We start from the raw sequence: 570,433 nt of genomic DNA, 5'->3' as shown, positions 1-570,433 counted from the left end.
TTACGGTTAGGGGACGGGGACGGTTTAGGGTCCAGGTGAGGGTACGACAATGGTTTAGGGGGAGCGTACGTGTGAGGGCACGGGTTAGTTTTAACGTACGGGTTAGGATTAGGGGATGGGTGAGGGGAAGGCTTCGGGGAAGTGTTAGGGTTAGTGTTCGGGCTAGGGTTAGGGTTAGGGGACGGGGACGGTGTAGGGTACAGGTGAGGGTACGACAACGGTTTAGGGTGAGCGTACGTGTGACGGCATGGATTAGAGTTAGCGTACGTGTTAGGATAAGGGGACGGGTGAGGGGAAGGCTTCGGGGAAGGGTTAGGGTTAGGGTTTGGGCTAGGGTTAGGGTTAGGGGACTGGGACGGTTTAAAGTCCAGGTTAGGTTACGACAACGGTTTAGGGGGAGCGTACATGTGAGGGCACGGGTTAGTGTTAGTGTACGGGTTAGGATTATGGGACGGGTGAGGGGAAGGCTTCGGGGAAGGGTTAAGGTTAGGGTTCGGGCTAGGGTCCAGGTGAGGGTACGACAACCTTTCACGGGGAGCATACGTGTGAGGGCACGTGTTAGTTTTAGCATACGGGTTAGGATTAGGGGACGGGTGAGGGGAAGGCTTCAGGGAAGGGTTAGGGTTAGGGTTCGGGCTAGGGTTAGGTTTAGGGAACGGGGACGGTTTAGGGTCCAGGTGAGGGTACGACAACGGTTGAGGGGGAGCGTACGTGTGAGGCGACGGGTTAGCGTTAGCGTACGGGTTAGGATTAGGGGACGGGTGAGGGGAAGGCTTCAGGGAAGAGTTAGGGATAGGGTTCGGGCTAGGGATAGGGTTAGGGAACGGGGACTGTTTAGGGTCCAGGTGAGTGTACGACAACTCTTAAGGGTAAGCGTACGTGTGAGACCATGGGTTAATGTTAGCGTACGGGTTAGGATTAGGGGACGGGTGAGGGAAGGCTTCGGGGAAGGGTTAGGGTTAGGGTTCGGGCTAGGGTTAGGGTTAGGGGACGGGGACGGTTTAGGGTCCAGGTGAGGGTACGACAACGGTTTAGAGGGAGCGTACGTGTGAGGGCACGGGTTAGTGTTAGCGTACGAGTTAGGATTAGGGGACGTGTGAGGGGAAGGCTTCGGGGAAGTTTTAGGGTTAGGGTACGGGCTAGGTTTAGGGTTAGGGGTCGGGGACGGTTTAGGGTCCAGGTGAGGGTACGACAACGGTTTAGGGGGAGCGTACGTGTGAGGGCACGTGTTAGTGTTAGCGTACGGGTTAGGATTAGCGGACAGGTGAGGGGAAGGCTTCGAAGAAAGTTTAGAGTTACGGTTCGGGCTAGGGTTAGGGTTAGGGGACGGGGACGGTTTAGGGTCCAGGTGAGGGTACGACAACAGTTTAGGGGGAGCGTACGTGTGAGGGCATGGGTTAGTCTTAACGTACGTGTTAGGATTAGGGGACGGGTGAGGGGAAGGCTTCGGGGAAGGGTTAGGGTTAGGGTTCGGGCTAGGGTTAGGGTTAGGGGACAGGGAAGGTTTAGGGTCCAGGTGAGGGTACGACAACGTTTTAGGGGGAGCGTACGTGTGAGGCCACGGGTTAGTGTTAGCGTACGGGTTAGGATTAGGGGACGGGTGAGGGGAAGGCTTCGGGGAAAGTTTAGGGTTAGGGTTAGGGTTAGGGGACGGGGACGGTTTAGGGTCCAGGTGAGGGTACGACAACGTTTTAGGGGGAGCGTACGTGTGAGGCCACGGGTTAGTGTTAGCGTACGGGTTAGGATTAGGGGACGGGTGAGGGGAAGGCTTCGGGGAAGTGATAGGTTTAGGGTTCGGGCTAGGGTTAGGTTTAGGGAACAGGGACGGTTTAGGGTCCAGCTGAGGGTACGACAAAGGTTTAGGGGGAGCGTACGTGTGAGGGCATGGTTTAGTGTTAGCGTACGGGTTAGGATTAGGGGACGGGTGAGGGGAATGCTTCGGGGAATGGTTAGGGTTAGGGTTCGGGCTAGGGTTAGGGTTAAGGGCGGGGACTGTTTAGGGTCCAGGTGAGGGTATGACAACGGTTTACGGGGAGCGTACGTGTGAGGGCACGGTTTAGTGTTAGCGTATGGGTTAGGATTAGGGGACGGGTGAGGGGAAGGCTTCGGGGAAGGGTTAAGTTTAGGGTTCGGGCTCGGGTTAGGGTTAGGGGACGGGGACGGTTTTGGGTCCAGGTGAGGGTATGAAAACGGTTTAGGGGGAGCGTACGTGTGAGGGCACGGGTTAGTGTTAGCGTACGGGTTAGGATTAGGGGACGGGTGAGGGGAAGGCTTCGGGCAAGGGTTAGGGTTAGGGTTCGGGCTCTGGTTAGGGTTAGGGGACGGGGACGGTTTAGGGTCCAGGTGAGGGTATGACAACAGTTTAAGGGGAGCGTACGTGTGAGGGCACGCATTAGTGTTAGCGTACGGGTTAGGATTAGGGGACGGGTGAGGGGAAGGCTTCGGGGAAGGGTTAGGGTTATGGTTCGGGCTAGGGTTAGGGTTAGGGGATGGGGACGGTTTAGGGTCCAGGTGAGTGTACGACAACGGTTTAAGGGGAGCGTACGTGTGAGGGCATGGGTTAGTGTTAGCGTACGGGTTAGGATTAGGGGACGGGTGAGGGGAAGGCTTCGGGGAAGGGTTAGGGTTAGGGTTCGGGCTAGGGTTAGTCTTAGGGCACGGGGACGGTTTAGGGTCCAGGTGAGGGTACGACAACTGTTTAGGGGGAGCGTACGTGTGAGGGCACGGGTTAGTGTTAGCGTACGGGTTAGGATTAGTGGACGGGTGAGGGGAAAGTTTCGAGGAAGGGTTAGGGTTAGGTTTAGGGCTAGGGTTAGGGTTAGGGGATGGGGACGGTTTAGGGTCCAGGTGAGGGTACGACAACGGTTTAGAGGGAGCGTACGGGTGAGGGCACGGGTTAGTGTTAGCGTACGAGTTAGGATTAGGGGACGTGTGAGGGGAAGGCTTCGGGGAAGTGTTAGGGTTAGGGTACGGGCTAGGGTTAGGGTTAGGGGTCGGGGACGTTTTAGGGTCCAGGTGAGGGTACGACAACGGTTTAGGGGGAGCGTACGTGTGAGGGCACAGGTTAGTGTTAGCGTACGGTTTAGGAATAGGGGACGGGTGAGGGGAAGGCTTCGGGGAAGGTTTAGGGTTAGGGTTCGGGCTAGGATTAGGGTTAGGGGACGGGGACCGTTTAGGGTCCAGGTGAGGGTATGACAACGGTTTAGGGGGAGCGTACGTGTGAGGGCACGGTTTAGTGTTAGCGTACGGGTTAGGATTAGGGGACGGGTGTGGGGAAGGCTTCGAGGAAGGGTTAGGGTTAGGGTTCGGGTAGGGTTAAGGTTAGGGGACGGGGACGGTTTAGGGTCCAGGTGAGGGTATGACAACGGTTTAGGGGGAGCGTACGTGTGAGGGCATGGGTTAGTGTTAGCGTACGGGTTAGGATTAGGGGACGGGTGAGGGGAAGGCTTCGGGGAAGGGTTAGATTTAGGGTTCGGGCTAGGGTTAGGGTTAGGGGACGGGGATGGTTTAGGGTCCAGGTGAGAGTACGACAACGGTTTAGGGGGAGCGTACGTGTGAGGGCATGGGTTAGTGTTAGCGTACGGGTTAGGATTAGGGGATGGGTGAGTGGAAGGCTTTGGGGAAGGGTTAGGTTTAGGGTTAGGATTAGGGGACGGGGACGTTTTAGGGTCCAGGTGAGGGTACGACAACGGTTTAGGGGGAACGTACGTGTGAGGGCATAGGTTTGTGTTAGCATACGCGTTAGAATTAGGGGACGGGTGAGGGGAAGGCTTCGGGGAAGGTTTAGGGTTAGTGTTCGGGCTCGGGTTACGTTTAGGGGATGGGGACAGTTTAGGGTCCAGGTGAGGGTACGACAACTGTTTAGGGGGAGCGTACGTGTGAGGGCACGGGTTAGTGTTAGCGTACGGGTTAGGATTAGGGGACGGGTGAGGGGAAGGCTTCGAGGAAGGGTTAGGGTTAGGGTTCGGGCTAGGGTTAGGGTTAGGGGACGGGGACGGTTTAGGGTCCAGGTGAGAGTACGACAACGTTTTAGGGGGAGCGTACGTGTGAGGCCACGGGTTCGTGTTAGCGTACGGGTTAGGATTAGGGGATGGGTGAGGGGAAGGCTTCAGGGAAGGGTTAGGGTTAGGGTTCAGGCTAGAGTTAGGGTTAGGGGACGGGGAGGGTTTAGGGTCCAGGTGAGGGTATGACAACTGTGAAGGGTGAGCGTACGTGTGAGACCATGGGTTAGTGTTAGCGTACGGGTTAGGATTAGGGGACGTGTGAGGGGAAGGCTTCGGGGAAGGGTTAGGGTTAGGGTTCGGGCTAGGGTTAGGGTTAGGGGACGGGGACAGTTTAGGGTCCAGGTGAGGGTACGACAATGGTTTAGGGGGAGCGTACGTGTGAGGGCATGTGTTAGTGTTAGCGTACGGGTTAGGATTAGGGGACGGGTGAGGGGAAGGCTTCGGGGAAGGGTTAAGGTTAGGGTTCGGGCTAGGGTCCAGGTGAGGGTACGACAACCTTTCACGGGGAGCGTATGTGTGAGGGCACGTGTTAGTTTTAGCATACGGGTTAGGATTAGGGGACGGGTGAGGGGAAGGCTTCGGGGAAGGGTTAGGTTTAGGGTTCGGGCTAGGGTTAGGTTTAGGGAACAGGGACGGTTTAGGGTCCAGGTGAGGGTACGACAACGGTTGAGGGGGAGCGTACGTGTGAGGCCACGGGTTAGCGTTAGCGTACGGGTTAGGATTAGGGGACGGGTGAGGGGAAGGCTTCAGGGAAGAGTTAGGGTTAGGGTTCGGGCTAGGGTTAGGGTTAGGGAACGGGGACGGTTTAGGGTCCAGGTGAGTGTACGACAACTGTTAAGGGTGAGCGTACGTGTGAGACTATGGGTTAGTGTTAGCGTACGGGTTAGGATTAGGGGACGGGTGAGGGAAGGCTTCGGGGAAGGGTTAGGGTTAGGGTTCGGGCTAGGGTTAAGGTTAGGGGACGGGGACGGTTTAGGGTCCAGGTGAGGGTACGACAACGGTTTAGAGGGAGCGTACGTGTGAGGGCACGGGTTAGTGTTAGCGTACGAGTTAGGATTAGGGGACGTGTGAGGGGAAGGCTTCGGGGAAGTGTTAGGGTTAGGGTACGGGCTAGGTTTAGGGTTAGGGGTCAGGGACGGTTTAGGGTCCAGGTGAGGGTACGAAACGGTTTGGGGGTGTGTACGTGTGAGGGCACATGTTAGTGTTAGCGTACGGGTTAGGATTAGTGGACAGGTGAGGGGAAGGCTTCGAAGAAAGTTTAGAGTTACGGTTCGGGCTAGGGTTAGGGTTAGGGGACGGGGACGGTTTAGGGTCCAGGTGAGGGTAAGACAACGGTTTAGGGGGAGCGTACGTGTGAGGGCATGGGTTAGTGTTAGCGTTCGGGTTAGGAATAGGGGACGCTTGAGGGGAAGGCTTCGGGGAAGCGTTAGTGTTAGGGTTCGGTCTAGGGTTAGGGTTAGGGGACGGGGACGGTTTAGGGTCCAGGTGATGGTACGACAACAGTTTAGGGGGAGCGTACGTGTGAGGGCACGGGTTAGTCTTCACGTACGTGTTAGGATTAGGGACGGGTGAGGGGAAGGCTTCGGGGAATGGTTAGGGTTAGGGTTAGTGTTAGGGTTAGGTTTAGGGAACGGGGACGGTTTAGGGTCCAGCTGAGGGTACGACAAAGGTTTAGGGGGAGCGTACGTGTGAGGGCATGGTTTAGTGTTAGCGTACGGGTTAGGATTAGGGGACGGGTGAGGGGAAGGCTTCGGGGAATGGTTAGGGTTAGGGTTCGGGCTAGGGTTAGTGTTAAGGGCGGGGACTGTTTAGGGTCCAGGTGAGAGTACGACAACGGTTTACGGAGAGCGTACGTGTGAGGGCACGGTTTAGTGTTAGCGTATGGGTTAGGATTAGGGGACGGGTGAGCGGAAGGCTTCGGGGAAGGGTTAAGTTTAGGGTTCGGGCTCGGGTTAGGGTTAGGGGACGGGGACGGTTTGTGTCCAGGTGAGGGTACGAAAACGGTTTAGGGGGAGCGTACTTGTGAGGGCACGGGTTAGTGTTAGCGTACGGGTTAGGATTAGGGGACGGGTGAGGGGAAGGCTTCGGGCAAGGGTTAGGGTTAGGGTTCGGGCTCTGGTTAGGGTTACGGGACGGGGACGGTTTAGGGTCCAGGTGAGGGTATGACAACGGTTTAAGGGGAGCGTACGTGTGAGGACACGCATTAGTGTTAGCGTACGGGTTAGGACTAGGGGACGGGTGAGGGGAATTCTTCGGTGAAGGGTTAGGGTTAGGGTTCGGGCTAGGGTTAGTCTTAGGGGACGGGGACGGTTTAGGGTCCAGGTGAGGGTACGACAACGGTTTAGGGGGAGCGTACGTGTGAGGGTACGGGTTAGTGTTAGCATACGGGTTAGGATTAGTGGACGGGTGAGGGGAAAGTTTTGAGGAAGGGTTAGGGTTAGGTTTAGGGCTAGGGTTAGGTTTAGGGGATGGGGACGGTTTAGGGTCCAGGTGAGGGTACGACAACGGTTTAGGGGGAGCATACGTGTGAGGGCATGGGTTAGTGTTAGCGTACGGGTTAGGATTAGGGGACGGGTGAGGGTAAGGCTTCGGGGAAATGTTAGGTGTAGGGTTAGGGTTAGGGGACGGGGACGGTTTAGGGTCCAGGTGAGGGTACGACAACGGTTTAGGGGGAGAGTACGTGTGAGGGCACGGGTTAGTGTTAACGTACGGGTTAGGATTAGGGGATGGGTGAGGGGAAGGCTTCGGGGAAGGGTTAGGGTTAGGGTTCGGGCTAGGGTTAGGGTTAGGGGACGGGGACAGTGTAGGGTACAGGTGAGGGTACCACAACGTTTTAGGGTGAGTGTACGTGTGAAGGCACGGGTTAGTGTTAGCGTACGGGTTAGGATTAGGGGACGGGTGAGGGGAAGGCTTCGGGGAAGGGTTAGGGTTAGGGTTTGGCTAGGGTTAGGGTTAGGGGACTGGGACGGTTTACGGTCCAGGTTAGGTTACGACAACGATTTAGGGGGAGCGTACTTGTGAGGGCACGGGTTAGTGTTAGCATACGGTTTAGGATTAGCAGACGGGTGTGGGGAAGGCTTCGGGGAAGGGTTAGGGTTAGGGTTCGGGCTAGGGTTAGGTTTAGGGGACGGGGACGGTTTAGGGTCCAGGTGAGAGTACGACAACGGTTTAGGGGGAGCATACGTGTGAGGGCACGGGTTAGTGTTAGCGTACGGGTTAGGATTAGGGGACGGGTGTGGGGAAGGCTTCGAGGAAGGGTTAGGGTTAGGGTTCGGGCTAGGGTTAGGGTTAGGGGACGGTGACGGTTTAGGGTCCAGGTGAGGGTATGACAACGGTTTAGGGGGAGCGTACGTGTGAGGGCACGGGTTAGTGTTAGCGTACGGGTTAGGATTAGGGGACAGGTGAGGGGAAGGCTTCGGGCAAGGGTTACGTTTATGGTTCGGGCTCTGGTTAGGTTTAGGGGACGGGGACGGTTTAGGGTCCAGTTGAGGGTATGACAACGGTTTAAGGGGAGCGTACGTGTGAGGGCATGGGTTAGTGTTAGCGTACGGGTTAGGATTAGTGGACGGGTGAGGGGAAGGCTTCGGGAAAGGGTTAGGGTTAGGGTTCGGGCTAGGGTTAGTGTTAGGGTCGGGGACGGTTTAGGGTCCAGGTGACGGTACGACAACGGTTTAGGGGGAGCGTACGTGTGAGGGCACGGGTTAGTGTTAGCGTACGGGTTAGGTTTAGGGGACGGGTGAGGGGAAGGCTTCGAGGAAGGGTTAGGGTTAGGGTTCAGGCTAGGGTTAGGTTTAGGGGACGGGGACGCTTTAGGGTCCAGGTGAGGGTACGACAACGCTTTAGAGGGAGTGTACGCGTGAGGGCATGGGTTAGTGTTAGCGTACGAGTTAGGATTAGGGGACAGGTGAGGGGAAGGCTTCGGGGAAATGTTAGGGTGAGGGTACCGGCTAGGGTTAGGGTTAGGGGTCGGGGACGTTTTAGGGTCCAGGTGAGGGTACGACAACGGTTTAGGGGGAGCGTACGTGTGAGGGCACAGGTTAGTGTTAGCGTACGGTTTAGGAATAGGGGATGGGTGAGGGGAAGGCTTCGGGGAAGATTTAGGGTTAAGTTTCGTGCTAGGATTAGGGTTAGGGGACGGGGACGGTTTAGGGTCCAGGTGAGGGTATGACAACGGTTTAGGGGGAGCGTAAGTGTGAGGGCACGGGTTAGTGTTAGCGTACGGGTTAGGATTAAGGGACGGTTGAGGGGAAGGCTTCGGGGAAGTGTTAGGGTTAGGGTTCGGTCTAGGGTTAGGGTTAGGGGACAGGGACGGTTTAGGGTACAGTTGAGGGTACGAAAACAGTTTAAGGGGAGCGTACGTGTGAGGGCACGGGTTAGTGTTAACGTACGGGTTAGGATTAGGGGACGGGTGAAGGGAAGGCTTCGGGGAAGTGTTAGGGTTAGGGTTCGGTCTAGGGTTAGGGTTAGAGGACAGGGACAGTTTAGGGTCCAGGTGAGAGTACGACAACGGTTTAGGGGGAGCGTACGTGTGAGGGCATGGGTTAGTGTTAACGTACGGGTTGGGATTAGGGGATGGGTGAGGGGAAGGCTTCGGGGAAGGGTTAGGGTTAGGGTTCGGGCTAGGGTTAGGGTTAGGGGACGGGGACGGTGTAGGGTACATGTGAGGGTACCACAACGGTTTAGGGTGAGCGTACGTGTGAGGGCACAGGTTAGTGTTAGCGTACGGGTTAGGATTAGGGGACGGGTGAGGGGAAGGCTTCGTGGAAGGGTTAGGGTTAGGGTTTGGACTAGGGTTAGTGTTAGGGGACTGGGACGGTTTACGGTCCAGGTGATGTTACGACAACGGTTTAGGGGGAGCGTACGTGTGAGGGCACGGGTTAGTGTTAGTGTACGGGTTAGGATTAGGGGACGGGTGAGGGGAAGGCTTCGGGGAAATGTTAGGTTTATGGTTAGGGTTAGGGGACGGGGACGGTTTAGGGTCCAGGTGAGGGTACGACAACGGTTTAGGGGGAGCGTACGTGTGAGGGCACGGGTTAGTGTTAACGTACGGGTTAGGATTAGGAGATGCGTGAGGGGAAGGCTTCCGGGAAGGGTTAGGGTTAGGGTTCGGGCTAGGGTTAGGGTTAGGGGACGGGGACGGTGTAGGGTACAGGTGAGGGTACCACAACGGTTTAGGGTGAGCGTACGTGTGAAGGCACGGGTTAGTGTTAGCGTACGGGTTAGGATTAGGGGACGGGTGAGGGGAAGGCTTCGGGGAAGGGTTAGGGTTAGGGTTTGGCTAGGGTTAGGTTTAGGGGACTGGGACGGTTTACGGTCCAGGTGAGGTTACGACAACGGTTTAGGGGGAGCGTACTTGTGAGGGCACGGGTTAGTGTTAGTGTACGGGTTAGGATTAGGGGATGGGTGAGGGGAAGGCTTCGGGGAAGGGTTAGGGTTAGGGTTCGGGCTAGGGTTAGGCTTAGGGGACGGGGACGGTTTAGGGTCCAGGTGAGTGTACGAAAACGGTTTAGGGGGAGCGTACGTGTGAAGGCACGGGTTAGTGTTAGCGTACGGTTTAGGATTAGGGGACGGGTGAGGGCAAGGCTACGGGGAAGGGTTAGGTTTAGTGTTCGGGCTAGGGTTAGGGTTAGGGGACGGGGACGGTTTAGGGTCCAGGTGAGGGTACGACAACCTTTCACGGGGAACGTACGTGTGAGGGCACGGGTTAGTGTTAGCATACGGTTGAGGATTAGCAGACGGGTGTGGGGAAGGCTTCGGGGAAGGGTTAGGTTTAGGGTTCGGGCTAGGGTTACGTTTAGGGGACGGGGACGGTTTAGGGTCCAGGTGAGAGTACGACAACGGTTTAGGGGGAGCATACGTGTGAGGGCACGGGTTAGTGTTAGCGTACGGGTTAGGATTAGGGGACGTGTGTGGGGAAGGCTTCGAGGAAGGGTTAGGGTTAGGGTTCGGGCTAGGGTTAGGGTTAGGGTTAGGGGACGAGGACGGTTTAGCGTCCAGGTGAGGGTATGACAACGGTTTAGGTTTAGCGTACGTGTGAGGGCACGGGTTAGTGTTAGCGTACGGGTTAGGATTAGGGGGCGAGTGAGGGGAAGGCTTAGGGGAAGGGTTAGGGTTAGGGTTCGGGCTAGGGTTAGGGTTACGGATCGGGGAATGTTTAGGGTCCAGGTGAGTGTACGACAATGGTTTAGGGGGAGCGTACGTGTGAGGGTACAGGTTAGTGTTAGCGTACGGGTTAGGATTAGGGGACGGGTGAGGGGAAGGCTTCGGGAAAGGGTTAGGGTTAGGGTTCGGGCTAGGGTTAGGGTTAGGGGACGGGGACGGTTTAGGGTCCAGGTGAGGGTACGAGAATGGTTTAGGAGGAGCGTATGTGTGAGGGCACGGGTTAGTGTTAGCGTACAGGTTAGGATTAGGGGACGGGTGAGGGGAAGGCTTCGGGGAAGGGTTAGGGTTAGGGTTCGGGCTAGGGTTAGGTTTAGGGAACAGGGACAGTTTAGGGTCCAGGAGAGGGTTCGACAACGGTTTAGGGGGAGCGTACGTGTGAGGGCACGGGTTAGTGTTAGCGTACGGGTTAGGATTAGGGGACGGGTGAGGGGAAGGCTTCGGGGAAGGGTTAGGGTTAGGGTTCGTGCTAGGGTTAGGCGTAGGGTACGGGGACGGTTTAGCGTCCAGGTGAGGGTACGACAACGGTTTAGGGGGAGTGTACGTGTGAGGGCACGGGTTAGTGTTAGCATGCGGGTTAGGATTAGGGGAAGGGTGAGGGCAAGGCTTCGGGGAAGGGTTAGGGTTAGTGTTCGGGCTGGGGTTAGGGTTAGGGGACGGGGACGGTTTAGGGTCCAGGTGAGGGTACGACAACGGTTTAGGGGGAGCGCACGTGTGAGGGCACGGGTTAGTGTTAGCGTATGGGTCAGGATTAGGGGACGGGTGAGGGGAAGGCTTCGAGGAATGGTTAGGGTTAGGGTTCGGGCTAGGGTTAGGGTTAGGGGACGGGGACGGTTTAGGGTCCAGGTGAGGGTATGACAAAGGTTTAGGGAGAGCGTACGTGTGAGGGCATGGGTTAGTGTTAGCGTACGGGTTAGGATTAGCGGACGGGTGAGGGGAAGGCTTTGGGGAAATGTTAGGGTTAGGGTTAGGTTTAGGGGACGGGGACGGTTTAGGGTCCAGGTGAGGGTACGACAACGGTTTACGGGGAACGTACGTGTGAGGGCACGGGTTAGTGCTAACGTACGGGTTAGGATTAGGGGATGGGTGAGGGGAAGGCTTCGGGGAAGTGTTAGGGTTATGGTTCGGGCTAGGGTTAGTGTTAGGGGACGGGGACGGTTTAGGGTCCAGGTGAGGGTATGACAACGGTTTAGGGGGAGCGTACGTGTGAGGGCACGGGTTAGTGTTAGCGTACGTGTTAGGATTAGGGGACGGGTGAGAGGAAGGCTTCGGGGAAGTGTTAGGGTTAGGGTTTGGGCTAGGGTTAGGGTTAGGGGACTGGGACGGTTTACGGTCCAGGTGAGGTTATGACAACGGTTTAGGGGGAGCGTACATGTGAGGGCACGGGTTAGTGTTAGTGTACGGGTTAGGATTATGGGACGGGTGAGGGGAAGGCTTCGGGGAAGGTTTAAGGTTAGGGTTCGGGCTAGGGTCCAGGTGAGGGTACGACAACTTTTCACGGGGAGCGTACGTGTGAGGGCAGGTGTTAGTTTTAGCATACGGGTTAGGATTAGGGGACGGGTGAGGGGAAGGCTTCGGGGAAGGGTTAGGGTTAGGGTTCGGGCTAGGGTTAGGTTTAGGGAACGGGGACGGTTTAGGGTGCAGGTGAGGGTACGACAATGGTTGAGGGGGAGCGTACGTGTGAGGCCACGGGTTAGCATTAGCGTACGGCTTAGGATTAGGGGACGGGTGAGGGGAAGGCTTCAGGGAAGAGTTAGGGTTAGGGTTCGGGCTAGGGTTAGGGTTAGGGAACGGGGATGGTTTAGGGTCCAGGTGAGTGTACGACAACTGTTAAGGGTGAGCGTACGTGTGAGACCATGGGTTAGTGTTAGCGTACGGGTTAGGATTAGGGGACGGGTGAGGGAAGGCTTAGGGGAAGGGTAAGGGTAAGGGTTCGGGCTAGGGTTAGGGTTAGGGGACAGGGACGGTTTAGGGTCCAGGTGAGGGTACGACAACGGTTTAGAGGGAGCGTACGTGTGAGGGCACGGGTTAGGGTTAGCGTACGAGTTAGGATTAGGGGACATGTGAAGGGAAGGCTTCGGGGAAGTGTTAGGGTTAGGGTACGGGCTAGGTTTAGGGTTAGCGGTCGGGGACGCTTTAGGGTCCAGGTGAGGGTACGACAACGGTTTAGGGGGGGCGTACGTGTGAGGGCACGTGTTAGTGTTAGCGTACGGGTTAGGATTAGTGGACAGGTGAGGGGAAGGCTTCGAAGAAAGTTTAGAGTTACGGTTCGGGCTAGGGTTAGGGTTAGGGGACGGGGACGGTTTAGGGTCCAGGTGAGGGTACGACAATGGTTTAGGGGGAGCGTACGTGTGAGGGCATGGGTTAGTGTTAGCGTACGGGTTAGGAATAGGGGACGCTTGAGGGGAAGGCTTCGGGGAAGCGTTAGTGTTAGGGTTCGGTCTAGGGTTAGGGTTAGGGGACGGGGACGGTTTAGTGTCCAGGTGAGGGTACGACAACAGTTTAGGGGGAGCGTACGTGTGAGGGCACGGGTTAGTCTTAACGTACGTGTTAGGATTAGGGGACGGGTGAGGGGAAGGCTTCGGGGAAGTGTTAGGGTTAGGGTTCGGGCTAGGGTTAGGGTTAGGGGACGGGGAAGGTTTAGGGTCCAGGTGAGGATACGACAACGGTTTAGGGGGAGCGTACGTGTGAGGCCACGGGTTAGTGTTAGCGTACGGGTTAGGATTAGGGGACGGGTGAGGGGAAGGCTTTGGGGAAGTGTTAGGGTTAGGGTTCGGGCTAGGGTTAGGTTTAGGCAACGGGGACGGTTTAGGGTCCAGCTGAGGGTACGATAAAGGTTTAGGGGGAGCGTACGTGTGAGGGCATGGTTTAGTGTTAGCGTACGGGTTAGGATTAGGGGACGGGTGAGGGGAAGGCTTCGGGGAATGGTTAGGGTTAGGGTTCGGGCTAGGGTTAGGGTTAAGGGCGGGGACTGTTTAGGGTCCAGGTGAGAGTACGACAACGGTTTACGGGGAGCGTACGTGTGAGGGCACGGTTTAGTGTTAGCGTATGGGTTAGGATTAGGGGACGGGTGAGGGGAAGGCTTCGGGGAAGGGTTAAGTTTAGGGTTCGGGCTCGGGTTAGGGTTAGGGGACGGGGACGGTTTTGGGTCCAGGTGAGGGTACGAAAACGGTTTAGGGGGAGCGTACGTGTGAGGGCACGGGTTAGTGTTAGTGTACGGGTTAGGATTAGGGGACGGGTGAGGGGAAGGCTTCGGGGAAGGGTTAGGGTTAGGGTTCGGGCTAGGGTTAGGGTTAGGGGACGGGGACGGTTTAGGTTCCAGGTGAGGGTACGACAAAGTTTTAGGGGGAGCGTACGTGTGAGGGCATGGGTTAGTGTTAACCTACGGGTTAGGATTAGGGGATGGGTGAGGGGAAGGCTTCGGGGAAGTGTTAGGGTTAGTGTTCGGGATAGGGTTAGGGTTAGGGGACGGGGACGGTGTAGGGTACAGGTGAGGGTACGACAACGGTTTAGGGTGAGCGTACGTGTGAGGGCACGGATTAGTGTTAGCGTACGTGTTAGGATTAGGGGACGGGTGAGGGGAAGGCTTCGGGGAAGTGTTAGGGTTAGGGTTTGGGCTAGGGTTAGGGTTACGGGACTGGGATGGTTTACGGTCCAGGTGAGGTTATGACAACGGTTTAGGGGGAGCATACATGTGAGGGCACGGGTTAGTGTTAGTTTACGGGTTAGGATTATGGGACGGGTGAGGGGAAGGCTTCGGGGAAGGGTTAAGGTTAGGGTTCGGGCTAGGGTCCAGGTGAGGGTACGACAACCTTTCACGGGGAGCGTAGGTGTGAGGGCACGTGTTAGTTTTAGCATACGGGTTAGGATTAGGGGACGGGTGAGGGGAAGGCTTCGGGGAAGGGTTAGGGTTAGGGTTCGGGCTAGGGTTAGGTTTAGGGAACGGGGACGGTTTAGGGTCCAGGTGAGGGTACGACAATGGTTGAGGGGGAGCGTACGTGGGAGGCCACGGGTTAGCATTAGCGTACGGCTTAGGATTAGGGGACGGGTGAGGGGAAGGCTTCAGGGAAGAGTTAGGGTTAGGGTTCGGGCTAGGGTTAGGGTTAGGGAACGGGGACGGTTTAGGGTCCAGGTGAGTGTACGACAACTGTTAAGGGTGAGCGTACGTGTGAGACCATGGGTTAGTGTTAGCGTACGGGTTAGGATTAGGGGACGGGTGAGGGAAGGCTTCGGGGAAGGGTTAGGGTTAGGGTTCGGGCTAGGGTTAGGGTTAGGGGACGGGGACGGTTTAGGGTCCAGGTGAGGGTACGACAACGGTTTAGGGGGGGCGTACGTGTGAGGGCACGTGTTAGTGTTAGCGTACGGGTTAGGATTAGCGGACAGGTGAGGGGAAGGCTTCGAAGAAAGTTTAGAGTTACGGTTCGGGCTAGGGTTAGGGTTAGGGGACGGGGACGGTTTAGGGTCCAGGTGAGGGTACGACAACGGTTTAGGGGGAGCGTACATGTGAGGGCATGGGTTAGTGTTAGCCTACGGGTTAGGAATAGGGGATGCTTGAGGGGAAGGCTTCGGGGAAGCGTTAGTGTTAGGGTTCGGTCTAGGGTTAGGGTTAGGGGACGGGGACGGTTTAGGGTCCAGTTGAGGGTACGACAACAGTTTAGGGGGAGCGTACGTGTGAGGGCATGGGTTAGTCTTAACGTACGTGTTAGGATTAGGGGACGGGTGAGGGGAAGGCTTCGGGGAAGGGTAAGGTTTAGGGTTCGGGCTAGGGTTAGGGTTAGGGGACGGGGAAGGTTTAGGGTCCAGGTGAGGGTACGACAACGGTTTAGGGGGAGCGTACGTGTGAGGCCACGGGTTAGTGTTAGCGTACGGGTTAGGATTAGGGAACGGGTGAGGGGAAGGCTTCGGGGAAAGGTTAGGGTTAGGGTTAGGGGACGGGGACGGTTTAGGGTCCAGGTGAGGGTACGACAACGGTTTAGGGGGAACGTACGTGTGAGGGCATAGGTTTGTGTTAGCATACGGGTTAGAATTAGGGGACGGGTGAGGGGAAGGCTTCGGGGAAGGTTTAGGGTTAGTGTTCGGGCTAGGGTTAGGTTTAGGGGAAGGGGACAGTTTAGGGTCCAGGTGAGGGTACGACAACAGTTTAGGGGGAGCGTACGTGTGAGGGCACGGGTTAGTGTTAGCGTACGGGTTAGGATTCGGGGACGGGTGAGGGGAAGGCTTCGAGGAAGGGTTAGGGTTAGGGTTGGGGCTAGGTTTAGGGTTAGGGGACGGGGACGGTTTAGGGTCCAGGTGAGAGTACGACAACGTTTTAGGGGGAGCGTACGTGTGAGGCCACGGGTTAGTGTTAGCATACGGGTTAGGATTAGGGGACGGGTGAGGGGAAGGCTTCAGGGAAAGGTTAGGGTTAGGGTTCAGGCTAGAGTTAGGGTTAGGGGACGGGGAGGGTTTAGGGTCCAGGTGAGGGTACAACAACTGTGAAGTGTGAGCGTACGTGTGAGACCATGGGTTAGTGTTAGCGTACGGGCTAGGATTAGGGGACGTGTGAGGGGAAGGCTTCGGGGAAGGGTTAGGGTTAGGGTTCGGGCTAGGGTTACGGTTAGGGGACGGGGACGGTTTAGGGTCCAGGTGAGGGTACGACAATGGTTTAGGGGGAGCGTACGTGTGAGGGCACGGGTTAGTTTTAACGTACGGGTTAGGATTAGGGGATGGGTGAGGGGAAGGCTTCGGGGAAGTGTTAGGGTTAGTGTTCGGGCTAGGGTTAGGGTTAGGGGACGGGGACGGTGTAGGGTACAGGTGAGGGTACGACAACGGTTTAGGGTGAGCGTACGTGTGAGGGCATGGATTAGAGTTAGCGTACGTGTTAGGATAAGGGGACGGGTGAGGGGAAGGCTTCGGGGAAGGGTTAGGGTTAGGGTTTGGGCTAGGGTTAGGGTTAGGGGACTGGGACGGTTTAAAGTCCAGGTTAGGTTACGACAACGGTTTAGGGGGAGCGTACATGTGAGGGCACGGGTTAGTGTTAGTGTACGGGTTAGGATTATGGGACGGGTGAGGGGAAGGCTTCGGGGAAGGGTTAAGGTTAGGGTTCGGGCTAGGGTCCAGGTGAGGGTACGACAACCTTTCACGGGGAGCATACGTGTGAGGGCACGTGTTAGTTTTAGCATACGGGTTAGGATTAGGGGACGGGTGAGGGGAAGGCTTCAGGGAAGGGTTAGGGTTAGGGTTCGGGCTAGGGTTAGGTTTAGGGAACGGGGACGGTTTAGGGTCCAGGTGAGGGTACGACAACGGTTGAGGGGGAGCGTACGTGTGAGGCGACGGGTTAGCGTTAGCGTACGGGTTAGGATTAGGGGACGGGTGAGGGGAAGGCTTCAGGGAAGAGTTAGGGATAGGGTTCGGGCTAGGGATAGGGTTAGGGAACGGGGACTGTTTAGGGTCCAGGTGAGTGTACGACAACTCTTAAGGGTAAGCGTACGTGTGAGACCATGGGTTAATGTTAGCGTACGGGTTAGGATTAGGGGACGGGTGAGGGAAGGCTTCGGGGAAGGGTTAGGGTTAGGGTTCAGGCTAGGGTTAGGGTTAGGGGACGGGGACGGTTTAGGGTCCAGGTGAGGGTACGACAACGGTTTAGAGGGAGCGTACGTGTGAGGGCACGGGTTAGTGTTAGCGTACGAGTTAGGATTAGGGGACGTGTGAGGGGAAGGCTTCGGGGAAGTTTTAGGGTTAGGGTACGGGCTAGGTTTAGGGTTAGGGGTCGGGGACGGTTTAGGGTCCAGGTGAGGGTACGACAACGGTTTAGGGGGAGCGTACGTGTGAGGGCACGTGTTAGTGTTAGCGTACGGGTTAGGATTAGCGGACAGGTGAGGGGAAGGCTTCGAAGAAAGTTTAGAGTTACGGTTCGGGCTAGGGTTAGGGTTAGGGGACGGGGACGGTTTAGGGTCCAGGTGAGGGTACGACAACAGTTTAGGGGGAGCGTACGTGTGAGGGCATGGGTTAGTCTTAACGTACGTGTTAGGATTAGGGGACGGGTGAGGGGAAGGCTTCGGGGAAGGGTTAGGGTTAGGGTTCGGGCTAGGGTTAGGGTTAGGGGACAGGGAAGGTTTAGGGTCCAGGTGAGGGTACGACAACGTTTTAGGGGGAGCGTACGTGTGAGGCCACGGGTTAGTGTTAGCGTACGGGTTAGGATTAGGGGACGGGTGAGGGGAAGGCTTCGGGGAAAGTTTAGGGTTAGGGTTAGGGTTAGGGGACGGGGACGGTTTAGGGTCCAGGTGAGGGTACGACAACGTTTTAGGGGGAGCGTACGTGTGAGGCCACAGGTTAGTGTTAGCGTACGGGTTAGGATTAGGGGACGGGTGAGGGGAAGGCTTCGGGGAAGTGATAGGTTTAGGGTTCGGGCTAGGGTTAGGTTTAGGGAACAGGGACGGTTTAGGGTCCAGCTGAGGGTACGACAAAGGTTTAGGGGGAGCGTACGTGTGAGGGCATGGTTTAGTGTTAGCGTACGGGTTAGGATTAGGGGACGGGTGAGGGGAATGCTTCGGGGAATGGTTAGGGTTAGGGTTCGGGCTAGGGTTAGGGTTAAGGGCGGGGACTGTTTAGGGTCCAGGTGAGGGTATGACAACGGTTTACGGGGAGCGTACGTGTGAGGGCACGGTTTAGTGTTAGCGTATGGGTTAGGATTAGGGGACGGGTGAGGGGAAGGCTTCGGGGAAGGGTTAAGTTTAGGGTTCGGGCTCGGGTTAGGGTTAGGGGACGGGGACGGTTTTGGGTCCAGGTGAGGGTATGAAAACGGTTTAGGGGGAGCGTACGTGTGAGGGCACGGGTTAGTGTTAGCGTACGGGTTAGGATTAGGGGACGGGTGAGGGGAAGGCTTCGGGCAAGGGTTAGGGTTAGGGTTCGGGCTCTGGTTAGGGTTAGGGGACGGGGACGGTTTAGGGTCCAGGTGAGGGTATGACAACAGTTTAAGGGGAGCGTACGTGTGAGGGCACGCATTAGTGTTAGCGTACGGGTTAGGATTAGGGGACGGGTGAGGGGAAGGCTTCGGGGAAGGGTTAGGGTTATGGTTCGGGCTAGGGTTAGGGTTAGGGGATGGGGACGGTTTAGGGTCCAGGTGAGTGTACGACAACGGTTTAAGGGGAGCGTACGTGTGAGGGCATGGGTTAGTGTTAGCGTACGGGTTAGGATTAGGGGACGGGTGAGGGGAAGGCTTCGGGGAAGGGTTAGGGTTAGGGTTCGGGCTAGGGTTAGTCTTAGGGGATGGGGACGGTTTAGGGTCCAGGTGAGGGTACGACAACTGTTTAGGGGGAGCGTACGTGTGAGGGCACGGGTTAGTGTTAGCGTACGGGTTAGGATTAGTGGACGGGTGAGGGGAAAGTTTCGAGGAAGGGTTAGGGTTAGGTTTAGGGCTAGGGTTAGGGTTAGGGGATGGGGACGGTTTAGGGTCCAGGTGAGGGTACGACAACGGTTTAGAGGGAGCGTACGGGTGAGGGCACGGGTTAGTGTTAGCGTACGAGTTAGGATTAGGGGACGTGTGAGGGGAAGGCTTCGGGGAAGTGTTAGGGTTAGGGTACGGGCTAGGGTTAGGGTTAGGGGTCGGGGACGTTTTAGGGTCCAGGTGAGGGTACGACAACGGTTTAGGGGGAGCGTACGTGTGAGGGCACAGGTTAGTGTTAGCGTACGGTTTAGGAATAGGGGACGGGTGAGGGGAAGGCTTCGGGGAAGGTTTAGGGTTAGGGTTCGGGCTAGGATTAGGGTTAGGGGACGGGGACCGTTTAGGGTCCAGGTGAGGGTATGACAACGGTTTAGGGGGAGCGTACGTGTGAGGGCACGGTTTAGTGTTAGCGTACGGGTTAGGATTAGGGGACGGGTGTGGGGAAGGCTTCGAGGAAGGGTTAGGGTTAGGGTTCGGGTAGGGTTAAGGTTAGGGGACGGGGACGGTTTAGGGTCCAGGTGAGGGTATGACAACGGTTTAGGGGGAGCGTACGTGTGAGGGCATGGGTTAGTGTTAGCGTACGGGTTAGGATTAGGGGACGGGTGAGGGGAAGGCTTCGGGGAAGGGTTAGATTTAGGGTTCGGGCTAGGGTTAGGGTTAGGGGACGGGGATGGTTTAGGGTCCAGGTGAGAGTACGACAACGGTTTAGGGGGAGCGTACGTGTGAGGGCATGGGTTAGTGTTAGCGTACGGGTTAGGATTAGGGGATGGGTGAGTGGAAGGCTTTGGGGAAGGGTTAGGTTTAGGGTTAGGATTAGGGGACGGGGACGGTTTAGGGTCCAGGTGAGGGTACGACAACGGTTTAGGGGGAACGTACGTGTGAGGGCATAGGTTTGTGTTAGCATACGCGTTAGAATTAGGGGACGGGTGAGGGGAAGGCTTCGGGGAAGGTTTAGGGTTAGTGTTCGGGCTCGGGTTACGTTTAGGGGATGGGGACAGTTTAGGGTCCAGGTGAGGGTACGACAACTGTTTAGGGGGAGCGTACGTGTGAGGGCACGGGTTAGTGTTAGCGTACGGGTTAGGATTAGGGGACGGGTGAGGGGAAGGCTTCGAGGAAGGGTTAGGGTTAGGGTTCGGGCTAGGGTTAGGGTTAGGGGACGGGGACGGTTTAGGGTCCAGGTGAGAGTACGACAACGGTTTAGGGGGAGCGTACGTGTGAGGCCACGGGTTCGTGTTAGCGTACGGGTTAGGATTAGTGGACGGGTGAGGGGAAAGTTTCGAGGAAGGGTTAGGGTTAGGTTTAGGGCTAGGGTTAGGGTTAGGGGATGGGGACGGTTTAGGGTCCAGGTGAGGGTACGACAACGGTTTAGAGGGAGCGTACGGGTGAGGGCACGGGTTAGTGTTAGCGTACGAGTTAGGATTAGGGGACGGGTGAGGGGAAGGCTTCGGGGAAGTGTTAGGGTTAGAGTACGGGCTAGGGTTAGGGTTAGGGGTCGGGGACGTTTTAGGGTCCAGGTGAGGGTACGACAACGGTTTAGGGGGAGCGTACGTGTGAGGGCACGGTTTAGTGTTAGCGTACGGGTTAGGATTAGGGGACGGGTGTGGGGAAGGCTTCGAGGAAGGGTTAGGGTTAGGGTTCGGGTAGGGTTAGGGTTAGGGGACGGGGACGGTTTAGGGTCCAGGTGAGGGTATGACAACGGTTTAGGGGGAGCGTACGTGTGAGGGCACGGGTTAGTGTTAGCGTACGGGTTAGGATTAGGGGACGGGTGAGGGGAAGGCTTCAGGGAAGTGTTAGGTTTAGGGTTCGGTCTAGGGTTAGGGTTAGGGGACGGGGATGGTTTAGGGTCCAGGTGAGGGTATGACAACGGTTTAGGGGGAGCGTACGTGTGAGGGCATGGGTTAGTGTTAGTGTACGGGTTAGGATTATGGGACGGGTGAGGGGAAGGCTTCGGGTAGGGTTAAGGTTAGGGTTCGGGCTAGGGTCCAGGTGAGGGTACGACAACCTTTCACGGGGAGCGTATGTGTGAGGGCACGTGTTAGTTTTAGCATACGGGTTAGGATTAGGGGACGGGTGAGGGGAAGGCTTCGGGGAAGGGTTAGGGTTAGGGTTCGGGCTAGGGTTAGGTTTAGGGAACAGGGACGGTTTAGGGTCCAGGTGAGGGTACGACAACGGTTGAGGGGGAGCGTACGTGTGAGGCCACGGGTTAGCGTTAGCGTACGGGTTAGGATTAGGGGACGGGTGAGGGGAAGGCTTCAGGGAAGAGTTAGGGTTAGGGTTCGGGCTAGGGTTAGGGTTAGGGAACGGGGACGGTTTAGGGTCCAGGTGAGTGTACGACAACTGTTAAGGGTGAGCGTACGTGTGAGACTATGGGTTAGTGTTAGCGTACGGGTTAGGATTAGGGGACGGGTGAGGGAAGGCTTCGGGGAAGGGTTAGGGTTAGGGTTCGGGCTAGGGTTAAGGTTAGGGGACGGGGACGGTTTAGGGTCCAGGTGAGGGTACGACAACGGTTTAGAGGGAGCGTACGTGTGAGGGCACGGGTTAGTGTTAGCGTACGAGTTAGGATTAGGGGACGTGTGAGGGGAAGGCTTCGGGGAAGTGTTAGGGTTAGGGTACGGGCTAGGTTTAGGGTTAGGGGTCGGGGACGGTTTAGGGTCCAGGTGAGGGTACGAAACGGTTTGGGGGTGTGTACGTGTGAGGGCACATGTTAGTGTTAGCGTACGGGTTAGGATTAGTGGACAGGTGAGGGGAAGGCTTCGAAGAAAGTTTAGAGTTACGGTTCGGGCTAGGGTTAGGGTTAGGGGACGGGGACGGTTTAGGGTCCAGGTGAGGGTAAGACAACGGTTTAGGGGGAGCGTACGTGTGAGGGCATGGGTTAGTGTTAGCGTTCGGGTTAGGAATAGGGGACGCTTGAGGGGAAGGCTTCGGGGAAGCGTTAGTGTTAGGGTTCGGTCTAGGGTTAGGGTTAGGGGACGGGGACGGTTTAGGGTCCAGGTGATGGTACGACAACAGTTTAGGGGGAGCGTACGTGTGAGGGCACGGGTTAGTCTTAACGTACGTGTTAGGATTAGGGGACGGGTGAGGGGAAGGCTTCGGGGAATGGTTAGGGTTAGGGTTAGTGTTAGGGTTAGGTTTAGGGAACGGGGACGGTTTAGGGTCCAGCTGAGGGTACGACAAAGGTTTAGGGGGAGCGTACGTGTGAGGGCATGGTTTAGTGTTAGCGTACGGGTTAGGATTAGGGGACGGGTGAGGGGAAGGCTTCGGGGAATGGTTAGGGTTAGGGTTCGGGCTAGGGTTAGTGTTAAGGGCGGGGACTGTTTAGGGTCCAGGTGAGAGTACGACAACGGTTTACGGAGAGCGTACGTGTGAGGGCACGGTTTAGTGTTAGCGTATGGGTTAGGATTAGGGGACGGGTGAGCGGAAGGCTTCGGGGAAGGGTTAAGTTTAGGGTTCGGGCTCGGGTTAGGGTTAGGGGACGGGGACGGTTTGTGTCCAGGTGAGGGTACGAAAACGGTTTAGGGGGAGCGTACTTGTGAGGGCACGGGTTAGTGTTAGCGTACGGGTTAGGATTAGGGGACGGGTGAGGGGAAGGCTTCGGGCAAGGGTTAGGGTTAGGGTTCGGGCTCTGGTTAGGGTTACGGGACGGGGACGGTTTAGGGTCCAGGTGAGGGTATGACAACGGTTTAAGGGGAGCGTACGTGTGAGGACACGCATTAGTGTTAGCGTACGGGTTAGGACTAGGGGACGGGTGAGGGGAAGGCTTCGGTGAAGGGTTAGGGTTAGGGTTCGGGCTAGGGTTAGTCTTAGGGGACGGGGACGGTTTAGGGTCCAGGTGAGGGTACGACAACGGTTTAGGGGGAGCGTACGTGTGAGGGTACGGGTTAGTGTTAGCATACGGGTTAGGATTAGTGGACGGGTGAGGGGAAAGTTTTGAGGAAGGGTTAGGGTTAGGTTTAGGGCTAGGGTTAGGTTTAGGGGATGGGGACGGTTTAGGGTCCAGGTGAGGGTACGACAACGGTTTAGGGGGAGCATACGTGTGAGGGCATGGGTTAGTGTTAGCGTACGGGTTAGGATTAGGGGACGGGTGAGGGTAAGGCTTCGGGGAAATGTTAGGTGTAGGGTTAGGGTTAGGGGACGGGGACGGTTTAGGGTCCAGGTGAGGGTACGACAACGGTTTAGGGGGAGAGTACGTGTGAGGGCACGGGTTAGTGTTAACGTACGGGTTAGGATTAGGGGATGGGTGAGGGGAAGGCTTCGGGGAAGGGTTAGGGTTAGGGTTCGGGCTAGGGTTAGGGTTAGGGGACGGGGACAGTGTAGGGTACAGGTGAGGGTACCACAACGTTTTAGGGTGAGTGTACGTGTGAAGGCACGGGTTAGTGTTAGCGTACGGGTTAGGATTAGGGGACGGGTGAGGGGAAGGCTTCGGGGAAGGGTTAGGGTTAGGGTTTGGCTAGGGTTAGGGTTAGGGGACTGGGACGGTTTACGGTCCAGGTTAGGTTACGACAACGATTTAGGGGGAGCGTACTTGTGAGGGCACGGGTTAGTGTTAGCATACGGTTTAGGATTAGCAGACGGGTGTGGGGAAGGCTTCGGGGAAGGGTTAGGGTTAGGGTTCGGGCTAGGGTTAGGTTTAGGGGACGGGGACGGTTTAGGGTCCAGGTGAGAGTACGACAACGGTTTAGGGGGAGCATACGTGTGAGGGCACGGGTTAGTGTTAGCGTACGGGTTAGGATTAGGGGACGGGTGTGGGGAAGGCTTCGAGGAAGGGTTAGGGTTAGGGTTCGGGCTAGGGTTAGGGTTAGGGGACGGTGACGGTTTAGGGTCCAGGTGAGGGTATGACAACGGTTTAGGGGGAGCGTACGTGTGAGGGCACGGGTTAGTGTTAGCGTACGGGTTAGGATTAGGGGACAGGTGAGGGGAAGGCTTCGGGCAAGGGTTACGTTTATGGTTCGGGCTCTGGTTAGGTTTAGGGGACGGGGACGGTTTAGGGTCCAGTTGAGGGTATGACAACGGTTTAAGGGGAGCGTACGTGTGAGGGCATGGGTTAGTGTTAGCGTACGGGTTAGGATTAGTGGACGGGTGAGGGGAAGGCTTCGGGAAAGGGTTAGGGTTAGGGTTCGGGCTAGGGTTAGTGTTAGGGTCGGGGACGGTTTAGGGTCCAGGTGACGGTACGACAACGGTTTAGGGGGAGCGTACGTGTGAGGGCACAGGTTAGTGTTAGCGTACGGTTTAGGAATAGGGGATGGGTGAGGGGAAGGCTTCGGGGAAGATTTAGGGTTAAGTTTCGGGCTAGGATTAGGGTTAGGGGACGGGGACGGTTTAGGGTCCAGGTGAGGGTATGACAACGGTTTAGGGGGAGCGTAAGTGTGAGGGCACGGGTTAGTGTTAGCGTACGGGTTAGGATTAAGGGACGGTTGAGGGGAAGGCTTCGGGGAAGTGTTAGGGTTAGGGTTCGGTCTAGGGTTAGGGTTAGGGGACGGGGACGGTTTAGGGTACAGTTGAGGGTACGAAAACAGTTTAAGGGGAGCGTACGTGTGAGGGCACGGGTTAGTGTTAACGTACGGGTTAGGATTAGGGGACGGGTGAAGGGAAGGCTTCGGGGAAGTGTTAGGGTTAGGGTTCGGTCTAGGGTTAGGGTTAGAGGACAGGGACAGTTTAGGGTCCAGGTGAGAGTACGACAACGGTTTAGGGGGAGCGTACGTGTGAGGGCATGGGTTAGTGTTAACGTACGGGTTGGGATTAGGGGATGGGTGAGGGGAAGGCTTCGGGGAAGGGTTAGGGTTAGGGTTCGGGCTAGGGTTAGGGTTAGGGGACGGGGACGGTGTAGGGTACATGTGAGGGTACCACAACGGTTTAGGGTGAGCGTACGTGTGAGGGCACGGGTTAGTGTTAGCGTACGGGTTAGGATTAGGGGACGGGTGAGGGGAAGGCTTCGGGGAAGGGTTAGGGTTAGGGTTTGGACTAGGGTTAGTGTTAGGGGACTGGGACGGTTTACGGTCCAGGTGATGTTACGACAACGGTTTAGGGGGAGCGTACGTGTGAGGGCACGGGTTAGTGTTAGTGTACGGGTTAGGATTAGGGGACGGGTGAGGGGAAGGCTTCGGGGAAATGTTAGGTTTATGGTTAGGGTTAGGGGACGGGGACGGTTTAGGGTCCAGGTGAGGGTACGACAACGGTTTAGGGGGAGCGTACGTGTGAGGGCACGGGTTAGTGTTAACGTACGGGTTAGGATTAGGAGATGCATGAGGGGAAGGCTTCCGGGAAGGGTTAGGGTTAGGGTTCGGGCTAGGGTTAGGGTTAGGGGACGGGGACGGTGTAGGGTACAGGTGAGGGTACCACAACGGTTTAGGGTGAGCGTACGTGTGAAGGCATGGGTTAGTGTTAGCGTACGGGTTAGGATTAGGGGACGGGTGAGGGGAAGGCTTCGGGGAAGGGTTAGGGTTAGGGTTTGGCTAGGGTTAGGTTTAGGGGACTGGGACGGTTTACGGTCCAGGTGAGGTTACGACAACGGTTTAGGGGGAGCGTACTTGTGAGGGCACGGGTTAGTGTTAGTGTACGGGTTAGGATTAGGGGATGGGTGAGGGGAAGGCTTCGGGGAAGGGTTAGGGTTAGGGTTCGGGCTAGGGTTAGGCTTAGGGGACGGGGACGGTTTAGGGTCCAGGTGAGTGTACGAAAACGGTTTAGGGGGAGCGTACGTGTGAAGGCACGGGTTAGTGTTAGCGTACGGTTTAGGATTAGGGGACGGGTGAGGGCAAGGCTACGGGGAAGGGTTAGGTTTAGTGTTCGGGCTAGGGTTAGGGTTAGGGGACGGGGACGGTTTAGGGTCCAGGTGAGGGTACGACAACCTTTCACGGGGAACGTACGTGTGAGGGCACGGGTTAGTGTTAGCATACGGTTGAGGATTAGCAGACGGGTGTGGGGAAGGCTTCGGGGAAGGGTTAGGTTTAGGGTTCGGGCTAGGGTTAGGTTTAGGGGACGGGGACGGTTTAGGGTCCAGGTGAGAGTACGACAACGGTTTAGGGGGAGCATACGTGTGAGGGCACGGGTTAGTGTTAGCGTACGGGTTAGGATTAGGGGACGTGTGTGGGGAAGGCTTCGAGGAAGGTTTAGGGTTAGGGTTCGGGCTAGGGTTAGGGTTAGGGGACGGGGACGGTTTAGGGTCCAGATGAGGGTATGACAACGGTTTAGTGGGAGCGTACGTGTGAGGGCACGGGTTAGTGTTAGCGTACGGGTTAGGATGAGGGGACGGGTGAGGGGAAGGCTTCGGGCAAGGGTTACGGTTATGGTTCGGGCTCTGGTTAAGGTTAGGGGATGGGGAAGGTTTAGGATCCATGTGAGGGTATGACAACGGTTTAGGGTGAGCGTACGTGTGAGGGCACGGATTAGTGTTAGCGTACGTGTTAGGATTAGGGGACGGGTGAGGGGAAGGCTTCGGGGAAGTGTTAGGGTTACGGTTTGGGCTAGGGTTTGGGTTAGGGGACTGGGACGGTTTATGGTCCAGGTGAGGATACGACAACGGTTTAGGGGGAGCGTACATGTGAGGGCACAGGTTAGTGTTAGTGTACGGGTTAGGATTATGGGACGGTTTCGGGGAAGGGTTCGGGGAAGGGTTAAGGTTAGGGTTCGGGCAAGGGTTAGTGTTAGGGAACGCGGGCGGTTTAGGGTCCAGGTGAGGGTACGACAACCTTTCACGGGGAGCGTACGTGTGAGGGCACGTGTTAGTTTTAGCATACGGGTTAGGATTAGGAGACAGGTGAGGGGAAGGCTTCGGAGAAGTGTTAGGGTTAGTGTTCGGGCTAGGGTTAGGGTTAGGGGACGGGGACGGTTTAGGTTCCAGGTGAGGGTACGACAACGGTTTAGGGGGAGCGTATGAGTGAGGGCACGGTTTAGTGTTAGCGTACGGGTTAGGATTAGGGGACGGGTGAGGGGAAGGCTTCGGGGAAGTGTTAGGGTTAGCGTTCGGGCTAGGGTTAGGTTTAGGGAACGGGGACGGCTTAGGGTCCAGGTGAGGGTACGACAACGGTTTAGGGGGGGCGTACGTATGAGGGTTAGGGTTAGTGTTAGCGTACGGGTTAGGATTAGCGGACAGGTGAGGGGAAGGCTTCGGGGAAAGTTTAGAGTTACGGTTCGTGCTAGGGTTAGGGTTAGGGGACGGGGACGGTTTAGGGTCCAGGTGAGGGTACGACAACGGTTTAGGGGGAGCGTACGTGTGAGGGCACGGGTTAGTGTTAGCGTACGGGTTAGGATTAGGGGACGCTTGAGGGGAAGGCTTCGGGGAAGGGTTAGGGTTAGGGTTCGGTCTAGGGTTAGGGTTAGGGGACGGGGACGGTTTAGGGTCCAGGTGAGGGTACGACAACAGTTTAGGGTGAGCGTACTTGTGAGGGCACGGGTTAGTCTTAACCTACGTGTTAGGATTAGGGGACGGGTGAGGGGAAGGCTTCGGGGAAGGGTTAGTGTTAGGGTTCGGGCTAGGGTTAGGGTTAGGGGACGGGGACGGTTTAGGGTCCAGGTGAGGGTACGACAACGGTTTAGGGGGAGCGTACGTGTGAGGGCATGGGTTAGTGTTAGCGTACGGGTTAGGATTAGGGGACGGGTGAGGGGAAGGCTTCGGGGAAAGGTTAGGGTTCGGGCTAGAGTTACTGTTAGGGGACGAGGACGGTTTAGGGTCCAGGTGAGGGTACGACAAGTGTTTAGGGGGAGCGTACGTGTGAGGGCACGGGTTAGTGTTAACGTACGGGTTAGGGTTAGGGGATGGGTGAGGGGACGGCTTCGAGGAAGGGTTAGGGTTAGTGTTCGGGCTAGGGTTAGGGTTAGGAGACGGGGACGGTTTAGGGTCCAGGTGAGGGTACGACAACGTTTTAGTGGGAGAGTACGTGTGAGGCCACGGGTTAGTGTTAGCGTACGGGTTAGGATTAGGGGACGGGTGAGGGGAAGGCTTCGGGGAAGTGTTAGCGTTAGGGTTCGGGCTAGGGTTAGGTTTAGGGAACGGGGACGTTTTAGGGTCCAGCTGAGTGTACGACAACGGTTTAGGGGGAGCGAACGTATGAGGGCATGGTTTAGTGTTAGCGTACGGGTTAGGATTAGGGGACGGGTGAGGGGAAGGCTTCGGGGAATGGTTAGGGTTAGGGTTCGGGCTAGGGTTAGGGTTAGGGGCGGGGACTGTTTAGGGTCCAGGTGAGGGTAAGACAACGGTTTACGGGGAGCGTATGTGTGAGGGCACGGTTTAGTGTTAGCGTATGGGTTAGGATTAGGGGACGGGTGAGGGGAAGGCTTCGGGGAAGGGTTAGGGTTAGGGTTCGGCCTAGGGTTAGGGTTAGGGGACGGGGACAGTTTTGGGTCCAGGTGAGGGTACGACAACAGTTTAGGGGGAGCGTACGTGTGAGGGCACGGGTTAGAGTTAACGTACGGGTTAGGATTAGGGGACAGGTGAGGGGAAGGCTTCGGGAAAGGGTTACGGTTAGGGTTCGGGCTCTGGTTAGGGTTAGGGGACGGGGACGGTTTAGGGTCCAGGTGAGGGTATGACAACGGTTTAGGGGGAGCGTACGTGTGAGGGCACGCATTAGTGTTAGCGTACGGGTTAGTATTAGGGGACGGGTGAGGGGAAGGCTTCGGGGAAGTGTTAGGGTTATGGTTCGGGCTAGGGTTAGGGTTAGGGGATGGGGACGGTTTAGGGTCCAGGTGAGGGTACGACAACAGTTTAAGGGGAGCGTACGTGTGAGGGCATGGGTTAGTGTTAGCGTACGGGTTAGGATTAGGGGACGGGTGAGGGGAAGGCTTCGGGGAAGGGTTAGGGTTGGGTTCGGGCTAGGGTTAGTCTTAGGGGACGGGGACGGTTTAGGGTCCACGTGAGGGTATGACAACGGTTTAGGGGGAGCGTACGTGTGAGGGCACGGGTTAGTGTTAGTGTACGGGTTAGGATTAGGGGACGGGTGAGGGGAAGGCTTCGAGGAAGGGTTAGGGTTAGGGTTCGGGCTAGGGTTAGTGTTAGGGGACGGGGACGGTTTAGGGTCCAGGTGAGGGTACGACAACGGTTTAGAGGGAGCGTACGGGTGAGGGAACGGGTTAGTGTTAGCGTACGAGTTAGGATTAGGGGACGGGTGAGGGGAAGGCTTCGGGGAAGTGTTAGGGTTAGGGTACGGGCTAGGGTTAGGGTTAGGGTTCGGGGACGTTTTAGGGTCCAGGTGAGGGTACGACAAAGGTTTAGGGGGAGCGTACGTGTGAGGGCACAGGTTAGTGTTAGCGTATGGTTTAGGAATAGGGGACGGGTGAGGGGAAGGCTTCGGGGAAATGTTAGGGTTAGGGTTAGGGTTAGGGGACGGGGACGGTTTAGGGTCCAGGTGAGGGTACGACAACGGTTTAGAGGGAGCGTACGTGTGAGGGCACGGGTTAGTGTTAACGTACGGGTTAGGATTAGGGGATGGGTGAGGGGAAGGCTTCGGGGAAGGGTTAGGGTTAGGGTTCGGTGTAGGGTTAGGGTTAGGGGACGGGGACGGTGTAGGTTACAGGTGAAGGTACCACAACGGTTTAGGGTGAGCGTACGTGTGAGGGCACTGGTTAGTGTTAGCGTACGGGTTAGGATTAGGGGACGGGTGAGGGGAAGGCTTCTGGGAAGGGTTAGGGTTAGGGTTTCGGCTAGGGTTAGGGTTAGGGGACTGGGACGGTTTACGGTCCAGGTGAGGTTACGAAAACGGTTTAGGGGGAGCGTACGTGTGAGGGCACGGGTTAGTGTTAGTGTACGGGTTAGGATTAGGGGACGGGTGAGGGGAAGGCTTCGGGGAAGAGTTAAGGTTAGGGTTCGGGCTAGGGATAGTGTTAGGGAACAGGGACGGTTTAGGGTCCAGGTGAGGGTACGACAACCTTTCACGGGGAGCGTACGGGTGAGGGCACGTGTTAGATTTAGCATACGGGTTAGGATTAGGGGACGGGTGAGGGGAAGGCTTCGGGGAAGGGTTAGGGTTAGGGTTCGGGCTAGGGTTAGAGTTAGGGGACGGGGACTGTTTAGGGTCCAGGTGAGGGTACGACAACGGTTTAGGGGGAGCGTACGTGTGAGGGCATGTTTTAGTGTTAGCGTACGGGTTAGGATTAGGGGACGTGTGAGGGGAAGGCTTCGGGGAAGTGTTAGGGTTAGGGTTCGGGCTAGGGTTAGGGTTTGGTGTCAGGGACGGTTTAGAGTCCAGGTGAGTGTACGACAACGGTTTAGGGGGAGCGTACGTGTGAGGGCACTGGTTACTGTTAGCATATGGGTTAGGATTAGCAAACAGGTGTGGGGAAGGCTTCGGAGAAGGGTTAGGGTTAAGGTTCGGGCTAGGGTTAGCTTTAGGGGACGGGGACGGTTTAGGGTCCAGGTGAGGGTACGACAACGGTTTAGGGGGAGCATACGTGTGAGGGCATGGGTTAGTGTTAGCGTACGGGTTAGGATTAGGGGATGGTTGTGTGGAAGGCTTCGAGGAAGGGTTAGTGTTAGGGTTCGGGCTAGGGTTAGGGTTAGGGGACGGGGACGGTTTAGGGTCCAGGTGAGGGTACGACAACTGTTTAGGGTGAGCATACGTGTGAGACCATGGCTTAGTGTTTGCGTACGGGTTAGGATTAGGGGACCGGTGAGGGGAAGGCTTCAGGAAAGGGTTAGGGTTAGGGTTCGGGCAACGGTTAGGGTTAGGGGACGGGGACCGTTTAGGGTCCAGGTGAGGGTACGACAACGGTTTAGAGGGAGCGTACGTGTGAGGGCACGGGTTAGTGTTAGCGTACGGGTTACGATTAGGGGACGGGTGAGGGGAAGGCTTCGGGGAAGGGTTAGGGTTAGTGTTCGGGCTAGGGTTAGGGTTAGGGGACGGGGACGGTTTAGGGTCCAGGTGAGGGTACGACAACGGTTTAGGGGGAGCGTACGTGTAAGGGCACGGGTTAGTGTTAGCGTACGGGTTACGATTAGGGGACTGGTGAGGGGAAGGCTTCGGGGAAGGGTTAGGGTTAGGGTTCGGGTTAGGGTTAGGGTTAGGGGACGGGGAGGCTTTAGAGTCCAGGTGAGGGTACGACAACAGTTTAGAGTGAGCGTACGTGTGAGAGCACGGGTTCGTGTTAGCTTACGGGTTAGGATTAGGAGACGGGTGTGGGGAAGGCTTCGGGGAAGGGTTAGGGTTAGGGTTCGGGCTAGGGTTAGGGTTAGGGGACGGGGACTGTTTACGGTCCAGGTGAGGGTACGACAACGGTGTAGGGGGAGCATACGTGTGAGGGCACGGGTTCGTGATAGCGTACGGCTAAGAATTAGGGGACAGGTGAGGGGAAGGCTTCGGGGATGGCTTAGGGTTAGCGTTCGGGCTAGGGATAGGTTTAGGGTACGGGGACGGTTTAGGGTCCAGGTGAGTGTACAACAACGGTTTAGGGGGAGCGTACGTGTGAGGGTACGGGTTAGTGTTAGCATACGGGTTAGGATTAGGGGACGGGTGAGGGGAAGGCTTCGGGGAAGTGTTAGGGTTAGGGTTCGGGCTAGGGTTAGGGTTAGGGGACGGGGATGGTTTAGGGTCCAGGTGAGGGTACGACAACCGTTTATGGGAAGCGTACGTGTGAGAGCACGGGTTAGTGTTAACATACGGGTTAGGATTAGGGAACGGGTGAGGGGAAGGCTTTGGGGAAAGGTTAGGGTTAGGGTTTGGGCTAGGGTTAGGTTTAGGGGATGGGGACGGTTTAGGGTCCAGGTGAGGGTACGAAATCGGTTTCGGGTAACGTACATGAGAGGGCACGGGTTAGTGTTAGCGTACGGGTTAGGATTAGGAGATGGGTGAGGGGAAGTCTTCGGGGAAGGGTTAGGGTTAGGGTTCGGGCTAGGGTTAGGGTTAGGGGACGGGGACGGTTTAGGGTCCAGGTGAGAGTACGACAACGGTTTAGGGGGAGCGTACGTGTGAGGGCACGGGTTAGTGTTAGCGTACGGGTTAGGATTAGGGGACGGGTGAGGGGAAGGCTTCGAGGAAGAGTTAGGGTTAGGGTTCGGACTAGGATTAGGTTTAGGGGACGGGGACGGATTAGGGTCCAGGTGAGTGTATGACAATGGTTTAGGGGGCGCGTACGTGTGAGGGCACGGGTTAGTGTTAGCGTACGGCTTAGGATTAGGGGACGGGTGAGGGGAAGATTTCGGGGAGAGCGTTAGGGTTATAGTTCGGGCTAGGGTTAGGGTTAGGGGACGGGGACAGTTTCGTTTCCAGGTGAGGGTAAGACATCGGTTTAGGAGGAGGGTACCTGTGAGGGCACGGGTTAGTGTTAGCGTACGGGTTAGGATTAGGGGAAGGGTGAGGGGAAGGCTTCGGGGAAGGGTTAGGGTTAGGGTTCGGGCTAGGGTTAGGGTTAGGGGACGGGGACGGTTTAGGGTCCAGGTGAGGGTACGACAACGGTTTAGGGGGAGCGTACGTGTGAGGGCACGGGTTCGTTTTAGCGTACGGGTTAGGATTAGGGGACGGGTGAGGGGAAGGCTTCGGGGAAGTGTTAGGGTTAGGGTTCGGGCTAGGTTTAGGGTTAGGGTTAGGGGACGGGGACGGTTTACGGTCCAGGTGAGTGTACGACAACGGTTTAGGGGGCGCGTACGTGTGAGGGCACGGGTTAGTGTTAGTGTACGGGTTAGGATTAGGGGACGGGTGAGGGGAAGGCTTCGGTGAAGGGTTAGGGTTAGGGTTCGGGCTAGGGTTAAGGTTAGGGGATGGGGACGGTTTAGGGTCCAGGTGAGGGTACGACAACGGTTTAGAGGGAGCGTACATGTGAGGGCACGGGTTACTGTTAGCGTACGGGTTAGGATTAGGGGACGGGTGAGGGGAAGGCTTCGGGGAAGTGTTAGGGTTAGGGTACGGGCTAGGGTTAGGGTTATGGGTCGGGGACGGTTTAGGGTCCAGGTGAGGGTACTACAACGGTTTAGGGGGAGCGTACGTGTGAGGGCATGGGTTAGTGTTAGCGTACGAGTTAGGATTAGGGGACGGGTGAGGGGAAGGCTTCGGGGAAGGGTTAACGTTAGGGATAGGGTTAGGGGACGGGGACGGTTTAGGGTCCAGGTGAGGGTACGACAACTGTTTAGAGGGAGCGTACGTGTGAGGGCACGGGTTAGTGTTAACGTACGGGTTAGGATTAGGGGACGGGTGAGGGGAAGGCTTCGGTTAAGGGTTAGGGTTAGGGTTCGGGCTAGGGTTAGGGTTAGGGGACGGGGACGGTTTAGGATACAGGTGAAGGTACGACAACAGTTTAGGGTGAGCATACGTGTGAGGCCACGGGTTAGTGTTAGCGTATGGGTTAGGATTAGGGGACGGTTGAGGGGAAGGCTTCGAGGAAGGGTTAGGGTTAGGGTTCGGGCTAGGGTTAGGGTTAGGGGACGGGGAAGGTTTAGGGTCCAGGTGAGGGTACAACGGTTTAGGGGGTGCGTACGCGTGAGGCACGGATTAGTGTTAGAGTACGGGTTAGGATTAGGGGACGGGTGAGGGGAAGGCTTCGCGGAAGGGTTAGGGTTAGGGTTCGGGCTAGGGTTAGGGTTCGGGTACGGGGAGGGTTTAGGGTCCATGTGAGGGTACGACAACGGTTTAGGGTGATCGTACATGTGAGACCATCGGTTAGTGTTTGCGTACGGGTTAGGATTAGGGGACGGGTGAGGGGAAGGCTTCGGGGAAGGGTTAGAGTTAACGTTCAGGCTAGGGTTAGGTTTAGGGGACGGGGACGGTTTAGGGTCCTGGTGAGGGTATGACAACGGATTAGAGGGAGCGTACGTGTGAGGGCAAGGGTTAGTGTTAGCATACGGGTCAGGATTAGGGGACGGGTGAAAGGAAGGCTTCGGGGAAGTGTTAGGGTTAGGGTACGGGCTAGGGTTAGGGTTACGGGTCGGGGACGGTTTAGGGACCAGGTGAGGGTATGACAACAGTTTAGGGGTAGCGTACATGTGAGGGCATGGGTTAGTGTTAGCGTACGAGTTAGGATTAGGGGACGGGTGAGGGGAAGGCTTCGGGGAAAGGTTAGGGTTAGGGTTAGGGTTAGGGGACGGGGACGGTTTAGGGTCCAGGTGAGGGTACGACAACGGTTTAGGGGGAGCATACGTGTGAGGGCACGGGTTAGTGTTAACGTACGGGTTAGGATTAGTGGATGTGTGGGGGAAGGCTTCGGGGAAGTGTTAGGGTTAGGGTTTGGGCTAGGGTTAGGGTTAGGGGACGGGGACGGTGTAGGGTACAGGTGAGGGTACGACAACGGTTTAGGGTGAACGTATGTGTGAGGGCACGGGTTAGTGTTAGCATACGGGTTAGGATTAGGGGACGGGTGAGGAGAAGGCTTCGGGGAAGGGTAAGGCTTAGGGTTCGGGCTAGAGTTAGGGTTTCGGGACGGGGACGGTTTAGGGTCCAGGTGAGGGTACGACAACGGTTTAGAGGGAGCGTACGTGTGAGGGCACAGGTTAGTGTTAGCGTAAGGGTTAGGATTAGGGGACGCGTGAGGGGAAGGCTTCGGAGAAGGGGTAGGGTTAGGGTTCGGGCTAGGGTTAGGGTTAGCGGATGGGGACGGTTTAGGTCCAGGTGAGGGTACGACAACAGTTTAGGGTGAGCGTACGTGTGAGGGCACGGGTTAGTGTTAGCGTACGGGTTAGGATTAGGGGACGGTTGAGGGGAAGGCTTCGAGGAAGGGTTAGGGTTAGGGTTCGGGCTACGGTTATGGGACGGGGACGGGGACGGTTTAGGGTCCAGGTGAGGGTACAACGGTTTAGGGCGAGCGTACACGTGAGGGCACTGTGTAGTGTTAGAGTACGGGTTAGGATTAGGGGACGGGTGAGGGGAAGGCTTCGGGGAATGGTTAGGGTTAGGGTTAGGGTTAGGGGACGGGGACGGTTTAGGGTCCAGGTGAGGGTACGACAACGTTTTAGGGGGACCGTACTTGTGAGGGCACGGGTTAGTGTTAGCGTACGGGTTAGGATTAGGGGACGGGTGAGGGGAAGGCTTCGGGGAAGGGTTAGGGTTAGGGTTCGGGCTAGGATTAGGGTTCGGGTACGGGGAGGGTTTAGGGTCCAGGTGAGTGTACGACAACGGTTTAGGGTGATCGTACATGTGAGACCATGGTTTAGTGTTTGCGTACGGGTTAGGATTAGGGGACGGGTGAGGGGAAGGCTTCGGGGAAGGCTTAGGGTTAGGGTTCGGGCTAGGGTTAGGTTTAGGGGACGGGGACGGTTTAGGGTCCTGGTGAGGGTACGACAACGGTTTAGAGGGAGCGTAAGTGTGAGGGCACGGGTTAGTGTTAGCGTACGGGTTAGGATTAGGGGACGGGTGAGGGGAAGGCTTCGGGGAAGTGTTAGGGTTAGGGTACGGGCTAGGGTTAGGGTTACAGGTCGGGGATGGTTTAGGGTCCAGGAGAGGGTATGGCAACGGTTTAGGGGGAGCGTACGTGTGAGGGCATGGGTTAGTGTTAGCGTACGAGTTAGGATTAGGGGACGGGTGAGGGGAAGGCTTCGGGGAAAGGTTAGGGTTAGGGTTAGGGTTAGGGGACGGGGACCGTTTAGGATCCAGGTGAGGGTACGACAACGGTTTAGGGGGAGCGTACATGTGAGGGCACTGGTTAGTGTTAGCGTACGGGTTAGGATTAGGGGACGGGTGAGGGGAAGGCTTCGGGGAAGGTTTAGGGTTAGGGTTGGGGCTAGGGTTAGGGTTAGGGGACGGGGACGGTTTAGGTTCCAGGTGAGTGTACAACGGTTTAGGGGGAGCGTACGCTTGAGGGCACGGGTTAGTGTTCGCGTACGGGTTAGGATTAGGGGACGGGTGAGGGGAAGGCTTCGAGGAAGGGTTAGGGTTAGGGTTCGGGCTAGGGTTAGGGTTAGGGGACGGGGACGGTTTACGGTCCAGGTGAGGTTACGACAACGGTTTAGGGGGAGCGTACATGTGAGGGCACGGGTTAGTGTTAGTGTACGGGTTAGGATTATGGGACGGGTGAGGGGAAGGCTTCGGGGAAGGGTTAAGGTTAGGGTACGGGCTAGGGTTAGGGTTAGGGGACGGGGACGGTTTAGGGTCCAGGTGAGGGTACGACAACGGTTTAGGGGGAGCGTATGTGTGAGGGCATGGGTTAGTGTAAGCGTACGGGTTAGGATTAGGGGACGTGTGAGGGGAAGGCTTTGGGGAAGTGTTAGGGCTAGGGTTCGGGCTAGGGTTAGGGTTAGGGGTCAGGGACGGTTTAGAGTCCAGGTGAGGGTACGACAATGGTTTAGGGGGAGGGTACGTGTGAGGTCACGGGTTAGTGTTAGCATACGGGTTAGGATTAGCGGACGGGTGAGGGGAAGGCTTCGGAGAAGGGTTAGGGTTAGGGTTCGGGCTAGGGTTACGTTTAGGGGACGGGGACGGTTTAGGGTCCAGGTGAGAGTACGACAACGGTTTAGGGGGAGCGTACGTGTGAGGGCACTGGTTAGTGTTAGCGTACGGGTTAGGATTAGGGGACGGGTGAGGGGAAGGCTTCGAGGAAGGGTTAGGGTTAGGGTTCAGGCTAGGGTTAGGGTTAGGGGACGGGGACGGTTTAGGGTCCAGGTGAGTGTATGACAACGGTTTAGGGGGAGCGTACGTGTGAGGGCACTGGTTAGTGTTAGCGTACGTGTTGGGATTAGGGGACGGGTGAGGGGAAGGCTTCGGGGAAGGTTTAGGGTTAGGGTTCGGGCTAGGGTTAGGGGACGGGGACGGTTTCGGGTCCAGGTGAGGGTACAACGGTTTAGGGGGAGCGTACGCATGAGGGCACGGGTTAGTGTTAACATACGGGTTAGGATTAGGGAACGGGTGAGGGGAAGGCTTTGGGGAAAGGTTAGGGTTAGGGTTTGGGCTAGGGTTAGGTTTAGGGGATGGGGACGGTTTAGGGTCCAGGTGAGGGTACGAAATCGGTTTCGGGTAACGTACATGAGAGGGCACGGGTTAGTGTTAGCGTACGGGTTAGGATTAGGAGATGGGTGAGGGGAAGTCTTCGGGGAAGGGTTAGGGTTAGGGTTCGGGCTAGGGTTAGGGTTAGGGGACGGGGACGGTTTAGGGTCCAGGTGAGAGTACGACAACGGTTTAGGGGGAGCGTACGTGTGAGGGCACGGGTTAGTGTTAGCGTACGGGTTAGGATTAGGGGACGGGTGAGGGGAAGGCTTCGAGGAAGAGTTAGGGTTAGGGTTCGGACTAGGATTAGGTTTAGGGGACGGGGACGTATTAGGGTCCAGGTGAGTGTATGACAATGGTTTAGGGGGCGCGTACGTGTGAGGGCACGGGTTAGTGTTAGCGTACGGCTTAGGATTAGGGGACGGGTGAGGGGAAGATTTCGGGGAGAGCGTTAGGGTTATAGTTCGGGCTAGGGTTAGGGTTAGGGGACGGGGACAGTTTCGTTTCCAGGTGAGGGTAAGACATCGGTTTAGGAGGAGGGTACCTGTGAGGGCACGGGTTAGTGTTAGCGTACGGGTTAGGATTAGGGGAAGGGTGAGGGGAAGGCTTCGGGGAAGGGTTAGGGTTAGGGTTCGGGCTAGGGTTAGGGTTAGGGGACGGGGACGGTTTAGGGTCCAGGTGAGTGTACGACAACGGTTTAGGGGGCGCGTACGTGTGAGGGCACGGGTTAGTGTTAGTGTACGGGTTAGGATTAGGGGACGGGTGAGGGGAAGGCTTCGGTGAAGGGTTAGGGTTAGGGTTCGGGCTAGGGTTAAGGTTAGGGGATGGGGACGGTTTAGGGTCCAGGTGAGGGTAGGATTAGGGTTAGTGGGAGCATACGTGTGAGGGCACGGTTTAGTGTTAGCGTACGGGTTAGGATTAGGGGACGGGTGAGGGGAAGGCTTCGGGGAAGCGTTAGGGTTAGGGTTTGGGCTAGGGTTAGGGTTAGGGGACGGGGACTGTTTAGGGTCCAGGTGAGGGTACGACAACAGTTTAGGGGGAACGTACGTGTGAGGGCACGAGTAAGTGTTAGCGTACGGGTTAGGATTAGGGGACGGGTAAGGGGAAGGCTTCGGGGAAGGGTTAGGGTTAGGGTTCGGGCTAGGGTTAGGTTTAGGGGACGGCGACGGTTTAGGGTCCAGGTGAGGGTACGACAACGGTTTAGAGGGAGCGTACATGTGAGGGCACGGGTTACTGTTAGCGTACGGGTTAGGATTAGGGGACGGGTGAGGGGAAGGCTTCGGGGAAGTGTTAGGGTTAGGGTACGGGCTAGGGTTAGGGTTATGGGTCGGGGACGGTTTAGGGTCCAGGTGAGGGTACTACAACGGTTTAGGGGGAGCGTACGTGTGAGGGCATGGGTTAGTGTTAGCGTACGAGTTAGGATTAGGGGACGGGTGAGGGGAAGGCTTCGGGGAAGGGTTAACGTTAGGGATAGGGTTAGGGGACGGGGACGGTTTAGGGTCCAGGTGAGGGTACGACAACTGTTTAGAGGGAGCGTACGTGTGAGGGCACGGGTTAGTGTTAACGTACGGGTTAGGATTAGGGGACGGGTGAGGGGAAGGCTTCGGGTAAGGGTTAGGGTTAGGGTTCGGGCTAGGGTTAGGGTTAGGGGACGGGGACGGTTTAGGATACAGGTGAAGGTATGACAACAGTTTAGGGTGAGCATACGTGTGAGGCCACGGGTTAGTGTTAGCGTATGGGTTAGGATTAGGGGACGGTTGAGGGGAAGGCTTCGAGGAAGGGTTAGGGTTAGGGTTCGGGCTAGGGTTAGGGTTAGGGGACGGGGAAGGTTTAGGGTCCAGGTGAGTGTACAACGGTTTAGGGGGTGCGTACGCGTGAGGGCACGGATTAGTGTTAGAGTACGGGTTAGGATTAGGGGACGGGTGAGGGGAAGGCTTCGCGGAAGGGTTAGGGTTAGGGTTCGGGCTAGGGTTAGGGTTCGGGTACGGGGAGGGTTTAGGGTCCATGTGAGGGTACGACAACGGTTTAGGGTGATCGTACATGTGAGACCATCGGTTAGTGTTTGCGTACGGGTTAGGATTAGGGGACGGGTGAGGGGAAGGCTTCGGGGAAGGTTTAGAGTTAACGTTCAGGGTAGGGTTAGGTTTAGGGGACGGGGACGGTTTAGGGTCCTGGTGAGGGTATGACAACGGATTAGAGGGAGCGTACGTGTGAGGGCAAGGGTTAGTGTTAGCATACGGGTTAGGATTAGGGGACGGGTGAGAGGAAGGCTTCGGGGAAGTGTTAGGGTTAGGGTACGGGCTAGGGTTAGGGTTACGGGTCGGGGACGGTTTAGGGACCAGGTGAGGGTATGACAACAGTTTAGGGGTAGCGTACGTGTGAGGGCATGGGTTAGTGTTAGCGTACGAGTTAGGATTAGGGGACGGGTGAGGGGAAGGCTTCGGGGAAAGGTTAGGGTTAGGGTTAGGGTTAGGGGACGGGGACGGTTTAGGGTCCAGGTGAGGGTACGACAACGGTTTAGGGGGAGCATACGTGTGAGGGCACGGGTTAGTGTTAACGTACGGGTTAGGATTAGTGGATGTGTGGGGGAAGGCTTCGGGGAAGTGTTAGGGTTAGGGTTTGGGCTAGGGTTAGGGTTAGGGGACGGGGACGGTGTAGGGTACAGGTGAGGGTACGACAACGGTTTAGGGTGAACGTATGTGTGAGGGCACGGGTTAGTGTTAGCATACGGGTTAGGATTAGGGGACGGGTGAGGAGAAGGCTTCGGGGAAGGGTAAGGCTTAGGGTTCGGGCTAGAGTTAGGGTTACGGGACGGGGACGGTTTAGGGTCCAGGTGAGGGTACGACAACGGTTTAGAGGGAGCGTACGTGTGAGGGCACAGGTTAGTGTTAGCGTAAGGGTTAGGATTAGGGGACGCGTGAGGGGAAGGCTTCGGAGAAGGGGTAGGGTTAGGGTTCGGGCTAGGGTTAGGGTTAGCGGATGGGGACGGTTTAGGTCCAGGTGAGGGTACGACAACAGTTTAGGGTGAGCGTACGTGTGAGGGCACGGGTTAGTGTTAGCGTACGGGTTAGGATTAGGGGACGGTTGAGGGGAAGGCTTCGAGGAAGGGTTAGGGTTAGGGTTCGGGCTAGGGTTATGGGACGGGGACGGGGACGGTTTAGGGTCCAGGTGAGGGTACAACGGTTTAGGGCGAGCGTACACGTGAGGGCACTGTGTAGTGTTAGAGTACGGGTTAGGATTAGGGGACGGGTGAGGGGAAGGCTTCGGGGAATGGTTAGGGTTAGGGTTAGGGTTAGGGGATGGGGACGGTTTAGGGTCCAGGTGAGGGTACGACAACGTTTTAGGGGGACCGTACTTGTGAGGGCACGGGTTAGTGTTAGCGTACGGGTTAGGATTAGGGGACGGGTGAGGGGAAGGCTTCGGGGAAGGGTTAGGGTTAGGGTTCGGGCTAGGATTAGGGTTCGGGTACGGGGAGGGTTTAGGGTCCAGGTGAGGGTACGACAACGGTTTAGGGTGATCGTACATGTGAGACCATGGTTTAGTGTTTGCGTACGGGTTAGGATTAGGGGACGGGTGAGGGGAAGGCTTCGGGGAAGGCTTAGGGTTAGGGTTCGGGCTAGGGTTAGGTTTAGGGGACGGGGACGGTTTAGGGTCCTGGTGAGGGTACGACAACGGTTTAGAGGGAGCGTAAGTGTGAGGGCACGGGTTAGTGTTAGCGTACGGGTTAGGATTAGGGGACGGGTGAGGGGAAGGCTTCGGGGAAGTGTTAGGGTTAGGGTACGGGCTAGGGTTAGGGTTACAGGTCGGGGATGGTTTAGGGTCCAGGAGAGGGTACGGCAACGGTTTAGGGGGAGCGTACGTGTGAGGGCATGGGTTAGTGTTAGCGTACGAGTTAGGATTAGGGGACGGGTGAGGGGAAGGCTTCGGGGAAAGGTTAGGGTTAGGGTTAGGGTTAGGGGACGGGGACCGTTTAGGATCCAGGTGAGGGTACGACAACGGTTTAGGGGGAGCGTACATGTGAGGGCACTGGTTAGTGTTAGCGTACGGGTTAGGATTAGGGGACGGGTGAGGGGAAGGCTTCGGGGAAGGTTTAGGGTTAGGGTTGGGGCTAGGGTTAGGGTTAGGGGACGGGGACGGTTTAGGTTCCAGGTGAGTGTACAACGGTTTAGGGGGAGCGTACGCTTGAGGGCACGGGTTAGTGTTCGCGTACGGGTTAGGATTAGGGGACGGGTGAGGGGAAGGCTTCGAGGAAGGGTTAGGGTTAGGGTTCGGGCTAGGGTTAGGGTTAGGGGACGGGGACGGTTTACGGTCCAGGTGAGGTTACGACAACGGTTTAGGGGGAGCGTACATGTGAGGGCACGGGTTAGTGTTAGTGTACGGGTTAGGATTATGGGACGGGTGAGGGGAAGGCTTCGGGGAAGGGTTAAGTTTAGGGTACGGGCTAGGGTTAGGGTTAGGGGACGGGGACGGTTTAGGGTCCAGGTGAGGGTACGACAACGGTTTAGGGGGAGCGTATGTGTGAGGGCATGGGTTAGTGTAAGCGTACGGGTTAGGATTAGGGGACGTGTGAGGGGAAGGCTTTGGGGAAGTGTTAGGGCTAGGGTTCGGGCTAGGGTTAGGGTTAGGGGTCAGGGACGGTTTAGAGTCCAGGTGAGGGTACGACAATGGTTTAGGGGGAGGGTACGTGTGAGGTCACGGGTTAGTGTTAGCATACGGGTTAGGATTAGCGGACGGGTGAGGGGAAGGCTTCGGAGAAGGGTTAGGGTTAGGGTTCGGGCTAGGGTTACGTTTAGGGGACGGGGACGGTTTAGGGTCCAGGTGAGAGTACGACAACGGTTTAGGGGGAGCGTACGTGTGAGGGCACTGGTTAGTGTTAGCGTACGGGTTAGGATTAGGGGACGGGTGAGGGGAAGGCTTCGAGGAAGGGTTAGGGTTAGGGTTCAGGCTAGGGTTAGGGTTAGGGGACGGGGACGGTTTAGGGTCCAGGTGAGTGTATGACAATAGTTTAGGGGGAGCGTACGTGTGAGGGCACTGGTTAGTGTTAGCGTACGTGTTGGGATTAGGGGACGGGTGAGGGGAAGGCTTCGGGGAAGGTTTAGGGTTAGGGTTCGGGCTAGGGTTAGGGGACGGGGACGGTTTCGGGTCCAGGTGAGGGTACAACGGTTTAGAGTGAGCGTACGTGTGAGACCATGGGTTAGTGTTTGCGTACGAGTTAGGATTAGGGGACGGGTGAGGGGAAGGCTTCGGGGAAGGGTTAGGGTTAGGGTTCGGGCTAGGGTTAGGTTTAGGGGACGGGGACGGTTTAGGGTCCTGGTGAGGGTACGACAACGGTTTAGAGGGAGGGTACGTGTGAGGGCACAGGTTAGTGTTAGCGTATGGGTTAGGATTAGGGGACGGGTGAGGGGAAGGCTTCGGGGAAGTGTTAGGGTTAGTTTCCGGCTAGGGTTAGGGTTACGGGTTGGGGACGGTTTAGGGTCCAGGTGAGGGTAAGACAACGGTTTAGGGGGAGCGTACGTGTGAGGGCACTGGTTAGTGTTAGCGTACGAGTTAGGATTAGGGGACGGGTGAGGGGAAGGCTTCGGGGAAAGGTTAGGGTTAGGGTTAGGGTTAGGGGACGGGGACGGTTTAGGGTCCAGGTGAGGGTACGACAACGGTTTAGGGGGAGCGTACGTGTGAGAGCATGGGTTAGTGTTAGCGTACGGGTTAGGATTAGGGGACGGGTGAGGGGAAGGTTTCTAGGAAAGTTTAGGGTTAGGGTTCGGGCTAGGGTTAGGGTTAGGGGACGGGGACGGTTTAGGGTCCAGGTGAGTGTATGACAACGGTTTAGGGGGAGCGTACGTGTGAGGGCACTGGTTAGTGTTAGCGTACGGGTTAGGATTAGGGGACGGGTGAGGGGAAGGCTTCGGGGAAGGTTAAGGGTTAGGGTTCCGGCTAGGGTTAGGGTTCGGGGACGGGGACGGTTTAGGGTCAGGTGAGGGTACAATGGTTTAGGGGGACCGTACGCGTGAGGGCACGGGTTAGGGTTAGTGTACTGGTTAGGATTAGGGGATGTGTGAGGGGAAGGCTTCGGGGAAGGGGTAGGGTTAGGGTTCGGTCTAGGGTTATGTTTAGGGGACGGGGACGGTTTAGGGTCCAGGTGAGGGTACGACAACAGTTTAGGGGGAGCGTACGTGTGAGGGCACGGGTTAGTGTTAACGTACGGGTTAGTATTAGGGGTCGGGTGAGGGGAAGGCTTCGGGGAAGGGTTAGGGTTAGGGTTCAGGCTAGGGTTAGGGTTAGGGGACGGGGACGGTTTAGGGTCCAGCTTAGGATACGACAACGGTTTAGGGGGAGCGTACGTGTGAGGGCATGGGTTAGTGTTAGCGTACGGGTTAGGATTAGGGGACGCTGAGGGGAAGGCTTCAGGGAAGGGTTAGGGTTAGGGTTAGGGTTAGGGGACGGGGATGGTTTAGGGTCCAGGTGAGGGTACGACAACGATTTAGGAGGAGCGTACGTGTGAGGGCACGGGTTAGTGTTAGCGTACCGGTTAGGATTATGGGACGGGTGAGGGGAAGGATTCGGGGAAGGGTTAGGGTTAGGGATAGGGTTAGGGGACGGGGACGGTTTAGGGTCCAGGTGAGGGTACGACAACGGTTTAGAGGGAGCGTACATGTGAGGGCACGGGTTAGTGTTAACGTACGGGTTAGGATTAGGGGACGGGTGAGGGGAAGGCTTCGGGTAAGGGTTAGGGTTAGGGTTCGGGCTAGGGTTAGGGTTAGGGTACGGGGATGGTTTAGGGTACAGGTGAAGGTACGACAACAGTTTAGGGTGAGCTTACGTGTGAGGGTACGGGTTAGTGTTAGCGTACGGGTTAGGATTAGGGGATGGTTGAGGGGAAGGCTTCCAGGAAGGGTTAGGGTTAGGGCTCGGGCTAGGGTTAGGGTTAGGGGACGGGGACGGTTTAGGGTCCAGGTTAGGGTACAACGGTTTAGGAGGAGCGTACGCGTGAGGGCACGGGTTAGTGTTAGAGTACGGGTTAGGATTAGGGGTCGGGTGAGGGAAAGGCTTCTGGGAAGGGTTAGGGTTAGGGTTAGGGTTAGGGGACTGGGACGGTTTAGGGTCCAGGTGAGGGTACGACAACGTTTTAGGGGGACCGTACTTGTGAGGGCACGGGTTAGTGTTAGCGTACGGGTTAGGATTAGGGGACGGGTGAGGGGAAGGCTTCGGGGAAGGGTTAGGGTTAGGGTTCGGTCTAGGATTAGGGTTCGGGTACGGGGAGAGTTTAGGGTCCAGGTGAGGGTACGACAACAGTTTAGGGTGATCGTACATGTGAGACCATGTGTTAGTGTTTGCGTACGGGTTAGGATTAGGGGACGGGTGAGGGGAAGGCTTCGGGGAAGGCTTAGGGTTAGGGTTCGGGCTAGGGTTAGGTTTAGGGGACGGGGACGGTTTAGGGTCCTGGTGAGGGTACGACAACGGTTTAGGGGGAGCGTACATGTGAGGGCACGGGTTAGTGTTAGTGTACGGGTTAGGATTGGGGACGGGTGAGGGGAAGGCTTCGGGGAAGTGTTAGGGTTAGTTTCCAGCTAGGGTTAGGGTTACGGGTCGGGGACGGTTTAGGGTCCAGGTGAGGGTACGACAACGGTTTAGGGGGAGCGTACGTGTGAGGGCATGGGTTAGTGTTAGCGTACGAGTTAGGATTAGGGGACGGGTGAGGGGAAGGCTTCGGGGAAAGGTTAGGGTTAGGGTTAGGGGACGGGGACGGTTTAGGGTCCAGGTGAGGGTACGACAACGGTTTAGGGAGAGCATACGTGTGAGGGCACGGGTTAGTGTTAACGTACGGGTTAGGATTAGTGGATGTGTGGGGGAAGGCTTCGGGGAAGGGTTAGGGTTAGGGTTCTGGCTAGGGTTAGGGTTAGGGGACGGGGACGGTGTAGGGTACAGGTGAGGGTACGACAACGGTTTAGGGTGAGCGTATGTGTGAGGGCACGGGTTAGTGTTAGCGTACGGGTTAGGATTAGGGGACGGGTGAGGGGAAGGCTTCTGGGAAGGCTTAGGGTTAGGGTTCGGGCTAGGGTTAGGGTTAGGGGACGGGGAAGGTTTACGGTCCAGGTGAGGTTACGACAACGGTTTAGGGGGAGCGTACGTGTGAGGGCACGGGTTAGTGTTAGCGTACGGGTTAGGATTATGGGACGGGTGAGGGGAAGGCTTCGGGGAAGGGTTAGGGTTAGGGTTTGGGCTAGGGTTAGTGTTAGGGGACGGGGACGGTTTAGGGTCCAGGTGAGTGTACGACAACGGTTTATGGGGAGCGTACGTGTGAGGGCACGGGTTAGTGTTAGCGTACGGGTTATGATTAGGGGACGGGTGAGAGGAAGGTTTCGGGGAAGTGTTAGGGTTAGGATTCGGGCTAGGGTTAGGGTTAGGGGATGGGGACGGTCTAGGGTCCAGGTGAGGGTACGACAACGGTTTAGGGTGAGCGTACGTGTGAGACCATGGGTTAGTGTTTGCGTACGGGTTAGGATTAGGGGACGGGTGAGGGGAAGGCTTCGGGGAAGGGTTAGGGTTAGGGTTCGGGCTAGGGTTAGGGTTAGGGGACGGGGACAGTTTAGGGTCCAGGTGAGGATACGACAACGGTTTAGAGGGAGCGTACATGTGAGGGCACGGGTTAGTGTTAGCGTACGGGTTAGGATTAGGGGACGGGTGAGGGGAAGGCTTCGGGGAAGGGTTAGGGTTAGGGTTCGGGCTAGGGTTAGTGTTAGGGGACGGAGACGGTTTAGGGTCCTGGTGAGGGTACGACAACGGTTTAGGGGGAGCGTACGTGTGAGGGCACGGGTTAGTGTTAGCGTACGGGTTAGGATTAGGGGACGGGTGAGGGGAAGGTTTCGGGGAAGTGTTAGGGTTAGTGTTCGGGCTAGGGTTAGGGTTAGGGGACGGGGACGGTTTAGGGTCCAGGTGAGGGTACAACGGTTTGGGGGACCGTACGCGTCAGGGCACGGGTTAGGTTTCGCGTACGGGTTAGGATTAGGGGACGCGTGAGGGGAAGGCTTCGAGGAAGGGTTAGGGTTAGGGTTCGGGCTAGGGTTAGGGTTAGGGTACGGGGAGGGTTTAGGGTCCAGGTGAGGGTACGACAACGGTTTAGGGTGAACGTACGTGTGAGACCATGGGTTAGTGTTTGCGTATGGGTTAGGATTAGGGGACGGGTGAGGGGAAGGCTTCGGGGAAGTGTTAAGGTTAGGGTTCGGGCTAGGGTTAGGTTTAGGGGACGGGGACATTTTAGGGTACAGGTGAGGGTACGACAACGGTTTAGAGGGAGCGTACGTGTGAGGGCACAGGTTAGTGTTAGTGTACGGGTTAGGATTAGGGGACGGGTGAGGTGAAGGCTTCGGGGAAGGGTTAAGTTTAGGGTTCGGGCTCGGGTTAGGGTTAGGGACGGGGACGGTTTAGGGTCCAGGTGAGGGTACGACAACGGTTTAGGGGGAGCGTACGTGTGAGGGCATGGGTTAGTGTTAGCGTACGGGTTAGGATTAGGGGACGTGTGAGGGGAAGGCTTCGGGGAAGGGTTAGGGTTAGGGTTCGGGCTAGGGTTAGGGTTAGGGGTCAGGGACGGTTTACAGTCCAGGTAAGTGTACGACAACGTTTTAGAGGGAGCGTACGTGTGAAAGCCCGGGTTAGTGTTAGCGTACGGGTTAGGATTATGGGACGGGTGAGGGGAAGGCTTCGGGGAAGGGTTAGGGTTAGGGTTCGGGCTAGGGTTAGTGTTAGGGGACGGGGACGGTTTAGGGTCCAGGTGAGTGTACGACAACGGTTTAGGGGGAGCGTACGTGTGAGGGCACGGGTTAGTGTTAGCGTACGGGTTAGGATTAGGGGACGGGTGAGGGGAAGGTTTCGGGGAAGTGTTAGGGTTAGGATTCGGGCTAGGGTTAGGGTTAGGGGACGGGGACGGTTTATGGTCCAGGTGAGGGTACGACAATGGTTTAGGGTGAGTGTACGTGTGAGACCATGGGTTAGTGTTTGCGTACGGGTTAGGATTAGGGGACGGGTGAGAGGAAGGCTTCGGGGAAGTTTTAGGGTTAGGGTTACTGCTAGGGTTAGGGCTAGGAGACGGGAACGGTTTAGGGTCCAGGTGAGGGTACAACGGTTTAGGGGGACTGTACACGTGAGGGCACGCGTTAGGGTTAGCTTACGGGTTAGGATTAGGGGACGGGTGAGGGGAAGGCTTCGGGGAAGGGTTTGGGTTAGGGTTCGGTCTAGGGTTATGGTTAGGGGACGGGGACGGTTTAAGGTCCAGGTGAGGCTACGACAACAGTTTAGGTGGAGCGTACGTGTGAGGGCACGGGTTATTGTTAACGTACGGGATAGGATTAGGGGACGGGTGAGGGGAAGGCTTCGGGGAAGTTTTAGGGTTAGGGTTCAGGCTAGGGTTAGGGTTAGGGGACGGGGACGGTTTAGGGTCCAGTTGAGGGTACGACAACGGTTTAGGGGGAGCGTACGTGTGAGGGTATGGGTTAGTGTTAGCGTACGGGTTAGGATTAGGGGACGGGTGACGGGAAGGTTTCGGGGAAGTGTTAGGGTTAGGATTCGGGCTAGGGTTAGGCTTAGGGGACGGGGACGGTTTATGGTCCAGGTGAGGGTACGACAATGGTTTAGGGTGAGTGTACGTGTGAGACCATGGGTTAGTGTTTGCGTACGGGTTAGGATTAGGGGACGGGTGAGGGGAAGGCTTCAGGGAAGTGTTAGGGTTAGGGTTCGGGCTAGGGTTAGGGTTAGGGGAAGGGGACGGTTTAGGGTCCAGGTGAGGGTACGACAACGGTTTAGAGGGAGCGTACGTGTGAGGGCACGGGTTAGTGTTAGCGTACGGGTTAGGATTAGGGGACGGGTGAGGGGAAGGCTTCGGGGAAGGCTTCGGGGAAGGGTTAGGGTTAGTTTTCGGGCTGGGGTTAGTGTTAGGGGACGGGGACGGTTTAGGGTCCAGGTGAGGGTACGACAACGGTTTAGGGAGGGCGTACGTTTGAGGGCACGGGTTAGTGTTAGCATACGGGTTAGGATTAGGGGACGGATGAGGGGAAGGCGTCGGGGAAGGGTTAGGGTTAGGGTTCGGTCTAGGGTTAGGGTTAGGGGACGGGGATGGTTTAGGGTCCAGGTGAGCATACGACAACGGTTTAGGGGGAGCGTACGTGTGAGGGCACGGGTTAGTGTTAGCGTACGGGTTAGGATTAGGGGACGGGTGAGGGGAAGGCTTCGGCGAAGGGTTAGGGTTAGGGTTCGGGCTAGGTTTAGGGTTAGGGGACGGGGACGGTTTAGGCTACAGGTGAGGGTACGACAACGGTTTAGGGGGTGCGTACGTGTGAGGGCACGGGTTAGTGTTAGCGTACGGGTTAGGATTAGGCGACGGGTGAGGGGAAGGCTTCGGGGAAGGGTTAGGGTTAGGGTTCGGGCTAGGGTTAGGGTTAGGGGATGGGGACGGTTTATGGTCCAGGTGAGGTTACGACAACGGTTTAGGGGGAACGTACATGTGAGGACACGGGTTAGGGTTAGTGTACGGATTAGGATTAGGGGACGGGTGAGGGGAAGGCTTCGGGGAAGGTTTAGGTTTAGGATTCGGGCTAGGGTTAGGGTTAGGGGACGGGGATGGTTTAGGGTCCAGCTGAGGGTACGACAACGGTTTAGGGGGAGCGTACTTGTGAGGGCACGGGTTAGTGTTAGCGTACGGGTTAGGATTAGGGGACGTGTGAGGGGAAGGCTTCGGGGAAGTGTTAGGGTTAGGGTTTGGCCTAGGGTTAGGGTTAGGGGTCAGGGACGGTTTAGAGTCCAAGTGAGCGTACGACAACGGTTTAGGGGGAGCGTACATGTGAGGGCACGGGTTAGTGTTAGCATACGGGTTAGGATTAGGGGACGGGTGAGGGGAACGCTTCGGGGAAGTGTTAGGGTTAGGGTTCGGGCTAGGGTTAGGTTTAGGGGACGGGGACGGTTTACGGTCCAGGTGAGAGTACGACAACGGTTTAGGGGGAGCGTACGTGTGAGAGCACGGGTGAGTGTTAGCGTACGGGTTAGGATTAGGGGAGGGGTGAGGGGAAGGCTTCTAGGAAGGGTTAGGGTTAGGGTTCGGGCTAGGGTTAGGGTTAGGGGACAGGGACGGTTTAGGGTCCAGGTGAGTGTATGACAACGGTTTTGGGGGGGCGTACGTGTGAGGGCACGGGTTAGTGTTAGCGTACGGGTTAGGATTAGGGGACGGGTGAGGGGAAGGCTGCGGGGAAGGTTTAGGGTTAGGGTTCCGGCTAGGGTTAGCTTTAGGGGACGGGGACGGTTTAGGGTCCAGGTGGGGGTACAACGGTTAAGGGGGAGCGTAAGCGTGAGGAAACGGGTTAGTGTTAGCGTACGGGTTAGGATTAGGGGACGGGTGAGGGGAAGGCTTCGAGGAAGGGTTAGGGTTAGGGTTCGGGCTAGGGTTAGGGTTAGGGTACGGGGAGGGTTTAGGATCCAGGTGAGGGTACGACAACGGTGTAGGGTGAGCGTACGTGTGAGACCATGGGTTAGTGTTTGCGTACGGGTTAGGATTAGGGGACGGGTGAGGGGAAGGCTTCGGGGAAGGGTTAGGGTTAGGGTTCGGGCTAGGGTTAGGGTTAGGGTACGGGGATGGTTTAGGGTACAGGTGAAGGTACGACAACAGTTTAGGGTGAGCTTACGTGTGAGGGTACGGGTTAGTGTTAGCGTACGGGTTAGGATTAGGGGATGGTTGAGGGGAAGGCTTCCAGGAAGGGTTAGGGTTAGGGCTCGGGCTAGGGTTAGGGTTAGGGGACGGGGACGGTTTAGGGTCCAGGTTAGGGTACAACGGTTTAGGAGGAGCGTACGCGTGAGGGCACGGGTTAGTGTTAGAGTACGGGTTAGGATTAGGGGTCGGGTGAGGGAAAGGCTTCTGGGAAGGGTTAGGGTTAGGGTTAGGGTTAGGGGACTGGGACGGTTTAGGGTCCAGGTGAGGGTACGACAACGTTTTAGGGGGACCGTACTTGTGAGGGCACGGGTTAGTGTTAGCGTACGGGTTAGGATTAGGGGACGGGTGAGGGGAAGGCTTCGGGGAAGGGTTAGGGTTAGGGTTCGGTCTAGGATTAGGGTTCGGGTACGGGGAGAGTTTAGGGTCCAGTTGAGGGTACGACAACAGTTTAGGGTGATCGTACATGTGAGACCATGTGTTAGTGTTAGCATACGGGTTAGGATTAGCGGACGGGTGAGGGGAAGGCTTCGGGGAAGGGTTAGGGTTAGGGTTCGGGCTAGGGTTAGGTTTAGGGGACGGGGACGGTTTAGGGTCCAGGTGAGAGTACGACAACGGTTTAGGGGGAGTGTACATGTGAGAGCACGGGTTAGTGTTAGCGTACAGGTTAGGATTAGGGGACGGGTAAGGGGAAGGCTTCGAGGAAGGGTTAGGGTTAGGGTACGGGCTAGGGTTAGTGTTAGGAGACGGGGACGGTTTAGGGTCCAGGTGAGTGTATGACAATGGTTTAGGGGGAGCATACCTGTGAGGGCACTGGTTAGTGTTAGCGTATGGGTTAGGATTAGGGGACGGGTGAGGGTAAGGCTTCGGGGAAGGTTTAGGTTTAGGGTTCCGGCTAGGGTTAGGGTTAGGGGACGGGGACGGTTTAGAGTTCAGGTGAGGGTACAACGGTTTATGGGGACCGTACGCGTGAGGGCACGGGTTAGGGTTAGCGTACGGGTTAGGATTAGGGGACGGGTGAGGGGAAGGCTTCGGGGAAGGGTTAGGGTTAGTGTTCGCTCTAGGGTTATGGTTAGGGGACGGGGACGGTTTAGGGTCCAGGTGAGGGTACGACAACAGTTTAGGGGGAGCGTACATGTGAGGGCACGGGTTAGTGTTAACGCACGGGTTAGGATTAGGGGACGGGTGAGGGGAAGGCTTCGGGGAAGGGTTAGGGTTAGGGTTAGGGTTAGGGGACGGGGATGGTTTAGGGTCCAGGTGAGGGTACGAAAACGTTTTAGGGGGAGTGTACGTGTGAGGGCACGGGTTAGTGTTAGCGTACGGGTTAGGATTAGGTGACGGATGAGGGGAAGGCTTCGGGGAAGGGTTAGGGTTAGGGTTCGGGCTAGGGTTAGGGTTAGGGGACGGGGACGGTTTAGGGTCCAGGTGGGGGTACAACAACGGTTTAGAGGGAGCGTACGTGTGAGGGCACGGGTTAGTGTTAGCGTGTGGGTTAGGATTAGGGGTCGGTTGAGGGGAAGGCTTCGGGGAAGTGTTAGGGTTAGTGTACGGGCTAGGGTTAGGGTTACAGGTCGGGGACGGTTTAGGGTCCAGGTGAGGGTACGACAACGGTTTAGGGGGAGCGTACGTGTGAGAGCAAGGGTTAGTGTTAGCGTACGTGTTAGGATTAGGGGTCGGGTGAGGGTAAGGCTTCGAGGAAGGGTTAGGGTTAGGGTTCGGGCTAGGGTTAGGGTTAGGGGACGGGGACGGTTTAGGGTCCAGGTGAGTGTATGACAACGGTTTAGGGGGAGCGTACGTGTGAGGGCACTGGTTAGTGTTAGCGTACGGGTTAGGATTAGGGGACGGGTGAGGGGAAGGCTTCGGGGAAGGTTTAGGGTTAGGTTTCCGGCTAGGGTTAGGGTTAGGGGACGGGGACGGTTTAGGGTCCAGGTGAGGGTACAACAGTTTTGGGGGACCGTACGCGTGAGGGCCGGGTTAGGGTTAGCGTACGGGTTAGGATTAGGGGACGGGTGAGGGGAAGGCTTCGGGGAAGTGTTAGGGTTAGAGTTCGGTCTAGGGTTAGGGTTAGGGGACCGGGACGGTTTAGGGTCCAGGTGAGGGTACGACAAAAGTTTAGGGGGAGCGTACGTGTGAGGGCACGGGTTAATGTTAACGTACGGGTTAGGATTAGGGGACGGGTGAGGGGAAGGCTTCGGGGAAGGGTTAGGGTTAGTGTTCAGGCTAGGGTTAGGGTTAGGGGACGGGGATGGTTTAGGGTCCAGGTGAGGGTACGACAACGGTTTAGGGGGAGCGTACGTGTGAGGGCATGGGTTAGTGTTAGCGTACGGGTTAGGATTAGGGGACGGCTGAGGGGAAGGCTTCGGGGAAGGGTTAGGGTTAGGGTTAGGGTTAGGGGACGGGGATGGTTTAGGGTCCAGGTGAGGGTATGACAACGTTTTACGGGGAGCGTACGTGTGAGGGCACGGGTTAGTGTTAGCGTACGGGTTAGTATTAGGGGACGGTGAGGGGAAGGCTTCGGGGAAGGGTTAGGGTTAGGGTTCGGGCTAGGGTTAGGGTTAGGGTACGCGGACGGTTTAGGGTCCAGGTGAGGGTACGACAACGGTTTACGGGGAGAGTACGTGTGAGGGCACGGGTTAGTTTTAGCGTACGGGTTAGGATTAGGGGACGGGTGAGGGGAAGGCTTCGGGGAAGGTTTAGGGTTAGGCTTCGGGCTAGGGTTAGGGTTAGGGGACGGGGACGGTTTAGGGTCCAGGTGAGGGTACGACAATGGTTTAGGTTGAGCGTACGTGTGAGGGCACGGGTTAGTGTTAGCATACGGGTTAGGATTAGGGGACGGGTGACGGGAAGGCTTCGGGGAAGGTTTAGGGTTAGGGTTCGGGCTAGGGTTAGGGTTAGGGGATGGGGACGTTTTAGGGTCCAGGTGAGGGTACGACAACGGTTCATGGGGAGCGTACGTGTGAGGTCACGGGTTAGTGTTATCGTACGGGTTAGGATTAGGGTACGGGTGAGGGGAAGGCTTCAGAGAAGGGTTAGGGTTAGGGTTCGGGCTAGGGTTAGTGTTAGGGGACGGGGACGGTTTAGGGTCCAGGTGAGGGTACGACAACCGTTTAGGGTGAGCGTACGTGTGAGGGCACGGGTTAGTATTAGCATACGGGTTAGGATTAGGGGACGGGTGAGGGGAAGGCTTCGGGGAAGGGTTAGGGTTAGGGTTCGGGCTAGGGTTAGGTTTAGGGGACGGGGATGCTTTAGGGTCCAGGTGAGGGTACGAAAACGGTTTAGGGGGAGCGTACGTGTGAGGGCATGGGTTAGTGTTAGCGTACCGGTTAGGATTAGGTGACGGGTGAGGAGAAGGCTTCGGGGAAGTGTTAGTGTTAGGGTTAGGGTTAGGGGACGCGGACAGTTTAGGGTCTAGTTGAGGGTACGACAACGGTTTAGGGGGAGCGTACGTGTGAGGGCATGGGTTAGTGTTAGCGTACGGGTTAGGATTAGGGGACGTGTGAGGGGAAGGCTTCGGGGAAGTGTTAGGGTTAGGGTTCGGGCTAGGGTTAGGGTTAGGTGTCAGGGACGGTTTAGAGTCCAGGTGAGGGTACGACAACGGTTTAGGGGGAGCGTACGTGTGAGGGCACGGGTTAGTGTTAGCATACGGGTTAGGATTAGCGGACTGGTGAGGGGAAGGCTTCGGGGAATGGTTAGGCTTAGGGTTCGGGCTAGGGTGACAGTTAGGGGACGGGGAGGGTTTAGGGTCCAGGTGAGGGTACGACAACGGTTTAGGGTGAGTGTACGTGTGAGATCATGGGTTAGTGTTTGCGTACGGGTTAGGATTAGGGGACGGGTGAGGGGAAGGCTTCGGGGAAGGGTTAGGGTTAGTGTTCGGGCTAGGGTTTGGGTTAGGGGATGGGGACGATTTAGTTTCCAGGTGAGGGTACGACAACGGTTTAGGGGGAGCGTACGTGTGAGGGCACAGGTTACTGTTAGCGTATGGGTTAGGATTAGGGCACGGGTGAGGGGAAGGCTTCGAGGAAGTGTTAGGGTTAGGGTTCGGGCTAGGGTTAGAGTTAGGGGACGGGGACGGTTTAGGGTCCAGGTGAGGGTACAACGGTTTAGGGGGACTGTACACGTGAGGGCACGCGTTAGGGTTAGCTTACGGGTTAGGATTAGGGGACGGGTGAGGGGAAGGCTTCGGGGAAGGGTTTGGGTTAGGGTTCGGTCTAGGGTTATGGTTAGGGGACGGGGACGGTTTAAGGTCCAGGTGAGGCTACGACAACAGTTTAGGTGGAGCGTATGTGTGAGGGCACGGGTTATTGTTAACGTACGGGATAGGATTAGGGGACGGGTGAGGGGAAGGCTTCGGGGAAGGTTTAGGGTTAGGGTTCAGGCTAGGGTTAGGGTTAGGGGACGGGGACGGTTTAGGGTCCAGTTGAGGGTACGACAACGGTTTAGGGGGAGCGTACGTGTGAGGGTATGGGTTAGTGTTAGCGTACGGGTTAGGATTAGGGGACGGGTGACGGGAAGGTTTCGGGGAAGTGTTAGGGTTAGGATTCGGGCTAGGGTTAGGCTTAGGGGACGGGGACGGTTTATGGTCCAGGTGAGGGTACGACAATGGTTTAGGGTGAGTGTACGTGTGAGACCATGGGTTAGTGTTTGCGTACGGGTTAGGATTAGGGGACGGGTGAGGGGAAGGCTTCAGGGAAGTGTTAGGGTTAGGGTTCGGGCTAGGGTTAGGGTTAGGGGAAGGGGACGGTTTAGGGTCCAGGTGAGGGTACGACAACGGTTTAGAGGGAGCGTACGTGTGAGGGCACGGGTTAGTGTTAGCGTACGGGTTAGGATTAGGGGACGGGTGAGGGGAAGGCTTCGGGGAAGGCTTCGGGGAAGGGTTAGGGTTAGTTTTCGGGCTGGGGTTAGTGTTAGGGGACGGGGACGGTTTAGGGTCCAGGTGAGGGTACGACAACGGTTTAGGGAGGGCGTACGTTTGAGGGCACGGGTTAGTGTTAGCATACGGGTTAGGATTAGGGGACGGATGAGGGGAAGGCGTCGGGGAAGGGTTAGGGTTAGGGTTCGGTCTAGGGTTAGGGTTAGGGGACGGGGATGGTTTAGGGTCCAGGTGAGCATACGACAACGGTTTAGGGGGAGCGTACGTGTGAGGGCACGGGTTAGTGTTAGCGTACGGGTTAGGATTAGGGGACGGGTGAGGGGAAGGCTTCGGGGAAGGGTTAGGGTTAGGGTTCGGGCTAGGTTTAGGGTTAGGGGACGGGGACGGTTTAGGCTACAGGTGAGGGTACGACAACGGTTTAGGGGGTGCGTACGTGTGAGGGCACGGGTTAGTGTTAGCGTACGGGTTAGGATTAGGCGACGGGTGAGGGGAAGGCTTCGGGGAAGGGTTAGGGTTAGGGTTCGGGCTAGGGTTAGGGTTAGGGGATGGGGACGGTTTATGGTCCAGGTGAGGTTACGACAACGGTTTAGGGGGAACGTACATGTGAGGACACGGGTTAGGGTTAGTGTACGGATTAGGATTAGGGGACGGGTGAGGGGAAGGCTTCGGGGAAGGTTTATTTTTAGGATTCGGGCTAGGGTTAGGGTTAGGGGACGGGGATGGTTTAGGGTCCAGCTGAGGGTACGACAACGGTTTAGGGGGAGCGTACTTGTGAGGGCACGGGTTAGTGTTAGCGTACGGGTTAGGATTAGGGGACGTGTGAGGGGAAGGCTTCGGGGAAGTGTTAGGGTTAGGGTTTGGCCTAGGGTTAGGGTTAGGGGTCAGGGACGGTTTAGAGTCCAAGTGAGCGTACGACAACGGTTTAGGGGGAGCGTACATGTGAGGGCACGGGTTAGTGTTAGCATACGGGTTAGGATTAGGGGACGGGTGAGGGGAACGCTTCGGGGAAGTGTTAGGGTTAGGGTTCGGGCTAGGGTTAGGTTTAGGGGACGGGGACGGTTTACGGTCCAGGTGAGAGTACGACAACGGTTTAGGGGGAGCGTACGTGTGAGAGCACGGGTGAGTGTTAGCGTACGGGTTAGGATTAGGGGAGGGGTGAGGGGAAGGCTTCTAGGAAGGGTTAGGGTTAGGGTTCGGGCTAGGGTTAGGGTTAGGGGACAGGGACGGTTTAGGGTCCAGGTGAGTGTATGACAACGGTTTTGGGGGGGCGTACGTGTGAGGGCACGGGTTAGTGTTAGCGTACGGGTTAGGATTAGGGGACGGGTGAGGGGAAGGCTGCGGGGAAGGTTTAGGGTTAGGGTTCCGGCTAGGGTTAGCTTTAGGGGACGGGGACGGTTTAGGGTCCAGGTGGGGGTACAACGGTTAAGGGGGAGCGTAAGCGTGAGGAAACGGGTTAGTGTTAGCGTACGGGTTAGGATTAGGGGACGGGTGAGGGGAAGGCTTCGAGGAAGGGTTAGGGTTAGGGTTCGGGCTAGGGTTAGGGTTAGGGTACGGGGAGGGTTTAGGATCCAGGTGAGGGTACGTCAACGGTGTAGGGTGAGCGTACGTGTGAGACCATGGGTTAGTGTTTGCGTACGGGTTAGGATTAGGGGACGGGTGAGGGGAAGGCTTCGGGGAAGGGTTAGGGTTAGGGTTCGGGCTAGGGTTAGGGTTAGGGTACGGGGATGGTTTAGGGTACAGGTGAAGGTACGACAACAGTTTAGGGTGAGCTTACGTGTGAGGGTACGGGTTAGTGTTAGCGTACGGGTTAGGATTAGGGGATGGTTGAGGGGAAGGCTTCCAGGAAGGGTTAGGGTTAGGGCTCGGGCTAGGGTTAGGGTTAGGGGACGGGGACGGTTTAGGGTCCAGGTTAGGGTACAACGGTTTAGGAGGAGCGTACGCGTGAGGGCACGGGTTAGTGTTAGAGTACGGGTTAGGATTAGGGGTCGGGTGAGGGAAAGGCTTCTGGGAAGGGTTAGGGTTAGGGTTAGGGTTAGGGGACTGGGACGGTTTAGGGTCCAGGTGAGGGTACGACAACGTTTTAGGGGGACCGTACTTGTGAGGGCACGGGTTAGTGTTAGCGTACGGGTTAGGATTAGGGGACGGGTGAGGGGAAGGCTTCGGGGAAGGGTTAGGGTTAGGGTTCGGTCTAGGATTAGGGTTCGGGTACGGGGAGAGTTTAGGGTCCAGGTGAGGGTACGACAACAGTTTAGGGTGATCGTACATGTGAGACCATGTGTTAGTGTTAGCATACGGGTTAGGATTAGCGGACGGGTGAGGGGAAGGCTTCGGGGAAGGGTTAGGGTTAGGGTTCGGGCTAGGGTTAGGTTTAGGGGACGGGGACGGTTTAGGGTCCAGGTGAGAGTACGACAACGGTTTAGGGGGAGTGTACATGTGAGAGCACGGGTTAGTGTTAGCGTACAGGTTAGGATTAGGGGACGGGTAAGGGGAAGGCTTCGAGGAAGGGTTAGGGTTAGGGTACGGGCTAGGGTTAGTGTTAGGAGACGGGGACGGTTTAGGGTCCAGGTGAGTGTATGACAATGGTTTAGGGGGAGCATACCTGTGAGGGCACTGGTTAGTGTTAGCGTATGGGTTAGGATTAGGGGACGGGTGAGGGTAAGGCTTCGGGGAAGGTTTAGGTTTAGGGTTCCGGCTAGGGTTAGGGTTAGGGGACGGGGACGGTTTAGAGTTCAGGTGAGGGTACAACGGTTTATGGGGACCGTACGCGTGAGGGCACGGGTTAGGGTTAGCGTACGGGTTAGGATTAGGGGACGGGTGAGGGGAAGGCTTCGGGGAAGGGTTAGGGTTAGTGTTCGCTCTAGGGTTATGGTTAGGGGACGGGGACGGTTTAGGGTCCAGGTGAGGGTACGACAACAGTTTAGGGGGAGCGTACATGTGAGGGCACGGGTTAGTGTTAACGCACGGGTTAGGATTAGGGGACGGGTGAGGGGAAGGCTTCGGGGAAGGGTTAGGGTTAGGGTTAGGGTTAGGGGACGGGGATGGTTTAGGGTCCAGGTGAGGGTACGAAAACGTTTTAGGGGGAGTGTACGTGTGAGGGCACGGGTTAGTGTTAGCGTACGGGTTAGGATTAGGTGACGGATGAGGGGAAGGCTTCGGGGAAGGGTTAGGGTTAGGGTTCGGGCTAGGGTTAGGGTTAGGGGACGGGGACGGTTTAGGGTCCAGGTGGGGGTACAACAACGGTTTAGAGGGAGCGTACGTGTGAGGGCACGGGTTAGTGTTAGCGTGTGGGTTAGGATTAGGGGTCGGTTGAGGGGAAGGCTTCGGGGAAGTGTTAGGGTTAGTGTACGGGCTAGGGTTAGGGTTACAGGTCGGGGACGGTTTAGGGTCCAGGTGAGGGTACGACAACGGTTTAGGGGGAGCGTACGTGTGAGAGCAAGGGTTAGTGTTAGCGTACGTGTTAGGATTAGGGGTCGGGTGAGGGTAAGGCTTCGAGGAAGGGTTAGGGTTAGGGTTCGGGCTAGGGTTAGGGTTAGGGGACGGGGACGGTTTAGGGTCCAGGTGAGTGTATGACAACGGTTTAGGGGGAGCGTACGTGTGAGGGCACTGGTTAGTGTTAGCGTACGGGTTAGGATTAGGGGACGGGTGAGGGGAAGGCTTCGGGGAAGGTTTAGGGTTAGGTTTCCGGCTAGGGTTAGGGTTAGGGGACGGGGACGGTTTAGGGTCCAGGTGAGGGTACAACAGTTTTGGGGGACCGTACGCGTGAGGGCCGGGTTAGGGTTAGCGTACGGGTTAGGAGTAGGGGACGGGTGAGGGGAAGGCTTCGGGGAAGTGTTAGGGTTAGAGTTCGGTCTAGGGTTAGGGTTAGGGGACCGGGACGGTTTAGGGTCCAGGTGAGGGTACGACAAAAGTTTAGGGGGAGCGTACGTGTGAGGGCACGGGTTAATGTTAACGTACGGGTTAGGATTAGGGGACGGGTGAGGGGAAGGCTTCGGGGAAGGGTTAGGGTTAGTGTTCAGGCTAGGGTTAGGGTTAGGGGACGGGGATGGTTTAGGGTCCAGGTGAGGGTACGACAACGGTTTAGGGGGAGCGTACGTGTGAGGGCATGGGTTAGTGTTAGCGTACGGGTTAGGATTAGGGGACGGCTGAGGGGAAGGCTTCGGGGAAGGGTTAGGGTTAGGGTTAGGGTTAGGGGACGGGGATGGTTTAGGGTCCAGGTGAGGGTATGACAACGTTTTACGGGGAGCGTACGTGTGAGGGCACGGGTTAGTGTTAGCGTACGGGTTAGTATTAGGGGACGGTGAGGGGAAGGCTTCGGGGAAGGGTTAGGGTTAGGGTTCGGGCTAGGGTTAGGGTTAGGGTACGCGGACGGTTTAGGGTCCAGGTGAGGGTACGACAACGGTTTACGGGGAGAGTACGTGTGAGGGCACGGGTTAGTTTTAGCGTACGGGTTAGGATTAGGGGACGGGTGAGGGGAAGGCTTCGGGGAAGGTTTAGGGTTAGGCTTCGGGCTAGGGTTAGGGTTAGGGGACGGGGACGGTTTAGGGTCCAGGTGAGGGTACGACAATGGTTTAGGTTGAGCGTACGTGTGAGGGCACGGGTTAGTGTTAGCATACGGGTTAGGATTAGGGGACGGGTGACGGGAAGGCTTCGGGGAAGGTTTAGGGTTAGGGTTCGGGCTAGGGTTAGGGTTAGGGGATGGGGACGTTTTAGGGTCCAGGTGAGGGTACGACAACGGTTCATGGGGAGCGTACGTGTGAGGTCACGGGTTAGTGTTATCGTACGGGTTAGGATTAGGGTACGGGTGAGGGGAAGGCTTCAGAGAAGGGTTAGGGTTAGGGTTCGGGCTAGGGTTAGTGTTAGGGGACGGGGACGGTTTAGGGTCCAGGTGAGGGTACGACAACCGTTTAGGGTGAGCGTACGTGTGAGGGCACGGGTTAGTATTAGCATACGGGTTAGGATTAGGGGACGGGTGAGGGGAAGGCTTCGGGGAAGGGTTAGGGTTAGGGTTCGGGCTAGGGTTAGGTTTAGGGGACGGGGATGCTTTAGGGTCCAGGTGAGGGTACGAAAACGGTTTAGGGGGAGCGTACGTGTGAGGGCATGGGTTAGTGTTAGCGTACCGGTTAGGATTAGGTGACGGGTGAGGAGAAGGCTTCGGGGAAGTGTTAGTGTTAGGGTTAGGGTTAGGGGACGCGGACAGTTTAGGGTCTAGTTGAGGGTACGACAACGGTTTAGGGGGAGCGTACGTGTGAGGGCATGGGTTAGTGTTAGCGTACGGGTTAGGATTAGGGGACGTGTGAGGGGAAGGCTTCGGGGAAGTGTTAGGGTTAGGGTTCGGGCTAGGGTTAGGGTTAGGTGTCAGGGACGGTTTAGAGTCCAGGTGAGGGTACGACAACGGTTTAGGGGGAGCGTACGTGTGAGGGCACGGGTTAGTGTTAGCATACGGGTTAGGATTAGCGGACTGGTGAGGGGAAGGCTTCGGGGAATGGTTAGGCTTAGGGTTCGGGCTAGGGTGACAGTTAGGGGACGGGGAGGGTTTAGGGTCCAGGTGAGGGTACGACAACGGTTTAGGGTGAGTGTACGTGTGAGATCATGGGTTAGTGTTTGCGTACGGGTTAGGATTAGGGGACGGGTGAGGGGAAGGCTTCGGGGAAGGGTTAGGGTTAGTGTTCGGGCTAGGGTTTGGGTTAGGGGATGGGGACGATTTAGTTTCCAGGTGAGGGTACGACAACGGTTTAGGGGGAGCGTACGTGTGAGGGCACAGGTTACTGTTAGCGTATGGGTTAGGATTAGGGCACGGGTGAGGGGAAGGCTTCGAGGAAGTGTTAGGGTTAGGGTTCGGGCTAGGGTTAGAGTTAGGGGACGGGGACGGTTTAGGGTCCAGGTGAGGGTACGACAACGGTTTAGGGGGAGCGTAATTGTGAGGGCACGAGTTAGTGTTAGTGTACGGGTTAGAATTGGGGAACAGGTGAGGGGAAGGCTTCGGGGAAGGGTTAGGGTTAGTGTTCGGGCTAGGGTTAGGGTTAGGGGATGGGGACGATTTAGGGTCCAGGTGAGGGTACGACAACGGGTTAGGGGGAGCGTACGTGTGAGGCCACGGGTTAGTGTTAGCATACGGGTTAGGATTAGGGGACGGGTGAGGGGAAGGCTTCGGGGAAGGTTTAGGGTTAGGGTTCTGGCTAGGGTTAGGGTTAGGGGACGGGGACGGTTTAGGGTCCAGGTGAGGGTACGACAATGGTTTAGGGTGAGCGTACGTGTGAGGGCACGGGTTAGTGTTAGCATACGGGTTAGGATTAGGGGACGGGTGACGGGAAGGCTTCGGGGAAGGTTTAGGGTTAGGGTTCGGGCTAGGGTTAGGGTTAGGGGATGGGGACGTTTTAGGGTCCAGGTGAGGGTACGACAACGGTTCACGGGGAGCGTACGTGTGAGGTCACGGGTTAGTGTTATCGTACGGGTTAGGATTAGGGGACGGGTGAGGGGAAGGCTTCAGAGAAGGGTTAGGGTTAGGGTTCGGGCTAGGGTTAGTGTTAGGGGACGGGGACGGTTTAGGGTCCAGGTGAGGGTACGACAACCGTTTAGGGGGAGCGTACGTGTGAGGGCACGGGTTAGTATTAGCATACGGGTTAGGATTAGGGGACGGGTGAGGGGAAGGCTTCGGGGAAGGGTTAGGGTTAGGGTTCGGGCTAGGGTTAGGTTTAGGGGACGGGGATGCTTTAGGGTCCAGGTGAGGGTACGAAAACGGTTTAGGGGGAGCGTACGTGTGAGGGCATGGGTTAGTGTTAGCGTACCGGTTAGGATTAGGGGACGGGTGAGGAGAAGGCTTCGGGGAAGTGTTAGGGTTAGGGTTAGGGTTAGGGGACGCGGACGGTTTAGGGTCTAGGTGAGGGTACGACAACGGTTTAGGGGGAGCGTACGTGTGAGGGCACGGGTTAGTGTTAGCATACGGGTTAGGATTAGGGGACGTGTGAGGGGAAGGCTTCGGGGAAGTGTTAGGGTTAGGGTTCGGGCTAGGATTAGGGTTAGGTGTCAGGGACGGTTTAGAGTCCAGGTGAGGGTACGACAACGGTTTAGGGGGAGCGTACGTGTGAGGGCACGGGTTAGTGTTAGCATACGGGTTAGGATTAGCGGACTGGTGAGGGGAAGGCTTCGGGGAATGGTTAGGCTTAGGGTTCGGGCTAGGGTGACAGTTAGGGGACGGGGAGGGTTTAGGGTCCAGGTGAGGGTACGACAACGGTTTAGGGTGAGCGTACGTGTGAGACCATGGGTTAGTGTTTGCGTACGGGTTAGGATTAGGGGACGGGTGAGGGGAAGGCTTCGGGGAAGGGTTAGGGTTAGTGTTCGGGCTAGGGTTTGGGTTAGGGGATGGGGACGATTTAGTTTCCAGGTGAGGGTACGACAACGGTTTAGGGGGAGCGTACGTGTGAGGGCACAGGTTACTGTTAGCGTATGGGTTAGGATTAGGGCACGGGTGAGGGGTAGGCTTCGAGGAAGTGTTAGGGTTAGGGTTCGGGCTAGGGTTAGAGTTAGGGGACGGGGACGGTTTAGGGTCCAGGTGAGGGTACGACAACCGTTTAGGGTGAGCGTACGTGTGAGGGCACGGGTTAGTATTAGCATACGGGTTAGGATTAGGGGACGGGTGAGGGGAAGGCTTCGGGGAAGGGTTAGGGTTAGGGTTCGGGCTAGGGTTAGGTTTAGGGGACGGGGATGCTTTAGGGTCCAGGTGAGGGTACGAAAACGGTTTAGGGGGAGCGTACATGTGAGGGCATGGGTTAGTGTTAGCGTACCGGTTAGGATTAGGGGACGGGTGAGGAGAAGGCTTCGGGGAAGTGTTAGGGTTAGGGTTAGGGTTAGGGGACGCGGACGGTTTAGGGTCTAGGTGAGGGTACGACAACGGTTTAGGGGGAGCGTACGTGTGAGGGCATGGGTTAGTGTTAGCGTACGGGTTAGGATTAGGGGACGTGTGAGGGGAAGGCTTCGGGGAAGTGTTAGGGTTAGGGTTCGGGCTAGGGTTAGGGTTAGGGGTCAGGGACGGTTTAGAGTCCAGGTGAGGGTACGACAACGGTTTAGGGGGAGCGTACCTGTGAGGGCACGGGTTAGTGTTAGCATACGGGTTAGGATTAGCGGACTGGTGAGGGGAAGGCTTCGGGGAATGGTTAGGCTTAGGGTTCGGGCTAGGGTTAGGGTTAGGGGACGGGGAGGGTTTAGGGTCCAGGTGAGGGTACGACAACGGTTCACGGGGAGCGTACGTGTGAGGTCACGGGTTAGTGTTATCGTACGGGTTAGGATTAGGGGACGGGTGAGGGGAAGGCTTCAGAGAAGGGTTAGGGTTAGGGTTCGGGCTAGGGTTAGGGTTAGGGGACGGGGACGGTTTAGGGTCCAGGTGAGGGTACGACAACCGTTTAGGGTGAGCGTACGTGTGAGGGCACGGGTTAGTATTAGCATACGGGTTAGGATTAGGGGACGGGTGAGGGGAAGGCTTCGGGGAAGGGTTAGGGTTAGGGTTCGGGCTAGGGTTAGGTTTAGGGGACGGGGATGCTTTAGGGTCCAGGTGAGGGTACGAAAACGGTTTAGGGGAGCGTACGTGTGAGGGCACGGGTTAGTTTTAGCGTACGGGTTAGGATTAGGGGACGGGTGAGGGGAAGTCTTCGGGGAAGGGTTAGGGTTCCGGCTAGGGTTACGGTTAGGGGACGGGGACGGTTTAAGTTCCAGGTGAGGGTACAACATCGGTTTAGAAGGAGGGTACGTGTGAGGGCACGGGTTAGTGTTAGCGTACGGGTTAGGATTAGGGGACGGTTGAGGGGAAGGCTTCGGGGAAGGTTTAGGTTTAGGGTTCGGGCTAGGGTTAGGGTTAGGGGACGGGGACGGTTTAAGGTCCAGGTGAGGGTACGACAACGGTTTAGGGGGAGCATACGTTTGAGGGCACGGGTTAGTGTTAGCGTACGGGTTAGGATTAGGGGACGGGTGAGGGGAAGGCTTCGGGGAAGGGTTAGGGTTAGGGTTCTTGCTAGGGTTAGGTATAGGGGACGGGGACGGTTTAGGGTCCAGGTGAGGGTACGACAACGGTTTAGGGGGAGTGTACGTTTGAGGGCACGGGTTAGTGTTAGCGTACGGTTTAGGATTAGTGGACGGGTGAGGGGAAGGCTTCGGGGAAGGGTTAGGTTTATGGTTCGGGCTAGGGTTAGGGTTCTGGGACGGGGACGGTTTAAAGTCCAGGTGAGGGTACAACGGTTTAGGGTGAGCGTACGTGTGAGGGCACGGGTTAGTGTTAGCCTACGGGTTAGGATTAGGGGACGGGTGAGGGGAAGGCTTCGGGGAAGGGTTAGGGTTAGGGTTCGGTCTAGGGTTAGGGTTAGGGGACGGGTACGGTTTAGGGTCCAGGTGAGGGTACGACAACAGTTTAGGGGGAGCGTACGTGTGAGGGCACGGGTTAGTGTTAGCGTACGGGATAGGATTAGGGGACGGGTGAGGGGAAGGCTTCCGGGAAGGGTTAGGGTTAGGGTTAGGGTTAGGGGACGGGGAGGGTTTAGGGTCCAGGTGAGGGTACGACAACAGTTTAGGGTGAGCGTACGTGTGAGACCATGGGTTAGTGTTTGCGTACGGGTTAGGATTAGGGGACGGGTGAGGGGTAGGCTTCGGGGAAGGTTTAGGGTTAGGGTTCGGTCTAGGGTTAGGGTTAGGGGACGGGGACGGTATAGGGTCCAGGTGAGGGTACGACAACGGTTTAGGGGGAGCGTAATTGTGAGGGCACGAGTTAGTGTTAGTGTACAGGTTAGAATTGGGGAACAGGTGAGGGGAAGGCTTCGGGGAAGCTTTAAGGTTAGGGTTCGGGCTAGGGTTAGGGTTAGGGGACGGGGACGGTTTAGGGTCCAGGTGAGGGTACGACAACGGTTTAGGGTGAGCGTACGTGTGAGGGCACGGGTTAGTGTTAGCATACGGGTTAGGATTAGGGGACGGGTGAGGGGAAGGCTTCGGGGAAGGTTTAGGGTTAGGGTTCGGGCTAGGGTTAGGGTTAGGGGATGGGGACGTTTTAGGGTCCAGGTGAGGGTACGACAACGGTTCACGGGGAGCGTACGTGTGAGGTCACGGGTTAGTGTTATCGTACGGCTTAGGATTAGGGGACAGGTGAGGGGAAGGCTTCAGAGAAGGGTTAGGGTTAGGGTTCTGGCTAGGGTTAGGGTTAGGGGACGGGGACGGTTTAGGGTCCAGGTGAGGGTACGACAACCGTTTAGGGTGAGTGTACGTGTGAGGGCACGGGTTAGTATTAGCATACGGGTTAGGATTAGGGGACGGTTGAGGGGAAGGCTTCGGGGAAGGGTTAGGGTTAGGGTTCGGGCTAGGGTTAGGTTTAGGGGACGGGGATGCTTTAGGGTCCAGGTGAGGGTACAAAAACGGTTTAGGGGAGCGTACGTGTGAGGGCACGGGTTAGTTTTAGCGTACGGGTTAGGATTAGGGGACGGGTGAGGGGAAGTCTTCGGGGAAGGGTTAGGGTTCCGGCTAGGGTTAGGGTTAGGGGACGGGGACGGTTTAAGTTCCTGGTGAGGGTACGACATCGGTTTAGAAGGAGGGTACGTGTGAGGGCACGGGTTAGTGTTAGCGTACGGGTTAGGATTAGGGGACGGTTGAGGGGAAGGCTTCGGGGAAGGTTTAGGGTTAGGGTTCGGGCTAGGGTTAGGGTTAGGGGACGGGGACGGTTTAGGGTCCAGGTGAGGGTACGACAACCGTTTAGGGGGAGCGTACGTGTGAGGGCACGGGTTAGTGTTAGCGTACGGGTTAGGATTAGCGGACGGCTGAGGGGAAGGCTTCGGGGAAGGGTTAGGGTTAGGGTTCGGGCTAGGGTTAGGGTTAGGGGTCAGGAACGGTTTGGAGTCCAGGTGAGGGTACGACAACGGTTTAGGGGGAGCGTACGTGTGAGGGCACGGGTTAGTGTTAGCATACGGGTTAGGATTAGCGGACGGGTGAGGGGAAGGCTTCGGGGAAGGGTTAGGGTTAGGGTTCGTGCTAGGGTGACGGTTAGGGGACGGGGAGGGTTTAGGGTCCAGGTGAGGGTACGACAACGGTTTAGGGTGAGCGTATGTGTGAGACCATGGGTTAGTGTTTGCGTACGGGTTAGGATTAGGGAACGGGTGAGGGGAAGGTTTCGGGGAAGGGTTAGGGTTAGTGTTCGGGCTAGAGTTTGGGTTAGGGGATGGGGACGATTTAGTTTCCAGGTGAGGGTACGACAACGGTTTAGGGGGAGCGTACGTGTGAGGGCACGGGTTAGTTTTAGCGTACGGGTTAGGATTAGGGGACGGGTGACGGGAAGGCTTCAAGGAAGTGTTAGGATTAGGGTTCGGGCTAGGGTTAGGGTTAGGGGACGGGGACAGTTTAGGGTCCAGGTGAGGGTACGACAACGGTTTAGTGGGAGCGTACGTGTGAGGGCATGGGTTAGTGTTAGTGTACGGGTTAGGATTAGGGGACGGGTGAGAGGAAGGCTTCGGGGAAGGGTTAGGGTTAGTGTTCGGGCTAGGGTTAGGGTTAGGGGACGGGGACGGTTTCGGGTCCAGGTGAGGGTACAACAACGGTTTAGGGGGAGCGTACGTGTCAGGGCACGGGTTAGTGTTAGCGTACGGGTTAGGATTAGAGGACGGGTGAGGGGAAGGCTTTGGGGAAGGGTTAGGGTTAGAGTTCGGTCTAGGGTTAGGGTTAGGGGACGGGGACGGTTTAGGGTACAGGTGAGGGTACGACAACGGTTTAGGGGGAGGGTACGTGTGAGAGCACGGGTTACTGTTAGCGTACGGGTTAGGATTAGGGGACGGGTGAGGGGAAGCCTTCGAGGAAGGGTTAGGGTTAGGGTTCGGGCTAGGGTTAGGGTTATGGGACGGGGACGGTTTAGGGTCCAGGTGAGGGTACGACAACGGTTTAGGGGGAGCGTACGTGTCAGGGCACGGGTTAGTGTTAGCGTACGGGTTAGGATTAGGGGACGGGTGAGGGGAAGGTTTCGGGGAAGTGTTAGGGTTAGGATTCGGGTTAGGGTTAGGGTTAGGGGACGGGGACGGTTTAGGGTCCAGTTGAGGGTATGACAACGGTTTAGGGTGAGCGTACGTGTGAGGGTACGGGTTAGTGTTAGAGTACGGGTTAGGATTAGTGTACGGGTGAGGGGAAGGCTTCGGGGAAGTTTTAGGGATTGGGTTCGGGCTAGGGTTAGGGTTAGGGGATGGGGACGGTTTAGGGTCCAGGTGAGGGTACGAAAACGGTTCATGGGGAGCGTACGTGTGAGGGCACGGGTTAGTGTTATCGTAAGGGTTAGGATTAGGGGACGGGTGAGGGGAAGGCTTCTGAGAAGGGTTAGGGTTATGGTTCGGGCTAGGGTTAGGGTTAGGGGATGGGGACGGTTTAGGGTCCAGGTGAGGGTACGACAACGGTTTAGGGGGCCGTACGTGTGAGGGCATGGGTTAGTGTTTGCGTACGGGTTAGGATTAGGGGACGGGTGAGGGGAAGGCTTCGGGGAAGGGTTAGGGTTAGTGTTCGGGCTAGGGTTTGGGTTAGGGGATGGGGACGATTTAGTTTCCAGGTGAGGGTACGACAACGGTTTAGGGGGAGCGTACGTGTGAGGGCACGGGTTAGCGTTAGCGTATGGGTTAGGATTAGGGCACGGGTGAGGGGAAGGCTTCGAGGAAGTGTTAGGGTTAGGGTTCGGGCTAGGGTTAGGGTTAGGGGACGGGGACGGTTTAGGGTCCAGGTGAGGGTATGAAAACGGTTTAGGGGGAGCGTACGTGTGAGGGCACGGGTTACTGTTAGCGTAAGGGATAGGATTAGGGGACGGGTGAGGGGAAGGCTTCGGGGAAGGTTTAGGGTTAGGGTTCGGGTTAGGGTTACGGTTAGGGGACGGGGAAGGTTTAGGGTCCAGGTGAGGGTACGACAACAGTTTAGGGGGAGCATACGTGTGAGGGCACGGGTCAGTGTTAGCGTACGGGTTAGGATTAGGGGACGGATGAGGGGAAGGCTTCGGGGAAGTGTTAGGGTAAGGGTACGGGCTAGGGTTAGGGTTAGGGGTCGGGAACGTTTTAGGGTCCAGGTGAGCGTACGACAACTGTTTAGGGGGAGCGTACGTGTGAGGGCACGGGTTAGTGTTAGCGTACGGGTTAGGATTAGGGGACGGTTGAGGGGAAGGCTTCGGGGAAGGGTTAGGGTTAGGGTTCGGTCTAGGGTTAGGGTTAGGGGACGGGGACGGTTTAGGGTCCAGGTGAGGGTACGACAGCAGTTTAGGGGGAGCGTACGTGTGAGGGCACGGGTTAGTGTTAACGTACGGGTTAGGATTAGGTGACGGGTGAGGGGAAGGCTTCAGGGAAGGGTTAGGGTTAGGGTTCGGGCTAGGGTTAGGGTTAGGAGACGGGGACGGTTTAGGGTCCAGGTGAGGGTACGACAACGGTTTAGGGGGATCGTACGTGTGAGGGCACGGTTAGTGTTAGCGTACGGGTTAGGATTAGGTGACGGGTGATGGGAAGGCTTCGGGGAAGGGCTAGGGTTAGGGTTTGGGCTAGGGTTAGGGTCAGGAGACGGGGACGGGTTACGGTCCAGGTGAGTGTACGACAACGGTTTAGGGGGAGCATACGTGTGAGGGCACGGATTAGTGTTAGCGTACGGGTTAGGATTAGGGGACGTGTGAGGGGAAGGCTTCGGGGTAGTGTTAGCGTTAGGGTTCCGGCTAGGGTTAGGGTTAGAGGTCAAGGACGGTTTAGAGTCCAGGTGAGAATAGGACAACGGTTTAGGGAGAGCATACGTGTGAGGGCATGGGTTAGTGTTAGCGTTCGGTTTAGGATTAGGTGACGGGTGAGGGGAAGGCTTCGGGGAAAGGTAAGAGTTAGGGTTAGGGCTAGGGTTAGGTTTAGGGGACGGGGACGGTTTAGGGTCCAGGTGAGGGTACGACAACCGTTTAGGGTGAGCGTACGTGTGAGGGCACGGGTTAGTATTAGAGTACGGGTTAGGATTAGGGGACGTGTGAGGGGAAGGCTTCAGGGAAGGGTTAGGGTTAGGGTTCGGGCTAGGGTTAGAGTTAGGGGACGGGGATGGTTTAGGGTCCTGGTGAGGGTACGAAATCGGTTTCGGGGAGCATAAGTGTGAGGGCACGGGTTAGTTTTAGCGTACGGTTTAGGATTAGGAGACGGGTAGGGGAAGTCTTCGGGGAAGGGTTAGGGTTAGGGTTATTGCTAGGGTTAGGGTTAGGGGACGGGGACGGTTTAGGGTCCAGGTGAGAGTACGACAACGGTTTAGGGGGAGCGTACGTGTGAGGGCACGCGTTAGTGTTACCGTAAGGGTTAGGATTAGGGGACGGGTGAGGGGAAGGCTTTGAGGAAGAGTTAGGGTTAGGGTTCAGGCTAGGATTAGGTTTAGGGGACGGGGACGGTTTAGGGTCCAGGTGAGTGTACGACATCGGTTTGGGGGCGCGTACGTGTGAGGGCACGGGTTAGTGTTAGCGTAAGGCTTAGGATTAGGGGACGGGTGAAGGGAAGGTTTCGGGGAAGGGTTAGGGTTAGGGTTCGGGCTAGGATTAGGGTTAGGGGACGGGGACAGTTTAGGTTCCAGGTGAGGGTACGACATCGGTTTAGGAGGAGGGTAGGTGTGAGGGCATGGGTTAGTGTTAGCGTACATGTTAGGATTAGGGGCGGGTGAGGGGAAGGCTTCGGGGAAGGGTTAGGGTCAGGGTTCGGGCTAGGGTTAGGGTTAGGGGACGGGGACGGTTTAGGGTCCAGGTGAGGGTACGACAACAGTTTAGGAGGAGCGTACGTGTGAGGGCACGGGTTAGTGTTAGCGTTCGGCTTAGGATTAGGGGACGGTTGAGCGGAAGGCTTCGGGGAAGTGTTAGGGTTAGGGTTCGGGCTAGGGTTAGGGTTAGGTGACGGGGACAGTTTAGGTTCCAGGTGAGAGTATGACAACGGTTTAAGGGGAGTGTACGTGTGAGGGCACGGGTTAGTGTTAGCGTACGGGTTAGGATTAGGGGACGGGTGAGGGGAAGGCTTCGAGGAAGGGTTAGGGTTAGGGTTCGGGCCAGGGTTAGGTTTAGGGGACGGGGACGGTTTACGGTCCAGGTGAGTGTACGACAACGGTTTAGGGGGCACGTACGTGTGAGGGCACGGGTTAGTGTTAGCGTACGTGTTAGGATTAGGGTTCGCGTGAGAGGAAGGCTTTGGGGATGGGTTAGGGTTAGGGTAAGGGCTAGGGTTAGGGTTAGGGGTCGGGGACGTTTTAGGGTCCAGGTGAGAGTACGACAACTGTTTAGGGGGAGCGTACGTGTGAGGGCACGCGTTAGTGTTAGCGTACGGGTTAGGATTAGGGGACGGGTGAGGGGAAGGTTTCGGGGAAGGTTTAGGGTTAAGGTTCGGGCTAGGGTTAGGGTTAGGGGACGGGGGCGGTTTAGGGTCCAGGTGAGGGTACGACAACGGTTTAGGGGGTGCGTACGTGTGAGGGCACGGGTTAGTGTTAGCGTACGGGTTAGGATTAGGGGACGGGTGAGGGGAAGGCTTCGGGGAAGTGTTAGGGTTAGAGTTCCGGCTAGGGTTAGGGTTAGGGGACGGGGACGGTTTAGGGTCCAAATCAGGGTATGACAACGTTTTAGGGGGAACGTACGTGTGAGGGCACGGGTTAGTGTTAGCGTACGGGTTAGGATTAGGAGACAGGTGAGGGGAAGGCTTCGGGGAAGGGTTAGGGTTAGGGTTCGAGCTAGGGTTAGGTTTAGGGGATGGGGACGGTTTAAGGTCGAGATCAGGGTACGACATCGGTTTAGGGTGAGTGTACGTGTGAGGGCACGGGTTAGTGTTAGCGTACGGGTTAGGATTAGGGGACGGGTGAGGGGAAGGCTTCGGGGAAGTGTTAGGGTTAGGGTTTGGGCTAGGGTTAGGGTTAGGGGACTGGGACGGTTTACGGTCCAGGTGAGGTTACGACAACGGTTTAGGGGGAGCGTACATGTGAGGGCACGGGTTAGTGTTAGTGTACGGGTTAGGATTAGGGGACGGGTGAGGGGAAGGCTTCGGGGAAGGGTTAAGGTTAGGGTTCGGGCTAGGGTTAGGGTTAGGGAACGGGGACGGTTTAGGGTCCAGGTGAGGGTACGACAACCTTTCACGGGGAGCGTACGTGTGAGGGCACGTGTTAGTTTTAGCATACGGGTTAGGATTAGGGGACAGGTGAGGGGAAGTCTTCGGGGAAGGTTTAGGATTACTGTTCGGGCTAAGGTTAGGGTTAGGGGATGGGGACGATTTAGGTTCCAGGTGAGGGTATGACAGCGGTTTAGGGGGAGCGTACGTGTGAGGACATGGGTGAGTGTTAGCGTACGGGTTAGGATTAGGGGACGGGTGAGGGGAAGGCTTCGGGGAAGGGTTAAGTTTAGGGTTAGGTCTAAGTTTAGGGTTAGAGGACGGGGACGGTTTAGAGTCCAGGTGAGGGTATGACAACGGTTTATGGAGAGCGTACATGTGAGGGCACGGGTTAGTGTTAGCGTACGGGTTAGGATTAGGGGACGGGTGAGGGGAAGGCTTCGGGGAAGGGTTCGGGTTAGGGTTCGGGCTAGGGTTAGGTTTAGGGGACGGGGACGGTTTACTGTCCAGGTGACTGTACGACAACGGTTTAAGGGGAGCGTACGTGTGAGGGCACGGGTTAGTGTTAGCGTACGGGTTAGGATTAGGGGACGGGTGAGGGGAAGGCTTCGGGGAAAGTTTAGGGTTAGGGTTAGGGTTAGGGGACAGGGACTGTTTAGGTTCCAGGTGAGGGTACGACAACGGTTTAGGGGGAGCGTACGTTTGAGGGCACGGGTTAGTGTTAACGTACGGGTTAGGATTAGTGGATGGGTGGGGGAAGGCTTCGGGGAAGGCTTAGGGTTAGGGTTCGGGCTAGGGTTAGGTTTAGGGGACGGGGACGGTGTAGGGTACAGGTGAGGGTACGACAACGCTTTAGGGGGAGCGTACGTGTGAGGGCACGGGTTAGTGTTAGCATACGGGTTAAGATTAGGGGACGGGTGAGGGGAAGGCTTCGGGGAAGGGTTAGTGTTAGTGTTCGAGCTGGGTTAGTGTTAGGGGACGGGGACTATTTAGGGTACAGGTGAGGGTACGACAATGGTTTAGGGGGAGCGTACGTTGAGGGCACCGGTTAGTGTTAACGTACGGGTTAGGATTAGGGGACAGGTGAGGGGAAGGTTTCGGGTAAGTGTTAGGTTTAGGTTTCGGGCTAGGGTTAGGGTTAGGGGACGGGGACGGTTTAGGGTCCAGGTGAGGGTATGACAACATTTCACGGGGAGCGTACGTGTGAGGGCACATGTTAGTTTTAGCATACGGGTTAGGATTAGGGGACGGTTGATGGGAAGGCTTCGGGAAAGGGTTAGGGTTAGGGTTCGGTCTAGGGTTAGGGTTAGGGGACGGGGACGGTTTAGGGTCCAGGTGAGGGTACGACAACAGTTTAGGGGGAGCGTACGTGTGAGGGCATGGGTTAGTGTTAGCGTACGGGTTAGGATTAGGCGACGGGTGAGGGGAAGGCTTCGGGGAAATGTTAGGGTTAGGGTTAGGGTTAGGGGACGGGGACGGTGTAGGGTCCAGGTGAGGGTACGACAACGGTGTAGGGTGAGCGTACGTGTGAGGGCACGGGTTAGTGTTAGCGTACGGGTTAGGATTAGGGGACGGGTGAGGGGAAGGCTTAGGGGAAGGGTTAGGGTTAGGGTTTGGGCTAGGGTTAGGGTTAGGGGACGGGGACGGTTTACGGTCCAGGTGAGGTTACGACAACTGTTTAGGGGGAGCGTACATGTGAGGGCATGGGTTAGTGTTAGTGTACGGGTTAGGATTAGGGGACGGGTGAGGGGAAGGCTTCGGGGAAGTGTTAAGGTTAGGGTTCGAGCTAGGGTTAGGGTTAGGGAACGGGGACGGTTTAGGGTCCAGGTGAGGGTACGACAACATTTCACGGGGAGCGTACGTTTGAGGGCACGTGTTCGATTTAGCATACGGGTTAGGATTAGGGGACGGGTGAGGGGAAGGCTTCGGGGAAGGGATAGGGTTAGGGATAGGGTTAGGGGACGGGGACGGTTTAGGGTCCAGGTGAGGGTACGACAACGGTTTAGAGGGAGCGTACGTGTGAGGGCACGGGTTAGTGTTAACGTACGGGTTAGGATTAGGGGACGGGTGAGGGGAAGGCTTCGGGTAAGGGTTAGCGTTAGGGTTCGGGCTAGGGTTAGGGTTAGGGGACGGGGACGGTTTAGGGTACAGGTGAAGGTACGACAACAGTTTAGGGTGAGCGTATGTGTGAGGGCACGGGTTAGTGTTAGCGTACGGGTTAGGATTAGGGGACGGTTGAGGGGAAGGCTTCGGGGAAGGGTTAGGGTTAGGGTTCGGGCTAGGGTTAGGGTTAGGGGACGGGGAAGGTTTAGGGTCCAGGTGAGGGTACAACGGTTTAGGGGGAGCGTACGCGTGAGGTCACGGGTTAGTGTTAGAGTACGGGTTAGGTTTAGGGGATGGGTGAGGGGAAGGCTTCGGGGAAGGCTTAGGGTTAGGGTTCGGGCTTGGGTTAGGCTTAGGGGATGGGGACGGTTTAGAGTCCAGGTGAGGGTACGACAACGGTTCAAGGGGAGCGTACGTGTGAGGGCACGGGTTAGTGTTAGCGTACGGGTTAGGATTGGGGATGGGTGAGGGAAAGGCTTCGGGGAACGGTTAGGGTTAGGGTTCGGGCTAGGGTTAGGCTTAGGGGACGGGGACGGTTTAGGGTCCAGGTGAGGGTACGACAACGGTTTAAGGGGAGCGTACGTGTGAGGGCCCGGGTTAGTGTTAACGTACGGGTTAGGATTAGTGGATGGGTGCGGGAAGGCTTCGGGGAAGGGTTAGGGTTAGGGTTCGGGCTAGGGTTAGGGTTAGGGGATGGGGACGGTGTAGGGTACAAGTGAGGGTACGACAACGGTTTAGGGTGAGCGTAGGTGTGAGGGCACGGGTTAGTGTTAGCGTACGGGTTAGGATTAGGGGACGGGTGGGGGAAGGCTTCGGGGAAGGGTTAGGGTTAGGGTTCGGTCTAGGGTTAGGGTTATGGGACGGGGACGGTTTAGGGTACAGGTGAGGGTACGACAACGGTTTAGGGGGAGCATACGTTTGAGGGCACAGGTTAGTGTTAGCGTACGGGTTAGGATTAGGGGACGGGTGAGGGGAAGGCGTCGGGGAAGGGTTAGGGTTAACGTTCGGTCTAGGGTTAGGGTTAGGGGACGGGGATGGTTTAGGGTCCAGGTGAGCGTACGACAACGGTTTAGGGGGAGAGTACGTGTGAGGGCACGGGGTAGTGTTAACGTACGGGTTAGGATTAGGGGACGGGTGAGGGGAAGGCTTCGTGGAAGTGTTAGGGTTAGGGTTCGGGCTAGGGTTAGGGTTAGGGGACGGGGACGGTTTACGGTCCAGGTGAGGTTACGACAACGGTTTAGGCGGAGCGTACATGTGAGGGCACGGATTAGTGTTAGTGTACGGGTTAGGATTAGGGGACGGGTGAGGGGAAGGCTTCGGGGAAGGGTTAAGGTTAGGGTTCGGGCTAGGGTTAGGGTTAGGGAACGGGGACGGTTTAGGGTCCAGGTGAGGGTACGACAACATTTCACTGGGAGCGTACGTGTGAGGGCACGTGTTAGATTTAGCATACGGGTTAGGATTAGGGGACGGGTGAGGGGAAGACTTCGGGGAAGGGTTAGGGTTAGGGTTCGGGCTAGGGTTAGGGTTAGGGGACGGGGACGGTTTAGGGTCCAGGTGAGGGTACGAGAACGGTTTAGGGTGAGCGTACGTGTGAGGGCACGGGTTAGTGTTAGCGTACGGGTTAGGATTAGGGGACGGTTGAGGGGAAGGCTTCGAGGAACGGTTAGGGTTAGGGTTCGGGCTAGGGTTAGGGTTAGGGGACGGGGACGGTTTACGGTCCAGGTGAGGTTATGACAACGGTTTAGGGGGAGCGTACATGTGAGGGCACGGGTTAGTGTTAGTGTACGGGTTAGGATTAGGGGACGGGTGAGGGGAAGGCTTCGGGGAAGGGTTAAAGTTAGGGTTCGGGCTAGGGTTAGTGTTAGGGGACGGGGACGGTTTAGGGTCCAGGTGAGGGTACGACAACGGTTCACGGGGAGTGTACGTGTGAGGGCACGTGTTAGTTTTAGCATACGGTTTAGGATTAGGGGACGGGTGAGGGGAAGGCTTCGGGGAAGGGTTAGTGTTAGTGTTTGAGCTAGGGTTAGGGTTAGGGGACGGGGACAATTTAGGGTACAGGTGAGGGTACGACAATGGTTTAGGGGGAGCGTACATGTGACGGCACGGATTAGTGTTAGCATACGGGTTAGGATTAGGGGACGGGTGAGGGGAAGGCTTCGGGGAAGTGTTAGGGTTAGGGTTCGTGCTAGGTTTAGGGTTAGGGAATGGGGACGGTTTAGGGTACAGGTGAGGGTACGACAATGGTTTAGGGGGAGCGTACGTGTGACGGCATGGGTTAGTGTTAGCGTACGAGTTAGGATTAGGGAACGGGTGAGGGGAAGGCTTCGGGGAAAGGTTTGGGTTAGGGTTAGGGTTAGGGGACGGGGACGGTTTAGGGTCCAGGTGAGGTTACGACAACGGTTTAGGGGGAGCATACGTGTGAGGGCATGGGTTAGTGTTAACGTACGGGTTAGGATTAGTGGATGTGTGGGGGAAGGCTTCGGGGAAGGGTTAGGGTTAGGGTTCGGGTTAGGGTTAGGGTTAGGGGATGGGGACGGTGTAGGGTACAGGTGAGGGTACGACAACGGTTTAGGGTGAGCGTATGTGTGAGGGCACGGGTTAGTGTTAGCCTACGGGTTAGGATTAGGGGACGGGTGAGGGGAAGGCTTCGGGGAAGGGTTAGGGTTAGGGTTCGGACTAGGGTTAGGGTTAGGGGACGGGGACGATTTAGGGTACAGGTGAGGGTACGACAACAGTTTAGGGGGAGCGTACGTGTGAGGGCATGGGTTAGTGTTAGCGTACGGGTTAGGATTAGGGGAGGGGTGAGGGGAAGGCTTCGGGAAGTGTTAGGGTTAGGGTTCGGGCTAGGGTTTGGGTTAGGGGTCAGGGACGGTTTAGAGTCCAGGTGAGGGTACGACAATGGTTTAGGGGGAGCGTACCCGTGAGGGCACGGGTTAGTGTTAGAGTACGGGTTAGGATTAGGGGACGGGTGAGGGGAAGGCTTCGGGGAAGGGTTAGGGTTATGGTTAGGGGACGGGGACGGTTTAGGGTCCAGGTGAGGGTACGACAACGTTTTAGGGGGAGCGTACGTGTGAGGGCACGGGTTAGTGTTAGCGTACGGGTTAGGAATAAGGGACGGGTTAGGGGAAGGCTTCGGAGAAGTGTTAGGGTTAGGGTACGGGCTAGGGTTAGGGTTACGGGTCGGGCACAGTTTAGGGTCCAGGTGAGGGTACGACAACGGTTTAGGGGAAGCGTACGTGTCAGGGCACGGGTTAGTGTTAAGGTACGGGTTAGGATTAGGGGACGGGTGAGGGGAAGGCTTCGGGGAAGGGTTAGGGTTAGGGTTCGGGCTAGGTTTAGGGTTAGGGGATGGGGACGGTTTAGGGTACAGGTGAGGGTATGACAAAGGTTTAGGGGGAGCGTACGTGTGACGGCACGGGTTAGTGTTAGCGTACGGGTTAGGATTCGGGGACAGGTGAGGGGAAGGCTTCGGGGAAGGGTTAGGGTTAGGGCTCGGGCTAGGGTTAGGGTTAGGGGACGGGGACGGTTTATGGTCCAGGTGAGGGTACGACAACGGTTTGGGGGAGCGTACATGTGAGGGCACAGGTTAGTGTTAGTGTACGGGTTAGGATTAGGGGACGGGTGAGGGGAAGGCTTCGGGGAATGTTTAGGGTTAGGGTTGGGGCTAGGGTTAGTGTTAGGGGATGGGGACGGTTTAGGGTCCAGGTGAGGGTACGACAACGGTTTAGGGGGAGCGTACGTGTGAGGGCATGGTTTAGTGTTAGCGTACGGGTTAGGATTAGGGGACGGGTGAGGGGAAGGTTTCGGGGAAGTGTTAGGGTTAGGATTCGGGCTAGGGTTAGGGTTAGGGGACGGGGACGGTTTAGGGTCGAGGTGAGGGTACGACAACGGTTTAGGGTGAGCGTACGTGTGAGACCATGGGTTAGTGTTTGCGTACGGGTTAGGATTAGGGGACGGGTGAGGGGAAGGCTTCGGGGAACGGTTAGGGTTAGGGTTCGGGCTAGGGTTAGGGTTAGGGGACGGGGACGGTTTAGGGTCCAGTTGAGGGTACGACAACGGTTTAGAGGGAGCGTACGTGTGAGCGCACGGGTTAGTGTTAGCGTACGGGTTAGGGTTAGGGGACGGGTGAGGGGAAGGCTTTGGGGAAGGGTTAGGGTTAGTGTTCAGGCAAGGGTTAGTGTTAGGGGACGGGGACGGTTTAGGGTCCAGGTGAGGGTATGACAACGGTTTAGGGAGAGCATACGTGTGAGGGCACGGGTTAGTGTTAGCGTACGGGTTAGGATTAGGGGACGGGTGAGGGTAAGGCTTCGGGGAAGGGTTAGAGTTAGGGTTCGGTCTAGGGTTAGGGTTAGGGGACGGGGATGGTTTAGGGTCCAGGTGAGCGTACGACAACGGTTTAGGAGGAGCATACGTGTGAGGGCACGGGTTAGTGTTAATGTACGGGTTAGGATTAGGGGACGGGTGAGTGGAAGGCTTCGGGGAAGAGTTAGGGTTAGGATTCGGGCTAGGGTTAGGGTTAGTGGACGGTGACCGTTTAGATTCCAGTTGAGGGTACGACAACAGTTTAGGTGGAGCGTACGTGTGAGGGCACGGGTTAGTGTTAACGTACGGGTTAGGATTAGTGGATGGGTGCGGGAAGGCTTCGGGGAAGGGTTAGGGTTAGGGTTCGGGCTAGGGTTAGGCTTAGGGGACGGGGACGGTTTAGGGTCCAGGTGAGGGTACGACAACGGTTTAGGGTGAGCGTACGTGTGAGACCATGGGTTAGTGTTTGCGTACGGGTTAGGATTAGGTGACGGGTGAGGGGAAGGCTTCGGGGAAGGGTTAGGGTTAGGGTTCGGTCTAGGGTTAGGGTTAGGGGACGGGGACTGTTTAGGGTCCAGGTGAGGGTACGACAACGGTTTAGGGGGAGCGTACGTGTGATGGCATGGGTTAGTGTTAACGTACGGGTTAGGATTAGGGGACGGGTGAGGGGAAGGCTTCGGGGAAGGGTTAGGGTTAGGTTTCGGGCTAGGGTTAGGGTTAGGGGACGGGGACGGTTTAGGGTACAGGTGAGGGTACGACAACGGTTTAGGGTGAGTGTACGTGTGAGGGCACAGTTTAGTGTTAGCGTACGGGTTAGGATTAGGGGATGCGTGAGGGGAAGGCTTCGAGGAAGGGTTAGGGTTAGGGTTCGGGCTAGTGTTAGGCTTAGGGGACGGGGACGGTTTACGGTCCAGGTGAGGGTACGACAACGGTTTGGGGGGAGCTTACATATGAGGGCACGGGTTAGTGTTAGTGTACGGGTTAGGATTAGGGGACGGGTGAGGGGAAGGCTTCGGGGAAGGGTTAAGGTTTGGGTTCGGGCTAGGGTTAGGGTTAGGGGACGGGGACGGTTTAGGGTCCAGGTGAGGGTACGACAACGGTTCATGTGGAGCGTACGTGTGAGGGCACGTGTTTGTTTTAGCATACGGGTAAGGATTAGGGGACGGGTGAGGGGAAGGTTTCGGGGAAGGGTTAGTGTTAGTGTTCAGGCTAGGGTTAGGGTTAGGGTTAGGGGACGGGGACGATTTAGGGTCCAGGTGAGGTTACGACAACGGTTTAGGGAAAGCGTACATGTGAGAGCATGGGTTAGTGTTAGCATACAGGTTAGGATTAGGGGACGTGTGAGGGGAAGGCTTCGGGGAAGTGTTAGAGTTACGGTTCGGGCTAGGGTTAGGGTTAGGGGTCAGGGACGGTTTAGAGTACAGGTGAGGGTACGACAACGGTTTAGAGGGAGTGTACGGGTGAGGGCACGGGTTAGTGTTAGCGTACGAGTTAGGATTAGGGGACGGGTGAGGGGAAGGCTTCGGGGAAGTGTTAGGGTTAGGTTACGGGCTAGGGTTAGGGTTAGGGGTCGGGGACGGTTTAGTGTCCAGGTGAGGGTACGACAACGGTTTAGGGGGAGCGTACGTGTGAGGGCACGGGTTAGTGTTAGCGTATGGGTTAGGATTAGGGGACGGGTGAGGGGAAGGCTTCGGGGAAGGGTTAGGGTTAGGGGTCGGGCTAGGGTTAGGGTTAGGGGACGGGGAGGGTTTAGGGTCCAGGTGAGGGTACGACAACGGTTTAGGGGGAGCGTATGTGTGAGGGCATGGGTTAGTGTTAGCGTACGGGTTAGGATTAGGGGACGGGTGAGGGGAAGGCTTCGGGGAAATGTTAGTGTTACGGTTAGGGTTAGGGGACGGGGACGGTGTAGGGTCCAGGTGAGGGTACGACAATGGTTTAGGGGGAGCGTACGTGTGAGGGTACGGGTTAGTGTGAACGTACGGGTTAGGATTAGTGGATGTGTGGGGGAAGGCTTCGGGGAAGGGTTAGGGTTAGGGTTCGGGCTAGGGTTAGGGTTAGGGGACGGGGACGGTGTAGGGTACAGGTGAGGGTACGACAACGGTTTAGGGTGAGCGTATGTGTGAGGGCACGGGTTAGTGTTAGCATACGGGTTAGGATTAGGGGACGGGTGAGGGGAAGGCTTCGGGGAAGGGTTAGGGTTAGGGTTCGGGCTAGGGTTAGGGTTAGGGGACGGGGACGGTTTACGGTCCAGGTGAGTTTACGACAACGGTTTAGGGGGAGTGTACATGTGAGGGCACAGGTTAGTGTTAGTGTACGGGTTAGGATTAGGGGACGGCTGAGGGGAAGGCTTCGGGGAAGGGTTAAGGTTAGGGTTCGGGCTAGGGTTAGGGTTAGGGAACTGGGACGGTTTAGGGTCCAGGTAAGGGTACAACAACATTTCACGGGGAGCGTACGTGTGAGGGCACGGGTTAGATTTAGCATACGGTTTAGGATTTGGGGACAGGTGAGCGGAAGACTTCGGGGAAGCGTTAGGGTTAGGGTTCGGGCTAGGGTTCGGTTAGGGGACGGGGACGGTTTAGGGTCCAGGTGAGGGTACAACGGTTTACGGGGAGCATACGTTTGAGGGCATGGGTTAGTGTTAGCGTACGTGTTAGGATTAGGGGACGGGTGAGGGGAAGGCTTCGGGGAAGGGTTAGGGTTAGGGTTCGGGCTAAGGTTAGGGTTAGGGGACGGGGACGGTTTAGGGTCCAGGTGAGGGTACGACAACGGTTTAGGGGGAGCGTACGTGTGAGGGCATGGGTTAGTGTTAGCGTACGGGTTAGGATTAGGGGACGTGTGAGGGGAAGGCTTCGGGGAAGTTTTAGGGTTAGGGTTCGAGCTAGGGTTAGGGTTAGGGGTCAGGGACGGATTAGAGTCCAAGTGAGGGTACGACAATGGTTTCGGGGGAGGGTACGTGTGAGGGCACGGGTTAGTGTTAGCATACGTGTTAGGATTAGCGGACGGGTGAGGGGAAGGCTTCGGAGAAGGGTTAGGGTTAGGGTTTGGGCTAGGGTTACTTTTAGGGGACGGGGACGGTTTAGGGTCCAGGTGAGAGTACGACAACGGTTTAGGGGGAGTGTACGTGTGAGGGCACTGGTTAGTGTTAGCGTACGGGTTAGGATTAGGGGACGGGTGAGGGGAAGGCTTCGAGGAAGGGTTAGGGTTAGGGTTCAGGCTAGGGTTAGGGTTAGGGGATGAGGACGGTTTAGGGTCCAGGTGAGTGTATGAAAACGGTTTAGGGGGAGCGTACATGTGAGGGCACTGGTTAGTGTTAGCGTACGGGTTAGGATTAGGGGACGGGTGAGGGGAAGGCTTCGGGGAAGGTTTAGGGTTAGGGTTCGGGCTAGGGTTAGGGTTAGGGGACGGGGACGGATTAGGGTCCAGGTGAGGGTACAATGGTTTAGGGGGAGCGTACGCGTGAGGGTACGGGTTAGTGTTAGCGTACGGGTTATGATTAGGGGACGGGTGAGGGGAAGGCTTCGAGGAAGGGTTAGGGTTCGGGCTAGGGTTAGGGTTAGGTTACGGGGAGGGTTTAGGGTGCAGGTGAGGGTACGACAACGGTTTAGGGTGAGCGTACATGTGAGACCATGGGTTAGTGTTTGCGTACGAGTTAGGATTAGGGAACGGGTGAGGGGAAGGCTTCGGGGAAGGGTTAGGGTTAGGGTTCGGGCTAGGGTTAGGTTTAGGGGACGGGGACGGTTTAGGGTCCTGGTGAGCGTACGACAACGGTTTAGGGGAAGCGTAAGTGTGAGGGCACGGGTTAGTGTTAGCGTACGGGTTAGGATTGGGGACGGGTGAGGGGAAGGCTTCGGGGAAGGGTTAGGGTTAGGGTTCGGGGTAGGGTTAGGGTTAGGGGACGGGGACAGTTTAGGATACAGGTGAGGGTACGACAACGGTTTAGGGGGAGCGTACGTGTGAGGGCACGGGTTAGTGTTAGCGTACGGGTTAGGATTAGGGGACGGGTGAGGTGAAGGCTTCGGGGAAGGGTTAAGTTTAGGGTTCGGGCTCGGGTTAGGGTTAGGGTACGGGGACGGTTTAGGGTCCCTGTGAGGGTATGACAACGGTTCATGTGGAGCGTACATGTGAGGGCACGTGTTAGTTTTAGCATACGGGTTAGGATTAGGAGACGGGTGAGGGGAAGGCTTCGGGGAAGGTTTAGGGTTAGGGTTCGGGCTAGGGTTAGGGTTAGGGGACGGGGACGGTTTAGGGTCCAGGTGAGGGTACAACGGTTTAGGGGGAGCGTACGCTTGAGGGCACGGGTTAGTGTTAGCGTACGGGTTATGATTAGGTGACGGGTGAGGGGAAGGCTTCGAGGAAGGGTTAGAGTTAGGGTTCGGGCTAGGGTTAGGGTTAGGGTAGGGGGAACGTTTAGGGTCCAGGTGAGGGTACGACAACGGTTTAGGGTGAGCGTACGTGTGAGACCATGGGTTAGTGTTTGCGTACGAGTTAGGATTAGGGAACGGGTGAGGGGAAGGCTTCGGGGAAGGGTTAGGGTTAGGGTTCGGGCTAGGGTTAGGTTTAGGGGACGGGGACGGTTTAGGGTCCTGGTGAGGGTACGACAACGGTTTAGGGGAAGCGTAAGTGTGAGGGCACGGGTTAGTGTTAGCGTACGGGTTAGGATTGGGGAAGGGTGAGGGCAAGGCTTCGGGGAAGGGTTAGGGTTAGGGTTCGGGGTAGGGTTAGGGTTAGGGGACGGGGACAGTTTACGGTACAGGTGAGGGTACGACAACGGTTTAGTGGGAGCGTACGTGTGAGGGCATGGGTTAGTGTTAGCGTACGGGTTAGGATTAGGGGACGGGTGAGGGGAAGGTTTCGGGGAAGTGTTAGGGTTAGGATTCGGGCTAGGGTTAGGGTTAGGGGACGGGGACGGTTTAGGGTCCAGGTGAGGGTACGACAACGGTTTAGGGTGAGCGTACGTGTGAGACCATGGGTTAGTGTTTGCGTACGGGTTAAGATTAGGGGACGGGTGAGGGGAAGGCTTCGGGGAAGGGTTAGGGTTAGGGTTCGGGCTAGGGTTAGGGTTAGAGGACGGGGACGGTTTAGGGTCCAGGTGAGGGTACGACAACGGTTTAGAGGGAGCGTACGTGTGAGGGCATGGCTTAGTGTTAGCGTAAGGGTTAGGATTAGGGGACGGGTGAGGGGAAGGCTTCGAGGAAGGGTTAGGGTTAGGGTTCAGGCTTGGGTTAGGGTTAGGGGACGGGGACGGTTTAGGGTCCAGGTAAGTGTATGAAAACGGTTTAGGGGGAGTGTACGTGTGAGGGCACTGGTTAGTGTTAGCGTACGGGTTAGGATTAGGGGATGGGTGAGGGGAAGGCTTCGGGGAAGGTTTAGTGTTAGGGTTCGGGCTAGGGTTAGGGTTAGGGGACGGGGACGGTTTAGGGTCCAGGTGAGGGTACAACTGTTTAGGGGGAGCGTACGCGTGAGGGCACGGTTTAGTGTTAGCGTACGGGTTAGGATTAGGGGACGGGTGAGGGGAAGGCTTCGAGGAAGGGTTATGGTTAGGGTTCGGGCTAGGGTTAGTGTTAGCGTACGGGGAGGGTTTAGGGTCCAGGTGAGGGTACGACAACGGTTTAGGGTGAGCGTACGTGTGAGACCATGGGTTAGTGTTTGCGTACGAGTTAGGATTAGGGACGGGTGAGGGGAAGGCTTCGGGGAAGTGTTAGGGTTAGGGTTCGGGCTAGGGTTAGTGTTACGGGTCGGGGACGGTTTAGGGTCCAGGTGAGGGTACAACAACGGTTTAGGGGGAGCGTAAATGTGAGTGCACGGGTTAGTGTTAGTGTACGGGTTAGGATTCGGGGACGGTTGAGGGGAAGGCTTCGAGGAAGGGTTAGGGTTAGGGTTAGGGCTAGGGTTAGGGTTAGGGGACGGGGACGGTTAGGGTCCAGGTGAGTGTATGACAACGGTTTAGGGGGAGCGTATGTGTGAGGGCACAGGTTAGGGTTAGCGTACGGGTTAGGATTAGGGGACGGGTGAGGGGAAGGCTTCGGGGAAGGTTTAGGGTTAGGGTTCCGGCTAGGGTTAGGGTTAGGGGACGGGGACGGTTTAGGGTCAGGTGAGGGTACAACGGCTTAGGGGGACCGTACGAGTGAGGGCACGGGTTAGGGTTAGCGTACGGGTTAGGATTAGGGGAAGGGTGAGGGGAAGGCTTCGGGGAAGTGTTAGGGTTAGGGTTAGGGTTAGGGGACGGGGACGGTTTAGGGTCCAGGTGAGGGTACGACAACGGTTTAGGGGGAGCATACGTGTGAGGGCAAGGGTTAGTGTTAACGTACGGGTTAGGATTAGTGGATGTGTGGGTGAAGGCTTCGGGGAAGGGTTAGGGTTAGGGTTCGGGCTAGGGTTAGGGTTAGGGGACGGGGACGGTGTAGGGTACAGGTGAGGGTACGACAACGGTTTAGGGTGAGCGTATGTGTGAGGGCACGGGTTAGTGTTAGCGTACGGGTTAGGATTAGGGGACGGGTGAGGGGAAGGCTTCGGGGAAGGGTTAAGGTTAGGGTTCGGGCTAGGGTTAGGGTTAGGGAACGGGGACGGTTTAGGGTCCAGGTGAGGGTACAACAACTTTTCACGGGGAGCGTACGTGTGAGGGCACGTGTTAGATTTAGCATACGGGTTAGGATTAGGGGACGGGTGAGGGGAAGGCTTCGGGGAAGTGTTAGGGTTAGGGTTAGGGTTAGGGGACGGGGACGGTTTAGGGTCCAGGTGAGGGTACGACAACGGTTTAGGGGGAGCGTATGTTTGAGGGCATGGGTTAGTGTTAGCGTACGGGTTAGGATTAGGGGACGGGTGAGGGGAAGGCTTCGGGGAAGGGTTCGGGTTAGGGATAGGGTTAGGGGACGGGGACGGTTTAGGGTCCAGGTGAGGGTACGACAACGGTTAGAGGGAGCGTACGTGTGAGGGCACGGGTTAGTGTTAACGTACGGGTTAGGATTAGGGGACGGGTGAGGGGAAGGCTTCGGGGAAGGGTTAGGGTTAGTGTTCGGGCTAGGGTTAGTGTTAGGGGACGGGGACGGTTAGGGTCCAGGTGAGGGTACGACAACGGTTTAGGGGGAGCGTACGTGTGAGGGCACGGGTTAGTGTTAGAATACGGGTTAGGATTAGGGGACGGCTGAGTGGAAGGCGTCGGGGAAGGGTTAGGGTTAGGGTTCGGTCTAGGGTTAGGGTTAGGGGACGGGGATGGTTTAGGGTCCAGGTGAGCATACGACAACGGTTTAGGGGGAGCGTACGTGTGAGGGCACTGGGTAGTGTTAGCGTACGGGTTAGGATTAGGGGACGGGTGAGGGGAAGGCTTCAGGGAAGGGTTAGTGTTAGGGTTCGGGCTAGGGTTAGGGTTAGGGGATGGGGACGGTTTACGGTCCAGGTGAGGGTACAACAACGGTTTAGGGGGAGCGTACGTGTGAGGGCACGGGTTAGTGTTAGCGTACGGGTTAGGATTAGCGGACTGGTGAGGGGAAGGCTTCGGGGAAGGGTTAGGGTTAGGGTTCGGGCTAGGGTTAGGGTTAGGGGATGGGGACGGTTTATGGTCCAGGTGAGGTTATGTCAATGGTTTAGGGGGAGCGTACATGTGAGGGCACGGGTTAGTGTTAGTGTACGGGTTAGGATTAGGGGACGGGTGAGGGGAAGGCTTCGGGGAAGGTTTAGTGTTAGGGTTCGGGGTAGGGTTAGGGTTAGGGGACGGGGACAGTTTAGGGTCCAGGTGAGGCTACGACAACGGTTTAGAGGGAGCGTACGTTTGAGGGCACGGGTTAGTGTTAGCATACGGGTTAGGATTAGGGGACGGGTGAGGGGAAGGCTTCGAGGAAGGGTTAGGGTTACTGTTCGGGCTAGGGTTAGGGTTAGGGGACGGGGACGGTTTAGGGTCCAGGTGAGTGTATGACAAAGGTTTAGGGGGAGTGTACCTGTAAGGGCACTGGTTAGTGTTAGCGTACGGGTTAGGATTAGGGGACGGGTGAGGGGAAGGCTTCGAGTAAGGGTTAGGGTTAGGGTTCGGGCTAGGGTTAAGGTTAGGGTTAGGGTACGGGGAGGGTTTAGGGTCCAGGTGAGGGTACGACAACGGTTTAGGGTGAGCGTACGTGTGAGACCATGGGTTAGTGTTTGCGTACGGGTTAGGATTAGGGGACGAGTGAGGGGAAGGCTTCAGGGAAGGGTTAGGGTTAGGGTTCGGGCTAGGGTTAGGTTTAGGGGACGGGGACTGTTTAGGGTCCTGGTGAGGGTACAACAACGGTTTAGAGGGAGCGTATGTGTGAGGGCACGGGTTAGTGTTAGCGTACGGGTTAGGATTAGGGGACGGGTGAGGGGAAGGCTTTGGGGAAGGGTTAGGGTTAGGGTTCGGGCTAGGGTTAGGGTTAGGGGACGGGGACGGTTTAGGGTACAGGTGAGGGTACGACAACGGTTTAGGGGGAGCGTAAGTGTGAGGGCACGGGTTAGTGTTAGCGTACGGTTTAGGATTATGGGACGGGTGAAGGGAAGGTTTCGGGGAAGTTTTAGGGTTAGGATTCGGGCTAGGGTTAGGGTTAGGGGACGGGGACGGTGTAGGGTCCAGATGAGGGTACAAAGGTTTAGGGGGACCGTACGCGTGAGGGCACAGGTTAGGGTTAGCGTACGGGTTAGGATTAGGGGACGGCTGAGGGGAAGGCTTCGGGGAAGGGTTAGGGTTAGGGTTCGGTCTAGGGTTATGGTTATGGGACGGGGACGGTTTAGGGTCCAGTTGAGGGTACGACAACAGTTTAGGCGGAGCGTACGTGTGAGGGCATGGGTTAGTGTTAACGTATGGGTTAGTATTAGGGGACGGGTGAGGGGAAGGCTTCAGGGAAGTGTTAGGGTTAGGGTTCAGGCTAGGGTTAGGGTTAGGGGACGGGGACGGTTTAGGGTCCAGGTGAGGGTACGACAACGGTTTAGGGGGAGCGTACGTGTGAGGGCATGGGTTAGTGTTAGCGTACGGGTTACGATTAGGGGACGGCTGAGGGGAAGGCTTCGGGGAAGGGTTAGGGTTAGGGTTCTGGCTAGGGTTAGGGTTAGGGGACGGGGACGGTTTAGGGTCCTGGTGAGGGTACGACAACGGTTTAGAGGGAGCGTACGTGTGAGTGCACGGGTTAGTGTTAGCGTACGGGTTAGGATTAGGGGACGGGTGAGGGGAAGGCTTCGGGGAAGTGTTAGAGTTAGGGTACGGGCTAGGGTTAGGGTTACAGGTCGGGGACGCTGTAGGGTCCAGGTGAGCGTACGACAACGGTTTAGGGGAAGCCTACGTGTGAGGGCACGGGTTAGTGTTAGCGTACGGGTTAGGATTGGGGACGGGTGAGGGGAAGGCTTCGGGGAAGGGTTAGGGTTAGGGTTCGGGCTAGGGTTAGGTTTAGAGGACGGGGACGGTTTAGGGTCCAGGTGAGGTTATGACAACGGTATAGGGGGAGGGTACGTGTGAGAGCACGGGTTACTGTTATCGTACGGGTTAGGATTAGGGGACGGGTGAGGGGAAGGCTTCGGGGAAGGGTTAGGTTTAGGGTTCAGGCTAGGGTTAGGGTTATGGGACGGGGACGGTTTAGGGTCCAGGTGAGGGTACGACAACGGTTTAGGGGGAGCGTACGTGTGAGGGCACGGGTTAGTGTTAGTGTACGGGTTAGGATTAGGGGACGGGTGAGGGGAAGGTTTCGGGGAAGTGTTAGGGTTAGGATTCGGGCTAGGGTTAGGGTTAGGGGACGTGGACGGTTTAGGGTTCAGGTGAGGGTACGATAACGGTTTAGGGTGAGCGTATGTGTGAGGGCACGGGTTAGTGTTAGCGTACAGGTTAGGATTAGGGTACGGGTGAGGGGAAGGCTTCGGGGAAGTTTTAGGGATTGGGTTCGGGCTAGGGTTAGAGTTAGGGGATGGGGACGGTTTAGGGTCCAGGTGAGGGTACGAAAACGGTTCATGGGGAGCGTACGTGTGAGGGCACGGGTTAGTGTTATCGTAAGGGTTAGGATTAGGGGACGGGTGAGGGGAAGGCTTCAGAGAAGTGTTAGGGTTATGGTTCGGGCTAGGGTTAGGGTTAGGGGATGGGGACGGTTTAGGGTCCAGGTGAGGGTACGACAACGGTTTAGGGGGAGCGTACGTGTGAGGGCATGGGTTAGTGTTAGCGTACGGGTTAGGATTAGGGGACAGGTGAGGGGAAGGCTTCGGGGAAGGGTTAGGGTTAGGGTTAGGGGACGGGGACGGTTTAGGGTCCAGGTGAGGGTACGACAACGGTTTAGGGGGAGCGTACGTGTGAGGGCATGGGTTAGTGTTAGCGTACGGGTTAGGATTAGGGGACGTGTGAGGGGAAGGCTTCGGGGAAGTGTTAGGGTTAGGGTTCGGGCTAGGGTTAGGGTTATGGGTCAGGGACGGTTTAGAGTCCAGGTGATGGTATGACAACGGTTTAGGGGGAGCGTACGTGTGAGGGCACGGGTTAGTGTTAGCATACGGGTTAGGATTAGCGGACGGGTGAGGGTAAGGCTTCGGGGAAGGGTTAGGGTTAGGGTTCGGGCTAGGGTTAGGGTTAAGGGACGGGGACAGTTTAGGGTCCAGGTGAGGGTATGACAACATATTAGGGGGAGCGTACGTGTCAGGGCACGGGTTAGTGTTAGCGTACGGGTTAGGATTAGGGGACGGGTGAGGGGAAGGCTTCGGGGAAGGTTTAGGGTTAGGGTTCGGGCTAGGGTTAGGGTTAGGGGACGGGGACGGTTTAGGGTCCAGGTGACTGTACAACGGTTTACGGGGAGCATACGTGTGAGGGCACGGGTTAGTGTTAGCGTACGGATTAGGATTAGGGGACGCGTGAGGGGAAGGCTTCGGAGAAGGGTTAGGGTTAGGGTTCGGGCTAGGGTTAGGGTTAGCGGATGGGGATGGTTTAGGGTCCAGGTGAGGGTACAACAACAGTTTAGGGGGAGCGTACGTGTGAGGGCATGGGTTACTGTTAGCGTACGGGTTAGGATTAGGGGACGGGTGAGGGGAAGGCTTCGGGGAAGGGTTACGGTTAGGGTTAGTGTTAGGGGACGGGGAGGGTTTAGGGTCCAGGTGAGGGTACGACAACAGTTTAGGGTGAGCGTACGTGTGAGACCATGGGTTAGTGTTTGCGTACGCGTTAGGATTAGGGGACGGGTGAGGGGTAGGCTTCGGGGAAGGTTTAGGGTTAGGGTTCGGTCTAGGGTTAGGGTTAGGGGACGGGGACGGTTTAGGGTCCAGGTGAGGGTACGACAACGGTTTAGGGGGAGCGTAATTGTGAGGGCACGGGTTAGTGTTAGTGTACGGGTTAGGATTGGGGAACGGGTGAGGGGAAGGTTTCGGGGAAGGGTTAGGGTTAGTGTTCGGGCTAGGGTTAGGGTTAGGGGATGGGGACGATTTAGGGTCCAGGTGAGGGTACGACAACGGATTAGGGGGAGCGTACATGTGAGGGCACGGGTTAGTGTTAGCATACGGGTTAGGATTAGGGGACGGGTGAGGGGAAGGCTTCGGGGAAGGTTTAGCGTTAGGTTTCGGGCTAGGGTTAGGGTTAGGGGACGGGGACGGTTTAGGGTCCAGGTGAGGGTACAACTGTTTAGGGGGAGCGTACGCATGAGGGCACGGTTTAGTGTTAGCGTACGGGTTAGGATTAGGGGACGGGTGAGGGGAAGGCTTCGAGGAAGGGTTATGGTTAGGGTTCGGGCTAGGGTTAGTGTTAGGGTACGGGGAGGGTTTAGGGTCCAGGTGAGGGTACGACAACGGTTTAGGGTGAGCGTACGTGTGAGACCATGGGTTAGTGTTTGCGTACGAGTTAGGATTAGGGACGGGTGAGGGGAAGGCTTCGGGGAAGTGTTAGGGTTAGGGTTCGGGCTAGGGTTAGTGTTACGGGTCGGGGACGGTTTAGGGTCCAGGTGAGGGTACAACAACGGTTTAGGGGGAGCGTACATGTGAGGCCACGGGTTAGTGTTAGCGTAAGGATTAGGATTAGGGGACGGGTGAGGGGAAGGCTTCGGGGAAGGGTTAGGGTTAGGGTTCGGGCTAGGGTTAGGGTTAGGGAATGGGGACGGTTTACGGTCCAGGTGAGGTTACGACAACGGTTTAGGGGGAGCGTAAATGTGAGTGCACGGGTTAGTGTTAGTGTACGGGTTAGGATTCGGGGACGGTTGAGGGGAAGGCTTCGAGGAAGGGTTAGGGTTAGGGTTAGGGCTAGGGTTAGGGTTAGGGGACGGGGACGGTTAGGGTCCAGGTGAGTGTATGACAACGGTTTAGGGGGAGCGTACGTGTGAGGGCACAGGTTAGGGTTAGCGTACGGGTTAGGATTAGGGGACGGGTGAGGGGAAGGCTTCGGGGAAGGTTTAGGGTTAGGGTTCCGGCTAGGGTTAGGGTTAGGGGACGGGGACGGTTTAGGGTCAGGTGAGGGTACAACGGCTTAGGGGGACCGTACGAGTGAGGGCACGGGTTAGGGTTAGCGTACGGGTTAGGATTAGGGGAAGGGTGAGGGGAAGGCTTCGGGGAAGTGTTAGGGTTAGGGTTAGGGTTAGGGGACGGGGACGGTTTAGGGTCCAGGTGAGGGTATGACAACGGTTTAGGGGGAGCATACGTGTGAGGGCAAGGGTTAGTGTTAACGTACGGGTTAGGATTAGTGGATGTGTGGGTGAAGGCTTCGGGGAAGGGTTAGGGTTAGGGTTCGGGCTAGGGTTACGGTTAGGGGACGGGGACGGTGTAGGGTACAGGTGAGGGTACGACAACGGTTTAGGGTGAGCGTATGTGTGAGGGCACGGGTTAGTGTTAGCGTACGGGTTAGGATTAGGGGACGGGTGAGGGGAAGGCTTCGGGGAAGGGTTAAGGTTAGGGTTCGGGCTAGGGTTAGGGTTAGGGAACGGGGACGGTTTAGGGTCCAGGTGAGGGTACAACAACTTTTCACGGGGAGCGTACGTGTGAGGGCACGTGTTAGATTTAGCATACGGGTTAGGATTAGGGGACGGGTGAGGGGAAGGCTTCGGGGAAGTGTTAGGGTTAGGGTTAGGGTTAGGGGACGGGGACGGTTTAGGGTCCAGGTGAGGGTACGACAACGGTTTAGGGGGAGCGTATGTTTGAGGGCATGGGTTAGTGTTAGCGTACGGGTTAGGATTAGGGGACGGGTGAGGGGAAGGCTTCGGGGAAGGGTTAGGGTTAGGGATAGGGTTAGGGGACGGGGACGGTTTAGGGTCCAGGTGAGGGTACGACAACGGTTAGAGGGAGCGTACGTGTGAGGGCACGGGTTAGTGTTAACGTACGGGTTAGGATTAGGGGACGGGTGAGGGGAAGGCTTCGGGGAAGGGTTAGGGTTAGTGTTCGGGCTAGGGTTAGTGTTAGGGGACGGGGACGGTTAGGGTCCAGGTGAGGGTACGACAACGGTTTAGGGGGAGCGTACGTGTGAGGGCACGGGTTAGTGTTAGAATACGGGTTAGGATTAGGGGACGGCTGAGTGGAAGGCGTCGGGGAAGGGTTAGGGTTAGGGTTCGGTCTAGGGTTAGGGTTAGGGGACGGGGATGGTTTAGGGTCCAGGTGAGCATACGACAACGGTTTAGGGGGAGCGTACGTGTGAGGGCACTGGGTAGTGTTAGCGTACGGGTTAGGATTAGGGGACGGGTGAGGGGAAGGCTTCAGGGAAGGGTTAGTGTTAGGGTTCGGGCTAGGGTTAGGGTTAGGGGATGGGGACGGTTTACGGTCCAGGTGAGGGTACAACAACGGTTTAGGGGGAGCGTACGTGTGAGGGCACGGGTTAGTGTTAGCGTACGGGTTAGGATTAGCGGACTGGTGAGGGGAAGGCTTCGGGGAAGGGTTAGGGTTAGGGTTCGGGCTAGGGTTAGGGTTAGGGGATGGGGACGGTTTATGGTCCAGGTGAGGTTATGTCAATGGTTTAGGGGGAGCGTACATGTGAGGGCACGGGTTAGTGTTAGTGTACGGGTTAGGATTAGGGGACGGGTGAGGGGAAGGCTTCGGGGAAGGTTTAGTGTTAGGGTTCGGGGTAGGGTTAGGGTTAGGGGACGGGGACAGTTTAGGGTCCAGGTGAGGCTACGACAACGGTTTAGAGGGAGCGTACGTGTGAGGGCACGGGTTAGTGTTAGCATACGGGTTAGGATTAGGGGACGGGTGAGGGGAAGGCTTCGAGGAAGGGTTAGGGTTACTGTTCGGGCTAGGGTTAGGGTTAGGGGACGGGGACGGTTTAGGGTCCAGGTGAGTGTATGACAAAGGTTTAGGGGGAGTGTACCTGTAAGGGCACTGGTTAGTGTTAGCGTACGGGTTAGGATTAGGGGACGGGTGAGGGGAAGGCTTCGAGTAAGGGTTAGGGTTAGGGTTCGGGCTAGGGTTAAGGTTAGGGTTAGGGTACGGGGAGGGTTTAGGGTCCAGGTGAGGGTACGACAACGGTTTAGGGTGAGCGTACGTGTGAGACCATGGGTTAGTGTTTGCGTACGGGTTAGGATTAGGGGACGAGTGAGGGGAAGGCTTCAGGGAAGGGTTAGGGTTAGGGTTCGGGCTAGGGTTAGGTTTAGGGGACGGGGACTGTTTAGGGTCCTGGTGAGGGTACAACAACGGTTTAGAGGGAACGTATGTGTGAGGGCACGGGTTAGTGTTAGCGTACGGGTTAGGATTAGGGGACGGGTGAGGGGAAGGCTTTGGGGAAGGGTTAGGGTTAGGGTTCGGGCTAGGGTTAGGGTTAGGGGACGGGGACGGTTTAGGGTACAGGTGAGGGTACGACAACGGTTTAGGGGGAGCGTAAGTGTGAGGGCACGGGTTAGTGTTAGCGTACGGTTTAGGATTATGGGACGGGTGAAGGGAAGGTTTCGGGGAAGTTTTAGGGTTAGGATTCGGGCTAGGGTTAGGGTTAGGGGACGGGGACGGTGTAGGGTCCAGGTGAGGGTACAAAGGTTTAGGGGGACCGTACGCGTGAGGGCACAGGTTAGGGTTAGCGTACGGGTTAGGATTAGGGGACGGCTGAGGGGAAGGCTTCGGGGAAGGGTTAGGGTTAGGGTTCGGTCTAGGGTTATGGTTAGGGGACGGGGACGGTTTAGGGTCCAGTTGAGGGTACGACAACAGTTTAGGCGGAGCGTACGTGTGAGGGCATGGGTTACTGTTAGCGTACGGGTTAGGATTAGGGGACGGGTGAGGGGAAGGCTTCGGGGAAGTGTTACGGTTAGGGTTAGTGTTAGGGGACGGGGAGGGTTTAGGGTCCAGGTGAGGGTACGACAACAGTTTAGGGTGAGCGTACGTGTGAGACCATGGGTTAGTGTTTGCGTACGCGTTAGGATTAGGGGACGGGTGAGGGGTAGGCTTCGGGGAAGGTTTAGGGTTAGGGTTCGGTCTAGGGTTAGGGTTAGGGGACGGGGACGGTTTAGGGTCCAGGTGAGGGTACGACAACGGTTTAGGGGGAGCGTAATTGTGAGGGCACGGGTTAGTGTTAGTGTACGGGTTAGGATTGGGGAACGGGTGAGGGGAAGGTTTCGGGGAAGGGTTAGGGTTAGTGTTCGGGCTAGGGTTAGGGTTAGGGGATGGGGAAGATTTAGGGTCCAGGTGAGGGTACGACAACGGATTAGGGGGAGCGTACATGTGAGGGCACGGGTTAGTGTTAGCATACGGGTTAGGATTAGGGGACGGGTGAGGGGAAGGCTTCGGGGAAGGTTTAGCGTTAGGTTTCGGGCTAGGGTTAGGGTTAGGGGACGGGGACGGTTTAGGGTCCAGGTGAGGGTACAACTGTTTAGGGGGAGCGTACGCGTGAGGGCACGGTTTAGTGTTAGCGTACGGGTTAGGATTAGGGGACGGGTGAGGGGAAGGCTTCGAGGAAGGGTTATGGTTAGGGTTCGGGCTAGGGTTAGTGTTAGGGTACGGGGAGGGTTTAGGGTCCAGGTGAGGGTATGACAACGGTTTAGGGTGAGCGTACGTGTGAGACCATGGGTTAGTGTTTGCGTACGAGTTAGGATTAGGGACGGGTGAGGGGAAGGCTTCGGGGAAGTGTTAGGGTTAGGGTTCGGGCTAGGGTTAGTGTTACGGGTCGGGGACGGTTTAGGGTCCAGGTGAGGGTACAACAACGGTTTAGGGGGAGCATACATGTGAGGCCACGGGTTAGTGTTAGCGTAAGGATTAGGATTAGGGGACGGGTGAGGGGAAGGCTTCGGGGAAGGGTTAGGGTTAGGGTTCGGGCTAGGGTTAGGGTTAGGGAATGGGGACGGTTTACGGTCCAGGTGAGGTTACGACAACGGTTTAGGGGGAGCGTAAATGTGAGTGCACGGGTTAGTGTTAGTGTACGGGTTAGGATTCGGGGACGGTTGAGGGGAAGGCTTCGAGGAAGGGTTAGGGTTAGGGTTAGGGCTAGGGTTAGGGTTAGGGGACGGGGACGGTTAGGGTCCAGGTGAGTGTATGACAACGGTTTAGGGGGAGCGTACGTGTGAGGGCACAGGTTAGGGTTAGCGTACGGGTTAGGATTAGGGGACGGGTGAGGGGAAGGCTTCGGGGAAGGTTTAGGGTTAGGGTTCCGGCTAGGGTTAGGGTTAGGGGACGGGGACGGTTTAGGGTCAGGTGAGGGTACAACGGCTTAGGGGGACCGTACGAGTGAGGGCACGGGTTAGGGTTAGCGTACGGGTTAGGATTAGGGGAAGGGTGAGGGGAAGGCTTCGGGGAAGTGTTAGGGTTAGGGTTAGGGTTAGGGGACGGGGACGGTTTAGGGTCCAGGTGAGGGTATGACAACGGTTTAGGGGGAGCATACGTGTGAGGGCAAGGGTTAGTGTTAACGTACGGGTTAGGATTAGTGGATGTGTGGGTGAAGGCTTCGGGGAAGGGTTAGGGTTAGGGTTCGGGCTAGGGTTACGGTTAGGGGACGGGGACGGTGTAGGGTACAGGTGAGGGTACGACAACGGTTTAGGGTGAGCGTATGTGTGAGGGCACGGGTTAGTGTTAGCGTACGGGTTAGGATTAGGGGACGGGTGAGGGGAAGGCTTCGGGGAAGGGTTAAGGTTAGGGTTCGGGCTAGGGTTAGGGTTAGGGAACGGGGACGGTTTAGGGTCCAGGTGAGGGTACAACAACTTTTCACGGGGAGCGTACGTGTGAGGGCACGTGTTAGATTTAGCATACGGGTTAGGATTAGGGGACGGGTGAGGGGAAGGCTTCGGGGAAGTGTTAGGGTTAGGGTTAGGGTTAGGGGACGGGGACGGTTTAGGGTCCAGGTGAGGGTACGACAACGGTTTAGGGGGAGCGTATGTTTGAGGGCATGGGTTAGTGTTAGCGTACGGGTTAGGATTAGGGGACGGGTGAGGGGAAGGCTTCGGGGAAGGGTTAGGGTTAGGGATAGGGTTAGGGGACGGGGACGGTTTAGGGTCCAGGTGAGGGTACGACAACGGTTAGAGGGAGCGTACGTGTGAGGGCACGGGTTAGTGTTAACGTACGGGTTAGGATTAGGGGACGGGTGAGGGGAAGGCTTCGGGGAAGGGTTAGGGTTAGTGTTCGGGCTAGGGTTAGTGTTAGGGGACGGGGACGGTTAGGGTCCAGGTGAGGGTACGACAACGGTTTAGGGGGAGCGTACATGTGAGGGCACGGGTTAGTGTTAGAATACGGGTTAGGATTAGGGGACGGCTGAGTGGAAGGCGTCGGGGAAGGGTTAGGGTTAGGGTTCGGTCTAGGGTTAGGGTTAGGGGACGGGGATGGTTTAGGGTCCAGGTGAGCATACGACAACGGTTTAGGGGGAGCGTACGTGTGAGGGCACTGGGTAGTGTTAGCGTACGGGTTAGGATTAGGGGACGGGTGAGGGGAAGGCTTCAGGGAAGGGTTAGTGTTAGGGTTCGGGCTAGGGTTAGGGTTAGGGGATGGGGACGGTTTACGGTCCAGGTGAGGGTACAACAACGGTTTAGGGGGAGCGTACGTGTGAGGGCACGGGTTAGTGTTAGCGTACGGGTTAGGATTAGCGGACTGGTGAGGGGAAGGCTTCGGGGAAGGGTTAGGGTTAGGGTTCGGGCTAGGGTTAGGGTTAGGGGATGGGGACGGTTTATGGTCCAGGTGAGGTTATGTCAATGGTTTAGGGGGAGCGTACATGTGAGGGCACGGGTTAGTGTTAGTGTACGGGTTAGGATTAGGGGACGGGTGAGGGGAAGGCTTCGGGGAAGGTTTAGTGTTAGGGTTCGGGGTAGGGTTAGGGTTAGGGGACGGGGACAGTTTAGGGTCCAGGTGAGGCTACGACAACGGTTTAGAGGGAGCGTACGTGTGAGGGCACGGGTTAGTGTTAGCATACGGGTTAGGATTAGGGGACGGGTGAGGGGAAGGCTTCGAGGAAGGGTTAGGGTTACTGTTCGGGCTAGGGTTAGGGTTAGGGGACGGGGACGGTTTAGGGTCCAGGTGAGTGTATGACAAAGGTTTAGGGGGAGTGTACCTGTAAGGGCACTGGTTAGTGTTAGCGTACGGGTTAGGATTAGGGGACGGGTGAGGGGAAGGCTTCGAGTAAGGGTTAGGGTTAGGGTTCGGGCTAGGGTTAAGGTTAGGGTTAGGGTACGGGGAGGGTTTAGGGTCCAGGTGAGGGTACGACAACGGTTTAGGGTGAGCGTACGTGTGAGACCATGGGTTAGTGTTTCCGTACGGGTTAGGATTAGGGGACGAGTGAGGGGAAGGCTTCAGGGAAGGGTTAGGGTTAGGGTTCGGGCTAGGGTTAGGTTTAGGGGACGGGGACTGTTTAGGGTCCTGGTGAGGGTACAACAACGGTTTAGAGGGAGCGTATGTGTGAGGGCACGGGTTAGTGTTAGCGTACGGGTTAGGATTAGGGGACGGGTGAGGGGAAGGCTTTGGGGAAGGGTTAGGGTTAGGGTTCGGGCTAGGGTTAGGGTTAGGGGACGGGGACGGTTTAGGGTACAGGTGAGGGTACGACAACGGTTTAGGGGGAGCGTAAGTGTGAGGGCATGGGTTAGTGTTAGCGTACGGTTTAGGATTATGGGACGGGTGAAGGGAAGGTTTCGGGGAAGTTTTAGGGTTAGGATTCGGGCTAGGGTTAGGGTTAGGGGACGGGGACGGTGTAGGGTCCAGGTGAGGGTACAAAGGTTTAGGGGGACCGTACGCGTGAGGGCACAGGTTAGGGTTAGCGTACGGGTTAGGATTAGGGGACGGCTGAGGGGAAGGCTTCGGGGAAGGGTTAGGGTTAGGGTTCGGTCTAGGGTTATGGTTAGGGGACGGGGACGGTTTAGGGTCCAGTTGAGGGTACGAAAACAGTTTAGGCGGAGCGTACGTGTGAGGGCACGGGTTAGTGTTAACGTATGGGTTAGGATTAGGGGACGGGTGAGGGGAAGGCTTCAGGGAAGTGTTAGGGTTAGGGTTCAGGCTAGGGTTAGGGTTAGGGGACGGGGACGGTTTAGGGTCCAGGTGAGGGTACGACAACGGTTTAGGGGGAGCGTACGTGTGAGGGCATGGGTTAGTGTTAGCGTACGGGTTACGATTAGGGGACGGCTGAGGGGAAGGCTTCGGGGAAGGGTTAGGGTTAGGGTTCTGGCTAGGGTTAGGGTTAGGGGACGGGGACGGTTTAGGGTCCTGGTGAGGGTACGACAACGGTTTAGAGGGAGCGTACGTGTGAGTGCACGGGTTAGTGTTAGCGTACGGGTTAGGATTGGGGACGGGTGAGGGGAAGGCTTCGGGGAAGTGTTAGAGTTAGGGTACGGGCTAGGGTTAGGGTTACAGGTCGGGGACGCTGTAGGGTCCAGGTGAGCGTACGACAACGGTTTAGGGGAAGCCTACGTGTGAGGGCACGGGTTAGTGTTAGCGTACGGGTTAGGATTGGGGACGGGTGAGGGGAAGGCTTCGGGGAAGGGTTAGGGTTAGGGTTCGGGCTAGGGTTAGGTTTAGAGGACGGGGACGGTTTAGGGTCCAGGTGAGGTTATGACAACGGTATAGGGGGAGGGTACGTGTGAGAGCACGGGTTACTGTTATCGTACGGGTTAGGATTAGGGGACGGGTGAGGGGAAGGCTTCGGGGAAGGGTTAGGTTTAGGGTTCAGGCTAGGGTTAGGGTTATGGGACGGGGACGGTTTAGGGTCCAGGTGAGGGTACGACAACGGTTTAGGGGGAGCGTACGTGTGAGGGCACGGGTTAGTGTTAGTGTACGGGTTAGGATTAGGGGACGGGTGAGGGGAAGGTTTCGGGGAAGTGTTAGGGTTAGGATTCGGGCTAGGGTTAGGGTTAGGGGACGTGGACGGTTTAGGGTTCAGGTGAGGGTACGATAACGGTTTAGGGTGAGCGTATGTGTGAGGGCACGGGTTAGTGTTAGCGTACAGGTTAGGATTAGGGTACGGGTGAGGGGAAGGCTTCGGGGAAGTTTTAGGGATTGGGTTCGGGCTAGGGTTAGAGTTAGGGGATGGGGACGGTTTAGGGTCCAGGTGAGGGTACGAAAACGGTTCATGGGGAGCGTACGTGTGAGGGCACGGGTTAGTGTTATCGTAAGGGTTAGGATTAGGGGACGGGTGAGGGGAAGGCTTCAGAGAAGTGTTAGGGTTATGGTTCGGGCTAGGGTTAGGGTTAGGGGATGGGGACGGTTTAGGGTCCAGGTGAGGGTACGACAACGGTTTAGGGGGAGCGTACGTGTGAGGGCATGGGTTAGTGTTAGCGTACGGGTTAGGATTAGGGGACGGGTGAGGGGAAGGCTTTGGAGAAGGGTTAGGGTTAGGGTTCGGGCTAGGGTTAGGGTTAGGGGACGGGGACGGTTTAGGGTACAGGTGAGGGTACGACAACGGTTTAGGGGGAGCGTAAGTGTGAGGGCACGGGTTAGTGTTAGCGTACGGTTTAGGATTATGGGACGGGTGAAGGGAAGGTTTCGGGGAAGTTTTAGGGTTAGGATTCGGGCTAGGGTTAGGGTTAGGGGACGGGGACGGTGTAGGGTCCAGGTGAGGGTACAAAGGTTTAGGGGGACCGTACGCGTGAGGGCACAGGTTAGGGTTAGCGTACGGGTTAGGATTAGGGGACGGCTGAGGGGAAGGCTTCGGGGAAGGGTTAGGGTTAGGGTTCGGTCTAGGGTTATGGTTAGGGGACGGGGACGGTTTAGGGTCCAGTTGAGGGTACGACAACAGTTTAGGCGGAGCGTACGTGTGAGGGCACGGGTTAGTGTTAACGTATGGGTTAGGATTAGGGGACGGGTGAGGGGAAGGCTTCAGGGAAGTGTTAGGGTTAGGGTTCAGGCTAGGGTTAGGGTTAGGGGACGGGGACGGTTTAGGGTCCAGGTGAGGGTACGACAACGGTTTAGGGGGAGCGTACGTGTGAGGGCATGGGTTAGTGTTAGCGTACGGGTTACGATTAGGGGACGGCTGAGGGGAAGGCTTCGGGGAAGGGTTAGGGTTAGGGTTCTGGCTAGGGTTAGGGTTAGGGGACGGGGACGGTTTAGGGTCCTGGTGAGGGTACGACAACGGTTTAGAGGGAGCGTACGTGTGAGTGCACGGGTTAGTGTTAGCGTACGGTTAGGATTAGGGGACGGGTGAGGGGAAGGCTTCGGGGAAGTGTTAGAGTTAGGGTACGGGCTAGGGTTAGGGTTACAGGTCGGGGACGCTGTAGGGTCCAGGTGAGCGTACGACAACGGTTTAGGGGAAGCCTACGTGTGAGGGCACGGGTTAGTGTTAGCGTACGGGTTAGGATTGGGGACGGGTGAGGGGAAGGCTTCGGGGAAGGGTTAGGGTTAGGGTTCGGGCTAGGGTTAGGTTTAGAGGACGGGGACGGTTTAGGGTCCAGGTGAGGTTATGACAACGGTATAGGGGGAGGGTACGTGTGAGAGCACGGGTTACTGTTATCGTACGGGTTAGGATTAGGGGACGGGTGAGGGGAAGGCTTCGGGGAAGGGTTAGGTTTAGGGTTCAGGCTAGGGTTAGGGTTATGGGACGGGGACGGTTTAGGGTCCAGGTGAGGGTACGACAACGGTTTAGGGGGAGCGTACGTGTGAGGGCACGGGTTAGTGTTAGTGTACGGGTTAGGATTAGGGGACGGGTGAGGGGAAGGTTTCGGGGAAGTGTTAGGGTTAGGATTCGGGCTAGGGTTAGGGTTAGGGGACGTGGACGGTTTAGGGTTCAGGTGAGGGTACGATAACGGTTTAGGGTGAGCGTATGTGTGAGGGCACGGGTTAGTGTTAGCGTACAGGTTAGGATTAGGGTACGGGTGAGGGGAAGGCTTCGGGGAAGTTTTAGGGATTGGGTTCGGGCTAGGGTTAGAGTTAGGGGATGGGGACGGTTTAGGGTCCAGGTGAGGGTACGAAAACGGTTCATGGGGAGCGTACGTGTGAGGGCACGGGTTAGTGTTATCGTAAGGGTTAGGATTAGGGGACGGGTGAGGGGAAGGCTTCAGAGAAGTGTTAGGGTTATGGTTCGGGCTAGGGTTAGGGTTAGGGGATGGGGACGGTTTAGGGTCCAGGTGAGGGTACGACAACGGTTTAGGGGGAGCGTACGTGTGAGGGCATGGGTTAGTGTTAGCGTACGGGTTAGGATTAGGGGACAGGTGAGGGGAAGGCTTCGGGGAAGGGTTAGGGTTAGGGTTAGGGGACGGGGACGGTTTAGGGTCCAGGTGAGGGTACGACAACGGTTTAGGGGGAGCGTACGTGTGAGGGCATGGGTTAGTGTTAGCGTACGGGTTAGGATTAGGGGACGTGTGAGGGGAAGGCTTCGGGGAAGTGTTAGGGTTAGGGTTCGGGCTAGGGTTAGGGTTATGGGTCAGGGACGGTTTAGAGTCCAGGTGATGGTATGACAACGGTTTAGGGGGAGCGTACGTGTGAGGGCACGGGTTAGTGTTAGCATACGGGTTAGGATTAGCGGACGGGTGAGGGTAAGGCTTCGGGGAAGGGTTAGGGTTAGGGTTCGGGCTAGGGTTAGGGTTAAGGGACGGGGACAGTTTAGGGTCCAGGTGAGGGTATGACAACATATTAGGGGGAGCGTACCTGTCAGGGCACGGGTTAGTGTTAGCGTACGGGTTAGGATTAGGGGACGGGTGAGGGGAAGGCTTCGGGGAAGGTTTAGGGTTAGGGTTCGGGCTAGGGTTAGGGTTAGGGGACGGGGACGGTTTAGGGTCCAGGTGACTGTACAACGGTTTACGGGGAGCATACGTGTGAGGGCACGGGTTAGTGTTAGCGTACGGATTAGGATTAGGGGACGCGTGAGGGGAAGGCTTCGGAGAAGGGTTAGGGTTAGGGTTCGGGCTAGGGTTAGGGTTAGCGGATGGGGATGGTTTAGGGTCCAGGTGAGGGTACGACAACAGTTTAGGGGGAGCGTACGTGTGAGGGCATGGGTTACTGTTAGCGTACGGGTTAGGATTAGGGGACGGGTGAGGGGAAGGCTTCGGGGAAGGGTTACGGTTAGGGTTAGTGTTAGGGGACGGGGAGGGTTTAGGGTCCAGGTGAGGGTACGACAACAGTTTAGGGTGAGCGTACGTGTGAGACCATGGGTTAGTGTTTGCGTACGCGTTAGGATTAGGGGACGGGTGAGGGGTAGGCTTCGGGGAAGGTTTAGGGTTAGGGTTCGGTCTAGGGTTAGGGTTAGGGGACGGGGACGGTTTAGGGTCCAGGTGAGGGTACGACAACGGTTTAGGGGGAGCGTAATTGTGAGGGCACGGGTTAGTGTTAGTGTACGGGTTAGGATTGGGGAACGGGTGAGGGGAAGGTTTCGGGGAAGGGTTAGGGTTAGTGTTCGGGCTAGGGTTAGGGTTAGGGGATGGGGACGATTTAGGGTCCAGGTGAGGGTACGACAACGGATTAGGGGGAGCGTACATGTGAGGGCACGGGTTAGTGTTAGCATACGGGTTAGGATTAGGGGACGGGTGAGGGGAAGGCTTCGGGGAAGGTTTAGCGTTAGGTTTCGGGCTAGGGTTAGGGTTAGGGGACGGGGACGGTTTAGGGTCCAGGTGAGGGTACGACAACGGTTTAGGGTGAGCGTACGTGTGAGGGCACGGGTTAGTGTTAGCATACGGGTTAGGATTAGGGGACGGGTGAGGGGAAGGCTTCGGGGAAGGTTTAGGGTTAGGGTTCGGGCTAGGGTTAGGGTTAGGGGATGGGGACGTTTTAGGGTCCAGGTGAGGGTACGACAACCGTTTACGGGGAGCGTACATGTGAGGTCACGGGTTAGTGTTATCGTACGGGTTATGATTAGGGGACGGGTGAGGGGAAGGCTTCAGAGAAGGGTTAGGGTTAGGGTTCGGGCTAGGGTTAGGGTTAGGGGACGGGGACGGTTTAGGGTCCAGGTGAGGGTACGACAACACTTTAGGGTGAGCGTACTTGTGAGGGCATGGGTTAGTATTAGCATACGGGTTAGGATTAGGGGACGGCTGAGGGGAAGGCTTCGGGGAAGCGTTAGGGTTAGGGTTCGGGCTAGGTTTAGGGTTAGGGGACGGGGATGGCTTAGGGTCCAGGTGAGGGTACGAAAACGGTTTAGGGGAGCGTACGTGTGAGGGCACGGGTTAGTTTTAGCGTACGGGTTAGGATTAGGGGACGGGTGAGGGGAAGTCTTCGAGGAAGTGTTAGGGTTAGGGTTCCTGCTAGGGTTAGGGTTAGGGGACGGGGACGGTTTAGGGTCCAGTTGAGAGTAAGACAAGGGTTTAGGTGGAGCGTACGTGTGAGGGCACAGGTTAGTGTTAGCGTACGTGTTAGGATTAGGGGACGGGTGACGGGAAGGCTTCGAGCAAGGGTTAGGGATAGGGTTCGGGCTAGGGTTAGGTTTAGGGGACGGGGACGGTTTAGGGTCCAGGTTAGGGTACAACAACGGTTTACGGGGCGCGTACGTGTGAGGGCATGGGTTAGTGTTAGCGTATGGGTTAGGAATAGGGGACGGGTGAGGGGAAGGCTTCGGGGAAGTGTTAGGGTTAGGGTTTCGGCTAGGGTTAGGGTTAGGGGACGGGGACGGTTTAAGTTCCAGGTGAGGGTAAGACATCGGTGTAGAAGGAGGGTACGTGTGAGGGCACGGGTTAGTCTTAGCGTACGGGTTAGGATTAGGGGACGGGTGAGGGGAAGGTTTCGGGGAAGGGTTAGGGTTAGGGTTCGGGCCAGGGTTAGGTTTAGTGGACGGGTACGGTTTAGGGTACAGGTGAGGGTACGACAACGGTTTAGGGGGAGCGTATGTTTGAGGGCACGGGTTAGTGTTAGCGTACGGGTCAGGATTAGTGGACGGGTGAGGGGAAGGCTTCGGGGAAGGGTTATTGTTAGGGTTCGGGCTAGGGTTAGTGTTAGGGGACGGGGACGGTTTAGGGTCCAGGTGAGGGTACGACAACGGTTGAGGGGGAGCGTACGTGTGATGGCACGGATTAGTGTTAGCGTACGGGTTAGGATTAGGGGATGGTTAAGGGGAAGGCTTCGGGGAAGTGTTAGGGCTAGGGTTGGGGCTAGGGTAGGGATAGGGGACGGGGACGGTTTAGAGTCCAGGTGAGGGTACGACAACGGTTTAGGGGGAGTGTACGTGTGAGGGCACGGGTTAGTGTTAGCGTACGGGTTAGGATTAGTGGACGGGTGAGGGGAAGGCTTCGGGGAAGGGTTAGTGTTAGGGTTCCTGCTAGGGTTAGGGTTAGGGGACGGGGACGGTTTAAGTTCCAGGTGAGGTTACGACATCGGTTTAGAAGGAGGGTACGTGTGAGGGCACGGGTTAGTGTTAGCGTACAGGTTAGGATTAGGGGACGAGTGAGGGGAAGGCTTCGGGGAAGGGTTAGGGTTAGGGTTCAGGCTAGGGTTATGGTTAGGGAATGGGGACAGTTTAGGGTCCAGGTGAGGGTACGACAACGGTTTAGGGGGAGCGTACGTGTGAGGGCACGGGTTAGTCTTAGCGTACGGGTTAGGATTAGGGGACGGGTGAGGGGAAGGCTTCGGGGAAGTGTTAGGGTTAGGGTTCGGGCTAGGGTTAGGTTTAGGGGACGGGGACGGTTTAGGGTCCAGGTGAGGGTACGACAACGGTTTAGGGGGAGCGTACATGTGAGGGCACGGGTTAGTGTTAGCGTACAGGTTAGGATTAGGGGACGGGTGATGGGAAGGCTTAGGGGAAGGGTTAGGGTTAGGGTTTGGGCTAGGGTTAGGGTTAGGGGACGGGGACGGGTTACGGTCCAGCTGAGGGTACGACAACGGTTTAGGGGTCGCGTACGTGTGAGGGCACGGGGTAGTGTTAGCGTACGGGTTAGGATTAGGGGACGGGTGAGGGGAAGGCTTCGGGGAAGGGATAGAGTTAGGGTTCGGGCTAGGGTTAGGGTTAGGGGATGGGGACGGTTTAGGGTCCAGGTGAGGGTACGACAATGGATTAGGGGGAGCGTACGCGTGAGGGCACGGGTTAGTGTTAGCGTACGGATTAGGATTAGGGCACGGGTGAGGGGAAGGCTTCTAGGAAGGGTTAGGGTTAGGGTTCAGGCTAGCGTTAGATTTAGGGGACGGGGACGGTTTAGGGTCCAGGTGAGGGTACAACAACGGCTTATGGGGAGCGTACGCGTGAGGGCACAGGTTAGTGTTAGCGTACGGATTAGGATTAGGGCACGGGTGAGGGGAAGGCTTCGCGGAAGTGTTAGGGTTATTGTTCGGGCTAGGGTTAGGGTTAGGCGACGGGGACGGTTTAGGGTCCAGTTGAGGGTACAACAACGGTTTATGGGAGGCATACGTGTGAGGGCATGGGTTAGTGTTAGCGTACAGGTTAGGATTAGGGGACGGGTGAGGGGAAGGCTTCGGGGAAGGGTTAGGGTTAGGTTTCGGGCTAGGGTTAGCGTTAGGGGATGGGGACGGTTTAGGGTCCAGGTGAGGGTACAACAACGGTTTAGGGGGAGCGTACGTGTGAGGGCACGGGTTAATGTTAGCGTATGGGTTTGGACTAGGGGATGGGTTAGGGTAAGACTTCGGGGAAGTGTTAGTGTAGATCATACTCTGGGTTCCACATGCATGTTTTAGCTGAAGTAAGAATCCCCTAAACCTGGAGAGTTGAGACCTGTGGAATGGGTACCATGCAATATGAGTTCAAAGGGTCTTCATTTGCTCACCGAACCTCTCCAATCCCATCACTGCTGCGTTTATGCCGCTGTACACACGCTTGATTCTCTTTCGGAGACATAGCAATCCGTAGGTTTTAAGATACTTACTAGTCAGGTACATTCTTAGGCGTTTAATATGGGGTGTTGAGTCCATTTCGTTGAGCAAGGAGTAGCTCTTGTCTATTCCATATTTGGCTTAAGGAACTTTATCTGTGCTCATTTCAATCTCTGATTTTATGCAGCACCCCAACTCACCTTTCCCCTTAAGCAAGCATAAGTTGGTTTTCTAAATTTGAGACCCTGTTCTGTTTTGTAATCCAGTTCCTGTGTAGCCAAGTTTACATTCTGTGTATTAGTCATATCTTATGATGTTTCTTTTTCTGTGTGACTTATTTCACTTAGAATCATCGTACCTGAATCCACTCATTATGCTGCTACGGGCCTGATGACATAGATTTCATTGCTGAGTGATATTGCATTGTACGTAAGTACCACAACTTCTTTATCCATTTTTCGCTTTCTGTGATATTGAACTTGTACCGTAAACGAGGTTCTTGTAAACAGAGCCGTCCGAAACTTTGGGGTGGCTGTGTCTTTTTGATTTTAATTTCCCTAAGCTATAGGACCATAAGTGGAAGTGCCCTAGGCTCTGTTGGTTTGTTTTTTAGATGTTTCAGGAAACACCATACACTTCTCCCGAGTGGCTGTTGGCAATTTACATCCTGCCCTTTGGCATAAGAAGGTTCCCAGTTCTCCATGGCCTGTCCTGCCTTTCTGGATTTTACACTTTTTTCAGATGGCCCTTTTGACAGGGGCGGGGGGGAAGTGAGACTTCATTGTAGTGCAGATTTCCTTTGCAAGCTTGCTTGGTTGGCCAAAAAGGGCATATGCTTTTTTTCCTGAATATATTCAGGGAAAAACGCATACGTCCTTTTTGGCCAAGTGCATCATTGTCGAGGTTCTGACTTTCTTCATATGTTTTCAGTGCAATTCCAGTCTACCTCCTGAAATCGGTTTCCTGCAATTCTGCCTTGCTTTCATTGCCTCTTCATAGCCTTACCTCAATATATTTTTTGAAAATAGTTGGCCTTTATAACTCTGCAGGTTTTTGAATTGCAGTGGTCCTTAGCTCCATTTTTCAGCTCTTATTTTTGTGATATTGCCTCATAACCACAGGATTCCTTCAGGCCCTATTCTTCTTCTGGGGCACCTTGCTGTGCCTTTGGTTAATTCTTCTTACTGATGTGAAATTAGAGTGACATGTGCCCATTGAAACTGCTACAGCTAGTTTCTCACTGGTTCCCCCTATTCCCATTCATCCTCCGCACTAACTGCAGACTGTGCGATACCAGAACTTAAAGGCATTGACTCTCCATGTGGGGATGTTGTTAGTAAAGCGGCTGGAATGTCGATCCGGAGTCCCAGGTGAGGAAAAATGAGGTGCGTTTTAGAAACCTTTCCCGATCATATGGTATACCAGTCGCTGGGTTTCCCAAGCATGGTTTAGCTGTAGGAAGATTCCCTTCAACCTGGAGTGTTGGGACCCTTGGAATGTGTAGCATGAAGTATTGCATTAAACTTTCGGCAGTTGCTCACCAAAGCTCACCAATCCTCTCAGCCCCAAGTGTCCCGCCTTATGTCTTATCCAGCTGTGGGTTTATATGTGGTCAATCCAGGTTGCATCACAGCCCCTGAGCAAATTTTGTAAGAATTTTTCTCTCTTTCATTGTTTCTGCATTTTATTTTTAAAATTTATTTCTATAATGGGGTTTAGCTCATTTTCACTGCTGTGTTTGTGCCGCTCTGCACACACTTGATTCCCTTATGGAGATATATCAATACATGGGTTTTAAGATTCTTATTACTCAGATATATTTCTCTGCGGTGTATAGGGTGTGTTGAGGCCAGTTCATTGAGCAAGGTGTAGATCTTTTCTATTACCTATTTGGTTTATTGAACGGTATCTGTGCTAATTTCAAACTCTGGTTTTATGCATCACCCCACCTCTCCTTTCCCCTTAAGCTGACATAAGTGTGTTTTCTAAATGTGAGACACTGTTCTGTTCTGTAATTCATTTCTTGTGCAGCCATATTTACCCTCCGTCTATAGGTGATATCTTATGATATGTTTCTTTTTCTGTTTGACTTATTTCAAGTAGTATTATCGGACCTAAATCCACTCTTTATCCTTCTACTAGCCTTATTACATTGATTTCATGGTGAAGAGATATTCCATTGTACATAAGTACCACATTTTCTTTATCCATTGTTCTCTTTCCTGGGATATTTAAGGTGTACTGAAGTTGAGGTTCTTGTAAACAGAGTAGCCCTAAACTGTGGTGTGCTTGTGTCTTGTTGACTTTTAGACTTCCCTAGATATACTCCCATGATTGGAAGTGTCCTATGCTCTGTAGCTCTGTTTTTTAGATGATTTAGGAACCACCATACACTTCTCCAGAGTGGCTCTCGGCAGTTCACACACTGCCCATCAGCGTATAAAGGCTCCCTGTTCTCCATGGCCTGTCCTGCATTTCTGGTTTTTACAATTTTTTAGGATGGCCCTTTTGACCGGTGGGAAATGAGACTTCTTTGTTGTGCACATTTGCATTGCTTGCTTGCTTCGTTGCCCATAAAGTGCGTATGCGTTTTTTCCTGGATATAATCAGGAAAAAACGCATACGCCCTTTTGGGCCAACTGCATCATTGTCGAAATTCTGCCGCTTGTCATGTGCTTTAAAGACGAGTCCAATCTATCTCTTGAAATCTGTTTCTTGCAATTCTGTCTTGCATTCAGATCCTCTTCTTTGCCTTACCTCAACATATTTTTGGACGTTAGTTTTCATTTATAACTCTGCAGGTTTGTGAATTGCAGTGACCCTGAGCTCCATTTTTTAAGTTGCTCTTTTGTGAGCTGGCCTCAAAGCTGCAGGGTTGCTTCAGGCCTTATTTTGGCTCCGGCGAGGCGGGCTGAGCCTTTTTTCAATTCTTATTCTTAATGGGAAATTAGAGTGATATGTGCCCGTCCAAACCCCTACAACTATTCTCTCATTGGTTCCCCCTCTTCCCGTTCATCCTCCTCACAATTTGCAAAATGTGTGAAACAGAAGTTGAAATGTGCTGATTCTCCAAGTGGGGAGATTCTAAGTAACGTGGCTGGAATGGTGAACAGGAGCACCAGGAGAGGATAAATGAGCTGCATTTTAGACACATCTCCCGATCACATGGTGTACAGTCCTCTGGGTTTTCCATGCATGTTTTAGCTGTAGGAAGATTCCTTGAACCTGCAGATTTGGGACCCATTGAATGGGTACCAGGTAGTATTACTTTCAAGGGTGTGCATTTCCTCACCCAACCTCACATTTCTCTTAGCGCGAACAGTTTCCAGCCTTATGTCTCATCCTGCTGTGGGTCTAGACGTGTTCAATCCATGTTGCATCACCGTCCCCGAGGAAAAGTTGTAAGAGGTTTTCTCTGTCTCTCTGTCATTTATTTTTTTCAATTTATTACTATATTGGTTACAGCTGATTTTCAAAGCTCTGTTTCTTGCTGCTGTATATCCACTTGATTCACGTACAGAGAGACATCAATAAATTCTTTTTCAGATCCTTACCAGTCGTATATATTCTTTTCCGGTGACTTGAGTGTGCTGAGTGCAGTTCTTTTAGCTACCGTGTAGGCCTTGTTGATTATCAGTTTGGTATTTGGAATGGTATCTTTGCTAATTTCAACCTCCTGGATGATGCCTCACCCCTCCCCACCTTTCCCGTTTAGCAGCCTTATGCGTGTTTTCTACATATTTGACTATGTTTTTGTTTTGTAATTTATTTCATGTGTAGCCATTTTGGATTCCACCTTTAAGTGATATCTTATGATATGTGTCTTTTTCTTTTTGAATTATGTCACTTAGAACGATCATACGTAACTCCTCCGGAGTTGTTACAACTGGCCATATTTCATTGATTTCCAGGCTGAATAATATTCCACTCTACCTAAGTACCACATCTCTATCCATTTTTTCTCTCCAGAGACATTTAAGTTATATCCTAGTCGAGGATCTTTTAAACAGACAGGGGGTAAACATTGGGGTGCCTGTGTCCTCTCGATTTTTGTTTTTCCCAAGATATACGCCCATGAGTGCAAGTGCCCTATGCTCTGTAGCTCAATTTTTAGATGCTTTAGTAAACACAATACACTTCTCCAGAATGGCCGTTGGCAATATACATTTCCACTATAAGTCTCACAGGGCTCCCTCTTCTCCTTGCCCTGTCCTGCATTTCTGTTGTTTACGCTTTATGAGGATGGCTCTTCTGACTGATGCGAAGTGATATCTTTTGTAGTATTGACTTCCAGTGCCCACCTGTTTGGTTGGCTAAAAAAGTGTATGCCCTTTTCTTGAATATATACAGAAAAAAACGCATACACCCTTTTTGGCCAACTGCAATGTTGGCAATGTTCAGCTCCTTTTCTTGTGCTTAATGGCGAGTCCTTTCTACCTCCTCAAATCCCTTTCCTGCCATTCTCCCTTGCTTACAAGTCCTTTTCTCTGACTTTCCTCAAGACATTTTTCAGTGATGGATATTTTCAACTCTGCAGTTTTGTGAATTTTACTGCCCCTGAGTTCCATTGTTCAACTTGTGTTTATGGGAACTGGCCACAAAGCAGCGGGATTTCCTCAAGCCCTATACTGTTTCCATGGGCAACCCTAGCCTTTGGTCAATTCGTCTTCCTGATTGGAAATTAGAGTGACATGTGCCTGTCTGAACACCTAGGACTTGTCTCTCATTGTTCCTCATCCTTCCGCTTCATCCTCTGGACAAATTCCAAACTGTACGCAACAGGATGTTGACAGTGCTGACATCTCCAAGTGGGGAGACTGTTAGTAAAGACGCTGGAGGGGTGAACCCGAGCACCAGGAGATGAGGAGATGAGATGCCTTTTCCAAACTCTTCCCGATCAGACGGTATACCATCCTCTGAGTGTGACAGACATGTTTAAGCAGTAGGAAGAGTCCCATTCATGTAAGGAGAACACCAGGGCTTTTTCAAAATCAGTGTCTCCCCGAAACCTAAACTGGGGAATTTTTTAAGCTACGGCTACACATATGTTCATTAAGGGCCTTGGGAAGTAGGCAGAGTCCAAACTTTAGCTGACTGAAGTCTTCAGGGTCAGAAGCACTCACCACCAGCTTCCCTTAGGTTACACTTTAACTGTCATTGATAGATGATGTCAATAAAAATAATCTATTCTTTTTCAGATTATTTCCCCTTATAGGTTATTGCAAAATGTTGAGTGTAGTTCCCTGTGCTATACAGTAGTTCCTTGTTGATGATCTATTTTATACATAGCAGTGTGTATGTGTTAATCCCAAACTGTTAATTTATCCCTCCTCCCACCTTTCCCCTTTGGTAATAATAAATTATAAGATTTTATACTTCTCAGAAATGGGGGAGCTAAAAGAGAGGTATCATTTTCAATGGAAAAGCATTTAAAACAAGATTGAAGCTTTAACCAAGATTATTAGATGTACATCCTTGGAAAGAAATCACTTCGTTTCTCTAATATTGACCTGACAAATAAGACAAACCTTTTCACTGAACCTGCTTATAATAAAGTGATGGAAATATCAAATGGAAGTGTTAGAAACATCTTATTTTACCGAGCCTTATACACTGTTCTATGTTAACTACAGTTTGGCTCACACATCTGTTCATTGAAGTTACAATAGTCTCAATTTCTGTTACTGATCCTCCAGAGTGGACCCCAACAAGTGTCCCCCTGCCCAGTGTCATTGGGGCCAACAGATCGAGACTGAGTTTGGTTCACAAGCAAAGGAAACTTTATATTTTGATCAGAGAATGGAGAGGTGAGAACATGCACTACCCCATGGGCTGTGGGCTGGGCTGCTGTGTAGAGATCCTGTCAGAGTCAGTGGGAGGGAAGGGACAGAGCTTTCAAGGGCTGGGTTGGCTGCAGCTCAGGCTCTATATCGCGGAGTCTGCACTGGGCCCCAGGAGCTGAGGTGTCGACCCAGCCATTCTGCACTAGGAAATCTGGTCTGAAGTGCCGGGTGTGGAACCTCTGCATGCGGGACCCTAGGAGCACGTGAAATTAGACAAAGCACAAAGGATAAAAAAGGTTAGACTTGACTTTATTGCCCAGATTCTATTTTTATCTCCCAGGGATTTTTAATGGGCTTTGCTGGGGACAAACCCCTCCTCTGCCTTTCGTCCCGTTCCTCATTCTTGGAGTTCTGAGGGTGCAGACCCTTCTTCTGTAACTGCTGAGTGCTGAGTTGGGAGCCCTCATACCCAGGGGCGAGGGTCAGAACTTCTCCCCAGCAGACCCCAGATGACGTTGATTGTCCCCAGGACCCCTGCCTCCTTGCTCGTCTGCCTGAGCACCAGCATTGGAAGTGTTATAGATTCTAATGACCTTTAAGGGTCCAGGAAAGAGATGTGCAGAGACGCTGTGGGGGCCAGTTTCACCCCACCCCACATTTGTTCGGCCACCTTAGGCTGACTGTTTCTGCCAGCCTAGATGCTCTGACCAGTAGTCTGTGCTTTCTTCAATTAGGCCCCTGAATTAACGTACAAACAGCACCAGGTGTCAGAGCCCTGCCCGCTCAACTCCCAGACAGTCCAGGGTCAGTGGTGATCAAGGACCATGATGGCCACTGAGTCAACAGCCTTTTGAAGTAAACAGGAGTCCAGCCGGTCTTATTGGCCACCATCATCACGGTGTCTGTAGGCTTTTCTATGGTGACAGTGTGATATACGGTTCCCCCGCCAAGATTATTAGCTCCCCTCTGGGTGCAGTAAGTCCTGCAAGCAGTAGTCTCCTCTTTTGGGACACACTCTTGTTGTTTTATGAGAGAAACTCCAGGTCAAGTGATGTTCACACGAGTCGTCATGGTGCCCTGTTGCCCCCGGTTATCTCTCTGGATGTTGGAGTCGGAGGGCCTCCTCACTCGAGGTCGGTGTGCCCACGGAGCGAACCCTGCAACTTCAGGGCATGGTTGGTGGTTAGGATCACCACGTGGGGTCCTTTTCCCTTAGGAGGGAGGTGGCCTTTTGGGCTGCTGATTTCCAGGTTTTTAGATACCGCCAGTATCTTGGCCAGATGTGGCAGTGGGCCAAGCCCCTTGGTGACCGTAGTTTATCCTACCTGGATGGCATTCTTGCATTGTTCCATTTCAAGTGGTCCCAGTTTTTGCACTAATTCTCCAATGGCGATTCACCTTTCACTGGGAATGTAAAGGTCAAAGGGTTTAGCTAAATTAGGGAGTTCCAGGGCAAGGGTCTGAATTGACTGCTCTTTCCATTCTTGAAAGGCCACTTCTGGATTCTATTCAAAAGGATCATCATCTTTTCCTTTCAGTGTTTCATATAGAGGCCCAGCTAGTAGACTGTAGTTAGGGATCCAGAAGCAGCAAACCCTGGCCTCCCCAGGAACCCCTAAGCTGTCTTCTAGTTTTAGAAAGGGGTAAGGCTGAAAATGGTTTCTTCCCTTTCCTGGGATGGGCTTCTCCGACCTTCTGTGAGAATGAAGCCCAGGCAGGTCACCGCAGTCTGTGATATTTGAGCTTTTTCTTGGACAACTTCTATCCTTTATTGGCTTGGTAGTTCAGAGGCCTCCTTAGTAGGGCTGGCGATCAGAATGTCATCTGCGTATTGAAGGAGGGTTTCCTTTTCCAGAGGTAGAACTTTTAGGTCTTTACCGAAGCTTTCCCCAAAGACGGTGTGGGAATTTTTGAACCCTTGGGGCAAGATGGCCCGGAAGTATTGTTTTAGTTGTATGTTGAGTCCTGCCACTCACAAGCCAAAATTTCTTGTGACTCTGGGACTAATGGAATACAAAAGAAGGCATCATTGAAGACTAATACAGAATACCATGTCCTGGTGGTTGGTAGAATGACCAGCAGGGTGTAGGAATTAGGAGCAACTAGAGGTATATCCTCGGTGGCTTCACTGACTGTCCTGACATCCTTTACCAGGTCCCCAGCAGCTCATGGGGCTCTCGTGGTCAGACCAATCCCAGGATACAGAGCTAAACTTGCAGGTACCGTGGCAGGGCTGGTCACACAGGAACCATGCACATAGCCCTCATTGCAGAGCTCCCCCAGCTCACCTGTCTCTCAGAGCTGACACAGAGCACCTCAGAGCAGGACTTGAACTAACAAACAGCAGCTGCAACAGGTCTGTGACCCTGGGCATCACTCTGTGCGGCCTCCCTCCACCTGGTCTTCCAGAGACTTCCACTGCACCCGGGGCACCAGGCCTCTGTCTCCAACCACCACCCGCCCCTCCTCTCCCTGACTCCTGGGTTCCTCTCATTAGGAGAGGGTTTTCTTGAAGTTGTCTCCCACTCATGGGCCAGATAAAATGATTAGAAAACAAGCCAAAGCTGCAGCCCCTTGTCTATCCTGACTCTCAGGAGCCCATACCTGTTCCTTGGACCTGGCCGGTTCAGCAAGTTCCATTTTCTGCAACTGTGAGCCCCTGAGGGGTGATGATTGGCTGACCTGGGCAGCCTTACCGTGCTGGCCAGCCCTCCCCAGGTGTGCCTGGGTTGAGATCAATATAAATACCACTCCAGGCAGCAAGAGCCCCTGCAGCCGTGCCTGAAGCCATTTTCTCTGCCCTGTCAGCAGTCTCGGGGCTGGGCTGGTGGGAGGGAGTGAGAGGCCACAGCTTTGTGGGTGGCCCAGTGTGAGTGGGGCTCTGCTGGACTTTCTGCAGCAGTTGCCAGGCTGCCACCTGCTAAAGAAGAGGATGTGTCACCCATACCTGCTGCTGGAATTTCTCCCTGGGCAGAGGTGAGGAAGGAAAAATGCAGTGGGGGCAGGGACAGGACGGGTATCTCAGGCAGGGAAATGGAAATCTTCCAGAAGAGCACCCAGGGCCAGGACCATCCTGGCTGGCCTGCAGGCACCAAGTCGGCTGGCATGCTGTCACTCGTGTGGCTCCATGGCCCTTCCTCTAGGCTTTCAAATCCTTGTACATATTCAGGTGTTTTACCTGGGTAGGTTGGGAACAGTTCAGCAGCAGCTGGCCTGGGGCTCATCTCACGTTTACTCACAGATGCCTCGGCACGGTCCCCCAGGCTTGTAATGAGGACACTCCTTGCGGGGGGGCTGCTGGCTGCATGCGAGACGATTCCCCACCTCTGACCAACTTCAGAATTGTCTACCACTGGAGCAAGTGTCCTGATAGGGTTTTCATCTGTATAACTGGTGGGTTCTGTTTTGTTTTTTTCTTTTTTGTTTCAAGGTAGGTTTTATTCCTCTTTTTTGTACTTATGGATGTAAGCATGGAAATAATTCATTCATATAAATACATGTATGTGAAGGGAATAACTTTTTTCCATTTTTTAGAAAATTTTATTTTTCATTTTATTTTATTTATTTTTTTTACAGCAGGTTCTTATTGGTTATCTATTTTATACATATAAATGTATACATGTCAATCCCAATCTCCCAACTCCTCCCACCGCCACCCCCCCCATGGCTTTCCCCTCTTTGTGTCCATATATTTGTTCTCTACATCTGTGTCTCTATTTCTTCCCTTCAAACCGGTTCATCTGTACCATTTTTCTAGGTTCCACATATATGCGTTAATATACAATATTTGTTTTTCTCTTTCTGACTTACTTCACTCTGTATGACAGTCTCTAGATCCATCGACGTCTCTACAAATGACCCAATATCATTCCTTTTTATGGCTAATAGTCCATTTTATATATGTACCACATCTTTATCCATTCGTCTGTCTGTGGGCATTTAGGTTGCTTCCATTACCTGGCTATTGTAAATAGTGCTGCACTGAACATTGTGGTGAATGTGTCTTTTTGATTTATGGTTTTCTCTGGGTATATACCCAGTAGTGGGTTGCTGGATCATATGGTAATTCTATTTTTAGTTTTTTAAGGAACCTCCATACTGTTCTCCATAGTGACTATCAATTTACATTCCCACCAATCGTGGAAGAGGGTTCCTTTTCTCCACACCCTCTCTAGCATTTGTTGTTTGTAGATTTTCTGATGATGCCCATTCTAACAGGTGTGAGGTGATACCTCATTGTAGTTTTGATTTGCATTTCTCTAATAATTAGTGAGGTAGAGCAGCTTTTCATGTGCTCCTTGGCCATCTCTACGTTTTCTTGGAAGAAATGTCTATTTAGATCTTCTGCCCATTTTTGTATTGGGTTGTTTGTTTTTTTAATATTGAGCTGCATGAGCTGTTTATATATATTGGAGATTAATCCTTTGTCCATTGATTCAGTTGCAAATATATTCTCCCATTCTGAGGGTTGTCTTTTTGTGTTTGTAGTTTCCATTGCTTTGCAGAAGCTTTTACGTTTCATTAGGTCCCATTTGTTTAGTTTTCTTTTTTATGTCATTACTCTAAGAGGTGGATCAAAAAAGATCTTGCTGTGATTTATGTTAGAGTATTCTTCCTATGTTTTCCTCTAAGAGTTTTATACTGTCCGGTCTTACATTAAGGTCTCTAATCCATTTTGAATTTATTTTTGTGTATGGTGTTAGGGGGTGTTCTAATTTCATTCTTTTACATGTAGCTGTCCATTTTTCCCAGCACCACTGATTGAAGACACTGTCTTTTCTCCATTGTATAGTCTTGCCTACTTTGTCATAGATTAGTTGACCATAGGTGTGTAGGTTTATCTCTGGGCTTCTTTCTTTTTTATTTTCCTTTTACACCTTTATTGGAGTATAATTGCTTTACAATGGAGTGTTAGTTTCTGCTGTATAACAAAGTGAATCAATTATACATATACATATATCACCATATCCCCTCCCTCTTACATCTCCCTCCCACCCTCCACATCCCACCCCTTTAGGTGGTCGCAAAGCACCGAGCTGATCTCCCTGTGCTATGTGGCTGCTTCCCAGTAGCTATCGATGTTACATTTGGTAATGTATATATGTCCATGGCACTCTCTCACTTCGTCCCAGCTTACCCTTCCCCCTCCCCGTGTCCTCAAGTCCTTTCTCTATGTCTGTGTCCTTAATCCTGTCCTGCCCCTAGGTTCTTCATAAACCTTTTTCTTTAGATTCCATATATCTCTGTTAGCACACGGTATTTATTTTTCTCTTTCTGACTTACTTCACTGTGTAGGACAGACTCTAAGTCCATCCCCCTCACTACAAATAACTCAGTTTTGTTTCTTTTTATGGCTGAGTAATATTCCATTTATATATGTGCCAGATATTCTTTATCCATTCATCTGTCGATGGACACTTAGGTTGCTTCCATGTCCTGGCTATTGTAAGTAGAACCGCAATGAACATTGTTGTATATAACTCTTTTTGAATTATGGTTTTCTCAGGGCAAATGCCCAGTAGTTGGATTGCTGGGTCGTATGGTACTTCTATTTTTAGTTTTTTAAGGAACCTCTATACTGTTATCCCTAGTGGGTATAGCAATTTACATTCCCAGTAACAGTGCAAGAACGTTCCCTTTTCTCCAGTAAATACCTCTCCAGCATTTATTGTTTGTAGATTTTTTGATGATTGCCATTCTGACTGCTGGGAGGTGATACCTCACTGTAGTTTTGATTTGCATTTCTCTAATGATTAGTGATGTTCAGCATCCTTTCATGTGTTTATTGGCAATCTGTATATCTCCTTTGGAGAAATGTCTATTTAGGTCTTCTGCCCATTTTTGGATTGTGTTGTTTGTTTTTGTGATATTGAGCTACACGAGCTGCTTGTAAATTTTGGAGATTAATCTTTTGTCATTTGCTTCATTTGAAAACATTTTCTCCCATTCTGAGGGTTGTATTTTCGTCTTGTTTATGTTTTCCTTTGCTGTGCAAAAGCTTTGAAGTTTCATTAGGTCCCATTTGTTTATTTTTGTTTTTATTTCCACTTCTCTAGGAGGTGGGTCAAAAAGGATCTTGCTGTGATTTATGTCATAGAGTGTTCTGCCTATGTTTTCCTCTAATAATTTTATAGTGTCTGGTCTAACATTTAGATCTCTAATTCATTTTGAGTTTATTTTTGTGTATGGTGTTATGGAGTGTTCTAATTTCATTCTTTCACGTGTAGTTGTCCAGTTTTCCCAGCACCACTTACTGAAGAGACTGTCTTTTCTTCATTGTATATCTTTGCCTCCTTTGTCATAGATGAGTTAGCCATAGGTACATAGGTTTATCTCTGGGCTTTCTATCTTGTTCAATTGATCTATATTTCTGTTTTTGTGCCAGTACCATATAGTCTTGATTAATGTAGCTTTGTAGTATAGTCTGAAGTTAGGAAGTCTGATTCCTCCAGCTTTTTTAATTTCCCTCAAGACTGCTTTGGCTATTCGGGGTCTTTTGTGTCTCCATACAAATTTTAAGATTTTTTTGTTCTAGTTCTGTAGAAAATGCCAGTGGTATTTGCTAGGGATTGCATTGAATCTGTAGCTTGCTTTGGGTACTATAGTCATTTTCACAATATTGATTCTTCTAATCCAAGAACATGGTTTATACCTCCATATGTTTATATCATCTTTGATTTCTTTCAGCAGTGTCTTATAGTTTTCTGAGTACAGGTCTTTTACCTCCTTATGCAGGTTCATTCCTCCGTATTTTATTCTTTTTGTTGCAATGGTGAATGAGATTGTTTCCTTAATTTCTCTTTCTGATCTTTCATTGTTAGTGTATAGGAATGCAAGAGATTTCTGTGCATTAATTTTGTATCCTGCAACTTTACCAAATTCATTGATTAGCTCTAGTAGTTTTCTGGTGGCATCTTTAGGATTCACTATGTGTAGTATCGTGTCATTTGCAAACAGTGACAATTTTACTTCTTCTTTTCCAATTTGTATTCCTTTTATTTCTTTTTCTTCTCTGATTACTGTGTCTAGGACTTCCAAAACTATGTTGAGTAATAGTGGTGAGAGTGGACATCCTTGTCTTGTTCCTGATCTTAGAGGAAATGCTTTTAGTTTTTCACTATTGAGAATGATGTTTGCTGTGGGTTTGTCATATACTGCCTTTATTATGTTGAGGTAGATTCCCTCTATGCCCACTTTTTGGAGACTTTTAATCATAAATTGGCGTTGAATTTTGTCGAAAGCTTTTCCTGCATCTATTGGGATGATCATATTTTTATTCTACAATTTGTTAATATGGTGTATCACATTGATTGATTTGTGTATATTGAAGAATTCTTGCATCCCTGGGATAAACCCCACCTGATCATGGTGCATGATCCTTTTAATGTGTTGTTCAATTCTGTTTCCTAGTATTTTGTTGAGGATTTTTACATCTATATTAATCAGTGATATTGGTCTCTAATTTTCTTTTTCTGTAGTATCTTTGTCTGGTTTTGGTATCAGGGTTATGGTGGCCTCATATAATGAGTTTGGGAGTGTTCCTTCCCCTGAAAAGTTCTGAAGAGTTTGAGAAGATTGGGTGTTAGCTCTTGTCTAAATGTTTGATAGAATTCACCTCTGATGCCATCTAGTTCTGGACTTTTGTTTGTTGGAAGATTTTTAATCACACTTTCAATTTCATTACTTGTGATAGGTCTGTTCATATTTTCTATTTCTTCCCGGTTCAGTCTTGGAAGGTTATACCTTTCTAAGAATTTGTCCATTTCTTCCAGGTTGTCCATTTTATTGGCATAGAGTTGCTTGTAGAGGTCTCTTAGGATGCTTTGTATTTCTGTGGTGTCTGTTACAACTTCTCCTTTTTCATTTCTAATTTTATTGATTTGAGTCCTCTCCCTCTTTTACTTGAGTCTGGCTACAGGTTTATCATTTTTGTTTATCTTCTCAAAGAACCAGCTTTTAGTTTTATTGATCTTTGCTATTGTTTTTATTTCATTTATTTCTGCTCTGATCTTTATGATTTCTTTCCTTCTATTAACTTTGGGTTTTGTTCTTCGTTCTCTAGTTCCTTTAGGTGTAGGGTTAGATTGTTTATTTGAGATTTTTCTGGTTTCTTGAGGTAGGCTTTTATTGCTATAAACTTCCCTCTTAGAACTGCTTTTGCTGCATCCCATAGGTTTTCAATCATCGTGTTTTTGTTGTCATTTGTCTCTAGGTAGTTTTTGATTTCCTCTTTTATTTCTTCAGTGATCTCTTGGTTATTTAGAAACGTATTGTTTAGCCTCCATGTGTTTGTTTTTTACGTTATTTTCCCTGTAATTGAGTTCTAATCTCATAGCATTGTGGTCGGAACAGCTGCTTGATATGATTTCAGTTTTCTTAAATTTACTGAGGCTTTATTTGTGACCCAAGATGTGATCTATCCCGGAGAATGTTCCGTGTACCATTGAGAAGAACTTGTAGTCTGCTGTTTTTGGATGGAATGTCCTATAAATATCCATTAAATCTATCTGGTCTATTGTGTCATTTAAAGCTTGTGTTTCCTTATTAATTTTCTGTCTGGATGATCTCCATTGGTGTAAGTGAGGTGTTAAAGTCCCTTGCTATTATTGTGTTACTGTTGATTTCCTCTTTTATAGCTGTTAGCAGTTGCCTTATATATTGAGGTGTTCCTGTGTTGGGTACATATATATTTATAATTGTTATATCTTGGATTGATCCCTTGATCATTATGTAGTGTCCTTCCTTGTCTCTTGTAACATTCTTTATTTTAAAATCTATTTTATCTGATATGAGTATTGCTACTCCAGCTTTCTTTTGATTTTCATTTGCATGGAATATATTTTTCCATCCCCTCACTTTCAGTCTGTATGTGTCCCTAGGTCTGAAATGGGTCTCTTGTAGACAGCATATATATGGATCTTGTTTTTGTATCCATTCAGTGAGCCTGTGTCATTTGGTTGGAGCATTTAATCCATTCATGTTTAAGGTAATTATCAATATGTATGTTCCTATTATTATTTTCTTAATTGTTATGGGTTTGTCTTAGTGGGTCCTTTTCTTCTCTTGTGTTTCCCACTTAGAGAAGTTCCTTTAGCATTTGTTGTAGAGCTGGTTTCATGGTGCTGAATTCTCTTAGCTTTTGCTTGTCTGTAAAGCTTTTGATTTCTCCATCAAATCTGAATGAGATACTTGCTGGGTGGAGTACTCTTGGTGGTAGGTTCTTCCCTTTCATCACGTTAAATTTATCATGCCACTCCCTTCTGTAGATTTTCTGCTGAGAAATCAGCTGTTAACCTTATGGGAGTTCCGTTGTATGTTGTCATTTTTCCCTTGTTGCTTTCAATAATTTTTCTTTGTCTTTAATTTTTTCAATTTGATTACTGTGTGTCTCGGCATTTTTCTCTTTTGGTTTATCCTGCCTGGGACTCTCTGCGCTTCGTGGACTTCGGTGGCTATTTCTTTTCCCATGCTAGGGAAGTTTTCAACTATAATCTCTTCAGATATTTTCTCGAGTCCTTTCTCTCTCTGTTCTCCATCTGGGACCCCTATAATGCGAATGTTGTTGCATTTAATGTTGTCCCAGAAGTCTCTTAGGTTGTCTTCATTTATTTTCATTCTTTTTCTTTATTCTGTTCCATGGCAGTGATTTCCACCTTTCTGTCTTCCAGGTCACTTATCCGTTCTTCTGTCACAGTTATTCTGCTACTGATTCCTTCTAATGTATTTTTCATTTCAGTTATTGTATTGTTCATCTCTGTTTGTTTGTTCTTTAATTCTTCTAGGTGTTTGTTCCTTAATTCTTCTAGGTCTTTGTTAAGCATTTCTTGCATCTTCTCGATCTTTGCCTCCATTATTTTTCTAAGGTCTTGGATCATCTTCACTATCATTATTCTGAATTCTTTTACTGGAAGGTTACCTATCCCCACTTCATTTCGTTGTTTTTCTGAGGATTTATCTTGTTCCTTGATCTGGTATAAAGTCCTCTGCCTTTTCATTTTCTCTATCTTTCTGTGAATGTGGTTTTCCTTCCACAGGCTGCAGAATTGTAGTTCTTCTTGCTTCTGCTGTCTGCTCTCCAGTGATTGAGTCTATCTGAGAGGCTTGTGCAAGCTTCCTTATGCAAGGGACTGGTGGTGGGTAGAGCTGGGTGTTGCTCTGGTGGGCAGAGCTTTAATCTGCTTGTCTGTGGATTAAATAAAAGTTTAATAAAAAGTTTAATCCACTTGTCTGCTGATGCATGGGGCTGGGTTCCCTCCCTGTTGGTTGTTTGGACTGAGGCGACCCAGCACTGGAGCCTACCTTGCTCTTGGTGAGGCTAATGGTGGACTCTGGGAGAGTTCACGCCAAGGAGTATTTTCCAGAACTTCTGCTGTCAGTGTCGTTGTCCCCATGGTGAGCCGCAGCCACACCCCACCTCTGCAGGAGACCCTCTAAAACTAGCAGCTAGGTATGATCATTCACCTATGGGGTGACTGCTCCTTCCCCTGGGTCCTGATGTGCACACTACTTTGTGTGTGTCCTCCAAGAGGGGAGTCTCTGTTGAGACTCTGAGTCTCTGAGTGCAGTTGAGACTCTGAGTGGAGTCGCACAGACTCTGGGTCCTGTGAAACTTCGATGTTTTGTGGTTCTAGAAATCCTATAGGAGACGGTCCACAGCAGGTGAAGCTAATGCTGTCATAGAGGTGGTGAAACCAAAGATCTGCAGTTCCGACTAGAGGTGCTGATGTACAAACAGGACAAAATCATCTCATGTGAATGTAGTTCAGGCATGTTTAAAATGAATGCAGTCATGTTAATGCCTAACATCTTCTATCTTGTGCCTCTCCTCAAGGACCCCCTCCTCAGTTCCTGAGGCTCCTGTAAGTCATGTACAGGGGAATGGAGAGTGGGCTCTGTCCAGTCTGAGCCCTGAGTTACCCTGTGTGTATCTTAGGATACTTTGTATTTCTGTGGTGGCTCTTGTAACATCATCTCTTTCAGTTCTGATTTATTTGGGCCCTCTCTTTTAAAAAAAGTACTACTGTTGTCTTTTATTCTTTACAGAAGTTTAATAAGTGTTTGATCTACTACCCTTACTCTATGTATACTTTTTGCCGTGAGATTTTTACTTTTGTTTGTTTTCTTGTTACTGTCAATAATTAGTGAGAATTCTTTTAAACTACCTTCAACATTGCTTATAAAGCTGCTTTATTAGTGATGACAGAGCTTTAATGGAAGTCGTGTTCTGGTTGTAAACTAGAATGCAATGTGCCAGCAAAAAGTCCCTTAAGTGTATGTCTCATTACTTCTTGTTCTTTTTTTTTTCCTTTTTTCTCTCTTTTTTTTCTTGTTCTTTTTTTAATTTTTATTTTTTATCAGAGCAAATTTGATTAAAATGTTTTGTTTGTTCTAGGTGTGTAAGATGTGGTTCTTTTACACATATACATGTATCTATACTTCTTCAGATCGTTTTCTCATGTAGCTTGTGACACAATGTTGAGTAGTCTTCTCTTGGTATTCCGTAGGTCTTTGGTGATTATATATTTCACATGTGTTTCTATATCTATGTTAACCCCAATATCCTAATATATCCAGTCCTCACACCTTTCCATTTGGTGAACCTTAACTTTGTTTAATGAATCTGTGATTGCCTTTCTCTGTGGAAATATCTTCATTGGTATCAATTTTTAGCTAACACCTATAAGTGATATTATAGGATATGTGTCTTTTGCTGTCTGACTTAGTACAATTTGCCTGATTACCTCTAGAATCATCTACGGTGCTGCAAATGGCATTGTTTCATTTTTTTCCCTAGATAATATTCCATCTGTACATGTACCAGTTCTTCTTTGTCCACTCACCTCTTGATGGACTTTTTGGTTGCCTCCATGTCTTAGCTATTGTAATACTGCTGCACTGCACATTTGCCTGCCTGTGTCTTTCCGATTCTGTCTTCTTATGTTATAGGCCCAAGAGTGGGCCTCCTGTATCATATAGTATCTCAGGGTTTACCGTTTAAATGTACCACGATTCTGTGCTCATTAGTGGCTCTTTCCAGGTTACATCTCACTTAAAGTTGAGGGTATGCATTTCTCCACAACACCTTCAGCATTTATTTATTTATTTATTTTTAACATCTTTATTGAAGTATAATTGCTTTACAATGGTGTGCTAGCTTGTGCTTTACAACAAAATGAATCAGTTATACATATACATATGTTCCCATATCACTTCCCTCTTGCATCTCCCTCCCTCCCACCCTCCCTCCCCTCCAGGCGGTCACAAAGCACCGAGCTGATCTCCCTGTGCCATGCTGCTGCTTCCCACTAGCTATCTACCTTACGTTTGGTAGTGTATATATGTCCATGCCTCTCTCTCCCTTTGTCACAGCTTACCCTTCCCCCTCCCCATATCCTCAAGTCCATTCTCTAGTAGGTCTCTGTCTTTATTCCTGTTTTACCCCTAGGTTCTTCATGACATTTTTTTTTCTTAAATTCCAGGTATATGTGTTAGCATACGGTATTTGTCTCTCTCTTTCTGACTTACTTCACTGTGTATGACAGACTCTAGGTCTATCCACCTCATTACAAATAGCTCAATTTCGTTTCTTTTTATGGCTTCAGCATTTATTGTTTGTAGTTTTCTTGCTGATGGATATTCTGACTGGTGTGAGCTGATACCTCTTTGTGGTTGAATTTGCATATGACTCATAATCCTTTGAAATTGAGCTTTAAGGCATGTCCTTTTTATTTTTCAAACTGTGATTACAGCTTAGCTCTTCAAAGTGTTTTCTAAAGTATGTGTTACATTTTGAAATTTATTGGCCATTACCTCCCTCAAAACATTTTGAGGGCAGGTTTCATTTACAGCCCTGCAGTACTTGTTCACATGAAGTGACCATTAGCACAGGCTTTAAAGCTGCTTTTGCAGGTAACGGCCAGATTGCGGCAGCCTTTCTTTGTTCCCCATGCTGGTACTAGGGAAACAGAGCTTCCGGCCAGTGGTCTTCCTCGGTTATAAATTAGAGTGGAATGTGCCCGGATAAACCCCCAAAGGCTGATGTCTCCTTATTTTTGTTTGTTTTTTAAATTTAATTTATATTTTTATCGGAGTAATATTCCATTGTGTATATGGACCACTTCTTGGTGCATAGCTCTGTTGAGGGACATTTTCGTTGCTTCCAAGTGTTGGCTATATTAAATATTGCTGGAGTGCAAGATTGCCAGCCTGTGACTTTTTGATTCTCATTTTCTCAGGTGATAGGCCCAGCAGTGGGTGTGATTGATTGACTAGTAGCTCAATGTTTACCTTTTCAAAGCACCTCCATTGTGTTTTCATTAGTGGCTCTTACCATGTCTCCCTTAGAACCGAGGGTACGAACTTCTCCACAATCCCTTCAGCATTTATAGTTTGCAGCATTTTTGCTAATGGCCAATCTGACTGCTGTGACCTGATAAGTTTTTGTGATTTGGGTTTGCATGACTTTAAAAATTCCTAAAATTCATCATTTTCCATGCCTTTTTCCTTTCTGTTAAAAATCAAGTGTGAGTACAATATATCTCTTGAAGCTCTCTTCTTGGAAGGTTGCCCTCTTTTGAATTTTTGGTGGATATTCGACCCCAGGATTTTTTTGCAGGGCAGATGTCATTACAGAACTGCAAGTTTGGTGAATATTTAGTGACCATTAGCACTGGGTTTAAAGCTGCTGTTGTGGGAAACGGCCACAAGGAGGCAGCATTTGTCCTTTCCCAAATCTGAGTACTAGGGCAGCAGAGCCTTTCTGGAAGTCGTGGTCCTAGGTTTTAAGTTAGAATGGAATGTGCCAGGAGGAACGCCCATAAGTTTATGTCTCATTACATCTTGGTTTTTAAAATTTATTTAATCGGGGTAATGATTAGATATTGTTTGTCCAGATGTACACAATCTGGTTCATTTGTACAATATATATGTCTATTCATGTTCAGATCCTCTTCCCATGTAAAATATTACAGTGTTCCGTAGACCTCCCTTGCTATATGGTCCGTCTTTTTGATATATGTTTATTATATGTATTTGTATACGTATGGTAACGTTAATCTTAATTTATCCATTCTGCCCACCTTTCCTTTTAGATAAGCATACTTAATTTCTAAGTCTGTGAGTGTCTTTCTCTGTGGAAATATGTTCATTTGTGTTAGTTATTAGATAACGCCTATAAGTGATATCATAGGATATAGGTCTTTTGCTTTCTGACTTACCTCATATTCTGTGATTATCTCCAAGCTCATCTATGGCACCTCAAATAGCAGTGTTTCATTGTTTTCCATGGCTAATATTCTATTGTGAACGTGGACCACTTCTTCTTCATCCATACATCTGTTGATGGACATTTTGGTGGCTTCACTGTCTTGGCTATTGTGAATAAGGCTGCAGTGCAGCTTTTGCAGCCCGCGTCTTCTCGATTCTGGTCTTCTCAGGTGAGAGACCCAGTGGTGTGACTGCTGCATCGAATGGTATCTCAACTTTTACTTTTAATCATAGCTCCTTTCTGTTCTCATTATTGGCTCTTACCACGTTACATCTCACCAGCAGCTAGAGGGTACACAGTTCTCTAAAACCCCTTCAGAATTTATTGTTTGTAGACCTTTTGCTGATGGTCAGTCGACTGGTGTGAGTTGAAACCTTTTTGTACATTAGATTTGCATGAGTCTAATAATTCCTGAGGTTGAGCTTTCACCCATTTTCCTTTTTTTAAACAAGAGAGTGAGTCAAACTTACCTCTTCATACTATCGTCTTGAAAAATCTGTCAGTTTTGAATTTTATTGTCCATTCCCTACCTCAGCACAGTTGTTTAGGGCAGGTGTCCTTTGCAGCCCTGAGTCCTTGTGAATGTTAAGAGAACATTAGCTGTGGGCTTAACGCTGCTCTTGTGGAAAACGGCCACAAGGCAGCAGAATTTCTACATTTCCAACTCTGGGTTTTTGGGCAGCAGAGCCTTCCTGCAAATCGTGTTAGTAGGCTGCAAATTAGAGTGGAATGTGCCAGAGCACATCCCCAAGAGCTTATATCTCCTTACTTCTTGTTTGTTTTATAAATTTAATTTTTATTAATTATCAGAGCAAACTTGATAAAAATATTTTGTTTCTCCTAGGTGTACAGAATCTGGTTCATTATATCAATGTATCTGTCATTTATCTTTGCATTCTTTACCGTGTAGGTTATTACAGAGTGTTGCCTAGACCTCTCTTGGTATTCCATAGGTATTTTGTGATTATATATTTCCTATGTATTAGTACATGTCTGTTAACCCTCATATCCTAATTCACACATTCCTTACACTTTTCCATTTGGTTAAACATAATTTTTTTTCTTAATCCATGCTTTTCCTTCTCTTGGAAATAAGTTCATGAGTATCAACTTTTAGGTAACACCTAGAAGTGATGTCATAGGATATCTGTCTTTCACTTTCTTTCTTTAATTTGAGTGATTATCTCTAGGTCCTTATATGGTGGTGCAAACGGCACTGTTTCATTGTTTTCCATGGCTAATATTCCATTGTTTACATGGACCACTTCCTCTTTGTGCATTTTTCTGTTGATGGACATTTTGGTTTCTTCCAAGTCCTGGCTATGTTAAATATTCCTGCAGTACAGGATTGCCAGCCTGTGTCTTTTCCATTCTGCTCTGCTCAGGTGATAGGCACATCAAAGGACCTACCAGATCACATGGTAGCTCAATTTTTACCCTTAAACGCACCTCCATTATGTTCTCATTACTGGCTGTTACCAGTTTACATCTCCCCAGCAGCTGGAGGGTACACAGTTCTCTGAAACCCCTTCAGCATTTATTCTTTGTAGACTTTTTGCTGAAGAACATTCTGACGGCTGTGAGGTGAACATTTTTGTAATTGGATTTGCATGGCTTTATTCATTGCTGATGTTGCGCATTTTTCAATTTCCTTTTATTTTAAAGAGAAAAAAAAGAAAAGACAAAATGTGCGTAAAATATGCCTCTTGACATTGTCTTCTTGAAATGTTGACGTCTTTTGAATTTTCTGGTCGATTACGACCCCAGGACATTTTTTGAGGCCCGGTGTCCTTTACAGTGCTGCACATATTTTGAATATTAAGTGAACATTACCTCTTGGTTTAAAGCTGCTGTTGTGTGAAACAGCCACAAGGCGGCAGCATTTCTCCTTTACCAAATCTGGTTACCAGGGCAACAGAGCCTTAATGGAAGTTCTGTTCTAGGTTGAAAACTAGAATGGGATGTGCCAGGAAAAATTCCTTTCAGTTTATGTCTCATTATTTCTTGTTCATATTTTTAATTTAATTTTTATTTTTTATCGCAGCAAATTTGATTACAATGTTTTTTTTTTTGTTCTAGGTGTGCAAGATGTGGTTCTTTCACACACATACATATATCTATTCTTCTTTGGAACCTTTTCCCAGGTAGGTTATGACACAATGTTGAGTAGTCTTCTCTTGGTATTCCGTAGGTCTTTGGTGATTATATATTTCACATGTGTTTCTATATCTATGTTAACCCCAATATCGTAATGTATCCAATCCTCACACCTTTCGATTTGGGGAACCATAAGTTTGTTCAATGAATCTGTGATTGCCTTTCTCTGTGGAAATATCTTCATTGTTATCAATTTTCAGGTAACACCTATAAGTGATATACGTTAGGTGTCTTTCGCTTTCTCACTTACTACAAGTTGCATGGTTACCTCTAGACTCATCTATGGTGCTGCAAATGGCATTGTTTCATTTTTTTCCCGAGCTAATATTCCATCTCTACATGTAACAGTTCCTCTTTGTCTACTCATCTGTTGATGGACTTTTGGTTGCTTCCATGTCTTGGCTATTGTAATACTGCTGCAGTGCAGATTTGCCTGCCTGTGTCTTTCCAATTATGTCTTCTTATGTTATAGGCCCAGGAGTGGGCCTGCTGGATCATATAGTAGCTCAATGTTTACCTTTTAAAGGCACCTCCACCCTGTTCCCATTAGTGACTCTTACCAGGTTATGTCCCACTTCAAATTAAGGGTATGCATTTCTCCACAACCTCTTCAGCATTGATCATTTGTAGTTTCTTTCCTGATGGTTATTCTGAATGGTGTGAGCTGATACCTCTGTGTGGTTGGATTTGCATGTGTCTCATAATCCTTTGAAATTGAGCTTTCAGGCATGTCCTTTTATTTTTCAAACGGTTATTACAGCTTAGTTCTTCAAATGGTTTTCTTGAAATATGTGCCACATTTTGAAATACTTTGGCCTTTACCTCCCGCAAAACATGATGAAGGCAGGTTTCCTTTACAGCCCTGCAGGACTTGTTCATATGAAGTGAAAATTAGCATAGGTTTTAAAGCTGCTTTTGCAGGTAATGGCCAGAGGGTGGAGCATTTCATAATTCTATGAAACGTAACTGAACACACAATATATATTTTTTCTTTTAAATTTCCATTGTTACTTTTTTAAAGTACAATTATAATTGAAGTTCTTTGTAACAAGTGAAATTTAAAAAATTAAAGGAAAAGATAATATTTTACCACTTGCCATCCTTTCCCATTTACTGAAACGACCAGCATAATGTGTAGAGTTCTCATTTTATCCAGGTGTTCTATACATCTGGAATATCATGCTTCTCACTGTAGAAAAAAACAGATTTAGCTCTCATACTTTTTATAAGCTACATAACAGTCCATAGAACAGAAGTACCAACTATTTCAGACTTAGCTTTTTGAGGGACACTCAGGTTACTTTCTGTTTTATTTTGTTGTTCTTTTTCTGGGGGGGGGTAGGAGTTTATTATTTATTTATTTATTTTTGTTGTGTTGGGTCTGAGTTTCCATGTGAGGGCTTTCTCTAGTTGTGGCAAGTGGGGGGCCACTCTTGATCTCGGTGCGTGGGCCTCTCACTATTGCGGCCTCTCTTGTTGCAGAGCACAGGCTCCAGATGTGAGGGCTCACTGGTTGTGGCTTATGGGCCTAGTTGCTCCATGGCATGTGGGATCCTCCCAGACCAGGGCTCGAACCTGTGTCCCCTGCATTAGCAGGCAGATTCTAACCACCGCACCACCAGCGAAGCCCCCTATTTTGTTGTTCTGCTAGTTTGTTTTAACCCAAGAAAATATTTTTTTAAATACAAAAAAACAAAATTAAGCTAGGGGTAAGGATTAGGGTTTAGGGTAAGGTTTAGGGTTAGGATACGGGTTAGGATTATTGTACGGCTTAGAGTATGGTTTAGGGTTAGGGTTATGGTACGGGTTAGTGTTAGGGTACAGTTTAGGGTATGGCTATGGTTTAGTGTTAGGGTACGGGTTAAGGTATGGGTTAGTGTTAGGGTATGGGTTAGGATTAGGGTATGGTTTACATTCAGGGTTATGGTTAGGTTTAGTGTATGGGTTAGTGTTAGGTACGGGTTAGGATAAGGGTTAGGGTTAGGTTTAGTGTTAAGGAAGGGGTACAGTTTAGGGTACAGTATAGGGAACAACAAAGGGTTAGGGTTAGGGTACGTGTTAGGGTACAGTTTAGTGTTAGTGTACGGGTTAGGATTAAGGTATGGTTTAGGGTAAGGTTTAGGTTTAGGGTTAGGGAACGGGTATGGTTTGGGGTACAGTTTAGGGTATGACCACGGGTTAGGAGTAGGGTAAGTGTTAGGGTACGGTTTAGTGTTAGTGTACAGGTTAGGATTATGGTACGGGATAGTGTAAGGGTTAGGGTTAGGGTTAGGGAATGGGTACAGATTAGGTTACAGGTTAGGGTATGACAACGGGTTAGGGTTAGGGTACGTGTTAGTGTATGGGTTAGGATTAGGGTACGGGTTAGGTTATGGGTTAATGTTAGGGGATGGGTTAGGATTAGGGTACGGGTTATGGTACGGTTTAGGGAAAGGGTTAGGATATGGGGTAGGGTAAGGATAAAGTTTAGTGTATGGCTATGTGTTACTGTTAGGGTACATGTTAGCATACGGGTTAGTGTTTGTGTACAGCTTAAGGTAAGGGTTAGGGTTAGGGAACGGGTACGGTCTCAGGTACAGGTTAGGGTACGGTAGCGGGATAGGGTTAGGGTACGTGTTAGGATGAGACTTCATTGTAATGCGGATTTCCATTGCACGCTTCCTTGGTTGGCAAAAAAGGCCGTATGCGTTTTTTCCTGGATATATTCAGGAAAAAACGCATATGCATTTTTTGGCCAAGTGCATCGCTGTCGAAGTTCTGCCGCTTTTCATATGCTTTAAATGCAGTTTCCATCTACCTCCTGAAATATATTTCCTGCAATTGTGACGTGGTTTCAAGTCCTCTTTGCAGCCTTACCTCAATATATTTTTGGACGATAGCTGTCATTTATAACTCTGCAGGTTTATGAATTGCAGTGCCCCTGAGCTCCTTTTTTCAACTCGCTTTCTGTGAGCTGGCCACAAATCAACAGGATTGCTTCAGGCCCTATTCTGGTTCCAGCACGGCACGCTGAGTCTTTGGTTAATTCTACATCCTGGTGGGAAATTAGAGTGAAATGTGCCCGTCCAAACACCTACAGCTAGTCTCTCATTGGTTCTCCCTATTCCCGTTCATCCTCCGCAGAAATTGCAGAGTGTGCCAAACAGGAGGTTACAAGCACTGACTCTCCAAGTGGGGAGACTGTTAGTAAAGTGTCTGGAATGGCGAACCCGAGTACCAGCGGACGAATAATGAGATACGTTTTAGAAACCTTGCCCGATCACACTGTGGACCATCCTCTGGGTTTCCCATGCATGTTTTAGCTGTAGGAAGAATCCCTTAAACCAGGAGAGTTGGGACCCATGGAATGGGTAGCATACAGTATTACTTCAAAGGGTCTCCATTTGCTCACCGAACCTCACCAATCCTCTCAGTCCCAAATGTCCTGCCTTATGTCTCACCCAGCTGTGGGTGTAGATGTGGTAAATCCAAGTTTCGTCACAAGCCCTGAACGAATTATTTAAGAACTTTCTCTCCTTCACTGTCTTTGTGTTTTGATTTTGAAATTTATTTTAATAATGGGGTTTAGCTGATTTTCACTGCTGTGTTTATGCCGCTCGATGCACACTTGATTCTCTTACGGAGACATATAAATACATATGTTTTAATATTCTTTTTGTCAGATATATTCCTCTGCAGTGAATAGGCGGTGTTGAGTCTAATTCATTGAGCAAGGAGTATATCTCGTCTATTACTGGCTTATGGAACTGTATCTGTGCTAATTTCAATCTCTGGTTTTACGTAGCACCCCAACTCATCATTCCCCTTAAGAAAGCATAAGTTTGTTTTCTAAATGTGAGACTCTGTTCTGTTTTGTAATTCAGTTCATGTGTAGCCAAGTTTACATTCCCTCTATAAGTGATATCTTATGATAAGTTTCTTTTTCTGTGTGACTTATTTCCTTTGAATCATTGTACCTAAATCCATTCATTGTGCTTGTACGGGCCAGACGACATTGATTTCATTGCTGAGTGATGTTCCATTGTACATAAGTATGAAAACTTCTTTATCCATTTCTCTCTTTCAAGGATATATAATTTGTACCGTAGTCGAGACTCTTGTAAACAGAGCAGCCCTAAACTTTGGGGTGGTTGTTTCTTGTTATTTTAATTTTCCTGAGTTATAGTGCTATAAGTAGGTTTAGGGTTAGGGTTAAGGTTAGGGTTAGGGAACGGGTATGGTTTAGGATGCAACAATGGTTTAGAGTGAGCGAAAGTGTTAGGGTACAGGTCAGTGTTAGTGTACCGTTTAGGATTAGGGTAAGTGTTAGGGTAATGCTTCAGGTTAGGGTTATGGTTAGGGAATGGGGATGGTTTAGGGTAGAAGTTAGGGTACGACAACAGTTTAGGGATAGCGTACATGTAAGGGTAAGAGTTAGTGTTAGCGTACGGGTTAGGATTAGGGGACGGGTTAGGGTAAGGCTTCGGGTAAGGGTTAGGGTTAGCGTTAGGGATAGGGGACGGTGACCGTTTAGGGAACAGGTTAGGGTATGACAATGGTTGAGAGTCAGCATTCGTGTTAGGGTATGAGTTAGAGTTAGCGTATGGGTTAGGATTAGGGGACCGGATAGGGTAAGACTTCGGGTAAGGGTTAGGGATAGGGTTAGGGGATGGGGAAAGTTTAGGGTACAGGTTAGGGTACGACAAGAGTTTAGGGTGAGCGTACGTGTTAGGGTATGGGTTAGTGTTAGAATACGGGTTAGAATTAGGGGACGGGTTATGGTAAGGCTTCAGGTAAAGTTTAAGGTTAGGATTAGGGGACTGGGAAGGTTTAGGGTACAGGTTAGGGAACGACGATGGTTTAGGGTGAGTGTACATGTTAGGGCATGGGTTAGTGTTAGCATACGGGTTAGGATTAGCGGACAGGTTAAGGTAAGGCTTCGGGTAAAGGTTAGGGTTAGGGTTAGGGGACGGGGAAGGTTTAGAGTACAGTTTAGGTTACGACAATGGTTTAGGGTCAGTGTACGTGTTAGGGTACGGGTTAGTTTAGCGTACGGGTTAGGATTAGGGGACGGGTTAGGGTAAGGCTTCAGGTAAGGATTAGGGTTAGGAGAGGGGGGCAGTTTAGGGTACAGGTTAGGGTGTGACAGCGGTTTAGGGTGACCGTACGTGTTAGGGTATGGGTTAGTGTTAGCGTACGGGTTAGGATTAGATGACGGGTTAGGGTAAGGCTTCAGGTAAGGGTTAGGGTTAGGGTTAGGGTTAAGGGACGGGGATGGTTTAGGGTACAGATTAGGGTACTACAACGGTTTAGGGTGAGTGTACGTGTTATGATAAGAGTTAGTGTTAGCGTACGGGTTAGGATGAGGGGACAGGATGGGATAAGGCTTCCGGTAAGTGTTAGGGTTAGGCTTATGGGACGGGGACGGTTTAGGGTACATGTTAGGGTACAACAACGGTTTAGGGTGAGCATAGGTATTAGAGTACAGGTTAGTGTTAGGGTATGGCTTAGGATTAGGGGACGAGTTAGGGTAAGGCCTCGGGTAAGTGTTAGGGTTAGGGGACAGTGTCGGATTAGGGTACAGTTTAGGGTACGACAATGGTTAAGGGTGAGCGTACGTGTTAGGGTACAGGATAGTGTCAGCGTACGAGTAAGGATTAGGGGAAAGTTTACGGTATGGCTTCCAGTAAGGGGTACGGTTAGGGTTAGGGAATGGAGACAGTTTAGGGCACAGGTTAGGGTACAACAACGGTTTAGGGTGAGCATAAGTGTTAGGGTATGGGTTAGTGTTAGCGTACGGGTTAGGATTAGTGGACGGGTTAGCGTAAGGCTTCGGGTAAGGGTTAGGGTTACGGTTAGGGGACGGGGATGGTTTATGGTACAGGTTAGGGTACGACAAAGGTTTAGGGTGAGGCGTACGTGTTAGGGTATGGGTTAGTGTTAGCGTACTGGTTAGGATTAGGGGACGGGTTAGGGTAAGGCTTCGGTTAAGGGTTAGGGTTAGGGGACGGGGACAGTTTAGGGGACAGGTAAGTGTACGACAACGGTTTAGGGTGCGCGTAAGTGTGAGGGCACGGGTTAGTGTTATCGTACGGGTTAGGATTAGGGGACGGGTTAGGGTAAGGCTTCGGGTAGGGGTTAGGGTTAGGTAAGGGTTAGGGTTACTGTTAGGGTTAGGTGGACAGGGACGGTTTTGGGTACAGGTTAAGGTACGACAATGGTTTAGGGTAAGCATACGTGTGAGGGCACGGGTTATTGTTAACGTAAGGGTTAGGATTAGGGGACGGGTTAGGGTTAGGGTTAGGGGACGGGGACGGTTTAGGGGACAGGTTAGGATACGACAACGGTTTAGGATGACTGTACGCGTGAGGGCACGGTTTAGTGTTAGCGTACGGGTTAGGATTAGGGGATGGGTTAGGGTAAGGCTTCGGGTAAGGGTTAGGTTTAGGGTTAGGGTTAGGGGACGGGGACGGTTTAGGGGACAGGTTTGGGTACGACAAAGGTTTAGGGTGAGCGTACGTGTGAGGGCACTGGTTAGTGTTAGCGTATGGGTTAGGATTAGGGGACGGGTTAGGGTAAGGCTTCGGGTAAGGGTAAGCGTTAGGGTTAGGGTTAGGGTTAGGGGATGGGGACGGTTTAGGGGACAGGTTAGGGTACGACAACGGTTTAGGGTGAGCGTATGTGTGAGGGCACGGATTAGTGTTAGCGTACGGGTTAGTATTAGGGGACGGGTTAGGGTAAGGCTTCGGGTAAGGGTTAGGGTTAGGGGACGGGGAAGGTTTAGGGGACAGGTTAGGGTACGACAATAGTTTAGGGTGAGCGTACGTGTGAGGGCACGGGTTAGTGTTAGCGTACGCGTTAGGATTAGAGGATGGGTTCGGGTAAGGCTTCGGGTAAGTGTTAGGGTTAGGGTTAGAGTTAGGGGACGGGGACGGTTTAGGGGACAGGTTAGGGAACGACAACGGTTTAGGGTGAGCGTACGCTTGAGGGAACGGTTTAGTGTTAGCGTAAGGGTTAGGATTAGTGGACGGGTTAGGTTACATCTTCGGGTAAGGGTTAGGGTTAGGGTTAGGGGACAGGGATGGTTTATGGGACAGGTCAGGGTACGACAACGGTTTAGGGTGAGCATACGTGTGAGGGCACGGGTTAGTGTTAGCGTACGGGTTAGGATTAGGGGACGGGTTAGGGTAAGGCTTCGGGTAAGTGTTAGGGTTAGGGTTAGGATTAGGGGACGGGGACGGGGACGGTTTAGGGGACAGGTTAGGGTACGACAACGGTTTAGGGTGAGCGTACTTGTCAGGGCATGGGTTAGTGTTAGCGTATGGGTTAGGATTAGGGGACAGGTTAGTCTAAGGCTTAGGGTAAGGGTTAGGGTTAGGGTTAGAGTTATGGTTAGGGTTAGGGGACGGGGACGGTTTAGGGGACAGGTTAGGGTATGACAATGGTTTAGGGTGTGCGTACGTGTAAGGACACGGGTTAGTGTTAGCGTACGGGTTAGGATTAGGGGACGGGTTAGGTTAAGGCTTCAGGTTATGGTTGGTTAGGGGATGGGGACGGTTTAGGAGACAGGTTAGGGTACGACAACGGTCTGTGGTGAGCGTACGTGTGAGGGCACAGGTTAGTGTTAGCGTACGGTTTGGGATTAGGGGACGGGTTAGGTTAAGGCTTCGGGTAAGGTTTAGGGTTAGGGTTAGGGGACGGGGACAGGGATGGTTTAGGGGACAGGTTAGGGTACGACAACGGTTTAGGGTGAGCGTACGTGTGAGAGCAGGGGTTAGTGATAGCGTACGGTTAGGATTAGGCGACGGGTTAGGGTAATGCTTCGGGTAAGGTTTAGGGTTAGGTTTAGGGGACGGGGATGGTTTAGGGGACAGGTTTGGGTACGACAACGGTTTAGGGTGAGCGTACGTGTGAGGGCATGGGTTAGTATTAGCGTACGGGTTAGGATTAACGACGGGTTAGGGTAAGGCTTCGGGTAAGATGTAGGTTTAGGGTTAGGGTTAAGGTTAGGGTTAGGGGACGGGGACGCTTTAGGGGACAGGTTAGGGTATGACAACCGTTTAGGGTGAGCGTACGTCTGAGGGCACGGGTTAGTGTTAGCGTATGGTTTAGGATTAGGGGACGGGTTAAGGTAAGGCTTCGGGTAACGGTTAGGGTTAGGGTTAGGGGAAGGGAAGGTTTAGGGAACAGGTTAGGGTACGACAATGGTTTAGGGTAAGCATAAGTGTGAGGGCACGGGTTAGTCTTAGCGTACGGGTTAGGATTACGGAATGGGTTAGGGTAAGGCTTCGGGTAAGGGTTAGGGTTAGGTTTAGGGTTAGGGTTAGGGGACGGGGACGGTTTAGGGGACTGGTTAGGGTACGACAACGGTTTAGTGTGAGTGTACCTCTGAGGGCATGGGTTAGTGTTAGCGTAGGGATTAGGATTAGTGGACGGGATCGAGTAAGGCTTTGGGTATGGGTTAGGGTTAGGGTTAGGGCTAGGGTTAGGGGACGGGGATGGTTTAGGGTACAGGTTAGGGTATGAAAACGTTTTAGGGTGAGCATACGTGTGAGGGCACGAGTTAGTGTTAGCATATGGGTTAGGATTAGGGAACAAGTTAGGGTTAGGATTAGGGTTAGTGTTAGGGGACGGGGACAGTTTATGGGACAGGTTAGGGTATGACAAAGGTTTAGGGTGAGGGTACGTGTGAGGGCACGGGTTAGTGTTAGCTTACGTGTTAGGATTAGGGGACGGGTTAGGGTAAGGCTTCGGGTAAGGGTTAAGGTTAGGGGACGGGAACGGTTTAGGGGACAGGTTAGGGTACGACAACGGTTTAGGGTGAGCGTACATGTGAGGGCAGGGGTTAGTGATAGCGTACGGTTTAGGATTAGGCGACGGGTTAGGGTAAGGCTTCGGGTTAGGTTTAGGGTTAGTGTTAGGGGACGGGGACGGTTTAGGGAACAGGTTAGGGTACGACAATGGTTTAGGGTAAGCGTACGTGTGAGGGAATGGGTTAGTCTTAACGTATTGGGTAGGATAAGGGGACGGGTTAGGGTAAGGCTTCGGGTAAGTGTTAGGGTTAGGGTTAGTGTTAGGGTTAGGGTTAGGTTTAGGGTTAGGGAACGGGGACGGTTTAGTGGACAGGTTAGGGTATGACAACGGTTTAGGGTGAGCGTACGTGCGAGGGCACGGGTTAGTGTTACCGTACGGGTTAGGATTAGGGGATGGGTTAGGTTAAGTCTTCAGGTTAGGGTTGGTTAGGGGACGGGTACGGTTTAGGAGACAGGTTAGGGTAAGACAACGGTCTGTGGTGAGCGTACGTGTGAGGGCACAGGTTAGTGTTAGCGTACGGTTTGGGATTAGGGGATGGGTTAGGGTAAGACTTCTGGTAAGAGTTAAGGTTAGGGTTAGGGTTAGGGGATGGGGATGGTTTAGGGGACAGGTTAGGGTACGACAATGTTTTAGGGTGAGCGTACGTGTGAGGGCACGGGTTACTGTTAGCGTACGGGTTAGGATTAGGGAACGGGTTAGGGTAAGGCTTCGGGTAAGTGTGAGGGTTAGGGTTAGGGTTAGGGAACAGGGACGGTTTAGGGGACAGGTTAGGGTACAACAACGGTTTAGGGTGAGCGTACTTGTGAGGGCACTGGTTAGTGTAAGCGTACGGGTTAGGATTTGGTGATGGGTTAGGGTAAGGCTTCGGGTAAGTGTTCGGATTAGGGTTCGGGCTAGGGTTATGGTGAGGGTTAGGGGACGGGGACGGTTTAGGGGACAGGTTAGGGTACACCAACGGTTTAGGGTGAGTGTACGTGTGAGGGCACGGGTTAGTGTTAGCGAACGGGTTAGGATTACGGGATGGGTTAGGGTAAGGCTTCGGGTAAGGGTTAGGGTTAGGGTTAGGGTCAGGGGATGGGGATGGTTTAGGGGACAGGTTAGGTTACGACAATGGTTTAGGGTGAGAGTACGTGTGACGGCACGGGTTAGTGTTACGGAATGGGTTAGGATTAGGTGATGGGTTAGGGTAAGGCATCGAGTAAGGGTTAGGGTTAGGGTTAGGGGATGGGGACGGTTTAGGGGACAGGTTAGGGTACGACAACGGTTTAGGGTGAGCGTACGTGTGAGGGCACGGATTAGTGTTAGCGTACGGGTTAGTATTAGGGGACGGGTTAGGGTAAGGTTTCGGGTAAGGGTTAGTGTTACGGGAAGGGGACGGTTTAGGGGACAGGTTAGGGTACGACAACGGTTTAGGGTGAGCGTACGTGTGAGAGCAGGGGTTAGTGATAGCGTACGGTTAGGATTAGGCGACGGGTTAGGGTAATGCTTCGGGTAAGGTTTAGTGTTAGATTTAGGGGATGGGGATGGTTTAGGGGACAGGTTTGGGTACGACAACGGTTTAGGGTGAGCGTACGTGTGAGGGCATGGGTTAGTATTAGCGTACTGGTTAGGATTAACGACGGGTTAGGGTAAGGCTTCGGGTAAGATGTAGGTTTAGGGTTAGGGTTAAGGTTAGGGTTAGGGGACGGGGACGCTTTAGGGGACAGGTTAGGGTATGACAACCGTTTAGGGTGAGCGTACGTCTGAGGGCACGGGTTAGTGTTAGCGTATGGTTTAGGATTAGGGGACGGGTTAGGGTAAGGCTTCGGGTAACGGTTAGGGTTAGGGTTAGGGGAAGGGAAGGTTTAGGGAACAGGTTAGGGTACGACAATGGTTTAGGGTAAGCATAAGTGTGAGGGCACGGGTTAGTCTTAGCGTACGGGTTAGGATTACGGAATGGGTTAGGGTAAGGCTTCGGGTAAGGGTTAGGGTTAGGTTTAGGGTTAGGGTTAGGGGACGGGGACGGTTTAGGGGACTGGTTAGGGTACGACAACGGTTTAGTGTGAGTGTACCTCTGAGGGCATGGGTTAGTGTTAGCGTAGGGATTAGGATTAGTGGACGGGATCGAGTAAGGCTTTGGGTATGGGTTAGGGTTAGGGTTAGGGTTAGGGTTAGGGGACGGGGATGGTTTAGGGTACAGGTTAGGGTATGAAAACGTTTTAGGGTGAGCATACGTGTGAGGGCACGAGTTAGTGTTAGCATATGGGTTAGGATTAGGGAACAAGTTAGGGTTAGGATTAGGGTTAGTGTTAGGGGACGGGGACAGTTTATGGGACAGGTTAGGGTATGACAAAGGTTTAGGGTGAGGGTACGTGTGAGGGCACGGGTTAGTGTTAGCTTACGTGTTAGGATTAGGGGACGGGTTAGGGTAAGGCTTCGGGTAAGGGTTAAGGTTAGGGGACGGGAACGGTTTAGGGGACAGGTTAGGGTACGACAACGGTTTAGGGTGAGCGTACATGTGAGGGCAGGGGTTAGTGATAGCGTACGGTTTAGGATTAGGCGACGGGTTAGGGTAAGGCTTCGGGTTAGGTTTAGGGTTAGTGTTAGGGGACGGGGACGGTTTAGGGAACAGGTTAGGGTACGACAATGGTTTAGGGTAAGCGTACGTGTGAGGGAATGGGTTAGTCTTAACGTATTGGGTAGGATAAGGGGACGGGTTAGGGTAAGGCTTCGGGTAAGTGTTAGGGTTAGGGTTAGTGTTAGGGTTAGGGTTAGGTTTAGGGTTAGGGAACGGGGACGGTTTAGTGGACAGGTTAGGGTATGACAACGGTTTAGGGTGAGCGTACGTGCGAGGGCACGGGTTAGTGTTACCGTACGGGTTAGGATTAGGGGATGGGTTAGGTTAAGTCTTCAGGTTAGGGTTGGTTAGGGGACGGGTACGGTTTAGGAGACAGGTTAGGGTAAGACAACGGTCTGTGGTGAGCGTACGTGTGAGGGCACAGGTTAGTGTTAGCGTACGGTTTGGGATTAGGGGATGGGTTAGGGTAAGACTTCTGGTAAGAGTTAAGGTTAGGGTTAGGGTTAGGGGATGGGGATGGTTTAGGGGACAGGTTAGGGTACGACAATGTTTTAGGGTGAGCGTACGTGTGAGGGCACGGGTTACTGTTAGCGTACGGGTTAGGATTAGGGAACGGGTTAGGGTAAGGCTTCGGGTAAGTGTGAGGGTTAGGGTTAGGGTTAGGGAACAGGGACAGTTTAGGGGACAGGTTAGGGTACAACAACGGTTTAGGGTGAGCGTACTTGTGAGGGCACTGGTTAGTGTAAGCGTACGGGTTAGGATTTGGTGATGGGTTAGGGTAAGGCTTCGGGTAAGTGTTCGGATTAGGGTTCGGGCTAGGGTTATGGTGAGGGTTAGGGGACGGGGACGGTTTAGGGGACAGGTTAGGGTACACCAACGGTTTAGGGTGAGTGTACGTGTGAGGGCACGGGTTAGTGTTAGCGAACGGGTTAGGATTACAGGATGGGTTAGGGTAAGGCTTCGGGTAAGGGTTAGGGTTAGGGTTAGGGTCAGGGGATGGGGATGGTTTAGGGGACAGGTTAGGTTACGACAATGGTTTAGGGTGAGAGTACGTGTGACGGCACGGGTTAGTGTTAGCGAATGGGTTAGGATTAGGTGATGGGTTAGGGTAAGGCATCGAGTAAGGGTTAGGGTTAGGGTTAGGGGATGGGGACGGTTTAGGGGACAGGTTAGGGTACGACAACGGTTTAGGGTGAGCGTACGTGTGAGGGCACGGATTAGTGTTAGCGTACGGGTTAGTATTAGGGGACGGGTTAGGGTAAGGTTTCAGGTAAGGGTTAGTGTTACGGGAAGGGGACGGTTTAGGGGACAGGTTAGGGTACGCCAACTGCTTACGGTGAGCGTTGGTGTGAGGGCACGTGTTAGTGTTAGCATAGGGGTTAGGATTAGGGGATGCTTTAGGGTAAGGCTTCGGGTAAGGTTTAGTGTTAGAGTTAGGGTTAGGGTTAGGGGACGGGGACGGTTTAGGGGACAGCTTAGGGTACCACAGCGTTTTAGGGTGAGCATACGTGTGAGGGCACGGGTTATCGTTATAGTACGGGTTAGGATTAGGGGACGGGTTAGGGTAAGGCTTTGGGTAGGGTTAGGGTTAGGGTTAGGGGACGGGGACGTTTTAGGGGACAGGTTAGGGTACCACAGCGGTTTAGGGTGAGCGTACGTGTGAGGGCATGGGTTAGTGTTAGCGTACGGTTTAGGATTAGGGGACGCGTTAGGGTAAGGCTTCGGGTAAGGGTTAGTGTTAGGGGACGGGGACGGGGACGGGGACGGTTTAGGGGACAGGTTAGGGTACGACAACGGTTTAGGGTGAGCGTATGTGTGAGGGCATGGGTTAGTATTAGCGTACGGGTTAGGATTAGGGGACGGGTTACGGTAAGGCTTCGGGTAAGGTTTAGGGCTAGGGTTTGGGGACGGAGACGGTTTAGGGGACAGGTTAGGGTACGACAACGGTTTAGGTTGAGCGTACATGTGAGGGAATGGGTTAGTGTTAGCGTACGGGTTAGGATTAGGGGACGGGTTAGGGTAAGGCTTCGGTTAAGGGTTAGGGTTAGGGTTAGTGTTAAGGTTATTGTTAGGGTTAGGGTTAGGATTAGGGGACAGGGACGGTTTAGGGGACAGGTTAGGGTACAACAACAGTTTAGGGTGAGCGTACGTATGAGGGCACGGGTTAGTGTTACCGTACGATTTAGGATTAGGGGACGGGTTAGGGTAAGCCTTCGGGTAAGGGTTATGGTTAGGGTTAGGGTTAGGGTCAGGGGACGAGGACGGTTTAGGGGACAGGTTAGGGTATGACAACGGTTTAGGGTGATCATACGTGTGAGGGAACGGGTTAGTGTTAGTGTACGAGTTAGGATTATGGGACAGGTTAGTGTAAGGCTTCGGGTAAGGGTTAGGGTTAGGTTTAGGGAATGGGGACGGTTTAGGGGACAGGTTAGGGTATGACAAGGTTTTAGGGTGAGCGTACATGTGTGGTCACGGGTTAGTGTTAGCGTACGAGTTAGGATTAGGGGACGGGTTAGCGTAAGGCTTCGGGTAAGTCTTAGTGTAAGGATTAGGGTAAGGTTTAGGGTATGGGGACGGATTTGGGGACAGTTTAGGGTACGAAAACAGTTTAGAGTGAACGTATGTGTGAGGGCAGGGGTTAGTTTTAGCGTACGGGTTACGATTAGGGGACGGGTTAGGGTAAGGCTTCGGGTAAGTGTTAGGGTTAGGGTTAGGGGATGGGAACGGTTTAGGGGACAGGTTAGTGTACGCAAACGGTTTAGGGTGAGCATACGTGTGAGGGCACGGGTTAGTGTTAGCGTACGGGTTAGGATTAGAGGACGGGTTAGGGTAAGGCTTCGGGTAAGTGTTAGGGTTAGGGTTAGGGTTATGGGATGGGGATGTTTTAGGGGACTGGTTCGGGTATGACAATGGTTTAGGGTGAGCGTAAGTTTGAGGGCACGTGTTAGTGTTAGCGTACGGGTTAGGTTTAGAGGACGGGTTAAGTTAAGGCTTCGGGTTAGGGTTTTGGTTAGGGGATGGGGACAGTTTAGGGTCCAGGTGAGGGTAAGACAACGGTTCATGGCGAGCGTACGTGTGAGGGCACGGGTTAGTGTTAGTGTACGGCTTAGGATTAGGGGACGGTTTAGGGTAAGGCTTCGGATAAGGGCCAGGGTTAGTGTTAGTGTAGGGGACGGGGATGGTTTAGGGTACAGGTGAGGGTACGACAACGGTTTATGGCGAGCATACGTGTGAGGGCACAGGATACTGTTAGCGTACGGGTTAGGATTAGGGGATGGGTGAGGGGAAGGCTTCGGGGAAGGGTTAGGGTTAGGGTTCGGGCTAGGGATAGGGTTAGGGGACGGGGACGGTTTAGGGTCCAGGTGAGGGTATGACAACGGTTTAGGGTGAGCGTACGAGTGAGGGCACAGGTTAGTGTTAGCGTATGGGTTAGTATTAGTGGACGGGTGAGGGGAAGGCTTCGGGGAAGTGTTAGGGTTAGCGTTCGGGCTAGAGTTAAGGTTAGGGGACGGGGACAGTTTAGGGTCCTGGTGAGGGTACAACAATGGTTTAGGGGGAGCGTACGTGTCGGGGCACGGGTTAGTGTTAGCATACGGGTTAGGATTAGGGGACGGGTGAGGGGAAGGCTTTGGGGAATGGTTAGGGTTAGGGTTCGTGCTAGGGTTAGTGTTAGGGGACCGGGACAGTTTAGGGTCCAGGTGAGGGTACGACAAAGGTTTAGGGTGAGCATACGTGTGAGGACATGAGTTAGTGTTAGCGTACGGGTTAGGATTAGGGGACGGGTGAGGGTAATGCTTCAGAGAAGGGTTAGCATTAGGGTTCGGGCTAGGGTTAGGGTTAGGGGACGGAGACGGTTTAGGGTCCAGTTGAGGGTACGACAACGGGTTAGGGCGAGCGTACGTTTGAGGGCAAGGATTACAGTTAGCGTACGGCTTAGTTTTAGGGGACGGGTGATGGGAAGGCTTCGGGAAGGGTTAGGGTTAGGGTTCAGGCTAGGGTTAGGGTTAGGGTATGGGAACGGTTTAGGGTCCAGGTGAGGGTACGACAATCGTTTTGGGGGCACGTACGTGTCAGGGCACGTGTTAGTGTTAGCGTACGGCTTAGGATTACGGGACGGGTGAGGGGAAGGCTTCGGGGAAGGGTTAGGTTTTGGGTTAGGGCTAGGGGTATCGTTAGGGGATGGGGACGGTTTAGGGTCCAGGTGAGAGTACGACAACGGTATAGGGGGAGCGTACGTGTGAGGGCACAGGTTACTGTTAGCGTACGGGTTACGATTAGGGGACGGGTGAGGGGAAGGCTTCGGGGAAGGGTTAAGTTTAGGGTTCGGGCTAAGGTTAGGGTTAGGGGACGGGGACGGTTTAGGGTCCAGGTGAGGGTACGACAACGGTTTAGGGGGAGCGTACGTGTGAGGGCACGGGTTAGTGTTAGCATACTGGTTAGGATTAGGGGACGGGTGAGGGGAATGATTCGGGGCAGTGTTGGGGTTAGGGTTCGGGCTAGTGTTAGTCTTAGGGTACGGGGACGGTTTAAGATCCAGGTGAGGGTATGACAACGGTTTTGAGGGATCGTATGTGTGAGGGCACGGGTTAGTGTCAGCGTACGGGTTAGGATTAGGGGACGGGTGAGGGGAAGTCTTCGGGGAAGGGTTAGGGTTAGGGTTCGGGTTAGGCTTAGGGTTAGGGGACGGGGATGGTTTAGGGTCCAGGTGAGGGTACAACAACCGTTTAGGAGGAGGGTACGTGTGAGGGCATGGGTTAGTGCTAGTGTACGGCTTACGATTAGGGGACGTGTGAGGGGAAGGCTTCGCTGAAGGGTTAGGGTTAGGGTTCGGGCTAGAGTTAGGTTTAGGGGATGGGGAGGGTTTAGGGTCCAGGTGAGGGTATGACAACGGTTTAGGGGGAGCGTACGTGTGAGGGCACGGGTTAGTGTTAGCGTACGGGTTAGGATTAGGGGACGGCTGAGGGGAAGGCTTCGGGGAAGGGTTAGGGTTAGGGTTCGGGCTAGGGTTAGGGTTAGGGGACGGGGACGGTTTAGGGTCCAGGTGAGGGTACGACAACGGTTTAGGGGGACCGTACGTGTGAGGGCACGGGTTAGTGTTAGCGTACGGGTTAGGATTAGGGGACGTGTGAGGGGAAGGCTTCGGGGAAGGGTTAGGTTTAGGGTTCGGGCTAGGGTTAGGTTTAGGGGACGGGGACGGTTTAGGGTCCAGGTGAGGGTACGACAATGGTTTAGGAGGAGGGTACGTGTTAGGGCAAGGGTTAGTGTTAGCGTACGGGTTATGATTAGGGGACTGGTGAGGGGAAGGCTTCGGGGAAGTGTTAGGGTTAGGGTTCGGGTTAGGGTTAGGGGACGGGGAGGCTTTAGGGTCCAGGTGAGTGTACGACAACAGTTTAGAGTGAGCGTACGTGTGAGAGCACGGGTTCGTGTTAGCCTACGGGTTAGGATTAGGGGACGGGTGAGGGGAAGGCTTCGGGGAAGGGTTAGGGTTAGGGTTCGGGCTATGGTTAGGGTTAGGGGACGGGGACGGATTAGGGTCCAGGTGAGGGAACGACAACAGTTTAGGGGGAGTGTACGTGTGAGGGCACGGGCCAGTGATAGCGTACGGCTTAGGATTAGTGGACGGGAGAGGGGAAGGCTTCATGGAATGGTTTGGGTTAGGGTTCAGGCTAGGGTTAGGTTTAGGGTACGGAGACGGTTTAGGGTCCAGGTGAGAGTACGACAACGGTTTAAGGGGAGCGTACGTGTGAGGGCACGGGTTAGTGTTAGCAACGGGTTAGGATTAGGGGACGGGTGAGGGGAAGGCTTCGAGGAAGGGTTAGGGTTAGGGTTTGGGCTAGGGTTAAGGTTAGGGGACGGGGACAGTTTAGTGTCCAGGTGAGAGTAGGGTTAGGGTTAGTGGGAGCGTACGTGTGAGGGCACGGGTTAGTGTTAGCCTACGGTTTAGGATTAGGGGACGGGTGAGGGGAAGGCTTCGGGGAAAGGTTAGGGTTAGGGTTCGGGCTAGGCTTAGGTTTAGTGGACGGGGACGGTTTAGGCTCCAGGTGAGAGTACGACAACGGTTTAGGGGGAGCATACGTGTGAGGGCACGGGTTAGTGTTAGGGTACGGGTTAGGATAAGGGGATGGGTGAGGGGAAGGCTTCGAGGAAGGGTTAGGGTTAGGGTTCGGGCTAGGGTTAGGGTTAGGGGACGAGGACGGTTTAGCGTCCAGGTGAGGGTATGACAACGGTTTAGGTTTAGCGTACGTGTGAGGGCACGGGTTAGTGTTAGCGTACGGGTTAGGATTAGGGGGCGAGTGAGGGGAAGGCTTAGGGGAAGGGTTAGGGTTAGGGTTCGGGCTAGGGTTAGGGTTACGGATCGGGGAAGGTTTAGGGTCCAGGTGAGTGTACGACAATGGTTTAGGGGGAGCGTACGTGTGAGGGCATGGGTTAGTGTTAGCGTACGGGTTAGGATTAGCGGACGGGTGAGGGGAAGGCTTTGGGGAAATGGTAGGGTTAGGGTTAGGTTTAGGGGACGGGGACGGTTTAGGGTCCAGGTGAGGGTACGACAACGGTTTACGGGGAACGTACGTGTGAGGGCACGGGTTAGTGTTAACGTACGGGTTAGGATTAGGGGATGGGTGAGGGGAAGGCTTCGGGGAAGTGTTAGGGTTATGGTTCGGGCTAGGGTTAGTGTTAGGGGACGGGGACGGTTTAGGGTCCAGGTGAGGGTATGAAAACGGTTTAGGGGGAGCGTACGTGTGAGGGCACGGGTTAGTGTTAGGGTACGGGTTAGGATTAGGGGAGGGGTGAGGGGAAGGCTTCAAGGAAGGGTTAGGGTTAGGGTTCAGGCTAGGTTTAGGGTTAGGGGACGGGGATGGTTTAGGGTCCAGGTGAGAGTACGACAATGTTTTAGGGGGAGCGTACGTGTGAGGCCACGGGTTAGTGTTAGCGTACGGGTTAGGATTAGGGGACGGGTGAGGGGAAGGCTTCAGGGAAGGGTTAGGGTTAGGGTTCAGGCTAGAGTTAGGGTTAGGGGACTGGGAGGGTTTAGGGTCCAGGTGAGGGTACGACAACTGTGAAGGTTGAGCGTACGTGTGAGACCATGGGTTAGTGTTAGCGTACGGGTTAGGATTAGGGGACGGGTGAGGGGAAGGCTTTGGGGAAGTGTTAGGGTTAGGGTTCGGGCTAGGGTTAGGTTTAGGCAACGGGGACGGTTTAGGGTCCAGCTGAGGGTACGATAAAGGTTTAGGGGGAGCGTACGTGTGAGGGCATGGTTTAGTGTTAGCGTACGGGTTAGGATTAGGGGAAGTGTGAGGGGAAGGCTTCGGGGAATGGTTAGGGTTAGGGTTCGGGCTAGGGTTAGGTTTAAGGGCGGGGACTGTTTAGGGTCCAGGTGAGAGTACGACAACGGTTTACGGGGAGCGTACGTGTGAGGGCACGGTTTAGTGTTAGCGTATGGGTTAGGATTAGGGGACGGGTGAGGGGAAGGCTTCGGGGAAGGGTTAAGTTTAGGGTTCGGGCTCGGGTTAGGGTTAGGGGACGGGGACGGTTTTGGTTCCAGGTGAGGGTACGAAAACGGTTTAGGGGGAGCGTACGTGTGAGGGCACGGGTTAGTGTTAACCTACGGGTTAGGATTAGGGGATGGGTGAGGGGAAGGCTTCGGGGAAGTGTTAGGGTTAGTGTTCGGGCTAGGGTTAGGGTTAGGGGACGGGGACGGTGTAGGGTACAGGTGAGGGTACGACAACGGTTTAGGGTGAGCGTACGTGTGAGGGCACGGATTAGTGTTAGCGTACGTGTTAGGATTAGGGGACGGGTGAGGGGAAGGCTTCGGGGAAGTGTTAGGGTTAGGGTTTGGGCTAGGGTTAGGGTTACGGGACTGGGATGGTTTACGGTCCAGGTGAGGTTATGACAACGGTTTAGGGGGAGCGTACATGTGAGGGCACGGGTTAGTGTTAGTTTACGGATTAGGATTATGGGACGGGTGAGGGGAAGGCTTCGGGGAAGGGTTAAGGTTAGGGTTCGGGCTAGGGTCCAGGTGAGGGTACGACAACCTTTCACGGGGAGCGTAGGTGTGAGGGCACGTGTTAGTTTTAGCATACGAGTTAGGATTAGGGGACGGGTGAGGGGAAGGCTTCGGGGAAGGGTTAGGGTTAGGGTTCGGGCTAGGGTTAGGTTTAGGGAACGGGGACGGTTTAGGGTCCAGGTGAGGGTACGACAATGGTTGAGGGGGAGCGTACGTGTGAGGCCACGGGTTAGCATTAGCGTACGGCTTAGGATTAGGGGACGGGTGAGGGGAAGGCTTCAGGGAAGAGTTAGGGTTAGGGTTCGGGCTAGGGTTAGGGTTAGGGAACGGGGACGGTTTAGGGTCCAGGTGAGTGTACGACAACTGTTAAGGGTGAGCGTACGTGTGAGACCATGGGTTAGTGTTAGCGTACGGGTTAGGATTAGGGGACGGGTGAGGGAAGGCTTCGGGGAAGGGTTAGGGTTAGGGTTCGGGCTAGGGTTAGGGTTAGGGGACGGGGACGGTTTAGGGTCCAGGTGAGGGTACGACAACGGTTTAGAGGGAGCGTACGTGTGAGGGCACGGGTTAGTGTTAGCCTACGGTTTAGGATTAGGGGACGGGTGAGGGGAAGGCTTCGGGGAAAGGTTAGGGTTAGGGTTCGGGCTAGGCTTAGGTTTAGTGGACGGGGACGGTTTAGGCTCCAGGTGAGAGTACGACAACGGTTTAGGGGGAGCATACGTGTGAGGGCACGGGTTAGTGTTAGGGTACGGGTTAGGATAAGGGGATGGGTGAGGGGAAGGCTTCGAGGAAGGGTTAGGGTTAGGGTTCGGGCTAGGGTTAGGGTTAGGGGACGAGGACGGTTTAGCGTCCAGGTGAGGGTATGACAACGGTTTAGGTTTAGCGTACGTGTGAGGGCACGGGTTAGTGTTAGCGTACGGGTTAGGATTAGGGGGCGAGTGAGGGGAAGGCTTAGGGGAAGGGTTAGGGTTAGGGTTCGGGCTAGGGTTAGGGTTACGGATCGGGGAAGGTTTAGGGTCCAGGTGAGTGTACGACAATGGTTTAGGGGGAGCGTACGTGTGAGGGCACGGTTTAGTGTTAGCGTACGGGTTAGGATTAGGGGACGGGTGAGGGGAAGGCTTCGGGAAAGGGTTAGGGTTAGGGTTCGGGCTAGGGTTAGGGTTAGGGGACGGGGACGGTTTAGGGTCCAGGTGAGGGTACGAGAATGGTTTAGGAGGAGCGTATGTGTGAGGGCATGGGTTAGTGTTAGCGTACAGGTTAGGATTAGGGGACGGGTGAGGGGAAGGCTTCGGGGAAGGGTTAGGGTTAGGGTTCGGGCTAGGGTTAGGTTTAGGGAACAGGGACGGTTTAGGGTCCAGGTGAGGGTTCGACAACGGTTTAGGGGGAGCGTACGTGTGAGGGCACGGGTTAGTGTTAGCGTACGGGTTAGGATTAGGGGACGGGTGAGGGGAAGGCTTCGGGGAAGGGTTAGGGTTAGGGTTCGTGCTAGGGTTAGGCGTAGGGTACGGGGACGGTTTAGCGTCCAGGTGAGGGTACGACAACGGTTTAGGGGGAGCATACGTGTGAGGGCACGGGTTAGTGTTAGCATGCCGGTTAGGATTAGGGGAAGGGTGAGGGCAAGGCTTCGGGGAAGGGTTAGGGTTAGTGTTCAGGCTGGGGTTAGGGTTAGGGGACGGGGACGGTTTAGGGTCCAGGTGAGGGTACGACAACGGTTTAGGGGGAGCGCACGTGTGAGGGCACGGGTTAGTGTTAGCGTATGGGTCAGGATTAGGGGACGGGTGAGGGGAAGGCTTCGAGGAATGGTTAGGGTTAGGGTTCGGGCTAGGGTTAGGGTTAGGGGACGGGGACGGTTTAGGGTCCAGGTGAGGGTATGACAAAGGTTTAGGGAGAGCGTACGTGTGAGGGCATGGGTTAGTGTTAGCGTACGGGTTAGGATTAGCGGACGGGTGAGGGGAAGGCTTTGGGGAAATGTTAGGGTTAGGGTTAGGTTTAGGGGACGGGGACGGTTTAGGGTCCAGGTGAGGGTACGACAACGGTTTACGGGGAACGTACGTGTGAGGGCACGGGTTAGTGTTAACGTACGGGTTAGGATTAGGGGATGGGTGAGGGGAAGGCTTCGGGGAAGTGTTAGGGTTATGGTTCGGGCTAGGGTTAGTGTTAGGGGACGGGGACGGTTTAGGGTCCAGGTGAGGGTATGAAAACGGTTTAGGGGGAGCGTACGTGTGAGGGCACGGGTTAGTGTTAGCGTACGGGTTAGGATTAGGGGACGGGTGAGGGGAAGGCTTCGGGGAAGTGTTAGGTTTAGGGTTCGGTCTAGGGTTAGGGTTAGGGGACGGGGATGGTTTAGGGTCCAGGTGAGGGTACGACAACGGTTTAGGGGGAACGTACGTGTGAGGGCAGAGGTTTGTGTTAGCATACGGGTTAGAATTAGGGGACGGGTGAGGGGAAGGCTTCGGGGAAGGTTTAGGGTTAGTGTTCGGGCTAGGGTTAGGTTTAGGGGACGGGGACAGTTTAGGGTCCAGGTGAGGGTACGACAACAGTTTAGGAGGAGCGTACGTGTGAGGGCACGGGTTAGTGTTAGGGTACGGGTTAGGATTAGGGGAGGGGTGAGGGGAAGGCTTCAAGGAAGGGTTAGGGTTAGGGTTCAGGCTAGGTTTAGGGTTAGGGGACGGGGATGGTTTAGGGTCCAGGTGAGAGTACGACAATGTTTTAGGGGGAGCGTACGTGTGAGGCCACGGGTTAGTGTTAGCGTACGGGTTAGGATTAGGGGACGGGTGAGGGGAAGGCTTCAGGGAAGGGTTAGGGTTAGGGTTCAGGCTAGAGTTAGGGTTAGGGGACTGGGAGGGTTTAGGGTCCAGGTGAGGGTACGACAACTGTGAAGGTTGAGCGTACGTGTGAGACCATGGGTTAGTGTTAGCGTACGGGTTAGGATTAGGGGACGGGTGAGGGGAAGGCTTTGGGGAAGTGTTAGGGTTAGGGTTCGGGCTAGGGTTAGGTTTAGGCAACGGGGACGGTTTAGGGTCCAGCTGAGGGTACGATAAAGGTTTAGGGGGAGCGTACATGTGAGGGCATGGTTTAGTGTTAGCGTACGGGTTAGGATTAGGGGAAGTGTGAGGGGAAGGCTTCGGGGAATGGTTAGGGTTAGGGTTCGGGCTAGGGTTAGGTTTAAGGGCGGGGACTGTTTAGGGTCCAGGTGAGAGTACGACAACAGTTTACGGGGAGCGTACGTGTGAGGGCACGGTTTAGTGTTAGCGTATGGGTTAGGATTAGGGGACGGGTGAGGGGAAGGCTTCGGGGAAGTGTTAAGTTTAGGGTTCGGGCTCGGGTTAGGGTTAGGGGACGGGGACGGTTTTGGTTCCAGGTGAGGGTACGAAAACGGTTTAGGGGGAGCGTACGTGTGAGGGCACGGGTTAGTGTTAACCTACGGGTTAGGATTAGGGGATGGGTGAGGGGAAGGCTTCGGGGAAGTGTTAGGGTTAGTGTTCGGGCTAGGGTTAGGGTTAGGGGACGGGGACGGTGTAGGGTACAGGTGAGGGTACGACAACGGTTTAGGGTGAGCGTACGTGTGAGGGCACGGATTAGTGTTAGCGTACGTGTTAGGATTAGGGGACGGGTGAGGGGAAGGCTTCGGGGAAGTGTTAGGGTTAGGGTTTGGGCTAGGGTTAGGGTTACGGGACTGGGATGGTTTACGGTCCAGGTGAGGTTATGACAACGGTTTAGGGGGAGCGTACATGTGAGGGCACGGGTTAGTGTTAGTTTACGGGTTAGGATTATGGGACGGGTGAGGGGAAGGCTTCGGGGAAGGGTTAAGGTTAGGGTTCGGGCTAGGGTCCAGGTGAGGGTACGACAACCTTTCACGGGGAGCGTAGGTGTGAGGGCACGTGTTAGTTTTAGCATACGAGTTAGGATTAGGGGACGGGTGAGGGGAAGGCTTCGGGGAAGGGTTAGGGTTAGGGTTCGGGCTAGGGTTAGGTTTAGGGAACAGGGACGGTTTAGGGTCCAGGTGAGGGTACGACAATGGTTGAGGGGGAGCGTACGTGTGAGGCCACGGGTTAGCATTAGCGTACGGCTTAGGATTAGGGGACGGGTGAGGGGAAGGCTTCAGGGAAGAGTTAGGGTTAGGGTTCGGGCTAGGGTTAGGGTTAGGGAACGGGGACGGTTTAGGGTCCAGGTGAGTGTACGACAACTGTTAAGGGTGAGCGTACGTGTGAGACCATGGGTTAGTGTTAGCGTACGGGTTAGGATTAGGGGACGGGTGAGGGAAGGCTTCGTGGAAGGGTTAGGGTTAGGGTTCGGGCTAGGGTTAGGGTTAGGGGACGGGGACGGTTTAGGGTCCAGGTGAGGGTACGACAACGGTTTAGAGGGAGCGTACGTGTGAGGGCACGGGTTAGTGTCAGCGTACGAGTTAGGATTAGGGGACATGTGAAGGGAAGGCTTCGGGGAAGTGTTAGGGTTAGGGTACGGGCTAGGTTTAGGGTTAGCGGTCGGGGACGGTTTAGGGTCCAGGTGAGGGTACGACAACGGTTTAGGGGGGGCGTACGTGTGAGGGCACGTGTTAGTGTTAGCGTACGGGTTAGGATTAGCGGACAGGTGAGGGGAAGGCTTCGAAGAAAGTTTAGAGTTACGGTTCGGGCTAGGGTTAGGGTTAGGGGACGGGGACGGTTTAGGGTCCAGGTGAGGGTACGACAACGGTTTAGGGGGAGCGTACGTGTGAGGGCATGGGTTAGTGTTAGCCTACGGGTTAGGAATAGGGGATGCTTGAGGGGAAGGCTTCGGGGAAGCGTTAGTGTTAGGGTTCGGTCTAGGGTTAGGGTTAGGGGACGGGGACGGTTTAGGGTCCAGTTGAGGGTACGACAACAGTTTAGGGGGAGCGTACGTGTGAGGGCATGGGTTAGTCTTAACGTACGTGTTAGGATTAGGGGACGGGTGAGGGGAAGGCTTCGGGGAAAGGTTAGGGTTAGGGTTAGGGGACGGGGACGGTTTAGGGTCCAGGTGAGGGTACGACAACGGTTTAGGGGGAACGTACGTGTGAGGGCATAGGTTTGGGTTAGCATACGGGTTAGAATTAGGGGACGGGTGAGGGGAAGGCTTCGGGGAAGGTTTAGGGTTAGTGTTCGGGCTAGGGTTAGGTTTAGGGGAAGGGGACAGTTTAGGGTCCAGGTGAGGGTACGACAACAGTTTAGGGGGAGCGTACGTGTGAGGGCACGGGTTAGTGTTAGCGTACGGGTTAGGATTAGGGGACGGGTGAGGGGAAGGCTTCGAGGAAGGGTTAGGGTTAGGGTTGGGGCTAGGTTTAGGGTTAGGGGACGGGGACGGTTTAGGGTCCAGGTGAGAGTACGACAACGTTTTAGGGGGAGCGTACGTGTGAGGCCACGGGTTAGTGTTAGCATACGGGTTAGGATTAGGGGACGGGTGAGGGGAAGCCTTCAGGGAAGGGTTAGGGTTAGGGTTCAGGCTAGAGTTAGGGTTAGGGGACGGGGAGGGTTTAGGGTCCAGGTGAGGGTACAACAACTGTGAAGTGTGAGCGTACGTGTGAGACCATGGGTTAGTGTTAGCGTACGGGCTAGGATTAGGGGACGTGTGAGGGGAAGGCTTCGGGGAAGGGTTAGGGTTAGGGTTCGGGCTAGGGTTACGGTTAGGGGACGGGGACGGTTTAGGGTCCAGGTGAGGGTACGACAATGGTTTAGGGGGAGTGTACGTGTGAGGGCACGGGTTAGTGTTAACGTACGGGTTAGGATTAGGGGATGGGTGAGGGGAAGGCTTCGGGGAAGTGTTAGGGTTAGTGTTCGGGCTAGGGTTAGGGTTAGGGGACGGGGACGGTGTAGGGTACAGGTGAGGGTACGACAACGGTTTAGGGTGAGCGTACGTGTGAGGGCACGGATTAGTGTTAGCGTACGTGTTAGGATAAGGGGACGGGTGAGGGGAAGGCTTCGGGGAAGGGTTAGGGTTAGGGTTTGGGCTAGGGTTAGGGTTAGGGGACTGGGACGGTTTACAGTCCAGGTTAGGTTACGACAACGGTTTAGGGGGAGCATACATGTGAGGGCACGGGTTAGTGTTAGTGTACGGTTTAGGATTATGGGACGGGTGAGGGGAAGGCTTCGGGGAAGGGTTAAGGTTAGGGTTCGGGCTAGGGTCCAGGTGAGGGTACGACAACCTTTCACGGGGAGCGTACGTGTGAGGGCACGTGTTAGTTTTAGCATACGGGTTAGGATTAGGGGACGGGTGAGGGGAAGGCTTCAGGGAAGGGTTAGGGTTAGGGTTCGGGCTAGGGTTAGGTTTAGGGAACGGGGACGGTTTAGGGTCCAGGTGAGGGTACGACAACGGTTGAGGGGGAGCGTACGTGTGAGGCGACGGGTTAGCGTTAGCGTACGGGTTAGGATTAGGGGACGGGTGAGGGGAAGGCTTCAGGGAAGAGTTAGGGTTAGGGTTCGGGCTAGGGATAGGGTTAGGGAACGGGGACGGTTTAGGGTCCAGGTGAGTGTACGACAACTCTTAAGGGTAAGCGTACGTGTGAGACCATGGGTTAATGTTAGCGTACGGGTTAGGATTAGGGGACGGGTAAGGGAAGGCTTCGGGGAAGGGTTAGGGTTAGGGTTCGGGCTAGGGTTAGGGTTAGGGTACGGGGATGGTTTAGGGTCCAGGTGAGGGTACGACAACGTTTTAGTGGGAGCGTACGTGTGAGGCCACGGGTTAGTGTTAGCGTACGGGTTAGGATTAGGGGACGGGTGAGGGGAAGGCTTCGGGGAAAGGTTAGGGTTAGGGTTAGGGTTAGGGGACGGGGACGGTTTAGGGTCCAGGTGAGGGTACGACAACGTTTTAGGGGGAGCGTACGTGTGAGGCCACGGGTTAGTGTTAGCGTACGGGTTAGGATTAGGGGACGGGTGAGGGGAAGGCTTCGGGGAAGTGATAGGTTTAGGGTTCGGGCTAGGGTTAGGTTTAGGGAACAGGGACGGTTTAGGGTCCAGCTGAGGGTACGACAAAGGTTTAGGGGGAGCGTACGTGTGAGGGCATGGTTTAGTGTTAGCGTACGGGTTAGGATTAGGGGACGGGTGAGGGGAAGGCTTCGGGGAATGGTTAGGGTTAGGGTTCGTGCTAGGGTTAGGGTTAAGGGCGGGGACTGTTTAGGGTCCAGGTGAGGGTACGACAACGGTTTATCGGGAGCGTACGTGTGAGGGCATGGGTTAGTGTTAGCGTACGGGTTAGGATTAGGGGACGGGTGAGGTGAAGGCTTCGGGGAAGGGTTAGGGTTAGGGTTCGGGCTAGGGTTAGTCTTAGGGGACGGGGACGGTTTAGGGTCCAGGTGAGTGTACGACAACGGTTTGGGGGTGTGTACGTGTGAGGGCACATGTTAGTGTTAGCGTACGGATTGGGATTAGCGGACAGGTGAGGGGAAGGCTTCGAAGAAAGTTTAGAGTTACGGTTCGGGCTAGTGTTAGGGTTAGGGGATGGGGACGGTTTAGGGTCCAGGTGAGGGTACGACAACGGTTTAGGGGGAGCGTACGTGTGAGGGCACGGGTTAGTCTTAACGTACGTGTTAGGATTAGGGGACGTGTGAGGGGAAGGCTTCGGGGAAGGGTTAGGATTAGGGTTCGGGCTAGGGTTAGGGTTAGGGGACGGGGAAGGTTTAGGGTCCAGGTGAGTGTACGACAACGGTTTAGGGGGAGCGTACGTGTGAGGGCATGGGTTAGTGTTAGCGTACGGGTTAGGATTAGGGGACGGGTGAGGGGAAGGCTTCGGGGAAGGTTTAGGGTTAGGGTTCGGGCTAGGATTAGGGTTAGGGGACGGGGACCGTTTAGGGTCCAGGTGAGGGTATGACAACGGTTTAGGGGGAGCTTACGTGTGAGGGCACGGTTTAGTGTTAGCGTACGGGTTAGGATTAGGGGACGGGTGTGGGGAATGCTTCGAGGAAGGGTTAGGGTTAGGGTTCGGGTAGGGTTAAGGTTAGGGGACGGGGACGGTTTAGGGTCCAGGTGAGGGTATGACAACGGTTTAGGGGGAGCGTACGTGTGAGGGCATGGGTTAGTGTTAGCGTACGGGTTAGGATTAGGGGACGGGTGAGGGGAAGGCTTCGGGGAAGGGTTAGATTTAGGGTTCGGGCTAGGGTTAGGGTTAGGGGACGGGGATGGTTTAGGGTCCAGGTGAGGGTACGACAACGGTTTAGGGGGAGCGTACGTGTGAGGGCATGGGTTAGTATTAGCGTACGGGTTAGGATTAGGGGATGGGTGAGGGGAAGGCTTTGGGGAAGGGTTAGGTTTAGGGTTAGGATTAGGGGACGGGGACGGTTTAGGGTCCAGGTGAGGGTACGACAACGGTTTAGGGGGAACGTACGTGTGAGGGCATAGGTTTGTGTTAGCATACGGGTTAGAATAATGGGACGGGTGAGGGGAAAGCTTCGGGGAAGGTTTAGGGTTAGTGTTCGGGCTCGGGTTACGTTTAGGGGACGGGGACAGTTTAGGGTCCAGGTGAGGGTACGACAAATGTTTAGGGGGAGCGTACGTGTGAGGGCACGGGTTAGTGTTAGCGTACGGGTTAGGATTAGGGGACGGGTGAGGGGAAGGCTTCGAGGAAGGGTTAGGGTTAGGGTTTGGGCTAGGGTTAGGGTTAGGGGACGGGGACGGTTTAGGGTCCAGGTGAGAGTATGACAACGTTTTAGGGGGAGCGTACGTGTGAGGCCACGGGTTCGTGTTAGCTTACGGGTTAGGATTAGGGGATGGGTGAGGGGAAGGCTTCAGGGAAGGGTTAGGGTTAGGGTTCAGGCTAGAGTTAGGGTTAGGGGACGGGGAGGGTTTAGGGTCCAGGTGAGGGTACGACAACTGTGAAGGGTGAGCGTACGTGTGAGAACATGGGTTAGTGTTAGCGTACGGGTTAGGATTAGGGGACGTGTGAGGGGAAGGCTTCGGGGAAGGGTTAGGGTTAGGGTTCGGGCTAGGGTTAGGGTTAGGGGACGGGGACAGTTTAGGGTCCAGGTGAGGGTACGACAATGGTTTAGGGGGAGCGTACGTGTGAGGGCATGGGTTAGTGTTAGCGTACGGGTTAGGATTAGGGGACGGGTGAGGGGAAGGCTTCGGGGAAGGGTTAGGGTTAGGGTTCGGGCTAGGGTTAGTCTTAGGGGACGGGGACGGTTTAGGGTCCAGGTGAGGGTACGACAACGGTTTAGGGGGAGCGTACGTGTGAGGGCACGGGTTAGTGTTAGCGTACGGGTTAGGATTAGTGGACGGGTGAGGGGAAAGTTTCGAGGAAGGGTTAGGGTTAGGTTTAGGGCTAGGGTTAGGGTTAGGGGATGGGGACGGTTTAGGGTCCAGGTGAGGGTACGACAACGGTTTACAGGGAGCGTACGGGTGAGGGCACGGGTTAGTGTTAGCGTACGAGTTAGGATTAGGGGACGGGTGAGGGGAAGGCTTCGGGGAAGTGTTAGGGTTAGGGTACGGGCTAGGGTTAGGGTTAGGGGTCGGGGACGTTTTAGGGTCCAGGTGAGGGTACGACAACGGTTTAGGGGGAGCGTACGTGTGAGGGCACGGTTTAGTGTTAGCGTACGGGTTAGGATTAGGGGACGGGTGTGGGGAAGGCTTCGAGGAAGGGTTAGGGTTAGGGTTCGGGGAGGGTTAGGGTTAGGGGACGGGGACGGTTTAGGGACCAGGTGAGGGTATGACAACGGTTTAGGGGGAGCGTACGTGTGAGGGCATGGGTTAGTGTTAGCGTACGGGTTAGGATTAGGGGACGGGTGAGGGGAAGGCTTCAGGGAAGTGTTAGGTTTAGGGTTCGGTCTAGGGTTAGGGTTAGGGGACGGGGATGGTTTAGGGTCCAGGTGAGGGTATGACAACGGTTTAGGGGGAGCGTACGTGTGAGGGCATGGGTTAGTGTTAGCGTACGGGTTAGGATTAGGGGACGGGTGAGGGGAAGGCTTCGGGAAGGGTTAGGCTTAGGGTTAGGATTAGGGGACGGGGACGGTTTAGGGTCCAGGTGAGGGTACGACAACGGTTTAGAGGAACGTACATGTGAGGGCATAGGTTTGTGTTAGCATACGGGTTAGAATTAGGGGACGGGTGAGGGGAAGGCTTCGGGGAAGGTTTAGGGTTAGTGTTCAGGCTAGGGTTAGGTTTAGGGGACGGGGACAGTTTAGGGTCCACGTGAGGGTACGACAACGGTTTAGGGGGAGCGTACATGTGAGGGCACGGGTTAGTGTTAGTGTACGGGTTAGGATTATGGGACGGGTGAGGGGAAGCCTTCGGGGAAGGGTTAAGGTTAGGGTTCGGGCTAGGGTCCAGGTGAGGGTACGACAACCTTTCACGGGGAGCGTACGTGTGAGGGCACGTGTTAGTTTTAGCATACGGGTTAGGATTAGGGGACGGGTGAGGGGATGGCTTCGGGGAAGGGTTAGGGTTAGGGTTCGGGCTAGGGTTAGGTTTAGGGAACAGGGACGGTTTAGGGTCCAGGTGAGGGTACGACAACGGTTGAGGGGGAGCGTACGTGTGAGGCCACGGGTTAGCGTTAGCGTACGGGTTAGGATTAGGGGACGGGTGAGGGGAAGGCTTCAGGGAAGAGTTAGGGTTAGGGTTCGGGCTAGGGTTAGGGTTAGGGAACGGGGACGGTTTAGGGTCCAGGTGAGTGTACGACAACTGTTAAGGGTGAGCGTACGTGTGAGACTATGGGTTAGTGTTAGCGTACGGGTTAGGATTAGGGGACGGGTGAGGGAAGGCTTCGGGGAAGGGTTAGGGTTAGGGTTCGGGCTAGGGTTAGGGTTAGGGGACGGGGACGGTTTAGGGTCCAGGTGAGGGTACGACAACGGTTTAGAGGGAGCGTACGTGTGAGGGCACGGGTTAGTGTTAGCGTACGAGTTAGGATTAGGGGACGTGTGAGGGGAAGGCTTCGGGGAAGTGTTAGGGTTAGGGTACGGGCTAGGTTTAGGGTTAGGGGTCGGGGACGGTTTAGGGTCCAGGTGAGGGTACGACAACGGTTTGGGGGTGTGTACGTGTGAGGGCACATGTTAGTGTTAGCGTACGGGTTAGGATTAGCGGACAGGTGAGGGGAAGGCTTCGAAGAAAGTTTAGAGTTACGGTTCGGGCTAGGGTTAGGGTTAGGGGACGGGGACGGTTTAGGGTCCAGGTGAGGATACGACAACGGTTTAGGGGGAGCGTACGTGTGAGGGCATGGGTTAGTGTTAGCGTTCGGGTTAGGAATAGGGGACGCTTGAGGGGAAGGCTTCGGGGAAGCGTTAGTGTTAGGGTTCAGTCTAGGGTTAGGGTTAGGGGACGGGGACGGTTTAGGGTCCAGCTGAGGGTACGACAAAGGTTTAGGGGGAGCGTACGTGTGAGGGCACGGTTTAGTGTTAGCGTATGGGTTAGGATTAGGGGACGGGTGAGCGGAAGGCTTCGGGGAAGGGTTAAGTTTAGGGTTCGGGCTCGGGTTAGGGTTAGGGGACGGGGACGGTTTTGTGTCCAGGTGAGGGTACGAAAACGGTTTAGGGGGAGCGTACTTGTGAGGGCACGGGTTAGTGTTAGCGTACGGGTTAGGATTAGGGGACGGGTGAGGGGAAGGCTTCGGGCAAGGGTTAGGGTTAGGGTTCGGGCTCTGGTTAGGGTTACGGGACGGGGACGGTTTAGGGTCCAGGTGAGGGTATGACAACGGTTTAAGGGGAGCGTACGTGTGAGGATACGCATTAGTGTTAGCGTACGGGTTAGGATTAGGGGACGGGTGAGGGGAAGGCTTCGGTGAAGGGTTAGGGTTAGGGTTCGGGCTAGGGTTCGTCTTAGGGGACGGGGACGGTTTAGGGTCCAGGTGAGGGTACGACAACGGTTTAGGGGGAGCGTACGTGTGAGGGCACGGGTTAGTGTTAGCATACGGCTTAGGATTAGTGGACGGGTGAGGGGAAAGTTTTGAGGAAGGGTTAGGGTTAGGTTTAGGGCTAGGGTTAGGTTTAGGGGATGGGGACGGTTTAGGGTCCAGGTGAGGGTACGACACCGGTTTAGGGGGAGCATACGTGTGAGGGCATGGGTTAGTGTTAGCGTACGGGTTAGGATTAGGGGACGGGTGAGGGTAAGGCTTCGGGGAAATGTTAGGTGTAGGGTTAGGGTTAGGGGACGGGGACGGTTTAGGGTCCAGGTGAGGGTACGACAACGGTTTAGGGGGAGAGTACGTGTGAGGGCACGGGTTAGTGTTAGCGTACGGGTTAGGATTAGGGGACGGGTGAGGGGAAGGCTTCGGGGAAGGGTTAGGGTTAGGGTTTGGACTAGGGTTAGTGTTAGGGGACTGGGACGGTTTACGGTCCAGGTGAGGTTACGACAACGGTTTAGGGGGAGCGTACGTGTGAGGGCACGGGTTAGTGTTAGTGTACGGGTTAGGATTAGGGGACGGGTGAGGGGAAGGCTTCGGGGAAATGTTAGGGTTAGGGTTCGGTCTAGGGTTAGGGTTAGGGGACGGGGACGGTGTAGGGTACAGGTGAAGGTACCACAACGGTTTAGGGTGAGCGTACGTGTGAGGGCACTGGTTAGTGTTAGCGTACGGGTTAGGATTAGGGGACGGGTGAGGGGAAGGCTTCTGGGAAGGGTTAGGGTTAGGGTTTCGGCTAGGGTTAGGGTTAGGGGACTGGGACGGTTTACGGTCCAGGTGAGGTTACGAAAACGGTTTAGGGGGAGCGTACGTGTGAGGGCACGGGTTAGTGTTAGTGTACGGGTTAGGATTAGGGGACGGGTGAGGGGAAGGCTTCGGGGAAGGGTTAAGGTTAGGGTTCGGGCTAGGGATAGGGTTAGGGAACAGGGACGGTTTAGGGTCCAGGTGAGGGTACGACAACCTTTCACGGGGAGCGTACGGGTGAGGTCACGTGTTAGATTTAGCATACGGGTTAGGATTAGGGGACGGGTGAATGGAAGGCTTCAGGAAAGGGTTAGGGTTAGGGTTCGGGCTACGGTTAGGGTTAGGGGACGGGGACGGTTTAGGGTCCAGGTGAGGGTACGACAACAGTTTAGAGTGAGCGTACGTGTGAGAGCACGGGTTCGTGTTAGCTTACGATTTAGGATTAGGAGACGGGTGTGGGGAAGGCTTCGGGGAAGGGTTAGGGTTAGGGTTCGGGCTAGGGTTAGGGTTAGGGGACGGGGACTGTTTACGGTCCAGGTGAGGGTACGACAACGGTGTAGGGGGAGCATACGTGTGAGGGCATGGTTTCGTGATAGCGTACGGCTAAGGATTAGGGGACGGGTGAGGGGAAGGCTTCGGTGAAGGGTTAGGGTTAGGGTTCGGGCTAGGGTTAAGCTTAGGGGATGGGGACGGTTTAGGGTCCAGGTGAGGGTAGGATTAGGGTTAGTGGGAGCATACGTGTGAGGGCACGGTTTAGTGTTAGCGTACGGGTTAGGATTAGGGGACGGGTGAGGGGAAGGCTTCGGGGAAGCGTTAGGGTTAGGGTTCGGGCTAGGGTTAGGGTTAGAGGACGGGGACGGTTTAGGGTCCAGGTGAGGGTACGACAACAGTTTAGGGGGAGCGTACGTGTGAGGGCACGAGTAAGTGTTAGCGTACGGGTTAGGATTAGGGGACGGGTAAGGGGAAGGCTTCGGGGAAGGGTTAGGGTTAGGGTTCGGGCTAGGGTTAGGTTTAGGGGACGGCGACGGTTTAGGGTCCAGGTTAGGGTACGACAACGGTTTATAGGGAGCGTACATGTGTGGGCACGGGTTACTGTTAGCGTACGGGTTAGGATTAGGGGACGGGTGACGGGAAGGCTTCGGGGAAGTGTTAGGGTTAGGGTACGGGCTAGGGTTAGGGTTATGGGTCGGGGACGGTTTAGGGTCCAGGTGAGGGTACTACAACGGTTTAGGGGGAGCGTACGTGTGAGGGCATGGGTTAGTGTTAGCGTACGAGTTAGGATTAGGGGACGGGTGAGGGGAAGGCTTCGGGGAAGGGTTAACGTTAGGGATAGGGTTAGGGGACGGGGACGGTTTAGGGTCCAGGTGAGGGTACGACAACGGTTTAGAGGGAGCGTACGTGTGAGGGCACGGGTTAGTGTTAACGTACGGGTTAGGATTAGGGGACGGGTGAGGGGAAGGCTTCGGGTAAGGGTGAGGGTTAGGGTTCGGGCTAGGGTTAGGGTTAGGGGACGGGGACGGTTTAGGATACAGGTGAAGGTACGACAACAGTTTAGGGTGAGCATACGTGTGAGGCCATGGGTTAGTGTTAGCGTATGGGTTAGGATTAGGGGACGGTTGAGGGGAAGGCTTCGAGGAAGGGTTAGGGTTAGGGTTCGGGCTAGGGTTAGGGTTAGGGTACGGGGGCGGTTTAGGGTCCAGGTGAGGGTACAACGGTTTAGGGGGTGCGTACGCGTGAGGGCACGGATTAGTGTTAGAGTACGGGTTAGGATTAGGGGACGGGTGAGGGGAAGGCTTCGCGGAAGGGTTAGGGTTAGGGTTCGGGCTAGGGTTAGGGTTCGGGTACGGGGAGGGTTTAGGGTCCATGTGAGGGTACGACAACGGTTTAGGGTGATCGTACATGTGAGACCATCGGTTAGTGTTTGCGTACGGGTTAGGATTAGGGGACGGGTGAGGGGAAGGCTTCGGTGAAGGGTTAGAGTTAACGTTCAGGCTAGGGTTAGGTTTAGGGGACGGGGACGGTTTAGGGTCCTGGTGAGGGTATGACAACGGATTAGAGGGAGCGTACGTGTGAGGGCAAGGGTTAGTGTTAGCATACGGGTTAGGATTAGGGGACGGGTGAGAGGAAGGCTTCGGGGAAGTGTTAGGGTTAGGGTACGGGCTAGGGTTAGGGTTACGGGTCGGGGACGGTTTAGGGACCAGGTGAGGGTACGACAACAGTTTAGGGGTAGCGTACGTGTGAGGGCATGGGTTAGTGTTAGCGTACGAGTTAGGATTAGGGGACGGGTGAGGAGAAGGCTTCGGGGAAAGGTTAGGGTTAGGGTTAGGGTTAGGGGACGGGGACGGTTTAGGGTCCAGGTGAGGGTACGACAACATTTTAGGGGGAGCATACGTGTGAGGGCACGGGTTAGTGTTAGCGTACGGGTTAGGATTAGGGGACGGGTGAGGGGAAGGCTTCGGGGAAGGGTTAGGGTTAGGGTTCGGGCTAGGATTAGGGTTCGGGTACGGGGAGGGTTTAGGGTCCAGGTGAGGGTACGACAACGGTTTAGGGTGATCGTACATGTGACACCATGGTTTAGTGTTTGCGTACGGGTTAGGATTAGGGGACGGGTGAGGGGAAGGCTTCGGGGAAGGCTTAGGGTTAGGGTTCGGGCTAGGGTAAGGTTTAGGGGACGGGGACGGTTTAGGGTCCTGGTGAGGGTACGACAACGGTTTAGAGGGAGCGTAAGTGTGAGGGCACGGGTTAGTGTTAGCGTACGGGTTAGGATTAGGGGACGGGTGAGGGGAAGGCTTCGGGGAAGTGTTAGGGTTAGGGTACGGGCTAGGGTTAGGGTTACAGGTCGGGGACGGTTTAGGGTCCAGGAGAGGGTACGGCAACGGTTTAGGGGGAGCGTAAGTGTGAGGGCATGGGTTAGTTTTAGCGTACGAGTTAGGATTAGGGGACGGGTGTGGGGAAGGCTTCGGGGAAAGTTTAGGGTTAGTGTTAGGGTTAGGGGACGGGGACCGTTTAGGATCCAGGTGAGGGTACGACAACGGTTTAGGGGGAGCGTACATGTGAGGGCACTGGTTAGTGTTAGCGTACGGGTTAGGATTAGGGGACGGGTGAGGGGAAGGCTTCGGGGAAGGTTTAGGGTTAGGGTTGGGGCTAGGGTTAGGGTTAGGGGACGGGGACGGTTTAGGTTCCAGGTGAGTGTACAACGGTTTAGGGGGAGCGTACGCTTGACGGCACGGGTTAGTGTTCGCGTACGGGTTAGGATTAGGGGACGGGTGAGGGGAAGTCTTCGAGGAAGGGTTAGGGTTAGGGTTCGGGCTAGGGTTAGGGTTAGGTGATGGGGACGGTTTACGGTCCAGATGAGGTTACGACAACGGTTTAGGGGGAGCGTACATGTGAGGGCACGGGTTAGTGTTAGTGTACGGGTTAGGATTAGGGGACGGGTGAGGGGAAGGCTTCGGGGAAGGTTTAGGGTTAAGGTTCGGGCTAGGGTTAGGGTTAGGGTTAGGGGACGGGGACGGTTTAGGGTCCAGGTTAGGGTACGACAACGGTTTAGGGGGAGCGTACGTGTGAGGGCATGGGTTAGTGTTAGCGTACGGGTTAGGATTAGGGGACGCTGAGGGGAAGGCTTCGGGGAAGGGTTAGGGTTAGGGTTAGGGTTAGGGGACGGGGATGGTTTAGGGTCCAGGTGAGGGTACGACAACGTTTTAGGAGGAGCGTACGTGTGAGGGCACGGGTTAGTGTTAGCGTACCGGTTAGGATTATGGGACGGGTGAGGGGAAGGATTCGGGGAAGGGTTAGGGTTAGGGATAGGGTTAGGGGACGGGGACGGTTTAGGGTCCAGGTGAGGGTATGACAACGGTTTAGAGGGAGCGTACATGTGAGGGCACGGGTTAGTGTTAACGTACGGGTTAGGATTAGGGGACGGGTGAGGGGAAGGCTTCGGGTAAGGGTTAGGGTTAGGGTTCGGGCTAGGGTTAGGGTTAGGGGACGGGGATGGTTTAGGGTACAGGTGAAGGTACGACAACAGTTTAGGGTGAGCTTACGTGTGAGGGTACGGGTTAGTGTTAGCGTACGGGTTAGGATTAGGGGACGGTTGAGGGGAAGGCTTCGAGGAAGGGTTAGGTTTAGGGCTCGGGCTAGGGTTAGGGTTAGGGGACGGGGACGGTTTAGGGTCCAGGTGAGGGTACAACGGTTTAGGAGGAGCGTACGCGTGAGGGCACGGGTTAGTGTTAGAGTACGGGTTAGGATTAGGGGAGGAATGAGGGAAAGGCTTCTGGGAAGGGTTAGGGTTAGGGTTAGGGTTAGGGGACTGGGACGGTTTAGGGTCCAGGTGAGGGTACGACAACGTTTTAGGGGGACCGTACTTGTGAGGGCACGGGTTAGTGTTAGCGTACGGGTTAGGATTAGGGGACGGGTGAGGGGAAGGCTTCGGGGAAGGGTTAGGGTTAGGGTTCGGGCTAGGATTAGGGTTCGGGTACGGGGAGAGTTTAGGGTCCAGGTGAGGGTACGACAACAGTTTAGGGTGATCGTACATGTGAGACCATGTGTTAGTGTTTGCGTACGGGTTAGGATTAGGGGACAGGTGAGGGGAAGGCTTCGGGGAAGGCTTAGGGTTAGGGTTCGGGCTAGGGTTAGTGTTAGGGGACGGGGACGGTTTAGGGTCCAGGTGAGTGTACGACAACGGTTTAGGGGGAGCGTACGTGTGAGGGCACGGGTTAGTGTTAGCGTACGGGTTAGGATTAGGGGACGGGTGAGGGGAAGGTTTCGGGGAAGTGTTAGGGTTAGGATTCGGGCTAGGGTTAGGGTTAGGGGACGGGGACGGTTTATGGTCCAGGTGAGGGTACGACAATGGTTTAGGGTGAGTGTACGTGTGAGACCATGGGTTAGTGTTTGCGTACGGGTTAGGATTAGGGGACGGGTGAGGGGAAGGCTTCGGGGAAGTGTTCGGGTTAGGGTTCGGGCTAGGGTTAGGGTTAGGGGACGGGGACGGTTTAGGGTCCAGGTGAGGGTACGACAACGGTTTAGAGGGAGCGTACGTGTGAGGGCACGGGTTAGTGTTAGCGTACGGGTTAGGATTATGGGACGGGTGAGGGGAAGGCTTCGGGGAAGGCTTCGGGGAAGGGTTAGGGTTAGTTTTCGGGCTGGGGTTAGTGTTAGGGGACGGGGACGGTTTAGGGTCCAGGTGAGGGTACGACAACGGTTTAGGGAGAGCGTACGTTTGAGGGCACGGGTTAGTGTTAGCATACGGGTTAGGATTAGGGAACGGATGAGGGGAAGGCGTCGGGGAAGGGTTAGGGTTAGGGTTCGGTCTAGGGTTAGGGTTAGGGGACGGGGATGGTTTAGGGTCCAGGTGAGCATACGACAACGGTTTAGGGGGAGCGTACGTGTGAGGGCACGGGTTAGTGTTAGCGTACGGGTTAGGATTAGGGGACGGGTGAGGGGAAGGCTTCGGGGAAGTGTTAGGGTTAGGGTTCGGGCTAGGTTTAGGGTTAGGGGACGGGGACGGTTTAGGCTACAGGTGAGGGTACGACAACGGTTTAGGGGGTGCGTACGTGTGAGGGCACGGGTTAGTGTTAGCGTACGGTTTAGGATTAGGCGACGGGTGAGGGGAAGGCTTCGGGGAAGGGTTAGAGTTAGGGTTCGGGCTAGGGTTAGGGTTAGGGGATGGGGACGGTTTATGGTCCAGGTGAGGTTACGACAACGGTTTAGGGGGAGCGTACATGTGAGGACATGGGTTAGGGTTAGTGTACGGATTAGGATTAGGGGACGGGTGAGGGGAAGGCTTCGGGGAAGGTTTAGGTTTAGGATTCGGGCTAGGGTTAGGGTTAGGGGACGGGGACGGTTTAGGGTCCAGCTGAGGGTACGACAACGGTTTAGGGGGAGCGTACGTGTGAGGGCATGGGTTAGTGTTAGCGTACGGGTTAGGATTAGGGGACGTGTGAGGGGAAGGCTTCGGGGAAGTGTTAGGGGTAGGGTTTGGCCTAGGGTTAGGGTTAGGGGTCAGGGACGGTTTAGAGTCCAAGTGAGGGTACGACAACGGTTTAGGGGGAGCGTACATGTGAGGGCACGGGTTAGTGTTAGCATACGGGTTAGGATTAGGGGACGGGTGAGGGGAACGCTTCGGGGAAGTGTTAGGGTTAGGGTTCGGGCTAGGGTTAGGTTTAGGGGACGGGGACGGTTTAGGGTCCAGGTGAGAGTACGACAACGGTTTAGGGGGAGCGTACGTGTGAGAGCACGGGTTAGTGTTAGCGTACGGGTTAGGATTAGGGGACGGGTGAGGGGAAGGCTTCTAGGAAGGGTTAGGGTTAGGGTTCGGGCTAGGGTTAGGGTTAGGGGACGGGGACGGTTTAGGGTCCAGGTGAGTGTATGACAACGGTTTAGGGGGAGTGTACGCGTGAGGGAATGGGTTAGTGTTAGCGTACGGGTTAGGATTAGGGGACGGGTGAGGGGAAGGCTGCGGGGAAGGTTTAGGGTTAGGGTTCGGGCTAGGGTTAGGGTTAGGGTACGGGGAGGGTTTAGGATCCAGGTGAGGGTACGACAACGGTGTAGGGTGAGCGTACGTGTGAGACCATGGATTAGTGTTTGCGTACGGGTTAGGATTAGGGGACGGGTGAGGGGAAGGCTTCAGGGAAGGTTTAGGGTTAGGGTTCGGGCTAGGGTTAGGTTTAGGGGACGGGGACGGTTTAGGGTCCTGGTGAGGGTATGACAACGGTTTAGAGGGAGCGTACGTGTGAGGGCACGGGTTAGTGTTAGCGTACGGGTTAGGATTAGGGGACGGGTGAGGGGAAGGCTTCGGGGAAGTGTTAGGGTTAGGGTACGGGCTAGGGTTAGGGTTACGGGTTGGGGACGGTTTAGGGTCCAGGTGAGGGTACGACAACGGTTTAGGGGAAGCGTACGTGTGAGGGCACGGGTTAGTGTTAACGTACGGGTTAGGATTGGGGACGGGTGAGGGGAAGGCTTCGGGGAAGGGTTAGGTTTAGGGTTCGGGCTAGGGTTAGGGTTAGGGGACGGGGACAGTTTAGGGTACAGGTGAGGGTACGACAACGGTTTAGGGCGAGCGTACGTGTGAGGGCACGGGTTAGTGTTAGTGTACGGGTTAGGATTAGGGGACGGGTGAGGTGAAGGCTTCGGGGAAGGGTTAAGTTTAGGTTTCGGGCTCGGGTTAGGGTTATTGACGGGGACGGTTTAGGGTCCAGGTGAGGGTACGACAACGGTTCATGTGAAGCGTACGTGTGAGGGCACGTGTTAGTTTTAGCATACGGGTTAGGATTAGGAGACGGGTGAGGGGAAGGCTTCGGGGAAGGGTTAGGGTTAGTGTTCGGGCTAGGGTTAGGGTTAGGGGACGGGGACGATTTAGGGTCCAGGTGAGGGTACGACAACGGTTTAGGGGGAGCGGACGTGTGAGGGCATGGGTTAGTGTTAGCGTACGGGTTAGGATTAGGGGACGTGTGAGGGGAAGGCTTCGGGGAAGGGTTAGGGTTAGGGTTCGGGCTAGGGTTAGGGTTAGGGATCAGGGACGGTTTAGAGTCCAGGTGAGTGTACGACAACGTTTTAGGGGGAGCGTACGTGTGAGGGCACGGGTTAGTGTTAGCGTACGGGTTAGGATTAGGGGACGGGTGAGGGGAAGGCTTCGGGGAAGGGTTAGGGTTAGGGTTCGGGCTAGGGTTCGTGTTAGGGGACGGGGACGGTTTAGGGTCCAGGTGAGGGTACGACAACGGTTTAGGGGGAGCGTACGAGTGAGGGCATGGGTTAGTGTTAGCGTACGGGTTAGGATTAGGGGACGAGTGAGGGGAAGGCTTCGGGGAAGTTTTAGGGTTAGGGTTCGCCCTAGGGTTAGGTTTAGGGGACGGGGACGGTTTAGGATCCAGGTGAGGGTACGACAACGGTTGAGGGGGAGCGTACGTGTGAGGGAATGGGTTAGTGTTAGCGTACGGGTTAGGATTAGGGGACGTGTGAGGGGAAGGCTTCGGGGAATTGTTAGGGTTAGGGTTTGGGCTAGGGTTAGGGTTAGGGGTCATGGACGGTTTAGAGTCCAGGTGAGGGTACGACAACGGTTTAGGGGGAGCGTACGTGTGAGGGCACGGGTTAGTGTTAGCATACGGGTTAGGATTAGCGGACGGGTGAGGGGAATGCTTCGGGGAAGGGGTTAGGGTTAGGGTTCGGGCTAGGGTTAGGTTTAGGGGACGGGGACGGTTTAGGGTCCAGGTGAGAGTACGACAACGGTTTAGGGGGAGTGTACATGTGAGAGCACGGGTTAGTGTTAGCGTACAGGTTAGGATTAGGGGACGGGTAAGGGGAAGGCTTCGAGGAAGGGTTAGGGTTAGGGTACGGGCTAGGGTTAGGGTTAGGAGACGGGGACGGTTTAGGGTCCAGGTGAGTGTATGACAATGGTTTAGGGGGAGCATACCTGTGAGGGCACTGGTTAGTGTTAGCGTATGGGTTAGGATTAGGGGACGGGTGAGGGTAAGGCTTTGGGGAAGGTTTAGGTTTAGGGTTCCGGCTAGGGTTAGGGTTAGGGGACGGGGACGGTTTAGAGTCCAGGTGAGGGTACAACGGTTTATGGGGACCGTACGCGTGAGGGCACGGGTTAGGGTTAGCGTACGGGTTAGGATTAGGGGACGGGTGAGGGGAAGGCTTCGGGGAAGGGTTAGGGTTAGTGTTCGCTCTAGGGTTATGGTTAGGGAACGGGGACGGTTTAGGGTCCAGGTGAGGGTACGACAACAGTTTAGGGGGAGCGTACATGTGAGGGCACGGGTTAGTGTTAACGCACGGGTTAGGATTAGGGGACGGGTGAGGGAAAGGCTTTGGGGAAGGGTTAGGGTTAGGGTTCAGGCTAGGGTTAGGGTTAGGGGATGGGGACGGTTTAGGGTCCAGGTGAGGGTACGACAACGGTTTAGGGGGAGCGTACGTGTGAGGGCATGGGTTAGTGTTAGCGTACGGGTTAGGATTAGGGGACGGCTGAGGGGAAGGCTTCGGGGAAGGGTTAGGGTTAGGGTTAGGGTTAGGGGACGGGGATGGTTTAGGGTCCAGGTGAGGGTACGACAACAGTTTAGGGGGAGCGTACGTGTGAGGGCATGGGTTAGTGTTAACGTACGGGTTAGGATTAGGGGACGGGTGAGGGGAAGGCTTCGGGGAAGGGTTAGGGTTAGTGTTCAGGCTAGGGTTAGGGTTAGGGGACGGGGACGGTTTAGGGTCCAGGTGAGGGTACGACAACGGTTTAGGGGGAGCGTACGTGTGAGGGCATGGGTTAGTGTTAGCGTACGGGTTAGCATTAGGGGACGGCTGAGGGGAAGGCTTCGGGGAAGGGTTAGGTTTAGGGTTAGGGTTAGGGGACGGGGATGGTTTAGGGTCCAGGTGAGGGTATGACAACATTTTACGGGGAGCGTACGTGTGAGGGCACGGGTTAGTGTTAGCGTACGGGTTAGGATTACGGGACGGGTGAGGGGAAGGTTTCGGGGAAGTGTTAGGGTTAGGATTCGGGCTAGGGTTAGGGTTGGGGACGGGGACGGTTTAGGGTCCAGTTGAGGGTATGACAACGGTTTAGGGTGAGCGTACGTGTGAGGGTACGGGTTAGTGTTATCGTAAGGGTTAGGATTAGGGGATGGGTGAGGGGAAGGCTTCAGAGAAGGGTTAGGGTTATGGTTCGGGCTAGGGTTAGGGTTAGGGGATGGGGACGGTTTAGGGTCCAGGTGAGGGTACTACAACGGTTTAGGGGGAGCGTACGTGTGAGGGCATGGGTTAGTGTTAGCGTACGGGTTAGGATTAGGGGACGGGTGAGGGGAAGGCTTCGGGGAAGTGTTAGGGTTAGGGTTAGGGTTAGGGGACGGGGACGGTTTAGGGTCCAGGTGAGGGTACGACAACGGTTTAGGGGGAGCGTACGTGTGAGGGCATGGGTTAGTGTTAGCGTACGGGTTAGGATTAGGGGACTTGTGAGGGGAAGGCTTCGGGGAAGCGTTAGGGTTAGGGTTCGGGCTAGGGTTAGGGTTAGGGGTCAGGAACGGTTTAGAGTCCAGGTGATGGTACGACAACGGTTTAGGGGGAGCGTACGTGTGAGGGCACGGGTTAGTGTTAGCATACGGGTTAGGATTAGCGGACAGGTGAGGGGAAGGCTTCGGGGAAGGGTTAGGGTTAGGGTTCGGGCTAGGGTGACGGATAGGGGACGGGGAGGGTTTAGGGTCCAGGTGAGGGTACGACAACAGTTTAGGGTGAGCGTACGTGTGAGACCATGGGTTAGTGTTTGCGTACGGGTTAGGATTAGGGGACGGGTGAGGGGTAGGCTTCGGGGAAGGTTTAGGGTTAGGGTTCGGTCTAGGGTTAGGGTTAGGGGACGGGGACGGTATAGGGTCCAGGTGAGGGTACGACAACGGTTTAGGGGGAGCGTAATTGTGAGGGCACGAGTTAGTGTTAGTGTACGGGTTAGAATTGGGGAACAGGTGAGGGGAAGGCTTCGGGGAAGGGTTAGGGTTAGTGTTCGGGCTAGGGTTAGGGTTAGGGGATGGGGACGATTTAGGGTCCAGGTGAGGGTACGACAACGGGTTAGGGGGAGCGTACGTGTGAGGGCACGGGTTAGTGTTAGCATACGGGTTAGGATTAGGGGACGGGTGAGGGGAAGGCTTCGGGGAAGGTTTAAGGTTAGGGTTCGGGCTAGGGTTAGGGTTAGGGGACGGGGACGGTTTAGGGTCCACGTGAGGGTACGAAAGGTTTAGGGTGAGCGTACGTGTGAGGGCACGGGTTAGTGTTAGCATACGGGTTAGGATTAGGGGACGGGTGAGGGGAAGGCTTCAGAGAAGGGTTAGGGTTAGGGTTCGGGCTAGGGTTAGGGTTAGGGGACCGGGACGGTTTAGGGTCCAGGTGAGGGTACGACAACAGTTTAGGGGGAGCGTACGTGTGAGGGCACGGGTTAGTGTTAACGTACGGGTTAGGATTAGGGGACGGGTGAGGGGAAGGCTTCGGGGAAGGGTTAGGGTTAGTGTTCAGGCTAGGGTTAGGGTTAGGGGACGGGGACGGTTTAGGGTCCAGGTGAGGGTACGACAACGGTTTACGGGGAGCGTACGTGTGAGGGCATGGGTTAGTGTTAGCGTATGGGTTAGGATTAGGGGACGGCTGAGGGGAAGGCTTCGGGGAAGTGTTAGGGTTAGGGTTAGGGTTAGGGTTAGGGGACGGGGATGGTTTAGGGTCCAGGTGAGGGTATGACAACGTTTTACGGGGAGCGTACGTGTGAGGGCACGGGTTAGTGTTAGCGTACGGGTTAGTATTAGGGGACGGTGAGGGGAAGGCTTCGGGGAAGGGTTAGGGTTAGGGTTCGGGCTAGGGTTAGGGTTAGGGTACGCGGATGGTTTAGGGTCCAGGTGAGGGTACGACAACGGTTTACGGGGAGAGTACGTGTGAGGGCACGGGTTAGTGTTAGCGTACGGGTTAGGATTAGGGGACGGGTGAGGGGAAGCCTTCGGGGAAGAGTTAGGGTTAGGGTTCGGGATAGGGTTAGCGTTATGGGACGGGGACGGTTTAGGGTCCAGGTGAGGGTACGACAACGGTTTAGGGGGAGCGTACGTGTGAGGGCACGGGTTAGTGTTAGCGTACGGGTTAGGATTACGGGACGGGTGAGGGGAAGCTTTCGGGGAAGTGTTAGGGTTAGGATTCGGGCTAGGGTTAGGGTTAGGGGACGGGGACGGTTTAGGGTCCAGTTGAGGGTATGACAACGGTTTAGGGTGAGCTTACGTGTGAGGGCACGGGTTAGTGTTATCGTAAGGGTTAGGATTAGGGGACGGGTGAGGGGAAGGCTTCAGAGAAGGGTTAGGGTTATGGTTCGGGCTAGGGTTAGGGTTAGGGGATGGGGACGGTTTAGGGTCCAGGTGAGGTTACGACAACGGTTTAGGGGGAGCGTACGTGTGAGGGCATGGGTTAGTGTTAGCGTACGGGTTAGGATTACGGGACGGGTGAGGGGAGGCTTCGGGGAAGTGTTAGGGTTAGGTTTAGGGTTAGGGGACGGGGACGGTTTAGGGTCCAGGTGAGGGTACGACAACGGTTCAGGGGGAGCGTACGTGTGAGGGCATGGGTTAGTGTTAGCGTACGGGTTAGGATTAGGGGACGTGTGAGGGTAAGGCTTCGGGGAAGTGTTAGGGTTAGGGTTCGGGCTAGGGTTAGGGTTAGGGGTCAGGGACCGTTTAGAGTCCAGGTGAGGGTACGACAACGGTTTAGGGGGAGCGTACGTGTGAGGGCACGGGTTAGTGTTAGCATACGGGTTAGGATTAGCGGACGGGTGAGGGGAAGGCTTCGGGGAAGGGTTAGGGTTAGGGTTCGGGCTAGGGTTAGGGTTAGGGGACGGGGACGGTTTCGGGTCCAGGTGAGGGTAGGACAACGGTTTAGGGGGAGCGTACGTGTGAGGGCACGGGTTAGTGTTAGCGTACGGGTTAGGATTAGAGGACGGGTGAGGGGAAGGCTTTGGGGAAGGGTTAGGGTTAGAGTTCGGTCTAGGGTTAGGGTTAGGGGACGGGGATGGTTTAGGGTCCAGGTGAGGGTACGACAACGGTTTAGGGGGAGCGTACGTGTGAGGGCACGGGTTAGTGTTAGCATACGGGTTAGGATTAGGGGACGGGTGAGGGGAAGGCTTCGGGGAAGGGTTAGGGTTAGGGTTCGGGCTAGGGTGACGGTTAGGGGACGGGGAGGGTTTAGGGTCCAGGTGAGGGTACGACAACGGTTTAGAGGGAGCGTACGTGTGAGGGCACGGGTTAGTGTTAGCGTAAGGGTTAGGATTAGGGGACGCGTGAGGGGAAGGCTTCGGAGAAGGGGTAGGGTTAGGGTTCGGGCTAGGGTTAGGGTTAGCGGATGGGGACGGTTTAGGTCCAGGTGAGGGTACGACAACAGTTTAGGGTGAGCGTACGTGTGAGGGCACGGGTTAGTGTTAGCGTACGGGTTAGGATTAGGGGACGGTTGAGGGGAAGGCTTCGAGGAAGGGTTAGGGTTAGGGTTCGGGCTAGGGTTATGGGACGGGGACGGGGACGGTTTAGGGTCCAGGTGAGGGTACAACGGTTTAGGGGGAGCGTACACGTGAGGGCACTGTGTAGTGTTAGAGTACGGGTTAGGATTAGGGGACGGGTGAGGGGAAGGCTTCGGGGAAGGGTTAGGGTTAGGGTTAGGGTTAGGGGACGGGGACGGTTTAGGGTCCAGGTGAGGGTACGACAACGTTTTAGGGGGACCGTACTTGTGAGGGCACGGGTTAGTGTTAGCGTACGGGTTAGGATTAGGGGACGGGTGAGGGGAAGGCTTCGGGGAAGGGTTAGGGTTAGGGTTCGGGCTAGGATTAGGGTTCGGGTACGGGGAGGGTTTAGGGTCCAGGTGAGGGTACGACAACGGTTTAGGGTGATCGTACATGTGACACCATGGTTTAGTGTTTGCGTACGGGTTAGGATTAGGGGACGGGTGAGGGGAAGGCTTCGGGGAAGGCTTAGGGTTAGGGTTCGGGCTAGGGTAAGGTTTAGGGGACGGGGACGGTTTAGGGTCCTGGTGAGGGTACGACAACGGTTTAGAGGGAGCGTAAGTGTGAGGGCACGGGTTAGTGTTAGCGTACGGGTTAGGATTAGGGGACGGGTGAGGGGAAGGCTTCGGGGAAGTGTTAGGGTTAGGGTACGGGCTAGGGTGAGGGTTACAGGTCGGGGACGGTTTAGGGTCCAGGAGAGGGTACGGCAACGGTTTAGGGGGAGCGTAAGTGTGAGGGCATGGGTTAGTTTTAGCGTACGAGTTAGGATTAGGGGACGGGTGTGGGGAAGGCTTCGGGGAAAGTTTAGGGTTAGTGTTAGTGTTAGGGGACGGGGACCGTTTAGGATCCAGGTGAGGGTACGACAACGGTTTAGGGGGAGCGTACATGTGAGGGCACTGGTTAGTGTTAGCGTACGGGTTAGGATTAGGGGACGGGTGAGGGAAGGCTTCGGGGAAGGTTTAGGGTTAGGGTTGGGGCTAGGGTTAGGGTTAGGGGACGGGGACGGTTTAGGTTCCAGGTGAGTGTACAACGGTTTAGGGGGAGCGTACGCTTGAGGGCACGGGTTAGTGTTCGCGTACGGGTTAGGATTAGGGGACGGGTGAGGGGAAGGCTTCGAGGAAGGGTTAGGGTTAGGGTTCGGGCTAGGGTTAGGGTTAGGTGATGGGGACGGTTTACGGTCCAGATGAGGTTACGACAACGGTTTAGGGGGAGCGTACATGTTAGGGCACGGGTTAGTGTTAGTGTACGGGTTAGGATTAGGGGACGGGTGAGGGGAAGGCTTCGGGGAAGGTTTAGGGTTAAGGTTCGGGCTAGGGTTAGGGTTAGGGTTAGGGGACGGGGACGGTTTAGGGTCCAGGTGAGTGTATGACAACAGTTTAGGGGGAGCGTACGTGTGAGGGCACTGGTTAGTGTTAGCGTACGGGTTAGGATTAGGGGACGGGTGAGGGGAAGGCTTCGGGGAAGGTTTAGGGTTAGGGTTCCGGCTAGGGTTAGGGTTAGGGGACGGGGACGGTTTAGGGTCAGGTGAGGGTACAACGGTTTAGGGGGACCGTACTCGTGAGGGCACGGGTTAGGGTTAGTGTACTGGTTAGGATTAGGGGATGTGTGAGGGGAAGGCTTCGGGGAATGGTGAGGGTTAGGGTTCGGTCTAGGGTTATGTTTAGGGGACGGGGACCGTTTAGGGTCCAGGTGAGGGTACGACAACAGTTTAGGGGGAGCGTACGTGTGAGGGCACGGGTTAGTGTTAACGTACGGGTTAGGATTAGGGGACGGGTGAGGGGAAGGCTTCGGGGAAGGGTTAGGTTTAGGGTTCAGGCTAGGGTTAGGGTTAGGGGACGGGGACGGTTTAGGGTCCAGGTTAGGGTACGACAACGGTTTAGGGGGAGCGTACGTGTGAGGGCATGGGTTAGTGTTAGCGTACGGGTTAGGATTAGGGGACGCTGAGGGGAAGGCTTCGGGGAAGGGTTAGGGTTAGGGTTAGGGTTAGGGGACGGGGATGGTTTAGGGTCCAGGTGAGGGTACGACAACGTTTTAGGAGGAGCGTACGTGTGAGGGCACGGGTTAGTGTTAGCGTACCGGTTAGGATTATGGGACGGGTGAGGGGAAGGATTCGGGGAAGGGTTAGGGTTAGGGATAGGGTTAGGGGACGGGGACGGTTTAGGGTCCAGGTGAGGGTATGACAACGGTTTAGAGGGAGCGTACATGTGAGGGCACGGGTTAGTGTTAACGTACGGGTTAGGATTAGGGGACGGGTGAGGGGAAGGCTTCGGGTAAGGGTTAGGGTTAGGGTTCGGGCTAGGGTTAGGGTTAGGGGACGGGGATGGTTTAGGGTACAGGTGAAGGTACGACAACAGTTTAGGGTGAGCTTACGTGTGAGGGTACGGGTTAGTGTTAGCGTACGGGTTAGGATTAGGGGACGGTTGAGGGGAAGGCTTCGAGGAAGGGTTAGGTTTAGGGCTCGGGCTAGGGTTAGGGTTAGGGGACGGGGACGGTTTAGGGTCCAGGTGAGGGTACAACGGTTTAGGAGGAGCGTACGCGTGAGGGCACGGGTTAGTGTTAGAGTACGGGTTAGGATTAGGGGACGAATGAGGGAAAGGCTTCTGGGAAGGGTTAGGGTTAGGGTTAGGGTTAGGGGACTGGGACGGTTTAGGGTCCAGGTGAGGGTACGACAACGTTTTAGGGGGACCGTACTTGTGAGGGCACGGGTTAGTGTTAGCGTACGGGTTAGGATTAGGGGACGGGTGAGGGGAAGGCTTCGGGGAAGGGTTAGGGTTAGGGTTCGGGCTAGGATTAGGGTTCGGGTACGGGGAGAGTTTAGGGTCCAGGTGAGGGTACGACAACAGTTTAGGGTGATCGTACATGTGAGACCATGTGTTAGTGTTTGCGTACGGGTTAGGATTAGGGGACAGGTGAGGGGAAGGCTTCGGGGAAGGCTTAGGGTTAGGGTTCGGGCTAGGGTTAGTGTTAGGGGACGGGGACGGTTTAGGGTCCAGGTGAGTGTACGACAACGGTTTAGGGGGAGCGTACGTGTGAGGGCACGGGTTAGTGTTAGCGTACGGGTTAGGATTAGGGGACGGGTGAGGGGAAGGTTTCGGGGAAGTGTTAGGGTTAGGATTCGGGCTAGGGTTAGGGTTAGGGGACGGGGACGGTTTATGGTCCAGGTGAGGGTACGACAATGGTTTAGGGTGAGTGTACGTGTGAGACCATGGGTTAGTGTTTGCATACGGGTTAGGATTAGGGGACGGGTGAGGGGAAGGCTTCGGGGAAGTGTTCGGGTTAGGGTTCGGGCTAGGGTTAGGGTTAGGGGACGGGGACGGTTTAGGGTCCAGGTGAGGGTACGACAACGGTTTAGAGGGAGCGTACGTGTGAGGGCACGGGTTAGTGTTAGCGTACGGGTTAGGATTATGGGACGGGTGAGGGGAAGGCTTCGGGGAAGGCTTCGGGGAAGGGTTAGGGTTAGTTTTCGGGCTGGGGTTAGTGTTAGGGGACGGGGAAGGTTTAGGGTCCAGGTGAGGGTAAGACAACGGTTTAGGGAGAGCGTACGTTTGAGGGCACGGGTTAGTGTTAGCATACGGGTTAGGATTAGGGAACGGATGAGGGGAAGGCGTCGGGGAAGGGTTAGGGTTAGGGTTCGGTCTAGGGTTAGGGTTAGGGGACGGGGATTGTTTAGGGTCCAGGTGAGCATACGACAACGGTTTAGGGGGAGCGTACGTGTGAGGGCACGGGTTAGTGTTAGCGTACGGGTTAGGATTAGGGGACGGGTGAGGGGAAGGCTTCGGAGAAGGGTTAGGGTTAGGGTTCGGGCTAGGTTTAGGGTTAGGGGACGGGGACGGTTTAGGCTACAGGTGAGGGTACGACAACGGTTTAGGGGGTGCGTACGTGTGAGGGCACGGGTTAGTGTTAGCGTACGGTTTAGGATTAGGCGACGGGTGAGGGGAAGGCTTCGGGGAAGGGTTAGAGTTAGGGTTCGGGCTAGGGTTAGGGTTAGGGGATGGGGACGGTTTATGGTCCAGGTGAGGTTACGACAACGGTTTAGGGGGAGCGTACATGTGAGGACATGGGTTAGGGTTAGTGTACGGATTAGGATTAGGGGACGGGTGAGGGGAAGGCTTCGGGGAAGGTTTAGGTTTAGGATTCGGGCTAGGGTTAGGGTTAGGGGACGGGGACGGTTTAGGGTCCAGCTGAGGGTACGACAACAGTTTAGGGGGAGCGTACGTGTGAGGGCATGGGTTAGTGTAAGCGTACGGGTTAGGATTAGGGGACGTGTGAGGGGAAGGCTTCGGGGAAGTGTTAGGGTTAGGGTTTGGCCTAGGGTTAGGGTTAGGGGTCAGGGACGGTTTAGAGTCCAAGTGAGGGTACGACAACGGTTTAGGGGGAGCGTACATGTGAGGGCACGGGTTAGTGTTAGCATACGGGTTAGGATTAGGGGACGGGTGAGGGGAACGCTTCGGGGAAGTGTTAGGGTTAGGGTTCGGGCTAGGGTTAGGTTTAGGGGACGGGGACGGTTTAGGGTCCAGGTGAGAGTACGACAACGGTTTAGGGGGAGCGTACGTGTGAGAGCACGGGTTAGTGTTAGCGTACGGGTTAGGATTAGGGGACGGGTGAGGGGAAGGCTTCTAGGAAGGGTTAGGGTTAGGGTTCGGGCTAGGGTTAGGGTTAGGGGACGGGGACGGTTTAGGGTCCAGGTGAGTGTATGACAACGGTTTAGGGGGAGTGTACGCGTGAGGGAACGGGTTAGTGTTAGCGTACGGGTTAGGATTAGGGGACGGGTGAGGGGAAGGCTGCGGGGAAGGTTTAGGGTTAGGGTTCTGGCTAGGGTTAGCTTTAGGGGACGGGGACGGTTTAGGGTCCAGGTGGGGGTACAACGGTTTAGGGGGAGCGTAAGCGTGAGGAAACGGGTTAGTGTTAGCGTACGGGTTAGGATTAGGGGACGGGTGAGGGGAAGGCTTCGAGGAAGGGTTAGGGTTAGGGTTCGGGCTAGGGTTAGGGTTAGGGTACGGGGAGGGTTTAGGATCCAGGTGAGGGTACGACAACGGTGTAGGGTGAGCGTACGTGTGAGACCATGGATTAGTGTTTGCGTACGGGTTAGGATTAGGGGACGGGTGAGGGGAAGGCTTCAGGGAAGGGTTAGGGTTAGGGTTCGGGCTAGGGTTAGGTTTAGGGGACGGGGACGGTTTAGGGTCCTGGTGAGGGTATGACAACGGTTTAGAGGGAGCGTACGTGTGAGGGCACGGGTTAGTGTTAGCGTACGGGTTAGGATTAGGGGACGGGTGAGGGGAAGGCTTCGGGGAAGTGTTAGGGTTAGGGTACGTGCTAGGGTTAGGGTTACGGGTTGGGGACGGTTTAGGGTCCAGGTGAGGGTACGACAACGGTTTAGGGGAAGCGTACGTGTGAGGGCACGGGTTAGTGTTAACGTACGGGTTAGGATTGGGGACGGGTGAGGGGAAGGCTTCGGGGAAGGGTTAGGTTTAGGGTTCGGGCTAGGGTTAGGGTTAGGGGACGGGGACAGTTTAGGGTACAGGTGAGGGTACGACAACGGTTTAGGGCGAGCGTATGTGTGAGGGCACGGGTTAGTGTTAGTGTACGGGTTAGGATTAGGGGACGGGTGAGGTGAAGGCTTCGGGGAAGGGTTAAGTTTAGGTTTCGGGCTCGGGTTAGGGTTATTGACGGGGACGGTTTAGGGTCCAGGTGAGGGTACGACAACGGTTCATGTGAAGCGTACGTGTGAGGGCACGTGTTAGTTTTAGCATACGGGTTAGGATTAGGAGACGGGTGAGGGGAAGGCTTCGGGGAAGGGTTAGGGTTAGTGTTCGGGCTAGGGTTAGGGTTAGGGGACGGGGACGATTTAGGGTCCAGGTGAGGGTACGACAACGGTTTAGGGGGAGCGGACGTGTGAGGGCATGGGTTAGTGTTAGCGTACGGGTTAGGATTAGGGGACGTGTGAGGGGAAGGCTTTGGGGAAGGGTTAGGGTTAGGGTTCGGGCTAGGGTTAGGGTTAGGGATCAGGGACGGTTTAGAGTCCAGGTGAGTGTACGACAACGTTTTAGGGGGAGCGTACGTGTGAGGGCACGGGTTAGTGTTAGCGTACGGGTTAGGATTAGGGGACGGGTGAGGGGAAGGCTTCGGGGAAGGGTTAGGGTTAGGGTTCGGGCTAGGGTTCGTGTTAGGGGACGGGGACGGTTTAGGGTCCAGGTGAGGGTACGACAACGGTTTAGGGGGAGCGTACGAGTGAGGGCATGGGTTAGTGTTAGCGTACGGGTTAGGATTAGGGGACGAGTGAGGGGAAGGCTTCGGGGAAGTTTTAGGGTTAGGGTTCGCCCTAGGGTTAGGTTTAGGGGACGGGGACGGTTTAGGATCCAGGTGAGGGTACGACAACGGTTGAGGGGGAGCGTACGTGTGAGGGAATGGGTTAGTGTTAGCGTACGGGTTAGGATTAGGGGACGTGTGAGGGGAAGGCTTCGGGGAATTGTTAGGGTTAGGGTTTGGGCTAGGGTTAGGGTTAGGGGTCATGGACGGTTTAGAGTCCAGGTGAGGGTACGACAACGGTTTAGGGGGAGCGTACGTGTGAGGGCACGGGTTAGTGTTAGCATACGGGTTAGGATTAGCGGACGGGTGAGGGGAACGCTTCGGGGAAGGGGTTAGGGTTAGGGTTCGGGCTAGGGTTAGGTTTAGGGGACGGGGACGGTTTAGGGTCCAGGTGAGAGTACGACAACGGTTTAGAGGGAGTGTACATGTGAGAGCACGGGTTAGTGTTAGCGTACAGGTTAGGATTAGGGGACGGGTAAGGGGAAGGCTTCGAGGAAGGGTTAGGGTTAGGGTACGGGCTAGGGTTAGGGTTAGGAGACGGGGACGGTTTAGGGTCCAGGTGAGTGTATGACAATGGTTTAGGGGGAGCATACCTGTGAGGGCACTGGTTAGTGTTAGCGTATGGGTTAGGATTAGGGGACGGGTGAGGGTAAGGCTTTGGGGAAGGTTTAGGTTTAGGGTTCCGGCTAGGGTTAGGGTTAGGGGACGGGGACGGTTTAGAGTCCAGGTGAGGGTACAACGGTTTATGGGGACCGTACACGTGAGGGCACGGGTTAGGGTTAGCGTACGGGTTAGGATTAGGGGACGGGTGAGGGGAAGGCTTCGGGGAAGGGTTAGGGTTAGTGTTCGCTCTAGGGTTATGGTTAGGGAACGGGGACGGTTTAGGGTCCAGGTGAGGGTACGACAACAGTTTAGGGGGAGCGTACATGTGAGGGCACGGGTTAGTGTTAACGCACGGGTTAGGATTAGGGGACGGGTGAGGGAAAGGCTTTGGGGAAGGGTTAGGGTTAGGGTTCAGGCTAGGGTTAGGGTTAGGGGATGGGGACGGTTTAGGGTCCAGGTGAGGGTACGACAACGGTTTAGTGGGAGCGTACGTGTGAGGGCATGGGTTAGTGTTAGCGTACGGGTTAGGATTAGGGGACGGCTGAGGGGAAGGCTTCGGGGAAGGGTTAGGGTTAGGGTTAGGGTTAGGGGACGGGGATGGTTTAGGGTCCAGGTGAGGGTACGACAACAGTTTAGGGGGAGCGTACGTGTGAGGGCATGGGTTAGTGTTAACGTACGGGTTAGGATTAGGGGACGGGTGAGGGGAAGGCTTCGGAGAAGGGTTAGGGTTAGTGTTCAGGCTAGGGTTAGGGTTAGGGGACGGGGACGGTTTAGGGTCCAGGTGAGGGTACGACAACGGTTTAGGGGGAGCGTACGTGTGAGGGCATGGGTTAGTGTTAGCGTACGGGTTAGCATTAGGGGACGGCTGAGGGGAAGGCTTCGGGGAAGTGTTAGGTTTAGGGTTAGGGTTAGGGGACGGGGATGGTTTAGGGTCCAGGTGAGGGTATGACAACATTTTACGGGGAGCGTACGTGTGAGGGCACGGGTTAGTGTTAGCGTACGGGTTAGTAATAGGGGACGGTGAGGGGAAGGCTTCGGGGAAGGGTTAGGGTTAGGGTTCGGGCTAGGGTTAGGGTTAGCGGATGGGGACGGTTTAGGGTCCAGGTGAGGGTACGACAACGGTTTAGGGGGAGCGTACGTGTGAGGGCATGGTTTAGTGTTAGCGTACGGGTTAGGATTACGGGACGGGTGAGGGGAGGCTTCGGGGAAGTGTTAGGGTTAGGGTTCGGTCTAGGGTTAGGGTTAGGGGACCGGGACGGTTTAGGGACCAGGTGAGGGTACGACAACGGTTTAGGGGGAGCGTACGTGTGAGGGCACGGGTTAGTGTTAGCGTACGGGTTAGGATTACAGGACGGGTGAGGGGAAGGTTTCGGGGAAGTGTTAGGGTTAGGATTCGGGCTAGGGTTAGGGTTAGGGGACGGGGACGGTTTAGGGTCCAGTTGAGGGTATGACAACGGTTTAGGGTGAGCGTACGTGTGAGGGTACGGGTTAGTGTTATCGTAAGGGTTAGGATTAGGGGATGGGTGAGGGGAAGGCTTCAGAGAAGGGTTAGGGTTATGGTTCGGGCTAGGGTTAGGGTTAGGGGATGGGGACGGTTTAGGGTCCAGGTGAGGGTACGACAACGGTTTAGGGGGAGCGTACGTGTGAGGGCATGGGTTAGTGTTAGCGTACGGGTTAGGATTAGGGGACGGGTGAGGGGAAGGCTTCGGGGAAGTGTTAGGGTTAGGGTTAGGGTTAGGGGACGGGGACGGTTTAGGGTCCAGGTGAGGGTACGACAACGGTTTAGGGGGAGCGTACGTGTGAGGGCATGGGTTAGTGTTAGCGTACGGGTTAGGATTAGGGGACGTGTGAGGGGAAGGCTTCGGGGAAGCGTTAGGGTTAGGGTTCGGGCTAGGGTTAGGGTTAGGGGTCAGGAACGGTTTAGAGTCCAGGTGATGGTACGACAACGGTTTAGGGGGAGCGTACGTGTGAGGGCACGGGTTAGTGTTAGCATACGGGTTAGGATTAGCGGACAGGTGAGGGGAAGGCTTCGGGGAAGGGTTAGGGTTAGGGTTCGGGCTAGGGTGACGGATAGGGGACGGGGAGGGTTTAGGGTCCAGGTGAGGGTACGACAACAGTTTAGGGTGAGCGTACGTGTGAGACCATGGGTTAGTGTTTGCGTACGGGTTAGGATTAGGGGACGGGTGAGGGGTAGGCTTCGGGGAAGGTTTAGGGTTAGGGTTCGGTCTAGGGTTAGGGTTAGGGGACGGGGACGGTATAGGGTCCAGGTGAGGGTACGACAACGGTTTAGGGGGAGCGTAATTGTGAGGGCACGAGTTAGTGTTAGTGTACGGGTTAGAATTGGGGAACAGGTGAGGGGAAGGCTTCGGGGAAGGGTTAGGGATAGTGTTCGGGCTAGGGTTAGGGTTAGGGGATGGGGACGATTTAGGGTCCAGGTGAGGGTACGACAACGGGTTAGGGGGAGCGTACGTGTGAGGGCACGGGTTAGTGTTAGCATACGGGTTAGGATTAGGGGACGGGTGAGGGGAAGGCTTCGGGGAAGGTTTAAGGTTAGGGTTCGGGCTAGGGTTAGGGTTAGGGGACGGGGACGGTTTAGGGTCCACGTGAGGGTACGAAAGGTTTAGGGTGAGCGTACGTGTGAGGGCACGGGTTAGTGTTAGCATACGGGTTAGGATTAGGGGACGGGTGAGGGGAAGGCTTCAGAGAAGGGTTAGGGTTAGGGTTCGGGCTAGGGTTAGGGTTAGGGGACCGGGACGGTTTAGGGTCCAGGTGAGGGTACGACAACAGTTTAGGGGGAGCGTACGTGTGAGGGCACGGGATAGTGTTAACGTACGGGTTAGGATTAGGGGACGGGTGAGGGGAAGGCTTCGGGGAAGGGTTAGGGTTAGTGTTCAGGCTAGGGTTAGGGTTAGGGGACGGGGACGGTTTAGGGTCCAGGTGAGGGTACGACAACGGTTTACGGGGAGCGTACGTGTGAGGGCATGGGTTAGTGTTAGCGTACGGGTTAGGATTAGGGGACGGCTGAGGGGAAGGCTTCGGGGAAGTGTTAGGGTTAGGGTTAGGGTTAGGGTTAGGGGACGGGGATGGTTTAGGGTCCAGGTGAGGGTATGACAACGTTTTACGGGGAGCGTACGTGTGAGGGCATGGGTTAGTGTTAGCGTACGGGTTAGCATTAGGGGACGGCTGAGGGGAAGGCTTCGGGGAAGGGTTAGGTTTAGGGTTAGGGTTAGGGGACGGGGATGGTTTAGGGTCCAGGTGAGGGTATGACAACATTTTACGGGGAGCGTACGTGTGAGGGCACGGGTTAGTGTTAGCGTACGGGTTAGTAATAGGGGACGGTGAGGGGAAGGCTTCGGGGAAGGGTTAGGGTTAGGGTTCGGGCTAGGGTTAGGGTTAGCGGATGGGGACGGTTTAGGGTCCAGGTGAGGGTACGACAACGGTTTAGGGGGAGCGTACGTGTGAGGGCATGGTTTAGTGTTAGCGTACGGGTTAGGATTACGGGACGGGTGAGGGGAGGCTTCGGGGAAGTGTTAGGGTTAGGGTTCGGTCTAGGGTTAGGGTTAGGGGACCGGGACGGTTTAGGGACCAGGTGAGGGTACGACAACGGTTTAGGGGGAGCGTACGTGTGAGGGCACGGGTTAGTGTTAGCGTACGGGTTAGGATTACAGGACGGGTGAGGGGAAGGTTTCGGGGAAGTGTTAGGGTTAGGATTCGGGCTAGGGTTAGGGTTAGGGGACGGGGACGGTTTAGGGTCCAGTTGAGGGTATGACAACGGTTTAGGGTGAGCGTACGTGTGAGGGCACGGGTTAGTGTTAGCGTACGGGTTAGTATTAGGGGACGGTGAGGGGAAGGCTTCGGGGAAGGGTTAGGGTTATGGTTCGGGCTAGGGTTAGGGTTAGGGTACGCGGATGGTTTAGGGTCCAGGTGAGGGTACGACAACGGTTTACGGGGAGAGTACGTGTGAGGGCACGGGTTAGTGTTAGCGTACGGGTTAGGATTAGGGGACGGGTGAGGGGAAGCCTTCGGGGAAGAGTTAGGGTTAGGGTTCGGGATAGGGTTAGCGTTATGGGACGGGGACGGTTTAGGGTCCAGGTGAGGGTACGACAACGGTTTAGGGGGAGCGTACGTGTGAGGGCATGGGTTAGTGTTAGCGTACGGGTTAGGATTAGGGGACGGGTGAGGGGAAGGCTTCGGGGAAGTGTTAGGGTTAGGGTTAGGGTTAGGGGACGGGGACGGTTTAGGGTCCAGGTGAGGGTACGACAACGGTTTAGGGGGAGCGTACGTGTGAGGGCATGGGTTAGTGTTAGCGTACGGGTTAGGATTAGGGGACGTGTGAGGGGAAGGCTTCGGGGAAGCGTTAGGGTTAGGGTTCGGGCTAGGGTTAGGGTTAGGGGTCAGGAACGGTTTAGAGTCCAGGTGATGGTACGACAACGGTTTAGGGGGAGCGTACGTGTGAGGGCACGGGTTAGTGTTAGCATACGGGTTAGGATTAGCGGACAGGTGAGGGGAAGGCTTCGGGGAAGGGTTAGGGTTAGGGTTCGGGCTAGGGTGATGGATAGGGGACGGGGAGGGTTTAGGGTCCAGGTGAGGGTACGACAACAGTTTAGGGTGAGCGTACGTGTGAGACCATGGGTTAGTGTTTGCGTACGGGTTAGGATTAGGGGACGGGTGAGGGGTAGGCTTCGGGGAAGGTTTAGGGTTAGGGTTCGGTCTAGGGTTAGGGTTAGGGGACGGGGACGGTATAGGGTCCAGGTGAGGGTACGACAACGGTTTAGGGGGAGCGTAATTGTGAGGGCACGAGTTAGTGTTAGTGTACGGGTTAGAATTGGGGAACAGGTGAGGGGAAGGCTTCGGGGAAGGGTTAGGGATAGTGTTCGGGCTAGGGTTAGGGTTAGGGGATGGGGACGATTTAGGGTCCAGGTGAGGGTACGACAACGGGTTAGGGGGAGCGTACGTGTGAGGGCACGGGTTAGTGTTAGCATACGGGTTAGGATTAGGGGACGGGTGAGGGGAAGGCTTCGGGGAAGGTTTAAGGTTAGGGTTCGGGCTAGGGTTAGGGTTAGGGGACGGGGACGGTTTAGGGTCCACGTGAGGGTACGAAAGGTTTAGGGTGAGCGTACGTGTGAGGGCACGGGTTAGTGTTAGCATACGGGTTAGGATTAGGGGACGGGTGAGGGGAAGGCTTCAGAGAAGGGTTAGGGTTAGGGTTCGGGCTAGGGTTAGGGTTAGGGGACCGGGACGGTTTAGGGTCCAGGTGAGGGTACGACAACAGTTTAGGGGGAGCGTACGTGTGAGGGCACGGGTTAGTGTTAACGTACGGGTTAGGATTAGGGGACGGGTGAGGGGAAGGCTTCGGGGAAGGGTTAGGGTTAGTGTTCAGGCTAGGGTTAGGGTTAGGGGACGGGGACGGTTTAGGGTCCAGGTGAGGGTACGACAACGGTTTACGGGGAGCGTACGTGTGAGGGCATGGGTTAGTGTTAGCGTACGGGTTAGGATTAGGGGACGGCTGAGGGGAAGGCTTCGGGGAAGTGTTAGGGTTAGGGTTAGGGTTAGGGTTAGGGGACGGGGATGGTTTAGGGTCCAGGTGAGGGTATGACAACGTTTTACGGGGAGCGTACGTGTGAGGGCACCGGTTAGTGTTAGCGTACGGGTTAGTATTAGGGGACGGTGAGGGGAAGGCTTCGGGGAAGGGTTAGGGTTAGGGTTCGGGCTAGGGTTAGGGTTAGGGTACGCGGATGGTTTAGGGTCCAGGTGAGGGTACGACAACGGTTTACGGGGAGAGTACGTGTGAGGGCACGGGTTAGTGTTAGCGTACGGGTTAGGATTAGGGGACGGGTGAGGGGAAGCCTTCGGGGAAGAGTTAGCGTTAGGGTTCGGGATAGGGTTAGCGTTATGGGACGGGGACGGTTTAGGGTCCAGGTGAGGGTACGACAACGGTTTAGGGGGAGCGTACGTGTGAGGGCATGGGTTAGTGTTAGCGTACGGGTTAGGATTAGGGGACGGGTGAGGGGAAGGCTTCGGGGAAGTGTTAGGGTTAGGGTTAGGGTTAGGGGACGGGGACGGTTTAGGGTCCAGGTGAGGGTACGACAACGGTTTAGGGGGAGCGTACGTGTGAGGGCATGGGTTAGTGTTAGCGTACGGGTTAGGATTAGGGGACGTGTGAGGGGAAGGCTTCGGGGAAGCGTTAGGGTTAGGGTTCGGGCTAGGGTTAGGGTTAGGGGTCAGGAACGGTTTAGAGTCCAGGTGATGGTACGACAACGGTTTAGGGGGAGCGTACGTGTGAGGGCACGGGTTAGTGTTAGCATACGGGTTAGGATTAGCGGACAGGTGAGGGGAAGGCTTCGGGGAAGGGTTAGGGTTAGGGTTCGGGCTAGGGTGACGGATAGGGGACGGGGAGGGTTTAGGGTCCAGGTGAGGGTACGACAACAGTTTAGGGTGAGCGTACGTGTGAGACCATGGGTTAGTGTTTGCGTACGGGTTAGGATTAGGGGACGGGTGAGGGGTAGGCTTCGGGGAAGGTTTAGGGTTAGGGTTCGGTCTAGGGTTAGGGTTAGGGGACGGGGACGGTATAGGGTCCAGGTGAGGGTACGACAACGGTTTAGGGGGAGCGTAATTGTGAGGGCACGAGTTAGTGTTAGTGTACGGGTTAGAATTGGGGAACAGGTGAGGGGAAGGCTTCGGGGAAGGGTTAGGGATAGTGTTCGGGCTAGGGTTAGGGTTAGGGGATGGGGACGATTTAGGGTCCAGGTGAGGGTACGACAACGGGTTAGGGGGAGCGTACGTGTGAGGGCACGGGTTAGTGTTAGCATACGGGTTAGGATTAGGGGACGGGTGAGGGGAAGGCTTCGGGGAAGGTTTAAGGTTAGGGTTCGGGCTAGGGTTAGGGTTAGGGGACGGGGACGGTTTAGGGTCCACGTGAGGGTACGAAAGGTTTAGGGTGAGCGTACGTGTGAGGGCACGGGTTAGTGTTAGCATACGGGTTAGGATTAGGGGACGGGTGAGGGGAAGGCTTCAGAGAAGGGTTAGGGTTAGGGTTCGGGCTAGGGTTAGGGTTAGGGGACCGGGACGGTTTAGGGTCCAGGTGAGGGTACGACAACAGTTTAGGGGGAGCGTACGTGTGAGGGCACGGGTTAGTGTTAACGTACGGGTTAGGATTAGGGGACGGGTGAGGGGAAGGCTTCGGGGAAGGGTTAGGGTTAGTGTTCAGGCTAGGGTTAGGGTTAGGGGACGGGGACGGTTTAGGGTCCAGGTGAGGGTACGACAACGGTTTACGGGGAGCGTACGTGTGAGGGCATGGGTTAGTGTTAGCGTACGGGTTAGGATTAGGGGACGGCTGAGGGGAAGGCTTCGGGGAAGTGTTAGGGTTAGGGTTAGGGTTAGGGTTAGGGGACGGGGATGGTTTAGGGTCCAGGTGAGGGTATGACAACGTTTTACGGGGAGCGTACGTGTGAGGGCACGGGTTAGTGTTAGCGTACGGGTTAGTATTAGGGGACGGTGAGGGGAAGGCTTCGGGGAAGGGTTAGGGTTAGGGTTCGGGCTAGGGTTAGGGTTAGGGTACGCGGATGGTTTAGGGTCCAGGTGAGGGTACGACAACGGTTTACGGGGAGAGTACGTGTGAGGGCACGGGTTAGTGTTAGCGTACGGGTTAGGATTAGGGGACGGGTGAGGGGAAGCCTTCGGGGAAGAGTTAGGGTTAGGGTTCGGGATAGGGTTAGCGTCATGGGACGGGGACGGTTTAGGGTCCAGGTGAGGGTACGACAACGGTTTAGGGGGAGCGTACGTGTGAGGGCACGGGTTAGTGTTAGCGTACGGGTTAGGATTACGGGACGGGTGAGGGGAAGCTTTCGGGGAAGTGTTAGGGTTAGGATTCGGGCTAGGGTTAGGGTTAGGGGACGGGGACGGTTTAGGGTCCAGTTGAGGGTATGACAACGGTTTACGGTGAGCTTACGTGTGAGGGCACGGGTTAGTGTTATCGTAAGGGTTAGGATTAGGGGACGGGTGAGGGGAAGGCTTCAGAGAAGGGTTAGGGTTATGGTTCGGGCTAGGGTTAGGGTTAGGGGATGGGGACGGTTTAGGGTCCAGGTGAGGGTACGACAACGGTTTAGGGGGAGCGTACGTGTGAGGGCATGGGTTAGTGTTAGCGTACGGGTTAGGATTACGGGACGGGTGAGGGGAGGCTTCGGGGAAGTGTTAGGGTTAGGTTTAGGGTTAGGGGACGGGGACGGTTTAGGGTCCAGGTGAGGGTACGACAACGGTTCAGGGGGAGCGTACGTGTGAGGGCATGGGTTAGTGTTAGCGTACGGGTTAGGATTAGGGGACGTGTGAGGGTAAGGCTTCGGGGAAGTGTTAGGGTTAGGGTTCGGGCTAGGGTTAGGGTTAGGGGTCAGGGACCGTTTAGAGTCCAGGTGAGGGTACGACAACGGTTTAGGGGGAGCGTACGTGTGAGGGCACGGGTTAGTGTTAGCATACGGGTTAGGATTAGCGGACGGGTGAGGGGAAGGCTTCGGGGAAGGGTTAGGGTTAGTGTTCGGGCTAGGGTTAGGGTTAGGGGACGGGGACGGTTTCGGGTCCAGGTGAGGGTAGGACAACGGTTTAGGGGGAGCGTACGTGTGAGGGCACGGGTTAGTGTTAGCGTACGGGTTAGGATTAGAGGACGGGTGAGGGGAAGGCTTTGGGGAAGGGTTAGGGTTAGAGTTCGGTCTAGGGTTAGGGTTAGGGGACGGGGATGGTTTAGGGTCCAGGTGAGGGTACGACAACGGTTTAGGGGGAGCGTACGTGTGAGGGCACGGGTTAGTGTTAGCATACGGGTTAGGATTAGGGGACGGGTGAGGGGAAGGCTTCGGGGAAGGGTTAGGGTTAGGGTTCGGGCTAGGGTGACGGTTAGGGGACGGGGAGGGTTTAGGGTCCAGGTGAGGGTACGACAACGGTTTAGGGTGAGCGTATGTGTGAGACCATGGGTTAGTGTTTGCGTACGGGTTAGGATTAGGGGACGGGTGAGGGGTAGGCTTCGGGGAAGGTTTAGGGTTAGGGTTCGGTCTAGGGTTAGGGTTAGGGGACGGGGACGGTATAGGGTCCAGGTGAGGGTACGACAACGGTTTAGGGGGAGCGTAATTGTGAGGGCACGAGTTAGTGTTAGTGTACGGGTTGGAATTGGGGAACAGGTGAGGGGAAGGCTTCGGGGAAGGGTTAGGGTTAGTGTTCGGGCTAGGGTTAGGGTTAGGGGATGGGGACGATTTAGGGTCCAGGTGAGGGTACGACAACGGGTTAGGGGGAGCGTACGTGTGAGGCCACGGGTTAGTGTTAGCATACGGGTTAGGATTAGGGGACGGGTGAGGGGAAGGCTTCGGGGAAGGTTTAGGGTTAGGGTTCGGGCTAGGGTTAGGGTTAGGGGACGGGGACGGTTTATGGTCCAGGTGAGGGTACGACAATGGTTTAGGGTGAGCGTACGTGTGAGGGCACGGGTTAGTGTTAGCATACGGGTTACGATTAGGGGACGGGTGACGGGAAGGCTTCGGGGAAGGTTTAGGGTTAGGGTTCGGGCTAGGGTTAGGGTTAGGGGATGGGGACGTTTTAGGGTCCAGGTGAGGGTACGAGAACGGTTCACGGGGAGCGTACTTGTGAGGTCACGGGTTAGTGTTATCGTACGGGTTAGGATTAGGGGACGGGTGAAGGGAAGGCTTCAGAGAAGGGCTAGGGTTAGGGTTCGGGCTAGGGTTAGTGTTAGGGTACGGGGACGGTTTAGGGTCCAGGTGAGGGTACGACAACCATTTAGGGTGAGCGTACGTGTGAGTGCACGGGTTAGTATTAGCATACGGGTTAGGATTAGGGGACGGGTGAGGGGAAGGCTTCGGGGAAGTGTTAGGGTTAGGGTTTGGACTAGGGTTAGGTTTAGGGGACGGGGATGCTTTAGGGTCCAGGTGAGGGTACGAAAACGGTTTAGGGGGAGCGTACGTGTGAGGGCATGGGTTAGTGTTAGCGTACCGGTTAGGATTAGGGGACGGGTGAGGAGAAGGCTTCGGGGAAGTGTTAGGGTTAGGGTTAGGGTTAGGGGACGCGGACGGTTTAGGGTCTAGGTGAGGGTACGACAACGGTTTAGGGGGAGCGTACGTGTGAGGGCATGGGTTAGTGTTAGCGTACGGGTTAGGATTAGGGGACGTGTGAGGGGAAGGCTTCGGGGAAGTGTTAGGGTTAGGGTTCGGGCTAGGGTTAGGGTTAGGGGTCAGGGACGGTTTAGAGTCCAGGTGAGGGTACGACAACGGTTTAGGGGGAGAGAACGTGTGAGGGCACGGGTTAGTTTTAGCGTACGGGTTAGGATTAGGGGACGGGTGACGGGAAGGCTTCAAGGAAGTGTTAGGATTAGGGTTCGGGCTAGGGTTAGGGTTAGGGGACGGGGACAGTTTAGGGTCCAGGTGAGGGTACGACAACGGTTTAGTGGGAGCGTACGTGTGAGGGCACGGGTTAGTGTTAGTGTACGGGTTAGGATTAGGGGACGGGTGAGAGGAAGGCTTCGGGGAAGGGTTAGGGTTAGTGTTCGGGCTAGGGTTAGGGTTAGGGGACGGGGACGGTTTCGGGTCCAGGTGAGGGTACGACAACGGTTTAGGGGGAGCGTACGTGTCAGGGCACGGGTTAGTGTTAGCGTACGGGTTAGGATTAGAGGACGGGTGAGGGGAAGGCTTTGGGGAAGGGTTAGGGTTAGAGTTCGGTCTAGGGTTAGGGTTAGGGGACGGGGACGGTTTAGGGTCCAGGTGAGGGTACGACAACGGTTTACGGGGAGCGTACGTGTGAGGGCACGGGTTAGTGTTAACGTACGGGTTAAGATTAGGGGACGGGTGAGGGGAAGGCTTCGGGGAACGTTTAGGGTTAGGGTTTGGGCTAGGGTTAGGGTTAGGGGACGGGGACGGTTTAGGGTACAGGTGAGGGTACGACAACGGTTTAGGGGGAGGGTACGTGTGAGAGCACGGGTTACTGTTAGCGTACGGGTTAGGATTAGGGGACGGGTGAGGGGAAGCCTTCGAGGAAGGGTTAGGGTTAGTGTTTGGGCTAGGGTTAGGGTTATGGGACGGGGACGGTTTAGGGTCCAGGTGAGGGTACGACAACGGTTTAGGGGGAGCGTACGTGTCAGGGCACGGGTTAGTGTTAGCGTACGGGTTAGGATTAGGGGACGGGTGAGGGGAAGGTTTCGGGGAAGTGTTAGGGTTAGGATTCGGGTTAGGGTTAGGGTTAGGGGATGGGGACGGTTTAGGGTCCAGTTGAGGGTATGAAAACGGTTTAGGGTGAGCGTAGGTGTGAGGGTACGGGTTAGTGTTAGAGTACGGGTTAGGATTAGTGTACGGGTGAGGGGAAGGCTTCGGGGAAGTTTTAGGGATTGGGTTCGGGCTAGGGTTAGGGTTAGGGGATGGGGACGGTTTAGGGTCGAGGTGAGGGTACGAAAACTGTTCATGGGGAGCGTACGTGTGAGGGCACGGGTTAGTGTTATTGTAAGGGTTAGGCTTAGGGGACGGGTGAGGGGAAGGCTTCTGAGAAGGGTTAGGGTTATGGTTCGGGCTAGGGTTAGGGTTAGGGGATGGGGACGGTTTAGGGTCCAGGTGAGGGTACGAAAACGGTTTAGGGGGAGCGTACGTGTGAGGGCATGGGTTAGTGTTAGCGTACGGGTTAGGATTAGGGGACGGGTGAGGAGAAGGCTTCGGGGAAGTGTTAGGGTTAGGGTTAGGGTTAGGGGACGGGGAGGGTTTAGGGTCCAGGTGAGGGTACGACAACGGTTTAGGGTGAGCGTACGTGTGAGACCATGGGTTAGTGTTTGCGTACGGGTTAGGATTAGGGGACGGGTGAGGGGAAGGCTTCGGGGAAGGGTTAGGGTTAGTGTTCGGGCTAGGGTTTGGGTTAGGGGATGGGGACGATTTAGTTTCCAGGTGAGGGTACGACAACGGTTTAGGGGGAGCGTACGTGTGAGGGCACGGGTTAGCGTTAGCGTATGGGTTAGGATTAGGGCACGGGTGAGGGGAAGGCTTCGAGGAAGTGTTAGGGTTAGGGTTCGGGCTAGGGTTAGGGTTAGGGGACGGGGACGGTTTAGGGTCCAGGTGAGGGTATGAAAACGGTTTAGGGGGAGCGTACGTGTGAGGGCACGGGTTACTGTTAGCGTACGGGATAGGATTAGGGGATGGGTGAGGGGAAGGCTTCGGGGAAGGTTTAGGGTTAGGGTTCGGGTTAGGGTTACGGTTAGGGGACGGGGAAGGTTTAGGGTCCAGGTGAGGGTACGACAACAGTTTAGGGGGAGCATACGTGTGAGGGCACGGGTCAGTGTTAGCGTACGGGTTAGGATTAGGGGACGGATGAGGGGAAGGCTTCGGGGAAGGGTTAGGGTTAGGGTTAGGGTTAGGGGACGGGGAGGGTTTAGGGTCCAGGTGAGGGTATGACAACAGTTTAGGGGGAGCGTACGTGTGAGACCATGGGTTAGTGTTTGCGTACGGGTTAGGATTAGGGGACGGGAGAGGGGTAGGCTTCGGGGAAGGTTTAGGGTTAGGGTTCGGTCTAGGGTTAGGGTTAGGGGACGGGGACGGTATAGGGTCCAGGTGAGGGTACGACAACGGTTTAGGGTGAGCGTAATTGTGAGGGCACGAGCTAGTGTTAGTGTACGGGTTAGAATTGGGGAACAGGTGAGGGGAAGGCTTCGGGGAAGTGTTAGGTTTAGTGTTCGGGCTAGGGTTAGGGTTAGGGGATGGGGACGATTTAGGGTCCAGGTGAGGGTACGACAACGGGTTAGGGGGAGCGTACGTGTGAGGGCACGGGTTAGTGTTAGCATACGGGTTAGGATTAGGGGACTGGTGAGGGAAGGCTTTGGGGAAGGTTTAGGGTTAGTTTTCGGGCTAGGGTTAGGGTTAGGGGACGGGGATGGTTTAGGGTCCAGGTGAGGGTACGACAACGGTTTAGGGTGAGCGTACGTGTGAGGGCACGGGTTAGTGTTAGCGTACGGGTTAGGATTAGGGGACGGGTGAGGGGAAGGCTTCGGGGAAGGTTTAGGGTTAGGGTTCGGGCTAGGGTTAGGTTTAGGGGACGGGGACGGTTTAGGGTCCAGGTGAGGGTACGACAACGGTTTAGGGGGAGCGTACGTTTGAGGGCACGGGTTAGTGTTAGCGTACGGGTTAGGATTAGTGGACGGGTGAGGGGAAGGCTTCGAGGAAGGGTTAGGGTTAGGGTTCGGGCTAGGGTTAGGGTTAGGGGACGGGGACCGTTTAGGGTCCACGTGAGGGTACGACAACGGTTTAGGGGGAGCGTACGTGTGAGGGCACGGGTTAGTGTTAGCGTACGGGTTAGGATTAGGTGACGGGTGAGGGGAAGGCTTCGGGGAAGGGTTAGGGATAGGGGACGGGGACGGTTTAGGGTCCAGGTGTGGGTACGACAACAGTTTAGGGGGAGCGTACGTGTGAGGGCACGGGTTAGTGTTAGCGTACGGTTTAGGATTAGCGGACGGCTGAGGGGAAGGCTTCGGGGAAGGGTTAGGGTTAGGGTTCGGGCTAGGGTTAGGGTTAGGGGACGGGGACGGTTTAGGGTCCAGATGAGGGTACGACAACGGTTTAGGGGGAGCGTACGTGTGAGGGCACGGGTTAGTGTTAGCGTACGGCTTAGGATTAGGGGACGGGTGAGGGGAAAGCTTCGCAGAAGTGTTAGGGTTAGGGTTCCGGCTAGGGTTAGGGTTAGGGGAAGGGGACGGTTTAGGGTCCAGGTGAGAGTATGACAGCGGTTTAAGGGGAGCGTACATGTGAGGGCACGCATTAGTGTTAGCGTACGGGTTAGGATTAGGGGAGAGGTGAGGGGAAGGCTTCGGGGAAGGGTTAGGGTTAGGGTTCGGGGTAGGGTTAGGGTTAGGGGATGGGGACGGTTTAGGGTCCAGGTGAGGGTACGACAGCAGTTTAGGGGGAGCGTAGGTGTGAAGACACAGGTTAGTGTTAACGTACGGGTTAGGATTAGGGGACGGGTGAGGGGAAGGCTTCGGGGAAGTGTTAGGGTTAGGGTACGGGCTAGGGTTAGGTTTAGGGGTCGGGAACGTTTTAGGGTCCAGGTGAGCGTACGACAACTGTTTAGGGGGAGCGTACGTGTGAGGGCATGGGTTAGTGTTAGCGTACGGGTTAGGATTAGGGGACGGTTGAGGGGAAGGCTTCGGGGAAGGGTTAGGGTTAGGGTTCGGTCTAGGGTTAGGGTTAGGGGACGGGGACGGTTTAGGGTCCATGTGAGGGTACGACAGCAGTTTAGGGGGAGCGTACGTGTGAAGGCACGGGTTAGTGTTAACGTACGGGTTAGGATTAGGTGACGGGTGAGGGGAAGGCTTCAGGGAAGGGTTAGGGTTAGGGTTCGGGCTAGGGTTAGGGTTAGGGTACGGGGACGGTTTAGGGTCCAGGTGAGGGTACGACAACGGTTTAGGGGGAGCGTACGTGTGAGGGCACGGTTAGTGTTAGCGTACGGGTTAGGATTAGGGGACGGGTGATGGGAAGGCTTCGGGGAAGGGCTAGGGTTAGGGTTTGGGCTAGGGTTAGTGTCAGGAGACGGGGACGGGTTACGGTCCAGGTGAGTGTACGACAACGGTTTAGGGGGAGCATACGTGTGAGGGCACGGATTAGTGTTAGCGTACGGGTTAGGATTAGGGGACGTGTGAGGGGAAGGCTTCGGGGTAGTGTTAGCGTTAGGGTTCCGGCTAGGGTTAGGGTTAGAGGTCAAGGACGGTTTAGAGTCCAGGTGAGAGTAGGACAACGGTTTATGGAGAGCATACGTGTGAGGGCATGGGTTAGTGTTAGCGTTCGGTTTAGGATTAGGTGACGGGTGAGGGGAAGGCTTCGGGGAAAGGTAAGAGTTAGGGTTAGGGCTAGGGTTAGGTTTATGGGACGGGGACGGTTTAGGGTCCAGGTGAGGGTACGACAACCGTTTAGGGTGAGCGTACGTGTGAGGGCACGGGTTAGTATTAGAGTACGGGTTAGGATTAGGGGACGTGTGAGGGGAAGGCTTCAGGGAAGGGTTAGGGTTAGGGTTCGGGCTAGGGTTAGAGTTAGGGGACGGGGATGGTTTAGGGTCCTGGTGAGGGTACGAAATCGGTTTCGGGGAGCATAAGTGTGAGGGCACGGGTTAGTTTTAGCGTACGGTTTAGGATTACGAGACGGGTAGGGGAAGTCTTCGGGGAAGGGTTAGGGTTAGGGTTATTGCTAGGGTTAGGGTTAGGGGACGGGGACGGTTTAGGGTCCAGGTGAGAGTACGACAACGGTTTAGGGGGAGCGTACGTGTGAGGGCACGCGTTAGTGTTACCGTAAGGGTTAGGATTAGGGGACGGGTGAGGGGAAGGCTTCGAGGAAGAGTTAGGGTTAGGGTTCAGGCTAGGATTAGGTTTAGGGGACGGGGACGGTTTAGGGTCCAGGTGAGGGTATGACAACGGTTTAGGGGGAGCGTACGTGTGAGGGCACGGGTTAGTGTTAACGTACGGGTTAGGATTAGGGGATGTGTGAGGGGAAGGCTTCGGGGAAGGGTTAGGTTTAGGGTTCGGGCTAGGGTTAGGGTTAGGGGACGGGGACAGTTTAGGTTCCAGGTGAGGGTACGACATCGGTTTAGGAGGAGGGTAGGTGTGAGGGCATGGGTTAGTGTTAGCGTACATGTTAGGATTAGGGGACGGGTGAGGGGAAGGCTTCGGGGAAGGGTTAGGGTCAGGGTTCGGGCTAGGGTTAGGGTTAGGGGACGGGGACGGTTTAGGGTCCAGGTGAGGGTACTACAACAGTTTAGGAGGAGCGTACGTGTGAGGGCACGGATTAGTGTTAGCGTTCGGCTTAGGATTAGGGGACGGGTGAGCGGAAGGCTTCGGGGAAGTGTTAGGGTTAGGGTTCGGGCTAGGGTTAGGGTTAGGTGACGGGGACAGTTTAGGTTCCAGGTGAGAGTATGACAACGGTTTAAGGGGAGTGTACGTGTGAGGGCACGGGTTAGTGTTAGCGTACGGGTTAGGATTAGGGGACGGGTGAGGGGAAGGCTTCGAGGAAGGGTTAGGGTTAGGGTTCGGGCCAGGGTTAGGTTTAGGGGATGGGGACGGTTTACGGTCCAGGTGAGTGTACGACAACGGTTTAGGGGGCACGTACGTGTGAGGGCACTGGTTAGTGTTAGCGTACGGGTTAGGATTAGGGGGCGGGTGAGAGGAAGGCTTCGGGGAAGTGTTAGGATTAGGGTTCCGGCTAGGGTTAGGGTCAGGGGACGGGGACGGTGTAGGGTCCAGGTGAGGGTATGACAACGGTTTAAGGGGAGCGTACGTGTGAGGGCACGCATTAGTGTTAGCGTACGGGTTAGGATTAGGGGACAGGTGAGGGGAAGGCTTCGGGGAAGGGTTAGGGTTAGGGTTCGGTGTAGGGTTAGGGTTAGGGGATGGGGACGGTTCAGGGTCCAGGTGAGGGTACGACAGCAGTTTAGGGGGAGCGTACGTGTGAGGGCACGCGTTAGTGTTAACGTACGGGTTAGGATTAGGCGACGGGTGAGGGGAAGGCTTCGGGGAAGGTTTAGGGTTAAGGTTTGGGCTAGGGTTAGGGTTAGGTGTCAGGGACGGCTTAGAGTCCAGGTGAGGGTACAACAACGGTTTAGGGGGAGCGTACGTGTGAGGGCACGGGTTAGTTTTAGCATACGGGTTAGGATTAGCAGACGGGTGAGGGGAAGGCTTCGGGGAAGGGTTAGGGTTAGGGTTCGGGCTAGGGTTAGTGTTAGGGGAAGGGGACGGTTTAGGGTCCAGGTGAGGGTACGACAACGTTTTAGGGGGAGCGTACGTGTGAGGGCATGGGTCAGTGTTAGCGTACGGGTTAGGATTAGGGGACGGGTGAGGGGAAGGCTTCGAGGAAGAGTTAGGGTTAGGGTTCGGGCTAGGATTAGGTTTAGGGGACGGGGACGGTTTAGGGTCCAGGTGAGGGTACGACAACGGTTTAGGGGGCGCGTACGTGTGAGGGCACGGGTTAGTGTTAGCGTACGGCTTAGGATTAGGGGACGGCTGAGGGGAAGGTTACGGGAAGGGTTAGGATTAGGGTTCGGGCTAGGGTTAGGGTTAGGGGACGGGGACAGTTTTGGTTCCAGGTGAGGGGACGACATCGGTTTAGGAGGAGGGTACATGTGAGGGCACGGGTTAGTGTTAGCGTACGGCTTAGGATTAGGGGACGGCTGAGGGGAAGGTTACGGGAAGGGTTAGGGTTAGGGTTCGGGCTAGGGTTAGGGTTAGGGGACGGGGACGGTTTAGGGTCCAGGTGAGAGTACAACAACGGTTTAGGGAGAGCGTACGTGTGAGGGAACGGGTTAGTCTTAGCGTACGGGTTAGGATTAGGGGACGGGTGAGGGGAAGGCTTCGAGGAAGGGTTAGGGTTAGGGTTCGGGCTAGGGTTAGGTTTAGGGGACGGGGACGGTTTACCGTCAAGGTGAGTGTACGACAACGGTTTAGGGGGAGCGTACGTGTGAGGGCAGGGGTTAGTTTTAGCGTACGGGTTAGGATTAGGGGATGGGTGAGGGGAAGGCTTCGGAGAAGGGTTAGGGTTAGGGTTCAGGTTAGGGTTAGTGTTAGGGGACGGGGACGGTTTAGGTTCCAGGTGAGGGTACGACATCGGTTTAGGAGGAGGGTACATGTGAGGGCACGGGTTAGTGTTAGCGTACGGGTTAGGATTAGGGGACGGGTGAGGGGAAGGCTTAGGGGAAGGGTTACGGTTAGGGTTCGGGCTAGGGTTAGTGTTAGGGGATGGCGACGGTTTAGGCTCCAGGTGAGGGTACGACAACGGTGTAGGGGAAGCGTACGTGTGAGGGCACGGGTTAGTGTTAACATACGGGTTAGGATTAGGGGACGGGTGAGGGGAAGGCTTCGGGGAAGGGTTAGGGTTAGGGTTCGGGATAGGGTTAGGATTAGGAGACGGGGAGGGTTTAGGGTCCAGGTGAGGGTACGACAACGGTTTAGGGGGAGCGTACGTGTGAGGGCACGGGTTAGTGTTAACGTACGGGTTAGGATTAGGGGACGGGTGAGGGGAAGGCTTCGGGGAAGGATTAGGGTTAGGGTTCAGGCTAGGGTTAGGGTTAGGGGACGGCGACGGTTTACGGTCCAGGTGAGGGTACGACAACGGTTTAGGGTGAGCGTACGTGTGAGGGCACGGGTTAGTGTTAGCGTACGTGTTAGGATTAGGGTTCGCGTGAGAGGAAGGCTTTGGGGAAGGGTTAGGGTTAGGGTACGGGCTAGGGTTAGGGTTAGGGGTCGGGGACGTTTTAGGGTCCAGGTGAGAGTACGACAACTGTTTAGGGGGAGCGTACGTGTGAGGGCACGCGTTAGTGTTAGCGTACGGGTTAGGATTAGGGGACGGGTGAGGGGAAGGTTTCGGGGAAGGTTTAGGGTTAAAGTTCGGGCTAGGGTTAGGGTTAGGGGACAGGGGCGGTTTAGGGTCCAGGTGAGGGTACGACAACGGTTTAGGGGGTGCGTACGTGTGACGGCACGGGTTAGTGTTAGCGTACGGGTTAGGATTAGGGGACGGTTGAGGGGAAGGCTTCGGGGAAGGGTTAGGGTTAGGGTTCGGTCTAGGGTTAGGGTTAGGAGACGGGGATGGTTTAGGGTCCAGTTGAGCGTACGACAGCAGTTTAGGGGGAGCGTACGTGTGAGGGCATGGGTTAGTGTTAACGTACGGGTTAGGATTAGGGGACGGGTGAGGGGAAGGCTTCGGGGAAGGATTAGGGTTAGGGTTCGGGCTAGGGTTAGGGTTAGGGGACGGGGACGGTTTAGGGTCCAGGTGAGGGTATGACAACGGTTTAGGGGGAGCGTACGTGTGAGGGCACGGGTTAGTGTTAACGTACGGGTTAGGATTAGGGGATGTGTGAGGGGAAGGCTTCGGGGAAGGGTTAGGTTTAGGGTTCGGGCTAGGGTTAGGGGACGGGGACGGGGACCGTGTAGGGTACAGGTGAGGGTACGACAACGGTTTAGAGTGAGTGTAGGTGTGAGGGCACGGGTTAGTGTTAGCGTACGGGTTAGGATTAGGGTTCGGGTGAGGGGAAGGCTTCGGGGAAGTGTTAGGGTTAGGGTTTGGGCTAGGGTTAGGGTTAGGGGACTGGGACGGTTTACGGTCCAGGTGAGGTTACGACAACGGTTTAGGGGGAGCGTACATGTGAGGGCACGGGTTAGTGTAAGTGTACGGGTTAGGATTAGGGGACGGGTGAGGGGAAGGCTTCGGGGAAGGGTTAGGGTTAGGGTTCGGGCTAGGGTTAGGGTTAGGTGTCAGGGACGGCTTAGAGTCCAGGTGAGGGTATAACAACGGTTTAGGGGGAGCGTACGTGTGAGGGCACGGGTTAGTTTTAGCATACGGGTTAGGATTAGCAGACGGGTGAGGGGAAGGCTTCGGGGAAGGGTTAGGTTTAGGGTTCGGGCTAGGGTTAGGGTAAGGGGACGGGGACGGTTTAGGGTCCAGGTGAGGGTACGACAACGTTTTAGGGGGAGCGTACGTGTGAGGGCACCGGTCACTGTTAGCGTACGGGTTAGGATTAGGGGACGGGTGAGAAGAAGGCTTCGAGGAAGAGTTAGGGTTAGGGTTTGAGCTAGGATTAGGTTTAGGGGACGGGGACGGTTTAGGCTCCAGGTGAGTGTACGACAACGGTTTAGGGGGCGCGTACATGTGAGGGCACGGGTTCGTGTTAGCGTACGGCTTAGGATTAGGGGACGGGTGAGGGGAAGGTTTCGGGAAGGGTTAGGGTTAGGGTTCGGGCTAGGGTTAGGGTTAGGGGACGGGGACAGCTTAGGTTCCAGGTGAGGGTACGACATCGGTTTAGGAGGAGGGTACATGTGAGGGCACGGGTTAGTGTTAGCGTACGGGTTAGGATTAGGGGACGGGTGAGGGGAAGGCTTCGGGGAAGGGTTAGGGTTAGGGTTCGGGCTAGGGTTAGGGTTACGGGACGGGGACGGTTTAGGGTCCAGGTGAGAGTACGACAACGGTTTAGGGAGAGCGTACGTGTGAGGGCACGGGTTAGTGTTAGCGTACGGGTTAGGATTAGGGGACGGGTGAGGGGAAGGCTTCGAGGAAGGTTTAGGGTTAGGGTTTGGGCTAGGGTTAGGTTTAGGGGACAGGGACGGTTTACGGTCAAGGTGAGTGTACGACAACGGTTTAGGGGGAGCATACGTGTGAGGGCACGGGTTAGTTTTAGCGTACGGGTTAGGATTAGGGGACGGGTGAGGGGAAGGCTTCGGGGAAGGATTAGGGTTAGGGTTCGGGCTAGGGTTAGGGTTAGGGGACGGGGACGGTTTAGGGTCCAGGTGAGGGTATGACAACGGTTTAGGGGGAGCGTACGTGTGAGGGCACGGGTTAGTGTTAACGTACGGGTTAGGATTAGGGGATGTGTGAGGGGAAGGCTTCGGGGAAGGGTTAGGTTTAGGGTTCGGGCTAGGGTTAGGGTTAGGGGACGGGGACGGTGTAGGGTACAGGTGAGGGTACGACAACGGTTTAGGGTGAGTGTAGGTGTGAGGGCACGGGTTAGTGTTAGCGTACGGGTTAGGATTAGGGTTCGGGTGAGGGGTAGGCTGCGGGGAAGTGTTAGGGTTAGGGTTTGGGCTAGGGTTAGGGTTAGGGGACTGGGACGGTTTACGGTCCAGGTGAGGTTACGACAACGGTTTAGGCGGCGCGTACATGTGAGGGCACGGGTTAGTGTTAGTGTACGGGTTAGGATTAGGGGACGGGTGAGGGGAAGGCTTCGGGGAAGGGTTAGGGTTAGGGTTCGGGCTAGGGTTAGGGTTAGGTGTCAGGGACGGCTTAGAGTCCAGGTGAGGGTACAACAACGGTTTAGGGGGAGCGTATGTGTGAGGGCACGGGTTAGTTTTAGCATACGGGTTAGGATTAGCAGACGGGTGAGGGGAAGGCTTCGGGGAAGTATTAGGGTTAGGGTACGGGCTAGGGTTACTGTTAGGGGATGGCGAAGGTTTAGGGTCCAGGTGAGGGTACGACAACGGTTTAGGAGGAGCGTAAGTGTGAGGGCACGGGTTAGTGTTAGCGTACAGGTTAGGATTAGGGGACGGGTGAGGGGAAGTCTTCGGGGAAGGTTTAGGGTTAGGGTTCGGGCTAGGGTTAGGGTTAGGGGACGGGGATGGTTTAGGGTCCAGGTGAGGGTACGACAACGGTTTAGGGGGCACGTATGTGTGAGGGCATGGGTTAGTGTTAGCGTACGGCTTAGGATTAGGGGACGGGTGAGGGCAAGGTTTCGGGGAAGGGTTAGGGTTAGGGTTCGGGCTACGGTTTGGGTTAGGGGACGGGGACAGTTTAGGTTCCAGGTGAGGGTACGACATCGGTTTAGGAGGAGGGTACGTGTCAGGGCACGGGTTAGTGTTAGCGTACGGGTTAGGATTAGGGGACGGGTGAGAGGAAGGCTTCGGGGAAGGGTTAGGGTTAGGGTTCGGGCTAGGGTTAGGGTTAGGGGACGGGGACGGTATAGGGTCCAGTTGAGGGTATGACAATGGTTTAGGGGGAGCGTACGTGTGAGGGCACGGGTTAGTGTTAGCGTACGGGCTAGGATTCGGGGACGGCTGAGTGGAAGGCTTTGGGGAAGTGTTAGGGTTAGGGTTCGGGTTAGGGTTATGGTTAGGGGACGGGGACGGTTTAGGGTCCAGGTGAGAGTATGACAACGGTTTAGGGGGAGCGTACGTGTGAGGGCACGGGTTAGTGTTAGGGTACGGGTTAGGATTAGGGGACGGGTGAGGGGAAGGCTTCGGGAAGTGTTAGGGTTAGAGTTCCGGCTAGGGTTAGGGTTAGGGGACGGGGACGGTTTAGGGTCCAAATCAGGGTATGACAACGTTTTAGGGGGAACGTACGTGTGAGGGCACGGGTTAGTGTTAGCGTACGGGTTAGGATTAGGAGACAGGTGAGGGGAAGGCTTCGGGGAAGGGTTAGGGTTAGGGTTCGAGCTAGGGTTAGGGTTAGGGGATGGGGACGGTTTAAGGTCGAGGTCAGGGTACGACATCGGTTTAGGGTGAGTGTACGTGTGAGGGCACGGGTTAGTGTTAGCGTACGGGTTAGGATTAGGGGACGGGTGAGGGGAAGGCTTCGGGGAAGCGTTAGGGTTAGGGTTTGGGCTAGGGTTAGGGTTAGGGGACTGGGACGGTTTACGGACCAGGTGAGGTTACGACAACGGTTTAGGGGGAGCGTATATGTGAGGGCACGGGTTAGTGTTAGTGTACGGGTTAGGATTAGGGGACGGGTGAGGGGAAGGCTTCGGGGAAGGGTTAAGGTTAGGGTTCGGGCTAGGGTTAGGGTTAGGTGTCAGGGACGGCTTAGAGTCCAGGTGAGGGTACAACAACGGTTTAGGGGGAGCGTACGTGTGAGGGCACGGGTTAGTGTTAGAATACGGGTTAGAATTAGCAGACGGGTGAGGGGAAGGCTTTGGGGAAGGGTTAGGGTTACGGTTAGGGGATGGGGACATTTTAGGTTCCAGGGGAGGGTACGACATCGGTTTAGGAGGAGGGTACATGTGAGGGCACGGGTTAGTGTTAGCGTACGGGTTAGGATTAGGGGACGGGTGAGGGAAAGGCTTTGGGGAAGGGTTAGGGTTAGGGTTCGGGCTAGGGTTAAGGTTAGGGTACGGGGACGGTTTAGGGTCCAGGTGAGGGTAGGGTTAGGGTTAGTGGGAGCGTACGTGTGAGGGCACGGGTTAGTGTTAGCGTACGGGTTAGGATTAGGGGACGGGTGAGGGGAAGGCTTCGGGGAAGGGTTAAGTTTAGGGTTCGGTCTAAGTTTAGGGTTAGGGGACGGGGACGGTTTAGGGTCCAGGTGAGGGTACGACAACGGTTTAGGGGGAGCGTACGTGTGAGGGCACGGGTTAGTGTTAACGTACGGGTTAGGATTAGGGGACGGGTGAGAGGAAGGCTTCGGGGAAGTATTAGGGTTAGGGTACGGGCTAGGGTTACTGTTAGGGGATGGCGAAGGTTTAGGGTCCAGGTGAGTGTACGACAACGGTTTAGGAGGAGCGTAAGTGTGAGGGCACGGGCTAGTGTTAGCGTACAGGTTAGGATTAGGGGACGGGTGAGGGGAAGTTTTCGGGGAAGGTTTAGGGTTAGGGTTCGGGCTAGGGTTAGGGTTAGGGGACGGGGACGGTTTAGGGTCCAGGTGAGGGTACGACAACGGTTTAGGGGGCACGTATGTGTGAGGGCATGGGTTAGTGTTAGCGTACGGCTTAGGATTAGGGGACGGGTGAGGGCAAGGTTTCGGGGAAGGGTTAGGGTTAGGGTTCGGGCTACGGTTTGTGTTAGGGGACGGGGACAGTTTAGGTTCCAGGTGAGGGTACGACATCGGTTTAGGAGGAGGGTACGTGTCAGGGCATGGGTTAGTGTTAGCGTACGGGTTAGGATTAGGGGATGGGTGAGAGGAAGGCTTCGGGGAAGGGTTAGGATTAGGGGACGGGGACGGTTTAGGGTCCAGTTGAGGGTATGACAACGGTTTAGGGGGAGCGTACGTGTGAGGGCACGGGTTAGTGTTAGCGTACGGGTTAGGATTAGGGGACGGGTGAGTGGAAGGCTTTGGGGAAGTGTTAGGGTTAGGGTTCGGGCTAGGGTTAGGGTTAGGGGACGGGGACGGTTTAGGGTCCAGGTGAGAGTATGACAACGGTTTAGGGGGAGCGTACGTGTGAGGGCACGGGTTAGTGTTAGCGTACGGGTTAGGATTAGGGGACGGGTGAGGGGAAGGCTTCGGGGAAGTGTTAGGGTTAGAGTTCCGGCCAGGGTTAGGGTAAGGGGACGGGGACGGTTTAGGGTCCAAATCAGGGTATGACAACGTTTTAGGGGGAACGTACGTGTGAGGGCACGGGTTAGTGTTAGCGTACGGGTTAGGATTAGGAGACAGGTGAGGCGAAGGCTTCGGGGAAGGGTTAGGGTTAGGGTTCGAGCTAGGGTTAGGGTTAGGGGATGGGGACGGTTTAAGGTCGAGGTCAGGGTACGACATCGGTTTAGGGTGAGTGTACGTGTGAGGGCACGGGTTAGTGTTAGCGTACGGGTTAGGATTAGGGGACGGGTGAGGGGAAGGCTTCGGGGAAGTGTTAGGGTTAGGGTTTGGGCTAGGGTTAGGGTTAGGGGACTGGGACGGTTTACGGTCCAGGTGAGGTTACGACAACGGTTTAGGGGGAGCGTACATGTGAGGGCACGGGTTAGTGTTAGTGTACGGGTTAGGATTAGGGGACGGGTGAGGGGAAGGCTTCGGGGAAGGGTTAAGGTTAGGGTTCGGGCTAGGGTTAGGGTTAGGGAACGGGGACGGTTTAGGGTCCAGGTGAGGGTACGACAACCTTTCACGGGGAGCGTACGTGTGAGGGCACGTGTTAGTTTTAGCATACGGGTTAGGATTAGGGGACAGGTGAGGGGAAGTCTTCGGGGAAGGTTTAGGATTACTGTTCGGGCTAAGGTTAGGGTTAGGGGATGGGGACGATTTAGGTTCCAGGTGAGGGTATGACAGCGGTTTAGGGGTAGCGTACGTGTGAGGACATGGGTGAGTGTTAGCGTACAGGTTAGGATTAGGGGACGTGTGAGGGTAAGGCTTCGGGGAAGTTTTAGTGTTAGGGTTCGGGCTAGGGTTAGGGTTAGGTGTCAGGGAAGGCTTAGAGTCCAGGTGAGGGTACAACAACGGTTTAGGGGGAGCGTACGTGTGAGGGCACGGGTTAGTGTTAGCATACGGGTTAGGATTAGCAGACGGGTGAGGGGAAGGCTTTGGGGAAGGGTTAGGGTTAGGGTTTGGGCTAGGGTTAAGGTTAGGGGACGGGGACGGTTTAGGGTCCAGGTGAGGGTAGGGTTAGGGTTAGTGGGAGCGTACGTGTGAGGGCACGGGTTAGTGTTAGCGTACGGGTTAGGATTAGGGGACGGGTGAGGGGAAGGCTTCGGGGAAGGGTTAAGTTTAGGGTTAGGTCTAAGTTTAGGGTTAGAGGACGGGGACGGTTTAGGGTCCAGGTGAGGGTATGACAACGGTTTATGGAGAGCGTACATGTGAGGGCACGGGTTAGTGTTAGCGTACGGGTTAGGATTAGGGGACGGGTGAGGGGAAGGCTTCGGGGAAGGGTTCGGGTTAGGGTTCGGGCTAGGGTTAGGTTTAGGGGACGGGGACGGTTTACTGTCCAGGTGACTGTACGACAACGGTTTAAGGGGAGCGTACGTGTGAGGGCAAGGGTTAGTGTTAGCGTACGGGTTAGGATTAGGGGACGGGTGAGGGGAAGGCTTCGGGGAAAGTTTAGGGTTAGGGTTAGGGTTAGGGGACAGGGACTGTTTAGGTTCCAGGTGAGGGTACGACAACGGTTTAGGGGGAGCGTACGTTTGAGGGCACGGGTTAGTGTTAACGTACGGGTTAGGATTAGTGGATGGGTGGGGGAAGGCTTCGGGGAAGGGTTAGGGTTAGGGTTCGGGCTAGGGTTAGGTTTAGGGGACGGGGACGGTGTAGGGTACAGGTGAGGGTACGACAACGGTTTAGGGGGAGCGTACGTGTGAGGGCACGGGTTAGTGTTAGTGTACGGGTTAGGATTAGCGGACGTGTGAGGGGAAGGCTTCGGGGAAGGGTTAAGGTTAGGGTTCGGGCTAGGGTTAGGGTTAGGGAACGGGGACGGTTTAGGGTCCAGGTGAGGGTATGACAACATTTCACGGGGAGCGTACGTGTGAAGGCACGTGTTAGTTTTAGCATACGGGTTAGGATTAGGGGACGGTTGATGGGAAGGCTTCGGGGAAGGGTTAGGGTTAGGGTTCGGTCTAGGGTTAGGGTTAGGGGACGGGGACGGTTTAGGGTCCAGGTGGGGGTACGACAACAGTTTAGGGGGAGCGTACGTGTGAGGGCATGGGTTAGTGTTAACATATGGGTTAGGATTAGGGGACGGGTGAGGGGAAGGCTTCGGGGAAGGGTTAGGGTTAGGGTTCGGGCTAGGGCTAGTGTTAGGGGACGGGGACGGTTTAGGGTCCAGGTGAGGGTACGACAACGGTTTAGGGGGAGCGTACGTGTGAGGGCATGGGTTAGTGTTAGCGTACGGGTTAGGATTAGGCGACGGGTGAGGGGAAGGCTTCGGGGAAATGTTAGGGTTAGGGTTAGGGTTAGGGGACGGGGACTTTGTAGGGTCCAGGTGAGGGTACGACAACGGTGTAGGGTGAGCGTACATGTGAGGGCATGGGTTAGTGTTAATGTACGGGTTAGGATTAGGGGACGGGTGAGGGGAAGGCTTCGGGGAAGGGTTAAGGTTAGGGTTCGAGCTAGGGTTAGGGTTAGGGAACGGGGACGGTTTAGGGTCCAGGTGAGGGTACGACAACATTTCACGGGGAGCGTACGTTTGAGGGCACGTGTTCGATTTAGCATACGGGTTAGGATTAGGGGACGGGTGAGGGGAAGGCTTCGGGGAAGGGTTAGGGTTAGGGATAGGGTTAGGGGACGGGGACGGTTTAGGGTCCAGGTGAGGGTACGACAACGGTTTAGAGGGAGCGTACGTGTGAGGGCACGGGTTAGTGTTAACGTACGGGTTAGGATTAGGGGACGGGTGAGGGGAAGGCTTCGGGTAAGGGTTAGCGTTAGGGTTCGGGCTAGGGTTAGGGTTAGGGGACGGGGACGGTTTAGGGTACAGGTGAAGGTACGACAACAGTTTAGGGTGAGCGTATGCGTGAGGGCACGGGTTAGTGTTAGCGTACGGGTTAGGATTAGGGGACGGTTGAGGGGAAGGCTTCGGGGAAGGGTTAGGGTTAGGGTTCGGGCTAGGGTTAGGGTTAGGGGACGGGGAAGGTTTAGGGTCCAGGTGAGGGTACAACGGTTTAGGGGGAGCGTACGCGTGAGGTCACGGGTTAGTGTTAGAGTACGGGTTAGGATTAGGGTACGGGTGAGGGGAAGGCTTCGGGGAAGGGTTAGGGTTAGGGTTCGGGCTAGGGTTAGGGTTCGGGTACGGGGAGGGCTTAGGGTCCAGGTGAGGGTACGACAACGGTTTAAGGGGAGCGTACGTGTGAGGGCCCGGGTTAGTGTTAACGTACGGGTTAGGATTAGTGGATGGGTGCGGGAAGGCTTCGGGGAAGGGTTAGGGTTAGGGTTCGGGCTAGGGTTAGGGTTAGGGGATGGGGACGGTGTAGGGTACAAGTGAGGGTACGACAACGGTTTAGGGTGAGCGTAGGTGTGAGGGCACGGGTTAGTGTTAGCGTACGGGTTAGGATTAGGGGACGGGTGGGGGAAGGCTTCGGGGAAGGGTTAGGGTTAGGCTTCGGGCTAGGGTTAGGGTTATGGGACGGGGACGGTTTAGGGTACAGGTGAGGGTACGACAACGGTTTAGGGGGAGCGTACGTGTGAGGGCACAGGTTATTGTTAGCCTACGGGTTAGGATTAGGGGACGTGTGAGGGGAAGGTTTCGGGGAAGTGTTAGGGTTAGGATTCGGGCTAGGGTTAGGGTTAGGGGACGGGGACGGTTTAGGGTCCAGGTGAGAGTACGACAACGGTTTAGGGGGAGCGTACGTGTGAGGGCACGGGTTAGTGTTAGCGTACGGGTTACTATTAGGGGAAGGGTGAGGGGAAGGCTTCGGGGAAATGTTAGTGTTAGGGTTAGGGTTAAGGGACGGGGACGGTGTAGGGTCCAGGTGAGGGTACGACAACGGTTTAGGGTGAGCGTACGTGTGAGGGCACGGGTTAGTGTTAGCGTACGGGTTAGGATTAGGGGACGGGTGAGGGGAAGGATTCGGGGAAGGGTTAGGGTTAGGGTTTGGGCTAGGGTTAGGGTTAGGGGACGGGGACGGTTTACGGTCCAGGTGAGGTTACGACAACGGTTTAGGCGGAGCGTATATGTGAGGGCACGGGTTAGTGTTAGTGTACGGGTTAGGATTAGGGGACGGGTGAGGGGAAGGCTTCGGGGAAGGGTTAGGGTTAGGGCTCGGGCTAGGGTTAGGGTTAGGGGACGGGGACGGTTTAGGGTCCAGGTGAGGGTACGACAACGGTTCACGGGTAGTGTACGTGTGAGGGCACGTGTTAGTTTTAGCATACGGTTTAGGATTGGGGACGGGTGAGGGGAAGGCTTCGGGGAAGGGTTAGTGTTAGTGTTTGAGCTAGGGTTAGGGTTAGGGGACGGGGACAATTTAGGGTACAGGTGAGGGTACGACAATGGTTTAGGGGGAGCGTACGTGTGACGGCACGGATTAGTGTTAGCATACGGGTTAGGATTAGGGGACGGGTGAGGGGAAGGCTTCGGGGAAGTGTTAGGGTTAGGGTTCGTGCTAGGTTTAGGGTTAGTGAATGGGGACGGTTTAGGGTACAGGTGAGGGTACGACAATGGTTTAGGGGGAGCGTACGTGTGACGGCATGGGTTAGTGTTAGCGTACGAGTTAGGATTAGGGGACGGGTGAGGGGAAGGCTTCGGGGAAAGTTTTGGGTTAGGGTTAGGGTTAGGGGACGGGGACGGTTTAGGGTCCAGGTGAGGGTACGACAACGGTTTAGGGGGAGCATACGTGTGAGGGCATGGGTTAGTGTTAACGTACGGGTTAGGATTAGTGGATGTGTGGGGGAAGGCTTCGGGGAAGGGTTAGGGTTAGGGTTCGGGTTAGGGTTAGGGTTAGGGGATGGGGACGGTGTAGGGTACAGGTGAGGGTACGACAACGGTTTAGGGTGAGCGTATGTGTGAGGGCACGGGTTAGTGTTAGCCTACGGGTTAGGATTAGGGGACGGGTGAGGGGAAGGCTTCGGGGAAGGGTTAGGGTTAGGGTTCGGGCTAGGGTTAGGGTTAGGGGACGGGGACGATTTAGGGTACAGGTGAGGGTACGACAACGGTTTAGGGGGAGCGTACGTGTGAGGGCATGGGTTAGTGTTAGCGTAGGGGTTAGGATTAGGGGAGGGGTGAGGGGAAGGCTTCGGGGAAGTGTTAGGGTTAGGTTTCGGGCTAGGGTTTGGGTTAGGGGTCAGGGACGGTTTAGAGTCCAGGTGAGGGTACGACAATGGTTTAGGGGGAGCGTACCCGTGAGGGCACGGGTTAGTGTTAGAGTACGGGTTAGGATTAGGGGACGGGTGAGGGGAAGGCTTCGGGGAAGGGTTAGGGTTATGGTTAGGGGACGGGGACGGTTTAGGGTCCAGGTGAGGGTACGACAACGTTTTAGGGGGAGCGTACGTGTGAGGGCACGGGTTAGTATTAGCGTACGGGTTAGGAATAAGGGACGGGTTAGGGGAAGGCTTCGGAGAAGTGTTAGGGTTAGGGTACGGGCTAGGGTTAGGGTTACGGGTCGGGCACGGTTTAGGGTCCAGGTGAGGGTACGACAACGGTTTAGGGGAAGCGTACGTGTCAGGGCACGGGTTAGTGTTAAGGTACGGGTTAGGATTAGGGGACGGGTGAGGGTAAGGCTTCGGGGAAGGGTTAGGGTTAGGGTTCGGGCTAGGTTTAGGGTTAGGGGATGGGGACGGTTTAGGGTACAGGTGAGGGTATGACAAAGGTTTAGGGGGAGCGTACGTGTGACGGCACGGGTTATTGTTAGCGTACGGGTTAGGATTAGGGGACGGGTGAGGGGAAGGCTTTGGGGAAGGGTTAGGGTTAGGGCTCGGGCTAGGGTTAGGGTTAGGGGACGGGGAAGGTTTATGGTCCAGGTGAGGGTACGACAACGGTTTAGGGGGAGCGTACATGTGAGGGCACAGGTTAGTGTTAGTGTACGGGTTAGGATTAGGGGACGGGTGAGGGGAAGGCTTCGGGGAATGTTTAGGGTTAGGGTTGGGGCTAGGGTTAGGGTTAGGGGATGGGGACGGTTTAGGGTCCAGGTGAGGGTACGACAACGGTTTAGGGGGAGCGTACGTGTGAGGGCATGGGTTAGTGTTAGCGTACGGGTTAGGATTAGGGGACGGGTGAGGGGAAGGTTTCGGGGAAGTGTTAGGGTTAGGATTCGGGCTAGGTTTAGGGTTAGGGGACGGGGACGGTTTAGGGTCGAGGTGAGGGTACGACAACGGTTTAGGGTGAGCGTACGTGTGAGACCATGGGTTAGTGTTTGCGTACGGGTTAGGATTAGGGGACGGGTGAGGGGAAGGCTTCGGGGAAGGGTTAGGGTTAGGGTTCGGGCTAGGGTTAGGGTTAGGGGACGGGGACGGTTTAGGGTCCAGTTGAGGGTACGACAACGGTTTAGAGGGAGCGTACGTGTGAGCGCACGGGTTAGTGTTAGCGTACGGGTTAGGGTTAGGGGACGGGTGAGGGGAAGGCTTTGGGGAAGGGTTAGGGTTAGTGTTCAGGCAAGGGTTAGTGTTAGGGGATCGGGACAGTTTAGGGTCCAGGTGAGGGTATGACAACGGATTAGGGAGAGCATACGTGTGAGGGCACGGGTTAGTGTTAGCGTACGGGTTAGGATTAGGGGACGGGTTAGGGTAAGGCTTCGGGGAAGGGTTAGAGTTAGGGTTCGGTCTAGGGTTAGGGTTAGGGGACGGGGATGGTTTAGGGTCCAGGTGAGCGTACGACAACGGTTTAGGAGGAGCATACGTGTGAGGGCACGGGTTAGTGTTAATGTACGGGTTAGGATTAGGGGACGGGTGAGTGGAAGGCTTCGGGGAAGAGTTAGGGTTAGGATTCGGGCTAGGGTTAGGGTTAGTGGACGGTGACCGTTTAGATTCCAGTTGAGGGTACGACAACAGTTTAGGGGGAGCGTACGTGTGAGGGCACGGGTTAGTGTTAGCGTACGGGTTAGGTTTAGGGGACGGGTGAGGGGAAGGCTTCGGGGAAGTGTTAGGGTTAGGGTTCGGGCTTGGGTTAGGCTTAGGGGATGGGGACGGTTTAGGTTCCAGGTGAGGGTACGACAACGGTTCAAGGGGAGCGTACGTGTGAGGGCACGGGTTAGTGTTAGCGTACGGGTTAGGATTGGGGATGGGTGAGGGGAAGGCTTCGGGGAACTGTTAGGGTTAGGGTTCCGGCTAGGGTTAGGCTTAGGGGACGGGTACGGTTTAGGGTCCAGGTGAGGGTACGACAACGGTTTAGGGTGAGCGTAGGTGTAAGGGCACGGGTTAGTGTTAGCGTACGGTTTAGGATTAGGGGACGGGTGGGGGAAGGCTTCGGGGAAGGGTTAGTGTTAGGGTTCAGGCTAGGGTTAGGGTTCGGGGACGGGGACGGTTTAGGGTCCAGGTGAGGGTACGACAACGGTTCAAGGCGAGCGTACGTGTGAGGGCACTGTTTAGTGTTAGCGTACGGGTTAGGATTGGGGATGGGTGAGGGGAAGGCTTCGGGGAACGGTTAGGGTTAGGGTTTGGGCTAGGGTTAGGCTTAGGGGACGGAGACGGTTTAGGGTCCAGGTGAGGGTACGACAATGGTTTAAGGGGAGCGTACGTTTGAGGGCACGGGTTAGTGTTAACGTACGGTTTAGGATTAGTGGATGGGTGCGGGAAGGCTTCGGGGAAGGGTTAGGGTTAGGGTTCGGGCTAGGGTTAGGCTTAGGGGACGGGGACGGTTTAGGGTCCAGGTGAGGGTACGACAACGGTTTAGGGTGAGCGTACGTGTGAGACTATGGGTTAGTGTTTGCGTACGGGTTAGGATTAGGTGACGGGTGAGGGGAAGGCTTCGGGGAAGGTTTAGGGTTAGGGCTCGGGCTAGGGTTAGGGTTAGGGTACGGGGAACGTTTAGGGTCCAGGTGAGGGTACGACAACGGTTTAGGGTGAGCGTACGTGTGAGACCATGGGTTAGTGTTTGCGTACGAGTTAGGATTAGGGAACGGGTGAGGGGAAGGCTTCGGGGAAGGGTTAGGGTTAGGGTTCGGGCTAGGGTTAGGTTTAGGGGACGGGGACGGTTTAGGGTCCTGGTGAGGGTACGACAACGGTTTAGGGGAAGTGTAAGTGTGAGGGCACGGGTTAGTGTTAGCGTACGGGTTAGGATTGGGGAAGGGTGAGGGGAAGGCTTTGGGGAAGGGTTAGGGTTAGGGTTCGGGGTAGGGTTAGGGTTAGGGGACGGGGACAGTTTACGGTACAAGTGAGTGTACGACAACAGTTTAGTGGGAGCGTACGTGTGAGGGCACGGGTTAGTGTTAGCGTACGGGTTAGGATTAGGGGACGGGTGAGGGGAAGGTTTCGGGGAAGTGTTAGGGTTAGGATTCGGGCTAGGGTTAGGGTTAGGGGACGGGGACGGTTTAGGGTCCAGGTGAGGGTACGACAACGGTTTAGGGTGAGCGTACGTGTGAGACCATGGGTTAGTGTTTGCGTACGGGTTAGGATTAGGGGACGGGTGAGGGGAAGGCTTCGGGGAAGGGTTAGGCTTAGGGTTCGGTCTAGGGTTAGGGTTAGGGGACGGGGACTGTTTAGGGTCCAGGTGAGGGTACGACAACGGTTTAGGGGGAGCGTACGTGTGATGGCACGGGTTAGTGTTAACGTACGGGTTAGGATTAGGGGACGGGTGAGGGGAAGGCTTCGGGGAAGGGTTAGGGTTAGGTTTCGGGCTAGGGTTAGGGTTAGGGGACGGGGACGGTTTAGGGTACAGGTGAGGGTACGACAACGGTTTAGGGTGAGTGTACGTGTGAGGGCACAGTTTAGTGTTAGCGTACGGGTTAGGATTAGGGGATGGGTGAGGGGAAGGCTTCGAGGAAGGGTTAGGGTTAGGGTTCGGGCTAGTGTTAGGCTTAGGGGACGGGGACGGTTTACGGTCCAGGTGAGGGTACGACAACGGTTTAGGGGGAGCTTACATATGAGGGCACGGGTTAGTGTTAGTGTACGCGTTAGGATTAGGGGACGGGTGAGGGGAAGGCTTCGGGGAAGGGTTAAGGTTTGGGTTCGGGCTAGGGTTAGGGTTAGGGGACGGGGACGGTTTAGGGTCCAGGTGAGGGTACGACAACGGTTCATGTGGAGCGTACGTGTGAGGGCACGTGTTTGTTTTAGCATACGGGTAAGGATTAGGGGACGGGTGAGGGGAAGGTTTCGGGGAAGGGATAGTGTTAGTGTTCAGGCTAGGGTTACGGTTAGGGGACGGGGACGATTTAGGGTCCAGGTGAGGTTACGACAACGGTTTAGGGAAAGCGTACATGTGAGGGCATGGGTTAGTGTTAGCGTACGGGTTAGGATTAGGGGACGGGTGAGGGGAAGGCTTCGGGGAAATGTTAGTGTTACGGTTAGGGTTAGGGGACTGGGACGGTGTAGGGTCCAGGTGAGGGTACGACAACGGTTTAGGGGGAGCGTACGTGTGAGGGTACGGGTTAGTGTGAACGTACGGGTTAGGATTAGTGGATGTGTGGGGGAAGGCTTCGGGGAAGGGTTAGGGTTAGGGTTCGGGCTAGGGTTAGGGTTAGGGGACGGGGACGGTGTAGGGTACAGGTGAGGGTACGACAACGGTTTAGGGTGAGCGTATGTGTGAGGGCACGGGTTAGTGTTAGCATACGGGTTAGGATTAGGGGACGGGTGAGGGGAAGGCTTCGGGGAAGGGTTAGGGTTAGGGTTCGGGCTAGGGTTAGGGTTAGGGGACGGGGACGGTTTACGGTCCAGGTGAGGTTACGACAACGGTTTAGGGGGAGTGTACATGTGAGGGCACAGGTTAGTGTTAGTGTACGGGTTAGGATTAGGGGACGGCTGAGGGGAAGGCTTCGGGGAAGGGTTAAGGTTAGGGTTCTGGCTAGGGTTAGGGTTAGGGAACTGGGACGGTTTAGCGTCCAGGTAAGGGTACAACAACATTTCACGGGGAGCGTACGTGTGAGGGCACGGGTTAGATTTAGCATACGGTTTAGGATTAGGAGACAGGTGAGCGGAAGACTTCGGGGAAGGGTTAGGGTTAGGGTTCGGGCTAGGGTTCGGTTAGGGGACGGGGACGGTTTAGGGTCCAGGTGAGGGTACAACGGTTTAGGGGGAGCGTACGTTTGAGGGCACGGGTTAGTGTTAGCGTACGTGTTAGGATTAGGGGACGGGTGAGGGGAAGGCTTCGGGGAAGGGTTAGAGTTAGGGTTCGGGCTAAGGTTAGGGTTAGGGGACGGGGACGGTTTACGGTCCAGGTGAGGGTACGACAACGGTTGAGGGGGAGCGTACGTGTGAGGGCATGGGTTAGTGTTAGCGTACGGGTTAGGATTAGGGGACGTGTGAGGGGAAGGCTTCGGGGAAGTTTTAGGGTTAGGGTTCGAGCTAGGGTTAGGGTTAGGGGTCAGGGACGTATTAGAGTCCAAGTGAGGGTACGACAATGGTTTCGGGGGAGGGTACGTGTGAGGGCACGGGTTAGTGTTAGCATACGGGTTAGGATTAGCGGACGGGTGAGGGGAAGGCTTCGGAGAAGGGTTAGGGTTAGGGTTCGGGCTAGGGTTACTTTTAGGGGACGGGGACGGTTTAGGGTCCAGGTGAGAGTACGACAACGGTTTAGGGGGAGCGTACGTGTGAGGGCACTGGTTACTGTTAGCGTACGGGTTAGGATTAGGGGACGGGTGAGGGGAAGGCTTCGAGGAAGGGTTAGGGTTAGGGTTCAGGCTAGGGTTAGGGTTAGGGGATGAGGACGGTTTAGGGTCCAGGTGAGTGTATGAAAACGGTTTAGGGGGAGCGTACATGTGAGGGCACTGGTTAGTGTTAGCGTACGGGTTAGGATTAGGGGACGGGTGAGGGGAAGGCTTCGGGGAAGGTTTAGGGTTAGGGTTCGGGCTAGGGTTAGGGTTAGGGGACGGGGACGGATTAGGGTCCAGGTGAGGGTACAATGGTTTAGGGGGAGCGTACGCGTGAGGGTACGGGTTAGTGTTAGCGTACGGGTTATGATTAGGGGACGGGTGAGGGGAAGGCTTCGAGGAAGGGTTAGGGTTCGGGCTAGGGTTAGGGTTAGGTTACGGGGAGGGTTTAGGGTCCAGGTGAGCGTACGACAACGGTTTAGGGGAAGCGTAAGTGTGAGGGCACGGGTTAGTGTTAGTGTACGGGTTAGGATTGGGGACGGGTGAGGGGAAGGCTTCGGGGAAGGGTTAGGGTTAGGGTTCGGGGTAGGGTTAGGGTTAGGGGACGGGGACAGTTTAGGATACAGGTGAGGGTACGACAACGGTTTAGGGGGAGCGAACGTGTGAGGGCATGGGTTAGTGTTAGTGTATGGGTTAGGATTAGGGGACGTGTGAGGGGAAGGCTTCGGGGAAGTGTTAGGGTTAGGGTTCGGGCTAGGGTTAGGGATAGGGGTCAGGGACGGTTTAGAGTCCAGGTGAGGGTACGACAATGGTTTAGGGGGAGGGTACGTGTGAGGGCACGGGTTAGTGTTAGCATACGGGTTAGGATTAGCGGACGGGTGAGGGGAAGGCTTCGGAGAACTGTTAGGGTTAGGGTTCGGGCTAGGGTTACGTTTAGGGGATGGGAACGGTTTAGGGTCCAGGTGAGAGTACGACAACGGTTTAGGGGGAGCGTACGTGTGAGGGCACTGGTTAGTGTTAGCGTACGGGTTAGGATTAGGGGACGGGTGAGGGGAAGGCTTCGAGGAAGGGTTAGGGTTAGGGTTCAGGCTTGGGTTAGGGTTAGGGGACGGGGACGGTTTAGGGTCCTGGTGAGTGTATGAAAACGTTTTAGGGGGAGTGTACGTGTGAGGGCACTGGTTAGTGTTAGCGTACGGGTTAGGATTAGGGGATGGGTGAGGGGAAGGCTTCGGGGAAGGTTTAGTGTTAGGGTTCGGGCTAGGGTTAGGGTTAGGAGACGGGGACGGTTTAGGGTCCAGGTGAGGGTACAACTGTTTAGGGGGAGCGTACGCGTGAGGGCACGGTTTAGTGTTAGCGTACGGGTTAGGATTAGGGGACGGGTGAGGGGAAGGCTTCGAGGAAGGGTTATGGTTAGGGTTCGGGCTAGGGTTAGTGTTAGGGTACGGGGAGGGTTTAGGGTCCAGGTGAGGGTACGACAACGGTTTAGTGTGAGCGTACGTGTGAGACCATGGGTTAGTGTTTGCGTACGAGTTAGGATTAGGGACGGGTGAGGGGAAGGCTTCGGGGAAGTGTTAGGGTTAGGGTTCGGGCTAGGGTTAGTGTTACGGGTCGGGGACGGTTTAGGGTCCAGGTGAGGGTACAACAACGGTTTAGGGGGAGCGTACGTGTGAGGCCACGGGTTAGTGTTAGCGTAAGGATTAGGATTAGGGGACGGGTGAGGGGAAGGCTTCGGGGAAGGGTTAGGGTTAGGGTTCGGGCTAGGGTTAGGGTTACGGAATGGGGACGGTTTACGGTCCAGGTGAGGTTACGACAACGGTTTAGGGGGAGCGTAAATGTGAGGGCACGGGTTAGTGTTAGTGTACGGGTTAGGATTCAGGGACGGGTGAGGGGAAGGCTTCGAGGAAGGGTTAGGGTTAGGGTTAGGGCTAGGGTTAGGGTTAGGGGACGGGGACGGTTTAGGGTCCAGGTGAGTGTATGACAACGGTTTAGGGGGAGCGTACGTGTGAGGGCACAGGTTAGGGTTAGCGTACGGGTTAGGATTAGGGGACGGGTGAGGGGAAGGCTTCGGGGAAGGGTTAGGGTTAGGGATAGGGTTAGGGGACGGGGACGGTTTAGGGTCCAGGTGAGGGTACGACAACGGTTAGAGGGAGCGTACGTGTGAGGGCACGGGTTAGTGTTAACGTACGGGTTAGGATTAGGGGACGGGTGAGGGGAAGGCTTCGGGGAAGGGTTAGGGTTAGTGTTCGGGCTAGGGTTAGTGTTAGGGGACGGGGACGGTTAGGGTCCAGGTGAGGGTACGACAACGGTTTAGGGGGAGCGTACGTGTGAGGGCACGGGTTAGTGTTAGAATACGGGTTAGGATTAGGGGACGGCTGAGTGGAAGGCGTCGGGGAAGGGTTAGGGTTAGGGTTCGGGCTAGGGTTAGGTTTAGGGGACGGGGACGGTTTAGGGTCCAGGTGAGAGTACGACAACGGTTTAGGGGGAGCGTACGTGTGAGAGCACGGGATAGTGTTAGCGTACGGGTTAGGATTAGGGGACGGGTGAGGGGAAGGCTTCGAGGAAGGGTTAGGGTTACTGTTCGGGCTAGGGTTAGGGTTAGGGGACGGGGACGGTTTAGGGTCCAGGTGAGTGTATGACAAAGATTTAGGGGGAGTGTACCTGTAAGGGCACTGGTTAGTGTTAGCGTACGGGTTAGGATTAGGGTACGGGTGAGGGGAAGGCTTCGAGGAAGGTTTAGGGTTAGGGTTCGGGCTAGGGTTAAGGTTAGGGTTAGGGTACGGGGAGGGTTTAGGGTCCAGGTGAGGGTACGACAACGGTTTAGGGTGAGCGTACGTGTGAGACCATGGGTTAGTGTTTGTGTACGGGTTAGGATTAGGGGACGAGTGAGGGGAAGGCTTCAGGGAAGGGTTAGGGTTAGGGTTCGGGCTAGGGTTAGGTTTAGGGGACGGGGACTGTTTAGGGTCCTGGTGAGGGTACAACAACGGTTTAGAGGTAGCGTATGTGTGAGGGCACGGGTTAGTGTTAGCGTACGGGTTAGGATTAGGGGACGGGTGAGGGGAAGGCTTTGGGGAAGGGTTAGGGTTAGGGTTCGGGCTAGGGTTAGGGTTAGGGAACGGGGACGGTTTAGGGTACAGGTGAGGGTACGACAACGGTTTAGGGAGAGCGTACGTGTGAGGGCACGGGTTAGTGTTAGTGTACGGTTTAGGATTAGGGGACGGGTGAAGGGAAGGTTTCGGGGAAGTTTTAGGGTTAGGATTCGGGCTAGGGTTAGGGCTATGGGACGGGGACGGTGTAGGGTCCACGTGAGGGTACAAAGGTTTAGGGGGACCGTACGCGTGAGGGCACAGGTTAGGGTTAGCGTACGGGTTAGGATTAGGGGACGGGTGAGGGGAAGGCTTCGGGGAAGGGTTAGGGTTAGGGTTCGGTCTAGGGTTATGGTTAGGGGACGGGGACGGTTTAGGGTCCAGTTGAGGGTACGACAACAGTTTAGGCGGAGCGTACGTGTGAGGGCACGGGTTAGTGTTAACCTATGGGTTAGGATTAGGGGACGGGTGAGGGGAAGGCTTCAGGGAAGTGTTAGGGTTAGGGTTCAGGCTAGGGTTAGGGTTAGGGGACGGGGACGGTTTAGGGTCCAGGTGAGGGTACGACAACGGTTTAGGGGGAGCGTACGTGTGAGGGCATGGGTTAGTGTTAGCGTAAGGGTTACGATTAGGGGACGGCTGAGGGGAAGGCGTCGGGGAAGGGTTACGGTTAGGGTTCGGTCTAGGGTTAGGGTTAGGGGACGGGGATGGTTTAGGGTCCAGGTGAGCATACAACAACGGTTTAGGGGGAGCGTACGTGTGAGGGCACTGGTTAGTGTTAGCGTACGGGTTAGGATTATGGGACGGGTGAGGGGAAGGCTTCAGGGAAGGGTTAGGGTTAGGGTTCGGGCTAGGGTTAGGGTTAGGGGATGGGGACGGTTTACGGTCCAGGTGAGGTTACGACAACGGTTTAGGGGGAGCGTACGTGTGAGGGCATGGGTTAGTGTTAGCGTACGGATTAGGATTAGGCGACGGGTGAGGGGAAGGCTTCGGGGAAATGTTACGGTTAGGGTTAGGGTTAGGGGACGGCTGAGGGGAAGGCTTCGGGGAAGGGTTAGGGTTAGGGTTCTGGCTAGGGTTAGGGTGAGGGGACGGGGACGGTTTAGGGTCCTGGTGAGGGTACGACAACGGTTTAGAGGGAGCGTACATGTGAGTGCACGGGTTAGTGTTAGCGTACGGGTTAGGATTAGGGGACGGGTGAGGGGAAGGCTTCGGGGAAGTGTTAGAGTTAGGGTACGGGCTAGGGTTAGGGTTACAGGTCGGGGACGGTGTAGGGTCCAGGTGAGCGTACGACAACGGTTTAGGGGAAGCGTACGTGTGAGGGCACGGGTTAGTGTTAGCGTACGGGTTAGGATTGGGAACGGGTGAGGGGAAGGCTTCGGGGAAGGGTTAGGGTTAGGGTTCGGGCTAGGGTTAGGTTTAGAGGACGGGGACGGTTTAGGGTCCAGGTGAGGTTATGACAACAGTATAGGGGGAGGGTACGTGTGAGAGCACGGGTTACTGTTAGCGTACGGGTTAGGATTAGGGGACAGGTGAGGGGAAGGCTTCGGGGAAGGGTTAGGTTTAGGGTTCAGGCTAGGGTTAGGGTTATGGGACGGGGACGGTTTAGGGTCCAGGTGAGGGTACGACAACGGTTTAGGGGGAGCGTACGTGTGAGGGCACGGGTTAGTGTTAGTGTACGGGTTAGGATTAGGGGACGGGTGAGGGGAAGGTTTCGGGGAAGTGTTAGGGTTAGGATTCGGGCTAGGGTTAGGGTTAGGGGACGGGGACGGTTTAGGGTTCAGGTGAGGGTACGATAACGGTTTAGGGTGAGCGTATGTGTGAGGGCACGGGTTAGTGTTAGCGTACAGGTTAGGATTAGGGTACGGGTGAGGGGAAGGCTTCGGGGAAGTTTTAGGGATTGGGTTCGGGCTAGGGTTAGAGTTAGGGGATGGGGACGGTTTAGGGTCCAGGTGAGGGTACGAAAATGGTTCATGGGGAGCGTACGTGTGAGGGCACGGGTTAGTGTTAGCATACGGGTTAGGATTAGGGGACGGGTGAGGGGAAGGCTTCGGGGAAGGTTTAGCGTTAGGTTTCGGGCTAGGGTTAGGGTTAGGGGACGGGGACGGTTTAGGGTCCAGGTGAGGGTACGACAACGGTTTAGGGTGAGCGTACGTGTGAGGGCACGGGTTAGTGTTAGCATACGGGTTAGGATTAGGGGACGGGTGAGGGGAAGGCTTCGGGGAAGGTTTAGGGTTAGGGTTCGGGCTAGGGTTAGGGTTAGGGGATGGGGACGTTTTAGGGTCCAGGTGAGGGTACGACAACCGTTTACGGGGAGCGTACGTGTGAGGTCACGGGTTAGTGTTATCGTACGGGTTATGATTAGGGGACGGGTGAGGGGAAGGCTTCAGAGAAGGGTTAGGGTTAGGGTTCGGGCTAGGGTTAGGGTTAGGGGACGGGGACGGTTTAGGGTCCAGGTGAGGGTACGACAACACTTTAGGGTGAGCGTACGTGTGAGGGCATGGGTTAGTATTAGCATACGGGTTAGGATTAGGGGACGGCTGAGGGGAAGGCTTCGGGGAAGCGTTAGGGTTAGGGTTCGGGCTAGGTTTAGGGTTAGGGGACGGGGATGGCTTAGGGTCCAGGTGAGGGTACGAAAACGGTTTAGGGGAGCGTACGTGTGAGGGCACGGGTTAGTTTTAGCGTACGGGTTAGGATTAGGGGACGGGTGAGGGGAAGTCTTCGAGGAAGTGTTAGGGTTAGGGTTCCTGCTAGGGTTAGGGTTAGGGGACGGGGACGGTTTAGGGTCCAGTTGAGAGTAAGAGAAGGGTTTAGGGGGAGCGTACGTGTGAGGGCACAGGTTAGTGTTAGCGTACGTGTTAGGATTAGGGGACGGGTGACGGGAAGGCTTCGAGCAAGGGTTAGGGATAGGGTTCGGGCTAGGGTTAGGTTTAGGGGATGGGGACGGTTTAGGGTCCAGGTTAGGGTACAACAACGGTTTACGGGGCGCGTACGTGTGAGGGCATGGGTTAGTGTTAGCGTATGGGTTAGGAATAGGGGACGGGTGAGGGGAAGGCTTCGGGGAAGTGTTAGGGTTAGGGTTTCGGCTAGGGTTAGGGTTAGGGGACGGGGACGGTTTAAGTTCCAGGTGAGGGTAAGACATCGGTGTAGAAGGAGGGTACGTGTGAGGGCACGGGTTAGTGTTAGCGTACGGGTTAGGATTAGTGGACGGGTGAGGGGAAGGCTTCGGGGAAGGGTTAGGGTTAGGGTGCGGGCTAGGGTTAGGGTTAGGGGACGGGGACCGTTTAGGGTCCAGGTGAGGGTATGACAACGGTTTAGGGGGAGCGTACGTGTGAGGGCACGGGTTAGTGTTAGCGTACGGGTCAGGATTAGTGGACGGGTGAGGGGAAGGCTTCGGGGAAGGGTTATTGTTAGGGTTCGGGCTAGGGTTAGTGTTAGGGGACGGGGACGGTTTAGGGTCCAGGTGAGGGTACGACAACGGTTGAGGGGGAGCGTACGTGTGAGGGCACGGATTAGTGTTAGCGTACGGGTTAGGATTAGGGGATGGTTAAGGGGAAGGCTTCGGGGAGGGGTTAGGGCTAGGGTTGGGGCTAGGGTAGGGATAGGGGACGGGGACGGTTTAGAGTCCAGGTGAGGGTACGACAACGGTTTAGGGGGAGTGTACGTGTGAGGGCACGGGTTAGTGTTAGCGTACGGGTTAGGATTAGTGGACGGGTGAGGGGAAGGCTTCGGGGAAGGGTTAGTGTTAGGGTTCCTGCTAGGGTTAGGGTTAGGGGACGGGGACGGTTTAAGTTCCAGGTGAGGTTACGACATCGGTTTAGAAGGAGGGTACGTGTGAGGGCACGGGTTAGTGTTAGCGTACGGGTTAGGATTAGGGGACGAGTGAGGGGAAGGCTTCGGGGAAGGGTTAGGGTTAGGGTTCAGGCTAGGGTTAGGGTTAGGGAATGGGGACGGTTTAGGGTCCAGGTGAGGGTACGACAACGGTTTAGGGGGAGCGTACGTGTGAGGGCACGGGTTAGTCTTAGCGTACGGGTTAGGATTAGGGGACGGGTGAGGGGAAGGCTTCGGGGAAGTGTTAGGGTTAGGGTTCGGGCTAGGGTTAGGTTTAGGGGACGGGGACGGTTTAGGGTCCAGGTGAGGGTACGACAACGGTTTAGGGGGAGCGTACGTGTGAGGGCACGGGTTTGTGTTAGCGTACAGGTTAGGATTAGGGGACGGGTGATGGGAAGGCTTAGGGGAAGGGTTAGGGTTAGGGTTTGGGCTAGGGTTAGGGTTAGGGGACGGGGACGGGTTACGGTCCAGGTGAGTGTATGACAACGGTTTAGCGGGAGCGTACGTGTGAGGGCATGGGTTAGTGTTAGTGTACGGGTTAGGATTATGGGACGTGTGAGGGGAACGCTTCGGGGAAGGGTTAGGGTTAGGGTTGGGGCTAGGGTTAGGGTTACGGGACGGGGACGGTTTACGGTCCAGCTGAGGGTACGACAACGGTTTAGGGGTCGCGTACGTGTGAGGGCACGGGTTAGTGTTAGCGTACGGGTTAGGATTAGGGGACGGGTGAGGGGAAGGCTTCGGGGAAGGGATAGAGTTAGGGTTCGGGCTAGGGTTAGGGTTAGGGGATGGGGACGGTTTAGGGTCCAGGTGAGGGTACGACAATGGATTAGGGGGAGCGTACGCGTGAGGGCACGGGTTAGTGTTAGCGTACGGATTAGGATTAGGGCACGGGTGAGGGGAAGGCTTCTAGGAAGGGTTAGGGTTAGGGTTCAGGCTAGCGTTAGATTTAGGGGACGGGGACGGTTTAGGGTCCAGGTGAGGGTACAACAACGGCTTATGGGGAGCGTACGCGTGAGGGCACAGGTTAGTGTTAGCGTACGGATTAGGATTAGGGCACGGGTGAGGGGAAGGCTTCGCGGAAGTGTTAGGGTTATTGTTCGGGCTAGGGTTAGGGTTAGGCGACGGGGACGGTTTAGGGTCCAGTTGAGGGTACAACAACGGTTTATGGGAGGCATACGTGTGAGGGCATGGGTTAGTGTTAGCGTACAGGTTAGGATTAGGGGACGGGTGAGGGGAAGGCTTCGGGGAAGGGTTAGGGTTAGGTTTCGGGCTAGGGTTAGCGTTAGGGGATGGGGACGGTTTAGGGTCCAGGTGAGGGTACAACAACGGTTTAGGGGGAGCGTACGTGTGAGGGCACGGGTTAATGTTAGCGTACGGGTTTGGACTAGGGGATGGGTTAGGGTAAGACTTCGGGGAAGTGTTAGTGTGGATCATACTCTGGGTTCCACATGCATGTTTTAGCTGAAGTAAGAATCCCTTAAACCTGGAGAGTTGAGACCTGTGGAATGGGTACCATGCAATATGAGTTCAAAGGGTCTTCATTTGCTCACCGAACCTCTCCAATCCCATCACTGCTGCGTTTATGCCGCTGTACACACGCTTGATTCTCTTTCGGAGACATAGCAATCCGTAGGTTTTAAGATACTTACTAGTCAGGTACATTCTTAGGCGTTTAATATGGGGTGTTGAGTCCATTTCGTTGAGCAAGGAGTAGCTCTTGTCTATTACATATTTGGCTTAAGGAACTTTATCTGTGCTCATTTCAATCTCTGATTTTATGCAGCACCCCAACTCACCTTTCCCCTTAAGCAAGCATAAGTTTTTTTTCTAAATTTGAGACCCTGTTCTGTTTTGTAATCCAGTTCCTGTGTAGCCAAGTTTACATTCTGTGTATTAGTCATATCTTATGATGTTTCTTTTTCTGTGTGACTTATTTCACTTAGAATCATCGTACCTGAATCCACTCATTATGCTGCTACGGGCCTGATGACATAGATTTCATTGCTGAGTGATATTGCATTGTACGTAAGTACCACAACTTCTTTATCCATTTTTCGCTTTCTGTGATATTGAACTTGTACCGTAAACGAGGTTCTTGTAAACAGAGCCGTCCCAAACTTTGGGGTGGCTGTGTCTTTTTGATTTTAATTTCCCTAAGCTATAGGACCATAAGTGGAAGTGCCCTAGGCTCTGTTGCTTTGTTTTTTAGATGTTTCAGGAAACACCATACACTTCTCCCGAGTGGCTGTTGGCAATTTACATCCTGCCCTTTGGCATAAGAAGGTTCCCAGTTCTCCATGGCCTGTCCTGCCTTTCTGGATTTTACACTTTTTTCAGATGGCCCTTTTGACAGGGGCGGGGGGAAGTGAGACTTCATTGTAGTGCAGCTTTCCTTTGCAAGCTTGCTTGGTTGGCCAAAAAGGGCATATGCTTTTTTTCCTGAATATATTCAGGGAAAAACGCATACGTCCTTTTTGGCCAAGTGCATCATTGTCGAGGTTCTGACTTTCTTCATATGTTTTCAGTGCAATTCCAGTCTACCTCCTGAAATCGGTTTCCTGCAATTCTGCCTTGCTTTCATTGCCTCTTCATAGCCTTACCTCAATATATTTTTTGAAAATAGTTGGCCTTTATAACTCTGCAGGTTTTTGAATTGCAGTGGTCCTTAGCTCCATTTTTCAGCTCTTATTTTTGTGATATTGCCTCATAACCACAGGATTCCTTCAGGCCCTATTCTTTTTCTGGGGCACCTTGCTGTGCCTTTGGTTAATTCTTCTTACTGATGTGAAATTAGAGTGACATGTGCCCATTGAAACTGCTACAGCTAGTTTCTCACTGGTTCCCCCTATTCCCATTCATCCTCCGCACTAACTGCAGACTGTGCGATACCAGAACTTAAAGGCATTGACTCTCCATGAGGGGATGTTGTTAGTAAAGCGGCTGGAATGTCGATCCGGAGTCCCAGGTGAGGAAAAATGAGGTGCGTTTTAGAAACCTTTCCCGATCATATGGTATACCAGTCGCTGGGTTTCCCAAGCATGGTTTAGCTGTAGGAAGATTCCCTTCAACCTGGAGTGTTGGGACCCTTGGAATGTGTAGCATGAAGTATTGCATTAAACTTTCGGCAGTTGCTCACCAAAGCTCACCAATCCTCTCAGCCCCAAGTGTCCCGCCTTATGTCTTATCCAGCTGTGGGTTTATATGTGGTCAATCCAGGTTGCATCACAGCCCCTGAGCAAATTTTGTAAGAATTTTTCTCTCTTTCATTGTTTCTGCATTTTATTTTTAAAATTTATTTCTATAATGGGGTTTAGCTCATTTTCACTGCTGTGTTTGTGCCGCTCTGCACACACTTGATTCCCTTATGGAGATATATCAATACATGGGTTTTAAGATTCTTATTACTCAGATATATTTCTCTGCGGTGTATAGGGTGTGTTGAGGCCAGTTCATTGAGCAAGGTGTAGATCTTTTCTATTACCTATTTGGTTTATTGAACGGTATCTGTGCTAATTTCAAACTCTGGTTTTATGCATCACCCCACCTCTCCTTTCCCCTTAAGCTGACATAAGTGTGTTTTCTAAATGTGAGACACTGTTCTGTTCTGTAATTCATTTCTTGTGCAGCCATATTTACCCTCCGTCTATAGGTGATATCTTATGATATGTTTCTTTTTCTGTTTGACTTATTTCAAGTAGTATTATCGGACCTAAATCCACTCTTTATCCTTCTACTAGCCTTATTACATTGATTTCATGGTGAAGAGATATTCCATTGTACATAAGTACCACATTTTCTTTATCCATTGTTCTCTTTCCTGGGATATTTAAGGTGTACTGAAGTTGAGGTTCTTGTAAACAGAGTAGCCCTAAACTGTGGTGTGCTTGTGTCTTGTTGACTTTTAGACTTCCCTAGATATACTCCCATGATTGGAAGTGTCCTATGCTCTGTAGCTCTGTTTTTTAGATGATTTAGGAACCACCATACACTTCTCCAGAGTGGCTCTCGGCAGTTCACACACTGCCCATCAGCGTATAAAGGCTCCCTGTTCTCCATGGCCTGTCCTGCATTTCTGGTTTTTACAATTTTTTAGGATGGCCCTTTTGACCGGTGGGAAATGAGACTTCTTTGTTGTGCACATTTGCATTGCTTGCTTGCTTCGTTGCCCATAAAGTGCGTATGCGTTTTTTCCTGGATATAATCAGGAAAAAACGCATACGCCCTTTTGGGCCAACTGCATCATTGTCGAAATTCTGCCGCTTGTCATGTGCTTTAAAGACGAGTCCAATCTATCTCTTGAAATCTGTTTCTTGCAATTCTGTCTTGCATTCAGATCCTCTTCTTTGCCTTACCTCAACATATTTTTGGACGTTAGTTTTCATTTATAACTCTGCAGGTTTGTGAATTGCAGTGACCCTGAGCTCCATTTTTTAAGTTGCTCTTTTGTGAGCTGGCCTCAAAGCCGCAGGGTTGCTTCAGGCCTTATTTTGGCTCCGGCGAGGTGGGCTGAGCCTTTTTTCAATTCTTATTCTTGATGGGAAATTAGAGTGATATGTGCCCGTCCAAACCCCTACAACTATTCTCTCATTGGTTCCCCCTCTTCCCGTTCATCCTCCTCACAATTTGCAAAATGTGTGAAACAGAAGTTGAAATGTGCTGATTCTCCAAGTGGGGAGATTCTAAGTAACGTGGCTGGAATGGTGAACAGGAGCACCAGGAGAGGATAAATGAGCTGCATTTTAGACACATCTCCCGATCACATGGTGTACAGTCCTCTGGGTTTTCCATGCATGTTTTAGCTGTAGGAAGATCCCTTGAACCTGCAGATTTGGGACCCATTGAATGGGTACCAGGTAGTATTACTTTCAAGGGTGTGCATTTCCTCACCCAACCTCACATTTCTCTTAGTGCAAACAGTTTCCAGCCTTATGTCTCATCCTGCTGTGGGTCTAGATGTGTTCAATCCATGTTGCATCACCGTCCCTGAGGAAAAGTTGTAAGAGGTTTTCTCTGTCTCTCTGTCGTTTATTTTTTTCAATTTATTACTATATTGGTTACAGCTGATTTTCAAAGCTCTGTTTCTTGCTGCTGTACATCCACTTGATTCACGTACAGAGAGACATCAGTAAATTCTTTTTCAGATTCTTACCAGTCGTATATATTCTTTTCCGGTGACTTGAGTGTGCTGAGTGCAGTTCTTTTAGCTACCGTGTAGGCCTTGTTGATTATCAGTTTGGTATTTGGAATGGTATCTTTGCTAATTTCAACCTCCTGGATGATGCCTCACCCCTCCCCACCTTTCCCGTTTAGCAGCCTTATGCGTGTTTTCTACATATTTGACTATGTTTTTGTTTTGTAATTTATTTCATGTGTAGCCATTTTGGATTCCACCTTTAAGTGATATCTTATGATATGTGTCTTTTTCTTTTTGAATTATGTCACTTAGAATGATCATACGTAACTCCTCCGGAGTTGTTACAACTGGCCATATTTCATTGATTTCCAGGCTGAATAATATTCCACTCTACCTAAGTACCACATCTCTATCCATTTTTTCTCTCCAGAGACATTTAAGTTATATCCTAGTCGAGGATCTTTTAAACAGAGAGGGGGTAAACATTGGGGTGCCTGTGTCCTCTCGATTTTTGTTTTTCCCAAGATATACGCCCATGAGTGCAAGTGCCCTATGCTCTGTAGCTCATTTTTTAGATGCTTTAGTAAACACAATACACTTCTCCAGAATGGCCGTTGGCAATATACATTTCCACTATAAGTCTCACAGGGCTCCCTCTTCTCCTTGCCCTGTCCTGCATTTCTGTTGTTTACGCTTTATGAGGATGGCTCTTCTGACTGATGCGAAGTGATATCTTTTGTAGTATTGACTTCCAGTGCCCACCTGTTTGGTTGGCTAAAAAAGTGTATGCCCTTTTCTTGAATATATACAGAAAAAAACGCATACACCCTTTTTGGCCAACTGCAATGTTGGCAATGTTCAGCTCCTTTTCTTGTGCTTAATGGCGAGTCCTTTCTACCTCCTCAAATCCCTTTCCTGCCATTCTCCCTTGCTTACAAGTCCTTTTCTCTGACTTTCCTCAAGACATTTTTCAGTGATGGATATTTTCAACTCTGCAGTTTCGTGAATTTTACTGCCCCTGAGTTCCATTGTTCAACTTGTGTTTATGGGAACTGGCCACAAAGCAGCGGGATTTCCTCAAGCCCTATACTGTTTCCATGGGCAACCCTAGCCTTTGGTCAATTCGTCTTCCTGATTGGAAATTAGAGTGACATGTGCCTGTCTGAACACCTAGGACTTGTCTCTCATTGTTCCTCATCCTTCCGCTTCATCCTCTGGACAAATTCCAAACTGTACGCAACAGGATGTTGACAGTGCTGACATCTCCAAGTGGGGAGACTGTTAGTAAAGACGCTGGAGGGGTGAACCCGAGCACCAGGAGATGAGGAGATGAGATGCCTTTTCCAAACTCTTCCCGATCAGACGGTATACCATCCTCTGGGTGTGACAGACATGTTTTAGCAGTAGGAAGAGTCCATTTCATGTAAGGAGAACACCAGGGCTTTTTCAAAATCAGTGTCTCCCCGAAACCCAAACTGGGGAATTTTTTAAGCTACGGCTACACATATGTTCATTAAGGGCCTTGGGAAGTAGGCAGAGTCCAAACTTTAGATGATTGAAGTCTTCAGGGTCAGAAGCACTCACCACCAGCTTGCTTAGGTTACACTTTAACTGTCATTGATAGATGATGTCAATAAAAATATCTATTCTTTTTCAGATTATTTCCCCTTATAGGTTATTGCAAAATGTTGAGTGTAGTTCCCTGTGCTATACAGTAGTTCCTTGTTGATGATCTATTTTATACATAGCAGTGTGTATGTGTTAATCCCAAACTGTTAATTTATCCCTCCTCCCACCTTTCCCCTTTGGTAATAATAAATTATAAGATTTTATACTTCTCAGAAATGGGGGAGCTGAAAGAGAAGTATCATTTTCAATGGAAAAGCATTTAAAACAAGATTGAAGATTTAACCAAGATTATTAGATGTACATCCTTGGAAAGAAATCACTTCGTTTCTCTAATATTGACCTGACAAATAAGACAAACCTTTTCACTGAACTTGCTTATAATAAAGTGATGGAAATATCAAATGGAAGTGTTAGAAACATCTTATTTTACCCGAGCCTTATACACTGTTCTATGTTAACTACAGTTTGGCTCACACATCTGTTCATTGAGGTTACAATAGTCTCAATTTCTGTTACTGATCCTCCAGAGTGGACCCCAACAAGTGTCCCCCTGCCCAGTGTCATTGGGGCCAACAGATCGAGACTGAGTTTGGTTCACAAGCAAAGGAAACTTTATATTTTGATCAGAGAATGGAGAGGTGAGAGCATGCACTACCCCGTGGGCTGTGGGCTGGGCTGCTGTGTAGAGATCCTGTCAGAGTCAGTGGGAGGGAGGGGGCGGAGCTCTCGAGGGCCGGGTTGGCTGCAGCTCAGGTTCTATATCGCGGAGTCTGCACTGGGCCCCAGGAGCTGAGGTGTCGACCCAGCCATTCTGCACTAGGAAATCTGGTCTGAAGTGCCGGGTGTGGAACCTCTGCATGCGGGACCCTAGGAGCACATGAAATTAGACAAAGCACAAAGGATAAAAAAGGTTAGACTTGACTTTATTGCCCAGATTCTATTTTTATCTCCCAGGGATTTTTAATGGGCTTTGCTGGGGACAAACTCCTCCTCTGCCTTTTGTCCCGTTCCTCATTCTTGGAGTGCTGAGGGTGCAGACCCTTCTTCTGTAACTGCTGAGTGCTGAGTTGGGAGCCCTCATACCCGGGGGCGAGGGTCAGAGCTTCTCCCCAGCAGCCTCCAGGTGACGTTGATTGTCCCCAGGCCCCCTGCCTCCCTGCTCGTCCACCTGAGCACCAGCATTGGAAGTGTTATAGATTCTAATGACCTTTAAGGGTCCAGGAAAGAGATGTGCAGAGACGCTGTGGGGACCGGTTTCACCCCGCCCCACATTTGTTCGTCCACCTTAGGCTGACCGTTTCTGCCAGCCTAGATGCTCTGACCAGTAGTCTGCGCTTTCTTCAATTAGGCCCCTGAATTAACGTACAAACAGCACCAGGTGTCAGAGCCCTGCCCGCTCAAGTCCCAGACAGTCCAGGGTCAGTGGTGATCAAGGACCATGATGGCCACTGAGTCAACAGCCTTTTGAAGTAAACAGGAGTCCAGCCGGTCTTATTGGCCACCATCATCACGGTGTCTGTAGGCTTTTCTATGGTGACAGTGTGATATACTCTTCCCCCGCCAAGATTATTAGCTCCCCTCTGGGTGCAGTAAGTCCTGCAAGCAGTAGTCTACTCTTTTGGGACACACTCTTGTTGTTTTATGAGAGAAACTCCAGGTCAAGTGATGTTCACACGAGTCGTCATGGTGCCCTGTTGCCCCCAGTTATGTCTCTGGATGTTGGAGTTGGAGGGCCTCCTCACTCGAGGTTGGTGTGCCCACGGAGCGAACCCTGCAACTTCAGGGCATGGTTGGTGGTTAGGATCACCACGTGGGGTCCTTTTCCCTTAGGAGGGAGGTGGCCTTTTGGGCTGCTGATTTCCAGGTTTTTAGATACCGCCAGTATCTTGGCCAGATGTGGCAGTGGGCCAAGCCCCTTGGTGACCGTAGTTTATCCTACCTGGATGGCATTCTTGCATTGTTCCATTTCAAGTGGTCCCAGTTTTTGCACTAATTCTCCAATGGCGATTCACCTTTCACCGGGAATGGAAAGGTCAAAGGGTTTAGCTAAATTAGGGAGTTCCAGGGCAAGGGACTGAATTGACTGCTCTTTCCATTCTTGAAAGGCCACTTCTGGATTCTATTCAAAAGGATCATCATCTTTTCCTTTCAGTGTTTCATATAGAGGCCCAGCTAGTAGACTGTAGTTAGGGATCCAGAAGCAGCAAACCCTGGCCTCCCCAGGAACCCCTAAGCTGTCTTCTAGTTTTAGAAAGGGGTAAGGCTGAAAATGGTTTCCTCCCTTTCCTGAGATGGGCTTCTCCGACCTTCTGTGAGAATGAAGCCCAGGCAGGTCACCGCAGTCTGTGATATTTGAGCTTTTTCTTGGACAACTTCTATCCTTTATTGGCTTGGTAGTTCAGAGGCTTCCTTAGTAGGGCTGGCGATCAGAATGTCATCTGCGTACTGAAGGAGGGTTTCCTTTTCCAGAGGTAGAACTTTTAGGTCTTTAGCTAAGCTTTCCCCAAAGATGGTGTGGGAATTTTTGCACCCTTGGGGCAAGACGGCCCGGAAGTATTGTTTTAGTTGTATGTTGAGTCCTGCCACTCACAAGCCAAAATTTCTTGTGACTCTGGGACTAATGGAATGCAAAAGAAGGCATCATTGAAGACTAATACAGAATACCATGTCCTGGTGGTTGGTAGAATGACCAGCAGGGTGTAGGAATTAGGAGCAACTGGAGGTATATCCTCGGTGGCTTCACTGACTGTCCTGACATCCTTTACCAGGTCCCCAGCAGCCCATGGGGCTCTCGTGGTCAGACCAATCCCAGAATATGGAGCTCACCTGGGCAGGTACCCCACCCCCACCCCAGCCCACGGGGCTCTCGTGGTCAGGCCCCTCCCAGGATACAGAGCTACCCTTGCAGGTACCGTGGCAGGGCTGGGCACACAGGAACCGTGCACATAGCCCTCATTGCAGAGCACCCCCAGCTCACCTGTCGCTCAGAGCTGACACAGAGCACCTCAGAGCAGGACTTGAACTAACAAACAGCAGCTGCGACAGGTCTGTGACCCTGGGCATCACTCTGTGCGGCCTCCCTCCACCTGGTCTTCCAGAGACTTCCACTGCACCCAGGGCACCAGGCTTCTGTCTCCAACCACCACCCACCCCTCCTCTCCCTGACTCCTGGGTTCCTCTCATTAGGAGAGGGTTTTCTTGAAGTTGTCTCCCACTCATGGGCCAGATAAAATGATTAGAAAACAAGCCAAAGCTGCAGCCCCTTGTCTATCCTGACTCTCAGGAGCCCACACCTATTCCTTGGACCTGGCCGGTTCAGCAAGTTCCATTTTCTGCAACTGTGAGCCCCTGAGGGGTGATGATTGGCTGACCTGGGCAGCCTTACCGTGCCGGCCAGCCCTCCCCAGGTGTGCCTGGGTTGAGATCAATATAAATACCACTCCAGGCAGCAAGAGCCCCTGCAGCCGTGCCTGACGCCATTTTCTCTGCCCTGTCAGCAGTCTCGGGGCTGGGCTGGTGGGAGGGAGTGAGAGGCCACGGCTTTGTGGGTGGCCCAGTGTGAGTGGGGCTCTGCTGGACTTTCTGCAGCAGTTGCCAGGCTGCCACCTGCTAAAGAAGAGGATGTGTCACCCATACCTGCTGCTGGAATTTCTCCCTGGGCAGAGGTGAGGAAGGAAAAAAGCAGTGGGGACAGGGACAGGACGGGTATCTCAGGCAGGGAAATGGAAATCTTCCAGAAGAGCACCCAGGGCCAGGACCATCCTGGCTGGCCTGCAGGCACCAAGTCGGCCGGCATGCTGTCACTCGTGTGGCTCTATGGCCCTTCCTCTAGGCTTTCAAATCCTTGTATATATTCAGGTGTTTTACCTGGGACGGGTGGGAATAGTTCAGCAGCAACTGGCCTGGGGCTCAGCTCACGTTTACTCACAGATGCCTCGGCACGGTGTCCCAGCTTTGCAATGAGGACGCTTGTTGCATGGGGGCTGCTGGCTGAATGGGAGACGATTCCCCACCACTGACCAACTTCAGAATTGTTTACAACTGGAGCAAGTGCCCTGATACGGTTTTCCTCTGTGTAACTGGTGGGTTCTGTGTTTTTTTTCTCTTTTTCGTTTTTGGTTCAAGGTAGATTTTATTCCTCTTTTTTGTATTTACAGATATAAGCATGGAAATAATTTATTCATATAAATACATGTATGTGAAGGGAATAATTGTTTTTTCTGTTTTATTTTTTAAATTTTATTTCTTTTTAATTTTGAATTTTATTTTATATTTTTATACAGCAGGTTCTTATTGGTTATCTATTTTATACATATAAATGTATACATGCCAATCCCAGTCTATCAACTCCTCCCACCACCATCCCCCAACAGCTTTCCCCCTTGTTGTCCATACGTTTGTTGTCTACATCTGTTGCTCTATTTATGCCTTGCAAAATGGTTAATCTGTACAGTTTTTCTAGGTTCCACATATATGCATGAATATACAAGATTTGTTTTTCTCTTTCTGACTTACTTCACTCTGTATGACAGTCTCTAAATCCATCGACGTCTCTACAAATGACCCAATTTCATTCCTTTTCATGGCTTAGTAATATTCCATTTTATATATGTACCACAGCTTTATGCATGCGTCTGTGTGTGGGCATTTAGGTTGCTTCCATTACCTCGATATTGTAAATAGTGATGCAATGAACACTGCGGTGAATGTCTCTTTTTGATTTATGGTTTTGTCTGGGTATATGTCCAGTACTGGGATTGCTGTATCATATGGTAATTCTATTGTTAGTTTCTTAAGAAACTCCACATTGTTCTCCATAGTGACTGTATCAATTTATATTCCCAACAACAGTGGAAGAGGGTTCCTTTTCTCCACACCCTTTCCAGGATTTTTTGTTTGTAGATTTTCTGATGATGCCCATTCTATCAGGTGTGAGGTGATACCTCATTGTTGAGTCCATTTTGTTGAGCAAGGGGTAGGTCTTGGCTATTACATATTTGGCTTATGGAACGGTATCTGTGCTAATTTCAAACTCTGGTTTTATGCGGCACCCCAACTCACCTTCCCCCTTAAGCAAGCATAAGTTGGTTTTCTAAACTTGAGACCCTGTTCTGTTTTGTAATTCAGTTCATGTGTAGCCAAGTTCACATTCTGTGTATTAGTCATATCTTATGTTGTTTCTTTTTCTGTGTGACTTATTTCAGTTAGAATCATCATACCTGAATCCACTCATTATGCTGCTACGGGCCTGATGACATAGATTTCATTGCTGGGTGACATTGCATTGTACATAAGTACCACAACTTCTTTATCCATTTTTCACTTTCTGTGATATTGAACTTGTACCGTAAACGAGGTTCTTGTAAACAGAGCCGTCCCAAACTTTGGGGTGGCTGTGTCTTTTTGATTTTAATTTCCCTAAGCTATAGGACCATAAGTGGAAGTGCCCTAGGCTCTGTTGTTTTGTTTTTTAGATGTTTCAGGAAACACCATACACTTCTCCCGAGTGGCTGTTGGCAATTTACATCCCGCCCATCAGCATAACAAGGCTCCCAGTTCTCCATGGCCTGTCCTGCCTGTCTGGATTTTACACTTTTTTCAGATGGCCCTTTTGACCGCGGGGGAAGTGAGACTTCATTGTAGTGCAGATTTCCTTTGCAAGCTTGCTTGGTTGGCCAAAAAGGGCGTATGCGTTTTTTCCTGAATATATTCAGGAAAAAATGCATACGCCCTTTTTGGTCAAGTGCATCATTGTCGAGGTTCGGACTTTCTTCATATGTTTTCAGTGCAATTCCAGTCTACCTCCTGAAATCGGTTTCCTGCAATTCTGCCTTGCTTTCATTGCCTCTTCATAGCCTTACCTCAATATATTTTTTGAAAATAGTTGGCCTTTATAACTCTGCAGGTTTTTGAATTGCAGTGGCCCTTAGCTCCATTTTTCAGCTCTTATTTTTGTGATCTTGCCTCATAACCACAGGATTGCTTCAGGCCCTATTCTTCTTCTGGGGCACCTTGCTGTGCCTTTGGTTAATTCTTCTTACTGATGTGAAATTAGAGTGACATGTGCCCATTGAAACTGCTACAGCTAGTTTCTCACTGGTTCCCCCTATTCCCATTCATCCTCCGCACTAACTGCAGACTGTGCGATACCAGAACTTAAAGGCATTGACTCTCCATGAGGGGATGTTGTTAGTAAAGCGGCTGGAATGTCGATCCGGAGTCCCAGGTGAGGAAAAATGAGGTGCGTTTTAGAAACCTTTCCCGATCATATGGTATACCAGTCGCTGGGTTTCCCAAGCATGGTTTAGCTGTAGGAAGATTCCCTTCAACCTGGAGTGTTGGGAACCTTGGAATGAGTAGCATGAAGTATTGCATTAAACTTTCGGCAGTTGCTCACCAAAGCTCACCAATCCTCTCAGCCCCAAGTGTCCAGCCTTATGTCTTATCCAGCTGTGGGTTTATATGTGGTCATTCCAGGTTACATCACAGCCCCTGAGCGAATTTTGTAAGAATTTTTCTCTCTTCCATTGTTTCTGTGTTTTGTTTTTAAAATTTATTTCTATAATGGGGTTTAGCTCATTTTCACTGCTGTGTTTGTGCCGCTCTGCACACACTTGATTCCCTTATGGAGATATATCAATACATGGGTTTTAAGATTCTTATTACTCAGATATATTTCTCTGCGGTGTATAGGGTGTGTTGAGGCCAGTTCATTGAGCAAGGTGTAGATCTTTTCTATTACCTATTTGGTTTATTGAACGGTATCTGTGCTAATTTCAAACTCTGGTTTTATGCATCACCCCACCTCTCCTTTCCCCTTAAGCTGACATAAGTGTGTTTTCTAAATGTGAGACACTGTTCTGTTCTGTAATTCATTTCTTGTGCAGCCATATTTACCCTCCGTCTATAGGTGATATCTTATGATATGTTTCTTTTTCTTTTTGACTTATTTCAAGTAGTATTATCGGACCTAAATCCACTCTTTATCCTTCTACTAGCCTTATTACATTGATTTCATGGTGAAGAGATATTCCATTGTACATAAGTACCACATCTTCTTTATCCATTGTTCTCTTTCCTGGGATATTTAAGGTGTACTGAAGTTGAGGTTCTTGTAAACAGAGTAGCCCTAAACTGTGGTGTGCTTGTGTCTTGTTGATTTTTAGGCTTCCCTAGATATACTCCCATGATTGGAAGTGTCCTATGCTCTGTAGCTCTGTTTTTTAGATGATTTAGGAACCACCATACACTTCTCCAGAGTGGCTCTCGGCAGTTCACACACTGCCCATCAGCGTATAAAGGCTCCCTGTTCTCCATGGCCTGTCCTGCATTTCTGGTTTTTACAATTTTTTCGGATGGCCCTTTTGACCGGTGGGAAATGAGACTTCTTTGTTGTGCACATTTGCATTGCTTGCTTGCTTCGTTGCCCATAAAGTGCGTATGCGTTTTTTCCTGGATATAATCAGGAAAAAACGCATATGCCCTTTTGGGCCAACTGCATCATTGTCGAAATTCTGCCGCTTGCCATGCGCTTTAAAGACGAGTCCAATCTATCTCTTGAAATCTGTTTCTTGCAATTCTGTCTTGCATTCAGATCCTCTTCTTTGCCTTACCTCAACATATTTTTGGACGTTAGTTTTCATTTATAACTCTGCAGGTTTGTGAATTGCAGTGACCCTGAGCTCCTTTTTTCAACTGGCTTTCTTGTGAGCTGGCCGCAACACCGCAGGATTGCTTCAGGCCCTAATCTGGTTCCGGCACGGCACGCTGAGCCTTTGGTTAATTCCTCTTCCTGGTGGGAAATGAGAGTTAAATTTGCCCGTCCAGACACCTCCAGCTAGTCTCTCATTGGTCCTCCCTATTCCTGTTCATCTTCCGCAGAAATTGCAAACTGGGCCAAACAGGAGGTTAAAGGCACTGACTCTCCAAGTCGGGAGAGTGTTAGTAAAGCGTCTGGAATGTTGCACCCAGTACCAGGGGACGAAAACTGAGACATATTTGAACACATCTCCCGATCACACGGTTGATCATACTCTGGGTTCCACATGCATGTTTTAGCTGAAGGAAGAATCCCTTAAACCTGGAGAGTTGAGATCCGAGGAATGGGTACCATGCAATATGACTTCAAAAGGTCTTCATTTGCTCACCGAACCTCTCCAATCCTATCACTGCTGTGTTTACGCCCCTGTACTCACGCTTGATTCTCTTTCAGAGACATAGCAATCCATAGGTTTTAAGATTCTTACTAGTCAGGTACATTCTTAGGGGTTTAATATGGCTTGTTGAGTCCATTTCGTTGAGCAAGGAGTAGCTCTTGTCTATTACATATTTGGCTTAAGGAACTTTATCTGTGCTCATTTCAATCTCTGGTTTTATGCAGCACCCCAACTCACCTTTCCCCTTAAGCTAGCGTAAGTTGGTTTTCTAAATTTGAGACACTGTTCTGTTTTGTAATCCAGTTCCTGTGTAGCCAAGTTTACATTCCGTGTATTAGTGATATCTTATGATGTTTCTTTTTCTGTGTGACTTATTTCAGTTAGAATCATCATACCTGAATCCACTCTATGCTGCTACGGGCCTGGTGACACAGATTTCGTTGCTGAGTGATACTGCATTGTACGTAAGTACCACAACTTCTTTATCCATTTTTCGCTTTCTGTGATATTGAACTTGTACCGTAAACGAGGTTCTTGTAAACAGAGCCGTCCCAAACTTTGGGGTGGCTGTGTTTTTGATTTTAATTTCCCTAAGCTATAGGACCATAAGTGGAAGTGCCCTAGGCTCTGTTCCTCTGTTTTTTAGATGTTTCAGGAAGGACCATACACTTCTCCAGAGTGGCTGTTGGCAATTTACATCCCGCCCATCAGCATAACAAAGCTCCCAGTTCTCCATGGCCTGTCCTGCCTTTCTGGATTTTACACTTTTTTCAGAGGGCCCTTTTGACCGGGGAGAAGTGAGACTTCATTGTAGTGCAGATTTCCTTTGCAAGCTTGCTTGGTTGGCCAAAAAGTGCATATGCGTTTTTTCCTGAATATATTCAGGAAGAAATGCATACGCCCTTTTTGGCCAAGTGCATCATTGTGGACGTTCTGCCTCTTTTCCTATGCATTAAATGCAATTCCAGTCTACCTCCTGAAATCGGTTTCCTGCAATTCTGCCCCGCTTTCAAGTCCTCTTGGCAGTCTTACTTCACTATATTTTTGGACGATAGCTGTCATTTATAACTCTGCAGGTTTGTGAATTACAGTGACCCTGAGCTCCTTTCTTCAACTGGCTTTCTTGTGAGCTGGCCGCAACACCGCAGGATTGCTTCAGGCCCTAATCTGGTTCTGGCACGGCATGCTGAGCCTTTGGTTAATTCCTCTTCCTGGTGGGAAATGAGAGTTAAATTTGCCCGTCCAGACACCTCCAACTAGTCTCTCATTGGTCCTCCCTATTCCTGTTCATCTTCCGCAGAAATTGCAAACTGGGCCAAACAGGAGGTTAAAGGCACTGACTCTCCAAGTCGGGAGAGTGATAGTAAAGCGTCTGGAATGTTACACCCGAGTACCAGGGGACGAGAACTGAGACATATTTGAACACGTCTCCCGATCACATGGTTGATCAGACTCTGGGATCCACATGCATGCTTTAGCTGAAGGAAGAATCCCTTAAACCTGGAGAGTTGAGATCCGAGGAATGGGTACCATGCAATATGACTGCAAAGGGTCTTCATTTGCTCACTGAACCTCTCCAATCCTATCACTGCTGTGTTTATGCCCCTGTGCTCACGCTTGATTCTCTTTCAGAGACATAGCAATCCATAGGTTTTAAGATTCTTACTAGTCAGGTACATTCTTAGGGGTTTAATATGGCGTGTTGAGTCCATTTCATTGAGCAAGGAGTAGCTCTTGTCTATTACATATTTGGCTTAAGGAACTTTATCTGTGCTCATTTCAATCTCTGGTTTTATGCAGCACCCCAACTCACATTTCCCCTTAAGCAAGCGTAAGTTGGTTTTCTAAATTTGAGACACTGTTCTGTTTTTTAATCCAGTTCCTGTGTAGCCAAGTTTACATTCCGTGTATTAGTGATATCTTATGATGTTTCTTTTTCTGTGTGACTTATTTCAGTTAGAATCATCATACCTGAATCCACTCTATGCTGCTACGGGCCTGATGACATAGATTTCATTGCTGAGTGATACTTCATTGTACGTAAGTACCACAACATCTTTATCCATTTTTCGCTTTCTGTGATATTGAACTTGTACCGTAAACGAGGTTCTTGTAAACAGAGCCGTCCCAAACTTTGGGGTGGCTGTGTCTTTTTGATTTTAATTTCCCTAAGCTATAGGACCATAAGTGGAAGTGCCCTAGGCTCTGTTCCTCTGTTTTTTAGATGTTTCAGGAAGCACCATACACTTCTCCCGAGTGGCTGTTGGCAATTTACATCCCGCCCATCAGCATAACAAGGCTCCCAGTTCTCCATGGCCTGTCCTGCCTTTCTGCATTTTACACTTTTTTCAGATGGCCCTTTTGACGGGGGGAGGTGAGACTTCATTGTAGTGCAGATTTCCTTTGCAAGCTTGCTTGGTTGGCCAAAAAGTGCGTATGCGTTTTTTCCTGAATATATTCAGGAAGAAATGCATACGCCCTTTTTGGCCAAGTGCATCATTGTCGACGTTCTGCCTCTTTTCCTATGCTTTAAATGCAATTCCAGTCTACCTCCTGAAATCGGTTTCCTGCAATTCTGCCCCGCTTTCAAGTCCTCTTGGTAGCCTTACTTCAGTATATTTTTGGACGATAGCTGTCATTTATAACTCTGCAGGTTTGTGAATTACAGTGCCCCTGAGCTCCTTTCTTCAACTCGTTTCCTGTGAGCTGGTCGCAACACCGCAGGATTGCTTCAGGCCCTAATCTGGTTCCGGCACGGCACGCTGAGCCTTTGGTTAATTCCTCTTCCTGGTGGGAAATGAGAGTTAAATTTCCCCGTCCAGACACCTCCAGCTAGTCTCTCATTGGTCCTCCCTATTCCTGTTCATCTTCCGCAGAAATTGCAAACTGGGCCAAACAGGAGGTTAAAGGCACTGACTGTCCAAGTCGGGAGAGTGTTAGTAAAGCGTCTGGAATGTTGCACCCGAGTACCAGGGGAGGAAAACTGAGACATATTTGAACACGTCTCCCGATCACACGGTTGATCATACTCTGAGCTCCACATGCATGTTTTAGCTGAAGGAAGAATCCCTTAAATATGGAGAGTTGAGACCTGTGGAATGGGTACCATGCAATATGACTTGAAATGGTCTTCATTTGCTCACCGAACCTCTCCAATCCTATCACTGCTGCTTTTATGCCCCTGTTCACACGCTTGATTCTCTTTCAGAGACATAGCAATCCATAGGTTTTAAGATTCTTACTAGTCAGGTACATTCTTAGGGGTTTAATATGGCGTGTTGAGTCCATTTCATTGAGCAAGGAGTAGCTCTTGTCTATTACATATTTGGCTTAAGGAACTTTATCTGTGCTCATTTCAATCTCTGTTTTTATGCAGCACCCCAACTCACCTTTCCCCTTAAGCAAGCATAAGTTGGTTTTCTAAATTTGAGACCCTGTTCTGTTTTGTAATCCATTTCCTGTGTAGCCAAGTTTACATTCCGTGTATTAGTGATATCTTATGATGTTTCTTTTTCTGTGTGACTTATTACAGTTAGAATCATCATACCTGAATCCACTCATTATGCTGCTACGGGCCTGATGACATAGATTTCATTGCTGAGTGATATTGCATTGTACGTAAGTACCACAACTTCTTTATCCATTTTTTGCTTTCTGCGATATTGAACTTGTACCATAAACGAGGTTCTTGTAAACAGAGCCGTCCCAAACTTTGGGGTGGCTGTGTCTTTTTGATTTTAATTTCCCTAAGCTATAGGACCATAAGTGGAAGTGCCCTAGGCTCTGTTGCTTTGTTTTTTAGATGTTTCAGGAAACACCATACACTTCTCCAGAGTGGCTGTTGGCAATTTACATCCCGCCCATCAGCATAACAAGGCTCCCAGTTGTCCATGGCCTGTCCTGCCTTTCTGGATTTTACACATTTTTCAGATGGCCGTTTTGACTGGGGGTCACTAAGACCTCATTGTAGTGCAGATTTCTTTCCAAGCTTGCTTGGTTGGCCAAAAAGGGCGTATGCGTTTTTTCCTGAATATATTCATGAAAAAACGCATACGCCCTTTTTGGCGAAGTGCATCATTGTTGACGTTCTGCCTCTTTTCCTATGCTTTAAATGCAATTCCAGTCTACCTCCTGAAATCGGTTTCCTGCAATTCTGCCCCGTTTTCAAGTCCTCTTGGCAGCCTTACTTCAGTATATTTTTGGACGATAGCTGTCATTTATAACTCTGCAGGTTTGTGAATTACAGTGCCCCTGAGCTCCTTTCTTCAACTCCTTTCTTGTGAGCTGGCCGCAACACCGCAGGATTGCTTCAGGCCCTAATCTGGTTCCGGCACGGCACGCTGAGCCTTTGGTTAATTCCTCTTCCTGGTGGGAAAGGAGAGTTAAATTTGCCCGTCCAGACACCTCCAGCTAGTCTCTCATTGGTTCTCCCTATTCCTGTTCATCTTTCGCAGAAATTGCAAATTGGGCCAAACAGGAGGTTAAAGGCACTGACTCTCCAAGTTGGGAGAGTGTTACTAAAGCATCTGGAATGTTGCACCCGAGTACCAGGAGAGGAAAACTGAGTTATATTGGAACACGTCTCCCGGTCACACGGTTGATCATACTCTGGGTTCCACATGCATGTTTTAGCTGAAGGAAGAATCCCTTAAACATGGAGATTTGAGACCCATGGAATGGGTACCATGCAATATGACTTCAAAGGGTCTGCATTTGCTCACCGAACCTCTCCAATCCTATCACTGCTGCGTTTATGCTCCTGTACACACAATTGATTCTCTATCGGAGACATAGCAATCCATAGGTTTTAAAATACTTACTAGTCAGGTACATTCTTAGGGGTTTAATATGGGGTGTTGAGTCCATTTCGTTAGCAAGGAGTAGCTCTTGTCTATTCCATATTTGGCTTAAGGAATTTTATCTGTGTTCATTTCAATCTCTGGTTTTATGCAGCACCTCAACTCACCTTTCCCCTTAAGCAAGCATAAGTTGGTTTTCTAAATTTGAGACCCTGTTCTGTTTTGAAATCCAGTTCCTATGTAGCCAAGTTTATATTCCGTGTATTAGTGATATCTTATGATGTTTCTCTTTCTCTGTGACTTATTTCAGTTAGAATCATCATGCCTGAATCCACTCATTATGCTGCTACGGGCCTGATGACACAGATGTCATTGCTGAGTGATATTGCATTGTACGTAAGTACCACAACTTCTTTATCCATTTTTCACTTTCTGCGACACTGAACTTGTACCGTAAACGAGTTTCTTGTAAACAAAGCCGTCCCAAAGTTTGGGTTGGCTGTGTCTTTTTGATTTTAATTTCCCTAAGCTATAGGACCATAACTGGAAGTGCCCTAGGCTCTGTTGCTTTCTTTTTTAGATGTTTCAGGAAACACCATACACTTCTCCAGAGTGGCTGTTGGCAATTTACATCCCGCCCATCAGCATAACAAGGCTCCCAGTTCTCCATGGCCTGTCCTGCCTTTCTGGATTTTACACTTTTTTCAGATGGCCCTTTTGACTGGGGAGAAGTGAGACTTCATTGTAGTGCAGATTTCCTTTGCAAGCTTGCTTGGTTGACGAAAAAGGGCGTATGCGTTTTTTCCTGAATATATTCAGGAAAAAACGCATACACCCTTTTTGGCCAAGTGCATCATTGTCGACGTTCTGCTCTTTTCCTATGCTTTAAATGCAATTCCAGTTTACCTCCTGAAATCGGTTTCCTGCAATTCTGCCCCGCTTTCAAGTCCTCTTGGTGCCTTACTTCAGTATATTTTTGGACGATAGCTGTCATTTATAACTCTGCAGGTTTGTGAATTACAGTGCCCCTGAGCTCCTTTCTTCAACTCGCTTTCTTGTGAGTTGGCTGCAACACCGCAGGATTGCTTCAGGCCCTAATCTGGTTCTGGAACGGCACACTGAGCCTTTTGTTAATTCCTCTTCCTGGTGGGAAATGAGAGTTAAATTTGCCCGTCCATACACCTCCAGCTAGTCTCTCATTGGTTCTCCCTATTCCTGTTCATCTTCCGCAGAAATTGCAAACTGGGCCAAACAGGAGGTTAAAGGCACTGATTGTCCAAGTCGGGAGAGTGTTAGTAAAGCGTCTGGAATGTTGCACCCGATACCAGGGGATGAGAACTGAGACATATTGGAACACGACTCCCGGTCACACGGTTGATCATACTCTGGGTTCCACATGCATGTTTCAGCTAAAGGAAGAATCCCTTAAACCTGGAGAGTTGAGACCCTTGGAATGGGTACCATGCAATATGACTTCAAAGGGTCTTCATTTGCTCACCGAACCTCTCCAATACTATCACTACTGCTTTTATACCCCTGTACACACGCTTGATTCTCTTTCAGAGACATAGCAATCCATAGGTTTTAAGATACTTACTAGTCAGGTACATTCTTAGGCGTTTAATATGGGGTGTTGAGTCCATTTCGTAGAGCAAGGAGTAGCTCTTGTCTATTACATATTTGGCTTAAGGAACATTATCTGTGCTCATTTCAGTCTCTGGTTTTATGCAGCACCCCAACTCACCTTTCCCCTTAAGCAAGCATACGTTGGTTTTCTACATTTGAGTCCCTTGTCTGTTTTGTAATTCAGTTCTTGTGTAGCCAAGTTTACATTCCGTGTATTAGTGATATCTTATAATGTTTCTTTCTCTGTGTGACTTATTTCAGTTAGAATCATCATACCTGAATCCACTCATTATGCTGCTATGGGCCTGGTGACATAGATTTCATTGCTGAGTGATATTGCATTGTACGTAAGTACCACAATTTCTTTATCCATTTTTCGCTTTCTGTGATATTGAACTGGTACCGTAAACGAGGTTCTTGTAAACAGAGCCGTCCCAAACTTTGGGGTGGCTGTGTCTTTTTTATTTTAATTTCCCTAAGCTATAGGACCATAAGAGGAAGTGCCCTAGGCTCTGTTGCTTTGTTTTTTAGATGTTTCAGGAAACACCATACACTTATCCAGAGTGGCGTTGGCAATTTACATCCCGCCCATCAGCATAACAAGGCTCCCAGTTCTCCATGGCCTGTCCTACCTTTCTGGATTTTACACTTTTTTCAGATGGCCCTTTTGACCGGGGGGCATTGAGACTTCATTGTAGTGCAGATTTCCTTTGCAAGCTTGCTTGGTTGGCCAAAAAGGGCGTATGCGTTTTTTCCTGAATATATTCAGGAAAAAACGCATACGCCCTTTTTGGCCAAGTGCATCATTGTGGACGTTCTGCCTCTTTTCCTATGCTTTACATGCAATTCCAGTCTACCTCCTGAAATCGGTTTCCTGCAATTCTGCCCCACATTCAAGTCTTCTTGGCAGCCTTTCTTCAATATATTTTTGGACGATAGGTGTCATTTATAAGTCTGCAGGTTTGTGAATGACAGTGCCCCTGAGCTCCTTTCTTCAACTCGCTTTCTTGTGAGCTGGCCGCAACACTGCAGGATTGCTTCAGGCCCTAGTGTGGTTCTGGCATGGCACGCTGAGCCTTTGGTTAATTCCTCTTCCTGGTGGGAAATGAGAGTTAAATTTGCCCGTCCAGACACCTCCAGCTGGTCTCTCAATGGTTCTCCCTATTCCTGTTCATTTTCCGCATTAATTGCAAACTGGGCCAAACAGGAGGTTAAAGGCACTGACTCTCCAAGTGGGGAGAGTGTTAGTAAAGCATCTGGAATGTTGCACCCAAGTACCACGGGACGAAAACTGAGACACCTTTGAACACATTTCTCGATCACACGGTGGATCATACTCTGGGTTGCACATGCATGTTTTAGCTGAAGGAAGAATCCCTATAACCTGGAGAGTTGAGACCCATGGAATGGGTACCATGCAATATGACTTCAAAGGGTTTGCATTTGCTCACCGAACCTCACCAATCCTATCAGTGCTGCATTTATGCCGCTGTACACACGCTTGATTCTCTTTCGGACACATATAAATCCATAGGTTTTAAGATTCTTTCTAGTCAGGTATATTCTTAGGCGTTTAATATGGGGTGTTGCGTCCACTTCGTTGAGCAAGGAGTAGCTCTTGTCTATTACATATTTGGCCTATGGAACGGTATCTGTGCTAATTTAAATCTCTGGTTTTATGCAGCACCCCAACTCACCTTTCCCCTTAAGCAAGCATAAGTTGTTTTCTACATTTGAGACCCTGTTCTGTTTTGTAATTCAGTTCCTGTGTAGCCAAGTTTACATTCCGTGTAGTAGTGATATCTTATGATGTTTCTTTTTCTGTGTGACTTATTTCACTTAGAATCATCACCTGAATCCACTCATTATGCTGCTATGGGTCTGATGACATAGATTTCATTGCTGAGTGATATTGCATTGTATGTAAGTACCACAACTTGTTTATCCATTTTTCCCTTTCTGCGATATTGAACTTGTACTGTAAACCATGTTCTTGTAAACAGAGCCGTCCCAAACTTTGGGGCGGCTGTGTCTTTTTCATTTTAATTTCCCTAAGCTATAGGACCATAAGTGGAAGTGCCCTAGGCTCTGTTGCTTTGTTTTTTAGATGTTTCAGGAAACACCATACACTTCTCCAGAGTGGCTGTTGGCAATTTACATCCCGCCCATCAGCATAACAAGGCTCCCGTTCTCCATGGCCTGTACTGCCTTTCTGGATTTTACACTTTTTTCAGATGGCCCTTTTGACCGGGGGGCAGTGAGACTTCATTGTAGTGCAGATTTCCTTTGCAAGCTTGCTTGGTTGGCCAAAAAGTGCTTATGAGTTTTTTCCAGAATATATTCAGGAAAAAACGCCTACGCCCTTTTTGGCCAAGTGAATCATTGTGGACGTTCTGCCTCTTTTCCTATGCTTTACATGCAATTCCAGTCTACCTCCTGAAATCGGTTTCCTGCAATTCTGCCCCGCTTTCAAGTCCTCTTGGCAGCCTTTCTTCAATATATTTTTGGACGATAGCTGTCATTTATAACTCTGCAGGTTTGTGAATTACAGTGCCCCGAGCTCCTTTCTTCAACTCGCTTTCTTGTGAGCTGGCCGCAACACCGCAGGATTGCTTCAGGCCCTAGTGTGGTTCCGGCTAGGCATGCTGAGCCTTCGGTTAATTCCTCTTCCTGGTGGGAAATGAGAGTTAAATTTGCCCGTCCAGACACCTCCAGCTAGTCTCTCATTGGTTCTCCCTATTCCTGTTCATTTTCCGCAGAAATTGCAAGCTGGGCCAAACAGGAGGTTAAAGGCACTGACTCTCCAAGTGGGGAGAGTGTTAGTAAAGCGTCTGGAATGTTGCACCCGAGTACCAGGGGACGAAAACTGAGATACATTTGAACACGTTTCCTGATGACACGGGGGATCATACTCTGGGTTCCACATGCATGTTTTAGCTGAAGGAAGAATCCCTTAAACCTGGAGAGTTGAGACCCATGGAATGAGTACCATGCAATATGTCTTCAAAGGTTCTGCATTTGCTCACCGAACCTCACCAATCCTATCACTGCTGCATTTATGCCGCTGGACACAAGCTTGATTCTCTTTCTGAGACATATAAATACATAGGTTATAAGATTGTTACTAGTCAGGTATATTCTTAGGCGTTTAATATGGCGTCTTGAGTCCACTTCGTTGAGCAAGGAGTAGCTTTTGTCTATTACATATTTGGCTTATGGAACGGTATCTGTGCTAATTTGCATCTCTGGTTTTATGCAGCACCCCAACTCACCTTTCCCCTTAAGCAAGCATAAGTTGTTTTCTACATTTGAGACCCTGTTCTGTTTTGTAATTCAGTTCCTGTGTAGCCAAGTTTACATTCCGTGTAGTAGTGATATCTTATGATGTTTCTTTTTCTGTGTGACTTATTTCACTTAGAATCATCACCTGAATCCACTCATTATGCTGCTATGGGTCTGATGACATAGATTTCATTGCTGAGTGATATTGCATTGTATGTAAGTACCACAACTTCTTTATCCATTTTTCCCTTTCTGCGATATTGAACTTGTACTGTAAACCATGTTCTTGTAAACAGAGCCGTCCCAAACTTTGGGGCGGCTGTGTCTTTTTGATTTTAATTTCCCTAAGCTATAGGACCATAAGTGGAAGTGCCCTAGGCTCTGTTGCTTTGTTTTTTAGATGTTTCAGGAAACACCATACACTTCTCCAGAGTGGCTGTTGGCAATTTACATCCCGCCCATCAGCATAACAAGGCTCCCGTTCTCCATGGCCTGTACTGCCTTTCTGGATTTTACACTTTTTTCAGATGGCCCTTTTGACCGGGGGGCAGTGAGACTTCATTGTAGTGCAGATTTCCTTTGCAAGCTTGCTTGGTTGGCCAAAAAGTGCTTATGAGTTTTTTCCAGAATATATTCAGGAAAAAACGCCTACGCCCTTTTTGGCCAAGTGAATCATTGTGGACGTTCTGCCTCTTTTCCTATGCTTTACATGCAATTCCAGTCTACCTCCTGAAATCGGTTTCCTGCAATTCTGCCCCGCTTTCAAGTCCTCTTGGCAGCCTTTCTTCAATATATTTTTGGACGATAGCTGTCATTTATAACTCTGCAGGTTTGTGAATTACAGTGCCCCGAGCTCCTTTCTTCAACTCGCTTTCTTGTGAGCTGGCCGCAACACCGCAGGATTGCTTCAGGCCCTAGTGTGGTTCCGGCTAGGCATGCTGAGCCTTCGGTTAATTCCTCTTCCTGGTGGGAAATGAGAGTTAAATTTGCCCGTCCAGACACCTCCAGCTAGTCTCTCATTGGTTCTCCCTATTCCTGTTCATTTTCCGCAGAAATTGCAAGCTGGGCCAAACAGGAGGTTAAAGGCACTGACTCTCCAAGTGGGGAGAGTGTTAGTAAAGCGTCTGGAATGTTGCACCCGAGTACCAGGGGACGAAAACTGAGATACATTTGAACACGTTTCCTGATGACACGGGGGATCATACTCTGGGTTCCACATGCATGTTTTAGCTGAAGGAAGAATCCCTTAAACCTGGAGAGTTGAGACCCATGGAATGAGTACCATGCAATATGTCTTCAAAGGTTCTGCATTTGCTCACCGAACCTCACCAATCCTATCACTGCTGCATTTATGCCGCTGGACACAAGCTTGATTCTCTTTCTGAGACATATAAATACATAGGTTATAAGATTGTTACTAGTCAGGTATATTCTTAGGCGTTTAATATGGCGTCTTGAGTCCACTTCGTTGAGCAAGGAGTAGCTTTTGTCTATTACATATTTGGCTTATGGAACGGTATCTGTGCTAATTTGCATCTCTGGTTTTATGCAGCACCCCAACTCACCTTTCCCCTTAAGCAAGCATAAGTTGTTTTCTACATTTGAGACCCTGTTCTGTTTTGTAATTCAGTTCCTGTGTAGCCAAGTTTACATTCCGTGTAGTAGTGATATCTTATGATGTTTCTTTTTCTGTGTGACTTATTTCACTTAGAATCATCACCTGAATCCACTCATTATGCTGCTATGGGTCTGATGACATAGATTTCATTGCTGAGTGATATTGCATTGTATGTAAGTACCACAACTTCTTTATCCATTTTTCCCTTTCTGCGATATTGAACTTGTACTGTAAACCATGTTCTTGTAAACAGAGCCGTCCCAAACTTTGGGGCGGCTGTGTCTTTTTGATTTTAATTTCCCTAAGCTATAGGACCATAAGTGGAAGTGCCCTAGGCTCTGTTGCTTTGTTTTTTAGATGTTTCAGGAAACACCATACACTTCTCCAGAGTGGCTGTTGGCAATTTACATCCCGCCCATCAGCATAACAAGGCTCCCGTTCTCCATGGCCTGTACTGCCTTTCTGGATTTTACACTTTTTTCAGATGGCCCTTTTGACCGGGGGGCAGTGAGACTTCATTGTAGTGCAGATTTCCTTTGCAAGATTGCTTGGTTGGCCAAAAAGGGCGTATGCATTTTTTCCTGAATATATTCAGGAAAAAATGCATACGCCCTTTTTGGCCAAGTGCATCATTGTGGACGTTCTGCCTCTTTTCCTATGCTTTACATGCAATTCCAGTCTACCTCCTGAAATCGGTTTCCTGCAATTCTGCCCCACTTTCAAGTCCTCTTGGCAGCCTTACTTCAGTATATTTTTGGACGATAGCTGTCATTTATAACTCTGCAGGTTTTTGAATTACAGTGCCTCTGAGCTCCTTTCTTCAACTCGCTTTCTTGTGAGCTGGCCGCAACACCGCAGGATTGCTTCAGTCCCTCGTGTGGTTCCGGCATGGCACGCTCAGCCTTTGGTTAATTCCTCTTCCTGCTGGGAAATGAGAGTTAAATTTGCCTGTCCAGACACCTCCAGCTAGTCTCTCATTGGTTCTCCCTATTCCTGTTCATTTTCCGCAGAAATTGCAAACTGGCCCAAACAGGAGATTAAAGGCACTGACTCTCCAAAAGGGGAGAGTGTTAGTAAAGCGTCTGGAATGTTGCACCCGAGTACCAGGGGACGAAAACTGAGACACATTTGAACATGTTTCCCGATCACACGGTGGATCATACTCTGGGTTCCACATGCATGTTTTAGCTGAAGGAAGAATCCCTTAAACCTGGAGAGTTGAGACCCATGGAATGGGTCCCAGGCAATATGACTTCAAAGGGTCTACGTTTGCTCACCGAACCTCACCAATCCTATCACTGCTGCGTTTATGCCACTGTACACATGCTTGATTCTCTTTAGGAGACATATAAATCCATAGATTTTAAGATTCTTACTAGTCAGGTATATTCTTAGGCGTTTAATATGGGGTGTTGAGTCCACTTCGTTGAGCAAGGAGTAGCTCTTGTCTATTACATATTTGGCTTATGGAAAGGTATCTGTGCTAATTTCAATCTCTGGTTTTATGCAGCACCCCAACTCACCTTTTCCCTTAAGCAAGCATAAGTTTGTTTTCTACATTTGAGACCCTGTTCTGTTTTGTAATTCAGTTCCTGTGTAGCCAAGTTTACATTCCGTGTAGTAGTGATATCTTATGATGTTTCTTTTTCTGTGTGACTTATTTCACTTAGAATCATCACACCTGAATCCACTCATTATGCTGCTATGGGCCTGATGACATAGATTTCATTGCTGAGTGTTATTGCACTGTACGTAATTACCACAACTTCTTTATCCATTTTTTAACTTTCTGGTATATTAAACTTGTACCGTAAACGAGGTTCTTGTAAACACAGCCGTCCCAAATTTTGGGGTGGCTGTGTCTTTTTGATTTTAATTTCCCTAATCTATAGGACCATAAGTGGAAGAGCCCTAGGCTCTGTTGCTTTGTTTTTTGGATGTTTCAGGAAACACCATACACTTCTCCAGAGTGGCTGTTGGCAATTTACATGCCGCCCATCAGCATAACAAGGCTCCCAGTTCTCCATGGCCTGTCCTGCCTTTCTGGATTTTACACTTTTTTCAGATGGCCCTTTTGACTAGGGGGAAGTGAGACGTCATTGTAGTGCAGATTTCCTTTGCAAGCTTGCTTGTTTGGCCCAAAAGGGCGTATTAGTTTTTTCCTGAGTATATTCAGGAAAAAACTTATACACACTTTTTGGCCAAGTGCATCATTGTGGACGTTCTGCCTCTTTTCCTATGCTTTACATGCAATTCCAGTCTACCTCCTGAAATCGGTTTCCTGCAATTCTGCCCCGCTTTCAATCCTCTTGGCAGCCTTACTTCAGTATATTTTTGGACGATAGCTGTCATTTATAACTCTGCAGGTTTGTGAATTACAGTGCCCCTGAGCTCCTTTCTTCAACGCGCCTTCTTGTGAGCTGGCCGCAACACCGCAGGATTGCTTCAGGCCCTAGTCTGGTTCCGGCACGGCACGCTGAGCCTTTGGTTAATTCCTGTTCCTGGTGGGAAATGAGAGTTAAATTTGCCCGTCCAGACACCTCCAGCTAGTCTCTCATTGGTTCTCCCTATTCCTGTTCATTTTCCGTAGAAATTGCAAACTGGGCCAAACAGGAGGTTAAAGGCACTGACTCTCCAAGTGGGGAGAGTGTTAGTAAAGCGTCTGGAATGTTGCACCCGAGTACCAGGGGATGAAAACTGAGACACATTTGAACACGTTTCCCGATCACACGGTGGATCATACTCTGGGTTCCACATGCATGTTTTAGCTGAAGGAAGAATCCCTTAAACTTGGAGAGTTGAGACCCATGGAATGGGTACCATGCAATATGACTTCAAAGGGTCTGCATTTGCTCACCGATCCTCAGCAATCCTATCACTGCTGCGTTTATGCTGCTGTACACACGCTTGATTCACTTTCGGAGACATAGAAATCCATAGGTTTTAAGATTATTACTACTCAGGTATATTCTTAGGCGTTTAATATGGGGTGTTGAGTCCACTTCGTTAAGCAAGGAGTAGCTCTTGTCTATTACATATTTGGCTTATGGAATGGTATCTGTGCTAATTTCAATCTCTGGTTTATGTAGCACCCCAACTCACCTTTCCCCTTAAGCAAGCATAAGTTGGTTTTCTACATTTGAGACCCTGTTCTGTTTTGTAATTCAGTTCCTGTGTAGCCAAGTTTACATTCCGTGTATTAGTGATATCTTATGATGTTTCTTTTTCTCTCTGACTTATTTTACTTAGAATCATCACAACTGAATCCACTCATTATGCTGCTACGGGCCTGATGACATAGATTTCATTGCTGAGTGATATTGCATTGTACGTATGTACTACAACTTCTTTATCCATTTTTCGCTTTCTGTGATATTGAACTTGTACTGTAAACGAGGTTCTTGTAAACAGAGCCGTCCCAAACTTTGGGGTGGCTGTGTCTTTTTGATTTTAATTTCCCTAAGCTATAGGACCATTAGTGGAAGTGCCCTAGGCTCTGTTGCTTTGTTTTTTGGATGTTTCAGGAAACACCATACACTTCTCCAGAGTGGCTGTTGGCAATTTACATGCCGCCCATCAGCATAACAAGGCTCCCAGTTCTCCATGGCCTGTCCTGACTCTCTGGATTTTACACTTTTTTCAGATGGCCCTTTTGACTGTGGGGCAGTGAGACTTCATTGTAGTGCAGATTTCTTTGCTAGCTTGCTTGGTTGGCTAAAAAGGGCGTATGCGTTTTTTCCTGAATATATTCAGGAAAAAACGCATACGCCCTTTTTGGCCAAGTGCATCATTGTGGACGTTCTGCCTCTTTTCCTATGCTTTACATGTAATTCCAGTCTACCTCCTGAAATCGGTTTCCTGCAATTCTGCCCCACTTTCAAGTCCTCTTGGCAGCCTTACTTCAGTATATTTTTGGACGATAGCTGTCATTTATAACTCTGCAGGTTTGTGAATTACAGTGCCTCTGAGCTCCTTTCTTCAACTCGCTTTCTTGTGAGCTGGCCGCAACACCGCAGGATTGCTTCAGTCCCTCGTGTGGTTCCGGCATGGCACGCTGAGCCTTTGGTTAATTCCTCTTCCTGGTGGGAAATGAGAGTTAAATTTGCCCGTCCACACACCTCCAGCTAGTCTCTCATTGGTTCTCCCTATTCCTGTTCATTTTCCGCAGAAATTGCAAACTGGCCCAAACAGGAGGTTAAAGGCACTGACTCTCCAAGTGGGGAGAGTGTTAGTAAAGCGTCTGGAATGTTGCACCCGAGTACCAGGGGTCGTAAACTGAGACACATTTGAACACGTTTCCCGATCACACGGTGGATCATACTCTGGGTTCCACATGCATGTTTTAGCTGAAGGAAGAATCCCTTAAACCTGGAGAGTTGAGACCCATGGAATGGGTACCATGCAATATGACTTCAAAGGGTCTGCATTTGCTCACCGAACCTCACGAATCCTATCACTGCTGCGCTTATGCCGCTGTACACACGCTTGATTCTCTTGCGGAGACATATAAATCCATAGGTTTTAAGATTCTTACTAGTCAGGTATATTCTTAGGCATGTAATATGGGGTGTTCAGTCCACTTCATTGAGCAAGGTGTAGCTCTTGTTATTACATATTTGGCTTATGGAACGGTATCTGTGCTAATTTCAATCACTGGTTTTATGCAGCACCCCAACTCACCTTTCCCCTTAAGCAAGCATAAGTTGGTTTTCTACATTTGAGACCCTGTTTTGTTTTGTAATTCAGTACCTGTGTTCCCAAGTTTACATTCCGTGTAGTAGTGATATCTTATGATGTTTCTTTTTCTGTGTGACTTATTTCACTTAGAATCATCGTACCTGAATCCACTCATTATGCTGCTACGGGCCTGATGACATAGATTTCATTGCTGAGTGATATTGCACTGTACGTAATTACCACAACATCTTTATCCATTTTTCACTTTCTGGGATATTGAACTTGTACCGTAAACGAGGTTCTTGTAAACACAGCCATCACAAACATTGGGGTGGCTGTGTCTTTTTGATTTTAATTTCCCTAAGCTATAGGACCATAAGTGGAAGTGCCCTATGCTCTGTTGCTTTGTTTTTTGGATGTTTCAGGAAACACCATACACTTCTCCAGAGTGGCTGTTGGCAATTTACATCCCGCCCATCAGCATAACAAGGCTCCCAGTTCTCTATGGCCTGTCCTGCCTTTCTGGATTTTACACTTTTTTCAGATGGCCCTTTTGACCAGGGGTATGTGAGACGTCATTGTAGTGCAGATTTCCTTTGCAAGCTTGCTTGGTTGGCCAAAAAGGGCGTATGCGTTTTTTCCTGAGTATATTCAGGAAAAAACGTATACACACTTTTAGGCCAAGTGCATCATTGTGGACGTTCTGCCTCTTTTCCTATGCTTTACATGCAATTCCAGTCTACCTCCTGAAATCGGTTTCCTGCAATTCTGCCCCGCTTTCAAGTCCTCTTCGCAGCCTTACTTCAATATATTTTTGGACGATAGCTGTCATTTATAACTCTGCAGGTTTGTGAATGACAGTGCCCTTGAGCTCCTTTCTTCAACTCGCTTTCTTGTGAGCTGGCCGCAACACCGCAGGTTTGCTTCAGGCCCTAGTGTGGTTCCGGCATGGCACGCTGAGCCTTTGGTTAATTCCGCTTCCTGGTGGGAAATGAGAGTTAAATTTGCCCGTCCAGACACCTCCAGCTAGTCTCTCATTGGTTCTCCCTATTCCTGTTCATTTTCCGCAGAAATTGCAAACTGGGCCAAACAGGAGGTTAAAGGCACTGACTCTCCAAGTGGGGAGAGTGTTAGTAAAGCGTCTGGAATGTTGCACCTGAGTACCAGGGGACAAAAACTGAGACACATTTGAACACGTTTGCCGATCACATGGTGGATCATACTCTGGGTTCCACATGCATGTATTAGCTGAAGGAAGAATCCCTATAACCTGGAGAGTTGAGACCCATGGAATGGGTACCATGCAGTATGACTTCAAAGAGTCTGCATTTGCTCACCAAACCTCACCAATCCTATCACTGCTGCGTTTATGCCGCTGTACACACGCTTGATTCTCTTTTGGAGACATATAAATCCATAGGTTTTCAGATTCTTACTAGTCAGGTATATTCTTAGACATTTAATATGGGGTGTTGAGTCCACTTCATTGAGCAAGGAGTAGCTCTTGTCTATTACATATTTGGCTTATGGAATGGTATCTGTGCTAATTTCAATCTCTGGTTTATGTAGCACCCAAACTCACCTTTCACCTTCAGCAAGCATAAGTTGGTTTTCTACATTTGAGACCCTGTTCTGTTTTGTAATTCAGTTCCTGTGTAGCCAAGTTTACATTCCGTGTAGTAGTGATATCTTATGATGTTTCTTTTTCTGTGTGACTTATTTCACTTAGAATCATCACCTGAATCCACTCATTATGCTGCTATGGGTCTGATGACATAGATTTCATTGCTGAGTGATATTGCATTGTATGTAAGTACCACAACTTCTTTATCCATTTTTCCCTTTCTGTGATATTGAACTTGTACTGTAAACCATGTTCTTGTAAACAGAGCCGTCCCAAACTTTGGGGCGGCTGTGTCTTTTTGATTTTAATTTCCCTACGCTATAGGACCATAAGTGGAAGTGCCCTAGGCTCTGTTACTTTGTTTTTTAGATGTTTCAGGAAACACCATACACTTCTCCAGAGTGGCTGTTGGCAATTTACATCCCGCCCATCAGCATAACAAGGCTCCCTTTCTCCATGGCCTGTACTGCCTTTCTGGATTTTACACTTTTTTCAGATGGCCCTTTTGACCGGGGGGCAGTGAGACTTCATTGTTGTGAAGATTTCCTTTGCAAGCTTGCTTGGTTGGCCAAAAAGGGCGTATGCATTTTTTCCTGAATATATTCAGGAAAAAATGCATACGCACTTTTTGGCCAAGTGCATCGTTGTGGACGTTCTGCCTCTTTTCCTATGCTTTACATGCAATTCCAGTCTACCTCCTGAAATCGGTTTCCTGCAATTCTGCCCCGCTTTCAAGTCCTCTTGGCAGCCTTACTTCAATATACTTTTGGACGATAGCTGTCATTTATAACTCTGCAGGTTTGTGAATTACAGTGCCCCTGAACTCCTTTCTTCAACTCGCTTTCTTGTGAGCTGGCCACAACACCGCAGGATTGCTTCAGGCCCTAGTGTGGTTCTGGTATGGCACGCTGAGCCTTTGGTTAATTCCTCTTCCTGGTGGGAAATGAGAGTTAAATTTGCCCGTCCAGACACCTCCAGCTAGTCTCTCATTGTTTCTCCCTATTCCTGTTCATCTTACGCAGATATAGCAAACTGGGCCAAACAGGAGGTTAAAGGCACTGACTCTCCAAGTGGGGAGAGTGTTAGTAAAGCGTCTGGAATGTTGCACCCGAGTACCAGGGGACGAAAACTGAGACACATTTGAACACGTTTCCCGATCACACGGTGGATCATACTCTGGGTTCCACATGCATGTTTTAGCTGAAGGAAGAATCCCTTAAACTTGGAGAGTTGAGACCCATGGAATGGGTACCATGCAATATGACTTCAAAGGGTCTGCATTTGCTCACCGATCCTCAGCAATGCTATCACTGCTGCGTTTATGCTGCTGTACACACGCTTGATTCCCTTTCAGAGACATAGAAATCCATAGGTTTTAAGATTCTTACTAGTCAGGTATATTCTTAGGCGTTTAATATGGGGTGTTGGGTCCACTTCGTTGAGCAAGGAGTAGCTCTTGTCTATTACATATTTGGCTTATGGAATGGTATCTGTCCTAATTTCCATGTCTGGTTTTATGCAGCACCCCAACTCACCTTTCCCCTTAAGCAAGCATAAGTTGGTTTTCTAAATTTGAGACCCTGTTCTGTTTTGTAATTCAGTTCCTGTGTAGCCAAGTTTACATTCCGTGTATTAGTGATATCTTATGATGTTTCTTTTTCTCTGAGACTTATTTAACTTAGAATCATCATACCTGAATCCACTCATTATGCTGCTACGGGGCTGATGACATAGATTTCATTGCTGAGTGATATTGCATTGTACGTAAGTACTACAACTTCTTTATCCATTTTTCGCTTTCTGTGATATTGAACTTGTACCGTAAGCGAGGTTCTTGTAAACAGAGCCATCCCAAACTTTGGGGTGGCTGTGTCTTTTTGATTTTAATTTTCCTAAGCTATAGGACCATAAGTGGAAGTGCCCTAGGCTCTGTTGCTTTGTTTTTTGGATGTTTCAGGAAACACCATACACTTCTCCAGAGTGGCTGTTGGCAATTTACATGCCACCCATCAGCATAACAAGGCTCCCAGTTCTCCATGGCCTGTCCTGCCTTTCTGGATTTTACACTTTTTTCAGATGGCCCTTTTGACCGGGGGGCAGTGAGACTTCATTGTAGTGCAGATTTCCTTTGCAAGCTTGCTTGGTTGGCCAAAAAGTGCTTATGAGTTTTTTCCTGAATATATTCAGGAAAAAACGCCTATGCCCTTTTTGGCCAAGTGAATCATTGTGGACGTTCTGCCTCTTTTCCTATGCTTTACATGCAATTCCAGTCTACCTCCTGAAATCGGTTTCCTGCAATTCTGCCCCACTTTCAAGTCCTCTTGGCAGCCTTACTTCAGTATATTTTTGGACGATAGCTGTCATTTATAACTCTGCAGGTTTGTGAATTACAGTGCCTCTGAGCTCCTTTCTTCAACTCGCTTTCTTGTGAGCTGGCCGCAACACCGCAGGATTGCTTCAGTCCCTCGTGTGGTTCCGGCATGGCACAATGAGCCTTTGGTTCATTCCTCTTCCTGGTGGGAAATGAGAGTTAAATTTGCACGTCCATACACCTCCAGCTAGTCTCTCATTGGTTCTCCCTATTCCTGTTCATCTTCCGCAGAAATTGCAAACTGGGCCAAACAGGAGGTTAAAGGCACTGACTGTCCAAGTCGGGAGAGTGTTAGTAAAGCGTCTGGAATGTTGCACCCGATACCAGGGGATGAGAACTGAGACATATTGGAACACGACTCCCGATCACACGGTTGATCATACTCTGGGTTCCACATGCATGTTTCAGCTGAAGGAAGAATCCCTTAAACCTGGAGAGTTGAGACCCTTGGAATGTGTACCATGCAATATGACTTCAAAGGGTCTTCATTTGCTCACCGAACCTCTCTAATACTATCACTGCTGCTTTTATGCCTCTGTACACACGCTTGATTCTCTTTCAGAGACATAGCAATCCATAGGTTTTAAGATACTTACTAGTCAGGTACATTCTTAGGTGTTTAATATGGGGTGTTGAGTCCATTTCGTTGAGCAAGGAGTAGCTCTTGTCTATTACATATTTGGCTTAAGGAAGATTATCTGTGCTCATTTCAATCTCTGGTTTTATGCAGCACCCCAACTCACCTTTCCCCTTAAGCAAGCATAAGTTGGTTTTCTAAATTTGAGACCCTGTTCTGTTTTGTAATTCCGTTCCTGTGTAGCCAAGTTTACATTCCGTGTATTAGTGATATCTTATGATGTTTCTTTTTCTGTGTGACTTATTTCAGTTAGAATCATCATACCTGAATCCACTCTATGCTGCTACGGGCCTGATGACATAGATTTCATTGCTGAGTGATATTGCATTGTACGTAAGTACCACAACTTCTTTATCCATTTCTCACTTTCTGCGATATTGAACTTGTACCGTAAACGAGCTTCTTGTAAACAGAGCCATCCGAAACTTTTGGGTGGCTGTGTCTCTTTGATTTTAATTTCCCTAAGCTATAGGACCATAAGTGGAAGTGCCCTAGGCTCTGTTGCTTTGTTTTTTAGTTGTTTCAGGAAACACCATACAATTCTCCCCAGGGGCTGTTGGCAATTTACATCCCGCCCATCATCATAACAAGGCTCCCAGTTCTCCATGGCCTGTCCTGCCTTTCTGGATTTTACACTTTTTTCAGATGGCCCTTTTGACCGGGTGGAGTTGAGACATCATTGTAGTGCAGATTTCCTTTGCAAGCTTCCTTGGTTGGCCAAAAAGGGCGTATGCGTTTTTTCCTGAATATATTCAGGAAAAAACACATACGCCCTTTTTGGCCAAGTGCATCATTGTCGATGTTCTGCCTCTTTTCCTATGCTTTAAATGCAATTCCAGTCTACCTCCTGAAATCGGTTTCCTGCAATTCTGCCCCGCTTTAAAGTCCCCTTGGCAGCCTTACTTCAGTATATTCTTGGACGATAGCTGTCATTTATAACTCTGCAGGTTTGTGAATTACAGTGCCCCTGAGCTCCTTTCTTCAACTCGCTTTCTTGTGAGCTGGCCGCAACACCGCAGGATTTCTTCAGGCCCTAATCTGGTTCCGGCACGGCACGCTGAGCCTTTTGTTAATTCCTCTTCCTGGTGGGAAATGAGAGTTAAATTTGCCCGTCCAGACACCTCCAGCTAGTCTCTCATTGGTTCTCCCTATTCCTGTTCATCTTCCGCAGAAATTGCAAACTGGGCCAAACAGGAGGTTAAAGGCACTGACTCTCCAAGTCGGGAGAGTGGTAGTAAAGCATTTGGAATGTTGCAACCAAGTACCAGGGTACGAGAACTGAGACATATTTGAACACGTCTCCCGATCACACGGTTGATCATACTCTGGGTTCCACATGCATGTTTTAGCTGAAGGAAGAATCCCTTAAACCTGGAGAGTTGAGACCCGTGGAATGGGTACCATGCAATATGACTTCAAAGGGTCTTCATTTGCTCACCGAATCTCTCCAATCCTATCACTGCTGCGTTTATGCCCCTGTACACATGCTTGATTCTCTTTCGGAGACATAGCAATCCATAGGTTTTAAGATACTTACTAGTCAGTTACATTCTTACGCGTTTAATATGGGGTGTTGAGTCCATTTCTTTGAACAAGGAGTAGCTCTTGTCTATTACATATTAGGCTTAAGGAAGTTTATCTGTGCTCATTTCAAACTCTGGTTTTATGCAGCACCCCAACTCACCTTTCCCCTTAGGAAAGCATAAGTTGGTTTTCTAAATTTGAGACCCTGTTCTGTTTTGTAATCCAGTTCCTGTGTAACCAAGTTTACATTCTGTGTATTAGTGATATCTTATGAGGTTTCTTTTCCTGTGTGACTTATTTCAGTTAGAATCATCATACCTGAATCCACTCATTATGCTGCTACGGGCCTGATGACATAGATTTCATTGCTGAGTGATATTGCATTGTACGTAAGTACCACAACTTCTTTATCCATTTTTTGCTTTCTGTGATATTGAACTTGTACCGTAAACGAGGTTCTTGTAAACAGCGCCGTCCCAAACTTTGGGGTGGCTGTGTCTTTTTGATTTTAATTTCCCTAAGCTATAGGACCATAAGAGGAAGTGCCCTAGGCTCTGTTGCTTTGTTTTTTAGATGTTTCAGGAAACACCATACACTTCTCCAGAGTGGCTGTTGGCAATTTACATCCCGCCCATCAGCATAACAAGCCTCCCAGTTTTCCATGGCCTGTCCTGCCTTTCTGGATTTTACACTTTTTTCAGATGGCCCTTTTGACTGTGGGGCAGTGAGACTTCATTGTAGTGCAGATTTCCTTTGCAAGCTTGCTTGGTTGGCCGAAAAGGGCGTATGCGTTTTTTCCTGAATATATTCAGGAAAAAATGCATATGCACTTTTTGGCCAAGTGCATCATTGTGGACGTTCTGCCTCTTTTCCTATGCTTTACATGCAATTCCAGTCTACCTCCTGAAATCGGTTTCCTGCAATTCTGCCCCACTTTCAAATCCTCTTGGCAGCCTTAGTTCAGTATATTTTTGGACGATAGCTGTCATTTATAACTCTGCAGGTTTGTGAATTACAGTGCCTCTGAGCTCCTTTCTTCAACTCGCTTTCTTGTGAGCTGGCCGCAACACTGCAGGATTGCTTCAGTCCCTCGTGTGGTTCCGGCATGGCACGCTCAGCCTTTGGTTAATTCCTCTTCCTGCTGGGAAATGAGAGTTAAATTTGCCTGTCCAGACACCTCCAGCTAGTCTCTCATTGGTTCTCCCTATTCCTGTTCATTTTCCGCAGAAATTGCAAACTGGCCCAAACAGGAGGTTAAAGGCACTGACTCTCCAAGTGGGGAGAGTGTTAGTAAAGCGTCTGGAATGTTGCACCCGAGTACCAGGGGATGAAAACTGAGACACATTTGAACACGTTTCCCGATCACACGGTGGATCATACTCTGGGTTCCACATGCATGTTTTAGCTGAAGGAAGAATCCCTTAAACATGGAGAATTGAGACCCATGGAATGGGTACCATGCAATATGACTTCAAAGGGTCTGCATTTGCTCACCGAACCTCACCAATCCTATCACTGCTGCGTTTATGCTGCTGTACACATGCTTGATTCTCTTTCGGAGACATATAAATCCATAGGTTTTAAGATTCTTACTAGTCAGGTATATTCTTAGGCGTTTAATATGGGGTGTAGAGTCCACTTCGTTAAGCAAGGAGTAGCTCTTGTCTATTACATATTTGGCTTATGGAACAGTATCTGTGCTAATTTCAATCTCTGGTTTTGTGCAGCACCCTAACTCACCTTTCCCCTTAAGCAAGCATAAGTTTGTTTTCTACATTTGAGACCCTGTTCTGTTTTGTAATTCAGTTCCTTTGTAGCCAAGTTTACCTTCCGTGTATTAGTGATATCTTGTGATGTTTCTTTTTCTGTGTGACTTATTTCACTTAGAATCATCGTACCTGAATCCACTCATTATGCTGCTACGGGCCTGATGACATAGATTTCTTTGCTGAGTGATATTGCACTGTACGTAATTACCACAACTTCTTTATCCATTTTTCACTTTCTGGGATATTGAACTTGTACCGTAAACGAGGTTCTTGTAAACACAGCCGTCCCAAATTTTGGGGTGGCTGTGTCTTTTTGATTTTAATTTCCCTAATCTATAGGACCATAAGTGGAAGAGCCCTAGGCTCTGTTGCTTTGTTTTTTGGATGTTTCAGGAAACACAATACACTTCTCCAGAGTGGCTGTTGGCAATTTATATCCCGCCCATCAGCATAACAAAGCTCCCAGTTCTCCATGGCCTGTCCTGCCTTTCTGGATTTTACACTTTTTTCAGATGGCCCTTTTGACTAGGGGGAAGTGAGACGTCATTGTAGTGCAGATTTCCTTTGCAAGCTTGCTTGTTTGGCCCAAAAGGGCGTATTTGTTTTTTCCTGAGTATATTCAGGAAAAAACTTATACACACTTTTTGGCCAAGTGCATCATTGTGGACGTTCTGCCTCTTTTCCTATGCTTTACATGCAATTCCAGTCTACCTCCTGAAATCGGTTTCCTGCAATTCTGCCCCGCATTCAAGTCCTCTTGGCAGCCTTACTTCAATATATTTTTGGACGATAGCTGTCATTTATAACTCTGCAGGTTTGTGAATTACAGTGCCTCTGAGCTCCTTTCTTCAACTCGCTTTCTTGTGAGCTGGCCGCAACACCGCAGGATTGCTTCAGTCCCTCGTGTGGTTCCGGCATGGCACGCTGAGCCTTTGGTTAATTCCTCTTCCTGGTGGGAAATGAGAGTTAAATTTGCCCGTCCACACACCTCCAGCTAGTCTCTCATTGGTTCTCCCTATTCCTGTTCATCTTCCGCAGAAATTGCAAACTGGGCCAAACAGGAGGTTAAAGGCACTGACTGTCCAAGTCGGGAGAGTGTTAGTAAAGCGTCTGGAATGTTGCACCCTATACCAGGGGATGAGAACTGAGACATATTGGAACACGACTCCCGATCACACGGTTGATCATACTCTGGGTTCCACATGCATGTTTCAGCTGAAGGAAGAATCCCTTAAACCTGGAGAGTTGAGACCCTTGGAATGTGTACCATGCAATATGACTTCAAAGGGTCTTCATTTGCTCACCAAACCTCTCCAATACTATCACTGCTGCTTTTATGCCTCTGTACACACGCTTGATTCTCTTTCAGAGACATAGCAATCCATAGGTTTTAAGATACTTACTAGTCAGGTACATTCTTAGGTGTTTAATATGGGGTGTTGAGTCCATTTCGTTGAGCAAGGAGTAGCTCTTGTCTATTACATATTTGGCTTAAGGAACATTATCTGTGCTCATTTCAATCTCTGGTTTTATGCAGCACCCCAACTCACCTTTCCCCTTAAGCAAGCATAAGTTGGTTTTCTAAATTTGAGACCCTGTTCTGTTTTGTAATTCCGTTCCTGTGTAGCCAAGTTTACATTCCGTGTATTAGTGATATCTTATGATGTTTCTTTTTCTGTGTGACTTATTTCAGTTAGAATCATCATACCTGAATCCACTCTATGCTGCTACGGGCCTGATGACATAGATTTCATTGCTGAGTGATATTGCATTGTACGTAAGTACCACAACTTCTTTATATATTTCTCACTTTCTGCGATATTGAACTTGTACCGTAAACGAGGTTCTTGTAAACAGAGCCATCCGAAACTTTTGGGTGGCTGTGTCTCTTTGATTTTAATTTCCCTAAGCTATAGGACCATAAGAGGAAGTGCCCTAGGCTCTGTTGCTTTGTTTTTTAGATGTTTCAGGAAACACCATACACTTCTCCAGAGTGGCTGTTGGCAATTTACATCCCGCCCATCAGCATAACAAGCCTCCCAGTTTTCCATGGCCTGTCCTGCATTTCTGGATTTTACACTTTTTTCAGATGTCCCTTTTCATGGGCGGGCAGGGCAGTGAGACTTCATTGTAGTGCAGATTTGCTTTGAAAGCTTGCTTGGTTGGCCAAAAAGGGTGTATGCGTTTTTTCCTGAATATATTCAGGAAAAAATGCATACACCCTTTTTGGCCAAGTGCATCATTGTGGACGTTCTGCCTCTTTTCCTATGCTTTACATGCAATTCCAGTCTACCTCCTGAAATCGGTTTCCTGCAATTCTGCCCCGCTTTCAAGTCCTCTTGGCAGCCTTACTTCAATATACTTTTGGACGATAGCTGTCATTTATAACTCTGCAGGTTTGTGAATTACAGTGCCCCTGAACTCCTTTCTTCAACTCGCTTTCTTGTGAGCTGGCCACAACACCGCAGGATTGCTTCAGGCCCTAGTGTGGTTCTGGTATGGCACGCTGAGCCTTTGGTTAATTCCTCTTCCTGGTGGGAAATGAGAGTTAAATTTGCCCGTCCAGACACCTCCAGCTAGTCTCTCATTGGTTCTCCCTATTCCTGTTCATCTTCCGCAGAAATTGCAAACTGGGCCAAACAGGAGGTTAAAGGCACTGACTCTCCAAGTGGGGAGAGTGTTAGTAAAGCGTCTGGAATGTTGCACCCGAGTACCAGGGGACGAAAACTGAGACACATTTGAACACGTTTCCCGATCACACGGTGGATCATACTCTGGGTTCCACATGCATGTTTTAGCTGAAGGAAGAATCCCTTAAACTTGGAGAGTTGAGACCCATGGAATGGGTACCATGCAATATGACTTCAAAGGGTCTGCATTTGCTCACCGATCCTCAGCAATGCTATCACTGCTGCGTTTATGCTGCTGTACACACGCTTGATTCCCTTTCAGAGACATAGAAATCCATAGGTTTTAAGATTCTTACTAGTCAGGTATATTCTTAGGCGTTTAATATGGGGTGTTGGGTCCACTTCATTGAGCAAGGAGTAGCTCTTGTCTATTACATATTTGGCTTATGGAATGGTATCTGTCCTAATTTCCATCTCTGGTTTTATGCAGCACCCCAACTCACCTTTCCCCTTAAGCAAGCATAAGTTGGTTTTCTAAATTTGAGACCCTGTTCTGTTTTGTAATTCAGTTCCTGTGTAGCCAAGTTTACATTCCGTGTATTAGTGATATCTTGTGATGTTTCTTTTTCTGTGTGACTTATTTCACTTAGAATCGTCGTACCTGAATCCACTCATTATGCTGCTACGGGCCTGATGACATAGATTTCTTTGCTGAGTGATATCGCACTGTACGTAATTACCACAACTTCTTTATCCATTTTTCACTTTCTGGGATATTGAACTTGTACCGTAAACGAGGTTCTTGTAAACACAGCCGTCCCAAATTTTGGGGTGGCTGTGTCTTTTTGATTTTAATTTCCCTAATCTATAGGACCATAAGTGGAAGAGCCCTAGGCTCTGTTGCTTTGTTTTTTGGATGTTTCAGGAAACACAATACACTTCTCCAGAGTGGCTGTTGGCAATTTATATCCCGCCCATCAGCATAACAAAGCTCCCAGTTCTCCATGGCCTGTCCTGCCTTTCTGGATTTTACACTTTTTTCAGATGGCCCTTTTGACTAGGGGGAAGTGAGACGTCATTGTAGTGCAGATTTCCTTTGCAAGCTTGCTTGTTTGGCCCAAAAGGGCGTATTTGTTTTTTCCTGAGTATATTCAGGAAAAAACTTATACACACTTTTTGGCCAAGTGCATCATTGTGGACGTTCTGCCTCTTTTCCTATGCTTTACATGCAATTCCAGTCTACCTCCTGAAATCGGTTTCCTGCAATTCTGCCCCGCATTCAAGTCCTCTTGGCAGCCTTACTTCAATATATTTTTGGACGATAGCTGTCATTTATAACTCTGCAGGTTTGTGAATTACAGTGCCCCTGATGTCCTTACTTCAACTCGCTTTCTTCTGAACTGGCCGCAACACCGCAGGATTGCTTCAGGCCCTAGTGTGGTTCCGGCATGGCACGATGAGCCTTTTGTTCATTCCTCTTCCTGGTGGGAAATGAGAGTTAAATTTGCACGTCCATACACCTCCAGCTAGTCTCTCATTGGTTCTCCCTATTCCTGTTCATCTTCCGCAGAAATTGCAAACTGGGCCAAACAGGAGGTTAAAGGCACTGACTGTCCAAGTCGGGAGAGTGTTAGTAAAGCGTCTGGAATGTTGCACCCGATACCAGGAGATGAGAACTGAGACATATTGGAACACGACTCCCGATCACACGGTTGATCATACTCTGGGTTCCACATGCATGTTTCAGCTGAAGGAAGAATCCCTTAAACCTGGAGAGTTGAGACCCTTGGAATGTGTACCATGCAATATGACTTCAAAGGGTCTTCATTTGCTCACCGAACCTCTCCAATACTATCACTGCTGCTTTTATGCCTCTGTACACACGCTTGATTCTCTTTCAGAGACATAGCAATCCATAGGTTTTAAGATACTTACTAGTCAGGTACATTCTTAGGCGTTTAATAAGGGGTGTTGAGTCCATTTCGTTGAGCAAGGAGTAGCTCTTGTCTATTACATATTTGGCTTAAGGAACATTATCTGTGCTCATTTCAATCTCTGGTTTTATGCAGCACCCCAACTCACCTTTCCCCTTAAGCAAGCATAAGTTGGTTTTCTAAATTTGAGACCCTGTTCTGTTTTGTAATTCCGTTCCTGTGTAGCCAAGTTTACATTCCGTGTATTAGTGATATCTTATGATGTTTCTTTTTCTGTGTGACTTATTTCAGTTAGAATCATCATACCTGAATCCACTCTATGCTGCTACGGGCCTGATGACATAGATTTCATTGCTGAGTGATATTGCATTGTACGTAAGCACCACAACTTCTTTATCCATTTCTCACTTTCTGCGATATTGAACTTGTACCGTAAACGAGGTTCTTGTAAACAGAGCCATCCGAAACTTTTGGGTGGCTGTGTCTCTTTGATTTTAATTTCCCTAAGCTATAGGACCATAAGTGGAAGTGCCCTAGGCTCTGTTGCTTTGTTTTTTAGTTGTTTCAGGAAACACCATACACTTCTCCCCAGGGGCTGTTGGCAATTTACATCCCGCCCATCATCATAACAAGGCTCCCAGTTCTCCATGGCCTGTCCTGCCTTTCTGGATTTTACACTTTTTTCAGATGGCCCTTTTGACCAGGCGGAGTTGAGACATCATTGTAGTGCAGATTTCCTTTGCAAGCTTGCTTGGTTGGCCAAAAAGTGCGTATGCGTTTTTTCCTGAATATATTCAGGAAAAAACACATACGCCCTTTTTGGCCAAGTGCATCATTGTTGATGTTCTGCCTCTTTTCCTATGCTTTAAATGCAATTCCAGTCTACCTCCTGAAATCGGTTTCCTGCAATTCTGCCCCGCTTTAAAGTCCCCTTGGCAGCCTTACTTCAGTATATTCTTGGACGATAGCTGTCATTTATAACTCTGCAGGTTTGTGAATTACAGTGCCCCTGAGCTCCTTTCTTCAACTCGCTTTCATGTGAGCTGGCCGCAACACCGCAGGATTTCTTCAGGCCCTAATCTGGTTCCGGCACGGCACACTGAGCCTTTTGTTAATTCCTCTTCCTGGTGGGAAATGAGAGTTAAATTTGCCCGTCCAGACACCTCCAGCTAGTCTCTCATTGGTTCTCCCTATTCCTGTTCATCTTCCGCAGAAATTGCAAACTGGGCCAAACAGGAGGTTAAAGGCACTGACTCTCCAAGTCGGGAGAGTGGTAGTAAAGCATTTGGAATGTTGCACCCAAGTACCAGGGTACGAGAACTGAGACATATTTGAACACGTCTCCCGATCACATGGTTGATCATACTCTGGGTTCCACATGCATGTTTTAGCTGAAGGAAGAATCCCTTAAACCTGGAGAGTTGAGACCCGTGGAATGGGTACCATGCAATATGACTTCAAAGGGTCTTCATTTGCTCACCGAATCTCTCCAATCCTATCACTGCTGCGTTTATGCCCCTGTACACATGCTTGATTCTCTTTCGGAGACATAGCAATCCATAGGTTTTAAGATACTTACTAGTCAGTTACATTCTTAGGCGTTTAATATGGGGTGTTGAGTCCATTTCTTTGAACAAGGAGTAGCTCTTGTCTATTACATATTTGGCTTAAGGAAGTTTATCTGTGCTCATTTCAAACTCTGGTTTTATGCAGCACCCCAACTCACCTTTCCCCTTAAGAAAGCATAAGTTGGTTTTCTAAATTTGAGACCCTGTTCTGTTTTGTAATCCAGTTCCTGTGTAACCAAGTTTACATTCTGTGTATTAGTGATATCTTATGAGGTTTCTTTTCCTGTGTGACTTATTTCAGTTAGAATCATCATACCTGAATCCACTCATTATGCTGCTACGGGCCTGATGACATAGATTTCATTGCTGAGTGATATTGCATTGTACATAAGTACCACAACTTCTTTATCCATTTTTTGCTTTCTGTGATATTGAACTTGTACCGTAAACGAGGTTCTTGTAAACAGCGCCGTCCCAAACTTTGGGGTGGCTGTGTCTTTTTGATTTTAATTTCCCTAAGCTATAGGACCATAAGAGGAAGTGCCCTAGGCTCTGTTGCTTTGTTTTTTAGATGTTTCAGGAAACACCATACACTTCTCCAGAGTGGCTGTTGGCAATTTACATCCCGCCCATCAGCATAACAAGCCTCCCAGTTTTCCATGGCCTGTCCTGCCTTTCTGGATTTTACACTTTTTTCAGATGTCCCTTTTCACGGGCGGGCAGGGCAGTGAGACTTCATTGTAGTGCAGATTTGCTTTGAAAGCTTGCTTGGTTGGCCAAAAAGGGCGTACGCGTTTTTTCCTGAATATATTCAGGAAAAAACGCATACGCCCTTTTTGGCCAAGTGCATCATTGTGGACGTTCTGCCTCTTTTCCTATGCTTTACATGCAATTCCAGTCTACCTCCTGAAATCGGTTTCCTGAAATTCTGCCCCGCATTCAAGTCCTCTTGGCAGCCTTACTTCAATATATTTTTGGACGATAGCTGTCATTTATAACTCTGCAGGTTTGTGAATGACATTTCCCCTGAGCTCCTTTCTTCAACTCGGTTTCTTGTGAGCTGGCCGCAACACCACAGGATTGCTTCAGGCCCTAGTGTGGTTCTGGCACGGCATGCTGAGCCTTTGTTTAATTCCTCTTCCTGGTGGGAAATGAGAGTTAAATTTGCCCGTCCAGACACCTCCAGCTGGTCTCTCATTGGTTCTCCCTATTCCTGTTCATTTTCCACAGAAATTGCAAACTGGGCCAAACAGGAGGTTAAAGGCACTTACTCTCCAAGTGGGGAGAGTGTTTATAAAGCGTCTGGAATGTTGCACCCGAGTACCAGAGGACGAAAACTGAGACACATTTGAACACATTTCCCGATCACACGGTGGATCATACTCTGGGTTCCACATGCATGTTTTAGCTGAAGGAAGAATCCCTTAAACCTGGAGAGTTGAGACCCATGGAATGGGTACCATGCAATATGACTTTAAAGGGTCTGCATTTGCTCACCGAACCTCACCAATCCTATCACTGCTGCGTTTATGCCGCTGTACACACGCTTGATTCTCTTTTGGAGACATAGAAATCCATAGGTTTTAAGATTCTTACTACTCAGGTATATTCTTAGGCGTTTAATATGGGGTGTTGAGTCCACTTCGTTGACCAAGGAGTAGCTCTTGTCTATTACATATTTGGTCTTATGGAAGGGTATCTGTGCTAATTTCAATCTCTGGTTTTATGCAGCACCCCAACTCACCTTTCCCCTTAAGCAAGCATACGTTGGTTTTCTACATTTGAGTCCCTTTTCTGTTTTGTAATTCAGTTCCTGTGTAGCCAAGTTTACATTCCGTGTATTAGTGATATCTTATAATGTTTCTTTTTCTGTGTGACTTATTTCAGTTAGAATCATCATACCTGAATCCACTCATTATGCTGCTATGGGCCTGATGACATAGATTTCATTGCTGAGTGATATTGCATTGTACGTAAGTACCACAATTTCTTTATCCATTTTTCACTTTCTGTGTTATTGAACTGGTACCGTAAACGAGGTTCTTGTAAACAGAGCCGTCCCAAACTTTGGGGTGGCTGTGTCTTTTTGATTTTAATTTCCCTAAGCTATAGGAGCATAAGAGGAAGTGCCCTAGGCTCTGTTGCTTTGTTTTTTAGATGTTTCAGGAAACACCATACACTTCTCCAGAGTGGCTGTTGGCAATTTACATGCCGCCCATCAGCATAACAAGGCTCCCAGTTCTCCATGGCCTGTCCTGCCTTTCTGGATTTTACACTTTTTTCAGATGGCCCTTTTGACTGTGGGGCAGTGAGACTTCATTGTAGTGCAGATTTCCTTTGCAAGCTTGCTTGGTTGGCCAAAAAGGGCGTATGCGTTTTTTCCTGAATATATTCAGGAAAAAATGCATACGCCCTTTTTGGCCAAGTGCATCATTGTGGACGTTCTGCCTCTTTTCCTATGCTTTACATGCAATTCCAGTCTACCTCCTGAAATCGGTTTCCTGCAATTCTGCCCCACTTTCAAGTCCTCTTGGCAGCCTTACTTCAGTATATTTTTGGACGATAGCTGTCATTTATAACTCTGCAGGTTTGTGAATTACAGTGCCTCTGAGCTCCTTTCTTCAACTCGCTTTCTTGTGAGCTGGCCGCAACACCGCAGGATTGCTTCAGTCCCTCGTGTGGTTCCGGCATGGCACGCTGAGCCTTTGGTTAATTCCTCTTCCTGCTGGGAAATGAGATTTAAATTTGCCCGTCCAGACACCTCCAGCTAGTCTCTCATTGGTTCTCCCTATTCCTGTTCATTTTCCGCAGAAATTGCAAACTGGCCCAAACAGGAGGTTAAAGGCACTGACTCTCCAAGTGGGGAGAGTGTTAGTAAAGCGTCTGGAATGTTGCACCCGAGTACCAGGGGACGAAAACTGAGACACATTTGAACACGTTTCCCGATCACACGGTGGATCATACTCTGGGTTCCACATGCATGTTTTAGCTGAAGGAAGAATCCCTTAAACCTGGAGAGTTGAGACCCATGGAATGGGTACCATGCAATATGACTTCAAAGGGTCTACGTTTGCTCACCGAACCTCACCAATCCTATCACTGCTGCGTTTATGCTGCTGTACACACGCTTGATTCTCTTTCGGAGACATATAAATCCATAGGTTTTAAGATTCTTACTAGTCAGGTATATTCTTAGGCATGTAATATGGGGTGTTGAGTCCACTTCGTTGAGAAAGGAGTAGCTCTTGTCTATTACATATTTGGCTTTTGGAATGGTATCCGTGCTAATTTCAATCTCTGGTTTTATGCAGCACCCCAACTCATCTTTCCCGTTAAGCAAGCATATGTTGGGTTTCTACGTTTGAGACCCTGTTCTGTTTTGTAATTCAGTTCCTGTGTAGCCAAGTTTACATTCCGTGTAGTAGTGATATCTTATGATGTTTCTTTTTCTGTGTTACTTATTTCACTTAGAATCATCGTACCTGAATCCACTCATTATGCTGCTATGGGCCTGATGAGATAGATTTCATTGCTGAGTGATATTGCATTGTACATAAGTACCACAATTTCTTTATCCATTTTTCGCTTTCTGTGATATAGAACTTGTACTGTAAACGAGGTTCTTGTACACAGAGCCGTCCCAAACCTTGGGTGGCTGTGTCTTTTTGAATTTAATTTCCCTAAGCTAGAGGACCATAAGTTGAAGTGCCCTAGGCTCTGTTGCTTTGTTTTTTAGATGTTTCAGGAAACACCATACACTTCTCCAGAGTGGCTGTTGGCAATTTACATCCCGCCCATCAGCATAACAAGGCTCCCAGTTCTCCATGGCCTGTCCTGCCTTTATGGATTTTACACTTTTTTCAGATGGCCCTTTTGACCAGGGGGCAGTGAGACTTCATTGTAGTCCAGATTTCCTTTGCAGCCTTGCTTGGTTGGCCAAAAACGGCGTATGCATTTTAACTGAATATATTCAGGAAAAAAGCATACGCCCTTATTGTCCAAGTGCATCATTGTGGACATTCTGCCTGTTTTCCTATGCTTTACATGCAATTCCAGTCTACCTCCTGAAATCGGTTTCCTGCAATTCTGTCCCGCTTTCAAGTCCTCTTGGCAGCCTTACTTCAATATATTTTTGGACGATAGCTGTCATTTATAACTCTGCAGGTTTGTGAATTACAGTGCCCCTGAGCTCCTTTCTTCAACTTGCTTTCTTGTGAGCTGGCCGCAACACTGCAGGATTGCTTCAGGCCCTAGTGAGGTTCCAGCCTGGCATGCTGAGCCTTTGGTTAATTCCTCCTCCTGGTGGGAAATGAGAGTTAAATTTGCCCGTCCAGACACCTCCAGCTAGTCTCTCATTGGTTCTCCCTATTCCTGTTCATTTTCCGCAGAAATTGCAAACTGGGCCAAACAGGAGTTTAAAGGCACTGACTCTCCAAGTCGGGAGAGTGTTAGTAAAGCGTCTGGAATGTTGCACCGAGTACCAGGGGATGAAAACTGAGACACATTTGAACACGTTTGCCAATCACATGGTGGATCATACTCTGGGTTCCACATGCATGTTTTAGCTGAAGGAAGAATCCCTTAAACCTGGAGAGTTGAGACCCATGGAATGGGTCCCATGCAATATGACTTCAAAGGGTCTGCATTTGCTCACCGAACCTCACCAATCCTATCACTGCTGTGTTTACGCCACTGTACACACGCTTGATTCACTTTCGGAGACATATAAATCCATAGGTTTTAAGATTCTTACTTGTCAGGTATATTCTTAGGCGTTTAATATGGGGTGTTGAGTCCACTTTGTTGAGCAAGGAGTAGCTCTCTTCTATTACATATTTGGCTTATGGAACGGTATCTGTGCTAATTTTAATCTCTGGTTTTATGCAGCACCCCAACTCACCTTTCCCCTTAAGCAAGCATAAGTTGGTTTTCTAAATTTGGGACCCTGTTCTGTTTTGTAATTCAGTTCCTGTGTAGCCAAGTTTACATTCCGTGTATTAGTGATATCTTATGATGTTTCTTTTTCTGTGTGATTTATTTCAGTTAGAGTCATCATACCTGAATCCACTCATTATGCTTCTACGGGCCTGATGACATAGATTTCATTGCTGAGTGATATTGCATTGTACGTAAGTACCACAACTTCTTTATCTATTTTTCACTTTTTGCGATATTGAACTTGTACCGTAAACGAGGTTCTTGTAAAGAGAGCCATCCCAAACTCTGGGGTGGCTGTGTCTTTTTCATGTTAATTTCCCTAAGCTATAGGACCATAAGTGGAAGTGCCCTAGGCTCTGTTGCTTTGTTTTTTAGATGTTTCAGGGAACACCATAGACTTCTCCAGAGTGGCTGTTGGCAATTTACATCCCGCCCATCAGCATAACAAGGCTCCCAGTTCTCCATGGCCTGTCCTGCCTTTCTGGATTTTACACTTTTTTCAGATGGCCCTTTTGACCGGGGGGCAGTGAGACTTCATTGTAGTGCAGATTTCCTTTGCAAGCTTGCTTGGTTGGCCAAAAAGGGCGTATGCGTTTTTTCCTGAATATATTCAGGAAAAAACGCATACGCCCTTTTAGGCCAAGTGCATCATTGTGGACGTTCTGCCTCTTTTCCTATGCTTTACATGCAATTCCAGTCTACCTCCTGAAATCGGTTTCCTGCAATTCTGCCCCACTTTCAAGTGCTCTTGGCAGCCTTACTTCAATATATTTTTGGACGATAGCTGTCATTTATAACTCTGCATGTTTGTGAATTACAGTGCCCCTGAGCTCCTTTCTTCAACTTGCTTTCTTGTGAGATGGCCGCAACACTGCAGGATTGCTTCAGGCCCTAGTGTGGTTCCGGCCTGGCATGCTGAGCCTTTGGTTAATTCCTCCTCCTGGTGGGAAATGAGAGTTAAATTTGCCCGTCCAGACACCTCCAGCTAGTCTCTCATGGGTTCTCCCTATTCCTGTTCATTTTCCGCAGAAATTGCAAACTGGGCCAACAGGAGGTTAAAGGCACTGACTCTCCAAGTGGGGAGAGTGTTAGTAAAGCGTCTGGAATGTTGCAGCCAAGTACCAGGGGACGAAAACTGAGACACATTTGAACACGTTTGCCGATCACACGGTGGATCATACTCTGGGTTCAACATGCATGTTTTAGCTGAAGGAAGAATCCCTTAAACCTGGAGAGTTGAGACCCATGGAATGGGTACCATGCAATATGACTTCAAAGGGTCTGCATTTGCTCACCAAACCTCACCAATCCTATCACTGCTGCGTTTATGCCGCTGTAAACACGCTTGATTCTCTTTTGGAGACATATAAATACATAGGTTTTCATATTATTGCCAGTCAGGTATATTCTTAGGCGTTTAATATGGGGTGTTGAGTCCACTTCGTTGAGAAAGGAGTAGCTCTTGTCTATTACATATTTGGCTTTTGGAATGGTATCTGTGCTAATTTCAATCTCTGGTTTTATGCAGCACCCCAACTCATCTTTCCCGTTAAGCAAGCATATGTTGGGTTTCTACGTTTGAGACCCTGTTCTGTTTTGTAATTCAGTTCCTGTGTAGCCAAGTTTACATTCCGTGTAGTAGTGATATCTTATGATGTTTCTTTTTCTGTGTTACTTATTTCACTTAGAATCATCGTACCTGAATCCACTCATTATGCTGCTATGGGCCTGATGAGATAGATTTCATTGCTGAGTGATATTGCATTGTACATAAGTACCACAACTTCTTTATCCATTTTTCGCTTTCTGTGATATAGAACTTGTACTGTAAACGAGGTTCTTGTACACAGAGCCGTCCCAAACCTTGGGTGGCTGTGTCTTTTTGAATTTAATTTCCCTAAGCTAGAGGACCATAAGTTGAAGTGCCCTAGGCTCTGTTGCTTTGTTTTTTAGATGTTTCAGGAAACACCATACACTTCTCCAGAGTGGCTGTTGGCAATTTACATCCCGCCCATCAGCATAACAAGGCTCCCAGTTCTCCATGGCCTGTCCTGCCTTTCTGGATTTTACACTTTTTTCAGATGGCCCTTTTGACCGATGGGAAGTGAGACTTCATTGTAGTGCACATTTCCTTTGCAAGCTTGCTTGGTTGGCCAAAAAGTGCGTATGCGTTTTTTCCTGAATATATTCAGGAAAAAACGCATACGTCCTTTTTGGGCAAGTGCATCATTGTGGACGTTCTGCCACTTTTCCTATGCTTTAAATGCAATTCCAGTCTACCTCCTGAAATCGGTTTCCTGTAATTCTGCCCCGCTTTCGAGTCCTCTTGGCAGTCTTACTTCAATATATTTTTGGACAATAGCTGTCATTTATAACTCTGCAGGATTGTGAATGACAATGCCCCTGAGTTCCTTTCTTCAACTCGCTTTTGTGTGAGCTGGCCGCAATACCGCAGGATTGCTTCTGGCCCTACTGTGGTTCTGGCGTGGCACGCTGAGCTTTTGGTTAATTCCTCTTCCTGGTGGGAAATGAGAGATAAATTTGCCCGTCCAGACACCTCCAGCTAGTCTCTCATGGGTTCTCCCTATTCCTGTTCATTTTCCGCAGAAATTGCAAACTGGGCCAAACAGGAGGTTAAAGGCACTGACTCTCCAAGTGGGGAGAGTGTTAGTAAAGCGTCTGGAATGTTGCACCCGAGTACTAGGGGACGAAAACTGAGACACATTTGAACACGTTTCCCGATCATATGGTGGATCATACTCTGGGTACCACATGCATGTTTTAGCTGAAGGAACAATCCCTTAAACCTGGAGAGATGAGACCCATGGAATGGGGACCATGCAATATAAATTCAAAGGGTCTGCATTTGCTCACCGAACCTCAACAATCCTATCACTGCTGCGTTTATGCCACTGTACACGCGCTTGATTCTCTTTCGGAGACATATCAATCCATAGGTTTTAAGATTCTTACTAGTCAGGTATATTCTTAGACGTTTAATATGGGGTGTTGAGTGCATTTCGTTGAGCAAGGAGTAGCTCTTGTCTATTAAATATTTGGCTTATGGAACGGTATCTGTGCTAATTTCAATCTCTGGTTTTATGCAGCACCCCAGCTCACCTTTCCCCTTAAGCAAGCATAAGTTGGTTTTCTACATTTGAGACCCTGTTCTGTTTTGTAATTCAGTTCCTGTGTAGCCACGTTTACATTCCGTGTATTAGTGATACCTTATGACGTTTCTTATTCTGTGTGACTTATTGCACTTAGAATCATCGTACCTGAATCCACTCATTATGCTTTTACGGGCCTCATGACATAGGTTTCATTGCTGAGTGATATTGCATTGGACGTAAGTACCACAACTTCTTTATCCATTTATCGCTTTCTGTGATATTGAACTTGTACCGTAAATGAGGTTCTTGTAAACAGAGCCGTCCCAAACTTTGGGGTGGCTGTGTCTTTTTGATTTTAATTTCCGTAAGCTATAGGACCATAAGTGGAAGTGCACTAGGCTCTGTTGCATTGTTTTTTAGATGTTTCAGGAAACACCATACACTTCTCTAGAGTGGCTGTTGGCAATTTACATCCCGCCCATCAGCATAAGAAGGCTCCCAGTTCTCCATGGCCTGTCCTGCCTTTCTGGATTTTACACATTTTTCAGATGGCCCTTTCGACCGGGGGGCAGTGAGACTTCATTGTAATGCAGATTTCCTTTGCAAGCTTGCCGGGTTGGCAAAAAAGGGCGTATGCGTTTTTTCCTGAATATATTCAGGAAAAAACACATACGCCGTTTTTGGCCAAGTGCATCATTGTGAACGTTCTGCCGCTTTTCCTATGCTTTACATGCAATTCCAGTCTACCTCCTGAAATCGGTTTCCTGCAATTCTGCCCCGCTTTCAAGGCCTCTTGGCAGCCTTACTTCAATATATTTTTGGACGATAGCTGTCATTTATAACTCTGCATATTTGTGAATTACAGTGCCCCTGAGCTCCTTTCTTCAACTCGCTTTCTTGTGAGTTGGCCGCAACACCGCAGGATTGCTTCAGACCCTAGTGTGGTTCCGGCACGGCACGCTGAGCCTTTGGTTAATTCCTCTTCCTGGTGGGAAATGAGAGTTAAATTTGCCCGTCCAGACAACTCCAGCTAGTCTCTCATTGGTTCTCCCTATTCCTGTTCATTTTCCGCAGAAATTGCAAACTGGGCCAAACAGGAGGTTAAAGGCACTGACTCTCCAAGTGGGGAGAGTGTTAGTAAAGCGTCTGGAATGTTGCACCCGAGTACCAGGGGATGAAAACTTAGACACATTTGAACACGTTTCCCGATCACACGGTGGATCATACTCTGGGTTCCACATGCATGTTTTAGCTGAATGAAGAATCCCTTAAACCTGGAGAGTTGAGACCCATGGAATGGGTACCATGCAATATGACTTCAAAGGGTCTGCATTTGCTCACTGAACCTCACCAATCCTATCACTGCTGCGTTTATGCCGCTGTACACACGTTTGATTCTCTTTCGGAGACATATAAATCCATAGGTTTTAAGATTCTTACTAGCCTGGTATATTCTTAGGCGTTTAATATGGGGTGTTGAGTCCACTTCGTTGAGCAAGGAATAGCTCTTGTCTATTACATATTTGGCTTATGGAATGGTATCTGTGCTAATTTCAATCTCTGGTTTTATGCAGCACCCCAACTCACCTTTCCCCTTGAGCAAGCATAAGTTGGTTTTCTACATTTGAGACCCTGTTCTGTTTTGTAATTCAGTTCCTGTGTAGCCAAGTATACATTCCTTGTAATAGTGATATCTTACGATGTTTCTTTTTCTGTGTGACTTATTTCACTTAGAATCATCATACCTGAATCCACTCATTATGCTGCTACGGGCCCGGTGACATAGATTTCATTGCTGAGTGATATTGCACTGTACGTAAGTACCACAACTTCTTTATTCATTTTTCGCTTTCTGTGATATTGAACTTGTACCATAAACGAGGTTTTTGTAAACAGAGCCGTCCCAAACATTGGGGTGGCTGTGTTCTTTTGATTTTAATTTCCCTAAGCTATAGGACCATAAGTTGAAGTGCCCTAGGCTCTGTTGCTTTCTTTTTTAGATGTTTCAGGAAACACCATACACTTCTCCAGAGTGGCTGTTGGCAATTTACATCCCGCTCATCAGCATGACAAGGCTCCCAGTTCTCATGGCCTGTCCTGCCTTTCCGGATTTTACACATTTTTCAGATGGCCCTTTTGACCGGGGGGCAGTGAGACTTCATTGTAGTGCAGATTTCCTTTGCAAGCTTGCTTGGTTGGCCAAAAAGGGCAATTGCATTTTTTCCTGAATATATTCAGGGAAAAACGCATACGCCCTTTTTGGCCAAGTGCATCATTGTGGACCTTCTGCCTCTTTTCCTATGCTTTACATGCAATTCCAGTCTACCTCCTGAAATTGGTTTCCTGCAATTCTGCGCCGCTTTCAAGTCCTCTTGGCAGCCTTACTTCAATATATTTTTGGACGATAGCTGTCATTTTTAACTCTGCAGGTTTGTGAATTACAGTGCCCCTCAGCTCCTTTCTTCAACTCGCTTTCTTGTGAGCTGGCCGCAACACCGCAGGATTGCTTCAGGCCCTAGTGTGGTTCCGGCATGGGATGCTGAGCCTTTGGTTAATTCCTCTTCCTGGTGGGAAATGAGAGTTAAATTTGCCCGTCCAGACACCTCCAGCTAGTCGCTCATGGGTTCTCCCTATTCCTGTTCATTTTCCGCAGAAATTGCAAACTTGGCAAACAGGAGGTTAAAGGCACTGGCTCTCCAAGTTGGGAGAGTGTTAGTAAAGCGTCTGGAATGTTGCACCCGAGTACCAGGGGACAAAAACTGAGACACATTTGAACACGTTTCCCGATCACATGGTGGATCATACTCTGGGTACCACATGCATGTTTTAGCTGAATGAAGAATCCCTTAAACCTGGAGAGTTGAGACCCATGGAATGGGTACCATGCAATATGACTTCAAAGGGTCTGCATATGCTCACCGAAGCTCACCAATCCTATCACTGCTGCGTTTATGCCGCTGTACACACGCTTGATTCTCTTTCGGAGACATATAAATCCATAGGTTTTAAGATTCTTACTAGTCAGGTATATTCTTAGGCGTTTAATATGGGGTGTTGAGTCCACTTCGTTGAGCAAGGAGTATCTCTTGTCTATTACATATTTGGTTTATGGAACGGTATCTGTGCTAATTTCAATCTCTGGTTTTATGCAGCCCCCCAACTCACCTTTCCCCTTAAGCAAGCATAAGGTGGGTTTCTACATTTGAGAACCTGTTCTGTTTTGTAATACAGTTCCTGTGTAGCCAAGTTTACATTCCGTGTAGTAGTGATATCTTATGATGTTTCTTTTTCTGTGTGATTTATTTCACTTAGAATCATCGTACCTGAATCCACTCATTATGCTGCTACGGGCCTGATGGCATAGATTTCATTGCTGAGTGATATTGCATTGTACGTAAGTACCACAATTTCTTTATCCATTTTTCGCTTTCTGTGATATTGAACTTGTACCGTAAAAGGGGTTCTTGTAAACAGAGCCATTCCAAACTTTGGGGTGGCTGTGTCTTTTTGATTTTAATTTTCCTAAGCTATAGGACCATAAGTGGAAGTGCCCTAGGCTCTGTTGCTTTGTTTTTTAGATGTTTCAGGAAACACCATACACTTCTCCAGAGTGGCTGTTGGCAATTTACATCCCGCCCATCAGCATAACAAGGCTCCCAGTTCTCCATGGCCTGTCCTGCCTTTCTGGATTTTACACTTTTTTCAGATGTCCCTTTTGACCAAGGGGCAGTGAGACTTCATTGTAGTGCAGATTTCCTTTGCAAGCTTGCTTGGTTGGCCAAAAAGGGCGTATACGTTTTTTCCTGAATACATTCAGGAAAAAACGCATACGCCCTTTTTGGCCAAGTGCATCATTGTGGACCTTCTGCCTCTTTTCCTATGCTTTACATGCAATTCCAGTCTACCTCCTGAAATCGGTTTCCTGCAATTCTGCCCCGATTTCAAGTCCTCTTGGCAGCCTTACTTCAATATATTTTTGGACGATAGCTGTCATTTATAACTCTGCAGGTTTGTGAATTACAGTGCCCCTGAACTCCTTTCTTCAACTCGCTTTCTTGTGAGCTGGCCGCAACACTGCAGGATTGCTTCAGGCCCTAGTGTGGTTCCGGCGTGGCACGCTGAGCCTTTGGTTAATTCCTCTTCCTGTTGGGCAATGAGAGTTAAATTTGCCCGTCCGGACACCTCCAGCTAGTCTCTCATTGGTTCTCCTTATTCCTGTTCATTTTCCGCAGAAATTGCAAACTGGGCCAAACAGGAGGTTAAAGGCACTGACTCTCCAAGTGGGGAGAGTGTTAGTAAAACGTCTGGAATGTTGCACCCGAGTACCAGGGGACAAAAACTGAGACACATTTGAACACGTTTCCCGATCACAATGTGCAGCATACTCTGGGTTCCACATGCATGTTTTAGCTGAAGGAAGAGTCCCTTAAACTTGGAGAGTTGAGACCCATGGAATGGGTACCATGCAAGATGACTTCAAAGGGTCTGCATTTGCTCACCGTACCTCAGCAGTCCTATCACTGCTGCGTTTATGCCGCTGTACACATGCTTGATTGTCTTTCGGAGACATATAAATCCATAGGTTTTAAGATTCTTACTAGTCAGGTATATTCTTAGGCATTTAATATGGGGTGTTCAGTCCACTTCGTTGAGCAAGGAGTAGCTCTTGTCTATTACATATTTGGCTTATGGAACGGTATCTGTGCTAATTTCGATCTCTGGTTTTATGCAGCACCCCAACTCACCTTTCCCCTTAAGCAAGCATAAGTTGGTTTTCTACATTTGAGACCCTGTTCTGTTTTGTAATTCAGTTCCTGTGTAGCCAAGTTTACATTCCGTGTAGCAGTGATATGTTATGATGTTTCTTTTTCTGTGTGACTTATTTCACTTAGAATCATCGTACCTGAATCCACTCATTATGCTGCTACGGGCCTGATGACATAGATTTCATTGCTGAGTGATATTGCATTGTACGTAAGTACCACAACTTCTTTATCCATTTTTCGCTTTCTGTGATATTGAACTTGTACCGTAAAAGGGGTTCTTGTAAACAGAGCCGTTCCAAACTTTGGGGTGGCTGTGTCTTTTTGATTTTAATTTTCCTAAGCTATAGGACCATAAGTGGAAGTGCCCTAGGCTCTGTTGCTTTGTTTCTTAGATGTTTCAGGAAACACCATACACTTCTCCAGAGTGGCTGTTGGCAATTTACATGCCGCCCATCAGCATAACAAGGCTCCCAGTTCTCCATGGCCTGTCCTGCCTTTCTAGATTTTACACTTTTTTCAGATGGCCCTTTTGACCGGGGGCAGTGAGACTTCATTGTAGTGCAGATTTCCTTTGCAAGCTTGCTTGGTTGGTCAAAAGGGCGTATGCGTTTTTTCCTGAATATATTCAGGGAAAAACGCATACGCCCTTTTTGGCCAAGTGCATCATTGTGGACGTTCTGCCTCTTTTCCTATGGTTACATGCAATTCCAGTCTACCTCCTGAAATCGGTTTCCTGCAATTCTGCCCCGCTTTCAAGTGCTGTTGGCAGCCTTACTTCAATATATTTTTGGACGATAGCTGTCATTTATAACTCTGCAGGTTTGTGAATGACAGTGCCCCTGAGCTCCTTTCTTCAACTCGTTTTCTTGTGAGCTGGCCGCAACACCGCAGGATTGCTTCAGGCCCTAGTGTTGTTCCGGCACGGCACGCTGAGCCTTTGGTTAATTCTTCTTCCTGGTGGGCAATGAGAGTTAAATTTGCCCATCCACACACCTCCAGCTAGTCTCTCATTTGTTCTCCATATTCCTGTTCATTTTCCGCAGAAATTGCAAACTGGGCCAAACAGGAGGTTAAAGGCACTGACTCTCCAAGTGGGGAGAGTGTTAGTAAAGCGTCTGGAATGTTGCACCCGAGTACCAGGGGACGAACACTGAGACACATTTGAACACGTTTCCCGATCACACGGTGGATCATACTCTGGGTTCCACATGCATGTTTTAGCTGAAGGAAGAATCCCTTAAACCTGGAGAGTTGAGACCCATGGAATGGGTACCATGCAATATGACTTCAAAGGGTCTGCATTTGCTCACTGAACCTCACCAATCCTATCACTGCTGCGTTTATGCCACTGTACACACGCTTGATTCTCTTTCAGAGACATATAAATCCATAGGTTTTAAGATTCTTACTAGTCAGGTATATTCTTAGGCGTTTAATATGGGGTGTTGAGTCCACTTCGTTGAGCAAGGAGTAGCTCTTGTCTATTCCATATTTGGCATATGGAAAGGTATCTGTGCTAATTTCAATCTCTGGTTTTATGCAGCACCCCAACTCACCTTTCCCCTTAAGCAAGCATAAGTTGGTTTTCTACATTTGAGACCCTGTTCTGTTTTTTAATTCAGTTCCTGTGTAGCCAAGCTTACATTCCGTGTATTGGTGATATCTTATGATGTTTCTTTTTCTGTGTAACTTATTTCACTTAGAATCATCATACCTGAATCCACTCATTATGCTGCTACGTGCCTCATGACATAGATTTCATTGCTGAGTGATATTGCATTGTACGTAAGTACCACAACTTCTTTATCCATGTTTCGCTTTCTGTGATATTGAACTTGTATCGTAAACGAGGTGCTTGTAAACAGAGCCGTCCCAAAATTTGGGGTGGCTGTGTCTATTTGATTTTAATTTCCCTAAGCTATAGGACCATAAGTGGAGGTGCCCTAGCCTCTGTTGCTTTGTTTCTTAGATGTTTCATGAAACACCATTCACTTCTCCAGAGTGGCTCTTGGCAATTTACATCCCGCCCATCAGCATAACAAGGCTCCCAGTTCTCCATGGCCTGTCCTGCCTTTGTGGATTTTACACTTTTTTCAGATGGCCCTTTTGACCAGGGGGCAGTGAGACTTCATTGTAGTGCAGATTTCCTTTGCAAGCTTGCTTGGTTGGCCAAAAAGGGCGTATGCGTTTTTTCCTGAATACATTCAGGAAAAAACGCATACGCCCTTTTTGGCCAAGTGCATCATTGTGGACCTTCTGCCTCTTTTCCTATGCTTTACATGCAATTCCAGTCTACCTCCTGAAATCGGTTTCCTGCAATTCTGCCCCGCTTTCAAGTCCTCTTGGCAGCCTTACTTCAATATATTTTTGGACGATAGCTGTCATTTATAACTCTGCAGGTTTGTGAATTACAGTGCCCCTGAACTCCTTTCTTCAACTCGCTTTCTTGTGAGCTGGCCGCAACACTGCAGGATTGCTTCAGGCCCTAGTGTGGTTCCGGCGTGGCACGCTGAGCCTTTGGTTAATTCCTCTTCCTGTTGGGCAATGAGAGTTAAATTTGCCCGTCCGGACACCTCCAGCTAGTCTCTCATTGGTTCTCCTTATTCCTGTTCATTTTCCGCAGAAATTGCAAACTGGGCCAAACAGGAGGTTAAAGGCACTGAGCTCCAAGTGGGGAGAGTGTTAGTAAAACGTCTGGAATGTTGCACCCGAGTACCAGGGGACAAAAACTGAGACACATTTGAACACGTTTCCCGATCACAATGTGCAGCATACTCTGGGTTCCACATGCATGTTTTAGCTGAAGGAAGAATCCCTTAAACCTGGAGAGTTGAGACCCATGGAATGGGTACCATGCAAGATGACTTCAAAGGGTCTGCGTTTGCTCACCGAACCTCAGCAGTCCTATCACTGCTGCGCTTATGCCGCTGTACACATGCTTCATTGTCTTTCGGAGACATATAAATCCATAGGTTTTAAGATTGTTACTAGTCAGGTATATTCTTAGGCATTTAATATGGGGTGTTCAGTCCACTTCATTGAGCAAGGAGTATCTCTTGTCTATTACATATTTGGCTTATGGAACGGTATCTGTGCTAATTTCAATCTCTGGTTTTATGCAGCACCCCAACTCACCTTTCCCCTTAAGCAAGCATAAGTTGGTTTTCTACATTTAGACCCTGTTCTGTTTTGTAATTCAGTTCCTGTGTAGCCAAGTTTACATTTCGTGTATTAGTGATATCTTGTGATGTTTCTTTTTCTGTGTGACTTATTTCACTTAGAATCATCGTACCTGAATCCACTCATTATGCTGCTACGGGCCTGATGACATAGATTTCATTGCTGAGTGATATTGCACTGTACGTAATTACCACAACTTCTTTATCCATTTTTCACTTTCTGGGATATTGAACTTGTACCGTAAACGAGGTTCTTGTAAACACAGCCGTCCCAAACTTTGGGGTGGCTGTGTCTTTTTGATTTTAATTTCCCTAAGCTATAGGACCATAAGTGGAAGTGCCCTAGGCTCTGTTGCTTTGTTTTTTAGATGTTTCAGGAAACACCATACACTCTCCACAGTGGCTGTTGACAATTTACATCCCGCCCATCAGCATAACAAGGCTCCAGTTCTCCATGGCCTGTCCTGCCTTTCTGGATTTTATACTTTTTTCAGATGACCCTTTTGACTGGGGGGCAGTGAGACTTCATTTTAGTGCAGATTTCCTTTGCAAGCTTGCTTGGTTGGCCAAAAATGGCGTATACGTTTTTTCCTGAATATATTCAGGAAAAAACGCATACGCCATTTTTGGCCAAGTGCATCATTGTGGACGTTCGGCCTCTTTTCATATGCTTTACATGCAATTCCAGTCTACCTCCTGAAATCGGTTTCCTGCAATTCTGCCCCGCTTTCAAGTCCTCTTGGTAGCCTTACTTCAATATATTTTTGGACGATAGCTGTCATTTATAACTCTGCAGGTTTGTGAATTACAGTGCCCCTGAGCTCCTTTCTTCAACTCGCTTTCTTGTGAGCTGGCCGCAACACCGCAGGATGGCTTCAGGCCCTAGTGTGGTTCCGGCACGGCACAGTGAGCCTTTGGTTAATTCCCCTTCCTGGTGGGAAATGAGAGTTAAATTTGCACGTCCAGACACCTCCAGCTAGTCTCTCATGGGTTCTCCCTACTCCTGTTCATCTTACGCAGAAATTGCCAACTGGGCCAAACAGGAGGTTAAAGGCACTGACTCTCCAAGTGGGGAGAGTGTTAGTAAAGCGTCTGGAATGTTGCACCCGAGTACCAGGGGACGAAAACTGAGACACATTTGAACACGTTTCGCGATCACATGGTGGATCATACTCTGGGTTCCACATGCATGTTTTAGCTGAATGAAGAATCCCTTAAACCTGGAGAGTTGAGACCCATGGAATGGGTAATATGCAATATGACTTCAAAGGGTCTGCATTTCCTCACCGAACCTCACCAATCCTATCACTGCTGCGTTTATACTGCTGTACACACGCTTGATTCTCTTTCGGAGACATATAAATCCATAGGTCTTAAGATTCTTACTAGTCAGGTATATTCTTAGGCGTTTAATATGGGGTGTAGAGTCCACTTCGTTGAGCAAGGAGTAGCTCTTGTCTATTACATATTTGGCTTATGGAACAGTATCTGTGCTAATTTAAATCTCTGGTTTTATGCAGCACCCCAACTCACCTTTCCCCTTAAGCAAGTATAAGATGGTTTTCTACATTTGAGACCCTGTTCTGTTTTGTAATTCACTTCCTGTGTAGCCAAGTTTACATTCCGTGTATTAGTGATATCTTGTGATGTTTCTTTTTCTGTGTGACTTATTTCACTTAGAATCATCGTACCTGAATCCACTCATTATGCTGCTACGGGCCTGATGACATAGATTTCATTGCTGAGTGATATTGCACTGTACGTAATTACCACAACTTCTTTATCCATTTTTCACTTTCTGGGATATTGAACTTGTACCGTGAACGAGGTTCTTGTAAACACAGCCGTCCCAAACTTTGGGGTGGCTGTGTCTTTTTGATTTTAATTTCCCTAAGCTATAGGACCATAAGTGGAAGTGCCCTAGGCTCTGTTGCTTTGTTTTTTGGATGTTTCAGGAAACACCATACACTTCTCTAGAGTGGCTGTTGGCAATTTACATCCCGCCCATCAGCATAACAAGGCTCCCAGTTCTCCATGGCCTGTCTTGCCTTCCTGGATTTTACACTTTTTTCAGATGGCCCTTTTGACTGGGGGGCAGTGAGACTTCATTGTAGTGCAGATTTCCTTTGCAAGCTTGCTTGGTTGGCCAAAAAGGGCGTATGCGTTTTTTCCTGAATATATTCAGGAAAAAACGCATACGCCCTTTTTGGCCAAGTGCATCATTGTGGACGTTCTGCTTCGTTTCCTATGCTTTACATGCAATTCCAGTCTACCTCCTGAAATCGGTTTCCTGCAATTCTGGCGCACTTTCAAGTCCTCTTGGCAGCCTTACTTCAGTATATTTTTGGACGATAGCTGTCATTTATAACTCTGCAGGTTTGTGAATTACAGTGCCCCTGAGCTCCTTTCTTCAACTCGCTTTCTTGTGAGCTGGCCGCAACACCGCAGGATTGCTTCAGTCCCTCGTGTGCTTCCGGCATGGCACGCTGAGCCTTTGGTTAATTCCTCTTCCTGCTCGGAAATGAGAGTTAAATTTGCCCGTCCAGACACCTCCAGCTAGTCTCTCATTGGTTCTCCCTATTCCTTTTCATTTTCCGCAGAAACTGCCAACTGGGCCAAACAGGAGGTTAAAGGCACTGACTCTCCAAGTGGGGAGAGTGTTAGTAAAGTGTCTGGAATGTTGCACCCGAGTACCAGGGGATGAAAACTGAGACACATTTGAACACGTTTCCCGTTCACACAGTGGATCATACTCTGGGTTCCACATGCATGTTTTAGCTGAAGGAAGAATCCCTTAAACCTGGAGAGTTGAGACCCATGGAATGGGTACCATGCAATATGACTTCAAAGGGTCTACGTTTGCTCACCGAACCTCACCAATCCTATCACTGCTGCATTTATGCCACTGTACACATGCTTGATTCTCTTTCGGAGACATATAAATCCATAGATTTTAAGATACTTACTAGTCAGGTATATTCTTAGGCATGTAATATTGGGTGTTGAGTCCACTTCGTTGAGCAAGGAGTAGCTCTTGTTATTACATATTTGGCTTATGGAACGGTATCTGTGCTCATTTCAATCTCTGGTTTTATGCAGCACCCCAACTCACCTTTCCCCTTAAGCAAGCATAAGTTGGTTTTCTACATTTTAGACACTGTTCTGTTTTGTAATTCAGTTCCTGTGTAGCCAAGTTTACATTCCGTGTAGTAGTGATACCTTATGATGTTTCTTTTTCTGTGTGACTTATTTCACTTAGAATCATCGTACCTGAATCCACTCATTATGCTGCTACGGGCCTGATGACATACATTTCATTGCTGAGTGATATTGCACTGTACGTAATTACCACAACTTCTTTATCCATTTTTCACTTTCTGGGATATTGAACTTGTACCGTAAATGAGGTTCTTGTAAACACAGCCATCCCAAACTTTGGGGTGGCTGTGTCTTTTTTATTTTAATTTCCCTAAGCTATAGGACCATAAGTGGAAGTGCCCTAGGCTCTGTTGCTTTGTTTTTGGGATGTTTCAGGAAACACCATACACTTCTCCAGAGTGGCTGTTGGCAATTTACATCCCGCCCATCAGCATAACAAGGCTCCCAGTTCTCCATGGCCTGTCCTGCCTTTCTGGATTTTACACTTTTTTCAGATGGCCCTTTTGACCGATGGGAAGTGAGACTTCATTGTAGTGCACATTTCCTTTGCAAGCTTGCTTGGTTGGCCAAAAAGTGCGTATGCGTTTTTTCCTGAATATATTCAGGAAAAAACGCATACGCCCTTTTTGGGCAAGTGCATCATTGTGGACGTTCTGCCACTTTTCCTATGCTTTAAATGCAATTCCAGTCTACCTCCTGAAATCGGTTTCCTGTAATTCTGCCCCGCTTTCGAGTCCTCTTGGCAGTCTTACTTCAATATATTTTTGGACAATAGCTGTCATTTATAACTCTGCAGGATTGTGAATGACAATGCCCCTGAGTTCCTTTCTTCAACTCGCTTTTGTGTGAGCTGGCCGCAATACCGCAGGATTGCTTCTGGCCCTACTGTGGTTCCGGCGCGGCACGCTGAGCTTTTGGTTAATTCCTCTTCCTGGTGGGAAATGAGAGATAAATTTGCCCGTCCAGACACCTCCAGCTAGTCTCTCATGGGTTCTCCCTATTCCTGTTCATTTTCCGCAGAAATTGCAAACTGGGCCAAACAGGAGGTTAAAGGCACTGACTCTCCAAGTGGGGAGAGTGTTAGTAAAGCGTCTGGAATGTTGCACCCGAGTACTAGGGGACGAAAACTGAGACACATTTGAACACGTTTCCCGATCATATGGTGGATCATACTCTGGGTACCACATGCATGTTTTAGCTGAAGGAACAATCCCTTAAACCTGGAGAGATGAGACCCATGGAATGGGGACCATGCAATATAAATTCAAAGGGTCTGCATTTGCTCACCGAACCTCAACAATCCTATCACTGCTGCGTTTATGCCACTGTACACGCGCTTGATTCTCTTTCGGAGACATATCAATCCATAGGTTTTAAGATTCTTACTAGTCAGGTATATTCTTAGACGTTTAATATGGGGTGTTGAGTGCATTTCGTTGAGCAAGGAGTAGCTCTTGTCTATTAAATATTTGGCTTATGGAACGGTATCTGTGCTAATTTCAATCTCTGGTTTTATGCAGCACCCCAGCTCACCTTTCCCCTTAAGCAAGCATAAGTTGGTTTTCTACATTTGAGACCCTGTTCTGTTTTGTAATTCAGTTCCTGTGTAGCCACGTTTACATTCCGTGTATTAGTGATACCTTATGACGTTTCTTATTCTGTGTGACTTATTGCACTTAGAATCATCGTACCTGAATCCACTCATTATGCTTTTACGGGCCTCATGACATAGGTTTCATTGCTGAGTGATATTGCATTGGACGTAAGTACCACAACTTCTTTATCCATTTATCGCTTTCTGTGATATTGAACTTGTATCGTAAGCGAGGTTCTTGTAAACAGAGCCATCCCAAACTTTGGGGTGGCTGTGTCTTTTTGATTTTAATTTCCCTAAGCTATAGGACCATAAGTGGAAGTGCCCTAGGCTCTGTTGCTTTGTTTTTGGGATGTTTCAGGAAACACCATACACTTCTCCAGAGTGGCTGTTGGCAATTTACATCCCGCCCATCAGCATAACAAGGCTCCCAGTTCTCCATGGCCTGTCCTGCCTTTCTGGATTTTAAACTTTTTTCAGATGGCCCTTTTGACCAGGGGTATGTGAGACGTCATTGTAGTGCAGATTTCCTTTGCAAGCTTGCTTGGTTGGCCAAAAAGTGCGTATTAGTTTTTTCCTGAGTATATTCAGGAAAAAACGTATACATACTTTTTGGCCAAGTGCATCATTGTGGACGTTCTGCCTCTTTTCCTATGCTTTACATGCAATTCCAGTCTACCTCCTGAAATCGGTTTCCTGCAATTCTGCCCTGCTTTCAAGTCCTCTTGGCAGCCTTACTTCAATATATTTTTGGACGATAGCTGTCATTTATAACTCTGCAGGTTTGTGAATTAAAGTGCTCCGGGCTCCTTTCTTCAACTCGCTGTCTTGTGAGCTGGCCGCAACACCACAGGATTGCTTCAGACCCTACTGTGTTTCTGGCACAGCATGCTGAGTCTTTGGTTAATTTCTCTTCCTGGTGGGAAATGAGAGTTAAATTTGCCTGTACAGACACCTCCAGCTAGTCTCTCATTGGTTCTCCCTATTCCTGTTCATCTTACGCAGAAATTGCAAACTGGGCCAAACAGGAGGTTAAAGGCACTGACTCTCCAAGTGGGGAGAGTGTTAGTAAAGCGTCTGGAATGTTGCACCCGAGTACCAGGGGACGAACACTGAGACACATTTGAACACGTTGCCAGATCACACGGTGGATCATACTCTGGGTTCCATATGCATGTTTTAGCTGAAGGAAGAATCCCTTAAACCTGGAGAGTTGAGACCCATGGAATGGGTACCATGCAAAATGACTTCAAAGGGTCTGCATTTGCTCATGGAACCTCACCAATCTTATCACTGCTGCGTTTATGCTGCTGTATACACGCTTGATTCTCTTTCAGAGACATATAAATCCATAGGTTTTCAGATTATTAATAGTCAGGTATATTCTTAGGCATTTAATATGGGGTGTTGAGTCCACTTCATTGAGCAAGGAGTAGCTCTTGTCTATTACATATTTGGCTTATGGAATGGTATCTGTGCTAATTTCAATCTCTGGTTTATGTAGCACCCAAACTCACCTTTCCCCTTCAGCAAGCATAAGTTGGTTTTCTACATTTGAGACCCTGTTCTGTTTTGTAATTCAGTTCCTGTGTAGCCAAGTTTACATTCCGTGTAGTAGTGATATCTTATGATGTTTCTTTTTCTGTGTGACTTATTTCACTTAGAATCATCACCTGAATCCACTCATTATGCTGCTATGGGTCTGATGACATAGATTTCATTGCTGAGTGATATTGCATTGTACGTAAGTACCACAACTTCTTTATCCATTTTTCCCTTTCTGCGATATTGAACTTGTACTGTAAACCATGTTCTTGTAAACAGAGCCGTCCCAAACTTTGGGGCGGCTGTGTCTTTTTGATTTTAATTTCCCTAAGCTATAGGACCATAAGTGGAAGTGCCCTAGGCTCTGTTGCTTTGTTTTTTGGATGTTTCAGGAAACACCATACACTTCTCCAGAGTGGCTGTTGGCAATTTACATCCCGCCCATCAGCATAACAAGGCTACAGTTCTCCATGGCCTGTCCTGCCTTTCTGGATTTTACACTTTTTTCAGATGGCCCTTTTGACCGGGGGGCAGTGAGACTTCATTGTAGTGCAGATTTCCTTTGCAAGCTTGCTTGGCTGGCCAAAAAGGGCGTATGCATTTTTTCCTGAATATATTCAGGAAAAAATGCATATGCCCTTTTTGGCCAAGTGCATCATTGTGGACGTTCTGCCTCTTTTCCTACGCTTTACATGCAATTCCAGTCTACCTCCTGAAATTGGTTTCCTGCAATTCTGCCCCGCTTTCAAGTCCTCTTCGCAGCCTTACTTCAATATACTTTTGGACGATAGCTGTCATTTATAACTCTGCAGGTTTGTGAATTACAGTGCCCCTGAACTCCTTTCTTCAACTCGCTTTCTTGTGAGCTGGCCGCAATACCGCAGGATTGCTTCAGGCCCTAGTGTGGTTCTGGCACGGCACGCTGAGCCTTTGGTTAATTCCTCTTCCTGGTGGGAAATGAGAGTTAAATTTGCCCGTCCAGACACCTCCAGCTAGTCTCTCATTGTTTCTCCCTATTCCTGTTCATCTTTCGCAGAAATTGCAAACTGGGCCAAACAGGAGGTTAAAGGCACTGACTCTCCTAGTGGGGAGAGTGTTAGTAAAGCGTCTGGAATGTTGCACCCGAGTACCAGGGGACGAAAACTGAGACACATTTGAACACGCTTCCCGATCACACGGTGGATCATACTCTGGGTTCCACATGCATGTTTTAGCTGAAGGAAGAATCCCTTAAACTTGGAGAGTTGAGACCCATGGAATGGGTACCATGCAATATGACTTCAAAGGGTCTGCATTTGCCCACCGATCCTCAGCAATGCTATCACTGCTGCGTTTATGCTGCTGTACACACGCTTGATTCCCTTTCGGAGACATATAAATCCATAGGTTTTCAGATTCTTACTAGTCAGGTATATTCTTAGGCGTTTAATATGGGGTGTTGAGTCCACTTTGTTGAGCAAGGAGTAGCTCTTGTCTATTACATATTTGGCTTATGGTATGGTATGTGTCCTAATTTCAATCTCTGGTTTTATGCAGCACCCCAACTCGCCTTTCCCCTTAAGCAAGCATAAGTTGGTTTTCTACATTTGAGACACTGTTCTGTTTTGTAATTCAGTTCCTGTGTAGCCAAGTTTACATTCCGTGTATTAGTGATATCTTATGATGTTTCTTTTTCTCTGTGACTTATTTAACTTAGAATCATCATACCTGAATCCACTCATTATGCTGCTACGGGCCTGATGACATAGATTTCATTGCTGAGTGATATTGCATTGTACGTAAGTACCACAACTTCTTTATCCATTTTTCGCTTTCTGTGATATTGAACTTGTACCGTAAGCGAGGTTCTTGTAAACAGAGCCATCCCAAACTTTGGGGTGGCTGTGTCTTTTTGATTTTAATTTCCCTAAGCTATAGGACCATAAGTGGAAGTGCCCTAGGCTCTGTTGCTTTGTTTTTGGGATGTTTCAGGAAACACCATACACTTCTCCAGAGTGGCTGTTGGCAATTTACATGCCGCCCATCAGCATAACAAGGCTCCCAGTTCTCCATGGCCTGTCCTGCCTTTCTGGATTTTACACTTTTTTCAGATGGCCCTTTTGACTGTGGGGCAGTGAGACTTCATTGTAGTGCAGATTTCCTTTGCAAGCTTGCTTGGTTGGCCAAAAAGGGTGTATGCGTTTTTTCCTGAATATATTCAGGAAAAAATGCATACGCCCTTTTTGGCCAAGTGCATCATTGTGGACGTTCTGCCTCTTTTCCTATGCTTTACATGCAATTCCAGTCTACCTCCTGAAATCGGTTTCCTGCAATTCTGCCCCACATTCAAGTCCTCTTGGCAGCCTTACTTCAGTATATTTTTGGACGATAGCTGTCATTTATAACTCTGCAGGTTTGTGAATAACAGTGCCCCTGAGCTCCTTTCTTCAACTCGCTTTCTTGTGAGCTGGCCGCAACACCTCAGGATTGCTTCAGTCCCTCGTGTGGTTTCGGCATGGCACGCTGAGCCTTTGGTTAATTCTTCTTCCTTCTGGGAAATGAGAGTTAAATTTGCCTGTCGAGACACCTCCAGCTAGTCTCTCATTGGTTCTCCCTATTCCTGTTCATTTTCCGCAGAAATTGCAAACTGGCCCAAACAGGAGGTTAAAGGCACTGACTCTCCAAGTGGGGAGAGTGTTAGTAAAGCGTCTGGAATGTTGCACCCAAGTACTAGGGGACGAAAACTGAGACACATTTCAACACGTTGCCTGATCACACGGTGGATCATACTCTGGGTTCCACATGCATGTTTTAGCTGAAGGAAGAATCCCTTAAACCTGGAGAGTTGAGACCCATGGAATGGATACCAGGCAATATGACTTCAAAGGGTCTACGTTTGCTCACCGATCCTCACCAATCCTATCACTGCTGCGTTTATGCCACTGTACACATGCTTGATTCTCTTTCGGAGACATATAAATCCATAGATTTTAAGATTCTTACTAGTCAGGTATATTCTTAGGCGTTTAATATGGGGTGTTGAGTCCACTTCGTTGAGCAAGGAGTAGCTCTTGTTATTACATATTTGGCTTATGGAACGGTATCTGTGCTAATTAGAATCACTGGTTTTATGCAGCACCCCAACTCACCTTTCCCCTTAAGCAAGCATAAGTTGGTTTTCTACATTTGAGACCCTGTTCTGTTTTGTAATTCAGTTCCTGTGTAGCCAAGTTTACATTCCGTGTAGTAGTGATATCTTATGATGTTTCTTTTTCTGTGTGACTTATTTCACTTAGAATCATCATACCTGAATCCACTCATTATGCTGCTACGGGCCTGATGACATAGATTTCATTGCTGAGTGATATTGCACTGTACATAATTACCACAACTTCTTTATCCATTTTTCACTTTCTGGGATATTGAACTTGTACCGTAAACGAGGTTCTTGTAAACACAGCCGTCCCAAACTTTGGGGTGGCTGTGGCTTTTTGATTTTAATTTCCCTAAGCTATAGGACCATAAGTGGAAGTGCCCTAGGCTCTGTTGCTTTATTTTTTGGATGTTTCAGGAAACACCATACACTTCTCCAGAGTGGCTGTTGGCAATTTACATCCCGCCCATCAGCATAACAAGGCTCCCAGTTCTGCATGGCCTGTCCAGCCTTTCTGTATTTTACACTTTTTTCAGATGGCCCTTTTGACCAAGGGGAAGTGAGACGTCATTGTAGTGCACATTTCCTTTTCAAGCTTGCTTGTTTGGCCCAAAAGGGCGTATTAGTTTTTTCCTGAGTATATTCAGGAAAAAATGCATACGCCCTTTTTGGCCAAGTGCATCATTGTGGACGTTCTGCCTCTTTTCCTATGCTTTACATGCAATTTCAGTCTACCTCCTGAAATCGGGTTCCTGCAATTCTGCCCCACTTTCAAGTCCTCTTGGCAGCCTTACTTCAGTATATTTGTGGACAATAGCTGTCATTTATATCTCTGCAGGTTTGTGAATTACAGTGCCCCTGAGCTCCTTTCTTCAACGCGCCTTCTTGTGAGCTGGTCCCAACACCGCAGAATTGCTTCAGGCCCTAGTCTGGTTCCGGCACGGCACGCTGAGCCTTTGGTTAATTCCTCTTCCTGCTCGGAAATGAGAGTTAAATTTGCCCGTCCAGACACCTCCAGCTAGTCTCTCATTGGTTCTCCCTATTCCTGTTAATTTTCCGCAGAAATTGCAAACTGGGCCAAACAGGAGGTTAAAGGCAGTGACTGTCCAAGTGTGGAGAGTGTTAGTAAAGCGTCTGGAATGTTGCACCCGAGTACCAGGGGACAAAAACTGAGACACATTTGAACACGTTGCCAGATCACACGGTGGATCATACTCTGGGTTCCATATACATGTTTTAGCTGAAAGAAGAATCCCTTAAACCTGGAGAGTTGAGACCCATGGAATGGGTACCATGCAAAATGACTTCAAAGGGTCTGCATTTGCTCATGGAACCTCACCAATCTTATCACTGCTGCGTTTATGCTGCTGTATACACGCTTGATTCTCTTTCAGAGACATATAAATCCATAGGTTTTCAGATTATTACTAGTCAGGTATATTCTTAGGCATTTAATATGGGGTGTTGAGTCCACTTCATTGAGCAAGGAGTAGCTCTTGACTATTACATATTTGGCTTATGGAATGGTATCTGTGCTAATTTCAAACTCTGGTTTATGTAGCACCCAAACTCACCTTTCCCCTTCAGCAAGCATAAGTTGGTTTTCTACATTTGAGACCCTGTTCTGTTTTGTAATTCAGTTCCTGTGTAGCCAAGTTTACATTCCGTGTAGTAGTGATATCTTATGATGTTTCTTTTTCTGTGTGACTTATTTCACTTAGAATCATCACCTGAATCCACTCATTATGCTGCTATGGGTCTGATGACATAGATTTCATTGCTGAGTGATATTGCATTGTACGTAAGTACCACAACTTCTTTATCCATTTTTCCCTTTCTGCGATATTGAACTTGTACTGTAAACCATGTTCTTGTAAACAGAGCCGTCCCAAACTTTGGGGCGGCTGTGTCTTTTTGATTTTAATTTCCCTAAGCTATAGGACCATAAGTGGAAGTGCCCTAGGCTCTGTTGCTTTGTTTTTTAGATGTTTCAGGAAACACCATACACTTCTCCAGAGTGGCTGTTGGCAATTTACATCCCGCCCATCAGCATAACAAGGCTACAGTTCTCCATGGCCTGTCCTGCCTTTCTGGATTTTACACAATTTTCAGATGGCCCTTTTGACCAGGGGGCAGTGAGACTTCATTGTAGTGCAGATTTCCTTTGCAAGCTTGCTTGGCTGGCCAAAAAGGGCGTATGCATTTTTTCCTGAATATATTCAGGAAAAAATGCATACGCCCTTTTTGGCCAAGTGCATCATTGTGGACGTTCTGCCTCTTTTCCTATGCTTTACATGCAATTCCAGTCTACCTCCTGAAATCGGTTTCCTGCAATTCTGCCCCGCTTTCAAGTCCTCTTGGCAGCCTTACTTCAATATACTTTTGGACGATAGCTGTCATTTATAACTCTGCAGGTTTGTGAATTACAGTGCCCCTGAACTCCTTTCTTCAACTCGCTTTCTTGTGAGCTGGCCGCAATACCGCAGGATTGCTTCAGGCCCTAGTGTGGTTCTGGCATGGCACGCTGAGCCTTTGGTTAATTCCTCCTCCTGGTGGGAAATGAGAGTTAAATTTGCCCGTCCAGACACCTCCAGCTAGTCTCTCATTGTTTCTCCCTATTCCTGTTCATCTTTCGCAGAAATTGCAAACTGGGCCAAACAGGAGGTTAAAGGCACTGACTCTCCAAGTGGGGAGAGTGTTAGTAAAGCGTCTGGAATGTTGTACCCGAGTACCAGGGGACGAAAACTGAGACACATTTGAACACGTTTGCCGATCACACGGTGGATCATACTCTGGGTTCAACATGCATGTTTTAGCTGAAGGAAGAATCCCTTAAACCTGGAGAGTTGAGACCCATGGAATGGGTACCATGCAATATGACTTCAAAGGGTCTGCATTTGCTAACCAAACCTCACCAATCCTATCACTGCTGCGTTTATGCCACTGTACACACGCTTGATTCTCTTTTGGAGACATATAAATCCATAGGTTTTCAGATTATTACTAGTCAGGTATATTCTTAGGCGTTTAATATGGGGTGTTGAGTCCATTTCACTGAGCAAGGAGTAGCTCTTGTCTATTACATATTTGGCTTATTGAACGGTATCTGTGCTGATTTCAATCTCTGGTTTTATGCAACACCCCAACTCACCTTTCCCCTTAAGCAAGCATAAGTTGGTTTTCTACATTTGAGACCCTGTTCTGTTTTGTAATTCAGTTCCTGTGTAGCCAAGTTTACATTCCGTGTAGTAGTGATATCTTATGATGTTTCTTTTTCTGTGTGACTTATTACACTTAGAATCATCACCTGAATCCACTCATTATGCTGCTACGGGCCTGATGACATAGATTTCATTGCTGAGTGATATTGCATTGTACGTAAGTACCACAACTTCTTTATCCATTTTACGATTTCTGCGATATTGAACTTGTACCGTAAACCATGTTCTTGTAAACAGAGCCGTCCCAAACTTTGGGGCAGCTGTGTCTTTTTGATTTTAATTTCCCTAAGCTATAGGACCATAATTGGAAGTGCCCTATGCTCTGTTGCTTTGTTTTTTAGATGTTTCAGGAAACACCATACACTTCTCAAGAGTGGCTGTTGGCAATTTACATCCCGCCGATCAGCATAACAAGGCTCCAGTTCTCCTTGGCCTGTCCTGCCTTTCTGGATTTTACACTTCTTTCAGATGACCCTTTTGACTATGGGGCAGTGAGACTTCATCGCAGTGCAGATTTCTTTTACAAGCTTGCTTGGTTGGCCAAAAAGGGCGTATGCGTTTTTTCCTGAATATATTCAGGAAAAAACGCGTACGCCCTTTTTGACCAAGTGCATCATTTTGGCCGTTCTGCCTCTTTTCCTATGCTTTACATGCAATTCCAGTCTACCTCCTGAAATTGGTTTCCTGCAATTCTGCCCCGCTTTCAAGTCCTCTTGGCAGCCTTACTTCAATATATTTTCGGACGATAGTTGTCATTTATAATTCTGCAGGTTTGTGAATTACAGTGGCCCTGAGCTCCTTTCTTCAACTCGCTTTCTTGTGAGCTGGCCGCAACACCGCAGGATTGCTTCAGGCCCTAGTGTGGTTCCGGCACAGCACGCTGAGCCTTTGGTTAATTCCTCTTCCTGGTGGGAAATGAGAGTTAAATTTGCCCGTCCAGACACCTTCAGCTAGTCTCTCATTGGTTCTCCCTATTCCTGTTCATCTTACGCAGAAATTGCCAACTGGGCCAAACAGGAGGTTAAAGGCACTGACTCTCCAAGTGGGGAGAGTGTTAGTAAAGCATCTGGAATGTTGCACCCGAGTACCAGGGGATGAAAACTGAGACACATTTGAACACGTTTCCCGATCACACGGTGGATCATACTCTGGGTTCCACATGCATGTTTTAGCTGAAGGAAGAATCCCTTAAACCTGGAGAGTTGAGACCCATGAAATGGGTACCATGCAATATGTCTTCAAAGGGTCTGCATTTGCTCACCGAACCTCACCAATCCTATCACTGCTGCGTTTATGCCGCTGTACACACGCTTGATTCTCTTTCGGAGACATATAAATCCATAGGTTGTAAGATTCTTACTAGTCAGGTACATTCTTAGGCGTTTAATATGAGGTGTTGAGTCCACTTCGTTGAGCAAGGAGTAGCTGTTGTCTATTACATATTTGGCTTATGGAACGGTATCTGTGCTAATTTCCATCTCTGGTTTTATGCAGCACCCCAACTCACCTTTCCCCTTAAGCAAGCATAAGTTGGATTTCTACATTTGAGACCCTGTTCTGTTTTGTAATTCAGTTCCTGTGTAGCCAAGTTTACATTCCGTGTAGTAGTGATATCTTATGATGTTTCTTTTTCTGTGTGACTTATTTCACTTAGAATCATCGTACCTGAATCCACTCATTATGCTGCTACGGGCCTGATGACATAGATTTCATTGCTGAGTGATATTGCATTGTACGTAAGTACCAAAACTTCTTTATCCATTTTTCGCTTTCTGTGATATTGAACTTGTACCGGAAACGAGGTTCTGGTAAGCAGAGCCATCCCAAAATTTGGGGTTGCTCTGTCTTTTTGATTTTAATTTCCCTAAGCTATAGAAACATAAGTGGAAGTGCCCTAGGCTCTGTTGCTTTGTTTTTTGGATGTTTCAGGAAACACCATACACTTCTCCAGAGTGGCTGTTGGCAATTTACATCCCGACCATCAGCATAAAAAGGCTCCCAGTTCTCCATGGCCTGTCCTGCCTTTCTGGATTTTACAATTTTTTCAGATGGCCCTTTTGACCGGGGGGCAGTGAGACTTCATTGTAGTGCAGATATCCTTTGCAAGCTTGCTTGGTTGGCCAAAAAGGGCGTATACGTTTTTTCCTGAATATATTCAGGAACAAATGCATACGCCCTTTTTGGCCAAGTGCATCATTGTGGACGTTCTGCCTCTTTTCCTATGCTTTACATGCAATTCCAGTCTACCTCCTGAAATCGGTTTCCTGCAATTCTGCCCCGCTTTCAAGTCCTCTTGGCAGCCTTACTTCAATATATTTTTGGACGATAGCTGTCATTTATAACTCTGCAGGTTTGTGAATGACAGTGCCCCTGAGCTCCTTTCTTCAACTTGCTTCCTTGTGATCTGGCTGCAACACTGCAGGATTGCTTCAGGCCCTAGTGTGGTTCTGGCGTGGCTCGCTGAGCCTTTGGTTAATTCATCTTCCTGGTGGGAAATGAGAGTTAAATTTGCCCGTCCAGACACCTCCAGCTAGTCTCTCATTGGTTCTCCCTATTCCTGTTCATCTTCCGCAGAAATAGCAAACTGGGCCAAACAGGAGGTTAGAGGCACTGACTTTCCAAGTGGGGAGAGTGTTAGTAAAGCGTCTGGAATGTTGCACCCGAGTACCGGGGGACGAAAACTGAGACACATTTGAACACGTTTCCCGATCACACGGTGGATCATACTCTGGGTTCCACATGCATGTTTTAGCTGAAGGAAGAATCCCTTTAACCTGGAGAGTTGAGACCCATGGAAAGGGTACCATGCAATATGACTTCAAAGGGTCTGCATTTGCTCACCAAACCTCACCAATCCTATCACTGCTGCGTTTACGCCGCTGTACACACTCTTGATTCTCTTTCGGAGACATATAAATCCATAGGTTGTAAGTTTCTTACTAGTCAGGTACATTCTTAGGCGTTTAATATGAGGTGTTGAGTCCACTTCGTTGAGCAAGGAGTAGCTGTTGTCTATTACATATTTGGCTTATGGAACGGTATCTGTGCTAATTTCCATCTCTGGTTTTATGCAGCACCCCAACTCACCTTTCCCCTTAAGCAAGCATAAGTTGGTTTTCTACATTTGAGACCCTGTTCTGTTTTGTAATTCAGTTCCTGTGTAGCCAAGTTTACATTCCGTGTAGTAGTGATATCTTATGATATTTCTTTTTCTGTGTGACTTATTTCACTTAGAATCATCGTACCTGAATGCACTCATTATGCTGCTACGGGCCTGATGACATAGATTTCATTGCTGAGTGATATTGCATTGTACGTAAGTACCACAACATCTTTATCCGTTTTTCGCTTTCTGGGATGTTGAACTTGTACCGTAAACGAGGTTCTTGTAAACACAGCCATACCAAATTTTGGGGTGGCTGTGTCTTTTTGATTTTAATTTCCCTAAGCTATAGGACCATAAGTGGAAGTGCCCTAGTCTCTGTTGCTTTGTTTTTTGGATGTTTCGGGAAACACCATACACTTCTCCAGAGTGGCTGTTGGCAATTTACATCCCGCCCATCAGCATAACAAGGCTCCCAGTTCTCCATGGCCTGTCCTGCCTTTCTGGATTTTACACTTTTTTCAGATGGCCCTTTTGACCAGGGGTATGTGAGACGTCATTGTAGTGCAGATTTCCTTTGCAAGCTTGCTTGGTTGGCCAAAAAGTGCGTATTAGTTTTTTCCTGAGTATATTCAGGAAAAAACGTATACACACTTTTTGGCCAAGTGCATCATTGTGGACGTTCTGCCTCTTTTCCTATGCTTTACATGCAATTCCAGTCTACCTCCTGAAATCGGTATCCTGCAATTCTGCCCCGCTTTCAAGTCCTCTTGGCAGCCTTACTTCAATATATTTTTGGACGATAGCTGTCATTTATAACTCTGCAGTTTTGTGAATGACAGTGCCCTTGAGCTCCTTTCTTCAACTTGCTTTCTTGTGAGCTGGCCGCAACACCGCAGGATTGCTTCAGGCACTAGTGTGGTTCCGGCATGGCACGCTGAGCCTTTGGTTAATTCCTCTTCCTGGTGGGAAATGAGAGTTAAATTTGCCCGTCCAGACACCTTCATCTAGTCTCTCATTGGTTCTCCCTATTCCTGTTCATCTTACGCAGAAATTGCAAACTGGGCCAAACAGGAGGTTAAAGGCACTGACTCTCCAAGTGGGGAGAGTGTTAGTAAAGCGTCTGGAATGTTGCACCCGAGTACCAGGGGACGAAAACTGAGACACATTTGAACACGTTTCCCGATCACACGGTGGATCATACTCTGGGTTCCACATGCATGTTTTAGCTGAAGGAAGAATCCCTTAAACCTGGAGAGTTGAGACCCATGGAATGGGTAGCATGCAATATGACTTCAAAGGGTCTGCATTTGCTCACCGAACCTCACCAATCCTATCACTGCTGCGTTTATGCTGCTGTACACATGCTTGATTCTCTTTCAGAGACATATAAATCCATAGATTTTAAGATTCTTACTAGTCAGGTATATTCTTAGGCGTTTAATATGGGGTGTTGAGTCCACTTCGTTGAGCAAGGAGTAGCTCTTGTTATTACATATTTGGCTTATGGAACGGTATCTGTGCTAATTTCAATCGCTTGTTTTATGCAGCACCCCAACTCACCTTTCCCCTTAAGCAAGCATAAGTTGGTTTTCTACATTTGAGACCCTGTTCTGTTTTGTAATTCAGTTCCTGTGTAGCCAAGTTTACATTCCGTGTAGTAGTGATATCTTATGATGTTTCTTTTTCTGTGTGACTTATTTCACTTAGCATCATCGTACCTGAATCCCTCATTATGCTGCTACGGGCGTGATGACATAGATTTCATTGCTGAGTGATATTGAATTGTACGTAAGTACCACAACTTCTTTATCCATTTTTCGCTTTCTGTGATATTGAACTTGTACCGTAAATGAGGTTCTTGTAAACAGAGCCGTCCCAAACCTTTGGGTGGCTGTGTCTTTTTGATTTTAATTTCCCTAAGCTATAGGACCATAAGTGGAAGTGCCCTAGGCTCTGTTGCTTTGTTTTTTAGCTGTTTCAGGAAACACCATACACTTCTCCAGAGTGGCTGTTGGCAATTTACCTCCCGCCCATCAGCATAACAAGGCTCCCAGTTCTCCATGGCCTGTCCGGCCTTTCTGGATTTTACACATTTTTCAGATGGCCGTTTTGACCGGGGGTCACTGAGACCTCATTGTAGTGCAGATTTCTTTGCAAGCTTGCTTGGTTGGCCAAAAAGGGCGTATGCGTTTTTTCCTGCATATATTCAGGGAAAAAAGCATACGCCCTTTTTGGCCAAGTGCATCATTGAGGACGTTCTGCCTCTTTTCCTATGCTTTAAATGCAATTCCAGTCTACCTCCTGAAATCGGTTTCCTGCAATTCTGCCCCGCTTTCAAGTCCTCTTGGCAGCCTTACTTCAATATATTTTTGGACGATAGCTGTCATTTATAACTCTGCAGGTTTGTGAATGACAGTGCCCCTGAGCTCCTTTCTTCAACTCACTTTCTTGTGAGCTGGCCACAACACCGCAGGATTGCTTCAAGCCCTAGTGTGGTTCCGCCATGGCACGCTGAGCCTTTGGTTAATTCCTATTCCTGGTGGGAAATGAGAGTTAAATTTGCCCGTCCAGACACCTTCATCTAGTCTCTCATTGGTTCTCCCTATTCCTGTTCATCTTACGCAGAAATTGCAAACTGGGCCAAACAGGAGGTTAAAGGCACTGACTCTCCAAGTGGGGAGAGTGTTAGTAAAGCGTCTGGAATGTTGCACCCGAGTACCAGGGGACGAAAACTGAGACACATTTGAACACGTTTGCCGATCACACGGTGGATCATACTCTGGGTTCCACATGCATGTTTTAGCTGAAGGAAGAATCCCTTAAACCTGGAGAGTTGAGACCCTTGGAATGGGTAGCATGCAATATGACTTCAAAGGGTCTGCATTTGCTCACCGAACCTCACCAATCCTATCACTGCTGCGTTTATGCTGCTGTACACATGCTTGATTCTCTTTCAGAGACATATAAATCCATAGATTTTAAGATTCTTACTAGTCAGGTATATTCTTAGGCGTTTAATATGGGGTGTTGAGTCCACTTCGTTGAGCAAGGAGTAGCTCTTGTTATTACATATTTGGCTTATGGAACGGTATCTGTGCTAATTTCAATCGCTTGTTTTATGCAGCACCCCAACTCACCTTTCCCCTTAAGCAAGCATAAGTTGGTTTTCTACATTTGAGACCCTGTTCTGTTTTGTAATTCAGTTCCTGTGTAGCCAAGTTTACATTCCGTGTAGTAGTGATATCTTATGATGTTTCTTTTTCTGTGTGACTTATTTCACTTAGCATCATCGTACCTGAATACCTCATTATGCTGCTACGGGCGTGATGACATAGATTTCATTGCTGAGTGATATTGAATTGTACGTAAGTACCACAACTTCTTTATCCATTTTTCGCTTTCTGTGATATTGAACTTGTACCGTAAATGAGGTTCTTGTAAACAGAGCCGTCCCAAACCTTTGGGTGGCTGTGTCTTTTTGATTTTAATTTCCCTAAGCTATAGGACCATAAGTGGAAGTGCCCTAGGCTCTGTTGCTTTGTTTTTTAGCTGTTTCAGGAAACACCATACACTTCTCCAGAGTGGCTGTTGGCAATTTACCTCCCGCCCATCAGCATAACAAGGCTCCCAGTTCTCCATGGCCTGTCCTGCCTTTCTGGATTTTACACATTTTTCAGATGGCCGTTTTGACCGGGGGTCACTGAGACCTCATTGTAGTGCAGATTTCTTTGCAAGCTTGCTTGGTTGGCCAAAAAGGGCGTATGCGTTTTTTCCTGCATATATTCAGGGAAAAACGCATACGCCCTTTTTGGCCAAGTGCATCATTGTGGACGTTCTGCCTCTTTTCCTATGCTTTACATGCAATTCCAGTCTACCTCCTGAAATCGGTTTCCTGCAATTCTGGCCCACTTTCAAGTCCTCTTGGCAGCCTTACTTCAATATATTTTTGGACGATAGCTGTCACTTATAACTCTGCAGGTTTGTGAATTACAGTGCCCCTGAGCTCCTTTCTTCAACTTGCTTTCTTGTGAGCTGGCCGCAACACCGCAGGATTGCTTCAGTCCCTCGTGTGGTTCCGGCATGGCACACTGAGCCTTTGGTTAATTCCTCTTCCTGGTGGGAAATGAGAGTTAAATTTGCCCGTCCAGACACCTCCAGCTAGTCTCACATTTGTTCTCCCTATTCCTGTTCATCTTCTGCAGAAATTGCAAACTGGGCCAAACAGGAGGTTAAAGGCACTGACTCTCCAAGTGGGGAGAGTGTTAGTAAAGCGTCTGGAATGTTGCACCCGAGGACCAGGGGACAAAAACTGAGACACATTTGAACACGTTTCCCAATCACACGGTGGATCATACTCTGGGTTCCACATGCATGTTTTAGCTGAAGGAGAATCCCTTAAACCTGGAGAGTTGACACCCATGGAATGGGTACCATGCAATATGACTTCAAAGGGTCTGCATTTGCTCACCGAACTTCATGAATCCTATCACTGCTGCGCTTATGCCGCTGTACACACACTTGATTCTCTTGCGGAGACATATAAATCCATAGGATTTAAGATTCTTACTAGTCAGGTATATTCTTAGGCGTTTAATATGGGGTGTTGAGTCCACTTCGTTGAGCAAGGAGTAGCTCTGGTCTATTACATATTTGGCTTATGGAAGGGTATCTGTGCTAAATTCAATCTCTGGTTTTATGCAGCACCCCAACTCACCTTTCCCCTTAAGCAAGCATAAGTTGGTTTTCTACATTTGAGACCCTGTTCTGTTTTGTAATTCAGTTCCTGTGTAGCCAAGTTTCCATTCCGTGTATTAGTGATATCTTATGATGTTTCCTTTTCTCTCTGACTTATTTCACTTAGAATCATCGTACCTGAATCCACTCATTATGCTGCTACGGGCCTTATGACATAGATTTCATTGCTGAGTGATATTTCATTGTACATATGTACCACAACTTCTTTATCCATTTTTCCCTTTCTGCGATATTGAACTTGTACTGTAAACGAGGTTCTTGTAAACAGAGCCGTTGGAAACTTTGGGGTGGCTGTGTCTTTTTGATTTTAATTTCCCTAAGCTATAGGACCATAAGTGGAAGTGCCCTAGGCTCTGTTGCTTTGTTTTTTGGATGTTTCAGGAAACACCATACACTTCTCCAGAGTGGCTGTTGGCAATTTACATCCTGCCCATCAGCATAACAAGGCTCCAAGTTCTCCATGGCCTGTCCTGCTTTTCTGGATTTTACACTTTTTTCAGATGGCCCTTTTGACCGGGGGGCAGTGAGACTTCACTGTAGTGCAGATTTCCTTTGCAAGCTTGCTTGGTAGGCCAAAAAGGGCGTATGCGTTTTTTCCTGACTATATTCAGGAAAAAACGCATACGCCCTTTTTGGCCAAGTGCATCATTGTGGACGTTCTGCCTCTTTTCCTATGCTTTACATGCAATTCCAGTCTACCTCCTGAAATCGGTTTCCTGCAATTCTGGCCCACTTTCAAGTCCTCTTGGCAGCCTTACTTCAATATATTTTTGGACGATAGCTGTCACTTATAACTCTGCAGGTTTGTGAATTACAGTGCCCCTGAGCTCCTTTCTTCAACTTGCTTTCTTGTGAGCTGGCCGCAACACCGCAGGATTGCTTCAGTCCCTCGTGTGGTTCCGGCATGGCACACTGAGCCTTTGGTTAATTCCTCTTCCTGTTGGTAAATGAGAGTTAAATTTTCCCGTCCAGACACCTCCAGCTAGTCTCTCATTGGTTCTCCCTATTGCTGTTCATTTTCCGCAGAAATTGCAAACTGGGCTAAACAGGAGGTTAAAGGCACTGACTCTCCAAGTGGGGAGAGTGTTAGGAAAGCGTCTGGAATGTTGCACCCGAGTACCAGGGGATGAAAACTGAGACACATTTGAACTCGTTTCCCAATCACACGGTGGATCACACTCTGGGTTCCACATCCATGTTTTAGGTGACGGAAGAATCCCTTAAACCTGGAGAGTTGAGACCCATGGAATGGGTACCATGCAATATGACTTCCAAGGGTCTGCATTTGCTCACCGAGCCTCACCAATCCTATCACTGCTGCGTTTATGGTGCTGTACACACGTTTGATTCTCTTTCGGAGACATATAAATCTATAGGTTTTAAGATTCTTACTAGTCAGGTATATTCATAGGCGTTTAATATGGGGTGTTGAGTCCACCTCATTGAGCAAGGAGTAGTTCTTGTCTATTACATATTTGGCTTATGGAACGGTATCTGTGTTAATTTCAATCTCTGGTTTTATGCAGCACCCCAACTCACCTTTCCCCTTAAGCAAGCATAAGTTGGTTTTCTACATTTGAGAACCTATACTGTTTGTAATTCAGTTCCTGTGTAGCCAAGTTTACATTCCGTGTAGTAGTGATATCTTATGATGTTTCTTTTTCTGTGTGACTTATTTCACTTAGAATCATCGTACCTGAATCCACTCATTATGCTGCTACGGGCCTGATGACATAGATTTCATTTCTGAGTGATATTGCATTGTACGTAAGTACCACAACTTCTTTATCCATTTTTCGCTTTCTGTGATATTGAACTTGTACCGTAAACGAGGTTCTTGTAAACAGAGCCGTCCCACATTTTGGGGTGGCTGTGTCCATTTGATTTTAATTTTCCTAAGCTATAGGACCAGAAGTGGAAGTGCCGTAGGCTCTGTTGCTTTGCTTTTGGATGTTTCAGGAAACACCATACACTTCTCCAGAGTGGCTGTTGGCAATTTACATGCCGCCCATCAGCAAAACAAGGCTCCCAGTTCTCAATGGCCTGTCCTACCTTTCTGGATTTTACACTTTTTTCAGATGGCCCTTTTGACCGGGGGGAAGTGAGACTTCATTGTAGTGCAGATTCCATTTGCAAGCTTGCTTCGTTGGCCAAAAAGTGCGTATGCGTTTTTTCCTGAATATATTCAGGAAAAAAAGCATACGCCCTTTTAGTCCAAGTGCATCATTGTGGACGTTCTGCCTCTTTTCCTATGCTTTACATGCAATTCCAGTCTACGTCTTGAAATCGGTTTCCTGCAATTCTGCCCCGCTTTCAAGTCCTCTTGGCAGCCTTACTTCAATATATTTTTGGACGATAGCTGTCATTTATAACTCTGCAGTTTTGTGAATGACAGTGCCCCTGAGCCCCTTTCTTCAACTCGCTTTGTTGTGAGCTGGCCGCAACACCGCAGGATTGCTTCAGGCCCTAGTGTGGTTCCGGCACGTCACGCTGAGCCTTTGGTTAATTCCTCTTCCTGGTGGGAAATGAGAGTTAAATTTGCCCGTCCAGACACCTCCAGCTAGTCTCTCATTGGTTCTCCCTATTCTTGTTCATTTTCCGCAGAAATTGCAAACTGGTCCAAACAGGAGGTTAAAGGCATTGACTCTCCAAGTGGGGTGAGTGTTAGTAAAGCGTCTGGAATGTTGCACCCGAGTACCAGGGGATGAAAACTGAGACATATTTGAACACATTTCCCGATCACATGGTGGATCATACTCTGGGTTCCACATGCATGTTTTAGCTGAAGGAAGAATCCCTTAAACCTGGAGAGTTGATACCCATGGAATGGGTACCATGCAATATGATTTCAAAGGGTCTGCATTTGCCCACCACACCTCGCCAATTCTATCACTGCTGCGTTTATGCCACTGTACACATGCTTGATTCTCTTTCAGAGACATATAAATCCATAGGTCTTAAGATTCTTACTAGTTAGGTATATTCTTAGCCGTTTAATATGGGGTGTTGAGTCCACTTCGTTGAGCAAGGAGTAGCTCTTGTCTATTACATATTTGGCTTATGGAGTGGTATCTGTGCTAATTTCAATCTCTGGTTTTATGCAGCACCCCAACTCACCTTTCCCCTTAAGCAAGCATAAGTTGGTTTTCTACATTTGAGACCCTGTTCTGTTTTGTAATTCAGTTCCTGTGTAGCCAAGTTTACATTCCGTGTAGTAGTGATATCTTATGATGTTTCTTTTTCTGTGTGACTTATTTCACTTAGAATCATCATACCTGAATCCACTCATTATGCTGCTACGGGCCTGATGACATAGATTTCATTGCTGAGTGATATTGCACTGTACATAATTACCACAACTTCTTTATCCATTTTTCACTTTCTGGGATATTGAACTTGTACCGTAAACGAGGTTCTTGTAAACACAGCCGTCCCAAACTTTGGGGTGGCTGTGTCTTTTTGATTTTAATTTCCCTAAGCTATAGGACCATAAGTGGAAGTGCCCTAGGCTCTGTTGCTTTGTTTTTTGGATGTTTCAGGAAACAACATACACTTCTCCAGAGTGGCTGTTGGCAATTTACATCCCGCCCATCAGCATAACAAGGCTCCCAGTTCTGCATGGCCTGTCCAGCCTTTCTGTATTTTACACTTTTTTCAGATGGCCCTTTTGACCAGGGGGAAGTGAGACGTCATTGTAGTGCACATTTCCTTTTCAAGCTTGCTTGTTTGGCCCAAAAGGGCGTATTAGTTTTTTCCTGAGTATATTCAGGAAAAAACGTATACACAGCTTTTTGGCCAAGTGCATCATTGTGGACGTTCTGCCTCTTTTCCTATGCTTTACATGCAATTCCAGTCTACCTCCTGAAATCGGTTTCCTGCAATTCTGCCCCGCTTTCAAGTCCTCTTGGCAGCCTTACTTCAATATATTTTTGGACGATAGCTGTCATTTATAACTCTGCAGGTTTATGAATTACAGTGCCCCTGAGCTCCTTTCTTCAACTCGCTTTCTTCTGAACTGGCCGCAACACCGCAGGATTGCTTCAGGCCCTAGTGTGGTTCCGGCATAGCACGCTGAGCCTTTGGTTAATTCCTCTTCCTGGTGGGAAATGAGAGTTAAATTTGCCCGTCCAGACACCTCCAGCTAGTCTCTCATTGGTTCTCCCTATTCTTGTTCATTTTCCGCAGATATTGGAAACTGGGCCAAACAGGAGGTTAAAACACTGACTCTCCAAGTGGGGAGAGTGTTAGTAAAGCGTCTGGAATGCTGCACCCAAGTACCAGGGGACGAAAACTGAGACATATTTGAACACATTTCCCGATCACACTGTGGGTCATACTCTGGGTTCCACATGCTTGTTTTAGCTGAAGGAAGAATCCCTTAAACCTGGAGAGTTGAGACCCATGGAATGGGTACCATGCAATATGACTTCAAAGGGTCTGCGTTTGCTCACCGATCCTCAACAATCCTATCACTGCTGCGTTTATGCCGCTGTACACACGCTTGATTCACTTTCAGCGACATATAAATCCATAGGTTTTAAGATTCTTACTAGTCAGGTATATTCTTAGGCGTTCAATATGGAGTGGTGAGTCCACTTCGTTGAGCAAGGAGTAGCACTTGTCTATTACATATTTGGCTTATGGAACGGTATCTGTGCTAATTTCAATCTCTGATTTTATGCCGCACCCCAACTCACCTTTCCCCTTAAGCAAGCATAAGTTGGTTTTCTACATTTGAGACCCTGTTCTGTTTTGTAATTCAGTTCCTGTGTAGCCAAGTTTATATTCCGTGTAGTAGTGATATCTTATGATGTTTCTTTTTCTCTGTGAGTTATTTCTCTTAGAATCATCGTACCTGAATCCACTCATTATGCTGCTACAGGCCTGATGACATAGATTTCATTGCTGAGTGATATTGCATTGTTCGTAAGTACCACAACTTCTTTATCCATTTTTCACTGTCTGTGATATTGAACTTGTACCGTAAACGAGGTTGTTGTAAACAGTGCCGGCCCAAAATTTGGGGTGGCTGTGTCTTTTTTATTTTAATTTCCCTAAGCTATAGGACCATAAGTAGAAGTGCCCTAGGCTCTGTTGCTTTGTTTTTTGGATGTTTCAGGAAACACCATACACTTCTCCACAGTGGCTGTTGGCAATTTACATGCCGCCCATCAGCATAACAAGGCTCCCACTTCTCCATGGCCTGTCTTGTCTTTCTGTATTTTACACTTGTTTCAGATGGCCCTTTTGACCGGGGGGCAGTGAGACTTCTTTGTAGTGCAGATTTCCATTGCAAGCTTGCTTGGTTGGCCAAAAAGTGCATATGCGTTTTTTCCTGAATATATTCAGGAAAAACGCATACGCCCTTTATGGCCAAGTGCATCATTGGGGACGTTCTCCCTCTTTTCCTTTGCTTTACATGCAATTGCATTCTACCTCCTGAAATCGGTTTCCTGCAATTCTGCCCCACTTTCAAGTCCTCTTGGCAGCCTTACTTCAATATATTTTTGGATGATAGCTGTTATTTATAACTCTGCATGTTTGTGAATTAAAGTGCTCCGGGCTCCTTTCTTCAACTCGCTGTCTTGTGAGCTGGCCGCAACACCACAGGATTGCTTCAGACCATAGTGTGTTTCCGGCACGGCATGCTGAGTCTTTGGTTAATTCCTATTCCTGGTGGGAAATGAGAGTTAAATTTGCCCGTCCAGACACCTCCAGCTAGTCTCTCATTGGTTCTCCCTATTCCTGTTCATTTTCCGCAGAAATTGCAAACTGGGTCAAACAGGAGGTTAAAGGCACTGACTCTCCAAGTGGGGAGAGTGTTAGTAAAGCGTCTGGAATGTTTTACCCGAGTACCAGGGGACGAAAACTGAGACACATTTGAAAACGTTTCCCGATCACATGGTGGATCATACTCTGCGTTCCAAATGCATGTTTTAGCTGAAGGAAGAATCCCTTAAACCTGGAGAGTTGAGACCCATGGAATGGGTACCATGCAATATGACTTCAAAGGGTCTGCATTTGCTCACCGAACCTCATGAATCCTATCACTGCTGCGCTTATGCCGCTGTACACACACTTGATTCTCTTGCGGAGACATATAAATCCATAGGATTTAAGATTCTTACTAGTCAGGTATATTCTTAGGCGTTTAATATGGGGTGTTGAGTCCACTTCGTTGAGCAAGGAGTAGCTCTGGTCTATTACATATTTGGCTTATGGAAGGGTATCTGTGCTAAATTCAATCTCTGGTTTTATGCAGCACCCCAACTCACCTTTCCCCTTAAGCAAGCATAAGTTGGTTTTCTACATTTGAGACCCTGTTCTGTTTTGTAATTCAGTTCCTGTGTAGCCAAGTTTCCATTCCGTGTATTAGTGATATCTTATGATGTTTCCTTTTCTCTCTGACTTATTTCACTTAGAATCATCGTACCTGAATCCACTCATTATGCTGCTACGGGCCTTATGACATAGATTTCATTGCTGAGTGATATTGCATTGTACATATGTACCACAACTTCTTTATCCATTTTTCCCTTTCTGCGATATTGAACTTGTACTGTAAACGAGGTTCTTGTAAACAGAGCCGTTGGAAACTTTGGGGTGGCTGTGTCTTTTTGATTTTAATTTCCCTAAGCTATAGGACCATAAGTGGAAGTGCCCTAGGCTCTGTTGCTTTGTTTTTTGGATGTTTCAGGAAACACCATACACTTCTCCAGAGTGGCTGTTGGCAATTTACATCCTGCCCATCAGCATAACAAGGCTCCAAGTTCTCCATGGCCTGTCCTGCTTTTCTGGATTTTACACTTTTTTCAGATGGCCCTTTTGACCGGGGGGCAGTGAGACTTCACTGTAGTGCAGATTTCCTTTGCAAGCTTGCTTGGTAGGCCAAAAAGGGCGTATGCGTTTTTTCCTGACTATATTCAGGAAAAAACGCATACGCCCTTTTTGGCCAAGTGCATCATTGTGGACGTTCTGCCTCTTTTCCTATGCTTTACATGCAATTCCAGTCTACCTCCTGAAATCGGTTTCCTGCAATTCTGACCCACTTTCAAGTCCTCTTGGCAGCCTTACTTCAATATATTTTTGGACGATAGCTGTCACTTATAACTCTGCAGGTTTGTGAATTACAGTGCCCCTGAGCTCCTTTCTTCAACTTGCTTTCTTGTGAGCTGGCCGCAACACCGCAGGATTGCTTCAGTCCCTCGTGTGGTTCCGGCATGGCACACTGAGCCTTTGGTTAATTCCTCTTCCTGTTGGTAAATGAGAGTTAAATTTTCCCGTCCAGACACCTCCAGCTAGTCTCTCATTGGTTCTCCCTATTGCTGTTCATTTTCCGCAGAAATTGCAAACTGGGCTAAACAGGAGGTTAAAGGCACTGACTCTCCAAGTGGGGAGAGTGTTAGGAAAGCGTCTGGAATGTTGCACCCGAGTACCAGGGGATGAAAACTGAGACACATTTGAACTCGTTTCCCGATCACACGGTGGATCACACTCTGGGTTCCACATCCATGTTTTAGGTGACGGAAGAATCCCTTAAACCTGGAGAGTTGAGACCCATGGAATGGGTACCATGCAATATGACTTCCAAGGGTCTGCATTTGCTCACCGAGCCTCACCAATCCTATCACTGCTGCGTTTATGGTGCTGTACACACGTTTGATTCTCTTTCGGAGACATATAAATCTATAGGTTTTAAGATTCTTACTAGTCAGGTATATTCATAGGCGTTTAATATGGGGTGTTGAGTCCACCTCATTGAGCAAGGAGTAGTTCTTGTCTATTACATATTTGGCTTATGGAACGGTATCTGTGTTAATTTCAATCTCTGGTTTTATGCAGCACCCCAACTCACCTTTCCCCTTAAGCAAGCATAAGTTGGTTTTCTACATTTGAGAACCTATACTGTTTGTAATTCAGTTCCTGTGTAGTCAAGTTTACATTCCGTGTAGTAGTGATATCTTATGATGTTTCTTTTTCTGTGTGACTTATTTCACTTAGAATCATCGTACCTGAATCCACTCATTATGCTGCTACGGGCCTGATGACATAGATTTCATTTCTGAGTGATATTGCATTGTACGTAAGTACCACAACTTCTTTATCCATTTTTCGCTTTCTGTGATATTGAACTTGTACCGTAAACGAGGTTCTTGTAAACAGAGCCGTCCCACATTTTGGGGTGGCTGTGTCCATTTGATTTTAATTTTCCTAAGCTATAGGACCAGAAGTGGAAGTGCCGTAGGCTCTGTTGCTTTGCTTTTGGATGTTTCAGGAAACACCATACACTTCTCCAGAGTGGCTGTTGGCAATTTACATGCCGCCCATCAGCATAACAAGGCTCCCAGTTCTCCATGGCCTGTCCTACCTTTCTGGATTTTACACTTTTTTCAGATGGCCCTTTTGACCGGGGGGAAGTGAGACTTCATTGTAGTGCAGATTCCATTTGCAAGCTTGCTTCGTTGGCCAAAAAGTGCGTATGCGTTTTTTCCTGAATATATTCAGGAAAAAAAGCATACGCCCTTTTAGTCCAAGTGCATCATTGTGGACGTTCTGCCTCTTTTCCTATGCTTTACATGCAATTCCAGTCTACCTCTTGAAATCGGTTTCCTGCAATTCTGCCCCGCTTTCAAGTCCTCTTGGCAGCCTTACTTCAATATATTTTTTGACGCTAGCTGTCATTTATAACTCTGCAGTTTTGTGAATGACAGTGCCCCTGAGCCCCTTTCTTCAACTCGCTTTGTTGTGAGCTGGCCGCAACACCGCAGGATTGCTTCAGGCCCTAGTGTGGTTCCGGCACGTCACGCTGAGCCTTTGGTTAATTCCTCTTCCTGGTGGGAAATGAGAGTTAAATTTGCCCGTCCAGACACCTCCAGCTAGTCTCTCATTGGTTCTCCCTATTCTTGTTCATTTTCCGCAGAAATTGCAAACTGGTCCAAACAGGAGGTTAAAGGCACTGACTCTCCAAGTGGGGTGAGTGTTAGTAAAGCGTCTGGAATGTTGCACCCGAGTACCAGGGGATGAAAACTGAGACATATTTGAACACATTTCCCGATCACATGGTGGATCATACTCTGGGTTCCACATGCATGTTTTAGCTGAAGGAAGAATCCCTTAAACCTGGAGAGTTGAGACCCATGGAATGGGTACCATGCAATATGATTTCAAAGGGTCTGCATTTGCCCACCACACCTCGCCAATTCTATCACTGCTGCGTTTATGCCACTGTACACATGCTTGATTCTCTTTCAGAGACATATAAATCCATAGGTCTTAAGATTCTTACTAGTTAGGTATATTCTTAGCCGTTTAATATGGGGTGTTGAGTCCACTTCGTTGAGCAAGGAGTAGCTCTTGTCTATTACATATTTGGCTTATGGAGTGGTATCTGTGCTAATTTCAATCTCTGGTTTTATGCAGCACCCCAACTCACCTTTCCCCTTAAGCAAGCATAAGTTGGTTTTCTACATTTGAGACCCTGTTCTGTTTTGTAATTCAGTTCCTGTGTAGCCAAGTTTACATTCCGTGTAGTAGTGATATCTTATGATGTTTCTTTTTCTGTGTGACTTATTTCACTTAGAATCATCATACCTGAATCCACTCATTATGCTGCTACGGGCCTGATGACATAGATTTCATTGCTGAGTGATATTGCACTGTACATAATTACCACAACTTCTTTATCCATTTTTCACTTTCTGGAATATTGAACTTGTACCGTAAACGAGGTTCTTGTAAACACAGCCATCCCAAACTTTGGGGTGGCTGTGTCTTTTTGATTTTAATTTCCCTAAGCTATAGGACCATAAGTGGAAGTGCCCTAGGCTCTGTTGCTTTGTTTTTTGGATGTTTCAGGAAACAACATACACTTCTCCAGAGTGGCTGTTGGCAATTTACATCCCGCCCATCAGCATAACAAGGCTCCCAGTTCTGCATGGCCTGTCCAGCCTTTCTGTATTTTACACTTTTTTCAGATGGCCCTTTTGACCAGGGGGAAGTGAGACGTCATTGTAGTGCACATTTCCTTTTCAAGCTTGCTTGTTTGGCCCAAAAGGGCGTATTAGTTTTTTCCTGAGTATATTCAGGAAAAAACGTATACACAGCTTTTTGGCCAAGTGCATCATTGTGGACGTTCTGCCTCTTTTCCTATGCTTTACATGCAATTCCAGTCTACCTCCTGAAATCGGTTTCCTGCAATTCTGCCCCGCTTTCAAGTCCTCTTGGCAGCCTTACTTCAATATATTTTTGGACGATAGCTGTCATTTATAACTCTGCAGGTTTATGAATTACAGTGCCCCTGAGCTCCTTTCTTCAACTCGCTTTCTTCTGAACTGGCCGCAACACCGCAGGATTGCTTCAGGCCCTAGTGTGGTTCCGGCACAGCACGCTGAGCCTTTGGTTAATTCGTCTTCCTGGTGGGAAATGAGAGTTAAATTTGCCCGTCCAGACACCTCCAGCTAGTCTCTCATTGGTTCTCCCTATTCTTGTTCATTTTCCGCAGATATTGGAAACTGGGCCAAACAGGAGGTTAAAACACTGACTCTCCAAGTGGGGAGAGTGTTAGTAAAGCGTCTGGAATGCTGCACCCAAGTACCAGGGGACGAAAACTGATACATATTTGAACACATTTCCCGATAACACTGTGGGTCATACTCTGGGTTCCACATGCTTGTTTTAGCTGAAGGAAGAATCCCTTAAACCTGGAGAGTTGAGACCCATGGAATGGGTACCATGCAATATGACTTCAAAGGGTCTGCGTTTGCTCACCGATCCTCAACAATCCTATCACTGCTGCGTTTATGCCGCTGTACACACGCTTGATTCACTTTCAGCGACATATAAATCCATAGGTTTTAAGATTCTTACTAGTCAGGTATATTCTTAGGCGTTCAATATGGAGTGGTGAGTCCACTTCGTTGAGCAAGGAGTAGCACTTGTCTATTACATATTTGGCTTATGGAACGGTATCTGTGCTAATTTCAATCTCTGGTTTTATGCCGCACCCCAACTCACCTTTCCCCTTAAGCAAGCATAAGTTGGTTTTCTACATTTGAGACCCTGTTCTGTTTTGTAATTCAGTTCCTGTGTAGCCAAGTTTATATTCCGTGTAGTAGTGATATCTTATGATGTTTCTTTTTCTCTGTGAGTTATTTCTTTTAGAATCATCGTACCTGAATCCACTCATTATGCTGCTACAGGCCTGATGACATAGATTTCATTGCTGAGTGATATTGCATTGTTCGTAAGTACCACAACTTCTTTATCCATTTTTCACTGTCTGTGATATTGAACTTGTACCGTAAACGAGGTTGTTGTAAACAGTGCCGGCCCAAAATTTGGGGTGGCTGTGTCTTTTTTATTTTAATTTCCCTAAGCTATAGGACCATAAGTAGAAGTGCCCTAGGCTCTGTTGCTTTGTTTTTTGGATGTTTCAGGAAACACCATACACTTCTCCACAGTGGCTGTTGGCAATTTACATGCCGCCCATCAGCATAACAAGGCTCCCACTTCTCCATGGCCTGTCTTGTCTTTCTGTATTTTACACTTGTTTCAGATGGCCCTTTTGACCGGGGGGCAGTGAGACTTCTTTGTAGTGCAGATTTCCATTGCAAGCTTGCTTGGTTGGCCAAAAAGTGCATATGCGTTTTTTCCTGAATATATTCAGGAAAAACGCATACGCCCTTTATGGCCAAGTGCATCATTGGGGACGTTCTCCCTCTTTTCCTTTGCTTTACATGCAATTGCATTCTACCTCCTGAAATCGGTTTCCTGCAATTCTGCCCCACTTTCAAGTCCTCTTGGCAGCCTTACTTCAATATATTTTTGGATGATAGCTGTTATTTATAACTCTGCATGTTTGTGAATTAAAGTGCTCCGGGCTCCTTTCTTCAACTCGCTGTCTTGTGAGCTGGCCGCAACACCACAGGATTGCTTCAGACCATAGTGTGTTTCCGGCACGGCATGCTGAGTCTTTGGTTAATTCCTATTCCTGGTGGGAAATGAGAGTTAAATTTGCCCGTCCAGACACCTCCAGCTAGTCTCTCATTGGTTCTCCCTATTCCTGTTCATTTTCCGCAGAAATTGCAAACTGGGTCAAACAGGAGGTTAAAGGCACTGACTCTCCAAGTGGGGAGAGTGTTAGTAAAGCGTCTGGAATGTTTTACCCGAGTACCAGGGGACGAAAACTGAGACACATTTGAAAACGTTTCCCGATCACATGGTGGATCATACTCTGCGTTCCAAATGCATGTTTTAGCTGAAGGAAGAATCCCTTAAACCTGGAGAGTTGAGACCCATGGAATGGGTACCATGCAATATGACTTCAAAGGGTCTGCATTTGCTCACCGAATCTCACCTATCCTATGAGCCCCATGTGTCCATCCTTATGTGTCACCCAGCTCTAGGTTTAGATGTTGTAAATCCAGGTTGCATCACAAGCCTTGAATGACTTACTTAAGTATTGCTCTCTATTTCACTGTCATTGTGTTTTGTTTAAGAAATTTATTTTTATTATGGGATTAGGCTGATTTTCACTGCTGCGTTTATGCCGCTGTAGACACGCTTGATTCTCTTACGCAGATATATAAATCCATAGGTTTTATGATTCTTACTAGTCAGGTATATTCCCAGGCGTTGAATATGGGGTGTTGAGTCCATTTCGTTGAGCAAGGAGTAGCTCTTGTCTATTACATATTTGACTTATGGAACGGTATCTGTGCTCATTTCAATCTCTGGTTTTATGAGGCACCCAAACTCACCCTTCCCCTTAAGGAAGCATAAGTTGGTTTTCTAAATTTGAGACCCTGTTTTGTTTTGTAATTCAGTTCCTGTGTAGCCAAGTTTACATCCTGTGTATTAGTGATATCTTATGATGTTTCTTTTTCTGTGTGACTTATTTCAATTAGAATCATCATACCTGAATCCATTCATTATGCTGCTACGGGCCTGATGACATAGATTTCATTGCTGAGTGATATTGCATTGTACGTAAGTACCACAACTTCTTTATCCATTTTTCGCTTTCTGCGATATTGAACTTGTACTGGAAACGAGGTTCTTGTAAACAGAGCTATCCCAATCTTGGGGTGGCTGTGTCCTTTTGATTTTAATTTCCCTAAGCTATAGGACCATAAGTGGAAGTGCCCTAGCCTCTGTTGCTTTGTTTTTTAGATGTTTCAGGAAACACCATACACTTCCCCAGAGTGGCTGTTGGCAATTTACATCCTGCCCATCGGCATAAGAAGGCTCCCAGTTCTCCATGTCCTGTCCTGCCTTTCTGGATTTTACACATTTTTCAGATGGCCCTTTTGACCGTGGGGCAGTGAGACTTCATTGTAGTGCAGATTTCCTTTGCAAGCTTGCTTGGTTGGCCAAAAAGGGCGTATGCGTTTTTTCCTGAATATATTCAGAAAAAAAGGCATACGCACTTTTTGGCCAAGTGCATCATTGTCGACGTTCTACCTCTTTTCCTATGCTTTAAATGCAATTCCAGTCTACCTCCTGAAATCGGTTTCCTGCAATTCTGCCCCGCTTTCAAGTCCTCTTGGCAGCCTTACTTCAGTATATTTTTGGACGATAGCTGTCATTTATAACTCTGCAGGTTTGTGAATTACAGTGCCCCTGAGCTCCTTTCTTCAACTTGCTTTCTTGTGAGCTGGCCGCAACACCGCAGGATTGTTTCAGGCCCTAGTGTGGTTCCAGAATGGCACGCTGAGCCTTTGGTTCATTCCTCTTCCTGGTGGGAAATGAGAGTTACATTTGCCCGTCCAGACACCTCCAGCTAGTCTCTCATTGGTTCTCCCTATTCCTGTTCATCTTACGCAGAAATTGCCAACTGGGCCAAACAGGAGGTTAAACACTCTCCAAGTGGGGAGAGTGTTAGTAAAGCGTCTGGAATGTTGCACCCGAGTACCAGGGGACGAAAACTGAGACACATTTGAACACGTTTGCCGATCACACGGTGGATCATACTCTGGGTTCAACATGCATGTTTTAGCTGAAGGAAGAATGCCTTAAACCTGGAGAGTTGAGACCCATGGAATGGGTACCATGCAATATGACTTCAAAGGGTCTGCATTTGCTCACCAAACCTCACCAATCCTATCACTGCTGCGTTTATGCCGCTGTACGCACGCTTGATTCTCTTTTGGAGACATATAAATCCATAGGTTTTCAGATTATTACTAGTGAGGTATATTCTTAGGCGTTTAATATGGGGTGTTGAGTCCACTTCGTTGAGCAAGGAGTAGCTCTTGTCTATTACATATTTGGCTTATGGAATGGTATCTGTGCTAATTTCAATCTCTGGTTTTATGCAACACCCCAACTCACCTTTCCCCTTAAGCAAGCATAAGTTGGTTTTCTACATTTGAGACCCTGTTCTGTTTTGTAATTCAGTTCCTGTGTAGCCAAGTTTACATTCCGTGTAGTAGTGATATCTTATGATGTTTCTTTTTCTGTGTGACTTATTGCACTTAGAATCATCACCTGAATCCACTCATTATGCTGCTATGGGCCTGATGACATAGATTTCATTGCTGAGTGATACTGCATTGTACGTAAGTACCACAACTTCTTTATCCATTTTACGCTTTCTGCGATATTGAACTTGTACCGTAAACCATGTTCTGGTAAACAGAGCCGTCCCAAACTTTGGGGCGGCTGTGTCTTTTTGATTTTAATTTCCCTAAGCTATAGGACCATAATTGGAAGTGCCCTATGCTCTGTTGCTTTGTTTTTTAGATGTTTCAGGAAACACCATACACTTCTTCAGAGTGGCTGTTGGCAATTTACATCCCGCCCATCAGCATAACAAGGCTCCAGTTCTCCATGGCCTGTCCTGCCTTTCTGGATTTTACACATTTTTCAGATGACCCTTTTGACTGGGGGGCAGTGAGACTTCATTGTAGTGCAGATTTCCTTTACAACCTTGCTTAGTTGGCCAAAAAGGGCGTATGCGTTTTTTTCTGAATATATTCAGGAAAAAACGCGTACGCCCTTTTTGGCCAAGTGCATCATTTTGGACGTTCTGCCTCTTTTCCTATGCTTTACATGCAATTCCAGTCTACCTCCTGAAATTGGTTTCCTGCAATTCTGCCCCGCTTTCAAGTCCTCTTGGCAGCCTTACTTCAATATATTTTTGGACGATAGCTGTCATTTATAACTGTGCAGGTTTGTGAATTACAGTACCCCTGAGTTCCTTTCTTCAACTCGCTTTCTTGTGAGCTGGCCGCAACACCGCAGGATTGCTTCAGGCCCTAGTGTGGTTCCGGCACAGCACGCTGAGCCTTTGGTTAATTCCTCTTCCTGGTGGGAAATGAGAGTTAAATTTGCCCGTCCAGACACCTTCAGCTAGTCTCTCATTGGTTCTCCCTATTCCTGTTCATCTTACGCAGAAATTGCAAACTGGGCCAAACAGGAGGTTAAAGGCACTGACTCTCCAAGTGGGGAGAGTGTTAGTAAAGCGTCTGGAATGTTGCACCCGAGTACCAGGGGACGAAAACTGAGACACATTTGAACACGTTTCCCGATCACACAGTGGATCATACTCTGGGTTCCACATGCATGTTTTAGCTGAGGGAAGAATCCCTTAAACCTGGAGAGTTGAGACCCATGAAATGGGTACCATGCAATATGTCTTCAAAGGGTCTGCATTTGCTCACCGAACCTCACCAATCCTATCACTGCTGCGTTTATGCCGCTGTACACACGCTTGATTCTCTTTCGGAGACATATAAATCCATAGGTTGTAAGATTCTTACTAGTCAGGTACATTCTTAGGCGTTTAATATGAGGTGTTGAGTCCACGTCGTTGAGCAAGGAGTAGCTCTTGTCTATTACATATTTGGCTTATGGAACGGTATCTGTGCTAATTTCCATCTCTGGTTTTATGCAGCACCCCAACTCACCTTTCCCCTTAAGCAAGCATAAGTTGGTTTTCTACGTTTGAGACCCTGTTCTGTTGTGTAATTCAGTTCCTGTGTAGCCAAGTTTACATTCCATGTAGTAGTGATATCTTATGATGTTTCTTTTTCTGTGTGACTTATTTCACTTAGAATCATCACCTGAATCCACTCATTATGCTGCTATTGGTCTGATGACATAGATTTCATTGCTGAGTGATATTGCATTGTACATAAGTACCACAGCTTCTTTATCCATTTTTCCCTTTCTGCGATATTGAACTTGTACTGTAAACCATTTTCTTGTAAACAGAGCCGTCCCAAACTTTGGGGCGGCTGCGTCTTTTTGATTTTAATTTCCCTAAGCTGTACGACCGTAAGTGGAAGTGCTCTAGGCTCTGTTGCTTTGTTTTTTAGATGTTTCAGGAAACACCATACACTTCTCCACAGTGGCTGTTGACAATTTACATCCCGCCCATCAGCATAAAAAGGCTCCAGTTCTCCATGGCCTGTCCTGCCTTTCTGGATTTTATACTCTTTCAGATGACCCTTTTGACTGGGGGGCAGTGAGACTTCATTTTAGTGCAGATTTCCTTTGCAAGCTTGCTTTTTTGGCCAAAAAGGGCGTACGTGTTTTTTCCTGAATATATTCAGGAAAAAACGCGTACGCCCTTTTTGGCCAAGTGCATCATTGTGGACGTTCTGCCTCTTTTCCTATGCTTTACATGCAATTGCATTCTACCTCCTGAAATCGGTTTCCTGCAATTCTGCCCCGCTTTCAAGTCCTCTTGGCAGCCTTACTTCAATATATTTTTGGACGATAGGTGTCATTTATAACTCTGCAGGTTTGTGAATTACAGTGCCCCTGAGCTCCTTTCTTCAACTCGCTTTCTTGTGAGCTGGCCGCAACACCGCCGGATTGTTTTAGGCCCTAGTGTGGTTCCGGCATGGCACGCTGAGCCTTTGGTTAATTCCTCTTCCTGGTGGGAAATGAGAGTTAAATTTGCCCGACCGGACACCTCCAGCTAGTCTCTCATTGGTTCTCCCTATTCCTGTTCATCTTACGCAGAAATTGCAAACTGGGCCAAACAGGAGGTTAAAGGCACTGACTCTCCAAGTGGGGAGAGTGTTAGTAAAGCGTCTGGAATGTTGCACCCGAGTACCAGGGGATGAAAACTGAGACACATTTGAACACGTTTCCCGATCACACGGTGGATCATACTCTGGGTTCCACATGCATGTTTTAGCTGAAGGAAGAATCCCTTAAACCTGGAGAGTTGAGACCCATGAAATGGGTACCATGCAATATGTCTTCAAAGGGTCTGCATTTGCTCACCGAACCTCACCAATCCTATCACTGCTGCGTTTATGCCGCTGTACACACGCTTGATTCTCTTTCGGAGACATTTAAATCCATAGGTTGTAAGATTCTTACTAGTCAGGTACATTCTTAGGCGTTTAATATGAGGTGTTGAGTCCACTTCGTTGAGCAAGGAGTAGCTCTTGTCTATTACATATTTGGCTTATGGAACGGTATCTGTGCTAATTTCCATCTCTGGTTTTATGCAGCACCCCAACTCACCTTTCCCCTTAAGCAAGCATAAGTTGGTTTTCTACGTTTGAGACCCTGTTCTGTTTTGTAATTCAGTTCCTGGGTAGCCAAGTTTACATTCCATGTAGTAGTGATATCTTATGATGTTTCTTTTTCTGTGTGACTTATTTCACTTAGAATCATCGTACCTGAATCCATTCATTATGCTGCTACGGGCCTGATGACATAGATTTCATTGCTGAGTGATATTGCATTGTACATAAGTACCACAACTTCTTTATCCATTTTTCGCTTTCTGTGATATTGAACTTGTACCGTAAACGAGGTTCTTGTAAACAGAGCCGTCCCAAACGTTGGGGTGGCTGTGTCTTTTTGATTATAATTTCCCTAAGCTATAGGACCATAAGTGGAAGTGCCCTAGGCTCTGTTGCTTTGTTTTTTAGCTGTTACAGGAAACACCATACACTTCTCCAGAGAGGCTGTAGGCAAATTACATCCCGCCCATCAGCATAACAAGGCTCCCAGTTCTCCATGGCCTGTCCTGCCTTTCTGGATTTTACACATTTTTCAGATGGCCATTTTGACCAGGTGTCACTGAGACCTCATTGTAGTGCAGATTTCCTTTGCAAGCTTGCTTGGTTGGCCAAAAAGGGCGTATGCGTTTTTTCCTGAATATATTCAGGAAAAAACGCATACGCCCTTTTTGGCCAAGTGCATCATTGTGGACGTTCTGCCTCTTTTCCTATGCTTTACATGCAATTCCAGTCTACCTCCTGATATCGGTTTCTTGCAATTCTGCCCCACTTTCAAGTCCTCTTGGCAGCCTTACTTCAATATACTTTTGGACGATAGCTGTCATTTATAACTCTGCACGTTTGTGAATTACAGTGCCACTGAGCTCCTTTCTTCAACTCGTTTCTTGTGAGCTGGCCACAACACCGCAGGATTGCTTCAGGCCCTAGTGTGGTGCCGGCACGGCACGCTGAGCATTTGGTTAATTCCTCTTCCTGGTGGGAAATGAGAGTTAAATTTCCCCGTCCAGACACCTCCAGCTAGTATCTCATTGGTTCTCCCTATTCCTGTTCATCTTACGCAGAAATTGCCAACTGGGCCAAACAGGAGGTTAAAGGCACTGACTCTCCAAGTGGGGAGAGTGTTACTAAAGCGTCTGGAATGTTGCACCCGAGTACCAGGGGACGAAAACTGAGACATATTTGAACACGTTTCCCGATCACACGGTGGATCATACTCTGGGTTCCACATGCATGTTTTAGCTGAAGGAAGAATCCCTTTAACCTGGAGAGTTGAGACCCATTGAATGGGTACCATGCAATATGACTTCAAAGAGTCTGCATTTGCTCACCAAACCTCACCAATCCTATCACTGCTGCGTTTATGCCGCTGTACACACGCTTGATTCTCTTTCGGAGACATATAAATCCATAGGTTTTCAGATTATTACTAGTCAGGTATATTCTTAGGCGTTTAATATGGGGTGTTGAGTCCACTTCGGTGAGCAAGGAGTAGCTCTTGTCTATTACATATTTGGCTTATGGAATGGTATCTGTGCTAATTTCAATCTCTGGTTTTATGTAGCACCCAAACTCACCTTTCCCCTTAAGCAAGCACAAGTTGGTTTTCTACATTTGAGACCCTGTTCTGTTTTATAATTCAGTTCCTCTGTAGCCAAGTTTACATTCTGTGTAGTAGTGATATCTTATGATGTTTCTTTTTCTGTGTGACTTATTTCACTTAGAATCATCACCTGAATCCACTCATTATGCTGCTATGGGTCTGATGACATAGATTTCATTGCTGAGTGATATTGCATTGTACATAAGTACCACAACTTCTTTATCCATTTTTCCCTTTCTGCGATATTGAACTTGTACTGTAAACCATTTTCTTGTAAACAGAGCCGTCCCAAACTTTGGGGCAGCTGTGTCTTTTTGATTTTAATTTCCCTAATCTATAGGACCATAAGTGGAAGTGCCCTAGGCTCTGTTGCTTTGTTTTTTAGATGTTTCAGGAAACACCATACACTTCTCCACAGTGGCTGTTGACAATTTACATCCCGCCCATCAGCATAAAAAGGCTCCAGTTCTCCATGGCCTGTCCTGCCTTTCTGGATTTTATACTCTTTCAGATGACCCTTTTGACTGGGGGGCAGTGAGACTTCATTTTAGTGCAGATTTCCTTTGCAAGCTTGCTTTTTTGGCCAAGAAGGGCGTACGTGTTTTTTCCTGAATATATTCAGGAAAAAACACGTACGCCCTTTTTGGCCAAGTGCATCATTGTGGACGTTCTGCCTCTTTTCCTATGCTTTACATGCAATTGCATTCTACCTCCTGAAATCGGTTTCCTGCAATTCTGCCCCGCTTTCAAGTCCTCTTGGCAGCCTTACTTCAATATATTTTTGGACGATAGGTGTCATTTATAACTCTGCAGGTTTGTGAATTACAGTGCCCCTGAGCTCCTTTCTTCAACTCGCTTTCTTGTGAGCTGGCCGCAACACCGCCGGATTGTTTTAGGCCCTAGTGTGGTTCCGGCACGGCACGCTGAGCCTTTGGTTAATTCCTCTTCCTGGTGGGAAATGAGAGTTAAATTTGCCCAACCGGACACCTCCAGCTAGTCTCTCATTGGTTCTCCCTATTCCTGTTCATCTTACGCAGAAATTGCAAACTGGGCCAAACAGGAGGTTAAAGGCACTGACTCTCCAAGTGGGGAGAGTGTTAGTAAAGCGTCTGGAATGTTGCACCCGAGTACCAGGGGACGAAAACTGAGACACATTTGAACACGTTTCCCGATCACACGGTGGATCATACTCTGGGTTCCACATGCATGTTTTAGCTGAAGGAAGAATCCCTTAAACTTGGAGAGTTGAGACCCATGGAATGGGTACCATGCAATATGACTTCAAAGGGTCTGCATTTGCTCACCGAACCTCACCAATCCTATCACTGCTGCGTTTACGCCGCTGTACACACTCTTGATTCTCTTTCGGAGACATATAAATCCATAGGTTTTAAGATTTTTGCTAGTCAGGTATATTCTTAGGCGTTTAATATGGGGTGTTGAGTCCACTTCATTGAGCAAGGAGTAGCTCTTGTCTATTACATATTTGGCTTATGGAACGGTATCTGTGCTAATTTCAATCTCTGGTTTTATGCAGCACCCCAACTCACCTTTCCCCTTAAGCAAGCATAAGTTGGTTTTCTACATTTGAGACCCTGTTCTGTTTTGTAATTCAGTTCCTGTGTAGCCAAGTTTACATTCCATGTAGTAGTGATATCTTATGATGTTTCTTTTTCTGTGTGACTTATTTCACTTAGAATGATTGTACCTGAATCCACTCATTATGCTGCTACGGGCCTGATGACATAGATTTCATTGCTGAGTGATATTGCACTGTACGTAATTACCACAACTTCTTTATCCATTTTTCACTTTCTGGGATATTGAACTTGTACCGTAAACGAGGTTCTTTTACACAGAGCCATACCAAACTTTGGGGTGGCTGTGTCTTTTTGATTTTAATTTCCTTAAGCTATAGGACCATAAGTGGAAGTGCCCTAGGCTCTGTTGCTTTGTTTTTTAGATGTTTCAGGAAACACCATACACTTCTCCAGAGTGGCTGTTGGAAATTTACATGCCGCCCATCAGCATAAGAGGGCTCCCAGTTCTCCATGGCCTGTCCTGACTTTCTGGATTTTACACTTTTTTCAGATGGCCCTTTTGACCGGGGGGCAGTGAGACTTCATTGTAGTACAGATTTCCTTTGCAAGCTTGCTTGGTTGGCCAAAAAGGGCGTATGCGTTTTTTCCTGAATATATTCAGGAAAAAACGCATACGGCCTTTTTGGCCAAGTGCATCATTGTGGACGTTCTGCCTCTTTTCCTTTGCTTTACATGCAATTGCATTCTACCTCCTGAAATCGGTTTCCTGCAATTCTGCCCCACTTTCAAGTCCTCTTGGCAGCCTTACTTCAATATATTTTTGGATGATAGCTGTCATTTATAACTCTGCAGGTTTGTGAATTAAAGTGCTCCGGGCTCCTTTCTTCAACTCGCTGTCTTGTGAGCTGGCCGCAACACCACAGGATTGCTTCAGACCCTAGTGTGTTTCCGGCACGGCATGCTGAGTCTTTGGTTAATTCCTCTTCCTGGTGGGAAATGAGAGTTAAATTTGCCCGTCCAGACACCTCCAGCTAGTCTCTCATTGGTTCTCCCTATTCCTGTTCATTTTCCGCAGAAATTGCAAACTGGGTCAAACAGGAGGTTAAAGGCACTGACTCTCCAAGTGGGGAGAGTGTTAGTAAAGCGTCTGGAATGTTTTACCCGAGTACCAGGGGACGAAAACTGAGACACATTTGAACACGTTTCCCGATCACATGGTGGATCATACTCTGCGTTCCAAATGCATGTTTCAGCTGAAGGAAGAATCCCTTAAACCTGGAGAGTTGAGACCCATGGAATGGGTACCATGCAATATGACTTCAAAGGGTCTGCATTTGCTCACCGAATCTCACCTATCCTATGAGCCCCATGTGTCCATCCTTATGTGTCACCCAGCTCTAGGTTTAGATGTTGTAAATCCATGTTGCATCACAAGCCTTGAATGACTTACTTAAGTATTGCTCTCTATTTCACTGTCATTGTGTTTTGTTTAAGAAATTTATTTTTATTATGGGATTTAGCTGATTTTCAATGCTGCGTTTATGCCGCTGTAGACACGCTTGATTCTCTTACGCAGATATATAAATCCATAGGTTTTATGATTCTTACTAGTCAGGTATATTCCCAGGCGTTGAATATGGGGTGTTGAGTCCATTTCGTTGAGCAAGGAGTAGCTCTTGTCTATTACATATTTGACTTATGGAACGGTATCTGTGCTCATTTCAATCTCTGGTTTTATGAGGCACCCAAACTCACCTTTCCCCTTAAGGAAGCATAAGTTGGTTTTCTAAATTTGAGACCCTGTTTTGTTTTGTAATTCAGTTCCTGTGTAGCCAAGTTTACATCCTGTGTATTAGTGATATCTTATGATGTTTCTTTTTCTGTGTGACTTATTTCAATTAGAATCATCATACTGAATCCATTCATTATGCTGCTACGGGCCTGATGACATAGATTTCATTGCTGAGTGATATTGCATTGTATGTAAGTACCACAACTTCTTTATCCATTTTTCGCTTTCTGCGATATTGAACTTGTACCGTAAACGAGGTTCTTGTAAACAGAGCTATCCCAATCCTGGGGTGGCTGTGTCTTTTTGATTTTAATTTCCCTAAGCTATAGGACCATAAGTGGAAGTGCCCTAGCCTCTGTTGTTTTGTTTTTTAGATTTTTCAGGAAACACCATACACTTCCCCAGAGTGGCTGTTGGCAATTTACATCCTGCCCATCGGCATAAGAAGGCTCCCAGTTCTCCATGGCCTGTCCTGACTTTCTGGATTTTACACTTTTTTCAGATGGCCCTTTTGACCGGGGGGCAGTGAGACTTCATTGTAGTGCAGATTTCCTTTGCAAGCTTGCTTGGTTGGCCAAAAAGGCCGTATGCGTTTTTTCCTGAATATATTCAGGAAAAAACGCATACGGCCTTTTTGGCCAAGTGCATCATTGTGGACGTTCTGCCTCTTTTCCTATGCTTTACATGCAATTCCAGTCTACCTCCTGAAATCGGTTTCCTGCAATTCTGCCCCACTTTCAAGTCCTCTTGGCAGCCTTACTTCAGTATATTTGTGGACAATAGCTGTCATTTATATCTCTGCACGTTTGTGAATTACAGTGCCCCTGAGCTCCTTTCTTCAACGCGCCTTCTTGTGAGCTGGCCGCAACACCGCAGAATTGCTTCAGGCCCTAGTCTGGTTCCGGCACGGCACGCTGAGCCTTTGGTTAATTCATCTTCCTGGTGGGAAATGAGAGTTAAATTTGCCAGTCCAGACACCTCAAGCTAGTCTCTCATTGGTTCTCACTATTCCTGTTCATCTTCCGCAGAAATTGCAAACTGGGCCAAACAGGAGGTTACAGGCACTGACTCTCCAAGTGGGGAGAGTGTTAGTAAAGCGTCTGGAATGTTGCACCCGAGTACCAGGGGACGAAAACTGAGACACATTTGAACACGTTTCCCGATCACACGGTGGATCATACTCTGGGTTCCACATGCATGTTTTAGCTGAAGGAAGAATCCCTTAAACCTGGAGAGTTGAGACCCATGGAATGGGTACCATGCAATATGACTTCAAAGGGTCTGCATTTGCTCACCGAACCTCACCAATCCTATCACTGCTGCGTTTACGCCGCTGTACACACTCTTGATTCTCTTTCGGAGACATAGAAATCCATAGGTTTTAAGATTCTTACTAGTCAGGTATATTCTTAGGCGTTTAATATGGGGTGTTGAGTCCACTTCGTTGAGCAAGGAGTAGCTCTGGTCTATTACATATTTGGCTTATGGAACGGTATCTGTGCTAAATTCAATCTCTGGTTTTATGCAGCACCCCAACTCACCTTTCCCCTTAAGCAAGCATAAGTTGGTTTTCTACATTTGAGACCCTGTTCTGTTTTGTAATTCAGTTCCTGTGTAGCCAAGTTTACATTCCGTGTAGTAGTGATATCTTATGATGTTTCTTTTTCTGTGTGACTTATTTCACTTAGAATCATCGTACCTGAATCCACTCATTATGCTGCTACAGGCCTAATGACATAGATTTCATTGCTGAGTGATATTGCATTGTACATATGTACCACAACTCCTTTATCCATTTTTTGCTTTCTGTGATATTGAACTTGTACCGTAAACGAGGTTCTTGTAAACAGAGCCGTCCCAAACTTTGGGGTGGCTGTGTCTTTTTGATTTTAATTTCCCTAAGCTATAGGACCATAAGTGGAAGTGCCCTTGGCTCTGTTGCTTTGTTTTTTGGATGTTTCAGGAAACACCATACACTTCTCCAGAGTGGCTGTTGGCAATTTACATCCCGCCCATCAGCATAACAAGGCTCCCAGTTCTCCATGGCCTGTCCTGCCTTTCTGGATTTTACACTTTTTTCAGATGGCCCTTTTGACCGGGGGGCAGTGAGACTTCACTGTAGTGCAGATTTCCTTTGCAAGCTTGCTTGGTAGGCCAAAAAGGGCCTATGCGTTTTTTCCTGAATATATTCAGGAAAAAACGCATACGCTCTTTTTGGCCAAGTGCATCATTGTGGACGTTCTGCCTCTTTTCCTATGCTTTACATGCAATTTCAGTCTACCTCCTGAAATCGGTTTCCTGCAATTCTGGCCCACTTTCAAGTCCTCTTGGCAGCCTTACTTCAATATATTTTTGGACGATAGCTGTCACTTATAACTCTGCAGGTTTTTGAATTACAGTGCCCCTGAGCTCCTTTCTTCAATTCGCTTTCTTGTGAGCTGGCCGCAACACCGCAGGATTGCTTCAGGCCCTAGTGTGGTTCCGGCACAGCACGCTGAGCCTTTGGTTAATTCCTCTTCCTGGTGGGAAATGAGAGTTAAATTTGCCCGTCCAGACACCTCCAGCTAGTCTCTCATTGGTTCTCCCTATTCCTGTTCATTTTCCGCAGATATTGCAAACTGGGCCAAACAGGAGGTTAAAACACTGACTCTCCAAGTGGGGAGAGTGTTAGTAAAGCGTCTGGAATGTTGCACCCAAGTACCAGGGGACGAAAACTGAGACATATTTGAACACATTTCCCGATCACACAGTGGGTCTTACTCTGGGGTCCACATGCTTGTTTTAGCTGAAGGAAGAATCCCTTAAACCTGGAGAGTTGCGACCCATGGAATGGGTACCATTCAATATGACTTCAAAGGGTCTGCGTTTGCTCACCGAACCTCACCAATCCTATCACTGCTGCGTTTATGCCGCTGTACACACACTTGATTCTCTTACGCAGATATATAAATCCATAGGTTTTATGATTCTTACTAGTCAGGTATATTCCCAGGCGTTGAATATGGGGTGTTGAGTCCATTTCGTTGAGCAAGGAGTAGCTCTTGTCTATTACATATTTGACTTATGGAACGGTATCTGTGCTCATTTCAATCTCTGGTTTTATGAGGCACCCAAACTCACCTTTCCCCTTAAGCAAGCATAAGTTGGTTTTCTAAATTTGAGACCCTGTTTTGTTTTGTAATTCAGTTCCTGTGTAACCAAGTTTACATTCTGTGTAGTAGTGATATCTTATGATGTTTCTTTTTCTGTGTGACTTATTTCAATTAGAATCATCATACCTGAATCCACTCATTATGCTGCTACGGGCCTGATGACATAGATTTCATTGCTGAGTGATATTGCATTGTACGTAAGTACCACAACTTCTTTATCCATTTTTCGCTTTCTGCGATATTGAACTTGTACCGTAAACGAGGTTCTTGTAAACAGAGCTATCCCAATCTTGGGGTGGCTGTGTCTTTTTGATTTTAATTTCCCTAAGCTATAGGACCATAAGTGGAAGTGCCCTAGGCTCTGTTGCTTTGTTTTTTAGATGTTTCAGGAAACACCATACACTTCCCCAGAGTGGCTGTTGGCACTTTACATCCTGCCCATCGGCATAAGAAGGCTCCCAGTTCTCCATGTCCTGTCCTGCCTTTCTGGATTTTACACTTTTTTCAGATGTCCCTTTTGACCGGGGGGAAGTGAGACTTCATTGTAGTGCAGATTTCCTTTGCAAGGTTGCTTGGTTGGCCAAAAAGTGCGTATGCGTTTTTTCCTGAATATATTCAGGAATAAATGCATACGCACTTTTTGGCCAAGTGCATCATTGTCGACGTTCTACCTCTTTTCCTATGCTTTAAATGCAATTCCAGTCTACCTCCTGAAATCGGTTTCCTGCAATTCTGCCCCGCTTTCAAGTCCTCTTGGCAGCCTTACTTCAGTATATTTTTGGACGATAGCTGTCATTTATAACTCTGCAGGTTTGTGAATTACAGTGCCCCTGAGCTCCTTTCTTCAATTCGCTTTCTTGTGAGCTGGCTGCAACACTGCAGGATTGCTTCAGGCCCTAATCTGGTTCCGGCACTGCACGCTGAGCCTTTGGTTAATTCCTCTTCCTGGTGGGAAATGAGAGTTAAATTTGCCCGTCCAGACACCTCCAGCTAGTCTCTCATTGGTTCTCCCTATTCCTGTACATCTTCCGCAGAAATTGGAAAGTGGGCCAATCAGGAGATTAAAGGCACTTACTCTCCAAGTCGGGAGAGTGTTAGTAAAGCGTCTGGAATGTTGCACCCGTGTACCAGGGGTCGAAAACTGAGACATATTTGAACACGTCTCCCGATCACACGGTTGATCATACTCTGGGTAACACATGCATGTTTTGGCTGAAGGAAGAATCCCTTCAACCTGGAGAGTTGAGACCCGTGGAATGGGTACCATGCAATATGACTTCAAAGGGTCTTCATTTACTCACCGAACCTCTCCAATGCTATTACTGCTGCATTTATGCCCCTGTACACATGCTTGATTCTCTTTCGGAGACATAGTAATTCATAGGTTTTAAGATGCTTACTAGTCAGGTACATTCTTAGGCGTTTAATATGGTGTGTTGAGTCCATTTCGTTGAGCAGGGAGTAGCTCTTGTCTATTACATATTTCGCTTAAGGAACTTTATCTGTGCTCATTTCCATCTCTGATTTTATGCAGCACCCCAACTCACCTTTCCCCTTAAGCAAGCATAAGTTGGTTTTCTAAATTTCATACCCTGTTCTGTTTGGTAATCCAGTTCCTGTGTAGCCAAGATTACATTCCGTGTATTAGTGATATCTTATGATGTTTCTTTTTCTGTGTGACTTATTTCAGTTAGAATCATCATACCGGAATCCACTCATTATGCTGCTATGGGCCTGAGGACATAGATTTCATTGTTGAGTGATATTGCATTGTACCTAAGTACCACAACTTCTTTATCCATTTTTCACTTTCTGCGATATTGAACTTGTACCATAAACGAGGTTCTTGTAAACAGAGCCGTTCCAAACTTTGGGGTGGCTGTGTCTTTTTGATTTTAATTTCCCTAAGTTATAGGACCATAAGAGGAAGTGCCCTAGGCTCTGTTGCTTTGTTTTTTAGATGTTTCAGGAAACACCATACACTTCTCCAGAGTGGCTGTTGGCAATTTACATTCCGCCCATCAGCAGAACAAGGCTCCCAGTTCTCCATGGCCTGTCCTGCCTTTCTGGATTTTACACATTTTTCAGATGGCCCTTTTGACCGGGGGGAAGTGAGACTTCATTGTAGTGCAGATTTCCTTTGCAAGCTTGCTTGGTTGGCCAAAAAGTGCCTATGCTTTTTTTCCTGAATATATTCAGGAAAAAACGCATACGCCCTTTTTGGCCAAGTGCATCATTGTGGACGTTCTGCCTCTTTTCCTATGCTTTAAATGCAATTCTAGTCTACCTCCTGAAATCGGTTTCCTGCAATTCTGCCCCGCTTTCAAGTCCTCTTGGCAGCCTTACTACAGTATATTTTTGGACGATAGCTGTCATTTATACCTCTGCAGGTTTGTGAATTACAGTGCCCCTGAGCTCCTTTCTTCAACTCACTTTCTTGTGAGCTGGCTGCAACACCGCAGGATTGCTTCAGGCCCTAGTGTGGTGTCGGCACGGCACGCTGAGCCTTTGGTTAATTCCTCTTCCTGGTGGGAAATGAGAGTTAAATTTGCCCGTCCAGACACCTCCAGCTAGTCTCTCATTGGTTCTCCCTATTCCTGTTAATTTTCCGCAGAAATTGCAAACTGGGCCAAACAGGAGGTTAAAGGCACTGACTCTCCAAGTTGGGAGAGCGTTAGTAAAGCGTCTGGAATGTTGCATCCGAGTACCAGGGGACGAAAACTGAGACACATTTGAACACATTTCCCGATCACACGGTGGATCATACTCTGGGTTCCACATGCATGTTTTAGCTGAAGGAAGAATCCCTTAAACCTGGAGAGTTGAGACCCATGGAATGGGCACCATGCAATATGACTTCAAAGGGTCTGCATATGCTCACCGAACCTCACCAATCCTATCACTGCTGCATTTATGCCGCTGTACACACGCTTGATTCTCTTTCGGAGACATATAAATCCATAGGTTGTAAGATTCTTACTAGTCAGGTATATTCTTAGGCGTTTAATATGGGGTGTTGAGTCCACTTCGTTGAGCAAGGAGTAGCTCTTGTCTATTACATATTTGGCTTATGGAACGGTATCTGTGCTAATTTCAATCTCTGGTTTTATGCAGCACCCCATCTCACCTTTCACTTTAAGCAAGTATAAGTTGTTTTTCTACATTTGAGACCCTGTTCTGTTTTGTAATTCTGTTCCTGGGTAGCCAAGTTTACATTCCGTGTATTAGTGATATCTTAGGATGTTTCTTTTTCTCTGTGACTTATTTCACTTAGAATCATCGTACCTGAATCCACTCATTATGCTGCTACGGGCCTGATGACATAGATTTCATTGCTGAATGATATTGCATTGTACGTAAGTACCACAACTTCTTTATCCATTTTTCGCTTTCTGTGATATTGAACTTGTACCGTAAATGAGGTTCTTGTAAACAGAGCCGTCCCAAACTTTGGGGTGGCTGTGTCTTTTTGATTTTAATTTCCCTAAGCTATAGGACCTTAAGTGGAAGTGCCCTAGGTTCTGTTGCTTTGTTTTTTAGATGTTTCAGGAAACACCATACACTTCTCCAGAGTGGCTGTTGGCAATTTACATCCCGCCCATCAGCATAACAAGGCTCCCAGTTCTCCATGGCCTGACCTGCCTCTGGATTTTACACTTTTTTCAGATGGCCCTTTTGACCGGGGGGCAGTGAGACTTCATTGTAGTGCAGATTTCCTTTGCAAGCTTGCTTGGTTGGCCACAAAGGGCGTATGCGTTTTTTCCTGAATATATTCAGGAAAAAACGCATATGCCCTTTTTGGCCAAGTGCATCATTGTGGACGTTCTGCCTCTTTTCCTATGCTTTACATGCAATTCCAGTCTACCTCCTGAAATCGGTTTCCTGCAATTCTGCCCCGCTTTCAAGTCCTCTTGGCAGCCTTACTTCAATATATTTTTGGACGATAGCTGTCATTTATAACTCTGCAGGTTTGTGAATTACAGTGCCCCTGAGCTCCTTTCTTCAACTCGCTTTCTTGTGAGCTGGCCGCAACACCGCAGGATTGCTTCAGGCCCTAGTGTGGTTCTGGCATGGCACGCTGAGCCTTTGGTTAATTCCTCTTCCTGGTGGGAAATGAGAGTTAAATTTGCCCGTGCAGACACCTCCAGCTAGTCTCTCGTTTGTTCTCCCTATTCCTGTTCATTTTCCGCAGAAATTGCAAAATGGGCCAAACAGGAGTTTAAAGGCACTGACTCTCCAAGTGGGGAGAGTGTTAGTAAAGCGTCTGTAATGTTGCACCCGAGTACCAGGGGACGAAAACTGAGACACATTTGAACACGTTTCCCGATCACACGGTGGATCATACTCTGGGTTCCACATGCATGTTTTAGCTGAAGTAAGAATCCCTTAAACCTGGAGAGTTGAGACCCATGGAATGGGTACCATGCAATATGACTTCAAAGGGTCTGCATTTGCTCACCGATCCTCACCAATCCTATCACTGCTGCGTTTATGCTGCTGTACACACGCTTGATTCTCTTTTGGAGACATAGAAATCCATAGGTTTTAAGATTCTTACTAGTCAGATATATTCTTAGGCGTTTAATATGGGGTGTTGAGTCCACTTCGTTGAGCAAGGAGTAGCTCTTGTCTATTACATATTTGGCTTATGGAACGGTATCTGTGCTAATTTCAATCTCTGGTTTTATGCAGCACCCCAACTCACCTTTCCCCTTAAGCAAGCATAAGTTGGTTTTCTACATTTGAGACACTGTTCTGTTCTGTAATTCAGTTCCTGTGTAGCCAAGTTTACATTCCGTGTATTAGTGATATCTTATGATGTTTCTTTTTCTGTGTGACTTATTTCACTTAGAATCATTGTACCTGAATCCACTCATTATGCTGCTACGGGCCTGATGACATAGATTTCATTGCTGAGTGATATTGCATTGTACGTAAGTACCACAACTTCTTTATCCATTTTTCGCTTTCTGTGATATTGAACTTGTACCATAAACGAGGTTCTTGTAAACAGAGCCGTCCCAAACCTTGGGGTGGCTGTGTCTTTTTGATCTTAATTTCCCTAAGCTATAGGACCATAAGTTGAAGTGCCCTAGGCTCTGTTGCTTTGATTGTTGGATGTTTCAGGAAACACCATACACTTCTCCAGAGTGGCTGTTGGCAATTTACATGCCGCCCATCAGCATAACAAGGCTCCCAGTTCTCCATGGCCTGTCCTGCCTTTCTGGATTTTACCCTTTTTTCAGATGGCCCTTTTGACTGGGGGGCAGTGAGACTTCATTGTAGTGCAGATTTCCTTTGCAAGCTTGCTTGGTTGGCCAAAAAGTGCGTATGCAGTTTTTTCCTGAATATATTCAGGAAAAAAAGCATATGCCCTTTTTGGCCAAGTGCATCATTGTGGACGTTCTGCCTCTTTTCCTATGCTTTACTTGCAATTCCAGTCTACTTCCTGAAATCGGTTTCCTGCAATTCTGCCCCGCTTTCAAGTCCTCTTGGCAGCCTTACTTCAGTATATTTTTGGACGATAGCTGTCATTTATAACTCTGCAGGTTTGTGAATTACAGTGTCCCTGAGCTCCTTTCTTCAACTCGCCTTCTTGTGAGCTGGCCGCAACACCGCAGGATTGCTTCAGGCCCTAGTGTGGTTCCGGCACGGCACGCTGATCCTTTGGTTAATTCGTCTTCCTGGTGGGAAATGAGAGTTAAATTTGCCAGTCCAGACACGTCAAGCTAGTCTCTCATTGGTTCTCCCTATTCCTGTTCATCTTCTGCAGAAATTGCAAACTGGGCCAAACAGGAGGTTAAAGGCACTGACTCTCCAAGTGGGGAGAGTGTTAGTAAAGCGTCTGGAATGTTGCACCCGAGTACCAGTGGAGGAAAACTGAGACACATTTGAACACGTTTCCCGATCACACGGTGGATCATACTCTGGGTTCCACATGCATGTTTTAGCTGAAGGAAGAATCCCTTTTACCTGGAGAGTTGAGACCCTTTGAATGGGTACCATGCAATATGACTTCAAAGGGTCTGCATTTGCTCACCGAACCTCACCAATCCTATCACTGCTGCATTTATGCTGCTGTACACATGCTTGATTCTCTTTTGGAGACATATAAATCCATAGGTTTTAAGATTCTTACTAGTCAGGTATATTCTTAGGCGTTTAATATGGGGTGTAGAGTCCACTTCGTTGAGCAAGGAGTAGCTCTTGTCTATTACATATTTGGCTTATGGAACAGTATCTGTGCTAATTTCAATCTCTGGTTTTATGCACCACCCCAACTCACCTTTCCCCTTAAGCAAGCATAAGTTGGTTTTCTACATTTAGACCCTGTTCTGTTTTGTAATTCAGTTCCTGTGTAGCCAAGTTTACATTCCGTGTAGTAGTGATATCTTGTGATGTTCCTTTTTCTGTGTGACTTATTTCACTTAGAATCATCGTACCTGAATCCACTCATTATGCTGCTATGGGCCTGATGACATAGATTTCATTGCTGAGTGATATTGCATTGTACGTAAGTACCACAACATGTTTATACATATTTCGGTTTCTGTGATATTGAACTTGTACCGTATACGAGGTTCTTGTAAACAGAGCCATCCCAAACTTTAGGGTGGCTGTGTCTTTTTGATTTTAATTTCCCTAAGCGATGGGACCATAAGTGGAAGTGCCCTAGGCGCTGTTGCTTTGTTTTTTAGATGTTTCAGGAAACACCATACACTTCTCCAGAGTGACTGTTGGCAATTTACATCCCGCCCATCAGCATAACAAGGCTCCCAGTTCTCCATGGCCTGTCCTGCCTTTCTGGATTTTACACTTTTTTCAGATGGCCCTTTTGACCAGGGGGCAGTGAGACTTCATTGTAGTGCAGATTTCCTTTGCAAGCTTGCTTGGTTGGCCAAAAAGGGAGTATGCGTTTTTTCCTGAATATATTCAGGAAAAAACGCATACGCCCTTTTTGGCCAAGTGCATCATTGTGGACGTGCTGCCTCTTTTCCTATGCTTTACATGCAATTCCAGTCTACCTCCTGAAATCAGTTTCCTACAATTCTGCCCCGCTTTCAAGTACTCTTGGCAGCCTTACTTCAATATATTTTTGGACGGTAGCTGTCATTTATAACTCTGCAGGTTTGTGAATGATAGTGCCCCTGAGCTCATTTCTTCAACTCGCTTTCTTGTGAGCTGTCCGCAACACCGCAGGATTGCTTCAGGCCCTAGTGTGGTTCCGGCATGGGATGCTGAGCCTTTGGTTAATTCTTCCTCCTTGTGGGAAATGAGAGTTAAATTTGCCCGTCCAGACACCTCCAGCTAGTCTCTCATTGGTTCTCCCTATTCCTGTTAATTTTCCGCAGAAATTGCAAACTGGGCCGAACAGGAGGTTAAAGGCACTGACTCTCCAAGTGGAGAGAGTGTTAGTAAAGCGTCTGGAATGTTGCACCTGAGTACCAGGGGACGAAAACTGAGACACATTTGAACACGTTTCCCGGTCACACGGTGGATCATACTCTGGGTTCCACATGCATGTTTTAGCTGAAGGAAGAATCCCTTAAACCTGGAGAGTTGAGACCCATGGAAAGGGTACCATGCAATATGACTTCAAAGGGTCTGCATATGCTCACCGAACCTCAGCAATCCTATCACTGTTGCGTTTATGCCACTGTACACACGCTTGATTCTCTTTCGGAGACATATAAATCCATAGGTTGTAAGATTCTTACTAGTCAGGTATATTCTTAGGCGTTTAATATGGGGTGTTGAGTCCACTTCGTTGAGCAAGGAGTAGCTCTTGTCTATTACATATTTGGCTTATGGAACGGTATCTGTGCTAATTTCAATCTCTGGTTTTATGCAGCACCCCAACTCACCTTTCTCCTTAAGCAAGCATAAGTTGGTTTTCTACATTTGAGACCCTGTTCTGTTTTGTAATTCAGTTCCTGTGTAGCCAAGTTTACATTCCGTGTATTAGTGATATCTTATGATGTTTCTTTTTCTGTGTGACTTATTTCACTTAGAATCATCGTACCTAAATCCACTCATTATGCTGCTACGGGCCTGATGACATAGATTTCATTGCTGAGTGATATTGCATTGTACGTAAGTACCACAACTTCTTTATCCATTTTTCGCTTTCTGTGATATTGAACTTGTACCGTAAACGAGGTTCTTGTAAACAGAGCCGTCCCAAACTTTGGGGTGGCTGTGTCTTTTTGATTTTAATTTCCCTAAGCTATAGGACCATAAGTGGAAGTGCCCTTGGCTCTGTTGCTTTGTTTCTTAGATGTTTCAGGAAACACCATACACTTCTCCAGAGTGGCTGTTGGCAATTTACATCCCGCCCATCAGCATAACAAGGCTCCCAGTTCTCCATGGCCTGTCCTGCCTTTCTGGATTTTACACTTTTTTCAGATGACCCTTATGACCGGGGGGCAGTGAGACTTCATTGTAGTGCAGATTTCCTTTGCAAGCTTGCTTGGTTGGCCAAAAAGTGCGTATGCGTTTTTTCCTGAATATATTCAGGAAAAAACGCATACGCCCTTTTTGGCCAAGTGCATCATTGTGGACGTTCTGCCTCTTTTCCTATGCTTTACATGCAATTCCAGTCTACCTCCTGAAATCGGTTTCCTGCAATTCTGCCCCGCTTTCAAGTCCTCTTGGCAGCCTTACTTCAATATATTTTTGGACGACAGCTGTCATTTATAACTCTGCAGGTTTGTGAGTGACAGTGCCCCTGAGCTCCTTTCTTCAACTCGCTTTCTTGTGAGCTGGCCGCAACACCGCAGGATTGCTTAAGGCCCTAGTGTGGTTCCACCACGGCACGCTGAGCCTTTGGTTAATTCCTCTTCCTGGTGGGAAATGAGAGTTAAATTTGCCCGTCCAGACACCTCCAGCTAGTCTCTCACTGGTTCTCCCTATTCCTGTTCATTTTCCGCAGAAATTGCAAACTGGGCCAAACAGGAGGTTAAAGGCACTGACTCTCCAAGTGGGGAGAGTGTTAGTAAAGCGTCTGGAATGTTGCACCCGAGTACCAGAGGACGAAAACTGAGACACATTTGAACACATTTCCCGAACACATGGTGGATCATACTCTGGGTTCCACATGCATGTTCTAGCTGAAGGAAGAATCCCTTAAACCTGGAGAGTTGAGACCCATGGAATGGGTAATATGCAATATGACTTCAAAGGGTCTGCATTTCCTCACCGAACCTCAGCAGTCCTATCACTGTTGTGTTTATGCCACTGTACACACGCTTGATTCTCTTTCGGAGACATATAAATCCATAGGTTTTAAGATTCTTACTAGTCAGGTATATTCTTAGGCGTTTAATATGGGGTGTTGAGTCCACTTCGTTGAGCAAGGAGTAGCTCTTGTCTATTACATATTTGGCTTATGGAACGGTATCTGTGCTAATTTCAATCTCTGGTTTTATGCAGCACCCCATCTCACCTTTCACTTTAAGCAAGTATAAGTTGTTTTTCTACATTTGAGACCCTGTTCTGTTTTGTAATTCTGTTCCTGGGTAGCCAAGTTTACATTCCGTGTATTAGTGATATCTTAGGTTGTTTCTTTTTCTCTGTGACTTATTTCACTTAGAATCATCGTACCTGAATCCACTCATTAAGCTGCTACGGGCCTGATGACATAGATTTCATTGCTTAGTGATATTGCATTGTACGTAAGTACCACAACTTCTTTATCCATTTTTCGCTTTCTGTGATATTGAACTTGTACCGTAAACGAGGTTCTTGTAAACAGAGCCGTCCCAAACTTTGGGGTGGCTGTGTCTTTTTTATTTTAATTTCCCTAAGCTATAGGACCATAAGTGGAAGTGCCCTAGGTTCTGTTGCTTTGTTTTTTAGATGTTTCAGGAAACACCATACACTTCTACAGAGTGGCTGTTGGCAATTTACATCCCACCCATCAGCATAACAAGGCTCCCAGTTCTCCATGGCCTGACCTGCCTCTGGATTTTACACTTTTTTCAGATGGCCCTTTTGACCGGGGGGCAGTGAGACTTCATTGTAGTGCACATTTCCTTTGCAAGCTTGCTTGGTTGGCCAAAAAGTGCGTATGCAGTTTTTTCCTGAATATATTCAGGAAAAAACGCATACGCCCTTTTTGGCCAAGTGCATCATTGTGGACGTCCTGCCTCTTTTCCTATGCTTTACATGCAATTCCAGTCTACTTCCTGAAATCGGTTTCCTGCAATTCTGCCCTGCTTTCAAGTCCTCTTGGCAGCCTTACTTCAGTATATTTTTGGACGATAGCTGTCATTTATAACTCTGCAGGTTTGTGAATTACAGTGTCCCTGAGCTCCTTTCTTCAACTCGCCTTCTTGTGAGCTGGCCGCAACACCGCAGGATTGCTTCAGGCCCTAGTGTGGTTCCGGCACGGCACGCTGAGCCTTTGGTAAATTCCTCTTCCTGGTGGGAAATGAGAGTTAAATTTGCCAGTCCAGACACGTGAAGCTAGTCTCTCATTGGTTCTCCCTATTCCTGTTCATCTTCTGCAGAAATTGCAAACTGGGCCAAACAGGAGGTTACAGGCACTGACTCTCCAAGTGGGGAGAGTGTTAGTAAAGCGTCTGGAATGTTGCACCCGAGTACCAGTGGACGAAAACTGAGACACATTTGAACACGTTTCCCGATCACACGGTGGATCATACTCTGGGTTCCACATGCATGTTTTAGCTGAAGGAAGAATCCCTTTTACCTGGAGAGTTGAGACCCTTGGAATGGGTACCGTGCAATATGACTTCAAAGGGTCTGTATTTGCTCACCGAACCTCACCAATCCTATCACTGCTGCGTTTATGCTGCTGTACACACGCTTGATTCTCTTTCGTTGACATATAAATCCATAGGTTGTAAGATTCTTACTAGTCAGGTATATTCTTAGGCGTTTAATATGCGGTGTTGAGTTCACTTCGTTGAGCAAGGAGTAGCTCTTGTCTATTACATATTTGGCTTATGGAATGGTATCTGTGCTAATTTCAATCTCTGGTTTTATGCAGCGCCCCAACTCACCTTTCCCCTTAGGCAAGCATAAGTTGGTTTTCTACATTTGAGACCCTGTTCTGTTTTGTAGTTCAGTTCCTGTGTAGCCAAGTTTACATTCCGTGTAGTAGTTATATCTTATGATGTTGCTTTTTCTGTGTGACTTATTTCACTTAGAATCATCGTACCTGAATCCACTCATTATGCTGCTACGGGCCTGATGACATAGATTTCATTGCTGAGTGATATTGCATTGTACGTAAGTACCACAACTTCTTTATCCATTTTTCGCTTTCTGTGATAGTGAACTTGTACCGTAAATGAGGTTCTTGTAAACAGAGCCGTCCCAAACATTGGGGTGGCTGTGTCTTTTTGATTTTAATTTCCCTAAGCTATAGGACCATAAGTTGAAGTGCCCTAGGCTCTGTTGCTTTGATTGTTGGATGTTTCAGGAAACACCATACACTTCTCCAGAGTGGCTGTTGGCAATTTACATCCCACCCATCAGCATAACAAGGCTCCCAGTTCTCCATGGCCTGTCCTGCATTTCTGGATTTTACACTTTTTTCAGATGGCCCTTTTGACCGGGGGGCAGTGAGACTTCATTGTAGTGCAGATTTCCTTTGCAAGCTTGCTTGGTTGGCCAAAAAGTCCGTATGCAGTTTTTTCCTGAATATATTCAGGAAAAAACGCATATGCCCTTTTTGGCCAAGTGAATCATTGTGGACGTTCTGCCTCTTTTCCTGTGCTTTACATGCAATTCCAGTCTACCTCCTGAAATCGGTTTCCTGCAATTCTGCCCCGCTTTCAAGTCCTCTTGGCAGCCTTACTTCAGTATATTTTTGGACGATAGCTGTCATTTATAACTCTGAAGGTTTGTGAATTACAGTGCCCCTGAGCTCCTTTCTTCAACTCGCCTTCTTGTGAGCTGGCCGCAACACCGCAGGATTGCTTCAGGCCCTAGTGTGGTTCCGGCACGGCATGCTGAGCCTTTGGTTAATTCGTCTTCCTGGTGGGAAATGAGAGTTAAATTTGCCAGTCCAGACACGTCAAGCTAGTCTCTCATTGGTTCTCCCTATTCCTGTTCATCTTCTGCAGAAATTGCAAACTGGGCCTAACAGGAGGTTACAGGCACTGACTTTCCAAGTGGGGAGAGTGTTAGTAAAGCGTCTGGAATGTTGCACCCGAGTACCAGGGGACGAAAACTGAGACACATTTGAACACGTTTCCCGATCACACGGTGGATCATACTCTGGGTTCCGCATGCATGTTTTAGCTGAAGGAAGAATCCCTTAAACTTGCAGAGTTGAGACCCATGTGATCGGTACCATGCAATATGACTTCAAAGGGTCTGCATTTGCTCACCGATCCTCACCAATCCTATCACTGCTGCGTTTATGCTGCTGTACACACGCTTGATTCTCTTTTGGAGACATATAAATCCATAGGTTTTAAGATTCTTACTAGTCAGGTATATTCTTAGGCGTTTAATATGGGGTGTAGAGTCCACTTCGTTGAGCAAGGAGTAGCTCTTGTCTATTACATATTTGTCTTATGGAACAGTATCTGTGCTAATTTCCATCTCTGGTTTTATGCAGCACACCAACTCACCTTTCCCCTTAAGCAAGCATAAGTTAGTTTTCTACATTTGAGACACTGTTCTGTTGTGTAATTCAGTTCCTGTGTAGCCAAGTTTACATTCTGTGTAGTAGTGATATCTTGTGATGTTCCTTTTTCTGTGTGACTTATTTCACTTAGAATCATCGTACCTGAATCCACTCATTATGCTGCTATGGGCCTGATGACATAGATTTCATTGCTGAGTGATATTGCATTGTACGTAAGTACCACAACTTCTTTATCCATTTTTCGCTTTCTGTGATATTGAACTTGTACCGTAAACGAGGTTCTTGTAAACAGAGCCATCCCAAACTTTGGGGTGGCTGTGTCTTTTTGATTTTAATTTCCCTAAGCTATAGGACCATAAGTGGAAGTGCCCTAGGCTCTGTTGCTTTGTTTTTTAGATGTTTCAGGAAACACCATACACTTCTCCAGAGTGGCTGATGGCAAGTTACATCCCGCCCATCAGCATAAGAGGGCTCCCAGTTCTCCATGGCCTGTCCTGCCTTTCTGGATTTTACACTTTTTTCAGATGGCCCTTTTGACCGGGGGGCAGTGCGACTTCATTGTAGTGCAGATTTCCTTTGCAAGCTTGCTTGGTTGGCCAAAAAGGGCGTATGCGGTTTTTCCTGAATATATTCAGGAAAAAACGCATACGCCCTTTTTGGCCAAGTGCATCATTGTGGACGTTCTGCCTCTTTTCCTATGCTTTACATGCAATTCCAGTCTACCTCCTGAAATCGGTTTCCTGCAATTCTGCCCCGCTTTCAAGTCCTCTTGGCAGCCTTACTTCAATATATTTTTGGACGATAGCTGTCATTTATAACTCTGCAGGTTTGTGAATTACAGTGTCCCTGAGCTCCTTTCTTCAACTCGCTTTGTTGTGAGCTGGCCGCAACACCGCAGGATTGCTTCAGGCCCTAGTGTGGTTCCGGCATGGCACGCTGAGCCTTTGGTTAATTCCTGTTCCTGGTGGGAAATGAGAGTTAAATTTGCCCGTGCAGACACCTCCAGCTAGTCTCTCGTTTGTTCTCCCTATTCCTGTTCATTTTCCGCAGAAATTGCAAAATGGGCCAAACAGGATGTTAAAGGCACTGACTCTCCAAGTGGGGAGAGTGTTAGTAAAGCGTCTTTAATGTTGCACCCGAGTACCAGGGGACGAAAACTGAGACACATTTGAACACGTTTCCCGATCACACGGTGGATCATACTCTGGGTTCCACATGCATGTTTTAGCTGAAGGAAGAATCCCTTAAACCTGGAGAGTTGAGACCCATGGAATGCGTACCATGCAATATGACTTCAAAGGGTCTGCATTTGCTCACTGATCCTCACCAATCCTATCACTGCTGCGTTTATGCTGCTGTACACACGTTTGATTCTCTTTTGGAGACATAGAAATCCATAGGTTTTAAGATTCTTACTAGTCAGATATATTCTTAGGCGTTTAATATGGGGTGTTGAGTCCACTTCGTTGAGCAAGGAGTAGCTCTTGTCTATTACATATTTGGCTTATGGAACGGTATCTGTGCTAATTTCAATCTCTGGTTTTATGCAGCACCCCAACTCACCTTTCCCCTTAAGCAAGCATAAGTTGGTTTTCTGCATTTGAGACACTGTTCTGTTCTGTAATTCAGTTCCTGTGTAGCCAAGTTTACATTCCGTGTATTAGTGATATCTTACGATGTTTCTTTTTCTCTGTGACTTATTTCACTTAGAATCATCGTAGCTGAATCCACTCATTATGCTGCTATGGGCCTGATGACATAGATTTCATTGCTGAGTGATATTGCATTGTACGTAAGTACCACAACTTCTTTATCCATTTTTCGCTTTCTGTGATATTGAACTTGTACCGTAAACGAGGTTCTTGTAAACAGAGCCGTCCCAAACTTTGGGGTGGCTGTGTCTTTTTGATTTTAATTTCCCTAAGCTATAGGACCATAAGTTGAAGTGCCCTAGGCTCTGTTGCTTTGATTGTTGGATGTTTCAGGAAACACCATACACTTCTCCAGAGTGGCTGTTGGCAATTTACATGCCGCCCATCAGCATAACAAGGCTCCCAGTTCTCCATGGCCTGTCCTGCCTTTCTGGATTTTACACTTTTTTCAGATGGCCCTTTTGACTGGGGGGCAGTGAGACTTCATTGTAGTGCAGATTTCCTTTGCAAGCTTGCTTGGTTGGCCAAAAAGTGCGTATGCAGTTTTTTCCTGAATATATTCAGGAAAAAACGCATACGCCCTTTTTGGCCAAGTGCATCATTGTGGACGTTCTGCCTCTTTTCCTATGCTTTACATGCAATTCCAGTCTACCTCCTGAAATCGGTTTCCTGCAATTCTGCCCCGCTTTCAAGTCCTCTTGGCAGCCTTACTTCAGTATATTTTTGGACGATAGCTGTCATTTATAACTCTGCCGGTTTGTGAATTACAGTGTCCCTGAGCTCCTTTCTTCAACTCGCCTTCTTGTGAGCTGGCCGTAACACCGCAGGATTGCTTCAGGCCCTAGTGTGGTTCCGGCACGGCATGCTGAGCCTTTGCATAATTCGTCTTCCTGGTGGGAAATCAGAGTGAAATTTGCCAGTCCAGACACGTCAAGCTAGTCTCTCATTGGTTCTCCCTATTCCTGTTCATCTTCTGCAGAAATTGCAAACTGGGCCAAACAGGAGGTTACAGGCACTGACTCTCCAAGTGGGGAGAGTGTTAGTAAAGCGTCTGGAATGTTGCACCCGAGTACCAGGGGACGAAAACTGAGACACATTTGAACACGTTTCCCGATCACACGGTGGATCATACTCTGTGTTCCACATGCTTGTTTTAGCTGAAGGAAGAATCCCTTAAACTTGCAGAGTTGAGACCCATGGAATCGGTACCATGCAATATGACTTCAAAGGGTCTGCATTTGCTCACCGATCCTCACCAATCCTATCACTGCTGCGTTTATGCTGCTGTACACACGCTTGATTCTCTTTTGGAGACATAGAAATCCATAGGTTTTAAGATTCTTACTAGTCAGATATATACTTAGGCGTTTAATATGGGGTGTTGAGTCCACTTCGTTGAGCAAGGAGTAGCTCTTGTCTATTACATATTTGGCTTATGGAACGGTATCAGTGCTAATTTCAATCTCTGGTTTTATGCAGCACCCCAACTCACCTTTCCCCTTAAGCAAGCATAAGTTGGTTTTCTACTTTTGAGACACTGTTCTGTTCTGTAATTCAGTTCCTGTGTAGCCAAGTTTACATTCCGTGTATTAGTGATATCTTATGATGTTTCTTTTTCTCTGTGACTTATTTCACTTAGAATCATCGTACCTGAATCCACTCATTATGCTGCTACGGGCCTGATGACATAGATTTCATTGCTGAGTGATATTGCATTGTACGTAAGTACCAGAACATCTTTATCCATTTTTCGCTTTCTGTGATATTGAACTTGTACTGTAAACGAGGTTCTTGTAAACAGAGCCGTCCCAAACTGTGGGGTAGCTGTGTCTTTTTGATTTTAATTTCCCTAAGCTGTAGGACAATAAGTTGAAGTGCCCTAGGCTCTGTTGCTTTGTTTTTTGGATGTTTCAGGAAAGACCATACACTTCTCCAGAGTGGCTGTTGGCAATTTACATCCTGCCCATCAGCATAACAAGGCTCCCAGTTCTCCATGGCCTGTCCTGCCTTTCTGGATTTTACACTTTTTTCAGATGGCCCTTTTGACCGGGGGGCAGTGAGACTTCATTGTAGTGCAGATTTCCTTTGCAAGCTTGCTTGGTTGGCCAAAAAGGGCTTATGCAGTTTTTTCGTGAATATATTCAGGAAAAAACGCATACGCCCTTTTTGGCCAAGTGCATCATTGTGGACGTTCTGCCTCTTTTCTTATGCTTTACATGCAATTCCAGTCTACTTCCTGAAAGAGGTTTCCTGCAATTCTGCCCGCATTCAATTCGTCTTGGCAGCCTTACTTCAATATATTTTTTTGCCGATAGCTGTCATTTATAACTCTGCAGGTTTGTGAATGACAGTGCCCCTGTGCTCCTTTCTTCAACTCGCTTTCTTGTGAGCTGGCCGCAACACCGCAGGATTGCTTCAGGCCCTAGTGTGGTTCCGGTACGGCACGCTGAACCTTTGGTTAATTCCTCTTCCTGGTGGGGAATGAGAGTTAAATTTGCCCGTCCAGACACCTCAAGCTAGTCTCTCATTGGTTCTCCCTATTCCTGTTCATTTTCCGTGGAATTTGCAAACTGGGCCAAACAGGAGGTTAAAGGTAGTGACTGTCCAAGTGTGGAGAGTGTTAGTAAAGCGTCTGGAATGTTGCACCCGAGTACCAGGGGACGAAAACTGAGAAACATTTGAACACGTTTCCTGATCAAACGGTGGATCATACTCTGGGTTCCACATGCATGTTTTAGCTGAAGGAAGTATCCCTTAAACCTGGAGAGTTGAGACCCATGGAATGGGTACCATGCAATATGACTTCAAAAGGTCTGCATTTAATCACCGAACCTCACCAATCCTATCACTGCTGCATTTATGCTGCTGTACACATGCTTGATTCTCTTTTGGAGACATATAAATCCATAGGTTTTAAGATTCTTACTAGTCAGGTATATTCTTAGGCGTTTAATATGGGGTGTAGAGTCCACTTCGTTGAGCAAGGAGTAGCTCTTGTCTATTACATATTTGGCTTATGGAACAGTATCTGTGCTAATTTCAATCTCTGGTTTTATGCAGCACCCCAACTCACCTTTCCCCTTAAGCAAGCATAAGTTGGTTTTCTACATTTAGACCCTGTTCTGATTCGTAATTCAGTTCCTGTGTAGCCAAGTTTACATTCCGTGTAGTAGTGATATCTTGTGATGTTCCTTTTTCTGTGTGACTTATTTCACTTAGAATCATCGTACCTGAATCCACTCATTATGCTGCTACGGGCCTGATGACATAGATTTCATTGCTGAGTGATATTGCATTGTACGTAAGTACCACAACTTCTTTATCCATTTTTCGCTTTCTGTGATATTGAACTTGTACCGTAAACGAGGTTCTTGTAAACAGAGCCGTCCCAAACTTTGGGGTGGCTGTGTCTTTTTGATTTTAATTTCCCTAAGCTAATGGACCATAAGTGGAAGTGCCCTAGGCTCTTTTGCTTTGTTTCTTAGATGTTTCAGGAAACACCATACACTTCTCCAGAGTGGCTGTTGGCAATTTACATCCCGCCCATCAGCATAACAAGGCTCCCAGTTCTCCATGGCCTGTCCTGCCTTTCTGGATTTTACACTTTTTTCAGATGACCCTTATGACCGGGGGGCAGTGAGACTTCATTGTAGTGCAGATTTCCTTTGCAAGCTTGCTTGGTTGGCCTAAAAGGGCGTATGCGTTTTTTTCTGAATATATTCAGGAAAAAACGCATAAGCCCTTTTTGGCCAAGTGCATCATTGTGGACGTTCTGCCTCTTTTCCTATGCTTTACATGCAATTCCAGTCTACCTCCTGAAATCGGTTTCCTGCAATTCTGCCCCGCTTTCAAGTCCTCTTGGCAGCCTTACTTCAATATATTTTTGGACGGTAGCTGTCATTTATAACTCTGCAGGTTTGTGAATGATAGTGCCCCTGAGCTCGTTTCTTCAACTCGCTTTCTTGTGAGCTGGCCGCAACACCGCAGGATTGCTTCAGGCCCTAGTGTGGTTCCGGCATGGGATGCTGAGCCTTTGGTTAATTCTTCCTCCTTGTGGGAAATGAGAGTTAAATTTGCCCTTCCAGACACCTCCAGCTAGTCTCTCATTGGTTCTCCCTATTCCTGTTAATTTTCCGCAGAAATTGCAAACTGGGCCAAACAGGAGGTTAAAGGCACTGACTCTCCAAGTGGGGAGAGTGTTAGTAAAGCGTCTGGAATGTTGCACCTGAGTACCAGGGGACGAAAACTGAGACACATTTGAACACGTTTCCCGATCACACGGTGGATCATACTCTGGGTTCCACATGCATGTTTTAGCTGAAGGAAGAATCCCTTAAACCTGGAGAGTTGAGACCCATGGAATGGGTACCATGCAATATGACTTCAAAGGGTCTGCATATGCTCACCGAACCTCACCAATCCTATCACTGCTGCATTTATGCTGCTGTACACACGCTTGATTCTCTTTCGGAGACATATAAATCCATAGGTTGTAAGATTCTCACTAGTCAGGTATATTCTTAGGCGTTTAATATGGAGTGTTGACTCTACTTCATTGAGCATGGAGTAGCTCTTGTCTATTACATATTTGGCTTATGGAACGGAATCTGTGCTAATTTCAATCTCTGGTTTTATGCAGCACCTCAACTCACCTTTCCCCTTAAGCAAGCATAAGTTGGTTTTCTACATTTGAGACCCTGTTCTCTTTTGTAATTCAGTTCCTGTGTAGCCAAGTTTACGTTCCGTGTATTAGTGATATCTTATGATGTTTCTTTTTCTGTGTGACTTATTTCACTTAGAATCATCGTACCTGAATCCATTCATTAAGCTGCTACGGTCCTGATGACATAGATTTCATTGCTGAGTGATATTGCATTGTACGTAAGTACCACAACTTCTTTATCCATTTTTCGCTTTCTGTGATATTGAACTTGTACCGTAAATGAGGTTCTTGTAAACAGAGCCGTCCCAAACATTGGGGTGGATGTGTCTTTTTGATTTTAATTTCCCTAAGCTATAGGACCATAAGTGGAAGTGCCCTAGGTTCTGTTGCTTTGTTTTTTAGATGTTTCAGGAAACACCATACACTCCTCCAGAGTGGCTGTTGGCAATTTACATCCCGCCCATCAGCATAACAAGGCTCCCAGTTCTCCATGGCCTGACCTGCCTCTGGATTTTACACTTTTTTCAGATGGCCCTTTTGACCGGGGGGCAGTGAGACTTCATTGTAGTGCATATTTCCTTTGCAAGATTGCTTGGTTGGCCACAAAGGGCGTATGCGTTTTTTCCTTAATATATTCAGGAAAAAACGCATACGCCCTTTTTGGCCAAGTGCAACATTGTGGACGTTCTGCCTCTTTTCCTATGCTTTACATGCAATTCCAGTCTACCTCCTGAAATCGGTTTCCTGCAATTCTGCCCCGCTTTCAAGTCCTCTTGGCAGCCTTACTTCAATATATTTTTGGACGATAGCTGTCATTTATAACTCTGCAGGTTTGTGAATTACAGTGCCCCTGAGCTCGTTTCTTCAACTCGCTTTCTTGTGAGCTGGCCGCAACACCGCAGGATTGCTTCAGGCCCTAGTGTGGTTCTGGCATGGCACGCTGAGCCTTTGGTTAATTCCTCTTCCTGGTGGGAAATGAGAGTTAAATTTGCCCGTGCAGACACCTCCAGCTAGTCTCTCGTTTGTTCTCCCTATTCCTGTTCATTTTCCGCAGAAATTGCAAAATGGGCCAAACAGGAGGTTAAAGGCACTTACTCTCCAAGTGGGGAGAGTGTTAGTAAAGCGTCTTTAATGTTGCACCCGAGTACCAGGGGACGAAAACTGAGACACATTTGAACACTTTTCCCGATCACACGGTGGATCATACTCTGGGTTCCACATGCATGTTTTAGCTGAAGGAAGAATCCCTTAAACCTGGAGAGTTCAGACCCATGGAATGCGTACCATGCAATATGACTTCAAAGGGTCTGCATTTGCTCACCGATCCTCAGCAATCCTATCACTGCTGCGTTTATGCTGCTGTACACACGCTTGATTCTCTTTTGGAGACATAGAAATCCATAGGTTTTAAGATTCTTACTAGTCAGATATATTCTTAGGCGTTTAATATGGGGTGTTGAGTCCACTTCGTTGAGCAAGGAGTAGCTCTTGTCTATTACATATTTGGCTTATGGAACGGTATCAGTGCTAATTTCAATCTCTGGTTTTATGCAGCACCCCAACTCACCTTTCCCCTTAAGCAAGCATAAGTTGGTTTTCTACTTTTGAGACACTGTTCTGTTCTGTAATTCAGTCCTGTGTAGCCAAGTTTACATTCCGTGTATTAGTGATATCTTATGATGTTTCTTTTTCTCTGTGACTTATTTCACTTAGAATCATCGTACCTGAATCCACTCATTATGCTGCTACGGGCCTGATGACATAGATTTCATTGCTGAGTGATATTGCTTTGTACGTAAGTACCACAACATCTTTATCCATTTTTCGCTTTCTGTGATATTGAACTTGTACTGTAAACGAGGTTTTTGTAAACAGAGCCGTCCCAAACTGTGGGGTAGCTGTGTCTTTTTGATTTTAATTTCCCTAAGCTGTAGGACAATAAGTTGAAGTGCCCTAGGCTCTGTTGCTTTGTTTTTTGGATGTTTCAGGAAAGACCATACACTTCTCCAGAGTGGCTGTTGGCAATTTACATCCTGCCCATCAGCATAACAAGGCTCCCAGTTCTCCATGGCCTGTCCTGCCTTTCTGGATTTTACACTTTTTTCAGATGGCCCTTTTGACCGGGGGGCAAGTGAGACTTCATTGTAGTGCAGATTTCCTTTGCAAGCTTGCTTGGTTGGCCAAAAAGGGCTTATGCAGTTTTTTCGTGAATATATTCAGGAAAAAACGCATACGCCCTTTTTGGCCAAGTGCATCATTGTGGACGTTCTGCCTCTTTTCTTATGCTTTACATGCAATTCCAGTCTACCTCCTGAAATCGGTTTCCTGCAATTCTGCCCGCATTCAATTCGTCTTGGCAGCCTTACTTCAATATATTTTTTTGCCGATAGCTGTCATTTATAACTCTGCAGGTTTGTGAATGACAGTGCCCCTGTGCTCCTTTCTTCAACTCGCTTTCTTGTGAGCTGGCCGCAACACCACAGGATTGCTTCAGGCCCTAGTGTGGTTCCGGTACGGCACGCTGAACCTTTGGTTAATTCCTCTTCCTGGTGGGAAATGAGAGTTAAATTTGCCCGTCCAGACACCTCAAGCTAGTCTCTCATTGGTTCTCCCTATTCCTGTTCATTTTCCGTGGAATTTGCAAACTGGGCCAAACAGGAGGTTAAAGGCAGTGACTGTTCAAGTGTGGAGAGTGTTAGTAAAGCGTCTGGAATGTTGCACCCGAGTACCAGGGGACGAAAACTGAGAAACATTTGAACACGTTTCCTGATCAAACGGTGGATCATACTCTGGGTTCCACATGCATGTTTTAGCTGAAGGAAGTATCCCTTAAACCTGGAGAGTTGAGACCCATGGAATGGGTACCATGCAATATGACTTCAAAGGGTCTGCATTTAATCACCGAAGCTCACCAATCCTATCACTGCTGCATTTATGCTGCTGTACACATGCTTGATTCTCTTTTGGAGACATATAAATCCATAGGTTTTAAGATTCTTACTAGTCAGGTATATTCTTAGGCGTTTAATATGGGGTGTAGAGTCCACTTCGTTGAGCAAGGAGTAGCTCTTGTCTATTACATATTTGGCTTATGGAACAGTATCTGTGCTAATTTCAATCTCTGGTTTTATGCAGCACCCCAACTCACCTTTCCCCTTAAGCAAGCATAAGTTGGTTTTCTACATTTAGACCCTGTTCTGATTTGTAATTCAGTTCCTGTGTAGCCAAGTTTACATTCCGTGTAGTAGTGATATCTTGTGATGTTCCTTTTTCTGTGTGACTTATTTCACTTAGAATCATCGTACCTGAATCCACTCATTATGCTGCTACGGGCCTGATGACATAGATTTCATTGCTGAGTGATATTGCATTGTACGTAAGTACCACAACTTCTTTATCCATTTTTCGCTTTCTGTGATATTGAACTTGTACCGTAAACGAGGTTCTTGTAAACAGAGCCGTCCCAAACTTTGGGGTGGCTGTGTCTTTTTGATTTTAATTTCCCTAAGCTAATGGACCATAAGTGGAAGTGCCCTAGGCTCTTTTGCTTTGTTTCTTAGATGTTTCAGGAAACACCATACACTTCTCCAGAGTGGCTGTTGGCAATTTACATCCCGCCCATCAGCATAACAAGGCTCCCAGTTCTCCATGGCCTGTCCTGCCTTTCTGGATTTTACACTTTTTTCAGATGACCCTTATGACCGGGGGGCAGTAAGACTTCATTGTAGTGCAGATTTCCTTTGCAAGCTTGCTTGGTTGGCCTAAAAGGGCGTATGCGTTTTTTTCTGAATATATTCAGGAAAAAACGCATACGCCCTTTTTGGCCAAGTGCATCATTGTGGACGTTCTGCCTCTTTTCCTATGCTTTACATGCAATTCCAGTCTACCTCCTGAAATCGGTTTCCTGCAATTCTGCCCCGCTTTCAAGTCCTCTTGGCAGCCTTACTTCAATATATTTTTGGACGGTAGCTGTCATTTATAACTCTGCAGGTTTGTGAATGATAGTGCCCCTGAGCTCGTTTCTTCAACTCGCTTTCTTGTGAGCTGGCCGCAACACCGCAGGATGGCTTCAGGCCCTAGTGTGGTTCCGGCATGGGATGCTGAGCCTTTGGTTAATTCTTCCTCCTTGTGGTAAATGAGAGTTAAATTTGCCCGTCCAGACACCTCCAGCTAGTCTCTCATTGGTTCTCCCTATTCCTGTTAATTTTCTGCAGAAATTGCAAACTGGGCCAAACAGGAGGTTAAAGGCACTGACTCTCCAAGTGGGGAGAGTGTTAGTAAAGCGTCTGGAATGTTGCACCTGAGTACCAGGGGACGAAAACTGAGACACATTTGAACACGTTTCCCGATCACACGGTGGATCATACTCTGGGTTCCACATGCATGTTTTAGCTGAAGGAAGAATCCCTTAAACCTGGAGAGTTGAGACCCATGGAATGGGTACCATGCAATATGACTTCAAAGGGTCTGCATATGCTCACCGAACCTCACCAATCCTATCACTGCTGCATTTATGCTGCTGTACACACGCTTGATTCTCTTTCGGAGACATATAAATCCATAGGTTGTAAGATTCTTACTAGTCAGGTATATTCTTAGGCGTTTAATATGGAGTGTTGAGTCTACTTCATTGAGCATGGAGTAGCTCTTGTCTATTACATATTTGGCTTATGGAACGGAATCTGTGCTAATTTCAATCTCTGGTTTTATGCAGCACCTCAACTCACCTTTCCCCTTAAGCAAGCATAAGTTGGTTTTCTACATTTGAGACCCTGTTCTCTTTTGTAATTCAGTTCCTGTGTAGCCAAGTTTACGTTCCGTGTATTAGTGATATCTTATGATGTTTCTTTTTCTGTGTGACTTATTTCACTTAGAATCATCGTACCTGAATCCACTCATTATGCTGCTACGGGCCTGATGACATAGATTTCATTGCTGAGTGATATTGCATTGTACGTAAGTACCACAACTTCTTTATCCATTTTTCGCTTTCTGTGATATTGAACTTGTACCGTAAACGAGGTTCTTGTAAACAGAGCCATCCCAAACTTTGGGGTGGCTGTGTCTTTTTGATTTTAATTTCCCTAAGCTATAGGACCATAAGTGGAAGTGCCCTAGGCTCTGTTGCTTTGTTTTTTAGATGTTTCAGGAAACACCATACACTTCTCCAGAGTGGCTGATGGCAAGTTACATCCCGCCCATCAGCATAACAAGGCTCCCAGTTCTCCATGGCCTGTCCTGCCTTTATGGATTTTACAATTTTTTGAGATGGCCCTTTTGACCGGGGGGCAGTGAGACTTCATTGTAGTGCAGATTTCCTTTGCAAGCTTGCTTGGTTGGCCAAAAAGGGCGTATGCGTTTTTTCCTGAATATATTCAGGAAAAAACGCATATGCCCTTTTTGGCCAAGTGCATCATTGTGGACGTTCTGCCTCTTTTCCTATGCTTTACATGCAATTCCAGTCTACCTCCTGAAATCGGTTTCCTGCAATTCTGCCCCGCTTTCAAGTCCTCTTGGCAGCCTTACTTCAATATATTTTTGGACGATAGCTGTCATTTATAACTCTGCAGGTTTGTGAATGACAGTGCCCCTGAGCTCCTTTCTTCAACTCGCTTTCTTGTGAGCTGGCCGCAACACCGCAGGATTGCTTCAGGCCCTAGTGTGGTTCCGGCACGGCACGCTGAGCCTTTGGTTAATTCCTCTTCCTGGTGGGAAATGAGAGTTAAATTTGCCCGTCCAGACACCTCCAGCTAGTCTCTCATTGGTTCTCCCTATTCCTGTTAATTTTCCGCACAAATTGCAAACTGGGCCAAACAGGAGGTTAAAGGCACTGACTCTCCAAGTGGGGATAGTTTTAGTAAAGCGTCTGGAATGTTGCACCCGAGTACCAGGGGACGAAAACTGAGACACATTTGAACATGTTTCCCAATCACACGGTGGATCATAGTCTGGGTTCCACATGCATGTTTTCGCTGAAGGAAGAAACCCTTAAACCTGGAGAGTTGAGACCCATGGAATGGGTACCATGCAATGTGACTTCAAAGGGTCTGCATTTGCTCACCGAACCTCACCAATCCTATCACTGCTGCGTTTAGGCCGCTGTACACATGCTTGATTCTCTTTCGGAGACATATAAACCCATAGGTTTTAAGATTCTTACTAGTCAGGTATTTTCTTAGGTGTTTAATATGGGGTGTTGAGTCCACTTCGTTGAGCAAGGAGTAGCTCTTGTGTATTACATATTTCGCTTATGGAATGGTATCTGTGCTAATTTCAATCTCTGGTTTTATGCAGCACCCCAACTCACCTTTCCCCTTAAGCAAGCATAAGTTGGTTTTCTACATTTGAGACCCTGTTCTGTTTGTAATTCAGTTCCTGTGTAGCCAAGTTTACATTCCGTGTATTAGTGATATCTTATGATGTTTCTTTTTCTGTGTGACTTATTTCACTTAGAATCATCGTACCTGAATCCACTCATTATGCTGCTACGGGCCTGATGACATAGATTTCATTGCTGAGTGATATTGCATTGTACGTAACTACCACAACTTCTTTATCCATTTTTCGCTTTCTGTGATATTGAACTTGTACCGTAAACGAGGTTCTTGTAAACAGAGCCGTCCCAAACTTTGGGGTGGCTGTGTCTTTTTGATTTTAATTTCCCTAAGCTATAGGACCATAAGTGGAGGTGCCCTAGGCTCTGTTGCTTTGTTTGTTAGATGTTTCAGGAAACACCATACACTTCTCCAGAGTGGCTGTTGGCAATTTACATCCCGCCCATCAGCATAACAATGCTCCCAGTTCTCCATGGCCTGTCCTGCCTTTCTGGATTTTACACTTTTTTCAGATGGCCCTTTTCACCGGGGGGCAGTGAGACTTCATTGTAGTGCAGATTTCCTTTGCAAGCTTGCTTGGTTGGCCAAAAAGGGCGTATGCGTTTTTTCCTGAATATATTCAGGAAAAAACGCATACGCCCTTTTTGGCCAAGTGCATCATTGTGGACGTTCTGCCTCTTTTCATATGCTATACATGCAATTCCAGTCTACCTCCTGAAATCGGTTTCCTGAAATGCTGCCCTGCTTTCAAGTCCTCTTGGCAGCCTTACTTCAATATATTTTTGGACGATAGCTGTCATTTATAACTCTGCAGGTTTGTGAATAACAGTGCCCCTGAGCTCCTTTCTTCAACTCGCTTTCTTGTGAGCTGGCCGCAACACCGCAGGATTGCTTCATGCCCTAGTGTGGTTCCGGCACAGCACGCTGAGCCTTTGGTTAATTCGTCTTCCTGGTGGGAAATGAGAGTTAAATTTCCCCGTCCAGACACCTCCAGCTAGTCTCTCATTGGTTCTCCCTATTCCTGTTCATTTTCCGCAGATATTGCAAACTGGGCCAAACAAGAGGTTAAAGGCACTGACTCTCCAAGTGGGGAGAGTGTTAGTAAAGCATCTGGAATGTTGCACCCAAGTACCAGGGGACGAAAACTGAGACATATTTGAACACATTTTCCGATCACACAGTGGGTCATACTCTGGGTTCCACATGCATGTTTTAGCTGAAGGAAGAATCCCTTAAACCTGGAGAGTTGAGACCCATGGAATGGGTACCATGCAATATGACTTCAAAGGGTCTGCGTTTGCTCACTGACCCTCACCAATCCTATCACTGCTGCGTTTATGCCGCTGTACACACGCTTGATTCCCTTTCGGAGACATATAAATCCATAAGTTTTAAGATTCTTACTAGTCAGGTATATTCTTAGGCGTTTAATATGGGGTGTTGAGTCTACTTCGTTGAGCAAGGAGTAGCTCTTGTCTATTACATATTTGGCTTATGGAACGGTATCTGTGCTGATTTCAATCTCTGGTTTTATGCAGCACCCCAACTCACCTTTCCCCTTAAGCAAGCATAAGTTGGTTTTCTACATTTGAGATGCTGTTCTGTTTTTTAATTCAGTTCCTGTGTAGCCAAGTTTACATTCCGTGTAGTAGTGATATCTTATGATGTTTGTTTTTCTGTGTGAGTTATTTCACTTAGAATCATCGTACCTGAATCCACTCATTATGCTGCTACGGGCCTGATGACATAGATTTCATTGCTGAGTGATATTGTATTGTACGTAAGTACAACAACTTCTTTATCCATTTTTCACTGTTTGTGATATTGAACTTGTACCGTAAACGATGTTCTTGTAAACAGAGCCGGCCCAAACTTTGGGGTGGCTGTGTCTTTTTGATTTTAATTTCCCTAAGCTATAGGACCATAAGTAGAAGTGCCCTAGGCTCTGTTGCTTTGTTTTTTGGAGGTTTCAGGAAACACCATACACTTCTCCAGAGTGGCTGTTGGCAATTTACATCCTGCCCATCAGCATAAGAAGACTCCCAGTTCTCCATGGCCTGTCCTGCCTTTCTGGATTTTACACTTGTTTCAGATGGCCCTTTTGACCGGGGGGCAGTGAGACTTCTTTGTAGTGCAGATTTCCATTGCAAGCTTGCTTCGTTGGCCAAAAAGTGCATATGCGGTTTTTCCTGAATATATTCAGGAAAAAACGCATACGCCCTTTATGGCCAAGTGCATCATTGTGGACGTTCTGCCTCTTTTCCTATGCTTTACATGCAATTCCAGTCTACCTCTTAAAGTCGGTTTCCTGCAATTCTGCCCCGCTTTCAAGTCCTCTTGGCAGCCTTACTTCAATATAATTTTGGACGATAGCTGTAATTTATAACTCTACAGGTGTGTGAATAACAGTGCCCCTGAGCTCCTTTCTTCAACTCGCTTTCTTGTGAGCTGGCCGCAACACCGCAGGATTGCTTCAGGCCCTACTGTGGTTCCGGCATGGCATGCTGAGCCTTTGGTTAATTCCTCTTCCTGGTGGGAAATGAGAGTTAAATTTGCCCGTCCACACACCTCCAGCTAGTCTCTCATTGGTTCTCCCTATTCCTGTTCATCTTCCGCAGAATTTGCAAACTGGGCCAAACAGGAGGTTAAAGGCACTGACTCTCCAAGTAGGGAGAGTGTTAGTAAAGCGTCTGGAATGTTGCACCCGAGTACCAGGGGATGAAAACTGAGACATATTTGAACACGTTTCCCGATCACACGGTGGATCATACTCTGGGTTCCACATGCTTGTTTTAGCTGAAGGAAGAATCCCTTAAACCTGGAGAGTTGAGACCCATGGAATGTGTACCATGCAATATGACTTCAAAGGGTCTGCTATGCTCACCGAACCTCACCAATCCTATCACTGCTGCATTTATGCTGCTGTACACACGCTTGATTCCCTTTCGGAGACATATAAATCCATAGGTTGTAAGATTCTCACTAGTCAGGTATATTCTTAGGCGTTTAATATGGAGTGTTGAGTCTACTTCATTGAGCATGGAGTAGCTCTTGTCTATTACATATTTGGCTTATGGAACGGTATCTGTGCTAATTTCAATCTCTGGTTTTATGCAGCACCTCAACTCACCTTTCCCCTTAAGCAAGCATAAGTTGGTTTTCTACATTTGAGTCCCTCTTCTCTTTTGTAATTCAGTTCCTGTGTAGCCAAGTTTACGTTCCGTGTATTAGTGATATCTTATGATGTTTCTTTTTCTGTGTGACTTATTTCACCTAGAATCATCGTACCTGAATCCATTCATTAAGCTGCTACGGGCCTGATGACATAGATTTCATTGCTGAGTGATATTGCATTGTACGTAAGTACCACAACTTCTTTATCCATTTTTCGCTTTCTGTGATATTGAACTTGTACCGTAAATGAGGTTCTTGTAAACAGAGCCGTCCCAAACATTGGGGTGGATGTGTCTTTTTGATTTTAATTTCCCTAAGCTATAGGACCATAAGTGGAAGTGCCCTAGGTTCTGTTGCTTTGTTTTTTAGATGTTTCAGGAAACACCATACACTTCTCCAGAGTGGCTGTTGGCAATTTACATCCCGCCCATCAGCATAACAAGGCTCCCAGTTCTCCATGGCCTGACCTGCCTCTGGATTTTACACTTGTTTCAGATGGCCCTTTTGACCGGGGGGCAGTGAGACTTCATTGTAGTGCAGATTTCCTTTGCAAGCTTGCTTGGTTGGCCACAAAGGGCGTATGCGTTTTTTCCTGAATATATTCAGGAAAAAACGCATACGCCCTTTTTGGCCAAGTGCAACATTGTGGACGTTCTGCCTCTTTTCCTATGCTTTACATGCAATTCCAGTCTACCTCCTGAAATCGGTTTCCTGCAATTCTGCCCCGCTTTCAAGTCCTCTTGGCAGCCTTACTTCAATATATTTTTGGACGATAGCTGTCATTTATAACTCTGCAGGTTTGTGAATTACAGTGTCCCTGAGCTCCTTTCTTCAACTCGCTTTCTTGTGTGCTGGCCGCAACACCGCAGGATTGCTTCAGGTCCTAGTGTGGTTCCGGCATGGCACGCTGAGCCTTTGGTTAATTCCTCTTCCTGGTGGGAAATGAGAGTTAAATTTGCCCGTGCAGACACCTCCAGCTAGTCTCTCGTTTGTTCTCCCTATTCCTGTTCATTTTCCGCAGAAATTGCAAAATGGGCCAAACAGGAGGTTAAAGGCACTGACTCTCCAAGTGGGGAGAGTGTTAGTAAAGCGTCTTTAATGTTGCACCCGAGTACCAGGGGACGAAAACTGAGACACATTTGAACACGTTTCCCGATCACACGGTGGATCATACTCTGGGTTCCACATGCATGTTTTAGCTGAAGGAAGAATCCCTTAAACCTGGAGAGTTGAGACCCATGGAATGCGTACCATGCAATATGACTTCAAAGGGTCTGCATTTGCTCACCGATCCTCACCAATCCTATCACTGCTGCGTTTATGCTGCTGTACACACGCTTGATTCTCTTTTGGAGACATAGAAATCCATAGGTTTTAAGATTCTTACTAGTCAGATATATTCTTAGGCGTTTAATATGGGGTGTTGAGTCCACTTCGTTGAGCAAGGAGTAGCTCTTGTCTATTACATATTTGGCTTATGGAACGGTATCAGTGCTAATTTCAATCTCTGGTTTTATGCAGCACCCCAACTCACCTTTCCCCTTAAGCAAGCATAAGTTAGTTTTCTACTTTTGAGACACTGTTCTGTTCTGTAATTCAGTTCCTGTGTAGCCAAGTTTACGTTCCGTGTATTAGTGATATCTTATGATGTTTCTTTTTCTCTGTGACTTATTTCACTTAGCATCATCGTACCTGAATCCACTCATTATGCTGCTACGGGCCTCATGACATAGATTTCATTGCTGAGTGATATTGCATTGTACGTAAGTACCACAACATCTTTATCCATTTTTTGCTTTTTGTGATATTGAACTTGTACTGTAAATGAGGTTCTTGTAAACAGAGCCGTCCCAAACTGTGGGGTAGCTGTGTCTTTTTGATTTTAATTTCCCTAAGCTGTAGGACAATAAGTTGAAGTGCCCTAGGCTCTGTTGCTTTGTTTTTTGGATGTTTCAGGAAAGACCATACACTTCTCCAGAGTGGCTGTTGGCAATTTACATCCTGCCCATCAGCATAACAAGGCTCCCAGTTCTCCATGGCCTGTCCTGCCTTTCTGGATTTTACACTTTTTTCAGATGGCCCTTTTGACCGGGGGGCAGTGAGACTTCATTGTAGTGCAGATTTCCTTTGCAAGCTTGCTTGGTTGGCCAAAAAGGGCTTATGCAGTTTTTTCGTGAATATATTCAGGAAAAAACGCATACGCCCTTTTTGGCCAAGTGCATCATTGTGGACGTTCTGCCTCTTTTCTTATGCTTTACATGCAATTCCAGTCTACCTCCTGAAATCGGTTTCCTGCAATTCTGCCCGCATTCAATTCGTCTTGGCAGCCTTACTTCAATATATTTTTTTGCCGATAGCTGTCATTTATAACTCTGCAGGTTTGTGAATGACAGTGCCCCTGTGCTCCTTTCTTCAACTCGCTTTCTTGTGAGCTGGCCGCAACACCACAGGATTGCTTCAGGCCCTAGTGTGGTTCCGGTACGGCACGCTGAACCTTTGGTTAATTCCTCTTCCTGGTGGGAAATGAGAGTTAAATTTGCCCGTCCAGACACCTCAAGCTAGTCTCTCATTGGTTCTCCCTATTCCTGTTCAATTTCCGTGGAATTTGCAAACTGGGCCAAACAGGAGGTTAAAGGCAGTGACTGTCCAAGTGTGGAGAGTGTTAGTAAAGCGTCTGGAATGTTGCACCCGAGTACCAGGGGACGAAAACTGAGAAACATTTGAACACGTTTCCTGATCAAACGGTGGATCATACTCTGGGTTCCACATGCATGTTTTAGCTGAAGGAAGTATCCCTTAAACCTGGAGAGTTGAGACCCATGGAATGGGTACCATGCAATATGACTTCAAAGGGTCTGCATTTAATCACCGAACCTCACCAATCCTATCACTGCTGCATTTATGCTGCTGTACACATGCTTGATTCTCTTTTGGAGACATATAAATCCATAGGTTTTAAGATTCTTACTAGTCAGGTATATTCTTAGGCGTTTAATATGGGGTGTAGAGTCCACTTCGTTGAGCAAGGAGTAGCTCTTGTCTATTACATATTTGGCTTATGGAACAGTATCTGTGCTAATTTCAATCTCTGGTTTTATGCAGCACCCCAACTCACCTTTCCCCTTAAGCAAGCATAAGTTGGTTTTCTACATTTAGACCCTGTTCTGATTTGTAATTCAGTTCCTGTGTAGCCAAGTTTACATTCCGTGTAGTAGTGATATCTTGTGATGTTCCTTTTTCTGTGTGACTTATTTCACTTAGAATCATCGTACCTGAATCCACTCATTATGCTGCTACGGGCCTGATGACATAGATTTCATTGCTGAGTGATATTGCATTGTACGTAAGTACCACAACTTCTTTATCCATTTTTCGCTTTCTGTGATATTGAACTTGTACCGTAAACGAGGTTCTTGTAAACAGAGCCGTCCCAAACTTTGGGGTGGCTGTGTCTTTTTGATTTTAATTTCCCTAAGCTAATGGACCATAAGTGGAAGTGCCCTAGGCTCTTTTGCTTTGTTTCTTAGATGTTTCAGGAAACACCATACACTTCTCCAGAGTGGCTGTTGGCAATTTACATCCCGCCCATCAGCATAACAAGGCTCCCAGTTCTCCATGGCCTGTCCTGCCTTTCTGGATTTTACACTTTTATCAGATGACCCTTATGACCGGGGGGCAGTAAGACTTCATTGTAGTGCAGATTTCCTTTGCAAGCTTGCTTGGTTGGCCTAAAAGGGCGTATGCGTTTTTTTCTGAATATATTCAGGAAAAAACGCATACGCCCTTTTTGGCCAAGTGCATCATTGTGGACGTTCTGCCTCTTTTCCTATGCTTTACATGCAATTCCAGTCTACCTCCTGAAATCGGTTTCCTGCAATTCTGCCCCGCTTTCAAGTCCTCTTGGCAGCCTTACTTCAATATATTTTTGGACGGTAGCTGTCATTTATAACTCTGCAGGTTTGTGAATGATAGTGCCCCTGAGCTCGTTTCTTCAACTCGCTTTCTTGTGACCTGGCCGCAACACCGCAGGATTGCTTCAGGCCCTAGTGTGGTTCCGGCATGGGATGCTGAGCCTTTGGTTAATTCTTCCTCCTTGTGGGAAATGAGAGTTAAATTTGCCCGTCCAGACACCTCCAGCTAGTCTCTCATTGGTTCTCCCTATTCCTGTTAATTTTCCGCAGAAATTGCAAACTGGGCCAAACAGGAGGTTAAAGGCACTGACTCTCCAAGTGGGGAGAGTGTTAGTAAAGCGTCTGGAATGTTGCACCTGAGTACCAGGGGACGAAACCTGAGACACATTTGAACACGTTTCCCGATCACACGGTGGATCATACTCTGGGTTCCACATGCATGTTTTAGCTGAAGGAAGAATCCCTTAAACCTGGAGAGTTGAGACCCATGGAATGGGTACCATGCAATATGACTTCAAAGGGTCTGCATATGCTCACCGAACCTCACCAATCCTATCACTGCTGCATTTATGCTGCTGTACACACGCTTGATTCTCTTTCGGAGACATATAAATCCATAGGTTGTAAGATTCTTACTAGTCAGGTATATTCTTAGGCGTTTAATATGGAGTGTTGAGTCTACTTCATTGAGCATGGAGTAGCTCTTGTCTATTACATATTTGGCTTATGGAACGGAATCTGTGCTAATTTCAATCTCTGGTTTTATGCAGCACCTCAACTCACCTTTCCCCTTAAGCAAGCATAAGTTGGTTTTCTACATTTGAGACCCTGTTCTCTTTTGTAATTCAGTTCCTGTGTAGCCAAGTTTACATTCCGTGTATTAGTGATATCTTATGATGTTTCTTTTTCTGTGTGACTTATTTCACTTAGAATCATCGTACCTGAATCCACTCATTATGCTGCTACGGGCCTGATGACATAGATTTCATTGCTGAGTGATATTGCATTGTACGTAAGTACCACAACTTCTTTATCCATTTTTCGCTTTCTGTGATATTGAACTTGTACCGTAAACGAGGTTCTTGTAAACAGAGCCATCCCAAACTTTGGGGTGGCTGTGTCTTTTTGATTTTAATTTCCCTAAGCTATAGGACCATAAGTGGAAGTGCCCTAGGCTCTGTTGCTTTGTTTTTTAGATGTTTCAGGAAACACCATACACTTCTCCAGAGTGGCTGATGGCAAGTTACATCCCGCCCATCAGCATAACAAGGCTCCCAGTTCTCCATGGCCTGTCCTGCCTTTATGGATTTTACAATTTTTTGAGATGGCCCTTTTGACCGGGGGGCAGTGAGACTTCATTGTAGTGCAGATTTCCTTTGCAAGCTTGCTTGGTTGGCCAAAAAGGGCGTATGCGTTTTTTCCTGAATATATTCAGGAAAAAACGCATATGCCCTTTTTGGCCAAGTGCATCATTGTGGACGTTCTGCCTCTTTTCCTATGCTTTACATGCAATTCCAGTCTACCTCCTGAAATCGGTTTCCTGCAATTCTGCCCCGCTTTCAAGTCCTCTTGGCAGCCTTACTTCAATATATTTTTGGACGATAGCTGTCATTTATAACTCTGCAGGTTTGTGAATGACAGTGCCCCTGAGCTCCTTTCTTCAACTCGCTTTCTTGTGAGCTGGCCGCAACACCGCAGGATTGCTTCAGGCCCTAGTGTGGTTCCGGCACGGCACGCTGAGCCTTTGGTTAATTCCTCTTCCTGGTGGGAAATGAGAGTTAAATTTGCCCGTCCAGACACCTCCAGCTAGTCTCTCATTGGTTCTCCCTATTCCTGTTCATTTTCCGCAGAAATTGCAAACTGGGCCAAACAGGAGGTTAAAGGCACTGACTGTCCAAGTGGGGATAGTGTTAGTAAAGCGTCTGGAATGTTGCACCCGAGTACCAGGGGACGAAAACTGAGACACATTTGAACATGTTTCCCAATCACACGGTGGATCATAGTCTGGGTTCCACATGCATGTTTTCGCTGAAGGAAGAAACCCTTAAACCTGGAGAGTTGAGACCCATGGAATGGGTACCATGCAATATGACTTCAAAGGGTCTGCATTTGCTCACCGAACCTCACCAATCCTATCACTGCTGCGTTTAGGCCGCTGTACACATGCTTGATTCTCTTTCGGAGACATATAAACCCATAGGTTTTAAGATTCTTACTAGTCAGGTATTTTCTTAGGTGTTTAATATGGGGTGTTGAGTCCACTTCGTTGAGCAAGGAGTAGCTCTTGTGTATTACATATTTGGCTTATGGAATGGTATCTGTGCTAATTTCAATCTCTGGTTTTATGCAGCACCCCAACTCACCTTTCCCCTTAAGCAAGCATAAGTTGGTTTTCTACATTTGAGACCCTGTTCCGTTTGTAATTCAGTTCCTGTGTAGCCAAGTTTACATTCCGTGTATTAGTGATATCTTATGATGTTTCTTTTTCTGTGTGACTTATTTCACTTAGAATCATCGTACCTGAATCCACTCATTATGCTGCTACGGGCCTGATGACATAGATTTCATTGCTGAGTGATATTGCATTGTACGTAAGTACCACAACTTCTTTATCCATTTTTCGCTTTCTGTGATATTGAACTTGTACCGTAAACGAGGTTCTTGTAAACAGAGCCGTCCCAAACTTTGGGGTGGCTGTGTCTTTTTGATTTTAATTTCCCTAAGCTAATGGACCATAAGTAGAAGTGCCCTAGGCTCTGTTGCTTTGTTTTTTGGAGGTTTCAGGAAACACCATACACTTCTCCAGAGTGGCTGTTGGCAATTTACATCCCGCCCATCAGCATAAGAAGACTCCCAGTTCTCCATGGCCTGTCCTGCCTTTCTGGATTTTACACTTGTTTCAGATGGCCCTTTTGACCGGGGGGCAGTGAGACTTCTTTGTAGTGCAGATTTCCATTGCAAGCTTGCTTCGTTGGCCAAAAAGTGCATATGCGGTTTTTCCTGAATATATTCAGGAAAAAACGCATACGCCCTTTATGGCCAAGTGCATCATTGTGGACGTTCTGCCTCTTTTCCTATGCTTTACATGCAATTCCAGTCTACCTCTTGAAGTCGGTTTCCTGCAATTCTGCCCCGCTTTCAAGTCCTCTTGGCAGCCTTACTTCAATATAATTTTGGACGATAGCTGTAATTTATAACTCTACAGGTGTGTGAATAACAGTGCCCTTGAGCTCCTTTCTTCAACTCGCTTTCTTGTGAGCTGGCCGCAACACCGCAGGATTGCTTCAGGCCCTACTGTGGTTCCGGCATGGCATGCTGAGCCTTTGGTTAATTCGTCTTCCTGGTGGGAAATGAGAGTTAAATTTGCCCGTCCACACACCTCCAGCTAGTCTCTCATTGGTTCTCCCTATTCCTGTTCATCTTCCACAGAATTTGCAAACTGGGCCAAACAGGAGGTTAAAGGCACTGACTCTCCAAGTAGGGAGAGTGTTAGTAAAGCGTCTGGAATGTTGCACCCGAGTACCAGGGGATGAAAACTGAGACATATTTGAACACGTTTCCCGATCACACGGTGGATCATACTCTGGGTTCCACATGCTTGTTTTAGCTGAAGGAAGAATCCCTTAAACCTGGAGAGTTGAGACCCATGGAATGTGTACCATGCAATATGACTTCAAAGGGTCTGCGTTTGCTCACTGAACCTCACCAATCCTATCACTGCTGCATTTATGCTGCTCTACACACGCTTGATTCTCTTTCGGAGACATATAAATCCATAGGTTTTAAGATTCTTACTAGTCATGTATATTCTTAGGCGTTTAATATGGGGTGTTGAGTCCACTTCGTTGACCAAGGAGTAGCTCTTGTCTATTACATATTTGGCTTATGGAACGGTATCTGTGCTAATTTCAATCTCTGGTTTTATGCAGCACCCCAACTCACCTTTCCCCTTAAGCAAGCATAAGTTGGTTTTCTACATTTGAGACCCTGTTCTGTTTGTAATTCAGTTCCTGTGTAGCCAAGTTTCCATTCCGTGTAGTAGTGATATCTTATGATGTTTCTTTTTCTGTGTGACTTATTTCACTTAGAATCATCGTACCTGAATCCACTCATTATGCTGCTACGGGCCTGATGACATAGATTTCATTGCTGAGTGATATTGCATTGTACGTAAGTACCACAACTTCTTTATCCATTTTTCGCTTTCTGTGATATTGAACTTGTACCGTAAACGAGGTTCTTGTAAACAGAGCCATCCCACACTTTGGGGTGGCTGTGTCCATTTGATTTTAATTTCCCTAAGCTATAGGACCAGAAGTGGAAGTGCCCTAGGCTCTGTTGCTTTGTTTTTTGGATGTTTCAGGAAACACCATACACTTCTCCAGAGTGGCTGTTGGCAATTTACATCCCGCCCATCAGCATAACAAGGCTCCCAGTTCTCCATGGCCTGTCCTGCCTTTCTGGATTTGACACTTGTTTCAGATTGCCCTTTTGACCGGGGGGCAGTGAGACTTCATTGTAGTGCAGATTTCCTTTGCAAGCTTGCTTGGTTGGCCAAAAAGGGCGTATGCGTTTTTTCCTGAATATATTCAGGAAAAAACGCATACGCCCTTTTTGGCCAAGTGCATCATTGTGGACATTCTGCCTCTTTTCCTATGCTTTACATGCAATTCCAGTCTACCTCCTGAAATCGGTTTCCTGCAATTCTGGCCCACTTTCAAGTCCTCTTGGCAGCCTTACTTCAATATATTTTTGGACGATAGCTGTCACTTATAACTCTGCAGGTTTGTGAATGACAGTGCCCCTGAGCTCCTTTCTTCAACTCGCTTTCTTGTGAGCTGGCCGCAACACCGCAGGATTGCTTCAGGCCCTAGTGTGGTTCCGGCACGGCACGCTGAGCCTTTGGTTAATTCCTCTTCCTGGTGGGAAATGAGAGTTAAATTTGCCCGTCCAGACACCTCCAGCTAGTCTCTCATTGGTTCTCCCTATTCCTGTTCATTTTCCGCAGAAATTGCAAACTGGGCCAAACAGGAGGTTAAAGGCACTGACTGTCCAAGTGGGGATAGTGTTAGTAAAACGTCTGGAATGTTGCACCCGAGTACCAGGGGACGAAAACTGAGACACATTTGAACACGTTTCCCAATCACACGGTGGATCATAGTCTGGGTTCCACATGCATGTTTTCGCTGAAGGAAGAATCCCTTAAACCTGGAGAGTTGAGACCCATGGAATGGGTACCATGCAATATGACTTCAAAGGGTCTGCATTTGCTCACCGAACCTCACCAATCCTATCACTGTTGCGTTTAGGCCGCTGTACACATGCTTGATTCTCTTTCGGAGACATATAAACCCATAGGTTTTAAGATTCTTACTAGTCAGGTATTTTCTTAGGTGTTTAATATGGGGTGTTGAGTCCACTTCGTTGAGCAAGGAGTAGCTCTTGTGTATTACATATTTGGCTTATGGAATGGTATCTGTGCTAATTTCAATCTCTGGTTTTATGCAGCACCCCAACTCACCTTTCCCCTTAAGCAAGCATAAGTTGGTTTTCTACATTTGAGACCCTGTTCTGTTTTGTAATTCAGTTCCTGTGTAGCCAAGTTTACATTCCGTGTATTAGTGATATCTTATGATGTTTCTTTTTCTGTGTGACTTATTTCACTTAGAATCATCGTACCTGAATCCACTCATTATGCTGCTACAGGCCTGATGACATAGATTTCATTGCTGAGTGATATTGCATTGTACGTATGTACCACAACTTCTTTATCCATTTTTCGCTTTCTGTGATATTGAACTTGTACCATAAACGAGGTTCTTGTAAACAGAGCCGTCCCAAACTTTGGGGTGGCTGTGTCTTTTTGAGTTTAATTTCCCTAAGCTATAGGACCATAAGTGGAGGTGCCCTAGGCTCTGTTGCTTTGTTTGTTAGATGTTGCAGGAAACACCATACACTTCTCCAGAGTGGCTGTTGGCAATTTACATCCCGCCCATCAGCATAACAATGCTCCCAGTTCTCCATGGCCTGTCCTGCCTTTCTGGATTTTACACTTTTTTCAGATGGCCCTTTTGACCGGGGGGCAGTGAGACTTCATTGTAGTGCAGATTTCTTTTGCAAGCTTGCTTGGTTGGCCAAAAAGGGCGTATGCGTTTTTTCCTGAATATATTCAGGAAAAAACGCATACGCCCTTTTTGGCCAAGTGCATCATTGTGGACGTTCTGCCTCTTTTCCTATGCTATACATGCAATTCCAGTCTACCTCCTGAAATCGGTTTCCTGAAATGCTGCCCTGCTTTCAAGTCCTCTTGGCAGCCTTACTTCAATATATTTTTGTACGATAGCTGTCATTTATAACTCTGCAGGTTTTTGAATAACAGTGCCCCTGAGCTCCTTTCTTCAACTCGCTTTCTTGTGAGCTGGCCGCAACACCGCAGGATTGCTTCACGCCCTAGTGTGGTTCCGGTACAGCACGCTGAGCCTTTGGTTAATTCCTCTTCCTGGTGGGAAATGAGAGTTAAATTTGCCCGTCCAGACAACTCCAGCTAGTCTCTCATTGGTTCTCCCTATTCCTGTTCATTTTCCGCAGATATTGCAAACTGGGCCAAACAAGAGGTTAAAGGCACTGACTCTCCAAGTGGGGAGAGTGTTAGTAAAGCATCTGGAATGTTGCACCCAAGTACCAGGGGACGAAAACTGAGACATATTTGAACACATTTCCCGATCACACAGTGGGTCATACTCTGGGTTCCACATGCTTGTTTTAGCTGAAGGAAGAATCCCTTAAACCTGGAGAGTTGAGACCCATGGAATGGGTACCATGCAATATGACTTCAAAGGGTCTGCGTTTGGTCACCGAACCTCACCAATCCTATCACTGCTGCGTTTATGCCGCTGTACACACGCTTGATTCCCTTTCGGAGACATATAAATCCATAAGTTTTAGGATTCTTACTAGTCAGGTATATTCTTAGGCGTTTAATATGGGGTGTTGAGTCCACTTCGTTGAGCAAGGAGTAGCTCTTGTCTATTACATATTTGGCTTATGGAACGGTATCTGTGCTGATTTCAATCTCTGGTTTTATGCAGCACCCCAACTCACCTTTCCCCTTAAGCAAGCATAAGTTGGTTTTCTACATTTGAGACGCTGTTCTGTTTTTTAATTCAGTTCCTGTGTAGCCAAGTTTACATTCCGTGTAGTAGTGATATCTTATGATGTTTGTTTTTCTGTGTGAGTTATTTCACTTAGAATCATCGTACCTGAATCCACTCATTATGCTGCTACGGGCCTGATGACATAGATTTCATTGCTGAGTGATATTGCATTGTACGTAAGTACCACAACTTCTTTATCCATTTTTCACTGTTTGTGATATTGAACTTGTACCGTAAACGATGTTCTTGTAAACAGAGCCGGCCCAAACTTTGGGGTGGCTGTGTCTTTTTGATTTTAATTTCCCTAAGCTATAGGACCATAAGTAGAAGTGCCCTAGGCTCTGTTGCTTTGTTTTTTGGAGGTTTCAGGAAACACCATACACTTCTCCAGAGTGGCTGTTGGCAATTTACATCCCGCCCATCAGCATAAGAAGACTCCCAGTTCTCCATGGCCTGTCCTGCCTTTCTGGATTTTACACTTGTTTCAGATGGCCCTTTTGACCGGGGGGCAGTGAGACTTCTTTGTAGTGCAGATTTCCATTGCAAGCTTGCTTCGTTGGCCAAAAAGTGCATATGCGGCTTTTCCTGAATATATTCAGGAAAAAACGCATACGCCCTTTATGGCCAAGTGCATCATTGTGGACGTTCTGCCTCTTTTCCTATGCTTTACATGCAATTCCAGTCTACCTCTTGAAGTCGGTTTCCTGCAATTCTGCCCCGCTTTCAAGTCCTCTTGGCAGCCTTACTTCAATATAATTTTGGACGATAGCTGTAATTTATAACTCTACAGGTGTGTGAATATCAGTGCCCCTGAGCTCCTTTCTTCAACTCGCTTTCTTGTGAGCTGGCCGCAACACCGCAGGATTGCTTCAGGCCCTACTGTGGTTCCGGCATGGCATGCTGAGCCTTTGGTTAATTCCTCTTCCTGGTGGGAAATGAGAGTTAAATTTGCCCGTCCACACACCTCCAGCTAGTCTCTCATTGGTTCTCCCTATTCCTGTTCATCTTCCGCAGAATTTGCAAACTGGGCCAAACAGGAGGTTAAAGGCACTGACTGTCCAAGTGGGGATAGTGTTAGTAAAGCGTCTGGAATGTTGCACCCGAGTACCAGGGGACGAAAACTGAGACACATTTGAACACGCTTCCCGATCACACGGTGGATCATACTCTGGGTTCCACATCCATGTTTTAGCTGAAGGAAGAATCCCTTAAACCTGGAGAGTTGAGACCCATGGAATGGGTACCATGCAATATGACTTCAAAGGGTCTGCATTTGCTCTCCGAACCTCATCAGTCCTATCACTGCTTTGTTTATGCTGCTGTACAAACGCTTGATTCTCTTTCAGAGACATATAAATCCATAGGTTTTAAGATTCTTACTAGTCAGGTATATTTTTAGGCGTTTAATATGGGGTGTTGAGTCCACTTCGTTGACCAAGGAGTAGCTCTTGTCTATTACATATTTGGCTTATGGAATGGTATCTGTGCTAATTTCAATCTCTGGTTTTATGCAGCACCCCAACTCACCTTTCTCCTTAAGCAAGCATAAGTTGGTTTTCTACATTTGAGACCCTGTTCTGTTTTGTAATTCAGTTCCTGTGTAGCCAAGTTTACATTCCGTGTAATAGTGATATCTTATGATGTTTGTTTTTCTGTGTGACTTATTTCACTTAGAATCATCGTACCTGAATCCACTCATTATGCTGCTACGGGCCTGATGACATAGATTTCATTGCTGAGTGATATTGCATTGTACGTATGTACCACAACTCCTTTATCCATTTTTTGCTTTCTGTAATATTGAACTTGTACCGCAAACGAGGTTCTTGTAAACAGAGCCGTCCCAAACTTTGGGGTGGCTGTGTCATTTTGATTTAAATTTCCCTAAGCTATAGGACCATAAGTGGAAGTGCCCTAGGCTCTGTTGCTTTGTTTTTTGGATGTTTCAGGAAACACCATACACTTCTCCAGAGTGGCTGTTGGCAATTTACATCCCGCCCATCAGCATAACAAGGCTCCCAGTTCTCCATGGCCTGTCCTGCCTTTCTGGATTTGACACTTTTTTCAGATGGCCCTTTTGACCGGGGGGCAGTGAGACTTCATTGTAGTGCAGATTTCCTTTGCAAGCTTGCTTGGTTGGCCAAAAAGTGCGTATGCGTTTTTTCCTGAATATATTCAGGAAAAAACGCATACGCCCTTTTTGGCCAAGTGCATCATTGTGGACGTTCTGCCTCTTTTCCTATGCTTTACATGCAACTCCAGTCTACCTGCTGAAATGGGTTTCCTGCAATTCTGCCCTGCTTGCAAGTCCTCTTGGCAACCTTACTTCAATATATTTTTGGATGATAGCTGTCATTTATAACTCTGCAGGTTTGTGAATTACAGTGCCCCTTAGCTCCTTTCTTCAACTCGCTTTCTTGTGAGCTGACCGCAACTCCGCAGGTTTGCTACAGTCCTTAGTGTGGTTCCGGCATGGCACGCTGAGCCTTTGTTTAATTCCTCTTCCTGGTGGGAAATGAGAGATAAATTTGCCCGTCCAGACACCTCCAGCTAGTCTCTCATGGGTTTTCCCTATTCCTGTTCATTTTCCGCAGAAATTGCAAACTGGGCCAAACAGGAGGTTAAAGGCACTGACTGTCCAAGTGGGGATAGTGTTAGTAAAGCGTCTGGAATGTTGCACCCGAGTACCAGGGGACGAAAACTGAGACACATTTGAACACGCTTCCCGATCACACGGTGGATCATACTCTGGGTTCCACATCCATGTTTTAGCTGAAGGAAGAATCCCTTAAACCTGGAGAGTTGAGACCCATGGAATGGGTACCATGCAATATGACTTCAAAGGGTCTGCATTTGCTCTCCGAACCTCATCAGTCCTATCACTGCTTTGTTTATGCCGCTGTACAAACGCTTGATTCTCTTTCAGAGACATATAAATCCATAGGTTTTAAGATTCTTACTAGTCAGGTATATTTTTAGGCGTTTAATATGGGGTGTTGAGTCCACTTCGTTGACCAAGGAGTAGCTCTTGTGTATTACATATTTGGCTTATGGAATGGTATCTGTGCTAATTTCAATCTCTGGTTTTATGCAGCACCCCAACTCACCTTTCCCCTTAAGCAAGCATAAGTTGGTTTTCTACATTTGAGACCCTGTTCTGTTTGTAATTCAGTTCCTGTGTAGCCAAGTTTACATTCCGTGTATTAGTGATATCTTATGATGTTTCTTTTTCTGTGTGACTTATTTCACTTAGAATCATCGTACCTGAATCCACTCATTATGCTGCTACGGGCCTGATGACATAGATTTCATTGCTGAGTGATATTGCATTGTACGTAAGTACCACAACTTCTTTATCCATTTTTCGCTTTCTGTGATATTGAACTTGTACCGTAAATGAGGTTCTTGTAAACAGAGCCGTCCCAAACTTTGGGGTGGCTGTGTCTTTTTGATTTTAATTTCCCTAAGCTATAGGACCATAAGTGGAGGTGCCCTAGGCTCTGTTGCTTTGTTTGTTAGATGTTTCAGGAAACACCATACACTTCTCCAGAGTGGCTGTTGACAATTTACATCCCGCCCATCAGCATAACAATGCTCCCAGTTCTCCATGGCCTGTCCTTACTTTCTGGATTTTACACTTTTTTCAGATGGCCCTTTTGACCGGGGGGCAGTGAGACTACATTGTAGTGCAGATTTCCTTTGCAAGCTTGCTTGGTTGGCCAAACAGTGCGTATGAGTTTTTTCCTGAATATATTCAGGAAAAAACGCATACGCCCTTTTTGGCCAAGTGCATCATTGTGGACGTTCTGCCTCTTTTCCTATGCTATACATGCAATTCCAGTCTACCTCCTGAAATCGGTTTCCTGAAATGCTGCCCTGCTTTCAAGTCCTCTTGGCAGCCTTACTTCAATATATTTTTGGACGATAGCTGTCATTTATAACTCTGCAGGTTTGTGAATAACAGTGCCCCTGAGCTCCTTTCTTCAACTCGCTTTCTTGTGAGCTGGCCGCAACACCGCAGGATTGCTTCAGGCCCTAGTGTGGTTCCGGCACAGCACGCTGAGCCTTTGGTTAATTCGTCTTCCTGGTGGGAAATGAGAGTTAAATTTGCCCGTCCAGACACCTCCAGCTAGTCTCTCATTGGTTCTCCCTATTCCAGTTCATCATCCGCAGAATTTGCAAACTGGGCCAAACAAGAGGTTAAAGGCACTGACTCTCCAAGTGGGGAGAGTGTTAGTAAAGCGTCTAGAATGTTGCACCCAAGTACCAGGGGACGAAAACTGAGACATATTTGAACACATTTCCCGATCACACAGTGGGTCATACTCTGGGTTCCACATGCTTGTTTTAGCTGAAGGAAGAATCCCTTAAACCTGGAGAGTTGAGACCCATGGAATGGGTACCATGCAATATGACTTCAAAGGGTCTGCGTTTGGTCACCGAACCTCACCAATCCTATCACTGCTGCGTTTATGCCGCTGTACACACGCTTGATTCCCTTTCGGAGACATATAAATCCATAAGTTTTAAGATTCTTACTAGTCAGGTATATTCTTAGCCGTTTAATATGGGGTGTTGAGTCCACTTCGTTGAGCAAGGAGTAGCTCTTGTCTATTACATATTTGGCTTATGGAACGGTATCTGTGCTGATTTCAATCTCTGGTTTTATGCAGCACCCCAACTCACCTTTCCCCTTAAGCAAGCATAAGATGGTTTTCTACATTTGAGACCCTGTTCTGTTTTTTAATTCAGTTCCTGTGTAGCCAAGTTTACATTCCGTGTTGTAGTGATAACTTATGATGTTTGTTTTTCTGTGTGAGTTATTTCACTTAGAATCATCGTACCTGAATCCACTCATTATGCTGCTACGGGCCTGATGACATAGATTTCATTGATGAGTGATATTGCATTGTACGTAAGTACCACAACTTCTTTATCCATTTTTCACTGTTTGTGATATTGAACTTGTACCGTAAACGATGTTCTTGTAAACAGAGCCGGCCCAAACTTTGGGGTGGCTGTGTCTTTTTGATTTTAATTTCCCTAAGCTATAGGACCATAAGTACAAGTGCCCTAGGCTCCGTTGCTTTGTTTTTTGGATGTTTCAGGAAACACCATACACTTCTCCAGAGTGGCTGTTGGCAATTTACATCCCGCCCATCAGCATAACAAGACTCCCAGTTCTCCATGGCCTGTCCTGCCTTTCTGGATTTTACACTTGTTTCAGATGGCCCTTTTGACCGGGGGGCAGTGAGACTTCTTTGTAGTGCAGATTTCCATTGCAAGCTTGCTTCGTTGGCCAAAAAGTGCATATGCGGTTTTTCCTGAATATATTCAGGAAAAAACGCATACGCCCTTTATGGCCAAGTGCATCATTGTGGACGTTCTGCCTCTTTTCCTATGCTTTACATGCAACTCCAGTCTACCTTCTGAAATCGGTTTCCTGCAATTTTGACCTGCATTCAAGTCCTCTTGGCAGCCTTACTTCAATATATTTTTGGACGATAGCTGTCATTTATAACTCTGCAGGTTTGTGAATTACAGTGCCCCTGAGCTCCTTTCTTCAACTCGCTTTCTTGTGAGCTGGCCGCAACATCGCAGGATTGCTTCAGGCCCTAGTGTGGTTCCAGCATGGCATGCTGAGCCTTTGGTTAATTCCTCTTCCTGGTGGGAAATGAGAGTTAAATTTGCCCGTCCAGACACCTCCAGCTAGTCTCTCATTGGTTCTCCCTATTCCTGTTCATCATCCGCAGAATTTGCAAACTGGGCCAAACAGGAGGTTAAAGGCACTGACTGTCCAAGTGGGGATAGTGTTAGTAAAGCGTCTGGAATGTTGCACCCGAGTACCAGGGGACGAAAACTGAGACACATTTGAACACGTTTCCCAATCACACGGTGGATCATAGTCTGGGTTCCACATGCATGTTTTCGCTGAAGGAAGAATCCCTTAAACCTGGAGAGTTGAGACCCATGGAATGGGTACCATGCAGTATGACTTCAAAGGGTCTGCGTTTGCTCACCGAACCTCACCAATCCTATCACTGCTGCGTTTATGCCGCTGTACACACGCTTGATTCCCTTTCGGAGACATATAAATCCATAAGTTTTAAGATTCTTACTAGTCAGGTATATTCTTAGGCGTTTAATATGGGGTGTTGAGTCCACTTCGTTGAGCAAGGAGTAGCTCTTGTCTATTACATATTTGGCTTATGGAACGGTATCTGTGCTGATTTCAATCTCTGGTTTTATGCAGCACCCCAACTCACCTTTCCCCTTAAGCAAGCATAAGTTGGTTTTCTACATTTGAGACGCTGTTCTGTTTTTTAATTCAGTTCCTGTGTAGCCAAGTTTACATTCCGTGTAGTAGTGATATCTTATGATGTTTGTTTTTCTGTGTGAGTTATTTCACTTAGAATCATCGTACCTGAATCCACTCATTATGCTGCTACGGGCCTGATGACATAGATTTCATTGATGAGTGATATTGCATTGTACGTAAGTACCACAACTTCTTTATCCATTTTTCACTGTTTGTGATATTGAACTTGTACCGTAAACGATGTTCTTGTAAACAGAGCCGGCCCAAACTTTGGGGTGGCTGTGTCTTTTTGATTTTAATTTCCCTAAGCTATAGGACCATAAGTACAAGTGCCCTAGGCTCTGTTGCTTTGTTTTTTGGATGTTTCAGGAAACACCACACACTTCTCCAGAGTGGCTGTTGGCAATTTACATCCCGCCCATCAGCATAAGAAGACTCCCAGTTCTCCATGGCCTGTCCTGCCTTTCTGGATTTTACACTTGTTTCAGATGGCCCTTTTGACCGGGGGGCAGTGAGACTTCTTTGTAGTGCAGATTTCCATTGCAAGCTTGCTTCGTTGGCCAAAAAGTGCATATGCGGTTTTTCCTGAATATATTCAGGAAAAAACGCATACGCCCTTTATGGCCAAGTGCATCATTGTGGACGTTCTGCCTCTTTTCCTATGCTTTACATGCAATACCAGTCTACCTCTTGAAGTCGGTTTCCTGCAATTCTGCCCCGCTTTCAAGTCCTCTTGGCAGCCTTACTTCAATATAATTTTGGACGATAGCTGTAATTTATAACTCTACAGGTGTGTGAATAACAGTGCCCCTGAGCTCCTTTCTTCAACTCGCTTTCTTGTGAGCTGGCCGCAACACCGCAGGATTGCTTCAGGCCCTACTGTGGTTCCGGCATGGCATGCTGAGCCTTTGGTTAATTCCTCTTCCTGGTGGGAAATGAGAGTTAAATTTGCCCGTCCACACACCTCCAGCTAGTCTCTCATTGGTTCTGCCTATTCCTGTTCATCTTCCGCAGAATTTGCAAACTGGGCCAAACAGGAGGTTAAAGGCACTGACTCTCCAAGTAGGGAGAGTGTTAGTAAAGCGTCTGGGATTTTGCACCCGAGTACCAGGGGATGAAAACTGAGACATATTTGAACACGTTTCCCGATCACACGGTGGATCATACTCTGGGTTCCACATGCTTGTTTTAGCTGAAGGAAGAATCCCTTAAACCTGGAGAGTTGAGACCCATGGAATGTGTACCATGCAATATGACTTCAAAGGGTCTGCGTTTGCTCACCGAACCTCACCAATCCTATCACTGCTGCATTTATGCTGCTCTACACACGCTTGATTCTCTTTTGGAGACATAGAAATCCATAGGTTTTAAGATTCTTACTAGTCATGTATATTCTTAGGCGTTTAATATGGGGTGTTGAGTCCACTTCGTTGACCAAGGAGTAGCTCTTGTCTATTACATATTTGGCTTATGGAATGGTATCTGTGCTAATTTCAATCTCTGGTTTTATGCAGCACCCCAACTCACCTTTCCCCTTAAGCAAGCATAAGTTGGTTTTCTACATTTGAGACCCTGTTCTGTTTGTAATTCAGTTCCTGTGCAGCCAAGTTTACATTCCGTGTATTAGTGATATCTTATGATGTTTCTTTTTCTGTGTGACTTATTTCACTTAGAATCATCGTACCTGAATCCACTCATTATGCTGCTACGGGCCTGATGACATAGATTTCATGGCTGAGTGATATTGCATTGTACGTAAGTACCACAACTTCTTTATCCATTTTTCGCTTTCTGTGATATTGAACTTGTACCGTAAACGAGGTTCTTGTAAACAGAGCCGTCCCACACTTTGGGGTGGCTGTGTCCATTTGATTTTAATTTCCCTAAGCTATAGGACCAGAAGTGGAAGTGCCCTAGGCTCTGTTGCTTTGCTTTTGGATGTTTCAGGAAACACCATACACTTCTCCAGAGTGGCTGTTGGCAATTTACATCCCGCCCATCAGCATAACAAGGCTCCCAGTTCTCCATGGCCTGTCCTGCCTTTCTGGATTTTACACTTGTTTCAGATGGCCCTTTTGACCGGGGGGCAGTGAGACTTCTTTGTAGTGCAGATTTCCATTGCAAGCTTCCTTGGTTGGCCAAAAAGTGCATATGCGTTTTTTCCTGAATATATTCAGGAAAAAACGCATACGCCCTTTTTGGCCAAGTGCATCATTGTGGACGTTCTGCCTCTTTTCCTATGCTTTACATGCAACTCCAGTCTACCTGCTGAAATGGGTTTCCTGCAATTCTGCCCTGCTTGCAAGTCCTCTTGGCAACCTTACTTCAATATATTTTTGGATGATAGCTGTCATTTATAACTCTGCAGGTTTGTGAATTACAGTGCCCCTTAGCTCCTTTCTTCAACTCGCTTTCTTGTGAGCTGACCGCAACTCCGCAGGTTTGCTACAGGCCTTAGTGTGGTTCCGGCATGGCACGCTGAGCCTTTGTTTAATTCCTCTTCCTGGTGGGAAATGAGAGATAAATTGGCCCGTCCAGACACCTCCAGCTAGTCTCTCATGGGTTTTCCCTATTCCTGTTCATTTTCCGCAGAAATTGCAAACTGGGCCAAACAGGAGGTTAAAGGCACTGACTGTCCAAGTGGGGATAGTGTTAGTAAAGCGTCTGGAATGTTGCACCCGAGTACCAGGGGACGAAAACTGAGACACATTTGAACACGCTTCCCGATCACACGGTGGATCATACTCTGGGTTCCACATCCATGTTTTAGCTGAAGGAAGAATCCCTTAAACCTGGAGAGTTGAGACCCATGGAATGGGTACCATGCAATATGACTTCAAAGGGTCTGCATTTGCTCTCCGAACCTCATCAGTCTTCTCACTGCTTTGTTTATGCCGCTGTACACACGCTTGATTCTCTTTCAGAGACATATACATCCATAGGTTTTAAGATTCTTACTAGTCAGGTATATTTTTAGGCGTTTAATATGGGGTGTTGAGTCCACTTCGTTGACCAAGGAGTAGCTCTTGTCTATTACATATTTGGCTTATGGAACGGTATCTGTGCTAATTTCAATCTCTGGTTTTATGCAGCACCCCAACTCACCTTTCTCCTTAAGCAAGCATAAGTTGGTTTTCTACATTTGAGACCCTGTTCTGTTTTGTAATTCAGTTCCTGTGTAGCCAAGTTTACATTCCGTGTAATAGTGATATCTTATGATGTTTGTTTTTCTGTGTGACTTATTTCACTTAGAATCATCGTACCTGAATCCACTCATTATGCTGCTACGGGCCTGATGACATAGATTTCATTGCTGAGTGATATTGCATTGTACGTAAGTACCACAACTTCTTTATCCATTTTTCACTGTTTGTGATATTGAACTTGTACCGTAAACGATGTTCTTGTAAACAGAGCCGGCCCAAACTTTGGGGTGGCTGTGTCTTTTTGATTTTAATTTCCCTAAGCTATAGGACCATAAGTAGAAGTGCCCTAGGCTCTGTTGCTTTGTTTTTTGGATGTTTCAGAAAACACCATACACTTCTCCAGAGTGGCTGTTGGCAATTTACATCCCGCCCATCAGCATAAGAAGACTCCCAGTTCTCCATGGCCTGTCCTGCCTTTCTGGATTTTACACTTGTTTCAGATGGCCCTTTTGACCGGGGGGCAGTGAGACTTCTTTGTAGTGCAGATTTCCATTGCAAGCTTGCTTCGTTGGCCAAAAAGTGCATATGCGGTTTTTCCTGAATATATTCAGGAAAAAACGCATACGCCCTTTATGGCCAAGTGCATCATTGTGGACGTTCTGCCTCTTTTCCTATGCTTTACATGCAATTCCAGTCTACCTCTTGAAGTCGGTTTCCTGCAATTCTGCCCCGCTTTCAAGTCCTCTTGGCAGCCTTACTTCAATATAATTTTGGACGATAGCTGTAATTTATAACTCTACAGGTGTGTGAATAACAGTGCCCCTGAGCTCCTTTCTTCAACTCGCTTTCTTGTGAGCTGGCCGCAACACCGCAGGATTGCTTCAGGCCCTACTGTGGTTCCGGCATGGCATGCTGAGCCTTTGGTTAATTCCTCTTCCTGGTGGGAAATGAGAGTTAAATTTGCCCGTCCACACACCTCCAGCTAGTCTCTCATTGGTTCTCCCTATTCCTGTTCATCTTCCGCAGAATTTGCAAACTGGGCCAAACAGGAGGTTAAAGGCACTGACTCTCCAAGTAGGGAGAGTGTTAGTAAAGCGTCTGGAATGTTGCACCCGAGTACCAGGGGATGAAAACTGAGACATATTTGAACACGTTTCCCGATCACACGGTGGATCATGCTCTGGGTTCCACATGCTTGTTTTAGCTGAAGGAAGAATCCCTTAAACCTGGAGAGTTGAGACCCATGGAATGTGTACCATGCAATATGACTTCAAAGGGTCTGCGTTTGCTCACCGAACCTCACCAATCCTATCACTGCTGCATTTATGCTGCTCTACACACGCTTGATTCTCTTTCAGAGACATATAAATCCATAGGTTTTAAGATTCTTACTAGTCAGGTATATTCTTAGGCGTTTAATATGGGGTGTTGAGTCCACTTCGTTGACCAAGGAGTAGCTCTTGTCTATTACATATTTGGCTTATGGAACGGTATCTGTGCTAATTTCAATCTCTGGTTTTATGCAGCACCCCAACTCACCTTTCCCCTTAAGCAAGCATAAGTTGGTTTTCTACATTTGAGACCCTGTTCTGTTTGTAATTCAGTTCCTGTGTAGCCAAGTTTACATTCCGTGTAGTAGTGATATCTTATGATGTTTCTTTTTCTGTGTGACTTATTTCACTTAGAATCATCGTACCTGAATCCACTCATTATGCTGCTACGGGCCTGATGACATAGATTTCATTGCTGAGTGATATTGCATTGTACGTAAGTACCACAACTTCTTTATCCATTTTTCGCTTTCTGTGATATTGAACTTGTACCGTAAACGATGTTCTTGTAAACAGAGCCGGCCCAAACTTTGGGGTGGCTGTGTCCATTTGATTTTAATTTCCCTAAGCTATAGGACCAGAAGTGGAAGTGCCCTAGGCTCTGTTGCTTTGCTTTTGGATGTTTCAGGAAACACCATACACTTCTCCAGAATGGCTGTTGGCAATTTACATCCCGCCCATCAGCATAACAAGGCTCCCAGTTCTCCATGGCCTGTCCTGCCTTTCTGGATTTTACACTTGTTTCTGATGGCCCTTTTGACTGGGGGGCAGTGAGACTTCTTTGTAGTGCAGATTTCCATTGCAAGCTTCCTTGGTTGGCCAAAAAGTGCATATGCGTTTTTTCATGAATATATTCAGGAAAAAACGCATACGCCCTTTTTGGCCAAGTGCATCATTGTGGACGTTCTGCCTCTTTTCCTATGCTTTACATGCAACTCCAGTCTACCTGCTGAAATGGGTTTCCTGCAATTCTGCCCTGCTTGCAAGTCCTCTTGGCAACCTTACTTCAATATATTTTTGGATGATAGCTGTCATTTATAACTCTGCAGGTTTGTGAATTACAGTGCCCCTTAGCTCCTTTCTTCAACTCGCTTTCTTGTGAGCTGACCGCAACTCCGCAGGTTTGCTACAGGCCTTAGTGTGGTTCCGGCATGGCAGCTGAGCCTTTGTTTAATTCCTCTTCCTGGTGGGAAATGAGAGATAAATTTGCCCGTCCAGACACCTCCAGCTAGTCTCTCATGGGTTTTCCCTATTCCTGTTCATTTTCCGCAGAAATTGCAAACTGGGCCAAACAGGAGGTTAAAGGCACTGACTGTCCAAGTGGGGATAGTGTTAGTAAAGCGTCTGGAATGTTGCACCCGAGTACCAGGGGACGAAAACTGAGACACATTTGAACACGCTTCCCGATCACACGGTGGATCATACTCTGGGTTCCACATCCATCTTTTAGCTGAAGGAAGAATCCCTTAAACCTGGAGAGTTGAGACCCATGGAATGGGTACCATGCAATATGACTTCAAAGGGTCTGCATTTGCTCTCCGAACCTCATCAGTCCTATCACTGCTTTGTTTATGCCGCTGTACAAACGCTTGATTCTCTTTCAGAGACATATAAATCCATAGGTTTTAAGATTCTTACTAGTCAGGTATATTTTTAGGCGTTTAATATGGGGTGTTGAGTCCACTTCGTTGACCAAGGAGTAGCTCTTGTCTATTACATATTTGGCTTATGGAACGGTATCTGTGCTAATTTCAATCTCTGGTTTTATGCAGCACCCCAACTCACCTTTCTCCTTAAGCAAGCATAAGTTGGTTTTCTACATTTGAGACCCTGTTCTGTTTTGTAATTCAGTTCCTGTGTAGCCAAGTTTACATTCCGTGTAATAGTGATATCTTATGATGTTTGTTTTTCTGTGTGACTTATTTCACTTAGAATCATCGTACCTGAATCCACTCATTATGCTGCTACGGGCCTGATGACATAGATTTCATTGCTGAGTGATATTGCATTGTACGTAAGTACCACAACTTCTTTATTCATTTTTCACTGTTTGTGATATTGAACTTGTACCGTAAACGATGTTCTTGTAAACAGAGCCGGCCCAAACTTTGGGGTGGCTGTGTCTTTTTGATTTTAATTTCCCTAAGCTATAGGACCATAAGTAGAAGTGCCCTAGGCTCTGTTGCTTTGTTTTTTGGATGTTTCAGAAAACACCATACACTTCTCCAGAGTGGCTGTTGGCAATTTACATCCCGCCCATCAGCATAAGAAGACTCCCAGTTCTCCATGGCCTGTCCTGCCTTTCTGGATTTTACACTTGTTTCAGATGGCCCTTTTGACCGGGGGGCAGTGAGACTTCTTTGTAGTGCAGATTTCCATTGCAAGCTTGCTTCGTTGGCCAAAAAGTGCATATGCGGTTTTTCCTGAATATATTCAGGAAAAAACGCATACGCCCTTTATGGCCAAGTGCATCATTGTGGACGTTCTGCCTCTTTTCCTATGCTTTACATGCAATTCCAGTCTACCTCTTGAAGTCGGTTTCCTGCAATTCTGCCCCGTTTTCAAGTCCTCTTGGCAGCCTTACTTCAATATAATTTTGGACGATAGCTGTAATTTATAACTCTACAGGTGTGTGAATAACAGTGCCCCTGAGCTCCTTTCTTCAACTCGCTTTCTTGTGAGCTGGCCGCAACACCGCAGGATTGCTTCAGGCCCTACTGTGGTTCCGGCATGGCATGCTGAGCCTTTGGTTAATTCCTCTTCCTGGTGGGAAATGAGAGTTAAATTTGCCCGTCCACACACCTCCAGCTAGTCTCTCATTGGTTCTCCCTATTCCTGTTCATCTTCCGCAGAATTTGCAAACTGGGCCAAACAGGAGGTTAAAGGCACTGACTCTCCAAGTAGGGAGAGTGTTAGTAAAGCGTCTGGAATGTTGCACCCGAGTACCAGGGGATGAAAACTGAGACATATTTGAACACGTTTCCCGATCACACGGTGGATCATGCTCTGGGTTCCACATGCTTGTTTTAGCTGAAGGAAGAATCCCTTAAACCTGGAGAGTTGAGACCCATGGAATGTGTACCATGCAATATGACTTCAAAGGGTCTGCGTTTGCTCACCGAACCTCACCAATCCTATCACTGCTGCATTTATGCTGCTCTACACACGCTTGATTCTCTTTCAGAGACATATAAATCCATAGGTTTTAAGATTCTTACTAGTCAGGTATATTCTTAGGCGTTTAATATGGGGTGTTGAGTCCACTTCGTTGACCAAGGAGTAGCTCTTGTCTATTACATATTTGGCTTATGGAACGGTATCTGTGCTAATTTCAATCTCTGGTTTTATGCAGCACCCCAACTCACCTTTCCCCTTAAGCAAGCATAAGTTGGTTTTCTACATTTGAGACCCTGTTCTGTTTGTAATTCAGTTCCTGTGTAGCCAAGTTTACATTCCGTGTAGTAGTGATATCTTATGATGTTTCTTTTTCTGTGTGACTTATTTCACTTAGAATCATCGTACCTGAATCCACTCATTATGCTGCTATGGGCCTGATGACATAGATTTCATGGCTGAGTGATATTGCATTGTACGTAAGTACCACAACTTCTTTATCCATTTTTCGCTTTCTGTGATATTGAACTTGTACCGTAAACGATGTTCTTGTAAACAGAGCCGGCCCAAACTTTGGGGTGGCTGTGTCCATTTGATTTTAATTTCCCTAAGCTATAGGACCAGAAGTGGAAGTGCCCTAGGCTCTGTTGCTTTGCTTTTGGATGTTTCAAGAAACACCATACACTTCTCCAGAATGGCTGTTGGCAATTTACATCCCGCCCATCAGCATAACAAGGCTCCCAGTTCTCCATGGCCTGTCCTGCCTTTCTGGATTTTACACTTGTTTCAGATGGCCCTTTTGACTGGGGGGCAGTGAGACTTCTTTGTAGTGCAGATTTCCATTGCAAGCTTCCTTGGTTGGCCAAAAAGTGCATATGCGTTTTTTCATGAATATATTCAGGAAAAAACGCATACGCCCTTTTTGGCCAAGTGCATCATTGTGGACGTTCTGCCTCTTTTCCTATGCTTTACATGCAACTCCAGTTTACCTGCTGAAATGGGTTTCCTGCAATTCTGCCCTGCTTGCAAGTCCTCTTGGCAACCTTACTTCAATATATTTTTGGATGATAGCTGTCATTTATAACTCTGCAGGTTTGTGAATTACAGTGCCCCTAAGCTCCTTTCTTCAACTCGCTTTCTTGTGAGCTGACCGCAACTCCGCAGGTTTGCTACAGGCCTTAGTGTGGTTCCGGCATGGCAGCTGAGCCTTTGTTTAATTCCTCTTCCTGGTGGGAAATGAGAGATAAATTTGCCCGTCCAGACACCTCCAGCTAGTCTCTCATGGGTTTTCCCTATTCCTGTTCATTTTCCGCAGAAATTGCAAACTGGGCCAAACAGGAGGTTAAAGGCACTGACTGTCCAAGTGGGGATAGTGTTAGTAAAGCGTCTGGAATGTTGCACCCGAGTACCAGGGGACGAAAACTGAGACACATTTGAACACGCTTCCCGATCACACGGTGGATCATACTCTGGGTTCCACATCCATCTTTTAGCTGAAGGAAGAATCCCTTAAACCTGGAGAGTTGAGACCCATGGAATGGGTACCATGCAATATGACTTCAAAGGGTCTGCATTTGCTCTCCGAACCTCATCAGTCCTATCACTGCTTTGTTTATGCCGCTGTACAAACGCTTGATTCTCTTTCAGAGACATATAAATCCATAGGTTTTAAGATTCTTACTAGTCAGGTATATTTTTAGGCGTTTAATATGGGGTGTTGAGTCCACTTCGTTGACCAAGGAGTAGCTCTTGTCTATTACATATTTGGCTTATGGAACGGTATCTGTGCTAATTTCAATCTCTGGTTTTATGCAGCACCCCAACTCACCTTTCTCCTTAAGCAAGCATAAGTTGGTTTTCTACATTTGAGACCCTGTTCTGTTTTGTAATTCACTTCCTGTGTAGCCAAGTTTACATTCCGTGTAATAGTGATATCTTATGATGTTTGTTTTTCTGTGTGACTTATTTCACTTAGAATCATCGTACCTGAATCCACTCATTATGCTGCTACGGGCCTGATGACATAGATTTCATTGCTGAGTGATATTGCATTGTACGTATGTACCACAACTCCTTTATCCATTTTTTGCTTTCTGTAATATTGAACTTGTACCGCAAACGAGGTTCTTGTAAACAGAGCCGTCCCAAACTTTGGGGTGGCTGTGTCATTTTGATTTAAATTTCCCTAAGCTATAGGACCATAAGTGGAAGTGCCCTAGGCTCTGTTGCTTTGTTTTTTGGATGTTTCAGGAAACACCATACACTTCTCCAGAGTGGCTGTTGGCAATTTACATCCCGCCCATCAGCATAACAAGGCTCCCAGTTCTCCATGGCCTGTCCTGCCTTTCTGGATTTGACACTTTTTTCAGATGGCCCTTTTGACCGGGGGGCAGTGAGACTTCATTGTAGTGCAGATTTCCTTTGCAAGCTTGCTTGGTTGGCCAAAAAGGGTGTATGCGGTTTTTCCTGAATATATTCAGGAAAAAACGCATACGCCCTTTTTGGCCAAGTGCATCATTGTGGACGTTCTGCCTCTTTTCCTATGCTTTACATGCAATTCCAGTCTACCTCCTGAAATCGGTTTCCTGCAATTCTGGCACACTTTCAAGTCCTCTTGGCAGCCTTACTTCAATATATTTTTGGACGATAGCTGTCACTTATAACTCTGCAGGTTTGTGAATGACAGTGCCCCTGAGCTCCTTTCTTCAATTCGCTTTCTTGTGAGCTGGCCGCAACACCGCAGGATTGCTTCAGGCCCTAGTGTGCTTCCGGCATGGCACGCTGAGCCTTTGGTTAATTCCTCTTCCTGGTGGGAAATGAGAGTTAAATTTGCCCGTCCAGACACCTCCAGCTAGTCTCTCATTGGTTCTCCCTATTCCTGTTCATTTTCCGCAGAAATTGCAAACTGGGCCAAACAGGAGGTTAAAGACACTGACTCTCCAAGTGGGGAGAGTGTTAGTAAACCTTCTGGAATGTTGCACCCGAGTACCAGGGGACGAAAACTGAGACACATTTGAACACGTTTCCCAATCACACGGTGGATCATACTCTGGGTTCCACATGCATGTTTTAGCTGAAGGAAGAATCCCTTAAACCTGGAGAGTTGAGACCCATGGAATGGGTACCATGCAATATGACTTCAAAGGGTCTGCATTTGCTCACCGAACCTCACCAATCCTATCACTGCTGCATTTATGCTGCTGTACACACGCTTGATTCTCTTTCAGAGACATATAAATCCATAGGTTTTAAGATTCTTACTAGTCAGGTATATTGTTAGGCGTTTATTATGGTGTGTTAAGTCCACTTTGTTGAGCAATGAGTAGCTCTTGCCTATTACATATTTGGCTTATGGAATGGTATCTGTGCTAATTTCAATCTCTGGTTTTATGCAGCACCCCAACTCACCTTTCCCCTTCAGCAAGCATAAGTTGGTTTTCTACATTTGACACCCTGTTTTGTTTTGTGGTTCAGTTCCTGTGTAGCCAAGTTTACATTCCATGTATTAGTGATATCTTATGATGTTTCTTTTTCTGTGTGACTTATATCACTTAGAATCATCGTACCGGAATCCACTCATTATGCTGCTACGGGCCTAATGACATAGATTTCATTGCTCAGTGATATTGCATTGTTCGTAAGTACCACAACTTCTTTATCCATTTTTCACTTTCTGCGATATTGAACTTGTACCGTAAACGAGGTTCTTGTAAACAGAGCCGTCCCAAACTTTGGGGTGGCTGTGTCTTTTTGATTTTAATTTCCCTAAGCTATAGGACCATAAGTGCAAGTGCCCTAGGCTCTGTTGCTTTGTTTTTAGATGTTTCAGGAAACACCATACACTTCTCCAGAGTGGCTGTTGGCAATTTATATCCCGCCCATCAGCATAACAAGGCTTCCAGTTCTCCTTAGCCTGTCCTGCTTTTCTGGATTTTACACTTTTTTCAGATGGCCCTTTTGACCGGGGGCAGTGAGACTTCATTGTAGTGCAGATTTCCTTTGCAAGCTTGCTTGGTTGGCCAAAAAGGGCGTATGCGTTTTTTCCTGAATATATTCAGGAAAAAACGCATACGCCCTTTTTGGCCAAGTGCATCATTGTGGACGTTCTGCCTCTTTTCCTATGCTTTACATGCAATTCCAGTCTACCCCCTGAAATCGGTATCCTGCAATTCTGCCCCACTTTCAAGTGCTCTTGGCAGCCTTACTTCAATATATTTTTGGACGATAGCTGTCATTTATAACTCTGCAGGTTTGTGAATTACAGTGTCCCTGAGCTCCTTTCTTCAACTCGCTTTCTTGTGAGCTGGCCACAACACTGCAGGATTGCTTCAGGCCCTAGTGTGGTTCCGGCCCGGCACGCGGAGCCTTTGGTTAATTCGTCTTCCTGGTGGGAAATGAGAGTTAAATTTGCCCGTCCAGACACCTCCAGCTAGTCTCTCATTGGTTCTCCCTATTCCTGTTCATCTTCCGCAGAAATTGCAAACTGGGCCAAACAGAAGATTAAAGGCACTGACTCTCCAAGTGGGGAGAGTGTTAGTAAAGCATCTGGAATATTGCACCCGAGTACCAGGGGACGAAAACTGAGACACATTTGAACACGTTTCCCGATCACACGGTGGATCATACTCTGTGTTCCACATGCATGTTTTAGCTGAAGGAAGAATCCCTTAAACCTGGAGAGTTGAGACCCATGGAATGGGTACCATGCAATATGACTTCAAAGGGTCTGCATTTGCTCACCGAACCTCACCAATCCTATCACTGCTGTGTTTAGGCTGCTGTACACACGCTTGATTCTCTTTCAGAGACATATAAATCCATAGGTTTTAAGATTCTTACTAGTCGGGTATATTCTTTGGCATTTAATATGGGGTGTTGAGTCCACTTCATTGAGCAAGGAGTAGCTCTTGTTTATTACATATTTGGCTTATGGAACGGTATCTGTGCTAATTTCAATCTCTGGTTTTATGCAGCACCCCAACTCACCTTTCCCCTTAAGCAAGCATAAGTTGGTTTTCTACATTTGAGACCCTGTTCTGATTTGTAATTCAGTTCCTGTGTAGCCAAGTTTACATTCCGTGTATTAGTGATATCTTATGATGTTTCTTTTTCTGGGTGACTTATTTCACTTAGAATCATCGTACCTGAATCCACTCATTATGCTGCTACGGGCCTGGTGACATAGATTTCATTGCTGAGTGATCTTGCATTGTACGTAAGTACCACAACTTCTTTATCCATTTTTCGCTTTCTACGATATTGAACTTGTACCGTAAACGAGGTTCTTGTCAACAGAGCCGTCCCAAACTTTGGGGTGGCTGTGTCTTTTTGATTTTAATTTCCCTAAGCTATAGGACCATAAGTGGAAGTGCCCTAGGCTCTGTTGCTTTGTTTCTTAGATGTTTCAGGAAACACCATACACTTCTCCAGAGTGGCTATCGGCAATGTACATCCCGCCCTTCAGCATAACAAGGCTCCCTGTTCTCCATGGCCTGTCCTGCCTTTCTGGATTTTACACTGTTTTCAGATGGCCCTTTTGACCGGGGGGCAGTGAGACTTCATTGTAGTGCAGATTTCCTTTGCAAGCTTGCTTGGTTAGCCAAAAAGTGTGTATGCGTTTTTTCCTGAATATATTCAGGGAAAAACGCATACGCCCTTTTTGGCCAAGTGCATCATTGTGGACGTTCTGCCTCTTTTCCTATGCTTTACATGCAATTCCAGTCTACCTCCTGAAATCGGTTTCCTGCAATTCTGCCCCACTTTCAAGTGCTCTTGGCAGCCTTACTTCAATATATTTTTGGACGATAGCTGTCATTTATAACTCTGCATGTTTGTGAATAACAGTGCCCCGGAGCTCCTTTCTTCAACGCGCTTTCTTGTGAGCTGGCCGCAACACCGCAGGATTGCTTCAGGCCCTAGTGTGGTTCCGGCACAGCACGCTGAGCCTTTGGTTAATTCCTCTTCCTGGTGGGAAATGAGAGTTAAATTTGCCCGACCAGACACCTCCAGCTAGTCTCTCATTGGTTCTCCCTATTCCTGTTCATTTTCCGCAGAAATTGCAAACTGGGCCAAACAGGAGGTTAAAGGCACTGACTCTCCAAGTGGAGAGAGTGTTAGTAAAGCGTCTGGAATGTTGAACCCGAGTACCAGGGGACGAAAACTGAGACAGATTTGAACACATTTCCCGATCACACGGTGGATCATACTCTGGGTTCCACATGCATGTTTTAGCTGAAGGAAGAATCCCTTAATCCTGGAGAGTTGAGACCCATGGAATGGGTACCATGCAATATGACTTTAAAGGGTCTGCATATGCTCACCGAATCTCACCTATCCTATGAGCCCCATGTGTCCAGCCTTATGTGTCACCCAGCTCTAGGTTTAGATGTTGTAAATCCAGGTTGCATCACAAGCCTTGAATGAATTACTTAAGTGTTGCTCTCTATTTCACTGTCATTGTGTTTTGTTTAAGAAATTTATTTTTATTATGGGATTTAGCTGATTTTCACTGCTGCGTTTATGCCGCTGTAGACACGCTTGATTCTCTTACGGAGATATATAAATCCATAGGTTTTATGATTCTTACTAGTCAGGTATATTCCCAGGCGTTGAATATGGGGTGTTGAGTCCATTTCGTTGAGCAAGGAGTAGCTCTTGTCTATTACATATTTGACTTATGGAACGGTATCTGTGCTAATTTCAATCTCTGATTTTATGCAGCACCCCAACTCACCTTTCCCCTTAAGCAAGCATAAGATGGTTTTCTAAATTTGAGACCCTGTTTTGTTTTGTAATTCAGTTCCTGTGTAGCCAAGTTTACATTCCGTGTATTAGTGATATCTTATGATGTTTCTTTTTCTGTGTGACTTATTTCAATTAGAATCATCATACCTGAATCCACTCATTATGCTGTTACGGGCCTGATGACATAGATTTCATTGCTGAGTGATATTGCATTGTACGTAAGTACCACAACTTCTTTATCCATTTTTAGCTTTCTGCGATATTGAACTTGTACCGTAAACGAGGTTCTTGTAAACAGAGCTATCCCAATCTTAGGGTGGCTGTGTCTTTTTGATTTTAATTTTCCTAAGCTATAGGACCATAAGTGGAAGTGCCCTAGGCTCTGTTGCTTTGTTTTTTAGATGTTTCAGGAAACACCATACACTTCCCCAGAGTTGCTGTTGGCAATTTACATCCTGCCCATCGGCATAAGAAGGCTCCCAGTTCTCCATGTCCTGTCCTGCCTTTCTGGATTTTACACTTTTTTCAGATGGCCCTTTTGACTGGGGGGCAGTGAGACTTCATTGTAGTGCAGATTTCCTTTGCAAGCTTGCTTGGTTGGCCAAAAAGTGCATATGCGTTTTTTCCTGTATATATTCAGGAAAAAATGCATACGCCCTTTTTGGCCAAGTGCATCATTTTCGAGGTTCTGACTTTCTTCATATGTTTTCAGTGCAATTCCAGTCTACCTCCTGAAATCGGTTTCCTGTAATTCTGCCTTGCTTTCATTTCGTCTTCATAGCCTTACCTCAATATATTTTTTGAAAATAGTTGGCCTTTATAACTCTGCATGTTTTTGAATTGCAGTGGCCCTTAACTCCATTTTTCAGCTCTTATTTTTGTGATTTTGCCTCACAACCACAGGATTCCTTCAGGCCCTATTCTTCTGGGGCACCTTGCTGTGCCTTTGGTTAATTCTTCTTACTGATGTGAAATTAGGGTGACATGTGCCCATTGAAACTGCTACAGCTAGTTTCTCACTGGTTCCCCCTATTCCCATTCATCCTCCGCACTAACTGCAGACTGTGCGATACCAGAACTTAAAGGCATTGACTGTCCATGTGGGGATGTTGTTAGTAAAGCGGCTGGAATGTCGATCCGGAGCCCCAGGAGAGGAAAAATGAGGTGCGTTTTAGAAAGCTTTCCCGATCATATGGTATACCAGTCGCTGGGTTTCCCAAGCATGGTTTAGCTGTAGGAAGATTCCCTTCAACCTGGAGTGTTGGGACCCTTGGAATGAGTAGCATGAAGTATTGCATTAAACTTTCGGCAGTTGCTCACCAAAGCTCACCAATCCTCTCAGCCCCAAGTGTCCAGCCTTATGTCTTATCCAGCTGTGGGTTTATATGTGGTCAATCCAGGTTGCATCACAGCCCCTGAGCGAATTTTGTAAGAATTTTTCTCTCTTTGATTGTTTCTGCGTTTTGTTTTTAAAATTTATTTCTATAATGGGGTTTAGCTCATTTTCACTGCTGTGTTTGTGCCGCTCTGCACACACTTGATTCCCTTATGGACATATACCAATACATGGGTTTTAAGATTCTTATTACTCAGATATATTTCTCTGCGGTGTATAGGGTGTGTTGAGGCCAGTTCATTGAGCAAGATGTAGATCTTGTCTAATACCTATTTGGTTTATTGAACGGTATCTGTGCTAATTTCAAACTCTGGTTTTATGCATCACCCCACCTCTCCTTTCCCCTTAAGCTGACATAAGTGTGTTTTCTAAATGTGAGACACTGTTCTGTTCTGTAATTCATTTCTTGTGCAGCCATATTTACCCTCCCTCTATAAGTGATATCTTATGATATGTTTCTTTTTCTGTTTGACTTATTTCAAGTAGTATTATCGAACCTAAATCCACTCTATCCTTCTACTAGCCTTATTACATTGATTTCATGGTGAAGAGATATTCCATTGTACATAAGTACCACATCTTCTTTATCCATTGTTCTCTTTCCTGGGATATTTAAGGTGTAGTGAAGTTGAGGTTCTTGTAAACAGAGTAGCCCTAAACTGTGGTGTGCTTGTGTCTTGTTGATTTTTAGACTTCCCTAGATATACTCCCATGATTGGAAGTGTCCTATGCTCTGTAGCTCTGTTTTTTAGATGATTTAGGAACCACCATACACTTCTCCAGAGTGGCTCTCGGCAGTTCACACACTGCCCATCAGCATATAAAGGCTCCCTGTTCTCCATGGCCTGTCCTGCATTTCTGGTTTTTACAATTTTTCAGGATGGCCCTTTTGACTGGTGGGAAATGAGACTTCTTTGTTGTGCACATTTGCATTGCTTGCTTGCTTCGTTGCCCATAAAGTGCGTATGCGTTTTTTCCTGGATATAATCAGGAAAAAACGCATACGCCCTTTTGGGCCAACTGCATCATTGTCGAAATTCTGCCGCTTTTCATGTGCTTTAAAGACGAGTCCAATCTATCTCTTGAAATCTGTTTCTTGCAATTCTGTCTTGCATTCAGATCCTCTTCTTTGCCTTACCTCAACATAGTTTTGGACGTTAGTTTTCATTTATAACTCTGCAGGTTTGTGAATTGCAGTGACCCTGAGCTCCATTTTTTAAGTTGCTCTTTTGTGAGCTGGCCTCAAACCCGCAGGATTGCTTCAGGCCCTATTTTGGCTGCGGCGAGGCGGGCTGAGCCTTTTTTCAATTCTTATTCTTAATGGGAAATTAGAGTGATATGTGCCCGTCCAAACCCCTACAACTATTCTCTCATTGGTTCCCCCTCTTCCCGTTCATCCTCCTCACAATTTGCAAAATGTGTGAAACAGAAGTTGAAATGTGCTGATTCTCCAAGTGGGGAGATTCTAAGTAACGTGGCTGGAATGGTGAACAGGAGCACCAGGAGAGGATAAATGAGCTGCATTTTAGACACATCTCCCGATCACATGGTGTACAGTCCTCTGGGTTTTCCATGCATGTTTCAGCTGTAGGAAGATCCGTTGAACCTGCAGATTTGGGACCCATTGAATGGGTACCAGGTAGTATTACTTTCAAGGGTGTGCATTTCCTCACCCAACCTCACATTTCTCTTAGTGCAAACAGTTTCCAGCCTTATGTCTCATCCTGCTGTGGGTCTAGATGTGTTCAATCCATGTTGCATCACCGTCCCTGAGGAAAAGTTGTAAGAGGTTTTCTCTGTCTCTCTGTCGTTTATCTTTTTCAATTTATTACTATATTGGTTACAGCTGATTTTCAAAGCTCTGTTTCTTGCTGCTGTACATCCACTTGATTCACGTACAGAGAGACATCAATAAATTCTTTTTCAGATTCTTACCAGTCGTATATATTCTTTTCCGGTGACTTGAGTGTGCTGAGTGCAGTTCTTTTAGCTACCGTGTAGGCCTTGTTGATTATCAGTTTGGTATTTGGAATGGTATCTTTGCTAATTTCAACCTCCTGGATGATGCCTCACCCCTCCCCACCTTTCCCGTTTAGCAGCCTTATGCGTGTTTTCTACATATTTGACTATGTTTTTGTTTTGTAATTTATTTCATGTGTAGCCATTTTGGATTCCACCTTTAAGTGATATCTTATGATATGTGTCTTTTTCTTTTTGAATTATGTCACTTAGAATGATCATACGTAACTCCTCCGGAGTTGTTACAACTGGCCATATTTCATTGATTTCCAGGCTGAATAATATTCCACTCTACCTAAGTACCACATCTCTATCCATTTTTTCTCTCCAGAGACATTTAAGTTATATCCTAGTCAAGGATCTTTTAAACAGACAGGGGGTAAACATTGGGGTGCCTGTGTCCTCTCGATTTTTGTTTTTCCCAAGATATACGCCCATGAGTGCAAGTGCCCTATGCTCTGTAGCTCATTTTTTAGATGCTTTAGTAAACACAATACACTTCTCCAGAATGGCCGTTGGCAATATACATTTCCACTATAAGTCTCACAGGGCTCCCTCTTCTCCTTGCCCTGTCCTGCATTTCTGTTGTTTACGCTTTATGAGGATGGCTCTTCTGACTGATGCGAAGTGATATCTTTTGTAGTATTGATTTCCAGTGCCCACCTGTTTGGTTGGCTAAAAAAGTGTATGCCCTTTTCTTGAATATATACAGAAAAAAACGCATACACCCTTTTTGGCCAACTGCAATGTTGGCAATGTTCAGCTCCTTTTCTTGTGCTTAATGGCGAGTCCTTTCTACCTCCTCAAATCCCTTTCCTGCCATTCTCCCTTGCTTACAAGTCCTTTTCTCTGACTTTCCTCAAGACATTTTTCAGTGATGGATATTTTCAACTCTGCAGTTTCGTGAATTTTACTGCCCCTGAGTTCCATTGTTCAACTTGTGTTTATGGGAACTGGCCACAAAGCAGCGGGATTTCCTCAAGCCCTATACTGTTTCCATGGGCAACCCTAGCCTTTGGTCAATTCGTCTTCCTGATTGGAAATTAGAGTGACATGTGCCTGTCTGAACACCTAGGACTTGTCTCTCATTGTTCCTCATCCTTCCGCTTCATCCTCTGGACAAATTCCAAACTGTACGCAACAGGATGTTGACAGTGCTGACATCTCCAAGTGGGGAGACTGTTAGTAAAGACGCTGGAGGGGTGAACCCGAGCACCAGGAGATGAGGAGATGAGATGTCTTTTCCAAACTCTTCCCGATCAGACGGTATACCATCCTCTGGGTGTGACAGACATGTTTTAGCAGTAGGAAGAGTCCCATTCATGTAAGGAGAACACCAGGGCTTTTTCAAAATCAGTGTCTCCCCGAAACCCAAACTGGGGAATTTTTTAAGCTACGGCTACACATATGTTCATTAAGGGCCTTGGGAAGTAGGCAGAGACCAAACTTTAGATGATTGAAGTCTTCAGGGTCAGAAGCACTCACCACCAGCTTCCCTTAGGTTACACTTTAACTGTCATTGATAGATGATGTCAATAAAAATATCTATTCTTTTTCAGATTATTTCCCCTTATAGGTTATTGCAAAATGTTGAGTGTAGTTCCCTGTGCTATACAGTAGTTCCTTGTTGATGATCTATTTTATACATAGCAGTGTGTATGTGTTAATCCCAAACTGTTAATTTATCCCTCCTCCCACCTTTCCCCTTTGGTAATAATAAATTATAAGATTTTATACTTCTCAGAAATGGGGGAGCTGAAAGAGAGGTATCATTTTCAATGGAAAAGCATTTAAAACAAGATTGAAGCTTTAACCAAGATTATTAGATGTACATCCTTGGAAAGAAATCACTTTGTTTCTCTAATATTGACCTGACAAATAAGACAAACCTTTTCACTGAACTTGCTTATAATAAAGTGATGGAAATATCAAATGGAAGTGTTAGAAACATCTTATTTTACCCGAGCCTTATACACTGTTCTATGTTAACTACAGTTTGGCTCACACATCTGTTCATTGAGGTTACAATAGTCTTAATTTCTGTTATTGATCCTCCAGAGTGGACCCCAACAAGTGTCCCCCTGCCCAGTGTCATTGGGGCCAACAGATCGAGACTGAGTTTGGTTCACAAGCAAAGGAAACTTTATATTTTGATCAGAGAATGGAGAGGTGAGAACACGCACTACCCCGTGGGCTGTGGGCTGGGCTGCTGTGTAGAGATCCTGTCAGAGTCAGTGGGAGGGAGGGGGCGGAGCTCTCGAGGGCCGGGTTGGCTGCAGCTCAGGCTCTATATCGCGGAGTCTGCACTGGGCCCCAGGAGCTGAGGTGTCGACCCAGCCATTCTGCACTAGGAAATCTGGTCTGAAGTGCCAGGTGTGGAACCTCTGCATGCGGGACCCTAGGAGCACATGAAATTAGACAAAGCACAAAGGATAAAAAAGGTTAGACTTGACTTTATTGCCCAGATTCTATTTTTATCTCCCAGGGATTTTTAATGGGCTTTGCTGGGGACAAAACCCTCCTCTGCCTTTTGTCCCGTTCCTCATTCTTGGAGTGCTGAGGGTGCAGACCCTTCTTCTCTAACTGCTGAGTGCTGAGTTGGGAGCCCTCATACCCGGGGGAGAGGGTCAGAGCTTCTCCCCAGCAGCCTCCAGGTGACGTTGATTGTCCCCAGGCCCCCTGCCTCCCTGCTCGTCCACCTGAGCACCAGCATTGGAAGTGTTATAGATTCTAATGACCTTTAAGGGTCCAGGAAAGAGATGTGCAGAGACGCTTTGGGGACCGGTTTCACCCCGCCCCACATTTGTTCGGCCACCTTAGGCTGACTGTTTCTGCCAGCCTAGATGTTCTGACCAGTAGACTGTGCTTTCTTCAATTAGGCCCCTGAATTAACGTACAAACAGCACCAGGTGTCAGAGCCCTGCCCGCTCAAGTCTCAGACAGTCCAGGGTCAGTGGTGATCAAGGACCATGATGGCCACTGAGTCAACAGCCTTTTGAAGTAAACAGGAGTCCAGCCGGTCTTATTGGCCACCATCATCACGGTGTCTGTAGGCTTTTCTATGGTGACAGTGTGATATACTGTTCCCCCGCCAAGATTATTAGCTCCCCTCTGGGTGCAGTAAGTCCTGCAAGCAGTAGTCTACTCTTTTGGGACACACTCTTGTTGTTTTATGAGAGAAACTCCAGGTCAAGTGATGTTCACACGAGTCGTCATGGTGCCCTGTTGCCCCCGGTTATCTCTCTGGATGTTGGAGTTGGAGGGCCTCCTCACTCAAGGTTGGTGTGCCCACGGAGCGAACCCTGCAACTTCAGGGCATGGCTGGTGGTTAGGATCACCACGTGGGGTCCTTTTCCCTTAGGAGGGAGGTGGCCTTTTGGGCTGCTGATTTCCAGGTTTTTAGATACCGCCAGTATCTTGGCCAGATGTGGCAGTGGGCCAAGCCCCTTGGTGACCGTAGTTTATCCTACCTGGATGGCATTCTTGCATTGTTCCATTTCAAGTGGTCCCAGTTTTTGCACTAATTCTCCAATGGCGATTCACCTTTCACTGGGAATGTAAAGGTCAAAGGGTTTAGCTAAATTAGGGAGTTCCAGGGCAAGGGTCTGAATTGACTGCTCTTTCCATTCTTGAAAGGCCACTTCTGGATTCTATTCAAAAGGATCATCATCTTTTCCTTTCAGTGTTTCATATAGAGGCCCAGCTAGTAGACTGTAGTTAGGGATCCAGAAGCAGCAAACCCTGGCCTCCCCAGGAACTCCTAAGCTGTCTTCTAGTTTTAGAAAGGGGTAAGGCTGAAAATGGTTTCTTCCCTTTCCTGGGATGGGCTTCTCCGACCTTCTGTGAGAATGAAGCCCAGGCAGGTCACCGCAGTCTGTGATATTTGAGCTTTTTCTTGGACAACTTCTATCCTTTTTTGTCTTGGTAGTTCAGAGGCCTCCTTAGTAGGGCTGGTGATCAGAATGTCGTCTGCGTACTGAAGGAGGATTTCCTTTTCCAGAGGTAGAACTTTTAGGTCTTTAGCTAAGCTTTCCCCAAAGATGGTGTGGGAATTTTTGCACCCTTGGGGCAAGACGGCCCGGAAGTATTGTTTTAGTTGTATGTTGAGTCCTGCCACTCACAAGCCAAAATTTCTTGTGACTCTGGGACTAATGGAATACAAAAGAAGGCATCATTGAAGACTAATTCAGAATACCATGTCCTGGTGGTTGGTGGAATGACCAGCAGGGTGTAGGAATTAGGAGCACCTGGAGGTATATCCTCGGTGGCTTCACTGACTGTCCTGACATCCTTTACCAGGTCCCCAGCAGCCCCTCGGGCTCTCGTGGTCACACCAATCCCAGAATATGGAGCTCACCTGGGCAGGTACCCCACCCCCACCCCAGCCCACGGGGCTCTCGTGGTCAGGCCCCTCCCAGGATACAGAGCTACCCTTGCAGGTACCGTGGCAGGGCTGGGCACACAAAAACCGTGCACATAGCCCTCATTGCAGAGCACCCCCAGCTCACCTGTCACTCAGAGCTGACACAGAGCACCTCAGAGCAGGACTTGAACTAACAAACAGCAGCTCCGACAGGTCTGTGACCCTGGGCATCACTCTGTGCGGCCTCCCTCCACCTGGTCTTCCAGAGACTTCCACTGCACCCGGGGCACCAGGCCTCTGTCTCCAACCACCACCCACCCCTCCTCTCCCTGACTCCTGGGTTCCTCTCATTAGGAGAGGGTTTTCTTGAAGTTGTCTCCCACACATGGGCCAGATAAAATGATTAGAAAACAAGCCAAAGCTGCAGCCCCTTGTCTATCCTGACTCTCAGGAGCCCACACCTGTTCCTTGGACCTGGCCAGTTCAGCAAGTTCCATTTTCTGCAACTGTGAGCCCCTGAGGGGTGATGATTGGCTGACCTGGGCAGCCTTACCGTGCCGGCCAGCCCTCCCCAGGTGTGCCTGGGTTGAGATCAATATAAATACCACTCCAGGCAACAAGAGCACCTGCAGCCGTGCCTGAAGCCATTTTCTCTGCCCTGTCAGCAGTCTCGGGGCTGGGCTGGTGGGAGGGAGTGAGAGGCCACGGCTTTGTGTGTGGCCCAGTGTGAGTGGGGCTCTGCTGGACTTTCTGCAGCAGTTGCCAGGTTGCCACCTGCTAAAGAAGAGGATGTGTCACCCATACGTGCTGCTGGAATTTCTCCCTGGACAGAGGTGAGGAAGGAAAAAAGCAGTGGGGGCAGGGACAAGACGGGTATCTCAGGCAGGGAAATGGAAATCTTCCAGAAGAGCACCCAGGGCCAGGACCATCCTGGCTGGCCTGCAGGCACCAAGTCGGCCGGCATGCTGTCACTCGTGTGGCTCTATGGCCCTTCCTCTAGGCTTTCAAGTCCTCATATATATTCAGGTGTTTTACCTGGGACGGGTGGGAATAGTTCAGCAGCAACTGGCCTGGGGCTCAGCTCACGTTTACTCACAGATGCCTCGGCACGGTGCCCCAATTTGCAATGAGGACGCTTGTTGCGTGGGGGCTGCTGGCTGAATGGGAGACGATTCCCCACCACTGACCAACTTCAGAATTGTTTACAACTGGAGCAAGTGCCCTGATACGGTTTTCCTCTGTGTAACTGGTGGGTTCTGTGTTTTTTTTCTCTTTTTCGTTTTTGGTTCAAGGTAGATTTTATTCCTCTTTTTTGTATTTACAGATATAAGCATGGAAATAATTTATTCATATAAATACATGTATGTGAAGGGAATAATTGTTTTTTCTGTTTTATTTTTTTAATTTTATTTCTTTTTAATTTTGAATTTTATTTTATATTTTTATACAGCAGGTTCTTATTGGTTATCTATTTTATACATATAAGTGTATACATGCCAATCCCAGTCTCTCAACTCCTCCCACCACCACCACCCCAACAGCTTTCCCCCCTTGTTGTCTATACATTTGTTGTCTACATCTGTTGCTCTATTTCTGCCTTGCAAAATGGTTAATCTGTACAGTTTTTCTAGGTTCCACATATATGCATGAATATACAAGATTTGTTTTTCTCTTTCTGACTTACTTCACTCTGTATGACAGTCTCTAGATCCATCGACGTCTCTACAAATGACCCAATTTCATTCCTTTTCATGGCTTAGTAATATTCCATTTTATATATGTACCACAGCTTTATGCATGCGTCTGTGTGTGGGCATTTAGGTTGCTTCCATTACCTCGATATTGTAAATAGTGATGCAATGAACATTGTGGTGAATGTCTCTGTTTGATTTATGGTTTTGTCTGGGTATATGTCCAGTACTGGGATTGCTGTATCATATGGTAATTCTATTGTTAGTTTCTTAAGAAACTCCATATTGTTCTCCATAGTGACTGTATCAATTTATATTCCCAACAATAGTGGAAAAGGGTTCCTTTTCTCCACACCCTTTCCAGCATTTTTTGTTTGTAGATTTTCTGATGATGCCCATTCTATCAGGTGTGAGGTGATACCTCATTGTTGAGTCCATTTTGTTGAGCAAGGGGTAGGTCTTGTCTATTACATATTTGGCTTATGGAACGGTATCTGTGCTTATTTCAAACTCTGGTTTTATGCGGCACCCCAACTCACCTTCCCCCTTAAGCAAGCATAAGTTGGTTTTCTAAATTTGAGATCCTGTTCTGTTTTGTAATTCAGTTCATGTGTAGCCAAGTTCACATTCTGTGTATTAGTCATATCTTATGTTGTTTCTTTTTCTGTGTGACTTATTTCAGTTAGAATCATCATACCTGAATCCACTCATTATGCTGCTACGGGCCTGATGACATAGATTTCATTGCTGAGTGACATTGCATTGTACATAAGTACCACAACTTCTTTATCCATTTTTCTCTTTCTGCGATATTGAACTTGTACCGTAAAGGAGGTTCTTGTAAACAGATCCGTTCCAAACTTTGCGCTGGCTGTGTCTTTTTGATTTTAATTTCCCTAAGCTATAGGACCATAAGTGGAAGTGCCCTAGGCTCTGTTGCTTTGTTTTTTAGATGTTTCAGGAAACACCATACAATTCTCCAGAGTGGCTGTTGGCAATTTACATCCCGCCCATCAGCATAACAAGGCTCCCAGTTCTCCATGGCCTGTCCTGCCTGTATGCATTTTACAGTTTTTTCAGCTGGCCCTTTTGACCGGGGGGAAGTGAGACTTCATTGTAGTGCAGATTTCCTTTGCAAGCTTACTTGGTTGGCCAAAAAGGGCGTATGCGTTTTTTCCTGAATATATTCAGGAAAAAACGCATACACCATTTTTGTCCAAGTGCATCATTGTCCACGTTCTGCCTCTCTTACTATGCTTTAAATACAATTCCAGTCTACCTCTTAAAATCGGTTTCCTGCAATTCTGCCCCGCTTTCAAGTCCTCTTGGCAGCCTTACTTCAGTATATTTTTGGACGATAGCTATCATTTATAACTGCAGGTTTGTGAATTACAGTGCCCCTGAGCTCCTTTCTTCAACTCGCTTTCTTGTGAGCTGGCCGCAACACCGCAGGATTGCTTCAGGCCCTAATCTGGTTCCGGCACGGCACGCTGAGCCTTTGGTTAATTCCTCTTCCTGGTGGGAAATGAGAGTTAAATTTGCCCGTCCAGACACCTCCAGATAGTCTCTCATTGGTTCTCCCTATTCCTGTTCACCTTCCGTGGAATTTGCAAACTGGGCCAAACAGGAGTTTAAAGGCAGTGACTCTCGAAGTCAGGAGAGTGTTAGTAAAGCATCTGGAATGTTGCACCCGAGTACCAGAGGATGAGAACTGAGACATATTTCAACACGTCTCCCGATCACACGGTTGATCATACTCTGGGTTCCACATGCATGTTTTAGCTGAAGGAAGAATCCCTTAAACCTGGAGAGTTGAGACCCGTGGAATGGGTACCATGCAATATGACTTCAAAGGGTCTTCATTTTTTCACCGACCCTCTCCAATCCTATCACTGCTACGTTTATGCCCCTGTACTCACGCTTGATTCTCTTTCAGAGACATACCAATCCATAGGTTTGAAGATACTTACTAGTCAGGTACATTATTAGGCGTTTAATATGGGGTGTTGAGTCCGTTTCGTTGAGCAAGGAGTAGCTCTTGTCTATTACATATTTGGCTTAAGGAACTTTATCTGTGCTCGTTTCAATCTCTGGTTTTATGCAGCACCCCAACTCACCTTTCCCCTTAAGCAAGCATAAGTTGGTTTTCTAAATTTGAGACCCTGTTCTGTTTTGTAATCCAGTTCCTGTGTAGCCAAGTTTACATTCCGTGTATTAGTGATATCTTATGATGTTTCTTTTTCTGTGTGACTTATTTCAGTTAGAATCATCATACTTGAATCCACTCATTATGCTGCTACGGGCCTGATGACATAGAATTCATTGCTGAGTGATATTGCATTGTACGTAAGTACCACAACTTCTTTATCCATTTTTCGCTTTCTGCGATATTGAACTTGTACCATAAACGAGGTTCTTGTAAACAGAGCCGTCCCAAACATTGGGGTGGCTGTGTCTTTTTTATTTTAATTTCCCTAAGCTATAGGACCATAAGTGGAAGTGCCCTAGGCTCTGTTGCTTTGTTTTTTAGATGTTTCAGGAAACACCATACACTTCTCCCCAGTGGCTGTTGGCAATTTACATCCCACCCATCAGCATAACAAGGCTCCCAGTTCTCCATGGCCTGTCCTGCCTTTCTGGATTTTACACTTTTTTCAGATGGCCCTTTTGACCGGGGGGAAGTGAGACTTCATTGTAGTGCAGATTTCCTTTGCAAGCTTGCTTGGTTGGCCAAAAAGGGCGTATGCGTTTTTTCCTGAATATATTCAGGAAAAAACGCATACGCCCTTTTTGGCCAAGTGCATCATTGTCGACGTTCTGCCTCTTTTCCTATGCTTTAAATGCAATTCCAGTCTAACTCCTGAAATCGGTTTCCTGCAATTCTGCCCTGCTTTCAAGTCCTCTTGGCAGCCTTACTTCAGTATATTTTTGGACGATAGCTGTCATTTATAAATCTGCAGGTTTGTGAATTACAGTACCCCTGAGCTCCTTTCTTCAACTCGGTTCTTGTGAGCTGGCTGCAACACTGCAGGATTGCTTCAGGCCCTAATCTGGTTACGGCACGCACGCTGAGCCTTTGGTTAATTCCCCTTCCTGGTGGGAAATGAGAGTTAAATTTGCCCGTCCAGAAACCTCCAGCTAGTCTCTCATTGGTCCTCCATATTCATGTTCATCTTCCGCAGAATTTGCAAACTGGGCCAAACAGGAGGTTAAAGGCACTGACTCTCCAAGTCCGGAGAGTGTTAGTAAAGGGTCTGGAATGTTGCACCCGAGTACCAGGGGACGAAAACTGAGACATATTGCAACACGTCTCCCGATCACATGGTTGATCATACTCTGGGTTCCACATGCATGTTTCAGCTGAAGGAAGAATCCCTTAAACCTGGAGAGTTGAGACCCGTGGAATGGGTACCATGCAATATGACTTCAAAGGGTCTGCATTTGCTCACCGAACCTCTCCAATCCTATCACTGCTGCGTTTATGCCCCTGTACACACGCTTGATTCTCTTTTGGAGACATAGCAATCCACAGGTTTTAAGATACTTACTAGTTAGGTACATTCTTAGGCATTTAATATGGGATGTTGAGTCCATTTCGTTGAGCAAGGAGTAGCTCTTGTCTATTACATATTTGCCTTAAGGAACATTATCTGTGCTCATTTCAATCTCTGGTTTTATGCAGCACCCCAACTCACCTTTTCCCTTAAGCAAGCATAAGTTGGTTTTCTAAATTTGAGACCCTGTTCTGTTTTGTAATCCAGTTCCTTTGTAGCCAAGTTTACATTCCGTGTATTAGTGATATCTTATGATGTTTCTTTTTCTGTGTGACTTATTTCAGTTAGAATCATCATACCTGAATCCACTCATTATGCTGCTACTGGCCTGATGACATAGATTTCATTGCTGAGTGATATTGCATTGTACGTAAGTACCACAACTTCTTTATCCATTTTTCGCTTTCTGCGATATTGAACTTGTACCATAAACGAGGTTCTTGTAAACAGAGCCGTCCGAAACTTTGGGGTGGCTGTGTATTTTTTATTTTAATTTCCCTAAGCTATAGGACCATAAGTGGAAGTGCCCTAGGCTCTGTTGCTTTGTTTTTTAGATGTTTCAGGAAACACCATACACTTCTCCCCAGTGGCTGTTGGCAACTTACATCCCACCCATCAGCATAACAAGGCTCCCAGTTCTCCATGGCCTGTCCTGCCTGTATGCATTTTACAGTTTTTTCAGATGGCCCTTTTGACCAGGGGGAAGTGAGACTTCATTGTAGTGCAGATTTCCTTTGCAAGCTTGCTTGGTTGGCCAAAAAGTGCATATGTGTTTTTTCATGAATATATTCAGGAAAAAACGCATACGCCCTTTTTGGCCAAGTGCATCATTGTCGACGTTCTGCCTCTTTTCCTATGCTTTAAATGCAATTCCAGTCTACATCCTGAAATCGGTTTCGTGCAATTCTGCCCCGCTTTCAAGTCCTCTTGGCAGCCTTACTTCAGTATATTTTTGGATGATAGCTGTCATTTATAACTCTGCAGGTTTGTGAATTACAGTACCCCTGAGCTCCTTTCTTCAACTCGTTTCTTGTGAGCTGGCTGCACACCGCAGGATTGCTTCAGGCCCTAATCTGGTTCCGGCACGCACGCTGAGCCTTTGGTTAATTCCTCTTCCTGGTGGGAAATGAGAGTTAAATTTGCCCATCCAGACACCTCCAGCTTGTCTCTCATTGGTTCTCCCTATTCCTGTTCATCTTCCGCAGAAATTGCAAACTGGGCCAAACAGGAGGTTAAAGGCCCTGACTCTCCAAGTTGGGAGAGTGTTAGTAAAGTGTCTGGAATGTTGCACCCGAGTACCAGGGGACGAAAACTGAGACACATTTGAACACGTTTCCCGATCACACGGTGGATCATACTCTGGGTTCCACATGCATGTTTTAGCTGAAGGAAGAATCCCTTAAACCTGGAGAGTTGAGACCCATGGAATGGGTACCATGCAATATGACTTCAAAGGGTCTGCATTTGCTCACCGAACCTCACCAACCCTATCACTGCTGCGTTTATGCCACTGTACACACGCTTGATTCTCTTTCGGAGACATATAAATCCATAGGTTTTAAGATTCTTACTAGTCAGGTATATTCTTAGGCGTTTAATATGGGGTGTTGAGTCCACTTCGTTGAGCAAGGAGTAGCTCTTGTCTATTACATATTTGGCTTATGGAATGGTATCTGTGCTAATTTCCATCTCTGGTTTTATGCAGCACCCCAACTCACCTTTCCCCTTAAGCAAGCATAAGTTGGTTTTCTACATTTGAGACCCTGTTCTGTTTTGTAATTCAGTTCCTGTGTAGCCATGTTTACATTCCGTGTAGTAGTGAAATCTTATGATGTTTCTTATTCTCTGTGATTTATTTCACTTAGAATCATTGTACCTGAATCCACTCATTATGCTGCTATGGGCCTGATGACATAGACTTCATTGCTGAGTGATATTGCATTGTACGTAAGTACCACAACTTCTTTATCCATTTTTCGCTTTCTGTGATATGGAACTTGTACTGTAAACGAGGTTCTTGTAAACAGAGCTGTCCCAAACTTTGGGTGGCTGTGTCTTTTTGATTTTAATTTCCCTAAGTTATAGGACCATAAGTGGAAGTGCCCTAGGCTCTGTTGCTTTGTTTTTTAGATGTTTCAGGAAACACCATACACTTCTCCAGAGTGGCTGTTGGCAATTTACATCCCGCCCATCAGCATAACAAGGCTCCCAGTTCTCCATCACCTGTCCTGTCTCTGGATTTTACACTTTTTTCAGATGGACCTTTTGACCGGGGGGCAGTGAGACTTCATTGTAGTGCAGATTTTCTTTGCAAGCTGGCTTGGTTTGTCAAAAAGTGCGTATGAGTTTTTTCCTGAATATATTCTGGTAAAAACGCATATGTTCTTTTTGGCCAAGTGCATCATTGTGGACGTTCTGCCTCTTTTCCTATGCTTTACATGCAATTCCAGTCTACCTCCTGAAATCAGTTTCCTGCAGTTCTGCCCCGCTTTCAAGTCCTCTTGGCAGCCTTACTTCAATATATTTTTGGACGATAGCTGTCATTTATAACTCTGCAGGTTTGTGAATTACAGTGTCCCTGAGCTCCTTCCTTCAACTCGCTTTCTTGTGAGCTGGCCGCAACACCGCAGGATTGCTTCATGCACTAGTGTGGTTCCGTCACGGCACGCTGAGCCTTTGGTTAATTCCTCTTCCTGGTGGGAAATGAGAGTTAAATTTGCCCGTCCAGACACCTCCAGCTTGTCTCTCATTGGTTCTCCCTATTCCTGTCCATCTTCCGCAGAAATTGCAAACTGGGCCAAACAGGAGGTTAAAGGCCCTGACTCTCCAAGTGGGGAGAGTGTTAGTAAAGCGTCTGGAATGTTGCACCCGAGTACCAGGGGACGAAAACTGAGACACATTTGAACATGTTTCCCGATCACACGGTGGATCATACTCTGGGTTCCACATGCATGTTTTAGCTGAAGGAAGAATCCCTTAAACCTGGAGAGTTGAGACCCATGGAATGGGTACCATGCAATATGACTTCAAAGGGTCTGCATTTGCTCACCGAACCTCACCAACCCTATCACTGCTGTGTTTATGCCACTGTACACACGCTTGATTCTCTTTCGGAGACATAAAAATCCATAGGTTTTAAGATTCTTACTAGTCAGGTATATTCTTAGGCGTTTAATATGGGGTGTTGAGTCCACTTCGTTGAGCAAGGAGTAGCTCTTGTCTATTACATATTTGGCTTATGGAATGGTATTTGTGCTAATTTCCATCTCTGGTTTTATGCAGCACCCCAACTCACCTTTCCCCTTAAGCAAGCGTAAGTTGGTTTTCTACATTTGAGACCCTGTTCTGTTTTGTAATTCAGTTCCTGTGTAGCCATGTTTACATTCCGTGTAGTAGTGATATCTTATGATGTTTCTTATTCTCTGTGATTTATTTCACTTAGAATCATTGTACCTGAATCCACTCATTATGCTGCTATGGGCCTGATGACATAGACTTCATTGCTGAGTGATATTGCATTGTACGTAAGTACCACAACTTCTTTATCCATTTTTCGCTTTCTGTGATATGGAACTTGTACCGTAAACGAGGTTCTTGTAAACAGAGCTGTCCCAAACTTTGGGTGGCTGTGTCTTTTTGATTTTAATTTCCCTAAGTTATAGGACCATAAGTGGAAGTGCCCTAGGCTCTGTTGCTTTGTTTTGTAGATGTTTCAGGAAACACCATACACTTCTCCAGAGTGGCTGTTGGCAATTTACATCCCGCCCATCAGCATAACAAGGCTCCCAGTTGTCCATGGCCTGTCCTGTCTCTGGATTTTACACTTTTTATGATGGACCTTTTGACCCGGGGGGCAGTGAGACTTCATTGTAGTGCAGATTTTCTTTGCAAGCTGGCTTGGTTTGTCAAAAAGTGCGTATGAGTTTTTTCCTGAATATATTCTGGTAAAAACGCATATGCTCTTTTTGGCCAAGTGCATCATTGTGGACGTTCTGCCTCTTTTCCTATGCTTTACATGCAATTCCAGTCTACCTCCTGAAATCAGTTTCCTGCAGTTCTGCCCCGCTTTCAAGTCCTCTTGGCAGCCTTACTTCAATATATTTTTGGACGATAGCTGTCATTTATAACTCTGCAGGTTTGTGAATTACAGTGTCCCTGAGCTCCTTTCTTCAACTCGCTTTCTTGTGAGCTGGCCGCAACACCGCAGGATTGCTTCATGCACTAGTGTGGTTCCGTCACGGCACGCTGAGCCTTTGGTTAATTCCTCTTCCTGGTGGGAAATGAGAGTTAAATTTGCCAGTCCAGACACCTCCAGCTTGTCTCTCATTGGTTCTCCCTATTCCTGTCCATCTTCCGCAGAAATTGCAAACTGGGCCAAACAGGAGGTTAAAGGCCCTGACTCTCCAAGTGGGGAGAGTGTTAGTAAAGCGTCTGGAATGTTGCACCCGAGTACCAGGGGACGAAAACTGAGACACATTTGAACACGTTTCCCGATCACACGGTGGATCATACTCTGGGTTCCACATGCGTGTTTTAGCTGAAGGAAGAATCCCTTAAACCTGGAGAGTTGAGACCCATGGAATGGGTACCATGCAATATGATTTCAAAGGGTCTGCATTTGCTCACCGAACCTCACCAACCCTATCACTGCTGCGTTTATGCCACTGTACACACGCTTGATTCTCTTTCGGAGACATATAAATCCATAGGTTTTAAGATTCTTACTAGTCAGGTATATTCTTAGGCGTTTAATATGGGGTGTTGAGTCCACTTCGTTAAGCAAGGAGTAGCTCTTGTCTATTACATATTTGGCTTATGGAATGGTATTTGTGCTAATTTCCATCTCTAGTTTTATGCAGCACCCCAACTCACCTTTCCCCTTAAGCAAGCGTAAGTTGGTTTTCTACATTTGAGACCCTGTTCTGTTTTGTAATTCAGTTCCTGTGTAGCCATGTTTACATTCCGTGTAGTAGTGATATCTTATGATGTTTCTTATTCTCTGTGATTTATTTCACTTAGAATCATTGTACCTGAATCCACTCATTATGCTGCTATGGGCCTGATGACATAGACTTCATTGCTGAGTGATATTGCATTGTACGTAAGTACCACAACTTCTTTATCCATTTTTCGCTTTCTGTGATATGGAACTTGTACCGTAAACGAGGTTCTTGTAAACAGAGCTGTCCCAAACTTTGGGTGGCTGTGTCTTTTTGATTTTAATTTCCCTAAGTTATAGGACCATAAGTGGAAGTGCCCTAGGGTCTGTTGCTTTGTTTTGTAGATGTTTCAGGAAACACCATACACTTCTCCAGAGTGGCTGTTGGCAATTTACATCCCGCCCATCAGCATAACAAGGCTCCCAGTTCTCCATGGCCTGTCCTGTCTCTGGATTTTACACTTTTTTCAGATGGACCTTTTGACCCGGGGGGCAGTGAGACTTCATTGTAGTGCAGATTTTCTTTGCAAGCTGGCTTGGTTTGTCAAAAAGTGCGTATGAGTTTTTTCCTGAATATATTCTGGTAAAAACGCATATGCTCTTTTTGGCCAAGTGCATCATTGTGGACGTTCTGCCTCTTTTCCTATGCTTTACATGCAATTCCAGTCTACCTCCTGAAATCAGTTTCCTGCAGTTCTGCCCCGCTTTCAAGTCCTCTTGGCAGCCTTACTTCAATATATTTTTGGACGATAGCTGTCATTTATAACTCTGCAGGTTTGTGAATTACAGTGTCCCTGAGCTCCTTTCTTCAACTCGCTTTCTTGTGAGCTGGCCGCAACACCGCAGGATTGCTTCATGCACTAGTGTGGTTCCGTCACGGCACGCTGAGCCTTTGGTTAATTCCTCTTCCTGGTGGGAAATGAGAGTTAAATTTGCCAGTCCAGACACCTCCAGCTTGTCTCTCATTGGTTCTCCCTATTCCTGTCCATCTTCCGCAGAAATTGCAAACTGGGCCAAACAGGAGGTTAAAGGCCCTGACTCTCCAAGTGGGGAGAGTGTTAGTAAAGCGTCTGGAATGTTGCACCCGAGTACCAGGGGACGAAAACTGAGACACATTTGAACACGTTTCCCGATCACACGGTGGATCATACTCTGGGTTCCACATGCATGTTTTAGCTGAAGGAAGAATCCCTTAAACCTGGAGAGTTGAGACCCATGGAATGGGTACCATGCAATATGACTTCAAAGGGTCTGCATTTGCTCACCGAACCTCACCAAACCTATCACTGCTGCGTTTATGCCACTGTACACACGCTTGATTCTCTTTCGGAGACATATAAATCCATAGGTTTTAAGATTCTTACTAGTCAGGTATATTCTTAGGCGTTTAATATGGGGTGTTGAGTCCACTTCGTTGAGCAAGGAGTAGCTCTTGTCTATTACATATTTGGCTTATGGAATGGTATCTGTGCTAATTTCCATCTCTGGTTTTATGGAGCACCCCAACTCACCTTTCCCCTTAAGCAAGCATAAGTTGGTTTTCTACATTTGAGACCCTGTTCTGTTTTGTAATTCAGTTCCTGTGTAGCCATGTTTACATTCCGTGTAGTAGTGATATCTTATGATGTTTCTTATTCTCTGTGATTTATTTCACTTAGAATCATCGTACCTGAATCCACTCATTATGCTGCTATGGGCCTGATGACATAGACTTCATTGCTGAGTGATATTGCATTGTACGTAAGTACCACAACTTCTTTATCCATTTTTTGCTTTCTGTGATATGGAACTTGTACCGTAAACGAGGTTCTTGTAAACAGAGCTGTCCCAAACTTTGGGTGGCTGTGTCTTTTTGATTTTAATTTCCCTAAGTTATAGGACCATAAGTGGAAGTGCCCTAGGCTCTGTTGCTTTGTTTTGTAGATGTTTCAGGAAACACCATACACTTCTCCAGAGTGGCTGTTGGCAATTTACATCCCACCCATCAGCATAACAAGGCTCCCAGTTCTCCATGGCCTGTCCTGTCTCTGGATTTTACACTTTTTTCAGATGGACCTTTTGACCGGGGGGCAGTGAGACTTCATTGTAGTGCAGATTTTCTTTGCAAGCTGGCTTGGTTTGTCAAAAAGTGCGTATGAGTTTTTTCCTGAATATATTCTGGTAAAAACGCATATGCTCTTTTTGGCCAAGTGCATCATTGTGGACGTTCTGCCTCTTTTCCTATGCTTTACATGCAATTCCAGTCTACCTCCTGAAATCAGTTTCCTGCAGTTCTGCCCCGCTTTCAAGTCCTCTTGGCAGCCTTACTTCAATATATTTTTGGACGATAGCTGTCATTTATAACTCTGCAGGTTTGTGAATTACAGTGTCCCTGAGCTCCTTTCTTCAACTCGCTTTCTTGTGAGCTGGCCGCAACACCGCAGGATTGCTTCATGCACTAGTGTGGTTCCGTCACGGCACGCTGAGCCTTTGGTTAATTCCTCTTCCTGGTGGGAAATGAGAGTTAAATTTGCCAGTCCAGACACCTCCAGCTTGTCTCTCATTGGTTCTCCCTATTCCTGTCCATCTTCCGCAGAAATTGCAAACTGGGCCAAACAGGAGGTTAAAGGCCCTGACTCTCCAAGTGGGGAGAGTGTTAGTAAAGCGTCTGGAATGTTGCACCCGAGTATCAGGGGACGAAAACTGAGACACATTTGAACACGTTTCCCGATCACACGGTGGATCCTACTCTGGGTTCCACATGCATGTTTTAGCTGAAGGAAGAATCCCTTAAACCTGGAGAGTTGAGACCCATGGAATGGGTACCATGCAATATGACTTCAAAGGGTCTGCATTTGCTCACCGATCCTCACCAACCCTATCACTGCTGCGTTTATGCCACTGTACACACGCTTGATTCTCTTTCGGAGACATATAAATCCATAGGTTTTAAGATTCTTACTAGTCAGGTATATTCTTAGGCGTTTAATATGGGGTGTTGAGTCCACTTCGTTGAGCAAGGAGTAGCTCTTGTCTATTACATATTTGGCTTATGGAATGGTATCTGTGCTAATTTCCATCTCTGGTTTTATGCAGCACCCCAACTCACCTTTCCCCTTAAGCAAGCATAAGTTGGTTTTCTACATTTGAGACCCTGTTCTGTTTTGTAATTCAGTTCCTGTGTAGCCATGTTTACATTCCGTGTAGTAGTGATATCTTATGATGTTTCTTATTCTCTGTGATTTATTTCACTTAGAATCATCGTACCTGAATCCACTCATTATGCTGCTATGGGCCTGATGACATAGACTTCATTGCTGAGTGATATTGCATTGTACGTAAGCACCACAACTTCTTTATCCATTTTTCGCTTTCTGTGATATGGAACTTGTACCGTAAACGAGGTTCTTGTAAACAGAGCTGTCCCAAACTTTGGGTGGCTGTGTCTTTTTGATTTTAATTTCCCTAAGTTATAGGACCATAAGTGGAAGTGCCCTAGGCTCTGTTGCTTTGTTTTGTAGATGTTTCAGGAAACACCATACACTTCTCCAGAGTGGCTGTTGGCAATTTACATCCCGCCCATCAGCATAACAAGGCTCCCAGTTCTCCATGGCCTGTCCTGTCTCTGGATTTTACACTTTTTTCAGATGGACCTTTTGACCGTGGGGCAGTGAGACTTCATTGTAGTGCAGATTTTCTTTGCAAGCTGGCTTGGTTTGTCAAAAAGTGCGTATGAGTTTTTTCCTGAATATATTCTGGTAAAAACGCATATGCTCTTTTTGGCCAAGTGCATCATTGTGGACGTTCTGCCTCTTTTCCTATGCTTTACATGCAATTCCAGTCTACCTCCTGAAATCAGTTTCCTGCAGTTCTGCCCCGCTTTCAAGTCCTCTTGGCAGCCTTACTTCAATATATTTTTGGACGATAGCTGTCATTTATAACTCTGCAGGTTTGTGAATTACAGTGTCCCTGAGCTCCTTTCTTCAACTCGCTTTCTTGTGAGCTGGCCGCAACACCGCAGGATTGCTTCATGCACTAGTGTGGTTCCGTCACGGCACGCTGAGCCTTTGGTTAATTCCTCTTCCTGGTGGGAAATGAGAGTTAAATTTGCCAGTCCAGACACCTCCAGCTTGTCTCTCATTGGTTCTCCCTATTCCTGTCCATCTTCCGCAGAAATTGCAAACTGGGCCAAACAGGAGGTTAAAGGCCCTGACTCTCCAAGTGGGGAGAGTGTTAGTAAAGCGTCTGGAATGTTGCACCCGAGTACCAGGGGACGAAAACTGAGACACATTTGAACACGTTTCCCGATCACACGGTGGATCATACTCTGGGTTCCACATGCATGTTTTAGCTGAAGGAAGAATCCCTTAAACCTGGAGAGTTGAGACCCATGGAATGGGTACCATGCAATATGACTTCAAAGGGTCTGCATTTGCTCACCGAACCTCACCAAACCTATCACTGCTGCGTTTATGCCACTGTACACACGCTTGATTCTCTTTCGGAGACATATAAATCCATAGGTTTTAAGATTCTTACTAGTCAGGTATATTCTTAGGCGTTTAATATGGGGTGTTGAGTCCACTTCGTTGAGCAAGGAGTAGCTCTTGTCTATTACATATTTGGCTTATGGAATGGTATCTGTGCTAATTTCCATCTCTGGTTTTATGGAGCACCCCAACTCACCTTTCCCCTTAAGCAAGCATAAGTTGGTTTTCTACATTTGAGACCCTGTTCTGTTTTGTAATTCAGTTCCTGTGTAGCCATGTTTACATTCCGTGTAGTAGTGATATCTTATGATGTTTCTTATTCTCTGTGATTTATTTCACTTAGAATCATCGTACCTGAATCCACTCATTATGCTGCTATGGGCCTGATGACATAGACTTCATTGCTGAGTGATATTGCATTGTACGTAAGTACCACAACTTCTTTATCCATTTTTTGCTTTCTGTGATATGGAACTTGTACCGTAAACGAGGTTCTTGTAAACAGAGCTGTCCCAAACTTTGGGTGGCTGTGTCTTTTTGATTTTAATTTCCCTAAGTTATAGGACCATAAGTGGAAGTGCCCTAGGCTCTGTTGCTTTGTTTTGTAGATGTTTCAGGAAACACCATACACTTCTCCAGAGTGGCTGTTGGCAATTTACATCCCACCCATCAGCATAACAAGGCTCCCAGTTCTCCATGGCCTGTCCTGTCTCTGGATTTTACACTTTTTTCAGATGGACCTTTTGACCGGGGGGCAGTGAGACTTCATTGTAGTGCAGATTTTCTTTGCAAGCTGGCTTGGTTTGTCAAAAAGTGCGTATGAGTTTTTTCCTGAATATATTCTGGTAAAAACGCATATGCTCTTTTTGGCCAAGTGCATCATTGTGGACGTTCTGCCTCTTTTCCTATGCTTTACATGCAATTCCAGTCTACCTCCTGAAATCAGTTTCCTGCAGTTCTGCCCCGCTTTCAAGTCCTCTTGGCAGCCTTACTTCAATATATTTTTGGACGATAGCTGTCATTTATAACTCTGCAGGTTTGTGAATTACAGTGTCCCTGAGCTCCTTTCTTCAACTCGCTTTCTTGTGAGCTGGCCGCAACACCGCAGGATTGCTTCATGCACTAGTGTGGTTCCGTCACGGCACGCTGAGCCTTTGGTTAATTCCTCTTCCTGGTGGGAAATGAGAGTTAAATTTGCCAGTCCAGACACCTCCAGCTTGTCTCTCATTGGTTCTCCCTATTCCTGTCCATCTTCCGCAGAAATTGCAAACTGGGCCAAACAGGAGGTTAAAGGCCCTGACTCTCCAAGTGGGGAGAGTGTTAGTAAAGCGTCTGGAATGTTGCACCCGAGTATCAGGGGACGAAAACTGAGACACATTTGAACACGTTTCCCGATCACACGGTGGATCATACTCTGGGTTCCACATGCATGTTTTAGCTGAAGGAAGAATCCCTTAAACCTGGAGAGTTGAGACCCATGGAATGGGTACCATGCAATATGACTTCAAAGGGTCTGCATTTGCTCACCGATCCTCACCAACCCTATCACTGCTGCGTTTATGCCACTGTACACACGCTTGATTCTCTTTCGGAGACATATAAATCCATAGGTTTTAAGATTCTTACTAGTCAGGTATATTCTTAGGCGTTTAATATGGGGTGTTGAGTCCACTTCGTTGAGCAAGGAGTAGCTCTTGTCTATTACATATTTGGCTTATGGAATGGTATCTGTGCTAATTTCCATCTCTGGTTTTATGCAGCACCCCAACTCACCTTTCCCCTTAAGCAAGCATAAGTTGGTTTTCTACATTTGAGACCCTGTTCTGTTTTGTAATTCAGTTCCTGTGTAGCCATGTTTACATTCCGTGTAGTAGTGATATCTTATGATGTTTCTTATTCTCTGTGATTTATTTCACTTAGAATCATCGTACCTGAATCCACTCATTATGCTGCTATGGGCCTGATGACATAGACTTCATTGCTGAGTGATATTGCATTGTACGTAAGTACCACAACTTCTTTATCCATTTTTCGCTTTCTGTGATATGGAACTTGTACCGTAAACGAGGTTCTTGTAAACAGAGCTGTCCCAAACTTTGGGTGGCTGTGTCTTTTTAATTTTAATTTCCCTAAGTTATAGGACCATAAGTGGAAGTGCCCTAGGCTCTGTTGCTTTGTTTTGTAGATGTTTCAGGAAACACCATACACTTCTCCAGAATGGCTGTTGGCAATTTACATCCCGCCCATCAGCATAACAAGGCTCCCAGTTCTCCATGGCCTGTCCTGTCTCTGGATTTTACACTTTTTTCAGATGGACCTTTTGACCGTGGGGCAGTGAGACTTCATTGTAGTGCAGATTTTCTTTGCAAGCTGGCTTGGTTTGTCAAAAAGTGCGTATGAGTTTTTTCCTGAATATATTCTGGTAAAAACGCATATGCTCTTTTTGGCCAAGTGCATCATTGTGGACGTTCTGCCTCTTTTCCTATGCTTTACATGCAATTCCAGTCTACCTCCTGAAATCAGTTTCCTGCAGTTCTGCCCCGCTTTCAAGTCCTCTTGGCAGCCTTACTTCAATATATTTTTGGACGATAGCTGTCATTTATAACTCTGCAGGTTTGTGAATTACAGTGTCCCTGAGCTCCTTTCTTCAACTCGCTTTCTTGTGAGCTGGCCGCAACACCGCAGGATTGCTTCATGCACTAGTGTGGTTCCGTCACGGCACGCTGAGCCTTTGGTTAATTCCTCTTCCTGGTGGGAAATGAGAGTTAAATTTGCCAGTCCAGACACCTCCAGCTTGTCTCTCATTGGTTCTCCCTATTCCTGTCCATCTTCCGCAGAAATTGCAAACTGGGCCAAACAGGAGGTTAAAGGCCCTGACTCTCCAAGTGGGGAGAGTGTTAGTAAAGCGTCTGGAATGTTGCACCCGAGTACCAGGGGACGAAAACTGAGACACATTTGAACACGTTTCCCGATCACACGGTGGATCATACTCTGGGTTCCACATGCATGTTTTAGCTGAAGGAAGAATCCCTTAAACCTGGAGAGTTGAGACCCATGGAATGGGTACCATGCAATATGACTTCAAAGGGTCTGCATTTGCTCACTGAACCTCACCAACCCTATCACTGCTGCGTTTATGCCACTGTACACACGCTTGATTCTCTTTCGGAGACATATAAATCCACAGGTTTTAAGATTCTTACTAGTCAGGTATATTCTTAGGCGTTTAATATGGGGTGTTGAGTCCACTTCGTTGAGCAAGGAGTAGCTCTTGTCTATTACATATTTGGCTTATGGAATGGTATCTGTGCTAATTTCCATCTCTGGTTTTATGCAGCACCCCAACTCACCTTTCCCCTTAAGCAAGCATAAGTTGGTTTTCTACATTTGAGACCCTGTTCTGTTTTGTAATTCAGTTCCTGTGTAGCCATGTTTACATTCCGTGTAGTAGTGATATCTTATGATGTTTCTTATTCTCTGTGATTTATTTCACTTAGAATCATCGTACCTGAATCCACTCATTATGCTGCTATGGGCCTGATGACATAGACTTCATTGCTGAGTGATATTGCATTGTACGTAAGTACCACAACTTCTTTATCCATTTTTTGCTTTCTGTGATATGGAACTTGTACCATAAACGAGGTTCTTGTAAACAGAGCTGTCCCAAAATTTGGGTGGCTGTGTCTTTTTGATTTTAATTTCCCTAAGTTATAGGACCATAAGTGGAAGTGCCCTAGGGTCTGTTGCTTTGTTTTTTAGATGTTTCAGGAAACACCATACACTTCTCCAGAGTGGCTGTTGGCAATTTACATCCCGCCCATCAGCATAACAAGGCTCCCAGTTCTCCATGGCCTGTCCTGTCTCTGGATTTTACACTTTTTTCAGATGGACCTTTTGACCGGGGGGCAGTGAGACTTCATTGTAGTGCAGATTTTCTTTGCAAGCTGGCTTGGTTTGTCAAAAAGTGCGTATGAGTTTTTTCCTGAATATATTCTGGTAAAAACGCATATGCTCTTTTTGGCCAAGTGCATCATTGTGGACGTTCTGCCTCTTTTCCTATGCTTTACATGCAATTCCAGTCTACCTCCTGAAATCAGTTTCCTGCAGTTCTGCCCCGCTTTCAAGTCCTCTTGGCAGCCTTACTTCAATATATTTTTGGACGATAGCTGTCATTTATAACTCTGCAGGTTTGTGAATTACAGTGTCCCTGAGCTCCTTTCTTCAACTCGCTTTCTTGTGAGCTGGCCGCAACACCGCAGGATTGCTTAAGGCCCTAGTGTGGTTCCACCACGGCACGCTGAGCCTTTGGTTAATTCCTCTTCCTGGTGGGAAATGAGAGTTAAATTTGCCAGTCCAGACACCTCCAGCTTGTCTCTCATTGGTTCTCCCTATTCCTGTCCATCTTCCGCAGAAATTGCAAACTGGGCCAAACAGGAGGTTAAAGGCCCTGACTCTCCAAGTGGGGAGAGTGTTAGTAAAGCGTCTGGAATGTTGCACCCGAGTACCAGGGGACGAAAACTGAGACACATTTGAACACGTTTCCCGATCACACGGTGGATCATACTCTGGGTTCCACATGCATGTTTTAGCTGAAGGAAGAATCCCTTAAACCTGGAGAGTTGAGACCCATGGAATGGGTACCATGCAATATGACTTCAAAGGGTCTGCATTTGCTCACCGAACCTCACCAACCCTATCACTGCTGCGTTTATGCCACTGTACACACGCTTGATTCTCTTTCGGAGACATATAAATCCATAGGTTTTAAGATTCTTACTAGTCAGGTATATTCTTAGGTGTTTAATATGGGGTGTTGAGTCCACTTCGTTGAGCAAGGAGTAGCTCTTGTCTATTACATATTTGGCTTATGGAACGGTATCTGTGCTAATTTCCATCTCTGGTTTTATGCAGCACCCCAACTCACCTTTCCCCTTAAGCAAGCATAAGTTGGTTTTCTACATTTGAGACCCTGTTCTGTTTTGTAATTCAGTTCCTGTGTAGCCATGTTTACATTCCGTGTAGTAGTGATATCTTATGATGTTTCTTATTCTCTGTGATTTATTTCACTTAGAATCATCGTACCTGAATCCACTCATTATGCTGCTATGGGCCTGATGACATAGACTTCATTGCTGAGTGATATTGCATTGTACGTAAGTACCACAACTTCTTTATCCATTTTTTGCTTTCTGTGATATGGAACTTGTACCATAAACGAGGTTCTTGTAAACAGAGCTGTCCCAAAATTTGGGTGGCTGTGTCTTTTTGATTTTAATTTCCCTAAGTTATAGGACCATAAGTGGAAGTGCCCTAGGGTCTGTTGCTTTGTTTTTTAGATGTTTCAGGAAACACCATACACTTCTCCAGAGTGGCTGTTGGCAATTTACATCCCGCCCATCAGCATAACAAGGCTCCCAGTTCTCCATGGCCTGTCCTGTCTCTGGATTTTACACTTTTTTCAGATGGACCTTTTGACCGGGGGGCAGTGAGACTTCATTGTAGTGCAGATTTTCTTTGCAAGCTGGCTTGGTTTGTCAAAAAGTGCGTATGAGTTTTTTCCTGAATATATTCTGGTAAAAACGCATATGCTCTTTTTGGCCAAGTGCATCATTGTGGACGTTCTGCCTCTTTTCCTATGCTTTACATGCAATTCCAGTCTACCTCCTGAAATCAGTTTCCTGCAGTTCTGCCCCGCTTTCAAGTCCTCTTGGCAGCCTTACTTCAATATATTTTTGGACGATAGCTGTCATTTATAACTCTGCAGGTTTGTGAATTACAGTGTCCCTGAGCTCCTTTCTTCAACTCGCTTTCTTGTGAGCTGGCCGCAACACCGCAGGATTGCTTCATGCACTAGTGTGGTTCCGTCACGGCACGCTGAGCCTTTGGTTAATTCCTCTTCCTGGTGGGAAATGAGAGTTAAATTTGCCAGTCCAGACACCTCCAGCTTGTCTCTCATTGGTTCTCCCTATTCCTGTCCATCTTCCGCAGAAATTGCAAACTGGGCCAAACAGGAGGTTAAAGGCCCTGACTCTCCAAGTGGGGAGAGTGTTAGTAAAGCGTCTGGAATGTTGCACCCGAGTACCAGGGGACGAAAACTGAGACACATTTGAACACGTTTCCCGATCACACGGTGGATCATACTCTGGGTTCCACATGCATGTTTTAGCTGAAGGAAGAATCCCTTAAACCTGGAGAGTTGAGACCCATGGAATGGGTACCATGCAATATGACTTCAAAGGGTCTGCATTTGCTCACCGAACCTCACCAACCCTATCACTGCTGCGTTTATGCCACTGTACACACGCTTGATTCTCTTTCGGAGACATATAAATCCATAGGTTTTAAGATTCTTACTAGTCAGGTATATTCTTAGGTGTTTAATATGGGGTGTTGAGTCCACTTCGTTGAGCAAGGAGTAGCTCTTGTCTATTACATATTTGGCTTATGGAACGGTATCTGTGCTAATTTCCATCTCTGGTTTTATGGAGCACCCCAACTCACCTTTCCCCTTAAGCAAGCATAAGTTGGTTTTCTACATTTGAGACCCTGTTCTGTTTTGTAATTCAGTTCCTGTGTAGCCAAGTTTACATTCCGTGTAGTAGTGATATCTTATGATGTTTCTTATTCTCTGTGATTTATTTCACTTAGAATCTTCGTACCTGAATCCACTCATTGTGCTGCTACGGGCCTGATGACATAGATTTCATTGCTGAGTGATATTGCATTGTATGTAAGTACCACAACTTCTTTATCCATTTTTCACTTTCTGTGATATTGAACTTGTACCGTAAACGAGGTTCTTGTAAACAGAGCCGGCCCAAACTTTGGGGTGGATGTGTCTTTTTGATTTTAATTTCCCTAAGCTATAGGACCATAAGTGGAAGTGCCCTAGGCTCTGTTGCTTTGCTTTTTAGATGTTTCAGGAAACACCATACACTTCTCCAGAGTGGCTGTTGGCAATTTACATCCCGCCCATCAGCATAACAAGGCTCCCAGTTCTCCATGGCCTGTCCTGTCTCTGGATTTTACACTTTTTTCAGATGGCCCTTTTGACCGGGGGGAAGTGAGACTTCATTGTAGTGCAGATTTCCTTTGCAAGCTTGCTTGGTTGGCCAAAAAGAGCGTATGCGTTTTTTCCTGAATATATTCAGGAAAAAACTCATACGCCCTTTTTGGCCAAGTGCATCATTGTGGACGTTCTGCCTCTTTTCCTATGCTTTACATGCAATTCCAGTCTACCTCCTGAAATCAGTATCCTGCAATTCTGCCCTGCTTTCAAGTCCTCTTTTTTTTTTTTTTTTAAAGGAAGCATGTTTTATTCAATTTTGCACATCCTGTAGCACCAAGAGCAGTGTTTTGCAAAACAAATATTCCCTTCTGTTTCTTGTGGTCCTTTATTATCTATTAACATGTCCATTTCTACTTTTCTCAATGTGTTTTTTCTTTTTCACTATATTGCTGTATACGAAGGAGAATGTTATTTGAGTTCTCCTGTACTTCTTCTGTCTCAGGAGAATGTGTTATGGGACAGGTTGTGGAGGCAACTGCAGAGGGAGTCCTCTCCAAATCCAGAATAACTACAACATCGCAATATGACATAACATACCACAGATGAGATAGTGTTATTTTCTTTCATACATATAAGTGTGCTGGAAAATATGTTTCTTTTTTTTTTTTTATGAAAGAAAAAGAATATTCATTTATTTTTAATGACTTATTAGAACAAATACCTATAGATATTATTATATATATGATATATAAATTAATTATACAATATATCATGTATTAATTATTAAAACATACTCTGGTAAATATTATATATTCAATATGAAACAGGAGGAAAGGGGGCAGGGCACAACCTTTAAAAGAATTACATAGCCCGAGGACACAACATAAACTGATTAGAACAAAATAGGTCCAAGATGGCGGACGAGTCTACTTCCACTAGACCTTGAGCCTCAGTATACACTCATTGTAACACATCAGCAAGCTAAGCGACACACCCACAGGTGCCACGACAGTTCCAAGGATGACCATAAAGGTCAAAAAGTGGGCGGTGGCTCAATTCCTAGAAATCCCCACCCCTTCCCCAAAATAGCTGAAATATTCCTCCCACTCATCAGCGTATGAAATTACTCACCCCTATAAAACTAACAACCCCATACCCTGGTGCTGCCCTCGCCTTCTTTTTTTTTTTTTTTTTTATAGGTATACCTGGATTTAATTCTCACTTCTACCGCTTGGTAGCTGGATAGCCTTGGGCAAGTTTCATACCTCCCTGAAATTCACTTAATTCAGTCTGTAAAATGGCATAATAACTTATTATAGCATCCTTTTAGGAATTTTAAATCAGTTCTTGAAATAAAAGTACACAATATATAGACAAGTATGGATTCCTCAATAGATGTTTGACCTTTCATTTCTCCAGTATCCCACCCGCATCAAATAAAGAAAAATACTTTTTAAAATTTACGAATATTTCATTGTTGTAAAGTTAAAGCCATAAAAATAATCAAATGGCCTACTATCATACCGTTAGAAGAAAAAAAAAAAGGTGTTCATGAGAGTTCCATATTAGAATACAAGTTTTCCTTAGGCACCTGTTTATGTATGCTATTCTGCTCTTTACAATAAATAATTAAATTTAAAAGACTTAATTCCTCACTTTTAAGACCTTATTAGTTTACAAATTACATATTGACCTATGCTAAATTTTATACCGACCCATGCTAATGAATTCAGTACAGAAAACAAAAAACACTGCACTCAAGCAAACTACATATATATATATATATATATATATATATATATATATATAACTTATATGAGAATTGCTACTCCAGCTTTGTTTTGGTTTCCATTTGCATGAAATACCTTTTTCCATCCCCTTACTTTCAGTCTGTATGTGTCTCTAGGTCTGAAGTGGGTCTCTTGTAGACAGCAAATATATGGGTCTTGTTTTTGTATCCATTCAGCCAATCTGTGTCTTTTGGTGGGAGCATTTAGTCCATTTACATTTAAGGTAATTATCGATATGTGTGTTCCCATTCCCATTTTCTTAATTGTTTGGGGTTTGTTATTGTAGGTCTTTTCCTTCTTTTGTGTTTCTTGCCTAGAGAAGTTCCTTTAGCAGTTGTTGTAGAGCTGGTTTGGTGGTGCTGAACTCTCTCAGCTTTTGCTTGTCTGTAAAGGTTTTAATTTCTCCATCAAATCTGAATGAGATCCTTGCTGGGTAGAGTAATCTTGGTTGCAGGTTTTTCTCCTTCAACACTTTCAATATGTCCTGCCACTCCCTTCTGGCTTGCAGAGTTTCTGCTGAAAGATCAGCTGTTAACCTTATGGGGATTCCCTTGTGTGTTATTTGTTGTTTTTCCCTTGCTGCTTTTAATATGTTTTCTTTGTATTTAATTTTTGACAGTTTGATTAATATGTGTCTTGGCGTATTTCTCCTTGGATTTATCCTGTATGGGACTCTCTGTGCTTCCTGGACTTGATTAACTATTTCCTTTCCCATATTAGGGAAGTTTTCAACTATAATCTCTTCAAATATTTTCTCAGTCCCTTTCTTTTTCTCTTCTTCTTCTGGAACCCCTATAATTCGAATGTTGGTATGTTTAATGTTGTCCCAGAGGTCTCTGAGACTGTCCTCAGTTCTTTTCATTCTTTTTTCTTTATTCTGCTCTGCAGTAGTTATTTCCACTATTTTATCTTCCAGGTCACTTATCCGTTCTTCTGCCTCAGTTATTCTGCTATTGATCCCATCTAGAGTATTTTTAATTTCATTTATTGTGTTGTTCATCGTTGCTTGTTTCATCTTTAGTTCTTCTAGGTCCTTGTTAACTGATTCTTGCATTTTGTCCATTCTATATCTCCAAGATTTCGGATCAACCTTACTATCATTATTCTGAATTCTTTTTCAGGTAGACTGCCTATTTCCTCTTCATTTGTTAGGTCTGGTGCATTTTTATCTTGCTCCTTTATCTGCTGTGTGTTTTTCTGTTTTCTCATTTTGCTTATCTTACTGTGTTTGGGGTCTCCTTTTTGCAGGCTGCAGGTTTGTAGTTCCTCCTGTTTTTGATGTCTGTCTCCAGTGGCTAAGGTTGGTTCAATGGGTTGTGTAGGCTTCCTGGTGGAGGGGACTAGTGCCTGTGTTGTGGTGGATGAGGCTGGATCTTGTCTCTCTAGTGGGCAGGTTCACGTCTGGTGGTGTGTTTTAGGGTGTCTGTGGCCTTATTATGATTTTAGACTGCCTCTCTGCTAATGGGTGGAGTTGTGTTCCTGTTTTGCTAGTTGTTTGGCACAGGTTGTCCAGCACTGTGGCTTGCTGGTCGTTGAGTGAAGCTGGGTGCTGGTGTTAAGATGGAGGTCTCTGGGAGATTTTCGCCATTTGATATTATGTGGAGCTGGGAGGTCTCTTGTGGACCAGTGTCCTGAAGTTGGCTCTCCTACCTCAGAGGCAGAGCCCTGACTCCTGGCTGGAGCACCAAGAGCCTTTCATCCACACGGCTCAGAATAAAAGGGAGAAAAAGTAGAGGGAATTAGTAGAAGTATGAGGAAAGAAAGAAGGAAAGGAGGGAAGGAAGGAGGGAAGGAAGGAAGGAAGGAAGGAAGAAAGAAAGAAAGAAGCAACGAAGGAAGGAAGGCAAGAAGGAACGAAAGGAGGGAGGGAGGGAGGGAGGAAGGAAGGAAGGAAGGAGGGAAAGAAGGAAAAACAGAAAGAAAGAAGATACAGTAAAAATAAAATAAAGTATAATAAAGTTATTGAATTAAAAAATTCTTATTTAGGAAAAAAAAAAAGGGACGGATAGAACCTTAGGACAAATGTTGGAAGCAAAGCTATACAGACAAAATCTTACACAGAAGCGTACACATACACCCTCACTAAAAGAGGTAAAGGGGGAAAAATCATAAATCTTGCTGTCAGAGACCACCTCCTCAATTTGGGATGATTCATTGTCTAAAGGAGGGAAGGAAGGAAGGAAGGAAAGAAAGAAAAAGAAAGGATGAAGGTAAAGTATAATAACGTTCTTAAAATTAAAATTGATTATTAAGAAAAAAATTTTAAGAAAAAACCATGAAGGGATAGAACCCTAGGACAAATGGTGGAAGCAAGACTATACAGACAAGATCTCACACAGAAGCATACACATACACATTCACAAAAAGAGGAATAGGGAAAAAAATCATAGATCTTGCTCCCAAAGTCCACCTCCTTAATTTGGGATGATTGGCTGTCTATTCATGTATTCCACAGATGCAGGGTACATCAAGTTGATTGTGGAGCTTTAATCCGCTGCTTCTGAGGCTGCTGGGAGAGATTTCCCTTTCTCTTCTTTGTTCTCACAGCTCAAAGGGGCTCAGCTTTGGATTTGGCCCTGCCTCTGCGTGTAGGTCGCTGGAGGGCGTCTGTTTTTTGCTCAGACAGGACGGGGTTAAAGGAGCCGCTGATTCGGGGGTTCTGGCATACTGAGGCTGGCGGGGAGGGAGGGGCATGGAATGCGGGGCGGGCCTGCGGCTGCAAAGTCTGGCGTGACCCTGCACCAGCCCGAGGCCCGCCGTGCACTCTCCCGGGGAAGTCGTCTCCGGATCCCGGGAACCCAGCAGTGGCGGGCTGCACAGGCTCCGCGGAAGAGGGGCGTGGAGAGCGACCTGTGCTCGCACACAGGCCCCTTGGTGGCGGCAGCAGCAGCCCCAACGTCTCCCGCCCGCCTCTGGGGTCCACGCCTCCAGCTGTGGCTTGTGCCCGTCTCTGGAGTCCGCACCCTCAGCCGCGGCTCGCGCCCGTCTCTGGGGTCCGCGCCCTCAGCCACGGCTCGCGCCCGTCTCTGGGGTCCGCGCTTTCAGCCGCGGCTCACGCCCGTCTCTGGGGTCCGCGCTTTCAGCCGTGGCTCGCGCCCGTCTCTGGGGTGCGCGCTTTCAGCCGCGGCTCGCGCCCGTCTCTGGGGTCTGCGCTTTCAGCCGCGGCTCGCGCCCGTCTCTGGAGTTCCTTTAAGCAGCATTCTTAAACCCCTCTCCTCAAGCACCAGGAAACAAAGAGGGAAGAAAAAGTCTCTTACCTCTTCGGCAGGTGCAGACTTTTCCCCGGACTCCCTCCCGGCTAGCTGTGGTGCACTAACCCCTTCAGGCTATGTTCAAGCCGCCAACCCCAGTCCTCTCCCTGCGCTCCGTCCGAAACCGAAACCCGAGCCTCAGAGCCTCAGCTCGCAGCCGCGCCCGCCCCAGCGGGTGAGCAGACAAGCCTCTCGGGCTGGTGAGTCCCGGTCGGCACCGATCCTCTGTGCGGGAAAATCCCCGATTTGCCCTCCGCACCCGTTGCTGTGCACTCCTCCGCAGGTTCGAAGCTCCCCCCTCCACCTCCCGCAGTCTCCGCCCACGAAGGGGCTTCCTAGTGTGTGGAAACATTTCCTCCTTCACAGCTCCCTCCCACTGGTGCAGGTGCCGTCCCTATCTTTTTGTCTCTGTTTATTCTTTTTTTCTTTTGCCCTACCCAGGTACGTGGGGAGTTTCTTGCCTTTTGGGAGGTCTGAGGACTTCTGCCAGCCTTCAGTAGGTGATCTGTAGGAGTTGTTCCACGTGTAGATGTATTTCTGGTGTATCTGTGGGGAGGAAGGTGATCTCCGCATCATACTCTTCCACCATCTTCCGGCTCCTGGATCAATCCATAGGCTTTAAGATTCTTACTAGTCAGGTATATTCTTAGGCGTTTAATATGGGGTGTTGAGTCACTTCGTTGAGCAAGGAGTAGCTCTTGTCTATTACATATTTGGCTTATGGAACGGTATGTGTGCTAATTTCTATCTCTGGTTTTATGCAGTACCCCAACTCACCTTTCCCCTTAAGCAAGCATAAGTTGGTTTTCTACATTTGAGACCCTGTTCTGTTTTGTAATTCAGTTCCTGTGTAGCCAAGTTTACATTCCGTGTAGTAGTGATATCTTATGATGTTTCTTTTTCTCTGTGACTTATTTCAGTTAGAATCATCGTACCTGAATCCACTCATTATGCTGCTATGGGCCTGATGACATAGATTTCATTGCTGAGTGATATTGCATTGTATGTAAGTACCACAACTTCTTTATCCATTTTTCGCTTTCTGTGATATTGAACTTGTACCGTAAATGAGGTTGTTGTAAACAGAGCCGTCCCAAACTTTGGGGTGGCTGTGTCTTTTTGATTTTAATTTCCCTAAATTATAGGACCATAATTGGAAGTGCCCTAGGCTCTGTTGCTTTGTTTTTTGGATGTTTCAGGAAACACCATACACTTTTCCAGAGTGGCTGTTGGCAATTTACATCCCGCCCATCAGCATAACGAGGATCCCAGTTCTCCATGGCCTGTCCTGCCTTTCTGGATTTTACACTTTTTTCAGATGGCCCTTTGACCAGGGGGCAGTGAGACTTCATTTTAGTGCAGATTTCCTTTTCAAGCTTGCTTGGTTGGCCAAAAAGTGCGTATGCGTTTTTTCCTGAATATATTCAGGAAAAAACACGTACGCCCTTTTTGGCCAAGTGCATCATTGTGGAAGTTCTGCCTCTTTTCCTATGCTTTACATGTAATTCCAGTCTACCTCCTGAAATCGGTTTCCTGCAATTCTGCCCCGCTTTCAAGTCCTCTTGGCAGCCTTATTTCAATATATTTTTGGACGATAGCTGTCATTTATAACTCTGCAGGTTTGTGAATTACAGTGCCCCTGAGCTCCTTTCTTCAACTCGCTTTCTTGTGAGCTGGCCGCAACACCGCAGGATTGCTTCAGGCCCTAGTGTGGTTCCGGCACGGCACGCTGAGCCTTTGGTTAATTCCTCTTCCTGGTGGGAAATGAGAGTTAAATTTGCCCGTCCAGACACCTCCAGCTAGTCTCTCATTGGTTCTCCCTATTCCTGTTCATTTTCCGCAGAATTTGCAAACTGGGCCAAACAGGAGGTTAAAGGCACTGACTCTCCAAGTGGGGAGAGTGTTAGTAAAGCGTCTGGAATGTTGCACCCGAGTACCAGGGGACGAAAACTGAGACACATTTGAGCACATTTCCCGATCACACAGTGGATCATACTCTGGGTTCCACATGCATGATTTAGCTGAAGGAAGAATCCCTTAAACCTGTAGAGTTGAGACCCATGGAATGGGTACCATGCAATATGACTTCATAGGGTCTGCATTTGCTCACCGAACCTCACCAATCCTATCACTGCTGCGTTTATGCCGCTGTACACACGCTTGATTCTCTTTCGGAGACATATAAATCCATAGGTTTTAAGATTTATAGTAGTCATGTATATTCTTAGGCGTTTAATATGTGGTGTTGAGTCCACTTCGTTGAGCACGGAGTAGCTCTTGTCTATTACATATTTGGCTTATGGAACGCTATCTGTGCTAATTTCATTCTCTGGTTTTATGCAGCACCCCAACTCACCTTTCCCCTTAAGCAAGCATAAGTTGGTTTTCTACATTTGAGACCCTGTTCTGTTTTGTAATTCAGTTCCTATGTAGCCAAGTTTACATTCCGTGTAGTAGTGATATCTTATGATGTTTCTTCTTCTGTGTGACTTTTTTCACTTAGAATCATCGTACCTGAATCCACTCATTATGCTGCTATGGGCCTGATGACATAGATTTCATTGCTGAGTGATATTGCATTGTACGTAAGTACCACAACGTCTTTATCCATTTTTCGCTTTCTGTGATTTTGAACTTGTACCGTAAACGAGGTTCTAGTAAACAGAGCCGTCCCAAACTTTGGGGTGGCTGTGTCTTTTTGATTTTAATTTCCCTAAGCTATAGCACCATAAGTGGAAGTGCCCTAGGCTCTGTTGCTTTGTTTTTTAGATGTTTCAGGAAACACCATACACTTCTCCAGAGTGGCTGTTGGCAATTTACATCCCGCCCATCAGCATAACAAGGCTCCAGGTTCTCCATGGCCTGTCCTGCCTTTCTGGATTTTACACTTTTTTCAGATGGCCCTTTTGACCTGGGGGCAGTGAGACTTCATTGTAGTGCAGATTTCATTTGCAAGCTTGCTTGGTTGGCCAAAAAGTGCGTATGCGTTTTTCCTGAATATATTCAGGAAAGACCATACGCACTTTTTGGCCAAGTGCATCATTGTGGACGTTCTGCCTCTTTTCCTATGCTTTACATGCAATTCCAGTCTACCTCCTGAAATCGGTTTCCTGCAATTCTGCCCCGCTTTCAAGTCCTCTTGGCAGCCTTACTTCAATATATTTTTGGACGATAGCTGTCATTTATAACTCTGCAGGTTTGTGAATTACAGTGCCCCTGAGCTCCTTTCTTCAACTCGCTTTCTTGTGAGCTGGACACAACACCGCAGGTCAGCTTCAGGCCCTAGTGTGGTTCCGGCATGGCACGCTGCCCTTTGGTTAATTCCTCTTCCTGGTGGGAAATGAGAGTTTAATTTGCCCGTCCAGACACCTCCAGCTAGTCTCTCATTGGTTCTCCCTATTCCTGTTCATTTTCCGCAGAAATTGCAAACTGGGCCAAACAGGAGGTTAAAGGCACTGACTCTCCAAGTGGGGAGAGTGTTAGTAAAGCGTCTGTAATGTTGCACCCGAATACCAGGGGACGAAAACTGAGACACATTTGAACACGTTTCCCGATCACACGTTGGATCATACTCTGGGTTCCACATGCATGTTTTAGCTGAAGGAAGAATCCCTTAAACCTGGAGAGTTGAGACCCATGGAATGCGTACCATGCAATATGACTTCAAAGGGTCTGCATTTGCTCACCGAACCTCACCAATCCTATCACCTCTGCGTTTATGCCGCTGTACACATGCTTGATTCTCTTTCAGAGACATATAAATCCATAGGTTTTAAGATTCTTACTAGTCAGGTATATTCTTAGGCGTTTAATATGGGGTGTTGAGTCCACTTCGTTGAGCAAGGTGTAGCTCTTGTCTATTATATATTTGGCTTATGGAACGGTATCTGTGCTAATTTCAATCTCTGGTTTTATGCAGCACCCCAACTCACCTTTCCCCTTAAGCAAGCATAAGTTAGTTTTCTACATTTGAGACACTGTTCTGTTTTGTAATTCAGTTCCTGTGTAGCCAAGTTTCCATTCCGTGTATTAGTGATATCTTATGATGTTTCTTTTTCTGTGTGACTTATTTCACTTAGAATCATCGTACCTGAATCCACTCATTATGCTGCTATGGGCCTGATGACCTAGATTTCATTGCTGAGTGATATTGCATTGTACGTAAGTATCACATCTTCTTTATCCATTTTTCGCTTTCTGCGATATTGAACTTCTACCGAAAATGAGGTTCTTGTAAACAGAGCCGTCCCAAAATTTGGGGTGGCTGTGTCTTTTTGATTTTAATTTCCCTAAGCTATAGGACCATAAGTGGAAATGCCCTAGGCTCTGTTGCTTTCTTTTTTAGATGTTTCAGGAAACACCATACACTTCTCCAGAGTGGCTGTTTGCAATTTACATCCCGCCCATCAGCATAACAAGGCTCCCAGTTCTCCATGGCCTGTCCTGCCTTTCTGGATTTTACACTTTTCAGATGGCCCTTTTGACCGGGGGGCACTGAGACTTCATTGTAGTGCAGATTTCCTTTGCAAGCTTGCTTGGTTGGCCAAAAAGGGCGTATGCATTTTTCCTGAATATATTCAGGAAAACACGCATACGCCCTCTTTGGCCAAGTGCATCATTGTGGACGTTCTGCCTCTTTTCCTATGCTTTACATGCAATTCCAGTCTACCTCCTGAAATCGGTTTCCTGCAATTCTGCCCCGCTTTCAAGTCCTCTTGGCAGCCTTACTTCAATATATTTTTGGACGATAGCTGTCATTTATAACTCTGCACGTTTGTGAATTACAGTGCCCCTGAGCTCCTTTCTTCAACTCGCTTTCTTGTGAGCTGGCTGCAACACTGCAGGATTGCTTCAGACCCTAGTGAGGTTCCGGCACGGCACGCTGAGCCATTGGTTAATACCTCTTCCTGTTGTGAAATGAGAGTTAAATTTGCCCGTCCAGACATCTCCAGCTAGTCTCTCATGGGTTCTCCCTATTCCAGTTCATTTTCCGCAGAAATTGCAAACTGGTCCAAACAGGAGGTTAAAGGCACTGACTCTCCAAGTGGGGAGAGTGTTAGTAAAGCGTCTGGAATGTTGCACCCGAGTACCAGGGGACGAAAACTGAGACACATTTGAACACATTTCCCGATCACACGGTGGATCGCACTCTGGGTTCCACATGCATGTTTTAGGTGAAGGAAGAATCCCTTAAACTTAGAAAGTTGAGACCCATGGAATGGGTACCATGCAATAAGACTACAAAGGGTCTTCATTTTCTCTCTGATCCTCACCAATCCTATCACTGCTGCATTTATGCAGCTGTACACATGCTTGATTCTCTTTCGGAGACATAGAAATCCATAGGTTTTATGATTCTTACTAGTCAGGTATATTCATAGGCCTTTAATATGGGGTGTTGAGTCCACTTCGTTTAGCAAGGAGTAGCTCTTGTCAATTACATATTTGGCTTATGGAACGGTATCTGTGCTAATTTCAATCTCTGGTTTCATACAGCACCCCAACTCACCTTTCCCCTTAAGCAAGCATAAGTTGGTTTTCTACATTTGAGACCCTGTTCCGTTTTGTAATTCAGTTCCTGCGTAGTCAAGTTTACATTCCGTGTAGTAGTGATATCTTATGATGTTTCTTTTTCTGTGTGACTTATTTCACTTAGAATCACCATACCTGAATCCACTCATTATGCTGCTACGGGCCTGATGACATAGATTTCATTGCTGACTGATATTGCATTGTACGTAAGTACCACAACTTCTTTATCCATTTTTCGCTTTCTGCGATATTGTACTTGTACCATAAACGAGGTTGTTGTAAACAGAGCCGTCCCAAACGTTGGGGTGGCTGTGTCTTTTTGATTTTAATTTCCCTAAGCTATAGGACCATAAGTGGAAGTGCCCTAGGCTCTGTTGCTTTGTTTTTTAGATGTTTCAGGAAACACCATACACTTCTCCAGAGTGGCTGTTGGCAATTTACATACCGCCCATCAGCATAACAAGGCTCCCAGTTCTCCATGGCCTGTCCTGCCTTTCTGGATTTTACACTTTTTTCAGTTGGCCCTTTAGACCGGGGGGCAGTGAGACTTCATTGTAGTGCAGATTTCCTTTGCAAGCTTGCTTGGTTGACCAACAAGGGCATATGCGTTTTTTCCTGAGGAAAAAACGCATATGCACTTTATGGCCAAGTGCATCATTGTGGACGTTCTACCTCTTTTCCTATGCTTTACATGCAATTCCAGTCTACCTCCTGAAATCGGTTTCCTGCAATTCTGCCCCGCTTTCAAGTCCTCTTGGCAGCCTTACTTCAATATATTTTTGGACGATAGCTGTCATTTATAACTCTGCAGGTTTGTGAATTACAGTGCCCCTGAGCTCCTTTCTTCAACTCGCTTTCTTGTGAGCTGGCCGCAAGACCGCAGGATTGCTTCAGGCTCTATTGTGGTTCCGGCACGGCACGCTGAGCCTTTGGTTAATTCCTCTTCCTGGTGGGAAATGAGAGTTAAATTTGCCCGTCCAGACACCTCCAGCTAGTCTCTCATTGGTTCTCCCTATTCCTGTTCATTTTCCGCAGAAATTGCAAACTGGGCCAAACAGGAGATTAAAGGCACTGACTCTCCAAGTGGGGAGAGTGTTAGTAAAGCGTCTGGAATAGTGCGCCCGAGTACCAGGGGACGAAAACTGAGACACATTTGAACACGTTTCCCGATCACATGGTGGATCATACTCTCGGTTCCACATGCATGTTTTAGCTGAAGGAAGAATCCCTTAAACCTGGAGAGTTGAGACCCATGGAATGGGTACCATGCAATATGACTTCAAAGTGTCTGCATTTGCTCACCGAACCTCACCAATCCTATCACTGCTGCGTTTATGCCGCTGTACACACGCATGATTCTCTTTTGGAGACATATAAATCCATAGGTCTTAAGATACTTAATAGTCAGGCATATTCTTAGGCGTTTAATATGGCGTCTTGAGTCCACTTCGTTGAGCAAGGAGTAGCTCTTGTCTCTTACATATTTGGCTTATGGAACGGTATCTGTGCTAATTTCAATCTCTGGTTTTATGCAGCACCCCAACTCACCTTTCCCCTTAAGAAGCATAAGTTGGTTTTCTACATTTGAGACCCTGTTCTGTTTTGAAATTCAATTCCTGTGTAGCCAAGTTTACATTCCATGTAGTAGTGATATCTTATGATGTTTCTTTTTCTGTGTGATTTATTTCACTTAGAATCATCGACCTGAATCCACTCATTATGCTGCTACGGGCCTGATGACATAGATTTCATTGCTGAGTGATATTGCATTGTACGTAAGTACCACAAATTCTTTATCCATTTTTCGCTTTCTGTGATATTGAACTTGTACCGTAAACGAGGTTCTTGTAAACAGAGCCGTCCCAAACTTTGGGGTGCCTGTGTCTTTATTATTTTAATTTCCCTAAGCTATAGGACCATAAGTGGAAGTGCCCTAGGCTCTGTTGCTTTGTTTTTTAGATGTTTCAGGAAACACCATACACTTCTCCAGAGTGGCTGTTGGCAATTTACATCCCGCCCATCAGCATAACAAGGCTCCCAGTTCTCCATGGCCTGTCCTGCCTTTCTGGATTTTACACTTTTTTCAGATGGCCCTTTTGACCGGGGGGCAGTGAGACTTCACTGTAGTGCAGATATCCTTTGCAAGCTTGCTTGGTTGGCCAAAACGGGCATATGCGTTTTTTCCTGAATATATTCAGGAAAAAATGCATACACACTTTTTGGCCAAGTGCATCACTGTGGATGTTCTGCCTCTTTCCCTATGCGTTACATGTATTTCCAGTCTACCTCCTGAAATCGGTTTCCTGCAATTCTGCCCCGTTTTCAAGTCTTCTAGGCGGCCTTACTTCAATATATTTTTAGACGATAGCTGTCATTTATAACTCTGCAGGTTTGTGAATTACAGTGCCCCTGAGCTCCTTTCTTCAACTCGCTTTCTTGTGAGCTGGCCGCAACACCGCAGGATTGCTTCAGGCCCTAGTGTGGTTCCGGCACGGCACGCTGAGCCTTTGGTTAATTCCTCTTCCTGGTGGGAAATGAGAGTTAAATTTGCCCGTCCAGACACCTCCAGCTAGTCTCTCATTGGTTCTCCCTATTCCTGTTCATTTTCCTCAGAATTTGCAAACTGGGCCAAACAGGAGGTTAAAGGCACTGACTCTCCAAGTGGGGAGAGTGTTAGTAAAGCGTCTGGAATGTTGCACCCGAGTACCAGGGGACGAAAACTGAGACACATTTGAGCACATTTTCCGATCACACAGTGGATCATACTCTGGGTTCCACATGCATGATTTAGCTGAAGGAAGAATCCCTTAAACCTGTAGAGTTGAGACCCATGGAATGGGTACCATGCAATATGACTTCATAGGGTCTGCATTTGCTCACCGAACCTCACCAATCCTATCACTGCTGCGTTTATGCCGCTGTACACACGCTTGATTCTCTTTCGGAGACATATAAATCCATAGGTTTTAAGATTTATAGTAGTCATGTATATTCTTAGGCGTTTAATATGTGGTGTTGAGTCCACTTCGTTGAGCACGGAGTAGCTCTTGTCTATTACATATTTGGCTTATGGAACGCTATCTGTGCTAATTTCATTCTCTGGTTTTATGCAGCACACCAACTCACCTTTCCCCTTAAGCAAGCATAAGTTGGTTTTCTACATTTGAGACCCTGTTCTGTTTTGTAATTCAGTTCCTATGTAGCCAAGTTTACATTCCGTGTAGTAGTGATATCTTATGATGTTTCTTCTTCTGTGTGACTTTTTTCACTTAGAATCATCGTACCTGAATCCACTCATTATGCTGCTATGAGCCTGATGACATAGATTTCATTGCTGAGTGATATTGCATTGTACGTAAGTACCACAACGTCTTTATCCATTTTTCGCTTTCTGTGATTTTGAACTTGTACCGTAAACGAGGTTCTAGTAAACAGAGCCGTCCCAAACTTTGGGGTGGCTGTGTCTTTTTGATTTTAATTTCCCTAAGCTATAGCACCATAAGTGGAAGTGCCCTAGGCTCTGTTGCTTTGTTTTTTAGATGTTTCAGGAAACACCATACACTTCTCCAGAGTGGCTGTTGGCAATTTACATCCCGCCCATCAGCATAACAAGGCTCCAGGTTCTCCATGGCCTGTCCTGCCTTTCTGGATTTTACACTTTTTTCAGATGGCCCTTTTGACCCGGGGGCAGTGAGACTTCATTGTAGTGCAGATTTCATTTGCAAGCTTGCTTGGTTGGCCAAAAAGTGCGTATGCGTTTTTCCTGAATATATTCAGGAAAGACCATACGCACTTTTTGGCCAAGTGCATCATTGTGGACGTTCTGCCTCTTTTCCTATGCTTTACATGCAATTCCAGTCTACCTCCTGAAATCGGTTTCCTGCAATTCTGCCCCGCTTTCAAGTCCTCTTGGCAGCCTTACTTCAATATATTTTTGGACGATAGCTGTCATTTATAACTCTGCAGGTTTGTGAATTACAGTGCCCCTGAGCTCCTTTCTTCAACTCGCTTTCTTGTGAGCTGGACACAACACCGCAGGTCAGCTTCAGGCCCTAGTGTGGTTCCGGCATGGCACGCTGCCCTTTGGTTAATTCCTCTTCCTGGTGGGAAATGAGAGTTTAATTTGCCCGTCCAGACACCTCCAGCTAGTCTCTCATTGGTTCTCCCTATTCCTGTTCATTTTCCGCAGAAATTGCAAACTGGGCCAAACAGGAGGTTAAAGGCACTGACTCTCCAAGTGGGGAGAGTGTTAGTAAAGCGTCTGTAATGTTGCACCCGAATACCAGGGGACGAAAACTGAGACACATTTGAACACGTTTCCCGATCACACGTTGGATCATACTCTGGGTTCCACATGCATGTTTTAGCTGAAGGAAGAATCCCTTAAACCTGGAGAGTTGAGACCCATGGAATGCGTACCATGCAATATGACTTCAAAGGGTCTGCATTTGCTCACCGAACCTCACCAATCCTATCACCTCTGCGTTTATGCCGCTGTACACATGCTTGATTCTCTTTCAGAGACATATAAATCCATAGGTTTTAAGATTCTTACTAGTCAGGTATATTCTTAGGCGTTTAATATGGGGTGTTGAGTCCACTTCGTTGAGCAAGGAGTAGCTCTTGTCTATTATATATTTGGCTTATGGAACGGTATCTGTGCTAATTTCAATCTCTGGTTTTATGCAGCACCCCAACTCACCTTTCCCCTTAAGCAAGCATAAGTTAGTTTTCTACATTTGAGACACTGTTCTGTTTTGTAATTCAGTTCCTGTGTAGCCAAGTTTCCATTCCGTGTATTAGTGATATCTTATGATGTTTCTTTTTCTGTGTGACTTATTTCACTTAGAATCATCGTACCTGAATCCACTCATTATGCTGCTATGGGCCTGATGACCTAGATTTCATTGCTGAGTGATATTGCATTGTACGTAAGTATCACATCTTCTTTATCCATTTTTCGCTTTCTGCGATATTGAACTTCTACCGAAAATGAGGTTCTTGTAAACAGAGCCATCCCAAAATTTGGGGTGGCTGTGTCTTTTTGATTTTAATTTCCCTAAGCTATAGGACCATAAGTGGAAATGCCCTAGGCTCTGTTGCTTTCTTTTTTAGATGTTTCAGGAAACACCATACACTTCTCCAGAGTGGCTGTTTGCAATTTACATCCCGCCCATCAGCATAACAAGGCTCCCAGTTCTCCATGGCCTGTCCTGCCTTTCTGGATTTTACACTTTTCAGATGGCCCTTTTGACCGGGGGGCACTGAGACTTCATTGTAGTGCAGATTTCCTTTGCAAGCTTGCTTGGTTGGCCAAAAAGGGCGTATGCATTTTTCCTGAATATATTCAGGAAAACACGCATACGCCCTCTTTGGCCAAGTGCATCATTGTGGACGTTCTGCCTCTTTTCCTATGCTTTACATGCAATTCCAGTCTACCTCCTGAAATCGGTTTCCTGCAATTCTGCCCCGCTTTCAAGTCCTCTTGGCAGCCTTACTTCAATATATTTTTGGACGATAACTGTCATTTATAACTCTGCAGGTTTGTGAATTACAGTGCCCCTGAGCTCCTTTCTTCAACTCGCTTTCTTGTGAGCTGGCTGCAACACTGCAGGATTGCTTCAGACCCTAGTGTGGTTCCGGCACGGCACGCTGAGCCATTGGTTAATACCTCTTCCTGTTGTGAAATGAGAGTTAAATTTGCCCGTCCAGACATCTCCAGCTAGTCTCTCATGGGTTCTCCCTATTCCAGTTCATTTTCCGCAGAAATTGCAAACTGGTCCAAACAGGAGGTTAAAGGCACTGACTCTCCAAGTGGGGAGAGTGTTAGTAAAGCGTCTGGAATGTTGCACCCGAGTACCAGGGGACGAAAACTGAGACACATTTGAACACATTTCCCGATCACACGGTGGATCGCACTCTGGGTTCCACATGCATGTTTTAGGTGAAGGAAGAATCCCTTAAACTTAGAAAGTTGAGACCCATGGAATGGGTACCATGCAATAAGACTACAAAGGGTCTTCATTTTCTCTCTGATCCTCACCAATCCTATCACTGCTGCATTTATGCAGCTGTACACATGCTTGATTCTCTTTCGGAGACATAGAAATCCATAGGTTTTATGATTCTTACTAGTCAGGTATATTCATAGGCCTTTAATATGGGGTGTTGAGTCCACTTCGTTTAGCAAGGAGTAGCTCTTGTCAATTACATATTTGGCTTATGGAACGGTATCTGTGCTAATTTCAATCTCTGGTTTCATACAGCACCCCAACTCACCTTTCCCCTTAAGCAAGCATAAGTTGGTTTTCTACATTTGAGACCCTGTTCCGTTTTGTAATTCAGTTCCTGTGTAGTCAAGTTTACATTCCGTGTAGTAGTGATATCTTATGATGTTTCTTTTTCTGTGTGACTTATTTCACTTAGAATCACCATACCTGAATCCACTCATTATGCTGCTACGGGCCTGATGACATAGATTTCATTGCTGACTGATATTGCATTGTACGTAAGTACCACAACTTCTTTATCCATTTTTTGCTTTCTGCGATATTGTACTTGTACCATAAACGAGGTTGTTGTAAACAGAGCCGTCCCAAACGTTGGGGTGGCTGTGTCTTTTTGATTTTAATTTCCCTAAGCTATAGGACCATAAGTGGAAGTGCCCTAGGCTCTGTTGCTTTGTTTTTTAGATGTTTCAGGAAACACCATACACTTCTCCAGAGTGGCTGTTGGCAATTTACATACCGCCCATCAGCATAACAAGGCTCCCAGTTCTCCATGGCCTGTCCTGCCTTTCTGGATTTTACACTTTTTTCAGTTGGCCCTTTAGACCGGGGGGCAGTGAGACTTCATTGTAGTGCAGATTTCCTTTGCAAGCTTGCTTGGTTGACCAAAAAGGGCATATGCGTTTTTTCCTGAGGAAAAAACGCATATGCACTTTATGGCCAAGTGTATCATTGTGGATGTTCTACCTCTTTTCCTATGCTTTACATGCAATTCCAGTCTACCTCCTGAAATCGGTTTCCTGCAATTCTGCCCCGCTTTCAAGTCCTCTTGGCAGCCTTACTTCAATATATTTTTGGACGATAGCTGTCATTTATAACTCTGCAGGTTTGTGAATTACAGTGCCCCTGAGCTCCTTTCTTCAACTCGCTTTCTTGTGAGCTGGCCGCAAGACCGCAGGATTGCTTCAGGCCCTATTGTGGTTCCGGCACGGCACGCTGAGCCTTTGGTTAATTCCTCTTCCTGGTGGGAAATGAGAGTTAAATTTGCCCGTCCAGACACCTCCAGCTAGTCTCTCATTGGTTCTCCCTATTCCTGTTCATTTTCCGCAGAAATTGCAAACTGGGCCAAACAGGAGATTAAAGGCACTGACTCTCCAAGTGGGGAGAGTGTTAGTAAAGCGTCTGGAATAGTGCGCCCGAGTACCAGGGGACGAAAACTGAGACACATTTGAACACGTTTCCCGATCACATGGTGGATCATACTCTCGGTTCCACATGCATGTTTTAGCTGAAGGAAGAATCCCTTAAACCTGGAGAGTTGAGACCCATGGAATGGGTACCATGCAATATGACTTCAAAGTGTCTGCATTTGCTCACCGAACCTCACCAATCCTATCACTGCTGCGTTTATGCCGCTGTACACACGCATGATTCTCTTTTGGAGACATATAAATCCATAGGTCTTAAGATACTTAATAGTCAGGCATATTCTTAGGCGTTTAATATGGCGTCTTGAGTCCACTTCGTTGAGCAAGGAGTAGCTCTTGTCTCTTACATATTTGGCTTATGGAACGGTATCTGTGCTAATTTCAATCTCTGGTTTTATGCAGCACCCCAACTCACCTTTCCCCTTAAGAAGCATAAGTTGGTTTTCTACATTTGAGACCCTGTTCTGTTTTGAAATTCAATTCCTGTGTAGCCAAGTTTACATTCCATGTAGTAGTGATATCTTATGATGTTTCTTTTTCTGTGTGATTTATTTCACTTAGAATCATCGACCTGAATCCACTCATTATGCTGCTACGGGCCTGATGACATAGATTTCATTGCTGAGTGATATTGCATTGTACGTAAGTACCACAAATTCTTTATCCATTTTTCGCTTTCTGTGATATTGAACTTGTACCGTAAACGAGGTTCTTGTAAACAGAGCCGTCCCAAACTTTGGGGTGCCTGTGTCTTTATTATTTTAATTTCCCTAAGCTATAGGACCATAAGTGGAAGTGCCCTAGGCTCTGTTGCTTTGTTTTTTAGATGTTTCAGGAAACACCATACACTTCTCCAGAGTGGCTGTTGGCAATTTACATCCCGCCCATCAGCATAACAAGGCTCCCAGTTCTCCATGGCCTGTCCTGCCTTTCTGGATTTTACACTTTTTTCAGATGGCCCTTTTGACCGGGGGGCAGTGAGACTTCACTGTAGTGCAGATATCCTTTGCAAGCTTGCTTGGTTGGCCAAAACGGGCATATGCGTTTTTTCCTGAATATATTCAGGAAAAAATGCATACACACTTTTTGGCCAAGTGCATCACTGTGGATGTTCTGCCTCTTTCCCTATGCGTTACATGCATTTCCAGTCTACCTCCTGAAATCGGTTTCCTGCAATTCTGCCCCGTTTTCAAGTCTTCTAGGCGGCCTTACTTCAATATATTTTTAGACGATAGCTGTCATTTATAACTCTGCAGGTTTGTGAATTACAGTGCCCCTGAGCTCCTTTCTTCAACTCGCTTTCTTGTGAGCTGGCCGCAACAACCGCAGGATTGCTTCAGGCCCTAGTGTGGTTCCGGCACGGCACGCTGAGCCTTTGGTTAATTCCTCTTCCTGGTGGGAAATGAGAGTTAAATTTGCCCGTCCAGACACCTCCAGCTAGTCTCTCATTGGTTCTCCCTATTCCTCTTCATTTTCCGCAAAAATTGCAAACTAGGCCAAACAGGAGGTTAAGGGCACTGACTCTCCAAGTGGGGAGAGTGTTAGGAAAGCGTCTGGAATGTTGCACCCGAGTACCAGGGGACGAAAACTGAGACACATTTGAACACGTTTCCCGAACACATGGTGGATCATACTCTGGGATCCATATGCATGTTTTAGCTGAAGGAAGAATCCCTTAAACCTGGAGAGTTGAGACCCATGGAGTGGGTACCATGCAATATGACTTCAAAGGGTCTGCATTTGCTCACCGAACCTCACCAATCCTATCACTGCTGCGTTTATGCCACTGTACACACGCTTGATTCTCTTTCGGAAACATATCAATCCATAGGTTTTAAGATTCTTACTAGTCACGTATATTCTTAGGTGTTTAATATGGGGTGTCAACTCCACTCGTTGAGCAAGGAGTAGCTCTTGTCTATTACACATTTGGCTTATGGAACGGTATCTGTGCTAATTTCAATCTCTGGTTTTATGCAGCACCCCAACTCACCTTTCCCCTTAAGCAAGCATAAGTTGGTTTTCTACATTTGAGACCCTGTTCTGTTTTGTAATTCAGTTCCTGTGTAGCCAAGTTTACCTTTCGTGCATTAGTGATATCTTATGATGTTTCTTTTTCTGTGTGACTTATTTCAGTTAGAATCATCATACCTGAATCCACTCATTATGCTGCTATGGGCCTCATGACTTAGATTTCATTGCTGAGTGATATTGCATTGTACGTAAGTACCACAACTTCTTTATCCATTTTTCGCTTTCTGCGATATTGATCTTGTACCGTAAACGAGGTTCTTGTAAACAGAGCCATCCCAAACTTTGGGGTGGCTGTGTCTTTTTGATTTTAATTTCCCTAAGGTATAGGACCATAAGTGGAAGTGCCCTAGGCTCTGTTGCTTTGTTTTTTAGATGTTTCAGGAAACACCATACACTTCTCCTGAGTGGCTGTTGGCAATTTACATCCCGCCCATCTGCATAACAAGGCTCCCAGTTCTCCATGGCATGTCCTGCCTCTCTAGATTTTACACTTTTTTCAGATGGCCCTTTTGACCCAGGGGAAGTGAGACTTCATTGTAGTGCAGATTTCCTTTGCAAGCTTGCTTGGTTGGCCAAAAAGGGCGTATGCGTTTTTTCCTGAATATATTCAGGAAAAAACGCATACGCCCTTTTTGGCCAAGTGCATCATTGTCGACGTTCTGTCTCTTTTCCTATGCTTTAAATGCAATTCCAGTCTACCTCCTGAAATCGGTTTCCTGCAATTCTGCCCCGCTTTCAAGTCCTCTTGGCAGCCTTACTTCAGTATATTTTTGGACGATAGCTGTCATTTATAACTCTGCAGGTTTGTGAATTACAGTGACCCTGAGCTCCTTTCTTCAACTCGCTTTCTTGTGAGCTGGCCACAACACCGCAGGATTGATTCAGGCCCTAATCTGGTTCCGGCATGTCATGCTGAGCCTTTGGTTAATTCTTCTTCCTGGTGGGAAATGAGAGTTAAATTTGCCCGTCCAGACACCTCCAGCTAGTCTCTCATTGGTCCTCCCTATTCCTGTTCATCTCACGCAGAAATTGCAAACTGGGCCAAAAAGGAGGTTAAAGGCACTGACTGTCCAAGTCGGGAGAGTGTTAGTAAAGCGTCTGGAATGTGGCACCCGAGTACCAGGGGACGAGAACTGAGACATATTGGAACACGTCTCCCGATCACACGGTTGATCATACTCTGGGTTCCACATGCATGTTTTAGCTGAAGGAAGAATCCCTTAAACCTGGAGAGTTGAGACCCGTGGAATGGGTACCATGCAATATGAATTCAAAGGGTCTTCATTTGCTCACCAAACCTCTCCAATCCTATCACTGCTGCGTTTATGTCTCTGTACACACACTTGATTTTCTTTCAGAGACATAGCAATCCATAAGTTTTAAGATACTTACTAGTCAGGTACATTCTTAGGCGTTTAATATGGGGTGTTGAGTCTATCTCGTTGAGCAAGGAGTAGCTCTAGTCTATTACATATTTGGCTTAAGGAACATTATCTGTGCTCATTTCAATCTCTGGTTTTATGCAGCACCCCAACTCACCTTTCCCCTTAAGCAAGCATAAGTTAGTTTTCTACATTTGAGACCCTGTTCTGTTTTGTAATCCAGTTCCAGTGTAGCCAAGTTTACATTCCGTGTACTAGTGTTATCTTATGATGTTTCTTTTTCTGTGTGACTTCTTTCAGTTAGAATCATCATACCTGAATCCACTCATTATGCTGCTACGGGCCTGATGACATAGATTTCATTGCTGAGTGATATTGCATTGTACGTAAGAACCACAACTTCTTTATCGATTTTTCGCTTTCTGCAATATTGAACTTCTACCGTAAACGAGGTTCTTGTAATCAGAGCCGTCCCAAACGTTGGGGTGGCTGTGTCTTTTTGATTTTAATTTCCCTAAGCTATAGGACCATAAGTGGAAGTGCCCTAGGCTCTGTTGCTTTGTTTTTTAGATGTTTCAGGAAACACCATACACTTCTCCAGAGTGGCTGTTGGCAATTTACATACCGCCCATCAGCATAACAAGGCTCCCAGTTCTCCATGGCCTGTCCTGCCTTTCTGGATTTTACACTTTTTTCAGTTGGCCCTTTAGACCGGGGGGCAGTGAGACTTCATTGTAGTGCAGATTTCCTTTGCAAGCTTGCTTGGTTGACCAAAAAGGGCATATGCGTTTTTTCCTGAGGAAAAAACGCATATGCACTTTATGGCCAAGTGCATCATTTTGGACGTTCTGCCTCTTTTCCTATGCTTTACATGCAATTCCAGTCTACCTCCTGAAATCGGTTTCCTGCTATTCTGCCCCGCTTTCAAGTCCTCTTGGCAGCCTTACTTCAATATATTTTTGGACGATAGCTGTCATTTATAACTCTGCAGGTTTGTGAATTACAGTGCCCCTGAGCTCCTTTCTTCAACTCGCTTTCTTGTGAGCTGGCCGCAACACCGCAGGATTGCTTCAGGCCCTATTGTGGTTCCGGCACGGCACGCTGAGCCTTTGGTTAATTCCTCTTCCTGGTGGGAAATGAGACTTAAATTTGCCCGTCCAGACACCTCCAGCTAGTCTCTCATTGGTTCTCCCTATTCCTGTTCATTTTCCGCAGAAATTGCAAACTGGACCAAACAGGAGGTTAAAGGCACTGACTCTCCAAGTGGGGAGAGTGTTAGTAAAGCGTCTGGAATAGTGCGCCCGAATACCAGGGGACGAAAACTGAGACACATTTGAACACGTTTCCCGATCACACGGTGGATCATACTCTGGGTTCCACATGCATGTTTTAGCTGAAGGAAGAATCCCTTAAACCTGGAGAGTTGAGACCCATGGAATGGGTACCATGCAATATGACTTCAAAGGGTCTGCATTTGCTCACCGAACCTCACCAATCCTATCACTGCTGCGTTTATGCCGCTGTACACACGCTTGATTCTCTTTTGGAGACATATAAATCCATAGGTCTTAAGATTCTTAATAGTCAGGCATATTCTTAGGCCTTTAATATGGGGTGTTGCGTCCACTTCGTTGAGCAAGGAGTAGCTCTTGTCTATTACATATTTGGCTTATGGAATGGTATCTGTGCTAATTTCAATCTCTGGTTTTATGCAGCACCCCAACTCACCTTTCCCCTTAAGCAAGCATAAGTTGGTTTTCTACATTTGAGACCCTGTTCTGTTTTGTAATTCAGTTCCTGTGTAGCCAAGTTTACATTCCGTGTTGTAGTGATATCTTATGATGTTTCTTTTTCTGTGTGACTTATTTCACTTACAATCATCGTACCTGAATCCACTCATTATGCTGCTACGGGCCTGATGACATAGATTTGATTGCTGAGTGTTATTGCATTGTATGTAAGTACCACAACTTCTTTATCCAGTTTTCGCTTTCTGTGATATTGAACTTGTACCGTAAACGAGGTTCTTGTAAACAGAGCCGTCCCAAACTTTGGGGTGGCTCTGTCTTTTTCATTTTAATTTCCCTAAACTATAGGACCATAGGTGGAAGTGTCCTTGGCTCTGTTGCTTTGTTTTTTAGATGTTTCAGGAAACACCATACACTTCTCCAGAGTGGCTGTTGGAAATTTACATCCCGCCCATCAGCAGAACAAGGCTCCCAGTTCTCCATGGCCTGTCCTGCCTTTCTGGATTTTACACTTTTTTCAGATGACCCTTTTAACCGGGGGGCAGTGAGACTTCATTGTAGTGCAGATTTCCTTTGAAGCTTGCTTGGTTGGCCAAAAAGTGCGTATGCGTTTTTTCCTGAATATATTCAGGAAAAAACGCATACGCCCTTTTTGGCCAAGTGCATCATTGTGGACGTTCTGCCTCTTTTCCTATGCTTTACATGTAATTCCAGTCGACTTCCTGAAATCGGTTTCCTGCAATTCTGCCCCGCTTTCAAGTCCTCTTGGCAGCCTTACTTCAATATATTTTTGGACGATAGCTGTCATTTATAACTCTGCAGGTTTGTGAATTACAGTGACCCTGAGCTCCTTTCTTCAACTCGCTTTCTTGTGAGCTGGCCGCAACACTGCAGGATTGCTTCAGGCCCTAGTGTGGTTCCGGCATGGCACGCTGAGCCTTTGGTTAATTCCTCTTCCTGGTGGGAAATGAGACTTAAATTTTCCCGTCCAGACACCTCCAGCTAGTCTCTCATTGGTTCTCCCTATTCCTGTTCATCTTACGCAGAAATTGCAAACTGGGCCAAACAGGAGGTTAAACGCACTGACTCTCCAAGAGGGGAGAGTGTTAGTAAAGCGTCTGGAATAGTGTGCCCGAGTACCAGGGGATGAAAACTGAGACACATTTGAACACATTTCCCAAACACACGGTGGATCATACTCTGGGATCCATATGCATGTTTTAGCTGAAGGAAGAATCCCTTAATCCTGGAGAGTTGAGACCCTTGGAGTGGGTACCATGCAATATGACTTCAAAGGGTCTGCATTTGCTCACCGAACCTCACCAATCCTATCACTGCTGCGTTTATGCCGCTGCACACACGCTTGATTCTCTTTCTGAGACATATCAATCCATAGGTTTTAAGATTCTTACTAGTCACGTATATTCTTAGGCGTTTAATATGGGGTGTCAACTCCACTCGTTGAGCAAGGAGTAGCTCTTGTCTACTACACATTTGGCTTATGGAACGGTATCTGTGCTAATTTCAATCTCTGGTTTTATGCAGCACCCCAACTCACCTTTCCCCTTAAGCAAGCATAAGTTGGTTTTCTACATTTGAGACCCTGTTCTGTTTTGTAATTCAGTTCCTGTGTAGCCAAGTTTACCTTCCGTGCATTAGTGATATCTTATGATGTTTCTTTTTCTGTGTGACTTATTTCAGTTAGAATCATCATACCTGAATCCACTCATTATGCTGCTATGGGTCTGATGACGTAGATTTCATTGCTGAGTGATATTGCATTGTACGTAAGTACCACAACTTCTTTATCCATTTTTCGCTTTCTGCGATATTGAACTTGTACCGTAAACGAGGTTCTTGTAAACAGAGCCGTCCCAAACTTTGGGGTGGCTGTGTCTTTTTGATTTTAATTTCCCTAAGGTATAGGACCATAAGTGGAAGTGCCCTAGGCTCTGTTGCTTTGTTTTTTAGATGTTTCAGGAAACACCATACACTTCTCCTGAGTGGCTGTTGGCAATTTACATCCCGCCCATCTGCATAACAAGGCTCCCAGTTCTCCATGGCCTGTCCTGCCTCTCTGGATTTCACACTTTTTTCAGATGGCCCTTTTGACCCAGGGGAAGTGAGACTTCATTGTAGTGCAGATTTCCTTTGCAAGCTTGCTTGGTTGGCCAAAAAGGGCGTATGCGTTTTTTCCTGAATATATTCAGGAAAAAACGCATACGCCCTTTTTGGCCAAGTGCATCATTGTCGACGTTCTGCCTCTTTTCCTATGCTTTAAATGCAATTCCAGTCTACCTCCTGAAATCGGTTTCCTGCAATTCTGCCCCGCTTTCAAGTCCTCTTGGCAGCCTTACTTCAGTATATTTTTGGACGATAGCTGTCATTTATAACTCTGCAGGTTTGTGAATTACAGTGACCCTGAGCTCCTTTCTTCAACTCGCTTTCTTGTGAGCTGGCCACAACACCGCAGGATTGCTTCAGGCCCTAATCTGGTTCCGGCATGTCATGCTGAGCCTTTGGTTAATTCCTCTTCCTGGTGGGAAATGAGAGTTAAATTTGCCCGTCCAGACACCTCCAGCTAGTCTCTCATTGGTCCTCCCTATTCCTGTTCATCTCACGCAGAAATTGCAAACTGGGCCAAAAAGGAGGTTAAAGGCACTGACTGTCCAAGTCGGGAGAGTGTTAGTAAAGCGTCTGGAATGTTGCACCCGAGTACCAGGGGACGAGAACTGAGACATATTGGAACACGTCTCCCGATCACACGGTTGATCATACTCTGGGTTCCACATGCATGTTTTAGCTGAAGGAAGAATCCCTTAAACCTGGAGAGTTGAGACCCGTGGAATGGGTACCATGCAATATGAATTCAAAGGGTCTTCATTTGCTCACCAAACCTCTCCAATCCTATCACTGCTGCGTTTATGTCTCTGTACACACACTTGATTTTCTTTCAGAGACATAGCAATCCATAGGTTTTAAGATACTTACTAGTCAGGTACATTCTTAGGCGTTTAATATGGGGTGTTGAGTCTATCTCATTGAGCAAGGAGTAGCTCTAGTCTATTACATATTTGGCTTAAGGAACATTATCTGTGCTCATTTCAATCTCTGGTTTTATGCAGCACCCCAACTCACCTTTCCCCTTAAGCAAGCATAAGTTGTTTTTCTACATTTGAGACCCTGTTCTGTTTTGTAATTCAGTTCCAGTGTAGCCAAGTTTACATTCCGTGTACTAGTGTTATCTTATGATGTTTCTTTTTCTGTGTGACTTCTTTCAGTTAGAATCATCATACCTGAATCCACTCATTATGCTGCTACGGGCCTGATGACATAGATTTCTTTGCTGAGTGATATTGCATTGTACGTAAGAACCACAACTTCTTTATCGATTTTTCGCTTTCTGCAATATTGAACTTCTACCGTAAACGAGGTTCTTGTAATCAGAGCCGTCCCAAATTTTGGGGTGGCTGTGTCTTTTTGATTTTAATTTCCCTAAGCTATAGGACCATAAGTGGAAGTGCCCTAGGCTCTGTTGCTTTGTTTTTTAGATGTTTCAGGAAACACCATACACTTCTCCCGAGTGGCTGTTGGCAACTTACATCCCGCCCATCAGCATAACAAGGCTCCCAGTTCTCTACGGCCTCTCCTGCCTTTCTGGATTTTACACTTTTTTCAGATGGCCCTTTTGACCCGGGGGAAGTGAGACTTCATTGTAGTGCAGATTTCCTTTGCAAGCTTGCTTGGTTGGCCAAAAAGTGCGTATGCGGTTTTTCCTGAATATATTCAGGAAAAAACTCATACGCCCTTTTTGGCCAAGTGCATCATTGTTGACGTTCTGCCTCTTTTCCTATGCTTTAAATGCAATTCCAGTCTACCTCCTGAAATCAGTTTCCTGCAATTCTTCCCTGCTTTCAAGTCCTCTTGGCAGCCTTACTTCAGTGTATTTTTAGACGATAGCTGTCATTTATAACTCTGCAGGTTTGTGAATTACAGTGCCCCTGAGCTCCTTTCTTCAACTCGCTTTCTTGTGAGCTGGCCGCAACACCGCAGGATTGCTTCAGGCCCTAATCTGGTTCTGGCACGGCATGCTGAGCCTTTCGTTAATTCCTCTTCCTGGTGGGAAATGAGAGTTAAATTTGCCCGTACAGACAGCTCCAGCTAGTCTCTCATTGGTTCTCCCTATTCCTGTTCATCTCCCGCAGAAATTGCAAACAGGGCCAAACAGGAGGTTAAAGGCACTGACTCTCCAAGTCGGGAGAGTGTTAATAAAGCGTCTGGAATGTTGCACCCGAGTACCAGGGGACGAGAACTGAGACATATTGGAACACGTCTCCCGGTCACACGGTTGATCATACTCTGGGTTCCACATGCATGATTTAGCTGAAGGAAGAATCCCTTAAACCTGGAGAGGTGAGACCCGTGGAATGAGTACCATGGAATATGACTTCAAAGGGTCTGCATTTGCTCACCGAACCTCACCAATCCTATCACTGCTGCGCTTATGCCGCTGTACACACATGTGATTCTCTTTCGGAGACATATAAATCCACAGGTTTTAAGATTCTTACTAGTCAGGTATATTCTTAGGCGTTTAATATGTGGTATTGAGTCCACTTCGTTGAGCAAGGAGTAGCTCTTGTCTATTACATATTTGGCTTATGGAACAGTATCTGTGCTAATTTCAATCTCTGGTTTTATGCAGCACCCCAACTCACCTTTCCCCTTAAGCAAGCATAAGTTGGTTTTCCACATTTGAGACCCTGTTCTGTTTTGTAATTCAGTTCCTGTGTAGCCAAGTTTACATTCCGTGTAGTTGTGATAACTTATGATGTTTCTTTTTCTGTGTGACTTATTCCAGTTAGAATCATCATACCTGAATCCACTCATTATGCTGCTACGGGCCTGATGACATAGATTTCTTTGCTGAGTGATATTGCATTCTACGTAAGTACCACAACTTTTTTATCCATTTTTCGCTTTCTGCGATATTGAACTTGTACTGTAAACGAGGTTCTTGTAATCAGAGCCGTCCCAAACTTTGGGGTGGCTGTGTCTTTTTGATTTTAATTTCCCTAAGCTATAGGACCATAAGTGGAAGTGCCCTAGGCTCTGTTGCTTTGTTTTTTAGATGTTTCAGGAAACACCATACACTTCTCCAGAGTGGCTGTTGGCAGTTTACATACCGCCCATCAGCATAACAAGGCTCCCAGTTCTCCATGGCCTGTCCTGCCTTTCAGGATTTTACACTTTTTTCAGATGGCCCTTTTGACCAGGGGGAAGTGAGACTTCATTGCAGTGCAGATTTCCTTTGCAAGCTTGCTTGGTTGGCCAAAAAGGGCGTATGTGTTTTTTCCTGAATATATTCAGGAAAAAACACATACGCACTTTTTGGCCAAGTGCATCTTTGTGGAGGTTCTTCCTCTTTTTGTATGCTTTAAATGCAATTCCAGTCTACCTCCTGAAATCGGTTTCCTGCAACTCTGCCCCGCTTTCAAGTCCTCTTGGCAGCCTTACTTCAATATATTTTTGGATGATAGCTGTCATTTATAACTCTGCAGGTTAGTGAATGACAGTGCCCCTGAGCTCCTTTCTTCAACTCGCTTTCTTGTGAGCTGGCCGCAACACCGCAGGATAGGTTCAGGCCCTAGTGTGGTTCTGGCATGGCACGCTGAGCCGTTGGTTAATTCCTCTTCCTGGTGGGAAATGAGAGTTAAATTGGCCCGTCCAGACACCTCCAGCTAGTCTCTCATTTGTTCTCCGTATTCCTGTTCATTTTCCGTAGAAATTGCACACTTGGCCAAAGAGGAGGTTAAAGGCACTGACTCTCCAAGTGCGGAGAGTGTTAGTAAAGCGTCTGGAATGTTGCACCCGAGTACCAGGGGACGAAAACTGAGACACATTTGAATACGTTTCCCAATCACACCGTGGATCATACTCTGGGTTCCACATGCATGTTTTAGCTGAAGGAAGAATCCCTTAAACCTGGAGAGTTGAGACCCATGGAATGGGTAGCATGCAATATGACTTCAAAGGGTCTGCATTTGCTCACCGAACCTCACCAATCCTATCACTGCTGCGCTTATGCCGCTGTACACACGCTTGATTCTCTTTCGGAGATATATAAATCCATAGGTTTTAAGATTCTTACTAGTCAGCTATATTCTTAGGTGCTTAATATGGGGTGTTGAGTCCACTTCGTTGAGCAAGGAGTAGCTCTTGTCTATTACATACTTGGCTTATGGAATGGTATCTGTGCTAATTTCAATCTCTGGTTTCATGCAGCCCCCCAAGTCACCTTTCCCCTTAAGCAAGCATAAGTGGGTTTTCTACATTTGAGACCCTGTTCTGTTTTGTAATTCAGTTCCTGTGTAGCCAAGTTTACATTCCGTGTAGTAGTGATATCTTATGATGTTTCTTTTTCTGTGTGATTTATTTCACTTTGAATCATCATACCTGAATCCACTCATTATGCTGCTACGGACCTGATGACATAGATTTCATTGCTGAGTGATATTGCATTGTACATAAGTACCACAAATTCTTTATCCATTTTTCGCTCTCTGTGATATTGAACTTGTACCGTAAACGAGGTTCTTGTAAACAGAGCCATCCCAAACTTTGGGGTGTCTGTGTCTTTTTGATTTTAATTTCCCTAAGCTATAGGACCATAAGTGGAAGTGCCCTAGGCTCTGTTGCTTTGTATTTTAGATGTTTCAGGAAACACCATACACTTCTCCAGAGTGGCTGTTGGCAATTTACATACCGCCCATCAGCATAACAAGGCTCCCAGTTCTCCATGGCCTGTCCTGCCTTTCTGGATTTTACACTTTTTTCAGATGGCCCTTGTGACCGGGGGGGCAGTGAGACTTCATTGTAGTGCAGATTTCCTTTGCAAGCTTGCTTGGTTGTCCTAAAAGTGCGTATGCGTTTTTTCCTGAATATATTCAGGAAAAATGCATACGCCCTTTTTGGCCAAGTGCATCATTGTCGAGGTTCTGACTTTCTTCATATGTTTTCAATGCAATTCCAGTCTACCTCCTGAAATCGGTTTCCTGCAATTCTGCCTTGCTTTCATTGCCTCTTCATAGCCTTACCTCAATATATTTTTTGAAAATAGTTGGCCTTTATAACTCTGCAGGTTTTTGAATTGCAGTGGCCCTTAGCTCCATTTTTCAGCTCTTATTTTTGTGATTTTGCCTCACAACCACAGGATTCCTTCAGGCCCTATTCTTCTGGGGCACCTTGCTGTGCCTTTGGTTAATTCTTCTTACTGATGTGAAATTAGAGTGACATGTGCCCATTGAAACCGCTACAGCTAGTTTCTCACTGGTTCCCCCTATTCCTATTCATCCTCCGCACTAACTGCAGACTGTGCAATACCAGAACTTAAAGGCATTGACTCTCCATGTGGGGATGTTGTTAGTAAAGTGGCTGGAATGTTGATCCGGAGCCCCAGGAGAGGAAAAATGAGGTGCGTTTTAGAAAGCTTTCCCGATCATATGGTATACCAGTCGCTGGGTTTCCCAAGCATGGTTTAGCTGTAGGAAGATTCCCTTCAACCTGCAGTGTTGGGACCCTTGGAATGAGTAGCATGAAGTATTGCATTAAACTTCTGGCAGTTGCTCACCAAAGCTCACCAATCCTCTCAGCCCCAAGTGTCCAGCCTTATGTCTTATCCAGCTGTGGATTTATATGTGGTCAATCCAGGTTGCATCACAGCCCCTGAGCGAATTTTGTAAGAATTTTTCTCTCTTTCATTGTTTCTGCGTTTTGTTTTTAAAATTTATTTCTATAATGGGGTTTAACTCATTTTCACTGCTGTGTTTGTGCCACTCTGCACATACTTGATTCCCTTATGGATATATATCAATACATGGGTTTTAAGATTCTTATTACTCAGATATATTTCTCTGCGGTGTATAGCGTGTGTTGAGGCCAGTTCATTGAGCAAGATGTAGATCTTGTCTAATACCTATTTGGTTTATTGAACGGTATCTGTGCTAATTTCAAACTCTGGTTTTATGCATCACCCCACCTCTCCTTTCCCCTTAAGCTGACATAAGTGTGTTTTCTAAATGTGAGATACTGTTCTGTTCTGTAATTCATTTCTTGTGCAGCCATATTTACCCTCCGTCTATAGGTGATATCTTATGATATGTTTCTTTTTCTGTTTGACTTATTTCAAGTAGTATTATCGGAACTAAATCCACTCTTTATCCTTCTACTAGCCTTATTACATTGATTTCATGGTGAAGAGATATTCCATTGTACATAAGTACCACATCTTCTTTATCCATTGTTCTCTTTCCTGGGATATTTAAGGTGTAGTGAAGTTGAGGTTCTTGTAAACAGAGTAGCCCTAAACTGTGGTGTGCTTGTGTCTTGTTGATTTTTAGACTTCCCTAGATATACTCCCATGATTGGAAGTGTCCTATGCTCTGTAGCTCTGTTTTTTAGATGATTTAGGAACCACCATACACTTCTCCAGAGTGGCTCTCGGCAGTTCACACACTGCCCATCAGCATATAAAGGCTCCCTGTTCTCCATGGCCTGTCCTGCATTTCTGGTTTTTACAATTTTTTAGGATGGCCCTTTTGACCGGTGGGAAATGAGACTTCTTTGTTGTGCACATTTGCATTGCTTGCTTGCTTCGTTGACCATAAAGTGCGTATGCGTTTTTTCCTGGATATAATCAGGAAAAAACGCATACGCCCTTTTGGGCCAACTGCATCATTGTCGAAATTCTGCCGCTTTTCATGTGCTTTAAAGACGAGTCCAATCTATCTCTTGAAATCTGTTTCTTGCAATTCTGTCTTGCATTCAGATCCTCTTCTTTGCCTTACCTCAACATAGTTTTGGACGTTAGTTTTCATTTATAACTCTGCAGGTTTGTGAATTGCAGTGACCCTGAGCTCCATTTTTTAAGTTGCTCTTTTGTGAGCTGGCCTCAAACCCGCAGGATTGCTTCAGGCCCTATTTTGGCTGCGACGAGGCGGGCTGAGCCTTTTTTCAATTCTTATTCTTAATGGGAAATTAGAGTGATATGTGCCCGTCCAAACCCCTACAACTATTCTCTCATTGGTTCCCCCTCTTCCCGTTCATCCTCCTCACAATTTGCAAAATGTGTGAAACAGAAGTTGAAATGTGCTGATTCTCCAAGTGGGGAGATTCTAAGTAACGTGGCTGGAATGGTGAACAGGAGCACCAGGAGAGGATAAATGAGCTGCATTTTAGACACATCTCCCGATCACATGGTGTACAGTCCTCTGGGTTTTCCATGCATGTTTTAGCTGTAGGAAGATCCCTTGAACCTGCAGATTTGGGACCCATTGAATGGGTACCAGGTAGTATTACTTTCAAGGGTGTGCATTTCCTCACCCAACCTCACATTTCTCTTAGTGCAAACAGTTTCCAGCCTTATGTCTCATCCTGCTGTGGGTCTAGATGTGTTCAATCCATGTTGCATCACCGTCCCTGAGGAAAAGTTGTAAGAGGTTTTCTCTGTCTCTCTGTCATTTATCTTTTTCAATTTATTACTATATTGGTTACAGCTGATTTTCAAAGCTCTGTTTCTTGCTGCTGTACATCCACTTGATTCACGTACAGAGAGACATCAGTAAATTCTTTTTCAGATTCTTACCAGTCGTATATATTCTTTTCCGGTGACTTGAGTGTGCTGAGTGCAGTTCTTTTAGTTACCGCATAGGCCTTGTTGATTATCAGTTTGGTATTTGGAATGGTATCTTTGCTAATTTCAACCTCCTGGATGATGCCTCACCCCTCCCCACCTTTCCCGTCTAGCAGCCTTATGCGTGTTTTCTACATATTTGACTATGTTTTTTTGTTTGTAATTTATTTCATGTGTAGCCATTTTGGATTCCACCTTTAAGTGATATCTTATGATATGTGTCTTTTTCTTTTTGAATTATGTCACTTAGAATGATCATACGTAACTCTTCCGGAGTTGTTACAACTGGCCATATTTCATTGATTTCCAGGCTGAATAATATTCCACTCTACCTAAGTACCACATCTCTATCCATTTTTTCTCTCCAGAGACATTTAAGTTATATCCTAGTAGAGGATCTTTTAAACAGAGAGGGGGTAAACATTGGGATGCCTGTGTCCTCTCGATTTTTGTTTTTCCCAAGATATACGCCCATGAGTGCAAGTGCCCTATGCTCTGTAGCTCATTTTTTAGATGCTTTAGTAAACACAATACACTTCTCCAGAATGGCCGTTGGCAATATACATTTCCACTATAAGTCTCACAGGGCTCCCTCTTCTCCTTGCCCTGTCCTGCATTTCTGTTGTTTACGCTTTATGAGGATGGCTCTTCTGACTGATGCGAAGTGATATCTTTTGTAGTATTGACTTCCAGTGCCCACCTGTTTGGTTGGCTAAAAAAGTGTATGCCCTTTTCTTGAATATATACAGAAAAAAACGCATATACCCTTTTTGGCCAACTGCAATGTTGGCAATATTCAGCTCCTTTTCTTGTGCTTAATGGCGAGTCCTTTCTACCTCCTCAAATCCCTTTCCTGCCATTCTCCCTTGCTTACAAGTCCTTTTCTCTGACTTTCCTCAAGACATTTTTCAGTGATGGATATTTTCAACTCTGCAGTTTTGTGAATTTTAATGTCCCTGAGTTCCATTGTTCAACTTGTGTTTATGGGAACTGGCCACAAAGCAGTGGGATTTCCTCAAGCCCTATACTGTTTCCATGGGCAACCCTAGCCTTTGGTCAATTCGTCTTCCTGATTGGAAATTAGAGTGACATGTGCCTGTCTGAACACCTAGGACTTGTCTCTCATTGTTCCTCATCCTTCCGCTTCATCCTCTGGACAAATTCCAAACTGTATGCAACAGGATGTTGACAGTGCTGACATCTCCAAGTGGGGAGACTGTTAGTAAAGACGCTGGAGGGGTGAACCCGAGCACCAGGAGATGAGGAGATGAGATGCCTTTTCCAAACTCTTCCCGATCAGACGGTATACCATTCTCTGGGTGTGACAGACATGTTTTAGCAGTAGGAGGAGTCCCATTCATGTAAGGAGAACACCAGGGCTTTTTCAAAATCAGTGTCTCCCCGAAACCCAAACTGGGGAATTTTTTAAGCTACGGCTACACATATGTTCATTAAGGGCCTTGGGAAGTAGGCAGAGTCCAAACTTTAGATGATTGAAGTCTTCAGGGTCAGAAGCACTCACCACCAGCTTCCCTTATGTTACACTTTAACTGTCATTGATAGATGATGTCAATAAAAATATCTATTCTTTTTCAGATTATTTCCCCTTATAGGTTATTGCAAAATGTTGAGTGTAGTTCCCTGTGCTATACAGTAGTTCCTTGTTGATGATCTATTTTATACATAGCAGTGTGTATGTGTTAATCCCAAACTGTTAATTTATCCCTCCTCCCACCTTTCCCCTTTGGTAATAATAAATTATAAGATTTTATACTTCTCAGAAATGGGGGAGCTGAAAGAGAGGTATCATTTTCAATGGAAAAGCATTTAAAACAAGATTGAAGCTTTAACCAAGATTATTAGATGTACATCCTTGGAAAGAAATCACTTTGTTTCTCTAATATTGACCTGACAAATAAGACAAACCTTGTCACTGAACCTGCTTATAATAAAGTGATGGAAATATCAAATGGAAGTGTTAGAAACATCTTATTTTACCCGAGCCTTATACACTGTTCTATGTTAACTACAGTTTGGCTCACACATCTGTTCATTGAGGTTACAATAGTCTCAATTTCTGTTACTGATCCTCCAGAGTGGACCCCAACAAGTGTCCCCTTGCCCAGTGTCATTGGGGCCAACAGATCGAGACTGAGTTTGGTTCACAAGCAAAGGAAACTTTATATTTTGATCAGAGAATGGAGAGGTGAGAGCATGCACTACCCCGTGGGCTGTGGGCTGGGCTGCTGTGTAGAGATCCTGTCAGAGTCAGTGGGAGGGAAGGGGCGGAGCTCTCGAGGGCCGGGTTGGCTGCAGCTCAGGCTCTATATCGCGGAGTCTGCACTGGGCCCCAGGAGCTGAGGTGTCGACCCAGCCATTCTGCACTAGGAAATCTGGTCTGAAGTGCCGGGTGTGGAACCTCTGCATGTGGGACCCTAGGAGCACATGAAATTAGACAAAGCACAAAGGATAAAAAAGGTTAGACTTGACTTTATTGCCCAGATTCTATTTTTATCTCCCAGGGATTTTTAATGGGCTTTGCTGGGGACAAATCCCTCCTCTGCCTTTTGTCCCGTTCCTCATTCTTGGAGTGCTGAGGGTGCAGACCCTTCTTCGGTAACTGCTGAGTGCTGAGTTGGGAGCCCTCATACCCGGGGGCGAGGGTCAGAGCTTCTCCCCAGCAGCCTCCAGGTGACATTGATTGTCCCCAGGCCCCCTGCCTCCCTGCTCGTCCACCTGAGCACCAGCATTGGAAGTGTTATAGATTCTAATGACCTTTAAGGGTCCAGGAAAGAGATGTGCAGAGACACTGTGGGGCCGGATTCACACCGCCCCACATTTGTTCGGCCACCTTAGGCTGACCGTTTGTGCCAGCCTAGATGCTCTGACCAGTAGTCTGCGCTTTCTTCAATTAGGCCCCTGAATTAACGTACAAACAGCACCAGGTGTCAGAGCCCTGCCCGCTCAACTCCCAGACAGTCCAGGGTCAGTGGTGATCAAGGACCATGACGGCCACTGAGTCAACAGCCTTTTGAAGTAAACAGGAGTCCAGCCGGTCTTATTGGCCACCATCATCACGGTGTCTGTAGGCTTTTCTATGGTGAAAGTGTGATATACGGTTCCCCCGCCAAGATTATTAGCTCCCCTCTGGGTGCAGTAAGTCCTGCAAGCAGTAGTCTACTCTTTTGGGACACACTCTTGTTGTTTTATGAGAGAAACTCCAGGTCAAGTGATGTTCACACGAGTCATCATGGTGCCCTGTTGCCCCGGTTGTCTCTCTGGATGTTGGAGTTGGAGGGCCTCCTCACTCGAGGTCGGTGTGCCCACAGAGCGAACCCTGCAACTTCAGGGCATGGTTGGTGGTTAGGATCACCACGTGGGGTCCTTTTCCCTTAGGAGGGAGGTGGCCTTTTGGGCTGCTGATTTCCAGGTTTTTAGATACCGCCAGTATCTTGGCCAGATGTGGCAGTGGGCCAAGCCCCTTGGTGACCGTAGTTTATCCTACCTGGATGGCATTCTTGCATTGTTCCATTTCAAGTGGTCCCAGTTTTTGCACTAATTCTCCAGTGGTGATTCACCTTTCACCGGGAATGTAAAGGTCAAAGGGTTTAGCTAAATTAGGGAGTTCCAGGGCAAGGGTCTGAATTGACTGCTCTTTCCATTCTTGAAAGGCCACTTCTGGATTCTATTCAAAAGGATCATCATCTTTTCCTTTCAGTGTTTCATATAGAGGCCCAGCTAGTAGACTGTAGTTAGGGATCCAGAATCAACAAACCCTGGCCTCCCCAGGAACCCCTAAGCTGTCTTCTAGTTTTAGAAAGGGGTAAGGCTGAAAATGGTTTCTTCCCTTTCCTGGGATGGGCTTCTCCGACCTTCTGTGAGAATGAAGCCCAGGCAGGTCACCGCAGTCTGTGATATTTGAGCTTTTTCTTGGACAACTTCTATCCTTTATTGGCTTGGTAGTTCAGAGGCCTCCTTAGTAGGGCTGGCGATAAGAATGTCGTCTGCGTACTGAAGGAGGGTTTCCTTTTCCAGAGGTAGATTCAGGAACAAACTCATACGCCCTTTTCTGCTAAGTGCATCATTGTCGACGCTCTGCCTCTTTTCCTATGCTTTAAATGCAATTGCAGTCTACCTCCTGAAATCGGTTTCCTGCAATTCTGCCCCGCTTTCAAGTCCTCTTGGCAGCCTTACTTCAGTATATTTTTGGACGATAGCTGTCATTTATAACTCTGCAGGTTTGTGAATTACAGTGCCCCGAGCTCCTTTCTTCAACTCGCTTTCTTGTGAGCTGCCGCAACACCGCAGGATTGCTTCAGGCCCTAATCTGGTTCTGGCATGGCACGCTGAGCCTTTGGATAATTCCTCTTCCTGGTGGCAAATGAGAGTTAAATTTGCCCGTCCAGACACCTCCAGCTAGTCTCTCATTGGTTCTCCCTATTCCTGTTCATCTTCCGCAGAAATTGCAAACTGGGCCAAACAGGAGGTTAAAGGCACTGACTCTCCAAGTGGCGAGAGTGCTAGGAAAGCATCTGGAATGTTGCACTCGAGTACCAGGGGACTAAAATTGAGACACATTTGAACACGTTTCCAGATCACACGGTGGATCATACTCTGGGTTCCACATGCATGTTTTAGCTGAAGGAAGAATCCCTTAAACCTGGAGAGTTGAGACCCGTGGAATGGGTACCATGCAATATTACTTCAAAGGGTCTTCATTTGTTCACCGAACCTCTCCAATCCTATCACTGCTGCATTTATGCCCCTGTACACACGCCTGATTCTCTTTCGGAGACATATAAATCCATAGGTTTTAAGATACTTACTAGTCAGGTACATTCTTAGGCGTTAATATGGGGTGTTGAGTCCATTTCGTTGAGCAAGGAGTAGCTCTTGTCTATTACATATTTGGCTTAAGGAACTTTATCTGTGCTCATTTCAATCTCTGGTTTTATGCAGCACCCCAACTCACCTTTCCCCTTAAGCAAGCATAAGTTGGTTTTCTAAATTTGAGACCCTGTTCTGTTTTGTAATTCAGTTCCTGTGTAGCCAAGTTTACATTCCGTGTATTAGTGATATCTTATGATGTTTCTTTTTCTGTGTGACTTATTTCAGTTAAAATCATCGTACCTGAATCCACTCATTATGCTGCTACGGGCCTGATGACATAGATTTCATTGCTGAGTGATATTGCATTGTACGTAAGTACCACAACTTCTTTATCCATTTTTCGCTTTCTGCGATATTGAACTTGTACCGTAAACGAGGTTCTTGTAAACAGAGCTATCCCAATCTTGGGGTGGCTGTGTCTTTTTGATTTTAATTTCCCTAAGCTATAGGACCATAAGTGGAAGTGCCCTAGGCTCTGTTGCTTTGTTTTTTAGATGTTTCAGGAAACACCATACACTTCTCCCGAGTGGCTGTTGGCAATTTACATCCTGCCCTTTGGCATAAGAAGGTTCCCAGTTCTCCATGGCCTGTCCTGCCTTTCTGGATTTTACACTTTTTTCAGATGGCCCTTTTGTCTGGGGGGAAGTGAGACTTCATTGTAGTGCAGATTTCCTTTGCAAGCTTGCTTGGTTGGCCAAAAAGGGCGTATGCGTTTTTTCCTGAATATATTTCCTGAATATATTCAGGAAAAAACGCATACGCCCTTTTTGGCCAAGTGCATCATTGTCGAGGTTCTGACTTTCTTCATATATTTTCAGTGCAATTCCAGTCTACCTCCTGAAATCGGTTTCCTGCAATTCTGCCTTGCTTTCATTGCCTCTTCATAGCCTTACCTCAATATATTTTTTGAAAATAGTTGGCCTTTATAACTCTGCAGGTTTTTGAATTGCAGTGGCCCTTAGCTCCATTTTTCAGCTCTTATTTTTGTGATCTTGCCTCATAACCACAGGATTTCTTCAGGCCCTATTCTTCTTCTGGGGCGCCTTGCTGTGCATTTGGTTAATTCTTCTTACTGATGTGAAATTAGAGTGACATGTGCCCATTGAAACCGCTACAGCTAGTTTCTCACTGGTTTCCCCTATTCCCATTCATCCTCCGCACTAACTGCAGACTGTGCGATACCAGAACTTAAAGGCATTGACTCTCCATGTGGGGATGTTGTTAGTAAAGTGGCTGGAATGTCGATCCGGAGTCCCAGGAGAGGAAAAATGAGGTGCGTTTTAGAAAGCTTTCCCGATCATTTGGTATACCAGTCGCTGGGTTTCCCAAGCATGGTTTAGCTGTAGGAAGATTCCCTTCAACCTGGAGTGTTGGGACCCTTGGAATGAGTAGCATGAAGTATTGCATTAAACTTTCGGCAGTTGCTCACCAAAGCTCACCAATCCTCTCAGCCCCAAGTGTCCAGCCTTATGTCTTATCCAGCTGTGGGTTTATATGTGGTCAATCCAGGTTGCATCACAGCCCCTGAGCGAATTTTGTAAGAATTTTTCTCTCTTTGATTGTTTCTGCGTTTTGTTTTTAAAATTTATTTCTATAATGGGGTTTAGCTCATTTTCACTGCTGTGTTTGTGCCGCTCTGCACACACTTGATTCCCTTATGGAGATATATCAATACATGGCTTTTAAGATTCTTATTACTCAGATATATTTCTCTGCGGTGTATAGCGTGTGTTGAGGCCAGTTCATTGAGCAAGGTGTAGATCTTGTCTAATACCTATTTGGTTTATTGAACGGTATCTGTGCTAATTTCAAACTCTGGTTTTATACATCACCCCACCTCTCCTTTCCCCTTAAGCTGACATAAGTGTGTGTTCTAAATGTGAGACACTGTTCTGTTCTGTAATTCATTTCTTGTGCAGCCATATTTACCCTCCCTCTATAAGTGATATCTTATGATATGTTTCTTTTTCTGTTTGACTTATTTCAAGTAGTATTATCGAACCTAAATCCACTCTTTATCCTTCTACTAGCCTTATTACATTGATTTCATGGTGAAGAGATATTCCATTGTACATAAGTACCACATCTTCTTTATCCATTGTTCTCTTTCCTGGGATATTTAAGGTGTACTGAAGTTGAGGTTCTTGTAAACAGAGTAGCCCTAAACTGTGGTGTCTTGTGTCTTGTTGATTTTTAGACTTCCCTAGATATACTCCCATGATTGGAAGTGTCCTATGCTCTGTAGCTCTGTTTTTTAGATGATTTAGGAACCACCATACACTTCTCCAGAGTGGCTCTCGGCAGTTCACACACTGCCCATCAGCGTATAAAGGCTCCCTGTTCTCCATGGCCTGTCCTGCATTTCTGGTTTTTACAATTTTTTAGGATGGCCCTTTTGACCGGTGGGAAATGAGACTTCTTTGTTGTGCACATTTGCATTGCTTGCTTGCTTCGTTGACCATAAAGTGCGTATGCGTTTTTTCCTGGATATAATCAGGGAAAAACGCATACGCCCTTTTGGGCCAACTGCATCATTGTCGAAATTCTGCCGCTTTTCATGTGCTTTAAAGACGAGTCCAATCTATCTCTTGAAATCTGTTTCTTGCAATTCTGTCTTGCATTCAGATCCTCTTCTTTGCCTTACCTCAACATAGTTTTGGACGTTAGTTTTCATTTATAACTCTGCAGGTTTGTGAATTGCAGTGACCCTGAGCTCCATTTTTTAAGTTGCTCTTTTGTGAGCTGGCCTCAAACCCGCAGGATTGCTTCAGGCCCTATTTTGGCTGCGACGAGGCGGGCTGAGCCTTTTTTCAATTCTTATTCTTAATGGGAAATTAGAGTGATATGTGCCCGTCCAAACCCCTACAACTATTCTCTCATTGGTTCCCCCTCTTCCCGTTCATCCTCCTCACAATTTGCAAAATGTGTGAAACAGAAGTTGAAATGTGCTGATTCTCCAAGTGGGGAGATTCTAAGTAACGTGGCTGGAATGGTGAACAGGAGCACCAGGAGAGGATAAATGAGCTGCATTTTAGACACATCTCCCGATCACATGGTGTACAGTCCTCTGGGTTTTCCATGCATGTTTTAGCTGTAGGAAGATCCCTTGAACCTGCAGATTTGGGACCCATTGAATGGGTACCAGGTAGTATTACTTTCAAGGGTGTGCATTTCCTCACCCAACCTCACATTTCTCTTAGTGCAAACAGTTTCCAGCCTTATGTCTCATCCTGCTGTGGGTCTAGATGTGTTCAATCCATGTTGCATCACCGTCCCTGAGGAAAAGTTGTAAGAGGTTTTCTCTGTCTCTCTGTCGTTTATTTTTTTCAATTTATTACTATATTGGTTACAGCTGATTTTCAAAGCTCTGTTTCTTGCTGCTGTACATCCACTTGATTCACGTACAGAGAGACATCAGTAAATTCTTTTTCAGATTCTTACCAGTCGTATATATTCTTTTCCGGTGACTTGAGTGTGCTGACTGCAGTTCTTTTAGCTACCGTATAGGCCTTGTTGATTATCAGTTTGGTATTTGGAATGGTATCTTTGCTAATTTCAACCTCCTGGATGATGCCTCACCCCTCCCCACCTTTCCCGTTTAGCAGCCTTATGCGTGTTTTCTACATATTTGACTATGTTTTTGTTTTGCAATTTATTTCATGTGTAGCCATTTTGGATTCCACCTTTAAGTGATATCTTATGATATGTGTCTTTTTCTTTTTGAATTATGTCACTTAGAATGATCATACGTAACTCCTCCGGAGTTGTTACAACTGGCCATATTTCATTGATTTCCAGGCTGAATAATATTCCACTCTACCTAAGTACCACATCTCTATCCATTTTTTCTCTCCAGAGACATTTAAGTTATATCCTAGTCAAGGATCTTTTAAACAGACAGGGGGTAAACATTGGGGTGCCTGTGTCCTCTCGATTTTTGTTTTTCCCAAGATATACGCCCATGAGTGCAAGTGCCCTATGCTCTGTAGCTCATTTTTTAGATGCTTTAGTAAACACAAAACACTTCTCCAGAATGGCCGTTGGCAATATACATTTCCACTATAAGTCTCACAGGGCTCCCTCTTCTCCTTGCCCTGTCCTGCATTTCTGTTGTTTACGCTTTATGAGGATGGCTCTTCTGACTGATGCGAAGTGATATCTTTTGTAGTATTGACTTCCAGTGCCCACCTGTTTGGTTGGCTAAAAAAGTGTATGCCCTTTTCTTGAATATATACAGAAAAAAACACATACACCCTTTTTGGCCAACTGCAATGTTGGCAATGTTCAGCTCCTTTTCTTGTGCTTAATGGCGAGTCCTTTCTACCTCCTCAAATCCCTTTCCTGCCATTCTTCCTTGCTTACAAGTCCTTTTCTCTGACTTTCCTCAAGACATTTTTCAGTGATGGATATTTTCAACTCTGCAGTTTCGTGAATTTTACTGCCCCTGAGTTCCATTGTTCAACTTGTGTTTATGGGAACTGGTCACAAAGCAGCGGGATTTCCTCAAGCCCTATACTGTTTCCATGGGCAACCCTAGCCTTTGGTCAATTCGTCTTCCTGATTGGAAATTAGAGTGACATGTGCCTGTCTGAACACCTAGGACTTGTCTCTCATTGTTCCTCATCCTTCCGCTTCATCCTCTGGACAAATTCCAAACTGTACGCAACAGGATGTTGACAGTGCTGACATCTCCAAGGGGGGAGACTGTTAGTAAAGATGCTGGAGGGGTGAACCCGAGCACCAGGAGATGAGGAGATGAGATGCCTTTTCCAAACTCTTCCCGATCAGATGGTATACCATCCTCTGGGTGTGACAGACATGTTTTAGCAGTAAGAAGAGTCCCATTCATGTAAGGAGAACACCAGGGCTTTTTCAAAATCAGTGTCTCCCCGAAACCCAAACTGGGGTATTTTTTAAGCTATGGCTACACATATGTTTATTAAGGGCCTTGGGAAGTAGGCAGAGTCCAAACTTTAGATGATTGAAGTCTTCAGGGTCAGAAGCACTCACCACCAGCTTCCCTTATGTTACACTTTAACTGTCATTGATAGATGATGTCAATAAAAATATCTATTCTTTTTCAGATTATTTCCCCTTATAGGTTATTGCAAAATGTTGAGTGTAGTTCCCTGTGCTATACAGTAGTTCCTTGTTGATGATCTATTTTATACATAGCAGTGTGTATGTGTTAATCCCAAACTGTTAATTTATCCCTCCTCCCACCTTTCCCCTTTGGTAATAATAAATTATAAGATTTTATACTTCTCAGAAATGGGGGAGCTGAAAGAGAGGTATCATTTTCAATGGAAAAGCATTTAAAACAAGATTGAAGCTTTAACCAACATTATTAGATGTACATCCTTGGAAAGAAATCACTTCGTTTCTCTAATATTGACCTGACAAATAAGACAAACCTTTTCACTGAACCTGCTTATAATAAAGTGATGGAAATATCAAATGGAAGTGTTAGAAACATCTTATTTTACCCGAGCCTTATACACTGTTCTATGTTAACTACAGTTTGGCTCACACATCTGTTCATTGAGGTTACAATAGTCTCAATTTCTGTTACTGATCCTCCAGAGTGGACCCCAACAAGTGTCCCCCTGCCCAGTGTCATTGGGGCCAACAGATCGAGACTGAGTTTGGTTCACAAGCAAAGGAAACTTTATATTTTGATCAGAGAATGGAGAGGTGAGAGCATGCACTACCCCGTGGGCTGTGGGCTGGGCTGCTGTGTAGAGATCCTGTCAGAGTCAGTGGGAGGGAGGGGGCGGAGCTCTCGAGGGCCGGGTTGGCTGCAGCTCAGGCTCTATATCGCGGAGTCTGCACTGGGCCCCAGGAGCTGAGGTGTCGACCCAGCCATTCTGCACTAGGAAATCTGGTCTGAAGTGCCGGGTGTGGAACCTCTGCATGCGGGACCCTAGGAGCACATGAAATTAGACAAAGCACAAAGGATAAAAAAGGTTAGACTTGACTTTATTGCCCAGATTCTATTTTTATCTCCCAGGGATTTTTAATGGGCTTTGCTGGGGACAAACCCCTCCTCTGCCTTTTGTCCCGTTCCTCATTCTTGGAGTGCTGAGGGTGCAGACCCTTCTTCAGTAACTGCTGAGTGCTGAGTTGGGAGCCCTCATACCCGGGGGTGAGGGTCAGAGCTTCTCCCCAGCAGCCTCCAGGTGACGTTGATTGTCCCCAGGCCCCCTGCCTCCCTGCTCGTCCACCTGAGCACCAGCATTGGAAGTGTTATAGATTCTAATGACCTTTAAGGGTCCAGGAAAGAGATGTGCAGAGATGCTGTGGGGCCGGTTTCACCCCGCCCCACATTTGTTCGGCCACCTTAGGCTGACCGTTTCTGCCAGCCTAGATGCTCTGACCAGTAGTCTGCTCTTTCTTCAATTAGGCCCCTGAATTAACGTACAAACAGCACCAGGTGTCAGAGCCCTGCCCGCTCAACTCCCAGACAGTCCAGGGTCAGTGGTGATCAAGGACCATGACGGCCACTGAGTCAACAGCCTTTTGAAGTAAACAGGAGTCCAGCCGGTCTTATTGGTCACCATCATCACGGTGTCTGTAGGCTTTTCTATGGTGACAGTGTGATATACAGTTCCCCCGCCAAGATTATTAGCTCCCCTCTGGGTGCAGTAAGTCCTGCAAGCAGTAGTCTACTCTTTTGGGACACACTCTTGTTGTTTTATGAGAGAAACTCCAGGTCAAGTGATGTTCACACGAGTCGTCATGGTGCCCTGTTGCCCCCAGTTATCTCTCTGGATGTTGGAGTCGGAGGGCCTCCTCACTCGAGGTCGGTGTGCCCACGGAGCGAACCCTGCAACTTCAGGGCATGGTTGGTGGTTAGGATCACCATGTGGGGTCCTTTTCCCTTAGGAGGGAGGTGGCCTTTTGGGCTGCTGATTTCCAGGTTTTTAGATACCACCAGTATCTTGGCCAGATGTGGCAGTGGGCCAAGCCCCTTGGTGACCGTAGTTTATCCTACCTGGATGGCATTCTTGCATTGTTCCATTTCAAGTGGTCCCAGTTTTTGCACTAATTCTCCAGTGGTGATTCACCTTTCACCGGGAATGTAAAGGTCAAAGGGTTTAGCTAAATTAGGGAGTTCCAGGGCAAGGGTCTGAATTGACTGCTCTTTCCATTCTTGAAAGGCCACTTCTGGATTCTATTCAAAAGGATCATCATCTTTTCCTTTCAGTGTTTCATATAGAGGCCCAGCTAGTAGACTGTAGTTAGGGATCCAGAAGCAGCAAACCCTGGCCTCCCCAGGAACCCCTAAGCTGTCTTCTAGTTTTAGAAAGAGGTAAGGCTGAAAATGGTTTCTTCCCTTTCCTGGGATGGGCTTCTCCGACCTTCTGTGAGAATGAAGCCCAGGCAGGTCACCGCAGTCTGTGATATTTGAGCTTTTTCTTGGACAACTTCTATCCTTTATTGGCTTGGTAGTTCAGAGGCCTCCTTAGTAGGGCTGGCGATCAGAATGTCGTCTGCGTACTGAAGGAGGGTTTCCTTTTCCAGAGGTAGAACTTTTAGGTCTTTAGCTAAGCTTTCCTCAAAGATAGTGTGGGAATTTTTGCACCCTTGGGGCAAGACGGCCTGGAAGTATTGTTTTAGTTGTATGTTGAGTCCTGACACTCACAAGCCAAAATTTCTTGTGACTCTGGGACTAATGGAATACAAAATAAGGCATCATTGAAGACTAATACAGAATACCATGTCCTGGTGGTTGGTAGAATGACCAGCAGGGTGTAGGAATTAGGAGCAACTGGAGGTATATCCTCGGTGGCTTCACTGACTGTCCTGACATCCTCTACCAGGTCCCCAGCAGCCCATGGGGCTCTCGTGGTCAGACCAATCCCAGAATATGGAGCTCACCTGGGCAGGTACCCCACCCCCACCCCAGCCCACGGGGATCTCGTGGTCAGGCCCCTCCCAGGATACAGAGCTACCCTTGCAGGTACTGTGGCAGGGCTGGGCACACAGGAACCGTGCACATAGCCCTCATTGCGGAGCACCCCCAGCTCACCTGTCACTCAGAGCTGACACAGAGCACCTCAGAGCAGGACTTGAACTAACAAACAGCAGCTGCGACAGGTCTGTGACCCTGGGCATCACTCTGTGCGGCCTCCCTCCACCTGGTCTTCCAGAGACTTCCACTGCACCCGGGGCACCAGGGCTCTGTCTCCAACCACCACCCACCCCTCCTCTCCCTGACTCCTGGGTTCCTCTCATTAGGAGACAGTTTTCTTGAAGTTGTCTCCCACTCATGGGCCAGATAAAATGATTAGAAAACAAGCCAAACCTGCAGCCCCTTGTCTATCCTGACTCTCAGGAGCCCATACCTGTTCCTTGGACCTGGCCGGTTCAGCAAGTTCCATTTTCTGCAACTGTGAGCCCCTGAGGGGTGATGATTGGCTGACCTGGGCAGCCTTACCGTGCTGGCCAGCCTTCCCCAGGTGTGCCTGGGTTGAGATCAATATAAATACCACTCCAGGCAGCAAGAGCCCCTGCAGCTGTGCCTGAAGCCATTTTCTCTGCCCTGTCAGCAGTCTCGGGGCTGGGCTGGTGGGAGGGAGTGAGAGGCCACAGCTTTGTGGGTGGCCCAGTGTGAGTGGGGCTCTGCTGGACTTTCTGCAGCAGTTGCCAGGCTGCCACCTGCTAAAGAAGAGGATGTGTCACCCATACCTGCTGCTGGAATTTCTCCCTGGGCAGAGGTGAGGAAGGAAAAAAGCAGTGGGGGCAGGGACAGGACGGGTATCTCAGGCAGGGAAATGGAAATCTTCCAGAAGAGCACCCAGGGCCAGGACCATCCTGGCTGGCCTGCAGGCACCAAGTCGGCTGGCATGCTGTCACTCGTGTGGCTCCATGGCCCTTCCTCTAGGCTTTCAAGTCCTTGTACATATTCAGGTGTTTTACCTGGGTAGGTTGGGAACAGTTCAGCAGCAGCTGGCCTGGGGCTCATCTCACGTTTACTCACAGATGCCTCGGCACGGTCCCCCAGGCTTGTAATGAGGACACTCCTTGCGGGGGGGCTGCTGGCTGCATGCGAGACGATTCCCCACCTCTGACCAACTTCAGAATTCTCTACCACTGCAGCAAGTGCCCTGATAGGGTTTTCATCTGTATAACTGGTGGGTTCTGTTTTGTTTTTTTCTTTTTTGTTTCAAGGTAGGTTTTATTCCTCTTTTTTGTACTTATGGATGTAAGCATGGAAATAATTCATTCATATAAATACATGTATGTGAAGGGAATAACTTTTTTCCATTTTTTAGAAAATTTTATTTTTCATTTTATTTTATTTATTTTTTTTACAGCAGGTTCTTATTGGTTATCTATTTTATACATATAAATGTATACATGTCAATCCCAATCTCCCAACTCCTCCCACCGCCACCCCCCCCATGGCTTTCCCCTCTTTGTGTCCATATATTTGTTCTCTACATCTGTGTCTCTATTTCTTCCCTTCAAACCGGTTCATCTGTACCATTTTTCTAGGTTCCACATATATGCGTTAATATACAATATTTGTTTTTCTCTTTCTGACTTACTTCACTCTGTATGATAGTCTCTAGATCCATCGACGTCTCTACAAATGACCCAATATCATTCCTTTTTATGGCTAATAGTCCATTTTATATATGTACCACATCTTTATCCATTCGTCTGTCTGTGGGCATTTAGGTTGCTTCCATTACCTGGCTATTGTAAATAGTGCTGCACTGAACATTGTGGTGAATGTGTCTTTTTGATTTATGGTTTTCTCTGGGTATATGCCCAGTAGTGGGTTGCTGGATCATATGGTAATTCTATTTTTAGTTTTTTAAGGAACCTCCATACTGTTCTCCATAGTGACTATCAATTTACATTCCCACCAATCGTGGAAGAGGGTTCCTTTTCTCCACACCCTCTCCAGCATTTGTTGTTTGTAGATTTTCTGATGATGCCCATTCTAACAGGTGTGAGGTGATACCTCATTGTAGTTTTGATTTGCATTTCTCTAATAATTAGTGAGGTAGAGCAGCTTTTCATGTGCTCCTTGGCCATCTCTACGTCTTCTTGGAAGAAATGTCTATTTAGATCTTCTGCCCATTTTTGTATTGGGTTGTTTGTTTTTTTAATATTGAGCTGCATGAGCTGTTTATATATATTGGAGATTAATCCTTTGTCCATTGATTCAGTTGCAAATATATTCTCCCATTCTGAGGGTTGTCTTTTTGTGTTTGTAGTTTCCATTGCTTTGCAGAAGCTTTTACGTTTCATTAGGTCCCATTTGTTTAGTTTTCTTTTTTATGTCATTACTCTAAGAGGTGGATCAAAAAAGATCTTGCTGTGATTTATGTTAGAGTATTCTTCCTATGTTTTCCTCTAAGAGTTTTATACTGTCCGGTCTTACATTAAGGTCTCTAATCCATTTTGAATTTATTTTTGTGTATGGTGTTAGGGGGTGTTCTAATTTCATTCTTTTACATGTAGCTGTCCATTTTTCCCAGCACCACTGATTGAAGACACTGTCTTTTCTCCATTGTATAGTCTTGCCTACTTTGTCATAGATTAGTTGACCATAGGTGTGTAGGTTTATCTCTGGGCTTCTTTCTTTTTTATTTTCCTTTTACACCTTTATTGGAGTATAATTGCTTTACAATGGAGTGTTAGTTTCTGCTGTATAACAAAGTGAATCAATTATACATATACATATATCACCATATCCCCTCCCTCTTACATCTCCCTCCCACCCTCCACATCCCACCCCTTTAGGTGGTCGCAAAGCACCGAGCTGATCTCCCTGTGCTATGTGGCTGCTTCCCAGTAGCTATCGATGTTACATTTGGTAATGTATATATGTCCATGGCACTCTCTCACTTCGTCCCAGCTTACCCTTCCCCCTCCCCATGTCCTCAAGTCCTTTCTCTATGTCTGTGTCCTTAATCCTGGCCTGCCCCTAGGTTCTTCATAAACCTTTTTCTTTAGATTCCATATATCTCTGTTAGCACACGGTATTTATTTTTCTCTTTCTGACTTACTTCACTGTGTAGGACAGACTCTAATTCCATCCCCCTCACTACAAATAACTCAGTTTTGTTTCTTTTTATGGCTGAGTAATATTCCATTTATATATGTGCCAGATATTCTTTATCCATTCATCTGTCGATGGACACTTAGGTTGCTTCCATGTCCTGGCTATTGTAAGTAGAACTGCAATGAACATTGTTGTATATAACTCTTTTTGAATTATGGTTTTCTCAGGGCAAATGCCCAGTAGTTGGATTGCTGGGTCGTATGGTACTTCTATTTTTAGTTTTTTAAGGAACCTCTATACTGTTATCCCTAGTGGGTATAGCAATTTACATTCCCAGCAACAGTGCAAGAACGTTCCCTTTTCTCCAGTAAATGCCTCTCCAGCATTTATTGTTTGTAGATTTTTTGATGATTGCCATTCTGACTGCTGGGAGGTGATACCTCACTGTAGTTTTGATTTGCATTTCTCTAATGATTAGTGATGTTCAGCATCCTTTCATGTGTTTATTGGCAATCTGTATATCTCCTTTGGAGAAATGTCTATTTAGGTCTTCTGCCCATTTTTGGATTGTGTTGTTTGTTTTTGTGATATTGAGCTACACGAGCTGCTTGTAAATTTTGGAGATTAATCTTTTGTCATTTGCTTCATTTGAAAACATTTTCTCCCATTCTGAGGGTTGTATTTTCGTCTTGTTTATGTTTTCCTTTGCTGTGCAAAAGCTTTGAAGTTTCATTAGGTCCCATTTGTTTATTTTTGTTTTTATTTCCACTTCTCTAGGAGGTGGGTCAAAAAGGATCTTGCTGTGATTTATGTCATAGAGTGTTCTGCCTATGTTTTCCTCTAATAATTTTATAGTGTCTGGTCTAACATTTAGATCTCTAATTCATTTTGAGTTTATTTTTGTGTATGGTGTTATGGAGTGTTCTAATTTCATTCTTTCACGTGTAGTTGTCCAGTTTTCCCAGCACCACTTACTGAAGAGACTGTCTTTTCTTCATTGTATATCTTTGCCTCCTTTGTCATAGATGAGTTAGCCATAGGTACATAGGTTTATCTCTGGGCTTTCTATCTTGTTCAATTGATCTATATTTCTGTTTTTGTGCCAGTACCATATAGTCTTGATTAATGTAGCTTTGTAGTATAGTCTGAAGTTAGGAAGTCTGATTCCTCCAGCTCTTTTAATTTCCCTCAAGACTGCTTTGGCTATTCGAGGTCTTTTGTGTCTCCATACAAATTTTAAGATTTTTTTGTTCTAGTTCTGTAGAAAATGCTGGTGGTATTTGATAGGGATTGCATTGAATCTGTAGCTTGCTTTGGGTACTATAGTCATTTTCACAATATTGATTCTTCTAATCCAAGAACATGGTTTATACCTCCATATGTTTATATCATCTTTGATTTCTTTCAGCAGTGTCTTATAGTTTTCTGAGTACAGGTCTTTTACCTCCTTATGTAGGTTCATTCCTCCGTATTTTATTCTTTTTGTTGCAATGGTGAATGAGATTGTTTCCTTAATTTCTCTTTCTGATCTTTCATTGTTAGTGTATAGGAATGCAAGAGATTTCTGTGCATTAATTTTGTATCCTGCAACTTTACCAAATTCATTGATTAGCTCTAGTAGTTTTCTGGTGGTATCTTTAGGATTCACTATGTGTAGTATCGTGTCATTTGCAAACAGTGACAATTTTACTTCTTCTTTTCCAATTTGTATTCCTTTTATTTCTTTTTCTTCTCTGATTACTGTGTCTAGGACTTCCAAAACTATGTTGAGTAATAGTGGTGAGAGTGGACATCCTTGTCTTGTTCCTGATCTTAGAGGAAATGCTTTTAGTTTTTCACTATTGAGAATGATGTTTGCTGTGGGTTTGTCATATACAGCCTTTATTATGTTGAGGTAGATTCCCTCTATGCCCACTTTTTGGAGACTTTTAATCATAAATTGGCGTTGAATTTTGTCGAAAGCTTTTCCTGCATCTATTGGGATGATCATATTTTTATTCTACAATTTGTTAATATGGTGTATCACATTGATTGATTTGTGTATATTGAAGAATTCTTGCATCCCTGGGATAAACCCCACCTGATCATGGTGTATGATCCTTTTAATGTGTTGTTCAATTCTGTTTCCTAGTATTTTGTTGAGGATTTTTACATCTATATTAATCAGTGATATTGGTCTCTAATTTTCTTTTTCTGTAGTATCTTTGTCTGGTTTTGGTATCAGGGTTATGGTGGCCTCATATAATGAGTTTGGGAGTGTTCCTTCCCCTGAAAAGTTCTGAAGAGTTTGAGAAGATTGGGTGTTAGCTCTTGTCTAAATGTTTGATAGAATTCACCTCTGATGCCATCTAGTTCTGGACTTTTGTTTGTTGGAAGATTTTTAATCACACTTTCAATTTCATTACTTGTGATAGGTCTGTTCATATTTTCTATTTCTTCCCGGTTCAGTCTTGGAAGGTTATACCTTTCTAAGAATTTGTCCATTTCTTCCAGGTTGTCCATTTTATTGGCATAGAGTTGCTTGTAGAGGTCTCTTAGGATGCTTTGTATTTCTGTGGTGTCTGTTACAACTTCTCCTTTTTCATTTCTAATTTTATTGATTTGAGTCCTCTCCCTCTTTTACTTGAGTCTGGCTACAGGTTTATCATTTTTGTTTATCTTCTCAAAGAACCAGCTTTTAGTTTTATTGATCTTTGCTATTGTTTTTATTTCATTTATTTCTGCTCTGATCTTTATGATTTCTTTCCTTCTATTAACTTTGGGTTTTGTTCTTCGTTCTCTAGTTCCTTTAGGTGTAGGGTTAGATTGTTTATTTGAGATTTTTCTGGTTTCTTGAGGTAGGCTTTTATTGCTATAAACTTCCCTCTTAGAACTGCTTTTGCTGCATCCCATAGGTTTTCAATCATCGTGTTTTTGTTGTCATTTGTCTCTAGGTAGTTTTTGATTTCCTCTTTTATTTCTTCAGTGATCTCTTGGTTATTTAGAAACGTATTGTTTAGCCTCCATGTGTTTGTTTTTTACGTTATTTTCCCTGTAATTGAGTTCTAATCTCATAGCATTGTGGTCAGAACAGCTGCTTGATATGATTTCAGTTTTCTTAAATTTACTGAGGCTTTATTTGTGACCCAAGATGTGATCTATCCCAGAGAATGTTCCGTGTACCATTGAGAAGAACTTGTAGTCTGCTGTTTTTGGATGGAATGTCCTATAAATATCCATTAAATCTATCTGGTCTATTGTGTCATTTAAAGCTTGTGTTTCCTTATTAATTTTCTGTCTGGATGATCTCCATTGGTGTAAGTGAGGTGTTAAAGTCCCTTGCTATTATTGTGTTACTGTTGATTTCCTCTTTTATAGCTGTTAGCAGTTGCCTTATATATTGAGGTGTTCCTGTGTTGGGTACATATATATTTATAATTGTTATATCTTGGATTGATCCCTTGATCATTATGTAGTGTCCTTCCTTGTCTCTTGTAACATTCTTTATTTTAAAATCTATTTTATCTGATATGAGTATTGCTACTCCAGCTTTCTTTTGATTTTCATTTGCATGGAATATATTTTTCCATCCCCTCACTTTCAGTCTGTATGTGTCCCTAGGTCTGAAATGGGTCTCTTGTAGACAGCATATATATGGATCTTGTTTTTGTATCCATTCAGTGAGCCTGTGTCATTTGGTTGGAGCATTTAATCCATTCATGTTTAAGGTAATTATCAATATGTATGTTCCTATTATTATTTTCTTAATTGTTATGGGTTTGTCTTAGTGGGTCCTTTTCTTCTCTTGTGTTTCCCACTTAGAGAAGTTCCTTTAGCATTTGTTGTAGAGCTGGTTTCATGGTGCTGAATTCTCTTAGCTTTTGCTTGTCTGTAAAGCTTTTGATTTCTCCATCAAATCTGAATGAGATACTTGCTGGGTGGAGTACTCTTGGTGGTAGGTTCTTCCCTTTCATCACGTTAAATTTATCATGCCACTCCCTTCTGTAGATTTTCTGCTGAGAAATCAGCTGTTAACCTTATGGGAGTTCCGTTGTATGTTGTCATTTTTCCCTTGTTGCTTTCAATAATTTTTCTTTGTCTTTAATTTTTTCAATTTGATTACTGTGTGTCTCGGCATTTTTCTCTTTTGGTTTATCCTGCCTGGGACTCTCTGCGCTTCGTGGACTTCGGTGGCTATTTCTTTTCCCATGCTAGGGAAGTTTTCAACTATAATCTCTTCAGATATTTTCTCGAGTCCTTTCTCTCTCTGTTCTCCATCTGGGACCCCTATAATGCGAATGTTGTTGCATTTAATGTTGTCCCAGAAGTCTCTTAGGTTGTCTTCATTTATTTTCATTCTTTTTCTTTATTCTGTTCCATGGCAGTGATTTCCACCTTTCTGTCTTCCAGGTCACTTATCCGTTCTTCTGTCACAGTTATTCTGCTACTGATTCCTTCTAGTGTATTTTTCATTTCAGTTATTGTATTGTTCATCTCTGTTTGTTTGTTCTTTAATTCTTCTAGGTGTTTGTTCCTTAATTCTTCTAGGTCTTTGTTAAGCATTTCTTGCATCTTCTCGATCTTTGCCTCCATTATTTTTCTAAGGTCTTGGATCATCTTCACTATCATTATTCTGAATTCTTTTACTGGAAGGTTACCTATCCCCACTTCATTTCGTTGTTTTTCTGAGGATTTATCTTGTTCCTTGATCTGGTATAAAGTCCTCTGCCTTTTCATTTTCTCTATCTTTCTGTGAATGTGGTTTTCCTTCCACAGGCTGCAGAATTGTAGTTCTTCTTGCTTCTGCTGTCTGCTCTCCAGTGATTGAGTCTATCTGAGAGGCTTGTGCAAGCTTCCTTATGCAAGGGACTGGTGGTGGGTAGAGCTGGGTGTTGCTCTGGTGGGCAGAGCTTTAATCTGCTTGTCTGTGGATTAAATAAAAGTTTAATAAAAAGTTTAATCCGCTTGTCTGCTGATGCATGGGGCTGGGTTCCCTCCCTGTTGGGTGTTTGGACTGAGGCGACCCAGCACTGGAGCCTACCTTGCTCTTGGTGAGGCTAATGGTGGACTCTGGGAGAGTTCACGCCAAGGAGTATTTCCCAGAACTTCTGCTGTCAGTGTCGTTGTCCCCATGGTGAGCCGCAGCCACACCCCACCTCTGCAGGAGACCCTCTAAAACTAGCAGCTAGGTATGATCATTCACCTATGGGGTGACTGCTCCTTCCCCTGGGTCCTGATGTGCACACTACTTTGTGTGTGTCCTCCAAGAGGGGAGTCTCTGTTGAGACTCTGAGTCTCTGAGTGCAGTTGAGACTCTGAGTGGAGTCGCACAGACTCTGGGTCCTGTGAAGCTTCGATGTTTTGTGGTTCTAGAAATCCTATAGGAGACGGTCCACAGCAGGTGAAGCTAATGCTGTCATAGAGGTGGTGAAACCAAAGATCTGCAGTTCCGACTAGAGGTGCTGATGTACAAACAGGACAAAATCATCTCATGTGAATGTAGTTCAGGCATGTTTAAAATGAATGCAGTCATGTTAATGCCTAACATCTTCTATCTTGTGCCTCTCCTCAAGGACCCCCTCCTCAGTTCCTGAGGCTCCTGTAAGTCATGTACAGGGGAATGGAGAGTGGGCTCTGTCCAGTCTGAGCCCTGAGTTACCCTGTGTGTATCTTAGGATACTTTGTATTTCTGTGGTGGCTCTTGTAACATCATCTCTTTCAGTTCTGATTTATTTGGGTCTTCTCTTTTAAAAAAAGTACTACTGTTGTCTTTTATTCTTTACAGAAGTTTAATAAGTGTTTGATCTACTACCCTTACTCTATGTATACTTTTTGCCGTGAGATTTTTACTTTTGTTTGTTTTCTTGTTACTGTCAATAATTAGTGAGAATTCTTTTAAGCTACCTTCAACATTGCTTATAAAGCTGCTTTATTAGTGATGACAGAGCTTTAATGGAAGTCGTGTTCTGGTTGTAAACTAGAATGCAATGTGCCAGCAAAAAGTCCCTTAAGTGTATGTCTCATTACTTCTTGTTCTTTTTTTTTCCTTTTTTCTCTCTTTTTTTTCTTGTTCTTTTTTTAATTTTTTATCAGAGCAAATTTGATTAAAATGTTTTGTTTGTTCTAGGTGTGTAAGATGTGGTTCTTTTACACATATACATGTATCTATACTTATACTTCTTCAGATCGTTTTCTCATGTAGCTTGTGACACAATGTTGAGTAGTCTTCTCTTGGTATTCCGTAGGTCTTTGGTGATTATATATTTCACATGTGTTTCTATATCTATGTTAACCCCAATATCCTAATATATCCAGTCCTCACACCTTTCCATTTGGTGAACCTTAACTTTGTTTAATGAATCTGTGATTGCCTTTCTCTGTGGAAATATCTTCATTGGTATCAATTTTTAGCTAACACCTATAAGTGATATTATAGGATATGTGTCTTTTGCTGTCTGACTTAGTACAATTTGCCTGATTACCTCTAGAATCATATACGGTGCTGCAAATGGCATTGTTTCATTTTTTTCCCTAGATAATATTCCATCTGTACATGTACCAGTTCTTCTTTGTCCACTCACCTCTTGATGGACTTTTTGGTTGCCTCCATGTCTTAGCTATTGTAATACTGCTGCACTGCACATTTGCCTGCCTGTGTCTTTCCAATTCTGTCTTCTTATGTTATAGGCCCAAGAGTGGGCCTCCTGTATCATATAGTATCTCAGGGTTTACCGTTTAAATGCACCACGATTCTGTGCTCATTAGTGGCTCTTTCCAGGTTACATCTCACTTAAAGTTGAGGGTATGTATTTCTCCACAACACCTTCAGCATTTATTTATTTATTTATTTTTAACATCTTTATTGAAGTATAATTGCTTTACAATGGTGTGCTAGCTTGTGCTTTACAACAAAATGAATCAGTTATACATATACATATGTTCCCATATCACTTCCCTCTTGCGTCTCCCTCCCTCCCACCCTCCCTCCCCTCCAGGCGGTCACAAAGCACCGAGCTGATCTCCCTGTGCCATGCTGCTGCTTCCCACTAGCTATCTACCTTACGTTTGGTAGTGTATATATGTCCATACCTCTCTCTCCCTTTGTCACAGCTTACCCTTCCCCCTCCCCATATCCTCAAGTCCATTCTCTAGTAGGTCTCTGTCTTTATTTCTGTTTTACCCCTAGGTTCTTCATGACATTTTTTTTTCTTAAATTCCAGGTATATGTGTTAGCATACGGTATTTGTCTCTCTCTTTCTGACTTACTTCACTGTGTATGACAGACTCTAGGTCTATCCACCTCATTACAAATAGCTCAATTTCGTTTCTTTTTATGGCTTCAGCATTTATTGTTTGTAGTTTTCTTGCTGATGGATATTCTGACTGGTGTGAGCTGATACCTCTTTGTGGTTGAATTTGCATATGACTCATAATCCTTTGAAATTGAGCTTTAAGGCATGTCCTTTTTATTTTTCAAACTGTGATTACAGCTTAGCTCTTCAAAGTGTTTTCTAAAGTATGTGTTACATTTTGAAATTTATTGGCCATTACCTCCCTCAAAACATTTTGAGGGCAGGTTTCATTTACAGCCCTGCAGTACTTGTTCACATGAAGTGACCATTAGCACAGGCTTTAAAGCTGCTTTTGCAGGTAACGGCCAGATTGCGGCAGCCTTTCTTTGTTCCCCATGCTGGTACTAGGGAAACAGAGCTTCCGGCCAGTGGTCTTCCTCGGTTATAAATTAGAGTGGAATGTGCCCGGATAAACCCCCAAAGGCTGATGTCTCCTTATTTTTGTTTGTTTTTTAAATTTAATTTATATTTTTATCGGAGTAATATTCAATTGTGTATATGGACCACTTCTTGGTGCATAGCTCTGTTGAGGGACATTTTCGTTGCTTCCAAGTGTTGGCTATATTAAATATTGCTGGAGTGCAAGATTGCCAGCCTGTGACTTTTTGATTCTCATTTTCTCAGGTGATAGGCCCAGCAGTGGGTGTGATTGATTGACTAGTAGCTCAATGTTTACCTTTTCAAAGCACCTCCATTGTGTTTTCATTAGTGGCTCTTACCATGTCTCCCTTAGAACCGAGGGTACGAACTTCTCCACAATCCCTTCAGCATTTATAGTTTGCAGCATTTTTGCTAATGGCCAATCTGACTGCTGTGACCTGATAAGTTTTTGTAATTTGGGTTTGCATGACTTTAAAAATTCCTAAAATTCATCATTTTCCATGCCTTTTTCCTTTCTGTTAAAAATCAAGTGTGAGTACAATATATCTCTTGAAGCTCTCTTCTTGGAAGGTTGCCCTCTTTTGAATTTTTGGTGGATATTCGACCCCAGGATTTTTTTGGAGGGCAGATGTCATTACAGAACTGCAAGTTTGGTGAATATTTAGTGACCATTAGCACTGGGTTTAAAGCTGCTGTTGTGGGAAATGGCCACAAGGAGGCAGCATTTGTCCTTTCCCAAATCTGAGTACTAGGGCAGCAGAGCCTTTCTGGAAGTCGTGGTCCTAGGTTTTAAGTTAGAATGGAATGTGCCAGGAGGAACGCCCATAAGTTTATGTCTCATTACATCTCGGTTTTTAAAATTTATTTAATCGGGGTAATGATTAGATATTGTTTGTCCAGATGTACACAATCTGGTTCATTTGTACAATATATATGTCTATTCATGTTCAGATCCTCTTCCCATGTAAAATATTACAGTGTTCCGTAGACCTCCCTTGCTATATGGTCCGTCTTTTTGATATATGTTTATTATATGTATTTGTAGACGTATGGTAACGTTAATCTTAATTTATCCATTCTGCCCACCTTTCCTTTTAGATAAGCATACTTAATTTATAAGTCTGTGAGTGTCTTTCTCTGTGGAAATATGTTCATTTGTGTTAGTTATTAGATAACGCCTATAAGTGATATCATAGGATATAGGTCTTTTGCTTTCTGACTTACCTCATATTCTGTGATTATCTCCAAGCTCATCTATGGCACCTCAAATAGCAGTGTTTCATTGTTTTCCATGGCTAATATTCTATTGTGAACGTGGACCACTTCTTCATCCATACATCTGTTGATGGACATTTTGGTGGCTTCACTGTCTTGGCTATTGTGAATAAGGCTGCAGTGCAGCTTTTGCAGCCCGCGTCTTCTCGATTCTGGTCTTCTCAGGTGAGAGGCCCAGTGGTGTGACTGCTGCATCGAATGGTATCTCAACTTTTACTTTTAATCATAGCTCCTTTCTGTTCTCATTATTGGCTCTTACCACGTTACATCTCACCAGCAGCTAGAGGGTACACAGTTCTCTAAAACCCCTTCAGAATTTATTGTTTGTAGACCTTTTGCTGATGGTCAGTCGACTGGTGTGAGTTGAAACCTTTTTGTACATTAGATTTGCATGAGTCTAATAATTCCTGAGGTTGAGCTTTCACCCATTTTCCTTTTTTTAAACAAGAGAGTGAGTCAAACTTACCTCTTCATACTATCGTCTTGAAAAATCTGTCAGTTTTGAATTTTATTGTCCATTCCCTACCTCAGCACAGTTGTTTAGGGCAGGTGTCCTTTGCAGCCCTGAGTCCTTGTGAATGTTAAGAGAACATTAGCTGTGGGCTTAACGCTACTCTTGCAGAAAACGGCCACAAGGCAGCAGAATTTCTACATTTCCAACTCTGGGTTTTTGGGCAGCAGAGCCTTCCTGGAAATCGTGTTAGTAGGCTGCAAATTAGAGTGGAATGTGCCAGAGCACATCCCCAAGAGCTTATATCTCCTTACTTCTTGTTTGTTTTATAAATTTAATTTTTATTAATTATCAGAGCAAACTTGATAAAAATATTTTGTTTCTCCTAGGTGTACAGAATCTGGTTCATTATATCAATGTATCTGTCATTTATCTTTGCATTCTTTACCGTGTAGGTTATTACAGAGTGTTGCCTAGACCTCTCTTGGTATTCCATAGGTATTTTGTGATTATATATTTCATATGTATTAGTACACGTCTGTTAACCCTCATATCCTAATTCACACATTCCTTACACTTTTCCATTTGGTTAAACATAATTTTTTTTTCTTAATCCATGCTTTTCCTTCTCTTGGAAATAAGTTCATGAGTATCAACTTTTAGGTAACACCTAGAAGTGATGTCATAGGATATCTGTCTTTCACTTTCTTTCTTTAATTTGAGTGATTATCTCTAGGTCCTTATATGGTGGTGCAAACGGCACTGTTTCATTGTTTTCCATGGCTAATATTCCATTGTTTACATGGACCACTTCCTCTTTGTGCATTTTTCTGTTGATGGACATTTTGGTTTCTTCCAAGTCTTGGCTATGTTAAATATTCCTGCAGTACAGGATTGCCAGCCTGTGTCTTTTCCATTCTGCTCTGCTCAGGTGATAGGCACATCAAAGGACCTACCAGATCACATGGTAGCTCAATTTTTACCCTTAAACGCACCTCCATTATGTTCTCACTACTGGCTGTTACCAGTTTACATCTCCCCAGCAGCTGGAGGGTACACAGTTCTCTGAAACCCCTTCAGCATTTATTCTTTGTAGACTTTTTGCTGAAGAACATTCTGACGGCTGTGAGGTGAACATTTTTGTAATTGGATTTGCATGGCTTTATTCATTGCTGATGTTGCGCATTTTTCAATTTCCTTTTATTTTAAAGAGAAAAAAAAGAAAAGACAAAATGTGCGTAAAATATGCCTCTTGACATTGTCTTCTTGAAATGTTGACGTCTTTTGAATTTTCTGGTCGATTACGACCCCAGGACATTTTTTGAGGCCCGGTGTCCTTTACAGTGCTGCACATATTTTGAATATTAAGTGAACATTACCTCTTGGTTTAAAGCTGCTGTTGTGTGAAACAGCCACAAGGCGGCAGCATTTCTCCTTTACCAAATCTGGTTACCAGGGCAACAGAGCCTTAATGGAAGTCCTGTTCTAGGTTGAAAATTAGAATGGGATGTGCCAGGAAAAATTCCTTTCAGTTTATGTCTCATTATTTCTTGTTCATATTTTTAATTTAATTTTTATTTTTTATCGCAGCAAATTTGATTACAATGTTTTTTTTTTTGTTCTAGGTGTGCAAGATGTGGTTCTTTCACACACATACATATATCTATTCTTCTTTGGAACCTTTTCCCAGGTAGGTTATGACACAATGTTGAGTAGTCTTCTCTTGGTATTCCGTAGGTCTTTGGTGATTATATATTTCACATGTGTTTCTATATCTATGTTAACCCCAATATCGTAATGTATCCAATCCTCACACCTTTCGATTTGGGGAACCATAAGTTTGTTCAATGAATCTGTGATTGCCTTTCTCTGTGGAAATATCTTCATTGTTATCAATTTTCAGGTAACACCTATAAGTGATATACGTTAGGTGTCTTTCGCTTTCTCACTTACTACAAGTTGCATGGTTACCTCTAGACTCATCTATGGTGCTGCAAATGGCATTGTTTCATTTTTTTCCCGAGCTAATATTCCATCTCTACATGTAACAGTTCCTCTTTGTCCACTCATCTGTTGATGGACTTTTGGTTGCTTCCATGTCTTGGCTATTGTAATACTGCTGCAGTGCAGATTTGCCTGCCTGTGTCTTTCCAATTATGTCTTCTTATGTTATAGGCCCAGGAGTGGGCCTGCTGGATCATATAGTAGCTCAATGTTTACCTTTTAAAGGCACCTCCACCCTGTGCCCATTAGTGACTCTTACCAGGTTATGTCCCACTTCAAATTAAGGGTATGCATTTCTCCACAACCTCTTCAGCATTGATCATTTGTAGTTTCTTTCCTGATGGTTATTCTGAATGGTGTGAGCTGATACCTCTGTGTGGTTGGATTTGCATGTGTCTCATAATCCTTTGAAATTGAGCTTTCAGGCATGTCCTTTTATTTTTCAAACGGTTATTACAGCTTAGTTCTTCAAATGGTTTTCTTGAAATATGTGCCACATTTTGAAATACTTTGGCCTTTACCTCCTGCAAAACATGATGAAGGCAGGTTTCCTTTACAGCCCTGCAGGACTTGTTCATGTGAAGTGAAAATTAGCATAGGTTTTAAAGCTGCTTTTGCAGGTAATGGCCAGAGGGTAGAGCATTTCATAATTCTATGAAACGTAACTGAACACACAATATATATTTTTTCTTTTAAATTTCCATTGTTACTTTTTTAAAGTACAATTATAATTGAAGTTCTTTGTAACAAGTGAAATTTAAAAAATTAAAGGAAAAGATAATATTTTACCACTTGCCATCCTTTCCCATTTACTGAAACGACCAGCATAATGTGTAGAGTTCTCATTTTATCCAGGTGTTCTATACATCTGGAATATCATGCTTCTCACTGTAGAAAAACAGATTTAGCTCTCACACTTTTTATAAGCTACATAACAGTCCATAGAACAGAAGTACCAACTATTTCAGACTTAGCTTTTTGAGGGACACTCAGGTTACTTTCTGTTTTATTTTGTTGTTCTTTTTCTGGGGGGGGTAGGAGTTTATTATTTATTTATTTATTTTTGTTGTGTTGGGTCTGAGTTTCCATGTGAGGGCTTTCTCTAGTTGTGGCAAGTGGGGGGCCACTCTTGATCTCGGTGCGTGGGCCTCTCACTATTGCGGCCTCTCTTGTTGCAGAGCACAGGCTCCAGATGCGAGGGCTCACTGGTTGTGGCTTATGGGCCTAGTTGCTCCATGGCATGTGGGATCCTCCCAGACCAGGGCTCGAACCTGTGTCCCCTGCATTAGCAGGCAGATTCTAACCACCGCACCACCAGCGAAGCCCCCTATTTTGTTGTTCTGCTAGTTTGTTTGAACCCAAGAAAATATTTTTTTAAATACAAAAAAACAAAATTAAGCTAGGGGTAAGGATTAGGGTTTAGGGTAAGGTTTAGGGTTAGGATACGGGTTAGGATTATTGTACGGCTTAGAGTATGGTTTAGGGTTATGGTTATGGTATGGGTTAGTGTTAGGGTACAGTTTAGGGTATGGCTATGGTTTAGTGTTAGGGTACGGGTTAAGGTATGGGTTAGTGTTAGGGTATGGGTTAGGATTAGGGTATGGTTTACATTCAGGGTTATGGTTAGGTTTAGTGTATGGGTTAGTGTTAGGTACGGGTTAGGATAAGGGTTAGGGTTAGGTTTAGTGTTAAGGAAGGGGTACAGTTTAGGGTACAGTATAGGGAACAACAAAGGGTTAGGGTTAGGGTACGTGTTAGGGTACAGTTTAGTGTTAGTGTACGGGATAGGATTAAGGTATGGTTTAGGGTAAGGTTTAGGGTTAGGGTTAGGGAACGGGTATGGTTTGGGGTACAGTTTAGGGTATGACCACGGGTTAGGAGTAGGGTAAGTGTTAGGGTACGGTTTAGTGTTAGTGTACAGGTTAGGATTATGGTACGGGATAGTGTAAGGGTTAGGGTTAGGGTTAGGGAATGGGTACAGATTAGGTTACAGGTTAGGGTATGACAACGGGTTAGGGTTAGGGTACGTGTTAGTGTATGGGTTAGGATTAGGGTATGGGTTAGGTTATGGGTTAATGTTAGGGGATGGGTTAGGATTAGGGTACGGGTTATGGTACGGTTTAGGGAAAGGGTTAGGATATGGGGTAGGGTAAGGATAAAGTTTAGTGTATGGCTATGTGTTACTGTTAGGGTACATGTTAGCATACGGGTTAGTGTTTGTGTACAGCTTAAGGTAAGGGTTAGGGTTAGGGAACGGGTACGGTCTCAGGTACAGGTTAGGGTACGTAGCGGGATAGGGTTAGGGTACGTGTTAGGATGAGACTTCATTGTAGTGCGGATTTCCATTGCACGCTTCCTTGGTTGGCAAAAAAGGCCGTATGCGTTTTTTCCTGGATATATTCAGGAAAAAACGCATATGCATTTTTTGGCCAAGTGCATCGTTGTCGAAGTTCTGCCGCTTTTCATATGCTTTAAATGCAGTTTCCATCTACCTCCTGAAATATATTTCCTGCAATTGTGCCGTGCTTTCAAGTCCTCTTTGCAGCCTTACCTCAATATATTTTTGGACGATAGCTGTCATTTATAACTCTGCAGGTTTATGAATTGCAGTGCCCCTGAGCTCCTTTTTTCAACTCGCTTTCTGTGAGCTGGCCACAAATCAACAGGATTGCTTCAGGCCCTATTCTGGTTCCGGCACGGCACGCTGAGTCTTTGGTTAATTCTACATCCTGGTGGGAAATTAGAGTGAAATGTGCCCGTCCAAACACCTACAGCTAGTCTCTCATTGGTTCTCCCTATTCCCGTTCATCCTCCGCAGAAATTGCAGAGTGTGCCAAACAGGAGGTTACAAGCACTGACTCTCCAAGTGGGGGGACTGTTAGTAAAGTGTCTGGAATGGCGAACCCGAGTACCAGCGGACGAATAATGAGATACGTTTTAGAAACCTTGCCCGATCACACTGTGGACCATCCTCTGGGTTTCCCATGCATGTTTTAGCTGTAGGAAGAATCCCTTAAACCAGGAGAGTTGGGACCCATGGAATGGGTAGCATACAGTATTACTTCAAAGGGTCTCCATTTGCTCACCGAACCTCACCAATCCTCTCAGCCCCAAATGTCCTGCCTTATGTCTCACCCAGCTGTGGGTGTAGATGTGGTAAATCCAAGTTTCGTCACAAGCCCTGAACGAATTATTTAAGAACTTTCTCTCCTTCACTGTCTTTGTGTTTTGATTTTGAAATTTATTTTAATAATGGGGTTTAGCTGATTTTCACTGCTGTGTTTATGCCGCTCGATGCACACTTGATTCTCTTACGGAGACATATAAATACATATGTTTTAATATTCTTATTGTCAGATATATTCCTCTGCAGTGAATAGGCCGTGTTGAGTCTAATTCGTTGAGCAAGGAGTATATCTCGTCTATTACTGGCTTATGGAACTGTATCTGTGCTAATTTCAATCTCTGGTTTTACATAGCACCCCAACTCATCATTCCCCTTAAGAAAGCATAAGTTTGTTTTCTAAATGTGAGACTCTGTTCTGTTTTGTAATTCAGTTCATGTGTAGCCAAGTTTACATTCCCTCTATAAGTGATATCTTATGATAAGTTTCTTTTTCTGTGTGACTTATTTCCTTTGAATCATTGTACCTAAATCCATTCATTATGCTTGTACGGGCCAGACGACATTGATTTCATTGCTGAGTGATGTTCCATTGTACATAAGTATGAAAACTTCTTTATCCATTTCTCTCTTTCAAGGATATATAATTTGTACCGTAGTCGAGACTCTTGTAAACAGAGCAGCCCTAAACTTTGGGGTGGTTGTTTCTTGTTATTTTAATTTTCCTAAGTTATAGTGCTATAAGTAGGTTTAGGGTTAGGGTTAAGGTTAGGGTTAGGGAACGGGTATGGTTTAGGATGCGACAATGTTTTAGAGTGAGCGAAAGTGTTAGGGTACAGGTCAGTGTTAGTGTACCGTTTAGGATTAGGGTAAGTGTTAGGGTAATGCTTCAGGTTAGGGTTATGGTTAGGGAATGGGGATGGTTTAGGGTAGAAGTTAGGGTACGACAACAGTTTAGGGATATCGTACATGTAAGGGTAAGTGTTAGTGTTAGCGTACGGGTTAGGATTAGGGGCCGGGTTAGGGTAAGGCTTCGGGTAAGGGTTAGGGTTAGCGTTAGGGATAGGGGACGGTGACCATTTAGGGAACAGGTTAGGGTATGACAATGGTTGAGAGTCAGCATTCGTGTTAGGGTATGAGTTAGAGTCAGTGTATGGGTTAGGATTAGGGGACCGGATAGGGTAAGACTTCGGGTAAGGGTTAGGGATAGGGTTAGGAGATGGGGAAAGTTTAGGGTACAGGTTAGGGTACGACAAGAGTTTAGGGTGAGCGTACGTGTTAGGGTATGGGTTAGTGTTAGAATATGGGTTAGAATTAGGGGACGGGTTATGGTAAGGCTTCAGGTAAAGTTTAAGGTTAGGATTAGGGGACTGGAAAGGTTTAGGGTACAGGTTAGGGAACGACGATGGTTTAGGGTGAGTGTACATGTTAGGGCATGGGTTAGTGTTAGCATACGGGTTAGGATTAGGGGACAGGTTAAGGTAAGGCTTCGGGTAAAGGTTAGGGTTAGGGTAAGGGGACAGGGAAGGTTTAGAGTACAGTTTAGGTTACGACAATGGTTTAGGGTGAGTGTACGTGTTAGGGTATGGGTTAGTTTAGCGTACGGGTTAGGATTAGGGGACGGGTTAGGGTAAGGCTTCAGGTAAGGATTAGGGTTAGGAGAGGGGGGCAGTTTAGGGTACAGGTTAGGGTGTGACAGCGGTTTAGGGTGACCGTACGTGTTAGGGTATGGGTTAGTGTTAGCGTACGGGTTAGGATTAGGTGACGGGTTAGGGTAAGGCTTCAGGTAAGGGTTAGGGTTAGGGTTAGGGTTAAGGGACGGGGACGGTTTAGGGTACAGATTAGGGTACTACAACGGTTTAGGGTGAGTGTACGTGTTAGGATAAGAGTTAGTGTTAGCGTACGGGTTAGGATGAGGGGACAGGATGGGATAAGGCTTCCGGTAAGTGTTAGGGTTAGGCTTATGGGACGGGGACGGTTTAGGGTACATGTTAGGGTACAACAACGGTTTAGGGTGAGCATAGGTATTAGAGTACAGGTTAGTGTTAGGGTATGACTTAGGATTAGGGGACGAGTTAGGGTAAGGCCTCGGGTAAGTGTTAGGGTTAGGGGACAGTGTCGGATTAGGGTACAGTTTAGGGTACGACAATGGTTAAGGGTGAGCGTACGTGTTAGGGTACAGGATAGTGTCAGCGTACGAGTAAGGATTAGGAGAAAGTTTAGGGTACGGCTTCCAGTAAGGGGTACGGTTAGGGTTAGGGAATGGAGACGGTTTAGGGCACAGGTTAGGGTACAGCAACGGTTTAGGGTGAGCATAAGTGTTAGGGTATGGGTTAGTGTTAGCGTACGGGTTAGGATTAGGGGACGGGTTAGGGTAAGGCTTCGGGTAAGGGTTAGGGTTACGGTTAGGGGACGGGGACGGTTTATGGTACAGGTTAGGGTACGACAAAGGTTTAGAGTGAGGCGTACGTGTTAGGGTATGGGTTAGTGTTAGCGTACTGGTTAGGATTAGGGGACGGGTTAGGGTAAGGCTTCGGTTAAGGGTTAGGGTTAGGGTTAGGGGACGGGGACATTTTAGGGGACAGGTAAGTGTACGACAACGGTTTAGGGTGCGCGTAAGTGTGAGGGCACAGGTTAGTGTTATCGTACGGGTTAGGATTAGGGGACGGGTTAGGGTAAGGCTTCGGGTAGGGGTTAGGGCTGGGAAGGGTTAGGGTTACTGTTAGGGTTAGGTGGACAGGGACGGTTTTGGGTACAGGTTAAGGTACAACAATGGTTTAGGGTAAGCATACGTGTGAGGGCACGAGTTATTGTTAGCGTAAGGGTTAGGATTAGGGGACGGGTTAGGGTTAGGGGACGGGGACGGTTTAGGGGACAGGTTAGGATACGACAACGGTTTAGGGTGAGTGTACGCGTGAGGGCACGGTTTAGTGTTAGCGTATGGGTTAGGATTAGGGGACGGGTTAGGGTAAGGCTTCGGGTAAGGGTTAGGTTTAGGGTTAGGGTTAGGGGACAGGGACGGTTTAGGGGACAGGTTTGGGTACGACAACGGTTTAGGGTGAGTATACGTGTGAGGGCACTGGTTAGTGTTAGCGTATGGGTTAGGATTAGGGGACGGGTTAGGGTAAGGCTTCGGGTAAGTGTTAGGGTTAGGGTTAGGATTAGGGGACGGGGACGGTTTAGGGGACAGGTTAGGGTACGACAACGGTTTAGGGTAAGCGTATGTGTGAGGGCACGGATTAGTGTTAGCGTACGGGTTAGTATTAGGGGACGGGTTAGGGTAAGGCTTCGGGTAAGGGTTCGGTTTAGGGTTAGGGTTAGGGGATGGGGACGGTTTAGGGGACAGGTTTGGGTACGACAACGGTTTAGGGTGAGTGTACGTGTGAGGGCACTGGTTAGTGTTAGCGTATGGGTTAGGATTAGGGGACGGGTTAGGGTAAGGCTTCGGGAAAGGGTTAGGGTTAGGGTTAGGGTTAGGGGATGGGGACGGTTTAGGGGACAGATTAGGGCATGACAACGGTTTAGGGTGAGCGTATGTGTGAGGGCACGGGTTAGTGTTAGCGTACGGGTTAGGATTAGGGGACGGGTTAGGGTAAGGCTTCGGGTAAGGGTTAGGGGACGGGGACGGGGAAGGTTTAGGGGACAGGTTAGGTTACGACAATAGTTTAGGGTGAGCGTACGTGTGAGGGCACGGGTTAGTGTTAGCGTACGCGTTAGGATTAGAGGATGGGTTTGGGTAAGGCTTCGGGTAAGTGTTAGGGTTAGGGTTAGAGTTAGGGGACGGGGACGGTTTAGGGGACAGGTTAGGAAACGACAACGGTTTAGGGTGAGCGTACGCGTGAGGGCACGGTTTAGTGTTAGCATAAGGTTTAGGATTAGTGGACGGGTTAGGTTACGTCTTCGGGTAAGGGTTAGGGTTAGGGTTAGGGTTAAGGTTAAGGGATGGGGATGGTTTATGGGACAGCTCAGGGTACGACAACGGTTTAGGGTGAGCATACGTGTGAGGGCACGGGTTAGTGTTAGCGTACGGGTTAGGATTAGGGGACGGGTTAGGGTAAGGCTTCGGGTAAGTGTTAGGGTTAGGGTTAGGATTAGGGGACGGGGACGGGGACGGTTTAGGGGACAGGTTAGGGTACGACAACGGTTTAGGGTGAGCGTACTTGTGAGGGCACGGGTTAGTGTTAGCGTACGGGTTAGGATTAGGGGACAGGTTAGTCTAAGGCTTAGGGTAAGGGTTAGGGTTAGAGTTATGGTTAGGGTTAGGGGACGGGGACGGTTTAGGGGACAGGTTTGGGTACGACAACGGTTTAGGGTGAGCGTATGTGTGAGGGCATGGGTTAGTGTTAGCGTACGGGTTAGGATTAATGACGGGTTAGGGTAAGGCTTCGGGTAAGATGTAGGTTTAGGGTTAGGGTTAGGGTTAGGGTTAGGGGACGGGGACGCTTTAGGGGACAGGTTAGGGTATGACAACGGTTTAGGGTGAGCGTACGTCTGAGGGCATGGGTTAGTGTTAGCGTATGGTTTAGGATTAGGGGACGGGTTAGGGTAAGGCTTCGGGTAAGGGTTAGGGTTAGGGTTAGGGGAAGGGAAGGTTTAGGGAACAGGTTAGGGTACGACAATGGTTTAGGGTAAGCATAAGTGTGAGGGCACGGGTTAGTCTTAGCGTATGGGTTAGGATTACGGGATGGGTTAGGGTAAGGCTTCGGGTAAGGGTTAGGGTTAGGTTTAGGGTTAGGGTTAGGGGACGGGGATGGTTTAGGGGACTGGTTAGGGTACGACAACGGTTTAGTGTGAGTGTACCTCTGAGGGCATGGGTTAGTGTTAGCGTACGGATTAGGATTAGTGGACGGGATCGAGTAAGGCTTTGGGTATGGTTTAGGGTTAGGGTTAGGGTTAGGGTTAGGGGACGGGGATGGTTTAGGGTACAGGTTAGGGTATGAAAACGGTTTAGGGTGAGCATACGTGTGAGGGCACGAGTTAGTGTTAGCATATGGGTTAGGATTAGGGAACAAGTTAGGGTTAGGATTAGGGTTAGTGTTAGGGGACGGGGACGGTTTATGGGACAGGTTAGGGTACGACAACGGTTTAGGGTGAGGGTACGTGTGAGGGCACGGGTTAGTGTTAGCTTACGTGTTAGGATTAGGGGACGGGTTAGGGTAAGGCTTCGGGTAAGGGTTAAGGTTAGGGGACGGGGACGGTTTAGGGGACAGGTTAGGGTACGACAATGGTTTAGGGTGAGCGTACATGTGAGGGCAGGGGTTAGTGATAGCGTACGGGTTAGGATTAGGCGACGGGTTAGGGTAAGGCTTCGGGTAAGTGTTAGGGTTAGGGTTAGTGTTAGGGTTAGGGTTAGGTTTAGGGTTAGGGAACGGGGATGGTTTAGGGGACAGGTTAGGGTATGACAACGGTTTAGGGTGAGCGTACATGCGAGGGCACGGGTTAGTGTTACCGTACGGGTTAGGATTAGGGGATGGGTTAGGTTAAGGTTCAGGTTAGGGTTGGTTAGGGGACGGGTACGGTTTAGGAGACAGGTTAGGGTAAGACAACGGTCTGTGGTGAGCGTACGTGTGAGGGCACAGGTTAGTGCTAGCGTACGTTTTGGGATTAGGGGACGGGTTAGGGTAAGACTTCTGGTAAGAGTTAAGGTTAGGGTTAGGGTTAGGGGATGGGGACGGTTTAGGGGACAGGTTAGGGTACGACAATGTTTTAGGGTGAGCGTACGTCTGAGGGCACGGGTTACTGTTAGCGTACGGGTTAGGATTAGGGAACGGGTTAGGGTAAGGCTTCGGGTAAGTGTGAGGGTTAGGGTTAGGGTTAGGGTTAGGGAACGGGGATGGTTTAGGGGACAGGTTAGGGTACAACAACGGTTTAGGGTGAGAGTACTTGTGAGGGCACTGGTTAGTGTAAGCGTACGGGTTAGGATTTGGTGATGGGTTAGGGTAAGGCTTCGGGTAAGGGTTCGGATTAGGGTTCGGGCTAGGGTTATGGTGAGGGTTAGGGGATGGGGACGGTTTAGGGGACAGGTTAGGGTACACCAACGGTTTAGGGTGAGTGTACCTGTGAGGGCACGGGTTAGTGTTAGCGAACGGGTTAGGATTACGTGATGGGTTAGGGTAAGGCTTCGGGTAAGGGTTAGGGTTAGGGTTAGGGTCAGGGGATGGGGACGGTTTAGGGGACAGGTTAGGTTATGACAATGTTTTAGGGTGAGAGTACGTGTGACGGCATGGGTTAGTGTTAGCGAACGGGTTAGGATTAGGTGATGGGTTAGGGTAAGGCATCGAGTAAGAGTTAGGGTTAGGGTTAGGGTTAGGGGATGGGGACGTTTTAGGGGACAGGTTAGGGTACAACAACGGTTTAGGGTGAGCGTACGTGTGAGGGCACGGGTTAGTGTTAGCGTACGGGTTAGTATTAGGGAACGGGTTAGTCTAAGGCTTAGGGTAAGGGTTAGGGTTAGCGTTAGAGTTATGGTTAGGGTTAGGGGACGGGGACGGTTTAGGGGACAGGTTTGGGTACGAACGGATTAGGGTGAGCGTATGTGTGAGAGCATGGGTTAGTGTTAGCGTACGGGTTAGGATTAATGACGGTTTAGGGTAAGGCTTCGGGTAAGATGTAGGTTTAGGGTTAGGGTTAGGGTTAGGGGACGGGGACGCTTTAGGGGACAGGTTAGGGTATGACAACGGTTTAGGGTGAGCGTACGTCTGAGGGCATGGGTTAGTGTTAGCGTATGGTTTAGGATTAGGGGACGGGTTAGGGTAAGGCTTCGGGTAAGGTTTAGGGTTAGGGTTAGGGGAAGGGAAGGTTTAGGGAACAGGTTAGGGTACGACAATGGTTTAGGGTAAGCATAAGTGTGAGGGCACGGGTTAGTCTTAGCGTACGGGTTAGGATTACGGGATGGGTTAGGGTAAGGCTTTGGGTAAGGGTTAGGGTTAGGTTTAGGGTTAGGGTTAGGGGACGGGGACGGTTTAGGGGACTGGTTAGGGTACGAAAACGGTTTAGTGTGAGTGTACCTCTGAGGGCATGGGTTAGTGTTAGCGTAGGGATTAGGATTAGTGGACGGGATCGAGTAAGGCTTTGGGTATGGGTTAGGGTTAGGGTTAGGGTTAGGGTTAGGGTTAGGTTTAGGGGACGGGGATGGTTTAGGGTACAGTTTAGGGTATGAAAACGGTTTAGGGTGAGCATACGTGTGAGGGCACGAGTTAGTGTTAGCATATGGGTTAGGATTAGGGAACAAGTTAGGGTTAGGATTAGGGTTAGTGTTAGGGGACGGGGACGGTTTATGGGACAGGTTAGGGTACGACAACGGTTTACGGTGAGGGTACGTGTGAGGGCACGGGTTAGTGTTAGCTTACGTGTTAGGATTAGGGGACGGGTTAGGGTAAGGCTTCGGGTAAGGGTTAAGGTTAGGGGACGGGGACGGTATAGGGGACAGGTTAGGGTACGACAACGGTTTAGGGTGAGCGTACATGTGAGGGCAGGGGTTAGTGATAGCGTACGGGTTAGGATTAGACGACGGGTTAGGGTAAGGCTTCGGGTTAGGTTTAGAGTTAGTGTTAGGGGACGGGGACGGTTTAGGGAACAGGTTAGGGTACGACAATGGTTTAGGGTAAGCGTACGTGTGAGGGAACGGGTTAGTCTTAGCGTATTGGTTAGGATAAGGGGACGGGTTAGGGTAAGGCTTCGGGTAAGTGTTAGGGTTAGGGTTAGTGTTAGGGTTAGGGTTAGGTTTAGGGTTAGGGAACGGGGACGGTTTAGGGGACAGGTTAGTATATGACAACGGTTTAGGGTGAGCGTACGTGCGAGGGCACGGGTTAGTGTTACCGTACGGGTTAGGATTAGGGGATGGGTTAGGTTAAGGCTTCAGGTTAGGGTTGGTTAGGGGACGGGTACGGTTTAGGAGACAGGTTAGGGTAAGACAACGGTTTGTGGTGAGCGTACGTGTGAGGGCACAGGTTAGTGTTAGCGTACGTTTTGGGATTAGGGGACGGGTTAGGGTAAGACTTCTGGTAAGAGTTAAGGTTAGGGTTAGGGTTAGGGGATGGGGACGTTTAGGGGACAGGTTAGGGTACGACAATGTTTTAGGGTGAGCGTAGGTGTGAGGGCACGGGTTACTGTTAGCGTACGGGTTAGGATTAGGGAACGGGTTAGGGTAAGGCTTCGGGTAAGTGTGAGGGTTAGGGTTAGGGTTAGGGTTAGGGAATGGGGATGGTTTAGGGGACAGGTTAGGGTACAACAACGGTTTAGGGTGAGCGTACTTGTGAGGGCACTGGTTAGTGTAAGCGTACGGTTTAGGATTTGGTGATGGGTTAGGGTAAGGCTTCGGGTAAGGGTTCGGATTAGGGTTCGGGCTAGGGTTATGGTGAGGGTTAGGGGATGGGGACGGTTTAGGGGACAGGTTAGGGTACACCAACGGTTTAGGGTGAGTGTACGTGTGAGGGCACAGGTTAGTGTTAGCGAACGGGTTAGGATTACGGGATGGGTTAGGGTAAGGCTTCGGGTAAGGGTTAGGGTTAGGGTCAGGGGATGGGGACGGTTTAGGGGACAGGTTAGGTTACGACAATGGTTTAGGGTGAGAGTACGTGTGACGGCACGGGTTAGTGTTAGCGAACGGGTTAGGATTAGGTGATGGGTTAGGGTAAGGCATCGAGTAAGGGTTAGGGTTAGGGTTAATGTTAGGGGATGGGGACGGTTTAGGGGACAGGTTAGGGTACGACAACGGTTTAGGGTGAGCGTACGTTTGATGGCACGGATTAGTGTTAGCGTACGGGTTAGTATTAGCGGACAGGTTAGGGTAAGGCTTCGGGTAAGGGTTAGTGTTACGAGAAGGGGACGGTTTAGGGGACATGTTAGGGTACGACAATGGTTTAGGGTGAGCGTACGTGTGAGGGCACGGGTTAGTGTTAGCGTACGGGTTAGGATTAGGGGACGGGTTAGGGTAAGGCTTCGGGTAAGGTTTAGGGTTAGGGTTAGGGTTAGGGGAAGGGGATGGTTTAGGGGACAGGGTAGGGTACGACAACGGTTTAAGGTGAGCGTACGTGTGAGGGCATTGGTTAGTTTTAGCGTACGGATTAGTATTAGGGGACGGGTTAGGGTAAGGTTAGGGTTAGTGTTAGGGTTAGGGGACGGGGATGGTTTAGGGGACAGGTTAGGGTACGTCAACGGTTTAGGGTGAGCGTACGTGTAAGGGCATGGGTTAGTGTTAGCGTACGGGTTAGGATTAGGGGATGGTTTAGGGTAAGGCTTCGGGTAAGGGTTAGGGTTAGGGTTAGGGTTAGGGGACGGGGACGGTTTAGGGGACAGGTTAGGGTACGACAAAGTTTTAGGGTGAGCGTACGTGTGAGGGCACGGGTTAGTGTTAGCGTATGGGTTAGGATTAGGGGTCGCGTTAGGGTTAGGATTAGGGTTAGGGTTAGGGGATGGGGACGGTTTAGGGGACAGGTTAGGTTACGACAACGGTTTAAGGTGAGCGTACATCTGAGGGCATGGGTTAGTGTTAGCGTACGGGTTAGGATTAGGGGACGGGTTAGGGTAAGGCTTCGGGTAAGCATTAGGGTTAGGTTTAGGGTTAGGGTTAGGGGACAGGGACGGTTTAGGGGACAGGTTAGGGTATGACAACGGTTTAGGGTGAGCGTACATCTGAGGGCATGGGTTAGTGTTAGCGTACGGGTTAGGATTAGGGGACGGGATAGAGTAAGACTTTGGGTATGGGTTAGGGTTAGGGTTAGGGTTAGGGTTATGGTGAGGGTTAGGGGATGGAGATGGTTTAGGGGACAGGTTAGGGTACGTCAACGGTTTAGGGTGAGTGTGTGTGTGAGGGCACGGGTTAGTGTTAGCGTACGGGTTAGGATTAGGGGACGGGATAGGGTAAGGCTTTGGGTAAGGGTTAGGGTTAGGGTTAGGTTTAGTGTTAGGGTTAGGGGATCGGGACGGTTTAGGGGACAGTTTAGGGTACGACAACAGTTTAGGTTGTGCGTACGTGTGAGGGCACAGATTAGTGTTAGCGTACGGGTTAGGATTAGGGGACGGGTTAGGGTAAGGCTTCGGATAAAGGTTAGGGTTAAGGTTAGGGGACGGGGACGGTATAGGGGACAGGTTAGGGTACGCCAACGGTTTAGGGTGAGCGTACGTGTGAGGGCACAGGTTAGTGTTAGCGTACGGGTTAGGATTAAGGGACAGGTTAGAGTAAGGCTTCGGGTAAGGGTTAGCATTAAGGTTAGGGTTAGGGGATGGGGACGGTTTAGGGGAGAAGATAGGGTATGCCAACTGCTTAGGGTGAGCGTTCGTGTGAGGGCACGTGTTAGTGTTAGCGTAGGGGTAAGGATTAGGGGACGCTTTAGGGTAAGGCTTCGGGTAAGGTTTAGTGTTACAGTTAGGATTAGGGTTAGGGGACGGGGACGGTTTAGGGGACAGCTTAGGGTACCACAGCAGTTTCGGGTGAGCGTACGTGTGAGGGCACGGGTTATCGTTAGAGTACGGGTTAGGATTAGGGGACGGGTTAGGGTAAGGCTTTGGATAGGGTTAGGGTTAGGGTTAGGGGACGGGGACGTTTTAGGGGACAGGTTAGGGTACCACAGTGGTTTAGGGTGAGCGTACGTGTGAGGGCACGGGTTACTGTTAGCGTACAGGTTAGGATTAGGGGACGCATTAGGGTAAGGCTTCGGGTAAGGGTTAGGGTTAGGGGATGGGGACGGGGACGGGGACGGGGATGGTTTAGGGGACAGGTTAGGGTACGACAATGGTTTAGGGTGAGCATATGTGTGAGGGCACGGGTTAGTATTAGCGTACGGGTTAGGATTAGGGGACGAGTTACGGTAAGGCTTCAGGTAATGTTTAGGGCTAGGGTTTGGGGACGGAGACAGTTTAGGGGACAGGTTAGGGTACAACAACAGTTTAGGGTGAGCGTACGTTTGAGGGCACGGGTTAGTGTTACCGTACGATTTAGGATTAGGGGACGGGTTAGGGTAAGGCTTCGGGTAAGGGTTATGGTTAGGGTTAGGGTTAGGGTCAGGGGACGAGGACGGTTTAGGGGACAGGTTAGGGTATGACAACGGTTTAGGGTGATCATACGTGTGAGGGCACGGGTTAGTGTTAGTGTACGAGTTAGGATTATGGGACAGGTTAGTGTAAGGCTTCGGGTAAGGGTTAGGGTTAGGTTTAGGGGATGGGGACGGTTTAGGGGACAGGTTAGGGTATGACAAGGTTTTAGGGTGAGCGTACATGTGTGGTCACGGGTTAGTGTTAGCGTACGAGTTACGATTAGGGGACGGGTTAGCGTAAGGCTTCGGGTAAGTCTTAGTGTAAGGATTAGGGTAAGGTTTAGGGGATGGGGACGGATTAGGGGAGAGTTTAGTGTACGAAAACAGTTTAGAGTGAACGTATGTGTGAGGGCAGGGGTTAGTGTTAGCGTACGGGTTACGATTAGCGGACGGGTTAGGGTAACGCTTCGGGAAGGTTTAGGGTTAGGGTTCGGGCTAGGGTTAGGGTTAAGGGACGGGGACGGTTTAGGGTCCAGGTGAGGGTACGACAGCGGTTTAGGGGTAGCGTATGTGTGAGGGCATGGGTTAGTGTTAGCGTACGAGTTAGGATTAGGGGACGGGTGAGGGGAAGGCTTCGGGCAAGGGTTTGGGTTAGGGTTCGGGCTAGGGTTAGGGTTCGGGGACGGGGATGGTTTAGGGTCCAGGTGAGGGTACGACGACGGTTTAGGGGGAGCGTACGTGTGAGGGCACGTGTTAGTGTTAGCGTTCGGGTTAGGATTAGGGGACGGTTGAGGGGAAGGCTTCGGGGAAAGGTTAGGGTTAGGGTTCGGGCTAGGGTTAGGGTTAGGGGACGGGGACGGTTTACGGTCCAGGTGAGTGTACGACAACGGTTTAGGGGCAGCGTATGTGTGAGGGCACGGATTAGTGTTAGTGTACGGGTTAGGATTAGGGGACGGGTGAGGGGAAGGCTTCGGGGAAGGGTTAGGGTTAGGGTTCGGGCTAGGGTTAGGGTTAGGGGACGGGGCCGGTTTAGGGTCCAGGTGAGGGTACGACAATGGTTTCGGGTGAGTGTACATGTGAGGGCATGGGTTAGTGTTAGCGTAAGGTTTAGGATTATTGGATGGGTGAGGGGAAGGCTTCGGGGAAGTGTTAGGGTTAGGGTTCGGGCTAGGATTAGGGTTAGGGGTTGGGGACGGTTTAGGGTCCAGGTGAGGGTACGACAATCGTTTAGGGTGAGCGTACGTGTGAGGACACAGGATAGTGTTAGCGTAAGGGTTAGGATTAGGAGACGGGTGAGTGGAAGGCTTCGTGGAAGTGTTAGGGTTAGGGATCGGGCTAGGGTTAGGGTTAGGGGACGGGGACGGTTTAGGGTCCAGGTGAGAGTACGACAACAGTTTAGGGGGAGCGTACGTGTGAGGGTACGAGTTAGTGTTAGCGTACGGGTTAGGATTAGGGGACGGTTGAGGGGAAGGCTTCGGGGAAGGGTTAGGGTTAGGGTTCGGGCTAGGGTTAGGGTTAGGGGACGGGGACGGTTTAGGGTCCAGGTGAGTGTACGACAACGGTTTAGGGGAGCGTACGTGTGAGGGCACGGGTTAGTTTTAGCGTACGGGTTAGGTTTAGGGGACCGGTGAGTGGAAGGCTTCGGGGAAGTGTTAGGGTTAAGGTTCAGGCTAGGGTTAGGGTTAGGGGACGGGGACGGTTTAGGGTCCAGGTGAGAGTACGACAACGGTTTAGGGGGAGCGTACGTGTGAGGACACATGTTATTGTTAGCGTACGGGTTAGGATTAGGGGACTTGTGAGGGGAAGGCTTCGAGGAAGGGTTAGTGTTAGGGTTCGGGCTAGGTTTAGGGGTAGGGGACGGAGATGGTTTAGGGTCCAGGTGAGGGTACGACAACCGTTTTGGGTGAGCGTACGTGTGAGGGCACGGGTTAGTGTTAGCGTACGGGTTGGGATTAGGGGACGTGTGAGGGGAAGGCTTCGAGGAAGGGTTAGTGTTAGGGTTCGGGCTAGGCTTAGGGTTAGCGGACGTTGACGGTTTAGGGTCCAGGTGAGGGTACGACAACCGTTTAGGTGGAGGGTACGTGTGAGGGCATGGGTTAGTGTTAGCGTACGGGTTAGGATTAGGGGACGGGTGAGGGGAAAGCTTCGTGGAAGGGTTAGGGTTAGGGTTCGGGCTAGGGTTAGGGGACGGGGACGTTTTAGGGTCAAGGTGAGAGTACGACAACGGTTTAGGGGGAGCGTACGTGTGAGGGCACGGGTTAGTGTTAGCGTACGGGTTAGGATAAGGGGACGGGTGAGGGGAAGGATTAGGGGAAGGGTTAGGGTTAGGGTTCCGTCTAGGCTTAGGGTTAGGGGACGTTGACGGTTTATGGTACAGGTGAGGGTACGACAACCGTTTAGGAGGAGGGTACGTGTGAGGCCACGGGTTAGTGTTAGCGTACGGGTTAGGATTAGGGGACGGGTGAGGGGAAGGCTTCGGGGAAGAGTTAGGGTTAGGGTTCGGGCTAGGGTTAGTGTTAGGGGATGGGGAGGGTTTAGGGTCCAGGTGAGGGTACGACAACGTTTTAGGGGGACTGTACGTGTGAGGGCACGGGTTAGTGTTAGCGTACGGGTTAAGATTAGGGGACGGGTGAAGGGAAGGTTTCGGGGAAGTGTTAGGGTTAGGGTTTGGGCTAGGGTTAGGGTTAGGGGACGGGGACGGTTTAGGGTCCAGGTGAGGGTACGACAACGGTTTAGGGGGAGTGTACGTGTGAGGGCACGGGTTAGTGTTAGCGTACGGGTTAAGATTAGGGGAAGGGTGAAGGGAAGGTTTCGGGGAAGTGTTAGGGTTAGGGTTTGGGCTAGGGTTAGGGTTAGGGGACGGGGACGATTTAGGGTCCAGGTGAGGGTACGACAACGGTTTAGGGGGAGTGTACGTGTGAGGGCATGGTTTAGTGTTAATGTACGGGTTAGGATTAGGGGACGGGTGAGGGGAAGGCTTCTGGGAAGGGTTAGGGTTAGGGTTCGGGCTAGGGTTAGGGTTAGGGGACGGGGACGGTTTAGGATCCAGGTGAGTGTACGATAACGGTTTAGGGAGAGCGTACGTGTGAGGGCACGGGTTAGTGTTATCGTACGGGTTAGGATTAGGGGACGGGTGAGGGGAAGGCTTCGGGGAAGGGTTAGGGTTAGGGTTCGGGCTAGGGTTAGGGGACGGGGACGGGGACGGTTTAGGGTCCAGGTGAGGGTATGACAACCATTTAGGGTGAGCGTACGTGTGAGGGCATGGGTTAGTGTTAGCGTACGGGTTAGGATTAGGGGACGGGTGAGGGGAAGGCTTCGGGGAAGGGTTAGGTTAAGGGTTCGGGCTAGGGTTAGGGTTAGACGACGGGCACGGTTTACGGTCCAGGTGAGGGTACGACAACGGTTTAGGGGAGCGTACGTGTGAGGCCACGGGTTAGTTTTAGCATACGGGTTAGGATTAGGGGACGGGTGAGGGGAGGGCTTCGGGGAAGGGTTAGGGTTAGGGTTCGGGCTAGTGTTAGGGTTAGGGGACGGGGACGGTTTAGGGTCGAGGTGAGTGTACGACAACGGTTTAGGGGGAGCATACGTGTGAGGGAACTGGTTAGTGTTAGCGTACGGGTTAGGACTAGGGGACGTGTGAGGGGAAGTCTTCGAGGAAGCGTTAGGGTTAGGGTTCGGGCTAGGGTTAGGGTTAGGGGACGGGGACAGTTTAGGGTCCAGATGAGGGTACGACAACAGTTTAGGAGGAGGGTACGTGTGAGGGCAAGGCTTATACTTAGCGTACGGGTTAGGATAAGGGGACGGGTGAGGGGAAGGCTTCGGGGAAGGGTTAGGGTTAGGGTTCGGGCTAGGATTAGGGTTAGGGGACGGGGAGGTTTTAGGGTCCAGGTGAGGGTACGACAACAGTTTAGAGTGAGCGTACATGTGAGAGCACGGGTTAGTGTTAGCGTACAAGTTAGGATTAGGGGACGGGTGAGGGGAAGGCTTCGAGGAAGGGTTAGGGTTAGGGGACGGGGACAGTTTAGGGTCCAGGTGAGGGTAGGGTTAGGGTTAGTGGGAGCGTACATGTGAGGGCTCGGGTTAGTGTTAGCGTACGGGTTAGGATTAGGGGACAGGTGAGGGGAAGGCTTCGGGGAAGGGTTAGGGTTAGTGTTCGGGCTAGGGTTAGGGTTAGGGGACAGGGATGGTTTAGGGTCCAGGTGAGGGTACGACAACGGTTTAGGGAGAGCGTACGTGTGAGGGCACGGGTTAGTGTTAGCGTACGGGTTAGGATTAGGGGACGGGTGAGGGGAAGGCTTCGGGGAAAGGTTAGGGTTAGGGTTCGGGCTAGGGTTAGGGTTACGGGACGGGGACGGTTTAGGGTCCAGGTGAGTGTACGACAACGGTTTAGGGGGAGGGTACGTGTGAGGGCACGGGTTACTGTTAGCGTACGGTTTGGATTAGGGGACGGGTGAGGGGAAGGCTATGGGGAAGGGTTAGGGTTAGGGTTCGGGCTAGGGTTAGGGTTAGGGGACGGGGCCGGTTTAGGGTCCAGGTGAGGGTACGACAACGGTTTCGGGTGAGCGTACATGTGACGGCACGGGTTAGTGTTAGCGTAAGGTTTAGGATTATTGGATGGGTGAGGGGAAGGCTTCGAGGAAGTGTTAGGGTTAGGGTTCCGGCTAGGCTTAGGGTTAGGGGACGGGGACGGTTTAGAGTCCAGGTGAGGGTCCGACAACCGTTTAGGAGGAGGGTACTTGTGAGGGCACGTGTTAGTGTTAGCGTAAGGGTTAGGATTAGGGGACGGGTGAGGGGAAGGCTTCGGGGAAGGGTTAGGGTTAGGGTTCGGGCTAGGGTTAGGGTTAGGGGATGGGGACGGTTTAGGGTCCAGGTGAGTGTACGACAACGGTTTAGGGGAGCGTAAGTGTGAGGGCACGGGTTAGTTTTAGCGTACGGGTTAGGATTAGGGGACCGGTGAGGGGAAGGCTTCGGGGAAGTGTTAGGGTTAGGGTTCGGGCTAGGGTTAGGGTTAGGGGACGGGGACGGTTTAGGGTCCAGGTGAGAGTACGACAACGGTTTCGGGGGAGCGTACGTGTGAGGGCACGTGTTAGTGTTAGCGTACAGGTTAGGATTAGGGGACGTGTGAGGGGAAGGCTTCGAGGAAGGGTTAGTGTTAGGGTTCGGGCTAGGTTTAGTGTTAGGGGACGGGGACGGTTTAGGGTCCAGGTGAGGGTACGACAACCGTTTTGGGTGAGCGTACCTGTGAGGGCACGGGTTAGTGTTAGCGTACGGGTTAGGATTAGGGGACGGGTGAGGGGAAGGCTTCGGGGAAGGGTTAGGGTTAGGGTTTGGTCTAGGCTTAGGGATAGGGGACGTTGACGGTTTAGGGTCCAGGTGAGGGGACGACAACCGTTTAGGAGGAGGGTACGTGTGAGGGCACGGGTTACTGTTAGCGTACGGGTTAGGATTAGGGGACGGGTGAGGGGAAGGCTTCGGGGAAGTGTTAGGGTTAGGGTTCGGGCTAGGGTTAGGGTTAGGGGACGGGGAGGGTTTAGGGTCCAGGTGAGGGTACGACAACGTTTTAGGGGGAGCGTACATGTGAGGGCACGGGTTAGTGTTAGCATACGGTTTAGGATTATGGGACGGTTGAAGGGAAGGCTTCGGGGAAGGGTTAGTGTTAGGTTTCGGGCTAGGGTTACGGTTAGGGGATGGGGACGGTTTAGGGTCCAGGTGAGGGTAAAACAACGTTTTAGGGGGAGCGTACGTGTGAGGGCATGGTTTAGTGTTAATGTACGTGTTAGGATTAGGGGACGGGTGAGGGGAAGGCTTCGGGGAAGGGTTAGGGTTAGGGTTCTGGCTAGGGTTAGGGTTAGGGGACGGGGACGTTTTATGGTCCACGTGAGGGTAGGGTTAGGGTTAGTGGGAGCGTACGTGTGAGGGCTCGGGTTAGTGTTAGCGTACGCATTAGGATTAGGGGACGGGTGAGGGGAAGGCTTCGGGGAAGGGTTAAGTTTAGGGTTCGGGGTAAGGGTAAGGTTAGGGGACGGGGAAGGTTTAGGGTCCAGGTGAGTGTACGAAAACGGTTCACTTGGAGCGTACGTGTGAGGGCATGGGTTAGTGTTAGCATACTGCTTACGATTAGGGGACGGGTGAGGTGAAGGCTTCGCGGAAGTGTTAGGGTTATGGTTCGGACTAGATTTAGGTTTAGGTGACGGGGACGGTTTAGGGTCCAGGTGAGGGTATGACAACGGTTTAAGGGGAGCGTACGTGTGAGGGCACGGTTTAGTGTTAGCGTACGGGTTAGGATTAGGGGACGGGTGAGGGGAAGGCTTCGGGGAAGGGTTAGGGTTAGGGTTCGGGCTAGGGTTAGGGTTAGGGGACGGGGACGGTTTAGGGTCCAGGTGAGGGTACGACAACGGTTTAGGGGGAGCGTACGTGTGAGGACACTGGTTAGTGTTAGCGTACGGGTTAGGATTAGGGGTCGGGTGAGGGGAAGGCTTCAGGGAAGTGTTAGGGTTAAGGTTCGGGCTAGAGTTAGGTTTATGGGACAGGGACGGTTTAGAGTCCAGGTGAGGGTACGACAACGGTTTAGGGGGAGCGTACGTGTGACGGCACGGGTGAGTGTTAGCGTACGGGTTAGGATTAGGGGACGGGTGAGGGGAAGACTTCGGGGAAGGATTAGGGTTAGGGTTCGGGCTAGGGTTAGGGTTAGGGGACGGGGACGGTTTAGGGTCCAGGTGAGAGTACGACAACGGTTTAGGGGGAGCGTACGTGTGAAGGCACGGATTAGTGTTAGCGTACGGGTTAGGATTAGGGTACGGTTGAGGGGAAGGCTTCGAGGAAGGGTTAGGGTTAGGGTTCGGGCTAGGGTTAGGGTTAGGGGACGGGGACGGTTTACGGTCCAGGTGAGGGTACGACAATGGTTTAGGGGGAGCGTGCGTGTGAGGGCATGGGTTGGTGTTAGCGTACGGGTTAGGATTAGGGGACGTGTGATTGCAAGGCTTCGGGAAGGTTTAGGGTTAGGGTACGGGCTAGGGTTAGGGTTAGGTGAAGGTGACGGTTTACGGTCCATGTGAGGGTACGACAACTGTTTAGGGGAACGTACATGTTAGGGCACGGGTTAGTGTTAGCGTACGGGTTAGGATTAGGGGACGGGTGAGGGGAAGGCTTCGGGGAAGGGTTAGGGTTAGGGTTCGGGCTAGGGTTAGGGTAGGGTACGGGGACGGTTTAGGGTCCAGGTGAGGGTACGACAACGGTTTAGGGGCAGCGTACGTGTGAGGGCACGGGTTAGTGTTAGCGTACGGGTTAGGATTAGGGGACGGGTGAGAGGAAGGCTTCGGGGAAGTGTTAGGGTTGGGGTTCGGCCTAGGGTTAGGATTAGGGGACGGGGACGTTTTAGGGTCCAGGTGAGGCTACGACAACGGTTTAGGGGGAGCGTACGTGTGAGGGCACGGGTTAGTGTTAGCGTATGGGTTAGGATTAAGGGACGGGTGAGTGGAAGGCTTCGGGGAAGGGTTAGGGTTACGGTTCGGGATAGGGTTAGGGTTAGGGGACGGGGACGGTTTAGGGTCCCGGTGAGGGTACGACAATGGTTTAGGGTAAGCGTACGTGTGAGGGCATGGGTCAGTGTTAGCGTACGGGTTAGGATTAGCGGACGGGTGAGGGGAAGGCTTCGGGGAAGGGTTAGGGTTATGGTTAGTGATGGGGTTAGGGTTAGGGGACGGGGACGGTTTAGGGTCCCGTTTAGGGTACGACAATGTTTTAGGGGGAGCGTATGTGTGAGGGCACGGGTTACTGTTAGCGTAAGGGTTAGGATTAGGGGACGGGTGAGGGGAAAGCTTCAGGGAAGTGTTAAGGCTGGGTTCGGGCTAGGGTTAGGGTTAGGGGACGGGGACGGTTTAGGGTCCAGGTGAGTGTACGACAACGGTATAGGGGGAGCGTACGTGTGAGGGCACAGGTTAGTGTTAGCGTACGGGGTAGGATTAAGGGACGGGTGAGGGGAAGGCTTCGGGGAAGGGTTAGTGTTAGGGTTCGGGCTAGGTTTATGGTTAGGGGATGGGGACGCTTTAGGGTCAAGGTGAGGTTACGACAACGGTTTATGGGGAGTGTATGTGAGAGGGCACGGGTTAGTGTTAGCGTAAGGGTTAGGATTAGGGGACGGGTGAGGTAAAGGCTTCGGGGAAGTGTTAGGGTTAGGGTTCGGATTAGGGTTAGGGTTAGGGGACGGGCACATTTTAGGGTCCAGGTGCGGGTACCACAACGGTTTAGCGGGAGAGTATGAGTGAGGGCATGGGTTAGTGTTAGTGTACGGGTTAGGATTAGGGGACGGGTGAGGGGAAGGCTTCGGGGAAGGGTTAGGGTTCGGGCTAGGGTTAGGGTTAGGGGACGGGGACGGTTTAGGGTCCAGGTTAGTGTACGACAACGGTATATGGGGAGCGTATGTGTGAGGGCACAGGTTAGTGTTAGCGTACGGGGTAGGATTAAGGGACGGGTGAGGGGAAGGCTTCAGGGAAGGGTTAGTGTTAGGGTTCGGGCTAGGGTTAGGGTTAGGGGATGGGGACGCTTTAGGGTCAAGGTGAGGTTACGACAACGGTTTATGGGGAGTGTATGTGAGAGGGCACGGGTTAGTGTTAGCATAAGGGTTAGGATTAGGGGACGGGTGAGGTGAAGGCTTCGGGGAAGTGTTAGGGTTAGGGTTCGGGTTAGGGTTAGGGTTAGGGGACGGGCACATTTTAGGGTCCAGGTGCGGGTACGACAACGGTTTAGGGGGAGCGTACGTGTGAGGGCACGGGTTAGTGTTAGCGTACGAGTTAGGAAAGGGGACGGGTGAGGGGAAGGTTTCGGGGAAGGTTTAGGGTTAGGGTTCGGGCTAGGGTTAGTTTTAGGGGACGGGGATGGTTTAGCGTCAAGGTGAGGGTACGACAACGGTTTAAGGGGAGCGTACGTGTGAGGGCACGTGTTAGTGTTAGCGTACGGGTTAGGATTAAAGGAGGGTGAGGGGAAGGCTTCAGGGAAGGGTTAGGGTTAGGGTTTGGGCTAGTGTTAGGGTTAGGGGACGGGGACGGTTTAGGGTCCAGGTGAGGGTACGACAATGGTTTAGGGGGTGCGTACGTGTAAGGGCACGGGTTAGTGTTAGTGTACGGGTTAGGATTAGGGGACGGGTGAGGGGAAGGCTTCGGGGAGGGGTTAGGGTTATGGTTAGGGATGGGGTTAGGGTTAGGGGACGGGGACGGTTTAGGGTCCCGTTTAGGATACGACAATGTTTTAGGGGGAGCGTACGTGTGAGGGCACGGGTTACTGTTAGCGTACGGGTTAGGATTAGGGGACGGGTGAGGGGAAGGCTTCGGGGAAGGATTAGGGTTAGGGTTCGGGCTAGGGTTAGGGTTAGGAGACGGGGACGGTTTAGGGTCCAGGTGAGTGTACGACAACGATATAGGGGGAGCGTATTTGTGAGGGCACAGGTTAGTGTTAGCGTACGGGTTAGGTTTAAGTGACGGGTGAGGGGAAGGCTTCGGGGAAGGGTTAGTGTTAGGGTTCAGGCTAGGGTTAGGGTTAGGGAACGGGGACGCTTTCGGGTGCAGGTGAGGATATGACAACGGTTTATGGGGAGCATATGTGAGAGGGCACGGGTTTCTGTTAGCGTACGGGTTAGGATTAGGGGACGGGTGAGGGGAAGGCTTCGGGGAAGTGTTAGTGTTAGGGTTCGGGCTAGGGTTACGGTTAGGGGATGGGGACGGTTTAGGGTCCAGTTGAGGGTACGACAACGGTTTCAGTGGAACGTACGTGTGAGCGCATGGCTTAGTGTTAGCGTAAGGGTTAGGAGTAGGGGACTGGTGAGGTGAAGGCTTCGGGGAAGTGTTAGGGTTAGCGTTCAGGCTAGGGTTAGGGTTAGGGGATGGGGACGGTTTAGGGTCCAGGTGAGGGTACGACAACGGTTTAGGGGGAGCGTACGTGTGAGGGCACGGGTTAGTGTTAGCGTACAGGTTAGGATTAGGGGAATGGTGAGGGGAAGGCTTCGAGGAAGGGTTAGGGTTAGGGTTCGGGTTCGGGTTAGGGTTAGGGGACGGGCACGGTTTAGGGTCCAGGTGAGGGTACCACAACGGTTAAGCGGGAGAGTATGAGTGAGGGCATGGGTTAGTGTTAGTGTACGGGTTAGGATTAGGGGACGGGTGAGGGGAAGGCTTCGGGGAAGGGTTAGGGTTAGGGTTCGGGCTAGGGTTAGTTTTAGGGGACGGGGACGGTTTAGGGTCCAGGTGAGGGTACGACAACGGTTTAGGGGGAGCGTACGTGTGAGGGCACATGTTAGTGTTAGCGTACGGGTTAGGATTAGGGGACGGGTGAGGGGAAGGCTTCGAGGAAGGGTTAGGGTTAGGGGACGGGGACGGTTTAGGGTCCATGTGAGAGTACGACAACGGTTTAGGGGGAGCGTACGTGTGAGGGCACGGGTTAGTGTTAGCGTACGGGTTAGGATTAGGGGACGTGTGAGGGTAAGGCTTCGAGGAAGGGTTAGGGTTAGGGTTCGGGCTAGGGTTAGGGTTAGGGGACGGGGACAGTTTAGGGTCCAGATGAGGGTACGACAATGGTTTAGGAGGAGGGTTTGTGTGAGGGCAAGGGTTATTGTTAGCGTACGGGTTACAATTAGGGGACTGGTGAGGGGAAAGCTTTGGGGAAGGGTTAGGGTTAGGGTTCGGGCTAGGGTTAGGGTTAGGGGACGGGGACGGTTTAGGATCCAGGTGAGGGTACGACAATGGTTTAGGGGGAGCGTACGTGTGAGGGCACGGGTTAGTGTTAACGTACGGGTTAGGATTAGGGGACGGTTGAGGGGAAGGCTTCGGGGAAGGGATAGGGTTAGGTTTCCGGCTAGGGTTAGGTTTAGAGGACGGGGACGGTTTAGGGTCCAGGTGAGGGTACGAAAACGGTTTAGGGGGAGCGTACGTGTGAGGGCACGGGTTAGTGTTAGCGTACAGGTTAGGATTAGAGGACGGGTGAGGGGAAGGCTTCGGCGAAGGGTTAGGGTTAGGGTTTGGGCTAGGGTTAGGTTTAGGGGACGGGGAAGGTTTAGGGTCCAGGTGAGGGTACGACAATGTTTTAGGGGGAGCGTACATGTGAGGGCACGGGTTAGTGTTAGCGTACGGGTTAGGATTAGGGGACGGGTGAGGGGAAGGCTTCGGGGAAGTGTTAGGGTTAGGGTTCGGGCTAGGGTTAGGGTTGCGGGACGGGGACGGTTTAGGGTCCAGGTGAGGGTACGACAACGGTTTAGGAGGAGCGTAAGTGTGAGGGCACAGGTTAGTGTTAGCGTACGGGTTAGGATTAGGGGACCGGTGAGGGGAAGGCTTCGGGGAAGGGTTAGGGTTAGGGTTCGGGCTAGGGTTAGGGGACGGGGACGGTTTAGAGTCCAAGTGAGGGTACGATAACGGTTTAGGGGGAGCGTACGTGTGAGGGCACGGGTTAGTGTTAGCGTACGGGTGAGGATTAGGGGTCGGGTGAGGAGAAGGCTTCGGGGAAGGATTAGGGTTCGGTTTCGGGCTAGGGTTAGGGTTAGGAGAAGGGGACGGTTTAGGGTCCAGGTGAGGGTACGACAACGGTTTAGGGAGAGCGTACATGTGAGGGCACGGTTTCGTGTTAGAGTACGGGTTTGGATTAGGGGACGGGTGAGGGGAAGGAGTCGGGGAAGGGTTAGGGTTAGGGTTCGGGGTAGGGTTAGGGTTAGGGGACGGGGACGGTTTAGGGTCCTGGTGAGGGTACAACAACGGTTTAGGGAGAGCGTACGAGTGAGTGCACGGTTTAGTGTTAGCGTACGGGTTAGGATTAGGGGACGGGTGAGGGGAAGGCTTCGGGGAAGGGTTAGGGTTAGGGTTTGGGCTAGGGTTAGGGTTAGGGGACGGGGACGGTTTAGTGTCCAGGTGACGGTACGACAACAGTTTAGGGGGACCGTACGTGTGAGGGCACGGGTTAGTGTTAGCGTACGGGTTAGGATTAGGGGTCGGGTGAGGGGAAGGGTTCGGGGAAGGGTTAGGTTTAGGGTTCGTGCTAGAGTTAGGTTTAGGGTACGGGGACGGTTTAGGGTCCAGGTGAGGGTACGACAAGAGTTTAGGGGGAGCGTACGTGTGAGGGCACGTGTTAGTGTTAGCGTTCGGGTTAGGATTAGGGGACGGTTGAGGGGAAGGCTTCGGGGAAAGGTTAGGGTTAGGGTTCGGGCTAGGGTTAGGGTTACGGGACGGGGACGGTTTAGGGTCCAGGTGAGTGTACGACAACGGTTTAGGGGGAGGGTACGTGTGAGGGCATGGGTTACTGTTAGCGTACGGTTTGGATTAGGGGACGGGTGAGTGGAAGGCTTCGTGGAAGTGTTAGGGTTAGGGATCTTGCTAGGGTTAGGGTTAGGGGACGGGGACGGTTTAGGGTCCAGGTGAGAGTACGACAACGGTTTAGGGGGAGCGTACGTGTGAGGGCACGAGTTAGTGTTAGCGTACGGGTTAGGATTAGGGGACGGTTGAGGGGAAGGCTTCGGGGAAGGGTTAGGGTTAGGGTTCGGGCTAGGGTTAGGGTTAGGGGACGGGAACGGTTTAGGGTCCAGGTGAGTGTACGACAACGTTTTAGGGGAGCGTACGTGTGAGGGCATGGGTTAGTTTTAGCGTACGGGTTAGGATTAGGGGACCGGTGAGGGGAAGGCTTCGGGGAAGTGTTAGGGTTAGGGTTCAGGCTAGGGTTAGGGTTAGGGGACGGGGACGGTTTAGGGTCCAGGTGAGAGTACGACAACGGTTTAGGGGGAGCGTACGTGTGAGGGCACGTGTTATTGTTAGCGTACGGGTTAGGATTAGGGGACGTGTGAGGGGAAGGCTTCGAGGAAGGGTTAGTGTTAGGGTTCGGGCTAGGTTTAGGGGTAGGGGACGGAGATGGTTTAGGGTCCAGGTGAGGGTACGACAACCGTTATGGGTGAGCGTACATGTGAGGGCACGGGTTAGTGTTAGCGTACGGGTTAGGATTAGGGGACGTGTGAGGGGAAGGCTTCGAGAAAGGGTTAGGGTTAGGGTTCGGGCTAGGCTTAGGGTTAGCGGACGTTGACGGTTTAGGGTCCAGGTGAGGGTACGACAACCATTTAGGAGGAGGGTACGTGTGAGGGCACGGGTTAGTGTTAGCGTACGGGTTAGGATTAGGGGACGGGTGAGGGGAAGGCTTCGGGGAAGAGTTAGGGTTAGGGTTCGGGCTAGGGTTAGTGTTAGGGGACGGGGACGGTTTAGAGTCCAGGTGAGTGTACGACAACGTTTTAGGGGGAGCGTACGTGTGAGGGCATGGGTTAGTGTTAGCGTACGGGTTAGGATTAGGGGACGGGTGAGGGGAAGGCTTCGGGGAAGGGTTAGGTTAAGGGTTCGGGCTAGGGTTAGGGTTAGGCGACGGGGACGGTTTAGGGTCCAGGTGAGGGTACGACAACGGTTTAGGAGAGCGTACGTGTGAGGCCAGGGGTTAGTTTTAGCGTACGGGTTAGGATTAGGGGACGGGTGAGGGGAAGGCTTCGGGGAAGGGTTAGGGTTAGGGTTCGGGCTAGTGTTAGGGTTAGGGGACGGGGACGGTTTAGGGTCCAGGTGAGTGTACGACAACGGTTTAGGGGGAGCATACGTGTGAGATAACTGGTTAGTGTTAGCGTACGTGTTAGGACTAGGGGACGTGTGAGGGGAAGGCTTCGAGGAAGCGTTAGGGTTAGGGTTCGGGCTAGGGTTAGGGTTAGGGGACGGGGAGAGTTTAGGGTCCAGATGAGGGTACGACAACAGTTTAGGAGGAGGGTACGTGTGAGGGCAAGGCTTATACTTAGCGTACGGGTTAGGATAAGGGGACGGGTGAGGGGAAGGCTTCGGGGAAGGGTTAGTGTTAGGGTTCGGGCTAGGATTAGGGTTAGGGGACGGGGAGGTTTTAGGGTCCAGGTGAGGGTACGACAAAAGTTTAGAGTGAGCGTACATGTGAGAGCACGGGTTAGTGTTAGCGTACAGGTTAGGATTAGGGGACGGGTGAGGGGAAGGCTTCGAGGAAGTGTTAGTGTTAGGGGACGGGGACGGTTTAGGGTCCAGGTGAGGGTAGGGTTAGGGTTAGTGGGAGCGTACGTGTGAGGGCTCGGGTTAGTGTTAGCGTACGGGTTAGGATTAGGGGACGGGTGAGGGGAAGGCTTCGGGGAAGGGTTAGGGTTAGGGTTCGGGCTAGGGTTAGGGTTAGGGGACAGGGACGGTTTAGGGTCCAGGTGAGTGTACGACAACGGTTTAGGGGGAGCGTACGTGTGAGGGCACGGGTTAGTGTTAGCGTACGGGTTAGGATTAGGGGACGGGTGAGGGGAAGGCTTCGGGGAAAGGTTAGGGTTAGGGTTCGGGCTAGGGTTAGGGTTACGGGTCGGGGACGGTTTAGGGTCCAGGTGAGTGTACGACAACGGTTTAGGGGGAGGGTACGTGTGAGGGCACGGGTTACTGTTAGCGTACGGTTTGGATTAGGGCACGGGTGAGGGGAAGGCTATGGGGAAGGGTTAGGGTTAGGGTTCGGGCTAGGGTTAGTGTTAGGGGACGGGGCCTGTTTAGGGTCCAGGTGAGGGTACGACAACGGTTTCGGGTGAGCGTACATGTGAGGGCACGGGTTAGTCTTAGCGCAAGGTTTAGGATTATTGGATGGGTGAAGGGAAGGCTTCGGGGAAGTGTTAGGGTTAGCGATCGGGCTAGGGTTACGGTCATGGGATGGGGACGGTTTAGGGTCCAGGTGAAGGTACGACAACCGTTTAGGGTGAGCGTACATGTGAGGGCACGGGTTACTGTTAGCGTACGGGTTAGGATTAGGGGACGGGTGAGGGGAAGGCTTCGGGGAAGTGTTAGGGTTAGGGTTCGGGCTAGGGGTAGGGTTAGGGGACGGGGACGGTTTAGGGTCCAGGTGAGTGTACGACAACGGTTTAGGGGAGCGTAAGTGTGAGGGCACGGGTTAGTTTTAGCGTACGGGTTAGGATTAGGGGACCGGTGAGGGGAAGGCTTCGGGGAAGTGTTAGGGTTAGGGTTCGGGCTAGGGTAAGGGTTAGGGGACGGGGACGGTTTAGGGTCCAGGTGAGAGTACGACAACGGTTTCGGGGGAGCGTACGTGTGAGGGCACGTGTTAGTGTTAGCGTACAGGTTAGGATTAGGGGACGTGTGAGGGGAAGGCTTCGAGGAAGGGTTAGTGTTAGGGTTTGGGCTAGGTTTAGTGTTAGGGGACTGGGATGGTTTAGGGTCCAGGTGAGGGTACGACAACCGTTTTGGGTGAGCGTACCTGTGAGGGCACGGGTTAGTGTTAGCGTTCGGGTTAGGATTAGGGGACGGGTGAGGGGAAGGCTTCGGGGAATGTTTAGGGTTAGGGTTCGGTCTAGGGTTAGGGTTAGGGGACGGGGACGGTTTAGGGTCCAGGTGAGGGTACGACAACCGTTTTGGGGGAGCGTACGTGTGAGGGCACGGGTTAGTGTTAGCGTACGGGTTAGGATAAGGGGACGGGTGAGGGGAAGGCTTCGGAGAAGGGTTAGGGTTAGGGTGCGGTCTAGGCTTAGGGATAGGGAACGTTGACGGTTTAGGGTCCAGGTGAGGGTACGACAACCGTTTAGGAGGAGGGTACGTGTGAGGGCACGGGTTAGTGTTAGCGTACGGGTTAGGATTAGGGGACGGGTGAGGGGAAGGCTTCAGGGAAGTGTTAGGGTTAGGGTTCGGGCTAGGGTTAGGGTTAGGGGACGGGGAGGGTTTAGGGTCCAGGTGAGGGTACGACAACGTTTTAGGGGGAGCGTACATGTGAGGCCACAGGTTAGTGTTAGCGTACGGTTTAGGATTATGGGACGGTTGAAGGGAAGGCTTCTGGGAAGTGTTAGGGTTAGGGTTCGGGCTAGGGTTACGGTTAGGGGATGGGGACGGTTTAGGGTCCAGGTGAGGGTAAAACAACGGTTTAGGGGGAGCGTACTTGTGAGGGCACGGTTTAGTGTTAACGTACGGGTTAGGATTAGGGGACGGGTGAGGGGAAGGCTTCGGGGAAGTGTTAGGGTTAGGGTTCGGCTAGGGTTAGTGTTAGGGTACGGGGACGTTTTAGGGTCCACGTGAGGGTAGGGTTAGGGTTAGTGGGAGCGTACGTGTGAGGGCTCGGTTTAGTGTTAGCGTACGCATTAGGATTAGGGGACGGGTGAGGGGAAGGCTTCGGGGAAGGGTTAAGTTTAGGGTTCGGGCTAAGGGTAAGGTTAGGGGACGGGGAAGGTTTAGGGTCCAGGTGAGTGTACGAAAACGGTTCACGGGGAGCGTACGTTTGAGGGCACGGGTTAGTGTTAGCATACTGCTTAGGATTAGGGGACGGGTGAGGGGAAGGCTTCGGGGAAGGTTTAGGAATAGGGTTCGAGCCAGTGTTAGGCTTAGGGGACGGGGACGGTTTAGGGCCCATGTGAGGGTACGACAACGCTTTAGAGTGAGCGTACGTGTGAGGGCACGGGTTAGTGTTAGCGTATGGGTTAGGATTAGGGGACAGGTGAGGGGAAGGCTTCGGGGAAGGGTTAGGGTTAGGGTTCGGGCTACGGTTAGGCTTAGGGGACGGGGACAGTTTAGGGTCCAGGTGAGGGTACGACAACGGTTTAGGGGGAGCGTACGTGTGAGGGCACGGGTTAGTGTTAACGTAAAGGTTAGGATTAGGGGACGGGTGAGGGTAAGGCTTCGGGAAGTTTTAGATGTAGGGTTCGGGCTAGGGTTAGGGTTAGGGGACGGGGACGGTTTAGGGTCCAGGTGAGGGTACGACAACGGTTTAGGGGGAGCGTAGGTGTGAGGGCATGGGTTAGTGTCAGCGTACGGGTTAGGATTAGGGGACGGGTGAGGGGAAGGCTTCGGGGAAGGGTTAGGGTTAGGGTTCGGGTTAGGCTTAGGGTTAGGGGACGGGGACGGTTTAGGGTCCAGGTGAGGGTAAGACAACCGTTTAGGAGGAGGGTACGTGTGAGGGCAAGGGTTAGTGTTAGCGTACGGCTTACGATTAGGGAATGGGTGAGGTGAAGGCTTCGCAGAAGTGTTAGGGTTATGGTTCGGACTAGAGTTAGGTTTAGGGGACGTGGACGGTTTAGGGTCCAGGTGAGGGTACGACAACGGTTTAGGGGGAGCGTACGTGTGAGGGCACGGGTTAGTGTTAACGTACAGGTTAGGATTAGGGGACGGGTGAGGGTAAGGCTTCGGGAAGGTTTAGATTTAGGTTTCGGGCTAGGGTTAGGGTTAGGGGAAGGGGAGGGTTTAGGGTCCAGGTGGGGGCAGGACAACGTTTTAGGGGGATCGTACGTGTGAGGGCACGGGTTAGTGTTAGCGTACGGGTTAGGATTAGGGGACGGCTGAGGCGAAGGCTTCGGGGAAGGGTTAGGGTTAGAGTTCGGTCTAGGGTTAGGGTTAGGGGACAGGGACGGTTTAGGGTCCAGGTGAGGGTATGAACAACGGTTTAAGGGGAGCGTACGTGTGAGGGCACGGTTTAGTGTTAGCGTACGGGTTAGGATTAGGGGACGGGTGAGGGGAAGGCTTCGGGGAAGGGTTAGGGTTAGGGTTTGGGCTAGGGTTAGGGTTAGGGGACGGGGACGGTTTAGGGTCCAGGTGAGAGTACGACAACGGTTTAGGGGGAGCGTACGTGTGAGGGCACGTGTTATTGTTAGCGTACGGGTTAGGATTAGGGGACGTGTGAGGGGAAGGCTTCGAGGAAGGGTTAGTGTTAGGGTTCGGGCTAGGTTTAGGGGTAGGGGACGGAGATGGTTTAGGGTCCAGGTGAGGGTACGACAACCGTTATGGGTGAGCGTACATGTGAGGGCACGGGTTAGTGTTAGCGTACGGGTTAGGATTAGGGGACGTGTGAGGGGAAGGCTTCGAGAAAGGGTTAGGGTTAGGGTTCGGGCTAGGCTTAGGGTTAGCGGACGTTGACGGTTTAGGGTCCAGGTGAGGGTACGACAACCATTTAGGAGGAGGGTACGTGTGAGGGCACGGGTTAGTGTTAGCGTACGGGTTAGGATTAGGGGACGGGTGAGGGGAAGGCTTCGGGGAAGAGTTAGGGTTAGGGTTCGGGCTAGGGTTAGTGTTAGGGGACGGGGACGGTTTAGAGTCCAGGTGAGTGTACGACAACGTTTTAGGGGGAGCGTACGTGTGAGGGCATGGGTTAGTGTTAGCGTACGGGTTAGGATTAGGGGACGGGTGAGGGGAAGGCTTCGGGGAAGGGTTAGGTTAAGGGTTCGGGCTAGGGTTAGGGTTAGGCGACGGGGACGGTTTAGGGTCCAGGTGAGGGTACGACAACGGTTTAGGAGAGCGTACGTGTGAGGCCAGGGGTTAGTTTTAGCGTACGGGTTAGGATTAGGGGACGGGTGAGGGGAAGGCTTCGGGGAAGGGTTAGGGTTAGGGTTCGGGCTAGTGTTAGGGTTAGGGGACGGGGACGGTTTAGGGTCCAGGTGAGTGTACGACAACGGTTTAGGGGGAGCATACGTGTGAGATAACTGGTTAGTGTTAGCGTACGTGTTAGGACTAGGGGACGTGTGAGGGGAAGGCTTCGAGGAAGCGTTAGGGTTAGGGTTCGGGCTAGGGTTAGGGTTAGGGGACGGGGAGAGTTTAGGGTCCAGATGAGGGTACGACAACAGTTTAGGAGGAGGGTACGTGTGAGGGCAAGGCTTATACTTAGCGTACGGGTTAGGATAAGGGGACGGGTGAGGGGAAGGCTTCGGGGAAGGGTTAGTGTTAGGGTTCGGGCTAGGATTAGGGTTAGGGGACGGGGAGGTTTTAGGGTCCAGGTGAGGGTACGACAAAAGTTTAGAGTGAGCGTACATGTGAGAGCACGGGTTAGTGTTAGCGTACAGGTTAGGATTAGGGGACGGGTGAGGGGAAGGCTTCGAGGAAGTGTTAGTGTTAGGGGACGGGGACGGTTTAGGGTCCAGGTGAGGGTAGGGTTAGGGTTAGTGGGAGCGTACGTGTGAGGGCTCGGGTTAGTGTTAGCGTACGGGTTAGGATTAGGGGACGGGTGAGGGGAAGGCTTCGGGGAAGGGTTAGGGTTAGGGTTCGGGCTAGGGTTAGGGTTAGGGGACAGGGACGGTTTAGGGTCCAGGTGAGTGTACGACAACGGTTTAGGGGGAGCGTACGTGTGAGGGCACGGGTTAGTGTTAGCGTACGGGTTAGGATTAGGGGACGGGTGAGGGGAAGGCTTCGGGGAAAGGTTAGGGTTAGGGTTCGGGCTAGGGTTAGGGTTACGGGTCGGGGACGGTTTAGGGTCCAGGTGAGTGTACGACAACGGTTTAGGGGGAGGGTACGTGTGAGGGCACGGGTTACTGTTAGCGTACGGTTTGGATTAGGGCACGGGTGAGGGGAAGGCTATGGGGAAGGGTTAGGGTTAGGGTTCGGGCTAGGGTTAGTGTTAGGGGACGGGGCCTGTTTAGGGTCCAGGTGAGGGTACGACAACGGTTTCGGGTGAGCGTACATGTGAGGGCACGGGTTAGTCTTAGCGCAAGGTTTAGGATTATTGGATGGGTGAAGGGAAGGCTTCGGGGAAGTGTTAGGGTTAGCGATCGGGCTAGGGTTACGGTCATGGGATGGGGACGGTTTAGGGTCCAGGTGAAGGTACGACAACCGTTTAGGGTGAGCGTACATGTGAGGGCACGGGTTACTGTTAGCGTACGGGTTAGGATTAGGGGACGGGTGAGGGGAAGGCTTCGGGGAAGTGTTAGGGTTAGGGTTCGGGCTAGGGGTAGGGTTAGGGGACGGGGACGGTTTAGGGTCCAGGTGAGTGTACGACAACGGTTTAGGGGAGCGTAAGTGTGAGGGCACGGGTTAGTTTTAGCGTACGGGTTAGGATTAGGGGACCGGTGAGGGGAAGGCTTCGGGGAAGTGTTAGGGTTAGGGTTCGGGCTAGGGTAAGGGTTAGGGGACGGGGACGGTTTAGGGTCCAGGTGAGAGTACGACAACGGTTTCGGGGGAGCGTACGTGTGAGGGCACGTGTTAGTGTTAGCGTACAGGTTAGGATTAGGGGACGTGTGAGGGGAAGGCTTCGAGGAAGGGTTAGTGTTAGGGTTTGGGCTAGGTTTAGTGTTAGGGGACTGGGATGGTTTAGGGTCCAGGTGAGGGTACGACAACCGTTTTGGGTGAGCGTACCTGTGAGGGCACGGGTTAGTGTTAGCGTTCGGGTTAGGATTAGGGGACGGGTGAGGGGAAGGCTTCGGGGAATGTTTAGGGTTAGGGTTCGGTCTAGGGTTAGGGTTAGGGGACGGGGACGGTTTAGGGTCCAGGTGAGGGTACGACAACCGTTTTGGGGGAGCGTACGTGTGAGGGCACGGGTTAGTGTTAGCGTACGGGTTAGGATAAGGGGACGGGTGAGGGGAAGGCTTCGGAGAAGGGTTAGGGTTAGGGTGCGGTCTAGGCTTAGGGATAGGGAACGTTGACGGTTTAGGGTCCAGGTGAGGGTACGACAACCGTTTAGGAGGAGGGTACGTGTGAGGGCACGGGTTAGTGTTAGCGTACGGGTTAGGATTAGGGGACGGGTGAGGGGAAGGCTTCAGGGAAGTGTTAGGGTTAGGGTTCGGGCTAGGGTTAGGGTTAGGGGACGGGGAGGGTTTAGGGTCCAGGTGAGGGTACGACAACGTTTTAGGGGGAGCGTACATGTGAGGCCACAGGTTAGTGTTAGCGTACGGTTTAGGATTATGGGACGGTTGAAGGGAAGGCTTCTGGGAAGTGTTAGGGTTAGGGTTCGGGCTAGGGTTACGGTTAGGGGATGGGGACGGTTTAGGGTCCAGGTGAGGGTAAAACAACGGTTTAGGGGGAGCGTACTTGTGAGGGCACGGTTTAGTGTTAACGTACGGGTTAGGATTAGGGGACGGGTGAGGGGAAGGCTTCGGGGAAGTGTTAGGGTTAGGGTTCGGCTAGGGTTAGTGTTAGGGTACGGGGACGTTTTAGGGTCCACGTGAGGGTAGGGTTAGGGTTAGTGGGAGCGTACGTGTGAGGGCTCGGTTTAGTGTTAGCGTACGCATTAGGATTAGGGGACGGGTGAGGGGAAGGCTTCGGGGAAGGGTTAAGTTTAGGGTTCGGGCTAAGGGTAAGGTTAGGGGACGGGGAAGGTTTAGGGTCCAGGTGAGTGTACGAAAACGGTTCACGGGGAGCGTACGTTTGAGGGCACGGGTTAGTGTTAGCATACTGCTTAGGATTAGGGGACGGGTGAGGGGAAGGCTTCGGGGAAGGTTTAGGAATAGGGTTCGAGCCAGTGTTAGGCTTAGGGGACGGGGACGGTTTAGGGCCCATGTGAGGGTACGACAACGCTTTAGAGTGAGCGTACGTGTGAGGGCACGGGTTAGTGTTAGCGTATGGGTTAGGATTAGGGGACAGGTGAGGGGAAGGCTTCGGGGAAGGGTTAGGGTTAGGGTTCGGGCTACGGTTAGGCTTAGGGGACGGGGACAGTTTAGGGTCCAGGTGAGGGTACGACAACGGTTTAGGGGGAGCGTACGTGTGAGGGCACGGGTTAGTGTTAACGTAAAGGTTAGGATTAGGGGACGGGTGAGGGTAAGGCTTCGGGAAGTTTTAGATGTAGGGTTCGGGCTAGGGTTAGGGTTAGGGGACGGGGACGGTTTAGGGTCCAGGTGAGGGTACGACAACGGTTTAGGGGGAGCGTAGGTGTGAGGGCATGGGTTAGTGTCAGCGTACGGGTTAGGATTAGGGGACGGGTGAGGGGAAGGCTTCGGGGAAGGGTTAGGGTTAGGGTTCGGGTTAGGCTTAGGGTTAGGGGACGGGGACGGTTTAGGGTCCAGGTGAGGGTAAGACAACCGTTTAGGAGGAGGGTACGTGTGAGGGCAAGGGTTAGTGTTAGCGTACGGCTTACGATTAGGGAATGGGTGAGGTGAAGGCTTCGCAGAAGTGTTAGGGTTATGGTTCGGACTAGAGTTAGGTTTAGGGGACGTGGACGGTTTAGGGTCCAGGTGAGGGTACGACAACGGTTTAGGGGGAGCGTACGTGTGAGGGCACGGGTTAGTGTTAACGTACAGGTTAGGATTAGGGGACGGGTGAGGGTAAGGCTTCGGGAAGGTTTAGATTTAGGTTTCGGGCTAGGGTTAGGGTTAGGGGAAGGGGAGGGTTTAGGGTCCAGGTGGGGGCAGGACAACGTTTTAGGGGGATCGTACGTGTGAGGGCACGGGTTAGTGTTAGCGTACGGGTTAGGATTAGGGGACGGCTGAGGCGAAGGCTTCGGGGAAGGGTTAGGGTTAGAGTTCGGTCTAGGGTTAGGGTTAGGGGACAGGGACGGTTTAGGGTCCAGGTGAGGGTATGAACAACGGTTTAAGGGGAGCGTACGTGTGAGGGCACGGTTTAGTGTTAGCGTACGGGTTAGGATTAGGGGACGGGTGAGGGGAAGGCTTCGGGGAAGGGTTAGGGTTAGGGTTTGGGCTAGGGTTAGGGTTAGGGGACGGGGACGGTTTAGGGTCCAGGTGAGGGTACGACAACGGTTTAGGGGGAGCGTACGTGTGAGGGCACTGGTTAGTGTTAGCGTACGGGTTAGGATTAGGGGTCACGTGAGGGGAAGGCTTCGGGGAAGTGTTAGGGTTAGGGTTCGGGCTAGAGTTAGGTTTATGGGACGGGGACGGTTTAGGGTCCAGGTGAGGGTACGACAACGGTTTAGGGGGAGCGTACGTGTGACGGCACGGGTGAGTGTTAGCGTACGGGTTAGGATTAGGGGACGTGTGAGGGGAAGACTTCGGGGAAGGTTTAGGGTTAGGGTTCGGGCTAGGGTTAGGGTTAGGGGACGGGGACGGTTTAGGGTCCAGGTGAGAGTACGACAACGGTTTAGGGGGAGCGTACGTGTGAGGGCACGGTTTAGTGTTAACGTACGGGTTAGGATTAGGGGACGGGTGAGTGGAAGGCTTCGGGGAAGGGTTAGGGTTAGGGTTCGGGCTAGGGTTAGGGTTAGGGGATGGGGACGTTTTAGGGTCCAAGGAAGGGTAGGGTTAGGGTTAGTGGGAGCGTACGTGTGAGGGCTCGGGTTAGTGTTAGCGTACGCATTAGGATTAGGGGACGGGTGAGGGGAAGGCTTCGGGGAAGGGTTAAGTTTAGGGTTCGGGCTAAGGGTAAGGTTAGGGGACGGGGAAGGTTTAGGGTCCAGGTGAGTGTACGAAAACGGTTCACGGGGAGCGTACGTGTGAGGGAACGGGTTAGTGTTAGCATACTGCTTAGGTTTAGGGGACGGGTGAGGGGAAGGCTTCGGGGAAGGTTTAGGAATAGGGTTCGGGCCAGTGTTAGGCTTAGGGGACTGGGACGGTTTAGGGCCCATGTGAGGGTACGACAACGCTTTAGAGGGAGCGTACGTGTGAGGGCACGGGTTAGTGTTAGCGTATGGGTTAGGATTAGGGGACAGGTGAGGGGAAGGCTTCGGGGAAGGGTTAGGGTTAGGGTTCGGGCTAGGGTTAGGCCTAGGGGACGGGGACAGTTTAGGGTCCAGGTGAGGGTACGACAACTGTTTAGGGGGAGCGTACGTGTGAGGGCTCGGGTTAGTGTTAACGTACAGGTTAGGATTAGGGGACGGGTGAGGGTAAGGCTTCGGGAAGGGTTAGATGTAGGGTTCGGGCTAGGGTTAGGGTTAGGGGACGGGGACGGTTTAGGGTCCAGGTGAGGGTACGACAACGGTTTAGGGGGAGCGTAGGTGTGAGGGCATGGGTTAGTGTCAGCGTACGGGTTAGGATTAGGGGACGGGTGAGGGGAAGGCTTCGGGGAAGGGTTAGGGTTAGGGTTCGGGTTAGGCTTAGGGTTAGGGGACGGGGACGGTTTAGGGTCCAGGTGAGGGTAAGACAACCGTTTAGGAGGAGGGTACGTGTGAGGGCAAGGGTTAGTGTTAGCGTACGGCTTACGATTAGGGGACGGGTGAGGTGAAGGCTTCGCAGAAGTGTTAGGGTTATGGTTCGGACTAGAGTTAGGTTTAGGGGACTTGGACGGTTTAGGGTCCAGGTGAGGGTACGACAACGGTTTAGGGGGAGCGTACGTGTGAGGGCATGGGTTAGTGTTAACGTACAGGTTAGGATTAGGGGACGGGTGAGGGTAAGGCTTCGGGAAGGTTTAGATTTAGGGTTCGGGCTAGGGTTAGGTTTAGGGGAAGGGGAGGGTTTAGGGTCCAGGTGAGGGCAGGACAACGTTTTAGGGGGATCGTACGTGTGAGGGCACGGGTTAGTGTTAGCGTACGGGTTAGGATTAGGGGACGGCTGAGGCGAAGGCTTCGGGGAAGGGTTAGGGTTAGAGTTCGGTCTAGGGTTAGGGTTAGGGGACAGGGACGGTTTAGGGTCCAGGTGAGGGTATGACAACGGTTTAAGGGGTGCGTACGTGTGAGGGCACGGTTTAGTGTTAGCGTACGGGTTAGGATTAGGGGACGGGTGAGGGGAAGGCTTCGGGGAAGGGTTAGGGTTAGGATTCGGGCTAGGGTTAGGGTTAGGGGACGGGGACGGTTTAGGGTCCAGGTGAGGGTACGACAACGGTTTAGGGGGAGCGTACGTGTGAGGGCACTTGTTAGTGTTAGTGTACGGGTTAGGATTAGAGGTCACGTGAGGGGAAGGCTTCGGGGAAGTGTTAGGGTTAGGGTTCGGGCTAGAGTTAGGTTTATGGGACGGGGACGGTTTAGGGTCCAGTTGAGGGTACGACAACGGTTTCAGTGGAGCGTACGTGTGAGCGCATGGGTTAGTGTTAGCGTAAGGGTTAGGAGTAGGGGACTGGTGACGTGAAGTCTTCGGGGAAGTGTTAGGGTTAGGGTTCAGGCTAGGGTTAGGGTTAGGGGACGGGGACGGTTTAGGGACCAGGTGAGGGTACGACAACGGTTTAGGCGGAGCGTACGTGTGAGGGCACGGGTTAGTGTTAGCGTACGGGTTAGGATTAGGGGACGGCTGAGGCGAAAGCTTCGGGGAAGGGTTAGGGTTAGAGTTCGGTCTAGGGTTAGGGTTAGGGGACAGGGACGGTTTAGGGTCCAGGTGAGGGTATGACAACGGTTTAGGGGGAGCGTAGGTGTGAGGGCATGGGTTACTGTCAGCGTACGGGTTAGGATTAGGGGACGGGTGAGGGGAAGGCTTCGGGGAAGTTTTAGTGTAAGGGTTCGGGTTAGGCTTAGGGTTAGGGGACGGGGACGGTTTAGGATCCAGGTGAGTGTACGACAGCCGTATAGGAAGAGGGTACGTGTGAGGGCACGGGTTAGTGTTAGCGTACGGCTTACGATTAGGGGACGGGTGAGGGGAAGGCTTCGCGGAAGGGTTAGGGTTAGGGTTCGGGCTAGAGTTAGGTTTAGGGGATGGGGACGGTTTAGGGTCCAGGTGAGGGTACGACAACGGTTTAGGGGGAGCGTACGTGTTAGAGCACGGGTTAGTGTTAGCGTACGAGTTAGGATTAGGGAACGGTGATGAGAAGGCTTTGGGGAAGGGTTAGGTTTAGGGTTCGGGCTAGGGTTAGGGTTAGGGGACGGGGACGTTTTAGGGTCCAGGTGAGGGTATGACAATGGTTTAGGGGGAGAGTACGTGTGAGGGCACGGGTTAGTGTTAGCGTACGGGTTAGGATAGGGGACGGGTGAGGGGAAGGATTCGGGGAAGTTTAGGGTTAGGGTTCGGGCTACGGTTTGGATTAGGCGACGGGGACGGTTTAGGGTCCAGGTGAGGGTACCACAACGGTTTAGCGGGAGTGTATGAGTGAGGGCATGGGTTAGTGTTAGTGTACGGGTTAGGATTAGGGGACGGGTGAGGGGAAGGCTTCGGGGAAGTGTTAGGTTTAGGGTTCTGGCTAGGGTTAGTTTTAGGGGACGGGGACTGTTTTGGGTCAAGGTGAGGGTACGACAACGGTTTAGGGGGAGCGTACGTGTGAGGGCACGTTTTAGTGTTAGCGTACTGGTTAGGATTAGGGGACGGGTGAGGGGAAGGCTTCAGTGAAGCGTTAGGGTTAGGGGTTGGGCTAGGGTTAGGGTTAGGGGACGGGGACGGTTTAGGGTCCAGGTGAGGGTACGACAATGGTTTAGGGGGAGCGTACGTGTGAGGGCACGGGTTAGCGTTAGCGTACGGGTTAGGATAGGGGACGGGTGAGGGGAAGGTTTCGGGGAAGGTTTAGGTTTAGGGTTCGGGCTAGGGTTAGTTTTAGGGGATGGGGATGGTTTAGCGTCAAGGTGAGGGTACGACAACGGTTTAAGGGGAGCGTACGTGTGAGGGCACGTGTTAGTGTTAGCGTACGGGTTAGGATTAGGGGAGGGTGAGGGGAAGGCTTCAGGGAAGGGTTAGGGTTAGGGTTTGGGCTAGTGTTAGGGTTAGGGGACGGGGACGGTTTAGGGTCCAGGTGAGGGTACGACAATGGTTTAGGGCGTGCGTACGTGTGAGGGCACGGGTTAGTGTTAGCGTACGGGTTAGGATTAGGGGACGGGTGAGGGGAAGGCTTCGGGGAAGGGTTAGGGTTATGGTTAGGGATGGGGTTAGGGTTAGGGGACGGGGACGGTTTAGGGTCCCGTTTAGGGTAGGACAATGTTTTAGGGGGAGCGTACGTGTGAGGGCACGGGTTACTGTTAGCGTACGGGTTAGGATTAGGGGACGGGTGAGGGGAAGGCTTCGGGGAATGGTTAGGGTTAGGGTTCGGGCTAGGGTTAGGGTTAGGGGACGGGGACAGTTTAGGGCCCAGGTGAGTGTACGACAACGATATAGTGGGAGCGTACTTGTGAGGGCACAGGTTAGTGTTAGCGTACGGGTTAGGTTTAAGGGACGGGTGAGGAGAAGGCTTCGGGGAAGGGTTAGTGTTAGGGTTCAGGCTAGGGTTAGGGTTAGGGGACGGGTACGGTTTAGGGTCCAGGTGAAGGTATGACAACAGTTTAGGGTGAGCGTACGTGTGAGGGCATGGGTTAGTGTTAGCGTACGGGTTAGGATTAGGGGACGGGTGAGGGGAAGGCTTCGGGGAAGGGTTAGGGTTAGGGTTCGGGCTAGGGTTAGGGTTAGGCGACGGGGACGGTTTAGGGTCCAGGTGACGGTACGACAACAGTTTAGTGGAGCGTACGTGTGAGGGCACGGGTTAGTGTTAGCATACAGGTTAGGATTTGGGGACGGTTGGGGGAAGGCTTCGGGGAAGTGTTAGTGTTAGGGTTCGGGCTAGGGTTACGGTTAGGGGATGGGGACGGTTTAGGGTCCAGTTGAGGGTACGACAACGGTTTCAGTGGAGCGTACGTGTGAGCGCATGGGTTAGTGTTAGCGTAAGGGTTAGGAGTAGGGGACGGGTGAGGTGAAGGCTTCGGGGAAGTGTTAGGGTTAGGGTTCGGGCTAGGGTTAGGTTTAGGGGACGGGGATGGTTTAGGGTCCATGTGAGGGTACGACAACGGTTTAGGGGGAGCGTACGTGTGAGGGCACAGGTTACTGTTAGCATACGGGTTAGGATTAGGGGACGGGTGAGGGGAAGGCTTCGCGGAAGGTTTAGGGTTAGGGTTCAGGCTAGGGTTAGGGTTAGCTGACGGGGACAGTTTAGGGTCCAGGTGAGGGTACGATAACTGTTTAGGGAGAGCGTACGTGTGAGGACACGGGTTAGTGTTAGCGTACGGGTTAGGATTAGGGGACGGTGAGAGGAAGGGTTAGGTTTAGGGTTCGGGCTAGGGTTAGGGTTAGGGGACGGGGACGGTTTAGGGTCCAGGTGAGGGTACGACAACGGTTTAGGGTGAGCGTACATGTGAGGGCACGGGTTAGTGTCAGCGTACGGGTTAGGATTAGGGGACGGGTGACGGGAAGACTTCGGGGAAGGGTTAGGGTTAGGGTTCGGGCTAGGGTTAGGGTTAGGGGATGGGGATGGTTTAGGGTCCAGGTGAGGGTACGACAATGGTTTAGGCGGAGCGTACGTGTGAGGGCACGGGTTAGTGTTAGCGTACGGGTTAGGATTAGTGGACGAGTGAGGGGAAGGCTTCGGGGAAGGGTTAGGGTTAGGGTTCGGGCTACGGTTAGGGTTAGGGGACGGGGACGGTTTAGGGTCCAGGTGAGGGTACGACAACGGTTTAGAGGGAGCGTACGGGTGAGGGCACGGGTTAGTGTTAGCGTACGAGTTAGGATTAGGGGACGGGTGAGGGGAAGGCTTCGGGGAAGTGTTAGGGTTAGGGTACGGGCTAGCGTTAGGGTTAGGGGACGGGGACGGTTTAGGGTCCAGGTGAGGGTACGACAACGGTGTAGGGGGAGCATATGTGTGAGGGCACGGGTTAGTGATAGCGTACGGCTTAGGATTAGGGGACGGGTGAGGGGAAGGCTTTGGGGAAGGATTAGGGTTAGGGTTCGGTCTAGGGTTAGGGTTAGGGGACGGGGACGGTTTGGGTCCAGGTGAGGATACGACAACTGTTTAGGGGAAGCGTATGTGTGAGGGCACGGGTTAGTGTTAACTTACGTGTTAGGATTAGGGGACGGGTGAGGGGAAGGCTTCGGGGAAGGGTTAGGTTTAGGGTTTGGGCTAAGTTTAGGGTTAGGGAACGGGGACGGTTTAGGGTCCAGGTGAGGGTACGACAACGGTATAGGGGGAACGTACGTGTGAGGGCACGGGTTAGTGTTAGCGTATGGGTTAGGATTAGGGGACGGGTGACGGGAAGGCTTCGGGAAAGGGTTAGGGTTAGCGGTCGGGCTAGGGTTAGTTTTAGGGGACGGGGACGGTTTAGGGTCAAGGTGAGGGTACGACAACGGTTTAGGGGGAGCGTACGTGTGAGGGCACGTGTTAGTGTTAGCGTACGGGTTAGGATTAGGGGACAGGTGACGGGAAGGCTTCAGGGAAGTGTTAGGGTTAGGGTTTGGGCTAGGTTTAGGGTTAGGGCACGGGAACAGTTTAGGGTCCAGGTGAGGGTACGACAATGGTTTAGGGGGAGCGTACGTGTGAGGTCACGGGTTACTGTTAGCGTACGGGTTAGGATTAGGGGACGGGTGAGGGGAAGGCTTCGGGGAAGAGTTACGGTTAGGTTTCGGACTAGGGTTAGAGTTAGGGGACGGGGACGGTTTAGGGTCCAGGTGAGGGTACGACAACGATTTAGGGGGAGCATACGTGTGAGGGCACGGGTTAGTGTTAGCGTGCGGGTTATGATTAGGGGACGGGTGAGAGGAAGGGTTAGCGTTAGCGTTCGGGTTAGGGTTAGGAGACGGGGACGGGGATGGTTTACGGTCCAGGTGACGGTACGACAACGGTTTAGGGGGAGCGTACGTGTGAGGGAACGGGTTAGTGTTAGCGTATGGGTTAGGATTAGGGGACGGGTGAGGGGAAGGCTTCGGGGAAGGGTTAGGGTTAGGGATCGGGCTAGGGTTAGGGTTAGGTGACGGGGACGGTTTAGGGTCCAGGTGAGTGTACGTCAACGGTATAGGGGGAGCGTACGTGTGAGGGCACAGGTTAGTGTTAGCGTACCTGTTAGGATTAAGGGACGTGTGAGGGGAAGGCTTCGGGGAAGGGTTATTGTTAGGGTTCGGGCTAGGGTTAGGGTTAGGGGACGGGGACGTTTTAGGGTACAGGTGAGGGTACGACAACAGTTTAGACTGAGCGTACGTGTGAGAGCATGGGTTCGTGTTAGCGTACGGGTTAGGATTAGGGGACGGGTGAGGGGAAGGCTTCAAGGAAGGGTTAGGGTTAGGGGACGGGGATGGTTTAGGGTCCCAGTGAGGGTAGGGTTAGGGTAAGTGGGAGCGTACGTGTGAGGGCTCCGGTTAGTGTTAGCGTACGGCTTAGGATTAGGGGACGGGTGAGGGGAAGGCTTCGGGGAAGGGTTAGGGTTAGGGTTCGGGCGAGGGTTAGGGTTAGGGGACGGGGTCTGTTTAGGGTCCAGGTGAGGGTACGACAACGGTTTAGGGGGAGCGTACGTGTGAGGCCACGCGTTAGTGTTAGCGTACAGGTTAGGATTAGGGGACGGGTGAGGGGAAGGCTTCGAAAAGGGTTAGGGTTAGGGTTCTGACTAGGGTTAGGGTTAGGGGACGGGGAGGGTTTAGGGTCCAGGTGAGGGTACGACAACGGTTTAGGGTGAGCGTACGTGTGAGACCATGGGTTAGTGTTAGCGTACGGGTTAGGATTAGGAGACGGGTGAGGGGAAGGCTTCGAAGAAGGGTTAGGGTTAGGGTTCGGGCTAGGGTTAAGGTTAGGGGACAGGGACGGTTTAGGGTCCAGGTGAGGGTAGGGTTAGGGTTAGTGGGAGCGTACGTGTGAGGGCATGGGTTAGTGTTAGCGTACGGGTTAGGATAGGGGACGGGTGAGGGGAAGGCTTCGGGGAAGGGTTAGGTTTAGGGTTCGGGCTAGGGTTAGGGTTAGGGGACGGGGACGGTTTAGGGTCCAGGTGTGGGTACGACAACGGTTTAGGGGGAGCGTAAGTGTGAGGGCACGGGTTAGTGTTAGCGTATGGGTTAGGATTAGGGGACGGGTGAGGGGAAGGCTTCGGGGAAGGGTTAGGTTTAGGGTTCGGGCTAGGTTTAGGGTTAGGGGACGGGGGCGGTTTAGGGTCCAGGTGAGGGTACGACAACGGTTTAGGGTGAGCATACGTGTGAGACCATGGGTTAGTGTTAGCGTACGGGTTAGGATTAGGGGACGGGTGAGGGTAAGGCTTCGGGGAAGTGTTAGGGTTAGGGTTCGGGCTACGGTTAGGGTTAGGGGATGGGGACGGTTTAGGGTCCAGGTGAGAGTACGACAACGGTTTAGAGGGAGCGTACGGGTGAGGGCACGGATTAGTGTTAGCATACGAGTTAGGATTAGGGGATGGGTGAGGGGAAGGCTTCGGGGAAGTGTTAGGGTTAGGGTACGGGCTAGGGTTAGGGTTAGGGGACGGGGACGGTTTAGGGTCCAGGTGAGGGTACGACAACGGTGTAGGGGGAGCATATGTGTGAGGGCACGGGTTAGTGATAGCGTACGGCTTAGGATTAGGGGACTGGAGAGGGGAAGGCTTCATGGAAGTGTTTGGGTTATGGTTCAGGCTAGGGTTACGTTTAGGGTACGGGGACGGTTTAGGGTCCAGATGAGAGTACGACAACGGTTTAGGGAGAGCGTACGTGTCAGGGTACGGGTTAGTGTTAGCATACGGGTTAGGATTAGGGGACGGGTGAGGGGAAGGCTTCGAAGAAGAGTTAGGGTTAGGGTTCGGGCTAGGGTTAGGTTTAGGGAACGGGGACGGTTTAGGGTCCAGGTGAGGGTACGACAACGGTTTAGGGGGAGCGTACGTGTGAGGGCACGGGTTAGTGTTAGCGTACGGCTTAGGATTAGGGGACGGGTGAGGGGAAGGCTTCGGGGAAGGGTTAGGGTTAGGGTTCGGGCTAGGGTTAGGGTTAGGGGTCGGGGACGGTTTAGGGTCCAGGTGAGGTTACGAAAACGGTTTAGGGGGAGCGTACGTGTGAGGGCACGGGTTAGTGTTAGCGTACGGGTTAGGATTAGCGGAAGGATGAGGGGAAGGCTTCGGGGAAAGTTTAGGGTTAGGGTTCGGGCTAGGGTTAGGGTTAGGGGACGTGGACGGTTTAAGGTCCAGGTGAGGGTACGACAACGGTTTAGGGGGAGCGTACGTGTGAGGGCACGGGTTAGTGTTAACTTACGTGTTAGGATTAGGGGACGGGTGAGGGGAAGGCTTCGGGGAAGGGTTAGGTTTAGGGTTCGGGCTAAGTTTAGGGTTAGGGGACGGGGACGGTTTAGGGTCCAGGTGAGGGTATGACAACGGTATAGGGGGAACGTACGTGTGAGGGCACGGGTTAGTGTTAGCGTACGGGTTAGGATTAGGGGACGGGTGAGGGGAAGGCTTCGGGGAAGGGTTAGGGTTAGGGTTCGGGCTAGGGTTAGGGTTAGGGGACGGGGACGGTTTTTGTTCCAGGTGAGGGTACGACAACGTTGTAGGGGGAGCGTACGTGTGAGGGCACGGGTTAGTGTTAGCGTACGGGTTCGGATTAGGGGACGGGTGAGTGGAAGGCTTCGGGGAAGGGTTAGGGTTAGGGTTCGGGCTAGGGTTAGGTTTAGGGAACGGGGACGGTTTAGGGTCCAGGTGAGGGTACGACAACGGTTTAGGGGGAGCGTACGTGTGAGGGCATGGGTTAGTGTTAGCGTACGGCTTAGGATTAGGGGACGGGTGAGGGGAAGGCTTCAGGGAAGGGTTAGGGTTAGGGTTCGGGCGAGGGTTAGGGTTAGGGGACGGGGTCTGTTTAGGGTCCAGGTGAGGGTACGACAACGGTTTAGGGGGAGCGTACGTGTGAGGCCACGCGTTAGTGTTAGCGTACAGGTTAGGATTAGGGGACGGGTGAGGGGAAGGCTTCGGAGAATGGTTAGGGTTAGGGTTCTGGCTAGGGTTAGGGTTAGGGGACGGGGAGGGTTTAGGGTCCAGGTGAGGGTACGACAACGGTGTAGGGGGAGCGTACGTGTGAGACCATGGGTTAGTGTTAGCTTACGGGTTAGGATTAGGAGACGGGTGAGGGGAAGGCTTCGAAGAAGGGTTAGGGTTAGGGTTCGGGCTAGGGTTAAGGTTAGGGGACGGGGACGGTTTAGGGTCCAGGTAAGGGTAGGGTGAGGGTTAGTGGGAGCGTACGTGTGAGGGCACGGGTTAGTGTTAGCGTACGGGTTAGGATTAGGGGACGGGTGAGGGGAAGGCTTCGGGGAAGGGTTAGGTTTAGGGTTCGGGCTAGGGTTAGGGTTAGGGGACGGGGACGGTTTAGGGTCCAGGTGTGGGTACGACAACGGTTTAGGGGGAGCGTACGTGTGAGGGCACGGCTTAGTGTTAGCGTATGGGTTAGGATTAGGGGACGGGTGAGGGGAAGGCTTCGGGGAAGTGTTAGGTTTAGGGTTCGGGCTAGGGTTAGGGTTAGGGGACGGGGACGGTTTAGGGTCCAGGTGAGGGTACGACAACGGTTTAGGGTGAGCGTACGTGTGAGACCATGGGTTAGTGTTAGCGTACGGGTTAGGATTAGGGGACGGGTGAGGGGAAGGCTTCGGGGAAGGTTTAGGGTTAGGGTTCGGGCTAGGGTTAGAGTTCGGGGACGGGGACGGTTTAGGTTCCAGGTGAGGATACAACATCGCTTTAGGGGGAGCGTATGTGTGAGGGCACGGGTTAGTGTTAGCGTACGGGTTAGGATTAGGGGACGGGTGAGGGGAAGGCTACGGGGAAGGTTTAGGGTTAGGGTTCGGGCTAGGGTTAGGGTTAGGGGACGGGGTCCGATTAGGGTCCAGGTGAGGGTACGACAATGGTTTACGGGGAGCGTACGTGTGAGGGCATGGGTTAGTGTTAGCGTATGGGTTAGGATTTGGGGAAGGGTGAGGGGAAGGCTTCGGGGAAGGGTTAGGGTTAGGGTTTGGGCTACGGTTAGGGTTAGGGGACTGGGACGGTTTAGGGTCCAGGTGAGGGTACGACAACGGTGTAGGGGGAGCATACGTGTGAGGGCACGGGTTAGTGATAGCGTACGGCTTACGATTAGGGACGGGAGAGTGGAAGGCTTCATGGAAGTGTTTGGGTTAGGGTTCAGGCTAGGCTTAGGTTTAGGGTAAGGGGACGGTTTAGGGCCCAGGTGAGAGTACGACAATGGTTTAGGGAGAGCGTACGTGTGAGAGTATGGTTAGTGTTAGCATACGGGTTAGGATTAGGGGACGGGTGAGGGGAAGGCTTCGAAGAAGTGTTAGGGTTAGGGTTCGGGCTAGAGTTAAGGTTAGGGGACGGGGACGGTTTAGGGTCCAGGTGAGGGTATGGTTAGGGTTAGTGGGAGCGTACGTGTGAGAGCACGGGTTAGTGTTAGCGTACGGGTTAGGATTAGGGGACGGGTGAGGGGAAGGCTTCGGGGAACGGTTAGGTTTAGGGTTCGGGCTAGGGTTAGGTTTAGGGGACGGGGACGGTTTAGGGTCCAGGTGAGGGTACGACAACGGTTTAGGGGGAGCGTACGTGTCAGGGCACGGGTTAGTGTTAGCGTATGGGTTAGGATTAGGGGACGGGTGAGGGGAAGGCTTCGGAAAGGGTTAGGTTTAGGGTTCGGGCTAGGGTTAGGGTTAGGGGACGGGGACGGTTTAGGGTCCAGGTGAGGGTACGACAACAGTTTAGGGGGAGCGTACGTGTGAGGGCACGGGTTAGTGTTAGCGTACGGGTTAGGATTAGGGGACGGGTGAGGGGAAGGCTTCGGGGAAGGGTTAGTGTTAGGGTTCGGGCTAGGGTTAGGGTTAGGGGACGGGGACGGTTTTTGTTCCAGGTGAGGGTACGACAACGTTTTAGGGGGAGCGTATGTGTGAGGGCACGGGTTAGTGTTAGCGTACGGGTTACGATTAGGGGACGGGTGAGGGGAAGGCTTCGGGGAAGGGTTAGGGTTAGGGTTCGGGCTAGGGTTAGGTTTAGGGAACGGGGACGGTTTAGGGTCCAGGTGAGGGTACGACAACGGTTTAGGGGGATCGTACGTGTGAGGGCACGGGTTAGTGTTAGCGTACTGCTTAGGATTAGGGGACGCTTGAGGGGAAGGCTTCGGGGAAGGGTTAGTGTTAGGGTTCGGGCTAGGGTTAGGGTTAGGGGACGGGGACGGTTTTGGGTCCAGGTGAGGGTATGACAACGGTTTAGGGGGAGCGTACATGTGAGGCCACGCGTTAGTGTTAGCGTACGGGTTAGGATTAGGGGACGGGTGAGGGGAAGGCTTTGGAGAAGGGTTAGGATTAGGATTCTGGCTAGGGTTAGGGTTAGGGGACGGGGAGGGATTAGGGTCCAGGTGAGGGTACGACAACGGTTTAGGGTGAGCGTACGTGTGAGACCATGGGTTAGTGTTAGCGTACGGGTTAGGATTAGGAGACGGGTGAGGGGAAGGCTTCGAAGAAGGGTTAGGGTTAGGGTTCGGGCTAGGGTTAAGGTTAGGGGACGGGGACGGTTTAGGGTCAAGGTGAGGGTAGGGTTAGGGTTAGTGGGAGCGTACGTGTGAGGGCACGGATTAGTGTTAGCGTACGGGTTAGGATTAGGGGACGGGTGAGGGGAAGGCTTCGGGGAAGGGTTAGGTTTAGGGTTCGGGCTAGTGTTATGGTTAGGGGACGGGGACGGTTTAGGGTCCAGGTGAGAGTACGACAACGGTTTAGGGGGAGCCTACGTGTGAGGGCACGGGTTAGTGTTAGCGTATGGGTTAGGATTAGGGGACGGGTGAGGGGAAGGCTTCGGGGAAGGGTTAGGTTTAGGGTTCGGGCTAGGGTTAGGGTTAGGGGACGGGGACGGTTTAGGGTCCAGGTGAGGGTACGACAACGGTTTAGGGGGAGCGTATGTGTGAGGGCACGGGTTAGTGTTAGCGTACGGGTTAGGATTAGGGGACGGGTGAGGGGAAGGCTTCGGGGAAGGGTTAGGGTTAGGGTTCGGGCTAGGGTTAGGGTTAGGGGACGGGGACGGTTTTTGTTCCAGGTGAGGGTACGACAGCATTTTAGGGGAACGTATGTGTGAGGGCACAGGTTAGTGATAGCATACGGCTTAGGATTAGGGGACGGTTGAGGGGAAGGCTTCATGGAAGTGTTTGGGTTAGGGTTCAGGCTACGGTTAGGTTTAGGGTACGGGGACGGTTTAGGGTCCAGGTGAGGGTACGACAAGAGTTTAGGGGGAGCGTACGTGTGAGGGCACGTGTTAGTGTTAGCGTTCGGGTTAGGATTAGGGGACGGTTGAGGGGAAGGCTTCGGGGAAAGGTTAGGGTTAGGGTTCGGGCTAGGGTTAGGGTTACGGGACGGGGACGGTTTAGGGTCCAGGTGAGTGTACGACAACGGTTTAGGGGGAGGGTACGTGTGAGGGCATGGGTTACTGTTAGCGTACGGTTTGGATTAGGGGACGGGTGAGTGGAAGGCTTCGTGGAAGTGTTAGGGTTAGGGATCTTGCTAGGGTTAGTGTTAGGGGACGGGGACGGTTTAGGGTCCAGGTGAGAGTACGACAACGGTTTAGGGGGAGCGTACGTGTGAGGGCATGAGTTAGTGTTAGCGTACGGGTTAGGATTAGGGGACGGTTGAGGGGAAGGCTTCGGGGAAGGGTTAGGGTTAGGGTTCGGGCTAGGGTTAGGGTTAGGGGACGGGAACGGTTTAGGGTCCAGGTGAGTGTACGACAACGTTTTAGGGGAGCGTACGTGTGAGGGCATGGGTTAGTTTTAGCGTACGGGTTAGGATTAGGGGACCGGTGAGGGGAAGGCTTCGGGGAAGTGTTAGGGTTAGGGTTCAGGCTAGGGTTAGGGTTAGGGGACGGGGACGGTTTAGGGTCCAGGTGAGAGTACGACAACGGTTTAGGGGGAGCGTACGTGTGAGGGCACGTGTTATTGTTAGCGTACGGGTTAGGATTAGGGGACGTGTGAGGGGAAGGCTTCGAGGAAGGGTTAGTGTTAGGGTTCGGGCTAGGTTTAGGGGTAGGGGACGGAGATGGTTTAGGGTCCAGGTGAGGGTACGACAACCGTTATGGGTGAGCGTACATGTGAGGGCACGGGTTAGTGTTAGCGTACGGGTTAGGATTAGGGGACGTGTGAGGGGAAGGCTTCGAGAAAGGGTTAGGGTTAGGGTTCGGGCTAGGCTTAGGGTTAGCGGACGTTGACGGTTTAGGGTCCAGGTGAGGGTACGACAACCATTTAGGAGGAGGGTACGTGTGAGGGCACGGGTTAGTGTTAGCGTACGGGTTAGGATTAGGGGACGGGTGAGGGGAAGGCTTCGGGGAAGAGTTAGGGTTAGGGTTCAGGCTAGGGTTAGTGTTAGGGGACGGGGACGGTTTAGAGTCCAGGTGAGTGTACGACAACGTTTTAGGGGGAGCGTACGTGTGAGGGCATGGGTTAGTGTTAGCGTACGGGTTAGGATTAGGGGACGGGTGAGGGGAAGGCTTCGGGGAAGGGTTAGGTTAAGGGTTCGGGCTAGGGTTAGGGTTAGGCGACGGGGACGGTTTAGGGTCCAGGTGAGGGTACGACAACGGTTTAGGAGAGCGTACGTGTGAGGCCAGGGGTTAGTTTTAGCGTACGGGTTAGGATTAGGGGACGGGTGAGGGGAAGGCTTCGGGGAAGGGTTAGGGTTAGGGTTCGGGCTAGTGTTAGGGTTAGGGGACGGGGACGGTTTAGGGTCCAGGTGAGTGTACGACAACGGTTTAGGGGGAGCATACGTGTGAGATAACTGGTTAGTGTTAGCGTACGTGTTAGGACTAGGGGACGTGTGAGGGGAAGGCTTCGAGGAAGCGTTAGGGTTAGGGTTCGGGCTAGGGTTAGGGTTAGGGGACGGGGAGAGTTTAGGGTCCAGATGAGGGTACGACAACAGTTTAGGAGGAGGGTACGTGTGAGGGCAAGGCTTATACTTAGCGTACGGGTTAGGATAAGGGGACGGGTGAGGGGAAGGCTTCGGGGAAGGGTTAGTGTTAGGGTTCGGGCTAGGATTAGGGTTAGGGGACGGGGAGGTTTTAGGGTCCAGGTGAGGGTACGACAAAAGTTTAGAGTGAGCGTACATGTGAGAGCACGGGTTAGTGTTAGCGTACAGGTTAGGATTAGGGGACGGGTGAGGGGAAGGCTTCGAGGAAGTGTTAGTGTTAGGGGACGGGGACGGTTTAGGGTCCAGGTGAGGGTAGGGTTAGGGTTAGTGGGAGCGTACGTGTGAGGGCTCGGGTTAGTGTTAGCGTACGGGTTAGGATTAGGGGACGGGTGAGGGGAAGGCTTCGGGGAAGGGTTAGGGTTAGGGTTCGGGCTAGGGTTAGGGTTAGGGGACAGGGACGGTTTAGGGTCCAGGTGAGTGTACGACAACGGTTTAGGGGGAGCGTACGTGTGAGGGCACGGGTTAGTGTTAGCGTACGGGTTAGGATTAGGGGACGGGTGAGGGGAAGGCTTCGGGGAAAGGTTAGGGTTAGGGTTCGGGCTAGGGTTAGGGTTACGGGTCGGGGACGGTTTAGGGTCCAGGTGAGTGTACGACAACGGTTTAGGGGGAGGGTACGTGTGAGGGCACGGGTTACTGTTAGCGTACGGTTTGGATTAGGGCACGGGTGAGGGGAAGGCTATGGGGAAGGGTTAGGGTTAGGGTTCGGGCTAGGGTTAGTGTTAGGGGACGGGGCCTGTTTAGGGTCCAGGTGAGGGTACGACAACGGTTTCGGGTGAGCGTACATGTGAGGGCACGGGTTAGTCTTAGCGCAAGGTTTAGGATTATTGGATGGGTGAAGGGAAGGCTTCGGGGAAGTGTTAGGGTTAGCGATCGGGCTAGGGTTACGGTCATGGGATGGGGACGGTTTAGGGTCCAGGTGAAGGTACGACAACCGTTTAGGGTGAGCGTACATGTGAGGGCACGGGTTACTGTTAGCGTACGGGTTAGGATTAGGGGACGGGTGAGGGGAAGGCTTCGGGGAAGTGTTAGGGTTAGGGTTCGGGCTAGGGGTAGGGTTAGGGGACGGGGACGGTTTAGGGTCCAGGTGAGTGTACGACAACGGTTTAGGGGAGCGTAAGTGTGAGGGCACGGGTTAGTTTTAGCGTACGGGTTAGGATTAGGGGACCGGTGAGGGGAAGGCTTCGGGGAAGTGTTAGGGTTAGGGTTCGGGCTAGGGTAAGGGTTAGGGGACGGGGACGGTTTAGGGTCCAGGTGAGAGTACGACAACGGTTTCGGGGGAGCGTACGTGTGAGGGCACGTGTTAGTGTTAGCGTACAGGTTAGGATTAGGGGACGTGTGAGGGGAAGGCTTCGAGGAAGGGTTAGTGTTAGGGTTTGGGCTAGGTTTAGTGTTAGGGGACTGGGATGGTTTAGGGTCCAGGTGAGGGTACGACAACCGTTTTGGGTGAGCGTACCTGTGAGGGCACGGGTTAGTGTTAGCGTTCGGGTTAGGATTAGGGGACGGGTGAGGGGAAGGCTTCGGGGAATGTTTAGGGTTAGGGTTCGGTCTAGGGTTAGGGTTAGGGGACGGGGACGGTTTAGGGTCCAGGTGAGGGTACGACAACCGTTTTGGGGGAGAGTACGTGTGAGGGCACGGGTTAGTGTTAGCGTACGGGTTAGGATAAGGGGACGGGTGAGGGGAAGGCTTCGGAGAAGGGTTAGGGTTAGGGTGCGGTCTAGGCTTAGGGATAGGGAACGTTGACGGTTTAGGGTCCAGGTGAGGGTACGACAACCGTTTAGGAGGAGGGTACGTGTGAGGGCACGGGTTAGTGTTAGCGTACGGGTTAGGATTAGGGGACGGGTGAGGGGAAGGCTTCAGGGAAGTGTTAGGGTTAGGGTTCGGGCTAGGGTTAGGGTTAGGGGACGGGGAGGGTTTAGGGTCCAGGTGAGGGTACGACAACGTTTTAGGGGGAGCGTACATGTGAGGCCACGGGTTAGTGTTAGCGTACGGTTTAGGATTATGGGACGGTTGAAGGGAAGGCTTCTGGGAAGTGTTAGGGTTAGGGTTCGGGCTAGGGTTACGGTTAGGGGATGGGGACGGTTTAGGGTCCAGGTGAGGGTAAAACAACGGTTTAGGGGGAGCGTACTTGTGAGGGCACGGTTTAGTGTTAACGTACGGGTTAGGATTAGGGGACGGGTGAGGGGAAGGCTTCGGGGAAGTGTTAGGGTTAGGGTTCGGCTAGGGTTAGTGTTAGGGTACGGGGACGTTTTAGGGTCCACGTGAGGGTAGGGTTAGGGTTAGTGGGAGCGTACGTGTGAGGGCTCGGTTTAGTGTTAGCGTACGCATTAGGATTAGGGGACGGGTGAGGGGAAGGCTTCGGGGAAGGGTTAAGTTTAGGGTTCGGGCTAAGGGTAAGGTTAGGGGACGGGGAAGGTTTAGGGTCCAGGTGAGTGTACGAAAACGGTTCACGGGGAGCGTACGTTTGAGGGCACGGGTTAGTGTTAGCATACTGCTTAGGATTAGGGGACGGGTGAGGGGAAGGCTTCGGGGAAGGTTTAGGAATAGGGTTCGAGCCAGTGTTAGGCTTAGGGGACGGGGACGGTTTAGGGCCCATGTGAGGGTACGACAACGCTTTAGAGTGAGCGTACGTGTGAGGGCACGGGTTAGTGTTAGCGTATGGGTTAGGATTAGGGGACAGGTGAGGGGAAGGCTTCGGGGAAGGGTTAGGGTTAGGGTTCGGGCTACGGTTAGGCTTAGGGGACGGGGACAGTTTAGGGTCCAGGTGAGGGTACGACAACGGTTTAGGGGGAGCGTACGTGTGAGGGCACGGGTTAGTGTTAACGTAAAGGTTAGGATTAGGGGACGGGTGAGGGTAAGGCTTCGGGAAGTTTTAGATGTAGGGTTCGGGCTAGGGTTAGGGTTAGGGGACGGGGACGGTTTAGGGTCCAGGTGAGGGTACGACAACGGTTTAGGGGGAGCGTAGGTGTGAGGGCATGGGTTAGTGTCAGCGTACGGGTTAGGATTAGGGGACGGGTGAGGGGAAGGCTTCGGGGAAGGGTTAGGGTTAGGGTTCGGGTTAGGCTTAGGGTTAGGGGACGGGGACGGTTTAGGGTCCAGGTGAGGGTAAGACAACCGTTTAGGAGGAGGGTACGTGTGAGGGCAAGGGTTAGTGTTAGCGTACGGCTTACGATTAGGGGATGGGTGAGGTGAAGGCTTCGCAGAAGTGTTAGGGTTATGGTTCGGACTAGAGTTAGGTTTAGGGGACGTGGACGGTTTAGGGTCCAGGTGAGGGTACGACAACGGTTTAGGGGGAGCGTACGTGTGAGGGCACGGGTTAGTGTTAACGTACAGGTTAGGATTAGGGGACGGGTGAGGGTAAGGCTTCGGGAAGGTTTAGATTTAGGTTTCGGGCTAGGGTTAGGGTTAGGGGAAGGGGAGGGTTTAGGGTCCAGGTGGGGGCAGGACAACGTTTTAGGGGGATCGTACGTGTGAGGGCACGGGTTAGTGTTAGCGTACGGGTTAGGATTAGGGGACGGCTGAGGCGAAGGCTTCGGGGAAGGGTTAGGGTTAGAGTTCGGTCTAGGGTTAGGGTTAGGGGACAGGGACGGTTTAGGGTCCAGGTGAGGGTATGAACAACGGTTTAAGGGGAGCGTACGTGTGAGGGCACGGTTTAGTGTTAGCGTACGGGTTAGGATTAGGGGACGGGTGAGGGGAAGGCTTCGGGGAAGGGTTAGGGTTAGGGTTCGGGCTAGGGTTAGGGTTAGGGGACGGGGACGGTTTAGGGTCCAGGTGAGGGTACGACAACGGTTTAGGGGGAGCGTACGTGTGACGGCACGGGTGAGTGTTAGCGTACGGGTTAGGATTAGGGGACGTGTGAGGGGAAGACTTCGGGGAAGGTTTAGGGTTAGGGTTCGGGCTAGGGTTAGGGTTAGGGGACGGGGACGGTTTAGGGTCCAGGTGAGAGTACGACAACGGTTTAGGGGGAGCGTACGTGTGAGGGCACGGTTTAGTGTTAACGTACGGGTTAGGATTAGGGGACGGGTGAGTGGAAGGCTTCGGGGAAGGGTTAGGGTTAGGGTTCGGGCTAGGGTTAGGGTTAGGGGATGGGGACGTTTTAGGGTCCAAGGAAGGGTAGGGTTAGGGTTAGTGGGAGCGTACGTGTGAGGGCTCGGGTTAGTGTTAGCGTACGCATTAGGATTAGGGGACGGGTGAGGGGAAGGCTTCGGGGAAGGGTTAAGTTTAGGGTTCGGGCTAAGGGTAAGGTTAGGGGACGGGGAAGGTTTAGGGTCCAGGTGAGTGTACGAAAACGGTTCACGGGGAGCGTACGTGTGAGGGAACGGGTTAGTGTTAGCATACTGCTTAGGATTAGGGGACGGGTGAGGGGAAGGCTTCGGGGAAGGTTTAGGAATAGGGTTCGGGCCAGTGTTAGGCTTAGGGGACTGGGACGGTTTAGGGCCCATGTGAGGGTACGACAACGCTTTAGAGGGAGCGTACGTGTGAGGGCACGGGTTAGTGTTAGCGTATGGGTTAGGATTAGGGGACAGGTGAGGGGAAGGCTTCGGGGAAGGGTTAGGGTTAGGGTTCGGGCTAGGGTTAGGCCTAGGGGACGGGGACAGTTTAGGGTCCAGGTGAGGGTACGACAACTGTTTAGGGGGAGCGTACGTGTGAGGGCTCGGGTTAGTGTTAACGTACAGGTTAGGATTAGGGGACGGGTGAGGGTAAGGCTTCGGGAAGGGTTAGATGTAGGGTTCGGGCTAGGGTTAGGGTTAGGGGACGGGGACGGTTTAGGGTCCAGGTGAGGGTACGACAACGGTTTAGGGGGAGCGTAGGTGTGAGGGCATGGGTTAGTGTCAGCGTACGGGTTAGGATTAGGGGACGGGTGAGGGGAAGGCTTCGGGGAAGGGTTAGGGTTAGGGTTCGGGTTAGGCTTAGGGTTAGGGGACGGGGACGGTTTAGGGTCCAGGTGAGGGTAAGACAACCGTTTAGGAGGAGGGTACGTGTGAGGGCAAGGGTTAGTGTTAGCGTACGGCTTACGATTAGGGGACGGGTGAGGTGAAGGCTTCGCAGAAGTGTTAGGGTTATGGTTCGGACTAGAGTTAGGTTTAGGGGACTTGGACGGTTTAGGGTCCAGGTGAGGGTACGACAACGGTTTAGGGGGAGCGTACGTGTGAGGGCATGGGTTAGTGTTAACGTACAGGTTAGGATTAGGGGACGGGTGAGGGTAAGGCTTCGGGAAGGTTTAGATTTAGGGTTCGGGCTAGGGTTAGGTTTAGGGGAAGGGGAGGGTTTAGGGTCCAGGTGAGGGCAGGACAACGTTTTAGGGGGATCGTACGTGTGAGGGCACGGGTTAGTGTTAGCGTACGGGTTAGGATTAGGGGACGGCTGAGGCGAAGGCTTCGGGGAAGGGTTAGGGTTAGAGTTCGGTCTAGGGTTAGGGTTAGGGGACAGGGACGGTTTAGGGTCCAGGTGAGGGTATGACAACGGTTTAAGGGGTGCGTACGTGTGAGGGCACGGTTTAGTGTTAGCGTACGGGTTAGGATTAGGGGACGGGTGAGGGGAAGGCTTCGGGGAAGGGTTAGGGTTAGGATTCGGGCTAGGGTTAGGGTTAGGGGACGGGGACGGTTTAGGGTCCAGGTGAGGGTACGACAACGGTTTAGGGGGAGCGTACGTGTGAGGGCACTTGTTAGTGTTAGTGTACGGGTTAGGATTAGAGGTCACGTGAGGGGAAGGCTTCGGGGAAGTGTTAGGGTTAGGGTTCGGGCTAGAGTTAGGTTTATGGGACGGGGACGGTTTAGGGTCCAGTTGAGGGTACGACAACGGTTTCAGTGGAGCGTACGTGTGAGCGCATGGGTTAGTGTTAGCGTAAGGGTTAGGAGTAGGGGACTGGTGACGTGAAGGCTTCGGGGAAGTGTTAGGGTTAGGGTTCAGGCTAGGGTTAGGGTTAGGGGACGGGGACGGTTTAGGGACCAGGTGAGGGTACGACAACGGTTTAGGCGGAGCGTACGTGTGAGGGCACGGGTTAGTGTTAGCGTACGGGTTAGGATTAGGGGACGGCTGAGGCGAAAGCTTCGGGGAAGGGTTAGGGTTAGAGTTCGGTCTAGGGTTAGGGTTAGGGGACAGGGACGGTTTAGGGTCCAGGTGAGGGTATGACAACGGTTTAGGGGGAGCGTAGGTGTGAGGGCATGGGTTACTGTCAGCGTACGGGTTAGGATTAGGGGACGGGTGAGGGGAAGGCTTCGGGGAAGTTTTAGTGTAAGGGTTCGGGTTAGGCTTAGGGTTAGGGGACGGGGACGGTTTAGGATCCAGGTGAGTGTACGACAGCCGTATAGGAAGAGGGTACGTGTGAGGGCACGGGTTAGTGTTAGCGTACGGCTTACGATTAGGGGACGGGTGAGGGGAAGGCTTCGCGGAAGGGTTAGGGTTAGGGTTCGGGCTAGAGTTAGGTTTAGGGGATGGGGACGGTTTAGGGTCCAGGTGAGGGTACGACAACGGTTTAGGGGGAGCGTACGTGTTAGAGCACGGGTTAGTGTTAGCGTACGAGTTAGGATTAGGGAACGGTGATGAGAAGGCTTTGGGGAAGGGTTAGGTTTAGGGTTCGGGCTAGGGTTAGGGTTAGGGGACGGGGACGTTTTAGGGTCCAGGTGAGGGTATGACAATGGTTTAGGGGGAGAGTACGTGTGAGGGCACGGGTTAGTGTTAGCGTACGGGTTAGGATAGGGGACGGGTGAGGGGAAGGATTCGGGGAAGTTTAGGGTTAGGGTTCGGGCTACGGTTAGGATTAGGCGACGGGGACGGTTTAGGGTCCAGGTGAGGGTACCACAACGGTTTAGCGGGAGTGTATGAGTGAGGGCATGGGTTAGTGTTAGTGTACGGGTTAGGATTAGGGGACGGGTGAGGGGAAGGCTTCGGGGAAGTGTTAGGTTTAGGGTTCTGGCTAGGGTTAGTTTTAGGGGACGGGGACTGTTTTGGGTCAAGGTGAGGGTACGACAACGGTTTAGGGGGAGCGTACGTGTGAGGGCACGTTTTAGTGTTAGCGTACTGGTTAGGATTAGGGGACGGGTGAGGGGAAGGCTTCAGTGAAGCGTTAGGGTTAGGGGTTGGGCTAGGGTTAGGGTTAGGGGACGGGGACGGTTTAGGGTCCAGGTGAGGGTACGACAATGGTTTAGGGGGAGCGTACGTGTGAGGGCACGGGTTAGCGTTAGCGTACGGGTTAGGATAGGGGACGGGTGAGGGGAAGGTTTCGGGGAAGGTTTAGGTTTAGGGTTCGGGCTAGGGTTAGTTTTAGGGGATGGGGATGGTTTAGCGTCAAGGTGAGGGTACGACAACGGTTTAAGGGGAGCGTACGTGTGAGGGCACGTGTTAGTGTTAGCGTACGGGTTAGGATTAGGGGAGGGTGAGGGGAAGGCTTCAGGGAAGGGTTAGGGTTAGGGTTTGGGCTAGTGTTAGGGTTAGGGGACGGGGACGGTTTAGGGTCCAGGTGAGGGTACGACAATGGTTTAGGGCGTGCGTACGTGTGAGGGCACGGGTTAGTGTTAGCGTACGGGTTAGGATTAGGGGACGGGTGAGGGGAAGGCTTCGGGGAAGGGTTAGGGTTATGGTTAGGGATGGGGTTAGGGTTAGGGGACGGGGACGGTTTAGGGTCCCGTTTAGGGTAGGACAATGTTTTAGGGGGAGCGTACGTGTGAGGGCACGGGTTACTGTTAGCGTACGGGTTAGGATTAGGGGACGGGTGAGGGGAAGGCTTCGGGGAATGGTTAGGGTTAGGGTTCGGGCTAGGGTTAGGGTTAGGGGACGGGGACAGTTTAGGGCCCAGGTGAGTGTACGACAACGATATAGTGGGAGCGTACTTGTGAGGGCACAGGTTAGTGTTAGCGTACGGGTTAGGTTTAAGGGACGGGTGAGGAGAAGGCTTCGGGGAAGGGTTAGTGTTAGGGTTCAGGCTAGGGTTAGGGTTAGGGGACGGGTACGGTTTAGGGTCCAGGTGAAGGTATGACAACAGTTTAGGGTGAGCGTACGTGTGAGGGCATGGGTTAGTGTTAGCGTACGGGTTAGGATTAGGGGACGGGTGAGGGGAAGGCTTCGGGGAAGGGTTAGGGTTAGGGTTCGGGCTAGGGTTAGGGTTAGGCGACGGGGACGGTTTAGGGTCCAGGTGAGGGTACGACAACAGTTTAGTGGAGCGTACGTGTGAGGGCACGGGTTAGTGTTAGCATACAGGTTAGGATTTGGGGACGGTTGGGGGAAGGCTTCGGGGAAGTGTTAGTGTTAGGGTTCGGGCTAGGGTTACGGTTAGGGGATGGGGACGGTTTAGGGTCCAGTTGAGGGTACGACAACGGTTTCAGTGGAGCGTACGTGTGAGCGCATGGGTTAGTGTTAGCGTAAGGGTTAGGAGTAGGGGACGGGTGAGGTGAAGGCTTCGGGGAAGTGTTAGGGTTAGGGTTCGGGCTAGGGTTAGGTTTAGGGGACGGGGATGGTTTAGGGTCCATGTGAGGGTACGACAACGGTTTAGGGGGAGCGTACGTGTGAGGGCACAGGTTACTGTTAGCATACGGGTTAGGATTAGGGGACGGGTGAGGGGAAGGCTTCGCGGAAGGTTTAGGGTTAGGGTTCAGGCTAGGGTTAGGGTTAGCTGACGGGGACAGTTTAGGGTCCAGGTGAGGGTACGATAACTGTTTAGGGAGAGCGTACGTGTGAGGACACGGGTTAGTGTTAGCGTACGGGTTAGGATTAGGGGACGGTGAGAGGAAGGGTTAGGTTTAGGGTTCGGGCTAGGGTTAGGGTTAGGGGACGGGGACGGTTTAGGGTCCAGGTGAGGGTACGACAACGGTTTAGGGTGAGCGTACATGTGAGGGCACGGGTTAGTGTCAGCGTACGGGTTAGGATTAGGGGACGGGTGACGGGAAGACTTCGGGGAAGGGTTAGGGTTAGGGTTCGGGCTAGGGTTAGGGTTAGGGGATGGGGATGGTTTAGGGTCCAGGTGAGGGTACGACAATGGTTTAGGCGGAGCGTACGTGTGAGGGCACGGGTTAGTGTTAGCGTACGGGTTAGGATTAGTGGACGAGTGAGGGGAAGGCTTCGGGGAAGGGTTAGGGTTAGGGTTCGGGCTACGGTTAGGGTTAGGGGACGGGGACGGTTTAGGGTCCAGGTGAGGGTACGACAACGGTTTAGAGGGAGCGTACGGGTGAGGGCACGGGTTAGTGTTAGCGTACGAGTTAGGATTAGGGGACGGGTGAGGGGAAGGCTTCGGGGAAGTGTTAGGGTTAGGGTACGGGCTAGCGTTAGGGTTAGGGGACGGGGACGGTTTAGGGTCCAGGTGAGGGTACGACAACGGTGTAGGGGGAGCATATGTGTGAGGGCACGGGTTAGTGATAGCGTACGGCTTAGGATTAGGGGACGGGTGAGGGGAAGGCTTTGGGGAAGGATTAGGGTTAGGGTTCGGTCTAGGGTTAGGGTTAGGGGACGGGGACGGTTTGGGTCCAGGTGAGGATACGACAACTGTTTAGGGGAAGCGTATGTGTGAGGGCACGGGTTAGTGTTAACTTACGTGTTAGGATTAGCGGACGGGTGAGGGGAAGGCTTCGGGGAAGGGTTAGGTTTAGGGTTTGGGCTAAGTTTAGGGTTAGGGAACGGGGACGGTTTAGGGTCCAGGTGAGGGTACGACAACGGTATAGGGGGAACGTACGTGTGAGGGCACGGGTTAGTGTTAGCGTATGGGTTAGGATTAGGGGACGGGTAACGGGAAGGCTTCGGGAAAGGGTTAGGGTTAGCGGTCGGGCTAGGGTTAGTTTTAGGGGACGGGGACGGTTTAGGGTCAAGGTGAGGGTACGACAACGGTTTAGGGGGAGCGTACGTGTGAGGGCACGTGTTAGTGTTAGCGTACGGGTTAGGATTAGGGGACAGGTGACGGGAAGGCTTCAGGGAAGTGTTAGGGTTAGGGTTTGGGCTAGGTTTAGGGTTAGGGCACGGGAACAGTTTAGGGTCCAGGTGAGGGTACGACAATGGTTTAGGGGGAGCGTACGTGTGAGGTCACGGGTTACTGTTAGCGTACGGGTTAGGATTAGGGGACGGGTGAGGGGAAGGCTTCGGGGAAGAGTTACGGTTAGGTTTCGGACTAGGGTTAGAGTTAGGGGACGGGGACGGTTTAGGGTCCAGGTGAGGGTACGACAACGATTTAGGGGGAGCATACGTGTGAGGGCACGGGTTAGTGTTAGCGTGCGGGTTATGATTAGGGGACGGGTGAGAGGAAGGGTTAGCGTTAGCGTTCGGGTTAGGGTTAGGAGACGGGGACGGGGATGGTTTACGGTCCAGGTGACGGTACGACAACGGTTTAGGGGGAGCGTACGTGTGAGGGAACGGGTTAGTGTTAGCGTATGGGTTAGGATTAGGGGACGGGTGAGGGGAAGGCTTCGGGGAAGGGTTAGGGTTAGGGATCGGGCTAGGGTTAGGGTTAGGTGACGGGGACGGTTTAGGGTCCAGGTGAGTGTACGTCAACGGTATAGGGGGAGCGTACGTGTGAGGGCACAGGTTAGTGTTAGCGTACCTGTTAGGATTAAGGGACGTGTGAGGGGAAGGCTTCGGGGAAGGGTTATTGTTAGGGTTCGGGCTAGGGTTAGGGTTAGGGGACGGGGAGGTTTTAGGGTACAGGTGAGGGTACGACAACAGTTTAGACTGAGCGTACGTGTGAGAGCATGGGTTCGTGTTAGCGTACGGGTTAGGATTAGGGGACGGGTGAGGGGAAGGCTTCAAGGAAGGGTTAGGGTTAGGGGACGGGGATGGTTTAGGGTCCCAGTGAGGGTAGGGTTAGGGTAAGTGGGAGCGTACGTGTGAGGGCTCCGGTTAGTGTTAGCGTACACGTTAGGATTAGGGGACGGGTGAGGGGAATGCTCTGGGGAAGGGTTAAGTTTAGGGTTCGGGCTAAGGTTAAGGTTAGGGGACGGGGACGGTTTAGGGTCCAGGTGAGGGTAGGGTTAGGGTTAGTGGGAGCGTACGTGTGAGGGCACGGGTTAGTGTTAGCGTACGGGTTAGGATTAGGGGACGGGTGAGGGGAAGTCTTCGGGGAAGGGTTAGGGTTAGGGTTCGGGCTAGGGTTAGGTTTAGGTAACGGGGAGGGTTTAGGGTCCAGGTGAGGGTACGAGAACGGTTTAGGGTGAGCGTACGTGTGAGACCATGTGTTAGTGTTAGCGTACGGTTTAGGATTAGGGGACGGGTGAGGGGAAGGCTTCGGGGAAGGGTTAGGGTTAGGGTTCGGGCTACGGTTAGGGTTAGGGGACGGGGACGGTTTAGGGTCCAGGTGAGGGTACGACAACGGTTTAGAGGGAGCGTACGGGTGAGGGCATGGGTTAGTGTTAGCGTACGAGTTAGGATTAGGGGACTGGTGAGGGGAAGGCTTCGGGGAAGTGTTAGGGTTAGGGTACGGGCTAGGGTTAGGGTTAGGGGACGGGGACGGTTTAGGGTCCAGGTGAGGGTACGACAACGGTGTAGGGGGAGCATATGTGTGAGGGCACGGGTTAGTGATAGCGTACGGCTTAGGATTAGGGGACGGGTGAGGGGAAGGCTTTGGGGAAGGATTAGGGTTAGGGTTCGGTCTAGGGTTAGGGTTAGGGGACGGGGACGGTTTGGGTCTAGGTGAGGGTACGACAACTGTTTAGGGGAAGCGTATGTGTGAGGGCACGGGTTATTGTTAACTTACGTGTTAGGATTAGGGGACGGGTGAGGGGAAGGCTTCGGGGAAGGGTTAGGTTTAGGGTTCGGGCTAAGGTTAGGGTTAGGGGACAGGGACGGTTTAGGGTCCAGGTGAGGGTACGACAACGGTATAGGGGGAACGTACGTGTGAGGGCACGGGTTAGTGTTAGCGTACGGGTTAGGATTAGGGGAAGGGTGAGGGGAAGGCTTCGGGGAAGGGTTAGGGTTAGGGTTCGGGCTAGGGTTAGGGTTAGAGGACGGGGACGGTTTTTGTTCCAGGTGAGGGTACGACGACGTTTTAGGGGGAGCGTATGTGTGAGGGCATGGGTTAGTGTTAGCGTACGGGTTAGGATTAGGGGACGGGTGAGGGGAAGGCTTCGGGGAAGGGTTAGGGTTAGGGTTCGGGCTAGGGTTAGGTTTAGGGAACGGGGACGGTTTAGGGTCCAGGTGAGGGTACGACAACGGTTTAGGGGGAGCGTACGTGTGAGGGCACGGGTTAGTGTTAGCGTACGGCTTAGGATTAGGGGACGGGTGAGGGGAAGGCTTCGGGGAAGGGTTAGGGTTAGGGTTCGGGCGAGGGTTAGGGTTAGGGGACGGGGTCTGTTTAGGGTCCAGGTGAGGGTACGACAACGGTTTAGGGGGAGCGTACGTGTGAGGCCACGCGTTAGTGTTAGCGTACAGGTTAGGATTAGGGGACGGGTGAGGGGAAGGCTTCGAAAAGGGTTAGGGTTAGGGTTCTGACTAGGGTTAGGGTTAGGGGACGGGGAGGGTTTAGGGTCCAGGTGAGGGTACGACAACGGTTTAGGGTGAGCGTACGTGTGAGACCATGGGTTAGTGTTAGCGTACGGGTTAGGATTAGGAGACGGGTGAGGGGAAGGCTTCGAAGAAGGGTTAGGGTTAGGGTTCGGGCTAGGGTTAAGGTTAGGGGACAGGGACGGTTTAGGGTCCAGGTGAGGGTAGGGTTAGGGTTAGTGGGAGCGTACGTGTGAGGGCATGGGTTAGTGTTAGCGTACGGGTTAGGATAGGGGACGGGTGAGGGGAAGGCTTCGGGGAAGGGTTAGGTTTAGGGTTCGGGCTAGGGTTAGGGTTAGGGGACGGGGACGGTTTAGGGTCCAGGTGTGGGTACGACAACGGTTTAGGGGGAGCGTACGTGTGAGGGCACGGGTTAGTGTTAGCGTATGGGTTAGGATTAGGGGACGGGTGAGGGGAAGGCTTCGGGGAAGGGTTAGGTTTAGGGTTCGGGCTAGGTTTAGGGTTAGGGGACGGGGGCGGTTTAGGGTCCAGGTGAGGGTACGACAACGGTTTAGGGTGAGCGTACGTGTGAGACCATGGGTTAGTGTTAGCGTACGGGTTAGGATTAGGGAACGGGTGAGGGTAAGGCTTCGGGGAAGTGTTAGGGTTAGGGTTCGGGCTACGGTTAGGGTTAGGGGATGGGGACGGTTTAGGGTCCAGGTGAGAGTACGACAACGGTTTAGAGGGAGCGTACGGGTGAGGGCACGGATTAGTGTTAGCATACGAGTTAGGATTAGGGGATGGGTGAGGGGAAGGCTTCGGGGAAGTGTTAGGGTTAGGGTACGGGCTAGGGTTAGGGTTAGGGGACGGGGACGGTTTAGGGTCCAGGTGAGGGTACGACAACGGTGTAGGGGGAGCATATGTGTGAGGGCACGGGTTAGTGATAGCGTACGGCTTAGGATTAGGGGACTGGAGAGGGGAAGGCTTCATGGAAGTGTTTGGGTTATGGTTCAGGCTAGGGTTACGTTTAGGGTACGGGGACGGTTTAGGGTCCAGATGAGAGTACGACAACGGTTTAGGGAGAGCGTACGTGTCAGGGTACGGGTTAGTGTTAGCATACGGGTTAGGATTAGGGGACGGGTGAGGGGAAGGCTTCGAAGAAGAGTTAGGGTTAGGGTTCGGGCTAGGGTTAGGTTTAGGGAACGGGGACGGTTTAGGGTCCAGGTGAGGGTACGACAACGGTTTAGGGGGAGCGTACGTGTGAGGGCACGGGTTAGTGTTAGCGTACGGCTTAGGATTAGGGGACGGGTGAGGGGAAGGCTTCGGGGAAGGGTTAGGGTTAGGGTTCGGGCTAGGGTTAGGGTTAGGGGTCGGGGACGGTTTAGGGTCCAGGTGAGGTTACGAAAACGGTTTAGGGGGAGCGTACGTGTGAGGGCACGGGTTAGTGTTAGCGTACGGGTTAGGATTAGCGGAAGGATGAGGGGAAGGCTTCGGGGAAAGTTTAGGGTTAGGGTTCGGGCTAGGGTTAGGGTTAGGGGACGTGGACGGTTTAAGGTCCAGGTGAGGGTACGACAACGGTTTAGGGGGAGCGTACGTGTGAGGGCACGGGTTAGTGTTAACTTACGTGTTAGGATTAGGGGACGGGTGAGGGGAAGGCTTCGGGGAAGGGTTAGGTTTAGGGTTCGGGCTAAGGTTAGGGTTAGGGGACGGGGACGGTTTAGGGTCCAGGTGAGGGTATGACAACGGTATAGGGGGAACGTACGTGTGAGGGCACGGGTTAGTGTTAGCGTACGGGTTAGGATTAGGGGACGGGTGAGGGGAAGGCTTCGGGGAAGGGTTAGGGTTAGGGTTCGGGCTAGGGTTAGGGTTAGGGGACGGGGACGGTTTTTGTTCCAGGTGAGGGTACGACAACGTTTTAGGGGGAGCGTACGTGTGAGGGCACGGGTTAGTGTTAGCGTACGGGTTCGGATTAGGGGACGGGTGAGTGGAAGGCTTCGGGGAAGGGTTAGGGTTAGGGTTCGGGCTAGGGTTAGGTTTAGGGAACGGGGACGGTTTAGGGTCCAGGTGAGGGTACGACAACGGTGTAGGGGGAGCGTACGTGTGAGACCATGGGTTAGTGTTAGCTTACGGGTTAGGATTAGGAGACGGGTGAGGGGAAGGCTTCGAAGAAGGGTTAGGGTTAGGGTTCGGGCTAGGGTTAAGGTTAGGGGACGGGGACGGTTTAGGGTCCAGGTAAGGGTAGGGTGAGGGTTAGTGGGAGCGTACGTGTGAGGGCACGGGTTAGTGTTAGCGTACGGGTTAGGATTAGGGGACGGGTGAGGGGAAGGCTTCGGGGAAGGGTTAGGTTTAGGGTTCGGGCTAGGGTTAGGGTTAGGGGACGGGGACGGTTTAGGGTCCAGGTGTGGGTACGACAACGGTTTAGGGGGAGCGTACGTGTGAGGGCACGGGTTAGTGTTAGCGTATGGGTTAGGATTAGGGGACGGGTGAGGGGAAGGCTTCGGGGAAGTGTTAGGTTTAGGGTTCGGGCTAGGGTTAGGGTTAGGGGACGGGGACGGTTTAGGGTCCAGGTGAGGGTACGACAACGGTTTAGGGTGAGCGTACGTGTGAGACCATGGGTTAGTGTTAGCGTACGGGTTAGGATTAGGGGACGGGTGAGGGGAAGGCTTCGGGGAAGGTTTAGGGTTAGGGTTCGGGCTAGGGTTAGAGTTCGGGGACGGGGACGGTTTAGGTTCCAGGTGAGGATACAACATCGCTTTAGGGGGAGCGTATGTGTGAGGGCACGGGTTAGTGTTAGCGTACGGGTTAGGATTAGGGGACGGGTGAGGGGAAGGCTACGGGGAAGGTTTAGGGTTAGGGTTCGGGCTAGGGTTAGGGTTAGGGGACGGGGTCCGATTAGGGTCCAGGTGAGGGTACGACAATGGTTTACGGGGAGCGTACGTGTGAGGGCACGGGTTAGTGTTAGCGTATGGGTTAGGATTTGGGGAAGGGTGAGGGGAAGGCTTCGGGGAAGGGTTAGGGTTAGGGTTTGGGCTACGGTTAGGGTTAGGGGACTGGGACGGTTTAGGGTCCAGGTGAGGGTACGACAACGGTGTAGGGGGAGCATACGTGTGAGGGCACGGGTTAGTGATAGCGTACGGCTTACGATTAGGGACGGGAGAGTGGAAGGCTTCATGGAAGTGTTTGGGTTAGGGTTCAGGCTAGGCTTAGGTTTAGGGTAAGGGGACGGTTTAGGGCCCAGGTGAGAGTACGACAATGGTTTAGGGAGAGCGTACGTGTGAGAGTATGGTTAGTGTTAGCATACGGGTTAGGATTAGGGGACGGGTGAGGGGAAGGCTTCGAAGAAGTGTTAGGGTTAGGGTTCGGGCTAGAGTTAAGGTTAGGGGACGGGGACGGTTTAGGGTCCAGGTGAGGGTATGGTTAGGGTTAGTGGGAGCGTACGTGTGAGAGCACGGGTTAGTGTTAGCGTACGGGTTAGGATTAGGGGACGGGTGAGGGGAAGGCTTCGGGGAACGGTTAGGTTTAGGGTTCGGGCTAGGGTTAGGTTTAGGGGACGGGGACGGTTTAGGGTCCAGGTGAGGGTACGACAACGGTTTAGGGGGAGCGTACGTGTCAGGGCACGGGTTAGTGTTAGCGTATGGGTTAGGATTAGGGGACGGGTGAGGGGAAGGCTTCGGAAAGGGTTAGGTTTAGGGTTCGGGCTAGGGTTAGGGTTAGGGGACGGGGACGGTTTAGGGTCCAGGTGAGGGTACGACAACAGTTTAGGGGGAGCGTACGTGTGAGGGCACGGGTTAGTGTTAGCGTACGGGTTAGGATTAGGGGACGGGTGAGGGGAAGGCTTCGGGGAAGGGTTAGTGTTAGGGTTCGGGCTAGGGTTAGGGTTAGGGGACGGGGACGGTTTTTGTTCCAGGTGAGGGTACGACAACGTTTTAGGGGGAGCGTATGTGTGAGGGCACGGGTTAGTGTTAGCGTACGGGTTACGATTAGGGGACGGGTGAGGGGAAGGCTTCGGGGAAGGGTTAGGGTTAGGGTTCGGGCTAGGGTTAGGTTTAGGGAACGGGGACGGTTTAGGGTCCAGGTGAGGGTACGACAACGGTTTAGGGGGATCGTACGTGTGAGGGCACGGGTTAGTGTTAGCGTACTGCTTAGGATTAGGGGACGCTTGAGGGGAAGGCTTCGGGGAAGGGTTAGTGTTAGGGTTCGGGCTAGGGTTAGGGTTAGGGGACGGGGACGGTTTTGGGTCCAGGTGAGGGTATGACAACGGTTTAGGGGGAGCGTACATGTGAGGCCACGCGTTAGTGTTAGCGTACGGGTTAGGATTAGGGGACGGGTGAGGGGAAGGCTTTGGAGAAGGGTTAGGATTAGGATTCTGGCTAGGGTTAGGGTTAGGGGACGGGGAGGGATTAGGGTCCAGGTGAGGGTACGACAACGGTTTAGGGTGAGCGTACGTGTGAGACCATGGGTTAGTGTTAGCGTACGGGTTAGGATTAGGAGACGGGTGAGGGGAAGGCTTCGAAGAAGGGTTAGGGTTAGGGTTCGGGCTAGGGTTAAGGTTAGGGGACGGGGACGGTTTAGGGTCAAGGTGAGGGTAGGGTTAGGGTTAGTGGGAGCGTACGTGTGAGGGCACGGATTAGTGTTAGCGTACGGGTTAGGATTAGGGGACGGGTGAGGGGAAGGCTTCGGGGAAGGGTTAGGTTTAGGGTTCGGGCTAGTGTTATGGTTAGGGGACGGGGACGGTTTAGGGTCCAGGTGAGAGTACGACAACGGTTTAGGGGGAGCGTACGTGTGAGGGCACGGGTTAGTGTTAGCGTATGGGTTAGGATTAGGGGACGGGTGAGGGGAAGGCTTCGGGGAAGGGTTAGGTTTAGGGTTCGGGCTAGGGTTAGGGTTAGGGGACGGGGACGGTTTAGGGTCCAGGTGAGGGTACGACAACGGTTTAGGGGGAGCGTATGTGTGAGGGCACGGGTTAGTGTTAGCGTACGGGTTAGGATTAGGGGACGGGTGAGGGGAAGGCTTCGGGGAAGGGTTAGGGTTAGGGTTCGGGCTAGGGTTAGGGTTAGGGGACGGGGACGGTTTTTGTTCCAGGTGAGGGTACGACAGCATTTTAGGGGAACGTATGTGTGAGGGCACAGGTTAGTGATAGCATACGGCTTAGGATTAGGGGACGGTTGAGGGGAAGGCTTCATGGAAGTGTTTGGGTTAGGGTTCAGGCTACGGTTAGGTTTAGGGTACGGGGACGGTTTAGGGTCCAGGTGAGGGTACGACAAGAGTTTAGGGGGAGCGTACGTGTGAGGGCACGTGTTAGTGTTAGCGTTCGGGTTAGGATTAGGGGACGGTTGAGGGGAAGGCTTCGGGGAAAGGTTAGGGTTAGGGTTCGGGCTAGGGTTAGGGTTACGGGACGGGGACGGTTTAGGGTCCAGGTGAGTGTACGACAACGGTTTAGGGGGAGGGTACGTGTGAGGGCATGGGTTACTGTTAGCGTACGGTTTGGATTAGGGGACGGGTGAGTGGAAGGCTTCGTGGAAGTGTTAGGGTTAGGGATCTTGCTAGGGTTAGTGTTAGGGGACGGGGACGGTTTAGGGTCCAGGTGAGAGTACGACAACGGTTTAGGGGGAGCGTTCGTGTGAGGGCATGAGTTAGTGTTAGCGTACGGGTTAGGATTAGGGGACGGTTGAGGGGAAGGCTTCGGGGAAGGGTTAGGGTTAGGGTTCGGGCTAGGGTTAGGGTTAGGGGACGGGAACGGTTTAGGGTCCAGGTGAGTGTACGACAACGTTTTAGGGGAGCGTACGTGTGAGGGCATGGGTTAGTTTTAGCGTACGGGTTAGGATTAGGGGACCGGTGAGGGGAAGGCTTCGGGGAAGTGTTAGGGTTAGGGTTCAGGCTAGGGTTAGGGTTAGGGGACGGGGACGGTTTAGGGTCCAGGTGAGAGTACGACAACGGTTTAGGGGGAGCGTACGTGTGAGGGCACGTGTTATTGTTAGCGTACGGGTTAGGATTAGGGGACGTGTGAGGGGAAGGCTTCGAGGAAGGGTTAGTGTTAGGGTTCGGGCTAGGTTTAGGGGTAGGGGACGGAGATGGTTTAGGGTCCAGGTGAGGGTACGACAACCGTTATGGGTGAGCGTACATGTGAGGGCACGGGTTAGTGTTAGCGTACGGGTTAGGATTAGGGGACGTGTGAGGGGAAGGCTTCGAGAAAGGGTTAGGGTTAGGGTTCGGGCTAGGCTTAGGGTTAGCGGACGTTGACGGTTTAGGGTCCAGGTGAGGGTACGACAACCATTTAGGAGGAGGGTACGTGTGAGGGCACGGGTTAGTGTTAGCGTACGGGTTAGGATTAGGGGACGGGTGAGGGGAAGGCTTCGGGGAAGAGTTAGGGTTAGGGTTCGGGCTAGGGTTAGTGTTAGGGGACGGGGACGGTTTAGAGTCCAGGTGAGTGTACGACAACGTTTTAGGGGGAGCGTACGTGTGAGGGCATGGGTTAGTGTTAGCGTACGGGTTAGGATTAGGGGACGGGTGAGGGGAAGGCTTCGGGGAAGGGTTAGGTTAAGGGTTCGGGCTAGGGTTAGGGTTAGGCGACGGGGACGGTTTAGGGTCCAGGTGAGGGTACGACAACGGTTTAGGAGAGCGTACGTGTGAGGCCAGGGGTTAGTTTTAGCGTACGGGTTAGGATTAGGGGACGGGTGAGGGGAAGGCTTCGGGGAAGGGTTAGGGTTAGGGTTCGGGCTAGTGTTAGGGTTAGGGGACGGGGACGGTTTAGGGTCCAGGTGAGTGTACGACAACGGTTTAGGGGGAGCATACGTGTGAGATAACTGGTTAGTGTTAGCGTACGTGTTAGGACTAGGGGACGTGTGAGGGGAAGGCTTCGAGGAAGCGTTAGGGTTAGGGTTCGGGCTAGGGTTAGGGTTAGGGGACGGGGAGAGTTTAGGGTCCAGATGAGGGTACGACAACAGTTTAGGAGGAGGGTACGTGTGAGGGCAAGGCTTATACTTAGCGTACGGGTTAGGATAAGGGGACGGGTGAGGGGAAGGCTTCGGGGAAGGGTTAGTGTTAGGGTTCGGGCTAGGATTAGGGTTAGGGGACGGGGAGGTTTTAGGGTCCAGGTGAGGGTACGACAAAAGTTTAGAGTGAGCGTACATGTGAGAGCACGGGTTAGTGTTAGCGTACAGGTTAGGATTAGGGGACGGGTGAGGGGAAGGCTTCGAGGAAGTGTTAGTGTTAGGGGACGGGGACGGTTTAGGGTCCAGGTGAGGGTAGGGTTAGGGTTAGTGGGAGCGTACGTGTGAGGGCTCGGGTTAGTGTTAGCGTACGGGTTAGGATTAGGGGACGGGTGAGGGGAAGGCTTCGGGGAAGGGTTAGGGTTAGGGTTCGGGCTAGGGTTAGGGTTAGGGGACAGGGACGGTTTAGGGTCCAGGTGAGTGTACGACAACGGTTTAGGGGGAGCGTACGTGTGAGGGCACGGGTTAGTGTTAGCGTACGGGTTAGGATTAGGGGACGGGTGAGGGGAAGGCTTCGGGGAAAGGTTAGGGTTAGGGTTCGGGCTAGGGTTAGGGTTACGGGTCGGGGACGGTTTAGGGTCCAGGTGAGTGTACGACAACGGTTTAGGGGGAGGGTACGTGTGAGGGCACGGGTTACTGTTAGCGTACGGTTTGGATTAGGGCACGGGTGAGGGGAAGGCTATGGGGAAGGGTTAGGGTTAGGGTTCGGGCTAGGGTTAGTGTTAGGGGACGGGGCCTGTTTAGGGTCCAGGTGAGGGTACGACAACGGTTTCGGGTGAGCGTACATGTGAGGGCACGGGTTAGTCTTAGCGCAAGGTTTAGGATTATTGGATGGGTGAAGGGAAGGCTTCGGGGAAGTGTTAGGGTTAGCGATCGGGCTAGGGTTACGGTCATGGGATGGGGACGGTTTAGGGTCCAGGTGAAGGTACGACAACCGTTTAGGGTGAGCGTACATGTGAGGGCACGGGTTACTGTTAGCGTACGGGTTAGGATTAGGGGACGGGTGAGGGGAAGGCTTCGGGGAAGTGTTAGGGTTAGGGTTCGGGCTAGGGGTAGGGTTAGGGGACGGGGACGGTTTAGGGTCCAGGTGAGTGTACGACAACGGTTTAGGGGAGCGTAAGTGTGAGGGCACGGGTTAGTTTTAGCGTACGGGTTAGGATTAGGGGACCGGTGAGGGGAAGGCTTCGGGGAAGTGTTAGGGTTAGGGTTCGGGCTAGGGTAAGGGTTAGGGGACGGGGACGGTTTAGGGTCCAGGTGAGAGTACGACAACGGTTTCGGGGGAGCGTACGTGTGAGGGCACGTGTTAGTGTTAGCGTACAGGTTAGGATTAGGGGACGTGTGAGGGGAAGGCTTCGAGGAAGGGTTAGTGTTAGGGTTTGGGCTAGGTTTAGTGTTAGGGGACTGGGATGGTTTAGGGTCCAGGTGAGGGTACGACAACCGTTTTGGGTGAGCGTACCTGTGAGGGCACGGGTTAGTGTTAGCGTACTGCTTAGGATTAGGGGACGCTTGAGGGGAAGGCTTCGGGGAAGGGTTAGTGTTAGGGTTCGGGCTAGGGTTAGGGTTAGGGGACGGGGACGGTTTTGGGTCCAGGTGAGGGTATGACAACGGTTTAGGGGGAGCGTACATGTGAGGCCACGCGTTAGTGTTAGCGTACGGGTTAGGATTAGGGGACGGGTGAGGGGAAGGCTTTGGAGAAGGGTTAGGATTAGGATTCTGGCTAGGGTTAGGGTTAGGGGACGGGGAGGGATTAGGGTCCAGGTGAGGGTACGACAACGGTTTAGGGTGAGCGTACGTGTGAGACCATGGGTTAGTGTTAGCGTACGGGTTAGGATTAGGAGACGGGTGAGGGGAAGGCTTCGAAGAAGGGTTAGGGTTAGGGTTCGGGCTAGGGTTAAGGTTAGGGGACGGGGACGGTTTAGGGTCAAGGTGAGGGTAGGGTTAGGGTTAGTGGGAGCGTACGTGTGAGGGCACGGATTAGTGTTAGCGTACGGGTTAGGATTAGGGGACGGGTGAGGGGAAGGCTTCGGGGAAGGGTTAGGTTTAGGGTTCGGGCTAGTGTTATGGTTAGGGGACGGGGACGGTTTAGGGTCCAGGTGAGAGTACGACAACGGTTTAGGGGGTGCGTACGTGTGAGGGCACGGGTTAGTGTTAGCGTATGGGTTAGGATTAGGGGACGGGTGAGGGGAAGGCTTCGGGGAAGGGTTAGGTTTAGGGTTCGGGCTAGGGTTAGGGTTAGGGGACGGGGACGGTTTAGGGTCCAGGTGAGGGTACGACAACGGTTTAGGGGGAGCGTATGTGTGAGGGCACGGGTTAGTGTTAGCGTACGGGTTAGGATTAGGGGACGGGTGAGGGGAAGGCTTCGGGGAAGGGTTAGGGTTAGGGTTCGGGCTAGGGTTAGGGTTAGGGGACGGGGACGGTTTTTGTTCCAGGTGAGGGTACGACAGCATTTTAGGGGAACGTATGTGTGAGGGCACAGGTTAGTGATAGCATACGGCTTAGGATTAGGGGACGGTTGAGGGGAAGGCTTCATGGAAGTGTTTGGGTTAGGGTTCAGGCTACGGTTAGGTTTAGGGTACGGGGACGGTTTAGGGTCCAGGTGAGGGTACGACAACGGTTTACGGGGAGCGTACGTGTGAGGGCACGGGTTAGTGTTAGCGTATGGGTTAGGATTAGGAGAAGGGTGAGGGGAAGGCTTCGGGGAAGGGTTAGGGTTAGGGTTCGGGCTAGGGTAATGGTTAGGGGACGGGGACGTTTTAGGGTCCAGGTGAGGGCACGACAACGGTGTAGGGGGAGCATACGTGTGAGGGCACGCGTTAGTGATAGCGTACGGCTTAGGATTAGGGGACGGGAGAGGGGAAGGCTTCATGGAAGTGTTTGGGTTAGTGTTCAGGCTAGGGTTAGGTGTAGGGTACGGGGACGGTTTAGGGTCCAGGTGAGAGTACGACAACGGTTTAGGGAGAGCGTACGTGTGAGGGTACGGGTTAGTGTTAGCATACGGCTTAGGATTAGGGGACGGGTGAGGGGAAGGCTTCGAAGAAGGGTTAGGGTTAGGGTTCGGGCTAGGTTTAAGGTTAGGGGACGGGGACGGTTTGGGGTCCAGGTTAGGGTAGGGTTAGGGTTAGTGGGAGCGTACGTGTGAGGACACTGGTTAGTGTTAGCGTAGGGTTAGGATTAGGGGACGGATGAGGGGAAGGCTTCGGGGAAGGGTTAGGGTTAGGGTTCGGGCTAGGGTTAGGTTTAGGGAACGGGGACGGTTTAGGGTCCAGGTGAGGGTACGATAACGGTTTAGGGGGAGCGTACGTGTGAGGGCACGGGTTAGTGTTAGCGTACGGCTTAGGATTAGGGGACGGGTGAAGGGAAGGCTTCGGGGAAGGGTTAGGTTTAGGGTTCGGGCTAGGGTTACGGTTAGGGGACGGGGACGGTTTAGGGTCCAGGTGAGGGTACTAGAACGGTTCACGGGGAGCGTACGTGTGAGGACACGGGTTAGTTTTAGCATACGGGTTAGGATTAGGGGACGGGTGAGGGGAAGGCTTCGGGGAAAGGTTAGGGTTAGGGTTCGGGCTAGGGTTAGGGTTAGGGGACGGGGACGGTTTAGGGTCCAAGTGAGGATACGACAACGGCTTAGGTGGAGCATACGTGTGAGGGCACGGGTTAGTGTTAGCGTACGTGTTAGGATTAGGGGACGGGTGAGGGGAAGGCTTCGGCGAAGGTTTAGGGTTAGGGTTCAGGCTAGGGTTAGGGTTAGGGGACGGGGAGGGTTTAGGGTCCAGGTGAGAGTACGACAATGGTTTAGGGTGAGCGTACGTGTGAGAGCACGGGTTAGTGTTGACGTATGGGTTAGGATTAGGGGACGGGTGAGGGGAAGGCTTGGGGAAGGGTTAGGTTTAGGGTTCGGGCTAGGGTTAGGGTTAGGGGACGGGGACCGTTTAGGGTCCAGGTGAGTGTACGACAACGGTTTAGGGGGAGGGTACGTGTGAGGGCACCGGTTACTGTTAGAGTATGGGTTAGGATTAGGGGACGGGTGAGGGAAAGGCTTCGGGGAAGTGTTAGTGTTAGGGTTCGGGCTAGGGTTAGGTTTAGGGAACGGGGACGGTTTAGGGTCCAGGTGAGGGTACGACAACGGTTTAGGGGGAGCTTATGTGTGAGGGCACGGGTTAGTGTTAGCGTACGGGTTAGGATTAGGGGACGGGTGAGTGGAAGGGTTCGGGGAAGTTTTAGGGTTAGGGTTCGGGCTAGGGTTAGGGTTAGGGGACGGGGACTGTTTAGGGTCCAGGTGATGGTAAGACAAGGGTTTACGGGGAGCGTACATGTGAGGGCACGGGATAGTGTTAGCGTATGGGTTAGGATTGGGGACGGGTGAGGGGAAGGCTTCGGGGAAGGGTTAGGGTTAGGGTTCGGTCTAGGGTTAGGTTTAGGGGACGGGGACGGTTAGGGACCAGTTGAGGGTATGACAGCGGTTTAGGGGGAGCGTATGTTTGAGGGCACGGGTTAGTGTTAGCGTACGGGTTACGATTAGGGGACGGGTGAGGGGAAGGCTTCGGGGAAGGGTTAGGGTTAGGGTTCGGGCTAGGGTTAGGCTTAGGGGACGGGGACAGTTTAGGGTCCAGGTGAGGGTACGACAACGGTTTAGGGAGAGCATACGTGTGAGGGCATGGGTTAGTGGTAGCATACGGGTTAGGATTAGGGGACGGGTGAGGGGAAGGCTTCGGGGAAGCTTTAGGGTTAGGGTTCGGGCTAGGGTTAGGGTTAGCAGACGGGGACAGTTTAGCATCCAGGTGAGGGTATGACAACGATTTAGGGGGAGCGTACGTGTGAGGGCACGGGTTAGTGTTAGCATACGGGTTAGGATTAGGGGACGGGTGAGGGGAAGGCTTCGGGGAAGGGTTAGGGTTAGGGTTCGGGCTAGGGTTAGGGTTAGGGGATGGGGACGGTTTAGGGTCCAGGTGAGTGTACGACAACTGTTTAAGGGGAGCGTACGTGTGAGAGCACGGGTTACTGTTAGCGTACGGATTAGGATTAGGGGACGGGTGAGAGGAAGGCTTCAGGGAAGGGTTAGGGTTAGGGTTCGGGCTAGGGTTAGGGTTAGGGGACGGGGACGGTTTAGGGTCCAGGTGAGGGTACGACAACGGTTTAGGAGGAGCGTACGTGTGAGGGCACGGGTAAGTGTTAGCCTACGGGTTAGGATTAGGGGACGGGTGAGGGGAAGGCTTCGGGGAAGGGTTAGGTTTAGGGTTCGGGCTAGGGTTAGGGTTAGGGGACGGGGACGGTTTAGGGTCCAGGTGAGGGTACGACAACGGTTTAGGGGGAGCGTACGTGTGAGACCATGGGTTAGTGTTAGCGTATGGGTTAGGATTAGGAGACGGGTGAGGGGAAGGCTTCGAAGAAGGGTTAGGGTTAGGGTTCGGGCTAGGGTTAAGGTTAGGGGACAGGGACGGTTTAGGGTCCAGGTGATGGTATGACAACAGTTTAGGGGGAGCGTACGTGTGAGGGCATGGGTTAGTGTTAACGTACGGGTTAGGATTAGGGGACATGTGAGGGGAAGGCTTCGGGGAAGGGTTAGGGTTAGGGTTCGGGCTAGGGTTAGGGTTAGGGGACGGGGAAGGTTTAGGGTTCAGATGAGTGTATGACAACGGTTTAGGGGGAGCGTACGTGTGAGGGCATGGGTTAGTGTTAGCGTACGGCTTAGGATTAGGGGACGGGTGAGGGGAAGGCTTCGGGGAAGGGTTAGGGTTAGGGTTAGGGGACGGGGATGGTTTAGGGTCCAGGTGACGGTACGACAACATTTTAGGGGGAGCGTACGTGTGAGAGCACGGGTTAGTGTTAGCGTACGGGTTAGGATTAGGGGACGGGTGAGGGGAAGGCTTCGGGGAAGGTTTAGGGTTAGTGTTCGGGCTAGGGTTAGGGTTAGGGGATGGGGACGGTTTAGAGTCCAGGTGAGGGTACGACAACGGTTCACGGGGAGCGTACGTGTGAGGGCACGGGTTAGTGTTAGCATATGGGTTAGGATTAGGGGACGGGTGAGGGTAAGGCTTCGGGGAAGGGTTAGGGTTAGGGTTCGGGCTAGGGTTAGGTTTAGGGGACGGGGACGGTTTAGGGTCCAGGTGAGCGTATGACAACGGTTTAGGGGGAGCGTATGTGTGAGGGCACGGGTTAGTGTTAGCATACAGGTTAGGATTAGGGGACGGGTGGGGGAAGGCTACGGGGAAGGGTTAGTGTTAGGGTTCGGGCTAGGGTTAGGGTTACGGGACGGGGACGGTTTAGGGTACCGGTGAGTGTATGACAACGGTTTAGGGGGAGTGTATGTGTGAGGGCATGGGTTAGTGTTAGCGTACGGGTTAGGATTAGGGGACGGGTGAGGGGAAGGCTTCGGGGAAGGGTTAGGTTTAGGGTTCGGGCTAGGGTTAGGGTTAGGGGACGGGGACGGTTTACGGTCCAGGTGAGTGTACAACAACGGTTGAGGGGGAGCGTACGTGTGAGGGCATGGATTAGTGTTAGCGTACAGGTTAGGATTAGGGGACGGATGAGGGAAAGGCTTCAGGGAAGGGTTAGGGTTAGGGTTCGGGCTACGGTTAGGGTTAGGGGACGGGGACGGTTTAGGGTCCAGGTGAGTGTAGGACAGTGGTTTAGGGGGAGCGTACGAGTGAGGGCACGGGTTAGTGTTAGCGTACGGGTTAGGATTAGGGGACGGGTGAGGGGAAGGCTTCGGGAAGGGTTAGGGTTAGGTTTAGGGCTAGGGTTAGGCTTAGGGGAAGGGGACAGTTTAGGGTCCAGGTGAGGTTATGACTACGGTTTAGGGGGAGCGTACGTGTGAGGGTACGGGTTCGTGTTAGCGTACGGGTTAGGATTAGGGTATGGGTGAGGGGAAGGCTTCGGGGAAGGGTTAGGGTTAGGGTTCGGGCTAGGGTTAGGGTTAGGGGACGGGGACGGTTTAGGATCCAGGTGAGGGTACGACAATGGTTTAGGGGGAGCGTACGTGTGAGGGTACGGGTTAGTGTTAGCGTACGTGTTAGGATTAGGGAACGGGTGAGGGGAAGGCTTCGGGGAAGGGTTAGGGTTAGGGTTCGGGCTAGGGTTAATGTTAGGGGACGGGGGCGGTTTAGGGTCCAGGTGAGGGTACGACAACGGTTTAGGGGGAGCGAACGTTTGAGGGCACGGGTTAGTGTTAGCGTACGGGTTAGGATTAGGGGACGGGTGAGGGGAAGGCTTCGGGGAAGTGTTAGGGTTAGAGTTCGGGCTAGTGTTACGGTTAGGGGACGGGGACGGTTTAGGGTCCAGGTGAGGGTACGACAACGGTTTAGGGGGAGCGTACGTGTGAGGGCATGGGTTAGTGTTAACGTACGGGTTAGGATTAGGGGACGGGTGAGGGGAAGGCTTCGGGGAAGGGTTAGGGTTAGGGTTCGGGCTAGGGTTAGGCTTAGGGGACGGGGGCGGTTTAGGGTCCAGGTGAGGGTACGACAATGGTTTAGGGGGAGCGTACGTGTGAGGGCATGGGTTAGTGTTAGCGTACAAGTAAGGACTAGGGGACGGGTGAGGGTAAGGCTTCGGGGAAGGGTTAGGGTTAGGGTTCAGGCTAAGGTTAGGGTTAGGGAATGGGGACGGTTTAGTTTCCAGGTGAGGGTACGACAACATTTTAGTGTGAGCGTACGTGTGAGGGCACGGGTTAGTGTTAGCGTACGGGTTAGGATTAGGGGACGGGTGATGGGAAGGCTTCGGGGAAGGGTTAGGGTTAGGGTTCGGGCTAGGGTTAGGGTTAGGGGACGGGGACGGTTTACGGTCCAGGTGAGTGTACGACAACGGTTTAGGGGCAGCGTACGTGTGAGGGCACGGATTAGTGTTAGTGTTCGGGTTAGGATTAGGGGACGGGTGAGGGGAAGGCTTCGGGGAAGGGTTAGGGTTAGCGTTCGGGCTACGGTTAGGGTTAGGGGATGGGGACGGTTTAGGGTTCAGGTGAGGGTAGGACAATGGTTTATGGGGAGCGTACTAGTGAGGGTACGGTTTAGTGTTAGCGTACGGGTTAGGATTAGGGGACGGGTGAGGGGAAGGCTTTGGGAAGGTTTAGGGTTAGGTTTCGGGCTAGGGTTAGGGTTAGGGGACGGGGACGGTTTACGGTCCAGGTGAGGGTACGACAACGGTTTAGGGGGAGCGTACATGTGAGGGCACGGGTTAGTGTTAGCGTACGGGTTAGGATTAGGGGACGGGTGAGAGGAAGGCTTCGGGGAAGGGATAGGGTTAGGATTCGGGCTAGGGTTATGGTTAGGGGACGGGGACGGTTTAGGGTCCAGGTGAGTGTACAACAACGATTTAGGGGGAGCGTACGCGTGAGGGCATGGGTTAGCGTTAGCATACGGGTTAGGATTAGGGGACGGGTGAGGGGAAGGCTTCGGGGAAGGGTTAGGGTTAGGGTTCAGGCTAGGGTTAGGTTTACGGGACGGGGACGGTTTAGGGTCCAGGTGAGGGTACGACAACGGCTTAGGGGGAGCGTACGCGTGAGGGCACGGGTTAGTGTTAGCGTACGGGTTAGGATTAGGGGACGGGTGAGGGGAAGACTTCGCGGAAGGGTTAGGGTTAGGGTTTGGGCTAGGGTTAGGGTTAGGGGACGGGGAGGGTTTACGGTCCAGGTGAGGGTACGACAATAGTTTAGGGTGAGCGTACGTGTGACAGCATGGGTTAGTGTTAGCGTACGGGTTAGGATTAGGGGACGGTGAGGAGAAGGTTCCGGGGAAGGGTTTGTGTTAGGGTTCGGGCTAGGGTTAGGGTTAGGGGACGGGGAGGGTTTAGGGTCCAGGTGAGGGTACGACAACAGTTTAGGGTGAGTGTACATGTGAGAGCACGGGTTAAGATTAGGGGACGGGCGAGGGGAAGACTTCGGGGAAGGGTTAGGGTTAGGGTTCGGGCTGGGGTTAGGGTTAGGGGACGGGGAGGGTTTAGGGTCCAGGCGAGGGTACGACAACAATTTAGTGGGAGCGTACGTGTGAGGGCACGGGTTAATGTTAGCGTACGGGTTAGGACTAGTGGATGGGTTAGGGTAAGGCTTCGGGGAAGTGTTAGTGTGGATCATACTCTGGGTTCCACATGCATGTTCAGAGACATAGCAATCCATAGGTTTTAAGATACTTACTAGTCAGGTACATTGTTAGGCATTTAATATGGTGTGTTGAGTCCATTTCGTTGAGCAAGGAGTAGCTCTTGTCTATTACATACTTGGCTTAAGGAACTTTATCTGTGCTCATTTCAATCTCTGGTTTTATGCAGCACCCCAACTCACCTTTCCACTTGAGCAAGCATATGTTGGTTTTCTGAATTTGAGACCCAGTTCTGTTTTGTAATTCAGTTCCTGTGTAGCCATGTTTACATTCCGTGTATTAGTGATATCTTATGATATTTCTTTTTCTGTGTGACTTATTTCAGTTAGAATCATCATACCTGAATCCACTCATTATGCTGCTACGGGCCTGATGACATAGATTTCATTGCTGAGTGATATTGCATTGTACGTAAATACCACAATTTCTTTATCCATTTTTTGCTTTCTGCGATATTGAACTTGTACCATAAATGAGGTTCTTGTAAACAGAGCCGACCCAAACTTTGGGGTGGCTGTGTCTTTTTGATTTTAATTTCCCTAAGCTATAGGACCATAAGTGGAAGTGCCCTAGGCTCTGTTGCTTTGTTTTTAGATGTTTCAGGAAACACCATACACTTCTCCCCAGTGGCTGTTGGCAATTTACATCCCGCCCATCAGCATAACAAGGCTAGCAGTTCTCCATGGCCTGTCCTGCCTTTCTGGATTTTACACTTTTTTCAGATGGCCCTTTTGACCGGGGGGAAGTGAGACTTCATTGTAGTGCAGATTTCCTTTGCAAGCTTGCTTGGTTGGCCAAAAAGGGCGTATGCGGTTTTTCCTGAATATATTCAGGAAAAAACGCATACGCCCTTTTTGGCCAACTGTATCATTGTTCACGTTCTGCCTCTTTTCCTATGCTTTAAATGTAATTCCAGTCTACCTAATGAAATCGGATTCCTGCAGTTCTGCCCCGCTTTCAAGTCCTCTTGGCAGCCTTACTTCAGTATATTTTTGGACGATAGCTGTCATTTATAACTCCGCAGGTTTGTGATTACAGTGGCCCTGAGCTCCTTTCTTCAACTCGCTTTCTTGTGAGCTGGCCGCAACACCGCAGGATTGCTTCAGGCCCTAATCTGGTTCCGGCATGGCACGCTGAGCCTTTGGTTAATTCCTCTTCCTGGGGGGAAATGAGAGTTAAATTTGCCCGTCCAGACACCTCCAGCTAGTCTCTCATTGGTCCTCCCTATTCTTGTTCATCTTTCGCAGAAATTGCAAACTGGGCCAATCAGGAGGTTAAAGGCACTGACTCTCCAAGTCGGGAGAGTGTTACTAAAGCATCTGGAATGTTGCACCCGAGTACCAGGGGACGAGAACTGAGACATATTGGAACACATCTCCCGATCACACGGTTGATCATACTCTGGGTTCCACATGCATGTTTTAGCTGAAGGAAGAATCCCTTAAACCTGGAGAGGTGAGACCCGTGGAATGGTTACCATACAATATGACTTCAAAGGGTTTTCATTTGCTCACCGAACCTCTCCAATCCTATCACTGCTGCATTTATGCCCCTGTACACACACTTGATTCTCTTTCAGAGACATAGCAATCCATAGGTTTTAAGATACTTCCTAGTCAGGTACATTCTTAGGCGTTTAATATGGGGTGTTGAGTCCATTTCGTTGAGCAAGGAGTAGCTCTTGTCTATTACATATTTGGCTTAAGGAACTTTATCTGTGCTCATTTCAATCTCTGGTTTTATGCAGCACCCGAACTCACCTTTCCCCTTAAGCAAGCATGAGTTGGTTTTCTACATTTGAGACACTGTTCTGTTTTGCAATCCAGTTCCTGTGTAGCCAAGTTCACATTCCGTGTATTAGTGATATCTTATGATGTTTCTTTTTCTGTGTGACTTATTTCAGTTAGAATCATCATACCTGAATCCACTCATTACGCTGCTACGGGCCTGATGACATAGATTTCATTGCTGAGTGATATTGCATTGTACATAAGTACCACAACTTCTTTATCCATTTTTCACTTTCTGCGATATTGAACTTGTACCGTAAACGAGGTTCTTGTAAACAGAGCCGTCCCAAACTTTGGGGTGGCTGTGTCTTTTTGATTTTAATTTCCCTAAGCTATAGGACCATAAGTGGAAGTGCCCTAGGCTCTGTTGCTTTGTTTTTTAGATGTTTCTGGAAACACCATACACTTCTCCCCAGTGGCTGTTGGCAATTTACATCCCGCCCATCAGCATAACAAGGCTCCCAGTTCTCCATGGCCGGTTCTTCCTTTCTGGATTTTACACTTTTTTAGATGGCCCTTTTGACCGGGCGGAAGTGAGACTTCATTGTAGTGCAGATTTCCTTTGCAAGCTTGCTTGGTTGGCCAAAAAGGGCGTATGCGTTTATTCCTGAATATATTCAGGAATAAACGCATATGCCCTTTTTGGCCAAGTGCATCATTGTGGACGTTCTGCCTCTTTTCCTATGCTTTAAATGCAGTTCCAGTCTACCTCCTGAAATCGGTTTCCTGCAATTCTGCCTTGCTTTCAATGCCTCTTCGTAGCCTTACCTCAATATATTTTTTGAAAATAGTTGGCCTTTATAACTCTGCAGGTTTTTGAATTGCAGTGGCCCTTAGCTCCATTTTTCAGCTCTTATTTTTGTGATCTTGCCTCATAACCACAGGATTCCTTCAGGCCCTATTCTTCTTCTGGTGCACCTTGCTGTGCCTTTGGTTTATTCTTACTGATGTGAAATTAGAGTAACATGTACCCATTGAAACTGCTACAGCTAGTTTCTCACTGGTTCCCCCTATTCCCATTCATCCTCCGCACTAACTGCAGACTGTGCGATACCAGATCTTAAAGGCATTGACTCTCCATGTGGGGATATTGTTAGTAAAGTGGCTGGAATGTCGATCTGGAGCCCCAGGAGAGGAAAAATGAGGTGCGTTTTAGAAACCTTTCCCGATCATATGGTATACCAGTCACTGGGTTTCCCAAGCATGGTTTAGCTGTAGGAAGATTCCCTTCAACCTGGATTGTTGGGACCGTTGGAATGAGTAGCATGAAGTATTGCATTAAACTTCTGGCAGTTGCTCACCAAAGCTCACCAATCCTCTCAGCCCCAAGTGTCCAGCCTTATGTCTTATCCAGCTGTGGGTTTATATGTGGTCAATCCAGGTTGCATCACAGCCCCTGAGCAAATTTTGTAAGAATTTTTCTCTCTTTCATTGTTTCTGCATTTTGTTTTTAAAATTTATTTCTATAATGGGGTTTAGCTCATTTTCACTGCTGTGTTTGTGCCGCTCTGCACACACTTGATTCCCTTATGGAGATATATCAATACATGGGTTTTAAGATTCTTATGACTGAGATATATTTCTCTGCGGTGTATAGGGTGTGTTGAGGCCAGTTCATTGAGCAAGGTGTAGATCTTGTCTAATATCTATTTGGTTTATTGAACGGTATCTGTGCTAATTTCAAACTCTGGTTTTATGCATCACCCCACCTCTCCTTTCCCCTTAAGCTGACATAAGTGTGTGTTCTAAATGTGAGACACTGTTCTGTTCTGTTCTGTAATTCATTTTTTGTGCAGCCATATTTACCCTCCCTCTATAAGTGATATCTTATGATATGTTTCTTTTTCTGTTTGACTTATTTCAAGTAGTATTATCGGAACTAAATCCACTCTTTATCCTTCTACTAGCCTTATTACATTGATTTCATGGTGAAGAGATATTCCATTGTACATAAGTACCACATCTTCTTTATCCATTGTTCTCTTTCCTGGGATATTTAAGGTGTACTGAAGTTGAGGTTCTTGTAAACAGAGTAGCCCTAAACTGTGGTGTGCTTGTGTCTTGTTGATTTTTAGACTTCCCTAGATATACTCCCATGATTGGAAGTGTCCTATGCTCTGTAGCTCTGTTTTTTAGATGATTTAGGAACCACCATACACTTCTCCAGAGTGGCTCTCGGCAGTTCACACACTGCCCATCAGCGTATAAAGGCTCCCTGTTCTCCATGGCCTGTCTTGCATTTCTGGTTTTTACAATTTTTTAGGATGGCCCTTTTGACCGGTGGGAAATGAGACTTCTTTGTTGTGCACATTTGCATTGCCTGATTGCTTCGTTGCCCATAAAGTGCGTATGCGTTTTTTCCTGGATATAATCAGGAAAAAACGCATACGCCCTTTTGGGCCAACTGCATCATTGTCGAAATTCTGCCGCTTTTCATGTGCTTTAAAGACGAGTCCAATCTATCTCTTGAAATCTGTTTCTTGCAATTCTGTCTTGCATTCAGATCCTCTTCTTTGCCTTACCTCAACATATTTTTGGACGTTAGTTTTCATTTATAACTCTGCAGGTTTGTGAATTGCAGTGACCCTGAGCTCCATTTTTTAAGTTGCTCTTTTGTGAGCTGGCCTCAAACCCGCACGATTGCTTCAGGCCCTATTTTGGCTCCGGCGAGGCGGGCTGAGCCTTTTTTCAATTCTTATTCTTAATGGGAAATTAGAGTGATATGTGCCCGTCCAAACCCCTACAACTATTCTCTCATTGGTTCCCCCTCTTCCCGTTCATCCTCCTCACAATTTGCAAAATGTGTGAAACAGAAGTTGAAATGTGCTGATTCTCCAAGTGGGGAGATTCTAAGTAACGTGGCTGGAATGGTGAACAGGAGCACCAGGAGAGGATAAATGAGCTGCATTTTAGACACATCTCCCGATCACATGGTGTACAGTCCTCTGGGTTTTCCATGCATGTTTTAGCTGTAGGAAGATCCCTTGAACCTGCAGATTTGGGACCCATTGAATGGGTACCAGGTAGTATTACTTTCAAGGGTGTGCATTTCCTCACCCAACCTCACATTTCTCTTAGTGCAAACAGTTTCCAGCCTTATGTCTCATCCTGCTGTGGGTCTAGATGTGTTCAATCCATGTTGCATCACCGTCCCTGAGGAAAAGTTGTAAGAGGTTTTCTCTGTCTCTCTGTCGTTTATTTTTTTCAATTTATTACTATATTGGTTACAGCTGATTTTCAAAGCTCTGTTTCTTGCTGCTGTACATCCACTTGATTCACGTACAGAGAGACATCAGTAAATTCTTTTTCAGATTCTTACCAGTCGTATATATTCTTTTCCAGTGACTTGAGTGTGCTGAGTGCAGTTCTTTTAGCTACCGTGTAGGCCTTGTTGATTATCAGTTTGGTATTTGGAATGGTATCTTTGCTAATTTCAACCTCCTGGATGATGCCTCACCCCTCCCCACCTTTCCCGTTTAGCAGCCTTATGCGTGTTTCTACATATTTGACTATGTTTTTGTTTTGTAATTTATTTCATGTGTAGCCATTTTGGATTCCACCTTTAAGTGATATCTTATGATATGTGTCTTTTTCTTTTTGAATTATGTCACTTAGAAAGATCATACGTAACCCCTTCGGAGTTGTTACAACTGGCCATATTTCATTGATTTCCAGGCTGAATAATATTCCACTCTACCTAAGTACCACATCTCTACCCATTTTTTCCCTCCAGAGACATTTAAGTTATATCCTAGTCGAGGATCTTTTAAACAGAGAGGGGGTAAACATTGGGGTGCCTGTGTCTTCTCGATTTTTGTTTTTCCCAAGATATACGCCCATGAGTGCAAGTGCCCTATGCTCTGTAGCTCATTTTTTAGATGCTTTAGTAAACACAATACACTTCTCCAGAATGGCCGTTGGCAATATACATTTCCACTATAAGTCTCACAGGGCTCCCTCTTCTCCTTGCCCTGTCCTGCATTTCTGTTGTTTACGCTTTATGAGGATGGCTCTTCTGACTGATGTGAAGTGATATCTTTTGTAGTATTGACTTCCAGTGCCCACCTGTTTGCTTGGCTAAAAAAGTGTATGCCCTTTTCTTGAATATATACAGAAAAAAATGCATACACCCTTTTTGGCCAACTGCAATGTTGGCAATGTTCAGCTCCTTTTCTTGTGCTTAATGGCGAGTCCTTTCTATCTCCTCAAATCCCTTTCCTGCCATTCTCCCTTGCTTACAAGTCCTTTTCTCTGACTTTCCTCAAGACATTTTTCAGTGATGGATATTTTCAACTCTGCAGTTTCGTGAATTTTACTGCCCCTGAGTTCCATTGTTCAACTTGTGTTTATGGGAACTGGCCACAAAGCAGCAGGATTTCCTCAAGCCCTATACTGTTTCCATGGGCAACCCTAGCCTTTGGTCAATTCGTCTTCCTGATTGGAAATTAGAGTGACGTGTGCCTGTCTGAACACCTAGGACTTGTCTCTCATTGTTCCTCATCCTTCCGCTTCATCCTCTGGACAAATTCCAAACTGTACACAACAGGATGTTGACAGTGCTGACATCTCCAAGTGGGGAGACTGTTAGTAAAGACGCTGGAGGGGTGAACCCGAGCACCAGGAGATGAGGAGATGAGATGCCTTTTCCAAACTCTTCCAGATCAGACGGTATACCATCCTCTGGGTGTGACAGACATGTTTTAGCAGTAGGAAGAGTCCCATTCATGTAAGGAGAACACCAGGGCTTTCTCAAAATCAGTGTCTCCCCGAAACCCAAACTGGGAAATTTTTTAAGCTACGGCTACACATATGTTCATTAAGGGCCTTGGGAAGTAGGCAGAGTCCAAACTTTAGCTGATTGAAGTCTTCAGGGTCAGAAGCACTCACCACCAGCTTCCCTTAGGTTACACTTTAACTGTCATTGATAGATGATGTCAATAAAAATATCTATTCTTTTTCAGATTATTTCCCCTTATAGGTTATTGCAAAATGTTGAGTGTAGTTCCCTGTGCTATACAGTAGTTCCTTGTTGATGATCTATTTTATACATAGCAGTGTGTATGTGTTAATCCCAAACTGTTAATTTATCCCTCCTCCCACCTTTCCCCTTTGGTAATAATAAATTATAAGATTTTATACTTCTCAGAAATGGGGGAGCTGAAAGAGAGGTATCATTTTCAATGGAAAAGCATTTAAAACAAGATTAAAACTTTAACCAAGATTATTAGATGTACATCCTTGGAAAGAAATCACTTCGTTTCTCTAATATTGACCTGACAAATAAGACAAACCTTTTCACTGAACTTGCTTATAATAAAGTGATGGAAATATCAAATGGAAGTGTTAGAAACATCTTATTTTACCCGAGCCTTATACACTGTTCTATGTTAACTACAGTTTGGCTCACACATCTGTTCATTGAGGTTACAATAGTCTCAATTTCTGTTACTGATCCTCCAGAGTGGACCCCAACAAGTGTCCCCCTGCCCAGTGTCATTGGGGCCAACAGATCGAGACTGAGTTTGGTTCACAAGCAAAGGAAACTTTATATTTTGATCAGAGAATGGAGAGGTGAGAGCATGCACTACCCCGTGGGCTGTGGGCTGGGCTGCTGTGTAGAGATCCTGTCAGAGTCAGTGGGAGGGAGGGGGCGGAGCTCTCGAGGGCCGGGTTGGCTGCAGCTCAGGCTCTATATCGCGGAGTCTGCACTGGGCCCCAGGAGCTGAGGTGTCATCCCAGCCATTCTGCACTAGGAAATCTGGTCTGAAGTGCCAGGTGTGGAACCTCTGCATGCGGGACCCTAGGAGCACATGAAATTAGACAAAGCACAAAGGATAAAAAAGGTTAGACTTGACTTTATTGCCCAGATTCTATTTTTATCTCCCAGGGATTTTTAATGGGCTTTGCTGGGGACAAACCCCTCCTCTGCCTTTTGTCCCGTTCCTCATTCTTGGAGTGCTGAGGGTGCAGACCCTTCTTCGGTAACTGCTGAGTGCTGAGTTGGGAGCCCTCATACCCGGGGGCGAGGGTCAGAGCTTCTCCCCAGCAGCCTCCAGGTGACGTTGATTGTCCACAGGCCCCCTGCCTCCCTGCTCGTCCACCTGAGCACCAGCATTGGAAGTGTTATAGATTCTAAAGACCTTTAAGGGTCCAGGAAAGAGATGTGCAGAGACGCTGTGGGGGCCGGTTTCACCCCGCCCCACATTTGTTCGGCCACCTTAGGCTGACCGTTTCTGCCAGCCTAGATGCTCTGACCAGTAGTCTGCTCTTTCTTCAATTAGGCCCCTGAATTAACGTACAAACAGCACCAGGTGTCAGAGCCCTGCCCGCTCAACTCCCAGACAGTCCAGGGTCAGTGGTGATCAAGGACCATGATGGCCACTGAGTCAACAGCCTTTTGAAGTAAACAGGAGTCCAGCCAGTCTTATTGGCCACCATCATCACGGTGTCTGTAGGCTTTTCTATGGTGACAGTGTGATATACGGTTCCCCCACCAAGATTATTAGCTCCCCTATGGGTGCAGTAAGTCCTGCAAGCAGTAGTCTACTCTTTTGGGACACACTCTTGTTGTTTTATGAGAGAAACTCCAGGTCAAGTGATGTTCACACGAGTCGTCATGGTGCCCTTTTGCCCCCGGTTATCTCTCTGGATGTTGGAGTTGGAGGGCCTCCTCACTCGAGGTCGGTGTGCCCACGGAGCGAACCCTGCAACTTCAGGGCATGGTTGGTGGTTAGGATCACCACGTGGGGTCCTTTTCCCTTAGGAGGGAGGTGGCCTTTTGGGCTGCTGATTTCCAGGATTTTAGATACCGCCAGTATCTTGGCCAGATGTGGCAGTGGGCCAAGCCCCTTGGTGACCGTAGTTTATCCTACCTGGATGGCATTCTTGCATTGTTCCATTTCAAGTGGTCCCAGTTTTTGCACTAATTCTCCAATGGTGATTCACCTTTCACCGGGAATGGAAAGGTCAAAGGGTTTAGCTCAATTAGGGAGTTCCAGGGCAAGGGTCTGAATTGACTGCTCTTTCCATTCTTGAAAGGCCACTTCTGGATTCTATTCAAAAGGATCATCATCTTTTCCTTTCAGTGTTTCATATAGAGGCCCAGCTAGTAGACTGTAGTTAGGGATCCAGAAGCAGCAAACCCTGGCCTCCCCAGGAACCCCTAAACTGTCTTCTAGTTTTAGAAAGGGGTAAGGCTGAAAATGGTTTCTTCCCTTTCCTGGGATGGGCTTCTCCGACCTTCTGTGAGAACGAAGCCCAGGCAGGTCACCGCAGTCTGTGATATTTGAGCTTTTTCTTGGACAACTTCTATCCTTTTTTGGCTTGGTAGTTCAGAGGCCTCCTTAGTAGGGCTGCCAATCAGAATGTCATCTGCGTACTGAAGGAGGGTTTCCTTTTCCAGAGGTAGAACTTTTCGGTCTTTAGCTAAGCTTTCCCCAAAGATGGTGTGGGAATTTTTGCACCCTTGGGGCAAGACGGCCCGGAAGTATTGTTTTAGTTGTATGTTGAGTCCTGCCACTCACAAGCCAAAATTTCTTGTGACTCTGAGACTAATGGAATACAAAATAAGGCATCATTGAAGACTAATACAGAATACCATGTCCTGGTGGTTGGTAGAATGACCAGCAGGGTGTAGGAATTAGGAGCAACTGGAGGTATATCCTCGGTGGCTTCACTGACTGTCCTGACATCCTTTACCAGGTCCCCAGCAGCCCATGGGGCTCTCGTGGTCAGACCAATCCCAGAATATGGAGCTCACCTGGGCAGGTACCCCATCCCCACCCCAGCCCACGGGGCTCTCGTGGTCAGGCCCCTCCCAGGATACAGAGCTACCCTTGCAGGTACCGTGGCAGGGCTGGGCACACAGGAACCGTGCACATAGCCCTCATTGCAGAGCACCCCCAGCTCACCTGTTGCTCAGAGCTGACACAGAGCACCTCAGAGCAGGACTTGAACTAACAAACAGCAGCTCCGACAGGTCTGTGACCCTGGGCATCACTCTGTGCGGCCTCCCTCCACCTGGTCTTCCAGAGACTTCCACTGCACCCAGGGCACCAGGCCTCTGTCTCCAACCACCACCCACCCCTCCTCTCCCTGACTCCTGGGTTCCTCTCATTAGGAGAGGGTTTTCTTGAAGTTGTCTCCCACTCATGGGCCAGATAAAATGATTAGAAAACAAGCCAAAGCTGCAGCCCCTTGTCTATCCTGACTCTCAGGAGCCCACACCTGTTCCTTGGACCTGGCCGGTTCAGCAAGTTCCATTTTCTGCAACTGTGAGCCCCTGAGGGGTGATGATTGGCTGACCTGGGCAGCCTTACCGTGCCGGCCAGCCCTCCCCAGGTGTGCCTGGGTTGAGATCAATATAAATACCACTCCAGGCAGCAAGAGGCCCTGCAGCCGTGCCTGACGCCATTTTCTCTGCCCTGTCAGCAGTCTCGGGGCTGGGCTGGTGGGAGGGAGTGAGAGGCCACGGCTTTGTGGGTGGCCCAGTGTGAGTGGGGCTCTGCTGGACTTTCTGCAGCAGTTGCCAGGCTGCCACCTGCTAAAGAAGAGGATGTGTCACCCATACGTGCTGCTGGAATTTCTCCCTGGGCAGAGGTGAGGAAGGAAAAAAGCAGTGGGGGCAGGGACAGGACGGGTATCTCAGGCAGGGAAATGGAAATCTTCCAGAAGAGCACCCAGGGCCAGGACCATCCTGGCTGGCCTGCAGGCACCAAGTCGGCCAGCATGCTGTCACTCGTGTGGCTCCATGGCCCTTCCTCTAGGCTTTCAAGTCCTTGTACATATTCAGCTGTTTTACCTGGGTAGGTTGGGAACAGTTCAGCAGCAGCTGGCCTGGGGCTCATCTCACGTTTACTCACAGATGCCTTGGCACGGTCCCCCAGCTTTACAATGAGGACGCTTGTTGCGTGGGGGCTGCTGGCTGAATGGGAGATGATTCCCCACCACTGACCAACTTCAGAATTGTTTACAACTGGAGCAAGTGCCCTGATACGGTTTTCCTCTGTGTAACTGGTGGTTTCTGTGTTTTTTTCTCTTTTTCGTTTTTGGTTCAATGTAGATTTTATTCCTCTTTTTTGTATTTACAGATATAAGCATGGAAATAATTTATTCATATAAATACATGTATGTGAAGGGAATAATTGTTTTTTCTGTTTTATTTTTAAAATTTTATTTCTTTTTAATTTTGAATTTTATTTTATATTTTTATACAGCAGGTTCTTATTGGTTATCTATTTTATACATATCAATGTATACATGTGAATCCCAGTCTCTCAACTCCTCCCACCACCACCCCCCCAACAGCTTTCCCCCCTTGTTGTCTATACATTTGTTGTCTACATCTGTTGCTCTATTTATGCCTTGCAAAATGGTTAATCTGTACAGTTTTTCTAGGTTCCACATATATGCATGAATATACAAGATTTGTTTTTCTCTTTCTGACTTACTTCACTCTGTATGACAGTCTCTAGATCCATCGACGTCTCTACAAATGACCCAATTTCATTCCTTTTCATGGCTTAGTAATATTCCATTTTACATATGTACCACAGCTTTATGCATTCGTCTGTCTGTGGGCATTTAGCTTGCTTCCATTACCTCGATATTGTAAATAGTGATGCAATGAACATTGCGGTGAATGTCTCTTTTTGATTTATGGTTTTTTCTGGGTATATGTCCAGTACTGGGATTGCTGTATCATATGGTAATTCTATTGTCAGTTTCTTAAGAAACTCCATATTGTTTTCCATAGTGACTGTATCAATTTATATTCCCAATAATAGTGGAAGAGAATTCCTTTTCTCCACACCCTTTCCAGGATTTTTTGTTTGTAGATTTTCTGATGATTCCCATTCTATCAGGTGTGAGGTGATACCTCATTCTTGAGTCCATTTTGTTGAGCAAGGGGTAGGTCTTGGCTATTACATATTTGGCTTATGGAATGGTATCTGTGCTAATTTCAAACTCCGGTTTTATGCAGCACCCCAACTCACCTTCCCCCTTAAGCAAGCATAAGTTGGTTTTCTAAACTTGAGACCCTGTTCTGTTTTGTAACTCAGTTCATGTGTAGCCAAGTTCACATTCCGTGTATTAGTGATATCTTAGGATGTTTCTTTTTCTGTGTGACTTATTTCTGTTAGAATCATCATACCTGAATCCACTCATTATGCTGCTACGGGCCTGATGACATAGATTTCATTGCTGAGTGATATTGCATTGTACGTAAGTACCATAACTTCTTTATCAATTATTTGTTCTCTGGGATATTTAACTTGTACTGTAGAAGAGGTTCCTGTAAACAGAGCCATCCCAAATTTTTGGGTGGTTGTGTCTTTTTGATTTTAATTTCCCTAAGCTATAGGACCATAAGTGGAAATGCCCTAGACTCTGTTGCTTTGTTTTTCAGATGTATCAGGAAACACCATACACTTCTCCAGAGTGGCTGTCGGCAATTTACATCCCGCCCATCAGCATAACAAGGCTCCTTTTTCCCCATGGCCTGTCTTGCTTTCTGGATTTTACACTTTTTTCAGATGGCCGTTTAGACCGGGGGGAAGTGACACTTCATAGTAGTTCGGATTTCCATTGCAAGCTTGCTTGGTTTGCCAAAAAGGGCGTATGTGTTTTTTCCTGAATATATTCAGGAACAAACTCATACGCCCTTTTTTGCCAAGTGCATCATTGTTGATGTTCTACCTCTTTTCCTATGCTTTAAATGCAAATCCAGTCTACCTCCTGAAATCGGTTTCCTGAAATTCTGCCCCGCTTTCAAGTCCTCTTCGCAGCCTTACTTCAATATATTTTTGGACGTTATCTGTCATTTATAACTCTGCAGGTTTGTGAATTACAGGGCCCCTGAGCTCCTTTCTTCAAGTCGCTTTCTTGTGAGCTGGCCGCAAACCCGCAAGACTGCTTCAGGCCCTAATCTGCTTTTGGCAGGGCACGCTGAGCCTTTGGTTAATTCCTCTTCCTGGTGGGAAATGAGTGTTAAATATGCCCGTCCAGACACCTACCTCACTCTCACCCCCTTGGTGATGTGGGTCCTCTTGTTTGTGGCCACCTTTGCTGGGTTCCTCACCTTTCGATGATGTGGCCCCACTAGTGTGAGGACACTCCTGCCTGGTTCTCATCCACGTGGTTATGTGGACCCCCTGGTGAGAGCCTGTTCCTGGCTGTGTTCCTCACCCACCTGTGAGGGAGACCCTCTGCTGATAGGTCACTCCTGCATGGCTGGCACACATTGCCTTGGTGAAGTCAGCCGTGTGGTGGCAGTTGGAGCGTGCTGGGAATCTCCTCCCCCCGGTGATGAGGGCCCTCTTGCGTCAGGCCCTAACTGCTGGGCTCACCAACTTTTCTTAGTGAGCCCAGTGATGCTTTGGCACTCCTCTTAGGATCCCATCTCCATGGGGATGTGGGCCTTCTGCTCTGAGGTCCCAATGGCTGGGTTGTTCACATTTTCATGATGTGGGCTCTCTGGTGTTAGTTCACAGAGGCCTGGATCCCATAGCCTCTGTGCTCTTGGCCGCCTGCTGGGAGGTTCCAACTGCTGGATTCCTCACTTTTTTAATTTTTTGGGCCCTCTGTTGTGAGGATCCTCCTGCCTGCCTCACTCCCAGCCCCTTCATGATGTGTGTCGTCTGGTTTGAGGCCACATGTGCTGGGTTCCTCACCTTTCAATGATGTGGGACCAATGGTCTTAGGAGACTCCTGCCTGGTTCACATCCCCTTGGTGATGTGGGCCCTCTGTTGAGAGTCTGATCCTGGCTGGGTTCCTCACCCATCTGTGAGGTGGGCCGTCTGCTGTGAGGTCACTCCTGCCTGGCTTGCTCACCTCGCCTTGTGGACATGAGCCCTCTGGTGGCACTTGGAGCCTGCTGGGAGCCTCCTCCCCTCGGTGATGAGGGCCCTCTGGCGTCAGGCCCTAACTGCTGGGCTCCCCACATTTTGTGATGTGCGCCCAGTGGTGCGAGGACACTCCAGCCAGGTTCACATCCCCATTGGGATGTGGGCCTTCTGCTCTGAGGTCCCAACGCCTGGGTTGCTCACAGTTTCATGATGTGGGCTCTCTGCTGTTAGTTCACTCCTGCCTGCATCCCATAGCTTCTGTGCTCTCGGTCGCCTGCTGGGAGGTTCCAACTCCTGGATTCATCACTTTTCTTATTCTTTGGGCCCTCTGTTTTTAGGCTACTCCTGCCTGCCTCACTCCCATTCCCTTTGTGATATGTGTCCTCTGATTTGAGGCCACATGTGCTGGGTTCCGCACCTTTCGATGATGTGGCCCCACTGGAGGGAAGACAGTCCTGACTGGTTCCCATCCCCTTGCTGATGTGGGCCCTCAGGTGAGAGTCTGATCCTGGCTGGGTTCCTCACCCTTCTGTGAGGCGGGCCCTCTGCTGTGAGGTCAATCATGCCTGTCTGGCACACGTCACCTTGGCGACGAGGGCCCTCTGGTGGCATTTGGAGTGTGCTGGGATCCTCCTCCCCTCGGTGATGAGGGCCCTCTTGCCTTAGGCCATAACTGCTGGGCTCCCCACATTTTCTGATGTGCGCCAAGTGAGTGAGGACACTCTTGCCAGGTTCCCATCCCCATGGGGATATGGGCCTTCTGCTCTGAGGTCAAAACAGCTGGCTTGCTCACAGTACCATGATGTGGGCCCTCTGCTGTGAGTTCGCTCCGGCAAGGATCCCTTATCATCGGTGCTCTGAGCCGCCTGCTGGGAGGTTCCAACTGCTGGATTCCTCAACTTTTTTATTCTATGTGCTCACTGTTGTGAGGCTCCTCCTGCCTGCCTCACTGCCAGCCCCTTGGTGATGACTGTCCTATGGCTTGAGGCCACATGTGCTGCATTCCTCACCTTTCGATGATGTGACCCCACTCGTGTGAGGACACTCCTGCCTGGTTCCCATCCCCTTGGTGAGGTGGGCCCTCTGGCAAGAGTCTAATCCTGGCTGGGTTCCTCAACGTTCTGTGAGGTAGGCCCTCTGCTGTGAGGTCACTCCTGCCTGGCTGGCACACGTCATCTTGGAGACGTCAGCCCTCTGGTGGCAGTTGGAGCATGCAGGGTGCCTCCTCCTCTCGGTGATGACGGCCCTCTGGCGTCAGGCCCTAACTGCTGGGCTCCTAACATTTTCTGATATGTGCTAAGTAGTGCGAGGCCACTCCTGCCAGGTTCCCATCCCAATGGGGATGTGGGCCTTCTGTTCTGAGGTCCCAATGGCTGGGCTGCTCACAGGTTCATGATGTGGGCCCTCTGCTGTGAGTTCACTGCGGCCTGGATCCCATAGCCTCGGTGCTCTGGGCCGCTTGCTGGGAGGTTCCAACTCCTGGATTCCTCAACTTTTATATTCTATGCACCCTGTGTTGTGAGGCCAGTCCTGCCAGCCTAATTCTGAACCCCTTGGTGATGTGGTTCCTC

At 49.5% G+C, this 570,433-nt stretch overlaps 1 long non-coding RNA gene across 1 annotated transcript; it reads left to right on the top strand.

Moving 5' to 3' along the window:
- Positions 1–109,142: 109,142 nt before the first annotated feature.
- On the top strand, positions 109,143–443,326 carry LOC125965104 (uncharacterized). Its single transcript, XR_007478612.1, has 3 exons — positions 109,143–109,232; positions 125,554–125,618; positions 443,304–443,326. It is a non-coding gene; the product is annotated as an uncharacterized LOC125965104 (long non-coding RNA).
- Positions 443,327–570,433: the final 127,107 nt, after the last annotated feature.

This window comes from Orcinus orca, chromosome 1 (genome assembly GCF_937001465.1).
Source record: "Orcinus orca chromosome 1, mOrcOrc1.1, whole genome shotgun sequence".
Taxonomy (NCBI): Eukaryota; Metazoa; Chordata; class Mammalia; order Artiodactyla; family Delphinidae; genus Orcinus; species Orcinus orca.
This window is presented reverse-complemented; position numbering and strand designations above follow the sequence as displayed.